This window comes from Podarcis bocagei (genome assembly GCF_964188305.1).
Source record: "Podarcis bocagei genome assembly, chromosome: 5".
Lineage (NCBI taxonomy): Eukaryota > Metazoa > Chordata > Lepidosauria > Squamata > Lacertidae > Podarcis > Podarcis bocagei.
In genome coordinates, this window is record NC_138129.1 from 87,107,294 (window position 1) to 87,684,009 (window position 576,716).

Here is a 576,716-nt window from a genome sequence, read left to right on the forward strand (position 1 = left end):
GAATGACACCCTCTTTCGAGATAAGGAGATCCTTAAGAAGGCCCAAAAAACTTTAAAAGACTATTTTGAAATAAATTTGAAGGCCGACGTGGAGAAAAGAGTGATCTGGGACGCAAGTAAAGCGGTGATGCGAGGTTTCTTGATTCAACAAAACTCAATAAAGAGGAAAAAACAAAATGAGAAAAAAGAAAAGATTTTGGAAAAGATAAAGGAAGGAGAGAAAAAATTAAGAACAAAACCAAAGTCCCAGGAGATTTTAAGAGAGATTAAGTTATATCAAACACAATACATGGAATTGATGAACCAAGAGATTGAATGGAAGATAAAGCAAATGAAACAAAAGACATTCGAATCAGCAAATAAATGTGGCAAACTTCTGGCATGGCAACTGAAGAAAAGGCAGAAATTAAATACAGTTACAAGCCTAGAAGTGGATGGAAAAAATATATCTAAACCCAATGAAATTAGAAATTGCTTTTTGAGTTACTTCAAAAAACTTTATACTCAAGGCCCGTAAAACGAAGAAGATATAGACAAATTCCTTGATAAATATGGATTACAAAAAATCTCTCATCAAAGTAAGATGGATCTGAACCAGAGAATAACAGAACAAGAGATAGAGGCTGCCATTCAGAATATGCAACTGGGCAAATCTCCAGGACCAGATGGACTGACTTCCAGATACTACAAATCGCTGAAGGAATGGTTGATTCAACCACTAAAAGAAGTTTGTAATGAGATCCTTGAGGGAAAAAAGGCACCTGAATCGTGGAAAGAAGCATATATTTCACTCATACCAAAGACAGAGACTGAAAAGACCCAATTGAAGAACTACTGCCCAATATCACTACTTAATGTGGATTACAAAATTTTTGCAGACATTTTGGCAAAAAGATTTAAAAAAGTGTTGATGGAAAAGATTCATAAGAACCAAGCAGGCTTTCTTCCAAAAAGACACCTAGCAGACAACGTAAGGAATATAATAGACATTTTGGAAAAGCTAGAGGTGAATATAAATACTAAAGCAGTACTGATTTTCGTGGACGCGGAGAAAGCCTTTGACAATATTTCTTGGAGCTTTATGATAAAGAATCTTCATGGGATGGGGGTAGGCCAAGGTTTTGAGAATGGTATGGCTGCAATATATTCTGAACAAAAAGCTAAATTGATTGTAAATAATGTAATAACTGAGGAACTTAAAATAGAAAAAGGAACACGACAGGGGTGCCCAATTTCCCCATTACTCTTTATTTCAGTTCTGGAGGTGTTGCTGAATATGATTAGGAATGACCAGCAGGTTAAAGGAGTGCAGGTCGGAGCTAAACAGTATAAGTTAAGAGCATTTGCAGATGACCTAGTATTGACTTTGCAAGAGCCAAACACTAGTACGAAAAGGGTCTTAGAAATAATCCAACTGTTTGGCCAGGTAGCTGGATTTAAGTTGAATAAACAAAAAACCAAAGTTTTAGGAAAAAACTTAACAGAGATGGAAAAAGAGGAATTCCAAGAGGAGACAGGGTTGACGGTGGTCAAGAAGGTTAAATACCTAGGGGTTTATTTGACATCTAAAAATGTGAATTTGTACAAGGACAATTATGAAAAATGTTGGTCAGAGATTAAAAAAGATCTAGAAATATGGTCAAATTTGAAATTGTCAATGTTAGGCCGAATTGCAGTGATTAAAATGAATGTATTGCCTAGAATGTTATTTTTGTTCCAGACTTTGCAAATTCTGGATAAGATGGAATGTTTCAAGAGGTGGCAGAAAGATATCTCGAAATTTGTCTGGCAGGGCAAAAAGCCCAGAATCAAATTTAAAATACTGACAGATGCTAAAGAAAGAGGGGGTTTTGCCCTGCTGGACTTAAAATTGTACTATGAGGCAGCAGCATTTTGCTGGCTGAAAGAATGGATGCTCCTCGAGAACACAGACATTTTAGATCTGGAAGGTTTCAATAACGCTTTTGGTTGGCATGCATATCTATGGTATGACAAAATCAATAGTGCCTTTAAAAATCACATTGTTAGAAAAGCATTGTTTAATGTTTGGATAAGATATAAAGATCTGTTGGAAAACAAAACCCCTAGATGGGTGTCACCAGTGGAGGCTAAGGCAGTGAAGAAACTCAATATGGAGGTCGGATGGCCGAAGTATTGGGAAATTTTGGAACAGGATGGAGATAAGTTCAAATTACAAAGTCATGAGAAATTGAAACATAAAGTACAAAATTGGTTTCAATATCATCAGATAATGGAATTTTTCAAACAGGACAGGAAAATTGGCTTCCAGGTGGAAAAATCAAAACTAGAAACTGAATTGTTAGAACCCAGTACTAAGAATTTATCTAGAATGTATAACTTGTTGCTGAAATGGAATACACAGGACGAAACAGTCAAATCGGCTATGATTAAGTGGGCACAGGATGTTGGTCACAACATTATGTCAGCTGACTGGGAATGGTTATGGAACACCGGTATCAAATTTACGGCATGTAATGCCTTAAAGGAAAACATTATGAAAATGGTTTACAGGTGGTACATGACCCCAGTCAAGCTGGCAAAAATTTATCATTTGCCCGATAACAAATGCTGGAAATGTAATGAGACTGAAGGTACTTTCTACCACCTTTGGTGGACATGCCCGAAAATTAAGGCTTTCTGGGAAATGATCTATAATGAAATGAAAAAGGTACTTAAATGTACTTTTCCTAAAAAACCAGAGGCCTTTCTCCTGGGCATTGTCGGCCAATTGGTGTTAAAGAGGGATAGAACTTTTTTTATGTATGCTACAACAGCAGCAAGAATACTTATCGCGAAGTATTGGAAGACACAAGATCTACCCACTCTGGAAGAATGGCAGATGAAAGTGATGGACTATATGACATTGGCCGAGATGACAGGCAGAATCCACGACCAACGAATAGAGACGGTGGAAGAAGAATGGAGAAAATTTAAAAGTTATCTTAAGGACTATTATAAACTTAATGAATGTTAAAGTGTTGTGGTTCTCAGAAACAAAGGGATACAGTGATACAAGGTCAGAATATGGAGAGGACTAAGATGACAGAGGTTGGAAAGTAACAATCGGGAGTTGCTATAAAATTATGGACATTGGGATGCAGAAAGGGGGGGTATGGGGAAGTCCGAGAAAAGAGGTTTATGAAAATAGGTGATGAAATTATACATGTATGTTTGTCCTTTTAAGTGTTTGTTTGTTTTCTAAAATTTTGTAAAACCAATAAAAATTTTATAAAAAAAAAAAAAGAGACCAATTAAGTTTGTTATTGGTATGAGCTTTCGTGTGCATGCAGACTTCTTCAGATATCTGAAGAAGTGTGCATGCACACGAAAGCTCATACCAATAACAAACTTAGTTGGTCTCTAAGGTGCTTCAGGAAGGATTTTTTAATTATTATTTTGTTTTGACTACAGCAGACCAACACAGGCCACAGTAGGCCTAACTTCACCAAAAAGCCAATTTTTGATCCATTTTGGAGTACAGACTGAGATGACCATTCCAGATTCTTAGTAACCTGTAGTATTTATGGTGGACTGCAGTTGGATTGTTTGAGGTCCTATCCAAACATTACATCATGGAAATGAATAATTCCACCCATCCCTGCTTGTAAGGCTGATATTTTTTGCTTGCTTAGTATTCCACCACTTCTGCTTTACCAAACACTTGATTTACAACAAGAAATACTTAAAACTTCAAATAAAATTTAAGAGGGACAAAAGCCAGATATTTGTGAACTCTGAAATACTGTAAATTTCTTTGGTGTGGTTATGAAATAATACCTTGGTTTTCTTTAAAAAACAAACAAACCACCTACACTACTCAGAGAATCCACAAGCCATTCATCTGATCAGGTATTCTAAAATGCCTTTGTTCTAATAAAATGGTGTCTATTTGATTCTTATTTATGGTCATGTACAGTCCCCAAAATGGAGCTGCAGTACTTAGATTCCCATTAGGCAAACAGTGTGCTGAAGGATATTCATTCATCTTGGCTCTTTGAGAGCTCACTCCCACAAAAAGCTTTGTTGCTCGGAACTCGCATAACACAGGATCTTTTATTTGCCAAACAACCACTCATTATTAGCTGTGGAGTTACAATTTTATTGACAAGAGCAAAGAAAAAGAAAGAAGCAAATGTGACCAGTAAGTAATAAATCCAGGGTTCTACAGTACAGAGTATTCTTTTGTAATCCAACTATAGAGAGCACACAATTGGGGTGGGGACAGAGAATAGGGATGTTGGCATGTCCAGCACATGTCACTTGAGTCTACTTTTAAGTGTCTCATATTTTGCAACATGTAGATTCCCCCCACTCATTCCCTCCCTTTCAATTAATATTTTTTGTCTATGAATTTATCACTTTAACTCTTGGAAATAAATAAAGCGTGTTCTCCTTCATGGAGAGCACGTGTTGCGGTGGGGGCCACCAGAACACTCCAAAGTTGTGGGGCGGGCTAATTGACCGTTGGCCACTGATGCGATTGGGCTTCCCTTGTCATTGGGATGAAGTTAATGTTGCCATTTGTTGACTGACAGCCAGAAATGCTAAAACTCCTTGCACAAGACTAGAGCTTCCTCTTTTTGCCCGTGCATCGGATTGCCCGTCCCCCCCTCCCTAGAATTAGGGTTGTTCACTTGACCTTGCTATGCCTGTCATGGGGTCGTCTGCTCTTGGGGCAGGGGCCCAGTAGGAATTTTGTCCATCTGGCTGATTGGCTGGGGCCATTCGGTTTTTGACTACTGCATAGCAAATCGTCACAACTTGTAAGGTTGCGGTTAGGCATTGGTTTATGGTTTGGTTGGTTGAGGGGCATGGACTGGCTGTGCCTGCCCCTCTAATGCTGCTGCTTCAAGGGATTCCGTTAAAGGAATCAGGGGCTGACTATTGCTTGTCCACCCTGTCAAGGGGGCTCGGGTCACTGCAAGAGCTCCTGGCTGCATTTGGGGGGGGGGCTGAGGGCAGGTTCCCTGCTCCGTCGCTAGCCCCAAGTGTATTCCCCTTTTCTGACTTTTGCAAGCATGCGGAATGTCAGACTGTCCCCCACGATGGGGGCAGATAGTCGCAACCAATGCCTAAGCAACCACTCACATGTTTGTATTTTAATAAAGTTGTGACCAAAATTATGCCAAAAACCTTAAACAAAAATATTGGTGTGATGTGTGAGTTATTGGAGTGGTCCTGGGGACCTCGACACGCAAATGCTTTTAATTTCTTGATTGGGAGAAGGAAAAGTAGTGATATGGGTGACCGTGTGTGTGTGTGTGTGTGTGTGTGTGTGTGTGTGTATCTCAGTGGGAAAGGATTGTGAGACTGTCGTCCTTCAAGTATTGTTGGGTGCCCGATGGGGTCAAAGCTCAGCAACATCTGGAGGGCCACAGGTTCCCCATCCTTCTTATTGATAACTAAGAGCATAAAACACTGGTTTTTGTATGTGTAATATAACCCTTGCATTGGAAGAAACATCCTTGAGCATTACAGGAAAGTATCCTACCACATACATCTGCATTTCTGGGCTGCATCAATAGGAGTATAACATCTAGATCAAGGGAAGTAATAGTGCCACTGTATTCTGCTCTGGTCAGACCTCACCTGGAGTACTGTGTCCAGTTCTGGGCACCACAGTTCAAGAAGGACACTGACAAACTGGAACGTGTCCAGAGGAGGGCAACCAAAATGGTCAAAGGCCTGGAAACGATGCCTTATGAGGAACGGCTAAGGGAGCTGGGCATGTTTAGCCTGGAGAAGAGGAGGTTAAGGGGTGATATGATAGCCATGTTCAAATATATAAAAGGATGTCACATAGAGGAGGGAGAAAGGTTGTTTTCTGCTGCTCCAGAGAAGCGGACACGGAGCAATGGATCCAAACTACAAGAAAGAAGATTCCACCTAAACATTAGGAAGAACTTCCTGACAGTAAGAGCTGTTCGACAGTGGAATTTGCTGCCAAGGAGTGTGGTGGAGTCTCCTTCTTTGGAGGTCTTTAAGCAGAGGCTTGACAACCATATGTCAGGAGTGCTCTGATGGTGTTTCCTGCTTGGCAGGGGGTTGGACTCGATGGCCCTTGTGGTCTCTTCCAACTCTATGATTCTATGATTCTATGATTTGCTGTTTTCCCCTTGTAACAAAAATCCCAGGTAGTTCTCCATTCACTTCAGTGTGCATCTTGCATTTTCAAGACTCTTCAAATTCAGGTTATAGATATAAATGATCATTGTTTTCCAGAAAAAAATGGTCAGAACGTTTGATTCCAATGGATACCTGAATCATCCCATTATGAATGTGGAAATCTCCCCAAAGGAATGTCTGCCCCAGAACCCAAGAGCTTTCGCTTAGTGTACAAATATACAACTGATTAAATGGGTAAGGCAGGAGAGGGCTTTTAATCAGCCGGTATTAGAAAAGAGGCACACACCACCGCAGAAAATTGCCTAGATTTCGAGACGTATGGTGTTAGTAGCAAATTAAAATGGCTAGGTTTCTCCTGCTACACCAAAAGAGCATTAAATGACCAGCTGAATGAATTTCCCACAAGGAACTTCTTACACTATTTAAAGAGCAAGATTGTTGCTCCATTGTGGTCACACACCTGAGAGCAGTATTTCAAAGACAGAAACTGCATGAAAGGGGCATATGGCATAATGATTCTCCAAGATACTGTTGCTTGTTTTTTCAGCAGCAGTGCATGTGGGATGGGATGGAGATGAATGTCTTGCTCAGTCACTGCAGAATGGGTCTCTACTATTCCTGGACAGCATTGCTTGATAGCCTCAAAAGCAAGGCCAGTGGTGAACCTGACTTCCTATCAGCTATTTTGCTGCTATTTGTTGGGAGTTTGAAAGGGAGGGACAGCATGGTACATACACACTGGCAGGGATAATTTGGTTCTCCTGCGGGTGTGTCTTCACTGTGCTTACCACACCACGCTGCATACCACACTCTACCTCTTGGTAAGCATCAGCAAAAAAATTGACAGGAGGTTGGGTGAATCTTGCTACACCTCCAGACCATCTCCTGCTGGGGCAGACCACACAGGACAGATGATGAGCTGATGGTGTCTACACCACCATTGATCAATGAGCTCATGACCCACAGTCCAGGTGCAACGGAGGAGGATGAAACTCCACTTCCATCCCTGGGGGACTAACTGCTAGGACCTTCTTCAGGAATCTCCTGACAGGAGCACACAATCTTGATGCCCTTTTTTTGTCCAGGTGCAAAGTTCCCCACAGCACCTCTGCCTTCCCAGGCCATGAAAGCCAAAGACTGAAAAATAAAACGAGGGCTCTTTTGCAGCCAACCAACAGCTCTGGGGAGGTGGGATTTATTGTTACAGGTCTAGCTATACAAGCTGCCCGACTCTGGGAGCTCTCCATGGTCCTGAAGGTAGTCTGGGTTCCTTTGACTTTTGCCTTGGATCTCTGCATAGATTCTTGCCTTGAATTTTTCACTAGAGACTGCGTCTCTAGACATGGCTCTGCTGGGCATTCACAGAGCAGGGCTAATGCTCGCCCTTCAACAAGCATGGCACTTGCACCATGGAGCACCAACATATCACCTGCTCAGAGTCCTAGGGTTAAGGTGAAGTGCAAAATAGGGAAGGCTATTTAGCATAAAAAGCAGCCAGGTACAGGCATTTGGCTAAACGAGGCTGCAAACAGAATTGCTTTTGTTCAGAAAGGATTGGCTGGGGCAAAGAAATGCTGCCTTTGATTGCCACCCTTGAAAGCAAAAGCAACTGCCCAACTCAAATTGGAATTGAATTTTTAAGTTTGTACCAATCTTACCGCACATGGTCATCATAAATGAGAGAGGGATAAACCAAAAAATGGGGATGAGGGAAAGTCGGATTACTTTTTTATTTTTTTAAGAGAAGAGATGACTTTTGCTGAACTGTAAGCTTTTAGCAGATTTTAGAGAAAGCAAAGAAACATATCTGAAAGAAATGGGAAGTGCATTCCTTTTTAAGTTTCTGTCACACAGCTGTTGTTTCTCATAATAAGCACCATCTATCTCTCCACCTTAAAAGCCAGCAAGTACATTTGCTTTGTGTGTTCACTTTGTGCAAGAATTAAAAGAGCAATTGGAAGCAGTAAAGAAACATTTTCAGCTGCTGTTGAAAATCACCTCCCTTTCCTACAATTTTCTTTGGCAATACGTGCAAAGATATTTGCCTCTTCATTGGCATTGGACCCTCTGCCTCTGCCTCTCAATTTACTTTATTTGTCCCCAGTGATGTCATCACAGAGCTTTATCTGATTGGTCACACAATGCAGAGATGCTATCCCATTTACAGAATGATCCCTGAATGGCTTGGGAATCATGTGAGTAATTAGTCCTACCTAATCTCTCTACCTAATCCAGGAAAGTGACAGAAGTATTGATAGGAGGGGGGAATGAAAGAAAACAATGGCATTGAAGTAAAGTATTATTCTCACAAAGCATTTGAGGGAAACATTTCTGCCCTACGAAATACCTATTTTTGTTCCCCCAAATCAGTGCAGCCCTCATAGTGATAATTATCTAGCAAAAGTTGTCAAACCAGTCCCATATAAATAGTGATGCAATCAGAATATTCAGTGGAGTCCTAGCAGTAACGATTATCAAGCAAAGGTTGTAAATAAGTCCTGCATGAATTACGACCACCGAAAAAGGCTCCCCCGCTAATCAGCCATGGGCCAAAACTGGTCTGCATTCTCTCTATTACTGAGTGAGAAGTCATAGAGAAGGGTTTTTGTTCTGCTGGGGTGACACCCACTCTGTGGCACTGCCTTCCAGGGGAAATTTTATTGGCTCCTTCAACAATCCCTTCCGCTGATTTACAACCTCCTGCCTTTCAAAGGCATTTGATGGTATTAGCTGAATCACTGATGTTAGCAGTTAACTAGTGTGCCTTTCTAAACTCCACACACAGAGACACACACTGTTCTGAGAACAGGTGCCATCACTAGTATCCATGAATCAGACATGTGAACCAAAAAATAAAAAAATAAAAAACCATAAGCTGTTAATGGGCAGTGTCTGCAAGCTGGGAACATAATGACCCAGTACTTAAAGACTGAATGGAAACTGATTGCTCTACAGAAATAACATAACTAGTTTAGCCAGCCATTGGAAATCAGCATTCTCACACCTCCTGCAACATTCCTTTCAGAAAGTGAACAAAAGAGGTAGCTTTTCAGTCCAGCCAAAATGGCTTTTCCTATATCTAGAAGCACAAGTTATTAATAGATTTGCAAGCCTTAGTACATACACGCATCGTGAACATCACTTATGTTTGAAGTGCTTAGTTTCATTTCCTGCAGTGCAAACCTATATAGGTTTGGTCGGAATTCAGCCGCCTGCAATGGGGTTTACTCCCACGTCAAAGTGTGCATAGCATTGCAGTGCAAAGAGCAAGCCTATCCTAGGGGTGGGGATGGATACTCCATGGTGGAGCAACTGTCACATCCATAATCCTACCAGAACCAGAGGGGAAGGATTTTTCATTGTTGTTGCCACTGACTCCAAACACTGGCACAGCTTAAGGCAAATTTTGTGGGCATCGGGGATTGGAGCCTGCAGATCCATGGATGCTGGTAATAGTCTGGGCAGAGGGGTGGTGGGAGGCACCAGCTGGGGAACCACCAAGGAAACCCCCCAGGGAAGAAAGTTCAGAGCCAGGGTATTGGTGGTGGGATGACGAAGAGTGGTCAAAGGAAGAAGAAGTAACAGACTGAGAGGAGGAGGTGTCGGAAGCTAAAGAGGCAACAGGATTTAGTGAGCAGGAAGAAGCTGGGGCAGTTCTGATTCAGGGGCAGGAGAGAAGAGGGGCCAGGAAGAATCCAGGGAGTCTCCCCCTCCTGCTGCGACCAGCTCCCCTCCACCCTTGTCTCTGAGAACATGCAGAGAAATGAAAAGAGCAGAGGACAGATTGGTTGTGTGCAGACACAGTCTCTGATTGCTTGGGGGGGGAGCCTGAAAAGCTGTGAGAAGGCAGAGACCTGCAGTCATCACGACTGCCTCATTGGGGCAAGACCTACCGAGAAGAGTTGCTGGGATCACTAGGCCTGCATTGTTTTAGTTTTTATAAAGTGTTAGTTTCACAGACACTGATTTTTTTTTTACTGATGACCTACACCTGACTCTTGCTCCTGACAGATGCCACCAAAATGCCCCAAACTCACCCATCCAAAATGCCCTGTTTCCCCACACACCCATGACTGGCAAAACATCTATACGTAGCATTCCAGGGTACCTCCAGTGATGTAGATAATCTCCTTCAGTATTGGTGGAGCACCATTCATAATGCATCCCAAGACCCATCAGCTGTAGGACTGCAGCCTAAATGTAATTTTAGATTAGTATTTTAATTTTAATTTATTTGTTTATAGGTGCTGGAGTTCAGCGTCCCATTATAATGAACATTCAGCCTGTGCAAGTGTTTCAACTATCCAGATGGAATTACACCCCCCCACACACACACACGCACACCCTCTTTCCCCTGTGTGCTGTTCTGGGCATTCCCTCAACCCCCCAATTTAGGGGGGAAGGGGCAAGTCCCATTGAGCAAGCTGAAGTTTTTGCACAAGACTTCCAGTGACAGGACTCATTAGGTGAATCCCACCCAAGAGTTCTTAACCACCTTTCACTGCTAGGTCCCAGGTCACGTACAGCAACAAAATATACAGATGGATGGATGGATGTACAGTTATAATTATTGAAATTACCAGAACAGAATAGCAAAGATTCATCAAAACAGGTGGAAAAGAATGTATTAGCTACATCAAAACCCAGAGCAGAATGGCATAGATTCAGAAAAACAAAATGCCTTAACTGTCAAAGGCTAAAGTACAGAAGTGAGTCTTCTGCATGCAGTGAATGTTGTAAAATAATGATGCTCGATATACCTCTGTGGGGAGGGAGTTCTGTGATTTAGGGACTGCTGCAGAAAAAAGCTCTCTCCCAGGCTGCCATTCCCCACACGTTGAAGGGTGGAGGAACTACAGTGTATTCTGTTGTTTGTGCCCTGGAGATTCACTTAACCTTGTGTTTCTGCTGCTGGCCTTGGACTGCAAAAAATGAGGTGGGATTGGTACCTGGCAGACCACAATACACAACACACACACACACACACACACACACACTGCTGTGAAGGTCTCTTTTGCCTCTGAAAGATCTGTTGGGGTAAAATATAGAAAATGAAACTTCCCTTCTCAAGATTTCTTCAGCAATACCTTCCTTATCAAATCCTCCTCTGCCACTGAACTATTAAAGAAACAGAACTTCAAGCCTAGACACTGGCAATAAAAATGGGACCCAACATCTCTGTTTATGGCTTGCATGCATTTGATGCATGAACAAGGCCACATTGTAAGGCAATTCGGAATGCTTTGTATGTGCTTCTAACTGCCGCAACTGAATTGTCTTTGTTTACCATTCTGCTTTCCAGAAATTAATCACTTCGGTAGCTCTGTGCATGACACTTTGGATTAGATCTGAATCAGCCTGAATCCAGCTGCTTCAGGCCTCAGATCTGAAGTTGCTTGCCACGTAGCTTTGTGCCAGTTGATGTGCTACTGCCAATCCAAAATGAGTGCTTAACAGCTGGCATGTCCTCCATTCCTTTGTCACTAGTTCTGTGGCTTGAAGCTGAAAGCTTCCCTGATGAGAGAGGCACCATGCTGCTTGAGATATGATGGTGAATTATTCCTGCAATGTCTCTCCTTCCTCTGCTGGAAAGTCAGGTTACATCATACATTTAAAGCCCACAGCTTTCCCCAAAGAATCCTGGGTACTGTAGTTTATCCCTCACATAGCTATAATACCCAGCAGCCTTAAGAAACTACAGTTCCTAGAATTCTTTGGGGGAATTCTTTGATGCAGATGTGATTTCAGTTGGGGAATGAATATGCTGTTCACTGAACATATAGTATTTGAAGGAACAGATAGAGATAGATAGATAGATAGATAGATAGATATAGATAGATAGATAGATAGATAGATAGATAGATAGATAGATATAGATAGATAGATAGATGATAGATAGATAGATAGATAGATAGATAGATAGATAGAACAGATAGATTTGAAGGAACAGCTGACCATTAAACTTGAAGGTTGGAGATGGACCATTAGGAAACATTGCTGATGTGGAAGGCAAGGGTTTCTAAACATGTCTGAAGACTACAGAGAATTGTTCTAAGATGTTATTACAATAATGTATCATATATTGGAAGAAGGGGAAGAAATGGAGACAGTGGGAGATTTTACTTTCTTGGGCTCCACGATCACTGCAGATGGTGACAGCAGCCACAAAATTAAAAGACACCTGCTTCTTGGGAGAAAAGCAATGACAAACCTAGACAGCATCTTAAAAAGTAGAGACATCACCTTGCCAACAAAGGTCCGTGTAGTAAAAGCTATGGTTTTCCCAGTAGTGATGTATGGAAGTGAGAGCTGGACCATAAAGAAGGCTGATCGCCAAAGAATTGATGCTTTTGAATTATGGTGCTGGAGGAGACTCTTGAGAGTCCCATGGACTACAAGAAGAACAAACCTATTCATTCTTAAGGAAATCAGCCCTGAGAGCTCACTGGAAGGACAGATCGTGAAGCTGAGGCTCCAATACTTTGGCCACCTCATGAGAAGAGAAGACTCCCTGGAAAAGACCCTGATGTTGGGAAAGATGGAGGGCAGAAGGAGAAGGGGACGACAGAGGTCGAGATGGTTGGATACTGTTCTCGAAGCTGCCAGCATGAGTTTGACCAAACTGCGGGAGGCAGTGGAAGACAGGAGTGCCTGGCGTGTTCTGGTCCATGGGGTCACAAAGAGTCGGACATAACTAAACGACTAAACAACAACAACAACATATTGGAAGCCATATAAGAAAAATCTAAGGAAGGGGAATTGCTGGTGTTGTAATACTGTAAAAGGAGGTTTTTATTTATTTATTTATTTTAAAAAAATGCATATGGAAGATGTATCTTTCAAAAAAACTATCACCTTGGAAATCATGTTAAATGAGGGAAAAGGTAATTTTAGACTACTTTTGCTAATCTGGATATCCAATGAAGAACAGTACACAGCATTTCAAATCCTGGCTGATGCACTTACTTTCAGTGGATCCTTCAGTCTTGGTTTGAATTTGCTCAGCAGCAACCGAGTGAAACAGGGAGTAAACCACAACCAGTTAAAACCACAGAGAAGATTGTAGCTGAAACGAATCACTCAGTTTACTGGTGTACAAACTGAACGGTATTATTAAATGATGTGAAATGGTATTATGAAAAATTACAGAACTTATAAAAACTAAAACAAGATAAAGCAATTTACATATGATGAAATTTAAAGCAACTTACAGCAAGTGGATATAATTGGATATAAATAATGGTATAAACTAGTAAACAGCATTGGCAAAGCAATCCATCAAAGTAAATGGCATAATCTCCTCCTAACTCCCTCCAGCTCATCTAGTTGAGACTCTGTTGCTAAATTCCCTATCGCATTGGATCAATAACAGTCACAGGTCCCAGTCTAAGGCAGTAGGCTATGTCTTATAATCTTCAGCTATGCAAAACCCACATAGGAAGGCAAGAATCCAGAAGCAAAGAAGTAAAAAAAAAAAAAAAAAAGCACCGAAGAGAATAGAAAGTAGTAACTCTAATCAATTGCTATACATTTTTTATGCTATTCAGTAAATGAACCAAACCATGGTTTTGGATCCTGGATTTTTCACAAATCGTAGTTTAAACAAGCCATATTTCCCTGAGTTAGGACATCATAGGGAACCATGGTTTGTTTAAAATCAGTAGATGCTTCCAATCTCCTCCTCTGACACATAAAATTCAAGCTTGGAGAGGCAGTGCAAGGGCCTAAGGCTTGCTGCAACTGGTGTGATGTGGCACAGTGACAGTGAAAATGTGGCCGTCTAGATGTTTCTTCACTGCGACTCCCATCATCTCTGGTCATTGCCCAAGATGTCTGGGGCTGATGGAACCTGCAATCCAACAACATTTGGACAGCCACAGATCCCCCACTCCCTAATATAAGTGGGAGATAATAATTTACCATTATGTCTGTAACAGATTGTTACGTATGTTCCCTGCCATATATTCAATAACTCTAGTGATTGCATCATATCCAACTAAGCTCTACTAGGAGTAACCCCATTGGCATTAATAGATTTAAGTAAGTCATGTCCATTCTTTTTAATGAGTCTACTCTGAGCAGTTGGATGCAGCCCATTGTTTTTAAAGTTCACGGTAGGCGCTGCCCTAAAAGCAGCAACACTTTGCATTCCCTTCAGACATGTTAAACCAGTAGAGTTACAATGCACCTCATTTCCTCCCACTCAACATAAATAAATACAAAAGTTCATGCTGTACTATTTAGCAGTAAGCAGCAACAAGAAGGAAGCCCAGAAATGTTGCTTGCCACTTTCCATATTTTGTACTAAGAGGTTTGATCGCTGCTGCTAATATCTCTTTCTTCCATATGGGAGATCTTTTTTGTTGAGGAGCATTTAATAAAAAAAAAGATTCTCAGATTTCATCTGCTTTGTTTAGCCTCCAGTGTTCTTATGTGGTAGTATGCTCACATTTCGAAACTACAAATGCTATACTTCATCCAGTCATGCCAAACCCTCAGGGAGAGTTGAGTATCACTGATTAATTTGTCTGGTCACTAGAGCAATTAATCCTTAAATTTCAAAACAATTCCTATAGCCTCCAATAGCTTCCCCTCTTCAACTGAAGAGTTTCCATCAACAATGGCTTTAAAGAATTTATGGCTCAGATGAGATCGGGCGTGTTCAGGGTAGTATGGCCGTAGACTAAAATACACCTTCCCCAAAAAACCCGAGGCATTCCTTTTGGGAATGGTGGGGAATGAGATCAAGAAAGATGACCAAACCCTATTTCAGTATGCAACAGCATCCGCTAGGATACTGCTAGCGCAGAACTGGAAAAAACCCAATATTCCAACAATTAAGGACTGGCAAACCAAGTTAATTGAATATATCGATCTAGCAATGATGACACAGAAGATCAGGCATCAGAAAAATACCAAATTTATTAATGACTGGAATAAATTCTTTTCATACACGGAGACGATACTAGGGAACATCAAAATCACAGTAGGTATAATATAAAAACCGTGAGGTAAAAACATGACGATTAGCAAAAAGCACTGCTGAATATATGGTTTAGATATAGGTCACGTGGTGGTGGTGGGAAGTCAAGTAATGTAACAAATTTGTATAATGATTTGGCATTTAAATAGTCTGGAGTTTGATTACGGATTATGTATAACTTTCTTTTTCATTTTTTCTTTTTTGCTTTGTTTTACTGATAATGTATATGTGTTTTTAGATGTTGGAATAAAATGAAGATTTTAAAATTCAAAAAAAAAAAAAAGAATTTATGGCTGACTGATGAGGAAATTAAATCCTACTGCTGTGCCGTTCCTGTGCATGGAACATGGTCTGTCCCAAAACTGACTTGATCCACAAAAGTAATGAAAATGATGCTGATGTGCTCTCTTTTCATCACATTCAAGTGAGGCTGTGGAAAGTGTTCAACCAGTGTCTGCCTTTGGTTGTATGTATCTGTTCAAGATTCAATCAACAGTTCTCCGGGGGGGAAATTACACATCACTTGGGAAGACAGGCGAACTAATGCCAGTGTACTGGAAGAAGCAAAGATCACCAGTGTTGAAGCAATGATTCTTCCACATCAGTTTTGTTGGGCTGGTCATGTTGTGCAGATGCCTGATTATCATCTTCCAAAGCAACTTTTATTTTTCGAACATAAAAATGGAAAGCATAATGCTACTGGCCAACAAAAGAGGTTTAAAGACTCTCTAAAGGCAAATCTAAAAAAATGCAGTATAAAAACTGACAAGTGGGAAACGCTGGCCTACAAGCACTCCAGTTGGAGAACAGCCTTCATCAAAGGTGTAATGGGCTTTGAAGACGCTCGAACTCAGGATGAATGGGAGAAACGTGCTAAGAAGAAGGTACACTTGGCAAACCCTCACAGTGATCAACTCCTGCCTGGAAACCTGTGTCCCCACTGTGGAAGGACGTGTGGATCCAGAATTGGCCTCCACAGTCATTTACAGACTCACTGTCAAGACCTTGTTCATGGAAGACAATCTTACTCGGCTATGAGTGATTGCCAAAGAAGAACACACACACACACAAACACACAGTTTCCAAATGTTTCCAAATTGACTTGAAATTAAATAGTTACATTATTTCATGTATTGACTTCCCACCCACACCTTCACAGTGTTTTTATTCATATGCTTTTCTACTGCATTATATATCAAACTCTTATCTATCTTGAGATATCGCTGATCAAAGCAGGGATCTTTGGCATGCAAATCAGATATCCTGTCACAGAGCTACAACCTCTCCTTCTACATCTTCATTGCTGGTGAGAAGTGATGAAGTTCTCTCTAAATTTTCAGAGTACTATGTTAACTTCGCTAACTATCTGGCCTGCCGAATACATCCTTCTGTGAAACACCCTCTTGGGTAAAAGAGTGGTGTCTGGTATATGAATGGAGCGAGAAATCTGTTGGCACTTGTGCATGCTTTTGTTCTCATAGGTTGCAATCTATTCTGGTAGGTTAGTATCACTACTTGGGAGAATCACATTGAATAGTTTAGGGGGAGATTCAAGTGCTGTACTGGATAAAGACTGGTTTTGTTCCATTTCATTGTGAATCTTAACAAATCCATGCCTTGTCCTCCAGTTATGCACAATCTGGTGGGGTTATGTGGCTACCACTTATTCCTGAGAAAAGTAATGTTTGGGTAACAGTGTCAGAATCATATTGACACTGCACAAAGTCTTTACAGTGGTGCCTCGCAAGACGAAAAGAATCCGTTCCGCGAGTCTCTTCGTCTTGCGGTTTTTTCGTCTTGCGAAGCAAGCCCATTAGCGGCTTAGCGGATTAGCGCTGTTAGCGGCTTAGTGGGCTTAGCGGATCAGCTGATAAGCGGCTTAGCGGCTTAGCGGCTTAGCGGCTTAGCGGCTTAGCGGCTTAGCGGCTTAGCGGATCAGCTGATAAGCGGCTTAGCGGATCAGCTGTTAAGCGGCTTAGCGGATCAGCTGATAAGCGGCTTAGCGGATCAGCTGATAAGCGGCTTAGCGGCTTGGGGAAAAGGGGGGAGGGGAAAAACCCCTCAGGAACTCGCAAGACATTTTCGTCTTGCGAAGCAAGCCCATAGGAAATTCGTTTTGCGAAGCACCTCCAAAACGGAAAACCCTTTCGTCTAGCGGGTTTTCCGTCTTTCGAGGCATTCGTCTTGCGGGGCACCACTGTATTTTATTTGTACTTTTTTTGAAGTCTGAAAGTTATAACCCTAGGGTGGAGTCCATGAACATGTTGAGGGGCACAGGCCCCTCATCCCTGCAATATGCAAATATGGAAATGGGGGGAGGGTCAGGATTTGCATCCTGATAGGAATGACAGAGCTAGCACGCAGCTCTGATAATAGCCTACCTTGTTCTAGCTACAGTATCTTAAAATCATAGGAACAGGAAGAGTCATTGGTCACACAAAAGAATTATGCCATCTATCTTCCTTTCATAATTTCTCTCTGCAAGCAGCAAGAAGGAAATCTATGGACAAAAACATATCTGATGACTACATTAGCATTATTGACCATCTTTTTTCTTTCTTTCTTTCAATGTGAAATACGTATTTGTCAGCTGGGTAAGACAAATCTCTAGACAACAGCTTCCTTCTTAGTGTTTGTTTTTACAAACTTAAAGAGAATGTTATTAATTCAGAGTTTATCCCAGAGAGGGTAGTTGTTTACCTCTATTTGTGTGATTTTATTGGAGCTTATTAATGAGTGATGACAACTGAAGCCATTGCATTATCTCAGCCTCGCAATAAAAACTAACATATTTTGTTGTTGTGCTAATTAGTAATGCTTACTTCATGAGGAGAAAGAAGCCCCACACAGCTAAAATTCACTTAAGATAATTCAGGCTTGAAGAAAATGTGTGAGCATCACCCAAAATAACAGAAAACTATAGACCCTTTTACTCGTGCATCACATGAAGGGGATTTGCATGTAGAATACGGCTGTGGGGTTACACCTCTAGTCCTGTCACGAGTGGGGCTGTGGTCTAAACCACTGAGCCTCTTGGGCTTGCCGATTGGAAGGTTGGTGGTTCAAATCCCCACAACGGGGTGAGCTCCCATTGCTCTGTCCCAGCTCCTGCCAACCTAGCATTTCAAAAGCATGCCAGTGCAAGTAGATAAATAGGTACTGCTGTGGCGGGAAGGTAAATGGCGTTTCCATGCACTCTGGCTTCTGTCACAATGTTCTGTTGTGTCAGAAGCGGTTTAGTCATGCTAGCCAAATGATCCAGAAAGCTGTCTGTGGACAAACACCGGCTCCCTTGGCCTGAAAGCGAGATGAGTGCCGCAACCCCATAGTCGCCTTTGACTGGACTTAACCATCCAGGGGTCATTTAACTTTTAACTTTTACCTGTTGTAAGCATCTATGAATAAGGTATGGGTGCCTGCAAAGGAAAGTCTATGCACATAGATATGTAAGATTTAGACTAGGGTGGATAATCTGTGGCCTTTCAGGTGCTCATGGACTCCAACTCACAACATCCCTGACCACTGGCTCAGTTGATGGGAGCAAATGGAAGTCGAATATCACCTGAGAAACCGCTAGTTAACTCTCTCCACCCTGAGTCTGGCTGTCAGTCTAACCAACCTCTCATGGCATTCGTGTGAGGATAAGAAGAAAGCAATCCACCTACCCTGTCCTGAGCTTTTTGGATACACAAGTTACCGGTGAATGCAATTTCCTCAAGAGCTATTAGCAATATTGCAGTAATGGCACTCACCATATATAGATATAAATATTTATTTATCCCCCCCCCCGTTCCATCTCCACCTTCTATGCAAATTTATTTAGTTACGTGAAGAAGAAAGGCATATTAATGACATCCATCAGCTACCTTCCGAAGGGGAGTGGTAGCGTTTAGTCTGATATGATGTATTGCCTTGTCCCTACCACCAAAATACAAGTCACAGTAAACAGATTAATTAGCTGATAGGTTTTCCATCTGTGGAGTCAGAGCTCAAGGAGGAGGAAGGGATGACAAATGACCGTCACCCTGCAGTGCTCCCCATGAGATGCTCCTGTTATGATGAACACTTCTTGAGGAAGGACAGGGTATCATTTGCAGCACATCTTTCGATACCTTTTGTATTCAGCAGCTTATGTCAGGCATAAGGGTAGAGGAGTTACTTAAGCAGCTCATTTAATGCCATTAACAAAGTGTATTTTTTGCCTAATTTGTGATTACACCACAGGTGGATCTCATTATTTTCAGCCATTTTTGGCAGTTGTTTAGGTAATGGGCATAGTAATTACCTTAGGATTGGATGTCACAGGAACGTAACTAGTGCAAGACGAGAATTCACCTGCATGCTTGAAATCAGGCAGCCACAGATTGCAACTCAAGGTGTCAGGTGCTTGATACAGTCCCAGGCAGGTGGCAATAACTGAGGTTTTAAGCACCATATATGTGTGTTGACCTTGCCAACAAAGGTCCGTATAGTTAAAGCTATGGTTTTCCCAGTAAGGATGTATGGAAGTGAGAGCTGGACCATCAAGAAGGCTGATCGCCGAAGAATTGATGCTTTTGAATTATGGTGCTGGAGGAAACTCTTGAGAGTCCCCTGGACTGCAAGAAGATCAAACCTATCCATTCTGAAGGAAATCAGCCCTGAGTGCTCACTGGAAGGACAGATCATGACGCTGAGGCTCCAATACTTTGACCACTTCATGAGAAGAGAAGACTCCCTGGAAAAGACCCTGATGTTGGGAAAGATTGAGGGCACAAGGAGAAGGTGATGACAGAGGATGAGATGGTTGGACAGTGTTCTCGAAGCTACCAGCATGAGTTTGACCAAACTGTGGGAGGCAGTGGAAGACAGGAGTGCCTGGCGTGCTCTGGTCCATGGGGTCACGAAGAGTCGGAAACGACTAAACAACAACAACAATATGTGTGCTGAACTGTGTTTGGCTTGGTGGATCAGAAGTTGAACGAGGCTGCTTTGAAATCCTTCTATAGTTCAGAGGTGGAGTCTAAGGAAGGGGTGGCTAACCTTTTGCTTCCAGAAATTGCTGCACTGCAACTCCCATCATCCCTGACCACTGGCCAGGCTGGCGGGAGTTGGATCCAATAACATCTGGAAGGCAACAGGCTACCCATCCCTCATGTATGGGGTTGTTTGGACAAGTTGGTTTCTTCTCACAACACAAGCAGTGTTCATTCCTTGGGCCATTGCAGTTGTGAGCTAAATGAGGATAAACATGTGGAGCTTGAAATCTGGCAAGACAGAGGCACTGTGGATAAGTAGTTCTTGTATCTAAGAAATTGGTCAATTGCCTACCCTGGGGTTGTACTTCCCCTGAAAGAGCAGGTTCACAGTTTGGGGGTGCTTCTGAATCCAGTTTTGTCACTGGAAGCTCAGGTAGGCTCACTTGCTAGAAGTGCCTTTTGCCAGATGCAATTGTTTCCACAGCTATGGCCTTTCCTGGACTGGGAAATCCTGGCCACAGTAGGTTCCAGAATGGATTGTTGCCATGTTCTCTATGGGGCTTTCAGAAAGTCTTCATGAAAAGATTATTTATTTATTTATTATTTACAGTGGTAACTCGGGTTACATAAGCTTCAGGTTACATACGCTTCAATTTCAGACTCCGCTAACCCAGAAATAGTGCTTCAGGTTAAGAACTTTGCTTCAGGATGAGAACAGAAATCGTGCTCCGGCGGCGTGGCAGCAGAAGGAGGCCCCATTAGCTAAAGTAGTGCTTCAGGTTAAGAACAGTTTCAGGTTAAGTACGGACCTTCGGAACGAATTAAGTACTTAACCCGAGGTACCACTGGTTTTTTTATTATTTATTTATTTATAGCACAATAAAACATCAAACATTAAAAACTTCCCTAAACAGGGCTGCCTTCAGATGTCTTCTAAAAGTCAGATAATTGTTTAGTTCCTTGACATCTGGTGGGAGAGCATTCCACAGGGGGGTGCCACCACTGAGTAGGCCCTCTGCCTGGTTCCCTGTAACCTTACTTCTCGCAGAGAGGGGACTGCCAGAAGGCCCTCGGAGCTGGACCTCAGTGTCTGGGCAAAATGATGGGGGTGGAGACATTCTTTCAGGTATACTGGGCCGAGACCATTTAGGGCTTTGAAGGTCAGCACCAACACTTAAAAAAATAAAAAATAAAAATAAAACACCTCTTGGGACAGGTGTTTAATGTATGCAAAATTACGTTGGAGATTTAGAAGTTGTTGCAATATTTGTGTTGAATTGTTTTATATATGCAAATGTTTTACCTGTTTAATACATAACTGGTTTCTATACGCTTCGGTGCGCATCATGGAAAATGATTAATAAATCAAATAAACCAAACAATAATGCAAACCACCATTAAATAGCAAACATGAAAATCTCACCCACTCTGTTCCTGCAACATGGTGCAACCATTGACCTCACTCTTACATGAATCCTCCATACTAAATGTCTGGTAAAATGTCTTCTTTTTTCAAAATTGGTGCCTAAAAGGAAATACCGAGTTGGTGCTAATTCTACATTACAAATAAGAGGTCCTAAAACTATCAAGAAGCAAAAGAGTTTAGTGGAGAAGTTAAGAGGGAAGCAGAATAAAATGGAGTTGCTGTAATTTGAAAAAGATAGTTATACGCAATCCCTTCTGGCTGCTCCTATGAGGTTTGCAGACAGACCCATTTGGTGTCAAGAGCTTCACTCAGGTTTGCGAATAATGATATGTCACTTCTACCTACTGCTGACTGCTAGGCAGGAATGATAATAGACCTGAATTTATACTAATGACCTCACAGGCACTTACCATATGTTTCCTTCCTCTCCTGAAATTGAGCAAGTTGCTAGCTACGAATTTCTCAAGACTGACTGGCCAAAGTTGCTGCTAAATGCAATCTGTTTTTGTAAAGCAGGGAGAATGTCGTTAATCCACTTTTATCTTGAAGAGGGAGCCTGCGTTTCACTTGTTTACATGCGTTCTGGTGATTCTATTGTAACTTATTAAGAAATAATGGATGACAAAGAAACGCTGAATGCAAAAATAGAAGCATGCACTCAAGCAGAAACCTTGTTTGGTTTTGTTAATTTGGCTGCCGTTATTGTCGTTCCATTTGTTCTACTATGCTGAGGGAGATAATACCTTTTTAGGGGGAGGAATAACGTTCATGGAATAAGGCAGAGTATAAAACACATTACGCGGTAGTCAGCTAAGACACACTCAGAGTTTACCCACTGAAATAAATGGACTTAAGTTAGGCAAGTCCATTGACGCATGCCCTCCAACATTTTTCTGAAGAAAATAGGGGTTCCCTGTTCCATCAACATCATTTTATTATACCCTGACTGACTGATTGGGTTGCCCCAGCCACTGTGGGCAGCTTCCAACATATATAAAAACATACAAAATATTAAACATTAAAAAACCCTTCCCTATACAGGGCTGCCTTCAGATGTCTTCTAAAGGTTGTATAGTTTCTTATCTCCTTGGCTTGGGGGGTGGGGAGTCACATAACTCCATACCCTCCAACACAGGCATAGGCAAACTCGGTCCTCCAGATGTTTTTTTAATATAATATTTTTTATTAATTTTTATCATACAAAAAATTTTAAGACATACCACACAAATTATTATACATATGTCCTTGTTTGGACTTCCCTCAGCATCTCTAATAGCCTTCCTTCCATCTTGATTATTTCTCCTGCAATTCTTAACTTAATATTGCCTTTACCTTTTCTAACAAATCATTTCTCCCTTTCCATTTTTACAATATTTCTTAAATTACTCCTCACAGAACTTCTTGTAGTCCTACAAACGTAGTCTGATCATCACAAATACTTTTCAGATGCTCAGTAAATTTAGTCCAGTCTTTGGTAAACCTCTGGTCCCACCGGTCTCGGATCCTTCCTGTTAGCTTGTCTAATTCTGCGTAGTCCATGGTCCTCCAGATGTTTTGGGGCTACAACTCCCATCATCCCTCGCTAACGGGACCAGTGGTCAGGGATTATGGGAGTTGTAGTCCCAAAACATCTGGAGGACTGAGTTTGCCTATGCCTGCTCCAACATATATCCAATGAAAATAGGGACATCCTATCATGCCCTTCAACATTTCCCTGATGAAAATAGGGACATCCCAGGATCAAATCAGAAACCTGGATGGCTTCTGTAAATCTGGGGCTGTCCCTGGAAAATGGGGACACTTGGAGGGTCTGTTGATGTCTTTGGAGCTACTTTTAATATGAATTAGGTAGTAGTTCTATGCACAAGAAGCTGGCACAAAGTAAGCCAGTTTAAGTTTAGCCAGCATAGCGTTACACCAGATCCAAAAGCTGTTCTGCAGCAGGGCTGCTGCTGCTGCACTGCCTAAACCTGGCATATGGAAAACCAGCCTTAAAAATGGCGTTTACACTAGCTTGCTAGGTCATGGTGACAGAGCCAAAAGGACTTAAGATGTAGCCTAAGTCCCCACCCCCATCCCCCAGACCTGGACCTGGACTTGCCAAGCTTCCATCACACTCCTCTGGGGGAATTTCACTGGTCTGAGCTCAGCTGGCTGAGCCAAAATGAGGAAGTTACATTGGCATATCTTCAGGTGAAGGAACTTAATGAAAGTTGATCCTAGCTGAACCAGGAATCAGTCAGCACTTTCAGCACCTGTGCATGCGCAGATGCAATTTCCAGCGTCTGTGTCTGCACAGACACAATTTCTGGCATCTGCGCATGTGCAGACGTGATTTCCGGCACCGCAGAAGTGAGTCCACGCTAACACTGCACTGGTTTAGCACAGCGGACGGGGACTCGCCGAGTGGGTTCGGGGGTGGCTCGTGGGCCATTTAAACAACCCCTGTGGACCGCTTGTGGCCCATGGGCCATGTTAGAATTCCTGCTCTATGACTGCAGTCATGGGATTGTTGTCTTTCACATGATGGTATATGTTTTGACTCCACAAAGTGGGAAGTGATGGAGACAGGATGTTTGTGTTACTGTGTTCCGTGAAGTGGGACTATTGTCCTTTGTTCTTTTTCTCTTTGCTGTCTGATGCTAGAGAGAGAGGGAGCCATGTTGCAGGGCTCTGTGTGTGTTTCTATGTAAATAAAGTAGATTAGCCAAAATGCTGAGTTGCTGAGGTCTGTCACACAAACTGCGAGCACTCTGCAGATCCCTAAGTGTGCCGATGTCTGTTGGCATTGGTCGCTGTGATGTTCGGGCAGAAGAAAGCTTTTGAAGCTCCCAAATGAACGACCAGGAGGGAGAGAACATGCCAGTCGGGCATGTGTCTCTGCCAGGGTCCTACTCGAGTGTAGGACAAGCTCCTGACAGGCCGCAGGTTGCCCACCCCTGATCTAAGATGACCAAACAGTAAACTTGGAGAACAATAAGATGACGCTGCTGCACGTGAGAATCAATGCAGCTTTAAAGACTAGAACACCCTTTCTGCGTGTATCATTTGTTCCTCCCTGAAGAGCTTGCACTTCTTGGAAGTCAGCTGATTTTGTTACAAGAGCTACGCCTGGCATTCAAAGAGCTAGTTTAGGCACCGCCTCTGGGTTTGCATGAGCCCACTGGGCAGTTGCTCTTTTCTCCTCTTTTGAGTAGCAGACCAAATCTGCACTTGACACACTGAGGAGAGTTTCCAAAGGAATTTGAAATGGAGTTTGCCATGCAGCAGCAGGATGTGGTGGGAGGGAGGGGAACTGCTCAAGAAACACAGCCTCAACACTCCTTTGAGTTACTGGCATTAGTTCAACATTTCTGTGTCTCCTGGCTCAGAGCAACACTCTCTCCCCAGAAGGAAACTGGCTCCATAAATAAGGGTTACTTCCTAGGGATGTGCAAATCTGTTGGTTTGTTTGTGTGTCTTATTTTTTCATATCAGTTTTTTAGAGTCCTCCTGAATTTATTGGCATTTGGGTGAGAGTTTCTTCAAATATATACTTTGTTGTATATATTTTGCCTAAAATACACATTTTTTTGGCAAAGCAATCTTGCCTAGTATAATGCATTTTGGCATGCCATTTCCATCCATGTGTGCATTTATGCACATTCTAAGCGCAGTATGTGCATTTTTGTACAAAATTTTGCATTGCAAAATTCAGAGAAGTACACATTTCAAAGAATGGCTGTGATTCAGTTTGCAGGTTGTTTCAGAAGAAGAAGAAGAAGAAGAAGAAGAAGAAGAAGAAGAAGAGGAGGAGGAGGAGGAGGAGGAGGAGGAGGAGTTTGGATTTGATATCCCGCCTTTCACTCCCCTTCAGGAGTCTCAAAGCGGCTAACATTCTCCTTTCCCTTCCTCCCCCACAACAAACACTCTGTGAGGTGAGTGGGGCTGAGAGACTTCACAGAAGTGTGACTGGCCCAAGGTCACCCAGCAGCTGCATGTGGAGGAGCGGAGACACGAACCCGGTTTCCCAGATTACGTGACTACCGCTCTTAACCACTACACCACACTGGCTCTCGAAGGTGCAAAATAGTCAAGTTCACATTGAAATGCAAACAGAATCAAACTTCTCCATCACCCCCAATGCTTCCTGGAACTTCCTGACACTCAGAGGAGTGATGAGCGCCACATGCACACACTTATTCTTAGCTTCAAAATGCCTCCTGAATAGTAATGACTTGCATTACTTTGAAAGAAGGGAAACCACAAAGCTGATAAGCAGCCACCAAGAACATCTCTTCTCTGTGCTTGATCCCACTGTTCATGTTTAATTAACAGAGGGCATTTTCATTAATAACTCATAGCTAGATGTGCTTTGAGCCTACATTTTCAGACTAGGTTTCTATTTGCACAGTTCCATACTCACAAAACGTTCACCTATGGGGAAAGCGGCAGTCGTTATGCAGCCCGGGCATTTTACAACTCCATATGTCAAAACGAGCACCTTGAATTTTGCACAGAAGACTGTGGAAATCACGTGATTCGTGACTGTATCGCTGAATAACCTGATCCCAAACATTCTCCTCTGGACTTGAGAGCTTGCCCTTCCTGACTTCCTGGAACACTGGACTTCAGAATGATTCCATGTGATGCTGATTTTATTGTACATTTTGCAATGCATTAAACATAGATCTAAGGGGAACATCCCATGAGTGTAAGGATTTTTCCTTGCACAATTAAATGTTCTACTTCCTTCCTCCCACTAAATCTGATCAGGGTTTTCCCACAACTCTCCAGAGCAGATTTGGGGATTACACAGGGATTGCACTGGGGAAGGAAAAGGGGGTTTCCTGTTGTGCTAGCGATAATCCTGGTGTGATGTCAGGGACTGGACTGAAGAGGAGGGCTGGGGATCGCCCCCTCATTCTCCTCTGCTTCCCTCAGAGGAGGGAGGGAGTGGGGGGATTGACCCTCCTTCTCCAGTAGTTTCAAGAGAAGAGGGAGACAGGATTGAGTTACAGCAGAACTCAGAGCTGCCAAGTTATGAGGTGTTAGGAGAAAGAGGGAGAGTTGGAGAACTGCCGGCAGAGACGTCCTTGGAAATCACAGAATCTCCACCATCCCCACATACTCACCGCTACTTAGAATTCAAGAGCAAAGGGCTCAATTACATTTGACTCCTGAGGCCCCCTGTAGAGCCACAGGCTGTTGCTGGGGAAGAAAGAAGAAGAAGAGTTTTGATATGATATGCCGCTTTATAACTACCCGAAGGAGTCTCAAAGCGGCTGACAATCTCCTTTCCCTTCCTCCCCCCACCACAAACACTCTGTGAGGTGAGTGAGGCTGAGAGACTTCAGAGAAGTGTGACTAGCCCAAGGTCACCCAGCAGGTGCATGTGGAGGAGCGGGGAATCAAACCCGGTTCACCAGATTACGAGCCCACCGCTCTTAACCACTATACCACACTGGTGTGGAGGAGCTCAGAGTGAGCAACATCACAATGGAGTTAAGAACAGGAATTCTTTGCCTTGCACTATGATGACTGAAAAAAACCATAAATACGAACTTTCTTCTTTCTTCCTTGATGCTACCAGGGGAGAAGCGAATCCCTCAAGTCTGACATGTGAGTACCATTATTTAGCTGAATTCCCACCCTGCATGTTTGTTTTTATACTTTAACCAACCTCAGGGTCATTTTTAATGAAGAGCAGACCACAATCCAATAAATGAATAAATTGATAAGGTAGGCGTAACATCCACCTGCTATAGCAGTTCCAACCCTGAAAACTGCATATAAGAATTCAAAACCAAAATCAGTTCTTGACCACTATGTAAAAGGCCTTGATCTGATAATTGTTTTGATTTCTACTAATAAATAGGCTTGAAGTCTTCATAGACATAGAGGGTTTTTTAAAGTAATAATAAAAAACCCTCACTATAACGATGTTACCTATGAAATATAACCAAAGACTACCACTTCTCTCACTCACTCACTCACTCACGCAGACACACACATCAATTACTCAAATCTATTTGGTGCTACTAAAGCTTTCAGAGATAAGGTGAGTCATAAAACATGACATAGTATTAGACAAAAATACAGACCTTGTACGTAACCGCCTTTTATTTCTTTAATGAACTTGAAAACCCTAACCCTACCTGAACTTTAAGGACAATCTTTTTTCTAGCAAGAACTCAGATACATCAAATATAGGGTTTTTTTCAAATCAGAAAAGCACCATTTTTAGACATGCAAATTTTTTTTGGAAGAGGAGACAAATATAATGGTTGCACTCACCTAACCCTGAAGCAAAATAGAACAGGGGTGGGGAGATGGATAAGGAGAAAGGATGCCTTGCTTCACAAGGGTTTACTAGTCCCATAAATCAGCTCTTTCATATAATTGACAGGCTGGCTTTCATTGAACTCTTTATTTAGGGAGATCAACTGGAAAATTATGCTTGGTGTAGGTCATAGCAATGAAGTGGAAGGTCAAATATTGATAGGATTCCCCCCCCCCCCCGCCGAGAATTTAAGGGCTGGTCTGTATAATAGCAACCACCATTTTTATTTTTATTTTAGCTCCATGTTTGAGAAAGCAAATAATAGACATGCTGCAGCCTTGGGACTTAACACAGAATGGGATTTGGGACTCCATGGGAAGAGAAATACAATTTACTTCAGTTTGGTGTTCTCCTAAAGAAATCTCATTGCATGTCAAATCTATACACGTAGAGTAGTGTAAGGTCACTGCTGTATTCCTCCTGCAACATATTATATATAAAGGTAACATTTTAGCCAGCAGCAGCAGTGACAGTAATAGGAGCCGGGTTCTTTTCAAAGTTTGACAATGCTCATACTCATCAATTGATATCATGCTACGTAGGTTCCCAGAAGCCAGCCTTTTTTCCACTTTCAGTATATGGTGATGCCAACCAGATGAGAAATGGCTGGCATTTTCTCTTTGACATCTGGTGGGAGGGCGTTCCACAGGGCAGGTGCCACTACCGAGAAGGCCCTCTGCCTGGTTCCCTGTAGCTTTGCTTCTCGCAGTGAGGGAACCACCAGAAGGCCCTCGGCGCTGGACCTCAAGTGTCCAGGTAGAACGATGGGGGTGGAGACGCTCCTTCAGGTATACTGGACCGAGGCCGTTTAGGGCTTTAAAGGTCAGCACCAACACTTTCAATTGAATGGGAAGTCCCTATTTCCATTGGATAAATGTTGACTTAAGTTTTCCTGGGCCACCATCCACTTTATCCCTAAGGTGTCAGAAGTTCAAATATGCCACATTGCCCAGCTTTTTTCCCTCCATCTGGCACTAAAGTGCCTTTGATGTTTCATGCCACCTGAAGGGCTTTAGGCATGCTCATTCTTCATCAGGTCATCGTAGTGGGATTTCCCCCCATCCCCCTGTTCTTTTTTATTATTATTTCTACAGTAGTACTTTCCTGTGTGCCCAGTACAGAACCCCCTATACTGTGTATCTGACCTGGTTTCACTGTTGTTCTGATAGACACAGGACCACCAAGTTTCCTATGCAAAGGAATAATAACGTGCAAGAATCTGGATGATCTGGGAATTGAATGGAGGCTGAAAAAGTATCGAACCAAAAAAAGACCACCAAAAAGAGGAAAGGGGGGGAAAGTCCAACCACCCAACTCTTACTTAAAAGTCTTCAAAAAGCTCACCCATTCATCACTGGTTGGCAGGTGAATAGGAAAGCCTCCTGCGATGTATTGCTATGTCTGACAGAGAGAAAAAAGAAAGATATTTTTCCCCCCTATTAACATCACTGAGCAAGATTCTCCCACTGAAGCCTGTCAGCTGAGCTCCATTAAAGGCAAAGGAGCTGTGCAAATTTACATCAGCGGAGGATCTGAACCATGACTGCTTTCATTAAGCCGAGACAGAAAGAAAAGCATTGCCATGATCAGAAATGAACAAAAACTAACGCTGAGAGGAGATCAACCCCCGGGTTTCAGCTGTCAGGTGCTTCCGCTGAGGAATTCTCTCGACTGCTTTCACAATCTGGCAAGTCCTACAAACAATAGGTGGTTGGGCTTCTGAAATAATTGGCGAGTATGATAATGTTGCCTTGAAAAGGTGAGCAGGAGATATTCTGGTGAATTTTGCTAATGGTGGTCCATCAAGACCTGCATTTTGGGGGCTCACAGAACTGTCACGATTCATTAATATATTATTTCTGTACAGAAAGGCTCTCAGAGAAATTTATGAATATTAAACCCCACTACAAGGAAAGGTTGCAGCATTTAGGACTTTTTCCTTCAGAGAAAATGTAAGAGGTGACAAGATATAAATTTATGAAAATATGCACATCGCTAGAATTCATGGACATCCAATGAATCTGACTGTTGGAAGATTTAGGATAGAAAAAAAGAAACTAGTTCTCCACACAGCATTATGAAACTCATTCCCACAGGAGGCAGTGATAATCACCGACCTAGAAGGCTTAACATGAGTCAACAGTGTGATGCAGCAACAAGAAAAGGCTAATGCTATTCTAGGCTGCATCAACAGAAGTACAGGTGAAACTCGGGAAATTAGAATATCGTGGAAAAGTTCATTTATTTCAGTAATTCAACTTAAAAGGTGAAACTAATATATGATATAGACTCATGACATGCAAAGCAAGATATGTCAAGCCTTTATTTGTTATAATTGTGATGATCATGGCGTACAGCTGATGAAAACCCCAAATTAACAATCTCAGAAAATTAGAATATTAAATGAAATCAGCAAAACAAGGACTGCAAATAGAGCAATATTGGGCCTCTGAGAAGTAGAAGCATGCATATGTACTCAGTACTTGGTTTGGGCCCCTTTTGCATCAATTACTGCCTCAATGTGGCATGGCATGGATGCTATCAGCCTGTGGCACTGCTGAGGTGTTATGGAAGACCAGGAAGCTTCAATAGCAACCTTCAGTTCTTCTGCATTGCTCGGTCTCATGTCTCTCATCTTTCTCTTGGCAATGCCCCATAGATTCTCTATGGGGTTCAGGTCAGGCGAGTTTGCTGGCACAGTAATCCCATGGGCATTGAACCAGATTTTGGTACTTTTGGCAGTGTGGGCAGGTGCCAAAGTCCTACTGGAAAATGAAATCAGCATCCCCATAAAGCTTGTCTGCAGAAGGAAGCATGAAGTGCTCCAATATCTCCTGGTAGATGGCTGCGTTGACCCTGGACTTAATGAAGCACAGTGGACCAACACCAGCTGCTGACATGGCTTCCCAAATCAAGACAGACTGTGGAAACTTCACACTGGACTTCAAGCATCTGGCATTGTGTGCCTCCCCATTCTTCCTCCAGACTCTGGGTCCTTGGTTTCCAAATGAGATGCAAAAGCTGCTCTCATCAGAAAAGAAATTTGGAGAGCCATGTCTTCAGCTGGTGTTGGCCCACTGTGCTTCATTTTCCGAGTTTCACCCGTATAGTGTCAAGATCAAGGGAAGTAAAAGTAACACTCTATTCTTCCTTGGTCAGGATTCATCCAAATCTGATGTCCACTCCTCCTCTGTACAGATTAGTACTCTGCCCTCAACATTTTCAGTCAAGCTCAGCAATGGGCATGTATAGTGAAGATAAAGCTCCCTAATTGCAATGCAGCTGCCACCCTAAGATGCATGTCTAACCAACCCCTCTAAGAAGTCTGATGCAATGGCCAATGGTCTAGGTAAAAAGGTAAAGGACCTCTGGATGGTTAAGTCCAGTTAAAGGTGACTATGGGGTTGCGGCACTCATCTCGCTTTCAGGCCAAGGGAGCCAGTGTTTGTTCACAGACAGCTTTCCAGGTCATGTGGCCAGCATGACTAAACCACTTCTGGCACAATGAAACATCATGACGGAAACCAGAGCGAACGGAAATGCCATTTACCTTCCTGCTGCAGTGGTACCTATTTATCTACTTGCACTGGCATGCTTTTGACCTGCTAGGTTGGCAGGAGCTGGGAAAGAGCTCCTGGGAGCTCACTCTGTTGCGGGGATTCGAACTGCCGACCTTCTTACTGTCAAGCTCAAGAGGCTCAGTGGTTTAGACCACAGTGCCACCAGCGTCCCAATGGTCTATGCCACTAACAGCACCACAGCCAAGTTGTGGCTCAGAAGTTCAGCAGGGCGCCTTGAAATTAACAAGAACCTTTTGCTACATTACAGGAGTTTAATAAACCATTTAATCAATTGTTGCAGAAAATCCTCCAAATCGCGCAGATCAAAAGACCTCACACGTTCTGCTCTAATCAAGTAAAAAATAGAGCTTGGATTCCGCCCAAGTGTGTAAAATTCATGCAAATTGCCAGGGTCATTATCTGCAAGATATCAGGATTGAAGTTAACTCCCTCTTCAAAATTACTGGAGATGTGTTGTTGTTGATAATTGCAAGACCGTTCTCTGAACAGTGCAATTGAATTACTGCAAGTGATTACCTGCAAACATTCATGGTCGACAGAGAGGATATGGGCATCACAAGAGGTAGCAGGAGATATCCAAAGTGAGGATGCTAGTTGCCCCACCTCAGATAGAGGGGTGTATCAATTTCTCTTTTAATTTTAGAGAGGCATTTTAAAAAAAGTCATGCAACAGTTTTAAAGTGTCCAGAGGCTGGGAACCTTTCCCACCCAAAGGTCACATTCCCTACTGGGCAACATTCTGCTGGTCATGCGCAGGTGGTGAATGGGACCAGAGGCAATAGGCTTTTTTCTATACACACCCCTCCCTCTCCTCCAGCCAGGGAAGCAAGGACACATTTCAGCCAGGCAAAAACCATTGGGGTGAAAAGCAGGACCAGTGAAAGGTGTGGCCTAATGAAAGGGGGCGTGGCTTAGGGAGAATCTCAAAGGCCAAAGAGAGAGGCCTGAGGTTCTCCATCGCTGACTTAAGAAATGATCTGATTATTCTGATTTTTAAAACAATCTACATTGCTGATGTTCTCTGCAGAATCCCCTCCACTATTCATTGCCCTGACTCCTTCACAATGTCCTGAATGAAACAGCACCCTAATGCATTACATCGGGGAAAATGATGGCCACACATAAAATGTACCAGAGGCAGCTTCCATTCCCCTGTACAATGCCTCTTAGGACATGGTGGCTGAATCCAAAAGCTAGTTGGGCCACCAAAACAAAGCTTATGCTGGCCAAAAAATAAATTAAAAAGTGTGTAGAAAGTTTGAAGCTCATCTGCCACCGCTGCTAATGAGGAGCTGTTCTCCAAAAGTTTTGAAGAATTTCAGAGTGGACAGGAAAATCAATATTCTCTACTGTGAGAACATTTTGGCGCAGCTTGGCTTCAACGAAGCACCCATGAATGGTTGAGAACTTTATATTAAAAGACCAGCTTCCCACTTATGAACTCATCCATGTTCCTGGATCTTCAGTGGGGTACCTGCTCTGTGTCACTCTGCTGAATGAAATACAAGAGTTGATACTCTGTTTGTGTGTGTGTGTGTGTGTGTGTGTGTGTGTGTGTGTGTGTGTGTATGACCAACTTGGGTCCATGATACCTTAAGGGCCACCTGAGTTTTATGAGGCATAAAATGTTTTTTATGTTACTGTACACTGCACTGACATTCTGTGAGAGGACAGGATATAAATACTTTTATATAGAAATAAATAGGGGAGCTTGGTACAGGGACTTCTTGTTGGTGGCTCCCATTTTGCAGAATTCTTTGTCTTTGAGTATCCATTTCATTCATTTCTTATTTGCCTCAAGAGACCAATCAGGACCTTACTGTTTCAACCAACTTTTGTCCTAGCTGGAAATTGATTATTTGTTGCTGTTTTTAATCCCCTTGTGTGGTTTTACTTGATTTTGCTAATTCTCACATTAAATGATGCTGAATTTTATTTGTCATAAAAGTATTTTATTGACTGCTGTTTCCTTTGTTGTGACCCTTTGCCTGATTGACTGATTCATAGGCCCTAGAGGGTCTATATAAATGGAGAGGCAGGGGGAAGTACTTTAAACAAATACCCGGTACATTCTTTCTTTCGAACAAAGAGCAATGACCTTTGTGTATTAAATTATTAACATACAAGCTCAGCAGACCTGTTTACACTGCAACCCAGTGCATGTCTACTCAGGAGCAATCCCACTAATTCCAATGGGACATGCTTCCAGCTGAGTGTGCATGGGACTGCAGCCACAACTGATTACAACAAAACCATTTGTTGTATAAAATACGTCTGAACTGGCCAGGAATTTAGGTGATGAACTTTGAGAGATGAACTTCAACAGGGAGAGTAGAGAAAAATGTGTACAGTCGTACCTTAGTTTTCAGATTTAATCCATTCCAGGAGTCCGTTCGACTCCCAGAACAGTTTGAAAACCAAGGAGGTTCGGCTTCAGAATATCGTTCAAAAACCAGAACAATCTCTTCCGATTTTCGATGTTTGGGAGCCGAAACGGTCAAGGTCAAAGACATTTGGCTTCCGAGGTTCCACTTGTACAGGCAAGGGGCAATCATAGGTTAAAGTGCCCTGTATCCCATTGCCATCCACATTGCCTCTTCTCACACTTATGCTGTTCATAGCCACCACTCTCCGTAATATGCTACGGAGAACTGTGAAGTGTGCTACATGCACTGAAAAGGGGGGGGGGATAGAGAGAAAAAACCTTGAAATAGAATCTGTCACTGTTGAAAAGGTCCCTAAGACAGCATCCACTTTAGCAGCAGAAGTTATTTATATTCCTAAGCTATATTTTTGAGGTGCATTTTGCATGCTAGAGTGTGGCAGGGTGGAAGGAGAATGCAGTTTCCCCTTTTCTTTTACTGACCCACAAATTCTATACATCTGGGAGAGGTCTTTTCATATATGTTCATTCAACAAAAGATGGAGCATCTCAGGGGGCCAATCCAGCTGACTGCAGTCTATTAAGCAATTGCCATTTGTCACACAGTTGTCATCATTCACAGTACTTAATTTCAGGGGCACGCCTTTCTTTACAGATTGCTTACACTGACCTTGAGATCCCCCGCTCACTTTTACTAATGGATCCTGAGCGGGTTATAACAATAAACATGGCACTTAATAAATATTGCACCAAGGCATCCATTGTCACCTATTTATCATTTATGATATGTTGTGAAGGCAATATGAATGTATATTAAACATTAATGGGTGTTATGATATGACGAACACGTGTTTACCAATCCATTATTAACTTGCTTTACATCATCATGCCTACAAGCAACAGGCTGAGACTGCAACCCAGGAAAGAGGAATTATGTGCACAACCAGGGCTTTGCAAAGCATTAAGAAGAGTTTGGGTTTGATATCCTGCTTTATCAATACCCAAAGGAGTGTCAAAGCAGCTAACATTCTCCTTTCCCTTCCTCCCCCACAACAAACACTCTGTGAGGTGAGTGGGGCTGAGAGACTTCAAAGAAGTGTGACTAGCCCAAGGTCACCCAGCAGCTGCATGTGGAGGAGCAGGGAAGCGAACCCGGTTCACCAGATTACGAGTCCACTGCTCTTAACCACTACACCACACTGGCATAGCCAGAGGAGAAAAGTAGGAGCCATGTCCAATCTCTGACATGAAACATACTAGCTGTTACCCTTGGTATGGCCCATATCACACAGATAAAGATAAAGGGACCCCTGACCATTAGGTCCAGTCATGGCCGACTGTAGGGTTGCGGCACTCATCTCACTTTATTGGCCGAGGGAGCTGGTGTACAGCTTCCAGGTCATGTGGCCAGCATGACTAAGCCGCTTCTGGTGAACCAGAGCAGCACATGGAAACGCCGTTTACCTTCCCGCCGGAGTGGTACCTATTTATCTACTTGCACTTTGACGTGCTTTCGAATTGCTAGGTTGGCAGGAGCAGAGAGGCAGTTTTAAATGGGGTGTATATGTGTGATACGGACACAGGTGGCGCTGTGGGTTAAACCACAGAGCCTAGGACTTGCTGATCAGAAGGTCGGTGGTTCAAATCCCTGTGACGGGGTGAGCTCCCGTTGCTCGGTCCGTTTGACTTCCGAAACTGTTCGAAAACCAAGGCACAGCTTCTGATTGGCTGCAGGAGTTTCCTGCACTCAAGCGGAAGCCATGTCAGACATTTGGATTCTGAAAAATGTTCGCAAACTGGAACACTTACATCCGGGTCTGCAGCGTTCAGTAGCCAATTTGTTCAGCAACTAAGCCGTTTGGGAACCAGGGTTCCACTGTACTTTCTTTTGTTCATTGTTCAGCTTCATTGGATGTTGTCAACTTCTCATGTTGAGAGAGAGAGAGAGAGAGAGATATTTCTTCTTCTCCTTTATCTGCACTATGCACAATTTTGTACATCTCTCTCCTTCCTCCTCTTCCTCAACTTTTCTCTAAACTAAAAAGATTTGCTCCAACCTCTTGATATTTTGGATGCCCTTTTCTGAAAACTTTACAGCTCTACAACACCCTTTTTTGAAGTCGGTTGAGGAGAGAATTAAGTACAGTGTATCACAGATTTGTATAATGACATTCTTTCCCTCCAAGAATTCTGGGCATTCTAGTTTACCCCTCAAAGAATCACAATGCCCAGCAACCCTTAACAGACCACAGTGTCCAAAATTCTTTGAAGGAAGATTGTGCTTCGAATGTCCTTCAAAGGTATAGCGTGCGGCAGGCTTCATTAACATGATGCAAGATTAAGGAACTGCTTTGGTTGAATTAATATTTAAAACCCATCATTCTCTTTCGCAGCAACCTATTCTTTAATAGAATGGGCAGGTATTTCACATGCTTTGATGTCACCTGTTCCCAGTTTAATTAGATTGCAATTTTCATTGCAAATGAAATGAAGCTTATTCGTACCGCTGAAACATGTTCCCTCTGTTAAAGTCATATGCACATTTTATGCACAAAACAAAGCCAGTGGCTCTGATTGCCTAATGGGGGAGGGGGGGACCCGACAGATGTTTCTAACAATCCTATTACGATTGTCAGTACAATTGCCAAACAAGGCAGGGTTTTAAAATCCTTTCTTTTCAGCAACGACAGTGCAGTTCAAATGACGGTCCCCTTCTGCACACATCATCTGCAATATGTTCTTTCCCTTCAAAAGGGTGCCCCAACATTTTTGAAGGGAGAACAGGGCTAGCAGTCTCGATTTGTTTGGAACAAGGTAAGGATTTGTGAGCAGGCCCCCATGCTCTTCCGATAAATGCATAATTCAAACCCTTCATCTCGCCAACCAAATTTCTAACCACTTTCTGAACTTCAAACACTGAAAAATTCATTATGAGCTGCATGCTATGCCGAGAGAGGGAGAGCAGAGGAAAGAACTGGAAGAACAGAGGATGATCAGTAATGGCCAATATAATGCCAGACTTACATGGCTTAGCTGTCCAAAGTAATTACGGACATTACAGTTTAATAAGCCTCCCATATAATGTATGCTATTAATTATTCAGCTATGACAGGCCAATGGCAAAACGGAGTTGGATCCTCATTCAGTCATGTTTCTGCACTGCCTTATCATTTTCAAGCCACCAGCTGATAGTTTGCTCCTGAAGAGTTCCCGGTTCAAAGCCATTTCTGCTCAGCAGCCAATCAGTGCTCCCTGAACAATAGTTCAATCCTTGGCACATTTTCTTCCTTTGAATAAAGAGAAGAACTGAGAAAAAGCAAGCGTGTTGCTGGATTCAAGCCTGTATCTGGTCCTGGTAATGTGCTGAAATTCAGCCTGCATGCCACCACTAGGGATGGGGGGAGAGGTTCAGTTCAGTTCACATTTCAAGGCAAATCTGCCTAGTTCATGCTTTTCTAAACAAAACATGGACTGAAGCACAGCCGTCCTTCAATATTTGTATTTCTCCGAACTTTGCAATGCAAATCTCCAGCTACAGCTGAGTGGCGTCTGTTCCACTCCACCAGACCTCTCCATCACAATGCCCCCTTCTCAGGATTATCCTGGCCTTGGATCAGTCAGCTGAGCTTGGAATGGAGGACTTATAATAATATAATAATAATAATTTATTATTTATACCCAGCCCATCTGGCTGAGTTTCCCCAGCCACTCTGGGCGGCTCCCAAACAAGTGTTAAAAACAGTACAGTGTTAAATATTAAAAACTTCCCTGAACAGGGCTGCCTTCAGATGTCTTTTAAAGATAGGATAGTTGCTTATTTCCTTCACATCTGAAAGGAGGGTGTTCCACAGGGTGGGTGCCACTACAGAGAAGGCCCTCTGCCTGGTTCCCTGTAACCTCACTTCTCACAATGAGGGGACCGCCAGAAGGCCCTCGGTGCTGGCTCTCAGTGTCCGGGCTGAACGATGGGGGTGGAGACGCTCCTTCAGGTATACAGGATCGAGGCCGTTTAGGGCTTTAAAGGTCAGCACCAACACTTTGAATTGTGCTCAGAAACATACTGGTAGCCAATGCAGATCTCTCAGAAACGGTGTTATGTGGTCCCAGCAGCCACTCCCAGTCACCAGTCTAGCTGCCGCATTCTGGATTAATTGCAGTTTCCGGGTCACCTTCAAAGGTAGCCCCATGTAGAGCATGTTGCAGTAGTCCAAGCGGGAGATAACTAGAGCATGCACCATTCTGGCGAGACAGTCCATGGGCAGGTAGGGTCTTAGCCTGCGTACCAGGTGGAGCTGGTAGACAGCTGCCCTGGACACAGAATTAACCTGCGCCTCCATGGACAGCTGTGAGTCCAAAATGACTCCCAGGCTGCACACCTGGTCCTTCAGGGGCACAGTTACCCCATTCAGGACCAGGAAATCCCCCACACCCGCCCGCCCCCTGTCCCCAAAAAACAGTACTACTGTCTTGTCAGGATTCAACCTCAATCTGTTAGCCGCCATCCATCCTCCAACCGCCAGAGTATCATCAGTTGAACCTAATGAAAGATGAGGAACTTCAGTTGAGCCATGTATTCCAAACTCCACACATCCTGGGGGCTCTTGGTTCTAGATTCCTATTAAATATCCATACTCTCCAGCATTTCTCCGATGACTATAGGGACATCCCATTCCATAATAATAATTTTACTATTTATACCCCACATATCTTATCCGGTTGCCCCAGCACTCTGGGCAGCTTCCAACATAATAAAACATTAAACATTTTTTTTAAAAAAACTTCCCTATACAGGATTGCCTTCAGACAGCTCGGGGTCAGATAACTCCATACCCTCCAACATTTCTCCAATGAAAATAGGGACATCCTAAGGTGTTATTGAAGCTACCAACATGAGTTTGACCAAACTGTGGGAGGCAGTGGAAGACAGGAGTGCCTGGTGTGCTCTGGTTCATGGGGTCAACGAAGAGTCGGACACGACTAAACAACAACAACAAGGAAAAGTGGGACATTCCCGGATCAAATCAGAAACCGGGATGGCTTCTCTAAATGAGGGACTTCCCTGGAACATAGGGACACTTGGAGGGTCTGAATATCTGAAGCTGGTCAGACAGTTAATGAAGATGGGCCTCAAATCCAACTCTCTGTGGTGTCATAGTTGTGGTGTTTTCTAGTCTAATTTCCGACAAATCTGATGTGTCACCAAGCTAAAGCCTAACTTGCAAAAGACCAAGATAATGCAACAAGACGTTTGCTGATTATGGTGATATCCCAACTCCAGTGCCTAATTTGGCAAAAGTCCACACCTATTTCAAAATGTCATTTTTTAAACTGAAAAAGTTCTGTAGGGGGCAGAACTGAATCTTCACAAAACATTTACATCATGAAGAGAATCCCTGGGCACAATGGGGATTCAAAAACCCAAACTGAGGCCTCTGGGCACAAACGCAATTATATATATTTCTGCACCAATCTGAGAAACTTCATTTATCCATATTTATAAGAAGCAGTTGTCATGGAAACTTTAATTTTTAAAAATGTAGATTTCTGCTAACTCCATTTATCTTATCTGCAATCATTTTTAAAACAAGAGTGTCACTATTTATAGACCATTTTTTGGTCTTTGTTTCAAATCTGTTCTGTATTAACCAGTCTTTGCCAAATATATAGAAGACTGGTATACCCATTTCTTTATCTGATCCACCCAAAGTATGATATGGTTAACTTCCTAATCCTAAAATAACTGCTGCAGCTTGAGAGAGAGGAACTGGCCATACAGTAAGAGACAGCATCATTTAAGCCACCTTAAAATAAATGAAATGAGATCTTAATTAGGGAGGAGCAAAAGAATCTCTTCCATGTCCGTGCCACTTTTGCCTAAATCCATCTCTCCCTGTTTCCACATTAATCAGCTAATTTTTAAACCATCTTGAAAATATCCATTTAAGTAGTGTATATGCACTTCTAGATATATCTTCCCCATAGAAATATGCACCTTTAAATGTGCTTTGAGACTTTTAAAGCCAATAAATGTTTTTTTAAAACTAAATGAATGGAGAAATAGAAACTTTTGATGGGTATTTAGGTGGCATGCTGAGGAATGTTGAGGGGCTGACGATACCTTTGCTCCCTAGAGTTGGCGCACTTGATGCAAAACACATTCTCTACCTCCCATTCCCTTCAGTATCCATGCCTTGAATGAGACCAAAATGAAGACCAAGGTAAGTTGCAAGTCCCCTGGTTAATTTATTACAGAGCCACTTGTTTAGAAACTGCTGGGATTACTTCTCATATCTCATTTATTCTACTCGCTTTAATTCATTCAAATTGAAAGTAGCTTTTTACCCCAAGAAAGCCAACTTCCATAACACAGAGCTGATCAGGATGGCCGTTAACCGCAGCACTTCATTTGAATCTAGGATGGAATTGTCTATAACGCCGACCATTATGGACTCAATAAATTTCAGATCTCTCACTACTAACGTTTTCTTTCCAGTAACTCATATGTCCTTGTTTAGCACAGCCGAATGAGGTTTATGATGCAGCAAATGAAGATGGCAAAAAAAGCCAGCTGATTGGATATGCTTGGAAGCACAGTCAGGAAACTTCAGTGGAAGAAAAGGAACTAAAACAGGACAGAAGCACCACTTCTGTTTTCTGTCAAGGGCTGCACACTTCTCTTTTTTCAGAATTAAAATTGAAGACACACGCCACTCTTAATACACACAAAATGATTTAAAGAGTGCCTAAGAATAAGGACTGCAGACCACTTCTGATGTTTTTGCAAGAGTCACTGATCTGGATGTACCTCCTGATTGGAAGAAAGAAGAGTCCCTATATCTGGGTACAATTTATCTGGTGGTAAGCGCCATTGAATTCAGTGTGACTTCTGAGCAGGCCTGCATGGAACTGTGCTGTTAATGAACCAATTACGCCCACTGCAAAAGTTCCGGAGAATTATTACTGTGCCACGTAAGCTGGTCAATAATAATAATAATAATAATAATAATTTATTATTTATACCCCGCCCATCTGGCTGGGCTTCCCCAGCCACTCTGGGCGGCTTCCAAAAGAATACTAAAATACTGTGATACATCAAATATTAAAAGCTTCCCTAAACAGGGCTGCCTTCAGATGTCTTCTAAAAGTCTGGTAGTTGTTGTTCTCTTTGACATCTGATTCCACAGGGAGGGTGCCACTACCAAGAAGGCCCTCTGCCTGGTTCCCTGTAACTTGGCTTCTCGCAGTGAGGGAACTGCCAGAAGACCCTCGGTGCTGGACCTCAGTGTCCAGGTAGAACGATGGGGGTGGAGACACTCCTTCAGATATACTGGACCGAGGCCATGAAGCAAGGTGAGATGACTGCCTCAGGTGGCAGAATCCACTGGGCTGCAGATTCCAATGTTGATCTTTCTTTCCCCTTGTTCCTGATGTAGACTCCCCTCACTCCTTCTTCCCTGGCAGGGAGGGGGACACCATTTTGGGGTTCTCCTCAGGTGCCAAAAAGTATTGGCCTGACCCTGTCCACCTCCTACAGGGACTGACTGGAAGGAGGGAGCTCCAGAATAGTAAAATAAAGCAGAGATGTAACATTCTTTCTGGATGAGTACTGGTAACACACATACCACACGTGGGAGCCTTCCATTCTAGAGGTGCATGCCAACTCTCTCACGCGCACCACACTATCAGAAGAGCAATGTCTGCAGAAATGTGCATAATATCCAATATATCTAACACAGCAGTTTATCATTATAAGGATCACTCTCATCTATCAGATTTCAAATGTAGGCAGATTAATGAGATTTTTTCTATCACAGGTAAGGCATGAGAAATAACTCTTTCAATCAAACAGAAGCTCAAGATGTCCAAACAAAGCTGAAATATGAGACTTGGTTGAGAAAGTCACTCTTAGCAGAGTCACGGCCAGCATAGAATCAAATCCAAGAAGCCCTCAGGGCAGAGGCGAAGGCAAAGGAAAAGAAGAAGGGAAACTGACAGACAAAGCTGGAAATAGGTTAGCAGCGGGAAAGTCCATTCCCAAATATTACAGGTTCCAAGAGCAGAAGCAACAATGTTTTGGGAGTGGGGTGAGGAAATGGTCTCAGATTATTTCAATTTTTTTAAAAAAATATTTTCCTCCTTGATTTGCTCTTCCCCTGCTTGGGCTTTTCAGACTAAGGCTACAACCCTTTTCACATTTACCTGGGAGTAAGTCCTATTGAACTAAATGAGGGTTAAAAAGGTAAAGGGAACCCTGACCATTAGGTCCAGTCGTGGCCGACTCTGGGGTTGCGGCGCTCATCTCACTTTATTGGCCGAGGGAGCCAGCGTACAGCGTCAGTGCACAGAAACACTGTTTACCTTCCTGCCGGAGCAGTACCTATTTATCTACTTGCACTTTGACGTGCTTTTGAACTGCTAGGTTGGCAGGAGCTGGGACCGAGCAACGGGAGCCCACCCCATCACAGGGATTCAAACCGCCGACCTTCTGATCGGCAAGTCCTAGGCTCTGTGGTTTAACCCACAGCGCCACCCACGTCCCAAATGAGGGTTACTTCTGAATAAAATGCACAGAGGATTGAGTTTTTTTAAGAATGAGATCTTTGGCAAAGACACTGAGCAAATGGCAAAGATGAACGTGGGGGGTTGGGAAAGACAGAAATTGCACATACTTTAATCATTCTATGAAAGGACCCAAGTCTAGTTCCCGAAATCAGTTAAATGGGAAACCTCCTACTTTAGCTGCTCATCCAGGCACATAAAAGGCTGCCTATTACACGATGGAAATATTCTGCTGCAGAAAAGCAACAGCGCACGTCAACAGACAGTGACTTTGGGGAGGCTTTGTTCTTCATTCTGCCCAATGTGCCGGAACAAAGTACCTCTCTCTTGTGGGGAAAAAGGGATCTGTTTGGTCACTTGTTAGAAGAAGAAGAAGAAGAAGAAAAGTATTCAGGAGGAGGGAGGGTAAAGAGATTTCAGTACTTCTTGACCTCAAATGAGATTTGCTGTTTCAGATGCTTGAAGCCGACAGCAAGGTCATCTTTACCTCTAACTGTAAGAGCTGCATCAGGCTTCAGGTGAATGGTCCCATGTGAGAAGGACCCATCACAGATCAAACACAAACAAAGGTTTAATTTGTCACATCGCCGTGCACACAGCCCTTGATGATTGGAGCAGTCCACACATTCAGCTGAGAGTCATCACGTTTTGTGTATTCAGGTAGACCTCAGCACTTTGAGTTGGCAGGTTCTCAGGGACTTGGTGGAGCTGCTGTGATTGTGGGGTCGGTTTTCTGGTGATCTGTTTTGTTCTGTGTGCTAATTGCGTCACTGCGGGTCTCCAGAAATTCTGCCCCATCAAACTGAATGCAGCACACCAAGCATGTATGATGACCAGCCAGGTTCTTGACGGCTTCTTAATTGGGTAGTCTTAACCAGGCAGAAAATACAGGATATTCATCAAGCTGTTATGCATGGATTCAGCTACGCTGGGTTTAGCTAGGTAGATGAAATGTTATGTGCCACTGTAAGTAATAAATTTGGGGATGAACCCAACAAATCATTGCACAAGTACCCCATGTGCCTCCCACACCCTAATCTGCTCTGGGAATTTGGGGGAGATTTGGGGGGGTACAGGGGGAGGGGAGGGGTAGAAAGTTCAATTGCATAAGCAGAAGCCATTCCCCTCATGCAGTTACAATGCTGGGGTGATAATGTTGTAGGCTCAGGCCCATTGTAAGCTAAGGTTGTGTATGTTTGTAAATAATCCATAGATCAAATGGATCACAGTCTCTGCTGTCCCTCATTCCAAGGAAACCAAACCCTAGGTTTCCACCTGGAACCCATGGAGTCTTGCACTGCTCAGAGATTGTGGTGACATGCAAAAATACCAAACTACTTTTATTTTATTATTTTTTTAAAAAAGATAGAAAACAGTGTCTCACCTTTTCCATCCACAAGATACATAGTCTATCTTTTGGCTAAATTACTTGCCTCACATGAATTATGCAGCTCTCATTGGTATGTCGAAAGAGCCTGTCACTACCAAAGGATTTACTGCCTCCTGAGCCATAGGCAAAGCATACTCTTTTAAGGGCTTAAGTAGTTTTTTTAATACCCAGCCATTACAAATTTAATTTTAAACTCATGGTTACTTTGAGGTTTGGGGATATATATATATATTATTTAAAAATGCTGTAAAAACAAAGTTGCAACTGAGAAATTAATACTTTTGCATTTAGGAATCAGCACCCTTGCATCAAAGAGGTCTGTCTGCAAAGCACCAGGTACGTTGATGCCATTGGATAAATAGTAATACCAATGTAATGAAAAGAAACAAGAGAATATGGGTCAAATGTTAAGACAAACAGACTGAACTTCTTGTATATTTGCTCTGGTCCTTGGCTCAAGGCAAACAGAAGACAGTAAATTTACAAGAAGCTTTAAGGGGTTAGAAAACGAAAAGATAACACTTGGCGAGAATTCTTCTTCTGTAACTAATATGATGGATGTTCCGGGGGGAGGGGGTGTTGCTAGAGAGGTGTTTTAGTCTCCTCTTGTCTACACTTCCAGAACCATAGTTTCAAGGAAAAAGAAAGTGCCTGCGGGGGCAGCAGGGATGAGAATGCTGTGTCCCCCCCCCATATTTGTTGGAAAGCATGTTCTCCTTCATGGAGAGCACATGTTGTGGTGGGGCCGCCAGGACACTCCAAAGTTGTGGGGCGGGCTAAGTGACCGTTGGCCACTAATGCGATTGGGCTTCCCTTGTCGTTGGGAAGAAGTTAATGTTGCCATTTGTTGATTGACAGACAGAAATGCTAAATCTCCTTGCACGAGGCTAGGGCTTCCTCTTTTCGCCCGTGCATCGGATTGCCCACCCCACCCCCCATATTTAGGGTTGTTCGCTTTGACCTTGCTATGCCTCTCATGGGGTCATCTGCTCTTGGGGCAGGGGCCCGGTAGGAATTTTGTCCATCTGGCTGATTGGCTGGGGCCATTTGGTTTTTTGCCTACTGCGTAGCAAATCATCACAACTTGTAAGATTGCGGTTAGGCATTGGTTTATGGTTTGGTTGGTTGAGGGGCATGGATTGGCTGTGCCTGCCCCTCTAATGCTGCTGCTGCAAGGGATTCAGTTAAAGGAATTGGGGGCTAACTATTGCTTGTCCACCCTGTCAAGGGGGGATGGGCCACTGTAAGAGCTCCTGGTTGCATTTGAGGAGGCCTGAGGGCAGCTTCCCTGCTCCGTTGCTACCCCCAAGTGTATTCCCCTTTTCTGACTTTCGCATCGTGCAGAATGTCAGTCTGTCCCCCATGGGGGGGCAGCTAGTCGCAACCAATGCCTAAGCAACCACTCACATGTTTGTATTTTAATAAAGTTGTGGCCAAAATTATGCCAAAACCTTAAACTAAAATTTTGGTGTGATGTGTGAGTTATTGGGGTGGCCCTGGGGACCTTGACACGCAATTCAATTTATGTAAGGTGATTATGTGCAATGAGAAGCCTTTGCATTCATGGCAGCTCCCCATGTGTTCTAGAAGGCAGATTCCACAAGAGCTGTAGCTCAGTGGCAGAGAATCAGCTTATGTTCAATCCCCATCATCTCCAGGTAGGGCTGGAGGAGACCCTGGTCCAAAATCCTAGAGAGCCTCTGCCTTTCAGTGTAGACAATACTAAGCTAGGTAGACTTCTGGCCTGATTTGATATTAGGCAGTTTCCTATATCCCTAGGTTGGAAGGTGACCTAAACAGTGAAAGAGCAGAAAGACTAGGCCCTCACATGTTTACTTTGTCATATTGGTAATAAACATTGACATGATGAGATCTAGAGCATGCAATTCTCAAAAATCCCCAAAACAAGGTGCAAAGTATGCTGGAATGGTCTTCTCTCTGGTTTCCAAATCTTTTCCCCATGTATGCAAAAGTTGCACTGTAATGTATTATACTGGAAAGGCCTAACACGTAATTCAGTGGTACCTCTGGTTAAGAACTTAATTCGTTCTGGAGGTCCGTTCTTAACCTGAAACTGTTCTTAACCTGAGGTACCACTTTAGCTAATGGGGCCTCCTGCTGCCGCCGCGCGATTTCTGTTTTCATCCTAAAGCAAAGTTCTTAACCCGAGGTACTATTTCTGGATTAGCGGAGTCTGTAACCTGAAGCGTCTGTAACCCGAGGTACCACTGTATAAGGATAGGCAAAATGGTGCCCAGAGCCCAAACATAGCCCACATGGACTGCAGACCATCTAGCCTGCAGCACTGGATGCAAGGACTCCTCCTTTCGCTAATATATAACTCCGACACTTTTTTCAGTTGCTTATTTCAGATGCACATAGCCACTCCTATAGGAGGACCCCTTGCAGATAAAAGGCAGCAAGCAACAGTTGTGTATAAAGTGAATCCTTGGTCAAAATGCCTGTTGTTGTTATTTCAGGAGAAAGGGGATGAAAGGAAACCCCTTGATTCAATTTTGTTTTGCATTGGTCATTGTGTAGAATCACAAATTGCCTCCTCTCCTCTTCCATTAGCAAATGCCTCTGCTGGATCATCAAAAGTCCTTCTGGGAGTGCAAGAGCGCCAATTGGATTCCTCCCACTGTGCTCAAAAGCAGCAATTAGATGGTGACATCAGGTGTGCTTCCTGAATCTACGCTCCAATACGTTAAGACACCCAGAAGATGTGGCCTGCCTTTTACTGCCTACTTAGACGATATATAAATATATGCCCAGCAATTTTGCCCTCTCTTGCATTGTTGTTATTTGCATTTGAGACGATCAATCAAAAATACAATAAAGACTTTGATGAAAGTGCCAAGCAATAACCTTTCGTGACAGCATCCTGGCTGTATATTATCTGTTTCTTGAAATTGAGGTCCTACGTGACAATTCCGTTCTTGACCTTGTATTCGTTTCAGGTTTTTTTGTCTGTTCTCTTAATGAGCTGCCCTATCTTGAGCTTCAATCACTCATATTCTGTAGCATGCCATTATCTCTGAGGATTATATTTCTGGCTTGTCTCTGTATCCCCCCCCCTCTTTCCCTTTTCAAGGCCCTGGAACATCTTTCTCTATTATTATCTGTTGCTGATCACTTTTTGTTTCCCTCCACTTCACACACCTCCACATCCTGCTAACAAGGGGAGATGACAGTTAAAGTATGTTTTTCTAACTTGATATACATTAGTAAGGAAGAAAGGATTTGAAAGAGAAAAGGCGCAGATGGAGGGGCGGGGACAAGGCATGTTCAGAGAGTGAGTGAGAGAATAAACAAGTATTAACAGCAAAAGGAGTAAAGACATTTTCTTCCTTGACTCCTGAAAGAGCAGCTGAGCATAACTTGTCTCAATATCATCCGAGCATCAGAATTAGCATTGTGTGGACACATCACGGAAAAATGTATTCAGCCTTATTCAAACTCTTAAAAAAAGAGTTCAGAATTCTGGGAGTGAAACATCTGAGCAGAAACCTCCAAATCTACCTTGACGTGTTATTATTCTCTGGGTGCAGTCTAATAAGGCTCAGTCCAGGTGGCACGCATGCTCTGTAGGTCATCAGATAAGCTAGTCTGGGATTGAGGGTTCTGAATGGGGTCGTGCTCCCTCGAAAGGACTAGATTCATAGTTTGCCTGTGGCCATGAGTGCCTGGAGAAAGCAGAACCAGCCACAGTGATTTCTTGCACCTTTGAAAACTCTCATTTGCAGTACTGTGATGAACTCTATATAGGGCTGTCCTTGAAGGGTCTTCAGAAACTGCAGCCAGAGAAAAATGTAGCAGCCAAACTATCATTTGGGTTGTGTTATGGACTCTAGAGCATCATACTAACTTCATTCAGTTCCAATTTGTTTCTAAAGCCATAGAGTTTGAGGCCAGTATATCTGAGGGATTAACTCCTCCTATATAAGCTGTGGCGTTTGCCCTCCTAGGTGTGACATCATACTGGGTCCATAAGCCAATGGGAACTCAAGGGGAGAAGTTAGAGTTAGAGTTAGAGTGGATGAGAAGACAGTCTGGAGTTAGAAGAGACAGAGAAGATAAGTCTGTGGGTTGGGCAAGTCTGGTGTGAGAGAGTGAGAGAATCTGTTAAGAGGAGTCAGTCAAACAGTTGAGATAATCAGTCAGAATGTATTAGGAAGGTATAGGTCGGTAAAGAAACTAAAGTTAAGATACTGACAGAAATATTATCTGAGAAACCATAAACATGTTAATGTTTATAAAATAAACTTGTTTATTTGGTTCACTTTTAACAACTGTCTGAACTCAGTGTTTTACCCAAGGCTAACGGGTTGGTGGCAGTGGGGAAGCGAGCACAGTGGTGGCACAGGGATCAATAGATCATTAAACATCCGGGGACCCTGTGTGATCGCCACAAAAGCCTATCTGGGTATTTTATAGTCTTCATCAGAAGTTCTGTTGTATGTCCCATCACGAAGAGATGTCAAGATGTTGAGTACATGGGACAGGGTAGTAGCACCCTGATTAGGGTGGCCCCATCTTTGTCTAGCTTTTAGGCAGGTGGCTGCTTTTAATGGTGTGTTGTTGTTGTTGTTGTTGTTTGCATGGTATATCACCGATGGGACAGAAAGGTGATTCATAAACAACCTCCTCAAATAGCAGAGGCATCATGGGGAATTATGGACCCACACTCAGATTAAGACATTTCATTCTTTTTTCTCCTCCCTTCAAATTCTGCTGATTTTTTGGCCGTATTGCTGCGGTAAAAATGAATGTATTGCCTAGAATGTTGTTTTTGTTTCAAACATTGCAAATAGTGGGCAAAATGGACTGTTTCAAGAGGTGGCAGAGAGATATCTCTAAATTTGTCTGGCAGGGCAAGAAGCCTAGAATAAAATTTAAAATATTAACAGATGCAAAGGAAAGAGGTGGATTTGCCCTGCCAGACCTTAAACTTTACTATGAATCAGCAGCTTTTTGCTGGTTGAAAGAATGGTTGCTTCTTGAAAACACTGACATTTTGGATTTAGAAGGTTTTAACAATGTATTTGGATGGCATGCATATCTGTGGTATGACAAGGTCAAAGCACATAAAGATTTAAAAATCACATTGTCAGGAAAGCATTGTTTAATGTTTGGATAAGATACAAGGACTTATTGGAAAATAAAACTCCAAGGTGGTTGTCACCGATGGAAGCAAAAGCTCTGAAAAAGCTCAATATGGAGGCCAAATGGCTGAAATATTGGGAAATTTTGGAACAAGACGGAGATAGATTGAAATTGCAGAGTTTTGAGAAATTAAAAAACAAAGTGCGAGACTGGCTTCATTATTATCAGATAATGGAGACATATAATTTGAACAAGAAAATTGGTTTCCAGGTGAAAAAATCAAAATTAGAAACAGAACTGTTAGAACCTAAAACCAAGATTTTGTCAAAAATGTATAACTTGCTGTTGAAATGGAATACTCAGGATGAAACGGTGAAATCTGCTATGATTAAATGGGCACAAGATGTAGGACATAACATTATGTTTGCTGACTGGGAACAGTTGTGGACCACAGGTATGAAGTTTTCGGCATGTAATGCCTTGAGAGAGAACATTATGAAAATGATTTACAGGTGGTACATGACCCCAGTCAAGCTTGCAAAAATCTATCATTTGCCCGATAATAAATGTTGGAAATGTAAAGAAACTGAAGGTACATTCTTTCACCTTTGGTGGACGTGCCCAAGGATTAAGGCTTTCTGGGAAATGATATATAATGAACTGAAAAAGGTATTTAAATATACCTTCTTGAAGAAGCCAGAGGCCTTTCTCCTGGGCATAGTCGGCCAATTGGTGTCAAAGAAGGATAGAACTTTTTTTATGTACGCTACAACAGCAGCAAGAATACTCATTGCAAAGTATTGGAAGACACAAGATTTACCCACTCTGGAAGAATGGCAGATGAAGCTGATGGACTATATGGAACTGGCAGAAATGACAGGCAGAATCTGGGACCAGGCTGAAGAGTCGGTGGAAGAAGATTGGAAGAAATTTAAAGACTATCTACAGAAATATTGTAAAATTAATGAATGTTAGAATGATGTTGGATAGAAATTAAGTGGTTTCCAGCTGTAATGCTTTAAGGGAATATGAAAAATGGGTTGTTAATAGGGAAAAATCTAATGTTACTATTTTAAGACCAAAGATTAGGATAAACAAAGAGGGTAAGGATTTGCTGAGCCAACAAATTGAACTGGAATACAAAAAAGGGAGGTATGAGGAGGTCCGGGAAACAAGTTAAGGAAAATAAGTAATAGAAAAATGGAGTGGTTTTTTAATTATTTTTATTTTGTTTGTTTTTTCTTTTTCATTTTGTATTGTAATATTTTTTTAAAAAATCTTAATAAATATCTTATAAAAAAAACAAATTCTGCTGATTTTTTAATTCCAAATTTTTAATTCCAAATTTATATTGAAATGGTTGATTTCACCAGGATCTACATTTATAATTTCTCAGGGACATTATCAAAGTAGATCAGAAGCACATTTGCCAATTCCACTCACTTAGGCAGCAGAGTATTTCTGTATGAATGATCATTCTTCCTTAACCAGGGCTGGCATTGGCACCTACCGTTCCCGGGCATCTGCCAAGTTCCCCAAAGCTTGGCAGGGCCCACTATTAATGCAGCACTCCTACTGCAACCCAGTAAGGCTGCCAGGGCCCTCTGGTAGGACAGACAGAGGGTCCAAGGCCCCTTCCAACCTGAAGCCAACCTTTTCCTAAATGCTTTTGAATCAGTCACCTTGCAGCACACTTTTGCTGCTTCTACTTGTAGTATTAGTAGTGAGGTAGAAGAGCTGAAAATAATGCCTATATATATATATATATTATATCTGGCAACCAATGAGCCTCTTTGGTTTCAGATAGTACATGGGTAGATGAGTCTAAAATGCCTGGGACACAAATTTTCACAGCCCTCTAGCAGCTATGGTGCTCACGAAATTAAAAGACACCTGCTTCTTGGGAGAAAAGCAATGACAAACCTAGACATCATCTTATAAAGCAGAGACATCACCTTGCCAACAAATGTCCATATAGTTAAAGCTATGGTTTTCCCAGTAGTGATGTATGGAAGTGAGAGCTGGACCATAAAGAAGGCTGATCGCCGAAGAATTGATGCTTTTGAATTATGGTACTGGAGGAGACTCTTGAGAGTCCCATGGACTGCAAGAATATCAAGCCTATCCATTCTGAAGGAAATCAGCCCTGAGCGCTCACTGGAAGGACAGATCCTGAAGCTGAGGCTCCAATACTTTGGCCACCTCATGAGAAGAGAAGACTCCCTGGAAAAGACCCTGATGTTGGGAAAGATGGAGGGTACAAAGAGAAGGGGACGACAGAGGACGAGATGGTTGGATAGTGTTTCGAAGCTACCAGCATGAGTTTAACCAAACTGCGGGAGGCAATGGAAGACAGGAGTGCCTGGCATGCTCTGGTCCATGGGGTCATGAAGAGTCGGACACAACTAAACAACTAAACAACAACAATGTATTGAGAGTTAACTCTGGAAGTTTATACTCAATTCTGACCAAACTAAGCTTCCTGGTGTATATTGTGCTCTACCTCAATATATTTTGCAGTTCTATATTCATTTACCTCAGATCACATCTCATTGAATTCTATGGGGCTTCTAAAGAGCATGTATAGGATTGCACAGCTAATTCCCCTGACTGAGATCAAATAATATTGGGAAAGCGAGTTTTGCAAAATTCAATTTTGTATGTATGTATGTATGTATGTATGTATGTATGTATTGAATTTGTTAATCACTTTATCTTGCCCAAGACAACCCAAAGTGACTTACAATGCTTGTTTGCTTGCTTGGCTGATTGGTTCTAAGAGTTGAATTAAGACATCATGAAAATCAGTAACAACATTGGCAGGGTAAGAGTTTTGCACCTTTATTAGAAAGTTCCACAATCTGACTTTTTAAAAGATTTGATCTTGAGTGCAGATGGCAAACAATTCTGTATGGTATGAGACTGTTATTCATTTAAGTGGTGCCTTCAGTATACAAGGTGTCTTAGGGCACGTTAAGTATAATAAATTTAATTCACACAGAAATGGAAAATGTATGTATATTAATGAAGGTTTAAAATGAGAGTTTAACAAGGGATCTTTCCATGGCTAAAATGAAAGCAAGGAGAGAACTTTGGGCTCCTGCTGAGTTAATTATTAACTAACTGATTGTTGTTCTCTGGTAGCTAACATGCGAAGGTTGTAACCTTAGATCATGTGAGAGGTATTGGGTTGCAATCTCCATTATGAAATGAATTGTCTTTGAGTCTTTTCTCCCAGACTTCATGGAGTGAAGATGTTAAATGAAACTTTCCTGAAGGGAGAGCAAACAACCTGGAGTCTGGAATGCAGGCTATGGACAGAGAGAGAGACCTTTTACTTCTAGGTCTGTTTGGATTATTTCAGATTTTGTAAGATACTGAGCCTGTGCTGAACAGCACAAGACATCATATAGATGCTTTGGATTAATCATTTACTGCATTCTGTTTTATTTTAAAGAGTTCTGCCAGTAAAAGTTTGAATAATATTTTTATGAGCCTGGGCAATGTTTCATTTCCAAAGGAGTTAGTTCTTATGCTTCCAGTTGCTTCAAACTGAGCAATATTAATATCTGCAACATGGCGGACATAAAATCACAGGCCCCCAACCCCAATAATTTATAATCTAAATTTTGAAAGAAGGGGATAAACAACACAGGATGGAAGTGGGTAGAAAAGGGAAATTGCACGGGGAGGAAGGAATTAGTCTGAAGTCTGGAGATCCTCTCATAAAGGCATCTCCGGGCAAGGAGAGGCTATCTTTCTCCCCATCCCCAATGTAACAAGAGGGATGATACCTTATTTCACCACCCCTACGCAATTTATACATTGGGGTTTTGTGACATACAGTGGTACCTTGGCTCTCAAATAGCTTGATACTCAAAACAGCTTGGAACCCAAACACTGCAAACCCGGAAGTAAGTGTTCTGGTTTGCAAACTTTTTTTGGAAGCCGAACGTGCTCCATTTTGAGTGTTACGCTTCTGATTTGAGTGCCACATTTCCATTGTTACGCCAGGGTCTATTTATTTTGCGTTTTTGTTTTTGGGGCTCCTTTTGTTTGTTTTTGTGACTGTGTGGAACCCAGTTCAGCTACTGACTGATTGATTGTGTGACTGCAGTACAGTACACTGTTTATTGCTTTCATTTTATGGATCAGTGGTTTCGTTAGATAGCAAAATTCATGTCAAATTGCTGTTTTAGGGGTTGTTTTTGAAAGTCCGGAACGGATTAATCCGTTTGGCATTACTTTCTATGGTTTTGGAACGCTTTGGTTTTGGAATGGACTTCTGGAATGGATTAAGTTTGAGAACCAAGGTACCACTGTACTTGCTACGCCGCCCCCCCCCCCTCTTTTCTCCCTTCTGACAAACAAAGGAAGTGTTAAGCTTGTACATTCTGGTTCCCATATGAGAATGTTATTTTAAAACTCCAGGTACTAGTCTCCAAAATGCATCTTGTGATAGATTGCAGAGTGGGGGGGGGGGGTGTTAACTGGTCGTTGTGAAATGCGATGAACAACTTCATTAAGAAACATAGAAATTCTGTGCTCAGCTTTACTGATATGAAGAGGGATGGGGAATCTGTGACTATCATAAAATTGGTCTGATTTGCACCAGCCAAGTATCTAGCTTTTATCTGTCTGATCCCACCACCACCAGCAGATTCTCATTTAACATGAAATTTGAAGAATTATTTAACAGGAAGCAGGAAAGGCTTCTGAATTATAGAACAATTTGGCTGAGCTACAACTGCAATACTGCACAAAGGGAACTTTTTTTTGAGAAAAGTGAAGATTTTTTTGAATGCAATCATCTTAAATAAAAATGATATTGCTTCTGTCTGTGTTAATTTAATGGTTAATTTAATCTCCAATATGCAGAACTTTGCAGTGTTATAGATCAAAAATAAATTCCCAACAGACTGAGATCAGGTTTCTTTTTTAAAAGGGGGGGGGACACTTTTCTCACACATTTTTTCAACTGCCAGGAAGTTCGGATGCCATATGCTACTACCCAACTAAACATTTTAAAGGCCTTTAAAAGCATTTCTTATATTGATTCTGTATCCAGAGAACACAGACAAGGACTTAAGCTAATCAAAACGGCATAATCAATGTATTTGCAATCCAGTGATATAACTGTATGCTGATAAGATTTCGTGGAATTAGTTGCAGTATCTGTAGCTGCAATGGAAACAAGTTGCCTTCAGCATATCAAGGTGAAGAGGGAAAAATGAATCAGAACAAATTATGAACTCCAACAAATTGCTGAATTATTGTTATTCACATGGTGCCTTCAATGTACATAGCACTTCAAAGTTCTCTGCCCCAAAGGTCTTCCAGTTTAAAAATTTAAAAACTAAGGGGAGCTGTTAAAAGTACAAAGTTAAAAAATGACAAAAGAGTGAGAGTGTGAGGCAGATGTTAACAGAAGATAAATAAGAACAAGAGTGGCTTATTAAAATGTGGTCTTCTCCATTTTTGCTACACAGTGGGAGCTATCCAAAATGAGCACACCATGTTTTAATAGGCAACCTTTGTTCGGTTTTGAATTAGAACTTTCCATATGATAGTTTTTTTCAGCTATACGTTCTCGCATAAAATCCAGAGTGAGGATCTGTAGCGACAGTTTAGTTTCCCAGATATGCTTTAGCATGTCAAAGGACCTCAAGGTGTTCTTTGCAGTAGTGTTGGCATACAATATCTTTATGAAACAGCCTGTGACTCTGAGCTAATCATCTCAAGCAAAAGGACAATAAGTGAGGCGTCAGATTTGATCTGAAGTGTGAAAGTGTGGCGTTTTCCTTGACATCTTGGGACAGCAAGTCCCAGAGAGCGATTTCTTAATGCAATACTCACCCATTGGGTATGATTATTTTGAGAGGTGTTGAGACACGTCAGACAGAATTTGTTGGTCTTAAACTTGAGGGTTAACAAAACACTCACACAGTAATGGGGAAAGCACCTTTTGAGACTACGGTGATTTTCCACAGTGTGTATTTACCCAGAAATAAAAACAATAGGTCAGCACTGAGCGGGCACTTCAGAAATATATCTGTGTTGATTTACATATTAAGGAATACTGACCATTTAATAAACTGCAGATAACGTTTTACAACATGATGGAGGACAAAGTGAATTTATTTCATTTTAATCTCCAAGCTATTCATACAAAACATTGCAAATCTGTTGTATGTCAGATTTCTTTTTTAATACCTTGGAGTTTAAAAGTAAAAAATTCTATTAGCTATTTGCAGAACATTTTTATAATACAATCAGGCAATATAATTGAATTTTTAGTAAGGCTTTGGAGAAATGAACCACATAGTATTTTTTGTGAATTATGACATAATGATCCAGAAATCATACATAACTTTATATCCCTTACAATTCCTTATCCAGCTGAGTGTAATGCAGTTAGGAAACACATGTTTGTATCTTCCTTAACACAAAAAACCTATTATGAATTATCTTAAACTGTCAAATGCAATATATATATATATATATATATATATATATATATATATATATATATATATGCTTTCGTAGATTTTCACGGGTACAGGAATGCAGGTTTTGGTGTCTTCGGGTGTCTTCCCGTGTAAGAGTTGGGGTGTCTAGGCGACGTTTCGACGAGGTCTCACTCGTCATCTTCAGGCTGGTGCTTTCGGCTTCTTGTTACTAGAACAGAGCAGGATCTCAGTGTTTGAGTTCCTATAAATACTGTTGAGGGGGTGTGGTGTATAGCCTCCAACGTTCTGGGCAGAGAGGAAGTTCCCAGGTTAGTGTGCCTTTTCTTCTTTTGTTCATTAATTACTTGAGGGATATCTTGAGTGATTTCTTGAGAGATATTCTGAGTACCACTTAGGAGGGTCATTAGGTGTGGATTAGTTGCTAAAGCTTTCGTGTCTTGACCTCTTGAGCTTGTGAAGAGTTTTTCTGAGAAGATGGCTGTACTGCACTTAGTTGTGCTCTGGCTTGGCTTCGTGTATAGGGGCGAGCTGTGGTTTTGTGTCCTGTGCCAGCCAGATCTGTGTAGGGATTGCAGGGGGGTGCAGCATCCGGAGGTGCCACTATGGTTTGGCTACTGGATGGTGTCTGTAATTTATCTGTGGAGAGGGTCTGGGTTTGGGTCTGGTGTGGTTGATTGGAGATGGCGTTCTGTGTGCCTCTGGTTCTGGTGTCGGTTTTTGTGGGGAGGGCTAATTTCCAGATGTCTGGCAGGCGGGACGTGTCGTCACGTTTGTTCATGTTGTGAGGGTGTTTCTCAGATATGTTGACGACACCTTTGTAATTTGGCCACACGGGAAGGAAAAACTAGATAGCTTCCTCACACATCTCAACAGCCTACACCCCAAAATACAATTCACTATGGAAATAGAAGCCAACAACCAACTTCCCTTCCTTGACGTCCTAATCTACAAAAAACCTGATGGCTCCCTAGGACACACTATCTACCGGAAAAAAACACACACCAACCGCTACTTACATGCACAATCACACCACCACCCTGCACAAATAAACTCCGTAGCCAAGACTCTCATCTCCAGAACCAAACGCCTGGCTGACAAAGACCACTTGACAACTGAGTTACAGAATCTCTCAAATGTGTTAATCGCCAACGGATACCAGCAAAACAGGGTTACGAAGCTAATCCAAAAAGAAACACCCCCAAAAAACCAAGACACAGAAGAAAACAATGGCATGGCCCTCCTTCCTTATATCAAGGGCACTACAGATAAAATTAGCAAAATCCTCCATAAACACAATATCAAAACAGCCTTTTGCACCAACCAAAAAATAGCCAATATCCTCAGAAACCCCAAAGATAAAATCCAGTTAGAAAACCAAGGGGTCTATGAAATACCCTGCAAAGTCTGCCCAGCCACGTACATTGGACAAACAAACAGACGAATAAATGCACGTATCGCAGAACACAAGAATGCCGTCAAAAAAGAAGAAAAAACTTCCTCTCTTTACCAACACATGAAAGAAACAGGACACGAAATTAATTTTGCAGATTCCAAATTGCTCTTTAACATGGAACATCACCACAAGAGAATAATCATGGAAGCCATCGAGATAGAGAAACACCCTCACAACATGAACAAACGTGACGACACGTCCCGCCTGCCAGACATCTGGAAATTAGCCCTCCCCACAAAAACCGACACCAGAACCAGAGGCACACAGAACGCCATCTCCAATCAACCACACCAGACCCAAACCCAGACCCTCTCCACAGATAAATTACAGACACCATCCAGTAGCCAAACCATAGTGGCACCTCCGGATGCTGCACCCCCCTGCAATCCCTACACAGATCTGGCTGGCACAGGACACAAAACCACAGCTCGCCCCTATACACGAAGCCAAGCCAGAGCACAACTAAGTGCAGTACAGCCATCTTCTCAGAAAAACTCTTCACAAGCTCAAGAGGTCAAGACACGAAAGCTTTAGCAACTAATCCACACCTAATGACCCTCCTAAGTGGTACTCAGAATATCTCTCAAGAAATCACTCAAGATATCCCTCAAGTAATTAATGAACAAAAGAAGAAAAGGCACACTAACCTGGGAACTTCCTCTCTGCCCAGAACGTTGGAGGCTATACACCACACCCCCTCAACAGTATTTATAGGAACTCAAACACTGAGATCCTGCTCTGTTCTAGTAACAAGAAGCCGAAAGCACCAGCCTGAAGATGACGAGTGAGACCTCGTCGAAACGTCGCCTAGACACCCCAACTCTTACACGGGAAGACACCCGAAGACACCAAAACCTGCATATATATATATATATATATATATATATATATATATATATATGAGAGAGAGATTTGCATGAAGGCAGGATGGAGTAGGGGAGCAAAAGAGGAGATTGCACAACTCCAGTGGCCATGGCATGGGAATGAGAAGTGAGAGACACTGACAGGGGGAATGGGATGGTTTCGAACAACAGCAGAAACCTGAATTAAGCAGGGAAGACACAAAGTAATGTACAGTATAGTAATATGGGTTGTATGTGCAAAAGGTGGGGTTACGTAGCTGTAACTTAATATGCAGCAGCTTAAAATTCCATTTCTAACACCAAGTATATTTGTAATTATTGTTTTAATAACATGAAGATATCCATGCTCTTATGTTTCAGAAATCTCACAACCAGTAAAATTTCATGTGCCAATTCAATGTTAAGTACAGTGGTACCTCGCAAGACGAATGCCTCTCAAGACGAAAAACTCGCAAGACGAAAGAGTTTTTCGTTTTTTGAGTTGCTTCGCAAGACGAATTTCTCTATGGGCTTGCTTTGCAAGATGAAAATGTCTTGCAAGTTTGTTTCCTTTTTCTTAAAACCGTTAATACCCAGGGTGCATTGCTTTGCAAGACAAAAAATTCGCAAGATGAAAAAACTCGCAGAACGAATTAATTTCGTCTTGCGAGGCACCACTGTATACTTAGAAGTAGACCCTATTGAACTCAGCGGCTTGGTTCACACCCAATGTTATTGGCTTCTGCTCATGGTTGCTTTGGAAATAAATCTAGTGTGAACCAGCCAGGCCTGTGTGTGACCTGAACATTGATGACAAGTATGATACAGAACTTTCATGGCAAGTATGATACAGAAGGGAAGAATTTTTTGGAAGTCAGGGTTTGATTCCCTTTATAAGGTAATGTAGGGACGTGGGTGGCGCTGTGATCTAAACCACTAAGCCTCTTGGGCTTGCCAATCAGAAGGTCAGCGGTTCGAATCCCCACAACGGGGTGAGGTCCCGTTGTTCGGTCCCTGCTCCTGCCCACCTAGCAGTTCGAAAGCACGTCAAAGTGCAAGTAGATAAATAGGTACCGCTCTGGCGGGAAGGTAAACGGCGTTTCCGTGCACTGCTCTGGTTCGCCAGAAGTGGCTTAGTCATGCTGGCCACATGACCCAGAGGCTGTACACCGGCTCCCCCGGTCAGTAAAGCGAGATGAGCGCCGCAACCCCAGAGTCGTCCCCACAGGACCTAACAGTCAGGGGTACCTTTACCTTTAGCTAACTAAAGATCATCTACCCAAACAGAGTAACATTCAACTTAATTGGAATAGACCCATTGGAGTTAATGCACACAGTTAATTTAGGCCCATTAATTTTGATATGTCTACTCTGAGTAAGGCTTGGTTGAATACCACCCACAATCATCAACCTTATCTCTCTCTCTCTCTCTCTCTCTCTCTCTCTCTCTCTCTCTCTCTTTTACAGCCTGTGTGGCTGCAACACTCCAAGTGGGAAATGATTGTTGCCAATGAATTCACTGAACAACCAGCACTACAAATTCACTTTCTAAGCCGCATCCAATTACTATTTGAAACTCTGCAGGCACAGCTACTAAATATACCAGAGTGCATTTAATATTTAAAGCCTACTTAAAAGAAAGACGCTTAGCTGTAGTGAATGACCCTTCTAAGTGTTTGGTTATTCTCCTGCATGCTTAAAAAGCTGAGTAACAAAAATCAGCCCTTGGGTGAAGAAGTTATTATTTCTTTCCTGGAAAAACCCCCCAGGACTGATCCAATGGAATCTTACTGATTCACGTGCAGCAGAAGGGATGGTTCAGACCTTTGCTTCCCATTTCAAGTGGCAGAATAAGGGTTGTTCTATTTGAAGTCTCAGTGTGGATGATTCCTAGATAACTTAAGTACAAAACCTATTTGGTGTTTTGCAACTTTCTGACTAGTTGCAGGACCTTAGCCAGACCTAGCAGAGTAAATGCAGAATCCACGGAAGCAATTGGCAACTTGGCTGCAGACAGGATAGACGAAGCAGGAACCAGGAACTTGTAGTTAGGTGTTAATTATATACAGTGGACTATTTACAGGAACAGAACTCGGATCTTTTGCTAGCTCTCTCTGACACGACTCACAACTCCTACACTGACACAGAACTCTGAACACGAACACTGAAATACTGAACTAACAGTTAGTAGGCCATTAATTATCACTCCTTTGAGAGAGCTTGACCAATCAGGGAGCTGTCTCCATGTCTCTGTTATCACCAGGCAGACTTACTCCTTCAGATTGCCTTCTGGCTGGCTGCCAAACCTTAATTGACTCTGTGTGAGTAACTGCACATACACAGTTACCCAACATCTCCAACTAATGGTTACCCAGGAAACCCAACTTTAGTGGAATCCAAGCATGTTCCATGCAGGATAGAATCTCAATTGGGCATGCCACCTACGAAGGAGGCAGTACTGGTGCCAAGTGTCATCCAGCTTGGGCACTGGCCAAGGCAGGGACAAAACTAGACTTTATTTCACCCGGGTCAAAGACCCAGCTTGGCACACACACATGCATTTGCGTACACACATACACACACAGGCTGGAAGCCAGAATGGCACACCTCTGGAGGTTTCACCTGGGGGGAAAACCCAGCACTGGCCAAAGATCTTAGCATCTGAGAAGGGCCCATCTCTGCCAGCTTATCATCATCCTCACTCTACCCCTGGGTAGTCATCTTAGTGGTGGCAAGCAGTGTTTCTGCTTTTAAATGAGAGCCAAGTTCAGTCCCCGTTTGCAGTGGTGGGCAGTCAATATGGATGGGAATCTGAGATGGGCTCCCATTCCAGACCCCCCAAGTGTCCCTATTTTCCAGGGACAGTCCTGGATTTACAGAAGCCGTCCTGGTTTCTGGTTTCATCCTGGAATGTTCTGCTTTTCCTTAGGACATCCCTATTTTCATCAGAGAAGTGTTGGAGGGTATGGAGTTATGTGACCCCCAAGATAAGGAGATAAGTAACTATACAACCTTTAGAAGACATCTGAAGGCAGCCCTGTACAGGGTAGGGTCTTCTAAAAATGTTTACTGTTTTATTATTATTTTATATACGTTAGAAGCTGCCCAGGGTGGCTGAGGCCACCCAGTCAGATGGGCAGGGTATAAATAATAATAAAAATACTTATTGTTGTTGTTGTTGTTAATGTCCTTATTTTCATTGGATAAATGTTGAAGGGTATCCCATTCAAACATTACCCTGCCCAATACTAAAATTTGAGGGAATGAGGGAAATAGTCCTTCTCCTACAATGAAAAACATGGGAGCCATGCTATCTTTTTCATCTGGTCTCTGTAGCTACCAATTCTGATTTTGATTTATGCGGTCATTATCTGAACCACATATTTATATTGGTGTTATGCTACTTTAGCTGTCAGAACTTCCTTCTACAAATCCTGGGAATTGTAATTTAGGAAGGGTGCTGATAATACCCTTTTGCAAGACAGCCCTCTGGCTCCGTTGCAGATCCTGGGTTCTCTTGGGACAGAGAATGACTGTTAAGCCAGGTTAAATTTGGGGCATGCATGTGCCCTTACACAGGATAACAGTTTGAAATTTTAACAGGCTCATAAAACACTTTTGCTCTGTTGGATACTTGCAGTATCTGCCAGCCACTGACACCTAGTCTTCTGCATCAGCTCATAGCTAATAGAGTGAGGGAGATGGAAAATAATTTGCAAGAAGTGTTCCACGCGTATCTGCTACACATCCTCTCGAGGAACAGCCTAACCTTAATTAAAGAATCCATCCTGCTCAGAAAGGATTTTAGCTCCGATTCTTCCATCCTGAGCCATTTCGATGGTTGGAAGGGAGGGGGAGTTTATATTAAAGCTGCAGAAAAATTACAGAGCCAGGTCACATATCTAATTCACCATGTTTTCCCTCTCTACTTCATTTTCATGCCACATCCTGTTTACAAGCAAGCGACCCGTCTAAGATGGTAGAGGAGAAGAGAGAAACATTTCTATATGCACAGTAGGACATCGGTGATAAGCAAGGGGGGAAGTAATGAATTCTCTTTCTCAAGGTTATCCTACTCACAGGCCACCCCTCCCAACCAAATTTTAATTCATTCCCTTTGGACTTTTGTGTGTTCAGGGGTGGCTGACTGAATAAGACCCACTCTCCAGCACTCGCCCTCCTGCAACCTATTGAGGGTCGTCCTTTGCTATCCCTGCTAATTCACTGGCTCTTCCAGGAAAGAAAACACCCTTGTACATAAGCAAAAATACTTTGTGCCGTCTCTTGCATGTCAGTGGCAGCATCAAGCTGTTCCCTAATTGCTAGAAGCAGTTTGTTTGATGCTTTTATTATGGAAATTCATTCTCTTCATTATCCTTTGACAATCTGAACCTGCCTCCACCACCCCCAACCACCTCCCTCCTTCCACTGCCATCATGGAACTTCAAAACATGTGTCCGGTGGGTTCAGAGAGCCACATCAGCCAAAATGTCCTTCACCCACTGCTTGAATACAAATCAAGAGCCAATATGGCTTTATTATGCAACCCCCCTCCTGCCAGTCCCAAGGATTGTCAAAAACCCCAGGGTATCTAAGAGACCACCTGTTGTTGTTGTTGTTTAGTCGTTTAGTTGTGTCCGACTCTTCATGACCCCATGGACCAGAGCACGCCAGACACTCCCGTCTTTCACTGCCTCTCACAGTTTGGTCAAACTCATGCTGGTAGCTTCGAGAACACTATCCAACCATCTTGTCCTCTGCCGTCCCCTTCTCCTTGTGCCCTCCATCTTTCCCAACATCAGGGTCTTTTCCAGGGAGTCTTCTCTTCTCATGAGGTGGCCAAAGTATTGGAGCCTCAGCTTCAGGATCTGTCCTTCCAGTGAGCACTCAGGGCTGATTTCCTTCAGAATGGAGAGGTTTGATCTTCCTGCAGTCCATAGGACTCTCAAGAGTCTTCTCCAACACCACCTAGCGAACCCCTAACTCCAACAAGTCTTCATGCTCCTGTTGGCATTTAGGTATTCATCGTTTCCCTCCCATAGCTTTTTTTAAGAGTCGTTTCTCTGCCTAATAAAGCCATTCTTGGCTTTATGGATCCGTTAAGCCCATGGTGAGAGGTTTCCTGGCCCCCTGACCTTCCTCATCAACTCCTGCAGTTTCTGCTCCACCTCTTGGATAAAGCTCCCCACCACCCTTTTCTCTCATGGTTCTTTGTCTAACTCTGCACATTCCTTAGTTTCTCCTGCTCCTTGTCTCTTTCTCTGTCCCCGCTCCTCTGCTTCCCCTTCCTCCCAGGCTCCTCTTCTTTGTCCCTCTTCGCCCCACCTCTTAAAGTATACATTTACATATATTTGCATATGCACATGCATTGGATAGGCACAAGGCAGTTGAATACAGCCAACACAGCCATTTTAAAAGGTAAAGGACTCCTGACAGTTAAGTCCAATCGTGAAACGACTCTGGGATTGTGGTTTTTTCCATGCATGCACACGCGCACACACACAGGTGCACTCACATACAGATGCCCTTCTGTTTCTTCCTTGCCTGTTTTCCCATTTCTCTCTTCCATACAACTGAATAGGAGAAAGCAAAGTGGGTTGCAACATTGGAAGTGACTGGCAGGAATTAGGTATTCCCATTGAAATTATTCACAATTGCAATCTTTTCTCCCCTGCTTTGGGCAAGTGAATGAGCACCTTCTCTCAATTTACTTGCATGGAGAAATGAAGAGAGGCAATCAAGAAAAACGGGGGTGAGCACAAGGGCACTTGTTGTCTACGAGGGAGGATGAGGACTATATAGTCTCCAAAGGGTCCTCCCTATTAGTCTAGAGCAGGGTTTCCCAAACTTGAGTCGCTAGCTGTTTTTGGACTACAACTCCCATCATCCCAAGCTAGCAGGACCAGTGGCCACGGATCATGGGAACTGTAGTCCCAAAACAGCTAGAGACCCAAGTTTGGGAAACCCTGGTAATGCAGTCCTTGGGCTGAAAAGGGTTGCCCATCCCTGGTCTAGAAGGCAGCTGTGGTACCTAGTGGTTTGGGCCAGTCCTCAATGACTGTCAGTTGCACACACAAAAACCACCCACCCTGCCACTTCAGGTCACTAACCCTCAAGCTTTCTATTCACCTTCTAAATGCAAAGTCTGGGTTTAACAGAGTAATAATATATATTTAATATTTTGAGAAAGAACAAATTGGTAATTATCTCTCCTAATGAAATGTGCTATCCTCTCGGTTCGATTTAAAATGGGGCACAGCTCACATTCGTAAGGCCCATTGAATAAATGCCTATTAGTTGCGCGGAAGTGATTTTAAATGCTTGACTCATTTCCACCCCCCTGCCCATTTCCCACATCATTTGCATGAGTGTATCCTGCAGGAAAAAAAGGCAACTTGCCCTTTTCGTTTCTGTGCTTGGTGGTAACCTTGAATGGTAGGGAAGAGCAGCTGCAAAGAAGGGCAAGGCTCCTGTCTTTTTCCTAGTCACCCAGAATAGAGAATTACAGCAGGTTCACCTTTTACCACAAGTGACATCTGCTTAAATGAGTCTACGGAAATATTCAAGCGAAAGGAACTCTGCCATCCTCTGCATTTGGTCATCCTGCCGGAGAATAATATCAGCATTTGCCAGGAGAGAAAGGAAAGAACACGTGCTATGTGCATATGGTGATTTGTTGAAAAAGGTATGCTCATTTAGGGCCACTCCAGAGGGGCTTTTTTTGTGGGTATATTCTGCAACATGCCATTCACTCAAGGCTACATCAACACCATACATTTAAAGCACCTGAGTTTCCCCAAAAGATCCTGGGACCAGTAATTTACCCTTCACAGGGCTGCAAGGAGCCCTCAAGGAGGTTAAACTGGCCTCAGCCAGGGCCAAGGCCTTTTTGGCTTTGGCCCCAGCCTGGTGGAACTCTCTAACACAGGAGACCAGCCCCCTGTGGGACTTGACATCCTTCTGCAGGGCCTACAAGATGGAGCTGTTCCGCCTGGCCCTCGGTCTGGGCCCAGTTTGAACTCCCTCTATGGGACCATGTATATTACCTCTTTGGTCCTTTTATCGGCCCATGTGGGACCAACATGGATAGCTGGCCCTGATGAATACTTGAGGTTCCCAATCCTTATGGTTGTAATTTGTCAGCAGTCATTTAATTTTATCCTGATTCTATTTTTTAAGCTGTATTTTAATCAATTGTTTGATTGTGTTTTAATGTATTTGATATTAGCCGCCCTGAGCCCAGTCTTGGCCGAGAAGGGCGGGGTATAAATAAAAATTTATTTACTTACTTACTTACTTACTTACTTACTTACTTACAATGCCCAACACTCTTAATAAATTACAGCTTCTGGGATCCTTTGGGGGAAGCCATGTGCTTTCAGTATTCTTTAAAGATGTAGAAACAACCAATAATAGCACATACATGAGGTAGTGAGAGATTTTACTTTCTTGGGCTCCATGATCACTGCAGATGGTGACAGCAGCCACAAAATTAAAAGACGCCTGCTTTTGGGGAGAAAAGCAATGACAAACCTAGACAGCATCTTAAAAAGCAGAGACATCACCTTGCCAACAAAGGTCCGTATAGTTAAAGCTATGGTTTCCCCAGTAGTGATGTATGGAAGTGAGAGCTGGACCATAAAGAAGGCTGACTGCTGAAGAATTGATGCTTTTGAATTATGGTGCTGGAGGAGACTCTTGAGAGTCCCATGGACTGCAAGAAGATCAAACCTATCCATTCTTAAGGAAATCAGCCCTGAGTGCTCACTGGAAGGACAGATCGTGAAGCTGAGGCTCCAATACTTTGGCCACCTCATGAGAAGAGAAGACTCCCTGGAAAAGACCCTGATGTTGGGAAAGATGGAGGGCACAAGGAGACGGGGACGACAGAGGATGAGATGGTTGGACAGTGTTCTCGAAGCTACTAGCATGAGTTTGACCAAACTGTGGAAGGCAGTGGAAGACAGGTGCGCCTGGTGTGCTCTGGTGCATAGGGTCATGAAGAGTTGGACACGACTAAACAACAACAACAACATGCACACACCATTCTACTTGTTCTGCAATGCTTCTCCAATATCGCTGTGTTATTGCTGCCTAGAGAGGCACTCTTGCACAACAAAGGTGGGACAGAAAAACAAGGACCTTGAAGCATTTGTGGTATGAAAGGCTGCAGGATTTCAGCAGGAAGCCACAGGATGTGCAGCGACTGGAAATGAAGCAGTATGTCCATCTCCAGTGGTGTAGCGTGGGTTGCCAGTGCCCGGGCAAGGCAAGTATCCTTGGCACTGCCTGCCATAGGCTGGAATGAAGGGACAATACCTTGGCAACCTACCTGAGTGGCAGCTGCAGTGCCCCATGAGTGTCAAGCATGGTGGAGAGCAGAACAGGGGATTGGCTAGGAGCAGAAATCTTTCTAAAGCCCTGCAGAGGGCGCCCTAGCAACTGCCCGTCACCCAAATCCACTCCTCAGTCCACCCACGCAAACATTGGGAGATTTTCTATGAGGGGAGGGCGCACTATTTTTTTTAATTATTATTGCTACTTTCTCTTTACTTTTGAAATTTTGTGCCCCAAGAATTTGGTGACCCTGTGGCCAAGCCCATGCTATGCCACTGTCCGCCTGTAAACCTTTGCAGGCACAACCAGGACTGAAAGCAGGATTGTGTATAACCACCCTAAAACCATCCTAGAAACAATTCATCATGAATAAGGAGGGGCCTTAAAAGTTCCCACTGCTTAAATGATGTGCTTAAAATCATTTAAAAAAGAAAACATACCATATATATATATATATATATATATATATATATATATATATATATATATATAATGTTCTTTTAAAAGGGTAAAGACTGAGTCAAACACGTAGGGCAACCATGCCTATGTTAAAGAAGTATTTGCCCCTTTCACAAATCCATTTGTACCTTGGATCCCAAACACCTTGGTACTCGGACGTTTTGGCTCCCGAACACCCCACAAACCCGGAAGAGAGTGTTCCTGTTTGCGAATGTTCTTTGGAACCCGAACGTCCGACGGGGTTTCTGTGGTTTCCGATTGGCTGCAGGAGCTTCCTGCAGCCAATCAGAAGTCACGCTTTGGTTTCCGAATATTTTGGAAGTCGGACAGACTTCCGGAACAGATTCCATTTGACTTCCAAGGCACACTGTAATAGAGTGTGTAGTGGAGGGGAATGAACCCTCCCGCAAGAATGTGGTGAGATCTCTAATAGGAAATGGAGTGTCACTGTTTGAAAGCTTGCAAGAAATATCAGGGTGAGGAGGACAAACAGGACTCTCTTCATTTCAGTACTCTGAAAAAAAAGGAAAAACCCTAGGGGGGTGTGGGTGTGGGTGTGGGTGTGTAAAATAAGGGTTTCCCACCCCTTCAATAGAGCAGTCTGTCAATGTATGCATGATTTGATGTGTGCTGTTCATATTTATATAAACTGTCCTGGGAATATTATTACCAGTGGTAGGCAACATTCAAAGTTAATAAAGGCAATGCAACCATACCGTACAATAATACAATACAATACAGTACCACTATGCTCCACCTTTTTGCTACATGACACCAGGGCACTTTGCAATAAAATCAAGATACAGTTTTTAAAAATGTTGTAGCAATAATAATAGCAGCGACGGATCAAATAGTAAAATTACTATTAACACAGCGAATAAAAGCAAGAAATAAGAGAGAGCTCACGGAGGAAAGCTACAAACAGCAATTAAAAAGAAATTAATATCATGAAAGGGCAGTGAAATAACAGGACAGTCTTTGCCTGACATCTAAAGTAAAATATAACAGAAATGGCCCCCGTGCTAGTTTCTACAATTTGGATGCTATGAGACAAAAGGGCCCTTTTCAGTAAACCACTCAGCTAACCTCTGAAAGCAAGGGCACCCAAACGCCATCTGAAAAAGATTCCAACTGGTGACCATTTCAGTATACTATAGCAGTAGCTTTCAACTTTCAGATCTAGGATGCACCTTTAACATGCATTTGAGGGGGAGGGTGTCCACTTCTTAATTTTCTTAATTTTTAAAGTCACATTTCTATTGTGATAGTGCTGCTGTGGTGGTCCACCTTAGAACAACCTACTAGCTGAAGACCACTGTTCTATAGGACAGGATTTGCCTTCAGGCTACAGCAGCAACTGACTGACCGCAGCAAACATTGCTTCTTTAAATTTTCCCTCTTTAGGATTTAAACCGGGGTGGGGGTTAAATCTGTATTTTGATTTTATTCCATCATCTATGTAAGGCATGGGTTGGTAAACTAAGGCCCGGGGGCCAGATCCAGCCCAATCGCCTTCTAAATCCGGCCCATGGACAGACCGGGAATCAGCGTGTTTTTACATGAGTAGAATGTGTCTTTTTATTTAAAATACATCTCTGGGTTATTTGTGGGGCATAGGAATTCGTTCATTTTTCTTCTTCGAAATATAGTCCGCCCCCCCCCCCCACAAGGTCTGAGGGACAGCGGGCCGGTCCCCTGCTGAAAAAGTTTGCTGATGTAAGGCCTCCACCTCCTGAAAACATATAAACTTTGGCTTCCTCCACTGAAAGCAGTAGAAATTAAAATGCCACATCTCAATTTTTGTAGCTCACAAGGGGGATTTTTTTGTTGCAGTATTAACTTAACGACCAAAAATTATACCTTGATCTGACCCTTTTAACTAGGGTCTTTTAACTAGAAAGTCAGCGTAGCTCTTGATCTAAATGTTGATGTTCCAGTTCCCATTCCAACCACCAGTTCTGAGATGGGCTGTAAGAGAGATCAGCTCTTTCCCGGTGTAGTTTCAGAGACCTTTGAAACTATGCTGAGAGACTGGCCATTTGCAGGCGTATTCCCAAAGACTTTCACGCCAGTGGGAGTTCTTCCTAATGATTTTGATAAAAGTTTGACTCAAGTCACTGTACAATTAGTGAATCAGTAGTCAGTGGTGCACTCAACAGTTTCTCTCCCGCATCTAATGAGGCATGTGTGAGGCATACATGGTGGGGGGAGGAATGCATTTGTTGATTGGAATTTTATTGCGGAAATTTTGAATTTAAAACATATATTTGATGGGACCTAATTATAGCTGTAATTACATTCATGAAGAGATTACTGGGATACCTACGCGCAGATTAAAAACAGCAGAAGCAAGCATATGCTGTTGCTGAGACAAACAGCTCTGTTCTCGCTCTCTTAAAATTCAGTTATTGAAGGGAAGCTGAGTGATTTCCTAGAACCAATGTGCAATAGCCATTTCAAAATATGATCCATGTACAGTGGTGCCTCGCAAGACGAAATTAATTCGTTCCGCGAGTTTTGTCGTCTTGCGAAGCACGGTGTTGGGAAAGTTTTGTTTTTGTTTTTTTAAATGATATTTATTGAAAATTTTGAAATTACAAAGAAAAAAAGGAGGAAAAAACAAGAAAAAGAGAAAAAGAAGGACAACAGTAGATAAAAGTAACAATTAAACAATACAAATCAATAGAAACCAAAATCAAAAAGAAAAAACAAAACACACAATACAACACAATCAAAAAACAAAAGTATACAACAAATTTAAAAACAAATCCAATATTCCCAAATCCTTAACTTTCATTAACTTATTTCATCGACCTCCTCACACCTCCCTTTTTTGTATTCTAGTTGTTAATTATCTCAGCAAATCCTATCCATCTTTCGCAATATTCTGTCATTAAATTACCTTAATCTATTTTAACCTTATCTTACCATAAAAAACCCTAAAACTTAAACTTAAATCTTACTTATACCGAATTCTTTTAACCATAACATATTCTTACATAATTCTTTTTAACATTTCTGCTAAAGCCAAATAATTTCATTCCAACATTTTTCTAATACTCATTAATTTTACAATACTTTTCTAAATAAATTTTTAAAACTTTCTTCCAATCTTCATCCATCGTCTCTTCTCCTGGTCTCGGGTTTTGTCAGTCCTTTCTGTCCCATCCATCTAGTCCATCAACCTGGTGACCTTATATCCGAGGCTCTTAGGTCTTTTCCATGTCCCTTCCGCAGATCTTCTTCATGTTTATACCTGTACTTTACTTTGTCTTCTGCTCCTTTCACTCTGGGAGACTCCAACTTGACAATATTTTTGTCCCTTCTCAACAAGTCAGCCCCTTTTCCATAGTCAACACTGAAATCCATGTGATATTTAAAGGCATGTTTCAAGGCCCCTCCAAAATTAGGGGCCCCCACAGCTCCGAGCTCCCCCCGGCCTAAAGCCAGACTTGAAAAGTCAAAACATCTCTGCATAGGGGGGTCCATCCAGCCCCCCATCTCCAAGCCAAGCAGAACTCCATCTCTCCAAGTCTGACTCTTTCCAGGTTCATTCATCAAGTCCAACAACTCATGTTCCTGCTGGGCCACAGCTCCCTCCATCTCTGCCACCCGAGGTCCAGCAACAGCCTCCTCCCTCATCTCATCTGTCAAAGCGCATTCCTGGATTAATTCCTGAGTGGGTTCTATATAGGTACCCACTGCCTGTCCAAAATTTCCTATCGCAGCTGTCATCAAATCCATTTTCTCATGTAACTGTTCCAATAAAGCACTTGTCTTGCAAAAGGCAAGCACCAAAGCCTCTGAGCACATTCTTGTTCAAGGTCGAAGTCTGGTCCCACGATCTTTAATCTTTTACAGCTGCAAAACTCCCCAGTTCGACTTTAAAAACAGTTTCACAAGCTCCCTCTAGGGGAAGCAATTTCTATTTGTATCCGTCTTAGCAACAAAGTTTTCCTTTTTCAGATATTTTGTCAATATTTTGTTCCTTTAAAAGCGAAAGGGAACAATGGAATCAATATGTTTCTATTCTTTTAACTATTTGTCAAAAACGTTTGTCCATAGTCAATGAACTTCTCCAAAACGTCTGTATTGACACCCCGCTCCCAGGTTCAAGACGGTGGAAAATTACCTTTCTTTACTCTCTCTTCTGCAGGTTTAAACAGTCTAAAAAAAAGGTTCCCCCCTCTTCTCCTGCTTCCAAGGGGGGTTCAGTAATTTTAAATGATGAAAATTTAGTCCTTTACAAATGACTTTCTGAACTCTAGCTTGCCGTGTCTTTGCTTCAATCTATCTACAAAAAGCGGAAGGCGGACTTCCTGTTTAGACTTTCCCGCTTTCGGTGCCTAATTAAAAAATTTTCACAGTCCAATTTTCCATTCTACTCACGGGCAGTTGTTTGGAATCCAACTGTCCACAGGAAAAAGTCAGCGCTCTCCGACAACAGCAATGCGGCTTCACTCCATGAAAGAAGCAGTTGATTCAAAGCACTGCGCCACCCACCCCATGTCGCTCCGGATCCCCAAAACAGGGTTTCCCCGCGAGTGGAGGGGGCGCAAAGGTGCCAGCCGAATCCCACGTCCACAGGCTTCTCCCGCCTGTGGTTTTTGATGGGTCTCCGCCTCGCCGTGGCGGTTCAGACCCTGTTTTCCACAGAGCGGGTTCCTCCCGATCGGAGGAAATCCGCCATTGCCAGAGGCACCAACCCGGAAGTCCGGTGTCGGGAAAGTTTTGGAAAAGCTTCAAAAATCACCAAAGTCTTTAAAAACCTCAAAAAAGGCTACCACACCGCGTGCTATGAGTTGCTCCTCGAAGTCAAGTCGCAATTGTATTAACGGTGTTAAGAAAAAGGAAACAAACTTGTAAGACGTTTCCGTCTTGCGAAGCAAGCCCATAGGGAAAATCATCTTGCGAAGCAGCTCAAAAAACGAAAAACCCTTTCATCTAGCGAGTTTTTTGTCTTGCGAGGCATTCGTCTTGCGAGGTACCACTGTACAGTGGTACCTCGGGTTACAGACGCTTCAGGTTACAGACGCTTCAGGTTACAGACTCTGCTAACCCAGAAATAGTACCTTGGGTTAAGAACTTTGCTTCAGGATGAGAACAGAAATCACGCGGCAGGAGGCCCCATTAGCTAAAGTGGTACCTCATGTTAAGAACAGTTTCAGGTTAAGAACGGACCTCCAGAACGAATTAAGTTCTTAACCAGAGGTACCACTGTATCGCTTTGAATTGTTTGAATCTTGCCGTTCTTTTCTTATTTGTGCAATCCATTACCCCACGTATTTTGACGGATGGCCCATTCAGGGCAGGAGTTCTAGGAAATGAAAACCTGAAGAGCATAAGGGGGCAGGAAGACTTCATGGGTACAGTAATCTGTTCTGATTTCCAGATACATGTGTTTGGTCTTAGTTCAGACACTCAACAGTTTGGCCCCTTACCACAGTGGAGGAGGGTCACCAGCACATTTACAACCTATAGGGGTCATTTAGAAGCAATGGTAGAATGAACCAGTACATATATGGGGGGGGTTACATTGGATGCTTGAGGATGGGGAACAACTATGAGAATGGTTGCAAGTATCGCCCCAGTGTAAAGAAGCCTTTTCATTCGACAGGAATCTCTGTGCAGTCCCTGCATGATCGTGAAGTCACTTGTAGGGTGAGAAATTTGATGCAGTTGGCATTTGAAGGTGAATCTACCTAATCTATACTTTCTGCCAACTGAAACTCAGCCATCCTTGTGTTTATTATTGATTATGTACATGCAGCATGCAATACAACCCAATGAATGGGGGGGAGGCAGGGAATACGTAAGTATTTTTTTCAGTCAAAACAAAATGAAAATGGAGAGACATGAAACAGGAAGCATTCACAAATCCTTAGGAAAGCCATACTTCATACATTGACAAAGCCATGGAGTCCTCCTGGAGGCTATTTGCAACAGTGCAAGAAGTGCAGTCCCACCACATGTTGTGGAATTTTTTTAGAGTTTCCAATCCCTTAGAAACATTCATATTAAATGTTACTCACACATGCACCCACCCACCCCTGATATTGCCATGTTCCATATGTTTTTGTACGACAGGAAAATTTGTAACCCTTGCAGTGCCTTCCATTTTTATGCAATAGATATTCTGGCTGCTGCCAGCAACCACATAATGAGTTCTTTTGAATGCCTTTGTTGAGTCTGATCATGCCACAGATTTAAAAGTGAAATCTGTGGAGTCATTTGAACAAATAGCAGAAACTTCCTGATGTATCTTAGACCAAAAGCTTTTCACAAGTGGGCACTCTTACTATAAATGGGGGGGGGGGACACATTCCTCATGCCCCACAGCTTTGAAGGACTTACGATGAGGACGATGAAGAGCTCCAAATTTTTCAGTGAGGTTCTGCAGTCGAGTAATGTGAAGGAAAATGAATATACTGTGGCAAAGTGTGCATAAAGGCACATATAGCAATGAAAATATTCATTAGTGAAATGGCTGCAAAATTACATTAAAAGGTGTACATTAGGAGAAATTCACAACAAAGTTATGAGGAATTTTCATGAGGACTTCTTTTTTTAAAACAACAACAACACAAACTGATGTGGAAATGTAGAGAACTGAAGACTGGAAAAAAAGAGAAACTGAGAGAAATCAGTTCCAATTCACCCATCCCTAATGACTGGTGATTGCAGGAAAAGGGCAGGTGATCTGGACCATAATCCAATTTAAATGTTGGCAACCAAGTTTATCGCCGAGAGAGATGCCCACAGAATTAGTGGGATCGTCACTTTTATTGGACCAAACTTTGTTTTCAAGACGAGCATTTGGGTTTGATTCAAGTCGTTAGCCAGCATAATCTGTTCCGAGCATAAAGAGCTGGTACAGATTCTGCAAGTCCTTTTCAGCTTCCAACACTGAGGATGACTGCAGGCAAAAAAAGTATGACGGTTCAGATTTTCTCAGGAACGGAACAGGATGTTTCTTGCTACATTGGGGGACTTAGAAATAAATCAAAGATGCAAGCAACACAATGTAATATACATTGATTTTCATCTAAATGCTATTGAATCCCTTGGATTAACAACACAGTACCAATAATAAGTAAAAAGTGGAGAAAGTGGCAAAAGGCTCATTGTTTGGTCACCACTCAGTAAATCTGTCTTGGCCAAGGCACTGGATGTGCAACTGGTACCAAGCAGCCCACTTAATATTTAGGATGGGGTCAACCCTGAGTTAAGCAGTCACCCCTGACATTGACCAGGTGCTTCAATCCTCCCAGTGCCACCATTGGGAGAGGTGCTATGGTCTATCAACTCCTGTGTGGGCTCCCAAACTAAGTTGTGACAGTTGCTATGAGGTAGTTGAAAACCTGCAAGACAGCTCAGCAGCCAGAAGCATCACAGCCAGTCACTGGAGATACCTGCCAGGAGTAAGCATAGACCAACGGTATCAAATAGTATGGGAAACAGCCTTATTAGAAAAATTAATCAACAAACTGAAACTGACATGGGGCCAAATAGAAGAAGACGCCTTCACCCCAGCACAACAAGACAACAAAAAGAACCAGCCAACAGCATACGGATCAATCTAGCTAGCCTGATCCAAACACACACATATACACCCCACTAACACACAAAAACAAATTTCACTACAGGCAGTCTTCATCCCTGACCACTGGTCCTGTTAGCTAGGGATCATGGGAGTTGTAGTCCCAAAACATCTGGAGGGCCGAGTTTGCCTTTGCCTGCCCTAGGCCACCCCCCCAAACTCTCTCACCACCAAATACAATAATCATAATAATAATTTATTATTTATACCCCGCCCATCTGGCTGGGTTTCCCCAGCCACTCTGGACGGCTTCCAACAGAATATTAAAATACAATAATCTATTAAACATTAAAAGCTTCCCTAAACAGGGCTGCCTTCAGATGTGAATACAAGTGACTAGTAAAGAGAACCCACACAAGTGACGCTGACACAAAACCCCACACATACACTAAGTAGAAGAATAGAAGCATTGCCACCCGCACCTGCCCCACTCACCACTCCCTTCTCCCCCTCTTTTCCCCTTTTCTTCCTAAGCTAATGTTGTACGTAAAAAAGAAAGATAAAAATTCCAAAAATAAAAAACCAGCAGGACAGGCCAATACATAAGGCATTGGGCTGGATCCTTAGCTCAGCAGGTAGCCCCTTAAAGGGGTCCAGGAAGAGTATTGCCCATTTCGAGTAGGCCTTCCCACCCAACTGGCAGAGCCAGAAGGGACGGCACTGGGTGTTGCCCCATAGCCATGTGGGAAGGAAATGGTCCTGCAGGACCTGACTGTGGCTGTGTCAGGCAGCAAACACCACCCAGGAATCTGGTTTCCTCAGGCATCTGGATAGCTTCTGTGAGAACAGAATGCTGAACTAGATGGACCATAGGCCTGGTCTGCTAGGCTCTTCTTCCAGTTCAACTTGCAGAGAAATAGCTAGGATTGAATCAGGTACAGTGGTACCTCAGGTTAAGTACTTAATTCGTTCTGGAGGTCCGTACTTAACCTGAAATTGTTATTAACCTGAAGCACCACTTTAGCTAATGGGGCCTCCTGCTACTGCCGCATCGCCAGAGCATGATTTCTGTTCTCATCCTGAAGCAAAGTTCTTAACCTGAAGCACTATTTCTGAGTTAGCGGAGTCTGTAACCTGAAGCGTATGTAACCTGAGGTACCACTGTATACATAATAGGATTAATTAACTAATAGATGTAGAAGATTTTGACTGCTTTTTTTAAAAGTCCTCATCCTGTGAGGAGTTATCTTGCCCATGTTTCCTTCTCCCATGTTACAGCACTCACAAAAGCAGGGCATTTCCCTTGTCACTGGAACAGTTATTTACACAAATCATAACTTCAAGGCAGCTCTTTTATAAAGAGATAATTTCACAATTCCTTGGGAAGAGAGTGGAATTCACCAACAACTAGGAATGGACATATCTGTCCGGTTTTTTAGTGTGAGTTTATTTGGTCTGCACACCAAATATAGGGCTATCAAGACAACTACAGCAGAGAGCGAGAAAAAACACAATATGCATGCACACAAATTGCACCTTTTAAAATAAGAATAGAATAAAATCCATAAACAATTGGCTGAGAAAATATAGACAATTTTGACTTGGAGCTCATCTTCTATCTAATAATCATGGCCAGTTTTGATGCCTGGAGCAAGGAACATGCATTTTCTGTAATCTTGGGTTCAAGTCTACAATTTAAAGTGGATCACAGAATTCATCTGAGTTCCTTAGATGTAGAGAAAGTACTGAGGAGATAAATTGGGATCCCTATAAAAATGTCAGTATAGGAGAACATGGGCTAATGTTTCAGCTGAGCTGCTTTTGCAAGGACAAATTCTCAAGTGCCAAGGCAGCCTGGTAAATAGTCCTCTCATAATGGATTCCTCTCAGTTTGTCATTTTTCCAGTCTTGCACTCCTGTACATCACATTTCCACATCAGTCTGTGGATTTTATTTATTGTTTAAAAAATTTCCCCAAAGCATTTGTCAGCATTTAAATCTGCGTGTTTCCTAGCGTACACATTTTGTATGCGGTTGCATCATTAAACACGTGCTTTAATGTGAATTTTTGTGAGGATTTTTAAAAAATGAAATAAAATGACATATTAATGTGGAAACAGAACAGGATGGACTTTTCAACAAACGAATATGAAATTGATACAGGCTGGAAGCAGACTGATCCATTCATCCCAAACATACAACATAGCATTTTGTTTCCTGTTGTCATAAGCATGACTGATAGTCTAGGTAATGCCCCCTACTGTGAATTTCCAACAAGATGCTGTGGGGGGTTTTGCAATACAACTTTCTTCTGTTTCAATGGGAAAAAAAGTGAACACTGAAAACAGGTTTTATTTTCAAAGACAAAGGAAAGCACATTGTTTCGGGGAAATTGTTTTATTTTTCTTCTTCTTTCCAAAGTCTGAAATGGAAAAATCTACAGAAAGCAAGCCGGGGGCGGGGGCGGACTTCAGGAGCTTAGAGATTTAAAAAAAACCCACAACAAAACACATTACTTGCAGTCAGAAGTGATGCATTTTATGACCTTGAAAACTCTTTTGTGATGACACAGATAGTTTCTCCACTTGCGTAACTGTATCTGCCCTTCCATTTACCTTTGTCAAGGAACTTTTTTATGCTCAAACATTTGGGCAGATCAATAGCAGTTCAATACAAAGATATGATTAGTGCTGTATGTATAGGAGTTGTTTTCCATCCTTCCCAAACTCGCAATGCTGAGACTGAGAAGGAAGGGGCGTTTAACATCTTCCTTTCCGTATTGTGATACATGAATTCAGAGATAGGTAGGATACAGTAACAGAACAAGATTCTTAAAGGAGAAAAGGATTCAGCAGAATCTCTTGAGTCTGGGCAGCCAAGAATACAATGCTATCACTTTCTCTTGTATATGCAAGCAGATAACCAAGCAGAATTTGGCACTCTCCTCTCTGTGGTGGACATGAATTACCCCATCAAGGCCTCTCTAGCAAACTGCACTGGATGTTCCAGAATCCATTGGAGCAAGCTTCCTCAACCTCGGCCCTCCAGATGTTTTGAGACTACAATTCCCATCATCCCTGACCACTGGTCCTGCTAGCTAGGGATCATGGGAGTTGTAGGCCAAAAACATCTGGAGGGCCGAGGTTGAGGAAGCCTGCATTGAAGCCTCTAAGGAGGGGTTATAGCTTTGAGGTAGAATGCATGTTTTGCATACAGAAAGGTGCAGGTTCATTCCCTGGAATCTCCTATTTAAAAAAGGTGATGTGGAAGATTGCTGCCTGAGGCTCTTGAGATCTGGAGTCCTTCAGGCTAACCTAAAATGCAATGGGCTGCCATGCAGGCATAGCTATGGACAGGGCCGTATTTAGGTTTGATGAGGCCCCAAGCTACTGAAGGTAGTGGGACCCTTTATATGTCCAGCTGTCCTTTGTCAACAACAAATTGTCGCTGTTTTTTGTGTTGAATATATGCTGTATGGTAATTTATGGACATAACAGGTATCTAAAGCCATTTGCACATAACAGAATTTGCATTTTAGCAAAGTACCGTATTTTTCGCTCTATAACACGCAGATTTTTTCTCCTAAAAAGGAAGGGGAAATGTCTGTGCGTGTTATGCAGCGAATGTGTGGTCCCTGGAGCCGAAAAATGAGGCAAAAATCAAACCGCGCTTCAGGGAGAAGGGAGCTCCGTGAGAGAGGAAGCTGTTGCTTTCCTGCATTCTGCCTCAGGGTCTTACTGCCCACCCTCTCTGTTTCGTTACTGTGTTTGCTCAAACGGAACAAAGAGCAGGGAAAGCCCCTCCCCTCCAGGCAAGAAGAGAGGAAAGCAGAGCGTCGTTCTATCCTGTCCCTGCTCCGGAGGGAACAATGTTTGTGAAGGGAAGAGAGATTACAGGTTCGGCTTAAAATTCTGATTTGACTTCCTGCTTTTTGTTTTTGGAGACACACAGCATTCAAATATGCTTTCTTCCATTTAAAAGGATGAAATCCTTAAACAGTGTTTTGCCTGTAAATTCATGCGATCTGGAAGATTACAGTGTCTGTACCTCTTAAGGGATGGCAAAGCTTAGGTTTCGCTGCTAAATAGTTCTTAATGCAGTTAAAATGCTTTCTTCTGTCATGCTGGTGGGAGGGAGAGGGAGAGGGAGAGGGAGAGAGAGAGAGAGAGAGAGAGAGAGAGAGAGAGAGAGAGAGAGAGCACGCTGGCTGGCTTGTGTGGGTGGGTGGGGGGAAACTTTTGCCTTCCTTTCCTCACGTTATAGCCCTCTCCTGCATTCTTAGCCTTCTGTGTTTTTCCTTCCCTCCCCACTTAAAACGTGGTTACAGAGCATGGATCCACATGGATCCTCAGGATCTTTGCATTGGGTCACCCCAAATTCACCATCAGAGCACACAGCATGTCCATGGCTACAGCCTGCCCCCCCCAAAATCACACACCCATTGTTGCCTGGGGCTGCAATGGTGCAAAAACGTGGTTACAAAGCATGGATCCACATGGATCCTCAGGATCTTTGCATTGGGTCAGCCAAAATTCACCATCAGAGCACATAGCATGTCCATGGCTACAGCCTGTCCCCCCCCCAAAAAAAAATCACGCACCCACTGTTGCCTGGGGCTGCAATGGTGCAAAAACGTGGTTACAGAGCATGGATCCACATGGATCCTCAGGATCTTTGCATTGGGTCAGCCAAAATTCACCATCAGAGCACATAGCATGTCCATGGCTACAGCCTGTCCCCCCCAAAAAAAATCACGCACCCACTGTTGCCTGGGGCTGCAATGGTGCAAAAACGTGGTTAAAAAGTATGGGTCCACATGGATCCTCAGGATCTTTGCATTGGGTCAGCCAAAATTCACCATCAGAGCACATAGCATGTCCATGGCTACAGCCTGCCCCCCCCAAAAAATCACGCACCCACTGTTGCCTGGGGCTGCAATGGTGCAAAAACGTAGTTACAAAGCATGGATCCACAGGGATTCTCAGGATTTTTGCATTGGGTCACCCCAAATTCACCATCAGATCACATGTCTGTGGTCACAGCATGAAGCACAAAAATGATACGTCCACTGTTTCATTCAGAATATTTTTTCCCTTGTTTTCCTCCTCTAAAAACGATGTGCGTGTTATGGTCAGGTGCGTGTTATAGAGCGAAAAATACGGTAATTGTTGAACTGAAATACAATTTTGGAAATGTACATCCAGTTTTTTTTTCTTTAAATTTTTTGGGGGGTGCCAAGAGAGTGGGCCCCTAAGCTATAGCTTGTTTAGCTTATACGTAAATCCAGCACTGGCTATGGATCAAGCAGCACAAGGAGAAGTGGTTCCTATGAGGAGACCCTGCACAAGCTGCTATTTGCACATGCAGGGGGAGGACGATTGGACTCTCAAGGTGTGAGCTGCAATGCAAGGGCCTTCCTTTGCCCTTTGACCCCCGAGCCAAGGAGATAAGTACTATACAACCTTTTGAGGATATCGGAAGGCATCCCTGTATAGGGAGGTTTTCAATGTTTATTATGTCTTGTATATGTTGGAAGCCACCCAAAGTGGCTGGGGCAACCCAACCAGATGGGCAAGGTACAAATAATCAATTGATTATTGTTGTTATGGAATGGGAACGTCCCTATTTTCATTGGAGGAATATTGGAGGGAATGAAATATCACATCAGTCACAAAATCCAAGGATGTTTCAGCTTCTTCAGCCTTCCCATCTGCTGGAATACAGAACACGTGATAATACCGATGGGTGTATCTTCCAAAGGCCGTTGGGACTTTCTTGTGGATGTGGGGTTGCGAATTAAACCACAGAGTTCGCCAAACTGCAAGTCAACACTAAAGCAGGGGTTGGGAACATATTCTCAGTTCAATGGCCCTGTTCCCTCCTGGACAACGCTTTGATGGCCACATACCAGTGGTGGATGGAGCAGAGGGCAAAAGTGGGTACAGCAACAAATACAAATGTTACATTCGTGCAGTAGGCTCATTTCCACATGGAACTCTTAATCCCCCAGCCATGCAAGCAAGAGGCTTTATCGGAGTATAAGGATACATCATAGCCAAGCAAAAACACACAAGGAAGCAGGGCTGGTGATGAGCAGGACCGGCGGGGGGGGGGGGAGGGTATGACGTGTTGTGAGGGCCATGTAAAGGGCAGAATTTGACCCCCAGGGCCAAGGTTCCCATTGCCCACGCTAAAGAGCCATGACTAATTGCAGACCCTCTGAGTGTCCCTATTTTCTAGGGAGAGTCCCAGATTTACAGAAGCCATCCCAGTTTCTGATTTGATCCTGGAATGTCCTGCTTTTCCTTAAAGGTAAAGGGACCCCTGACCATTAGGTCCAGTTGTGACCGACTCTGGGGTTGCGGCACTCATCTCACTTTATTGGCCGAGGGAGCCAGCGTACAGCTTCCGGGTTATGTGGCCAGCATGACTAAGCCGCTTCTGGCGAACCAGAGCAGCGCACAGAAATGCCGTTTACCTTCCCACCGGAGCAGTACCTATTTATCTACTTGCACTTTCGAACTGCTAGGTTGGCAGGAGCAGGGACCGAGCAACAGGAGCTCACCCTTTCGCGGGGATTCGAACCGCTGACCTTCCGATCAGCAAGTCCTAGGCTCTGTGGTTTAATCCACAGCGCCACCCACATCCCCTTTGCCTTCACCTTCACTTTTCCTTAGGACATTCCTATTTTCATCGGAGAAATGTTGGAGGGTACATATTTAGTAATTTATAGCTTAGCAGATTCACACCCAGAACTTCCAGATGAAATGCAGCGGGCCGTTGCACTAAATCTGATGCCCCTCCAGCAATTTTTAATCCCTCTGCTGGCAGTTCAGGAGGAGAAGAGGCAAGATAAACCCCTGGACTGTTCCAAATGTTCCATTTTCACCTTGTTTTGTGGTGCCGGAACACATTGCCCATTCGTTACTCATCGCGGAAGAGTCACTGATCTGACGGTGTCAATCTATGTCTTTAGTTAAAAAGAAAAAAAGTAATAATAAAAGAGGAAGAAGATTGGAACGAAAGAGTATCTCCAGGATGACTGGAAATACAAATGGGTGCCGTGCAAGGAGTCAATGAAGCTGCTGCATTGAAAGGGTAACCTTCGCAATGAGATCAATGTGTCATGCTCTTGTTATGAATGTGATTGCTGTTGCAGAGCCCATGTCGGAGAGAGGCTGAAATGAAGCTTACATGCATCAATAACAGCCAAAAAGAGTGTGACAATTTAGCACTGCAGATCCTTCTGGCATGTTTGTTTGTTTGTCTGTGGTGTGCTTAGCCTTGGCTTGAGGACTGGTGACCTTTTGTACACTTCAAGGGGACATAGCTCAGCCAGGAATGTATCAGCTTTGCATAAAGACGATCTCAGGGAGAGACTCCTTTCTGACTTTTGGAGAGTCACTGCCCATCAAAGTAGACAATACTGAGCAAAGGCTGGCCAAAGGTCTGGCCTCATCATCATATTTTTGGTACCCCACCCATTTTGTACTGTGGGTTGCCGCAGCCATTTTGGACACCTTCCAGCAGAACATACATACACACAACAGCTTCTTTTCTTCCTAAACATATTTTAAAATCGGGTAAAGCAGTGCTATTTTTTCTAGAAAAAGTGGTACTGGAACTAACCAAGAACGTCTCCCTCGATCGCTTATAATGGCAATGGCTCCCATCTGACAGGTGTCAGAACTGAGTTCCGGTAAGTTCTGGCTGAAAAAAAGCCCTGAGGTAAAGGAAGCTTTAGGTAAGGGAGGCGGGTGTTGCTATGGGTTAAACCACAGAGCCTAGGACTTGCTGATCAGAAGGTCGGTAGTTTGAATCCCTGAAACGGGGTGAGCTCCCGTTCCTCGGTCCCTGCTCCTGCCAACCTAGCAGTTCAAAAGCACGTCAGTGCAAGTAGATAAATAGGTACCGCTCCGGCGGGAAGGTAAACGGTGTTTCCGTGCGCTGCTCTGGTTCTCCAGAAGTGGCTTAGTCATGCTGGCCACATGACTTGGAAGCTGTACGCCGGCTCCCTCGGCCAATAAAGCGAGATGAGTGCTGCAACCCCAGAGTCGTTCACGACTGGACCTAATAGTCAGGGGTCCCTTTACCTTTTAAAGGAAGCTTAAAATGCTTTCTGGGTGATTTCCCACCCCACTTTCATGACAAATTATGCAGTTGAACAAGAAATGCACAAAAATCATGTCAAACATCAGTAGTGCATGGCATGGGGCAAGAACTCACCTGACTTCCCAACATGTGAGACACTGTGGCCTAAGGGGAGGGAGAGGGGCAAGGTGATGGGGAGGTTGGTGTGGTACAAATGAACTTGGAAAAGCCAATCCAGTCCTCCTGCTGGTGTATTTGCACTGTGCCAACATCCCACCCACACACCTTACCCCTCTGCCCACTGTGCTAGATTGTCTATATTCCCTTTTGCTCCTACTACTCCACTCATCTTGGAGGTCTTGTTCCTTCAGCCACCTTCACATATTCATAGAATCGTAGAACTGTAGAGTTGGATCAGATGACCCCCAGGGTCTCTTCCAATGCCCTGGAATGCAGGAATCTCAACTAAAGCATTCAGGACAGATGACCATCCAACCTCCGCTTAAAATCCTCCAAAGGAGGAGAGTACACCACCTTCTGAGAGAGTCCGTTCCACTGCCAACACGCTCTTACCAGCAGAGAGTTCTTCCTGATGTTTAGTTGGACTCTCCTTTCATGTAACTTGAGGCACTTGGTTTGGGTCCTGGTCTCTGGAGCAGGAGAAAACAAGCTTACTCCATCTTCCAGGTGCCAGCCCTTTAGAAATTTGAAGATGGTGATCATATCTCCTCTCAGTCTCCTCTTCTCCAGGCTAAACACACCCAGCTCTCTCAACCGTTCCTCATAAGGCTTGTTCTCCAGAACCTTATCTTCATCACAACCCTCTGCAATTTCCCAACCACATCAAAACAACTTGGAGCATAACACTCACCCCATCACATCAGCCTTTCACATAAACAATAAGCAAAGAAACAAGAAGCAAGAACAAATAATATATATGGGTAGGGGACTGAGCATGCTCAGTGGGCATGGAGTGCTGACTAGCTGTCTGGCACGTAACTGAAACCTAGGGAATTGAAAGGAATCCTGAACATAAGCTCCCCACACGACAACATTTTGTTACAGGGTACCATTAGCATGATATATAAAATTACAGTTGTGTCAGAATCCCCCTGCCCACATTTCCCAAAAGTCCACTCACCTTTTACCTGGTGGGCAGTGTTGCGGCCGGCCAGCCGGTTCTCAATAGTTTACTGACCAAAGGGAAGGAGGGACGACGCCTCTCTCCTTCGTTATGCCAGCCGCGTCATCATTGCTGGGGGTTCTGCCCTCTGTTGGGCAGCCCTAGCCAATCCGCTGGCAGGGTGGGTGTGGCTGTGGGCAATTTAACTATAGCGCCGCCGGCAGGCACCCTCTTTCTCACCCCTTCACCAGATCATCTGTTATGTACTGAGTTGAATAGGATCCAAAATGCAGCAGTCTGATTGGTCCACAGGAGCCACCCAATCCAGCTCCAGGTGGAAGTGAATCTGCAACCTGATTGGCCTACAGGAGAATCCCAGATTTAGCCAGTCACATGGGGCCCATTGTGTAAATAAAGTATATAAAGCAAACATTCTGGGGAAACTTCCATTCCTCCTCACCACTATGAGCTGGATAAAGAGCATGACATCCACTCTTGATTCTGAGTATATTTCAACACCCTACCCACCCAGTCTCTTTTCATGCTTTGCTGTGATATGACCTTGCTATGGACAATTGTTGGTCGACATACTGTTTTTTTTTTTAAAAAAAATTATTGGTTTTCACATTTTATAGAGACATAACACACACGAAAAAGACAAAGACAAAAACATGTATAATTTCAAAAATCTTACTTTCTTAACCTTGTTCCTCGACTTCCCCCCACCTCCCCTTCGTGCATCCCAATTCCCATAATTATGTCAGCAAGTTATTATTTCTCCTCCTTACCATATTAATATTACATCTTTTATGAAAAATTAAGTTCTTTCCTAGGTTGGACCCAAATTCCCTTCCATCGATTTCCCATTTTATATTAAATATGAATTATACTAATTGAACCCAACAGTCATAAATGTTTTTGTAGTTCTGTTTTCCCCTCCCTCCCATCCCCGGTTTCCGTCCCTTCCCAAATACGTGTCCACAATAACAGTTCTTAGCCTGGATTCCTCATGTCCGAGGCCTTCAAGTCTCTTTCAGTCCCTCTCTGCCGGTTTTGTTGGTAGTCCTTTGTGTTGGTCTTCGAATCTCGAAGGAGTTCTGTCCCAATCAAACCAGGTTTTCTTCCCACAAGAATACTTGAAAACAACTGCTGCAAAAGTTCCACCAATCCTTCATATTCGGAATGGAGGCCCCAATCATATTTCTTCTTTCTTTTGAGTTCCTGTATTCCAAATACTCCAGGGGCCTCCTCCTTCATCTTTCGCATCTTTCGCATCTTTCGCAGATTTGTAATCCATGTAATCCAAGGGTCTTCTTGCTTATAATCCACTAGTGTAGGCTTCTGGTTGGTACTTTCCATCTGTACTTTCTCCATTCCTTGTTTAGTCTCCTTCAGTTCTTGAGATATCTCTTCCAGTTCAGCTGCAGATTTTTTCTCATTCAAGTCCTCAGTACATTCAGCAGAGCTGCTTGTTCCAGAGGTCAAGGTCGTAAGTTGTTTGTTCATAGCCAAACTCTGCTCTTGTAAAATTCCCACAAGGAAGAACATTCTTTCTATCTCAGCTAGTAATTTTCCGTCCGCAGCCATTGTAATGTCTCAGAATTCCCCCTAGAGGGATTCTGGTTACTTAGTAATCTTTTTCCAACAGTCCTTTACCTCGTTGTTTGTTTCTTTGTTTCCAACAACTTTAATTCAATTGTAACACATTTAGTCCAGAGAGATCTTAAGTAACAAGTTTTTTAACTTTAAACTGCCCGTTTGACAGCTTTGACAGTTGTCAAACTCCTTATTCCTCTTCAACAGACTCAGACACAGGACGCTCCCGGGTCCAGGAGGGGGGGTTGCACACAACAAAAAGAAAACTTCTGAAGTTCCACTCTCACACTCCAGCTCAAAACTTCTTTTGTCAAATCGTGGAGGTTAATATCTTTTTAACTCACACCACAAAGGGTAGACTCTCCAACTTAGTTCTCCTGTTATTGCTTTAGATCGTCTGCAGGAGGGGGGGGTGCGGACTTCCCTTTAACACATCCCCCAGTCGTACCGAATTCAAAGATAAATATTTTAAAGTCCGAATTCCGTTCTACTCACGGGTTATTTCTTTTCGGGTCCGAATTTAGAGAAAAAAGTAAGCCCTCTCCAGCCATGGCACACGGCTTCGCTCCACTGGGGTAGCGGTCTACTCCCAGCACCACGCCGCTCTCCGTACCCTCTCCGAAGCCTTTAAAAAGGCTCTTCGTGGGTCGGGGGCGCTTAAGGTGCCCACCGAGTCACCAAGTCCGCAGACATCCGCGCCTGCGGTTTCTGAGGGTCTCCGCGTCGCGGCAAGACCCGTCCCCAGCAGAGCCGATTCCCTCCGGAGCTCGGAGGGAATCCGCCATTAGCTGATCGCGCCAACCCGGAAGTCCACATATTGTTGGGGCTGGGTAGGGTTTTTTTGGACTTGGCAAATTGGCACCGGCCATTTGGTTTTCACCTACCTAGTAGCAATCGTCACAACTTTTGTGAGGTTAAGTATTGGGTAAGCCTTGGTTTGGTTGGAGGGGAGGTTGTTTGCTTTTGCCTGCCCCTCCTCAGTAAGGGTATCCTGTTAAAGCAGCGGTTCTCAACCTGTGGGTCCCCAGATGTTGTTGGACTACAACTCCCATCATCCCTGAGCTCTGGCCTTGCTAACTAGGGGTGATGGGAGTTGTAGTTCAACAACATCTGGGGACCCACAGGTTGAGAAAGGCTGGAAAGAAACTTGGAGGACCTACAGAAAGGAACAGTAGATACAACAGAAGAGAAAGAACCGACTGATATAGCAAATCTCTCATTTGGACTTTTACCACCATCGGAGGAGGAACAAAAACTTGGAGCAGTTGGAGGAGTAGGTACTTAGTATCAAAATGTCTCTGCAACTTCTTAGCTGGAATTGTAATGGACTGAACCTCCCCAGGAAGAGACGCCAAGTCTTTCATATTTTGAAAAGAGAGCAATTGGATTTAATTTGTTTGCAAGAAACGCATGTGACCAGGACACATAGGAAACTACTCACAAACAAGAGGCTTGGACAAGAATTTATTTCATCAGACAAAGTTAAAAAAAGAGGCGTTGTGATATATGCAAAAGAAAGATTGGCTCCTAAAATGATCTTTAAAGATGAACAAGGAAGATACTTGGCGATAGAAATACAAGTTCAAGGAGAAAAAATTATGATATTGGGAATATATGCACCAAATGAGGGGAAGGCGGAATTCTTTAGGAAGTTGCATGAGACTTTAATGGACTATCTGGACTGTAAAATTATAATGATGGGAGACATGAATGGTGTTGTCTCCACTAACATGGATAAGGCACAGAGACAGATAATCTCCAACGATGGAAGACTTCCAAAGACTTTCTTTGAAATGACTGAAACACTGGACTTGATTGACATCTGGAGAATAAAGAACCCCCTGGAGAGGGAGGGAACCTTTTTCTCTGAAGCTAAAATGACCTGGACAAGGATTGACCAAATTTGGGTAACTAGTTGTATGGCACCGAAGATAAAAAAAGCAGAAATTTGCCCAAAGACTTGCTCTGACCACAATGCAGTGAAGATTGAGATGAAACTAACAACAACTGGAACCTTCAGATGGAGGATGAATGACGCCCTATTTAGAGATGAAGAGATTTATAAGAAGGCCCAAAAAGCATTGAAAGATTATTTTGAGATAAACTTGAGAACTGATGTGGAAAAAAGAATAATTTGGGACGCTAGCAAGGCCGTGATGCGAGGTTTCCTAATACAACAAAACTCCATAAAGAGGAAAAAACAGAATGAGAGAAAAGAAAAACTTTTGGAAAAGATAAAAGAAGCCGAAAAGAAATTGAGATCTAAACCAAAGTCTCATGAGATTTTGAGAGAAATAAAGTATTATCAGACACAATATATGGAACTGATGAATCAAGAGATAGAATGGAAGATAAAGCAAATGAGACAAAGAACATTTGAATCAGCAGACAAATGTGGGAAACTTCTGTCATGGCAACTGAAAAAGAGACAGAAATTGAATACTGTGACAAGTTTGGAAATGGAAGGAAAAATTATCCACAAACCAAACGAGATAAATAACTGTTTTCAAAGCTTCTTCAGGAAACTATATGCACAAGGGCCGGTTAACGAGCAGGAAATAGAAGAATTTATTAAAAAGTATGGATTACCAAAGATTCCAGATCAAAGTAAAAGGATTTTGAATGAGAAAATAACAGGACAAGAAATAGAGGACGCCATTCAGAACATGAAATTGGGAAAATCTCCAGGCCCGGATGGTTTGACTGCTAGATATTACAAGGCACTGAAGGAATGGATAGTACAACCATTGAAGGAAGTTTGTAACAAAATTTTGGAAGGGAAAAAGGCACCCGAATCGTGGAAAGAAGCCTTTATTTCACTTATACCGAAAACAGAGACTGAAAAGAATCAGGTTAAGAACTACCGCCCTATATCATTACTCAATGTGGATTACAAAATTTTTGCAGACATTTTAGCAAAAAGACTGAAGAGAGTTTTGGTGCAGGAGATTCACAAGGACCAAACAGGCTTTCTCCCAGGGAGACATATGTCAGACAATGTAAGGAACATTATAGACATTTTAGAGTTGCTGGAAGTAAAGATTAATAGAAAAGCAGTTATAATTTTTGTGGACGCGGAGAAAGCCTTTGACAATATCTGTTGGACCTTTATGAAGAAGAATCTTCAAGGGATGGGGGTAGGCCAAGGATTTGAAAACGGTATAGGTGCTATATACTCTAAGCAAAAAGCAAAGTTGATTGTTAACAATGTGGTAACGGAAGAAATTCCTATAGAAAAAGGTACACGACAGGGATGCCCAATATCACCCTTACTTTTCATAACAGTTCTGGAGGTTTTGCTGAACATGATTAGAGGGGACCAATTGGTTAAAGGCGTCGAGCTCGGAACAAAAGATTATAAATTAAGGGCATTTGCAGATGATTTGGTATTGATTTTGCAACAGCCAGAGACTAGTACTAAAAGAGTTTTAGAACTAATTGAGAAATTTGGTCAAGTAGCAGGATTTAAATTGAATATGCAAAAAACCAAAGTGTTGGAGAAAAATTTAACAATGGCAGAGAAAGAGAAGTTTCAGAGTGAAACAGGTTTAACAATAACAAAAAAGGTGAAATACCTGGGTGTGAACTTGACTTCAAAAAATATAAATTTAGTTAAAGATAATTATGAAAAATGTTGGACAGAGGTGAAAAAAGATCTAGAAATATGGTCAAGGTTGAGACTTTCCTTGTTAGGCCGAATTGCTGTCATCAAGATGAATGTATTGCCTAGAATGTTGTTTTTATTCCAGACACTCCAGATCTTGGATAAGATGGATTGCTTCAAGAGGTGGCAAAAAGACATATCAAAATTTGTCTGGCAGGGCAAAAAGCCCAGAATAAAGTTTAAGATTTTAACTGATGCAAAAGATAGAGGGGGTTTTGCCCTGCCGGACTTGAGACTCTACTATGAATCGGCAGCTTTGCTGGTTGAAACAATGGCTACTTCTTGAGAATGCAGATATTTTGGACCTGGAAGGGTACGACAACAGATTTGGTTGGCATGCATATATTTGGTATGACAAGGTAAAATCGCATAAAGGCTTTAAAAACCATATTGTGAGAAAAGCACTGTATAATGTTTGGATAAGATACAAGGATTTGCTGGAGAGTAAAACCCCTAGGTGGTTATCACCAATGGAGGCTAAGGAGATAAAAAAACCAAATATGGAATCCAAATGGCCAAAGTATTGTGAAATTCTAGAACAAGATGGTGAAAGAGTTAAATTGCAGAGTTTTGATAAATTAAAGTCTAAGGTACGAGACTGGTTGCATTACCATCAGATAAATGAGGTATTTAAACAGGACAGGAAAATAGGTTTTCAGATGGAGAGGTCGAAATTGGAAACAGAATTGTTAGAACCCAATACTAAGAATTTGTCGAGAATGTACAACTTGCTGCTGAAGTGGCATACACAAGATGAAATAGTAAAAGCAGCCATGATCAAATGGGCACAAGACATAGGTCATGACATAATGTTTGATGACTGGGAACAGTTATGGAACACAGGTATTAAGTTTACAGCTTGTAATGCATTAAGAGAGAATATAATGAAAATGATCTATAGGTGGTACATGACCCCAGTCAAACTTGCAAAAATTTATCATCTGCCCAGTAACAAATGTTGGAAATGTAATGAGACTGAAGGTACCTTCTATCACCTTTGGTGGACCTGCCCGAGGGTAAAGGCCTACTGGGAAATGATCTATAATGAAATTAAAAAGGTCCTTAAATGGACATTTTTGAAAAAGCCAGAGGCATTTCTCCTGGGCATGGTGGGCCAATTGGTGTCAAGGAAGGACAAAACATTTTTTATGTATGCTACCACAGCGGCAAGAATCCTTCTGGCAAAGTATTGGAAGACGCAGCAGCTACCTACTCTGGAAGAATGGCAAGCGAAGGTGATCGAGTATATGGGAATGGCAGAGATGACCGGCAGAATCCGTGACCAGGGGAGAGAGACGGTGGAAGAAGACTGGAAGAAATTCAAAAAATACCTTAAAGACTGTTGTAAAATTGATGATGGCTGAGATGTCATGGTTATAAGAAACAGAGATTTGCAGCGGTAAATCATAACTTTAAAGAATGCATAACGAAAATGATCGAATTAATTGAAGCGAAGGGTTGCTGAGAAAGGGTTAACATAAGGATGCAGAAAAAGGGAGGTATGGGGAAGTCCGGGAAAGAAGGTTTAGGAAAATAAGTTTAAGAAATTATACATGTTTATTTGTTTGTATGTCTTGTTTGCTTTTGTTTTGTTTTTGTTCTATTATATGTTTGGAAAATTAATAAAAATTATTATAAAAAAAAGAGAGAGAAAGGCTGTGTTAAAGGGATCCGGGGTGTGAATCCTGTGCGAAGCCTGTATGTGGGCTAAGGCCATGTCACAGCCCCTACGGCAGCCTTTCTCAACCTTGGGTCCCCAGCTGTTTTTGACCTACAACTCCCATGATCCCTAGCTAGCAGGAACCAGAGGTCAGGGATGATGGGAGTTGGAGTCCAACAACATCTGGGGACCCACAGGTTGACAACCCCTTGGGGTGCCCCTATTTGATATAAGTCATAGGGCACCCCCTATCAGTGGTTTGCCCTTAAGTGAGGACTCCCTCAAGATACAGCCTGGCTTCACCCTAATGCCTAAGCCAAACCGCTCGCATCTGTAACCAATAAAGTTGTGGCCTATTTGAACCCATAAACCAAAATACTTCATGCCAGTGTGTTTTATTTTTCTCCTGGGAACTTTGTGGCTCTTATCCCCCTGGAAAAGAGAGGCCAATTTCCTACTGCTATCTTAGGAGTGATAAGAAATGATTATAAACACAGGTGGACTGGGAAGGACTCAGCAAGACATGACATGGCCTGCCAGCTTCCTCTCACAGAGGAGGAGAAAGAGAGGAAAAGAAAACTGAAACGGAGAGTGAAAAAAGCAGAGAACAATGCCACTCCAGCAGATGCTACCATCGCTCTGCTCTGAATACTTGACTCCCACCACTTTTTGCTTCGTGACACCACTGCAGGAGAGCCATTTTCTGCCTGACCCATTTTAAGGCTAAGATGTTAGCTGATTAATCATGACAATCAAAAATTTGTGATTAATTAAAATGTGCCCCCAATTAATTAGGCAGCACTGTTTTTTGTAATTAAAAAAAGACAAGAACTGGAGAAAGTGCTCTTTTCCCCTTCAGACATGTTTTTTTATTGATATGCAAACTTAATCAATTTTAATTATTCAATTAAAAATCCCATACATTTAATAAATTTTCTTCAGTTGAGTGACAGACCTAATTTTAAGATATCAGACACTTAACTTTTGGGAAGTTGCTTGGTTGTTTTGAACAAGAGTTGACTACCCAAGACATTTCAATCTCGAATGTAACTGTTCTCCTTTATCCGAGGGGCAAAAACAGTTGGCATTTTATGCAGATATGAGCACCTGTAAATCTGTTTGTCCTAAATGTCAGAGATGTCCACATGATGTGGTATGATTTGTTCTACTTTGATTTCCTAGGTAGGTAAATCAGCTGGGCCTAGCATTGCGACAACTTGTTTCAGCACTGGATTGCATTTTCAATACCTTAACCCAACCAGAAATTAATCCATCTCAAAAATTTCCTGTTATGCAAAGGCCTATTCATGGTCTGGACAACAGGAAAATTGTTCCTATGTCCCACCCCCCAATGATGTTAAAATATGATTATGTACAGCTGACCCATGTATGGGCGACATTAACATGCCAGTGGTATATTTGCAAAGGTCAATGTTTTTCTGGTATGCTGCAACACACCTATGGGCCAGGACATGTGGAAAGTGCATTTTTATGTGGAGGTTTTGTGTGGAAAACTTACACAGTGATGTGTCCGTCCCCCCCCCCAAAGGCTGGTGCCAAGCATAAAACTGCTAGCACATTTGCAAAGCTAAGCAGGGTTTCAAATTGGATGGGGAGCCGTGTGTTGAGATTCCTGCATTGCAGGGGGTTGGCCTAGATGACTCCTAATTCTAGAAATCAACTCTATGATTCTATAAATTGTTGTTTTTTTAAAATGATATTTATTGAAAATTTTGAAAATTTTCAATTTTTCAAATTTTCTATGATTCTATAAATTAGGCACATCAGGCTACTTTCAGAATGAATTGGTAGAATGAGATGGGAGAGTTTTGGGGCAGGACCAGTTCATTCTACAGTGGTACCTCTGGTTGTGAACGGGATCCGTTCCAGAGGCCCGTTCGCAACATGAAAAGAGCACAACACGCAGCGGCACGTCTGCGCATGCACGGGATGCAATTTGCCACTTCTGCGCATGCGCATGATGTTTTGTGCTTCTGCGCATGCGCGAGCGGCGAAACCCAGAAGTAACCCTTTCCGGTACTTCCGGGTCACCGCGGGACATAACCTGAAAGAACGTAACATGAAGCGGATGTAACATGAGGTATGACTGCACAGCTGTGTATTCCCTCTCCCCCCCCCAAAAAAACCCATCCACAATTCCCTGTATGTAAGAAAACTAGCATATGAGAGGGAGAGGTTTGTTTATTATTCACTTTACTATATTAATAACTCCATTTTCTTAATAAAAAAATTCCTTCCAGTAGCACCTTAAAGACCAACTAAGTTAGTTCTTGGTATGAGCTTTCGTGTGCATGCACACTTCTTCAGATACACTGAAACAGAAGTTGCCAGATCCTTCTATATAGTGAGAAGGTGGGGAGGGGTATTACTCAGAAGGGTGGTGGGAATGGGAGATTGGCAGATAGCTGAGATGAGCCTGTTGACGACTCTTAACGACTGCAATAGGTGTTCCAGGAAAAGGCAAGGGGTGAGAAGGTTAAAAATGGCTTAGTCATGTATAATGAGATAAGAATCCAATGTCTTTGTTCAGACCCGGTCTCTCCATGGTTTTAAGTTTGGTAATGAGTTGCAATTCAGCAGCTTCTCTTTCCAGTCTATTTCTGAAATTCCTTTGTAGTAAAACAGCTACTTTGAGATCTTGTATAGAATGTCCTGGGAGATTGAAGTGTTCTCCTACTGGTTTCTCTGTTTTGTGATTCTTGATGTCAGATTTATGTCCGTTTATTCTTTGGCGTAAGGTTTGGCCTGTTTGTCCAATATAGAGAGCTGAAGGACACTGTTCCATTTTCTTAGCTAAAGTCAAGGTTCTTCCCCCTCACAGCCAATGTGAGACGTAGGTGTGGCTAAGTTAGATTGTCCTAGTGGCCCAAGGATAACCAGTGAGCTTCATGGCCGAGCAAGACTCAGGACCCAGGTCTTCCTGGTCCTGGCTAGTTTACTAAATTCGGGGGGGGGGGTTGTTGCCCAGAGAAGCAGTCAAAGATGCAGTGCCCCCCGCCACACACACACCTGCCACCTGAAGCGGTATACACAATACTTTTTTCTGGGGAGATGCAGGGGTACGTATACCCTGAAGCATTTTGTGAATCTTTGTGCTTCTGTTCATTTACTGTATTTATTTTTCCCAATTTGAAGTATAAAACGGTGATTTTCTTGAGTCAAAATGAGAGTACCCCTAAACATTTTTTTTTAAAAAAAGGACTGGGTATAGCCCACTATTCTTCCATCTCAATGTTCTCCTTCATTCAGTATAAGCTGCAGACCGGCTGGTTGTTAGTAAGACATTTCGTGGAACCTCTGACACACATTTAAAGCACTTTCCCTTTCTCACAGGGAATCGGTCTACATGCCTCACTTCCTCCATATACCCCACCAAACACCCACGCCCCTCCCGTGCTGATTCAGCGGTCCTCAGTCAAGCATTTATGTCATCCCATTTAAACAATTTTAACAACTGTCCCCTTGAATGCACAATTAGGCACACTCCAGTACACACACAATGTTGCTGTCAGGATTCTGACTCACACCAGAATGTCTAGTGCAGCATCTGTTGTGTGGGTTACCATCCAGTCCTTTTGCAACATGAGTTGTTTAGGGGTCAGGAGTACGCCAGTGTCAAGCTTGCTTCCAATCTGCACTCCTCCCTCATGCTCCACAAAGCTCTTGGGGCAGTTTGCCACCACTAGAGACACGCCAAGCGGTTTAAAACAATATAATCATTTAAAAATAAATTAACTGAATAAGAAACATGGCAAACAGTGTAACGCCATTTTCATTTAAACCCACCAAGTGAGTCCAAGAGATGGCCAATTTATTTAAGGGCCCAACTGGACTGTACATTTAAAGCATTATTAAAAAGGTAAAGGGACCCCTGATTAGGTCTAGTCGTGACCAACTCTGGGGTTGCGGCGCTCATCTCGCTTTATTGGCCGAGGGAGCCGGCGTACAGCTTCTGGGTCATGTGGCCAGCATGACTAAGCCGCTTCTGGCGAACCAGAGCAGCACACGGAAATGCCGTTTACCTTCCCGCTGGAGCGGTACCTATTTATCTACTTGCACTTTGACGTGCTTTCGAACTGCTAGGTTGGCAGGAGCAGGGACCGAGCAACGGGAGCTCACCCCGTCGTGGGGATTCGAACTACCAACCTTCTGATTGGCAAGTCCTAGGCTCTGTGCTTTAACCCACAATGCCACCCACATCCCTAAAGCATTATTAGGCCACTTTAAATAGCCATGGCTTTCCCCCCTAAGAATGCTGGGAATTGTAGTTTGTTACGGGTGCTGAGAGTTGTTTGGAGACCCCTATTGCCTGCACAGAGCTACAATTCTCAGAATGGCTTAACTGTCAATCCCTCCTCCCAAAGAACTCAGGAAATTGCAGATGTGTTGTGGAATAGGGCTCTTTCAACAACTGTAAAAGAAACTACAGTTCCCATGATCCTTTGTGGGGGGAGCCATATCTGGTTTATGTAGTATGATGAGAGCTGGACCATAAAGAAGGCTGATCACCGAATAATTGATGCTTTTGAATTATGGTGCTGGAGGAGACTCTTGAGAGTCCCATAGACTGCAAGAAGATCAAACCTATCCATTCTTAAGGAAACCAGCCCTGAGTGCTCACTGGAAGGACAGATCCTGAAGCTTAGGCTCCAATACTTTGGCCACATTATGAGAAGAGAAGACTCCCTGGAAAAGACCCTGATGTTGGGAAAGATGGAGGGCACAAGGAGAAGGGGACGACAGAGGACGAGATGGTTGGATAGTGTTCTCGAAGCTACCAGCATGAGTTTGACCAAACTGCGGGAGGCAGTGGAAGACAGGAGTGCCTGGCGTGCTCTGGTCCAGGGAGTCACGAAGAGTCGGACATGACTAAACAACTAAACAACAACAACTTCTTTAAAGGTACAGTGCAAATGTGGCCTCATTTCACCTTGACTGACTTCACTCATACAGGGGTAGCTTGGTCACCTTTGACATCATTTCACGTCACAATCAGAACCCAATCTGCAGCCAACTGCTTGCATCTCTGAACTGACAACCATTGGTTCCTTTGACATGGAAGTACATCATCCCTCCTGCCTCAAAAGTCTTTTAAAACACGAATGTCTTTGTCAGCTTTCTAGAGGACAACAGAGAACAGGCCTGAGGGGCCACTATGGGGAAGAAATTCCATAAAGAGGGTATCAACATTAAGCAAGCCTGGTTCCTCATAGGCCTATTACTCTTGGAATAGCCTATAATATAAACTTATTAGAGCAATCCATTATTTGTAATGCTGCTGTATTTAGTAGTTTGGCAGATTCCCTTTATATAGTGAGCCTCCCAAATGGCTCACACAATACAGCCAAAGATTTCTATCCAAGTGGTTCATTCTGACAACTCAATACTCAAGCGATGTCCAGAAATTTGCAAGGTGCCTCATGGCTGCTATCATATCAACAAGCCATTAAGCTATGAATTGGACAGACGCAAACCTGGCACAGGGCATCCGTGACAATAGCAACAACCAGTGCATTATAGGGAACTCACACCGATAACCATTTGCAATTGAAAATCTAGTTTGTGCAGAACAATTTGTACTGCACAACCACAAAAGTGACATGCAGAGGGATGCAGGGCTCTAAGTGTGCATGTAAATAAGTAAAATATATCCCATGTCAGAACAGTTATGAGACATAGCATGGTTTTGTTCATGGGTAGGCAAACTAAGGCCTGGGGGCCGGATCTGGCCCAATTTCTCGGACGGTCCGAGAATCAGTGTGTTTTTACATGAGTAGAATGTGTGCTTTTATTTAAAATGCATCTCTGGGTTATTTGTGGTGCATAGGAATTTGTTGATTTATATATAGATATATAGATATATCTATATACAGATATATAGATATATAGATATATATTCCAGCCCCCCACAAAGTCTGAGGAACAGTGGACCGGCCCCCTACTGAAAAAGTTTGCTGACCCCTGGTTTTGTTTTTTAAATCCTAAATTTTTTGAAACACTGTGCGCACAGTAACTTTAATAAATGGTTCCTTTTATATTGTTTTCACCAAGAAGGCGACCCTCCCACTGCACATTTTCTTTCGTTTTATGCCTTGGCTGTGTCACAGCACAGAATGAAAAACTAAAATGTGAATCACTGTTCAGCTTGTATAGCAGATTTCAATATCTCCTAGCACCAGGATGTGCTCTATAAATTGGGTTTTCAGTTACAAATGGTTATCAATGCAGTCCCCCCCCCTAAACTCCATTTGGTGAGCAAGAATTGAAACACACATTTATTTCACATAATGCCATAATTCAGCCACTCCACCTGCATGTACTTAACAGACATCACTCTCTGATGTCGGGGGGCTGGGGTGTTGCTTGAATATAAGAGTGTTTTGAGACCGAATAGCCTCCTGCCAACTGAAAGCAGATCAAGAAATATTCATACAATGTCTCAGAGTTATTTAGCACTAGGGAGAGAAATGAAACAAAAGCCAAGCACAAAATGGCTGACCTATGGAAGTTTAGAGCATTCTGGTCTTGAACAAGCGTACATCTTCTTCAAAGAAAAAGGCACAATTTTCCCCCTATGAATAATCTGTGGGTCACATCACAGCAGGCAATAACAGCTTGGCTAAAGAAGAATGAGCTGTGCTGAATTTTTCTAAAGAGAATTCTTTTGGTCTTTGTCTGTTTATCATCATTAAGCAGAAGTGACAAGGAGCACGGAAACTTTATGCTAAATTTATGCTGACAGCTTTGGTTATGTACTAAGCAATAGGACTACTAAGGAAACACACGGTCATATAATTGAATCCAACCATGTGCTTCTTCGGCACGCACATCTCGAGCACCATCTGGAAAGTAGCCACAAGGAAGTGGCTCCCTTGCCATTACAGGTGACTATTAATTGACCCTCACACAAGCCCCACTCAAGCAATTGACTGCTGTGCTTAAGATAGTGCAGTCCTGAAAATTTCTCCTGTGTTCCAACATTTTTTTCTTATGAATTCGGGGGGGGGGGGTACATTGAAAATTCCAGTAAAATCCTCATAGGTGGAGTGCAGGGTTTGTTGCTGTTCTTACCTTACTATCTTACAGTAGTCTCTTAATGTGGTGAACCGGGTTCGCGTCTCCACTCCTCCACATGCAGCTGCTGGGTGACCTTGGGCTAGTCACACTTCTCTGAAGTCTCTCAGCCTCACTCACCTCACAGAGTGTTTGTTGTGGGGGAGGAAGGGAAAGGAGAATGTTAGCCGCTTTGAGACTCCTTAGGGTAGTGATAAAGCGGGATATCAAATCAAAACTCTTCTTCATCATCATCATCATCATCATGGTGACCAAGAGGTGTTCAAGATGTGTGTTTTCTTTCATTCCATATATCATCTCTCCAGTGGTCTGCACTCTACAGCCTTCCTCGGTGCCCATATTCCCTGAAAAAACATAACATTATCAATTGGGCTGTAAGCACAGGCAGGTGGGGAGGCTGCCTACTGTGCACTTGACAGATGTTTGTAATTATTTTCAGATGAAGTCCTTTTACTCGTAAAGAAATAAGTGTGGATTCCCCCCCCCTTTTTTAGGTAAAAGTAAGAACGTCCCACTAAAACCATATCAGTAACAGCACCAATCTCAGGTGCTCAGTAACCTGCCGGCCTGGTTTCGTGTGCAACCCAGCCAGATGGGTGAGGAATAATAATAATAATAATAATAATAATAATAATAATAATAATAATAATAATTATTATTATTATTATTATTATTATTATTCAATTAAAGCTCAAGGGAGAGAGACATTAAGAGTTAAGAGGGCTTTTTCACATTAGAAGGTGCAGGCAGCTGGGGAGGCTGCAAAGCACTGGAAAGAAAAACACGCAAACCACCTTGCAACAATAAGATGAGCCCAACCCGCACTCATTGCACATGCCCTAAAACAGTGATGGCCAAGCTTGGTCCTCCAGCTGTTTTGGGACTACAATTCCCATCAACCCTGACCACTGGTCCTGTTAGCTAGGGATGATGGGAGTTGTAGTCCCAAAACAGCTGGAGGGCCAAGTTTGGCCACCACTGCCCTAAGAGAATGAAAAATGGAAGCCTCTTCCAAGGGGGAAGAAACGTTTTGAGAAATTGGGAGCAGGTTTTGGTTTAAAACTGTGCAGGAAGTACTAGTCCTGTTCCACTGCTATCCATGAATGGGGATAACTTCTGCATCAGAGAGTCTTTTTGAATCATGCAGGGTCTCCAAATACTTTAGAACCCCAGCAAATCAAGGAAGCCGAGATCAAACAGGAAGCCTAGATGAGTTGAAAGGCTCCATGCTGCAGAAGTTATTCTGCCAACTCATGGAGCGTGATGAGGATGGTGAGAAGGGGCTCTGCCTTACTCTCCCCACTCATACTGAATAGGACTATAACGATCCGTATATGTGACTGCCTTTCAGTAATTGGTTAGATGGGTGCTGACTTCTGCTTGAAGTCTCCATCTATGGAACATACCATATTGATACGTTTTTACTCCCTCTACAGGTTGTGCTAGTAGCCTGATTCCATTGGCCCCATGTCCAAGATATTGCTAGAAGTCGGGGTGGTAAAAGTAAAGTCCGACAAACTGTGGTTATTTTAAAGTTTAAACTATGGTTGTCCATGCAAGCTAGGATCCCAACTTCTTTAGACAAGCTAAAGATTAAACTAATCAGAGTTCACAGCGGAAATGTAACAACAAACTTGTTTACCATACCCACTGAGTCAATCACCCATCTCCTACTACCCTTCTGAGAAAAACCCCACCCCACCCACCCACTATATAGAAGGGTCTGGTGACTTCTGTTTCAGTGTATCTAAAGAAGTGTGCATGCACACAAAAGCTTATACCCTAAACAAACTTAAAAGGTAAAGGTACCCTTGACCATTAGGTCCAGTCACGGGCAACTCTGGGGTTGCGGCGCTCATCTCGCTCTATAGGCCGAAGGAGCCGGCATTTGTCTGCGGACAGCTTCCGGGTCATATGGCCAGCATGACTAAGCCGCTTCTGGCGAACCTGAGCAGCGCACGGAAACGCTGTTTTCCTTCCTGCCAGAGCGGTACCTATTTATTTACTTGCACTTGACGTGCTTTCAAATTGCTAGGTGGGCAGGAACTGGGACTGAACAACGGGAGCTCACCCCGTCACAGGAATTCGAACCACCGACCTTCTGAAAAGCAAGCTATAGGCTCTGTGGTTTAGACCACAGCGCCACCAGCATCCCCATAGAACAAACTTAGTTGGTCTCTAAGGTGCGACTGGACAATTTTTTAATTTTTATTTATTTCAACAAACTTGTGGTAGTTTTTAACATGTAAGAGGGTGCTTTTTGATCTCCTTCCAGACACACCAGGGGAGGAAAGAGGCGGCAGAATGTCTGAGACACATCTACCCAGACATCACACACAGCCACCCACATATCCACTGTAAAGCAGGGGTGCCAGCACTGAGCTTCATCAAAGGCCCAGTTCAGGTAAACTCATCAAGCATCCTTCATTGCATCCCTCTGTCAATTCAGCATGGCTCCCAAAAAGGTAAAATACTGTCATTAGCTACTCCCCCCCCCAAAAAAAACCCTCCCTTTGGCAAAGGCTGTAATTCAACATCTTGCTATATTCTGGCCTCTTTGCTTTGTTTTACTCTTGCTCAGGATCGGCTTTTGAAGATTTTTCAATTCATCTGGCTCACCAAGCCAAGTCTGATTGGTACTGTGAGATTTTCTCTGATGATCAAACCTGAAGAGAACATGTACATTTCTGCCTGGAAGTCAGCAGTAACTGGGCGTTTTACAAGTGTGGCCCCTTAACGGCACCAGTGAAATGAAGCGTCAGGTTTAGAAGAGATTGCTGCATCAGAGCAAATGTTTTCAGATGAATCCCTTTCAGAAACCAGCAGCCTCATTAAGGAAGTCAAAAGAATAAGGATGATGTTGGGGTCAGAAAGAGGGAAAAGGAAGTAGATGCTTGAGAGAGATGGTTGTTCTTTCTGTTTTCAGACAAACAAAAAGTCGAGGGAATGGTGCAATTATCCAGCCATGCAGAAAACTTAAAAAGCGGATTGCTTTTCCTAGTTCTTACGCAAATGCTTTAATCTTTTAAAAGCTCTAGATTTCCAATTCCTGCTAAGTATAGTGCAGCCCCCTTCTAAAAGGACCAGTCTAACATATGCTTAGGAGCTCTATTAAAAATGTCCCCTTCAGTGACTAACTGAACATCACTCTCTTGACAGGCCTAATGCTGATACTTTTTCATTTCATTTGTTAGGGTCAAACCTAACCACCACAGGGGGCGGGTGGTACTCTCAGTAGAAAGAAACTTCTTGTTGTTGTTTAGTCGTGTCTGACTCTTCGCGACCCCATGGACCAGAGCACGCCAGGCACTTCTGTCTTCCACTGCCTCCCGCAGTTTGGTCAAACTCATGTTGGTAGCCTTGAGAACACTGTCCAACCATCTTGTCCTCTGTCGTCCCCTTCTCCTTGTGCCCTCCATCTTTCCCAACATCAGGGTCTTTTCCAGGGAGTCTTCTCTTCTCATGAGGTGGCCAAAGTATTGGAGCCTCAGCTATTTTCTGTTTAATGTGCATCCTCAAACCAATATTTAGATTATGTCTTGTTCATGCTCACCACCCTACTGTCAGGATGTGTGGCATGTTTTTTTAATTGCTTGTTATTTTTAGCAAGGAGCCGTGTGGTTCATTTCTCTAGTTTAGATTCAGAGCTTTCTCCAGTCCAAAGATGTGGGCTTAGGTTGCCAGAAGGCAACCTTGAGATTCATCTTGTACCTTTTGGCTCCAAGGTGAGCAAAGAGCCAAAGCACCCACTGTTCACCAAGACTCCCATTAGTTCTTTCACTGGTCCTTATCACCTGCCTGACTGCTGTGTGGCACACCTGGAGTCATTAGCATACAGATGACCTGCTTTAGACAGGCCTGCATTCCCCTTAAAGCAGTGGTGTCCAAACTTTTTTCAAAGAGGGCCAGAGTTGATGGAGTGAAGGGCCATGGGGGCCGACCGAAGTCCCCCGAAGCTTTTTTTAGGATTGAAGTTGTGAAGGTTTTTTAAGGATTGGATTGAAGTTGTTTAGGTGTGTTTTTTTTAATAATAATAATAATAATAATAATAATAATAATAATAATAATAATAATTTATTATTTATGCCCCGCTCATCTGGCTGAGTTTCCCCAGCCACTCTGGGCGGCTCCCAATCAAGTGTTAAAAACAGTACAGCGTTAAATATTAAAAACTTCCCTGAACAGGGCTGCCTTCAGATGTCTTTTAAAGAGAAGATAGCTGCTTATTTCCTTCACATCTGAAGCAATGGCGTTCCACAGGGTGGGCGCCACTACTGAGAAGGCCCTCTGTCTGGTTCCCTGTAACCTCACTTCTCACAATGAAGGAACCACCAGAAGGCCCTCGGTGCTGGATCTCAGTGTCCGGGCTGAACAATGGGGGTGGAGGTGCTCCTTCAGATATACTGGACCGAGGCCATTTAGGGCTTTAAAGGTCAGCACCAACACTTTGAATTGTGCTCGGAAATGTACTGGGAGGCAATGCAGATCTCTCAGGACTGGTGTTATGTGGTCCCGGCGGCCACTCCCTGTCACCAGTCTAGCTGCCGCATTCTGGATTAATTGCAGTTTCTGGGTCACCTTCAAAGGCAGCCCCATGTAGAGTGCATTGCAGTAGTCCAAGTAGGAGATAACTAGAGTTTTTAATATTTAATGCTGTATTGTTTTAGGATTTTACCCCAGAAAATAAACTGCCACACGGGACAGATTAAACCAACCGGTAGGCTGGATTAAGCCCCCGAAATGGACTTTGGACATGTCTGCCTTAAAGGAATGGCTTCATAATTGAGGTGGGGGTGGGGAAACTTCTAGGTCCAACATCATCAGTTAATGTGCAGGTGACACAAACAACCTCTTTCCAACTCTGGTCATTCCTGGATCAAGATAGCCTGGACCCAGTAGCATATACTTCAAAAACCTTTCATTTATAACATAATGTGTTCTATGTGGGACAACCCTTGATCACAGCTTAGAAGCCACACATAGTGCAGAATGTGACAGCCACCAGAGCGCTGAGCGGTGTGGCTTGTTGTATCCATAAAACACTGGGTTTACAAGAGCTGTACTGATTCCCTACGTACCGCCAAGCCCAGTTCAAGGTTTTGCTGTTGGCATATGAAGCTCTGAATCAGATAGGACCCAAATACTTGAAAGGGACACACACACCCCTTAGTTAAACCTACCCAAGCTCTTAAGCCTGCAGGAGATGTCCTTCTACACTACTGGCCAAAATTGTGGAAACCTTTTTGGGAAAGTGTATTTCTGAGGTTTGATGGCTCATAAGACCACTTTTTTGGTGGTAATACCATAAAAGTAGATATCAATGGAAAGATAATTGAATGAAGAATGTAATGCAACAAAGTTTGTTCAATTATCAGTATTCTATCAAAAGTTATAGCCATATAACCAGAAAAGGAAGCACAACTTGCTTAGGTTGATATGCAGTAGCTTCCTTTCATTTGAATGTAGCCAATGAGCATGAGCGTTTAGAGAGCCAATCAGGTGTCATCTTGTTTTGGCAATGATTCAGTCAGGTCACAGTAGGATTCAGCTGTTGATGTTATGTACTGGAGCTGAGAGGACAAAAAGTGGTGTTATGAGCCATCAAACCTTGGAAATACACTTTTCCCAAAAGGTTTCCACAATTTTGGCCGCTAGTGTAGAAGTCCCACCACGCACTGTGATACATTGGGTGGTGATTCAAAATAGGGCCTTTTCTGTGGTGGCACCCTGGCTATGGTATCCCCTCCCATTAGAAATATGGCTGACATCTAAATTGAATGGCTTTCAGTGCCAACTTGCTTCAGCAAGGCATTTGTGAGGGGCTGAGCAGTGTTGCCCATTTGTGATGAGGGACTGCTTTCTTCTGTATTTTAGTAACGGTTCTAATGTGAGATTGTGTTTTATATTTTTAATAATTTTACACTTGTCGACCATCATGCCTATATAATTATGATGAAGGGCAGTGTAGAAATGTATTGAATGAATGGTGTTCAGGCTCAGACTTTCGAGGAAGAAATTCCATAAGCAGGGGTGACGGGAAGAGAGGCAGCAGCTGAATATGAATTTCTTGGCATGCTTTCCCTGAGATCCAGGTGCACAGATGGGATTATTTATTTTGGACAGCTGAGCTTTTAGCACTGTTTGTAAACTGCAATTCATGACATGGTTGTATGTTGCTTTCATCATTAATGAAGGTGATTAATTAAATGTAGTAAAGACACCATGCAGCTACTGGTCCTGCAAAAATATCTCCCCGAGTTTGTCCATTAAGTTTTGATCAGAGCACAGAGCACCTGTCTGGCAGTGACACCAGGTACCTCCTCCCCCAAACCCCTTGCCTGTTCACCAACGAGCACTGTTAGAACCTCTGGCACGATCCATGCTGTTCAGTCCCTGTATCACAATTGCTTCACTTGTTTGCAGTTGTGTGGTGCAGGAATGTGTGGCTTGAATGCACACTGGATCATTTCAGATGACACACTAAGTCCAGCACAACCACACAAGCAAGTGAGCTCCTGGAGAGAAGGCCCATGGCTGCTCTGCTCATCCAGTCCTGCTGGGACCTTAGCATGTCACCATGCTTTGCTGCCTACCGACAAAGCGCAAGTTGCAAAGCAAGAACAAGCCACATGCTGAATTTGTACAATCTACGGCTTAGCTCAGGGACACGGGTGGCACTGTGGGTTAAACCACAGAGCCTAGAACTTGCCGATCAGAAGGTTGGCAGTTCGAATCCCCACGGCGGGGTGAGCTCCAATTGCTCGTTCCCTGCTCCTGCCAACCTAGCAGTACGAAAGCACACCAGTGCAAGTAGATAAATAGGTATTGCTCTGGCAGGAAGGTAAACAGCGTTTCCGTGTGCTGCTCTGGTTTGCCAGAAGCGGCTTAGTCATGCTGGCCACATGACCCGGAAGCTGTATGCCGGCTCCCTCGGCCAATAAAGCGAGATGAGCGCCGCAACCCTAGACCTAATGGTCAGGGGTCCCTTTACCTTTACCTATGGCTTAGCTCACAGGACTGCAGCATGACCTCAGGGAAAGCAAAGCAGCTGCAATTTCCTCTCCTGGAACCTACGGTACATTCTTGGAGTATTTGTATCAAGCCGTATTTAGATTTACTTGCAAACTGTTTCATTTTCAACCCTGAAAGTAAAAGCCTTTCAGTGTAGTAAATGTGTATCTTACAACCTTCCTACCACTCTTTCACCCAAAGACAAATTAGGTAATAATGACAAAGGAGTGCATGAACTTAAAAGGTGCTTTATGAATGGCAAATGTAACCATAATAAAGTATACAGCATCTCCATGAGGACTAGAAATATGCCATTGTTTGTTTGTTTTTTAAATGCTTTAGTGAAACCCTATCAAGTAAGAGATCTGTGCCCTGCCTCAAGAGCTATTGTAGTCTCATTTAGCTCTTTACTCTCATGAGCATTAAGTAAAACCATTGCTAATTAGGATAATTGAATTGCTTAAATTATGGAATTTGCTCCTTCTCTCTAAACAAATTTGTTTTTGCTTTGCAATAAATTAGCCAAACATTTAAAAAGTACGTATATTCACAAGCTCTAATTCAAAATAAATTATCTACAAATGAAATTAATGCCTTGTTTAACTATTAAATATAAAAGCAGACTAATTAAAAAAACCTTCTATGTAACATGGTTCCATGGAAAGATATTTGTAATCCACCCACTGATACTTTCTGCACAAAAAGAAATATATTCAGATACATTCGTGTAGGCAGTAGAGATTGTAACTATAGATATGAATGATTTAAAACCTCTGATCTGTATCTTTTTACTCTAAGGTGACCATCTATCCTACTTACAGAGGACAGTCCTCTGTTTCTAATTGCCCCTACAGCCACCTCCAAGCCATCACAGATAAATAGGAGATCCATGTCCTAATCGCCAAAGTACAAGAAATGGCATGACTATGTGTTGAGGCAGCACATAGAGTTAGTTCTTTGGAAAAATACAGATGCCCATTTACCGCAGAGTGTAGGCTTGTCGGAGGTAAAGTCAGTTATGATTCACTGGGCTAGAGATTTTGGGTATAATATACAGCTGAGTGATTGGGTAAAGTTGTGGAAAGAAGGTTTAAAATTTACTGCATGCAATGCTTTAAAAGAAAATGTGATGAAAATGATGTATATTACACCCATCAAGTTAGCTAAAATGTCTAAAGTTAGTAATAAATGTTGGAAATGTAAAGAAAAAGAAGGGACATTTTATCATATGTGGTGGGAATGTAAAAAGGTGAAAAGCTTCTGGGAGATGATATATAATGAGATGAAAAAAATGTTGAAATATACATTTATAAAGAAACCAGAAGAAGCATTTTTACTGGGCATTGTAGGAAGTGATATAAATAGAAAGGAATGTAAGCTATTTTTATATGCAACAGCAGCAGCAAGAATGTTATTGGCCCAAAAGTGGAAGCAAGAAGATCTACCGACCAAAGAAGAATGGAGGATGAAATTAATGGACTATGCAGAACTGGATAAATTAACAGGAAGGGTTCGAAACCGGTGGGACCAGAAATTCACAGAAGACTGGAGTAAATTTACAGACTATTTGAAAAATATTTGTGATGATCAGACTACGTTTGTAGGATTGCAAGAAGTTTTGTGAGGAGTATTATTAGAATTATTGCAAAAATGGATAAGGGGAGGATGGTTAGTGAAGACATTTAAAGGTAATATGATTTTAAGAAATGCATAAGAAGTGGTTAAAACGGTGGATCATCAGAGGAGCTGATGGAAGTCCAAAAAAGAGTGTATAAAAGATGAAGGTTTGTGGTATGCACTATAATTTATATGTTAAAATTGAATACAAAATATTTTTTAAAAAAAAAACAACAGAGTGTAGGCTTGTCATCTAGTAGACTGGTGAGATAGGAAGTTTATACTGAACTGTTAGTGACTGCAGGCCACACTTAGTTGTGAGTAAACCCCAGCTGAATTCAATGGGACTTCCTTCTGAGTAGACAGGTCTGCAGTCATAGACGACTTTGTGATGAGACATTAATAACTTTATTGACTTTGTTTTTAAAATGCTACAAATTCATTCACTTTTAAAGAGAACATGCAGGAAAGGTAATTGATTTATAAATGTCTCTTGATGGTTGAGATATGCATGTCTATTGTGTACTGCACTAAAAAAATCATTTAAATCTATGTATATTTCTGCATTGGGGGCCTACAAAATGAAACACCTGCAGATTCCCCTCTCCCCGCTGCAGTTAGCCTTGAAAGAAGCGTGTGGCCTGCAGTTCTATTTCAGCCCAGGGAATAGGTTGTGATGTGTGCTTGGGTGCAGTGTTTGTGTGGTACCCATTAAATTTCTCCAGTCTGCAAATATACTCACAGGCTCCCAAAGGTTGGTGATCCCTGGGCTAGAGTTCCCAAGCCCCCTAGACATCCTGAGCAAAAGCAGTAACTAGAGCAGTTTCCTCTGCTGGGGTTCATTTTACATGTGTAAAGGTAAAGGTAAATGACCCCTGACATTTGTATCTCTGTATCCAGGACAGATGTCTACCAGCTCCACCTGGTACGCAGGCTGAGACCCAACCTGCCCGCGGACTGTCTCGCCAGAGTGGTGCATGCTCTAGTTATCTCCCGCGTGGACTACTGCAATGCTCTCTACGTGGGGCTACCTTTGAAGGTGACCCGGAAACTGCAATTAATCCAGAATGCGGCAGCTAGACTGGTGACTGGGGGCGGCCACCGAGACCACATAACACCAGTCTTGAAAGACCTACATTGGCTCCCAGTACGTTTCCGAGCACAATTCAAAGTGTTGGTGTTGACTTTTAAACTCCTAAACGGCCTCAGCCCAGTATACCTGAAGGAGCGTCTCCACCCCCATTGTTCTGCCCGGGAACTGAGGTCCAGCGCTGAGGGCCTTCTGCTGTTTCCCTCATTGTGAGAAGCAAAACTACAGGGAACCAGGCAGAGGGCCTTCTCGGTAGTGGCGCCCGTCCTGTGGAATGCTCTCCCATCAGATGTCAAAGAGATAAACAACTACCTGACATTCAGAAGACATCTTAAGGCAGCCCTGTTCAGGGAAGTTTTTAATGTGTGATATCTTAGTGTATTTTTGGTCTTTGTGGAAGCCGCCCAGAGTGTCTGGGGAAACCCAGCCATATGGGTGGGGTACAAATAATAAATTATTATTATTATTATTATGACAGTTAAGTCCAGTCATGGACGACTCTAGGGTTGCGGCACTCATCTCGCTTTTCATGTGGCCAGCATGACTAAGCTGCTTCTGGCGAAACCAGAGCATCGCACCGAAACACCGTTTACCTTGCTGCTGGAGCGGTACCTATTTATCCACTTGCACTTTTTGGCGTGCTTTCGAACTGCTAGGTTGGCAGGAGCAGGGACTGAGCAACGGGAGCTCACCCCGTCATGGGTATTCGAACCCCTGACCTTCCGATTGGCAAGCCCAAGAGGCTCAGTGGTTTAGACCACAGCACCACAGACAAACATTGGGAGACAGGTGAATGAAAGACACTGATAGGAGCAGGAGTGGGGTATGGGGTGCAATCCTTGACATATCTGAATGAAACTGGCCCAAAATTGTCTACCATTTGAAATATCTGCAGTCAAGAGCATTTGGGTCAAAATTAAGGGAGAGAAGAATAACAGAGACCTCATTGTGGGAGTTTACTATAGACCCCCAAGCCAAACGGAGGACATAGATGATGCCTTCCTGGAACAGATGGCCAAGCATGCAAAAGGAAGGGAGATAGTAGTAATGGGGGACTTCAATTACCCGGATATTTGTTGGACGTCAAACTCAGCCAAGAGCATAAGGTCAAACAGATTCCTCACTGGCCTTGCAGACAACTTCATTGTCCAGAAAGTGGGAGAAGCAACAAGAGGAACAGCCATTTTAGATCTGGTCCTAACCAATGTTGATGACCTGGTTAGTGGGGTAGAAGTGGAAGGATCATTAGGCGCGAGTGATCATGCTCTTCTGAAGTTTACTATACAGCGGAAAGGAGCAGCCAAGCATACTAGGACTCAATTTCTTGACTTTAAGAAAGCCGACTTCATAAAACTTAGGGAAGTGCTGGGTGAGATCCCATGGACAGCAATACTAAAAGGAAAGGGAGTTCATGATGGCTGGGAGTTTGTTAAGAGGGAGATAGTAAAAGCACAACGTCAGGCAATACCAATGAGACGGAAACATGGAAGGTGCCTAAAGAAGCCAGGGTGGCTATCTAAAGAACTTTTAACTGAATTAAGATTAAAAAAGGATGTGTACAAAAAATGGAAAAGGGGGGAAACCACCAAAGAGGAATTCAAACAAATAGCCAGCACGTGTAGACACAAAGTCAGAAAAGCTAAAGCACAGAATGAACTCAGGCTTGCTAGAGAGGTTAAAAGCAACAAAAAAGGCTTTTATGGGTATGTTCGTAGCAAAAGGAAGAACAAAGAAACAGTGGGGTCACTCAGAGGAGAAGATGGTGAAATGCAAACAGGGGACACAGAAAGGGCTGAACTCCTCAATGCCTTCTTTGCCTCAGTCTTCTCCAATAAAGAAAACAATGCCCGACCTGAAGAATTTGGAGCAAATGATTCAGCAAAGGAAACACAGCCCAGAATAACTAAGGAGACAGTACAAGAATATTTGGCTAGTTTAGATGTATTCAAGTCTCCAGGGCCAGATGAACTGCATCCAAGAGTATTAAAAGAACTGGCAGATGTGATCTCAGAACCACTGGCAGTCATCTTCGAGAAATCCTGGAGAACAGGCGAAGTCCCGGCAGACTGGAGGAGGGCAAATGTTGTCCCTATTTTCAAAAAGGGGAAAAGAGAGGACCCAAATAATTACCGCCCAGTCAGTCTGACATCAATAGCAGGGAAGATTCTGGAGCAGATCATTAAGCAAACAGTCTGTGAGCACCTAGAAAGGAATGCTGTGATCACCAATAGTCAGCATGGATTTCTGAAAAATAAGTCATGTCAGACTAACCTGATCTCATTTTTTGACAGAATTACAAGCCTGGTAGATGAAGGGAACTCAGTGGATATAGCCTACCTTGATTTCAGTAAGGCATTTGACAAGGTGCCCCATGATATTCTTGTAAAGAAGCTGGTAAAATGCGGTCTTGACTCTGCTACCACTCAGTGGATTTGTAACTGGCTGACTGACCGAACCCAAAGGGTGCTCATCAATGGTTCCTCTTCATCCTGGAGAAGAGTGACTAGTGGGGTGCCACAGGGTTCTGTCTTGGGCCCGGTCTTATTTAACATCTTTATCAACGACTTGGATGATGGACTCAAGGGCATCCTGATCAAATTTGCAGATGACACCAAACTGGGAGGGGTGGCTAACACCCCAGAGGACAGGATCACACTTCAAAACGACCTTGACAGATTAGAGAACTGGGCAAAAACAAACAAAATGAATTTTAACAGGGAGAAATGTAAAGTATTGCACTTGGGCAAAAAAAATGAGAGGCACAAATACAAGATGGGTGACACCTGGCTTGAGAGCAGTACATGTGAAAAGGATCTAGGAGTCTTGGTTGACCACAAACTTGACATGAGCCAACAGTGTGACGCGGCAGCTAAAAAAGCCAATGCAATTCTGGGCTGCATCAATAGGAGTATAGCATCTAGATCAAGGGAAGTAATAGTGCCACTGTATTCTGCTCTGGTCAGACCACACCTGGAGTATTGTGTCCAGTTCTGGGCACCACAATTCAAGAAGGACACTGACAAACTGGAACGTGTCCAGAGGAGGGCAACCAAAATGGTCAAAGGCCTGGAAACGATGCCTTATGAGGAACGGCTAAGGGAGCTGGGCATGTTTAGCCTGGAGAAGAGGAGGTTAAGGGGTGATATGATAGCCATGTTCAAATATATAAAAGGATGTCACATAGAGGAGGGAGAAAGGTTGTTTTCTGCTGCTCCAGAGAAGCGAACACGGAGCAATGGATCCAAACTACAAGAAAGAAGATTCCACCTAAACATTAGGAAGAACTTCCTGACAGTAAGAGCTGTTCGACAGTGGAATTTGCTGCCAAGGAGTGTGGTGGAGTCTCCTACTTTGGAGGTCTTTAAGCAGAGGCTTGACAACCATATGTCAGGAGTGCTCTGATGGTGTTTCCTGCTTGGCAGGGGGTTGGACTCGATGGCCCTTGTGGTCTCTTCCAACTCTATGATTCTATGATTCTATGATTCTATGAAGATCAGAACATTTCCACCTAGTGCTACTATAGATACAGATAAACAGAGTTAAATGATGTAAAATGATAGTGCAAAGATAGCCTCAATTTTAGTGATAGTAAAAGCATGATGCGCTTATCCCATATCAGTTTATATTCCATGGTTAGGTAATTTCCTGACAAAATAAACGTGAATGATCCACCATAACTTATCCATAGCAACAATGCTACACAGTAAAGTAATAGCAGCAATCATTGTAAAGAAAGACACAACAGAACAAAGAACTACATATGCCTGAATTTGTTCTCTCTCCCTCTCCTTTCAATGATGCTACTTCTTAATGTTTTCCCCAACTTATTTTGGATCTTAGGAAAATATACACGAATCCATTTACATCCAAAACTTGTAAGTAGTAGATAACACAGCACTTTTATTAATCTAAGTAATTTTATATTGAAATTACCTCTATTACTTAAGTAGAATTAATTATGTGTGTAGCACTTTTTCCTTGCCTCAATTTATCTGGCAGATTAACTCAGTACTTATACTGAATAAGCTGGCAATCAATTAAAATACTGTCGTCAATGTCCTTACGCTTTTCTAAGTGTTCATTCCTGTATTCTCTGAGCTATGTATAAAGACTCTATGGTTTGGAGGACTGGGAAGTGTTGGGAAAAAGCACCAATGCAAAAGCCAGCTGCAAGTGGCTGGAAAGCAAAACAGGATGTTGTTGTCTCCAACTGTACTGTTGGGAAAAAGGGGGAGTCTATTCTCTGTACTGAGCACCGGATGTTAGCTCAGAGTGTCATCTGACCTGTGCTGGAAGTACAGGGGCGGAGCTGTGCTTCTTCTGCTGGAGTCTGAAGGGTGCAGTCACGTTTCTATGTACTGCTGAAATGACAGGAATAAAAGACATGTAAATAGGACTCCTGTCTGTCTCATTTCCCCTCCCTGGGGGGGAAAGCAGGGAGAGAGAAGTAGCAGAGGGTGTGTTCTTCTCTGACGGGGAGAATCGCCGATTTACGACCTTGCCTGCCGGGAGACGCAGCGGAAAGGTCATCAAGTATCTCACTCAGTTTGCCCGGGGGAGGCCAGTTTACCTCTGACTGCGAGCTGAGATACTGACAGGATGAACACCTATGCTTGAACACTATCCTCTTCCTCCTGCCATTCCACCTTTAGTTACAAACATGGAACTGTTGCGTGTCACATGTCTGTTTACATTCCAGCACAGTCTGCTGGGAACTTCCGTTTGTGTATAGCTTTTGCTTTTCCCTGTCTCTCTGAGAAGACAAAGAGAGAGACGACATGTTTCTTTGTCCTGATTTATGATTAATAAATCCGTAGTTGTAGCATGCTTCCACAAGCCTCACGCCTATTCTGCGTGCGCAGTTTGCTCGGCTGATATAGTGTGCCCTGGCTTTGAAGCCTGGGTCGCTGATTTACGCCAGAGGCCGATGGGTCCTTGCAGTGGGACGGCTGGAAGGAAATGACCCAGCTGGGGCTATCCAGCTGGCCTTGCGACCCTCTGCATGCCAACACTCTACACCCCTCGATGGTGCAGCTTCCGAGTTTAATCACAATGCTATTAATCTGCAAGCTAGGACCAAAGCAGGAAGTATGCAAACATAGTGCTCAATCCTGGTTCTCAAAACTACCATTTAGGGGATCAGTAACATATTGGCCCAATTCTTCTGTAACACTAAGCCAAACCATGCACAAACAAGTAGGTTCCCAGAGAGGAGATGGCAGCAGCCTTGTTCGTCCCCTGGTTCTCCAGCTGCTGCGATCTAAGCCATGGTTTGACTTAGCATATCATCCAAACCCTACCTTATGATTTCTCACACTCCAGACAAACTGCAAGTGGTAACCAAGCTTCCTTCTTGGGTTTACAGCTCACGGTTTGTCTAGAAGAGACAAACCATGAGCCTGGGTTCTGACAACATGCTAAGCTAGCCCATGACTTAGCTCACAGGAATGAAGTATCAGCAGGACCGCAGTGGAAGCAAAGCAGCTACAATCTCCTGTCTGGGAGCCTGAACAGTTTGTAGATTCATATTAAGCTATGGTTTGGCTCAATATTACAAATAAACGACTATCTGACTTTTAGAAGACATCTAAAGGCAGCCCTGTTTAGGGAAGTTTTTAATATCTGATGTTTTGTTTTTATTAATTTATCATCATCATCATCATCATCATTAATTCTGTTGGAAGCCACTCAGAGTGGCTGGGGAAACCGGGCCAGATGGGCGGTGTGTGTGTGTGTGTGTGTGTGTGTGTGTGTGTATCAACAGCAGGGACCAAGAGCAAACTTGCTTTGGACACAACAGCATTTATACTGTAGATTGTGCTGAGTCATTCTCACATGCTTGCTGACTCATTCTCACGTGCCTAACTAGCTACAGGTGCAGGCGCAACACCCGAATAAAACAGCACACCGAAAGTAACCCTTTCTTGCCCTTTTTCTCTGCACACATAAACCCCTATACATTATCTTGTGACCCGCCCTGAGACTCGTGGGTATAGGGCAGTACAGTGGAACCTCGGTTTTTGAGCGCCTCCGAAGTCAAACATTTCGGCTTTCGAACGCTGAAAACCTGGAAGTAACTGCTTCAGTTTTTGAACGCTTTTCGGAAGCCGGACATGCCACATGGCTTCCGTATTGAGCTTTCCAGACGTAAATACTTCTGGAAATGCATGCCTTGGGTTTCAAAAGTTTCAGAAGTCGACTGATCTTCCGGAACGGATTATGTTCAGAAACCGGGGTTCCACTGTATACAAATTTAATAAATAATTGTATTTCTATTTATAACAACAGCACCATAATGGCTAATATCCTTCACCAGCTTGGTGCTCTGCAGATGTTGTGCCCATCAGGAGGGAATCAAGTTGGCAAAGGCTGCCATAGTGAAGCCAGGGCATCTAAATAAGCAAGGGGAAAAGAAGGGGGAGAAATCACAACAATGTTATATGATAGTCAGAATATAGCAGTCAACAATGGAACTCATATTAACAGGATTCAAGGAGCTTATAAATAGCTCCAAACCTCCTGAACTGTACTGGTCACCCTTCCACATCCATTTATATAGCACATGATCAATTTAAGGGCTATTCAGTTAAACTTGATGACTCAGCTGCTGCTGCAGGGATTCACAGCTCAGGGGTGTGTCAAGAGGTTGAAGGCTATCCTAAGCAAAGTCACTCAGAAGTAAATCCAATTAATTTAGATGGAACTTATTTGTAGATGAGTGTGCTTAGACTGGAAGACAATATGTTAAAGATCAACGTGATAGCTCAGGAAATCATAAGATTAGAAATCTGATCGGGAGCAGGAAATTAACTGTTTGTATTCCAGTTTACTTCAGAACTGTCTACAAAAGGCACGTCCAAAGTCCATTTCGGGGGCCTAATCTGGCCTGCCAGTAAATTTAATCCAGCCCATGTGGCAGTTTATTTCCTGGGGTAAAATCATAAAAAAGCTCAACAACTTCAATCCTAAAAAAAGGTGAACAACTTGGCCCTTCACTTCATCAAATCTGGCCCTCTTTGAAAAAAGTTTGGACACCACTGGTCTACAACATATGATCATGATACCTATATTTGAGGCTCTTTCAGCTTTCAGTTTGAATGGTTTCCTGGGGATAGACAGAGAAATCCTATCGATCACAGCACCCTTTGGTTTCAGAACTAGTGGGTGAGCTGAATTTTTCATTTCTGATTTTTAAATTGGGTGGCAGCCTGTTTCAAATGTGTGTTATATGAGCAATTTCCTTACTGGGGAGGACTGTGCACTTTCTCAGAGCTGGAAAGAGAATGCTAGCAAATTTTAAAATAATTCAAACAGGGGAGAACATTTACACAACTAATTATAGGTAAATATTACAATACCATGTATATAGTCCAGTAGCTGAATATGCACAACTTGAATAAGGTATTGTGGGGGTCTAGGTAAATCCTGCCCTGCATAATCCATCGCGTGACACAGTGCGCACACAGCATTTTAATGGGAATGCCCATCAAATATTTTATTGTGGAGGATGAAGCCCTCCATGGCCCCTAGGAGCTGGCTCCTGTGGCTAGTCCTGAGTGGCTTACTCCTTCTTATATTGAATTGGAACAGGGAGGAATGAGAGGGGAGTCGTTAGAGGAAGTGTGTGTATGGATGCCTGCATCACTGCATCTCCCTTTTTTGGATCATGGGCTCCTGGTTGCTATTCTGTTGTTAAACCAAGTACTCTGACAGTCATGCTGTTGAATACCAGATTACAGTAGTACCTTGGTTTATGAACTTAATCCGTTCCGGAAGTCCGTTCTTAAACCGAAGCCGTTCTTAAACCGAGGGACGTTTTCCCTAATGAGGCCTCCCGCCACCAGTGCCCTTCCACCGTTCAGCTTCTGTTCGTAGACTGAGGTAAACTTCTGGTTTTGCAGAAGTTCATAACCCAAATCGTTCGTAAACAGGGCTGTTCATAAACTGAGGTGCCACTGTAGTCTGAAATACAACCTTACTCATTCACAGTTTAACCTTGGACGAAGGAGCTGTTATGGCGTGTATCATTGGGACTTGAGTATGTGAGCAAGTTGGGCTGATCTCACCCAACTCTGCCTGCCTGGGTTCTTGGTGCAGTATATTGTATATAGGGTCCAGGAAAGTGTCACTTCCAGGAGATGGGCTGGAGGGTCTGCATCTGTTGTTGGGTCAGGGAGACAAATTGGGGGTTCTGCCTTGCTGCTGATCAGCCCCCCTGACTGAGCTGGTTGAGGTGATCCTGGATGCAGTGTTGAAGGAACCAAGGCCTATTGCTCTTGATGACTTCATCGTTCAAGTTGAGGCTGATTGCAGGTCGGCTTGGAACGTCATGGCCTCCATGGCAACCATGGAGCTGTCTAAGATTGTCACCAGTCTGACACACAGAACAGGACATATCCTCAATTTAGACTTTTCTCCTGGTACCGCAATGAGTAGGTACAGTTAAAATTGCCATGTTTGGACCACTTCCTGGTAAAGTTTGGATTTACTGCAGCAATCACTTCCTGCTGAGGAGGGAGGGTGAACCCATGAGGAACTTCCATTCTTGAAGAGCCCAATGGAGTCCTAAATGTCCTAAAGGATTTTCCAGCTGAGAAAGCTATCAGGACTGTTGAAGCCCTTGCTCTGGATTGGAGGGATGGAATGAGTCTTTGAAATGATCCCCCACTTTGGTAATATGAAACTCATTTCATATTGGCACATCAGGAACTTGAAAGTGATGAATCAGGTTGGATGAAGACTAGAGCAAAGATCTAGCGCCAAAGCTGACCGAACACTGGTTAGGGCACATAATTATGTGAGAAGAATAGCAAACACAACATTTATCACTCCAAAAAGTGACAGGTACCCAGGTGCCCTACCGTCATTTCACTGGAAGTCCCACCTCCTTTTAGTATCAGTTTAGGATTCCTGCCCCACCCCAAAAAAGAAACCCTTTTCACGTGCAGCCCAGAAACATGATTTTAGGAGTGAGTTGTGACCCCTCTACAAAATCCTCAAGGAGAGTAGTTAAACAATTAATCCTTCTTCTTGGGGAATTCTGAGCTCTGTGAGGGGAATATGGGTCTCCTAACAACTCTCAACACCTCTAACAAACTACAGCTCCCAGAATTATTTGGGAGAATAATATGCCTGTTTGGAGGAGTATGATACTGCTTTGAAAGTATAGTGCATGGGACTGGTCAAAGACCCTGGCCTTCATTTTTCTAAAATCAGAATACTGCTCTCTCCCCTAAATATTTAAATTTGGGGCTGCTGTCATTGCATCTGTCATTGTTTCTGGTTTGGCCTTCACTACTTCTGATTTTAAAGAATTTGCTTTTGTGCTTCAAACGGCCCCAATGCATTCAAACTGCGACTTTTTGCCATGCGTCTATTTTGCAAGAGAACATTAGCAACATTTGTTATCAATAGCAATCCAAAGCCTGTGTGCCTGGAAAGCTCTTTAATAATGCATTGCTTCCTAATGATTTTAACCAACAAGACAGGCATTGATGAATTTCTGCCCAGCTTGCAACAGCATGGTCTACAAGAAGGTATTGAACAGCTCACTGTGGAATGGCTTTGCTCATTAGGGCTCTCCAAAAAGAAAAAAGAAAAAGGCACTTGTTAGGTAAAAAATGGTAGCCTGGACAGCAATTTTTAAGGCAAGCTGGAAATATCACTTTCTAAAAAGGCAAATGCTCTTGGCAAGATGGTTGCTTAGTTCGCATGTGCTATCGATTCCTTTTAGCAATAATGATCCACAGAAACAGTCTCCTATCACAGGTATTGTATAGCTGTTATTTTTAAACAGGAACATTAGGCTTCTGAAAACACACAGTTATCTCCTTATATTCTGCCCAGACAGCTGGGGCTCATCTACATTAGTTGTTTTACATTTAGAGATCGTTTAGGAATGGTTACAACATGTAAAGGACAAACGGCATTCTGCTATAATGCTAGTAATGCGTTACTACCTTTTATTTTATATCACTTCATTTTGTAGTGTTTTGACTTTTTCCCTGCATTCAAACACTGACCATCAATGGTATTTGAGGGCCAGCATTAAGTTTTTCCTCCCGCCTTCTGCTTCCTCCGTCCAAAGGAGGGAGGGAGGAAGAATTTAACTGTGGCACAAAAGGGAACGAGCCCACCAATTGAATTTGACAGGCTGACATGCGCAGGTAACAAATGACTCGGAGGGAGAATTTAACTGTGACACCAGACAGTTATTTTATATATATATATATATATATATATATATATATATATATATATATATATAATCTTTAACTTGCCCTTTATTGCAAGCAAACTGCCCCCTACTGGGGCAGGGTGCAACATCTTGATATTAAAATTACCTCAGAATAAATAAATAAAATGACAGCAGAATAGCATGTAAGTAAAACAACCTGTGAAATCTACAGAGCTGTAATTTTTCTGCTGCTCATTATTTTTAGTTGTTTCATTGTATAGTTGTAAATTGCCTTGACTTTTAATATGAAACACGATGCAGACATTAATTCAATTTTGCTTTTTTTAAAAAAAAAAACAAACCACAGACACAGAAATAAATTGTTTTTGGTATGATGTTTCCCCCCCCCCAAAAAAAAGCATCTTTGTAAAATATTTTTGGTATACATTTTTTTTAGCTGAGAACCATATTGCAAAATCTGGAGAAAATAACTGTGTTCTAATCCACACTGTAGTCCAAGAGCTACAAATTAGGACAATTTGCATTTTTTTAAAAGTGGGCCCAAACAAAATAATTGAAAATCCCTTGTTAAATGAATATATATTTGTAGGGTAATTTTGCCATAGTTCTTCATCAGCATGAAACTCTTAATTTCAGGGTTGTAGACTCGAGCCCCATATTGGGTTGGACTAGATGACCCTCGTGGTACCTTCCAACTCTATAATTCTATTATTCTATTCTAGCCATACTACAACTAGGCCTAAGAATTCAGCCATGCCCCCTAATGTCATACAAGCCATCACTTGTCACCAATACCTGCCAGCATTTTAACCTTAATTACACAGTCCATATGTGATAGGAGGAATGGGCAAATTAACAGGCAGGTAAGAGATTTTAAAAGAGGATCAGTAGTTAAGCATTTCAGTCTCCCTTGACTCACCTTAGTGCTTCTACACTCCAGGATTAACAGGAGGTCCCAAACAGTAGCTACTGAGCTATTTGGGAAAGAATTACAGAGGAATACAATGATGCACACATAGGGAGCTTGGCTTGCAACAAGACTACATACCAGGCATCCCCAAACTCGGCCCTCCAGATGTTTGAGGACTACAATTCCCATCATCCCTGACCACTGGTCCTGTTAGCTAGGGGTGATGGGAGTTGTAGTCCCAAAACATCTGGAGGGCCGAGTTTGGGGGTGCCTGCTACATACAGTACAGAATGGAAACCTTTGCTGGTGTGTCAGAACAATATTCATGATTCAACCTGTATGGGAGGCAATGGGTTTTCATAGTGAGGGAACCTATGAGAGAACTATTCCTACTTAAGGAGAGTTGAAGACAAAGCAGTTGCATCTTCTCCTGACCCATTCATTTCCAATAATAATAGCCTGTCCTTTCTCCAACCTGCTGTGACAAACATAACTCCAGATGTGGCTGCAGCTGCATGCATGCCCCACTTTATTGGGAGTTCTGAAGTGACACTGCAAATCTCCAGGTTGCAATCTGGTAGCCTTGGCTGCATCTAAAAACGAAACGTTCAAGGAATGTCTGGAAGGAGACGCTACAAGGATGAAATTCATGATGACACTCAGTAGCATCCTGGGCTACGAATGTTGAGAAAATAATAATAATTATCATTCTCTCTTCCGCTTTCTGCATGAGACCTTTTGCAATGGGCTCACACATCTCACTAGGTAGATTGTGTGCATCTTTGCATTCTTGTTCTCTGCCATTCTCACCTTGCTAACCTGAGCAGCTTCTGCACTAAACAATAAACAAAAACCCTTTAACGCTGCTTGCATCATAATGACTATTATTTAGATTATTTAAATAGTGTAATTCCACTATAAAAAATATTCAGGGGGTGGGAAAGAGGGCGAAAACTCAGCATGGGAATGGAAACTGACTCCAGGATAAATTAAGATCAGCCATCCAAGGGGCAATTAATAGGCTATTTATTAGTAATCCCAAACCACTATCAACAGGAAGCAATAAAATGATCTTGGGTCTGCAAGCAGGATATTTTCCCTCAAAAGCACGAGAGCGCTTAAAAGCCTAATGGCACTTTGCCTGTCTACACAGAACAGGCTGGCGATTGCGACTGCATTTTATTTGCAGCAGAAAATTGGCACTGATCAAGCCTAGAAAAACACAAGGCAGAAAAACCCTGTAGAGAAACACTGTTGTGTTGATTCTCAGTTGTGGGCCTGAGGGCGGGGAATTAAAAACTCAGAGGAAAGCTGGTGTAGAAATAGCCGCGGTTAATCACCTATGTCAATTGATAGGACAAACTAGATATTCAAATATCAGATTCAAGGCAAATAGCTTTAGAGGCGGTAAGCAGGAAAATATCCCTTTCCCGCTGCACCACATCTCTGATACAGATACCGCAAACCCTCCAACATTTATCCAATGAAAATAGGGATGTCCTAGTAAACAAAGAAAGAAAGAACTATACCGCACCCATCTGACCCATGTTGCCCCAGCCACTCTGGGCAGCTTTGAACATATATAAAAACATAATAAAACATCAAACTTTTTTTTTTTTAAGCTTCCCTATACAGGGCTGCCTTCAGATGTCTTCTAAAGGTTGGCTCAGGCGTTGCATAACTCCATACCCTCCAAAATTTATCGGATGAAAAGAGGAACATACTAAAGAAAAGCGGGACATTCTGGGATCAAATCAGAAACCAGGATGGCTTCTCTAAATCCAGGACTATCCCTGGGAAATAGAGATGCTTGGGGTATCTGATACCTACACAGAGAGAGAGACTCACCAACACCCCATGACCCTTTTATTGGTAAGCATGGGATGCTGTACTGGGTGTGTGTTGGCGTAAAACTGTGCCTTCCCTAAGCTTCCTGGTTTTGCTAAGGGCTGCCAAGTGCCAGGCAGGGTCCCCCACTTGGCAGCAGGTCTGCTTTCACCTTGGAGCCATTGTATCTGATTCCCTTCTCACCGGGTGATTTATGGTACCCTGAAATCGGCATGTAGCCCAGTTTTCCATTAGTTTCAGCATACACAGGCTAAGATGATGTTGCAGATGTCAAAACAGGTAGCCAGTGCAATGAACACAACAAAGCAGCATTTCCCAACCTGGTGCCCTATATATATTTTGGACTTCAGGCTGTATGGGTCTGATGTTGTTGTCCAATACATCCGGAGGCCACCCGGCTGGTGAAGGGTGGGATAGAGGGTGAGGCTTAGACCAGGGAGTTCTGGGTTTACCTTTGAAGGTGACTTGGAAACTACAACTAATCCAGAATGCGGCAGCTAGACTGGGGAGTGGGAGTGACCGCCAGGACCATATAACACCAGTCCTAAAGGATCTTCAATGGCTCCCAGTACGTTTCCGAGCACAATTCAAAGTGTTGGTGCTGACCTTTAAAGCCCTAAACAGCCTCGGCCCAGTATACCTGAAGGAGCGTCTCCACACCCATCATTCAGCTCGGACACTGAGGTCCTCCTCTGAGGGTGCTCTGCTGTTTCCCTCACTGCAAGAAGTGAAGTTACAGGGAACCAGGCAGAGGGCCTTCTCGGTAGTGGTGCCTGCCCTGTGGAACGCCCTCCCATCAGATGTCAAGGAAATAAACAACTATCTGGCTTTTAGAAGACATCTGAAGGCAGCCCTGTTTAGGGAAGTTTTTAATGTTTGATGTTTTATTGTATTTTTAATATTTTGTTGGGAGCTGCCCAGAGAGAGGCACCCAGCCAGATGGGTGGGGTATAAATGATAAAGTATTATTAATATATTATTATCTGAAGGCAGCCCTGTAATGGGAACTTTTTAATGTTTGATATTTTATTATGTTTAATATATGCTGGGAAGAGTAGCTGGGAAAACCCAGCCAGATGGGCGAGCCATGAATAATAAATTTATTATCATTATCGTTATCATTATCATTATCATTATTATTGCAGAGTTGTTGCAGGGATAAAACGAAACTATTGTTATTATTATTTATGGCGATTTCTACTGTGCCTCACAAACAAAGCGCAGCTAATCTTCACACATACCACATTACCTCCTTGAATGATAAGCAGGATGCAAACCAAGTTAACAGGATAAGGAAATATTTAAACTTTCCTGGTATTTGGCAATAGGGAAAGCAGGTGTTCATTGGACCAAAAAGTCAGTGACCCACAGAATATCTGTCAGACCTGCTGCTCCATTACAAGTCTGTCCAAGCTTCAAGACCAGCAGCTCCAAGTCCTGCTCTTTAAGAAACAGGAGCTTTTCTGTGGTGGCCCCACATCTTGAGACTAGCCTTCCCCAGGAAGTTCATGTAGCTTTCGAGAGGATTTTAAAGGCTTCCAATATACACTTGGTTAATTTTAGTGTACAGTCTTCAAACTGAAATTCTATCTGCAGGTGCTCTCTTGTTTTTTATTCTAATGATTTATGTCGTGAATATTGTTTATGCTTTTGATTATTTATCTTCTATTTTTACAGTATGCTGCAATCCTCACTGGGTTTTACCCAAAAAAGCAAGCTATAAATAAAACAAAATAATAATCAGCATCTGGATTTAGAACTACTCCAACCTCAGATGTTGTTTTTTGAGGGGGTGGGATTGGGAATTCTGTCAGTTCCTTGTAACTTCCTGTAGAATTCTAGACCCTGTCAAATTATTATTTATCCCTCCAACAAAGCTATAAAGAAGAACATCAAATTCCAAAGCCTTCCTCAGTTTTTGAGGAAGGGTTGTAATGTTGATGTAGAGAACAAGTTCTACATAAAAAAAGACCCCAGGTTGAATCCCTGATTCCTCTCCATGTTGACAATACTGAGCTAGGCGCACCAATGGTCTCATTCAATGCAATACGAATATAGCTTCCTATTTTCCATTGTCACAGCTTAAATCAGAACTTCCTTGGATTTACAGTCAACCTTGTATTTTCCAGTTGAAGGTAGACCCCCTCCCCAGCCCCAACGGATCCATCTAGAATACTGGAGATCCACAAGATCTCCAGTGTATAGTTTTGCATTCAATCACTCGCTTCTGTGCAACTGCCTTGGAGATGAGTAGAATGGAGGGAACTAAATATAAACAGCCCAGGAGTTAAGGCCATGCAACCAAATGGGTAATAAATATTTCTTCTCCTTCTTCCATATTCCATAAACTTAGATTTGGGCAGATGAAGAGGATAGAAGGTATGGCAATGTCAGGAAAAAACTGTGATATATTTTTGTCATTTAGGACTAAATATCTCCAGGCAGAAATTAAATCCAAATGGAGGGGTATAGATCGTTAAAGTTTATCTTTAATCTCCCATATTCCTTCGCCACTCTGTTTTATTACAAAAGGAAAAGAGTTCTTATCTCGAGGACATCTATGAAAGACCTTGAGGAAACCAATATTGTGAATTTTTCATGACTAATATAATCCATATATATTTTCCCCATTTCTTTGCAGCAGACAGCAAAAAGGGGGGAAATGGGGGGAGGGGAAGTAAGACTTAAATGGCAACCAAAACAAACACGGAAGACTGTGGCTTTAATCTGTCTCCATAATTAAAACAGCTGTGCTATAATTTGATTTTCATTCTAATGATACCATTTAGAGATGTCCTCCATACTGAAGATCAAGCATACCACATAATTATTGATTAGTTATAAGCCATTTGTGTTTTATGTTTAGTTTGTCTGATGATGATCGTCGTACATTTGCACTAATTAATCCATCACCATTTATTACAGCATATGGAAAGTAAATAATGTGGAAATGCACAAGGGGCTAAGTATGCAGAAGGAAAGGCAAGAGGCCCATAGAACCACTTTGCATTTCATACTGATCCTTTTAGTAAGCCTTACATTGACCTTGTAAGGTGTATCAGTTTTATTCTCCACATACTGAGGAAATGGGCTATTGCTGAGAGATACTGGCCTATCAAAGGCCCCTTAGTGAATTCATAGGTGAGGTCAAATTTGCACCAGGGACATCATGGTTCACAACTCAGGCCCTTCACAAATTATGCTACAGGTCATGCTCTTACGGGAGATGGGCCCCTCTTAATGAGTTGATGTCTCTAGGATTCAGGCTAGCTTTGAAGCCAAAGACACTTCAACATTATGGGGTTTCTCGTGAGCAGGGAAAAAACACCTGCCTACCCTCTGATCATGCAATGACAAACCTAGACAGCATCTCAAAAAGTAGAGACATAACCTCCCAACAAAGGTCCGTATAGTAAAAGCTATGGTTTTCCCAGTAGTGATGTATGGAAGTGAGAGCTGGACCATAAAGAAGGCTGATCGCCGAAGAATTGATGCTTTTGAATTCTGGTACTGGAGGAGACTCTTGAGAGTCCCATAGACTGCAAGAAGATCAAACCTATCCATTCTGAAGGAAATCAGCCCTGAGTGCTCACTGGAAAGACAGATCCTGAAGCAGAGACTCCAATACTTTGGCCACCTCATGAGAAGAGAAGACTCCCTGGAAAAGACCCTGATGTTGGGAAAGATGGAGGGCACAAGGAGAAGGGGATGACAGAGGACGAGATGGTTGGATAGTGTTCTCGAAGCTACCAGCATGAGTTTGACCAAACTGTGGGAGGCAGTGGAAGACAGAAGTGCCTGGCGTGCTCTGGTCTATGGGGTCACGAAGAGTCAGACACGACTAAACGACTAAACAACAACAACACCCCCTGATCACTGCCTGCTGGACTTAATCCTATGATTTTCAAACACCTTGCCTGACAAGTTCATAATGCAGACCCATCTGGGTGAGATTCCTGAGGAAGAGCTGATCCACACTCCCTTTTGTCCCATGAGGGTCCAAGAGGTTTTCCTTTTCTCCCACCACTTTCCCCAGGAAACAAACAGCATTCAGGTTTTCCAAGGACTGGTGTTCATTTTGATTCAGCAACAAACAGTGGCTTTTCCCAGAGAAAGGGGCAGGACAAAAGAAAAATTGCTCAGACCCTTGTCTAGAAATCATGGGGCAAATGGGAGAAAACACAGGAGAAACAAGAACATGGATGAGCCCTTAAGACATTATGATGTTTGCTGAGTCAGTCACCTTCAGGTTTCTGGTTTTAAATAGTCTATTTTGAAAGACTCCACACCAATTAAGTATAGGGCAAACGGTTAACATCAAAGAAAATAAAACAGAGATTTTCCTAGCTAACAGTTATAATTCCAGTTCAATAGTTCAATAGACTGACTTTGTTAAGGGAGCATCTTGTGACCTAGTCCAGATCAGCTGAAGTTAAAAACAGAAGAACACCACAAACTATTCATTTAGAAATTAGTTCCATGGGAGGAAGTGGGCAAATGAGTTAGCCCCCCAACTGAGAGAATCTTGAGGATTCACTAAGTCTGCATGTCAGCAAGGAATGGTGCTTAGTCAGGCCAGGGAGATAATGAAGAAAGCCATAAACTGGAGGAGATTACTCCCTCTTGCTCCTTACCAGATGCTTTCATGCAAACTGGGCAACTGCCTGGTGTCTCTTGTGTTGGTGGCTTGCATGGAGATTATGAACAATAAGGTTCCTTGCATTGGTGGAGGGAAGGGGAGAGGTCATTGCAGGCAAAGGAGAGAGCTATTTGGGCTTGACTCTGCATCCACACATAACCCCAAGCCAAATCAGGCTCAACATGAATGCACAAACATGCTAGTTCCCTGGGAAGAGATAGCAGCCACCATGTTCCTCCTCGCTCCTTTTAGCTCAGGCTGTGATGTGGCAGCTAAGCCTAAGTTTGGCTTAGCGTGTCATCTGAATCTGGGGTCGTGATTAAGCTCTCATCTCCGTAACTACAAATTGTAGCCATGGTTACTCATGGTTAAGGAGGGGAGGGCATAAGCATGATCCTGGGTTCACCAAGCCAATTTGGCTTAGCTGCCCCACCATACTGAGCTAATAGGAACAGGCAGGAGAAAAGCACACTCCTCCCCAGGAGACAGCATAGTTGTGTGGTCCTCCTAAGCCATCATTTAGCTTGCCATGATGTGAAAACCAAGGTAGTGTTGTTGTTGTTTAGTCGTGTCCGACTCTTCGTGACCCCATGGACCAGAGCACGCCAGGCACTTCTGTCTTCCGCTGCCTCCCGCAGTTTCGTCAAACTCATGCTAGTAGCCTCGAGAACACTATCCAACCATCTCGTCCTCTGTCTTCCCCTTCTACTTGTGCCCTCCATCTTTCCCGACATCAGGGTCTTTTCCAGGGAGTCTTCTCTTCTCATGAGGTGGCCACAGTACTGGAGCCTCAGCTTCAGGATCTGTCCTTCCAGTGAGCACTCAGGGCTGATTTCCTTAAGAATGGATAGGTTTGATCTTCTTGCAGTCCATGGCACTCTCAGGAGTCTCCTCCAGCACCATAATTCAAAAGCATCAATTCTTTGGCGTTCAGCCTTCTTTATTGTCCAGCTCTCACTTCCATACATCACTACTGAGAAAACCATAGCTTTAACTATACGGACCTTTGTGGGCAAAAAACAAGGTAGTATCTTGGACAAAGAGTTGGAAATGGTATAGTCACTCAGAGCTCAGTGTGCTAATTCTAAAATCCAAATTTTAAATGTCTGTGCTGGAGCAGAATCCACAGAACAAATATTATAATAAATTAGACACTGACATGATTAATCTTGGTTTATTTCCCTGCTAACTCCAAAATTACTACTGTTTGAAGGAAGCTGGGTAGCGAAACACTACTTCACTAGACTTTATTCTTGAGTCTAAATGTATTATTATTATAAATTGCTGAGAGCATAAGCTAGATTCTGTGTTTAGATTCCGGATGGGGCAGGGGAGAGCAAGATAGGCCCTTAGTACAAAACTGCAAGCCTTTCTAATATTCTCCTTCAGTCACAATGTCGTAAGAGCAAATGTGAATAGGTTTGCATAATGTAGAACAGCCGGAGGATATTCTGAAGTGTGAGCTGGAGATCATTATGCCACTGAGGAAGAAATGTCACAGTAGGTCATTGAAGGCAAGAAAGTTTATTATCCCAAATAGGCACAGAATTTTTGCATGGGTGATCATCTGGGCAGCTGACCTGCACCTCAGGATATTATGCTGTCATATGATATATCACACACATACATCAAAAAAGGAAATTTTGTACACTGTTGTCACCCACCGTAATGGCATCTGATAGACCAGAGATCTTCGCCTTAAGAGGTTTTAGCCTAAAGCAAATCCAGGGTGAGTTTTGGAAATGAATGAATACTGTCTGAAAACGCTCCTATATTTGGGATATATTTCTGACAGATTGCTCTGCTAGAGCACCAACCATCACCATGTCCATGCTAGGGCTGCCATCTTGATTAGAGTTGCTGTTCATAAAGAAGAGAGTGCAACTTAGGGAAGGCCTACAGCAGATTCTCCCAGGTTAAGTCACTGGAACCCTCTGTGAATTACAGAATCAGGAAGCCATGATGGGAAAGGTGTCTGTCTGAGACCTCTAAAATGGGCAGTCGTATCTCTGTTCCTAACAAGAACATATTGGGAGGTACAACTGGCAGTTGTCACAATTCACGGATTTTCTTGAAAGTCATCAAAGCCTCATATTATGGTCCGGCTCACACCTGAATGTACACAAGATTCAATTTCTCTATACCCAATGCCAGGAAGCTAAATGAACTGTCTCCTTTGTGTTTGATACTGGGAGGGATATGAATCGTCTGTCTTGCTCGCCCATTTGAACATGCAAGAAAGTAATTGATGTTGTAGTCATCAATAAATGGGCATGCATTTGTGAACTGGCCTCCCTTTGGTAAATCCTCACTCTAGCTATGATTCAGAACTACACACAGCTGCCAGCACCCTCTATGCCTCGGCCCATTATACCTGAAGGAACGTCTCCACCCCCATCATTCAGCCCGGACACTGAGGTCCAGCACCGAGGGCCTTCTGGTGTTTCCCTCACTGCGAAAAGTGAAGTTACAGGGAACCACGCAGAGGGCCTTCTCAGTAGTGGTGCCCACCCTGTGGAACGCCCTCCCATCACATGTCAAAGAAATAAACAACTACAATGGTACCTCGGGATGCGAACGGGCACTGAAACTCATGAAGCAGTGGTGTTTTTTCATGCAACTTTGCATGGGGGAGAAAGGCTTTAGAGTCATCTCTGCAACAAACAGCACGTTCATCCATCTTTAATCACGAGCCTTTTTCTCATTTTGTAGGATTATAAACACAGATTTTTATTTTTATTTTCAATGTGATTTCCTTTCTGGGAATAGTGACATCACCACATCCCGTGTTATTTATTCATCTTAGATACTACACCCAGGAACAAAAAATTAAGGCCTGTTTGTACTTTCAGTAGACTCAAACACTCAAGATTGACCTGGACTGTACCACTTGAAGTCTGCAATTGTGCAATTGCATCATTGAATTCTCCCCACTAAAAGCTTTCTTCAAAGGAAGGAAAAAACCAGGATATAAGAGAGAAGGGCACGCTGAATCTTTTCCCCTGCTAGGTTTATAGATTCAGGGACATCCAAATATACAACCCACTCTTCAGCCTTACAGTAAAAATTAAGACCAGAAAGTATACAAATAAAACATAAAACTGAAATCCAAAACAGAATAAGGATAATTTTTTTAAAAAACTAGCATCAGAATAATACTGAAGTGAAACCAGCCACATGGAATAACAGTAATTAGCAAGAAGACTTCCTGGAAAAGACCCTGATGTTGGGAAAGATGGCGGACACAAGGAGAAGGGGACGACAGAGGACGAGATGGTGTTCTCGAAACTACCAGCATGAGTTTGACCAAACTGCGAGAGGCAGTGGAAGACAGGAGTGCCTGGCGTGCTCTGGTCCATGGGGTCACGAAGAGTCGGGCACGACTAAACAACAACAACAACACTCAACACTGAGTCTAAAAGGCTGGGGATTTTTTTCCTAAGATTTTCACCTGCAACTGAAAAGATCACTGTTAGGTGCTGGGTGTGAGTCTCTGAAGAGGGCATTCCAGAACCAGGGCATCACCATTAAAAAGGCCCTTTCTCTAGCAGCTACCAGCTATGTCTCATTTGGCTGTAGGACCATGACCACTTTCAGCTTCCTGCCAACCCTACAGATACTCAGATTGATGCACATGTAGTTCTTTATCATATTTGTGTCATGAAATTTACCCAAGCAACCCAGGGTGACCTTTATGTTCACGGCAACCCTGCAAAAGCCTGTTTGCACTTTCAATAGAATCAAACACTAAGGCTTGAGCTGGACTGTGTCACTTCAAGTCTGCATTTGTGGAATTGCCTCATTGAATGTTCACCAAAAGCTTTCTGCAAAAAGAAAAAAAAACAGCATCTACAAGAGAAGGGCCCAATGAATCCTTCCCCCTGCCTGCTATAAGCTAGGTTTATAGATGCAGGGACATCCAAATATGCAATACACTCTGTAGCCTGAAGTGGTACAGTCCAGGAAAGGCTGTACCATTTCTATTAAATGAGCCCCAAGTTTGTCTGTGCTGGGTAATCCTGGTTTGACCAGTGGAACCCAGCAAGCTTCATAGCTTATGGGGGATTCAAACCCAGATCTTACAGTCTAAATGCCAAGCTGGTGTTATACACAAGTTTCATATGAAAAGCCCTGCTGGATCAGGCTAAAGGACCATCCACTCCATGGGTGGGCAAACTAAGGCCCGGGGGCTGGATCCAGCCCAATCACCTTCTAAATCCAGCCTGCGGATGGTCCTGGAATCAGCATGTTTTTACATGAGTAGACTGTGTCCTTTTGTTTAGAATGCATCTCTGGGTTATTTGTGGGGCATAGGAATTCATTCATTTCTCCCCCCAAAAAATATAATCCAGCCCCCAACAAGTTCAGAAGGACAGGGGACCGGCCCCCTGCTGAAAAAGTTTGCTGACCCCTGATCTACTCCAACATCGTGTTGGGATCACACTGAGAACATCAATGCCCCATCTAGTTGCAATCCGTCGCTTCTGTGCATGCGCAAAGAGCAATTTAGTGCTTCTGCGCATGCGCGACCGCCAAAACCCAGAAGTAAGCCGTTCCGGTACTTCCAGGTTTCGGCGGTCCATAACCCAATAAAACGCAACCTGAAGCGTCTGCAACCCGAGGTATGACTGTATAAGAGTCCCAAACAAACAGCTGTTCCTTCCCAATATAAAAAAGAAGATGTAAATCAGTAAATATTCTGTGCTGTTCCTTTTTTAAAGGAAGGGACTTTCCATTTTGGTTTTTGAATGCTTTGGTTTGGTTTACCCAAAGGGAACGAACCAGAAGTGCACACATGGCAGTTGTCAGCCGGAAAAGTCTGGAGCCATTATCTCAATCTTTGCAATGTCTGCTGACATTTTGCTTCTGTTTGCAGTCTCTCTGTCAGGGATAATGGTCAACATTTGCTCATTATGTGCACTAGTGCTCAGGAGTACCAGCACAATTCACTGAACAGTCTGACAGGGACATCAGTTTGCTTGTTTTTTAATACGTTAATGAGAATTTGTTTGTTTGTTTAACAGAGTTCCAGGACTGGCCCTGCCTTGAAGCAATGAAAGTTGGATATATATTTTTCTTCATCTTCTCAAAAGCAGATTACAGAAGCGGTGTCATTTTCCAGCCCCCAATCTTCACATCTGTTGGCGGTTTGTAAATACTAGCAAGGAGGGCACTATTTTGACTTTTTACGAAAATGTCTGAGGCCAACACCACAGAATAGTGATGAGTGAATCAATCTATTTCCATAGCATGTCACCATCCTCTATAAATCTGTTCCTTCCCTTTCCTGCATTAATCTGAGGGTGTGTGTTTTAACAAAAATGCAGTAAAAAGTGCATTTAAAGACATATCCAGTCTAAAAACATGCATTTTAAAAGTGTGCGTTGATGTGTTTAAACTGCCCAGAACTCAACTGCAACCTTCAGAGAAGTGCAGAAGCTTTTAAGTAGCTAAATTCCAGTCAACACATTAGTTTCAGGGATTCAGATCAGGAAAGTTTGCAACAGAATTTGCCAAAATGTCAAATTTCACAAACATCCCTAGCAGAGTTCCACAAGCCCTGACTGGAAGAAAGTGGATCATACTGGTGGTCAAACACCAGTAGTGTGTTCTGATTTAATACAAAAGGTCTTAGGAAAGAAGAGGGTGCAAGAATTCTAATTCAGCAAGGAATACATCATTTTACACCAGGGGACAGGAACCTTTGGATCCCCACATATCACTGAACTATAATCCCAATTAGCCTCAGCAAACAAGTCAATGACCAGGGGTGATGAGAGTTGCAGCAGCACCAGCCCACACCTACTCTAGATTAACTATATATTTTATACCTGAGACTTGGTTTGCTGATGATGATGATGATGATGATGATGATGATGATGATGATTTATTCTTTATACCACGCCCATCTGGCTGGGTTTCCCCAGCCATTCTGGGCGGCTTCCAAAAACAACACAGCCTCAAACATTAAAAACTTCCCTAAACAGGGCCGCCTTCAGTGGTCTTTTAAAAGTAGAATACCAGAAGGAAGTATAAACCAGAAGGAAGAACATTTCTAATGGAAGAGACCCGTAGGGACTGAGGACCCCCACTGTGGTCAATTCTGTGATGCTACTGAATCTTAGAAAGAAATATTAATTTCTTTTGTGATATTCTTGGAATTGGATTAGATTGGATTGTAGGTTGGCTGATATATTTTTTCATAGCCAATGATAAATTTATTGAAACTTATGCTGAATATAGTATCACCATTTATTCATTACATCTGTATTCTATCTTTCTTCCAAAGAGCTCATACATGGTATGTGTAGAAATGTAATATTTCCAGCCTCTTAAAATCACAAGGGGAGAGAATTGTGTTTTTTATTTAATGGAATATTTCTTAACATAGGAAGTTGCCACCGAATGAGTCAGAATAAGGTCAATCTAGTTCAGTGTTTTCTGTTTGTTTTTTTATTATTATTATTATATTTTTCAAAGGTTTAAACAAATTTACTTCACATACAATATATCAGGCATCCCCAAACTTGGACCTCCAGATGTTTTGGGACTACAACTCCCATCATCCCTAGCTAACAGGACCAGTGGTCAGGGATGATGGGAATTGTAGTCCCAAAACATCTGGAGGGCCAAGTTTGGGGGTGCCTGCAAAGTATCATTTATTTTTATTCAGTTTTTATTTTTGACTTCCCACCCCTCCCATCCTGATGTTTTCATTCTTATCCTGAACTGCTGCATTATACTTGTTGCTAAACCCCTAACTCCATCTTGTCATATTTTAAAAATAAGCTGCTTATATCAGTATTTTCTGTTTATTATATTCATGAGTCACTTTTTTCAGCAAAACAAAGATGGGAGTCTCGATGACAAAAAAGATTATAAAGTTGATGTCAGGTGTGATGTCTGAGCAGATCCTTTACCCAGCTCAGTCCACCCCAGGACTTTTGGGGATTTTGGGAGCAAGAACTCTGGTCCATATGTAACTGTGAGCAAAGGAAGGACTTTGCTATAAAGCTCTTCATTTAGCAAACGAAGTGTTCTATTTCCCAGGCCTCTATGCTTAACACGTGGTGGACCTCCCTGGGGACAGAATTCCCCAAATGGGAAGCCACAAGGATGTCTCTTGTCACCAGGGGAGGCCTGTCCCATTTCACCATCTGAGGTGAAACATGAAGGTGCCACCCTGCACATCACCACATGCCCACCTTGCTGCCCCCGCCAAAGCCTTGCTTACCGGTATCGTGAAACTGCAGCTTCCTGGTTCCAGTGGCTGGTCCATGAGATCACACAGAGGTTTCCACACAATTTTGGGGGGCTCTCGTGATATCTCATTGGAAGCCAGAAGCCGCTGCAGATGCTTCTCTCTTCTCTGGTGGTGGCGGAGGTGGCCATGGAGGTGCCCCATGGGTTCTGCCACCTGAGGTGGATGCTCCGAGTTCCCCAAACTTGGGTCTCTAGCTGGTTTTGGACTACAATTCCCACCATCCCTGACCACTGGTCCTGCTAGCTAGGTATGGTGGGAGTTTTGGTCCAAAAGCAGCTGGAAACCCAAGTTTGGGGAACTCTGGCCTACCTCATGGATGGGTCAGCTCTGCTTGTCACCACCATGTGAATTTCAGTAGTAGGAGGCACTCTGAGCACGGTCTTCAGTGATTACCTTACGGTCTGAGGTGGTTCATATGAGGGAAAGGCATTCCTTCAGATGCTGGTGTCCCAAGCTGCATAAACCTCTATAAGTTCAAAACCAGAACCCCAAACTAGGCCTGACATCACACTGGCAACCCACTCGGTACCAGCATAAACATATATAGGATTGTGCTGTAAATAGCGATTTGCTCCCCTTTAGAGACACCCTGAAACGGCCACCTCAGTTTGCCCAGCAATAGGGCCAGTCCATACCGCTGCTGCCAGAATCTTTTCCTCAGGAAAAAATACTGGCAACAAGGCTATTTTTCCCCTCCTAGGACAGATTCCAAGCAGCTCTGAGTAACAAGATTTTTTAAAAAATGTCAACACACATCTCCCTCCTGAATGAACCCTCCCACGAAACATTCATTTCTGCACCAGTCAACCAATATTTTATGGGGGAACTGGCCCAAGGCCTTAAATTTAAAGAGTGAAGAGAAACTTCCAGGCAATAAAAGTTCTCAATATTAAAATAAAATAAATTCCAACAATAAATAACTCATGGCATGAATAACAGATGGCAGATATATATGCAGTGGTGGGTTTTAAAAATGGATAGAATAAATAAAAAAAATACAAGTTGGGTTCTTAAAAATAATAATCTAAAGAGTAGTTGGTTCAGAAAGCAGAATTTCTATTTTGAGTCAACCATACAGGTTTAGACAAATTAACATAATAATAGTTTATTTACAGCCCAATCTCAAACATCTTTACTCAGAGCGCCGTGAATTCGAAAGGACTTACTTTCATGTAATTATGTTTATGATTGCAATGTTAACCCTTAACATTTCTGCTGCAAATCTCAACATTTCTGCTGCAAAGTTTTAAAGAAAAATCCTCGTGAAAAATCATCAGCATTTTGGAACAAATTTCTCCAATTAAACACATTTTCATATGCAGTTTTGACTAATGTACACATTTTTGCAATCAATTTTTTCCTACTATAATGCATTTTGGTATGTTATTTTCACTACTATACTCATTTCATCCACACTTTACCCTTGTATATGCATTTTTGCAAATATTGGTTGCTTGGAGAACTGAATCACAAAATTCAGATAAGTGTGAATTCCGAATGACGGCTGTATTGCAATTTTCATATTGTTCCAGAAAAGTGTGAATAGGATATATTTCCATTTAAATGAAATCTAAATTGAATTTCTCCCTGCTTGGATGTAATAGCCATTGTGTGTAGCTGGGTTTGTTAAAACAAACAAACAAACAAGTTTAAATAGATTATAGTGGAAGACTCTGCATTCTTATTCCATTGTAAATAATTATTTACTTATTCTACTTTTTGTCAGGGCTGGAGTCAGAGGCAGGTCTCCGTGTCAGTGAAGTTAACCCTTTATTCAATGAAACAGCATACAACTCAGCAACACTTCCCAGCAGGTCTTGCCCTTACAGAGCAGTTGCCAGCACTGAAGTTCCCTGCCTTCCACCCTTTCCAAAGGCTCCTTGTCTCCCAGATGTTTCCCAAGCAGTCTCAGACTGTTCCTGTGCACCTCTGGTTTCTGTTCGCTCTCCTCATTATTCTGCATGTTATTGGAGGCTGGGAGGGAGGAGTTTGTCCAGCAGGAGAGGGAGATGCCATGGATTCTTCAAGAGCCTCTTGAGCCCCTTCCTCTGCTTCAGCCTCAGTCTAAACTTCTCCCTGTCACCGGCTCTTCCTGCTCACTAAACCCTGTTGCCCCTTCAGTATCCAGCCCCTCCTCTCAGTCTTCTCCTTCTGACCTCTCTTCAGTGTCCCACCACCAATCCCTGGGCTCTGAGCCTTCCTCATCTGGGGGTTCCCCAACTAGTGCCTCCCACTACTCCTCTTCACCCAGCCAGACCCTGACATTTTTATATTTCTTATCTGTCCTTTACCAAACGGTCCTGGGGTGGGTTATAACAATCAAACATGGAATTATAAAACAAATAAACAGTTACAGCAATAAACAAGGAAAGTGTAAAAACAATATAAAACAATTATATGTTGTTGTTGTTGTTGTTGTTGTTGTTGTTGTTGTTGTTCTACTACTGGTTTTCAGTCTCTCTTGACAAACAACATTCGTTCAATATGTTCAAAATACGTTGGAAAATTGGGAGCCAGCTTGGAATCATTGGCTTGCATTTAGTTACACTTAAATGAATGGATTTTTGTTTCTGTCCCATTCTAATGGGTCTGGTCTAGGATTTAGTTAGCTAACACCCATAGCAGGAATCTCTGACAGAGGCTTACACACTATACCTTTAAAGTACATTTGAAGTATATTCCCCCTCAAAGGATTGCTGGGAACTGTAACTCTGTGAGGGGTAAACTACAGAGCCCAGAATTCTTTGAGGGGAATGATTTCCTTTAAATGTGCTTTAAAGTTAATAGCGTGTACACAGCTCTATGCTACTTAAATACCTGCATAGGAGGACAGCTCCCCAAGCTCTCTGTTCCACTGCTGAAAGAATGTTATCATTCTCTTAATGTTTGACTGAAATCTGTTGCCCTGCAATACCCACCCATTTTGATTCTATCCTGCTTTATAGAGCAACAGAAAACAAGTCTTGGCAACCCTTCAGATATTCATAGACCACTATCATGTTCCTCCTGAATCTTCTCCAACCTGCAACCCTTCCTGGTACGACTCTTACCATCCTGGTCCTCTGCCACCTTACATTTTGAACACATAAGAGGTTGTCATGCAAGCACTGGTTTTGACATCTCTTCTCTCTAAAGTGTTGTGTTAGTTTCCTCCAGCTACAGTTCCTTAGCTAACTGCCTCTAAATGTGACATGTTCCATCATTACATTTTGATCATCCAGAAGTGATAATCTGTTCTAGCTCCTTCATACCTCCCTTGTCCTGCAAACAGATTTGGTTTCCATAGCTAAAATTCAGTTTGTGAAAGAAGCTCCAAATATACGGATAATGGATGCACTCAGCAGACAATCCAACATGCTAGCTTCTAAAAAGAGGGTGAGTTGTTTAGTTTATTGTTTATCCAGTGAAGAGTAAATTGGAAACCGTTCAACCTTCTGTAAATAGAGTTATAATTTCTAAGAAATTACTAAGTAATCAGTAATGGTTAATGACTTGTTTGATGGTTAAATGTCAAGAGGAAAAGGCCACTGAATTTCATTAATGTGCTAACAAATTTGTTGCTAACTACATTAGCAACAGTGGTGTTTTTTTTCCTGTTGAAAACTATAATTAACAGCATATTAGTAAGTATTAGGCTGCTTTGCAAAGGAAGGGTTGCAGCAGAACTGGTTGAACGAGCTAGTGTGTTTTGCTCTGCACATCAATTAGAGAGCAAAGAGAGAATGTTACTTTGGCATTTTGCCTGGCATGCAGTACCATTCTTCTTCCCGCCACAACTGATAAGGATTTTTAAAAGCCTGGGCTTCCCATTATGGTGCCAGAGAAAATGTAATATACTGGCACCTCAGTCTTTAAACACACTTGTCCATATCCTGGAAGGGAAGGTGGCTTCCAGATACAGATACTTTGATATAATGAGCTTGGATCCAGAAATGTTTCGGTGGGAGAATGATTTAATTTTGACATCCAGCAGCTGCCCCTTGTCCTATCTGGGATGTACTCTGAATGGTTGCGTGTCAAGACCCCGCAACCACCCCCTCGCAAAGAATAAGACACCAGGACACAGGTATTATGTTAATGTTACTGGGCAAATTTTGACCACAGTTTTATTGATTAGAGACTGTGAGCGGTATTGGCTTAGCATTGAATGGACCCAACTATATCTGACTCCTGCCCGTCACACATGGAGTCCAATTATTATTATTATTATTATTATTATTATTATTATTATTATTATTTCTATCCCGCCCTCCCCAGCCGAAGCCGGGCTCAGGGCGGCTAACAACAATAAAATAGTACAACATTCTAAAATCATTTCATTATAAAATTAATTCAACTCAAATTGATGGCAACCATTAGGCTAAAGTTCTGTGAAGATTGCCAAAGGAGGGAGTCAGGCTGTGCCCTGACCAAAGCCTGGTGGAACAGCTCTGTCTTGCAGGCCATGCGGAAAGATGTCAAGTCCCGCAGGGCCCTAGTCTCTTGTGACAAAGTGTTCCACCAGATTGGAGCCACAGCCGATAAAGCCCTGGCTCTAGTTGAGGCAAGCCTAACCTCTCTGTGGCCTGGGACCTTCAGGATGTTTTTGTTTGAAGACCGTAAGTTCCTCTGTGGGACATACCAGGAGAGGCGGTCCCATAGGTATGAGGGTCCTAGGCCGTATAGGGCTTTAAAGGTTAAAACCAGCACCTTAAACCTGATCCTGTACCCCACCGGGAGCCAGTGCATCTCACAGCGAGGACCCCGTAAGGAGTCTCGCCGTGGCATTCTGCACCCGCTGGAGTTTCTGGGTCAGTCTCAAGGGCAGCCCCACGTAGAGCGAGTTACAATAATCCAGTCTGGAGGTGACCGTCGCGTGGATCACAGTGGCTAGGTCAGGGCGAGAGAGGTAAGGAGCCAACTGCTTAGCTTGGCGGAGATGAAAAAATGCCGCCTTTGTTATAGCTGCAATCTGCGCCTCCAGAATGGGGAGCCCCATCGATGCAGACCAACTCAAGCTCCCCCAGATGTTCCCACTGGGGTTGTGCCATGGCCCTAGCCCCGACCAGGGCTTCGGACAAGATCCACACCCCCAGATTCCTTTCAAGAGGAAGCCCCCTGGCTCAAGCCACAGCTTAAAATTGTCCCTACCACACACCCCAGCCACCGGGTTGGCCGGCTGGCGATGACATGGCCAGAACCCCCCAGGAAACACAGGACTTTGTCCCCTGCCTCCGGAGGAGAGGGGGTGGCCACGCGGTCCACCGCAACTCCTCCCCACAGGGAAGTGGAGCAGACAGCTCAACCTTTGGAAGGTTTGGGGATATTCTGCACCACTGTCAGGCCTTCCGAGGCTGGGGATGGGCAGTCCCTGATGATGAGTGGAAGAGTACCTCACGGGAATCATGCACAGATCATACATGCATTAAGGAAAAGATCTGTATTTTAATCCACACTGGATGTGAGCCACCCACTCACTGAGCATGGATATATATAAGTACCTCATTAAGCTGATAGTATGAGGGACATTACCATCCATTGTCTCTGGCTACTAACGCCTTGTGGCATCAAGGCCATTTATTTTTCAGCACAATCTTTTTCTTCTTCTTTTTTTTACTTTTTACAAGACAAGCAGAAAATTACATTCCTCCCCCAGCCTTTCTGCTGAAAAAGGAGTTCATAAAAGTCAACAGTCATTGCAAATGTTTGCCATTTTGTTATATGTACATTATATTAATTCTGACATTTGCATTGTTATTTTTTAATTGCTTGCTTTTAAATGAAGAGTGTATTTTATATTTTTAAAAAAGAGAGTGGGTGGCCCTTGTTAGGCAGGAAACAAACCGTATAAATTGAATAAATATAAATTCCAAAAGCCTCTCTTCATCTTTGGTACAATCCTACTCTCACTGGATTCAGTGGAATCTAGCATAGTTTTTGGTCCTTCTGAGATATAGATAGATAGATGATAGATAGATGATGATAGATAGATAGTAGATAGATAGATAGATAGATAGATAGATAGATAGATAGATAGTTAGATAGATAGATAGATAGATATAGATAGATAGATGATAGATAGATAGATAGATAGATAGTTAGATAGATGATAGATAGATAGATAGATAGATAGATAGATAGATAGATAGATAGATGATAGATAGATAGATAGATAGAGTGTGTGGATTACTTTATGTAGCACAAATACTAAGTACGAATTCATCATAGCATTCCCCTTTCACGGTCTCCCTCCTGCACAACAGACAAAGTTAATCGGAAGGAAAAAACACAACCCTTCCTTTCTCCTCTCACGAGCTGTTAAGGTGAGGAGACTTTTTATCTAGGTGTGTAAATTATAATTGTAGCTCAGAGCCATTACGAAATGAGGGTGTTTCGACGTGGCAAGACTGCCCAAGATAAAATGGCAGATATCTCCCAGATAAATTTCACAGAAATCTTAATAATATGGAATAAATGTCATTTGTTCTGAACATCACCTGCAGTGATTCCATCTAATTCTCAAGTTATTAAAGTCTAAAGCAGCAGTGAAATTCTATTCACATTTGCAGCTCTTTTTCCCCCCTCCTTTTTTTCTTTTTGCTACCAAAAGGCAGAATCCTCTTTTTGCTTGCACATGCAATTTCTCTTTCAGGAGGTTACATGCTAAGCATAACAATTGAATGTCATTCCGCTGGTCTTTATTCATTTAATCTGCTTTATGCACCAAGATCATCAATATATAAAGCAGCAAGACAGCTAAGTACCAGCTCTTCTCTCAGCCTTATATTATCAATGCTTCTATTGAGCAAAGGAGTGCATCTTACTACTCAGAATGTTGGTCCTCTATCTTCAAGAGGTAGTAGTCTGTTAACATTAATTTTGAGTATTGAATGTGCATCCAATAAATTTTATTGAAAAGGTGAATTGTGCCCGAAGTATCCACATCCCTATGAAATTTTTCAATGTGTGAAGAACAAGAGGACGGTGAGGGAGCCAAATTAGGATCATAGATCATGCTATACGGTTATACTTAGAAGTGAGCCCTACTGAGTTTAAGTGACTTTTTTTTCAAGTGTGCATACGATTGCATATTTTGCTTGACTGTGAGTTAGCTCCACTGAATTCATAGAAAAACATGATTGCCCTTTTTTGGGGGGGACTGTCCTCTGGACTTTAAATTGGACCCCCTTTTCATGTATTTGAGCTCATCCTCATCCTAAAAACTGTGTGGGCAGAGGGTGGGTCTGGTGGAAGGAGGATAGTGAGAGCCTCAGCAGGAGTTTGTGTGGGCAGAGAAGGGGAGAAGATGAGAGTGAGAGTGTTATTGCAGGGTGTGTGCTGGGGGTGGGTGGGGTGGAGCCGGGAGAAGGAGCTAGAGAGAGAGAGTGGGCAGGCAGAGGGTGGGTTGTGGAGAGTGAGAGAGGGGATTTGCATGGCCCTGGTGGAGCGGGAGAGGGAGGTTTCTGCATGCAGAGACAGGTGGTTCGGAGATGAAGACTCAGAGTTGGAAAATGAGAGAAAGTAATGGATTGCTTTGAAGTCATTTCTGCACCAGGTAATTTTTAGCCCACCTAATTCCTCCCTGATCTGTCCCCTATTTTGCCTGACCAAACATGGCAATCCTATGCAAACCCCAAGATCATGACATAGAGATCTGCTCCACTGGCCCAGAAAAAGAGAGGGACTCCAGGTTATTTATTGCATTGTGCACAATGTCTTCAAAGGATGGTGCAGATATAAAAGTTCCATTGGCATAATCCATTGGCATAAGGATATATCCCTTCTCAGTGGGGAGGATATCATTGCCCTCCCCCCCCCCAGCAACTATAACCCCTTTGAAAGAAAGCACATGGTGACCTTTTGGGGAAGGCTTGCCAACAGGAAACTGTGAAAAGTTTCCCTAAGTTCCTAGAAGTACCTAGAACTTGCTTCCGTTAATTGGAATTTTTTTGCTATAACTTATTCTTCCTTGACAGTGTCTCATTATTTCAGGCAATTAGTTACAACACCTGGTAAAAGCCATCCCACCGTTAAAGAAAAATAGATCTCTTTCATGAATTTTTTGTTTCTTATCTCTAAGAAGGCCAAAACTTTGTAAAGGCTTGGCTGGCAAGCAGGCCGACAGTGACTAACAAAAAGAAAGATGGGTGGGGAAAGGCAGATGAGAAGCTATACTTTTAGAAGCAGACTTGATAAGCCATGGCAAGTGCAAGGACTGTTCCCCCTGGGTCCCACAGAGCATCTGTTTTGCCCTCTCCCATTTAAGTGGAAGGCTGTATTCACTTATGAGAAAGACTTATGAGCAAGAGAGGGGAGTGGTTGTGGGCGGGAGCCCGAACTCCGCCCTGGCAGGGGCCTTTGCCCCTGCCCCTCCTTACCTGGCCGGCTGGCGCCCACGCCCACCGGAGGCAGCCAACCAGGTGCCTCCGAGGGGCGTGTTTAGCGGCTTAATGCTGCGGCGCCAGCTTCGCCTCCCCCTCAGTCCTCGTCGTCCCGCAGCGAGTCACCCACCCTCCACTCCCATTTAGCTCAGGGTCTAGGTTTTTGGCCTTGCTATGGACCTTAGGTTGGTCGCCCCGGTTGTCTGGGGGGCCTGGTAGGAATTTTTCCATTTGGCATTAGGCTTTTTGGTTTTTTCGCCTACCTCGTAGCAATCGTCACAACTTTTGTGGTATTGGTGGGTAGGTTAGGCATTGGATTCATGTGTTGTGATGTGTCAAGGGCTAGGTGTGGCCATCGCCTATGCTATCTATTGTGGGTTATTCCGTTAAAGGAATCTGGCGGTCGTGTATTCCGTCCGACGCCTGCTTGGCGGGAGGCCATGGCACGACCCTCGGTGACATCAGGGGTGAGCCTATAGTTGGATGAGCATCAACAGGCTCCACCTACTGTTGAATAAACCCACCACCTATAGTCATCCAATGCCTAAGCCAATACCTTTCACTGCTGTAATCAATAAAGTTGTGGCCTTTTCTTGCCCATTAACCTTATACCACGTGTCCATGTGTATTTATTTCACATAGCGGGGTCGGGCCCTTTTTAAAACTGTGGTTGAATACATCATTGCATTCAGTTGTAGTCAAGGAAACCTGTCTTTCGCCCCTCATATCATATGACCCGGACTTCACCAACAGCAATAGTGTGAGGATGGAGAAGGTTGAAAGTGTTTGTGTGTGTGTGTACACATACACATGACAATACACACATATGCACAGTGGTTATTTCAATAAATAAGCTCTCCCCAGTGCCAGATTTAGGGTGGTGCAAGGTGGTTCCTTGTCAAAATTAGGAAGATCCATAATTAAGAAGATCCATTTGTGGGTGCCAAATTTTGACCTGGCACAAGGTGCCATATTACAGAAGATTACCAAATTCCACTGCTACCCTCCCTTCAGACACAACCTATCATTATGAAGGGCATTTAATAATAATAATAATTATTATTATTATTATTATTATTATTATTATTATTATTATTATTATTTTATTTATACCCCGTCCATCTGGCTGGGTTTCCCCAGCCACTCTGGGCAGCTTTCAACAGAGCATTAAAACATTAAAAACTCCCCTTAACAGTGCTGCCTTCAGATGTCTTCTAAAAGTCAGATAGTTGTTTATTTCCTTGGCATCTGATGGGAGGACGTTCCACAGGGCGGGCACCACTACTGAGAAGGCCCTCTGTCTGGTTCCCTGTAATTTCGTGACTCACACTGAGGGAGCCGCCAGAAGGCCCTTGGAGCTGGACCTCAGTGTCCGGGCTAAACAATTTTGCTACTGACAAAGATAATAAACAAGTTACGTTATCATTCTTTGCTCCCCAGAGAGGGGAGGGGGAGTGGCACAAGAGAATGTGTGTCACACAATTGTCAATTTTCTGCATTCTTCTATGGAGGCAATGTATGAAGGAAAACGTTAACAGCATGACAAGCTGCAGTGGCATATTCAGCGTCGAGACCTTTCAGCAGAGCTTCCTGTGCTTTGGGTGCTCCTGACAGGCACCCATGGTTAAAGGCTCTGACAGGGAGGTCAGCTTCTCTGCCAAGGATGGGAAGGCATGTAATTAGAAATACATTTACACTGGCAGCCTCTGCCTTGCGGACTCTTCAGCTCATACTCATTTAAATCATTTCAAAACATGAGAAGCCATTATCAGGTGTACGTCTTCTTTCTGCCCTGCCTAGTCTCACCTTAACGACAGACAAACGCCGGGAAACTTTAATCAAAGGATGCTTTATTAAATGGCTGGCCTGCGCCTGCTTGGGTTGTGAGAATGGAAACATAGACGCCATCAGTCCAAAAAGAAAAAGAACAAAAAAGCATGGTTTTAACTTCTCCAGTCTCTTTTAAACAAAGCTAAATCTGAATTTGCTGAATTTAATAGCATAGGATGGATGGATGAGGAAATTCTTTCTCATAAACACACACACAGTGTTGCAAAAACAAAAGAATCTACACCTTGGGTTGTCACTTTTAGCTGTCTCCGTTGCCACCTACCAACCACACTTGGACTTTAATAATAATAATAATAATAATAATAATAATAATAATAATAATAATAATTTATTTATACCCCTCCCATCTGGCTGGGCTTCCCCAGCCACTCTGGGCAGCTTCCAACAAAATATTAAAATACAATAATGCATCAAACCTTAAAAGCTTCCCCAAACAGGGTTGCCTTCAGATGTCTTCTAAATGTCAGGTAGTTGTTTATCTCTTTGACATCTGAAGGGAAGACGTTCCACAGGGCGGGTGCCACTACCAAGAAGGCCTTCTGCCTGGTTCCCTGTAGCTTTGCTTCTCTCAGTGAGGGAACCGCCAGAAGGCCCTCAGCACTGGACCTCAGTGTCCAGGTAGAACAATGGGGGTGGAGGTGCTCCTTCAGATATACTGGACCGAGGCCATTTAGGGCTTTAAAGGTCAGCACCAACACTTTGAATTGTGCTCAGAAATGTATTGGGAGCCAATGTAGGTCTTTCTGGACCAGTGTTACGTTGTCTCAGTGACCGCTCCCAGTCACCAGTCTAGCTGCCGCATTCTGGATTTGTTGTAGTTTCCAGTCACCTTCAAAGGTGCATAGAGTGCATTGCAGTAGTCCAAGCGAGAGATAACTAGAGCATGCACCACTCTGGGGAGACAGTTAGCGGGCAAGTAGGGTCTCAGCCTGCATACGAGATGGCGCTGATAAACAGCTGCCCTGGACACAGAATTAACTTGCGCCTCCATGGACAGCTGTGAGTCCAAAATGACTCCCAGGCTACGCACCTGGTCCTTCAGGGGCACAATTACCCCATTCAGGATCAGGGAGTCCTCCACACCCGCCCGCCTCCTGTCCCCCCAAAACAGTACTTCTGTTTTATCAGGATTCAACCTCAATCTGTTAGCCGCCATTCATCCTCCAACCACCTCCAGACACTCACACAGGACCTTCACCGCCTTCATGGATTCAGGACCCAAACAGGGCACATCAGTAGTGATGTCTCATCTGACTTCCCACCTACACCCTATGGGCTGCCCTTGCTGAGCAGCAGCAGCAAGCAGCTTGGAAGTTGCATTTTTGAGCTGCCCCAGAGAACTGCTCCATCAAAGTATTCTGGGTATTCAAATAGCAGGTGGCTTGCAGCTTCCCAGTACAGACTGTAATACTGCTGCCACAGGTAAGCTTGCTGTAGGTGGGTAGATAATGGTGATGGTGTTAGGTGGGCCATCTCCTCTGGAGCCAGCCCTGGATGAAACATCCAAGGAATTTCAAGGGGAACAATTTTTTTTTTGCTACGATTAGAGAAGGTTTGGTCTATGTTAGTGTTGATGGACAACTGCCAGCAGCCATCACAGTCAATGGACAAGGTGATCAGAGCAGTACTTCACCAACATTTGGAAAGCATCATGTTGGCTGAAGCAGCTTCGAATATTTCTTCACCACATCTCTGAATCCTGCACCAACATGAGATTGACAGCTTTTCTCCTGGCAGTGATTCTGTACATAGCTGTCAACTGTCCCTTATTTGGCGGGAAAGTCCCTTATCCCAGCGCCATGTCTCGCTGCTGTCCCTTATTGATGATGTCCCTTAAATTTCCTGGGTTTCAAAGGAAGCAGCTCCTCTCCCTCCCTCCCTGCCGGCCAGGGAGGAGGGAGGCTCCAACTGTGTTGCTTGGCTGCGTTGCTCACCCAATAAGGAGTCTAAGAACGACTGGGGGGTGGAGCTTGCATGCCTTGGGCCGATCAAATCGGCCACGTTGCCTGGGGACTTGCCTTTGCTCAGTGCTTCCCTGCAGAGAGGTGACGGCGGTTTTCCTTGCTGCATCCCCTTTGCTGGGTTGCTGTGCTGTGGGAACGACCGCTTGAGGCTTCATTTGGCTGCTGGCTGGGGCTTCCTGCCTTTGGCTCGGAGGGGCTCAGAAGTTGAGCATACCTGTGCCCAGAAAATCCCTTATTTTGGCTGCTGATCCCTTATTTTCAAGGCTGCTGGTCCCCGATTTTCAAATCTGTAAGTTGACAGCTATGATTCTGTACCATTAATAAGTATGCCCCCATTAACGTATTGACTCCTCTAGGAAATAAATCCAGGGGGTCCCTGTGGAAGGCTACCCTTCCCTAGAGATAGGGGAGAAATTCAATGCAAATTACTTTTAAAGATGAACCTATCCAATTCACCCTTCTTGAAACAATATGCAAACTGAATTACACCCATCCTTCAAAATCCACACTTTTCTGAATTTTGAGATACAGTTGTCTAGCCAAGCAATGTGTACGAAAATGACATACTGGGGTGGTGTGTGCAAAGAAATGCATATATTAGGTTGGGTTTTTTAAAAGAAAACAAAAATGCATTATATTTGGGAAATTGCTTTGAAAAAATTGCATATAAACACATGCATAAGGATAAATTCTTGGTAAAATGCTGGTGAATTTTCAGGAGGACTTTGAAAAACCGATGTGGAAATGTGGAGAGTTGAAGAGTGGGAAGATGAGAAACCGGAAGAAACCAAAATAGTCAAATATGCAAATCCCTACCTTTCCCCCATGTCTTTCTAACAAACCACCTGAACCTATGAAAGAACCACTACAAATGATCTTAAAATAGACTTTCCTTTTCTTGACGTTCAGCTTTTAAAACCTCCTGGAGCTGGTCCTGGACCACGGATGTGAATCTTCTAACTCCACCATAATTTGAAATGGCACTCCGGCATGGCTCCTGCTGGGTGATGCCACCAGTCATCAGAGTGAAGACTACCCGCCTTTCTGCTCACTCTCACGCCACCTGCCCCGCCGCTGCCACATTCTCTCATCTCTCAAGTTGCCTACCTTGGAAATGCTATCTGTCCCCCTTCCTTCTCTGGGCTATTTATCTCCATGGTCTGCTACAGTGGGTTGCAGAATTCAAGCAGCAAGACTCCATCCACCCTGCTGTTTCCCAGCCCTTGAAGAAAGCAGACTACAAAAGCCTGGACAACCCCAAAATGAATAAATCTCCTCCCAGACATCGTTGCTATATGTTTGACATTCATTCTTGTTGGAAGCGGTGTGTAACCAGGTCCAAAGGAAATCAGACATTTTTGTCGTTACTCCTCTGCCTTTAACAATAGCTTGACAAACAAAAACTTAGCAGGTGAATCTTTTTGCCAGCGTTTCTCTCCACACCAGGAAATACTGGGTGGGCCAGGTTCCTTCATATCATACTGACGTTCCAGGCAAAGAAATATGCTGATTTGGGGGTTGGTTTGTTTTTTTAAGGAAATATTTTTATGGATGTTTTCACAATACAATTAAAACAACAAACTAATCTAAAAGAAATAAAGAAAAGAAACTAAAGAAAGAAAAAATGGAAAAAGAAATTACAAAATCTTCCCTCGCCACTATATCTTAACTTTCATCCCCAAAGAGGATTTTGGGGGTTTAAAAGTGGAAATTAAAGACTAGGGACATTGGAGAATTCTGATGAAAATGGACATGAGATGGAAATTCCTGTTGTTTGCTTATAAATTCCATGTCCAGAGAAGAAATCAACCCAGTGAATGCAATCAAGGCTTTGCTGCTGCTGCTGTTGCTTTCAGTCTGCAAACAATATGTCTGATTTCCCCACTACTTCATAAATACCCAGGGTGCACAGGGCAATTCTATAACTCCTTGCTACTCTCAGATACCAATCCTGCTGCAACATACAATGTTGCTAGATTCTGCACAGCAGAGCTCAAAATTCATCAGAAGATGACCTGTGCCACAGACCAGATTTAATGAACATATCAGAGCGCTCTGTAGATTGATAAAGTCTTTTATATATCAACCACCTATGCTCTTCCACACCCGCCCAATGCTCCTATCTCTTCTTTCAGATTCTTTTAGCTTCTTTTAAATTCTTATAGACTTCTATATTCACCTTCTGTTTTAATACCTTTTAGCTTTCCAAACTGCTTTTCAGATTTTAAATGACTGTACCCCACCCTTTTATGCTGGTGTATGACCGTCATAAAGATTTGTATTGTATAACTAATGTCTGAACCTAGACAAACTCTGGTTATTTGAGTATGATTTACAGAAGGTACAGAAGCAAACAATATAGAATTGATTATATTCTCCCCCAACCCCACCCTGCAAATATATATATATTATGTGTTGTGTTTCCTCTGCATTGAAATGAATGGAGTGAAAGAACTGGTTGCATCAGTTAACATACGTTTCATTGTATGTTCACAACTGTTGTGAAATTTTGCCATGGTGGCTAGGAAGACAATTGATGTGGTTTCTGGTGGAAGACAAGCTGCAAGAGAATAGAAACAAAACTACATGCGACAAATACAGGATGGAATGGTAACCCTCCTACAGATACAGTGGTACCTCAGGTTACAGACGCTTCAGGTTACAGACACTTCAGGTTACAGACTCTGCTCACCCAGAAATAGTACCTCGGGTTAAGAACTTTGCTTCAGGATGAAAACAGAAATTGCGCAGCAGCAGTGGGAGGCCCCATTAGCTAAAGTGGTACCTCAGGTTAAGAACAGTTTCAGGTTAAGAACAGACCTCTGGAATGAATTACATTCTTAACCCGAGGTACCACTGTAGTGTTATTGCTCCTCTGGTGAGGGTATAAGAAGAAGAAGAGGGAATTCCAGCAGTTACAATATATATTAAATTGTTCCACAGTAAAGCTGCATCTGCCACAATTCCTTCTTCTACTCATCTTACTTATTTGGAGTATTTATACCCTGCCTGCTCGCCTAAGTTCTTAGGGCATCTAACAACATATTAAATGCACAGTAAAATAGGCAAGAGTAGGCAAAGAGCATAGGCGTTAATAAGCTGTTAGGCAAAAAGAGACAGCCCTACTGTTAGGCAAAAAGAGACAGCCGCCTCAAGCAAGGACAAGAAATTGTTATTTGTTTAATGCACTGCTTTATTTTTACTACCAGGAAGGGGAGAGGCACTATGTGCTGGGTACTATTTACCTTGGCTTGGGCCTGGGTACTATTTACCTTGGCTTTATTGGTCAGGATATGATAATACAACCGATATTCTTTTATTTTAATGTTAATTCTTCTTTGTTTTTTATTTTTATTCTTGTTATTCCTTTTTCATTTTCGTGTGAAATTCTGTTGTAACTATTTGTAATGTATTTGTATGATAGTATTTTAAATCAATAAAGATATATTCTAAAAAGAGAGAGAGAGAGAGAAAATATCTAACACAACTATTACACTGCAGTATGTGATATTACCTTCTCTACGTTGATTACTGAACTCTTGAGCACAAGCTTTTCAAATATGCAATACATGAAAATGTCATCTAAATCCAATTGTAGATATTCCCGAGGGAACCCTGCCTGAAGCTTTTCCATTTTCTGCTTTGAACATATGTAACCACAGAAGATGCAACTCAGTTCCAGTGAGTCATTTTTTAAAATAATTCACTAATGGAGGTGTAATTATCTCTATGGTTCTTATTATAAAAGACAATAATAATCTGGCACTGTTTCTCTTCCCCCCCCCCGCCGCCCTCTCCACCATCTTCACTCCTCCTTGCTTTTAACAAAAGACTTGACCTTGCATAACATTGACCAACCCAATAAATGAAATGAGAATTAAATGAAATATAGTTTAGCAGACTGAAGCCAAATTAATGGGCTATTGATTGACAACTGTGTTAGAAGCTCATCATCTTGATTTGAGGATTAAGACAAGGGAGAGCCGCTGGAATCATATTTTGCTCAAAGACTGATAATAAATGCTGAGATCATGGGTTGGAACAGTGAAGTCTTCTGTTGAAATTAGCAGGATTTCCATTCAAGCCAAGGTCCTCTCTTGGTTGTTTAGGTTATACAGTGGTACCTCAGGTTAAGTACTTAATTCGTTCCGGAGGTCCGTTCTTAACCTGAAACTGTTCTTGACCTGAAGCACCACTTTAGCTAATGGGGCCTCCCGCTGCCGCCGTGCCGCTGGAGCACGATTTCTGTTCTCATCCTGAAGCAAAGTTCTTAACCTGAAGCACTATTTCTGGGTTAGCAGAGTCTGTAACCTGAAGCGTATGTAACCCGAAGTTACTACTGTAAATATGTGCCTCATGCTTTCTGAGTAAAGAATAGATTATTCACATTACGCTTTCCATCAGAAAGTTGTTTTTCTTTATACATAAAGTAATGGATAGATAAAGTACAGTGAGATTAAATGGAAGTCAGTTTTAAATTTCTTCTCTATAAAATTTATAATTGTGTTCAGTATCAGGAGTACATATGATGATAACTATATTAATCTTCTTGTATCTTATAGTGTGGTGGTTTTCTGTTATTTGTTTGTTTGATTGTATGTTTGTATACTTGTATGTACGTCTATTTTCTCATAAATGTATTTTACATCCATCTATCTATATCTATCTATCTATCTATCATCTATATCTATATCTATATGTTGTTTTTCACATCTTTCTAGTTGTAGGATTCTAGGGTTGATTCACATAAGATAGGTCTGACCAACACAAAACCTCCTAGTCACTTCCCCTTTCTTTTCTATAATCTAGCTCCTAGGAGGAAGAGAATGAACTGCAGAAGGAACAATGGTCTTAAATAATTTGACGCCTGAAATGTCATGGGCAGATCACTTCCTCTTGAGATTTAGGCTTTCAACAACTATTCCCCTCTGCAGAGGTTGGGAACCTATTAGGGTAGTGCTGGAGCCTTCCTTACATATATTTAGGTGCCATAATGTTTCTCTTTAACCAAGCCTTTGGCTGATTAACATTCTATGTATTATAAAATGTGTTTGTGGGAGGGAAGTATTGGTTTGTTCTTGTTTTTATTCTGTATTTTGTGTTCTCATTTTGTATTTTCCGGTTGTGAACCACCCTGATCTTTGGATAAAGGATAGCATACAAATTTAATTGATGATGATGATGATTCAGAAAATCTGCATGTGTGTGCTCACACACATTTTAAAAGCAATTGCTATTACTCAGGCACTTACACTATGGCTACATACAATAACGCTACCAATAAGTACATTTTCAGCCTTATTACAGAGCCGTCAAAGAGAGCATAGCATTTTAAAAGAGTGTTATATGAGTTAGCCGAGGCATAATTCAGTTTGGGAACAGCAAATAAAAATTTGTTGCATCATAAATAAGGCCAGGTTTGGAGTACACAAATTGACAGTATTACTCTTCTTATGCATCTCAAAAGCAAAATGGGTGAAAGCTACAGTCTCAATAACTCTCGGCTCATAATCATGGGAGCAAAATTTTTAATGGGTTTCTGACTACCTACCTGAGCTTGAAAACGTATTGGCTTTGGTTTGGTCTAGACCACAACCTTCTAATGAGGGTGAAAGAGGAGAGCACAAAATATGGTTTGAAGCTCAACATAAAAAAAAAAAAACGAAGATCATGGCCACTAGTCCCATCACCTCCTGGCAAATAGAAGGGGAAGAAATGGAGGCAGTGAGAGATTTTACTTTCTTGGGCTTCATGATCATTGCAGATGGTGACAGCAGCCACGGAATTAAAAGACGCCTGCTTCTTGGGAGAAAAGCAATGACAAACCTAGACAGCATCTTAAAAAGCAGAGACATCACCTTGCCAACAAAGGTCCGTATAGTTAAAGCTATGGTTTTCCCAGTAAGGATGTATGGAAGTGAGAGCTGGACCATCAAGAAGGCTGATTGCCGAAGAATTGATGCTTTTGAATTGTGGTGCTGGAGGAGACTCTTGAGAGTCCCATGGACTGCAAGAAGATCAAACCTGTCCATTCTTAAGGAAATCAGCCCTGAGGGCTCACTGGAAGGACAGATCCTGAAGCTGAGGCTCCAATACTTTGGCCACCTCATGAGAAGAGAAGACTCCCTGGAAAAGACCCTGATATTTGGGGAAGATGGAGGGCACAAGGAGACGGGGACGACAGAGGACGTGATGGTTGGATAGTGTTCTCGAAGCTACCAACATGAGTTTGACCAAACTGCGGGAGGCAGTGGAAGACAGGAGTGCCTGGCGTGCTTCGGTCCATGGGGTCACGAAGAGTCGGACACGACTAAACAACAACAACAGACCACAATCGTTGTCAGTATAAGGGCAGATTCAGACAAACTTCATGGCACATACAGATCACATATTTCCCACTCACTCATCAAACATGCCTGTCATGGTTTTGTGTGTGCAATGTTTCTGAACTGTGATTCCCATTAGCTCCAGGCAACATGGCCAATGGTCAAGAGTAGGGGGAGTTGAAGTCCAGCAATACCAGAACACCAGGCTAAACACCCCAATCAAGTAGTTGGAGCAGGCCTGCCCCAACTGGATTTTACAGAGATAGATATACGGCTCCATGTTTGAAGGTCTCCTTGGCAAAATCATTGCAGGTGGGCCTTCATGGGCCTGAGGCAGGCTAAGACGTGCTACAGCCAGCACCAGGAATCTGAGACTAGCTGCATGTTAATTTCCACAGTTCTCCAGAGTTGTAATGTCATGTCAGTTGGCAATTAATATGGCAGCTAGACCCAGCACTACCCAGTAAGCTGTCTGGGATTATTTTAATTGAGTGGCCCAAGGTAAGCATCATCAGAAGACTCTGCTGGGGCTCCAACAGCTACCCAAGGGCGCTATGTTCTGTCACTGGTCCTACATAGGTTCTACACACTGTGAAGTTCATCTCACTTGGCTTTGGATACAACTAAAATCAAATACACTGATCTAACGAGGACTCTTTTCGAAAAAAGACAAGCATGCTGTGAATGGCCATTGAACTTTGCTTTTCTTTATCATAAAAACACTGGTGAACCACCAGTGTCATGCTACAAATTTATGCAGCTGTTAGGCTGCACACATGTGAAGCTCCAGAGGCTAAATTTCAGTATTTGTAGCATCATGTACCTGCATAGGCAGCGCAGGGTGTGTGTGTTAAGAACCCCCAAATTAAGGAGCTTACCCCCACTTGCCCTTGCAATTTCTGCATTAACATATGCTGCCATTTTTTTCCTCATCCACCCAAAAATATACTTTGTCCCTTCTGTGCCCCCTCCCCAGAATTTTTTTCCTGGTGCTACCACTGTGCTCCTGCCCCAGAGCCACAGGGGCATATGGCATTTTCCACAATCTGTCCTTCTCATGCCTTAATCATGGCCTGGCTTAGTATCTATCCCCATTCTGTAACACAGGGCATCAACTTTGGTTTCAGTAAAAGCTGAATTCTGCAAGCCAAAAAAACAGCAACATTTCTTCAGCTTTCTGCTGTGTTGCACCAGTTGTTCTCCTTTGGCAGACAGCAGTCGCCTCCAGACTGTCAGCATTTTGTAGGAGGAACTGAATCACATACTAGAAATATAGGTTTGTACAAATAAAGTGGATTGAAGTGCTCTGACACACACACAAAATCAACTAAAAGAGAAACTTTTTAGTGGTTAAGACTGTGACATCAAAATGCACTAAAAAGTGTTCAATAAGCAATTGATGGGAAGATATATAAATCCCATGCAAGCAAATTATGATGATGAAATAAACAACAACAACGGCATCCATCTGACTGGCTTCCCCCAGCCACTCTGGGCAGCTCCTGATAAATCCTCAGTGTTATATAAACTCCCTGTGGACAAATCAGAATGTATTTTTGATAATAGTGGACATCATATACAAGCCACATAGGCTTTGTGGAAGCAAATCAGGTTGAATACTCAATTAAAAGGTTATCTGGAGGAACCCAGAGACAAGACCACATTGCTTCCCTAAGGAAATCCTCCCATTTCTATAATTACTATTTAGATTTTCCTTCACCCGAGAAAGAAAGAAAAAGGAGAGCAATCAAACAAGAAGAGGAATCTTGTATAAATGTTCCAACAGTGCTGTATTCATTGACTTTGTATATGTGTTAATGAAAGACAGAGAATAAAGAAAAACAGAACGTAGAAAAACCTTTTGATTCTTAATGATTAGAACTGACTTCAGAAAAGAGTCTGTTATGTGTGGAACATAGTAGTTGGGAAATGATGCTTGGTGACTTGCACAATGGTTAGGGAAAGAGACGGAGAAAAAGAGGCTGGGAAATGAAAATCATGTTAATGATCTACCTGAAAAGAGGTTTTTTAATAACACAAAATTGGAACTTTTATAGAGAAATAATGGAATATTGCTTTTTGATAAGTCGCTTCAGAGCAGGGATCGGAGTGCAAATTACTGTTATTTGCTGTAAGTGGTTTTCCATTAAGATGGCATTAATATGAAACATTCTCTTTTCCTTTTCATCAAGACATTTCACAGTATTTCTACCATTTTAAGACACAGTATATTAATTTAATAAAATTATATATAATCTCACATGCTTTTTATGCACTTCATTAGCTTCTCCCCACCCCTGCCTGCTACTGTCAAGTTCATTGTATTGCCAGCACCCCATATTTATACATGTCAACTAATAAATCTTTCTTCCAGAACAGGATGCAGATCAAAAGATGGCGTAATTAAAACATCCTATTTATTTATTTGTCATTAAACAATCACACAAAGCAATGTGTTCACAGGAAAAGTAGAAGCTGTGTTACATCAAGTAAAACTATTGTCTACTCTAGAGGTAGCACTGGTTCATTTTATTTTTGATTTTGCTTTTTTAATATTTTGTGTTCTCATTTTGTATGTTTATGCTCTGAACCCCCCCCCCCTGTGATCTTCGGGTGAAGGGTCGTATACACATTTAAATAACAGCAGCAGCAACAACAACAACCTCTGCCCCCAAGGACCTAATTGGGCTCCCTCAGAATGGTCCTCAAGGCCATTTTAGCCAAATAATCCCCAACTGTTCTACAAAGCGTGTTCTCCCTCATGGAGAGCATGTGTTGCGTTTGGGGATGACAAGACACCTCACTGTTGCTGGGCAAAAGAGTCTGGCCATCTTTAAGCAGGGGCGGCCTGTTACTGGGGAGATTTATATGTTGCCATTTATTGATTGACAGCCCTGTTTGTTAAATACACTGCACGCAGCGAAGAACTCCCTCTTTCTCTGCATGCTTCAGATCACCCGCCCTCCCTCCCTAATGTTAGGCTGATTGCTTGACCTTGCTATTCCTATCATGGGGTTGTCTGCTTTGGGGCAGGGGCCTGGTAGGAATTTTGTCCATTTGGCTGACTGGCTGGGGCCATTTGGTTTTTGCCTACTGCGGAGCAAATCGTCACAACTTGTAAGGTTGCAGTTAGGCATTGGTTTGGGAATTGATTGGTGGAGGGGTATGGATTTGGCTGTGCCTGCCCCTCAAAAATGCTGCTGCTGCTTCAAGGGTTTTCTGTTAAAGGAGCCCAGGGGCTCGCCATGCTTTTGTCTGAACCCCCTGGCAAGGGGCTAGGGCCACGCAAGAGGTCCTGGGATCATTCTGGGGAGAGGTGAGGCATGGTTCCCAGTCCCGTCTCTCTCCCCAGGTGACTTACCCTTGCTGACTTCGCGGGGGTGCGAATGTCAGAGCTGTCCCCGTGCGGGGTCAGTTAGTCGCTACCAATGCCTAAGCAACCACTCACATTGCTGTATTTTTAATAAAGTTGTGGCCAAAATTATGCCAAAACCCTTAAACAAAAATCAAGTGTCATTGTGTTCTTATTTGGGGTGTCTTGGGGACCTCGACGCGCAACTGAAACATGGCTTGGGTTTTGAAGGCCATGCACAGAGTTGTGTGTGGTACTTTGAATCAGATGGTCATCACTGCTTGCATAACATCTGGTGGTTAGGGTTTAAAAGAGGCTGCACACAGTATACTTGCACCCACACAATTCAGTTTCAATGTGCAAGGGGGAAAAGCTGGTCGCTTGATGTCCTTGCGACAAGTGGCCCATGGAAAGTGTGGGAGAGAGTGGACCACTGCCTGGACCCAGTTCCTCACCTCTGGTCTACCGTGTCAGCAGCTCTTCAGGGTCTCTAATAGGGAAGGGTCTTTAACATCACCTGTTCCTAATCCATTTTTCTTCTTTTAATTGAGGCTGTTAGTGATTGGACTTAAGAACGTCTGCTTGCAAAGCATGCAGCCTACCATTGAACTATGGGCATTTACTCAAAGGAAAGGAAAGGAAAGGAAAGGAAAGGAAAGGAAAGGCCTTTCTGCTGAACCCATAATCCTCTTTTGTCTCTCTCACACACATTTACACTATCTGCCATTTGGAAGGTGTTTGAGAATAAAGCATGATTTTCTCTAATCAAGCAAAAGTTTTCAAAACAGCAAGGCTTTCTCCTTCCACCTGAAACATGGCCCTAAGTCAGCAAGTATTTTGCAGCAAGGAAACATGCCCAAAATAGCAAAAGTAGAGGCAGAGAAGGTCAGTTATCCGTAACGAAAGACAGAGCCACAGACATGTCTTTATGTGTAATTATCTAATCACGGGCCCAGATGCACTGAACCTGTGCCTGGTAGGGCCCATGATTGTAGGAAGACACACAGGACAAACATCTTGGGTTCAAACAGGCCACAACTTTATTGATTGCACATGCAAGTAGGTTTTGACATAGGAATTGGGCACGTATCTCAAATCAACCAACTGGTTGATTATTTTGCGGGGTCATAGAAATGTAAGGTGACAAATGTAATCATTGTCCAGTGCAAGAAAGGCTGAGATCATATAATCACTTATTTGGTAAAGGTAAAGGTAAAGGGACCCCTGACCATTAGGTCCAGTCCTGGATGACTCTGGGATTGCGGCGCTCATCTCGCTTTACTGGCCGAGGGAGCCGACATTTGTCCGCAGACAGTTTTTCCGGGTCACGTGGCCAGCATGACTAAGCCGCTTCTGGCGAAACCAGAGCAGTGCATGGAAACGCCATTTACCTTCCCACCGGAGCGGTACCTATTTGTCTACTTGCACTCTGATGTGCTTTCAAACTGCTAGGTTGGCAGGAGCTGGGATCGAGCAATGGCAGCTCCTCCGACCTTCTTATTGGCAAGTCCTAGGCTCTGTGGCTTAGACCACAGCGCCACCAGCGTCTCCTTTGGCAGAGTAAAACCCATTAAACTCAGTGTGGCTTATATCTGAGCAGTCACGTGTGGAATTGCATTGTCAGAGGCACTTACTTTCTTTACTTAAACTTGCTCCACCTGGTAATTTTACCCACAAAGGAGGATGGATCTAACCTACAGCACTGAGGCTTCCTAACCTCATTGCTGATCTTGTGGTTTTAAGTAATTGAGGCCTCCCAGGAGTCACTCTAGGTGTTGCAGTACCTCAGCAATTTGCTTTTTGTTTGTCTCTCATTGCTACTCATTAGGCTGCTTCTAATAATGATGATTGTACCATAAGTATTCCTTTCATTTGGCATTCCTCTGTGCAAATTTCACTTATAATGAGAGATAAGCAAATTCATTCCAATTATCTCCATCAGATTAACCACGGGGAAATGCCCTCAGATGTTGGGATACAGGATAAATTCCGGAGTATCTAATTGCCTACACTAATCTACCTGGGACTGGGAAAAGGGGAGAGAAAGGGATGTAATGAAGCCAGATATCCAGATTGGTTGGCGGTTAGCAATTCCTAGAGAACAACTGGCTTCATGTTCACTGGAACATTAAAAAGTATATTTATTCAAGGTTTCATGACAAACATCAGGCAAGGAATTAAGCAGAAATACAGAAATAAACAGCTAGGTTTTCTTTCTCTCTCCCACTTTCCATCTCTTCCTAACTCGGCTGATTGTCAGGGCTTGTGCAGGTGGGGTGTGGGACAGGGCACAAAACTCCAGGATGGGATAAGATGTTGAAAGAGATTCAACCTGCCTCCTCCCAACAACCCAAAGCTGAGTGAGTTGAACGTCCTCTGACAAACAGCTCTGGCAAAGAACCATAAGATTTATGCTTAAGTAAAATTTATGCTTAAGCGGGTGGTGCTGTTGTCTAAACCACTGAGCCTTGGGCTTGCTGATAAGAAGGTTGGTGGTTCAAATCCCTGCGATGGGGTGAGCTCCCGTTGTTCGGTCCCAGCTCCTGCCAACCTAGCAGTTCAAAAGCACGTCAAAGTGCAAGTAAATAAATAGGTACCGCTCCGGCGGGAAGGTAAGCAGCGTTTCCATGTGCTGCTCTGGTTTCGCCAGAAGTGGCTTAGTTATGCTGGCCACATGACCTAAAAAAACTGTCTGCAGAGTAGACAAACGCCGGATCCCTTGGCCTGTAAAGCGATATGAATGCCGCAACCCCAGAGTCATCCGCGACTGGACTTAATGGTCAGGGGTCCCTTTACCTTTAAACTACTATTAATTACTCTTCTGCATCAAGTGTTTTTCTTGGAATGCATGCAGCTGCAAAGGTCTGCTACTCTGCTAAACAATCATCGAGTTGGAGGTACCCCAGGACTTGGGGCTCAAATCTCAACAGTAGACATCACACACAAGACTTTGAAGTGGTGCATGCTCTGGTTATCTCCCTCTTGGGCTACTGCAATGCGCTCTACATGGGGCTACCTTTGAAGTTGGTCCTGGAAACCACAACTAATCCAGAATGCGGCAGCTAGACTGGTGACTGGGAATTGGCTGCCGAGACCACATAACACCGGTCCTGAAAGACCTCCCAGTACATTTCTGGGCACAATTCAAAGTGTTGGTGCTGACCTTTAAAGCCCTATACAGCCTCGGCCCAGCATACCTAAAGGAGCACCTCCACCCCCATCGTTCTGCCCAGACACACAGATCCAGCACCGAGGGCCTTCTGGTGGTTCCCTCACTGCAAGAAGCCAAGTTACAGGGAACCAGGCAGAGGGCCTTCTCAGTAGTGGCACCCTCTCACCTTCCCACCAGATGTCAAAGAGAACAACTACTACCGGGCTTTTAGAAGACATCTGAAGACAGCCCTGTTTAGGGAAGCTTTTAATGTTTGATGGATTACTGTATTTTAATATGTTGTTGGAAACCCAGCCGGATGGGCGGGGTATAATAATAATATGTTGTTGTTGTTGTTGTTGTTGTTGTTGTTGTTGTTGCTCTTTACTTGCAACTATTAAAAGAAGTATTACTTATTCATATCAAGTCCAAAACAATGCATTTCTCTCCCTTGAGCCCAAGAGAGGGTCTTCTTCTTTCTAAAACTCCTTTGTAGCAGTCCATAATTTATAGTTTATCTGTCCAACTCCCATGTGTCCTATCACTAAGACGCACACATGCTCCCTTTTAAAGGGAGTTAACAAATTGACAAGGCAATGATTCAGCACTTCTGTGACCTTAATTGGAGTCACAAGATTTTGCAGCTGTTACATTACATTACAAAGGTGTCCCCCCCCAATACAATTCATTCTATGTAAAATACATTTCCCAACAAATACATTAAAAACACTAACACCATCTAATACTGCAGACTAGAATGTGGAATATACATCTTGTCTTTCCTTTTCTTAACATAAGAGGGAACTGGTTGCAGTGGCAAGCTGATGACCAGTGTCTCATTTAGTTCCTCCCCAATGCTGAAATATCAGTGGTTGACGGTAGCAGATATCTCACTGCACGCCTACACTAGTTGCTCAGAATCAATCAGAGTCAAATTGAGGAATCTCTAACGCTTATTGCTCACGCTGACTGAATTGCAACCTGCAGAGTTAGCTATGTCAACACAGAGCAACTAGTGCTGGCAGGGTGTAACTAAGGTTTAAAACTGAACCAATTTGGTGAGGCACAAATTGCACTTGCTGCAGCTTACCAGAGTGAGATGTTATATTTGTAAAATCACAGGAGCCATTCCAGTTCTTTACGAACATATAGTGAAATTTCAATTGATAGAAGAGTATGATTCACCATAGATGGCACAGAGCTTGGAAGCTTGGATACCACGGATGCTGGAGTCTGAACAAGCAAAGCTCCTGCATTTTTAGGATGTTGGAATAAGGTCCTGGCTACACTCACCCTGCCTCAGATTTGGTACAGTGTTTCTTCACATCACTTACATTTGGAGCACATCCACCTTGGCAACTTCCCACACAATGAGTTCAGTACTTTCATTCTGTAGCTTTCTAAGCCTCCTACAGTGTATGACAGAAATGGGATTTAAGGGTTTTCATGACAAGTATGATACAGAAGGGAAGAATGTTTTGAAAGTCAGGGTTTGATTCCCTTTATAAGGTAATGTAGGTGGCGCTGTGGTCTAAACCAATGAGCCTCTTCGGCTTGCTGATCAGAAGGTTGGCGGTTCGAATCCCCACGATGGGATGAGCTCCCGTTGCTCGGTCCCTGCTCCTGCCCACCTAGCAGTTCGAAAGCACGCCAAAGTACAAGTAGATAAATAGGTACCACTCCGGTGGGAAGGTAAACGGCGTTTCCATGCGCTGCTCTGGTTTTAGTGTTCCGTTGCGCCAGAAGTGGCTTATTCATGCTGACCACATGACCGGAAAAAACTGTCTGCGGACAAACGCAGGCTCCCTCGGCCTGTAAAGCGAGATGAGTGCCACAATCCCAGAGTCATCTGCGACTGGACTTAACTGTCAGGGGTCCCTTTACCTTTTTTATAAGGTAACGTAACACAATAGAGGCCAGAAGTGGGCTAGATTGAAATATTCGTTTATTCATACTAATGAGAAAGAGTGTGTGGTAAAAAATAGCTAACTGTTTTTTCTGTAAGGTTATTCACAGTTGTAACTTTTGCAGTTTAAGTGCCAATTCTAAGATTCTGGAGGGCACTTGGTATAATCTGCATGATACTATACCACGGGATGGGGTAGGGTGGGGACTGCTCTTGAGGTAGAAGCCCTACTTCAAAATCTCCTTGCATGTGGACAACATATATAGCAAAAGACTTTCTCCAGTACTTTTAAATTTCCACATAGGACTGGCTCCAGATTTGAGGAAGCCCTGGGAAAATGTCCTTTGGTGGTGCTCTTCTGCTGCTGATGGGCTCTGACAGACATACCTGAAGGCAGTGGTAGTAGGCAGTAAAACTGTTCCAAGCTGTGTTCCAAGCTGTGCTATTTTAATTTCCCACAATTTCCCGGAGTGGTGCTATCTTGGGAGCACTTTGGGGCATTAAAATAGAATCTAGAACTTCTGGGGGGGCACATGAAAGTGGTGGGGGGGATGACAGAGGCAAAAGTGAGCAGAACAATGGATGTGGTTCTTACTCTTGTACAGTAGATGGCATTCCAGTCAGAGGATTCTATGCACAGCACACCTCTCCACCCTTCACCTTGGAAGTATAAAGCATTACCATAGTTCAAGACACACTCCGTTCAGGCCAAACCACCTGAGAAAGACATGGAGAAGGGCTGGTATGGCTTGCTGTGAGACAGTTCTGAGATGTCTGGAGGGCTGGATTCAACACTCAAGTTTCCCATCCCTGTTGTTGTTGTTGTTGATGATGATGATGATGATGACGACAACAACAACAACAATAGCAACAACAACAGCAACTTCTCCTAAAGGAACCTATGGCAGTAAAAAACAAAGGCATAAACCAACACAATGAAAAACAAAAACATATGTTAAATAGTTAGGGTGCCTCCCTATGATCACTGTTTTGCAAGAGGAATCCAGATGCATACCAAAACTTTGGGTTTGCAACAGTTTAAGTGGTTTGAAGCACATTGTTGCACCAGCACAATGAATCCACTTTAGAAATTGAACTTTTTGCAGCTTGGAAAGTGAGGAGGAAATGCATAAAAATAGCATGGGATGAACGAATAACTAATAGGACAAGCAAATCAGCATAAATGAAGGATTAATTCTCGTTGGCATAGAACCACTGGTGGAGGAAGAGGGGGGCGGCGGGAGCATACCGCCCCCGGCACCATGATCCCAGTGGGGTGCCATCGCGGCTGCCCCCCCCCCGAGCTGGGTGCCACACCCCTGCAGGCAGCATGCCACACCCTCGGGATGCACACTAGCCATGCACCTGCCTGCTCTCCACCCTGGTGCCAGAACATGAACCTCCGCCACTGCAAAGAACAGTGCCACTTACAAATCGAAATGAATGCTCAATAAAGATTGGCCACAGAGCCTAGGACTGGCCAATCAGAAGGTTGGCGGTTCGAAACCCCGCGACGGGGTCAGCTCCCGTTGCTCGGTCCCTGCTCCTGCCAACCTAACAGTTCGAAAGCACATCAAAGTGCAAGTAGATAAATAGGTACCGCACTGGCGGGAAGGTAAACGGCGTTTCCGTGCGCTGCTCTGGTTCGCCAGAAGCGGCTTAGTCATGCTGGCCACATGACCCGGAAGCTGTACGCCGGCTCCCTTGGCCAATAAAGCAAGATGAGCGCCACAACCCCAGAGTCAGTCACGACTGGACCTAATGGTCAGGGGTCCCTTTACCTTTACCTTATAATCTAACCTCCACATGAGCTTTGTGCCAGCAAATCATGAAGAATGCTCAATAAACTAGCTGCCTGGAGAAATATTTAAAATTATGTATTTATATCTAATCTTTGCAGAACACATGTACTGAGAAATTCTGTACCAACTATGCCATTTCTTTGTATGTGAGAGGAAAGTTTGGTTCCATCATCCTTTTAGTTCTCGCCCTTTTTTTTAAAAAAAGTATTACTTTTATGTTCTATTATTTTAAATTTTTTTAATTAGTACAAAGAGAAAGAAACACACAGAACTTACAAGCCAATAAAATGTTTTAAGTAACATGGTTTGAATAAGCTAACAGATGTGAACTTCATCTCATCCCTTTGAGTTCCCTGTAAAGCTCACCAGGATTGATTTTTCACAGCTGCAAAGCTTATAAATAAAGTCAACAAAACCTGAACCCAAAACTTAGCCCTCTAAATGAGATAGAATGGGTCAGGAGGCCTGGTGGACTGTTCAGCATTTTCCGGTGAGCAGAGAAAGGTCTCTAAAACTTAGCTCAGCAACAGTGTTTTGTTTTTTTTTAAAAGATATTTATTGAGATTTTCAAAATATTACAAACAAGAAAAAAAATAAAGTAGAAGCAGAAGAGAGTACAAAGTATAAAAATACTTGACAAAATAGAAAAAAAGAGAAAAAAGAAAAACCTACCCCTTCCCACCATATAAGAAAAAGTTCCAAATGAGAAAAAAAGAAAAAGACAGAAAAAAGAAGAAAAAGAAGAATGCAAAAATCACAAAACTTTAAAAAACATTTAAAAAACAAATTCATTATTTTCAAAACCTTAACTGTCATTACCTTCTTTCTTAGACCTCCTCCTCCTTCCTTTCTTTGTATCCTAGTTATTAATTATCCCAGCAAATCCTTGACCTTATTTCTCTATAATAAAATAAACCTTAAAACTTAAGTCTTATCCTTACCAACTTCTCATAATCATAATATTCTTTCGTAATTCTTTAAACATCTTTGCTAAAGCCAAGTAATTTCATTCCAACATTTTTCTATCATTCATCAATTTTATAAAACAGTTCTAATGGTAGAAAAAAGAGGTATAAACTAATCCAATCTTCATCCAGCGTCCCTTCCTCCTGGTTCCAGGTTTTGTCAGTCCTTATTCCCGTCAATCTAGCCCATTAACCTGGCAACCTTATGTCCGAGGCCCTCAAGTCTCTTCCATGACCCTTCCGCGGAAGGCTCAGCAACAGTGTTAGGTCCAATGCTCATCTTTTCAAATACCCATAATCATGGAGTCATAGAATTGTAGAGTTGGAAGGGATCCTAAAGATCATCTAGTCCAACCCCCTGCAAGGCAGGAATCTCAACTAGATCATACATGACAGATGGCCATCCAACCTGTGCTTAAAAACCTCTATGGAGTCCACTATTTCTCAAGGGAGTATTCAGAAGCTCTTTTTACTCATTGAACTAAATTTATCAACTGTGCATGAATCAAATCTTGGTTTATGGAATATGGTTCAACGTATATCAATCAAATCTGGGACTTCGAAGCTCCCCTCCTCCACCTTAAAAGAAAACAAAAAACAAAATGTTACCCTCCACCTTGCTGGCTGATTTACACTGCCATTATTTTAGCCAAGAGGGTTTTAGCAAACCAGGATTTCAAAAATGGCCACCTTCTGGATAAGGAAACACAGAAAATAATGGCATGTCCTCATTTGTTCCTCTGCAAATGGACTGTTGGCCAAATATTGAAATGCATTTGTTGACAGGAGCAGAAAGTCTCTTTTTTTCCTGCCATAATACTGGCAGGATGCCAGTAACAGATCTGTAGTCACACACCTATTTTAGACATGTACTCTGTTCCATGACCATTTTCACATTTCTCCCAATAACAAATTGTTTCTTTTCCTTTCCCTGAGACATGAATAGATCTATGAAGGTAAGTTAAATGTTTTATAATTGGGTGCAATGGGTTAGATTTACTTGAATGCAATAATTGTTCAATTAGTGCCTTGGCTTACTTGATTGGGTATTTGAACCAAGCTCACAAATGATGAATAGGGAAAGATTAAGGCAAAATGGCTGAGAAAGCAAGATGCAACAGGTGCGAGCATTTCCACCATATGCCAGATTCACACATGCATACCCCATCATCTTTCTATGGTTACAGACCACAGTTCAGCTTCAGTGCAAGGCTCTACTTCTAGCAGGTCAAGTCAGGCTTCAATTGTTTGTGACCAAAAGCCTTTGAAAAAATTCAAACAGGTCCACCAGGTACACCAATTTGCATTTGCATACACAGATACTGAAAATACTATGGATCGTATCCATACTTGTTTGTCTTACTCAGATTAAGCTCATTGCAAACAATGTACATGACTAACTGAGGACCACTAATTCCCCTGGGTCTACTCTAAACAGAACTAAGTTGGATACAACCCTCTGATTTGTCTGTCTTCTTGGCAGTTGTAAGTTGATTTGGGTTGCCCTGGGCAAGCGACTAACAAATTTAATAAGTAAGAATAATGCTGGTGGTAATTTGAGCCATCATACAGTGAGTTTCCCCATCTTCTGCCCCACTCCACATCACCAGCAAGTGGCAGAGATCAGGAAGTTCATCAAAAAAGACTGGATTCACAGGGTGAACTTTGCTAAAGGTTAAACCTGGAAGAGAAAGTCTGCGGGGGCGTGCAGACTAGGCCAGGGGTCAGCAACCTAAGGCCCATGGGCCACCAGCAGCCCACAGGGGTCCTTTAAACAGCCCACGAGCCACCCCCAAACCAAGCTGCCCACTCGGCGAGTCCCTGCGCACTGCGCTAAACCAGCACAGCATGGTGTGGGGACTTGCTTCTGCGGTGCCGGAAATCGCAGGCGCACGCACAGTCTGGCCCACAGAGGGATCTCCGCTGGAGTGAACCAGCCCAGGCGAGGTAAGCCTTGCCGACCCCTGGACTAGGCCAAACCAGTTTCAGCTGCTATGTAGCAGGTTTGTGCAATTCAAGCTGCATTCCTGATGCTTTGAACAAAGACTCCCTTTTGCAACCAATTGCCCACTGGTGTCCATTGTTTCCCCATCATTAAAGCCTAAGAGCAGAGTCACTTTGCATAACAAGTCTACATCCCTCGGGCAGATTTGTGGGGCAGGTCATTTTTGCATCTACAAAGCCTTGCCTCCTCCCAGGAGGGGAGGGATTGTGAGCGGGAGACGATTCCCGCGTCATGCAGGGGGCGCTCCGCCCCCTGCTTCAACTCCAGGGCTGGCACCACACCCCTCCCCGATTGGGCACCCAATAGTGAAGCTCGGCGGGGGCGTGGCTTGCTGCTCAAACGCAGCCGCGCCAGCCATCCACACCATTGCACACACATTTTCTTCAGAGCAGAGTCACTTTGCATAACAAGTCTACCTCCCTCAGGCAGATTTGTGGGGCAGGTCATTTTTGCATCTACAATCACCAGTTCTGTGCCCAGTTATCATGACCGGCAGAAATTTTTATTCCTTTCCTCTCCACCTGGTTACTGTCAGGAGAGGAATGTACCTTCCAGACACAACTAACTAATCACGGCCAGTGCTCACACATCTGTGGTTAGAGGGCAAGGTGTCCCACTGAGAGACAGGCTTGTCAACTCTCATTTTACAAATCAAGCGTTGATAGAGACTCGCTTCAACAAAGAGGAGATTTCATAAATTTTGCAGTTATAAAGGGGGGAGGGAAACAATTCCCCAAACATTTACAGCTCTGAAATTCTGCAGTAGCTGAAATTTGGCTATAATGTGCCACTTAACACCATCACCTTCGCATCTCCTTTCTTGCTTTAATCTTGTACCTCAGCGCACAACGGCACATCTTCCAATTTTCCATCGGATTCACAAAGCAGTACCCTGTGAAGTCCATCTATCAGAGTCACAAAGTAGAAAATACAGACATGAACTAACTCAGTTTACAATAATGCAGCACCCTTTCCTTTTGATGTAGCTTTGTTTTGCAGGTCAAGAAAAAATTGCCTTATTATTTGGCAGTCAAGGGAAAATAAAATGATTTCCCACAACTGAAGTGTTTCTCCAGTTAAAATACCATTGGAGGAATAAATAAACTCGGATTTCTCTACATTCAAGTGCGCTAGCAGAGTAGTAAGAATGCCCGCTTTATATGCCCATATTGGCTCACTTAGCGAAATATTATGAGCAGCTTTGGAGGTAATTAAGGGCCCCTGAAGAATCTTGTAGGAGGCGATCCCAATCCACAGACACACCTAGAGAAACTAAGAGCCCAGCTAATTTTCACTTCTCAGCACAGCAACATGGGATACAGCACCATCATAAGGTGAGTTTCCCTGCTCTCAACACCAACAACCATTGGTGAAGAGCAGCTGGGGCACAGGTACAGTACTATGAATAAACAAGGCAATCAGGGGAGTAATTCAACAACAACTGCTATGATCACAGTGACTTAAGTGAGGGATCCTGCTGTGGTCTGTACAATAATTGCCCAGTTCATTTCACCAGAGCACAAAACTATTCATTGGGACAGAGTGGAGAGAGAAATATTGTGGGAACAATATGAGACCCTAACTCTGGAAAGCTTACAAGTCTGAAGAATTACTGACAAAAGAAGAATGGCGGATGAAATTGATGGACTATGCAGAACTGGATAAATTAACAGGAAGGATTCAAAACCTGCAGGACCACAGATTCTTAGAAGACTGGAGTAAATATACGAACTATTTGAAAAGTAATAGTAATGAACAGATTACGCTAATAGGACAGCAAAAAGTTTTGTAAGGAAGACTATTTGAAATATTGCAAGAAAGACTATGAGGAGAACTATTAGTTAATGATAATTAAGAGTAATAGAGAAATTAAGAAATGCAGCATAAGTGATAAAGAATGGAAAATAATCAGAGGTGATGATTTTAAAACATAGTATAAGATAAGAAGTTATGTTATATGATTGTTGGAAATGATATGTTTAAAAAAACAAGAAAAATGTATATATATATATATAAAAAGGAAAGCTTACAGGTCCATACCCTCCAACATTTCTACAATGAAAATACGGACATTCTACAATACCCTCCAACATTTCTCCAGTGAAAATAGGGACATCCTAAGGGGAAGCAGGGCATTTTGTGATCAAATCAGAAACTGGGACAGCTTCTGTAAATCCAGGTCTGTTCCTGGAAAACAGGGACACATTGAGGGTATGGATTTCAATCAAATGATGCAAATCTCGGTGGGTATACATATACTGGTTGAATGTGGTGATTCAAATGTCTTGCACAGTATTTTCTGGGGGTTTTGAAGGAAATCCTAATTTATCTAAGGGTACTTCCCACGCGGGTGGCGCTGTGGGTTAAACCACAGAGCCTAGGGCTTGCCAATCAGAAGGTCGGCTGTCTGAATCCCCGTGACGGGGTGAGCTCCCATTGCTTGGTCCCTGCTCCTGCCAACCTAGCAGTTCGAAAGCACATCAAAGTACAAGTAGATAAATAGGTACCGCTCCGGCGGGAAGGTAAATGGCGTTTCCGTACGATGCTCTGGTGCGCCAGAAGTGGCTTAGTCATGCTGGCCACATGACCCGGAATCTGTACGCCGGCTCCCTCGGCCAATAAAGCGAGATGAGTGCCGCAACCCCAGAGTCAGTCACGACTGGACCTAATGGTCAGGGGTCCCTTTACCTTTACCTTACTTCCCATGTAAGCAGCTCAGGCTGACCCAGGTGGCAACACATTTATGAAAGCAAGCTGTGCTGTTATGCCCTACAGCAGGCATCCCCAAACTTGGCCCTCCAGATGTTTTGAGACTACAACTCCCATCATCCAGTGTGGATGAGAGCCAGTGTGGTGTAGTGGTTAAGAGCGGTAGTCTCATAATCTGGGGAACCAGGTTCGCATCTCCACTCCTCCACATGCAGCTGCTGGGTGACCTTGGGCCAGTCACACTTCTTTGAAGTCTCTCAGCCCCATTCACCTCACAGAGTTTTTGTTGTGAGGGAGGAAGGGAAAGGAGAATGTTAGCCGCTTTGAGACTCCTTAAAGGGAGTGAAAGGCAGGATATCAAATCCAAACTCCTCTTCTTCATCATCATCCCTGACCACTGGTCCTGTTAGCGAGGGATGATGGGAGTTGTAGTCCCAAAATATCTGGAGGGCCAAGTTTAGGAATGCCTGCCTTACAGCATCAGCAGACCCACACCAACGGCTTCATGACGTGAATTATGCACAGGGAGGGGCATGAAATGTTGAGATAGGAAAGTGGGGTGTCAGTTAAAGGGAGACTGTTGGACCAGGGACTGCAAGAAAACAAAGCCTCAGAGAGGAGAGGAGGGAAGCAGCAGAGTGGGGATGCTGAAGAGACGAACCCAAGGAAGGAGGGAAAGAAGGGAAGGGAAGGTGATGTGAATTTTGATCATAGCTATGGCGTCCAACTTAGATGGCTTCTAAAGGGGCTTAGAAAGATTTGTGGAGTATAAGATGGGCAGTGACACAAGCTGCTGGTCATTATGGCTTTATTAGCTCCAGGATCAGAGAGGCCCGTGAATGCCAGCTGCCAGGAATGAGAAGCAGAAGAGTTCTCATAGGCATCTGATTGGACATTGTTGAAATAGGCATGTGTTTGGTCTGATTCATAAGGGGGCAGGTGTCTTACATTCTTTTTTTTTTATAATCATATTTATTAGCATTTCCAATAATAACAGAATAAGAAAAATAGAGAAGATAAAGAAAAGAAAGAAAAAGAAAGACAAATTTACATTCTTGCTTTCATAACCTTCTTTCCAGGACTCCCTCCTTCCCCTCCCGACCGTATTCCCCTTTCCCTAGGTTGGTTCCACAAGCTCTCATTCCCAATTAAAACCTAATATGTTTAACCCTTTAGCCAATTTAAATTTATACAATCTTACCATCACTCCTCATCTTTAACAGAAATAGAAAAAAGTTTTTCCCCCCAAGATCTGCCCCAATTTCCTTCCACGAATTCCCCCTTTTTTAAAAGAAAACATGTTAAATCAAGATACCAAAGTTATATAAAGAAATAGAAGATAAAAGATATAAGAAGATTCAAAAAGTTGGTTACATAGCCTTCGGATTCCAAGATTCCCCCTCCCTTCCCCGGTTTGAATTCCCCATGTCCATCAGTCTGTGTGTTATCGGCCTGGAGGTCTCAAGTCCACAGCCAAATTTTTCTCATTCCACCTTGCCGGTTTTCTTTAAATTTATTTGTTTTATTGATGTTTAACTTCAAAAATCCAGTCTAATAGAGGCCTTTAGTTTCCTTGGTCTTTGTTGCTCCTCCCATTGTTCTTTCCGTGTCGTAGTTGGTCCTTTGTTCTTTTTATTCCTTACTTTCTCAGGTTTCTTGTCTTGTTCAGCTGCTAAAATGTTCTTATTCCAAAATCTAGTATCTCTACAGAGGTTTGTTATTCAGGAACAAAAACTTACGTCCAGTCCCTTCCTTTCTTCAATAGAAAATTCTATTTTCTCCTTTTAATATAAACACCTCTGTAGACAAAATAGTATTTCAGTTTTGCAGCTTTCCCAGAAGATAAGACCTGTGCACATCCCAGAGTAGTTTCCCACATACGACCGCTTGTAATGTCCCGAAACCCCTCTAGGGGGATTGCAGTAACTTTGTATCCTCTAATCCAAAAGTCAAATTGTTGTTTCTTTTTTCCCCCAACAGTTTGTATCCATATTATATCAAATTGTAACAGAATTAACCAGCAAAATACTTGTAACAAAGTCCTCTTTATATTCTCAAGATTTGACAGCTACTTTGACAGCTGTCAAATTCTCCGTCTCTCTTTGCCAGGTTCTACGAATCGCCCCGGTTCCCAGGGGGGGTTGCCTTTTCCTCTCACCCTCCACTTTTCTCCTCCAGCACAATTCTTGTAATTTCGCATCGTGGAATTAATAATTTTTATCAGCAATAAACTTCTGGATCGATCTTGGTTGCCCAGTCCTTGTTTTAGCATGTTTACAATCAGGGGGGGACTGACTTCCTTTTTAGATCGCCCCCGCTCGTGCCGAATCCGAAAAAAAATTCTTTTTTTCTCCTTTTATACCCGGTTACCCAATTACTCACGGGTTGTTGTTAAAAGTCCGAATTTCCAATGGAAGAAGCCAGCGCTCTCCGTCGAATGGCATGCGGCTGCGCTCGGCAGGGGAAGCGGAGGACTCACAGCACCACGCCGCTCCCCGGCACCCGATCCGAAGCCTTTAAAAAGGCTCCTTCACGAGTCGGGAGGGCGCTATCGGTGCCAGCCGAGTCACCATGTCCACGGGCTCCGTGCCCGTGGTTTTTAAGGGTCCCCGCGTCGCCGGCGCAGTAGGACCCAGCCCCTGCCGAGCAGACTCCCTCCGGAGCTCGGAGGGAGTCCGCCATTCGGCGATGGCGCCAACCCGGAAGTCCTGTCTCTTACATTCTTACTGCTGATTTCTTACTGCTTTCCTCTTCTAACCAAAGAGGAGAAGATTTTATATTGGAGGAAGGAGCCTTCCAAAGAAGAATGTATTTTCTTGTAGCACAGATGATAAAGATCTGGAAACCAACCCTTGTGAAGAACGATTGAGGGATTTGGGTATGTTTAACCTGGCAAGGGGATGCAGGTGGCGCTGTGGTCTAAACCACAGAGCCTAGGGCTTTCCGATCGGAAGGTTGGCGGTTCGAATTCCCGTGACGGGGTGAGCTCCCGTTGCTCGGTCCCTGCTCCTGCCCACCTAGCAGTTCGAAAGCACGTCACGTGCAAGTAGATAAATAGGTACTGTACTGGTGGGAAGGTAAATGGCATTTCCGTGAGCTGCTCTGGTTTGCCAGAAGCGGCTTAGTCATGCTGGCCACATGACCCGGAAGCTGTACGCCGGCACCCTTGGCCAGTAAAGCGAGATGAGCACCGCAACCCCAGAGTCATCTGCGACTGAACCTAATGGTCAGGGGTCCCTTTACCTTTACTTTAACCTGGAAAAGAGGAGACAGAGGTGATAGCCATCTTCAAAAGGGTTAATAGCAACAGGTGCTGGGTTGGTTTTTTTAAGTATCATGTGTTTCTCAGAAAGGGTAAATCCCAGTGAAAGGGAGTAAAATAGTTACTGGCATTTTAATGTCATCAATTTTGTGTGGGAGCCACACACAAAAAAATAATGCATGCATGAAAAGCATTGGTTCCACAATAAACACCTGTCTAGAAGCATGCTTAGGTTCTAGCCAAACCAAATGACAAAAGCCGGAATATAAACAGTTAACAAGTACTTAGCACTCACCTCCCAGAACAGGTACATTTAGCATCTTGTCTAGAGGCCTCAAAACACTGTATTAATATTAAAGACCTAATTTCAGCATCAATTAAATTTTGGAGTGGGAAAAAGACATATGAGATCCACCAATATCATTTTAATTACAGTTGCAAACACAAGATGACTGCATTACAACTACAATGCAATTAAAAGTGAGCAGAAGCAAAATGTAATGAGAATAATTTAATGGGGTGTTCTTAGATGGTTACAGTGGTCTATAAACCTTGCAGCCTTAGAGTGCTCTCAAAGGGACCTGGGAAAAAATAAAATAACACCCAAGTAACGACCACAGGATGAAACCTATAAACTATGGGCGTAGCCAGGATTTAGGGGTGAGCAGGATTTATGGGGATCAGAACCGAGCTGTCTACAATGTGATCGGTCAGATAGCGAAGTATTTTTATTTATTTACTTGATTTAGTGGTGGAAGCTGCCCCCCCAGCCCCCTCTGGATTTGTCCATGACATTACCCAGTGCTTTTTTCTGGGGGGGACGAAGGGGTATGCACACCCCTAAACATTTTGTGAATCTAACGGGAGAAGAAACTATTTTTTTAAAAAAATTGTTTTTTCTCTAGCACGGTGAATGTAATATGAGATAATGCACATTCTTTGTACTTTTGTCCATTTACTGTATTTATTTTTCCCAATTTGAACTATAAAATGGTGATTTTCTTGAGTCAAAATGAGAGTACCCCTAAACGGTTTTTTTAGAAAAAAATGTTTTAGAAAAGAACATTATATGTTCTTAACATATAATGTTTACAAATGGCTGAAATGACCCCATGGAAAATAGCCAAATAGATTTCTCAACTAAATAACTTGTGGAGGCACCTGAACCTGTGATATTTAAAATTAATATGTCTGAAATGTGTGTGTATGCCTCCATTTTGTTATCTCTGGGTGAGTGCTTGATAATTATTTATTTTTGTTGTTTGAGCTACTGTCAGCTGCTGGGATAATTTAAGGGGCCAATAATGGCATTGACTGAGAGTGCCATTCCAGCTTCAACTGGTGTGTTCTTTCCTGGGACGGAGGCCTGGCCATAATTGGGCATAATCATTCATTTACAATCAATCCTTCTCACTTTTCAGGTGAAGTGAGGGACATGAGGCAGGAGTTGATAATGCAGGTGAGCTGCGCACAGGTGAGCTGAAAGTGAGCTGCCGGCCAGCCCTGTGGAGGCTCCTTTTATTGAGACAAATATGCAAACCAGGCAGATACATTTTGGGCTGTGACCTTTACACATCTTCCAGTCCCGAGATCGTGGGGTGGTACAAAGTTATTTTGGCACCTGTTTCCACCACGCCATTTTCCCCTTGCACAGTGTATGACAAAGGAGAGAAAAGGTCTCAGAGACAAAGGTTACAGACAGGGCACCACAGACTACTGAGACCGCAAAAGGTAAGACAGAGGCCATGATGTTCAGACAGCTGTGGCTTTGTCTGTGAGGGGGGGGGTGTCTGTGACTGAGGCTGCCTGCGGGTGGGGAGTGTGCTCCCTCTGGACCCCACTCCCCACTCCGCGATCATCCCTATATTCAGGTTCACATCTAGCACTAGAACAAGAGAAGTTTTTAGGATTTTGAAAAACCTAAAGCTATGCTCATCTCTCTCGCCAAATCAATGCAAATGCATCCCCTATACCAGATTTACTTGAGTATTATTTCAGACATTTACTAAAAAGGTGCGTGTGTGAAAGCCAAGGTAAGATACTGGCGATTATAACCTTATATAAACAATGTCTCCACCCCCATCGTTCTACCCGGACACTGAGGTCCAGCACCGAGGGCCTTCTCGCAGTTCCCTCACTGCGAGAAGCCAAGTTACAGGGAACCAGGCAGAGGGCCTTCTCGGTAGTGGCGCCTTCCCTGTGGAACACCCTCCCACCAGATGTCAAAGAGAACAACAACTACCAGGCTTTTAGAAGACATCTGAAGGCAGCCCTGTTTTGGGAAGCTTTTAATGTTTGATGTATTATAGTATTTTAATATTCTTTTGGAAGCCGCCCAGAGTGGCTGGGGAAGCCCAGCCAGATGGGCAGGGTATAAATAATAAATTATTATTATTATTTATTATAATGTCAGTTCTTGCCTATTATACTTCACTCTTTTCCAGTGGGAAAAAACAAGCAGTGGGAAAATAGGGAAGGGGAATAAAGATTAGAAAGTAAACTAATAAAGTTTAGAAAATATTCTTACCAAATTTTGAGATTTTAAATAGCATTTTTCTTAAATTCTCAAAGCACTTCATATTATTGCAGTAACCCTTACAAAAACTCTGCATGGTAGTTTACTATATTATTGTTGTGCTGCGGGACATGGGAAGCATAGGAACAGTGGCTTGACTAAGATTGAAGGATAAATTCATGCAACGTCAAGCATTTATAGCAGAGACTTATAGCTTAGGCTCTTAGCAACAATACACTACTGATTACCAGGGGTTGGAGACACATTAAGGTTGCAATTCTACAGCCAAATCCCTGGGTGCAAGCCCAATGGAACTCAATGGGATGTACTTTCACACAGAAATGTTTCAGATTGCAGGCTAAATTAGTTGAATTTAGGCTGCAATCTGGTACATTTCTACACAAAAGTACGTCTCATTGAGTTAGCTGAGCATAGGTCCTATTGAAATCAATCAGGCAAAATAATAATGACTTAAGTCTCATGGATATCAATAGGAATAGAGTGGTACTGACAGGATGGATGCAACCCAAAACTGCCATGTCCTTGGATTGTGAGATTTCCATATGAATTTTTCCTTCCTTTTAGAACTGCACCAAACTGAATTGCAATTACTGTACTTCTAATTACGTTTTGAAAGGTTTAAAAACCCTGCTTTATTTTTATGAGTTTCTGTTCCCCAACTTTATGATTTTGATAAGAATGCCTATCACATTTAACAATAAGCTTGTTTTTTTATGCTAGCAGTATGTTTTGTAAAAAGAAAAAACATTATACAGTTCAGTTTATTAGTCCTGAATGGATGGAGAAAAGAAAGGGGTTTTTTTTAAGCACACTTTCATTTTAACTTGTTTCCCAAGATACTGGTTTGCTTGGAGTTAGCATTGCACTTACAAGAAAAAATGTCTTTTAGAACACATAAAGTTGAAAGACTGAGAGTAAAGTTGGTTTTGACCAGTCTACATTTTGAAATAATAAAAAATCAAAACATATCATTCTCTCAGAAGGTCATATATTGCTTGAAGGCCAGCCAGCTCACAAACATAGCATCAGAACTGCTTTTGTTTTACAAATCTGTGCTTCGTTCCCACCCACCCTGTAAAAAGAAGGAAGGAAGGAAGGAAGGAAGGAAGGAAGGAAGGAAGGAAGGAAGGAAGGAAGGAAGGAAGGAAGGAAAGTTATGCCATTGTAATGTTTAGATTAAAAGGCAGGTCAATATTGAAACTCTTATCTGTAAACAAAACAGCATTTGACCATTATTATCCTGTGCTAGTACTGCAAAGGGGCAGAACTGTGTTCACTCAGAAAAACACTACAAAATAGCAGACTTTTATGCCATGTACACATCATAAGAATTCTGGGCATCGTAGTTTTTTAAGGGTTGATGTGAGGTGCAACTCGTGTTAGGGGTAAACAGCAGTGCCCATAATTTTTGGGTAGAAAAAAAAGGGATTCAAATGGCTTCGGATGTATTGTGCGTACACAGCCTTATTCCCATCACAGCACATGGCAGGCAGCAAAATAATATTGTGTTTTAGATGCTAGGCAGGTGAAGTGGTCTCCTCAGACAAAGAGAACAACAGCTACCAGACTTTTAGAAGACATCTGAAGGCAGCCCTGTTTAGGGAAGCTTTTAATGTTTGATGCATTACTGCATTTTAATATTTTGTTGGAAGCTGCCCGGTGTGGCTGGGAAAGCCCAGCCAGATGGGCAGGGTATAAATAATAAATTATTTTTATTACTATTACTACTACTACTACTACTACCATAGAGCACATATAATGGTGGGGGCACTTCGGTACTTTCTCTATTTGGGGTTGGGATTCAATCACATACCGACAAATTCTGATAGCGCAATTTAAGGTCAATTTGGCATTGTGCAACAAACCCACTTCCAGAAATGTTCCCAGGCAGTTTTGCAATAAGGAAAAATGTCAGGGAATCCAATGAAGAGTGCAGGCTAGCATTTATTTGAAGAAGAAGAAGAAGAAGAAGAAGAAGAAGAAGAAGAAGAAGAAGAAGAAGAAGAAGAAGAAGAAGAAGAAGTAGTTTAGATTTGATATCCCGTCTTTCACTCCCTTTACGGAGTCTCAAAGCGGCTAACATTCTCCTTTCTCTTCCTCCCCCACAACAAACACTCTGTGAGGTGAGTGGGGCTGAGAGACTTTAAAGAAGTGTGACTGGCCCAAGGTCACCCAGCAGCTGCATGTGGAGGAGTGGAGACGCGAACCCAGTTCCCCAGATGACTAGTCTATTGCTCTTAACCACTACACCACAATGGCTCTTTATGTGATGCTGTGTAAACTCTCCACAAAGAAATCAGTGTGAATGCTCAGCAGATAGTCCGACAAACTTTGTGCAATGAAATCAAGGCGAAAGCATAACAAACACATCATCTGGAAGCAACCAGGTTCTCTATTAACCTCTGTTAAGAGAGTGGGACAGAGATGCAGGGCAGAAGATGCCAGTGAATTTTCCCTTCTGTTGTGTGGGCAGGGCCGTCCCTCCCCTTACCTGGCCGATCCCCGGGCAACGCCTCCCCAGGCAAGATTGGACAATTGGCTGAGGTAGGCGGAGACCTCCAGGTATCCAGCCTGGGGAGGGCGAAGCCAGCCTGTACTACCGGGAGCTGCACTGGGATCAGTGGCGCAGCGTGGGGGGTGCCAGGGGGGCCGGCCGCACCGGGCGCAACATCTGGGGGGGCGCGCTCGCTGCCTCCGGAGTCGCCGAAGAGCCTCGGGCGCAGGCTGTAGTGGAGCCGCATGTCTCGCGGAACCGACGAGCTGTGTGCGCGTCCGGGCTGAAGGCGCCCGGCAGGCAGCGGCTCTCAGCGCTCGCCGCGGAGGACGCGCCAGGCAGCCCCTCCTCACAGCCCCGCCTCCGCCGGTGCTGCTGCAGCTGCTGGGCCGTTGCATTTTACTCGCCTCTCTGCCCCCCTCCTCCTCCGGGCAAGCGGCGTCATTTGGGCGGCAGCGCCAGCGGCAACTCGCAGGTTAGGGGTTGGGGGGCGCAAATTACTTGCCTTGCCCCGGGTTAGGGGGTGCAAATTACTTGCGTTGCCCCGGGTGCTGACAACTCACGCTACGCCGCTGACTAGGATCCGGGGGGCTGTGCACGACCACACAAAAGGCGCCCCCCATTTGATGTGGGGAGAGGTCATTCTGAAGGGAAGGTGCTTGAGAAGTATTGCCACACAAGACTGACAGTCCCTCTTGGTTGGAGAGGAAGTGATGCAACATCTCCCTGCTTCTAACCATACATCTAATTAGGTGTTTTTTAAAAAATAATGCTGTAAAATCCCATCTGAAGTCTGCAGATATGTGTAAATAACACTTTATACCACACAAACTCCACCTTTGTTCTAAGGAAGCCATTCCCAAGATACTTGCTGGGAACCGCGGGAACCTCTCACGCTTCAGAAATTTGTGGTGTACCTAAAGATGTGTTCAAGAAACGTAGCAGTTTTCCTTTGCTTTTAGTAAATTCTAGAGGGTTTTTTTTAAATGTGGAAAAAGGAAGACATTTCAGAAGAAGAAAAATAAGAGAGAGATCTTTAGCCAAATATGCTTTCTAGCAGTTTGAACTAGCAGTTTAAAGCAGGATGTTCTGGGAATGGAATGACCTTAAAAATCAATTTTACTTAAGTAAGCCAGCATTAGCTAGGGGCTAATTTTTCTATTCAGGTTAGCATGAAGGCCAGACCTTAGACTGACAAAAATTAAACCCCAGGTGAGATAATCGAAACCTCAAGGACCAGTCTTTATAGGTCAGCTAAGGATAATATTGGAATGCCAACAAAATGCTGTTTACATTAAGATGAGAACAAAGTTGTCAGGATGTCAGAAGTAGCCCACTGAGATTATTAACTCTTGTTCTGATGAATTAAGGAGATGTTGCCAATGGAAAGTAAGTACATATTCAAGGAAATGGTTGGCTGCAAGGTACTATTGCTCTGACTGTGACAAATATTCTGCCCACATTATCATGAACTAGTCTGAGTCAGTGAAACAGATGAGCAGGGTTAAGAAGGGAAATTACATATGAGCCTCCTGTGCACATTGGTGCTCCTGGAACAATTCCACTGCCTATGCTATTATCAAAGATGCATACATTGTTCATTAATTGTTCACTAATGAATTATGAACCTGCTTGGCTCAACAAAGTTGCTGGATTTTTACACTCAAATCTGTTGCACGTTGTTCATGGATAAATCAGGTATGGGAATAAACTTCATGGACAAATCAAGAAATAATACATCTTTCCTTTCTTCCTAGAAAAATGATGAGAGCAAAGATGATCATTTTCATAGGGAGAGAGCAAATATTATCATTTTTCTTGATTTGCCCATGAACAATATTCTTTGACTTGATTTGCCCATGAACAATATGTGACAGCTTTGAGAGTAGAGACAGCAAACTTTTTGAGCTAAGCAGGTCTGTGTCAGCAAACTTTTTCAGCAGGGGGCCGGTCCACTGTCCCTCAGATCTTGGGGGGGGGGGAGAATGAATGGATTCCTATGCCCCACAAATAACCCAGAGATGCATTTTAAATAAAAGGACACATTGTACTCATGTAAAAACACACTGATTCTCGGACTGTCCACGGGCCGGATTTAGAAGGAGATTGGGCCAGATCCGGCCCCCGGGCCTTAGTTTCCCTATCCATGGTTTAGTCAATGCTGGGATGAGACATCACCTTGGAACCTTGTGTCCGGTGCCTTTCCCATGGGAAAAAGATGGGGTATAAAACAAATAAATAAGAGAAATAGCTTGGAGAAGATGAATGTCTAGGACAGAATCTGTAGGATAAAGTTCCGTTCACAAAAAAACTGTCTCGATCTGACCCTTTAATCATATAATTAAGCTATATTCATGTGTCTGGCACCTGGGAAAACTAACGGTAAGCACCTGTTGCAAAACTGGATGTGGGGTAAACACGGCAGGAATTGGGGAAACAGGTGTTTCTCAAAAAGAGAAAATGCAGGTTTCTGTAGTCAAACAGACAATAGAGAAATTCCAGGTGCAGAGATCCAGGACTCCCCATGAGGATTCACGACTAGGGATCTTGTAAAAGGACCTTCTCCATAGCAGGACCTCAATTCTGGAACAAACCTACCCTTCCTTGTTGGAATTTTGACGTCAGCTAAAGGATCTGTGGATTGGATTGCCTTTATTTTATGAATATTTAAATTCTGTATTTGTTTTCATCATCAATGTAATTTTGTTGCCTATCATTTGCCATGCATTGTCCTGGGCTCTGTGGCAGGGTGAGTGATTTATAATTATTAATTATTATTACTGGGGGGAGGAGAAAAATCATATTGTGGGTTTGCTTCATTAAAAGGGACACTTTATAAAGGCCCCTATTGGCGTTCTCAATTACTCCTCAACAACTACATTATGCATATTGCAGTTGGACTTCTGCAACTCTATTCTGTTCACAGGCGATTTTCCTTGAAGAAGTTCAAAACTGCATTCCGCAAGTACACAAAATTTTCCTTATGAAGAAAAAGATATATGCATGAACTATTTCTTAGAGTGGAATCGGGTGGGGTGGGGGGAATTAAAGAGGGATACCTGCAATGTATCGAGGAGTTATCAAAAAGATTTTCCTCCCCCTATTTAATATCACTGTTAACAAATTACACATCTATATTCTGTTCTTTGCTAGATAAAAGGAGGGGGAATATCCAAATGCAATCCCTAGAATCAACCAGCTTAGCAAAAGACCACTGTGCCATGCCAATGAGATTTAGAAGGCTTAGATCGGCTTTTCAAAAATAATCCTGTGCATGTTAAAATTCTGTATCACAGAGCTAGGTCGATGCCAACTTCTGTTGAAACCTTCAGCCCCACTATAGACAAAGTTCATTGGAACCTGTCCTAGAAAAGAAATGGAAGTTTTTGTAGAGGAGCACAGCTTTAAACATCTGGTGGCTCCTTCGATGAGAAGGACAGATGAATTATGTCCACAAAGATTAACAAATTAAAATCATTTTCTTTGTTTTCATTTATATGCCACACAGTTTGGGGGGGGAGGTTTACACAGGTAACTGCAATTTCAGAATTTGTATAATGGACTTAAGTAGGGATGGAGAAATTTGATTCAGTATGCATTTAATGCTGAATTGATCAAATTTGCCCTTTCCGAAACAATATGTGAACCGAAAGACAGCTGCCCTTCAAAACTCGCATCCATCCACATTTTGCAAGGCAGACAATGTTTTTAAAAATGCATATATTGGTGGAAAGTGTGCATTAAAAAAAAAAAGATGATATTAGTGGAAAATTACATAGACAAATGCATTATATTAGGGGGAAATGTCTGCATTTAAAAATGTTTGTTGGGAGAAATTCACACTAAAATTCTGGTGAATTTTCATGAGGAACTTTGAGGGAGAGGAAGTGCAGATCACTGCAGAATTCAGAGAACTGAATTTTTGATTGTAAAAAATAAGAGAGTGAGAAAACCAAAATTGGCAGATGGCGCCATTGCCATTGTAAGAGAACAAGGGAGGTGTTCATGTTGAGTCCAGCACATCTTTTTCTATAAAAATAGCACTGAGAAGAACGAATTCTTATGACTACAGAAGTGTCTGTGTCATTGACTGGCTGGATACAGAGGAGTGGGAAAGCTCAGAGCCAGGGGGTTGGTGGTCAGAGAATGAGGGAGAATTGGGAGCAGACTGAGAGGAGGAGGTGTTGAAAGCTGAAGAGGCAACAGGGTTTAGTGAGGCTGTGGCAGAGATCAGTCCAGATTCAGAAGCATGAGAGGAGGGGAGCCAAGAGGCAGTGGTGAGGCAGGCTGCTGAAGAATCCAGGGGGTCCCCCCTCCTGCTGTGACCAGCTCCCCTTCCCTCCCCCCGGGTCTCCCAATACACACATAGAATTGAAGAGGGTGGAGCAAAGGGAGACACGTTGAAGGACCCTTAGGCTACTGGGGAAGGGATGTGGGGAGGAGCCTTAGAGAGCAGTGGGAAAGTGGTGCTCTTCAGTCCTCACGACTGCCTCATTGGGGCAAGACTTACTGGGAAGAGTTGTTGAGATCACTCAGGGACAGATTTAGGTTTGATGAGGCCCTAAGTTACTGAAGGTATTGGGGCCCTTTATATATATATATATATATATATATATATATATATATATATATATATATGCTTTCGTAGATTTTCACGGGTACAGGAATGTAGGTTTTGGTGTCTTCGGGTGTCTTCCCGTGTAAGAGTTGGGGTGTCTAGGCGACGTTTCGACGAGGTCTCACTCGTCATCTTCAGGCTGGTGCTTTCGGCTTCTTGTTACTGGAACAGAGCTTCTTGTTACTGGAACACTGAGATCCTGCTCTGTTCCAGTAACAAGAAGCCGAAAGCACCAGCCTGAAGATGACGAGTGAGACCTCGTCGAAACGTCGCCTAGACACCCCAACTCTTACACGGGAAGACACCCGAAGACACCAAAACCTACATATATATATATATATATATATATATATATATATATATATATATATATATATGAATGATATTTATTAAGATTTTTTCACACATTACAATAAAAATGGAAAAAGAAAAAGAAAAATGCAAAATAAAAACAGCTAAAAACACATTAATTTTCCGTTTCTTATTTTCCTTAAGCTTTTTTCCCCGGACCTCCTCATACCTCCCTTTTTTGTATTCCACTTAAATTTATTAGTTCAGCAAATCCTTACCATTAAGCTTTTACCCATTTATGGACCTTTGTTTCATATTCTCTTAAAGCATTACAGCTAGAAACCACTTAATTTCTATCCAACATCATTCTAACATTCATTAATTTTACAATATTTCTGTAAGTAATCTTTAAATTTCTTCCAATCTTCTTCCACCAACTCTTCTTCCTGGTCCCGGATTCTGCCAGTCATTTCTGCCAATTCCATATAGTCTATCACCTTCATCTGCCATTCTTCCAAAGTGGGTAGATCTTGTGTCTTCCAATACTTTGCAATGAGAATTCTTGCAGCTGTTGTAGCATACATAAAAAAAGTTCTGTCCTTCTTTGGCACCAATTGGCCGACTATGCCCAAGAGAAAGGCCGTATTGGGGCCCTTTATATGTCCAGCTGTCCTTTGCCAACAACCAGTCCATGCAGAATGTAGGCACCCTATATATAGAAATAAGCAAACCAGTGATGTTTTAGGGAGCAGGCTAGCAGGCGGCGCCCATTACTTACGTCATAGAAGCTTACACAACACAAAACACCGTTGTTGTATGTAGGTTTTATTTTATTTTATATCTTATATTTTGGAAATGTACATCCAGTTTTTCCCCTTTAATTTTTTGGGGGGGCCCCAAGAGAGTGGGGCCCTAAGCTATAGCTTGTTTAAAGTAAAGGTAAAGGGACCCCTGACCATTAGGTCCAGTCGTGACCAACTCTGGGGTTGCGGGGCTCATCTCGCTTTATTGGCCGAGGGAGCCGGCGTACAGCTTCCGGGTCATGTGGCCAGCATGACTAAGACGCTTCTGGCGAACCAGAGCAGCACACGGAAACACCGTTTACCTTCCTGCCGGAGCGGTACCTATTTATCTACTTGCACTTTGACGTGCTTTTGAACTGCTAGGTTGGCAGGAGCTGGGACCGAGCAACGGGAGCTCACCCCGTCACGGGGATTCGAACCGCCGACCTTTTGATCGGCATGTCCTAGGCTCTGTAGTTTAACCCACAGCACCACCCGTGGCCCTATAAGCTTGTTTAGCTTATACCTAAATCTGGCGCTGGGATCACTAGGCCTGCACTGTTTTGGTTCCTTTGAATAAAGAGTTAACTTCACTGACACTGGTGTTTTTTATTGTTGACCTCCTGACAGTGAGGGGGTTTAGTCTGGCCAGTGTGTGATTGGGGCAGGTTATTTGTTGCAGCCATCAACCAGTGTTCCATTTATAACAGAGTTACTTCACTGCCCACGTTCCTGGCTCCTAGGCAAACAAGAAACACAGCAGGGTGGGACTTGACCCTAGTTCCAAGATCAACAAGAAGTATTATCAAACGCTGATCAATCAAATATTCTCAACCCCTCTGAGGTAGGTCATCATTATTCCCACTCTGCAGAGGAGGAATGATTATTGGTTACCTTTAAACCGCAATGAGTTGACACAATTGAAATCCTGAACACAATTTAAGTGGTGGTTTCTGTACACATTTCTTCTTCTAGGTGAAGAATATATTCTCGTAATGACCAAAAATTGTACTTTCCCCCCAGTCTTACAGTCAGAACAAGTTCAAATGCATTAGCACTTAACAACAGAAGTTCCACAACCACCAGATGTCAATGTTAATTATGTTTTCCATCTTACCACATCGTCTCTCAAGTTGCAAGGGGAGAAGTTCAAGTTCCATTTGATGCACTTACGGAGACTTGAAGATTTCCTTCCATAGGCTCCTAGCAGCCCACATGTCATGAGAGTTTTTTATTTTCAGAGCCCACTGGTTGAGATGTGCGGGAACAGGGGGATATATTGGACAAGAAGCAAAGGTGCTAAAATAATGAAAAATGCTTCTTTGGGGACAAGCCAGTGGCAGAATCTGAGAGAAGTTAAAATCAGAATGGTAGGTTTGGACAAATCCATTAATTGCTGTTTCTCTCCATTCTTCTGTTCCTTTATTTTTCACAATCTTTAAAAAATGCACCAAAATTCATATGCATTTCAGTGCACCCTTTTGCCCAATGTACACATTTTGCCAGCAATTTCTCATCATAGAATTCACTTTTTGTATGTTATTTTCACTAATATATGCATTGCTGTGCCCACTTTCCTCTAATATGGTCTTTTTCCTGGCTGCACATAATCAGTGTTGAACTGGAGTTGGTGGTAGCAGGCATGAATCAGCACACCCACCTGATTGACAGTTTCATCACACTCACTGACCACTTGTGAGGGCATTTGCGCCCAGAGAAGTCCAGGGAGCCAACAATAATGCTCGTTTTCTTTGGGATAAAGCTGGACACAAGGCTTATGGACAATAAAGCCTTAGTCCTTGGGGCCAAATAGAGGGGAGTGCACACACTAAGAGGCCTAACCTTCAACAATTACAGCAGTTAATCCAGCATTTGGGCTTTACCTCAAAGGTAATCTCCCTAGGTAGGGCATTTTTGGGACACTTCTGTGATGTCACAAAGGGTCCCATACCAATGAGATACCATAAGCAGTATGATCATAGAATTGTAGAGTTGGAAGTGACCATAAGGATCATCTAGTCCCCTGAAATGCAAGAATCTTTCACCCAACGTGGGGCTTGAACACAGAACCCTGAGGTTAAGAGTTTCGTGCTGAGAGCCAGTGTGGTGTAGCGGTTAAGAGCGGTGGACTCGTAATCTGGTGAACCGGGTTCACGTCTCTGCTCCTCCACATGCAGCTGCTAGGTGTTCTTGGGCTAGTCACACTTCTCTGAAGTCTCTCAGCTTCACTAACCTCACAGAGTGTTTTTTGTGGGGGAGGAAGGGAAAGGAGATTGTTAGCCGCTTTGGGACTCCTTGGGGTTGTGATAAAGTGGGAAATCAAATCCAAACTCCTCCTCCTCTCAACTGAGGTATCCTTCAGGCAACACAGTTGTGAGCTTTCATAAAAGTTGCAATTGCTGCAGCAAACTTTACAGATCTACTTTAAGGTAACAAGTAGGCAATCAAAATCAAAACTTTAGAGGCAGAATCTTTTGGTGGGTTCAAAGATGGCAGGTAAGAAGCAGGAAAAAAAGGGAAGTATTTTAACTGAAAGAATTTCTCTCATTACTACAGGGGGGGAGGACCGTGTCATAGTTCATTCTACAAACATTTATTGGCAGCTTTTAGACATGACAAAAAGCTGGACTAGAAACATATCAGGGTGATTTCTGTGTGTTTGATTTTTGCCTTAATCCTTCACCTGTGTTATTCTCCTCGCCCAAATCTTTGACTGATAAAAGAAATGAATGCTCTTGAATATAAAGTAAAGAAAGCTAGATAGCATGAACCTCAAAATGAGTGTAGTGGCATCACTCCCAGAAATGTCTATTATCTAAGAGAGAGACACTCACCTGGGAGCCCTCCAAGGCATCCTTTTTACTGTGTGTTCCTGGCGATGTATGCTCACAATTGTATTCGGGCACTTATATGGGATACCACTTTCAATTCCATTTGCACCTGCAGAAGATTTAAGGCATTCATACAGCTTCATTTCTAGTCAGTGCGTGTCCTGTAGTTTCCTGCTGAAATCCTGTAACTTCACATACCTCAGATTTCCCAGAGTGGCTGCTTTTTGGTCCTGCTTTCATGCGCTTCCAGAAAGCAAGAATGCAGTAACTTTGGGGAAGCGCCACAAAAGATAAAGAGGAATGATTGGTGGGCCGTCTGTTGTTAATGCACTATTAAAAGGTAAAATTGTAAAGGACCTAAGTCCAGTCAAAGGTGACTATGGGGTTGCAGCGCTCATCTCGCTTTCAGGCTGAGGGAGCCAGTGTTTGTCCACAGACAGTTTTCCAGGTCATGTGGCCAACATGACTAAACCATTTCTGGCACAACAGAGCACTGTGACAGAAGGTAAACGCCTTTTACCTTCCCACCACAGCAGTACCTATTTATCTACTTGCACTGGCGTGCTTTCAAACTGCTAGGTGGGCAGGAGCAGGGACCGAGCAACAGGAGCTCACCCTATCACAGGGATTTGAACCGCTGACCTTCTGATCGGCAAGTCCTAGGCTCTGTGGTTTAACCCACAGCGCCACCCGCGACCCTGATGTCACCATTATTTAGCTAGTATTCTGAAATAACGTACCACCAAAAAATCCAGCTTTTGTGAAAGATCCTTACAGTAGAAAGACATCACCTGACGTGCCTCTGTAAGGAGAGAGATCTACAGTTTGCCAGCCATTACAGAGAAGACTTTACCCCCGAAGGAAAGAGCATAAGACAAGCCTCTCCTGAAGATCATGTTGTCCTGAATAGCAGATAGGCACTCTCATCACTCTCTTGCTTCCTTTCACAGCTGTCTGACCAGGTATGGAAGTATGGGCAAATTCTCCTCGCTGTTTGGCAGGATGGCGCTGATAACCATCTTATGCTAGTTACCACATGGTAAATGCCCAACTTGATTCCTCCTACACTCAGATTTGTCCGTTGGCTCAAGTGCAGAGAGGCATCTTGTGCTGCAGCTTCTTGCCTGGTTTCCTAGTGCTAAATTCCTTTGCAAAGCTCTTTGGCAATGGCAGACTTTGGCTTCTCCAGTTCTTTGCTGGCCACATGCTGTAACAGATTAATCTTCTCTTCGTTTGGTTTTAAGAACCTTGGGATGCTGCCAGAGTGGCACTTAATGGCACGACAGCTGTAGATTAGATGACCCCCAAAATTTCTGACCTTGGGGATCTGTATTATTTATCTTTCCACACACCCATGAGTGTTCTTTCTGTTCCACTGTATTACCCTGGCTAATGCGGGTTTGCATAACAATTGCTGCTGTTCACAGCTCAGATTCCACAAGGTTGCTAGGAGCTGCGGCTTCCCATGTTATGTTTTTCGGAAAAATGCAGGAGCCATGACCATGACTGCTTTAGGAGGCGGGGGGATTATAAGGTGCAAATGATTGTTTTCTTCTTCAGTTATTAAATAAATTAAACCATTGTAGGGAGGTGGGGGAAGAGATGTGCAATGCTTTAGTCCTATTGCGGCCTAGGACACACGTACCTAAGGGGCCACCTCTCCTTGTATGCCCCGCAGAGGACCTTAAGGTCCACAAATGACAACACTCTGGAGGTCCCAAGTCTCAAGGTGGTTAGATTGGTCTCAACGAGGGCCAGGGCCTTTTCAGTACTGGCCCCGACTTGGTGGAATGCCCAAGCCCTGTGGGACTTCACATCTTTCTGCAGGGTCTGCAAGACAGAGCTGTTCTGCCTGGCCTTTGGTTTGGACTCAGTCTGACTCTTATGTTTCCCTCTCTTTATGGTTTTGATCTATGGGCTACTGTTAAAATGAGGCTGCATTTTAAATTGTATTTTAACTCGTATGTAAAATTGTTTTTTTCCCCTCCCCCCCCCATTATGTTTTTACTGTAATTTTACTGGTGTTAGCCTCCCTGAGCCCGGCTCTGGCCAGGGAGGGCGGGGTATAAATGTATTATTATTATTATTATTATTATTATTATTATTATTATTATTATTATTGACTGATTGATTGCATTTATGGCAACATACACATTATACCTTTAAGGTGAATTTGGAGCACATTTTCCCCTTCAAATAATTTTGGGCACTGTAGTTTGCCCCACACAGAGCTACAATTCCCAGTAATGCTTTAAAAACAAAACAGAACAGAACACTACAGTGTCCATATTTGGGGTAGTGGTGGGAGAATGTGCATCGAAATATGCCCTTCTTGCCCCCAGGGTCCAGTCTATATAAATAATAATATTGCCAGCTTCCACCATTACATCATGCTTCCACCTCTTATTTGTCTATTTTTTATGTGAAAAGTTCACAGAAAAGTGACCCACCCTCAATTTTTGTTAGTTGTGAAGTCGCCTATAAAAAACATCCCCATCTGGAAAGACAGCAAGATGTAGCAGCTGTTTTTTCAGCTGTAATATTTACCAGAACCACCTTAGTGTGGAAAATCCCTAGAAATGACACCTGAGTCCTAGGAGGAAAGCCCGCTAAACTCAGTGGGGTTTACTTCTGAGTAGACATGCATAAAAAAGTAGAGACATCACCTTGCCAACAAAGGTTCATATAGCAAAAGCTATGGTTTTCCCAGTAGTGATGTATGGAAGTGAGAGCTGGACCATAAAAAAGGCTGATCGCCGAAGAATTGATGCTTTTGAATTATGGTGCTGAAGGAGACTCTTAAGAGTCCCATGGACTGCAAGAAGATCAAACCTATCCATTCTGAAGGAAATTAGCCCTGAGTGCTCACTGGAAGGACAGATCCTGAAGCTGAGGCTCCAATACTTTGGCCACCTCGTGAGAAGTGAAGACTCCCTGGAAAAGACCCTGATGTGGGGAAAGGGCACAAGGAGAAGGGGATGACAGAGGACGAGATGATTGGATAGTGTTCTTGAAGCTACTAACATGAGTTTGACCAAACTGTGGGAGGCAGTGGAAGACAGGAGTGCCTGGCGTGCTCTGGTCCACGGGGTCATGAAGAGTCAGACACGACTAAACGACTAAACAACAACAAAGACATGCATAGGATTGCTCTGTAAGACATTTTCAAGGGGAGGTCTGCTGATTAATATTTCATTGCAGTCGTTTATATACATCTTACATACAAAAGCAATTTCCAGCCCTAGAGGCAAACACCCAGTGGCGCTATGCTATGTTCATGGCACTTAAAATATGTCTTCCCCGAGGCCCTTTTAGCAAAATTAGCCTTATTTGAGATTCCCTAATGTTTGAGGCACTGTATTCTTAATAAACCCTCTCAGCGACAAAAGCCGGTGGTCTGCTGTGAAACTAGAATCAAGCAGGCTGCAGAATGTTTGTATTTTTTTTTAAAAAAGAGAGATCTGAAGATTCAGCATCTCATAAATAAAACCACCAACCTGCATATTTGCTTCCTCAAAACAGTCAAAGGTGGCAAATGTTTGGAAGGCAATTCTGCCAACCAACCTCCCCACCCCTTCAAGAATGAAAACCCTGAGTAACTAGGAAATTACATGTGCAAAACAAGACTGCTGTTCTTTTGCTTGAACTATCTGTAATAGGTAGTACTCACAGCCAAGCTGTCTTACTAACCTGACATTACAGATAGAGCTGGCAGGCAATGGAAGATAACTCGGTATAGGATATAACAAGGGCATTTGGAAAGAAAGGAAAAGTAAAACCGTTAGCAGCTCTCCAAAAAGAAAACAGCTAGATAAATTCATTCTCGCTTCACGATCCATAATTTCACATCCTCTGGCAAAGGGTTTTGTTTTTTAAGAGAGAGTGAATGGGGAAGGGATGACCAATTGGAACAAGTCTCCTATTGAAATGATATAAGGGTTTTACGGCTGCAAGAAACAGAGATACCCCAGAGTTTAATATTACATTTCCTATGGCGACATAAGGGACGCGGGTGGTGCTGTGGGTTAAACCACGGAGCCTAGGACTTGTTGATCAGAAGGTCGCCGGTTCGAATCCGCCGCAACCCCAAAGTCGCCCATGACTGGACCTAATGGTCAGGGGTCCCTTTACCTTTTTATGGTGACATAAACTTCCTCCATGCATGAATGGGGTCCTGATCAGGTAGAAGCCTACATGTGAGCAGCTGCTCATAAATCTGCTTCAGCCCCGCAGATCCAAGAATCATGGAGTTGGTAGGGACCTCAGAAGTCATCTAGCCCATGGGTAGGCAAACTAAGGCCCAGGGGCCAGATCCGGCCCAATTGCCTTCTAAATCCGGCCCGCAGACAGTTCGGGAATCAGCATGTTTTTACATGAGTAGAATGTGTCCTTTTATTTAAAACCCATCCTCTGGGTTATTTGTGGGGCCTGCCTGGTGTTTTTACATGAGCAGAATGTGTGCTTTTATTTAAAATGCATGTCTGTTTTGTTTGTGGGGCATAGGAATTCGTTCATTTCCCCCCAAAAAATATAGTCCGGCCCCCCACAAGGTCTAAGGGACAGTGGACCGGCCCTCTGCTGAAAAAGTTTGCTGACCCCTGTTCTAGCCCAATCCACTACCCATTGTTGCGTCTGCAGTGCAAAATGCAACTATAGCAGCCTTGACAGAGAGCTGCCCAGCCTCTGCTTTAGTGTCTCCAGTGAAGAAGAGCTTGCTATCTCTTTAATCTTCTGGGGAAAGGATTCGCAGCTCTTCGGGGGCTTTACAGAACCCACACCATTCTAGTCATACTTCAGGGTTTTTTTATTTCCTTTTTTAAAGGCGGTGCCCCGAACTGGACACAGCACTCCAGATGCAGCCTGGCCATGATTTGTTCTCAATAACCCCTTATTAGTTCCTATGGAAGTGAGAGCTGGACCATAAAGAAGGCTGATCGCCGAAGAATTGATGCTTTTGAATTATGGTGCTGGAGGAGACTCTTGAGAGTCCCATGGACTGCAACAAGATCAAACCAATCCATTCTGAAGGAAATCAGCCCTGAGTGCTCACTGGAAGGACAGGTCCTGAAGCTGAGGCTCCAATATTTTGGCCACCTCATGAGAAGAGAAGGCTCCCTGGAAAAGACCCTGATGTTGGGAAAGATTGAGGGCACAAGGAGAAGGGGATGACAGAGGGTGAGATGGTTGGACAGTGTTCTCAAAGCTACTAACATGAGTTTGACCAAACCTTGGGAGGCAGTGGAGGACAGGAGTGCCTGGCGTGCTCTCGTCCATGGGGTCACAAAGAGTCGGACACGACTAAACGACAACAAGTTTCTTGAAATCAAAGCACTGATCCATGCACTTTTCCCACAACTACAAACTACATAAGAATCTGCTGTAGAATTATGCTTGCTATCAATGTCACACTGATCAATTTCTTATATCTAAATCAAATAGGCAAATAAATATTGGGAAAGGAAAATGTCACTTAAGAGAAAGATCTGAAATATTTTCCTTGAAGCTTGAATTTATTTTATTTGACGTTTTAATGTCTTGTCCACTGCTTTGAGATTTTTTCTTTAAAATATGAATAATAAAATAATAATAATATCTGCTTTCTTCTCCTTTTTGAAGACAGGAGCAATGGCCCATCTCCAAGCTTCTAGCATCTCACCTGTTATCCAAAAATTCTCAGTTCAATTTTGTTTTCTAAGCCATGGGGGAAGTAGAGAGGGGGGGTTTTGTCTGGATCACGACTGTGAACATTGTACTGTGACTTAAGCCAGCGCCAGGGATTATACCTGTAATTAAGAAGAAAGCAGAAACTGAGGTCTATGTTAAGCATAACATGTGCTCTCTCTCTTTAAGTGAGACGGCAGCCATGCTTGCTTTGAATGTGTGTGTGGAGATGTGTTCGGTGCAGTAGCTTTGTTTTAATTTTTGCAAACAAGGCCAAGTCTTCAGGGTCTGATCATCATGTCATCCAAGCCAACAGACATGGCAGGCAAAACAATGAACAAAGTGTGAATGAAAAACTTGCACATACTGCCGTCGCATACTTATTTGACACTTGCTGTGAAGTTTTGAGCAGCTGATTATATATATATAAAAAGATTCATAGCATAACAATGAGGCTTAGGGATAGTGGGAGGTAAGATATGGATGAGACCATGTGTTGGGGGGGTGGAAATTAGCACAGCATCCCATTTTGAAGGCAAACATTTCTTTCTTTCTTTTTCTTGTTTATAGCATTACATATTTCCATAAGTAGTGAAAGATCAAGCAGCTTAGCTTCCTTTAGCTGACAGAACACTGGAAACTTATGGCATCTTTGTAATATTTGTTTAATTCACGTACACAAGCTATAGGTCTCCCCTACGATCTCCGTTCTGCCTGCACACCCTTAAAATCTGCTCTAGAGGGTCAGAGCAGATTTTGAAAGTATGCAAGGGAAAGCAAAGGAAAGACAGTCTCATTGTATGAGTGGAGCTCCACACACACAGCATTGGACACAACATTGTATTTGTTTAATTTAGTCTGCGTTTCTGTTTGTGGATACTGAAAAATGCACAAGGAGAGCATGGAGGAAGCAAATGGGATCCTCATAACAGAGGGTCCTGGTTGCACGTGGGACCCAAGAGCTCACCTGATAGGGTTAAAATGGGGAGGGGGGGTAAGAGCAAGAAGTCCTGGCCATTCCCCTGGAATCACACCAGGCGATTTTAGCCAATAGCCAGTGGGTGGCATGATCCCAGGGGCTTTTAAAAACAGCAGTGTGATGCAAGGAGGGGCACTTGCTTCGCACTGTTGAACACCCCGCCCACCCTCCCTAGTTTAGGTAGAGTCGCTTGGCCTTGCTTTGGTTTGGGTCGCCTGTTTTGGAACAGGGGCTGGGTAGGAATTTTTCCATTTGGCAGACTGGCTTTAGCCATTTGGTTTTTGCCTACCCCTTAGCAAATCGTCACAACTTGTAAGGTGGCGGTTAAGCATTGGCTCAGTTGGATTGTGGGGAGGGGAGGTGCGGCCATCACCTGCCCCTCCAGGAATTGGGTATTCTGTTAAAGGAATCTGGGGGTCCTGGATCTCATCCGAAGTCCGCTTGAGGGGCTAGGGCCATGCCAGGACCACAGGAACCCCGGGGTGAGCTTAGGTTGGTCCTCATCGACCTAGCTCCCTTGTTTGGTTTACCCCATTTGACGATCACCCTGAGAGGTGGAGCCAGTTATAGTGGGGAGTCAATGCCTAAGCTAATACCACTCACGTGATTGTATTTCAATAAAGTTGTGGCCAAAAATGTTGCCCAAAAACTTAAACCAAAAATAAGTGTCCGTGTGTATTTATTTTGGGGGTGGGTCTTGGGGCTTTGAGACACAAACAGGCAGTCCTGCAAAATACTGCAAATGCCCCATCCCTCCATTAGATTCCCAAGAGATCCTTTGTACCTTGGTGTAATTTACCTCTAGCTAACTCCCAGCCCCAAACTCTCTCAGGGCTGTACCAATTGTCCTACTCAAAGCAGACCCATCTAACATGAATGGGTGTGACTAACTTAGGTTCATTAATTTCAATGGGTCTACTGTCGAGGATTCTTTAGTATGATTCCTGCATTGTGACTTTTGGTTGGCCCTTTTGCTTGCTTCCAGCTCTATGAGTAGAATGTAATTGGATAAATCCCTTTGTCTGATTTCATCAGCCATACAGACTTCAGAAGCGGCTGTAAATGGTTTCACTGGTGCCTACCAGGAGCTGAGGGATGACTTACACTGGAAATAGAACACAAGTCAATGAGGAAACAAAACTGATTGTCTTAATCTGTTAGCAAGCCATCGGTCTAATCAACAATAGCTTCCCGGCTTTTGTAACAATATATATCAGTGTGACAAGTTACATAGGCACTGTATCTACCTTCTCCATAGATGCAAAAAATAACTCAAGTGTTTCCAATCAGAAGCAGATGTTCTAAAACAGTGATCTTCAACCACAGATTCCCCAGCTGTGGCTGGACTACAACTTCCATCACTTTTGAGCATTGGGCTAAGGTGGCTGGGAATGATGGCAATTATAGTCCAACAACACCTGAAGACATAAGGTTGAAGAACCTTCATCTAGAGCAGGGTTTCCCAAACTTGAGTCTCCAGCTGTTTTTGGACTACAACTCCCACCATCCCTAGCCAGCAGGGAGAGCGGCCAGGGATGATGGGAATTGTAGTCCAAAAACAACTGGAGACCCAAGTTTGGGAAATACTGCTCTAGGGCATAGATGGGGAACATGTGACCATCCAAATGTGGTTGCCATCATCCCTGAGCTGGGGGACTGATAGGAATTAGAGTTAGCAACATCTGGAGGGCCATAGGTTGCCCATCTCTGTTCTGTATGGATCTGCCAGTTTTCTTTTTTCTCTTTCTTGCTTCATAGATAGATTATCAAACATCCTGTTCTCCAGGTCCCATCCGCCCTTACATCTTTCTGCTCCACACATTACTTTGATTTAGGTAGGCAGCATGCACCCAGATATAACAATCAGGTACCTAGGGAGGGAAAATCATGCACCGTAGAGGAAGATTTGTCAGTGGATTCCTATGATGTGTAACATTTGGTGGCAAACCTGGGTTTGCTGAGATACTGTGCAAAATGGGATTTTGTGTACAGGACACCTGCTCCCAACATAGGCTGCATGAAAGGGAAATCAATGAAATTTGGACTAATCACAGTAGATGAAAGTGGGGAAATGATAGAGTTACATCATTCATTGCCATGGGAGTTGTAATTATTGTGAAGGTTGAAATTCTAGCAGATGGGCAGGCTGCCGGCACATCATCCCAACTTTTTATAAGCTAAACAGTCTCTGTGTGTGTGTTTTAAAAACATCCCTGCAACAGGAGTTCATGTTGTTTTCATTACTTGCCAACTGCTGTGTGAATTGTCAGCTGTGTGCTTGTCATCCTTTGCAGTTTCAACTTCAACACTTGGTGTGTCTTTCCCTGACTCAGAAAATAGTCCCATTATCAATGCCTTGCGGATAAAAATCAAACCACTTATCAACAAAAGGGTCCATTTGTCCTCTTTTGATAGCTGCAGTTCCAGGCTTACAACAGGATGGGTATCCTGCGGTTTCTCTTGCCCACCTTTGTGCCCTATTCCTATGTTTGTAAAGGTAGAATACAGAACTGACAAGGCGTACAGAGGGATCTTAACTTGTAGCATCCTCTGGGCAACATGCTGGGCCACTACAGGTTATCTACATAAAGTTACCGTATTTTTCGCTCTATAGGACGCACTTTTTCCCTCCTAAAAAGCAAGGGAAAATGTGTGTGTGTCCTATGGAGTGAATGCAGGGGGGAGACATGCGGGAAAAGCCCCCAAGAGACGCACACAGGCTCCATGCAGCTCTTGAGGGCTTTTCCCCAGGAGGGAGAAGGGACTGACTGGCCGCATCAGTCCCTTCTCCCACCTCGTAGAAAAGCCCACAAGAGCCATGCACCCTTTAAAGAGCGCGCGGCTTCTCCCGGAGGTGGGGGAATTCCCCCACCTCCTAGAAAAGCCAGTAGAAGCTGCGCAGCCCCTTTAAAGAGCGCACGGCTCCTGTGGGCTTTTACAGGAGATGGGGGAATTCCCCCACCTCCTGCAGAAGCGGGAGAAGGTCTGGAAGAAGCGCACAGGCTGCGCGCAGCCTGTCCGCTGCTCCCAGACCTGGGGGGGGGGGGAGAATCATATTTTTTCCCTTGATTTCCCCCTCTAAAAAGTAGGTGTGCCATATGGTCAGGTGCGCCCTATGGAGTGAAAAATACGGTATCTGTGTATCCATTTACGCAGTTCAGCTCACGCTGCAGCCTTTAAACCCATCACTGCATACATTATGTTTGCTGACTGGGAACAGTTGTGGACCACAGGTATAAAATTTACGGCATGTAATGCCTTAAGAGAGAATATTATGAAAATGATTTACAGGTGGTACATGACACCAGTCAAGCTTGTAAAAATCTATCACTTGCCCGATAATAAATGTTGGAAATGTAAAGAAACTGAAGGTACATTCTTTCACCTTTGGTGGACGTGCCCAAGGATTAAGGCTTTCTGGGAAATGATCTATAATGAAATGAAAAAGGTATTTAAATATACTTTCCTGAAGAAACCACAGGCCTTTCTTCTAGGCATTGTCGGCCAATTGGTGCCAAAGAAGGATAGAACTTTTTTTATGTATGCTACAACAGCAGCAAGATTACTTATTGCAAAGTATTGGAAGACACAAGATTTACCCACTCTGGAAGAATGGCAGATGAAGATGATGGACTATATGGAATTGGCAGAAATGACTGGCAGAATCCGAGACCAGGGAGAAGAAATGGTGGAAGAAGACTGGAAGAAATTCAAAGACTATTTGCAGAAATACCGTAAAATTAATGAATGTTAAAATGATGTTGGACTGAAAATAAGTGGTTTTGGTATTAAGGCTAATAAGAATATGTAAATATAGATAGATATATGGATGAAAATTTATAGTTATAATAGGTTATAGAGTAAAGATAAATGAAAGAGGGTAAGGATTTGCTGAAAGGATTTTGTAAATGGGAATACAAAAAGGGGAGGTGTGAGGAGGTCAAGGAAATAAGCAAATGAACCTAAAGATACTGAAGAATGGATTATTTCTTTTTAAAGATTTTTTTTCTCTTTTTTTCTTCTTTTTCTACTCTTTTAACTATCTGTTTTGTTTTTTGTATTTTTTATCACACTGTTTTTCTTTTGTGTAAAATCTCAATAAATATTTTATAAAAATAAAATAAAATAAACCCATCACTGCATACTGAAAAGCCTCCAGGTGATTGTAGCAGCAGCCTTCAGAAGCAACAACTACAGGCATTTGTGGAGAACCGCTGTCTTGCTTCTTCCATTGCCACTTACTTGCTCACTCACCCTCTGCAGGCACTTGAGTTCCAACAAGAGAGAGGAGGGAGGTGGTTCCTGAAACTTTCTTCTTGTTAATAATAAGAATGGTAATAATAAATGTGTGCAGCAACTGTGCTGACTGAAGCCCATAGGTGACTTACAACATACAAAATGAGAAATATGAAGAACAGGCACCCATTCCTCCATTATACAAAGCTATACACACACACAAAATCTTCCCCATCCGAACCAATACAAATAACTCCGATAAGAACATCAAAAACTGTCATCCAGAGGAAGAGGTTAACTCGAAAACCCTAAAAGCTGTGCCACTATTAAAACTAATAAAATTTTGTATAAAAGCCTTGTTCCAATTTGCTGTTAGGCAAAAGTCAGGCGCTGAAGGGTGATATCAATGAGGAAGTCTCAGATATTTGCAGAAACACACCAGCTTGTGTGCTTTGCCATATTGTCCCTCTGATTTAGGGAGTGAGCAGTGAGGGTTAAATAAGCTGCTTCCATGAGACTTTTCTTTACAGGACCTGAGTTGACTCTTCCTTAGCAAAGCTTGCTTATCCAACTAGTCTGCCGACTAGTTTTTTTTCACCAGAAGATCATGATAATAGCAATGTTTACAAAGTTTTTAGAGATATAAATCCCTTCTGGCCAAAGGAGCTTTGCACAATCCAATATCAGCTTTGGCATTCATTACGATGCATTTAGTTGTGCAGCAAGAGAAAACAGTATTCCCTTTACCCTGAGGCCTAACTGGTGCGGCAGAGCCATAGCTCTGTGGCAGATCATCTGCTTTGCATGAAGAAGGTCCCAGGTTTCAACTCTGGAATTTCTTATGTGGGGTGAGAGAAGCCCCTGCCTGAAATCTTGGAAGGCTGCTGCCAGCACTGTTGATAATATTGAGCTAGGTGGAGCAACCATCTGACTCAACATAAGGAAGCTTTCCTATGTTCCTAACTGGGTTGAGGTGACACACAACCCAACAACAATCTCCCCCATAGATGCAGGGCAAAATCCCCACTCACACAGCTGTTTGCAGTAGGATAAAGTGGCTTTGGAGACATACACCTCAGAGCACATGTTCTGAAGCAGGTAGCCGCCTCACCTGCTAGCATGACAGTGGATACTTGAAGTGACGTGATATTTGTTTGTACATGTGTGATGTCTGTTGATCAACTAGGTAGATGGAGGTAGATGTAGAAAAAGTCTCAGAAATATTGGAAGAACAGCTTTGCCTAGGCTCACTTTTGTCGTCTGGTGCCAGAACTGAGGTGGGGAAGCATAGGAGCCAATTCCTAGGGGCTGAGGTCCCTTGGCCCCCCCATAAGGTATTTGAGGGGGTCGCATGCACTCCCAAGTTTGTGGACACTGTCATTCAAATTATGTGTGTTGCGTCTTGTGATCGATTATGCAGGGTGGGGGCTTACCTGCCCCAATATTTTATTCAAGTTGACCACCTCTCTGGGAAAGAGACCTTCGGAGCGGAAAAATAACAAATATTCACCAGTCAGAAAAACCACTTCTGCCAACACCTGGCAATTAAACTGCACATTAAAATAAGGCAGCAATCCAGTGCATGCTTGCATGAAAGCTAATTCCATCAAAAGCAATAGGACTTAACAGAAAATACATTTTTGGCTAGGAGGCACTAATATGAACCATACAATTACCTCTCATTCGGAAAACCTAACATGCAGTGCAGAATTCTCTCCCTGAAGTGGGAGAAAAGATGGAAAGAAGAAAAAACACAATATCTCTTTATTCTTTTCTTTCCTGCACTATAAAAGGTTTCCATTGGTCCAGGTACTTTGGCTACTGGAGAGAATAAGGGTTTTCCTTATTGCGTGCCGGCATGTCATTTAGACAACAGGTTATGTACACATTATTGTGTACACTCACTCCCATTGCTGGTGTTTGAAGCCAAGCCAGGAGAAATTCTCCTGTTTGATGTGTTTTGCCTCAAACCAGCTTCTGTCCAATCTGAAAGCATAAGCCACAGTTCAGCTGAGGTATGTACATTTCAAACATCCATTGCACATGTGCAGATGACAGACTCATTGCATAGGGCAGGGGTCGGCAAACTAAGGCCCGGGGGCCACATCAGGCCCAATTGCCTTCAGGATCCGGCCCGTGGACTGTCCGTGGATCGGCGTGGGGATTCTATTCATTCGGGCTGCACTCCCCCCCGCGCCATTCCATTCCCCCCTCTCCCTCACATACACTGTGGCGGCACCTCCTCCCTCCCTCCCTCCTCCTGGCTTCTCCCCGCCCTGCCTAGAGGAGGAAGGGGCCTAGGCTGAGCGCCATTTTAAGCAGCCCCTCTCCGGAGCCAGCCCTTTCATTCCTGTGGGCCAGAGAGCAGAACGGATGAGCTTGCTCTGCTCTGACTACCCACAAGAAGCAGAAGCAGCTGTGGTGGCGGTGGCAGCGGCAGCCCCTGAGAAGGTAAGTGCAGTGGCTGGGGCTGGAGCTGCAGCTGGCGGGTGGGGAGAAGGACTATTTGCCCCCCTAGTCTCTTCTTCCAGCTCCCCCCCCCCCCAGGTGCTGCTTCTCCAGCCCGCCACAAGGTCTGAGGGACAGTGAAGAAGAAGAGTTTGGATTTGATATCCCGCTTTATCACTACCCTAAGGAGTCTCAAAGCGGCTAACAATCTCCTTTCCCTTCCTCCCCCACAGCAAACACTCTGTGAGGTGAGTGAGGCTGAGAGACTTCAGAGAAGTGTGACTAGTCCAAGGTCACCCAGCAGCTGCATGTGGAGGAGCGGGGAATCAAACCTGGTTCACCAGATTACGAGTCCACCGCTCTTAACCACTACACCACACCCACGGCTAAAAACTTTTGACGACCCCAGGTTTGGGGTGGTGGTGCAGATGCAGGAGAGGGAATCAGCTAATGTGCATCAAGTGAAGACTTCACTGCCCCCTCTCTGGCACATACAGCAGTGTAAAAATGTGACTTAAAACAAAACTTGGGGTACAACTTTGCCATGCGTTAAGCCACAGATGTGTACATAGTCTCCATCCCAGCAGTTATTCTCACCAGGACTACTACTTCTTTCCCTCTCTAGGCCAGTAGCATCCGATAAAAGTCCTGACCGGAGATGAATGGCTGATGAAGATGATGGATTATGCCAAAATGGCAAAAATGGCCGGGGAAATCAGAAACCAGGAAGATAGGAACGTTAACAAGGAATGGGATAAATTTATAAGTTATCCAAGACAACACTGTAAACAACTAAAAACTGGCAGGATTATAGTAACACTTGTAATGTATGGGATAAATTAAGGAATAAATAAAGGAATGGGATAAATTTATAAGTTATCCAAGACAACACTGTAAATAACTAAAAACTGGCAGGATTATAGTAACATTTGTAATGTATGAAAAACTAAGGTAAAAATGGATTTTTAAGATAAATGGAGAAACTATAAGATGCAGTAGAAAAAGTTTGACAATGGAAACCATGGAGGAGTGGAGGGAACTCTAAGGGTTCAGGGTATCCTATATGTTTATGATTAATGTTTAAACTGATTTTTTTTTTTAAAGCAGCTATTCTTACCAGTGTTAACTGGAACTTGGTTCTGGTCAACACCCCATCAGTCTGCTTCCCTCTTGGAGGGCGATAGGAAGTCCATTAACCAGGAAAGTGACTGCTTTTTTCTGATAGCATTATTTCCCATGAAACTTTGATTGTGCTTTGCTGCTATCAGTTGTATAGGGGATGTGTTTTAAATCATGGTTGTAAATGGCATTTGGCACTGTCAGTTTCCCACTGGAAGTTTTATTTTCATATTGTTGTATCAAATAATTGAAGCAATATATATTTATTCTATTATCCCAGGCTGACAACCACACGGGACCAAGAGGAAACCTTTGGCCCCTATGCTTGGCCTTTCCCCAGAGTTGGCTCATCCTGTTTAATCAATCAAACTTTTAATATTTTCTTTTTTCTAGAAGCAAGTCCCAAACTCCCCTTGCTTCCCCCTACTTTTGTTCTTTTTGCTGTTGCTGCTTTTCACAACCTATCCACAGCCACGAGCAACTGCTGCCTTGGTGCCATTTTTGTGAAACTTCTCGTGTTTGTTACTGGAGATGCATGCGATCCCCACCAATCAGAGATCGTCATAGCTGTAAACTTACAGATTTGAAAATAAGGGACCAGCAGCCAAAATAAGGGATCAACAATTACTTTGATAAAATACATATTTTGTTGCATGCAAATGGCTTTAGATACCTATTAGGTCCATAAATTACCATATAGCATGTATTCAACACAAAAAACAGCAACAATTTGTTGTTGACAAAGCACAGCTAGACATAGAAAGGGCCCCATTACCTTCAGTAGCTTATTTAAGGGACAGCATCAATAAGGGACAGCAGCGGGACATGGCGCTGGGATAAGGGACTGTCCCGCCAAATAAGGGACGCTTGACAGCTATGGAGATCGTGAAGTCAGCAAGATGGTTCTATGAAACAATATAACCAATCAAATTTGGCTAGAGGATAACTGCATGAGGCCAATTCAGAGTGACAGCAAGAAGCAGCACTCTCACTCTGAATAAGCATTGGAGCAGTTGTGCTTTGAATATTATTATTATTATTTTACCCTGTTCTCACAAAAATAAGAAAAGCTCTGAAAGGAAAGGCAAAAACATTCATTAAAATGACTTTTCCATTTCAGTTGAGCTCTTTTGAAAACTACTGGGCTAAGTGCAAACAGATAGAAGGGTCATTCTTTCGTATGTGGTGGACATATAAAAAGGGGCAACGGCAGATAGAATATTATATGCACAGAAATGGAAGGAAGAGAAGGTTCCAGTGAAGGAGGGATGGCTTTTAAAAGTAATGGACTATGCAGAAATGGCAAAGTTGACAACAAAATTAAGAGACCAAAATGATGAACTTTTTATAGAGGCATGCAGGCCTTTTGTGGACTATTTGAAAAAAAGTATTATAGTCAAATGAAATTGCAAGCAGGATTCAAGATACAATCATACCTCAGGATAAATATGCTTCAGGTTAAGTATTTTCGGGTTGCACTCCATGGCGACCTGGAAGTAATGGAGCATGTTACTTCCAGGTTTTCTGCTCGCGAATGCGCAAATGGTCAAAATGATGTCACCCGCATGCGCGGAAGCGGCGAAATGCGACCTGCGCACGCACAGACATGCAGTCGCGCAGTCGCATCTTACGTTCTATACAGGATGCGAACGGGGCCCTGGAACGGATCCCGTTCACATCCCGAGGTACCACTGTATAAGCAGAGAAAGAAAAATGAGAAAATAATTGTATTAGAGGGATTTTTGTAACAGATAAGAGTTTGATATGCAATGCAGTAGAATAAAAACATGAGTTGTGGATGGGAAGTTAATCTATGAAACAAAAATGTTATGTAATTATTTGAATCGAAGTTAATATGTGAAATTCTGGAAATTTAATTTAAGAATTATATCAAGGAAGGAAGGAAGGAAGGAAGGAAGGAAGGAAGGAAGGAAGGAAGGAAGGAAGGAAGGAAGGAAACTGGACTAGTGGGCTATTGGATTGTCCAAAACAAGCTGAGTTTTATTCTTGGAGCAGAAATCAAACTTCTCTGTGTTATTCAGAACCATGTTTTGATCCTCACACATATGAAAGGGCTTAAAATGGAGACATGAATTGAAGCTGACACACTATGCAAAGGATCTAAGTGGGCTGTCATTTTTATTTCTGGATATATAAAAAGAATCTCTCTTTGTATTAGCAACATTCTGATTAGACAGCTTGTGTGATGCCCCAAATATTCTTAAGGTCAGTGAACAGTGTTGCCTCACTGCCTCCGTGGAGGGATAATTTGGCAATCTTAAGCATTTTTAAAGGAGAAAGGAGAGGGCTTCACCTCAGAGAAGCACCATTTCAACACATCTGGGAGAATGATACAATATGACAACAAAACAAGGCCTAGCCCTTTTACAGCTTCCTTTGGCTCCCATAAATGCCCAGCAAGCAGCTTTATAATGAGCCTGCAAAATCTGACCCCCATTTCCAGAGTTCAGAGTTTAGGGGCTGGTTGCTCAGCCAGCCACAGTGAAGTTCACCAGCCAAACCATGCAGTCCCAGAACAATCAAGTTTACAGATGAAACTGAGCTAAATACAATAGAGTAGAAGCAAGCCAGCAAAATCCAATTCTCGGCTGGATTGCGCTCCTTCTGCAATAGTTTCAAGGGGCCTCATGGTACCCATAGTAGCCAAGAGACCTGCACAAAAATTAATAGTCCACCAGCAATACTTATCTCAAACCCTCCAAGTGTCCCTATTTTCCAGGGACAGCCCCAGATTTACAGAAGCCGCCCCAGTTTCTGATTTGATACTGGAATGTCCCACTTCTCCATAGGACGTCCCTATTTTCATCAAATAAATATTGGAGGGTATGGTAGGAAGTTCCTATAAGCAGTGGAGAAATGTTGGAGGACGTGGAGTTATGTGACCCCCCCCCCCTCAAGCCAAGGAGATAAGTAACTCTACAACCTTTAAAAGGAGTGAAGGTGTATAGTGAATTTTTGAAAAAATGTTTTATTACGTTTTTATATATGTTGGAAGCCACCCAGAGTGGATGGGGCAACCCAATCAGATGGGAAGGGTATAAAATCATCATCATGCTTGAATAGGTAAAGATAAAGGTACCCCTGACCGTTAGGTCCAGTTGCGGACGAATCTGGGGTTGCAGCGCTCATCTCGCTTTACTGGCCGAGGGAGCCGGCGTACAGCTTCCGTGTCATGTGGCCAGCATGACTAAGCCACTTCTGACGAACCAGAGCAACGCACGGAAATGGCGTTTACCTTCCCGCTGGAGTGGTACCTATTTATCTACTTGTACTTTGACATGCTTTCAAACTGCTAGGTGGGCAGGAGCTGGGACCGAACAACGGGAGCTTACCCCGTCACGGGGATTTGAACCACAGACCTTCCGATCGGCAAGCCCTAGGCTCAGTGGTTTAGACCACAGTGCCACCCGCGTCCCTTGAATAAGGTGGGGGGGGGTGAGGGAGGGGTGGGGGAAGGGGGGAAATAATGTAATTGAATACTTGGATTGATAAATTGTTATGTTGAAATTGTTTAATAAAAAATATTTTTTTAAAAAAATTTAAAATATTTTTTTTAAAAAAAGAACAAGACATCCCTATTTTCATCAGAGGAATGTTGGATCATATGTTGCCTTCTTTGCATGCATGACTCATTTTTTTGCACCCGCAGGCTAAGAATGGGTAGTTGGAGAAGCAAAACCTTTTCCCATTCCCAAAAACACTGCTGCATTGTCATCCGATGACAGCAACTGCATGCTACGGTTGGAATTGATTCCAAACTCCACTGGTTCCATCACTCAACTTCAACGGGTTGTTGTTGTTTTTTTACTCATTTAGCCCCACAGCAGTTGGAAGCAGAAGAAAGGCAAGAGGACCGAGGAAAGAGGAAGCCAGAAATGAGAAATTGTGTGGCTGAATCCTCATTTGCCACAGAAGATTTTGAAGGACACCCACAATTACAACCCCACCACCACCACAAGACCTTGCTACTCCACACAGCAAGGCTACAAAGGGAAGGGATGGTGCTCCCAGCCCCCCACACCCTGCCCTATGTTTACACCTGAAGAGTGTTCATGCCAGGTGCTTAAAGGACGAGATCCCATGTATGTATGCTCCAAATTCTTCCATGGTACATTTGGATGCCAAACCTACACTGGTTGCCGTATTCAACTTTCTCTGCAACTCCAAGGAATGGTCCTGCACAGTTCAAAACTACTCAGTCTTGCTGGCTCAATTCCTAATACATTATCTTCACTATCTCACCCTCACCTCTTGGGACAATTGTCTTTCTGCCAGAGGCAGAACCACCTTCTTGAGAAAGGAGGAGATGGCAGTTCTCTGAGAACAACGTACCGTATTTTTCACACCATAGGACGCACCGGACAATAGGACGCACTTTGTTTTAGAGGGGGGAGAACAAGAAAAAAAAATTCTCCCCCTCTCTGCCCTGCGCCCATTTAGTGAAGCGGCAGGAGGCGCTGCACAGAGAGGGGGAGAACTTTCCCCCTCTTGTTTTCCCGCTCTAAAACAAGGTGCCGTTTAAGGTGCGTTCAGGCGGTTACCTTGGAAGCCTGGAGATCGAGAGGGGTCGGTGTGCACTGACCCCTCTCGCTCTCCAGGCTTCAGGTTCCTTTCGACCTGCTCTTTGGGGCTGGTGGGGGGAAGCCCACCACCAGCCCCAAAGAGCAGGTCAGGGAGCAGCGGAAAGGCGCAGCAGAGAGTCTTCTGCCATAGCCGGGCGTCACCTCTCCAGCCAGGAGAGGGTCGCGGGGCTATGGCTTCTTTAGCCCCGCGCGCGCTCTCCCGGCTGGAGAGATGACACGGGGCTGTAGAGGCTCCTGCCATAGCCGCGCGTCACCTCTCCAGCCAGGAGAGTGCGCACGGGGCTAAAGCAGCCCCCCCCCCCGCGACCCTCTCCTGGCTGGAGAGGTGATGCGCAGCTATAGAGGCTCCTGCCATAGCTGCGCGTCACCTCTCCACCGGGAGAGGGTCGTGGAGCTATGGCGTCTTCATAGGACGCACACACATTTCCCCTTCATTTTTGAAGGGGGAAAAGTGCATCCTATAGAGCGAAAAATTTGGTATATGTGTGTGTGTGTGTGTGTGTGTGTGTGTGTGTGTGTATATATATATATATATGCAGGTTTTGGTGTTTTCGGGTATCTTCCCGTGTAAGAGTTGGGGTGTCTAGGCGACGTTTCGACGAGGTCTCACTCGTCATCTTCAGGCTGGTGCTTTCGGCTTCTTGTTACTAGAACAGAGCAGGATCTCAGTGTTTGAGTTCCTATAAATACTGTTGAGGGGGTGTGGTGTATAGCCTCCAACGTTCTGGGCAGAGAGGAAGTTCCCAGGTTATTGTGCCTTTTCTTCTTTTGTTCATTAATTACTTGAGGGATATCTTGAGTGATTTCTTGAGTGATATTCTGAGTACCACTTAGGAGGGTCATTAGGTGTGGATTAGTTGCTAAAGCTTTCGTGTCTTGACCTCTTGAGCTTGTGAAGAGTTTTTCTGAGTTTTTCTGAGAAGAGTTTTTCTGAGAAGATGGCTGTACTGCACTTAGTTGTGCTCTGGCTTGGCTTCGTGTATAGGGGTGAGCTGTGGTTTTGTGCCCTGTGCCAGCCAGATCTGTGTAGGGATTGCAGGGGGGTGCAGCATCCGGAGGTGCCACTATGGTTTGGCTACTGGATGGTGTCTGTAATTTATCTGTGGAGAGGGTCTGGGTTTGGGTCTGGTGTGGTTGATTGGAGATGGCGTTCTGTGTGCCTCTGGTTCTGGTGTCGGTTTTTGTGGGGAGGGCTAATTTCCAGATGTCTGGCAGGCGGGACGTGTCGTCACGCTTGTTCATGTTGTGAGGGTGTTTCTCTATCTCGATGGCTTCCATGATTATTCTCTTGTGGTGATGTTCCATGTTAAAGAGCAATTTGGAATCTGCAAAATTAATTTCGTGTCCTGTTTCTTTCATGTGTTGGTAAAGAGAGGAAGTTTTTTCTTCTTTTTTGACGGCATTCTTGTGTTTACCAACACATGAAAGAAACAGGACACGAAATTAATTTTGCAGATTCCAAATTGCTCTTTAACATGGAACATCACCACAAGAGAATAATCATGGAAGCCATCGAGATAGAGAAACACCCTCACAACATGAACAAGCGTGACGACACGTCCCGCCTGCCAGACATCTGGAAATTAGCCCTCCCCACAAAAACCGACACCAGAACCAGAGGCACACAGAACGCCATCTCCAATCAACCACACCAGACCCAAACCCAGACCCTCTCCACAGATAAATTACAGACACCATCCAGTAGCCAAACCATAGTGGCACCTCCGGATGCTGCACCCCCCTGCAATCCCTACACAGATCTGGCTGGCACAGGGCACAAAACCACAGCTCGCCCCTATACACGAAGCCAAGCCAGAGCACAACTAAGTGCAGTACAGCCATCTTCTCAGAAAAACTCTTCTCAGAAAAACTCAGAAAAACTCTTCACAAGCTCAAGAGGTCAAGACACGAAAGCTTTAGCAACTAATCCACACCTAATGACCCTCCTAAGTGGTACTCAGAATATCACTCAAGAAATCACTCAAGATATCCCTCAAGTAATTAATGAACAAAAGAAGAAAAGGCACAATAACCTGGGAACTTCCTCTCTGCCCAGAACGTTGGAGGCTATACACCACACCCCCTCAACAGTATTTATAGGAACTCAAACACTGAGATCCTGCTCTGTTCTAGTAACAAGAAGCCGAAAGCACCAGCCTGAAGATGACGAGTGAGACCTCGTCGAAACGTCGCCTAGACACCCCAACTCTTACACGGGAAGATACCCGAAAATACCAAAACCTGCATTCCTGTACCCGTGAAAATCTACGAAAGCATATATATATATATATATATATATTCTCCTTCACAATAATTCTTCAGAATGCTAAGAGTTCCTGGCTGCCAAAAGTCACAGTTGCCGGCACTCCAGATGGTTCCATTTTTCAAAGACGCTGCAACAAGCACCACAGTACTTAGAAGCATATCAAAATTTGCCCTGCCTGGATGGATTATCCAGAAGGCCGAGAATAAAAGCTCCATTTTGCCACAGCTGTCACAGATTCTGCTCTTGGTGCTGGCAACTCGATATTTTAGGGATATTCTTTTATCACGTGGGGGCGGGCGGGCACTCTGGGAAGCAGCTGAACCAAGGCGGGTGAGGAAATCTCAAATTAAATCTGGCTTTTTGCAAAGCCTACAGTGCTCGTCTCGCCAGGTCACTTGGCAGCTCCCTCCTTCTTCTGCTCCTTCTCTCCCCGTGTGTACATTTGTTATGTCTCCGGTTCCAATGTGTCAGACAGTTGGACTTTGCTGCTGAGTTTTCACCACAGGCACACTTGCCAGCAGAGAGGAGATTCGCTAAAACAGACTTCTCACTTCTTTTGCAGCTGGCCAAAGCAACTGAGCACTCTGGCAAAAATTCAAAGCCTGTCCTTTCCATGGTTTCTTAGGGCATGGGACCTCCTTGTGTTTAACTGCAAGCTGAAGAAAGGGCTTAGCCTCCGAACATATGCCATGGGCCGTTAAATGAAGCCATTCTGATCTCTCCAGCAGAGGACTGCCAGCTCCTTTCCCAGAAACCCTTGATCCTGTTCTACAAGGACATAATGGAATAAATAATATCCTTGAGCCATTTCACTCTCAAATGATAGTGAGCATGCAGAATATGCCTTGCTTATGGTTTAGTGCTCTCCAGTTTAAGCAGTAATTGTTTCAGTGGCAGCCATTTAACATGCTCTTTGTTATATGGAATGAAACCTTCCAATGAGAATGTAAGAGTAGCCTTCTTGGATCAGACCAAAGATCAATATGGATCATCACCTAGTCCTAGTAGAAATCAGGCAAGTAACCAGACAGAGATTCCTAGGCCACATCCACACCATCCATTCAAAGCACTTTACATACCCTCCAACATTTCTCCAATGAAAAATGGCTATCATGGTCCAGGAACTGGTTGTACTGAGTGTATAGACAGTTATCATCTGTTCCCATTCAGGCACTGAAGTCTCTGCTAATGATAACGCTGGTCAACAACAAATTTGTTGTCTGCTTTTTTTTCAGTTGATTTAGGACGAATCTGATGCGCTGAATCCAAAAATCACATTGGTTTTGCTCAATCAGGTCAAGTTTTTGAGCTATGGCCACGTCTTTTTTTACATTTTTGTTTACATGTACGCTTGTGTGGAGCATTTTAGAAGAAGTTGGTGGGGGTAAAATGCCATGTTGAATAATTGTTTTGATTGGAAATTATTGTTTTAATGACAAGAAGTATTCAGGTCTGATAGTTCTGGGTGATTATGTTGAAAAGGGATCAGTTTGAAGTCATAAAACCTCGAAATCTTCCATAAATTGGTGCGGCAAAGCATAAAGTTGGGGGATCAAAACTAAGTTAATCCTGATCTTCAATCAGCACATCGTCCTGTAGCTCATTGTGATGAAATCCCAGTGCCTATCTTTGGAGAACTTCCTGACATTAGTGACAAAGATGCCTCCAGTGTTGAAGGACATGAAGAAGAAGTGGTTCTTGAAGATGATGCTCCACATCCATTTTCCCAAAAGGAGTTGAATGATCTAGTTCGCGACCTCAGCTTGTCAAAGAACTCTGCCAAACTGTTGGCATCCAGATTGAAGGAAAAAAACCTCCTCTCTGACAGTGCTCACATCAGCTTCTTCTGCAACAAGCATCAAGAGTACCTCCATTTTTTCTCGGAAGAGAAGGATTTGGTGTACTGTGCAGATACTGCGCAGCTTCTGTTCAAGCTTGGACTGCCACAGTACGAACCCAAAGATTGGAGACTGTTCATTGACAGCAGCAAGCTATCACTGAAATGTGTTCTGCTACACAACGGCAACCAGTTTGCCTCTATACCCCTGGCTCATTCGAGTACACTGAAGGAGAACTATGAAGCGGTGAAGTATGTGCTGGAGAAAATTGGTTATGATCAGCATAAGTGGTTTATTTGTGTTGACCTGAAGATGGTGAACATTTTGTTGGGACAACAGTCTGGCTTCACCAAATACCCATGTTTTCTGTGCATGTGGGATAGTAGGAACCATGCTCAGCATTACATGAAGAAGGACTGGCCTGTGCGGGAGGAATTGGTGCCTTGCAAAAAAAGGAACATCATCAATGACCCTCTGGTGGACACAGACAGAATACTCTTCCCACCGCTGCACATCAAGCTCGGCTTAATCAAGCAGTTCACCAAGGCTCTGGACAAGGATGGTGACTGCTTCACTTACTTGTGCCAGGCTTTTCCAGGATTGATCATGGAGAAGTTGAAAGCTGGCATCTTTGACAGTCCTCAGATCCGTCAGCTCATCAGAGATCCAGAGTGCGGAAACTCAATGAACGAAGTGGAACTGGAAGCGTGGAAGGCATTTGTTCTGGTAGTGAAGAACTTTCTTGGCAACAATAAGGCCAGAAACTACGCAGAACTTGTCAACAACATGCTGACTGCTTTCAGAAACCTGGGCTGCAACATGAGCGTCAAGATGCACTACCTATTTTCACATATGGACCGGTTTCCTGAGAACCTGGGTTCAATGAGTGACGAGCAGGGGGAGAGATTCCATCAGGACATGAAAGAGATGGAGACCAGGTATCAGGGTCGCTGGGACACACTCATGATGGCTGACTACTGTTGGACTCTGAAGAGAGACCTCCCTGCCGCTGAGCATTCCAGGAGTTCCAAGAAATGGAAGTTCAAGCCCTGAAGTTTGAAAAATGGTGAAGCAACATGCAATTTACGTGTACTTACCTTTATCAGTGCCCACCATTCAGTTTACAGTAAACGTGACCTGATGGAGAGAAACAGATGCCATTTCCTGATTCAGCAGTGCAAAAATCCCCTAAATCAGTTGTAGAAATCTAGACAACATTCAAAAAGTAAATAATTGTTGCCCAGTGAATCGGAGCAGTAGGGTAGGTAGATTTGAGAGGCTCTAGGAAGGCCTCTAAGTCTGCCCATGCGGCCTTAGTTGCTGAATTTTTTTGACAGGGGGGAAGATAGACATTAACCAGCACTAAGGAGGCTCTCTTGAGTTTGAGTAAGGCGGCTGTTGCTAGTGAGTTGCAGCTGGGTAAAGGCAGTGGCGTAGCGTGGGTTGTCAGCACCCGGGGCAAGGCAAGTAATTTGCGCCCCCTAACCCATGGATTTTAGCACTCCAGTGCGAGCGCGCCCCCCCAGATGTTGCGCCCGTCCCCCCTGCACCCCCCCACGCTACGCCACTGGGGCTGGGGGCGAGCGAAGGAGCCAAGGACCCCCGCCCCAAAGGCTCAGCAGGAATTTATTAAATTTATTATTTGCGGAGCCCCCGCGGGCCGAGGCAGCCAAAGCCCCCTCCCCTCGGGCGCCTCCCCGCCCCCTCCTCTCCTTGGGCTGTAGGTGGAGCTCCAGATCCGGGCTTGGCGAGCGCCTCTCCTCCTCCCGGCCGGGTCCGGGGGCTTCCAGCCATGCTCCGTCCTCGGCCCCCCCCCCCCCGCGGCTGAGAGCCGGAGCCAGCGGCGCCCCCTTCTGCCGGGAGACCCTCGCCCGTCTGCCGGCTTCCTCTCGGAGGGTTTTGGGGAGTGCAGGGCGTGGCGAGGCCGCTCGGAGCTCTCCTCCCTCCCAGTCGGCAGAAGCAGCCGCCGCCTGTGGCTGGGCCGAGGGGATGGCAGTGGCGTCGGGGTGCGGAGGCTGCCCGTGCCCGGCCAGGCGTCGGTGGTGGCGTCGGCGCTGCTGCAGCGGCTGCTCCTCCTGCGAGCAGTGAGTGGAGCGCCGCCGCAGCAGCGGCGGGGGGCGCGCGCTAGGGTGCAAGGCTGGCGGTGGCGGCGGGGAGCCCGGCGGAGGAAGGAACTTGTGCCTTCCCTCTGGACTCGCGCCCCCCCAGATGTTGCGCCCGGTGCGGCCGGCACCCCTGGCACCCCCCACGCTACACCACTGGGTAAAGGTATTATGGAGTGCTATAGCTTTGTGGAAATAAAGCAGACTAAGCCTTCACAGGGCCTGCCTCCTCTCGAGGAAGGGGTAGCGGGTAAAGAATGGCTACTATTTCATTGCCCTTTTTACCATTGCTGTCTTTTTTATTGGTATATATTTTATTTGTATATATTGCTTGTTTTATGTTGCTATGGCCGTTGGCTAATGTGAATAAAGTTTATCTCTTTATATCTTATCTCAATGAAAATAGGGACATCCTATTCTGCGACTGGACCTAATGGTCATTAAGAATTAAGAAACTTTCCTATACAGAACTGTCTTCTAAAGGTTGTATCATTACTTATTTCCTTGGCTTGGAGATTGAATAACTCCAATGAAAATAGGAATGTCCTAAGAGAAAGTGGGACATTCTGGGATCTATTCAAAAACCAGAATGGCTTCTGTAAATCCAGGAAAATTTACAGTCCCTGGAAAACATGGACACCTAGAGGGTCTGACTTTATCAGAGTACTGGTTTCATTGTGAATTATTAGAATATGGCAACAGGTTGTGTTTCCATACATCTGGTCAGTGGGTTCTTAGCCACTGTTGATTAAGGACTCCCATGTTGTTCTAAATGCACAGGGATTTTTCATATTTAAAAGATGTAATGAAGGTACAAATAAACAGCTGAATCATTTCCTAACATGGAGACACAACAGTGGGAAAACCTTTACTTTGATTGCTGCCTGTTGCATAGTTGCAGAAAGCCAGCAATATGATTATATTTTGGGTATGAGTTCTGGAAGACCTACTCACTGCCTTGCAGGCCCTTCTCCCTCTGGCTTGGGAAGCAGGGCCCTGACTGACTCCAGCTACAAAAGCTGAGGCTGCTGAAGATGTCAGAGATGATCTTGGCTGTCTCTTAGTGCAGACCCAAGTCATCAAGCCTCAGTTTCCACAGGAAATGGCAGCAACAGCAGCAGATATGTTCTATGCTTCTGATAATTTTGTTCTCTTGCTAATTATCCTGGTTTAAATATGCATTTTATATGTGACTTCCTTTAGTAACTTTTTTGAAATGGTTAATTTTGTTTGTTAACTTTGCTGCGCTAAATGTGCATTCCGTAGCTGACCTTCTTTGTAATGTTTAATTTTGAAATCTTTAACATTTTAGTTTCCTGTTAATTATCTTGCTTTCAATGTATACTTCATATTTGACTTTCTTCAGTATTGCTTTATTCTGGATTGTTTTATTTGATGTTTTAATGTGTTATAAAGAGGTATAGAAATGAAATGAAATTATTAACAACAACAACAACACTTTAACAGCCATAGCTTTCCCCAAAGAAGCCTGGAAACGATAGTTGATTAAGGATGCCACTAGAATTTGATGGTATTCAGATACCAAGTCAAAGCTACAAGAAAAGAAAATGTTCTAGACATATCCAAAATATCAGCCATGGTGGGGTGTGGGTAGCTATATTGAGGGAGCTGGCGTTTGTCCACAGACAGCTTTCTGGGTCATGTGGTCAGCATGACTAAACTGTTTCTGGTGCAGTGGAACACTCTGATGGAAACCAGAGCGCATGGAAACGCCGTTTACCTTCCCACCGCTGCAGTACCTTTTTATCTACTTGCACTGGTGTGCTTTTGAACTGCTAGGTTGGCAGAAGCTGGGACAGAGCAATGGGAGCTCACCCCATTGTGGGGATTTGAACCGCCAACCTTCTGATCAGCAAGCCCAAGAGTTTGGACCACAGCACCACTCATGTCCCCACAGTGATATATACTATGCTATTGTACTATATACAGTGCAGAGTATATAATTAAAAACAGCCTTCCCCAATCTAGACCACAACTCCCACCAGACCCAGCAAGCACATGTGTGCCCTTGAGAATGAATTTAGATTTAAATGTGCCTCTTTCCTGGTGAAGTGGCTTCAATCTTATGCCCACTCACCTGGGAATAAACTCTATTGTGCCCCATGTGAATTTGGCGGCATACACAACAAACATTTACCCTCTCCACCAAAAGAAAAGAAAAGAAAAGAAAATCATGGGAACTGTAGTTTGCCCCTCACAGAATTACAATTCCCAATACAGTCGTACCTTGGTTGACAAACGCCTTAGCAGTCAAATATTTTGGTTCCTGAATGCCGCAAATCCGGATGTGAGTGTTCCAGTTTGTGAACATTCTTTGGAACACAAACATCTGCCAGGGCTTCCGCGGCTTCCGATTGGCTGCAGGAGCTTCCTACAGCCAATCAGAAGCCACACTTTGGTTTCCGAACATTTTGGAAGTCAAACAGACTTCCAGAATGGTTTCCATTCGACTTTCAAGGTACGACTGTATCCTAAAACTACAGTTCCTGCAATGGGAGGAGGAGAATGAGCTTTAAATGTATGGTATGGTAGGTGCACAGCTTTACTTTTGAGTAGCCCTGTATAGAAGAACACCCTTTGTCACTTTCTCCCTCTAAAACAAAGTGCTGGGAATCCTTTGATGATTTATACTGAAAACATACATAACCACTTCAGGGTAAGTGCCTCATGAGAAGACTCCCACATGTCCATTATCTCGAAAATTGTCTCTGGCCTCCTATTTGTTACAGAAAATTGCATCAACAAGCCTGATACAATACTACTCCCTTGACCCAAGTAATTAACTACAAAGCCAACCTCCATGCAAAACAGAAATTGCCTGCAATACTCCTCTCCATGCCCACTACAAAGTCATCTCGTGCTGAAAACAAACCAGAAATTGGTGTTAATGGCTGCAAATAGCTCGCAGCTCCCATGACATCCCTGAACTCTGAAGCAGTCCAAACCTGCTCTTGATCCTCCCTCAGCACTCGTGAGCACAAATTATTACAAATGATGTTTTACGTTGCGCAGTGCTGGCTGTGTACACGGCTGGTTTAAATATTTTCTGGATGCTGCAGCTGCTCTGCTGCCAGCCCTATGTGGTTAAAGTGGGCTGCACAATTAACACCTGTGGCACTTTCTTAGAGAATGTGTGGTACCCCTAATCTGACAAGGCAGAAGCAGAAAGGGACAAGCAATATGGCTGGGTTGCTAAACTAACTCCCCTACAAGGAAAGGATAAGATGTTTGGGGCTTTTTAGCTTAGTAGAATCCCTGCGATGGGGTGAGTGCCCGTTGCTCGGTCCCTGCTCCTGCCAACCTAGCAGTTCGAAAGCACATCAAAGTGCAGGTAGATAAATAGGTACTGCTCCGGTGGGAAGGTAAACGGCGTTTCCGTGCGCTGCTCTGGTTCGCCAGAAGCGGCTTAGTCATGCTGGCCACATGACCCGGAAGCTGTACGCCGGCTCCCTCAGCCAATAAAGCGAGATGAGCGCTGCAACCCCAGAGTCGGCCACGACTGGACCTAATGGTCAGGGATCCCTTTACCTTTACCTTTAGCTTAGTAGAAAGGTGAGTAAGAGAAGACATGATTGTGGTGTAAGTGCACGGTGCAGTTATTCCTCATTCATGACATTAACCCTGTGTCTTCTTCACAAAACTACAGAATTTGCTTCCAGAAGATATTGATGGCCACCAACATGGAGGTCATCAAAAGGGGAGTGGACAACTTGATGGAAAATGAGTCTATCAGTGGCTATTAGCCACGATAGCTGTGCTCTACCTCCAGGTGGGGAGAATGTGTTGTTGCATGCAGGTCCTTCTTACAGGCGTTTCATGGGTATCTGGTAAAAGGTAAAGGACCCCTGGGACGGTTAAGTCCAGTCAAAGGCGACTATGGGGTTGCGGTGCTCATCTTGCTTTCAGGCCGAGGGAGTCGGCGTTTGTCCACAGACAGCTTTCCGGGTTGTGTGGCCAGAAGGACTAAACTTCTTCTGGCACAATGGGACACCGTGACGGAAACCAGAGCGCACGGAAACGCTGTTTACCTTCCCACCACAGCAGTATCTATTTATCTACTTGCACTGGTTGGCAGGAGCTGGGACAGAGCAATGGGAGCTCACCCCATTACAGGGATTTGAACCACCAACCTTCTGATCAGCAAGTACAAGAGGCTCAGTGGTTTAGGCCACCATGAGAACAGCATGCAGAGTTCAATAGACCTTTGGTCCACCCAGCAGGACTCATATGTAAAGCCCTTCCTCTTTACTTAAGGGCAAATCCAGCGCTACAGAATTAAGGCTGAAATTATGTTTTTAAAAAAGAAAGAAGAAGAAGAAGAAGAAGAAGAAGAAGAAGAAGAAGAAGAAGAAGAAGAAGAAGAAGAAGAAGAAGAAGAAATAATCCATTATTGCTTATCCATGACAGAACACTAGCTTTCTAGCTTGGCAACAGAAAACAACGGGAATGTATTACACAGCTAGCCAGCCGCTAAGCGGAGGGCATCCATGTTGCACATTGTTGCCAACACACACCCTGAACTAGGAACACATCAATTATTGTGGAACGCTCAGCCCTTCTCAAATGTACACATGGAGCGGAAAAGGAAAACGGGCACAGGAAACTGATTTACCAATTTTCAATAGTTGCTGGGTAACTACATCTTACTCACGGGATATAAACAGTGGAGCATTTTTCCAGTATTATTTTGCTTTGGTTTCCCTTGATACTTCTGTGGTTTTGTCCCGTCCGGCGCTGAACAGCGTGACTTACCTATGGAAGCATGACTTATCTATGGAAGCCGCCCAGAGTGGCTGGGGAAACCCAGCCAGATGGGCAGGGTACAAATAAATTATTATTATTATTATTATTATTATTATTATTATTATTATTATTATTATTATTATTATTACCTCAGCCAGAAATAGAAGAGAGCAATAACAGCCTCTTGGGTCAGAACACTGGTCCATCGAGTCCAGCATCCTGTTATGGCAGTGACCAACCAGACAAGAGCACTCTCCCCTCTTGTGGTTTCCAGCAACTGGTATTTCAAAGCATTGCTCCCTCCAGCTGTGTAGGCAGGCCATCGGCATCATGGCTAGTAGCCATTGACAGCCTTCTCCTCATTAATTTGTCCAATCCTGGACAAGGCAAAGAAAGGTTGGCTGCTCAAATGCCCTTTTAAAATGTGTTGGGGAGATGAGGATTATTGGGTTGTTCTTGTTTACAGTGGTGCCTCGGGTTACATACGCTTCAGGTTACAGACTCCACTAACCCGGAAATAGTGCTTCAGGTGAAGAACTTTGCTTCAGGATGAGAACAGAAATTGTGCTCTGGTGGCGCAGCAGCAGCAGGAGGCCCCATTAGTTAAAGTGGTGCTTCAGGTTAAGAACAGACCTCCGGAACGAATTAAGTACTTAACCTGAGGTGCCACTGTATTATTATTATTATTATTATTATTATTATTATTATTATTATTATTATTATTATTATTTTATTTTTTACCAACCACCAAAACACAGTGAAACCCCCCCCCAGGCGGCTGATACATTGGGTATAGAATATTCAATAATATACATTTTCAATAATATACATATTCAAATCAACCATATGTACACTTCTATATACCTTAACCCTCCTCCTTCTACAAGGTTTATTTAACTTTTAACATTTTAATTGCCCCAAATTGTTCAAACCTACTCAAATAATTCAATATCTTCTCAAACCAATCCTCCTCTTTCTCACTGACCTTAAACCCTTTCATTCTGTGTATCCTCACAGTTAGGTATTCTAAAACTTAATAATAATAATAATAATAATAATAATAATAATAATAATAATAATAATAATAATTTTATTTATATCCCGCCCTCCCCAGCTAAAGCCAGACTTAGAGTGGCTAACAACAATAAAAATAACACAATTTACATAAAATCACAATCAATTAATTGAAATACATTCTAAAATCAATTCATCCAAATTAATGGCAACCATTGGGCTAGAATGCTATGAGAATTACATAATTTATTATTATTATTATTATTATTATTATTATTATTATTATTATTATTATTATTATTATGTTTTCTATGCTTTCATATTATGATTTTATCTTGTGAAATTCAGAACATGTCCACCAGTCCAAAAAGGTTGGCAGCCACTAATCCAGATGATTATGTCATGCCATTTAACCTGGATTCCCCCAAGGACAGTTATTTCTGTGGGGCTAATAATATTTCTTCCCTTTTGGTTTATTATCTGCCGCTGTACTTCTGCCTCCGGTTTTATGTCTGAATGTGTTTGTGATTCTGTTATGGCCCGTGGCTGAAACCAACCAACCTAATTAACCGATCTCGTGAACTGTCCTAAGACCTGCAGGTATAGGGCGGTATACAAATGTAATCATCATCATCAATGCATCATTAACTGAAGGGTTTAAAACTGCTCATTCACTCTTACGGTGCTTCTGTATTGCAAACTGTACTTTGGTTGTGTAGCTTTCAGGATAATGGAGGCTGAGTGATAATTAGTCCTAATTTTCTAGAAAAAGAGGTACTGGAAATGAGCTCCGGTGAGCTCCAGCTGGAAAAAAAATAAAACCCTGGTGATAATAATGTTTTACTTGCACACAGGGCATGCCCATGATTATTTTGGTGAGGGGCTGCAGTTTAAACTCCACCCCTGACGCCATGCGATGCATTTCCCAATCAGATGGAGCCCTTACACAGAAGTAAGTACTCACATGTTGGGCTTTCATTTCAAACAACAATGGGTGAACCCCTACAAATGAGTCACATTTGGCTGAAATCCAGGCTGGGCTAAGTAGGGGTTTGATTCCTGCTTTCCAACTTTTAGACGAGGGGTGGGCAATTTAACCTGGGTGGCAAGGAAGGAAAAAATCCTGGGGGAGAAAGAGAATGAATGGAGCAGCGGAAAGAAAAGAGAAAAGAAAAGAAACCAGATTTGGTTGTGGCCTCACCAGCCCCTGAAATGCAACCCCCCAACATATTACTCCAACAAAATGGGGTTCACAACAGGGAAAAAAGATTATCCAGACCCAGTGCTTTTTTTTCTCGGGGGACGCAAGGGTTTGCATACCCCTAAACATTTTGTGCTAGACAGCATCTTAAAAAGCAGAGACATCACCTTGCCAACAAAGGTCTGTATAGTTAAAGCTATGGCTTTCCCAGTAGTGATGTATGGAAGTGAGAGCTGGACCATAAAGAAGGCTGATTGCCGAAGAATGGATGCTTTTGAATTATGGTGCTGGAGGAGACTCTTGAGAGTCCCATGGACTGCAAGAAGATCAAACCGATCTAAAAGACTAAACAACAACAACAACAACAACAACAAACAAACAAACATTTTGTGAATCTAATGGGAGAAAAAACTAATTAAAAATAAAATACTTTCTTATTTAGCACGGTGAATCGTCAGTTCCGTTGCTACCCCTAATGGCGGCCTCATTTCCTTTCCTGGTGATTTTCTTGAGTCAAAATGAGAGTACCCCTAAACATTTTATTTTATTTTTAGAGGGGAAAAAGCACTGCCCAGGCCTGTTCTAGATTAACATCAACACACTTCCCCTCCTTAGCTCCTTTTAAACATTCTACCTAAGATGATTATTGGCCATCTTTAAACGAGTTGCTACATTTGGCTCATTTCTGTTTTGCTGCTCAAGAAGCAGTTTGCTAATTTAATGCACACAAGAATCAGCAGAGTTGTTTTGAACTTGGAACCCAACATCTGGACTGTGATATTTAAGATTTCCAGTGGTTTAAGGATTGCAAAACAGCTTGGTATGTCCCCACTCCTAACCACTTTAGAAACCAAAATGAGTGGCTATTCTCAAAGGAGGCGAACAGATGGGAGAGTCTGAAAATCTGTACCTCCTTTCAGTCATTTAGGATATAAGGAAAGGAATAAATGAATTTTGTTTTAATCCTTCGTGTTTGTGCAAACAGTAATCCCTAAACCCAGTTGCCCAGCCTGTTTACCCCTTGATTCAGAGAGGGATCATTCCATCTGCTGGACATACTAATACATACTGGTCTTATATAATCCAGGCTTGCCTATAGTCATCCAGGCCCAATTTATGGTGTTGATGTTAACACTTAACATCAGCGGCACTTGAACGAATATCCGTGCAGCATTTACTTTGGAGCCACAGTCAACTTACAAATCTGAATTATAATGTACAACTGATTTATTGAAAAGTAACTATGGAATGCCCCCTAGACCAAAATGGGATTTCAATTAGATTGCCCTTGAGTAAATAGTTTGTGGAATTCTGTCTTAATATATTCCAATTTCAGGGGGTGGGGGAGGGTGGAAGAGAGAAAATATGCTCCCAACAGAAGTAGGATGATTATTACCAGATGCGCAACCATTACTTTCATTAATTGGTTCAATAGAAGAATTAACAGACACCAACCAAACTCAGCAGAAGGCAATGACTAGAAAGAGACTGATATTCCAAATAACACTGCGTTATCAATTAAGCACTTTATGAGTTCCACTATTGCACAAGTAAGGCAATTACGACAAATGCTATTTAAGAAATGCCGCATTAATCCACTTTTCCCTTGAAAGGGCTATTCTGTGGGACAACTCTTGCTTTTTGAAATTAATTTTTAAAAAATGATAATTTCGCAAAGACGTTGGGGGAGATATTAAAAACATTCCCTTCAAGATTGTTTTTGCTGTTTAATCATAGATCTCTACGACTTTGCTAAATGGCAATTAGCGGGAGACAGGCGGCTAAGAAACGTGATTGCTAGTTGCTGGCAGAGAATATTGGTTTGTCCATAACTGGAATTATGCCGTTAAACAAAGCAATGCTAAACTGTGGGAATAGGGTTGAATCCGGAATGTTGCATAAGAAGAAAACTTGCAAAACAGCTGGCCATAAAAGTAACAAAAGATTTAAATAAACTGTGGCATGTTGAGGAAGGATGACTAGCCCCTGCCTCACCCCACAAGTAGCAGGACAGTACCACTAGGGGTAGGGCTCTGTGGCCAGATGGTATTGGACCATAGCTGTCAAGCGTCCCTTATTTGGCGGGACAGTCCCTTATCCCAACGCCATGTCCCGCTGCTGTCCCTTATTGATGATGTCCTTTAAATAAGCTACTGAAGGTAATGGGGCCCTTTCTATGTCCAACTGTCCTTTGTCAATAACAAATTGCTGCTGTTTTTGTGTTGAATATATGCTATATGGTAATTTATGGAGCTAATGGGTATCCAAAGCCATTTGCACGCAACAAAATATGTATTTTATCAAAGTAATTGTTGATTCCTTATTTTGGCTGCTGATCCCTTATTTTCGAGGCTGCTGGTCCCTTATTTTCAAATCTGTAAGTTGACAGCTATGTATTGGACTCCAATTCCCATCAGCCTCAGCCAGCATAGTCATTGATCAGTGATGATGGGATATGTAGTCAAACACCTGTTGTCTACCCAGACAACAGTTTTCCCCCAGCTTCTCAGGCAGGGGCATTTTCCAGGCCCACTAACTGAAACCTTTTTACCTAGAGAGGCCTTCTGTGGGCTACAGACCCTCCCCAATAAGAGAGTTTGGCAGTGCAGCCACAGCACTGTCACAACATAAGAATGTATCTCACACAAATTGGATTTTTCTATCCCAGAGGACACAGTTATGACCAAAGTTGCATACGATCGAAAGGAGGGCAGGCGTAAAAATTTTCACAGAAAGTAGCAAATATTTATACTCAAAAAGTCTTATTTTTCAAATTTCAACTGAAGAAGCCATGTCAAATTATTGTTTTCTATATATCAGAAAACAAACCTATAAATAAAAGTACACACCACAGGAATTAACACAAAGCATCTGAACCTCAACAGGAAACCATGCTAATTCGTTTGAAGGCAAAATGCAAAATGCGCCCTTCTGGGGTGTATGGCAATGGTTTTAATGGATCCAAAATTTATTCATAATCACACAAGGGTCTTGTACCTACTCAGTGGGAATTCTGACTGACTTTCTTTGAAAACCAGACCTTCCCACTCTACCACCCAGCCCCCTATCACAAACTGCTTTTGAAAGTGCTGCCTTTCAAAAGCAGTTTCTAAGGTAGCCTCACTGGGTGCTGTTAGAGCAGGTCTGAGGAACTTGTCGCCCTCCAGATGTTCTGGATGACAACTTCCATTGCCCCTGGCCATTGGGCATGCTGGCTGGGGCTGATGGGCTCCAGAGTCCGGTCAATTTCCCCACCCCTTCCCCTGTGCTAGAGAAAAACAGGCCCTAGGCCCAACTAGGCTTCTAACTAGGCCTGCCCCTGTTCCTTGGAATCCAGAGCAAATACTATATTCCATGCCCTGAACCCCTGGCCTACCTGGCAGCAAGTCAGCAGGCCAAGTCTGAAGTTCAAAGTCCAACGGTTGATCCACACAAGCAAAGTCCAAAGGTCAGGAAACAAGGTTCAGGGTCAACCCAAGCGGCCAAGTCCAAAGGTAAGCAGTCAGGATACAATCCGGAGTCAAACCTGAAGCCAGCATTCAAGTCAAGCCCCATGGGCACTTGAGCAGACACAGTACCTCAGCTCTGTGTGCTGATTGCAGCATCTGAGCTTGATGAGGAAAATGACCCTCACCTGTTCCAGCCTACTCCAGGTGAGGATTCACACCCCTCCTCCCAGAGCTAGCGAGCTCCACCTGACCAGCCAGGGAGCTGGGCTGTGGGCCCTTGCCTGCCTCAGCCTCCTAATGTGCCACTTCTGCTGCTACCTACACCTCAGAGCCCATGTTTGTGGAAACAGGGGCCCTCTGGCTCCTGGGCACTGACCCCCATCCCCTCATCAACCTGTGAGTACTGTTGTGGAGGGTGGGGTACTCCTCTCTGTCCCAGATTTTTTCAATGAGCTTGTGAAGTTGTTGTGCAATAATTCTTCAACATCACCTTTGTTGGATTGGTCATGTTGTGAAGATGCCTGATTATCGTCTTCCAAAGCAACTACTCTACAGTGGTACCTTGGGTTATGAACTTAATTCATTTTGGAGGTCCGTTCTTAACCTGAAACTGTTCTTAACCTGAAGCACCACTTTAACTAATGGGGCCTCCTGCTGCTGCTGCACCGCCGCCACACAATTTTTGTTCTCATCCTGAAGCAAAGTTCTTAACTCGAGGTACTATTTCTGGGTTAGCGGAGTCTGTAACCTGAAGCATCTGTAACCCGAGGTACCACTGTATTCCCAACTTGAAAATGGAAAGCGTAATGTTGGTGGTCAACAAAAGAGGTTTAAAACTGTCTCAAGGCAAATCTAAAAAAAAAATGTAGCATAAACACCGACAACTGGGAAACACTGTCCTGTGAGCTCTCCAGTTGGAGAACAGCCTTTACCAAAAGTGCCATGGGGTTTGAAGACACTTGAACTCAGGATGAAAGGGAGAAACATGCTAAGAGGAAGGCACGCTTGGCAAACCCTCACCACAATCAACTCCCGCCAGGAAACCTATGTCCCCACTGTGGATCCAGAATTGGCCTCAACAGTCACTTACGGACTCACTTTTAAGACCATGTTTATGGAAGACAATCTTATTCGGCTACAAATGATCGCCAAAGAAGAAGATTGCAAGACTCTGCTGGCACACTGAACACATTGACAGTTGGGGCTATGGACAATTGTGCAGTTCAACTAATAGCAACATTTGACGCATGCATGCATTAGGAAGCATTGACAGGAAGAAATAATTCCCAATATTACTTAGCTACGAGTGATCGCCAAAGGAGGAAGAGGAGGAGGAGGAGGAAGAGGAGGAGGAGGAGGAGGAGGAGGAGGGGTGATTTATGAAAGCCTCAATCCTCCTGTCAGACTGGAAATATCTCCTCACTCACCCAGTTTAGGATATTCCACCATTCTTCAGCAGAGTTTCTTTCCTTTCAGCAAAGTAAACGCCTCACGTATATGTCAAACAAAGCTTTAATAATAAAGAACATTGTAACACAGTAACATACTGTCTGAGAGAAACTAAAAGAACATCATGAGGCAAGAAGGACAGTTGGCCTCACTAACTGAACTGAACACCCGAGGGGAGGGGCTGATTCCAGAGCAGAACACAGTAGCCCTGCCCACCAGATGCCAGACATTTTACTATTCAAATTAGGCCCCAGTGTTTTTCTAACAAGTACTTCCTACACCAACATCTCCTTCCCCATCTCCAGCTTGCCCTGGTGCGTCCCAGTCCCAGCTACACCCCATACCAGGATCCTCTTTCTCCTCCCCATTGTCCTGCCAGTTCATGACATCCCACAGTATACCATAGATGGGCAGCTTGCAGCCCTGCAGCTGTAGCAGAACTTGTATCAACCCCAGCCAGTATAGCCAGCGGTCAGGGTGATGGGAGTTGGAATCCTGCAGCACTTGAAGAACCACAGATTGCCCACATTTGCAGTGTGCACCTCATAGGGCCCTCGTATTTACGGGACCACCTCTCCTGGTATGCCCCGCAGAGAACCTTAAGGTCCATGAATAACCATAGTTTAGAGGTCCGGGGCCCTAAGGAAGTCAGACTATCCTCCACCAGGGCCAGGGCCTTTTCAGTGATGGCTCCAACCTGGTGGAATGCTCTGTCCCATGAGACCAGGGTCCTACATGATTTAACCTCCTTTCATCGGGCCTGTAAGACAGAACTATTCCGCCTGGCCTTTAATTTGAATTCAGCCTGATCTTTTATTTCCCTTCTCTTTCCTCCCTCTCCCCTTTTATGAAGATTACCCGCTATGGGACCCCACAGCTAATTCTCCCCTGGCCTCCTCGCTGACCCAAGTAGGACTAATTCAGCCAGCTAGCCCTGGTGACTACCTAATGTTTATTGGATGGATTTCCCTCAAATTGATTTTTGAACTTTGAATTTTATTGCTGTTCATGCTTTTATACTGTATTTTATGCTGCTTCTATGTTGTATTACAATTAAGTGTTTTAAATTTGTTGTTAGCCGCCCTGAGCCCGGTTTTCTGAACTGCGAAGGGTGGGGTATAAATAAAAAAATTATTATTTATTTATAAATAATGCACAGGATTTGCAAGATTTCGTGCTTTCCATGCAGGAAAAGAGTACTTGCTCTTTAACATTTGGTGATCCATACACCATAGTTATCTACTTAATATTGTGTTGCTTATATACTTCAGCCCAGTGCTTTGCAAGTAAGGTAAAGGTAAAGGGACGTCTGACCATTAGGTCCAGTCGTGACCGACTCTGGGGTTGTGGCGCTCATCTCGCTTTATTGGCCGAGGGAGCTGGCATACAGCTTCCGGGTCATGTGGCGAACCAGAGCAGCGCACGGAAACGCCGTTTACCTTCCCGCCGGAGTGGTACCTATTTATCTACTTGCACTTTTGACGTGCTTTCGAACTGCTGGTTGGCAGGAGCAGGGACTGAGCAATGGGAGCTCACCCCGTCACGGGGATTCGAACCGCTGACCTTCTGATTGTCAAGTCCTAGGCTCTGTGGCTTAACCCATAGCACCACCCGCGTCCCGCTTTGCAAGTAGATGGTCCCAATATTTCAGCTTTGGCATCTCCAGTTAAAAGGATCGGGCAGCAGGTGATATGAAGAAATCCTGGAAAGCCACTTCCAGAAACGGTAGAAAGAAACTGGGCCAGATGAACCAAAGTCTGACCTGGCCTAAGGCAGCTCCCTGATGCTCAGAACGGACCTTAATGAGGCTCAAAGTTTCACGGAAACTTTAAAACAGAAATGGCAAATGTCTTCAACCTGCTGTGGCTCTGCTCTTCACATCCCAGCTATTCAGGGGCCAGGTCATGGACAATGATGATACACCCTTAGGCCCTGTTCACATAGAATAGATTTCATGCTGTTTGACTCACTGCCAAAATGTGCAATCTGACTCATCTGAAAAGCAGATACATGGAGATTTTAGGTGCTGTTTTATGAGCGGTCGTTTGCTGTTCTAGCCATCAAAAGAGGTGTGTGTGTGTGTGTGTGTGTGTGTGTGTGTGTGAGAGAGAGAGAGAGAGAGAGAGAGAGAGAGAGAGAGAGAGAGAGAGAGAGATGGCTGTTACAGCTCAATTGGAGGCATGTTTACTCAGATGTAAGTCACAATTACTCCATGAGGCTCTCTCGCAAGGGAGAGTGGGTAAGACTGCAGCCAAGAGTTTGGGCATAAGAAGGCACTGGTCAAGGGCTCCAGGCCTCTGCAAGACCCCTTACCACTTTCTGAGATGGCGACTATCATTGTGGTATATTGCATGGTGGGTGAAGATGCATCTTTTTCCTTGAATTTGTTGCCATTTATCCTCATTGTGGGCCCTCAGCTGTAGGACTCTGGAAGAGAAAGTTCCCCTCTCTCCATACTAGGCAAAGGTAAAGGTACCCCTGACCATTAGATCCAGTCGTGACCGACTCTGGGGTTGTGGCGCTCATCTCGCACTATGGGCCGAGGGAGCCGGCGTTTGTCCGCAGTTTCCGGGTCATGTGGCCAGCATGACTAAGCCGCTTCTGGTGAACCAGAGCAGCGCACGGAAACGCCGTTTACCTTCCCACTGGAGCAGTACTTATTTATCTACTTGCACTTTGCCGTGCTTTCGAACTGCTAGGTTGGCAGGAGCTGGGACCGAACAACGGGAGCTCACCCCGTAGCGGGGATTCGAACCGCCGACCTTCTGACCAGCAAGTCCTAGGCTCTGTGGTTTAACCCACAGCGCCACCCGCGTCCCTCCTGTACTAGTTCCCTACTAAACTTTTTTCTTCAACTGCCCCAAGCAAGTTATCCCTTCCTTGAAGTTAAGGTGGTCAGGTTCCTTAATTGTTTTTGTTGTCCTTTATCTCTGTAGCTTCTCCAGCTGTTACCATATCCATTTTGAACTTGGGTGATCTTGGGTGATCTTGAGTGATCTTGGGTGATTTTGCCCAGGAGCCTGGGCAAAATAGTCACAGGCAGGGTACAGCTATGTAGTTGCTCAGATACCTCTGGTTCTCTTGAATCAACATGACAATTGTCATATTGATTCATCACTGGAACGTTGGGACACCTTAGCACGTTCTTATTCAGTTTCTGTATGAGTTTTTTCAAAGTATTTGATCTTTGACGGCACGCTATAAGCTGCGTAAAAAGCTTCCCTACTTACCTTGAACCCCTGATCCAATCTAAGTTGGCTGCCATAAGTGGGGTCTCAGTCCCCTTGTTTACAACCCATTTAGAAGGCATCAGTGAAAAATTAGTCAAATCAGCTTAGATCTACGGGGCATTCAGAGTGACAGCAGGATTTGTATTTTAGTCCACAGCTCTGGTAAGGCAGGTTAATCGTCTGCTTGAAAAGCCACTTATTGTTTTAGAATAACAGAATAACTTAAAATCCCATGTGGCAGACCTAAACTAATCCAATATAATTTCATTGTGTCTCATGGAATCACAACCTTCCCCCAGGATTTGCTAAGGTTACTAATTTAGGGCTTATGCTAGTGTTTCATTGGAACAAACTGGACTCTTACAACAGGTTTAAGCCTTGCATCAGTTGCTATGATTGATTCATGCCTAAAATGCAGATGTTGGCTCTTTCTTCTGTTATGCTTATGTATGGAAAATAATAAATATTATTGTAAAAAAAAATGCAGATTGAAATTTTAGGTGTTTTTTAAATTAAAAATAAAGACAAAGAATTAATTTTATTGCATTACTTATTTTAATGTATTTGTATTCAATACATATCCCACCAGTTAATCATAGAGATTCACAAAACAACCAACAAAATTAATCACCATATTGTTGTATCAGGTGGGCTCTACCCAGAATACAGTTATGCCATAATAAAACATGTGAGTCTTCAATATGCCAATAGACTTGTTTGAACAAAACTGTGTAATAACGTAACTGATTTCTAGGAGAATGGAGATTGCAGTTTTGTTTTTGCACCGCAATTTTTTTGTACTACTTAGCGCATGAATTGAGGACTCGTAAAATTTATCCACCACAGTGAGTTAACTTGGGATGTAAACTGAAATATAACTGAAGCTTCCATTAGAACAAGTGCTGGATTTGGAATGGGGAGAGCTCAGCTCAAATCTCTGATTGGGCAGGGACCTTTTTTTAATCACAGGGCTGTTATGAGGATAAAATGGGATAGCAGTATCTGTGTGGAGCTGGCTTGTGCTGTTAGCTGCTCAGCTGAAACACCAGCTCATAAGATCTATGGCAGGGTTCTCCATTGTACTGTGGAGATCTAACCTGCAACAAATGATCCTTCAGCACCAGAATCTCAGCTTCTCTTCAGCTGCATTATGGTGTGGTCAAGACACAACTTTCCAGGCATCTTGCAAGTCCCCGTGTGAATAAGTCCTAAAAGATAATTCACACAACCCAACTAGCTGTCGAGGAGCTGTCAAGCGAGCCCAACTCAACCACAGGGAATGGAAGCACGGGAGGCACGGAATGCAATTAGCCTTTTTATTAGCAGAACAACACAGCAGAGTCCGCTAGTTTGCCTTAATCCAGCTGAGATGTCGCTGAAACTGACCTTCCCCCCTCTAGCAGTTCACTCTGGATTCTTCCCAGACAAAGGCTGCATTGAAGAGGTGGGCACCTCCTCTGGGCTTGTCTGGAACATTGCTCAGCAATGTGCAGGACTCTCCTCGATTGGCGTGTCAGACCGGGAGGAGAGCAGAATTGGGACCCTCCTGCTGCTGTGTAGCAAGGCCAACTTTTGACTCTTCTCTGCCCAAGTCTGCGCTCACACTGTGACTTTCAGGCTCTAACTCTGTCCTGGAAGGCCCTCCTTCTCCTGACCCGCCCCCCACCTTGATTGCTTAAACATTCTTCTAGCACCTCCCAGCTCATCCCTTCCCCAGATCAGTGTCCCAGGATCCGGGATCTAAGTTGTCATCTTCTGTGTTTTCCCTGTGGGGTTCTTGGGTGAGCGGCTCCCACCACTCTTCCTCATCCAGCCAGTCCCTGACATTGGCATGTTCAGAGTGAGGCTCAACTAGACTATGGTAGAGATAAGCCCATGACACACCCACCCTGCTAGCTATCAGTTGGGTGACTCTTTGGGCACCCTGTTGTGGCACAGCCAAAGTATGCTACAATAAGTTTGGCAGATGAGTGCATGTTCTGTTATTGAAACCAAAATGCTTGTTTACAAAGCTATTGTACCACTAACCTTACTATATGCTTGTGAAACAGGGAGCACTTATAAACGCCATCGCCAACTCCTTGAAAGATTCCATCAACGGTGTCTCTGAAAAATTTTACACATCACTTGGGAAGACAGGCGAACTAATAGCAGTGTACTGGAAGAAGCAAAGATCACCAGTGTTGAAGCCATGATTCTTCAACATCAGCTTCGTTGGACTGGTCATGTTGTGCGGATGCCTGATGATCATCTTCCAAAGGAACTACTCTATTCTAAACTTAAAAATGGAAAGTGTAATGCTGGTGGTCAACAAAAGAGGTTTAAAGACTGTCTCAAGGCAAATCTTAAAAAATGTAGTATAAACACTGACAACTGGGAAACACTGGCCTGCAAGCGCTCCAGTTGGAGAACAGCCTTTACCAAAGGTGTCATGGGCTTTGAAGACACTCGAACTCAGGATGCAAGGGAGAAACATGCTAAGAGGAAAGCACGCTTGGCAAATCCACACCATGATCAACTCCCGCCCGGAAACCAATGTGGAAGGACGTGTGGATCCAGAATTGGCCTCCACAGTCACATACAGACTCATTGTTAAAACTGTGTTTATTGAACACAATATTACCTGGCTACGAATGATTGCCAAAGAAGATTGGCACAAATACAAGATGGGTGACACCTGGCTTGAGAGCAGTACATGTGAAAAGGATCTAGGAGTCTTGGTTGACCACAAACTTGACATGAGCCAACAGTGTGACGCGGCAGCTAAAAAAGCCAATGCAATTCTGGGCTGCATCAATAGGAGTATAGCATCTAGATCAAGGGAAGTAATAGTGCCACTGTATTCTGCTCTGGTCAGACCTCACCTGGAGTACTGTGTCCAGTTCTGGGCACCACAATTCAAGAAGGACACTGACAAACTGGAACGTGTCCAGAGGAGGGCAACCAAAATGGTCAAAGGCCTGGAAACGATGCCTTATGAGGAACGGCTAAGGGAGCTGGGCATGTTTAGCCTGGAGAAGAGGAGGTTAAGGGGTGATATGATAGCCATGTTCAAATATATAAAAGGATGTCACATAGAGGAGGGAGAAAGGTTGTTTTCTGCTGCTCGAGAGAAGCGGACACGGAGCAATGGATCCAAACTACAAGAAAGAAGATTCCACCTAAACATTAGGAAAAACTTCCTGACAGTAAGAGCTGTTCGACAGTGGAATTTGCTGCCAAGGAGTGTGGTGGAGTCTCCTACTTTGGAGGTCTTTAAGCAGAGGCTTGATAACCATATGTCAGGAGTCCTCTGATGGTGTTTCCTGTTTGGCAGGGGGTTGGACTCGATGGCCCTTGTGGTCTCTTCCAACTCTATGATTCTATGATTGCAAGACTCTGCTGGAACACTGAACACACTGACACTTGGGGCTATGGACAATTGTGCAGTTCAACTAATGGCAACATTTGACGCATGCATGCATTAGGAAGCATTGTCAGGAAGAAATAATTCCCTCTATTTCTTATGTTCATGCTGTGAGAGTGCCATTGCTTAGGTAGCCAAAACAGCACCACCCACCCACCCACAAGAGGCAGTGTCAGCAGGCTTGGGGAAACTTGTTTGCAGAAGTTAAAAAAAAGAAACCTTTTAAACGAGAGAAAGTTTTCACTCAAACTTACTTGGCCTACTGTAGTATCGCCCTAAACAGACCAATGTGCGCCAGGGAAAAAATAAAATAAAAGACAGGGAAGAAAGAATGGAAGACTGGAATTCTGAGCACCAGCACTCTGGCTTTTTGTTGTAGGTCCCAAAGGTTTTTAAAGCTGCACACAGAAGTACGCATGAACTGTGGCTGATGCTTGCAATGAACGAAAGAGAAAAGGGCTACTTTCATCCCACTGTTCCCTGTTAATTACATGTGCATAACATCCTGTAAAATAGTAATATTAAACACAGAACTCAAGAGTCTGAAAGTAGTCTCTCTTGGCATTTCAGATAATGGGAAAGCTTGCCTACCCATTCCATAACCTTCAGTCCCAAAGCACTGTGAAATAACTACAAAGTTAGCTAAAATAAAGCCGTTGCCTCGAGCTACTGCGAACATACATAGCTTCTTTGATGCTCCCAGCACCCCCTTATTCTATTTTTCTTTTTATAGCTCAGTGGGAACCTGCATCTCAGCTTCTTGCTCCTTTGTGTTGCTGCAGATTTTGAAATGCATCTTTAGGGTTTGCGGATAAACTAATCTCTGAGTTGTGCTGAAAATTCCAGCAGATTATCAAAGATGGGACTAAAGAATGATGGCAACTGATTGATCAGCCATTGTCTCAGGCACAACGCAGTCCCAATAAAACATTATGTAAGCGCCACTGGTGTCCTCTCATTGAAATTATGTGGATTTTACTCCAAATTCTTTGGCCCACTTTTTATAAAAACGTTCAAGTGCCATTGTGAAATTACAATTACACTGTGAGCGGAGTCTTTTGGTGTATCGCAGAAAACCTCATACCCCTGTCCAAAAAGCACGTAAAACAAACATAATATGGGCTGACCAACTTTGTGTTTTCATTCACTGTTCTATGCTTTCTTAATGCTCTGGCTTCTTGACTAATTTCTATTGGCACTCTAGCTGCCTTGAGTGCCATGGGCAAAAAGGCTGGAGATAAATTGTTAATACATATGTTTTGGCCCTGATACATACACCGGATTCCCAGCCTCCTAGTACACAATATCAAATCACAACAGTATTTCCATTATTTATGTCTCCCCTACATGAATACTAAAAACAACAGCATAAATCAGTCTTTGACGTTCCCACAGTTCCACCTTAAATGTGTCTTTACATGTATTCAGCCATCTTGCTGAATCCATTATTTCCATCTGCATCCATCACATGTTCTTTCTCTCCTTTCACTTTTCTGCTCTACTGATTCATAGCTACTATGTCCTCTACTCTTCAGCCAATCCTTGAGGATTGTCAAAAGTGGTAGCAGGCCTGGCTGGTCCCATGTGAAACATGACCGCTTGAACTTTCCTTTCATTTTGATGAAAGGAAAACAAACCCGCATGTTAGAAACCAGTTTCTCACTTGGATCTGACACACAATTCAAAAGATGGTTCTGGGTGTTCATCTGATGTGCAAGAAATGAAATTAAATGAATGAAACTTTATTTGCATTAGCCATCGGCCATAGCAGCAAACGAACATTGTGATACACACAGAACAAAATAAAAAATCGATTGTATAAAAAACAGTTTGGGGTCCTGAATCAGCAGTCAAATAGTGCAGTGTTTCCCAAACGTTTTTGGGCAACGGCACACCTGTGAGCCGGAAAAAAATCTCGCGGCACACCACCATTAAAGCCCCGCCCCGTGACGTCAGCGCGCAGCGTCACGCCGGGAGGGACGCACAAAAGCGAAAGTTTTTTCCCTCCCCCTTGCCGGGGTGGGAGGAGGCAGCAGAGCGAGGGCAGCTGAGGCGGCGGCGGCTGTTGTGGTGGTGGCGGCGATAGCGGGCGGAGGAGGGGGCGGCGGCGGGGCTTGAGGAGCTGTCGCCGGGAGTTGCTGCTGCTGTTGTTGCTGCTGCTGCCCGGACATGCCGGCCTCCTCCTCCTCCGCTGTCTCGCGATCCTCCCTTTTGCGCGCGCTGCCCCGCCGCTCGGCACCACCACCGCGGAGCCGCCCCCGGCTCGACGCGGATCCTCGCCGCCGCCGCCGCCTCTCACCGCCCGACTCGCCCGCCTTCCTCCCACGGCACACCAGCCGATGTCTCACGGCACACTAGTGTGCCGCGGAACACCGGTTGGGAAACACTGAAATAGTGGACCTTATTCTGATTGCCCCAGCTAAAAACCTTGCAACCTTTGCAGTCATCTGCTCCTCTTGATCTGCCAGGAGGAAAGACACTGTGGCAGTGGTTGGGCGACCCGGAATGGACAATAAAAGAGGGGGGATAATCTCATTCCTCAGGTCTTTATAAAGAGTGCAAGCCAGGAGGACATGCACCACTGATTCGGAGCTGCCATCTCCGCAGGGACATACGCGTTTTTCATGTGGAATCTTTTGGAATCGTCCCTCAAGTACAGCTGAGAGCAGTACATTCAATCTTGCGAGTGTAAAAGCGCGTCTATATTTTGGAATTGCTACGTTATACAGATAGGGTGCCAGAGAATCAAAGTGGGAAGATGGAAAATGGTCATACCATGGGCAAAATTTCCTTATTGTGGCCAAGTTATTGATGCTCAGTATCATTTAGGTGTTGACAAAATAGACTGTTTGCTTTACTATAACCCATGGTGAGTAGCTGTTGTGGGGATAAACCACAAGAGTGGAGTTTTTGATAGATGTGCAAGGATTTATTCATTCTTGAGAAAACCATGGGGTGTTTTTTTTTTAATAAAAATATCCAGTTTCCTTCCCTGAAGCATGTTAGTAAAATTTATCTCAAGCCTATTAAAATTTTGATTATTATATGCTGTAGCAGCTTGGGGTGAGCCAAAACCATGATGTGAAATCCCCCATTGCTTTCAGCAGATTCTCAAGGAATTGCAAAAACAGGCTTAAAGACGGATAAGCAATAATCAGAAACAAAGCACATTTTAATGTTTGAACACATAATATTTATGTCTATTTCCCATTCCCCCCCCCCAAAAAAGGCAGAGTTACATTTGAGAATTAAAATATATTAAGGATGCTGATCACAGTCTAGCCAAATGTAAGCACTTTTAAGTTGGCTTGGTGCAAATTTATAGGTAAAAGTACTTTTCATTTGAGATTGAGCCTTAAATGTGGACCCATCATGCGCAATGGTCTCAACTATAGTTGTTGAATGGTAGTCATTGTTGTAACATTGATATGTAAATTTAAGACTTTCCGGCTTAAGGTTGGTTTCCACTGTTGAAAATGCTGCTTGTATGATGATTCGTCTTGAGACCATTAAATCATGGGCAAGATCCATCACAATCACTAAAACAAGTTCACCCTGACCGACAAGTGGACCATAGCAGCTATCCTGGACATAGGGATTGGTCCAGGCACGTAACACATCCCCCTGTTGAATCTATACACATTTGGGTGGGGTTAGTGCCTAGATGGCAGATCACCCAGGAATCCTATGCACGTTGCCTTGAGTTCCATAAGGAAAGAAAGGCAGAATATAAATGTACTAAATAAAATATCTGGATAAACAGGTCATCATTAGAATGGGCTAACCTTCTCTTGGATGACTGGTCCAAGATGGAACACTATATTGTAGGGAAGGGGCAAAGTTCAGTGGTAGAGAATATCCTTTGCTCACAGAAGATTCCAAGTTCAACGCCCAAAATCTAAAATTAAATTATCACCCTGAGACTTTAGAGAGCTTCTCCCTGTCAAAGTGGACAGGCCTTGGGTCAGGTAGACCCATAACCAACTCTGTAGAAGGCAGATCCATATTTTATCTTATTTTCCAGCTCTGAAAGAAGCACGCTGGGGGGAAAATTACGAGATGAAAATTAAACGTAAGAGTAGCAATATCCTACATGGAAATTTATATATTACTCCATCATTCATTCGTGGATTAAAATACCTTCCAGTAGTTAAGATTATTGTTTGGGTATGTGCTCATTTGTAAGCATTATTATAATGGCTTGTGCTTTATGAAGGATGAATCCAAGTTAACTTGCACTGCTTGCCAGCAGATGCTTCGTACCAGCATGGGTTCTGCTTCACTAAGCACATCCCATTTCATAGGAGTTTATATTGCTCATCAGAGAGGAGCAAGCTACACGGGAGGCCTGCATTATGGAGATGACAAATGCCATGTGAAATTACCAGGATCATGCTGGTGAAATTCCGCCCCGTATTTCCAGGTGATCTCTCTGCGTTCCTTGAGCGATCTAGAAACATTGACAAGGTCTTCGGGCAAGAGGAAGACTGTAACAGACTGCTTAGGCAAAATTCTAATAATCAAGGATGCCGGTATTATAACGACCCTGCAATGTTCATTATAAGGCTATTCGAACTGCCAGAATTTGACATCCACAGAATCAGATTTACATGGTATATTGCACCATTGACAATTGCCGGCAGCATGCCGGGCGAACTTTAACCTGCTAGGCCAACAATTCCTCCAGGCGGGAGTGTTTAATTTTTCATGAACACATTGCTTTAATAAAGTGCTTGGCATTAGTTATAGCTCCTGAATGAAAATGAGCACAGCTCTGCAACATTAAATTTTAAAATCACCATCTAAGCCATTAATTTTGGCCAGCTTCTGTTTTGTATATAGAGTGTTCGCAAGCACTACCAAGTGAAGGCATATTTCACTGGGCAGGAGACTCAGAAGCTGTACCAATAAGATTGTTTCACAGCCTCCATGGAGAACAAGTGGCATGTTTTATGCATCAACTGAAAACAAACGTCAAAAACAAAGCGGACATAAACCATCTACCTGGTGTCAATTGCATCATCCTTGATCCCATGTTAAACAGTCCTTCTGGACTTATAGCACTCATCACATATGGCTCTACAACCCTGGTTAAGAAATGAAAAGAGGTGTGTTGTCCTAAAACTTCTTTGGTTTTGAGATCTCCCCTTGCTTGTTTCTTTGAAATGTAGCATTTGAACAGACTCAGAAAAAATAGTAAATCCTTATCAAGGTAGGATCTTCCGTGCCCCCGCATTTTGAAGATTTGGATTCATACGTACAGAAAGCAAAGTTTACCTTCATTCAAGATGATGTGGACTTGTGACCTTCCTCTTGACCCTTTCACAGGGCAACTGGAGCCTGAAGATGTTCTGGCACTGCCCTCCCAAACTGCAGTAAGGAAGTACACATGCTTGAAATGTCTGTACATGTATTAGAAATGTAAGGATGTCATCACACTGTAGTTTGCTTGTCAACATACAGGTGGCGGTGTGAACTACAGCATGGCAGCAAGCTAGGCTCTCAAGAGTTCCTGGGCTATTACAGCTGTGCCAGAGGGTCAGCAGGTGGATGGGCTAGTGCAAACCTGGCCCTCCAGCTGTTTTGGGACTACAATTCCCATCATCCCTGACCACTGGCCTGTTAACTAGGGACGATGGAAGTTGTAGTCCCCAAACAGCTGGAGGGCCAAGTTTAGCCATCACTGGGCTAGTGGTCAGGCAAGTAAGTAGACAGCAGCCCAAATGAGGTCTAAGGGGAGGGAGTTGGGGCAAGGAGTAAGGGGAAGCAGTGGTTTTTGGTGACGGGTGGTGGTGAGTCAAGTGAGCAGGGGCATAGCCCCTAGTACTACATACACACACACACACACACACACACACACACACACACACGTGCAACCCCTATAGTCATCACACTTACCATACAGAGTCGATGTAAATTTAAAATGGGGGGGGGAGGGGAGCCACACACTCATTTTGATCATGTGATTCTTACATTGTATTGCCTTTCTATTTCAAGGTAATCTGTGTTCCAAAAATGTGACAGTGTTACAATCACAATTCTACAAACTTATAAAATCTCAAATTGTATGGTTCTTTTTTCATAAGTAAAAAAAAGAAAAAGAAAAAAACAGAGTGTACAAACAACAGTTTTAATTGCACCCCATCATTTAGGTTTAAGAGCAGCTCTGGCTCTTCATAGTGCTGAATAAAAGTGCTGGAAAAGTCAGTGTTATGAGTGATTTCTGAAACCCCATTTTATTTTAAAAACACATTCCATTCCTGATTTAGTTCATCTAGTTCTATTGTGATATTCTTTCAAAAATACTACCATTGCGAATTCTTAACATCACTAAAAAAAGCACTGAAAGGCTGAAAAATTGATACTTGCTCTAACTACAACAAAATAGAAGTCACAGTCTCCGTATATTAGAAATAAATATGAAAAGTATTCAGAAAGTCATTTAGATCTCAACTGCATCTTAAGAAGGAGATAGTAAGAAAAGCCTTAACAGTTCATTTTGGAAACAATATACAAAGAACCAGTCGGAAAATGGAAATAAAAGCAAAACTAAGGAAGAATATGGAGAATATTTTACTTCTGTCAGACCTCAGACACTCAGCATAAAAACATGGTTCTGGATTTGAAAAACAGAAATACGTAGTTTCTTCATCTCAAAAAATCCACATGAAACTGAATGTTGAAGGATCATTTTGCATGTCCACTGATATGCAGCATTCAGCAACTATATTATAAAATACAGACTCACAGAAATATCAGTATTTTCTTGCCTCTCCTTTGCTCATTCCTGATCAAGCAAACAGGTTCTTTGGTTACTGAAAAGTTTCTATCTCATGCGAATGCTGAAAAACTGGTTTAACCAGCTGTAATTGGAACTTGGGTGACTTTGAACTTCTTATGGCACTGAGACTGGGTTCCTACATTACTCCGGCAGAGTGGGATGCCATTCCTTTGCACATCCCCGTGATATTGAGAAAAGCCCTGGACCCGCGGGAAGAATCTGCACTGCATCCCCTCGCTTACGCCAGCACTGAACTTCGAAAAACGGGTTTCCCCCGCGTGGCTTGCTATGTTTCCCATACTGCCAACGTAATTTAAGAACAAAGTCTAAGGAAGAAATGGTCTACACGTATTGGAATTCAAAGAACTGGTTCTATTATTCTATTTTGCCAACTCAGATTTTAAAAATCCCAGACGCCCTGAATCTCTTGACAATATTCTTGTGTGTGTAGAGTTTTATATACACCTCCATGTGAGGATTATGCACATGCAGTTTTAAATTAGGGAATCTGCAAGGAGGGTGTTTAAAATTCAAATGTATTCGTAATTACTCTTTTTACAGTTTTGGTAAACTATCATCATAACAAAAGAAGCCAGTTTGGATTTATTCATCCCTTTTCCAAAGTCTGAAAGAATATACAGTACATATACAGAATGACAATTTGATTCATCTAAAGCAGCCTTCACTTTGCTCAGTTCCTAGAGTTCTTTAGACTAGAAGATAATACCAATCAAATCAAAAGGTTTTCCACAAGTGAAACGAGAAAGCAAAGAACCAAGAACTATGCTCAGAAGCGAAGTGGTTTAGAACATCTACCTCTATATCTATATATACATACACACACAAGTTCGTAACCTTTCATGAAAATCACCCTATATCCTATTGATGAACAGAAACGTTATTGTAAAAATGTTGCTAGTTTAACAAAATGGAGAAGAAATGGCTTGCTATCAAAATATACATTTGAATTGCAGGCTAGAAGGTTTATGCTATTAAAAAATAGTTTTAAGCAAAGTCCCTTGCTTGTAATGACGACTGGCTGCGGGCTTGTCATTGCAACATGATGATCCAACGAGGTCTTATAAAAAGATTGAACAATGACTCCCTTCTTTATCTGTATAATGTTTTTGACAAATGCGGGCAAGGAGAACTCCTTCCTCTCTGTAGACCAGAGCAGTTTTCAAAGTTCTCAATCCAAAGTTTGAGAAAACAAAATGGCAGTCAAGAATTCAGAATCTCAAGTGGGATTTGTGTTTTACCATGTACCTGCAATGTAAAGAAAAATCACCATTATAGAATCTTGTAGCAGCTGCATAAATATGTAAATTTAGGCATGCATTCTCTCTCTTGCAAAAGTGATGTTAACAACCCAAGATGTAAGAAACTAAGCTAAGGAAAATGGTAAAGCAATAAATTGTTTTTTCCCCTCCTTTTGCATTTGTAACTAGCTATCATCTGTTCCAACTGCCCCCCCCATCATCTGAATGACACAGATGTGGTGTGTCAACTACAACAACTAATTCTCCATCAATAGATTTTTAAAGTAAATCTTTCACTACTCTGATTGACAGACCGAAAATGGACTTCAGCGATAAATCGGAGGAGGGCAAATGACATAAACTGAAATAGTACTTGCAGAGTATTTATTTATTTAAAACGTTATTATCAGAAGTTCTTCGGTCAAAGCTCTGAGTGGCTTACAAAATAATATACAATACAATCCAGCAACGACAGATTTAGCAGGCAGTTAAAAATCTAGAGTAAAATGGAAACAAAACTAAAAAGCCTGGGCAATGTTTCTTTTTTTAAAAAATGTTTGCCTGCCACGGAAAGGAAATACAGATGGAATTCAACAAAATTCTATAGAAAGGGAGTTCCATAAACAGGTTGCTACAATGGAAAAGACCTTGTCTCTAATAACCACCCGGGTTACTTTAGATGATGGGGGACCCTGAGCAATGCCCTCTTAATGACAGGGCAAGTTCATTCAATAGTCCATCAGGTATCCTGGTCCCAAGCCATTTAAGGTTAAAAGGTGCTATGAAATGGTTTGGCACCTGCGTGTCTTTTCCAAACTGGTGTAATCTACTCCATACGACCGATTCCAGTTAATCAAACTGCTGTATCTTTGCTCTAAATGTTTTACATCTCTAGATAAAATGCTAAAAATATTTAGCTTTGCATTTGTTACCTTAAGTTTGGATGTAAATAATTGGGGGGGGGGGGAGGTAAGAGCTCACTTTGAGCAAGATCTCTAAAAATGGAGGATATTGTGCAAGGGGAGACATCTGTTAAGCTGTAGAAACTCTTTATGAGCTGCTATTGGTACAGGTTGGAGAGCAGAGTATTAGAGAAGTGATCAGGAATCCCAATCAGTACAGATGTTCTTGTGTATTGCTTATTAATATGTAATTTGCAACAGTGCAGCAAACTGGCCTTATGTGGTGGGTATCTGACTATTGTTTTTAATAACTTGCCAGTTTCAACAGATGGCTTTTATTTAAAAATATAAATGCACCCCCCTCCCTTCAGAGTGATATTTACCTGTCCAATGTTTCCCAGAAACGCAGGAACACTGGTCTGTCCAAGTGCCGTTTGTGGTAACTGAGCTCTAACAGTGTCACGTCCCATTTCTGGACATTTGGATCTAGACGGACTTCATCGTACTTAAGATGGAAAGCTTTAACTATGAAAGAAAGGAATGAGAAAAAAAGATATCACAATTAAAATAACTCTTAACACCCAAACTCATTTTGGAAGACTGCGATTCAGAAACAGAAGACACAACAAGACCAGTTGCCACAGAAGTGTGTAGGGATATCGCTGTACATGAAGCTAGGGTTCATTTCTGTGATCCAGCTAGGAGCTTACAGTGGCAACTATGGTGCCCTTGTGAACTAGCCCTAATGCCCAACTTCCGTGTCATGAGTTTTTAGAAGAATACTCTGATTTCTGTCCTTATTCTAAGGAGCTGTTTCAATATAATGGCTTGCATTTTTGTTAGGCCCACAATCCAATCAAATAAATGTTAATTGAAACACATTTTAATGAATAAATATCAAATATGAAAAAATAGTATTTCTGAAGCTGGACACACAGTTTCTTGGTTTTTGGATACATATATGTGTGGAAGCTAGACAGCATCTTAAAAAGCAGAGACATCACCTTGCCAACAAAGGTCCGTATAGTTAAAGCCATGGTTTTCCCAGTAGTGATGTATGGAAGTGAGAGCTGGAACATAAAGAAGGCTGATCGTTGAAGAATTGATGCTTTTGAATTATGGTGCTGGAGGAGACTCTTGAGAGTCCCATGGACTGCAAGAAGATCAAACGTATCCATTCTTAAGGAAATCAACCCTGAGTGCTCACTGGAAGGACAGATCGTGAGGCTGAGGCTCCAATACTTTGGCCACCTCATGAGAAGAGAAGACTCCCTGCAAAAGACCCTGATGTTGGGAAAGATGGAGGGCACAAGGAGAAGGGGACGACAGAGGACAAGATGGTTGGACAGTGTTCTCGAAGCTACAAACATGAGTCTGACCAAACTGCGGGAGGCAGTGGAAGACAGGAGTGCCTGGCGTGCTCTGGTCCATGGGGTCACAAAGAGTCGGACACGACTAAACGACTAAACAACAATGTGTGGAACCAGGCATCACCTTAGAAGCAGCATTCCCTCCTATGTGACGTAAAAGGGAAATGAAACTTATAAAAGGCTACTGGCTACATGTAGTTTTCATAAGGGCTTGTAATAAAAATGACATAGATTTAACTGCCCAATTAATTGGAGGCCCCCTTTTAGTCCATTGTAAGTTTTTTTTTTTTTACTGATTAATTCAACTGATTCAAAATCAGTTTACAATTCTTTCTATTTGTTGTTGGTCAATCACAAATTTTTGGATAAAAGCTATGGCTTGAGTCCACATTGCGGTTGCCCATTGAAGTGGGGGCACATTGCCTGATTCCCACTTCTTGCATCCTCTGAAAATCTGCTGGGGGGGGAGGGCATTCTGGAATAGTAAGGGGGAGATGAAAGGAAATAAGCAAAAATGTTCTCCTCTACTACATGAAAAGTTGGATGGTGACATTTGGAGCTAACCCATAACTTTGGTGTTTCAGAGTACTTTGACAGAAGTGTGTCCCCCCATCACCAAAAAATGAAAACAAAACAAAACACATCAGCCCTGAAGACTACCAATTTGGAAATATTTTTAAAGTGTATTTAGCTTCCATGTTATATATAGTTTTGTTGTTTTTCCTCAGGCTAAAGGAATTTGCTTCATGAGTATTGCTGTGGGGTATATGTGTGCCAGATAAGTTATAGAAATGATATGCTGTTGTCAGCGTCTCTGAGGCAGAAGTACAGCAAGGTGAATGGGACAATTATCCTGGATAAGAAGTCAGTGTGCTCATGTTTTGTTTCCAAAGAGGCTGTTTCAGTCATCCAGGTCCACTTTAAAAAAATGGAAGCACTGCATTAAAACATGCCCTCTGAAGATCTCAACAAAGTCTCAATTTCAGATGTCACAACACTACATTAGAGTGGCACTTAAATATATTACCTCTGTAATATGAGTCGTAACCACATGGCAGAGTTTGTAAAGTGATAGCCCCACCATAGCAAATCAACCACGAACTTAATCTTAAGATCACCATATCGAACCATGGAAATCTTTATCTAATTGCTTCTATATTTTACACACAACACACACACAAAATGCATAGGACTTGCAACCAGTATTACAAATTGCCTGAAGGTGGAATTTCTTCCATTAAAACTTTTTTGGTATCAACAAAAAATCCTTTAAGTACATCAACTTTATGTATCTAGGACATCTTCTAGAATTTATAATAAAAATATTATTATCATACTATGTTATACCAACCTTTCCTTTTAAAAGAAGTACACAAAGTATATCAAGGATATATGCATTTACAAAGAAATCTATGAATGTCAAACAGATCCTTTGAGTTAGGAGCAAAATGTATTGAACAAGAATCAATCCACTAAAAGTGACCTTCAAGTTCAATAGACTTGCATTAACATGTGATTGCAAGTAGACCTTTAAAATGACATTCAGATAAAATATTCATATTGGTTAAAATGCCAAAATACGGAACTCTGCACTGAAAATATCTACTTCCATACAGACATCTCTGAAATGAAAGGATAAAAGAAATTATTCTCGACAAAAGCAATTGGCATATGGTCCAAAAATAAACAAATTATTTCACAAGAGGTCAAGCGCTGTAGCCTGGAAAACATAGGATAAAGAGAGTACTATTTTAAGCTTTGTCCAAGTGACACTTTATAGGATTTCAGCCAGCATAAAGTGTTATTGTGAGATACTGAGAAATAGTCTGATGTGCTCTATCTAGATGGGAGTCTAATCCCGGATTTGCATGATACATTTAGACTTTTTCTTGGATTTTACAGCAATCAGCTTTCAATTTATTTATTTATCCGAACTTTCAATCTACAGCAAACAATTCTAAATCTCTGTTAATCTTCCTTGTGGAAGAAAGCCAGTTTCCTCGTGGAAGAACTTTGAGCTTCTCTGCATGTATGAAAGTCAGGAGCGATGAGCTTCATTTAAATCCTAATGCTTCCCAGAGTACCATTTTGTCCCAGCAATTTTGATTTTCGCAACAACTTGAGTGTATATGATGGAAGGTGGAAGTTCGGCAGAACTGGATTGTTGCATTGTTTTTCAATGATGCAAGTGTGCTGGCTAAGGGACATAGTTCTAATCTAAAATAACAGATGGGAAACTGCAATACTAAGAAGTTCAGCTGCAAGTGATTAATGGAATATATGCCTGACTATTCTATGTCAGGAGGTTTTAGTAGGCAGGGTTGCAAACATTTCTCCCTGGCAACATCCCTCCTCCCTGGCAATATAGATGAAAATGGTTCCTTGGATGTTAACGCCTCCATCAAAATAATACAATGTTGGTAATTCATAATTAAAACATGTGGCAGAGAATTAGCTGGCTGAAAATGAAGGCTTACTTTTTGCAAAAATATCAACAGGTGATCCATCAGGTAGCAACCATGGCCAGCCTTTGAACTGCCAAGCAGGACCTTGTACAAACACAGCCACAACACGGTCCCTAAAAAAAGAAAGATGAGAACAATGAATACCAGAGTGTTCAGCTTTAAAATGTCTTTTACTTCCTGCAGTGTTCCAAAAGCTAAGAATTTATTCACATAAAGTTTTCTCCACTGCATAAGAACTTTGAACTGTTCACGTCTTGTGGATATCTGATCCCGGTCTTATTAAATGTATTTAGACATTGAACAATGCCTGGAAATCTTCAACAACAAAGCTAACCAGGAACATGGACTGCACATGTAATCTCTCTCTCTCTCTCTCCCTCTCCCTCTCTCTCTCTCTCTCTCTCTCTCTCTCTCTTAGTTGGAAAGAGTTTATTGTTGTTCCTTAAGATGGGAAATAGTTCCAGTGGAGAATTATTTGAATTTATTTATGCATTTTCACAGACTTAATATACACATATTACAGTTTCTTTTGTTAATCTCATATCAAAAGACTTCCAACCTCCCATGGTTCCTTATTTATTCATTTTTTTGCTGCATATCCTTTTAATACAGTGGTACCTCGGTTGTCGAACATAATCTGTTCTGGAAGACCATTTGACTTCCGAAACTTTCAACAACAGAGGCGCAAAGGGCAGTTAGCAAAGTCAATGGAGAAAAAAGGAATAAAATGCAGCAGAAGCCGTTCAACTTCCAAGGCGTGTTCAAAAACGGAAGCAATTACTTCTGGGTTTTCTGCTTTCAGCTTCCGAAACACTCAAAAACCGAGGTACCACTGTACCACCCAAATCATTCTAGACTTTTATCATACTATTTTTAACTGCTGCTCATATTTCTAACCCTACTTGGAAATTTATTTGCTTGTTGTATCTCTTTAAATACTCGCCAAAACGCTCCCACTCTTCCTGTATCATGTAATCTTAATCCATACTGAGCCATGACCTGGACAGGTCACCATGAGCACAGAAAAAGGAGAATTTGGAAGCAGGGAGAAAAAGGTCATGAGAATCTCTCTTTTGCATTCCCCCAAGAGAGTTGACAGTTTTGTTTGCAATTTGGGAAAAAGAAACATACTTTCTGCTAATCACATTAGAAGTGACCCACTGTCATAATGCTCTTTTGATGGAAAAAACAATGGCCATTGTGGATTTTGTAGACCCAGACAACTATGGAACGTTGCAGTTTAAGAGGACCTATAACTCAGTGCTCTCTTCATGAGTGTCCCAAAGGAACACTCTTAGTAACAAATTATCATCATCATCATCATCATCATTACCCCACCCATCAAACACTAAAAACTTCCTAAACGGGGTTGCCTTCAGATGTCTTCTAAAAGTCAGATACTTGTTTATTTCCTTGACATCTGATGGGAGGCATTCCACAGGGCGAGTGCCACTACTGAAAAGTCCCTCTGCCTGGTTCCCTGTAACCTCCCTTCTCGCAGGGAGGGAACCGGCAGAAGGCCCTCGGAACTGGACTTCAGTGTCCGGGCTGAATGATGGGGGTGGAGACGCTCCTTCAGGTATATTGGGCCAAGGGCGTTTAGGGCTTTAAAAGTCAGCACTAACACTATGAATTGTGCTCGGAAATGTGCTGGGATTGTGCCCATTTGACATAGCCATGTTAGCAATCAAATATTCAATGAGAAGGTATGATGCCAGAATGGCTATTTCCAGAAATGAAAGTAAGTGGACAGTACTTGGCTTCAAGGGAGCTGTATCCTAGCTCTATTGTCAGCAGTAGGGAAACAGCAACAGCAGCAAAATTTCACTCTCCCTTACCAATCTTGAGGCATAAGTTTTAGAGGCTGATCAACCACACGATACGGTACTGTAACACTGACTGTAGTTCCACCAGGCTGCATCTGGTCTTTCCTTCTCTGTATTAAAGTTTCATTTTCTCGCTGGCAACCTTGCTTTTTCTTTTCATCAGATGGCACAAACCTTAAATATAAGCACGATGAGAAAATAAACAGACTGGGACTAATTGATTTGGTGCAGTCAAGGTAAAGCAGACATTACACAGTCAAGAGATTAATCAGAAATTGGACAGAATCACGGGGAATCACTGAACAATACCAGCTAACAGAGCCTCTAAATTGATCAAAATAATTTCAGAAAATCTCTAGGCTACTCCAAAAAATAGAGACATGCATGCTATTTAAATGGGTATTTTACACCACAAATGGTGTCACTAGAAATAAATTCCAGATGGATAGGTGTGTTAAGTCTACGCCTGAAAAGTAACAAAAAGTCCTATGGCACCTTATATACCAACAAATTTATCGCAGCATAAGCTTTTGTGAGCCAGATCTCGCTTTGTCAGATGTAGGTGGGCTGTGGTCCACAAAGATTTATGCCACAATAAATTTGTTAGTTTGTAACATTTCACAGGATTCAGTTTTTATTAAAGACAAGGATGGCTTGGCAGTCTTGCAAAAAAGCCTACATGCCTAGGAGCCTAATCTTACAGTTCGTTTTGGCTGCAAGGATGTACCGTATCAACTGCTAGATGTCTCTCAGAAGAGAAGAAATCAAACTCTGTTAATTGACATGCATCAATTTACATATATTCAAATTCATTAACCCCACAGCCACCAAAGTAGCAACAATGGAACAAGAAGGAAATTTCTCCCAGTTATTTGAACATTTCATGACGTGTTTAGATGCATGGAAGATAATGTTCAGTAGTGCCATGGAAGGTAAACTCGAGTAAAAGAAGGAATCTGAATTAGACAAATCCAGAGAGGTTTTCATGACAGCAACACATTAGGAGCATAAATATGGTGAAAAAGAAATGGTTAGACAGCTCATTGCCAAATCCCAATACGTACATTTTAGGTTCTAGCAATATAAACAACTGAAAACAAACATCATATTTAAACAATGCATTTATTGAATTTCCTTGCTTTCAGAAGCAATAAATAGTTTCTTCTTAGAAATGGTCAATAGCAGTACAATTACTGACCAATTGCTTCCTTTTTGAGCTAGCGATCAAGACAATCTCTCCCTTTTAAATTGAACACAGAAAGTGCACTATTAATATTCACATACTGATCTCCTTTGCATTATGGGGGAAAAAGTTTATTGAAGGTTAACACTTATGGTGCCTTAAACCTGGCTCTTTAATGAGATACCTGGAGAAACATGACGAATTAAGGAAAATATGAACCCCAGATCTGCTATTTATGAGTACCTTTTCAATAAGAAGCAAACAAAATAACTTACTTTTATTATCTCAAGAAAATAAATCCAGAAATAATGGCAATTTTGACTTTCTATTTATCTGTCCGTCCATCCATCCATCTCTCCACACAAACACCGCCCTTCCTTCATCATAAGATCTCAGAGCAGTTTACAGAATAAAGATGAGAGTGAGCTCAGTGTGTGTGTTTTTTCTAAACCCCAATCAAATTAGTTTTGTCCACCTACAAATTCTAGTAACTCTTATTATCGCTGGAATTAGGTTTCTAGAAGGACAAATACAATAAAATGCAAATCAGAAGTGGTTTCTGAAAAATAATAACAATAACAATAATTTTATTTTATTAATAAAGATGCCAAAGCACAATTTCAACATTTTTGTGTGTGCACACTAGAAAACATGGCATCTAAACGTTAGCTGACCCACGTCCCTCATTTTTAATTACTTTCAACTTAGCAGCATTTCCTTGAAAATGCATTTTAAAGCCTTCCATATTCTTTTCTTCAGTTCAGCACAGTCTCAGTAACACTTCCTGCAATAAGTGGAGCACTATGACATTTTCCCAACATGGGTAACATGCCACTGGGTGAAGGCAGCCAATTACAAAACGTGAGAACATAACGATGGGAAAGTGTTATGCTCCAGGAATTCCTAACTAAGAAGCCAACCTCCTTTCTTTGTTTGGGACTCACAAGAGAAGAAATTGAAGTGGCAAACCACCAATAGATTTGGAGTGACGTGGTTCAGTATTGTTAGGAGATGACTTATTTTTTCATCCACACCAGGTCAAAGTATAATTCACAATTTTTAGATAAGCAAAATATGGAAGGACACTGAGATGTTGGCAATTTCCCAGACTTCTTAAGTAGTATCATAATAAAAACCATGTGCTATAAGAATTGCTCTTTTTTAACATACCTGTCATTTAGATCTTTATTAATTAGTTGCTCCACAGATGCTCTTACCAAAAAACAAAGCAAGATACATTGTCCATACCATTTATGAGAATATGCATGACAACTTGGATCATGCTTGCTGTTCTCATCACTGTATCTCACAGAGATAAAACCCACTGTGACACACAGAAGAGAGAACAGGAAACACAGTTGGATGCACAAACTAATTTAAATGGAAGGTGAGATTTTCCTTCTCTAATTTGGGGGTGTAAAATATACAGGCAGCGGATGAAAATTAGACTGCCAGTCATGACAGTCACACACTGATTTGCCAGACTACAAAGAAATGCTCCTCAAGGTCACAAATCTTTAGTGGCAAAACACTGCATTCATGGGATGATAAAGGGATAGGACTAACAGAAGTACAGAAACAGTTGCAGCCTCCTGAGGACCATAAAAGACGTGTAGAAAGAAGGGCAGAACTTCAAATACAAAACCTGCAAATGTTTGATTCGCTCGCGTTTCAGCTACCAAGTCTAGGAGAGAGATTCTTCTTGCCACACATTTTTCATTTATAAGTTTATTATTTTGATGTTGAAAACTAAAATCTAAAGTTTAAGCACAATGTAAAGGAAAACATTACAAATATAAATCAAATTAAAATTCATACAATATACGAAAGCAGAGCCTATGCACACAGGGTTCAACCACTGTACTGATTTGTGAATCAATACATCAACCAACCTACAATATAAGACGAAGTGTGCCTCAAAAGGCAAAAGGAAAGGCAGAAAACCTAAACTAAACTTTTCTTTTTTAAAAAAAAGGCTTTAAAAAAGCAAATCCATATTTTTGTTCAGATCTGAGTGTACCTCTGGTATCTATATGCTTTCTGCATGGAAGTTAAGAGGTTCTGTAGAACTCACAATCATAGTGTTGTTGTGTTTCTTTTGTTTCTGCTAAGGAACCTATGCTGTAGTCACCAATTTTGTCATAAAAAATCAAAATGCCGCTGATATAAAATAACATGCACTGTTTCTATAATAACTTACAACTTCAGCTACATTTTTTTACACCTGACTTTTACGAAGCATATTTTACTCAGCTACTTACTTTAGATCCTGCAGAAGATCTTTTGCATTGAGCATAGTTATTAAAGAGGTGGTAGCTGCTGGAATAATGATGATGGGTGTTCGAGATCCTATAGAGAGATAATTTAAAAAACAAAACAAAGACATAATTTTAACAAAATGACATTCTCATCATCATTTTTAACCCCCTGCTCTGCAGCTTAAAAAATTATGAACTAATTGTAAATCCTTACTTCGTATTTGCCACAAAATATAGGCTGTTTATAGGGCTTACAAAATTAGAAGCAACTCACCTTTTTTCTGGTTTGGAGGTGGTCTTGCTTGGGAGACTGTGCAGAGGAAAAAGAAACCACAAAATCATTGCTTTATATAACAAATTTTGATTCTGGATAAGATTAGTCAAATTTATTAGCCTGGAATAATAAATCCTTAATTCACTTCCATGTGGTGCCACTTGGTTATTATTTGCATTAATGCTGCAGTAGAAATGTGAGTTCTAAGAAGTACTCACAACTCTTGTGATCCTGGCATGAGATACCGGAGCAGGCAACTAACAAGGGGGAAAACTATTTTCTGCCTATTTTCAAATCCATTCTCTGAGAAACACTGGACAATATTTTCCTCTTCTGAATCACAGTAGCATAGCACATGCCATGACATTTTGTTCCTACAGTGTGGTGAGATTACATCCTTAAGAACTTGGTCATAATTTCCTCCAGCAGGGGAACATTTGTGTCTGCACCAACAGTTACCAGAAACGTGGATTTTATTCTAACCCAGGAAATTTAAGACTGGGTTTGAAGTTGGTTACAAATTCTGATTAGCAGTGAACACAATCGGCATACAGTACAATGAAAGAAATTGCCCAGTTCAGCAAATGTTCAGACTCAAATGTTGTACTTTGAGGAAGCAAATGAAAGCTCATCAACTGAACACTCAACAAGTAACTTTTCAGGTTTTACAAAAATGGAGTGCAACTCACAACTTCCCAGCACTGTGGGGTGGTACACTGTGGGTGACTACTCTTGACCGAGGGCTGAGGAAATCTCTTTCTAGTCTCAGCACCGTCACTGGGAGAAGATGAGCAGCTGGGAAAGGCAATTGCCCAATCCTAAGTATGCCTGAGGGACTGAGGTGGCGCTGTGGTCTAAACCACTGAACCTCTAGGCTTGCCGATCAGAAGGTTGTCAGTTCAAATCCCTGTGACTGGGTGAGCTCCCATTGCTCGGTCCCAACTCCTGCCCACCTAGCAGTTCGAAAGCAAGTCAAAGTGCAAGTAGATAAATAGGTACCACTCCGGCGGGAAGGTAAGTGGCGTTTCCGTGCACTGCTCTGGTTTCGCCAGAAGCGGCTTAGTCATGCTGGCCACATGACCCGGAAGCTGTACGCCGGCTCCCTCGGTCAGTAAAACAAGATGAGCGCTGCAACTCCAGAGTCATACGCAAATTGACTTAACTGTCAGGGGTCCTTCACCTTTACCTTTTTAAGTATGCCTGAGGTTTGAAGGGACATGAGAGCATCACCCTGCAGTGTTGCAATGTAAAGGGGCAACTGTTGGCATAACCCATCACACTTTAAGAGGACAGCTGCAGCTATATAATTACTTACTTTACTAAGTGCTTTCAGGATTGCATCAACGCTGACTTCAAATTTCATAGTACACTGCCTATGAAACTCTGTTAAGATCCCATGATCACTGGTGGTACTGTATAAATATATAAGACTACTAAAGAAATTAAACCATTTTGTAGTGAAATCCTGAGGGAATGCTTTCTTCAGATGCTTCATGGCACTTTGCTTGTTTCTTTGTACTCTTGCAGGATGGAAGGTCAGTCGTGATATTGGCCACCCTTTGTACTGACGAAGGCCTGTACAGGCCTTTCAGTTAATATGTGTGAAATCGCATCTGGCAGTGTGACCCCCATGTGCAACGGCTTATCCAGATGTATTTCTGCTCTTGCTATTTCTACCCTTTTCATATCATTGCCTGTCAGTTCCAAACACATTCTTATTCTCAACAGCCTGGTGAGATAAATATGACAGGCAGTATGACCTTTCTAAGCATAGGCACATAGCTGCAAAGATAACATAACCAGTAAAAAATTCCAATACTATGCCAGTCTAACTACATTAGCATTCCATCTTAAAATATCTTTTAGATGATGATCATTTTAAAGCAAAGGCAAAACCAAACAAAAACACCTATTCCTGCAAATTTTGCATCTGGAAAAGTTGAAAAGTGTATAGTTATTTCCATTAGGAGGGCACAAGGAGCTGTTGCAATGAAGATGCCTAACAAATTGATCCAATTCACATTGAACCCCCCCCCCATTAATTTATTCTCCTAACTTCTCTTTATTCTATAGCTACTTAGTACCTATTTAACAGCATTATTCTTTCCCCAGCCTGCCATCACGATCCAGTCACCATTTGGTGCTAAAAATACTCACATGGCCTTGCAGTATTTACATGGCATCCATTCTTAGCATCAGTTCAAGAGATAGTTGCTGTTAATTGTCAGCATAAACTGAGTATTTCTCAAGGGTTTTGACATCCACTATAGCTTGAATTTAAACAGCCAGACACTTGTTTTGCGCAGTGACCTTGGGAGCGGTAGTTCTGCATAGGGGTCTCTAACAACAGTTTTGGAATCCTCACCAAACTACAACAGCCATAATTCTTTGCGGTTCAGCAAACCAAACACTATAGTACTGACATGCCCTGACTCACCATTCAACATTGGAAATATTTGTATGTCCCAGAGGTGCTTAGTGCAAGACATAATGGTTGTTAAATACCCCTGTCTAACTATTTAAAGCCAGAGACCAAAGTATTTTCTACAACTAATGCATACTAAAATCAGTGCGGATTTAAAGCCAGGTCATGCATTTTGTGCTCTATTGCTTCCTGCAGACAAGACATAAGAGCTTCTTGCTGTGAGTGCTTATGGGTAAGGATACATACCACTCAGGTTAAGAGCCTGGATGGGTTAAAGAGTGAGGGAGAAAGGTCTTAAGATGCTCAAATGCCACAGAGTAAGAGCCTGTTGTGTGTGAGAGAAAACGAGTGAATAGGCTGCCTTGGTGGAAAATGGGATGGGAATTATTCCTAGTCCATTGCTGGCTTAATTTGTTTGAATGTCTTGCATTGTTGGCATTTTTACTTAGATATCTGGCTGAAGTAGAAATTTTTATTTTTGTCACTGTAGTTTTTGCTTGTTTATCTTATGTCAGAATTGTTAATTTGTTGTTTATTAGCTTTGTTTATATGCTTTTGCAATTTTTACTCATTGTTTTTCTCTTTTTATTTTATTACTTTGTTACCTTCTCTGAGTTTGAAAATATTTAATGAAGAGCAGGATATAAACACTGCAAATGAATTAATAAATACATACACATGAAATACTGATTTTAAAAGGTAGATTTACCTGGTCTTGGCACAGGCTGAGCTGCTGGGGTTTGGGTCTTCCGTGCCGAAGCGCCTTCCTTTAGAAAGAGGAAAGTCAGCTTTTAATATAATAAAACTTTTATTCATATACACGTAAACACTCTCTCTTTCTCGCCAGGAAAACGATTCAAGCAAATAATTAATAAGACCAGCATCATCTTCCAGCATCTTTTTACATAACCAATGTAATATATGCTTTAGAAAGTCTGAAAGTTTTGTTTAGGAAAAAAATCAAAGGCAGAGAAAAAGTTTAAATATAGCAACATTTGGACTCTTTATCTGAAGATGGGTGATGTCCACAGTACGTAAATAAAAAATGGTGACCCCCACAAAAAATATGTTCTTTTTTTATATGGACACAGCTACTCTTACACCACACCCACTTTTACAGTTGGGACCCCAGAAGGCTGACCATGGGTCAATAAAGCTGTGGACATGAAACATAAGTTGGCCACCCCTGATTTAATGTCAACCATGGAACATGGTGATGGCCACCTGGTTAGACAGCCTGTAAAGGGAATCAGACAAATTCATGGAGGATAAGTTATCAACAATGACTATAGGCTACCTCAAGGAACAGAAGGAGCATCTATCTGAATACTAGTACTTAGGGTACAACAGCAGAAAATGGCTATTGTTCTCATATCCTGTTTGTGGACTTCTCAGGTATCTGGGCTGGTCATTGTGAGAAAAAGAATGCTGGACAAGATAGCTAGGTGTTAACTACTGCTATGTTCCTGCTTTCATTCACCTGTGAAATGCCACTGAATAACTGCTGCTGATGTCAATTCAACTATTTGTTCTCAAGTAGTAGTAGTTTGCTAACAATCACAGTAATTTTTCATCACATGGGCAATGGGCAGATTATTTTAAAATTAATTAGTTGAAATAATTAATAAGCCATTTGTTACAAACTGCAGTCAAAAACTAAATGGTCGGCTACTTCATGAACTGAATGGTAGGTAGCTACTTCCCCCAATTATCAGCGAATGCCTTCACACGTGAAAGTCTTTCAACTAAACATATAATCGCAATTACACATATCCAAAAACCTCAAAGCAGAATGCTCTCAAATGAATGCATTCATGACAAATGAGAGGCAAGCTTACACAACATAAAAATTATTTCCATTTTGGGAAACGATCAGCTGTAAATGGACCCTTAAATTCTAATATACAGATCTAAATAGGAAAACATTCAGAAGAATGTCAAATGAAGTCATTGCTTGTCAAATTGTGTGTCTGTAAGCAGATTACATCACCAGCAACTATGCTACAAGTACTACTGCTACACAGTTTCTATTCATTTTAATACAACCTAAATGGAATACAGGAAGGCAGCAAGTCCCACTGAACTGAATACAATTTGAATAGCAGCAGCATCTGGCGGATTACATCCTTGATTGAATTTGTATCCTTTTTTTTACAACAGGTACTGTTATATGAAATCTGAATTAAATGTTCTCTCATGATAATTAAAACCCAATATGGCTCTTTGAAACAATCGTCTATGAGTCAAAGATACACAGTGGGCCATCTCTCATTCGTCCGGCTGATAAAGACTAGAATTTAGTTAAATATCTCCCTACAGAACTTCAATAAAACATGCCTGATTAATTACATATGGTGAACAAATCATTGCTTGGCATACAACCACCAGCTTTTGCAATGTGCGAAGCACAGTATCCAGTCTCCTTCTCTTTCACAATGATATCACCCACGATTTACGCCTCTTTAAAGCAAACAATTTATTCCCAAATATCTAAAACCTGCCAGTCATGAAATGACATTTTGCATAGGAAGCTGCAATGCTAGATGTGACAAATCATTACTTCACTCACACAACACGCATCTATGCTCTACAGAAAAGGCATTTTACCACTGTTCACTCGGCTTAACGGCTTAACTGGACAGTGCATATAGAATGCCTTGATTTTAATCAGTAAGGGGGAAATGAATGAGCCAGGTGGAAGGAACATTCACCACCACTCCCTTTCTGAAAGCAAGATAGATAAGATAGATATTTTAATATGGTCAAAGACCAGCTAGCATAACACAATAAAAACAGCATCCATAAAGATAAAATATACAATTAGAGCAGATTGCCTACAAATCTGGGCGCAGAATCTGGCTACCAGCCAGGTCGTCTTGTGATCTTTGCCTAAGAGGAGAGAATTAAGTTTAGACTTCTCTGAAAGATCGGCGAGCCTCTTCAGCAAAGGGTCAATGGTGTCTTTACAAATCTCAGCAAAAAAAGGACATCTAAAAAATATATGTTCAGGGCTTCCTATTTCCCCTAGGCGCAAAGTCTCTCTGTGTAAGGGACTCTTCTATAGGAGCCTTCCAGAACCAGTGAGGGCAAGGCTGAGCTTCTAGCAAGAATGAAAGCCCTTCTTGCATTTCTGGATGCGAGGGAATAGAGATATGTTGCTGGAGCGGCTACGTATCTCCTGTTTTCTATGATTTTATAATCGGGGACCCTTGTACAGTCCTGTTGTCTATGTCCATGATTCTTTGCCTAACCACAGATCTAGATTGGCCCAGGCCCATAGCTATGAAGGTTTGGGGAGCAAGGCCCAGTTTCTGAAGAGTGTTTAAGACTGCTGTCTGCCAGCCACACTGAAACTGGTCACTCAGAATCAATGGGGCTATTCCTCGGGGGAGCAGTTTCAGAGTTAGCCACTTATATATTGATGTTAGAATAACATGAGCTTTGACTTTCATCATCCCTGTTTCTAGTCTGACCCATGCATTTGAAATGCATCTAGGAACTTGTAGAAGGCCTCTGAGGAGTTTGGATTGCACTCTTTCAAGGGGAATGAACAAGGAGGCGGGCCCAGAAAGGATCCGTAAAGGAGCTGTGCCAATGTTTTGGCTTTATATGATTTTAGTGCCACGGGGACATAAAAACCCCCTTGAGTTCTAAAAAATTTAAGGATAACATTTGCAGATCTTTCTCCAGCACACCCATTTGAGTTAATATGAATTTTGTTGGATCCTGATGCCTGGACCGCCATTCCTAAATATTTATAGTTTGAGACTTGTTCTAAATTTTGGCCTTGATGTTTCCAGTTTCTGAGCTTTGGTTTTTTACCAAAAGCAAGAATTTTGGTGTTCTGATAATTTATTTTGAGGCATTCCATCTCACAATAGGCAGCTATTTTTCTTAGTGCTCTTCTAAGCCCTACGGGGGTTCTGGATAGTATTACCGCGTCATCTGCGTAAAGCAGAGCCGTGATGTGTCAGTTTGCTAACTTCGGAGGATGGAAGTCGAGGTTATGGAGAGTGGTTACCAGGTAATTTAAATAAAAATTAAATAATAAAGCGGCCAAAAGGCATCCTTACCTAACACCCTTAAATGTTTTGATGGGATCTGTTAAGTGCCCTAGCTGAAAGAAAGATACAAAAGTCTGCTTTGGAAGGGAAAGACTTAGTGAATATTAAAAAGAAGATGTAACACTAGAAGTTACATGTAGAATAGCTACATGTATACAGAGCAATTCAGGAAACCAAAGCCTTTTGCCCCAGCAGCATACAAAATACTGGGTTGCATGCAATGCTAGCTAGCCATGCTCACAGCAGACCCACTGAAGGTAATGGACATGACTAACATAGTTCTAGTTGCTATAATCTCAGCATAACTTAGCTGGATGCAACCTGAACATTGTACTGTCCTTATAGCTGGTCTGACATATACACCACAAACCACCAAACCATCAAGAATAGAAGAGGAGAGGAAAAGAAAGACAATTCTACTGTTCTTGGACAATGTGGTGCCTGAAGTGTACTCAAGGTGCAAAACTGCTACCAGCTATATATTGCAGTTATAATTTATATGAAATCAAATCATCTGGGAGAGCTACACTCATACTGCCCAGAAAGGAAGCCGTCATATACAAAGTCAAACTTTGTCTACAGTGACTGGCAACAGCTGTCCAGCGTTTCAGACAGTGGTCTCGCCCAGCTCTACCTGGAGATGCTGGGGATTGAAATCTTAGATTTTCTGGGTGGTGGCAGCGGGGTTACAGGGGACTGCAATAGGAGGAGGAAATGAAATGTTCATTGGCTTTATTTTTTAAAGACGTGTATCTCGCCTACTTTCAGAGGAACTCAAGGCAGCTAACAAGTCATGGCGTGTCCAGACTTTGTCCTCACCAAGCTGCTTGTATTCCAGTCTGTTTGTTTTCACCTTGGTTATTTCCCCACTAGATGTGTGGCAATATTTCTGTAACACACAACAGCAGCACTAGCTTGCTTAGTGTACACAAGCAAACCACTGCCGAGGTTTTTAAAGAGCTCCTTGCCTTTAAGCAAACACTTTCTGTTTGCAGGTTTAGATTGTTTTATTACTTCTCAAGAGAGCGGAATCTATAATGAGGCAAACTGAGCATTGCTCCTCATCAAGAGGGAAAAGAAAGCAAGCAAATTGCTTTAGGTAGCAAATGAAGGGCACACCTTTCTCCCCCCTGCTTCCACACACAACCATGACTACAGCTGCTGCTGGCCGCTGGCTATTGTTTCTTTGAGCTGGCTTTTGGGCACTTGGATGAAACAGCTCTCTCGATTCCTGGGTGGAGTAAGCTGCCACTCTATAAAAAAAGAACGGAGGGTGAAAGAGCGCCAAGCTGCTTTTTGAGTTCCTTGAGCTATTTGCTTTCCTTGTACTGCCTCTCCGTCTCCATTCTTCCAATTGGCTGGAAGGAGAAAGGGAGAGGACAGAGCATCATGATCGTGGCAAAGCCAGCAAGGAGACTGTTTCACTGTGGCTGTGGCAGTGGTGGGGACACGGTGCTACTTACCACCTTGCACAGTCAGATGCCTAGACGTGGCAGCTGCAACAGAAATGGTTTGCCTGTTGCTGCTAGAAGAATCTGCATGTTTTGGGTTGTGTAGTAGCGGCATGTCATCTGCCTGCCCCCAGCAGAGCCAGCCTTGCAGACTGAATGAGGTGTGCGCGCGCATGCTCTTTCCCATTCAAGAAAGCTAATGCACAAGGCACCAGTATTCCTGCCGGGTTGCAGTTTAATTGCTCACTGTTGTCACTCAGTTTGCTTTACTTCTTTCCCCCTCTTGATGAGGAGCAGGTTCAGGATTCTGGGTTTCCCTTCTCATTCCGCTTTACGGAGTCCCTTCAAGTTGCACTTTCTAATTCCATCTCTCCAACAACGCTCCACATCCTAGCTGCTGTCTTGGCATTTTTCCAATATAAAGAAACAAGTAAGAGAACATTCCCCAAGGGTCCCCCGCCTTTCCCAAATTTACTGCCCCCCTTCCACCAATTGCTCTGAATAGCAGCTTGCCTGCTTTTCTGGAGAGCTAAGCAGTGAAATACAAAAGAACAACACAACTTCCTTCTCCTTTCATTTCACTTGGCTTTCTCCCTCTACACAGCATTCAAGTTTGCTTAAAAAAAAAAAAGTGCTACTATGTTGGGGTGTGGGGGAGGAAGGCTTGCTTCAAGGTTAAATCCAAGTAGGACCGCAGCCTTCACTTTGGAGTTGAGAGGGGAGGGATATGACATGATTACACCATAGGAAAGGTGTGCATGCAAATGAGGTCATAGCCAATAATTACAATTGCCACACACAACTGCCCTTCCGAAAATATGAGTGAGTACTTTGACAATGCTGTTCAGAAAACCCCACACTTAAGACAAGGAATGTCCTGCATAATTACTCCTCTAACTAGCCTGTAGTACTACATTCATTTTTCTACTCAAACAACTTTCCATATTTCCAGTGATCAACCATCAGTTGCATACCCCTTGCTTGTTTTCCATTGCATTTTCCAACTTTAAACCTCCCTGCAGCTGCAGCTACACACAGGAATGATGACAATGTGCTGCTACCAACTCAGATGTCATGCTGGCCTGCACATGGGAACAGCTGCGTGTGACTGGCAGAAACAAATTGATGCAGCCACAGCCCTCATTGATGTTCATCGGCCCTGAATTACAAGGTGTAGGAGAACAGAACATGGAGAGGAAAATATTGACTGGGATCTTTGGAAAAGGCCTCTAAATTGTCACCGTGTGCTAGCCACTAGGATCCCCACTCAGACTTTTACCGTCTTCTGTGTGATCACAAACTTCCAGGGTTTTCTCTGCAGCCACAAAGACTAGCAATTTGCTTTAAATCAAATGATGAAGGAAACAGATTAAGATTCTGCTTGGTTTGCCAAGTGCATTATTCCACATGCCATCAAGCAGATGCAGCCAAGAAGGTTTCTAAAGCCCATGACTGATCACCCAGTACAGTCACAGATATCGCTAAGCTGTTCCCAGATCCTTTGCATATTTAGGTCTTGGATGGACAAATACATTAGAACCCTCCCTTTTCCTTGTCTTAGATGCATGCAATCAACTCAACTTAGTGGAAGTGTTTTGTTTTTAAAGCCTACATTCAAAGCCTACACCAATAAAGGCATTTGGACAACACTGTCTCATTTTGTGTGTACAGGTTCAGATGCAGAACAAGCCACAAAAACTGCATCCACACCGTTTCCTGCTGCCATTAGACATTCAGTGTCAGTTCTTGGCAATGCTCACAGCAGTCTAGCTCGATCTTCCTCGTCCTTTCCGGGCACCAGCAGAGCTATGGGAATGGAGGGTGAAAGGAAGGACAGAGAGAACGGAGCCTGAGGCTGTTCTCTCGGCCAGGACCACATGAGCTGAATGAGGTGACAACTGAGCGCTTCTAAGCTAGACAGAAGCTTATGCCAGCAGCAAGGAAGAGAGCCACTGTCATGAAGGCAGAGGGATGGGGATTAAATGCAGAACTTCAAGGCAAGGAGAGGAGAATTACTTCTGTCCTTTGTTGCGCGCACCCAAGCGACAAGAAACCCCAGGCGTTCCAGTGCTTACCCCAGGGTTCCGTTTCCTGGGAATGTAGGTCAATGGAGACCATGCTGTCTTTAGGATTCAGTTTTATTTATACATATAAACAGTCTGATGGAAGGGTTCACAGTGTTAACACTCCAACAGATCTTGTCTCCCCATTAAGTTTCCAAGATCCCCAAACCATGACTTTAGCTTCTGAGTCTAGTTTCCAGTACCATCTCTCTCTCTCTCTCTCTCTCTCTCACACACACACACACACACACACACACACCCTTGGCCTATTGCTCTCCATCCGAGGATGATGTGGCATCTAACCAAGCAGGGGTACGAAAAGGTCCCACCATTTGTCTCCATGGCAACAGAGCTCACTATGTAAGATGCTGATGATGGGTACCTAGCTGAGCAGCAACGGTTTGGCCGATTCAGCCGTTTTCTCTTTCTTTTCCAATCAAGAGGCACACAAATTTTATCAAATAAATAAACTCGATAGATAACAACACCATGACAAAGCATGATGGACATTAAGAAATTGCATTAGCATTCTTCTGAGGTAAAAACTGGACAGGTCTGTGTCTTTGTCAACCCTCCCAGTCTCTGCTGCTAAGGTTTTAGACAGAACGGAACCTTTATTCTTTGTGCATGCTGATAAGGACGGTAGTGTTTCATGCAATACTTATTACTTTGCCTAAGGGTCTGTTTATTTCTTGTTTGAATGCATGTGCAAGGAGAGGCTTGTGGGCTTTGAAAAGCCAGACAAGATTCAAATCCCAGAAGGGCAGTAAACATCCTACAAGAGCATGATTTTTTGTTTTTGTTTCGTTCAAAGACTTGTGGGACAAAGCAGTAAAGGCATGTAGGGATTTCTGATTTTGGAGCTTGCCAGAGGAGTGCCATCACTCTGTTTTCCTTGGCTGTTTTCCCCAAGGTTCTAAAGGCAGGTGAGATTGCTCTGCGAAAACAGTGTGACTGGGGGACAGATAGGGAGGAAAGCACAGAAGGACAGGTTAATACGACAGTTTTAGTTCTCTGATAATAGGCCAGAGAGAAAGCAAAGGGATTGGGGAGGGGCAAGTAGAACAGGCTGGGAGAGAATGAGATATTTGGAGGAATAAGAGGAAGGGAGGTGTGCATGAGAGAGTATTCAGCCTCCAGTGATGGCGGGAGGAGAAAGCTATAGAGAGGACAGGGAGTTGGAGGAGGCTGAGGTGGACGTTTATGGGGTTAAAGGGCATGTAAGTGGCTGGGGTATTTGCAGAGGTGCAGAGGAGGTAAAGAAAGAAAGAAAGGAAAGATATGAATGGGAGGGATGTTCAGTGTGCGTCTGTAGTAAATGTCTGAGAGAGATTTAAAGGAAGGGAAGTTTTTAATGTATGATATTTTAGTGGGTTTTTTTTTGTTTCTATGGAAGCCGCCCAGAGTGGCTGGGGAAACCCAGCCAGATGGGTGGGGTACAAAAAATAAATTATATTATTATTATTATTATTATTATTATTATTATTATTATTATTATTATTATTTAAATCTCACTCAGTGTAGGACACTTTTAGGTCCCTGCAGTGGAGATATCTCACTTGGGGCCCTCAAAGAATTCTGTGCCCCCTCTGTCTTTCACATTGTTTCCATGCTTCTAATTTCAGGTACACAGAAGCATTGCTCTCCAACTAGTTTCTATCAGTCTTCTCAAATCAGTCAATCCACTCTTTTAAATACATATCCAATAGCAAATTAGTACAAGGGTCAAGGTTGTATCCTCTGATCTCAGGGAATAAAAGCAAACAGGTAAGCACAACATGTGATATATCAGCACATGTTTACTAGGGTGTCTTGCTTCTCAGAACTAGCCGTTTTGCCTCGCCAAGACCGTAAAATGTTTATAGAGGAGGAGGGTATGGATGATTTGTGGCCAATCATAACACACAAGGCTGTGAGCATGAGCAGTGGGGTTTTTTTCCCCGGGGCGAAAGGTCCCAGAACAAGACAGGCATCCAACTGGTTGCAGTCCGAGCTATCTGCAGTGTTTTTGGATATTACTTTATTTTGAGAACTATCACCATCTGAGAAAGAGAGAGAGAGAGATATATAATTGGAGAATGTGGTATGTAGTCTGAACCACAGCTGACAGGGTAAGTATTTTCATGCTTTAAAACAAAAATCATTGGTTTGGACAGAGGGGGTGGGGAGAATGGTGACCTCAGTGGTGGTCAAAATACTCACACTTTGACTGGGCTCTCCCATCCCCAGTACACTACCCCCCAACCCTGTGGAGAAGGCAGGAAAAATATGACTGCACATCCTAGGTCCTCTCTTTATGGTTGCTGCCTGCCCTGAACCCCTGCTGAGCTTATATTATTTACATACATACATACATACATACATGGGGAGGGTGGCAGGTGGGCCACCTCTCATGTGGCATTTTAAAGTGCAATCCTAAACATGGGCACTCAGAAGTAACTTTCTATGGGGTTCAATGGAGCTTACTCCTGAGAAAATTAAATTAGGACTGCAGCCCTTAATTGTGAAGAGTTGCTAGATGGGAAGTGGGAAAATGGGAGACTGGATTTTTAAGAGTGGGAACTTATGTTTAGGTTAAAATCATTTAGTCCTTTCAACTACCTGCTTTGAATATTATTGACTGCCTCTATCTGGAAGAATACAAATATGTAAGAACATGTGAAAGAAATCATGCCCAATCCAAATGAAGTACAGCTGTAAAGATTAAGTTAAAAGAAAAGAAAGGTTTGACAATTAGATAAAATTAAGGGTGAGGATTTGCTGAACTAAATATTTAAAATGGGAATGCAGAAAGGGGAGGTATGAGGAAGTCGGTGAAGTAAGCTTTAAGAAAATAAGGTTTTGAAATTATACTTGTTCTTTTTTGTTTGTGTTTGTGTATTGTTTTGTTTGATATAATTTGTAAAACTTCAATAAATATCTTATATATATATATAAAAGAAATCATGCCCAATCACACTGTTCTATCACAACAGCCCAAGCCCATTTATGCCTTTAGAACCTTGGAAAACAGCCAATGAAAAGTGTGATGGTGCTTCTATTATATAGTAAGATAATGTTCAGCAAAGGTATGCACCGAGGCTCCCATAACAGACAGGTGGCCAGCCCTTCCCAACAAATGTTGCTGTGACTGGGACTGCTAGGTTGACCTCTATGGAGACTCTGAAGTCAACCTAAACAGGATGACTTTATACTGGAAGCAGGAGTGTGTGGTAAGCAAGCTGGACCTGATGGGAATGTGAAAGGAAGCTTTCGACAGATCCATTAGGATCCAAGAAGTCCTGGTCTGATATTGCTCCTACAATGAATATGAGAGTCTCCATTTTGAAGTGCTGCTCAAGAAGGAATGTGTTGAGCCATTTCAAAGCTAGAATGGCCTTCATGCTCCCATTACTGTGGGGCACTCAGAAAATAATGCAATGCACCTCTCAGTACCTCTGTGGGACAGGTTCTCTCTTGGATCTTCATATATGTTGAAGGACTCCTAAAACTGCCTGATGCTTCACAGGCTTCTTTAGTTTTGGTGAGGCAATGAAATGAGCTGACAAACCCCAGTCCATGGGGCACCATCACTTGAATCCAAACATTGAACATGGTCTGGTGCCAATTTGCACAAAGAAGAGAAATGCTTCACACCATTGGAGAAGATGGAGGAGGGAGATGCACTGAACAATGCAGAGTGGGGGCTTCATATGGATCCTCTGGAATGGTTCCACTTGCACCCGACTCCTCCAGTCCCTGGCTGTAGGTGCAAAAATCTGAACTGGCTGCTGGGATTTACATTTCTCCTCCCTCCTGTTATTTGATGAGAACTCGCTCAAGGGATGCACTAAACAGCACTGTCTGATTAGGCAGAGGTAGCTAGTTTGTCATCTGGGAGTCAACATCCTAGATTTTCACCCACAAATTTATTCATGCCACCATGTTGCCAGCCATAACCAGTGACTCCAGGTGAACCACATCAAAGGATAAATTAGGGCTGACATACCAGACTTGTGACTGAGACACCACAGATTGTAGCAGAGGCTTCAAAACCTCTACTCTTGTCACAGGAAAGCTACAGTGGATGTCAATGGCGCCATGGGAGGCCCCACCCACAGCAACGTAAGATTTTTTGTGACCTCTTCTGGCAGAGAATAAAGCTTGTTCATCACCAGAAGGAATTCTTCTCTTTAGCTGGCCTTGTCCATTCTGTTTTGCACATCCTGTCAGCAATATGTGCTCAGGGAAGAGTACTCTTAGGTGGCCTTGTGTAATGACTGTCTTGGCTCATTTGGGCATAACTTTAAAAGAAAATATCTTAAAACCATTTACTTCCAGCCAGTTCCACCTGCCCCTCTCCAATTCCTTCTCTTTTCTTCCTGTCCATCACCAGAGTACTAAAACTGCCATATTAACCAGCCCTCAATCACTATCTCCCCACACACTATCACACCATTTTATCAGTGCATGTTAAGGAGGTTAGAAAGGGAGTAATCAAGCTTAGAGAGAATTCCTGTTCTCCTACTAATGGTTTTTAAAGATAAAAAAAAATGCTTAATCTGAATTGGACATATGAGGAATTTCATTTCGGACCTAGGCTCTGGTTGCTCTTCTGTGATGTTGCATTTTTTTGTTTTGTTACTGTTGTTGTTTTACAGTTGATCATGCAACAGGGATGCACACCAATTTGGAAGCGCAAAATAATGCAACCCTCACACCACTGTTGAAATAATATAACTGGGGCTAATGGCACCCAGAGAGAAACAAAGGATCGATTCATTCACTGGCTGCAAATACAGAAGACTCAAAGGGAAGACCAAAAGTTTATTCAGTCATTGGCACTTTCTAGTTTTATAATGGGCACACAGAAAACTGCCATTTGAATGACATTCAAGTACATTTTAAACAAACCCAATGCAAATATTAGAAGTAGCAGGAAAAAGCAACCAGTCAGGATCAAAGGAAGGTAGAAATCGGTCTGAGGAGATTTAAGTATTAATCATCTAGAGAGAATATTAGACAATAGAGAGAAGAACAATAGCAAAAGGAACCATAATGACCAGTAAAAACCCCCAGTGTAAATATATACAAGGAAACCACTATCCTGCCTTTATAGGTTTTTATGCAGTTTGGCACATACATGATGCTGTCACTATAATTAATATCTCCACAGATCAAAGCCCACTTTGATGTTTCTGGTCAGTGCTTTTTTCTCCCCTTTAAAAACATTTTTTTCTATCCTCTTATATTATTAAGCAATGCATGCAAGTGTGGCATAGAAACCACTACACTGCTGAATAAGAGTTTAATTTTCTCTCTCTTTGAAATGTTCAGTGCTGCTGCAGGTTAGCCTCCTTTCTCCTGCTGTGCTGAATGAAAGCTTCATAAAAGTCACAGTTCCTTACAGAATGTGAGAGAAGTATTTGTGACAAGCATGAAGCACCACCAAGGACTGCTGGAGTTAGTTTGGTGGGGAAGGATTGTACAAATCACAAGGTTGCGCTGTGTGAGGGGAAGCGCCCCTTCCATACACCCGTGGGGCAATTTCTTGACCTTCACAAGAATAAAAATATGGGACTAGATTTCAAAATTCATGAAATCATCTGATGACTCAGGAGGAACCTGCCACAAGGAGAGGATAATGCCACCAAAATCTGGAGGTGTCTGGGGTGGGTGGAGGTACGATCCACCCCCGAACATTTGTGCCTTTTATTGTAGAAAAAAGTACATGATGCATGAAGTGTCGTGTGTTGGGTGAGGAGTTACACCGTTTCAAAAACTCTCTGGGGTGCCCCGAAAGTGAAGGTTTAATCATCATCACCACATTTTGGTGGTGCAAGGCAAAAAAAAAGGTAGCCAGAATAGCTTTGCAAGTAATGCTGAACCTTGAAGTAAGTCCATAAAGGGAACTAGCCTACATATATGTAAATTAGCACTCAATGGCCTAAAAGAGAACTGTTGTGGAGAGAACCTAAACCAGGGGTGGGCAACCTAAGGCCCGGGGTCGGATGCGGCCCAATCGCCTTCTCAATCTGGCCCACGGACAGTGTGGGAATCAGCATGTTTTTACATGAGTAGAATGTGTCCTTTTATTTAAAATGTATCTGTGGGTTATTTGTGGGGCCTGCCTGGTGTTTTTACATGAGTATAATGTGTCCTTTTATTTAAAATGCATCTCTGGGTCATTTGTGGGGCATAGGAATTCGTTCATTTTTTTTTTTTTCAAAATACAGTCCGGCCCCCCACATGGTCTGAGGGACGGTGGACCGGCTCCCAGCTGAAAAAGGTTGCTGACCCCTACCTAAACCAATAGGATACTTCGCTTTCTCTAGAAGGGTTGGACAGGCATTACTTACTGATGCTGAACTGTCTCAGTTGCTCAGTGCTAGGATAATATAACAGCACAAAAACCAAACCTACATGGAGTAACTCTTAAAAACATCATGAAATATAACTATTTGATGCATTCTTCACTTTGACCTCCCATTTACAGAAACTTGGTTTATTTATTTACAATACTGATAATAGACAAGAAAATTATTTACTATACTGATAACAGGAGAAAATGCTCAGCTAAGAATAATAAAAAAAAACAAAACTTGACAATCTCAAAGCAAACTGCTCAGTTGATCTTTCATCCATTATTGCTCAACGCCACAGCGTGAATCCTCATAGTAAATACCACTGTGCCTTTGTTTACTGTTTATCAACAAATGAGAAAGTGAACAATACGTTTAAGTGATACAACTTGCTGGGAAGGAAAATAAGGAAGGCAACAGTGACACTTGTGGCCATCCCTAGATTGTCATTGTGGATAGGGGTAATTTGTTTTTACATTCAGTTCAGGCAAACCTTACGATAAGAAAGCAAATGCCACTCACTTGCAGTCATTAACTACCATGTACACATGGCACACCTACAGCTCAGACAAATTGGCACCGCAATAGAACTAAAAAAGAGAGAAGTAAACAGTAGTAAAGGCTGACTACCGTTAAAAGAGTTTTAAAACTTGTACAAAAAACAACAGCCTGTAAAAGACAGAGGTCACCAGTGCTTGTGAATGGTTTGCATGCTTTTATATGACTGGGCTTCAATGCAATAAATACAGAGGCAAAATTTCAATCCTTTCTCAACTGCTTGTTTCATGTTTTCTGTGGACAAACCTGGCAACTTAACTTTGTACACATGCCATTTGCACTCAACAGTGTCGGGCATGTACTTTGCTATTTAAACACAGGTACTGGACCAGAATTTTAAAAATACAAATCTATTCTGCCTTGGAAAATGATTCTTTGACTTGGTTACAGAGTAACCAAGGGCAATGTTAAAATACAAGAATCAGTTTTGAAATGCCTGTGTGGCCAAGATACTATCACTTTGCTTATTGAGAAAGTAGGAATCAGATTTTATCATTCTATGAATAGCAGAAACAGAGACTCTGTTCAGACATGCTCCCCCTCCTGTTCTACACTTAACGAAGAGGAGATAAGATGCTCCAGCTTCAATTTTAAACCAACCACAGTTCCCCATGACATGCAAACTCAATAGGCTGTTAGAACAAACCACATTTTCAGGTTTCAGATTCTGATCTACCATCACTAACCAGTTTAAATAAGCCACAGTTTCCTGGTTTGGATGTCATGGGGAACTTAAAAATATTGAAAATAGATAGAATATTCACAGTAGTGTGCATAAAATAATAAGGGTGAATATTTCAGAATATGCTTCTCGCAACTTTGTAGCAATAGGTCTCGAATTTATTATCATCCCTTAGGAAGTACTACACTCTGCCTAACATAGGGCCGGCCCTGCTTGCTGAGAAGCAAAAATTTGGCTTACTGTTTTGTGATTAGTTTGGTTCAAATATAATTAGGATGCAATTTGTGGGAAAAAATATATTAAATTATATCATAACATTTATACATGGCTTGATTGGAAGGGAATCTTATGCCAGCAGAGCACAAGTGTCTTCTGTCTGGTTTCTTCTGCCATTGCAGCACCACACTATACAACCCACAATGTTTAGTAGGACACACACTATGCAGAGGCTTTTTTTGGACGGTACGCAGGGTTGCAAGGGGGATGAAGGAAAGGAAAAGACCCTCTTTGTAAGCTTGCCTTCCACTTGTGCAAAATTTGATACCACCAATAATTTCTAACACACAGCTGCAACTCGCAATAAAAATGCTATATACGAAAGTAGACTGTGGTCACTTTCACACAAGTTATGACTTCAAGAAGCCCCAGAACTACTGTGGGATTTGAGGCAGTGTATACTTTGACTATCACTTAAGGGCATTTGAATATTCCTAAAATAGAACAGTTGCACTCCGCAATAGTTATTAACAACAAGCGATCATCTGACCATGCCCTAAACTATCCCCAGGATATAATCTCTAGGAACAGCTCAACTGCAAATGGTCCATTTAGTAAAAATAAGCATTACAAATGTCATTCCTGAAAATTTAGGACAACGTTACATTTTCAGTGGACTGTCTAAATTCATGTAAGCTAAAGAAAACAATACTAACAGCCCATTTTCTTTTTAAAATAGGAAAGCAAACTATTCTCTCTCTCTCTCTTTCTCTCGCTTTTCAGATAATCTGCTGGTGTGCTTGAGAGAGCTGTGCATTTCTCAGTATTAACAAAAAGCGTACCAGCAGATTATAATCAAAATACACAGCTTTGTTAAACATTGATTCTTATTTAGGTATTGCCTGAAGGTTATATCACTGTTCTGCTACCAACAGTCACCTTAGTGAGCTCAATTATTTGAGGCAAAAGAATATTCTATTCCTGAAACATGCACATACATATTGTGTTGGATAACAAAACCATTCTTTAAAAAAGCAGCTCCCTTCAAAGGAACAGATTTATTGCAAATTAAACCCTCTCATACATTGGGGTCACAACTGAAACCAAAGGGTATGGAAACCATGAAAAACTGTCCGCTTCAACTCTGTTACTTCAGTCAGTATTCTTCTACATTTAAAGTTTATTGGGGTCAATCAGAGCCCAAGTACATTGAATGAAGGGAAAATGAAACACTGTACATCTAAAGCATTAGAGTCTCAATGACCCCAACACAATGAAAACTTTAATGAACAAGACAATAGCTTCCTTGGGTTGACTGGAAAGATAAAGGCGGAGTTAATTTCCCCCTTTTTATTTATTTATAAAAACATCAAGGAGGTTTTCTGTTGAAGAAAAGCTACATGAATGCCAGTTTTACAAAGAGAAGTGGAAAGGCAGTGGCAAAGTAAGCATCTTCATTTATATTCATTCACGGCACCTGTCCCACCTATAACACAGGAAAGGGGTGGGCAGCAGACCCCCAATTCCTATATTCAGGAATTCACATCGTCACTTCTAGTTCCAATTAACCATGGGCTATCTCTACATCTGTGATGAGCTAGATGGGAATTCAGAAAGCTTTCATTATAAAAACAAAAAGGAAACAGCAGCCACAGATATCTGGCCCCTGTGGTTCATGGGGGGTGGGTGGGTTTGAAGATAATACACTATAGACAGAAATCTCAGAATTGTAGAATTGGAAGGGACCCCAAGGATCATATAGCCCAACCTCCTGTATTGCAGGAATCTCAACTAAAGCATCCATGACAGACAGCCATCCAACCTCTGCTTAAAAACTTCCAAGGAAGGAGATTTAACAACATCCCGAGGGAGACCATTCCACTGTTGAACAGCTCTTACTGTCAGAACGCTTTTCCTGATGTTTAGTCAGAATCTCCTTTCTTTTAACTTGAAGCCATTGGTTTAAGTCCTACCCTCCAGGGCAGGAGAAAACAAGATTTTTCCCTCTTTGCGACAGCCCTTGAGATATTTGAAGATGGCTATCAAATCTCCTCTCAGTCTCCTCTTTTCCAGGTTAAACATACCCAGCTCCTTCAACAGTTCCTCACAAGGCATGGTTTCCAAGCCTGGTCTTTGGGTAATTAAACCATCTATGGCCTTTTAAATGGGGGGGGGGTGTTTTTGGTTGCTAATATGTTGTGCATTTTTTGGAGTTTTTATATTGTGAACCCCCCTTATGATCCTCAGATGAAGGGCTGTATAGAAATTCAATAAATAAATAAATAGATATAAATCCATCCATCCATCCATCCATCCATCCAAGAGAAAGACTTCCTTTAGTGTGTGTGTGTGTGTGTGTGTGTGTGTGTGTGTGTGTGTGAGAGAGAGAGAGAGAGAGAGAGAGAGAGAGAGAATATGCTCCTAAAGTTTCTTCGTCAATACCAGATGATTAGAATTCATTCCCCAGAGATGACTTTCATAGCTTCTTGTCAACTTTCTTTGATCTTGGGGAATCAGCTTTTACAGATATATTTTACTCCTATAGTACTTTCCCATTTTAGTGGTCCTTCGCAACAAGTAACTTCTTTTTAAAAAGTAAAAGCCAGCTAACAAAAAATTCCAAGTTTTGCTACTATTTCTTAGGTAAACCAATTTTGCAAAGCAATTTAAGCAAAGCCTGAAGCACATCTGAGGCATACAGTTCTCTAGCAACTACATATTCTGTCTTCAGCTTCTTAACCCCATATATAATGCACTGTACATACGTTTTGATATGGAATTTACAAGCTTTGGCATAAAAGAAAAGAGGTTGCTGAACAGAGATCTGGACAAGGCAGCTTGCACAAAGAGCACCCAAGTAGAGTGGTGTGTATTAGGAGAGACAAGAATGGAAAATCTGATGGTTCTCCTTCCCTGATTCTGCAGTGCTGAATCAATGATTCTATGCCTGATAAAATTACAATGTGATGGAGTAACAAATAGATTAAAAAGGCTGCTAACTAACCCATCATCACAAAGTTCCCCTGAAGGGGTCAGAGAAAGTAGAGGCTTTTATTACTATTTTAAGTTGTGGAATACTATTCACTAAAAAACAACAGCAGCTGAGGAATGCTACACTATATTAAACAGCTTGTAGTTCTTAGGCAATGCAGCGATGTGCTTGAATTAAGATAAGCTAACACCCAACATTAAGAAACATTTAGAGAGTGCTAAGATATAGTACAAAAGATAAAGGAGGGTAATTGGGGGGGGGGGCGAATACACACATCAATGAATGTGCATCACCACCATGACCACCTTCTTTCATTTTATTCATCCAGTGCTGCACTGGCACTAGATGTGTATCCTTTATCGAACAGAAGCAAAAGCACTAAGCTCTCTGCCTGCCTTCGGATTTAGTCCAAATGAATGCAAACCATCACGTGGGACCCAGCCAAGCAATGACGTGAAATTCTGCTCTGTCAGAAGACAGCATCTGTCAAAGCCCACATTTAAACTGCTGCTTGCCTGTGCAGCAGCTGAAGAACTATGGATTGGATTTTGCTGAACAAAACCTTAAGCTAAAAGCTTTCCCCCCACCCCTCGCTTCAAGTCATCCCTTTCGGTTACTGCCTAGCAACAATGAAGGAAGAGGGGTAAATCCCGTTATCAAATGCAAGCCAACAGTTCCAGCTTCTAGCTCATGCTGTTCTGCCTGGCATCGCCACTAGAAATATGGATACTGAAGAGAAAACAGAGCACTGCATTGTCCAGCAAGGGAAACACCAACTGTAAAAGCGTCAATGCTTCCATTGTCAGAAGCAGACAATACCAGTCGGAATGGAGGCAAGAAATGCTGCTTCTGTCTCTTGAAAGATGACCGGAGAAAAATCAAGGCGAACACGCTGGTGAGCAGGGAAGGTAGCGGAGCAGGAAGCATACAGATGGACACACTGGATACTGTGAAAAGCAGTCGCAGGCAGCAGGCTGCTGGAGGAGAGATGTGCGCATGGCCGATAGCATCTTTTTGGCTGAAGGGATGGCGTGCCAAAACTACTTGCAGTGGGCATAATCCTCTCACCACAAATGGCTTGACAAAGGAAGGTATGTCAGATCATTGTATATTTCATTCAAATGCATGTGCTGTTAGTGGCATACCAAGTGCCGACTCCCACCGCCCCAAATTTACAGAAGCCGAGGCTGATGCTTCCATGGATGTTGGGTTTTGAAAAAAATCAAAAAAATCTAGGGAGAGCTATTCTTGCATTCAGCTTAGAAGGGTGTCATTGTCTTTACACTTATCTGTTAATAAATCTGTCACTTATACTCAAATGTGAAGGCTGGGGAGGGTTGGGAAAGGAGGGGGAGAAGGAGAGGGATTAAGAGGGATAATGTAGTTCTCTGTAGCGATTGTCTAGGTTTGAGAAATTTTACTTTACATCCCCTGGTTTTACAAAATGATCAGATAATCAAAATAGGTCAGATTTAATCCTTACCTACTGTAATCTAAGATCACCAGTGAAATAGCTATGATGTGACATACACTGAGAACCATCAAAACAGACGAGGCAGTCCAACTACCAGCTCAATACTACCTACTCCCTCAGCCCCTAACATGCAAGAAGAGTGCTATTTGATTAATATTATCAGTCACCCCCCCCAAAAGAAAGGCAGTGATTTGAGCTTCTGGCAAAAGCATCACAATCATTTGGATGCCATAAGTAATGCAGACATCCAACAGAATCTCACAAGGAAACCACAATATAGTAGCCTGTTTCCTTCAAAATGGGGTATATGCCCAAGTTCTTTGCAGCATGTGACATTTGTGTTGTTTAACAGTTACAAAGCAGCAAGCACAACCAAAATCCCATCATTTCCAAGATTGGTAGTTTTGTTTGGAATGCTTACTGAGAAAGGACTGACAGGAATCTCAAGTTACTTATCTGCAGTAAAAAATTAAGACCTGCATCTACAACTGCCTAATGGTCCTTTAGTGCCTGAGTGCTTCCTTTCCAAAATCTACCCAACAAACAATACTAAATATTTTAAGTGTTAAACATAATGGTTCTTTCTTTACCCCAGGCAAAACTAACATGCAATAAAGCTGGCACAAGTATGGAGAAAGCCTGATTTTAAAAGACTGCTTTGAAGAGAAAATGTGACACAATCAGATGTGAATTTTATAGCAATATGAAAAACAGAATGCTGATAGCTTTGTTGAAACATTATAGAAAATATAATTATACAACAATCATACAATTCTAAACAAAGCTCACTCAAAAACTTAGGAGTGTGCATGCCATGGGTTTTCACTAGAGCTGGTTAGGATTTTAAAATTACTACTGACCATTCTCTCTCTCTCTCTCCCCCCCCCCCCCCATTCTGTAAAAGTATTAATGCAGTTATGTCAAGACTGTTATCAGGCCCTGGATAATACAGTTATACTCACTTGCTCTGCACAGCCCACCAGATCTAAAGCTCCCCTTCTTATTTGTTCCTTCCAACTAAGAGTAGACTCCCCAAAACTAAAGAATATATGACCATCTAGAACATACAAGCCAATATGTTAGCAATTCACTGTGAGCATGAGGAACTGAAACTCAATGAGGAATCCAATATACAAGTTTTACTCTTCTAAATATAGGCTAGAATCCCAAGAGGCCCATTTGTGAGTGGAAGGCGTGTGCATGTGTGTGCATTTGTGCACGTGTGCATGAGGGGGGAGCTTACACTACACTTCCACAGCTTTCATCCCCCACCTCATTTCTCCTGACCCTCAGAAGTAGATATTAGGGGACACCAGGGGCTCTGAAAACAGTGACTGCGTGATATGGTACACACAGTCCTTTGGTCCCCAGCCATGGACATTTTGTGTTTTGCTAAGAACCCAAAATTTTAATCTATACGTATATATGACCTATATGATTTAGTGTAACATTCCAACATCCTGATGAAAGTATAACGTATTATGGGAGACTGTGCACCACTGCAAGTTATTAAATAATAGCATAGCATAATCAAGTTAAAATAACTAAATTATATTAGAACATTCCTTTTTACTAACAGAAATAAAGTTCTGCTTGGATAATTCTAAATGCTTTATGTAATTTGACTTAGAATTACACTACCAGAATTATTTAAACATTTAATAAAGTCATCAGACTATAACAGGCTGACATGCTTAGAAAAATGGTGACTGCCAACAACAGAATATTAACTCTCTTTTTTAAAGTGCATTCCTAATAAAAGCTGTGGCTGTTCAAGCAGTGAAACACATCCTAAATATAGAAAAGCTTCACCAAACAGAATCCTTAAGGACACAATATGCTCTATTAAGAATTGCTAAGGACAGCTCTCTCATGTGTCCAACACACTTCTTATTTCCATTTCCCTATTGCTCAGTAAAACTGAACCAGTCAACAATTGTGGCTGAAGTGGTTAATCCATTTTTTGATCCAGCAAGGATTCACATACGGCGATTCATTCAATTTGTTTAAAATCTATCAAAATGTAGTATTTGCATGGTTGTACTGAGATCTGCTATTCATAATTATAACTGCATTGTTACAAATGTATTTTATCCAGTCTTACCCAGAGCCTCAGTTTTAAAGCTACATTTTGTCCTTTATATGCCCAGAGAATCCTTTTTAATAGTCATTCATAACATAGTTTTTGCTCCAAGGAAAATGGCTTGGAGGACCTTAACATGCAGCTCAGAAACTATGCAAGTTTTAGACTGATGCACTGCTACAATTCAAGGCTAAACCCCCCAATTGCTCCTCCTAGTGGTGGCTAATATGATGAGTTTTGTTCAGAAAGACAACTAGTACATCCATCAAGACATTCAAATATTTGCAATGCATTCCATGCTGTACTGAGAGCTTCTTAATTTGGCTGACTGGAAATTAGAGGCACTAATTCCCTCTTTTATTTAAAATTATGCTATATCTGTTTTACTTTTATGTAATTGTACATTTAAATACACACTTGTGCCAGTCACCCTCCTTTATAATTTAATGTCATTATCTATTTCAATGTCATTTTTTTCAAATTGAAAGATTTACCCTAAAGATGTATTTACACATGCATCACATCACTAAATTTTGAAAATAAATTAATCCAAAAACTGGCTGAGAGATAGCAAAGAAATTAAATAAATTACATATTTACATAAAAATGTTCTTTTCATATGAGACTTCTATCACTGTTCAAAACCCTAAGATTTTGAAACAAATTAGAACTAATTGGGAAAAAACCCACAAATTAATTCATACCATGAAATGAGAGGCTCATTTGTAGGATAGTGTGATCAGGTTTTAATATGCAGTATCATGAAACTGCCATGTTGAATCTGCTCTTGAATATCAATAGGGAATATCAGGGTGAAATGTATTATAAAGTTGGGGTTATAATTTGCAGCATGCAAAAAGTCTGCCAACCATCTTCTAAACTAACATGACTTCACAGTTTTGGGCTCATGAATGAAAGGATCTTGGGGGGGGGGAGATATTATCTTAACAGAGTTTATTGATTTCATACTAAGTAACTATTCTATTCTATTCTTTTTCTTTCTTTCAGTGGGGTTAGAGAGAGGTTAGTTGGTTTTATATGCACACACATACCCAATATCTTAAATGAACTGGAACAGCTATAAGTAACTAAATGGTCCCTTTAAGAACACAACTTCTTGACCACAACCAATCAGGTAAAGAAAATGGGAAAGGCTAGAGGGAAAGGCTAAAAGAGGAGTAAAGGTGAATCAGAGTGTTTGGTGTTGTTTGATGCTGAAGGATGCAGCAGTGAGGTAACTGGACCCTGAAAATTAATTTTGTCAGGTGCATTGGCACACTGACTTTCTGAACACAGCAGGGACCAATGGAAACAAGCCAAGTAATGTTCTGTAACTAACGGAACGCTGCTACAATCAACCTTGCACTGTCTGTCCCACGACCAGTCCACAATCATTTTGTATAAAGGACCTCCAACTGCGAGCCATACTACCAACCGCATACCAAATCAGTTTTAATTGCTAGCAATAAACCTTCCATCTGGTATCGAGACCTTTACACTTGACCCTTCCCTTGGAATCTCACAGTGGTTTTGCGTTTGATGTACGCTGGCCCAATCTGAGTCGCTCATCTTCCTGACCAACTCAGGGCTTGATTTTAAAATAAAAAATGCCGAGCAAAAGAACTTGATTTTTTAACAATAGGACACCCCCCGATTCTTTTAAGTACTTTATATATACATAAACAATAGCACATACACACATGTGTTTAACAGAATTCATTGGAGTGATTTCACAAAGAAATAAAGTTTGGAAACCAGAGGAATAGAAAATCACTTCACACTGAGGGCTTGCTCCTTACCCTTGCAACACTTTTTTTTCATATGTAGACAAGCATCAGAATGGCAAACTGGGTAAGAGGTGTTGGGATATGGATTCGAAGGTGCAATCATGTGATTTGGGGCAAGTCTCTTCCTAAAACTTGCCCTCCTATTAAAGGGGAGTAAGTAATCAAGACAACTTGGATGCTATGACTTGTGATGCCCCAAGAACATTAAAAGTCTTATGGTGATTATGAATATTCAGATTTGCCTCTTGTTTAGCAGTTTTTCTGACAATGGGAAGGGCAAACTTTGAAAGCTTGTCTGCTAACCTTCTTTCACTTTTGCAGAGCTGGTGATTCGCTAACAAGCTTTCCACAACGGAAGATGAACACCAAAAAATAGCAGTGGATCCGAAAACAAAGCATTTCCTTCCATCATTCTCACATCCCATTTCTGGATACTTACAACATGCTTCAGTGGAGAAGGAGGCATTGCTGCTTTGCCAAGATGACCTGGAATACCAAGCGGTCTCTGTTTCGCACCCATTTCATTGGCTTACTCTCCCTCGTGTTCCTTTTTGCTATTTTCCTGTTTTTTAATCACCATGACTGGCTGCCTGGCCGAGGTGGATTCAAAGAAAACCCTGTGGCTTACACTACAAGGGGATTTAGATCGATGAGAGGCGAAACAAACCACAGCTCTTTGAGGACCATTTGGAAGGATGCAGTTCCTCAGACCCTCAGGCCGCAGCCGATGGCTAATTCCAACAATACAGAGCTGTCGCCTCAAGGAGTTACTGGTTTAGAGAACACACTGAGTGCCAATGGGAGCATTTACAACGTGCGAGGCACTGGACATCCAACGTCATATCACTTTAAGTATATTATCAATGAGCCTGGGAAATGCCAGGAGAAAAGCCCCTTTCTAATATTGCTCATAGCTGCAGAACCAGGGCAGGTGGAAGCTCGACAAGCTATAAGACAAACCTGGGGAAATGAGAGCTTGGCGCCTGGGATCCAAATTGTTCGGATTTTTTTGCTGGGTTTAAGCGTTAAGCTGAATGGATACCTTCAGAGAGCCATCCTGGAGGAAAGCAGGCAATACCACGATATTATCCAACAAGAATACTTAGATACTTACTACAACTTAACCATCAAAACACTGATGGGGATGAACTGGGTGGCAACCTACTGCCCCAATGTCCCCTACGTTATGAAAACGGACAGTGACATGTTTGTCAATACAGAGTATTTAATACATAAGCTTCTGAAGCCAGAATTTCCTCTCCGGCACAAATACTTTACGGGCTATCTAATGAGGGGGTATGCGCCCAATCGGAACAAGGATAGCAAGTGGTATATGCCGCCTGATTTATATCCGAGTGAACGGTACCCTGTATTCTGCTCTGGGACTGGCTATGTGTTTTCTGGAGATTTAGCAGAAAAAATATTTAAGGTCTCACTGAGTATCAGACGTTTGCACTTAGAGGATGTATATGTGGGCATCTGCCTTGCCAAGCTGCGAATTGACCCCATGCCCCCACCCAACGAGTTTGTCTTCAATCACTGGCGGGTTTCTTATTCCAGCTGTAAATACAGTCACCTAATTACCTCCCATCAGTTCCAGCCTAGTGAACTGATCAAATACTGGAATCATTTACAACAGAATAAGCACAATGCCTGTGCCAACTCAGCAAAAGAAAAAGCGGGCAAGTATCGGCATCGTAAACTTCATTAGAAGGCACCCTCCTCCTAAAAATATTCCATGTGCAATTTGTAAAAAAAATAAAAAAGAGAGAAAAGGGAAAAGGCTGAAAGCATGTATAGTGAAAAAAAATGTGCTTGAGAAGGACAATATTTAACACCAAGCACTTAATGATGTTTGAAAATTATTTTTTTAATTTAAAAGGAAAAAAAATCTAACTCTTGGAAATAATATTATGATGGAAGTATTAATCAAGAAGTTTTCAAAATCTGGGAGATTAGAGAAAGATGGTCTCAAGATATTTGTGTTAATGTGCAATAATAAGCATGCACAGTTTGGTGGTACAATTGCTATTTTATGTGCCAATAAAATTAACTGCGCAAATATTACACACTATTTTTCTTTTTTAAGAGGGATTTACTCCCAATTTTTGCCGTTAATGACTTCTCATTTTGGTATTCAGAATTGTAATGAAAAACATACATGGCAATTTGAAGAAATCATGTATCAATGAAATGAAATTCCTTCCACTAGCATAAGAGTCATTTAACAGAGTACACAGATTTTTCATGTGTAATTTTCTGGGAGTAATGCTAACACCAGTTTTAAAGAGTCTCTGTGTTTCATATAAATTAATAGTCTTGCTATAAGAAAGCTGGCAAAGTGGGATGCAAAATTTCATAACTTGGTCAAAACCTGGCTCAAATATTTTAGGACAGAATTACATTTGAGACAAAACCTGTCACTACTAAGAAAACACTGGTACTTTGTCATGTGGCAACATCTTGTGTCATCTTGGCACTTCATACCTAATTTTTGTCTAATGTTTTAACGAACTGACAAAACAAGGATGGCCAATTTGTACAGACAACAAGAGGAAAATGTCTTGAGCTTAAGGACTATATATACAGATTTAATATGCAAAATACACAACTATTGGCATAAGGTTAAAAATGTTGGGGCCTGACATGTCTCTTGTATGATGCCATTCTTCTATGCCATTTTCAGTGAAAACAAGGCTCACTCGCCAGTGATTAGCCCTGCTAGTTAAAATTGTGTAGGAGACTCCGTTATGTAAACTCATATTGTTAGTATCAGCCAAAAGGGTCTATGCTGATGATCCAACTGGAACCTATAGCATGGAAACAGCCATTAGTGTTCCTACTACTGTGCTTCTGTTTCCAGACATGAGAAACACGTGTCCAAGACATGAATTCGGGGGATATCCAACATGACCCCTTACACAGTATCTGGAGGGCAGGGAGACTTCTGAGCACGACAGTATTACCCTGAGGCTTGCCTGAAGTCAACACTCAATGCCTCAGCTACATTTGAAGACACTATGATTTTTACAGACTTCATGATTAACCAAGTATTCGTATTTTTTAAAAAAACTACCATTCCCAAGCCAACTTTGACATTCCAATGAATTCTACAAATATGGTATTTGGTGCCATATTTGGCTGTCATCCCCCAGACTCATTGCAAATATCCCCCAAATTCTTTACACTGCGCTGTAATTAATTACACATGCTACAGAATGAGGACAAAATACAAGCCATTTTAAAATAAAATCAACATCATCTACCACAATCCTAGGTTAATATGAACAACTCTCAAAGGCACAAAAATGTTCATTGTGGGAGTTAAGATAAAAGCCATAAACTTTCAGTCTAGGATAAGGCTTGAATACAAGCTGTTACCTAGCCTTATATATAATTCTAAGTCTTAGTTCTGACCCACGAATGTACGTACATAAAATGGTAGTGTGTACACAAACTGCATATTGTGTTATTATCCAATCTGAGTTATGTGTCCTTGCTAGACTGTAGGTAGAAAGGCTCAGCTAGTTTGTAGAATGTTAGGATTGGACTACACTGTACATGCATTTACAGTTTTCTAGATCTTCCTCTTCTTCACTATAAAATAGGCTCTAAATACGGTTCTGCCCAGGGACGCAGGTGGCGCTGTGGGTAAAACCTCAGCGCCTAGGACTTGCCGATCATATGGTCGGCGGTTCGAATCCCCGCGGCGGGGTGAGCTCCCATCTTTCGGTCCCAGCTCCTGCCCACCTAGCAGTTCGAAAGCACCCCTAAGTTCAAGTAGATAAATAGGTACCGCTTTATAGCGGGAAGGTAAACGGCGTTTCCGTGTGCTGCGCTGGTGCTGGCTCACCAGAGCAGCTTCGTCACGCTGGCCACGTGACCCGGAAGTGTCTTTGGACAGAGCTGGCTCCCAGCCTCTTAAGCGAGATGAGCGCACAACCCTAGAGTCGGACACGACTGGCCCGTACGGGCAGGGGTACCTTTATGGTTCTGCCCACAGAAACCAGGTGTTCCTTCCAGTCACAGAAGGGGCTCCAATGAAGTGGAGACTTCTGCTGGAGGAACAGGAAGTGATTTTCATTTATTCTCTATAGCCTCATGTCATCTCAAACAGTGTTCCGAAGTGTTTCCTAACTTTCTGGAGATTTTGAGGCAGTACAGGGGATTCCCAAAGGAAGGGAAAATCCAGTGGAGGTGTCTGAGGTCTGAAACTCCACTCAGAGGAAGTCTGGATGCAACCCTCCTAGAAGACTGCTGTCACAACAGGACAAAAGAGGGCAGAAAGGATGGGAAAAGTTGCACTTATTGTATCATAGCTCTTCTGATTAATTAAAATATGCCCATTGCTTTTCTCAGGGGGCTCTCATATGGTTCAATAGTGTCTCTCTGCCCACAATCAATCTAGCTACATATGGCTGTATAATTCTTATTACCTGGCACATACAAATTAAAAATCACGATTCTGTGCCCAGCCTGAGAGAAAATTGCTTCATTGGTTCTTACTGAACACTTGTGACGGCTGAATGATGAGCTCGCTATAAGAAAAATGAGCTGCAGAGATTTTGAAAACAAAATCTGAAAATGGAGGCATTGATAGTCACTATACCAATGTAGATCCAGATTTTGAGGGGAGCAAAGTTTGGTACTACAACTGATTTCTTCACTGACACTCCTTTCCTCCACAACAACACCCAGTCCAAATTCACCTTCTTCACAATCCACGGAAGGTGAGCAGAAGGCAGATTTCTAGGTGATCTGCAGGAGATCAGCAAGGGTTTCCAAGTTTCAACTGCCTGACAATAGTAAGGATTTAAAAGCTTCCCTCTCCTCCTAAACAGCTTTAAAAAGAACACTGGTGAGGTGGTGGTTGTGGTGGAAAGAGAAACCAGGAGTGGGTGGAAGGAACTGGAGAGCTCAATTCTGGAACAGATCATTTAGGTTTGGGCTGGGCATGTGCTCAAAGGTGTTCTGGTCCTTAATTCTTAGCAGAGGTTGGACTAGATAATTCTCGTGGTCCCTTCCAACTCTACAATTCTATGTCTGCCTACACCTTGGCTTCAGTTGTTGAAACTCAGCGTTCTAGTTAAAACCTAAAGTAGATCCTATAGGCTGGAATAATTTAAGGTATTTTTTAATGTGTACAAGTGTGATGCGGCTTAAGTTTCTCAGACAAGAGAACCTATGTGCTAAAAGACAGAAGGGGAAAAGCAGCATGTGGACAGTTTTTGTTTAAAACGGTAGCCTACATCTGTCGGCCACTGCGATCAAATTGCGACAAACCAATTTCCGCAGTGAGCAAAGCTACATTTTACTATTTTCTGAAAGCAAAACTAATTGTACAAAATGAAAATAGTGTACTTAATAAAACATAGTGAAAAACCAAATGAATATACTTGTTGCAACAATCAAAGCTGATTAAACCCAAGAGAGTTCTTTCAACAAAACAATCACGACTAACTCACAACTAAGTTGCAATATTGTGAAACGATGCAATGGGAAAATTTAAGAGGAAATGGAGAAGGGCTAAGTTCTTTGGGATATTTACAAACATAAAGAAAAAGTATAAAATCATTCTTCTCAGTTACTGGAAATTTCCTCTTCTGTTTTCAATGGGTTAGACTCAGTCTAAGTTGCATTTAGGTCCCACTGAATTTCCATCTTAATTTCATCAGGAACTAGACTCCATTAACTTAATCTGAATCCAAGCCAATGCCTTTACACAGATGTTGCCGTCACATGCCATATTTTTAACAGCTAGGAGCATGTTCTTTAAAACATGAACTTAAATTTGCGGTGCAATTGCAGTTTCAAAATTAACGAAACCTGTGCATCCCTGACAATACATCAATGGATTGAACAGATACTATTCTTTATCTCTTTTATGAACAGCAGGCCTAGTGGAAAAAGCAGCACATAGGCAAGTATGAGGTCATCTGGTCAACTTTTCTTCCCACCCCAAAGAAACTGGTATGCCATTCCTGTATTTTTGGGTGCGGCATCAAACTTCAGTTCTCTTTCTACGCACGCGCTCACAAACACACAGTTTCTACTTCTTTGCCTTTTCTTCCACCTTCCTTTGTTCTCCAGATTTTGAGGTCCAAAAAGCAAGAGATACGCTGGATCAGGCCAAAGGCTCATCTAGTCTAGCATCCTGTTCTCACAGTGGCCAATCAGATGTCTAGGGAAGCTTAAAAGCAGGAGAGGAGCACTCTACTCACTTGTGCTGTAACTGGTATTCAGAGGCATAGGACGGCCGATACTGGAGGGCAGTACACAACAATCATGGTTAATAGCCACTGAATAGCCTTACCCTCCATGAATTTGTATAACCCCCTTTTAAAGACACCCACTGTTGTATTTTCAACTTGTTTGTAAACTGGAGGGGGAAACCTCTTTTAAAAAAACAATAAAAGAACACATTGTTATGTGAATCAGTTCAGTGAATGGACTTTTCACTCATTCATGTCACCATTTTAAGCATGGATTCTTCCAATGCACTCTATTCAGGCTGTATTTTATTTACAATGTCTATACACTAAGCCAAACGATCTGAACTTCTATTCTGCCTTGCTGCTGGACACCATTTCAAGATAATTCAGTTGCCCTTATTAGGCACAGCAATCCATGACATATGACAACTGGCTATTCTATCTATGAGAAATGAACTTGGCGTTTGTTTGGAACATGCTTACAGTCAACCAGAATCTGGAACCCTTCAAGAGGTTACACAATCCCATCTGGCATGTTCACTCATGACTATGTTTGAGGAGGCCTGGTTTTTTTAATATAAAAAACTGGGTTAGTATATGCTATATGCCATTTGAAATAATAAAAGTACATTTTTGAAGTTTTCCACAATGTTTTACATTAAAGTTTATTATTTCAGCATCTACAAAGTTCTTCTCCTTTCAACAAAAAGGCTTGCATTATAAACCTTAAATTTCCCAATTTTAATACTGGTTTTAAACTTTCTACAGATTGTTTTGTGAGTTATGTATTGCAACGAACAACTGACTATGATGTGCAACAACAGTAACCTTAAGAGTAACGGCCATACTTAAGTACCATATTTTTCCGTGTATAAGACTAGGTTTCTTCCCTAAAAAATAATACCAAAAATTAGGGGGCATCTTATACACGGATACATCTCCTCCCATTTTCTTAAATCTGAGTCCCCCCAAATAGGGGGCGTCTTATACATGGGGGCGTCTTATAGACGGAAAAATATGGCATATGATTCACACTTGCTACAAAAAATGTACAAGACTTTTCTATGTACTAGATCATAGTTTTTCTATTTTCAGCCACTTCTGATTACCTCTCACTATTCTTCATTTCATTAGAGCATTATGCTCTCAGGAGAAAGCGAAGACAAAAACAAAGTTAATATTCTCAAATTAATTGGAATGTGCAGTTACAACATGTTATTTTAACATAACCTATTATATATGATTGGCCATAAGAGGTGCTAATGTTCAAATCAACCCAGTCTGGTTTACTGCAACTCATTAAAAAACCCAAATACATATACTGTAATTAATGAATTATTATTCCAATCTGGGCACCCCAACACTTACTCTCTACATGGAGGCAAGATGTTTTAGGCTAAGAGACATTACACAAATTTATGGGATTGGGCTACCAGAATGCCAATGGCATAGTTGTTCTTGTCTTTTTCATCCAAGCCATTACCAATTTAGAGGACATGATAGCTATCTAGAGGTGGGTGAGCTCACTGAAACTGAATCCATAGAAAACAGAAGTAACAAAGAACAGCAGGCCATGTGACTCTGGGATGGGTATTCTGGGATGCCCATTATAGAGGAGTATCTAATATCAATGTGTGCCTTACTGTAAGTCAGCTAAGGATATCCTCTACATAGCACCAAGTTCAAATAGCAAGCTAGCTTCAATTTATTAATTATTCTTGTTCTTATTATTTATTATTCTTGAATTTTGCTGCCCACACAAAAGTGGCTTTAAAAGACCCCAGATACATGGGATGAGAGATAAATCTTAATAAACAAACTTAAGTCTAAAAAGATATGCACACACAATATTATTACACCCACAGGGAGAGAGAGAGAGAAGTAAAATGGATTGGTAGACTTAGTCCATTGCACTCCTTTTTTATTGGATACACTAGGATAATTTTGCTCACTGTATTTTGGATGAGGTCAAGCTCTGACCTGCTGTCCCCCAAAGAAATCTTTCCCATTGTCCTGCTGTTCTAAATGGCTGCCAACCATCATGGATTCACAATATTATAAGGAAAGATGGCATCCAACAGGAATAACAAGCAACAGAGAGATTTGGGGAAATAGTAATGGTTAAGACAAGAGGCAGAGATAGAAAAGTTTGGCAGGATTTAAAACAGAGGCACCAACAGTCAACAAGGAGCTAAAACAAACACAGAGGTTGAACATAGGGCAAGAGGTGGGTAAATAGGCAGCAGAGACAAAAAGTAAGAACCAGGAAAAGAAATGAGGCCACCGGCCAGAGTGAATGAAGAACAAAGAACCAAATCTTCTTCGCAGAATATACTCCCACCACCTAATGTAAAATACTTGATGCTTATATAAAATTACATAATCCAAGGTATATCTGCTGAAGCTCTATTATGGCCAGAACCAAGGCTTCTTTATATAATATAGGCCATATTGTACTTGGCATGCATTAATGCCATAAGCAATTATTCAAGGAAGATCTCCAAAACTTATGATGTTCTAGCCCATAGTTTCAAACCACCTAGCTAAACTTATCTCTCTCTCTCTCTCTCTCTCTCTCTCTCTCTCTCTCTCTCTAACTAACTTGTGTTAGCTAACTAACACAAGCAGTAAAACAAGTACACGCATAAGTTGGAGGATTGTGATAGCTTACCTGAATAAATCAAATCTAGAATGTCTCTTATCCATACTTCAGTCTTATACACAGACAATTGCAATCACAAGTATAATCACAAAAATAAATAAATCAGGAAATAAGTAGCAGGGCTGGGAGAGACTTCTGTCTAAGACCTTGAAGAGGCACTATCAGCATTAATAGACCATACTGCGTAAAGACGGACCAATCCACTTAAGGCAGCATTCTACATCTGTCTATTTTTTCTGTGGTGTTTTTCACAGGACTAAGAGTTAAGTCTGTAATAATATTACAGAAACTCTGTCCAAATTTAGAATGGATGTTGGGAGACGGTACATAAAAGCCAATGTCACATGTATTTTTAAACCAATTATTAAACTATGAAAACCAGTGAAGCAGAGCACTCCCAAGTGCAACCTCATCCATATGTTCACTGTAAAAAGGGGAATGATACTCTGATTCACTGGTGTGAACCTAACTATAAAGTTAGTGAAGCACTCTGTCTACGGAGATTAGCAGGCTATAGAACTGCGGTCTATGATGGGTTAAATAGCAGGGTAAAACTAACAGGGTAAAATAGCATGATTTCTTGACATTTATAATATATTTTAATAGGTCTGTGTGTTTGCCCAATCAGGTAAGGGGGCATAAAGAAGCATAGAAAGGGGTAGAAGTCCATTTCCATGTCAAAGTCTCAAATCGCTTTGCAATTTCCCTGATTGCAGGCACACTTAGCAATACCCTGAGCAGAGGTAATACTAGAGAAGGAAACTGACATGAAAACATAATAGCAGGTGAATGGATAATTCCAAAGCAAATCTACATAGAAAATCAGTCAATGAATACCAAACTAAACGAGAGGCAAGAACACACTAGACTCAATATACCTAATGTTGAAGTACATTTTCATTTGCAGGGGGTAATGTTAATTGCTGCCCCAATTTATTGTGGCACAGCTTAAAGAGATGTAACCTGACTGCAGAATGGTACCATCCTTTCACAGCTAAATGACTATAAAAGGATCTGGCTAAACACTGATATAGATGAAACTACCATGTTGCCTTCATGCTATCACCATGGCAACAGTTATAAGAGCTCTCTCCTAAGTATTTAAAATCTGACAGCTTTACGATAACACTATCTGAATGATGGTAGGGCCTTAGTTGACTTTAGGAGTTAACTGATCTGTAACTCAAAATTGCTGCATATTAACCATTCCCCTCAGGCTACTGGGGAAGTTAAGTCTTATCAACTTAGCAACTATGCAACCTTTAAAATAGAAACCCGTTAAACTCAGAAAAGGAAAAGGCTCACAGCTTATAGCTTCAGTTGGCTCCTAAAGCCTTTCAATTAAAGGCACCACAAAATAAGGGAAATTCAAGATCAACACTTTCCCAGATCTTTCAAAGAGCTTCTTTGGTAACAAGAAACGTCTTGGCTGGAGCGATGAATGGAAAAAGTGTTCATGCGTTGATCCTCAAAATGTAAACTGTAAAAACGTACAGGAACTCCTACACCAGATAGGCAAATGCAATGTTTCTTAAAGGAAAAGGCACAGAAACGAACATCCAGGCATGAATGAAATGAGCATGGTAGCACCAATCATGCTGGATAATTAGAAAAAAGCCTACCCTTACCCCATTTTCTAGGAATGTGTGTTTAACTGGCAGCAGATCAATTAACAAAGGCAAATTTTAATGGGATTTCAGTAATTGCCAGCAATATTTTGTTGACACATAGCTCTCCTTGTTTACATCTGCAGCTTGGATGTGCTGGATCATTGTCTAGCCTTGGCAATGGACTGGATGAGAGCCAACAAACTGTAGCTAAATCCAGATAAGAATGAAGCACTGTTAGTGGGTGGTTCCCCAGACCAGGGGGATAGGAGGTGGCTTGTTCTTTTGCTGTCTCTTGCGGCTCAGGTGGCCTCAGTGGTGTGGAATGCCTTCCATCAGCTTTGGTTGGTAGCCCAGCTCTGCCTGTATCTGGACAGGGATAGCCTAATATCTGTTGTTTATGCTCCGATAACCTCTAGGTTAGACTACTGCAACACATTGTGAATAGGGCTGTCTCTGAAGACAGTTTGGAAACTTCAGCTGATGCACAATTTGGCAGCCAAGTCGCTCACTGGGACAAGACTGTTTGAAAATTTTACACCACGGATGTCCAACCAGTAGGTCCCCGGTTGATCCTGGTAGATCCTTATCGTGCACAGAAAGTTATGGGGGGAAAGCAATCCATCCACCCCATGCATACTCCTCCTCCCTCCAATGACAATGGGTAGATCACTGCCAGTTTTTTTATATATATATACTGGGAGTAGATCACAATCTCTTGGGAGTTGGACTTGCCTGTTTTACACCAATCCTGGCCCAACTGCACTGGCTGCCAATTAGTTTTGGGGCCCAATTTGAAGTGCTGGTTTTGAGCTATAAAGCCTTTAACGGCTCAGGACCACAATACCTATTACTATTGTGAATTTTATATTACTATGTATTATTGCTTTTGTTGTATGCTTTCTTTCTGGACACCACTTTGAACTCTTTAAAAATATACAGCAGTATAGAATTTTCAGCATACTTATTTAAATAATCCACCATTATCTCAGTAGGAATCCGTCAATATGCATCTTCAAAACCCTACAGCTCAATCCAAAACTTCTGCATTTCTTGCAGTTTAAAAGGCAAAGTAGTAACAGTGTAGTTATTATAACTACTTTTTTAAAGAATCCAGGCACTTCAGTAAATGGTGAACCACCTTTCACAATCTGCTTTCAAATATGCATAGAAGTCTAGCATTATTTTCAGTCACGATTTAATTGTGGGGGCTGTTCTTACAAACAAAACTGGTGTCTCTGAATTCCATTAAAGTCAGGAATCACAATCAAGGTAAGAGAAAGCTTAAATATAACTAGCGGCTTATAAATTGGCTTATAGGAAGTGTTTTCTCATTAGGTAGGAACAATACACATGAAACCATCACATTTTCCATTCTTATTTGTTCCTTAAAACCTGTTCTGTCATTCATACTGAAATGACTGCAGTGGTTTATTTTCTGAATCCATTGCTGCAGCAGAAATGGGGGAGGGGGAAGAATGCATAAATCTGAAATCAAAACACTTTTTATGAACCTTGGCCATTACAGACACAATACATGAATTCACAGTTCCCCAGCAAGAATGCAAAACAGCTTTAGTATACAGGCTGCACACTACCTAGACAGAACCATAATGGATAAATGTTACCTAAATTTCAACATCTGGAGGAGAAAGGAGGTTTGCTTATAGTGTTACATGCTTTCCACTAAAATGGTTCAGCTTCTTTATTGTGCTTCTGTTCCCTGCCTAGAATTTTAATCAAAGTCATGTACATACCCCATTTCCAATATGAAATCTCTATCTGAGCCATGTTCACATCAAAAGAGCCATGGAACACACTGAAAAGACAGCTTAAAAATTGCTCTGATTCAGTAACTCAGGGTAATATGGTCACATAGTAATAACCTGTCTAACAAGTGACTAGTTAGTTAAGCCAAGTACTAATATAAGAATTAAAGACCCCGGGTGTATATTTTTATTATTTTAATAATGTTTCAATGTTTCACTGTAATTGTATTTAACCTTTTAGAATGTATTAAGCTTGATTTTTGTGGGTTCTGCATTTGCGAATGTTCCCCTCCTACGCTACATTCCATCTTTCCTTATCTATTCCTGAAAGTGGTACAAATGGCAGAATGTTTTAGCATTAGTGTAAATCAGTTATCCTTGAAGCTATGAGACCCAAGAAGAGGATTTTATGATGTTCTTCCCTCACTGGAGGCTAGGTTGCCAGGGTAATGCCGGACATCCAAGGCCTAAAATGGTCAAATGGTCTGGGCACGTAGGGGCCACTCCAAGGTGATGCAGGGGTCAAGATACCAGTATGGATCCATGTGTGCTTTGCTTCTCATGACCTGTAACCTTTCCTGACATATGTGAAGATGTTTTATGACTCTTTGTTTGCTGTGTTTGAACTACTATATAAGCTTTTGGTCTGAAGTGCCTCGGGGCAGACCTTCTCAACTGGCATGTTGAGTTGAGTGAGCTCTGTCCTACTGCAATAGCTATAATAAACGCCGGGTCCCTAAATCTGGACTTGGAAATATTCTCCTTGGTTCTGTGGTTTATTCAAAAGGTGGTTGTTCCTCACCTGGGTAAGGAACAAGGTAGTGGTAGTACTACAAGGCTCAGAGCTCCACAAAATGGGATAACTTGAAGAAAGCACACCAAGTGGCACGAACTAGTAAATTCTGCCGTTCCTCCCAAAGGAATCTAGCAAACAAAGCAGCAACACACTTCAATAAAAACAAAAATTGATTTGAACTGTTCACAATATTAAGTACATCTAGCTGAATACCATCCAATAAGAATATCTTAAAATGGTTAAAACATTTAAAATGGCTTGGTGTTATATCTGGAACCTTTATATTTGTGCCACAGCACACTTGTGGTGTTTTCACCCCAGATATTTCTGAAAAGCAACTGGCTATTGACCACGACAATCTGCCCACAGTAACTTCGATCAGCCTACCTGCAAAATGTTTTTTTGCAATTCAGTAGTACTGTGCTGCATGGCCCAATGGCATCAAAACAAAGAACAGTAACTAGACACCTTAAATATTATTTTGCATTTTGAAACTCTGTAAAAGAGACCTTAAATTATGCATTGGAGTGAACTCTTCAGCATTTAGACTGAATAATAAATAGCAGCAAGTGCTGAGCATACAGGTTGGTGGCTTGAATAACTATTTCAAAACGGTAAGGTGGAAGCAATTTTAACAGGGTGCTTGCTTTTTCATTATCTCCTTACTTCCTCAAGGAAAAAAGAGAAAAGACTGATTACGCAAGTTACACATGAAACTTGTATCCAGGTTTCAGCTACAGTCCTACACCTTTTCCAGACCATCACTTCAACTCAAAAGTAGGGCTGTTTTTTCTGTTTTTAGCTATGCAAAAGTGGAAGCCACAATAACATGTCGTGGTGCACAGGGCTCATGTTCAATGTTCCAGCCTGCTAACTATCCCAGATATTTGAACAGGCTATTTCCCTTGCCTTCTCCCTTCAGTTTTCCATTATTTTCCCACCTGATACTCAGCATTCCTGGTTACTAAGCACCTTTGGTTCTCTTCACACTATTTTTACTGCTTTCCACCCCTTGACTTATTTTTTTAAATTCACCTTTGGAAAATCCTGGGTTTCCCTAAATATGATAGTACTTCCCTCTTGTTTCTTGGCTCCTTTTGTCTATAATTCAGTCAGCCCTGAGTTCACTATTAGAGGGAATGGTTTATCTACAACAGTTTTATGCAGCTTAACAAAGAAGCAGGATATTTGCAGAGGACAAAAGATGCTGTAAAACTACAACAATGTCATCTCTGGAATTTACAATATTATGTCCATAAAAGGGGGTGAAAGGGGGGAGTGGACCTATGTAACACACTCATGAAGAGATGAAAGGATTGTTATGTCCAAAATCTGTCAGTTGTGCTTTGTTGTAGAGATAAATTGTCAGAAGGCTTTATTTAATGTCTTGCCTTCTTCAAAATAATTTATGGCAGCATATGTACCACTGATGTTAATAAAGAAGCTTAACTCTCTCTTTTTTAATTAAACATAAAATACATGCTAATTTTTCCCTGGGTTTCTCAAAGCATGCTTTGCAAGTTCCCCCAGCTAGAATTTGTATGCTGCTGATAGGCTGCCCAGATATATCAGCCTCAAACTCAACAAAGCCTATGGTCAATAAGGATTAATTGGTCCATATTTCCAATGACCTTGCTGTTGCATTACCACGTGGAGGGTGTCTGTGGCTGAAACACATTAATGCTCACCTTGTACTGAGTATCACCTCAGGATAGTTCTATCCTCCTTCTTGCAAAAGAACTTGGAAAAGATTGGAGAGTGTTCTGTAATCATATTTACCTTCCCCCAGTTTACTCATACAATCCATTGAGAGGAGATCTGAGTTAGCTGGCATCTGGATCAATTCTCTCACAAGATCTTAAGAAGAACCCTGCTGGGTCAGACCAAAGGTCCAGGAAACTCCCCGTTTGTGCCGGGGTTGTATTCTGGGTCAATGTGTGCGTCAGAAGTCACAAATAAGCCTGTTACGCCCCCTTCCGGGGCTGAAAATGATGTCTGCATCGGTGGTCGCACATCAATTGAATGCACACAAAATGGTCACCACCTGTAGTCAAATGCTCTCACATGCGCCAACCAGAAGATGCCCAAAGGAAATCCACAAACAGAGCCTGAGTGCAGCACTTTTGCCATCTGTGATTCCTGGCAACAGGTATTTCCAAAGCATCGTTCTGCCCGGACACTGAGGTCCAGTGCTGAGGGCCTTCTGGCAGTTCCCTCGCTGCGAGAAGCCAAGTTACAGGGAACCAGGCAGAGGGCTTTCTTGGTAGTGGCACCCACCCTGTGGAATGCCCTTCCACCAGATGTCAAAGAGAAAAACAACTGCCAGACTTTTAGAAGACATCTGAAGGCAGCCCTGTTTAGGGAGGCTTTTAATGTTTAACAGACTATTGTATTTTAATATTTTGTTGGAAGCCGCCCAGAGTGGCTGGGGAAACCCAGCCAGACGGGTGGGGTATAAATAATAAATTATTATTATGATATTATTATTATTATATTGCCTCAAACAGTGGGGGTAGAAAAAAGCCTTACCCTCCATTAAATTGTCTAGTCCTCTTTTAAAGCCACTCTTGTGCGAGTGAATTGCATAGTTTAAATATGTGCTGTGTGAAGAAGCACTAAGTGCTATGCTTTGTCTGTCCTGATTATTCCAGCATTAAACTTCACTTTCTCCACAGCATGTTCATGATATTCCATTATGTTTCCTCTTCCTCACCTTTTTGTCTAAACTGAAAAGCACCAAATTTTGCAAAATTCCATCACAGGGGAGTTGCTCCATCCCTTTGATCATTGATCATTCTGGTTGCTTTTTTCTTAGCCTTTTACAGTTCTACAATATCATTTTTTTGACATGAGGTGACCAGAACTGTACATTGTACTCCAAGTCTGGCCACGTTATCATTTTTTTTTGTAATGGTATTATAATATTGGTAATTTTATTTTCAGTCCCTTTTCCTACTGATCACCAAAAGCATTTGCTTCCTGTTCGCCCCCAGCTGCTGCATACTGGGTCAACTTCTTCATTGAGCCATGCATTTCATCAAGCTGTTTGCACCCTAAAATCTAAATAATTTAAGGGAAGTGTATGCTATGGAGTTGTCACATCTTAAAATATTTACAATAAATGATGAAAAAATAATTTCCAAGTTAATATTTAAATTTGCTGTAATATATTTAAAATCCACTGAATGTTTTGTTGAATTGTTTTCAGTTCATCTATTTTTGGTTACTGGATAAACTGTTACAATATTTATACAGCATGTAAATCAGCTTACTAACTAAAATTTGAAAATTATCTGAATCTTTTTTTAAAAAAACAATTCCTTTTCATTAAGGATTGTAAAGGTCAAGCAGTTAAGGTCAAGAAGCTCTTATTAAGCTACAGCTAGATGTCACTGGATGCCCCATCTTAGAATTTCTGTCTTCAAGGCAACCCAATATAGTCACATGTGCCTCAGAGAGAGAGAAACACGCTGTTTGGAACACAAAATAGAAAGAATTTCAAATACATCAAAGTGATTCTCTCATGTGCCAGAATGAGTCTTGGGAGACCCAGTTTCATGGCCCCAGAATTAGCCACACATTTAATACATGGTCCCTGGACTCGCTTATTTCTCTTACTTACTTACTTACTTACTTACTTACTTACTTACATTCCTTACCTATAAGAAAGCAAATATGTGGCCCAACCCAGGACACTTTTTGTAAGGATTAACTAGAAATAGAAATCAATGTCAAAAAGAAACCTTTTGTTCCCATGCAGCATGGAGAAAACCTATCTTCAAATTGTCTTCCATGTTCTGTGAAACATCACAGTTTTCTCAACTTTTTTTTTAAAAAAACCACTCTAAAGCAAATGAACAGCTATTCTATATTTGAATCAATAGAAGTTAAAGCTACAAAAAGATGAGATACGAGGAATAAGACATCACTTTAGACAGCATTACAGAATAAAGATTGTACAAGATTACCTAGCATTTTGAAATGTACTGTGTTCTGCTACACAACCACAAATGACATTCTTCAGGAAATAAAGAAATAGAGGAAACTAAGATGACTCCTTACCAAACAGGAGAAATGCATGTCTAACAACTTCCACAAATAATGCAAGTTGCCATTCAGCAACAAAAGAGAATTTAAAATGCCCATTCATTCTGTATCAACTAAGGATGCCAATTAAGAACTATTCCAGCAACAAACAAGAAAATCCTCACTGACATTACTTCAGAAAAGCCCTCCACCATCTGTTCTGTCGAAGTTCTAAAGAGTTCTCCATGAGCTCACCACTGATAATAAGGCAGCAGATGAAATTCAGACACTTACTTTTATGAAAGAGTTAGAAAATTCTTCATTATAATGAATCTGAAGCTCGAGTTAATGATAACCCATCTTGCCTTCATCTTCCAACTGCCCAAACTAAGAGCATTCCAATTTTCACATAAACTTATAAAAAATTAAATCAGGAGTGGAACAACACAGCAAACTAAGGGAAGGAGGTACAAAGGAAAGTAATTTATTTATTTTTGCTGCTTTAAAGAGAGGAACACCAGAATACTGCAGCTATTGCTACCAATGGTAAATTGATATGCATTCCTTCACTGGTTCAGCTGTGTGCCAAACTGCTCTCCAGGGATGAACACAAAGCACCACAACCTCTTCTCCTAGTTGAGACAATTTGCTCCATTTAGGTTTGTGGTAGGAAAGCTAAAGTGGTCTCAACCTGTGGCCTTCCTTCATCCCTTTCCTGCACAAGGATAATGTGTTTACACTGGGACACCCCTCTCCTTTAACAGAATCTGCAAATTACAGCACAATTAGCAGTATCCTTATGTGATGCTTTTATGGCATTAAAGATTTAGGGAAGGGTAGCACTTAGGGAACACGAATTCAGTTTGTTGTGTGACTCAGATCACCACATTTGACTTTGGCTGCAAACACACCATATAAAATAGTTTGTAAATACGCCTTTGCTTAAAAAGAAAAAGAAAAAAAGAATTCCCTTGTGGCCAAACAGACAGAGAAGCTTTATAAAGTGTTTCTTTTTCTACTAGATTTGACAAACAGAAGTATAACAGAGCCTTGCATGGATAGTTGGATTAGTAAATATATTGGAAGACCAGCAAGTTCCAGAGACTTATTTGCAGGGAGGCTAAGAAAACTGGAACTATCCGGATGACATATATAGCATGCAACAATGGTTAAGAAATGGAGTTCTATCACCTTTGCAGCAACCCATGGGCTCAATGATTATATGAATGCATCAAAACAATCTACATCCCTAGAATGTTGCTGTTTCTTACTTGCAGAAGGGTCCTGAAAGCGCACTGACACCCTCATGAAAAATAGGCAACTTGGAGGGTGGCACAGGGGCAACTGCAGGAAGTCTGAGAAAAGCACATCCCATCCTCTAATGTTAGTGGACACCTCTGGTGGATCAAAGGGCAGCAACGGCTGTCATAGTAAGCCTTCTGCTTATTAGTGACACCTATGAATGCTTCTATTGGTATTCCTCGCAATATGCAGATTTGGCCTCTAACCAAATACTTGCTTTCAAGCAAGTCTACAGATTGAACCAGAGACCAACACATTTAAAGACTGAAAAGTGATAGTAAAAACTTAAAGGAACAATTTTATTAGATAGGAGGAAAGTTTAAACAAGTTAGCTCTAATTGGCTTTGAGACGTTTACATTCCAGGCATTATTTTATGTTCAAATTAGGAGAGCAAACGAGAAGTAGGTGCACAGATTTTTGAGACAGTTTAGTGCCATCTATTCATCAGATTTATATAGGCATACAGATGGCAAAAGTCTTTAATGAGGCTTCTATACTAGTTCTGTAGCATCTGTCCTACTTGCAGGCAGATCAAAACAGCATTTGTTTGCGAGCGCTCAATCCACTTGCATAAAAGCAGACAATTTAAGACAAGCACAGGATGAAACTCCATTTTAAAGATGCTCCGCATTCAGCTGTTTTGAGAAACTATCTGCATGAAAATATACTATCGAGATGCTTGGAAGGGGTGCTCTTCCTCCTCTTTTATACTCCTCTTTTATTAAACTTTGACCTTTGAAGTAGGACAGAGTATATATCAAAATCATACTGTTATAGCTTCTGTTTGGGGGGGGGGGGTCCCTGAAATATCTACAGTCTTCACCTGCATCCAAGGAGGCGGTGATGCAACCTAGAAATAAGCTTTTCCCCCCTGCCATGCAACATAGTCTCCTCTCAGGGAAGGAAGCTAATAGAGATGTTTATATGACCCCTTCTGACCATTTCTACACACAATAAATAGATAAAATTTCAAACTTACTGTTACAGACTTCAAAGTCATTCCGTGGTAGGTGCCCATGGTGTCAATCTTGAAACCTTCCGTCTCTATGAAATAAGAACACTCTTGTAAGTCATTTCATATGCCAACTTTAGAGTAGTCAGGTGGCAAAACAAAAGACGTAGGCTAAGTTTCATCAGTTATGAACCACTCCTAATGGGAAAAACTGGTTATGTAAACAAAATTCAGGAGATAGTAACGTTTTATGTGCAGTAGAATGGCCTTTCAAATGGTACAGTATCTCAGATTTCTTCACATTAAAGAACGCTGAACCACTTGGAATAACCAAAGTAACACTGGGTCCTTCTACTAATTTATTTGTATTTCTATTCCAAATTCGAAGACAGGAGTGCCTGGCGTGATCTGGTCCATGGGGTCATGAAGAGTTGGACACAACTAAACAACAAATTCCAGATTAAATCAGGCCCCTGTATTTTGCTCAGTACTTAGTATGCTGTGGAAAGACCCCATAGATCTAAGGCTTAGACTCTAAGAGTTGCATTTAACTTTCCAGTGCTATATGTAGATTTCAACTGAGCAGCGACTATAAGGTTAAGATAAGTTACCCTCAAACGCAGAAATAATGGATTGATTTGTTTTTTACTGGTCTTTTCATTCCATTATCATTTCCCCTATCATTGTTCTACACAATGTCTTTCTAACCATGCAAGTTAGAAATATATATATATACCCTTTGAATTCTAGCCAGCTCAGGAGCAACATGCAGCCTACAGCCATATGTAAAGAGATACTACGGATAGTAACTACAGCAGCTCAGGATGCCCTTTATCTAGACTGAGGCATTACACTTTGCAGCTGTATGGATGCTAGTGCATTTAACTTTGTTACTCTTCCTTAAATCCCTGCATCAGTAACTGTTCAAAGTAATCCCTAGCCATGCATTTATTGGATGAACATGTCTGCTTATGTAAACCCAAATTAAGAGGACAGAAAATTTCTCCCACATATCCAACAAGATACACCATACTGATGCCCACTGCTATTTTTACAGCTCAGTGAACATGGAAGAAAATTCAACTTAAGGTTTTGTCTGTGTTTCTTGAAGGCGCAGGTTTTAGATGGCTACCAGCTGTGACAAATAAAGGACATTTTGACCTTAACAGACTTTAACAGCATAATGCTAAAATAAACTAGCGCTTTAGTACAAGCATTCTGTGGTTGCAGGATGCAAATGAAGGATCTGTTTATCTTAATGTCTACACATCATGATTTGCAGGGAACTGGAGTTATGTCTAAACCTGACTGGAGAGGAGAGGACATCAGCATAGCTTACTGACATCTCCATTATGCAAGGTAAATAAACATGAAAGTTGCCTCATGAGCATAATTTATAAAAGGTTGCAGAATTGTTTGCTTTTCTTAGTAAAGAAACTGTTTTGCTTTTTAATCTCAATACAGTGGTACTTTGGGTTAAGTACTTAATTCGTTCTGGATGTCCGTTCTTAACCTGAAACTGTTCTTAACCTGAAGCACCACTTTAGCTAATGGGGCCTCCCGCTGCTGCCGGAGCACGATTTCTGCTCTCATCCTGAAGCAAAGTTCTTAGCCTGAAGCACTATTTCTGGGTTAGCGGAAGTCTGTAACCTGAAGCGTATGTAACCTGAAGTACCACTGCAAAAGAAAGTGCTAACAAAAAAAAATCAGAATGGAGCATAATATGTGTCATTTACATATTGAAAGCATTACTGGGAATTATGGTTTCAACATCTAAATATAGGTAAGGAACTAAAACAGTGACTTGTCAAAGAAACTTGATATAGGATTTGTGTGTGTACACGTGTGTGTAATTTATCTGAGAGAATACACTTAGTGAAGGTGCAATAGGAAGCCTTGCATGCAGAAGATCTCTGATTCAATCCTTGATATCTTTGCAAAGCATTTCAACTAGCAGGCCTGAGAAAGACCTCTCTGCCAGAGACCACAGAGCTTATGTCAGATTAGTAAGCGCAAAATGAACTGCTGGATTTACACAGTACAAAATAGATTCAAGTGCTCCTGTTTTCTGCTGGGTATATATTCTACCACTACCAGTAATTGCCTCCTAAAACCCCTTTATGCACAAATGCTGCTAATATACAGCTTCATTCAGTACACTGTAAGGTAGACAAAATCAGTCAGCCTTATAAACAAGCATGCATGAAGGCATACACACAACAAATACAGACTTGCCTTAAAATAAAGATTAGACGTTACCATGAATAAAATTGTAACTGCGGTCACATTAGCAAGCATTAAAATGTAAATGGAAAAATCAATAGTGATACATAAGGGCAGGAACTGCTTATCAGTTATAAATCAGGAATAGGTCTGCACCTACTGGAGGAATTCTCTGGCGTTACTCATACAATTAACTTCAATAGCTGGGATACAATTTTCTGCTATACTGAAACAGATGCCCCCAATAATTGTTGTCTAGATGCCATTTGAGATAATCCACTAGACCATTGTGCCTGGAAGATTCAGACTACTCATCTTCCTTACAACTGAGGCAATCTTTGTACTCAGCTAACCATGGAAGGATTAGACCTATATTAAGGAAAGGAAAACTCACCACAAGTTAAGTTCTTCCTGGAAACTGGAGTTTATCAATAAATAAATACTCAAAGGCCTCTGTGGACCTAGGCATGCATAATGGAACTGAACATAGCTAAGGTGTTGCTTGCCTTTCCCACAGCTTTCCTCTTCGGAATCAAAAAGTTACCCTACACTGTGCAGAAAAGGGAAATTACTTGCTACAGTAAAGGGAAATTCAGCACTAAAGTTCTATGAACAAGGAACCAGTCCATTAATTTTCAATCTTCTTCTGGGGCCCTGTTGAAAAGAAGGTAGGTTGGTGAGAACATGGAACATGCCTTTTTAGTGGCAGTAGCCTATTTATGGAACCCACTGCCTGGGGAACACTAGATTAGCCCCTTCATTACTCAGTTTTCAGCAGGTGGTAAAGTAATTTCTGCTCAGCATTTGATAGCTTACAACATTTGGGAGGGTATAACTGGTTTTTACTCTTTTGAGTTATTATTGCTGTGCTGTTAATTTTATTTCACTTGTTCTTTTAACATTTGTCTTAATGCATCTTTATATACTAACGGCCAAGAGACAGTCTACACACATTTTAATTTAAAAAACCCTCAACATAGTTAAGGCTAATCAGGCTTTGAATATGTCTAGTAAGCCCTAACCTGGTCAGCCTAACCACATTTTAAGTCAATAATGAGGTACCCCTTAATCGCAGCAAAAGTTCCATATTTGGAATAATGTGCTTCAGGAAAGGGGGAAGAGTTGCACAAACACACACACACACACACACACAGAGAGAGAGAGAGAGAGAGAGAGAGAGAGAGAGAGAGTGTCTATGATAAGGTTACCAGATTTTTTTCAATGAAACCGGGGACACTTTTCAACTTCCTACTAAATAGATGGATTTTGTCAGGGGATTGATTTGTAGAAACAGGGATGTCTGGCAACCTTAAGTCTATGACCCATTCCTAAGCTTTCAACCATAGCACTGGCTCCATTAAGTACTGAATGTAATTCCTCCTCTGCTGCTTTCCAATATTTTATCCAAGGCTTTAAGAATGCAAACAAACTGGGAAAAGGGCAACTGGTATGCATTTGTCTCCAACTACTAAGATGATCCCAATGCAGCTGTGGTAGACCCACCCCAAGTGCATAATTCTTTTCCACCATCTTCACAACACAGCAATAGCTATCAAATGAGCAATGTTGTAGAACACAGGTCATGAAGTTTTACAGGTTCTAAAATGTATGTTCTCTCTAGCTGAACTATCCACATAGCCTTTGGCAGCTGACTAAAAGCCATAATCATCAGAAATCATTCTGCAGACTTTCCGTTGCTTTAATTTTAGTTTTATTTCCCCTTGTACTTGTTTTTTTTAACCATGCTTTACTATTAGCAAAATTAAACCATGGCCAAATGTACAGAAAGACTGCAACTGGGCATATGCAGTCATCAAAAGCGGTCATGGTTTGTTGTGATGAGCATTTGTTGCAGTGAGCCTTGGGCTTGTGGGCTGCACCTACCCTTCACGCGAGAGTAGGAAATTTAGAACTTTTGGTCATGGCTTGTAACAAATCAGCTTTGTGCAAATACAGTGGTACCCCGCAAGACGAATGCCTCGCAAGACGGAAAACCCGCAAGACGAAAGGGTTTTCTGTTTTGGAGGCGCTTCGCAAGACGAATTTCCCTATGGGCTTGCATCGCAAGACGAAAGCCCATAGGGAAATGCTGGCGGTCGGGAGCAAAGACTTTCGCCCACAGCCGGCCTTCAGAAGAGGACCTCTTCTGAAGGCCGGCGGGGGGCAAAAGTCTTTGCTCCCCCCGCCTGCCTTCCCCCCCGCCTGCCCCGGGCAATCTTAAAATGCTGGCGGGCGGGAGCAAAGCGTTCGCTGCCGACCCCCAGCATTTTAAAATCTCCAAGGGACAGCAGAGAAGTCTCTGTCCCGGGGAGATTTTAAAATGCTGGGGGTCGGGAGTGTTCGCTGCCGACCCCCAGCATTTTAAAACGCTGTTCCGAAGCGGGGGGCGGGAACATCTGCCCCAGCCGCCCCACTTCGGAACGATGTTCCGAAGGGGGGAGGGGGGGCGGGAACAGCTGCCCCAGCCGCGCCACTTCGGAACGATGTTCCGAAGGGGGGAGGGGGGGCGGGAACAGCTGCCCCAGCCGCCCCACTTCGGAACGATGTTCCGAAGGGGGGAGGGGGGGCGGGAACAGCTGCCCAATCCGCCCCACTTCGGAACGCTGTTCCGAAGTGGGGAGGTGGGGCGGGACCAGCTGCCCCAGCCGCCCCACTTCGGAACGATGTTCCGAAGGGGGGGGGCGGGAACAGCTGCCCCATCCGCCCCACTTCGGAACGATGTTCCGAAGGGGGGAGGTGGGGCGGGAACAGCTGCCCCATCCGCCCCACTTCGGAACGATGTTCCGAAGGGGGGAGGGGGGCGGGAACAGCTGCCCCATCCGCCCCACTTCGGAACGATGTTCCGAAGGGGGGAGGGGGGGCGGGAACAGCTGCCCCAGCCGCGCCACTTCGGAACGATGTTCCGAAGTGGGGAGGGGGGGCGGGAACAGCTGCCCCAGCCGCCCCACTTCGGAACGATGTTCCGAAGGGGGGAGGGGGGCGGGAACAGCTGCCCAATCCGCCCCACTTCGGAACGCTGTTCCGAAGTGGGGAGGTGGGGCGGGAACAGCTGCCCCAGCCGCCCCACTTCGGAACGATGTTCCGAAGGGGGAGGGCGGGAACAGCTGCCCCATCCGCCCCACTTCGGAACGATGTTCCGAAGGGGGGAGGTGGGGCGGGAACAGCTGCCCCATCCGCCCCACTTCGGAACGATGTTCCGAAGGGGGGAGGGGGGCGGGAACAGCTGCCCCAGCCGCCCCACTTCGGAACGATGTTCCGAAGGGGGGAGGTGGGGCGGGAACAGCTGCCCCAGCCGCCCCACTTCGGAACGATGTTCCGAAGGGGGGAGGGGGGGCGGGAACATCTGCCCCATCCGCCCCACTTCGGAACGATGTTCCGAAGGGGGGAGGGGGGGCGGGAACAGCTGCCCCATCCGCCCCACTTCGGAACGATGTTCCGAAGAGGGGAGGTGGGGCGGGAACAGCTGCCCCATCCGCCCCACTTCGGAACGCTGTTCCGAAGTGGGGAGGTGGGGCGGGAACAGCTGCCCCAGCCGCCCCACTTCGGAACGATGTTCCGAAGGGGGGAGGGGGCGGGAACAGCTGCCCCAGCTGCCGGGCTTCGTAGCGCTGCTGCGAAGCCGGGCGGGGGGGGGGGTGGGAACACCTTCTGAAGGCGGGCAGGGGGCAAAAGTCTTTGCTCCCCCCTGCCTGCCTTCCCAGGGGCTTTTAAATCGCCCCGGACAGCGGAGAAGTCCTCCGCTGTCCGGGGCGATTTTAAAATGCCGCCCGCCAGCATTTTAAGATCGCCCGGACAGCGGAGAAGTCCTCCGCTGTCCCAAGGTTTTTTAAAATGCTGGGGGTGGTAAGAAAAGCCCTTGTCCCCCCCAGCCCAGCCTTCAGAAGAGGTCCGGGGACAGACTGTCCCCGGACCTGGTCTGAAGGTGGTTTCCCTAGGAACGCATTAATTGATTTTCAATGCATTCCTATGGGAAACCGTGCATCGCAAGACGAAAAACCCGCAAGACGAAGAGAATTGCGGAACGAATTAATTTCGTCTTGCGAGGCACCACTGTACAGGGAAATGGTTTGTAGAAAGCTCAGTTAGTTAAAAAACACTATGGGTGGAATGTAAGATTGCATAGTTACAAACATTTCATGTGAATGAGCTTATCAGTTCACCAGATGCAGCAAGTCCCCTCCCCTCCCTTTGCATGCTGTTCTGGGCATTCTCCCAAACCCATCAGAGCCAATTTCAGTGGCACAAGAGGAGGAGGAGAAGGAGGAAAAACTCATTGCACAAGTGGAAGGCTATGTGCAATGCTTCCATTGATGTTGTTCATTAGGTGAACCCTGCCCCAAATACCTAAATCACAAAAAACTGTCTTGTAGCAACATTAGAATAGGGTCAGAGTTCCTTTCTCTTTGCAACACCCAAGCAGATAGAAAGGAACAAAGCTATTGCTAAGCATGTAAGAAAATCATAGCATTGAAGCAAGTTGGATATTAAGGACCAAACCATGGTTTGGCCACGTTCTCCATCCTTGGCCTTTTCATCTATATTAAAGTGCCCGTTAAGAAATACCATTGGTATAAAGATGCTATTGCTCTAGTAAAGCAAGACAGATGATCAGCAAGAGACTGTTTAGAATACTCATGTTATTTAACTGTCTTTTTTAAAAAAAAAATCCCACACAATTCAACACATATTAGATCAATTGTGCAGCCGAACACTATCCTAAGTACATGTACATCAAGTACGGTATTTAAAAACAGAAGGAAGAAGGCTGATGCTTTGCAGAAGGAAGTAAGGGAGATATATTGAATGTTTCTCAAATAGTTCATTTAGATAGAATGGTAAGTAACTATCTTACAAATACAGCTCCCAGATGGGGTAAATGGCCCGGGGGGGGGGGAGCTGAATGAAAAGATAGAACTGTCTCTTATGTCCCCTCTATAATGCAGTTTAAGTAGCAGAATAAAAGCCAGCAAATTGCAGGTACTCATTTCCTCTACCACAATATCATTTGCGGTTATAGATGCCATATGCTTATTTGGACATTTTTTAATTACAGTGTTTAACAAGAAGTCAGTGGGCTGGTGAGTGGCCCATCAAATAATGACCACAGATTCTCAAAATATATTTACCTTCCCCTCTCTATTCCCTCCCCTTGATATTAAGCTAAACCTACCACAGAATGCTTTAACCTGGAATTGTGGCTTTCTGTAGCTCTGCTGCCACTGCTTTGTCCTATCAGTACAGGTTGAGGCAAGTATGCAGTGCTCTGGAACAAGCAGGCATGCCACAATGATATATATCCCTCAACCTGCCAGCACAAAATGCCTTGGTATTCCTCTTTGCTAAAACCAGAGCTGCCCCATTTAAGAACAACGGACCAGGTTTGAAGGGTTTGCATGCAAGCCCTTTCAGAGTTAATGGAAATTACAGAACAGCACTGTTTCTGCCCCAAGTGAGAACAGCTTTTGGCCTACAAAAGGTATTCTCCATGCCCAGAGATGAGGCAAAGGGAAGAAAGCATTTGTTTTAAATGTGATTCGAAAGAGTTATCTGTTCAATATTGTAATATATTTAAAAAGAGCTTTTATCAATTTCATTAGAGCTCAGTCTATTTGTTTTTACAGTAATAAGATTACTGTGTGCATATATAATCAATGTGTTGCATATATCTGCAATTTGCTTTTTCATTTAGCTGTACTTTCTGGGTGCCTCTATGCATACAAATTAAGCAATGAGGCAGGCTAGTTTTGAGCTATGCTCATAAACAAAAATCTGAACCACACATTTCTACCGTCTCAAACCAATTTTTCTAATTTCTCATTTCTGGTATGGAGGAGACAAATCTGTTCTTTATAAGTAAATCTCCACAACAGGGAAGCTTTTGATTCTGCCATTTCTTCACCCATCCTCCATGCCTCTTTTTCTTTCACCTTTCTGTCTTCCTCTAAATATCCACCTTAGTGTTTCTGCCACTGGAGTAAGCATGGGAAATTTTCCCAGGCCAATCTTTAATTGCCCTTACAGAAGCTGCAATGTTTGCAATATTCTAATACTCATGAACACCTACCTTCGTATCATCACCAAGCCAAGCAATGCCAGAGGTTTTGCTGACTGCAACAAAATCTCTTAATGCATTATAATGTTAATTGGTGGCAGGTGCTAAGAGATTATATTGCCACTGTGTATTCCTGAAATGTGGCTAACTACAGCAAAAGTAGTACCTGTTTCATGAGATGTTTCACTGCATCCAAAGTAATTCATATCACAATATCTACTGCATGTATCTACCTCCACTGTGCCCACATGACAAACAAGTTTTTAGATCCAACACACAGAAACCTGTTTTCAAGACTGTGGACAATGCAAGCTGTGTTATCCAGATATTTGGGGGGAAAGGTTCATAAAAAGGACATAAAATTCCTATGAAAATGTCATCTTTTCACAGCCCTGCTGCTTGATACTAAACAAGAAGAACATCATGTGAAATTATACAAAAAAGAAGAAGATCCAATTTAGGTTGATTATTCAATAGTAGAATGATCAACAACCCTGTAATACTGAGGAATGTCTATACAAACTATGGGACATTTTCATGATGCACTTTCAGAAAAAACTCAAATCGAATGGCAAGGCTGATGGCCTTTGACAATAGCACCTGGATGATACAAGCTAATTTTAATTTACCTTACACCTAGAATGGATTATATGTACTTATGAAAGTCTGTAACTTTTTATTAGTTATTATAGTGGAAACATTATTATGAAAGAAGAAGTGGGTGGGAAGGGAGAGCAGGGGATAGATTTGCTATGTTTAGAAAACTATCTCTTTAAAACAGGCATAGGCAAACTCCGGCCCTTCAGATATTTGGGACTACAATTCCCATCATCCCTAGCTAACAGCACCAGTGCTCAGGGATGATGGGAATTGTAGTCCCAAACATCTGGAGGGCTGGAGTTTGCCTATGCCTGCTTTAAAGTGTGTGTGTGTGTGTGTGTGTGTGTGTGTGTGTCTGTCTGTCTGTCTGTCTGTGTGTGTGTGTTTTATTAAAAAGAATCTGGCCACCATTACATTAGGATTTTAGCCTTTAAGAATTTGGGCACTTACGATTTCTACAGCTACAGTAGGAACATATTTAACTGGTAGTCCAGGTCATATCAGAGATGCTGGAAAACCCTTTGCAACCTTGGTCCTGCATATAACTAAGCATGCCTCTATAACAACCCGTGCTGTTTAAAATGTACTAGAGAGACCCTGCTCAGTGTCCCTCCTTTCATCTACCAAGATGTTGTGACCTTTATATGAAGGGAGGACCTGACCTAGTAAGGCTTGCTCAAGTCCATCTCTGCCATTAGAAACCTTGCTGTGAAGTTCCTTTCTGTCCAGCAGTTAGGAGAGCAGGCAGAAAAAACATAAGTTCCTCTTTAATCAGAAGACAGGGGCACTAAAAATGGAATGTGTCATCCATGGAGGAAAGCTCTTCAAGAACTGACTTGAGTAGGATAAAATATTCAAACTTCACAGAGCAGAAATCCGTGCAAGGAAGAAAAAAAATCCAAACTGGCAGGGAAGATCAGGCTGGTCAACAGATGCATAGCAGGAATGGAGGGGGTTTCCCGAGTGCCTACTCTACATCAGAGCTTGCCATGCTTTTGGGGTTTGTGGGCATATCTGCAAAACTGAGAAACTGCTCTGGTCAATCCACAACCTAGTACATACTTTGTCTACTCGCTACTATGGAATACTTCTTTCATAAAGAATACTTCTTTATTTTGGTAGGGGGAAGAGATTCTGCAGGCGCCAGGGAAGTCCTCTGCAGGTACAGGTGTGAACATAGATGCATGTTGGTGACTCCTGACCTAAAATGGCTGACCAACAGAGGCCTACACAAATTTAGGATTCACAGCCCCCCCCCAAACCCAATTAGTAACTGGGGTTCCTACCTGCTGCCTTACATGCTAAACAGAAAGGAACTTTCTGAAGACTACAGTGACCACCAGAAATACTGCTTATATTTTCCACCTATTACAAACTTAAGTTGGGCAATCCGTCTGGACACTTTCAGCATCCATTCTCTGTCACAAAAATAGGAAAAGTAAGCCTAACAAAGTTCTGGTGAGGAAAAAACATGGTAAAGGCAACTTACAGTGCACACATTAAACACTATATAAATTGTTTGTGAATGTAAGCTGGTTTACGTAATTCCATCAGGACCCCAGGTTGACCAAGAAATACAATTCAGAATGAGGCAACGGAAAGAGCAGAAGGATTGAGTCTTAATAACTGAGTTAATGGGAGTCCTAATGATGTCCTGAATTGTGCTTATTTGCTTTACCCGTGTAATTCATTGGTTTCTATGCATTTTCATTGGAAAAAGTAAAGCAAATACAGTGGTACCTTGGTACTCAAATGTAATCCGTTCCGGAAGACCTTTCGACTTCTGAAACATTCAAAAACCGAGGCACAAAGGGCTGGCTGCAAGTTCAATTGGGAAAATTGAAAAACACACAACGGAAGCCGTTTGACTTCCAAGGCGCGTTCGAAAATGGAAGCAATTACTTCTGGGTTTTCGGCGTTCGAAAACCGAAACATTCAGCTTCCGAGATGCTTGAAAACCAAGGTACCACTGTACCAACAGGCAAGTGCAATACTTGAATCCTCTCCTTCATACACACCCACCCATCATAATGCTAGTTTATAACTATATACAGGCATGCCTTGGATAGTTTGGTTACAGGCCATCACAAAAAAATGAGTAACACAATAAAGCAAGTCACACTTTTTTGTTTCTTTCCCAGAGCATATAAAAGTTACGTTTACACTATACTGTAGTCTATTAAGCCACCCCCCACCCCCGGTTGCAGGGTTGTAAGGGGGGAAACCCAGCCCCAACCCTAGCCAGCTCTACTCCCCTTACCACCAGACGACAGGTGGCAGTGCCAGGGGGCTTCCTTCCCCTGGAAACGGCTAAACTGCCTGCTACAATATCTGCATGCACGCTACCTGCCTGCAATGTATATTTTTCAGTATAGTGCAACTATTCCAGTTAACACATGCAAATGCTCATCAGTTGACATCCAGGTTGACATTCAACTGCTGATTGAGAGCAATATGGAATTTCTTCTTTCTGTATCAGATTTTCTTCTTCACCCCATTCATTTTTGCATTCATTAAAATATTTAGTACTTTTGCTTCACCACACGACTTATGCCATAAAAATGAATAATTCAATACAAATATAAATGAATGCTCAAATCAGCTTTGAACATAAAAAAACAAATTTTAAAGCAGCTTAAAAAAATAAGCTATCAGAATTAATTTGTATGAAATGAGAGAGTCATAGCCAAAAAAAAATTAAGTATACAGCAATGCTACAAGACCTGGGTAACATTAAGAAGATTTTGAAGGTGTGTTTTTTTTAAAAGGAAAGAAGGCTGAGGGCAATAGATATCTTGTGATGATAGTTAGAGGTCTTTACTGTTTTTGCAGCTTAATCACATTTTCCACTTGAATGTTTGGTGTGTCACAGAGACAGAGTTATTTTTATCAGACAGTAACCATTTCCAAAAAATTACTTGTACTTTGTCAAAGGCTGATGTATTCTGCTTAAAGGTTTGCCAGTGTTTATTACCATGCTCTGTTAAACCCATAGGGCTTTTTATTCACAAGATATGAAGCCGTGACTCTGTTCTTATAATCTTTGAGGAAACAAAATCGCTTTAGAAAGGATGTGAATATTTCCTTTTTACAAAGCTATTACCAGCTGTGGGGGAAATACACTCTGCAACCCAATCTCCATTGTTTTCTTCAAACTAGAAAAACTGAACAACACAGTCTTAACAGAAAGCATGCCTGAAAAGCATGCAACAGACTAAGGGACATGGCATTAACTAAACTGGATTGCCATTACAGAAGGCATGGGGAGTGATAGCACAGACACACTGTGCAAAGGCAACATGAGGTTTTCTGAAGAGGAGTTGCATACTGTATATGTTACGGGCAGCAAATTTTGAATTCCACAACCATCTTTGCCCAGTATACTGGAGCAATGGTAATTCTACACTACAGTTTTGAGCATTTTAAGGATATAGCATTGTTATATTAGCTAACATGGGGTATATGGGGGTAGTACCTCTGGTGGGGAACACGTTGTGCTCCTTCTGAGGTAGTTTGCCCACCTTTGGTCCCCATGCTGCACACAGCTCTCACGTGTGGCTCCTAGAAGCTGTCAGCATGCAATAGAAGCCACACCTAAGAAAAGGATTTGACTGACTGGCTAAACCAAATAAAGGTAGCTGATGGATCTCAAACGCTCAATGAGTTTGGGACTTCTCTGGGGGATTGAGTGGATGAGACCAATAGTGGGACCAGTGGTCCAGAAGGCATTTTCTACATGTGCTGTAGAGGGAAGTGAAGGACAGGTAGGGCCCATCAACCTAGGAAGGCAGCCCATCTACAGTGTTAGAAACTGATATATGAAAGCTAGGAGCCATATGGCACCTTAGACCTAGGTTACGGGCACAACAATGGAATGTCTGGGCATGCTATTTTTATAACAAGAATACAAAGCTGAAAATGAATGAACTGCAGCTAAAATATTATGTTCATTTTTCACATGGTCTGGTCCTTCCCCTGCCCACCCCCTAATATTCTTAAGAGGATCTCTTTCTACTTCAGAGAGTAGCTGGAAGTGGGAGGCAGAAAAAGGTCCTCCTTTCCTTCCACTCTGCAGTTTTAATCTGAAATCTTAAGCGCAATACTGCACACAGAGCTCATAAACAGCTCATGCTAATGAAATTCCCTGTCGCAAAATGCTCCTAGAACAATGGGAGTTTCGAACACTGCATATCCAGGAGAAGGAAAACTCCAGTCCTAAACTTCTGCTGCCTTGCGGGATATCTTCAGGAGGTGAAAAGACTAAGGAGTAAATGCTATACAAATCCAGAATGGAGTCCCTAAGATGATAGGATGGTGCCTTGCACATTTCTTTCCAGCTACTCCTGCAGCCAAGCTGGTGCCAAATGAATTGCTTTCCTTTCCTTTGGACCGTGTCAGTGAGGTCTTGTCATCTGCGCAGCCCAGGACCTCCATACACACTGCCCAGGTGTGCATCCTTGGAAAATCACTTAGGTGCTGCTAATGCAGCCATTAGACTTCACTCTCAGAGGCGTGCTCTATTGTCTCTTGAGACAGGCAGATGCCAAGAACATTAACTAACATTGTCAAAGCGCATATAAAATGGGCAGAACAGTAATTATTCAACTAGAGCTGTAATAATTGTTCACATGAACAAGAACACGGCCACCTGTATGGCATGCCAATCATTTGGAAAGAAATTCTGAGTGTCTGATTCCATGTTTACCCAAGCTCAGCTAGCCTGTGGTTCCTTTCAGTACACTTATTAAATGTATAAGCTACCTTTATATTTAAAGCATCATTTCACAAGACATCAAGTCACAGAACATTAGATGAAAAAATAAAACACCCGGCAGCGAAAATTTGTGATAGCAGAAGAGGCACAGTCAATTGGGGCCTCTTCATTTGGGGCCAACACAATGCAGCTACAGTTAAGGGGCTTAGATTCTGCACTCCCTATCACCAGCAACCCCTCTACTCTTGAGCATGAGTCCCTCCCAGCCTTTCTAAAGTTTGTGGATGATAGTGCTAATCAGAGTTCACTCTTCACAAGTGGAAATTGCAGCCTAAAGCAGGTTAAAATCCTGATTTAAGAAGACAAGATCTGCAGTGCCAACTCAGAATCATCTTGATCCTTAATTTGTGGAGCTGGTGGCAATATGCTTGGAGGTTGTGCTGTGACCTTCCATCAGTGGAGGGCTCTCATATGGATACAACTCAGTGGCCACAATGTAGAATGACAAATTGTGGTGGCAACTGGTACACGTATGTACACACAGAGGTACATACACACAGAGAGAGAAAGATGACAGAAAATGAGTGTCTGAGATATTTTATTCTTACACCTCTCTGGAGAGAGGTGGAAAGAGAGACTCTTCCCAATAACATATTAATTAATGGAGACACTCTAGGGATATAATTTATCAGGAAACTAGGCTTTTGTTTAACAGGAAAGCAGAACTGAAATAATTACCTCAGCTTTTCTAGAGTTGATAAAGAAAAGGTGATTGTTTAAGTACCAAGTGTCAGAACTGTCTAGCTGATCGGTACTATCAGCAAAGAAACTATGAATATGACATATCAGGAATTCATAAAATTCAAATATAGGTATTTACTATTTTAAAAGTACCATTTGCTTCTTAATAGCTATGTCTTATTTCATTTTCCCCATTAATCTGCTACTTTTTCGGAAACAGGTTCCTGATCATCACGGTCAACTCCAGGGATTTGAAAATAAGCATACAGTGGTACCTCGTGTTACGTACTTAATCCATTCCGGAGGTCCGTTCATAATAGGAAACCGCTCGTAACATGAGGCACGCTTTCTCTAATGGCGCCTCCCACTGCTGCCACACCACCAAGCGCGACTTCCTCTCGCATCCCGGGGCAAAGGTCGCAACAAGGGGCATCTACTTCTGGGTTAGTGGAGCGTGTAACCAGCAGCATTTGTAAGGGGGCCAGTACATTACATGAGGTACAACTGTACTGTTTTATTTATCATGTGTGCCCTCTCCTAATCAAAATTGCTGACACTGAAAACAGGTAACATAAGTAAACTTACCTTCCTTCCCTTTAAACCTTTCCTGATCATATCTGTTATAGGCCGCTGGAATTGGCTGCTTGTTGCGCAAAGTGGGGTCCTGAAAACAAAAATGTAAAGTATGAGTTTTGTGGCATGCTAATGTAAGTCATTTTAAAAAAAGATTTACACTTAGAATATTATTACGATATGTGAAATGATGATGCAGAATTTACTTTGGGTTATATCCAATGGATTTGCTTAATGCAATCAATACACTTGCTTCTCACCACTTCCTCCTAGGTCTGCAGGCTCCTGCATCCTTTGAAAAGCTGTTTTTGCATGTCAAGAAACCCTATTAAATATGAAGCAGAGGGTTGCAGCATATTGGGGAAGTTGGGAAAAAACATGTTCCCCATCTAACGGAACATTAAATGTTCACTAGCACAAAACTGTATTTGGATTCAACTCTTATTATTTTAATATATTCAAAGGTACTTCATATTACACCTGATTTGCTATTTAAGCTTATCTTAAACTTAGCACAATATCATACTGTACTAAGTGAGGCTCAATATAAAGAGTTAGCAAAGAAATGCAGGAGCTGTTTTCCAGTTGCCTGATCCCAGTGCCATTGTAGCTTTCCTAAACCAAAACTCCCCGAAAAACCCAAAACAGATTAGATGGATAAAAGTGGTTTCAACACCATTATTGAATTGATCCACACTGTTAATATTTAGAAATGTTACTGGCATGGCAAGGGTCAGTAGTTCTCAAACTAATCCAACAATTTATGAATTAAACCTGAGAAAGAATGGAATATTCTAAGAACATTAAGAACACAGTAATCTTTATGTAGCTTTTATTGATCTTTCAACCCTTAAAAATCAAAATTGACTGCCAACCAATTTGCCTTTTCTAACCAAAATTGCTGACACTGAGAACAGGTATACAGGTTCCACCAAGTCAGAGGGGCTTATTGCTAAGTAAACACCATTTGGAACTGAGATGCACAGATTAAGGACAAACTTGGGAGGAGTGGAAGCTTTTCCTAAGTGTAATTGAAATGCTGTCAGCCTAATGGGGCAGCAAATTCCAATTCATCCATCTTTTGCATAGGCCATTTACTAACACGGTTTCAATCATTCGGTACAGTGTACGTGAAACAAAGTCCCATCCATTTCAATGTTCAAGTGGCCATCGCAGTTCTGGACGTCATCTTATCATTACATGCAAGTTATGGCAAGAATGGAAAGAGTGCTTTGATACAACTAGAAATGTGAATTTTGGAAAGTGGGAATTTGAGCCAACTCAACCACCAGGTATTGTGCCTCATCGTCATTACTTTGTAACACCAGGCTGCCATTGGTTTTAAGTACTGGTCACCTTGCTGATTCTAGATAAACGAGCTCTATCCTAACTAAGTGACACGGAAAACACAGAAAGGCATGGAAACAGCAGGGGGATAGAAGAAGAGCTGAGATCTGGCCAACGAAGGTCCACAGCAGAGGCAAAACCTGAATGCCATCCAGAAAGAGTGGTAATTAAAGTACCCTCTGTAAGAGATCCACTATTAATAAAACTAAACAGTATAATAGTATTTTAGGGAGTCTTGCTAGTAGAATCTACACCAATTTGGAATTTGGGGCAGTATACAATACAGGGACATTTGGTTGCACAATATAATTTCTCCTCCCTCTCTTCTCCCAATCTGTACACTAAGCCTGTTCTGGGGGTTATTCTAGGCTTCTGGAGCAGATTGGGGGTGGGTGTAAGGCTTGCATGGAGAGCAACTTCCATTGCACAAACTGAAATCCTTGCACCAAGAGAACTATTTTGTTGGATGCTGCCCTTGTTTTTGAATAAATCTGTTTTATTTCACGCAAGTATTCTGATTCAAGTATACTTCCTACGTTTATTCTGGACTTTTTTTAAAAAAAAATGTTGCTACAGTCAAACCTCAGTTGTTGAACGTAATCCTTTCTGGAAGCCTGTTCGGCTTCCGAAATGTTCAATAACCAAGGCGCAGCTTCCGCCTAGTTGCAAGAGCTTTGGATGTTCGAGTTCCGAAAAACGTTTGAAAACCAGAACACTTACTTCCGGGTTTTCGGCATTCGGGAGCTGAAACATACGATAACCGAGGCATTCGGGAACTGAGGTTTGACTGTACTTGGAATTTTAAGGAAAGTACAAGGGCCAACACTGCCAAAGTCCTTTTAAAATTAGCAAGCATTCTGTTTCAACTGTCTACATAATTTCTTCCAGGGTGTAAATCTTCACATAAACCTCACTTCTGTAATATGGACATTCAAACTATTGGCATGACAAAATACATGGGAAGCAGTATTAAAGATATCTGTTTTGCAATTAAATGCTCAGTACCTGAATCCTTTTGCTTTTTAATTAAACCCAAATTCCCTTACTGAAGGAATAAGTCTTACCACTGGTGCAGTATTTGGTGCTGGTCTTTGTTCAGGTGCACGTCCTTCTTCTCTTGCTTTGACAGACTGAAGAATGGCAAAAATATTCTTGGCAAAGTTCTAGAACACAAGAGATTGAGTGTTATACTATTTATCTGTTAACCAGTGTCTTCTGAAGCAGTGTATAACAGAAAAGTGTGGTATATAAATTTACATCTATACAGTGTACTACAAAGTATAGCTAGAAGCCACAATTTTGAGAAATGCAACTGACAAAACCACTGAACATTTTCTGCCATTCTTCTGTCTCTTAGTTTGCACATTTTCAGACAGTGATAATAAGTAGCATGTGAAACAGCTTTTAATCAATTTGCACATGCACATGAGTTGTCACATACAGTGGTGCCTCGCAAGACGAAATTAATCCGTTCCGCGAGTCTCTTTGTCTTGCGGTTTTTTCGTCTTGCGAAGCACAGCTATTAGCGGCTTAGCGGCTATTAACGGCTTAGCGGCTATTAACAGCTTAGCGGCTTTAAGAAAAAGGAAACAAACTCGCAAGAACTCGCAAGACGTTTCGTCTTGCGAAGCAAGCCCATAGGGAAATTCGTCTTGCGGAACGACTCAAAAAACGGAAAACTCTTTCGCCTAGCGAGTTTTTCGTCTTGCGAGGCATTCGTCTTCCGGGGCACCACTGTATTTCCAGTTTCTGTCTCTTTGCACAAATGTATTAAAGGAAGAGAGACTTTAATGTTTAGAAAATACAAAGTAGCTAGTGACAAATGCCCTCCTCTTAACACTTGGTGACAGTTTCCTTTCTTCAACTTGGTACAAGTGGAGGAAAAGGCAGGTGCGAAGTTTAGTTAGTGACCTTTGAATGTAAATGACCCTTGCAACCCTGGGCTCATTTTGGAGGAAACACAGGATATAAATCTATTTGACAAAATGTGTGTCTACATGAGCACTAATGCATACGTTCTAATTAATTACAATAATCTTTCTTTCCATGACATGCGAAGAGGTTTTATGAACTCCACCCAATGCTCCTATGTGTTACAACATAAAGAATAATGAAGTCAGCCCATAATTATCAATAAAATATCAATAAAACATCAGTAGATACTGATCGGATAAAAAGAGTAATACAAATTGTGACAGACAGTACAGTTTTCAGAAGACATCAGAAAGAAGGCAAAAGTGGTTCCTATTGAACTTCTACTGGTAGGGAATTCCACAGGGCAGGGCTTCCCACACTACATTACATGTAATACTCTAGTATACTCATTGATACAGGGACATGGGTGGTGCTGTGGTCTAAACCACTGAGGCTCTTGAGCTTGCCGATCAGAAGGTCAGCGGTTTGAATCCATGCAATGGGGTGAGCTCCCGTTGCTCTGCCCCAGCTTCTGCCAACCTTGCAGATTGAAAATATACCAGTGCAAGTAGATAAATAGGTACCACTGTGGCAGGAAGGTAAACAGAGTTTCCGTGTGCTCTGGTTTCCGTCACGGTGTTCCGTTGCACCAGAAGCGGTTTAGTCCTGCTGGCCACATGACCTGGAAAGTTGTCTGTGGACAAACGCCAACTCCCTCAGCCTGAAAGCAAGATGAACGCCACACCTCATAGTTGTCTTTGACTGGACTTAACTGTCCAGGGGTCTTTACCTTACCTATCCATTGATCAATGTATTACTATGAACCATATTATAAAAATATATCCTAGAACATTAAGAAAAATCCTTATGTAGCCTTTATTGATCTTTCTGCGGGATTTGACTCTATTAATCGAAACACATGGGAGAAATTTCAAATTGCCAATATCAAATGCAGACTTCCGCTATTGATCCACGAAGTATACAGCTATGCAGAAATGAGGCTCAGAGTAGGTTTAAAGGGTGGTATGGTTGGTGATTTTAAAACATCACAAGGAGTAAAGTGAGATTGCATTCTGGCTCCCACTCTTTTTAATTTTTATATTCATGATTTGGTGCCTATTTAGCCAATGCAAACTTCCCCTCTCCAGTAATTAGAGACAGAAAGATCTCAATCTTGATGTATGCAGATTATTTAGTACCCCTCTCTCTTTCCTCAAAAATCTCTTGGAGGTGTATAGCACATACTGTAAACAGGAAAGCCTAGCTACAAATTACTCTTAAGACCAACATTATGATTTTTGGCAGACACAGACCTACGTAGAGATGATGCTTGGATCAGCAGGCCATAGAACAAACTCACTCATTTAGATACATGGGTGCACTCTTTAATGAAATCCTCTCATGGAAGTGTCATATGGAGACAGTAAAAGTCAAAGCACAGAAAACCATAGGGGCACTGATGAAATCCTATTACCAAAAGGAAGGTCAGCTGACTGAACCATCCCTAAAGATAGTTGGTAGCAAAGGGCTTACTCAAATGCTCCATGGCTCTGAAATCTGGGGCTCTGATTCAAACTCCATTAAAGATTTGAAAACCGGACAGAATACAGTCATACCTCGGGTTGAAGTAGCTTCAGGTTAAGTATTTTCGGGTTGCGCTCCGTGGCGACCCGAAAGTAACGGAGCGCATTACTTCTGGGTTTTGCTGCTCGTCCATGCGCAGACACTCAAAATGACGTCACACACATGCGCGGAAGCTGCGAAACGCGACCCGCAGACACGTGTTACGTTTACTTCAGGATGCGAACGGGGCTCCGTTCGTATCCAGAGGTACCACTGTATATTTTTTTCTGGAAGCTTTACTCTCCACCATCAGGAATATCAACAGCTCTTTCTCGTACAGAGGTGGCCAACAATTAAGGAAAGAGCGTCCACAAAAAGGGAGTTTCAACTAGAATATATATTTAGGAGATTTTAAAATTTAAATGTTCTGTAACTAAACTATATCCTGACCGCCTGGCAGCATAAAAGGAGGGTAAATAAACCTGGATGCAGGGCAAAAATACTAGTAATCTGGTAATCTAGTTGTAAATTACTTAGGTATGTTGATTTTGATGGGTCTACTCCAAACATGACTAATATTGGATCTTGCCTTAAAGCATAAAAAGCTAGGTACACTAGACAAATGACAACTCGGGATGTGCACAAATGTGTAAGAAGCAAGAAAAACATAATACAGGCCTTTCAAACCAAGAAAATTACTATGTTAACCCTATTAAAAGGAGCTCAGCATGAAGCAGCATAAGTAAACCATATTAGGCTGTTTAAAAGCAGCATATAATGCTAATATCAGTCATATTTAAAAGGGCACATATTTAACAAATTTACATCAACTCTCAAGATGCACTTCATATTGAATGGCATATGTACACAACAGATGTCCTCCATTACCGATAATTCTAAGTAATAATGAATGTATTCAGTAGCAGAGCTCCCTGCAAAACATTTATAATGCAAAATGGTTCTCTCCTATTAAGTATGGAAACATTAAAGCATCAAAAAACAGACACAAGCTGCAATGTTCTAAGTGTGCTACATTCTTAGTAATGTGCCTGTCTTGCACGTTGATGTGTGTTTTAAGACTACACGAGAGTAACCCAGGGCCCCTTGCGGTAGTAATTCCATTAAAAAAACCAAAACCTGACCATCTCATTCAAGTCTGCTGCATAAAGTCATCTTCAGAAGCGGCTGGAATGATACAGAAATGAATGGACAGTTCAAGCCTATACCCCATTTAAAAGACTCTAAATGAACTGTATTTTTTAATAGAAGGTCCAGTGCAGATATAATGCTAGATAGCTCCCTTGCTTACTGCAGCTAGCAAACAAAGAGCCAGCCCTTGGGAATGCGCACTCAGATTCCTCCCTGAAGAAGCTTTGCTCTTCTACTTCAATCATGGTTAAGCAACTTTTGGCACCGACATTAACTGCAGTGGAGCTAATGAGATGGGAAACAGAAATGGGGAAATGGTGTATTTTTTTAGCCCTTTTTTGAAATTTTCTAGTGTTGTCTTTTAAAATGAGGAAAATGCTTTTTAACTCAAGGGTTTAAAGAATTATTTTAATTGTGCTTTGCCCCTCAAAATGGATTCCAATACAGTGGTACCTCAGGTTAAGTATTTAATTCATTCTGGAGGTCCGTTCTTAACCAGAAACTGTCTTAACCTGAAGCACCACTTTAGCTAATGGGGCCTCCCGCTGCCACCGCGCTGCCGGAGCACGATTTCTGTTCTCATCCTGAAGCAAAGTTCTTAACCTGAGGTACTATTTCTGGGTTCGCAGAGTCTGTAACCTGAAGCGTATGTAACCTGAAGCGTATGTAGCCCGAGGTACCACTGTACCTGCTTACGGCAACCTACTGTATTAGGATATTATTTCTGTACTGTAGACAGGTTCAACTCAAAACCTAGAGCTAGAAATTACTTCAACAGAACTGGAAGCATGTGCTCATCCGCATGTAACCCTAAGCAATAGTTTAGCATGATTTGTATTAACTTTAGCAAAGTTGAGCACAGCGTCCAGCTCCTCCTCCACTCCTTCCATATGGCCAGGAGCACGACTCCTGCCCAGTTTATTTCCAAATAATCTGTTTAGCACTGCTTTAAAATGAAGTCTGACAAGTTGCTCATTGCGAGAAGTGAGGTTACAGGGAACCAGACAGAGGGCCTTCTCGGTAGTGGCTCCCACCCTTCAGATGTGAAGGAAATAAGCAGCTATCCTATCTTTAAAAGACATCTGAAGGCAGCCCTGTTCAGGGAAGTTTTTAATATTTAACGCTGTATTGTTTTTAACACTTGATTGGGAGCTGCCCATAGTGACTGGGGAGACTCAGCCAGATGGGCGGGGTATAAATAAATTATTGTTGTTGTTGTTAAACAAGTTCTCTTACCATAAACCTGCTTTAAGCTATATCGTATTTTATTATTCCACCCACTTTCCCACAAACTGCAATTTCCAATACTTATGGCCTTACAGTCAGATGGCATCTTCAGCAACAACTAGTAACTGTGCAGGAGGGGGAAGATCTTTGGCTGAAGTCACAGAATACATAAGTGGCTGGAAATAAGGAGGCTCAAGCTTTGCGTGGTTTGAGAAGTTCTTGGCAGGCCAACATGTGCTCCACTGCCTGTAGGCTGAGAAGCTCCTATTTGCATTTCTTCAGCTGAATACACTATTGTAGTAGCATCACACACACACACACACAACAAATGTCCATATGTTATGCCTGGGCACATTTACGTGCAACAAATAAGCATCTGCTCCAGACAATTAGACCTAGAATGAAGTGATGCTCAGTAAGTACACACATACGTGGCAACAGATGGTGGCAGCGTAGCAACTTACCCAAAATAGTTCAGTACACTGACTTCCAAACTGTGTGCAAGGGCACACTCGTGTGTTGCAAAGGAAAGGCTGAAGTGTATTTTCAACAGCAAGGCCACCAAAGCTGGACACTTCGGGCACCCTACGCCACTTGAAGTGGGGAGGACAAGAGCAAGAGCTGCAATTTGTTACTCCCATCCAGGACACGGGTGGCGCTGTGGTCCAAAGCACTGAGCCTTTTGGGCTTGCTGACTTCAAGGTTGGTGGTTCGAATCCCCATGATGGAGTGAGCTCCCATTGCTCTCTCCCAGCTCCTGCCAACTTAGCAGTTCGAAAGCACGCCAGTGCAAGTAGATAAATAGGTACCGCTCCGGCAGGAAGGTAAACAGGATTTCTGTGTGCTCTGGTTTCTGTCACGGTGTCCCATTGTGCCAGAAGCGGTTTAGTCATACTGGTCACATGACCCAGAAAGCTGTCTGTGGACAAATACCAGCTCCCCTGGCCTGAAAGCTAGATGAGCACCACAACCCCATAGCCACCTTTGACTGGACGTAACCGTCCAGGGGTCCTTTACTTTATAACCCCATCCAGCACTTCTGCTGTTCCAGAATACCAACCAAATTTTGCCATACAAATCCCCCATTGGGCTTTATCACTTCTGCAATCAAGCCTCATTTGCTAAACCTGCAGTGTACAGTTGAAAAATATATTTAACTTTCTAAAGCTCAGAATTCAGTCTTTTTTAAAAAACAAAACAAAACCTGATTTATTATGTTCTATGTGTTTTTAAAAATTGTTTAATGTTTTAACTATTTATTTTCCATACTAAACAGCATTGCAATAGTATTATTAGTTAAGGTATAAATATAAACATAAATTACTCCCCTCCCTACGTACAGGATTCAGATTATATTTATTTAAAGTGTGACATATTCTACAAACAGGACTAAGAATTTTCTGTTTGTTACGTATTTGATCTACTACAATATATAACACCATTTTCCCCCTTTAAAATGTTCAGTCTTCAAGATGCCAACAGGTTACTGCTTCTGAAAATCTCCATAAAGTCATTTCATGTACTCATAAATCTAATCAGGGATGGGTAATTTGTGCCTCTCGAAATGATAATGGCCTTCAATTCCCAGCATTCCCAATCAGCATGGCCAATGGCAAGGAATGATGGGAGTTGTAGTCCAAAATTATCTGGGTTAGGCAAAGCCTCAAAACCCATGACCTAAATCAAGGTTGAGTTATTCATAGCCTGGTGAAACAGATATCTGTTTTGAAATGTAAATATTAAATTGCTTGAGGACCACAAGCTGGTTAGTGCTAGTAGTCAGAATTTGCGGACTCCTAGGTGAAATAAAGACTATTTAGTGTCATACCAATACGCTTTCATTGCTTAAGCAACTAATTCATGTACTTTATTCAGGATATATACAGATTGGAAAACTTAATTTATAGCTATGATTTAAATTGAATTTTTCCCCCCTGGTCGTCAAATTGCCTTGATCTAAAGATGCATGAGACTCCTAACTCAAAATGTTGGACATGTTAACATTATTGAAATTTGTCATTGGAATGAGCTCACAGCAGGAAAAATCATTCTTAGAGCTCCAAGTGCACATTGATTCCTTTGGTTCTCAGACTCCATGTGTGGAACAAGACCACCATCTAGTGCTCATTCAGAAAACTGTCTGTGAGGAGAAGAAAGGGGATTCTTCTTTTGTATTCCTTAGAGCTTTGAGATGCAGACCTACAAAGTGGATTTGAAAAAAACTCAGCATCTTAAAAGGCAACCCAGCACCTTCACTATAAGGGCGGCCTTTTGAGAATTCAGAATTCTTGCATTATTAGCTACTACAGAGACTGCTTTGAGAATGAAGTTCTCTTTGAACAAACTAACTCACTGTCAGGCACTGCAGCGGAACAAGGTTAAGCTTACTGACACGAGAAAGAAAATGTTGCGGGTCCGTTAGAGGTCATCTGAAATGTTCCAGTTAACAAATGAAAAGAATGAAGTCTAGTATTCAAGGGCAAGAATTTGGATAAAGCTACAATGATCAAATTCTAAAGGGAACTGCCCTAGAGAGCCATGAATAAGGTGTGCATACCCCTACTAATACCTGAAGGCCCAAATATTCAATAATGGAATTAGGAGCAAAGGCTAGTAATAGAAAGAGGAAAAGCAACAATACAAAAAGAAAAGGAAAAGAGGAACACATAATACAGTGTTGATCATTTTTTATTTTTCTCTGCAAATATATTTCATACATTAGCAGCTTTATAGCTTCCAAATTCGAAATAATTTGAGGGTGTAAACACACCTTGCTCAAATATCCCCACTCTGTGCTGGGAGCCTTTGCTTGTCCTGCCAGCTGAACCTAACTTATGGTTTGTCTTTCACTAAACCATGAGCAGCAACCACTGCCACTCACAATTGAGCAGTGATCACCGGCATGCAGTTCATTCGTGCTTAACATTAACTATGCTTATGGTTGCCCATATCATAATGCAATTCCTCACTTCACTGGCTATACCTTTTACCCACAAAAAACCTGTCCTGCTTTGCCCCTTCCCCAGGACTGCTTATGATATATTCCTGCTATAAGACGCCACCATAACGTTTGTTCAGAAATAATGTGGATATACTGACGCAAGCAGCGCCCAACACTTCCCAACTTGTAGTCCATCATTATAACAGTATTTCAGTGCACTTTCTCATCATTTGATGAGCCTGTCACTAGATGTTACCAAATAAGGGACACATTGCAGGCAACCTACCATGTACCGGTACATTTTGTGCAAAGCAATTTCAGCTTACTTTCAAAACCTTTGCCCCAAACATTTAAAACATCTTGTTCTACTAACAGTTTAAGTCAGGGATGGGCAGACTTCAGCTTTATAGAATTTTCTTTTTACTAGAAACAAGAGTCCACCAAGTAGAAAATAGGTGGCTTGGGGCAAAGTAGCACAGAATAATAACTAGGGGAGATGGTGAGGGAACTTACTTTCCAAATCAAAAACCATGGATCTTCCCCAGGTCAAGTCTAAATTAAGGGGGAGGAGCATCCTTCTGTTGCTATCACGAAAAAACAGTTAAGAACAGTGGCCTGACTCATTTATCAGTTGGTCCTGATCCAACTTCCACTCTCCCATGTTTTAAGTCTTAAAGGTAAAGGGGCCCCTGACCGTTAGGTCCAGTCACAGACGACTCTGGGGTTGCGGCGCTCATCTCGCTTTACTGGCCGAGGGAGCCGGCGTACAGCTTCCGGGTCATGTGGCCAGCATGACTAAGCCGCTTCTGACAAACCAGAGCAGCGCAGGGAAACGCTGTTTACAGGAGCTCACCCCGTCGCGGGGATTCGAACAGCCGACCTTCTGATCGGCAAGCCCTAGGCTCTGTGGTTTAGACCACAGCAGTCTTAGTTTAAGGTAAAATACACATCTACCAAAAACAGAATATATCAAGGACCCTGCAACATTCCTTCTTCAGAACATGGTCTTTAAATTGTAGACATTGCTGCCAGGATATCTGAACCAACATGTCAATATTTCAAACTCCTGTGGCTTGGCATGAGCAGCATAGCTTGCTCTTTGGCATACATTTTGTTTTCGATACAGTGATTAGAGTGGCAAGACCTCAATGTCATAGATCCTGGCAAAACCGCAGCTTCATATGTACTAAAAGATTCATTATTTTTAAAAATTGAAATTATATTCCACCTTTTCTTCAAGGAACTCAACATAGCATACATGCCCCCCCCCCCACTTCCACATTTAATCCCCTGAGGTAGGTTAGGCTGAGAGGCAGTGACTGTCCCTAGGTCACCAAGTGCGCTTCATGGCTGAGTGGGGATTTGAACCCTGGTCTCTCTGTTCCTAAGCTGACACTCTAATCACTACAGCATACTGGCATTTAAATTCAAAGCCACATCTCACAGACACAGAACTAGTCCCCCAGAGATTTCCCCAGTGTTCAGACTGGCTTTCAAACAGTGCAAATAGAATGACATTCTTTTTTAACAACAACAACACTGTTGTTGTTGTTAAAAAAGAATGTCACTCTGTTTGCACTGTTTGAAAGCCAATGCTGCATCACTGCAGGTAAAGGTAAAGGGACCCCTGACCATTTGGTCCAGTTGTGACTGACTCTGGGGTTGCGGCGCTCATCTCGCTTTATTGGCCGACGGAGCTGGCGTACAGCTTCTGGGTCATGTGGCCAGCATGACTTAGCCGCTTCTGGCGAACCAGAGCAGCGCACAGAAACACCATTTACCTTCCCGCCAGAGCGGTACCTATTTATCTACTTGCACTTTGACGTGCTTTTGAACTGCTAGGTGGGCAGGAGCTGGGACCTAGGAACAGGAGCTCACCCCATTGCGGGGATTTGAACCGCTGACCTTCTGATCGGCAAGTCCTAGGCTCTGTGGTTTAACCCACAGTGCCACCCACGTCCCATCACTGCAGGTAGTAGAGTCTTAATATTTACCTTCAAGAACACAGTCAGTTTAGAAGCATAACAGGCTTTGTTTTAAAATCAGAGGCAAACAAAACCAAACTCATACAATTCCCAACAAGGGAGAAATCATGCTCAAGATGAGACAAAGAAGAAAGCATCTGGAACTTCATGACCAAATCTATGAAATCCTGGTTCCAGTGTTACATAAAACCAACATCCTGCTTTATTCTTTCTGCCCCCACAATCATCAAAATTCAACATGTGCATATTTGTTTGCACATCGAGACAAATGGGCAAGTCAAGTAACCACTCTTCTAAAACACTTGGCAGAGATTCCTCCTCTGCAACCTTTCCAATAGGTATGTGCCAGGCCTATGTCACGTCACCACACCTCCACTGAGTCACAGTTTGGAAGAAACATTTTCAGTTCAGATCACAGAGAAGGTGTTGCTGTTGTCGTCAGGCTTTTGTACAGTAGCTTGCTAAAACATATCATACATTTTCTATGTATTTTGAGATGTGTACTGGCAAAAAAATGGCCAACTCTTGAAAACTGTGAACTCAGTGTAGTCTGAAATGTACTTTCAGGGACAGTGTGAAATTCGTTTTTCATAACATACTGTTAACAGGAATATAGATATAGACAAAAGAAATTGTCAGTAGTTAATGATACCTTGTAGAAAAGGTTCGCGAACATAAAATATAGTACACACGCCATATAAATAAATAGCATGGCGTTTCTGCTGCTGGCTGTGCAGCCTGATCTTAATCATGTTTACTCCAGCATCTGAAACTTTGAAGTGTTAATCCCCTATTGATGAATTACCATATCTCCAAATTTCATGCACCTATGGGGGGGGGGGAAATATAGCCATGTAAGTCAATGGAATTTCTGGTTTTTCCCCCTCTTGCAATGTGATCAGGATTTGTGGGTCATCAACGTGCAATTGCTGGAAATGTAAGACAGCAGAGGGATCATTTTACCACATGTGGTGGGCATGTAGTATAATTTAAAAATACTGGGAAATGATCCATAATGACCTTAAAAAAAATGTTTAAAAAACCCTTCTCTAAAAACCCAGAAGCATATCTGCTGGGGTTAATCACAACAGAAGTGTTCCTCTACGCGACAACAGCTGCATTTGTATTACTAGCCCCAAAATGGAAAACAGACAAGATCCCAACAAAAGTATGGCATATTAAACTGTTACAATATGCAGAGTTAGCAGGGATGACCACTAGAATAAGAAAGCAAAATGATGAAAAATATAAGGAGGACTGGATATTTTTTATTGAATATATGAAAAGTATTATAAACAAACAATTAACCTAGCAGGATGGTGAGATTTTCAGCATGGTAAGAAAAAACTAATGCGTATGCGAGTATAGTGGTACCTCGAGTTACAAACGTCTCAGCTTACAAACGCTTCAGGTTAGGTTACAAACTCCGCTAACCTGGAAGAGTTACCTCGAGTTGAGAACTTTGCCGCAGGATGAGAATGGAAATTGTGTGCACAACTCTAGTTAAGAACAGTTTCAGGTTAAGAACGAACCTCTGGAACAAATTAAGTTCGTAACTAGAGGTACCACTGTAGTTGCGATAGATGGGGCGAACCAAGAAAATGCGAGAAAAAGAAGAGAGAAATGGAACCATGGAAGGAGAGGATGGGAAGTTGGAGGAGGAATACTTTCTGGTTTTCAGTTTATGTTTTACAATCTTAAAATTGTTATTTATTTTCTATTTCAGAGGTTTTTTGTGATCTTTGTATTTCCCCCATTTATTTCTCATATATGGAATGGTATTAGAAACACAATTTTTCTTTTTTTTCTTTTTAAAGGATTTGTGGGTTGTGCCCAGATCGTCCCAGTTCAGGGCTGATCCGAATCACTGAATCCAGTCTCAAATCAGATTGGAGGAGGAGGGATTGTACTGGCCTAAGACTTACTGTGCAAAACATTGGTACCTTACTGAACTAGAAGAGTTAACAGCTGTAGGAGCAGGACAAGGTAAAACATTTAGGGGTTTTCATACTTTATAGACTCTGGTGTCATTTTATGATGTTAAGCAAGACCAAAAAGCTAAAAAAGAAGAAAGGTGTGTCTTCTGAAGAGTGTTAGGATATGAATAAATGAATACGATAACAACCAAATCATGGTTCAACTATGATTGAGACTAAGAAATAATTGAGAAACAAGCAATTTCTAGGGAAATTTGCAGAGGTGTATATTGACAGTTCTTACTCTGCAGCCATATGCATGTTTATGTGGGGAAAGTACAAGTGAACATACAGTAGTTGCAAACATCTGAGAAAACACGCATGGGACTGGTCTGCTATGCGTACACACATGTATTTGCACTACTACGTTCAAACTCTAAAATGACCGTTGTTCTTACTGAACGTCAAAGATAGACATAGAATCATCTGTCAGTTGATGGGACACAAATATGCTAAGTCCTTACCTTGCCTGTGCTTTGCAAAATGGTCGTTCTAGTCCTCCATACCCTTTCCCTGCTGACAATGTCTCTAGTTACATCAACTTCCGCATCGACGAAACTTCGCTGTTTAAGAGCAGTTATGTCATCATCCAAATCAGTCTTAATGGTGGACCTTTTCTTGGCCATGATTTTGGCTTTGATAGCAGCGATTTTTTCCACAGACATGGCTTCGGACAAGGATCTAGAAAAGATTGAGCAGAGTTACAAACCAGCATTTTATACCAACAATGGTATAAAATGAATGTCCCAGTGATAAACCACATAAATCTTCAAGCTCAATAAATCATGGTCTTAAGGTTTTACTGTAAAAGTCTCAAAAGTATCAATATTGAGAGATTGAGATAAAACTAATTTACAGCCCTAGGGCCAAGTTTGGCTTTCTTTCTTTCGTTCTTTCCTTCCTTCCAGACACTGTTATCTGATTCAGACATAACACTAAGCTACAGATTAGAACTATGTATGTGAGCATTAAGACTACAGTGATACCTCGGGTTAAGAACTTAATTCGTTCTGGAGGTCCGTTCTTAACCTGAAACAGTTCTTAACCTGAGGTACCACTTTAGCTAATGGGGCCTCCCGCTGCTGCCATGCTGCGATTTCTGTTCTCATCCTGAAGCAAAGTTCTTAATCCGAGGTACTATTTCTGGGTTAGCGGAGTCTGTAACCTGAAGCATCTGTAACCTGAGGTACCACTGTATGCGGATAATATGAGAGATCAGCATCTTTTGGGTCCTCTTCTCCTTAAAACTCTTTCCACTCCAGTTGATAGTTGTAACAAAAAATGAGTGCCTAAACTTGCTTTTTTCCTTGTCTCTCCCAATCATCTTTCTTTTTATGCTTTGTCCTTAAGCTCATGGGGTGGGGGGATGTGGAGGAGACAGAGAGTGAGAACTTCCAACAACTGGGCCAAATGAGGCCTCAGTTGAAGCCCAATTTGCCCACAAGGCCATTATCACCAAACCACACACACCTGCCCCACACCTGACATCCCATGAGACATCAGTTGTAGGGCAGGTAAAGATACAGCGGCAAAGGAACAATCAGAAGCCTAAAAGTGTGCTCCTAATTGTTGGAAAGTGATGCTTCCTGTCAACACAAGTCAGCTGACTGGCAGTGACAGAAAGCCCTAGTGGGATTGGCTACACTCTGGAGTTCCTGATCTGTACGGCAGCCAATTCCTGCCCAAAGCAGGCTTGCTAGAAATGCTGATCAGCTTATTGGTGCATTCAGCAAGCCTCACCAAGCTTGGTACTTACAGAAAGCTCACAAATATTACTTTGCATAGCTGGCTGTACCTCACACACCTCTTCACTGGCAAGCTCTTGTGAGGGTTTTTTATTTTCAGGGACATAGGAACTTTTATCCATGCCTAAGCACTCTTTCTTATATTAGCAGAGGATCAGATGCAATTAGCACAGTGTGACCTAAAACCACCACCACTTGCCACTAAGCTCTGTTTCTGCAACAGCTTCCTTTTAAGTCCTAAGGGTTCAGGTTATTGCTAATACAGTGGTATCTTGGTTTACGAACTTAATCTGTTCCGGAAGTCCGCTCTTAAACCAAAGAGTTCTTAAACCAAGGTGTGCTTTCCCATAGCAGCGGGGGACTCAATATACAAATAGAACATACTCAACAGGAAGCGAAACATGTTCTGCTTCCAAGGCAAAGTTCACAAACCAAAACACCTACTTCCGGGTTTGAAGCATTCTTAATCCATGTTGTTCATAAACTAAGCTGTTCTTAAACCAAGGTACCACTGTACCCGCTATTGTGCTTGCTCCACAGTAAAATATTAGTACTGGGGGAAAGGTTTCTTATTTAAGGATTGGCCACAATAGGAAATACACTAGCTAAGGTAGACTGGAAGGAAATGATTAACAAAGTGGGCTAATATGCCTACAAGGGAAAGAGGGAAGCAAGAAATACTGTAGGACTTTTTTCTTTCTTTCTTAAAGTTGTGGCAAAAGTGACTGATACTTTTGGAGGAATGCATTAGTGTTTCTTGCCAATGGTAATTGTGAAGCAATAATGCTTGGCAGTTCTGTGCACTGTGCAGATGACATCACCATAGCAGCTGAGAGAGGCTGTGGGTAGCATGGGTTGGCGAGAGAGAGAAGACAGACAACACGCCAACATTAGCTGAAACAGACTATGGTTTGTTTGAACGTATGTGAGCTGAATCCTGGCTTGTTCAACAAACCATGGTTTAAATGACGTGCCACTTATTGTTACATACAAACACAGCCGATGTATGTATTTGCATGCAGCGGTAAGCTCATGTTTCACATTATGTGTGGTTTCTCTGAGTTCCCTTTGTCAAGTGGAAAATTGGGGGGGGGGGATTTCCATACAAACCTAAGAAAAACCAGAAACACAGTACAAATAGTTGTCCTTTTCTACAGTCTTAAGACTGGTGCTGCTGCCTTAGTGCTAGACAAAATGGCCTCGACCTCCTGGACTTTCACAGCTCTTGAATTTCAAATGACAGGTTCAATGATCTGATCCCTGACCTCAGAACAATTGCTAAACAAGTAATTTCTTCAATACAAATTGAACTGCAATTTAAAATTATACCTGAAACAATGTTTAACCGTAAATAAGTCTCTCTCACACACAAATGTGAAAGAATACTTCCTCCTTTTTGCTGGAAAACTGTTGATTTCACCCAGCTGTGCAAGCAACACTTCTCCCCCTGCCCGAGAAACAGGAAACAGCAATTTCTTAAGCAATTTTCATGAGCTTCTTATACAAAAAAGGCAGCGTACTTTTTACTGCTATCATGTGTTTTGCAATTAATCTGTAGGTGAAGAATACAGCTTTAGGAAAAAAGATGTATGTTTGCAAATCTTCTGCCCTTAGCTCCATGTGCCCACATGCACATAGTATCACGGAATCCACTGAGATGGATTGGGAAATTTACCTATCTTGTCTGGTGCTTTCCTATATGGGACACATGGACTCTTGGATAAGCTAAAGTAAGTCCTTATACCTAAAAACTCTGTACTGTGGTCAAACTTTGAGTTACATGAATTAACCAGGAACCTATAGATTCTTTCTAATCTCCAAATACTGAGTTTCTCTTTCGTAAACAGCACAAACAATTCACCAGCTTTAAAATCCTAAATCTCCTTGGCTCCATTTTATAGGTGTAGGAATGAAGCTAAGAAGCCCAGAGGTGAGCAGCAATTCTCCAGTTTTCCAGGTGTCAGGCTGCAGCTCGATGTTATTTACTTAAAAATGAGTCCCACTGAATTCTGTGGGATTTACAACACTGGAGTAAACGTGATTAAGATCAGGCTGCATAGCCAGTAGCAGGAACACCAAGAATGCCAGGCTCGCTCTTCATACGGAAGATGCACTACATTTTAAGCCCATGTGCCTTTTCTACAAGATACCATTAAACACTGACTACTTCTCTTGAGTATTTCCATTTCCCTATTAACAATATTCCATGAAAAAGTTAGCAACAAATCTCACATTGTCCCTGCAGTTACACCGCAGGTAACGTTTTTTCAATGGTTGGCCATTTTTGCTGTGTCACATTTTAGAAAGGCCTACATGTCGAGAGCATTATCACAATTCTTGAATTAGCAATTATCAGAAACAAAGCAAGACTTGCCTGATCTGCTCCGTCTGCACAATGCCTTCTTTGTGGCCCTCCAGTCGAGCTGCCAGCCGCTCTTTGTCAAGCCGCACACACTCCTCATCCTAGGAAGAAGAGCAGTGTTTTTAAGAATATTTTTTTGCTTCCTACAAGGATAAGCCAAGTGTCAGAGAAACTACAGCACAGGCCACCCAAAGCTACCCCTTAGGAAACTGGGAAACGTTTAGTCAGCCCCAAAAGCCACAAGGAGTCCAAGTCCACAAACCACTGAAATAAGGGAGTTTATGTACAGTTGTACAGTTGCATTGGTTGTCCGTGGCATGTTTATTCACTGCTGTTCCCCAGTAGCACTGGGGTATATATCAATATATCATCCAAAATTGGTTTGAAGTCCATATCGCGATATCAGTTCCATAATTTTTGACCTGACAATATATTACGAATGATTGTGTATGTGTGTTTGTGCATGCATGTGTGCATGCAATGCAAAAATCACAATGTAGGGGAAACTGTGAAGCCAGGTAATGCTTCTCTCAATTCCAGCAGCCGCTGTTAATTCTGCCAGCTCAGCTGTCCTCTGCCTCCTGCAGGGGGACAGCAAATCACAAGAGCAGGTACTGGCAAAAATCCCAATGCAGGAAAAACCATGAAGCCAGCCAACAGCCATAGCTCCATCCTTATTTCAGAAATTGCAATATATGAGTATATTGCGATGTTAAGCTGGTGGTAAAACACACTGATGAAAGCCAAGGTATTGTCCAGCCCTATTCCCCAATAGTATAGATTTGCCAGCCAGTTTTATGTTATCCATTCAATTATTTTTTAAAAAATCAGTTTAATGTCCAAGCTATAACCCTACACACCAAAAAACCTGTTTGGAGTGGTGTTTACCAATTATTTCTTCCATAACATGGCTTACAGTTCATGCTTTACCTTTCACAAACTACCGGACAGAGTTCTCCACTGAGCTCTCCCAAATATTAAATATGATCACAAAGAGTATTGTGAAACAAGCCCTGTAAGTTTATGTGAGCTTTAAGCTTGCTTTTTCTTTAAATCAGTAGTTCCTCTTCACCCCAATGCTGTGTGGTAAAAACTGATTTCAAAAACTGAGGAGAGTTCCAAAAGCAGTTTGTTTTTAATATAGCATGGGATCAGCCATCCATAAAAGCAAATAAAAAAGCTGAAAGTTAGTGCAAGCCATTTGCATGACCCTGAACATTTTTTTTTTACATTCTAAGTTTTGTCATTTAGAATCCTTAACTCAGAGATTACAAGGACTCAGTCCTTCCAACTATCATGAATATCAATGGGAAGCATTATGAGAATACAGGCTCTTCTCTGAATTGTTTTAAAGACAGATAAAGTAAACCCACTTTGTCCCACAAACCTTTCGGGAAAAATATTACTAGGTTACCTCTATTCTTGGTTTCTTTGCTTCTGCTAGTATTTCATCAGCTGCTCTTTTAACTACAAGAAAAAGAGGCAATTAACGTACATGAATGAGGCAGCCCTTCAAAAAGTGTGCAGTTGTAATACTTGAGAACTAAATTATACCTTGAGTAGATCGTTGAAGACCTATTTCAAGTGGTGCACTCCTGTCTATGCTCGATGATGTTGCTAAAAATATACAATAAGATCAATAAATCATGAATGCTTTTAAGATACACAAACATAAAATAGACAAGCCCCAAAAGTAACCATGCCATGCTAAAATGGACAAGAAATGTCTTTGCTTGCTGCAACTTTGGTTGGTCAGAAAGTAACTAATGTGAGCAGCATCCCCCAATAAGAATTTCACCGACAGCTCCCTATTTGGTGATTTTGGGTGACACTCGTGACAACAGTTTTATTCAGGTCTTTGTGCTGCTTGTTTCCAAGAGACTCAGGCAAGCAATCATTCTCTTTTTGTAAACACCCACCCACCCTATTTACAACATGATCTAGATTTCATTTTAGCTTATCTGGTTAACTAATTAAGCTTCAGATTCACTTTGGAAAGAGGCACCAGGCACTGTGGGTTAAACCACAGAGCCCAGGACTTGCTGATTAGAAGGTCGGCGTTTCAAATCCCTGCGACGGGGTGAGCTCCTGTTGCTCGGTCCCTGCTCCTGCCAACCTAGCAGTTCGAAAGCACATCAAAGTGCAAGTAGATAAATAGGTACCGCTCCGGCGGGAAGGTAAGCGGCGTTTCCGTGCGCTGCTCTGGTTCGCCAGAAGTGGCTTAGTCATGCTGGCCACATGATCCGGAAGCTGTACGCCGGCTCCTTCGGCCAATAAAGCGAGATGAGCGCCGCAACCCCAGAGTCGGCCACGACTGGACCTAATGGTCAGGAGTCCCTTTACCTTTACCAGGCCCCCAAACATCTGATGAAATCCAAGATCATCACCCTTCACTTCCCAGCAATGGGCTGCATCTAATGTTGTGCAGAATTCTCCTTATACAGTGGGACATCTCCTTCCTTTCCTCCCCCTAAAGCCCCTTCGTGCTCCCCATATCTGCTCAAGAGGGTCCCCCAACCCTCTGGAGAAGATTTTGAGGGTGAACTAAGGAGAGCGGAGAAAGAGAAGTCCAATTACACAAACATCACCGCAGCAGTGGCTACAGCCTCTATTTTTAGACCAAGGAGGAAAAACAGATTAGTGAAAACATGAAACAGTTAAATAACTTTTAACTCACATGTTTCCCCATTTAGGTATGCAAGCAGATCCTTTCTGTCAGGTCTTCTTACTACAGGAATGTTTTCAGTCTGAAAGAATGAAAATACAGCCTTGAGACACAGCAACATACATGTGTTTGCTTCAAAACAAACGCAAAGTCGACAGTTTGGTGTGAAGCCTATCTCAAACGTTAATCGGAACATCAGATACAGCTGCTTCTCAATAAAATGCCACATAGCGGGGTTTCCCCCAGGATTTGAAAATGCTAATAATAACCACACCTGAACAGAATATTAGCATGGTTGGTCGAGTGCAATCCGATTCACTAGGAAAGCACTGCTTCATAATTTATAACAATAGACTTAAAACAGTTTAAAGCAACAGACCAATTGTTAATAAAACATTTGATTTGAAAAATCCACTAAAAGTCCAAGGAAGTCCCAGCCATGCCTGCACCAAGAGCCTAGTTATTGCATAACTGTGACAAGTCAAAATAGCTTCAGCAGCTCCCAGTGAGGGAATAGGGCCTTATGGGATTACAAATTGTTGTGCTTCCACCAGTTGCAGAAGGATCAACAATTATTGCACTGCAGCTGGACTGTGTCTTCCGTCAGCACTATTAACACAGTAGCGTGCAGTGTTACATGGCAAACGGTGGTGGCTTGGGTGCTATGTTATTACATGCACCTGCTTATTCCAAGGAAAGCAACTTTTGGAAAAAGGCAAACTGAAGTGTATTGGGGGGTGGGAGCGGGGACTGCTTAACCCTCCTCTTTTGAATATGCACCTGCAAATCCTCAGGTAGGGAAGGAAGAGCTGCTGGTTCAGAGGCAAAGTTGGAGAGGAAAAGCGGCAAGAGATAATTCACTTCTAAATGCCACCCACTTTCTTCTTTGTACGGAAGTAGCTGCTGGTGGAGCTTTATTATACAAATATGCGTGCAATATATACTTTGATCAGAGCCACGCAAGGAAAGCTATTATGACACTTGCTGTCATTTTAGCATGGTTAGATAGAGTGCAATGTTAGCACTTCACGTGGGGAAATATGCCCTACGGCCCTTTCCCCCATAAATTATTTTATCTCGCTCTACTTAAAGGCCTTTTCATTTAATCTGCCACACACGGGAAGGATCTGATTACTAATTTTATCAATATTTATACTTTTCTGTAAAGTAAGGGATGGAGCAACAGCTACATGGCCAGTTAAAGCTTTTCATAGTACACTGCAGGAGGGGAGGAAGCTTACAAGTGTTAAATTCAGAAGTAGTAGAACACAGCAGTGACTAGAACATTATGGCTAATGATTTAACATTAGCCAGTGACTCAAGAACTGGGTGGCTGGGTTCAAAACCCAGATCAGCCACAAACTTGCAGAATGTCTTCGTATAACTCACTCGCTGATCAACTTCCTATCTCTAAAATGTGAGCAGTAACCTACTACATAACAAAAATAACATTATGATCAATCACCATCCTTCAAATTCAGATTAGGATTCATCTGGATTTCTAGTCTTTGCCTGTCAAATGCCTTGGGGCAGGTAACAATAAATGCAGAATTATTTATTACCAATAATACTCCTAACACATTAAAATTTGTTACCGATCACGATAAGGCACGCTCTAGCAATCCACTCTTTCAAATGAATGCTTAAGACTATTTCCTCAAGCCTTTTAATTACTGTCTCCTGATCATACTGTAGAAGTTAATTGCTATTTTACCTGTTATAGGGTGAGCAGTCTATAAATTTTTAAATAAATACAATATTAGAATTAATATTAAGTCACTGGAGAATGATGTGGTTTCTTCTGCTAAGGCTGAAAACCTACATTTAATTCCAACTCGATCTCACTGAGCTCAATGGCATTTCCATTCAAGTAAGTACGACTAGGATGTAATTAAGCTATAAGAAGCTTAGTAATAGTTCTGAAACAAGACTTTAAAGATATTCCATTAGCTTCAGCTGTCAATACCAAAATATACACGAAGTCACAAAGTCTATGTGCACTTTCCCTCACTATTTTAGTGATGCTGATACTCAGGTGGGGTTGTGGTTTTTATGGTCATCAGTTCTTGATAGCTCTGCACATTTCTCTGAATTTGTAGAGAAAAGTTATAGTTTCTAAGTGATGTTTTGCCTCAAGTGTGAAGAATTTGGGAGTGTATCTGTGCACACTTATTCTGAAGCAATCTTTCTTTAAAAAAAAAAACAGCGTAAGGCAACAAAAGCACAGGTCAAGCAGGAAAAAAATCAAATGTAGGCCGGAAATTTGTAAGGTTACAGCCCATATGGCTAAAATAGCTATTATGGCAGGGAGGTGCAGCAGCATCACAATACAAAGTGATTGGCTTTTGTTCCACGGAATAGGGGAAGCTCAATTATACTTGCCATTATCTAAAATTACAACTACAAATAGTGATGATCAAGTTGCTTCCACTCCTTGTAAGGTAAAGGGACCCCTGACCATTAGGTCTAGTCGTGGCCGACTCTGGGGTTGCGGCGCTCATCTCGCTTTATTGGCCGAGGGAGCCAGCGTACAGCTTCTGGGTCATGTGGCCAGCATGACTAAGCCACTTCTGGTGAACCAGAGCAGCGCATGGAAACGCCGTTTACCTTTCCGCCGGAGCGGTACCTATTTATCTACTTGTATTTTGATGTGCTTTCGAACTGCTAGGTTGGCAGGAGCAGGGACCGAGCAACGGGAGCTCACCCCATCGCGGGGATTCGAACGGCTGACCTTCTGATCTGCAAGTCCTAGGCTCTGTGGTTTAACCCACAGCGCCACCCGCGTCCTTCCACTCCTTGTAACTAAGGCCAAAATAGCAGGTATGTCTAATGCTAGTGTGTATGTGTATTTATTTATTTTTTTTTTGTGTGTGTGTGTGTGTGTGTGTGTGTGTGTATATATATATATATATATATATATATATATATATATATATATATATAAAACCCCAGCCCCTTTGCATGATATGGTGAGATTATAGGAAACATCAGCAGCACAGTCTAGTTTCCCGAGTTCCTGAAAATAGAATTTTGAAATATTTTCAATTCTGGATTGGGGTGGTGGTGTTCAGTTTGCATTTTAATGTGGGTCTACTTAAACCACACTTCCTTGCTTGAAAAAGGCATATATTAGCAGAAATGCACATGAAAACACCTATGGGTTTTTTAAAAAGTAAATAAAATTGCAAACTAATGCAGAAGTCAGGTGAAGTGAATTTGGGATTGGAAAAAAAAAAACCAAAATTGACAGACTCATCCATCCCTAGTTCTGGATCAAAGGTTTGTGCCAAAACCACATGGCACTCTTAATGACACTGATGAAATCAGCTTCTTGAGAAATGCACCATGTTTGAAAGGAGAGAACACAATAAAAAAGGCAAGCAGCAAATGAAACAGCAACATGTGTGTGCTTTGCAAACATAATGTTGTTACTTTGAAGAAATAATGCTGGCTTCCTTCTAGACACCATTAGCAATTTATGAACAGGTAGGTCATAGCTCTTCCTCAGAGGAAATGCTCACTTGCTCCATCAGTTGGAGTTCACTGGAAACCAAAGCAAATTGCAATTAAGACCAACCAGGATTTCATTTAACATGGGATCTCAATTTCTCAGGATCTCAAGTTTCAGGTCCTTGGTTAAGGGAAATCCTAGTTAACCTCAAGCATGGTTAACATAGTTCGGACAAACTGTTCATGAAGGGAGTTTTATTATCATTGTCATCATTACTATTGTGAAGACTTCTATACTGCGCTTCATACAAAGATCACAGCATAGTTTACAATATAAAAAAACAAAAATACATACCATAATGACAAACACACCCACACCCAAACACACACAGTTTAATCTAGGAAAGGGCAGGGTGAGTGCATTTCTGAAACTGAAGCAGCAAGACACTGCAATATAATTTAGCAACACAAAAAGTTATTTTTAAAGGCATAAATATGTGAAACAATACTATTACAGAACCTCTGGTCAGGGGACTGAATTACACTTATCACAGCTACTACTGCCTCTACCTGCAAAATTTTGTTTTTTTCAGTTGCAATTTTGTTATGTTTTTTAGTTCCTGCTAAAAAAATTAAGGGCATTGATTAAAATGTACCCCATTTAAATAAGGCATTGCAAGATTATGATTTGTGATTCCTGAATTATTATTATTATTATTAGCACAGCAGTTCATACCCTCCAATTCTACAAATGTTCAGTTGACCAACAGGCAGGTTAGAAACAACATCATCCAACATTAGGCTCCTATTCTGAGGGATTTACTTACCGCAGCACGGCGGACATAAACAGGATGTGAAAGATGCACATTATTCAACAGGAATAAAATGGAATCCAAAGTGTAGTACTCTCTTGGCTGGCCTTCCTTTCCTGTCCTGTAATGGATGGAAAGCAAAGACGGTTTAGGAAATATTTGGAGAGAATATATACCACCAATGGTTCTCTTCATAAAAAGCTGGAAGCATGACAAAACAACAAATTTATACAGTATATCAAAACTGTCTGGCAAATAACTCATGCAAATGCCACCGATCAGCTTGGCTTGCTGCTTCCTCACTCTGCCTTCCCCCACCCTGCTCACTTAAGCCAAGTTTGACAAATTTGAAGGGAAAGGCACCATAATATTTGAATTGTTCTCTTTCCACCCATTCCCAAGACACACGGCTTACAGACCTTTTCAATCAGGTTGTTTCTAATTAAGGGCAATCGTCCCAAAGAGGTTAACATATCCTTAAAATTGCGTATTTATATAATTCAAGATGGCACACTATGAAGGGGCAAGCACAGCTGCCAAATCAAGCAGTGGCAGCTTGAAGGGAAATATATTACAAAATAAATGCTCAACTAACAAGGAATACTTTAACAGGTTCCATTTAAAAATATATATATATTAAAAAGATGGAAGGGCCAGCAACAAATGTCTTCACCCACTGACTTACTCCTGCATAAGCCAAGGCACAACCAAAGGGTTCTTCTGTAGCTTAAGGTATATTTTGTATATGGGCCAAAATACAGGAAAAGGGGAATGACAAACTGTGGTGCTTAAGATAATTTTGATAGATACACTTGTTCACAGTAGGAAGTAAAAGTTCAAAATCCCTTTGCCCGTGCCATGGAAAGACAGTGAAACTACATAGCACAGGAATGATTTTGCCAAACCCTTTGTGTCACTCACAAGTGTGAACAGAGATTAAAGGTTTTTTGCTTGGGTTGGCCTGTATAGAAGGTTGAGGTGCATATCTAAGGACCAGACGGAAAGCCCTTAAAAGGTAGATTTGAACAGCAGGGCCACCAGTTGTACATTGCTACTCCAAGCTATCTGCTCACCACTGTTGCTATGCTACAACCAGAATTGTTCCTATCAAGGTATCTTATTACACTGGCAGAGGTCTGAGTACTTTGCTGTGCAGAAAGGGGTCCCTAACATTTTTTAAACATGTACCTGAAAACAACGGTCTTGTCATCAAATTTCTTTTTGTTTCCCTATACAGGGTATCAAGTAGAGTCAATGTAACTAATTAATCTAGTGAGAAAATATAAATTTGGACCAGATACGACTCTACCACAAAGCAGTTTCAGCACTGTAGCTGATGTCCACAAAACACATTAGGAGTGATCAATTTAGCAAAGGTGCATGTATAGGTCAGAACTCTCTCACACCCACACACCCCACCCAGGAAGGAAGGAAATGAAAAGGGGAAAACAGAGTTCTAAGATAAAATTAATAGGAGAGAGGCAACTTCTTAAGATGTCCCACACAGATCTTTTAACCACCTTCAATGATGAAAAGTGCTACATAAAGATTTGATAGCCTGGACAAGACATGGACATTGCGGGTGTGTCAGAAAACTGTTTTTATTTTATTTAACAACTTTTTTTCTGCTGAAGTATGCACTTGACGAATTCTAGCAACAACTGCAAAAGTACTGGAAGTGAAAGAATTTTTCTACATTTCTCATTAATATTAAGACTTTTTAAAAGCTGACTCAAACCACAGAAAAATATGTTAGACTAAGTGTAGCATTTCACAGACGAATTCTGCATATTTGGTGCCTATAAATATGCAAAGTGATAATTACCTTAAACTAAAAGATGGTAATAGGGGTCAAGCCACATGTTATAAAGCAGACATATGTAATGTTAGATCAAGGACAGCTTCTCCAGTCCAAGGCATCCTCAGAAGTGCAAGATGCACAATAAAATATGGTGTAAGAAAGAAGCTTGTGCCTAACTCCTTTATCAGCCGGCTATTTCCACTGAAATATTTCCTCCAGTAACTCTTCCCAATACCAACACCAATAGGGCTGCAAGGTAAACATAGGTCTGAAATTCCAGTAGGGATAAATGCAGCTGTGACAGAGGGCAAGGAAGCGGAAAAGTATTGCCAAATACCTCTTCAATTGCATTGCCAATTATTTCTTCAATGTGGCCCTCAAGTTTGCCTATCCTAACACTTTTCCTTCATTCATTTTCTGGGCACCTGGAACACATGCATTTTTATTAAAAAAAGATTCCTTGCCTGAAGGGCAACCAAAAAGGAGAGGAGCAATCAATATACCCCAAACTAGATGACCTTCAGAATAAAAGCAAAGAGCACAAAAGTAGTCAAACTTTTTAAAAACTCACCAAAAAAGTTGTCAATTGATGGGCTTATAATTTACTGTTGTACGTAGTGAGTTTAACCTGAAGACAGGTATCCTTGTGTGCTTGTCGTTTGTGGCACACGATAGAAACTCGGCTGCTATGTTTGTTCAGTATAGTTGTAATCCAACACATCTGGCACATGGGAAAGCCATGTACATAATCAAGGTTCCCTTTGCTTTTCCTCCCCCATGCAGCCTTGAACAGCACCCAGAAAGTGCTGTTGTTTGCCTCTCAGCATAGAGCAAGGACTTCAAAGTTACCTCTGGCTCTCCGACTGAATTTGCAAACACCAATTAGAAAATGGGTCCTTGGACAGTAATCAGAAAATCTGGATTTGCCACAGAATGTGCTGTGAACAGTGATATGACATCAATCATGTATCCCTGGAGTCTGTATCTGTACAATACTGTTACACTCCCCAGAAAAACCTAGGTTCACCTGCACATATCCCAAACCTAAGTGTCTATTTTGACTCTGCTCTGAGCAGTGAGTGCAGAGCACTTGAGATTCCCCTCCTGCTGCACTTATGCCCCAACTGTAACTTGCCTAGTTCTTTAGTACCCATCCTCACTCCATAGAGGCAAACTCTCCACCCTCACTATATTTCCATCTCTGGTTCAGGCAACATGGTCTGGGGAGCCTGTGCAGTTTATAACTTGCCATCTTGTAAATTTGTATTTCTGTACAGGTGCTTCATCACCATTTTGTGCAAGTGTTTTAATTATAACAACATTGATGGCTCTTACTATTTTCCCCAAGTAAGAAAGGCAGTATTGGCATTTTAAAATTGATAGCAGCTCTAACCCCTCTGGTGTGTAATCATCTCCTAGTCAGTTCACAGCCAAGTCAAAAACTGGGCCAGTTTTAGTTAACAGCTTAAGCTACACCAGACTGTGAAATCAACTTTAACTGTTAGCAATACAAGCTACAACATGCCAATTATTAAGAGAGAACTACGGTCCAATTTGTTAAAGCTGTTTTAAAAACTCCGTAGTATACCCTCCAAAGTGTGCACAACATAACTAGGCATGCATTGCCAGGCAATATACAGCTATAAAACTTGCATTAGAGGAAATGATTTTCTTTCTTGAACTGCACAGCCATGCACAGAAAAGAACGCCACAAGTAACCAATCAAAGTTAGCCAGGAGAGAGGGTTAGATAAACATGAATCTCTGAACAAACTTCAGCAAGACACAACTACCCCTATCTCTCAAAACCTCCTCGGATAAGCTGGGCGAGGGATGAACAGGTGCATAATCTTTAGCTCTACAGTTCAAAGACAGTAAATCACACTCCGGCAGGAAGCTCTGTAACCCAGGGAAAATCCTAATCAGTGCATCCCAATCTCCTCTCAGCAGAGTCATGTTTGGAAACTCCACATTTGGCTCTTGGATCCAACTTTGCAACTAGGCTGCATTAGGATTCCATAGTGAACCCCATTTGGCATTGAGAAAGATAAGAAAAATGGGGGAGGGGATCCTTCCGTTGTCCTTACCCTTTCCCTCTCCCATGGAGGACCGAAAAAGAAGTGAAAACATGCACACTACATGGCAAAGAAAAAGGTGCCATTTTTCCACACAGGCTGTGAGGCATTCTCCTTACCCTTCTCCCAACAGATACAGGTCAAAAGAAACGAGTAAGAATTATCCTCAAAAAGGATTATCAGCACTAGAATAATTGGAACAAACCTAACCATGTCTACTCAGAAATCAGCCTTACTGAATTACCATATTTTTTGCTCTATAAGACGCACCAGACCATAAAACACACCTAGTTTTTGGAAGAGGAAAACAAGAAAAAAATATTCTGAGTCCCAGAAGCCAGAACAGCAAGAGGGATCATTGCGCAGCGGCCCCTCTTGCTGTTCTGGCTTCTGGGATAGCTGCGCAGCCTGCATTCGCTCCATAACACACACACACATTTGCCCTTACTTTTTAAGAAGGAAAAAGTGAATCGTATAGAGCAAAAAATATGGTAAATGGAACTTACTCCTAAGTAGGTAGGTTTAGGACTGCAGGCTGTTACTACTTCTATACAAATCTTGGCATCGAAAAACTGGATGGTTTATTAAAGCTTGCATACTTTCCATGAAAATTAAGATTCTACACTCTAGTAGATTCTACACTCTAGCAGTATTGAAAGAAAAACCCAGACTGTGGGGACTCCTTTTTCACTTGCACTCATCTGGAGTAGGTGTACGAAAAAAGTGGAAGAGAAATTCTTACAGCTTTGTCTTAACCATGCTTACTCAGATGCCAGCCCAAATGGTAACACCAATTACTCTCATTCCCAGTCAAAATAAAAAAAATCCTTCCAGTAGCACCTTAAAGACCAACTAAGTTAGTTCTTGGTATGAGCTTTCGTGTGCATGCACACTTCTTCAGATACCACTTTTTTATTTTGACTATGGCAGACCAACACAGCTACCTATCTGTAACTGGTCTCATTCCCAGGTAAGCATGCATCTGGATTTAATGGGACTGACCCTCATATACGTATGTGTGGTCATTTTTTTTTCTTTTCATGTGGTCCACTTCTTGTTTCTCTAGTAGCAGCCATCAGGCAGAAATTAAGCGGGTGAATCTTCAGACATGAAGATTAAAGAAAAGAAAAAGCCTTTCCAACTTTAGCTCTTGCATGCAATTTGGCTCCTTCTTCCATGTTTGATTCCTGCTACAGGTGCAGAAGCAGGGCCAAATTATTAAACTGTTAACCCGACTCTTAACTCTTCCTTCAACAAAAAGAACAGTACTATTTGCATAGGAGTCACAGGGCATCCCCACCCTGAGCTCTTTCTCTCTACTTTTCAAGGATTGCCTCCTTTCTTCCTTGCCGTCCTCTCTTTCTTAAAACCCAATTAAGTGAGAGAGTGTGCAATTCAATAACAAGACCCACTGACTTCTGCAATTCTTTATTCCCAGGTATAAACAAATATGACTTCACCTTAATACCGCCCCTAAGCATGTGATGCCATGGATGGGGGGACCTGTGGCCCTCCAACTGTTGCCAGACTACAACTCCCATCAGCCCCAACCAGCATGGGCAATGATCAAGGACTGTGGAAGTTGTAGGCCTGCACCACCTGAAGCACACCACTTCCCATTACCCAATGAATTGCGGAGTTCAGCGAGACTTACTTCCCGGAAAGTACGTACAAGACTCCAGCCTGACTCTCCTAACTCTTCCTAGGGACCCTCTACTCCTCATTCTTGCATGAGGTCAGAAAGACACACCTCTCCACCTGCATCCCCCACAAATTCATGACTTGAATACAGCACGCAGAACTCCCTCCCCGGCAAGCACGCACAAAGCTACAGTGCTGACACCCCCAGTTTACAGAACTTGTTCCTGCATGATGCAGTGACACAGGCTCTGGCCTAAATGGCTCTTTTTAAAAAAGAATGAGGCAAATGCATTGAAAAGCACTATACGAGAGCCCTGTGTGCAAAGGCAACCTACCCCAGTCACTGGGGGTGGAATCAGAGAATCACAGAGTTGGAAGGCACCCTAAGGGCAATCTAGTCCAACCCCCTGCAACACAATAATCTTTTTGCCCAACATGGGGCTGGAGATTAAGACTATGATTATAAATCTGTAGATATTCTATTCCTCCTTTGTACATCTTTTTTTTTTAAAGAAAATATTCATCCTCTCCCCTGGATACCATATTTTTCTAGGTTTTTTTACCCCCAAAAAGGTTTAAAATGGGGGTTCGTCTTATACACGAGTAGTGCTGAGGGGCGTTTTCTTAATTTGGAGTCCCCAAAAGTAGGGGGCATCTTATACATGGAGCCGTCTTATACACAGAAACATATGGTATTTATCATACAGCATGGATGCAGGGTTCCTGTCGCTGGGGCGCAGCTCCAAGGGAACTAATAATAATAATAATAATAATAATTCATTTATACCCCGCCCATCTGGCTGGGTTTCCCCGGCCACAGCAAAATATTAAAATAGAATAAATTATTGCCACAGAAATATTAAACGCCTATGGAATGTAACCACAGGGCGAGCCCAGTTCAAAAAGGAAACTATTGCCACGGAAATATTAAACCCCTATGCAACGTAAAGCTTTACTATACAGGAGGAGTCCTGTTTTCCCAAGGAAACTATCGCCACAGAAACGTTAAACCCTATGTGCAACGTTTAAAGTATCTTTATGCAGCCCCAGCAGAACTTTTCTATGCGTGCTGGAAACGAAGCTTGGGAAGGTAGACGGGTGCAGTGGGCAGGGGAGCTTCTTCATGCGAGATCAACCAAACCCCACAGAACCAACACTCTTAAGGATCATGGGGCAGCCCGTTCCGCCGGCCCGGCAGCTGGAGTCGTCCAGCTTTAAAGAGCTTTTAAAAGGCGCCTCTCCTTCCTCCTCCTCCTCCTCGCGACTTGGGACTCACCCCCAGATGACATAGTTGGTCTTGACGTTCTTGGGCCAGGAGAACTCGCCGAAGATCACCTCGTCCCCCTTGACCACGATCTCCTTCTTCTGCGTGTTGTACTGGCGCAGCACGCTCAGGACGTCCGCCATCGCCTCAGCCTCAAAGCTCCCTCAGAAAAGCCTCGCTCGCTCGCTCCCTTCGCCGGCCTCGAGGACCCGGGGCGCGCGCTCGCTCGCTCGCTCCCACGGCTCGGCTCTCCTCAAGTCCGCCGCCGCCGCCGCCCTCGCTCGCTCGCTGACAGGAAAACAAACCGAACGAACCACCGAGCGAGCGACTCGCTGACTGACTGGCCCAGCCGCCGCCGCCGCCGCGAGAAAGAGAAGAAGGACCCCACGCTGGCCTGACCTGGCTGGCGCCTGCGCACGCGAGGAGAACGGACGCCTCCCTGGAGCCCCGCCTCCTCCTGCTCCTAGCGTTCTGAGGCGAGGCCCCGCCCCCAGCGCGTGATGGACAGCGGAGGAAGCCCGTCAGGGGCCCGCGCTCGCTGGGAAGGGAAGGGTGGAGGAAAAAAATAATCACCAAGCAGGCACTCGGATAGCCAGCCTCAAGCGGTGAGGGTCCTCGAGGGAGGAGCGGGGCCGAAAGAGGACGGGGCCAAGGGGCGGGGCCTGAGCAGAACCCCGCCCACTTGTTTCCTCTTCTGCTGTTGCTGCTGCTGCTGCCTATGGCTTTGAAGACGCTGCCCAGGCTGAGTCTGCTGCGGGGCTGGCGAAGGTCAGTACTGGCGGGGGTGGGACGGGGGGGTGGGGGTGGCGCTGTCCGCATTGCAAGGGTTTTCTTCCCTAGTAGGCGCTTTACAAGGTTTTCCCTAAGCAGGGTTGCCTTGATCATGCAAGAATGCCCCTTATATCAACGTAAAATGCCATTGATCATACAGGATTGCCCCTTGTTTCAATAATAATAATAATAATAATTTATTATTTGTACCCCACCCATCTGGCTGGGTTTCCCCAGCCACTCTGGGCGGCTTCCACAGAGACCAAAAATACACTAATATGTCACACATTAAAAACTTAAGGGCTGCCTTAAGATGTCTTCTGAATGTCAGGTAGTTGTTTATCGCTTTGACATCTCCTTGTAAAATGTAAAATGCCATTGATCATACAAGATTGCCCCTTATTTCAATGTAAAATGCCGCTGATCATACAAGATTGCCCCTTATTTCAATGTAAAATGCCGCTGATCATACAAGACTGCCCCTTGTTTCAATGTAAAATGCCACTGATCATACAAGATTGCCCCTTGTTTCAATGTAAAATGCCGCTGATCATACAAGATTGCCCCTTATTTCAATGTAAAATGCCACTGATCATACAAGACTGCCCCTTGTTTCAATGTAAAATGCCGCTGATCATACAAGACTGCCCCTTGTTTCAATGTAAAATGCCGCTGATCATACAAGATTGCCCCTTGTTTCAATGTAAAATGCCGCTGATCATACAAGATTGCCCCTTATTTCAATGTAAAATGCCGCTGATCATACAAGACTGCCCCTTGTTTCAATGTAAAATGCCGCTGATCATACAAGATTGCCCCTTATTTCAATGTAAAATGCCATTGATCATACAAGATTGCCCCTTATTTCAATGTAAAATGCCATTGATCATACAAGACTGCCCCGTGTTTCAATGTAAAATGCCGCTGATCATACAAGATTGCCCCTTGTTTCAATGTAAAATGCTATGTCCTGCATTGATTCAGTTTGTCCTGCATTTCCCCTTTTTGCATGCTGCTCCTGCTGCTTTCTCTCTGCTCCCAACCTCTTGCTGCCTCCCTTCCCTTTTTTCTCTCCACGTTCCTTCCCTTGGCAACTGGACAGCTCAATTGGTATTCCAGCATGGTGCTGACAACACCAAGCTTGCAGGTTCGATCCCCACATGGGGACAGTTGCATCAGGGCTGGATTTAGGTTTGATGAGGCCCTAAGCTACTGAAGGTAATGGGGCCCTTTATATGTCCAGCTCTCCTTTGTCAACAACAAATTGTCGCTGTTTTTTTGTGTTGAATATATGCCATATGGTAATTTATGGACCTAATAGGTATCTAAAGCCATTTGCACATCACAAAATATGTATTTTATCAAAGTAATTGTTGAACTGAAATGCAATTAAGAAGTATATTAATAGTGAAATACAATTAAGAAGAAGTATATTGGGGGGGGGCAAGAGAGAGTGGGGCCATAAGCTATAGCTTTTTTAGCTTACATGTAAATCCGGCACTGAGCTGCATATTTCTGCATGGCCAGGGGGTTGGACTAGATGATCATGGGGACCCTTCCAGCTCTATGCTTCCTCATCTCACTCCTAAGAAGGAGCAAACCAGGGCAAGGCTTTCATGTCCCTTCCAGTTCCCTGCACCTTAGGTTATAAGTGTCCATCAGCAAATCTGGGCCCTTTCCCTCAGACAACATCAGGTTCAGAGTCTCTAGAAACAAGCAGTTTTGTGTCAAGAGTCTCATGCTTTCAGATTTTGGGGAGGAGTTCCAGGGAGCTATGTACCACAGCATCTCCAAGTTGCTTCAATATGCAGTATTTTTATTTTTAAAGCCTGTTACAGGTCAGGGTGGCAACGTTTGAGGGAAAAAATCTTAAACCCTTGAAAATTTATTTTTTGTGTCACGCATTTGTTTGTGTATTAAAATGGATCCCATGCTTTCTTTGTATTAGTGCTAGGATCAACCACTGGGATTCCTTCGTCACAAAACTGTAGAGTTGGAAGGGACCACCTAGGGTCATCTAGTCCAGCCTCCTGCAATGCAGGAATCTTTTGCCCAACGTGGTGCTCGAACCCGCGATGCTGAGATTTAAACCTATTGATTGTGTATTTAATTAAATATATTGAATCAAATATATTGTGTATACTAAGTAATATTAAGTATATTGCAAACACTTTAATTTACATAAAAAAATTCCTTCCAGTAGCACCTTAAAGACCAACTAAGTTAGTTCTTGGTATGAGCTTTCGTGTGCATGCACACTTCTTCAGATACACTGAAACAGAAGTACTTCCGGGTCATGTGGCCAGCATGACTAAGCCGCTTCTGACGAACCAGAGCAGCGCATGGAAACACCGTTTACCTTCCCGCCAGAGCGGTACCTATTTATCTACTTGCACTTGACGTGCTTTCCAACTGCTAGGTTGGCAGGAGCAGGGACCGAGCAACAGGAGCTCACCCCGTTGCGGGGATTTGAACCGCCGACCTTCTGATCGCCAAGTCCTAGGCTCTGTGGTTTAACCCACAGCACCACCCGCGTCCCCTAGGCTATACTGTTACGTCATGCCAAATGAAGAAACAGTCTGCAAAGTTTGCTAGTTGATGGTGTGTTATCCTGTGAAAAGTAAGCACTTCCAGATCTCGTAGATTTAAAAATGGGGGGAGGGATTAAGCATATCCTGGATTCTCCCGCCAGGAGTGACACATATTTGTATATAAACACATATTACAGATCTTCAGTAGTCTTTCCTCACAAGGGAAACAACCCATAAATTCTTAGGAAAGAGGTTGCACAAAATATTATACCGGGCATGCATGAAAAACCACCTGCCTGTATAAGAACTTGCATAAATGTAGTAAATAGCATGCACACTATAGTGTATAGCAGTTTGCATGTTATTTACAGAAAGCACTTTATGAAGCATCAAAACATGTGAAGCAATTATGCTGTGCTAGTTATATGGCAGGTTTGTAAACAGGTTATTGCCTAGTTGCCTGTGGCAAACAAGGGCTACCTCCAGGTGGCCAAGCCAGGATGCTTTTGCAAATTGGCAGAGTTGGGTGTTCTCTCTCTCTATTCCTGTGAGGTTATCAGTATGCTACAAATGCAGGTAATGTTCGTTGACAATGGCAGAAAAGTTCTTTAACACCATCCGGACTTCCTCAGAGTCAAGAGTGCTCATTAGGTAGTAATCTTATATAGTGGTACCTCGGGTTACATACGCTTCAGGTTACAGATGCTTCAGGTTACAGACTCCGCTAACCCAGAAATAGTACCTCAGGTTAAGAACTTCGCTTCAGGATGAGAACAGAACTTGTGCTGCGGCGGCAGCGGGACGCTCCATTAGCTAAAGTGGTGCTTCAGGTTAAGAAGAGTTTCAGGTTAAGAACGGACCTCCGGAACGAATTAAGTACTTAACCCGAGGTACCACTGTAATTATAATTTATCTTATACACTTATACACTATTAAACATTCTGATCTCAATGTGACATATTTCTGAGTAGAGACGTATAGGCTATTTTTATTCAAAATTTTATAGACCACATCAAAAATAAACTCAGATCTAGTTACAAAAAATAGTAATACCATATATAGTAATAAAAAGATAAATCTCAGTAAACAGTTCAGTTCTGCTGAAGTCTTAATGACGTGCAAAATGTTAAAAAACAGTTGCCAACTCCCTTTCTTGTTTCATTTTGCTTGGATGTTATTTGCTCTGTAAACATTGACTAAGCTCTGCAAAATAACATTAATATATTCATTTGGCTCCATTTATGATTTTATTTCAGAATGGGGAACAGTACATCTGCTACCACAGACTTCTCTAACACTGCCACTGCTAACCAGATAGAGGTGAGTGGAAATGGCTTTTACCTTCAATGTACTCTACTGCCAGTATTTTGTGTGAAATTTATTCATTTATACCCTTGCCCCTTAACCAAAGAAGCTCCTGGAGTGTCTTAGAGAAATTAGTATTAAACCCTCAGGTTCACAAAATATGTGACACATGAGGAAGTAGAGAAAATACTTTTAAATTATTGTTTATAAATTTTCAGGTTTTTTAATAATAATAATAATAATAATAATAATAATAATAATAATAATAATAATAATAAAAAAAAATAGCTTTATTGTTATTGTACAACCTGTCATTTTTAAATGACACATTACAGTGGTACCTCGGGTTACATACGCTTCAGGTTACATACGCTTCAGGTTACAGACTCCACTAACCCAAAAATACTGCTTCAGGTTAAGAACTTTGCTTCAGGGTGAGAACAGAAATTGTGCTCCGGCGGCGCAGCAGCAGCAGGAGGCCCCATTAGCTAAAGTGGTGCTTCAGGTTAAGAACAGTTTCAGGTTAAGAACGGACCTCCGGAACGAATTAAGTATTTAACCCGAGGTACCACTGTATTATTATTTGTTGAATCTATTTCCTGCCCTTACTTTCGATAGAGCCCAGGGTAGAAAACACATCCCCAAATCAGAAATATAAACATATGCAATAATGAAACATGTTTTTAATTGTTGTTTGGATTAGAGAAAATTCATGAAAATTATTAATAGATAGCACCTTTCACATGGCACACATTCAAGCTCCGAGAATATGTCCTGTTGGTGGAACTGTGAAGCCATGAAGACTTATTGGCCCTTTATGCCCATTTTTCCCAGACTCCCTGGACTGTTGTTATGGTTGAAATCAGCACCACTGTTAGAAATAGTCCAAACACATTGGGCTTGTGTGCCTTCTTTCTGTATTTAAAGGCAGTAACTCCCCAGTTAAATAAAAACCACTTGTCTTATCTTATGGTGGCAGCCCACCTCCTATAGCCCAAGGTGGAAAGATGGTCCAAATTTTAGATTTGATATTTGGCTCAAAAAAGGCTGTACATATTTTAATCATTGGAAAAACTCACTCATCATTCTGAGTGCTGTGTGGAACTGTGGAGCCCAAGGATTATGTGTGCATTTGACTGACCTTGATGGTGTATCTAAGTAACTGTACCCATCCGAATATAGTCCACGTAAAGTATGAATTCATTTGGAATGTAACTAGTCCTTTTCCAATTCGTTTTCCCCATTTATGTCTTTGCTTGCTTGCCTGTATTTCCCCCTTATTCTTTCCCTTACAATTATGTTAATGCTCGTTTATTGGTTATTCTATAAACCTATTCCGTAAATATACTCAGTATTGTAAAAATGTATTTATGCTATTTTTCTTTTGCATATTTAGCACGCCCATGAAGTGCATGTTTGTTTTGCCTTAGTTTCTTTTTTCTCTTTCTACTTAAAGATTTTTTTTTAAAGTACTCAGATTACCCGGTATATTCAAGCTCATTCTGTGAAGAATGTTGGCAAAAGCATGTCGTGCTTGATGCAAACAGCGAGATGTTTAAGATGACAAATGTGAACCTTAGGTTTTATTTTTGCAGTTTAAAGAGGTAATTCCCTTCTAGATTATAGTTAAATATTTTGATTATTTTTTGAGGGCCAAGACTTGAGAAGATTCTGCCTCCCCCAGTCTTTATAGGCAGTTGTAGGAGGGGAAAATCTAAATTCAAGAACCTTGATATTGTTAAAAACTTAAAAGCTTACATTATGCATAGAAACTGCTCACGCAAGCTTTTCTTAAAACACTTAGCGAACTATCTCAGACAACTGTGTAGTGATCTTCTCGAAAACCACATGCTCCTACTGCAACATGGCAAAGAAGCTATTTGAAGATATGAATGTGAACTACACAGCCATCGAACTGGACATGTACGAAAACGGAAGCCAGTTTCAAGATATTCTTCATCAAATGACTGGCGGCAGGACAGTGAGTACTTTCCAAGTTTGGTCACCTATAGCAGAAACTTCGGGGGGGGGGAATTCTCTCTCCAGCCCACACCCCCAGTAGATGCATTTCTTCCTACAGCAAATAATTGACCTGTGGAACTCGTAGCCACAAGATGTGGTGATGGGATGACATAGACCTCTCTCTCTGTGAATTAATCAGTGACCACCAATCATGACAACATGTGCCTATGAACCTCTGAATAAAAGTTACAGGAGACTGGTTACAACCCTAACAATAGGAGTGGGAGCTAATGCTTTGTGCTCTGTTGTGGCCTTCCTGGATGTTACCTCATTAAGATATTCATATCCATCAGATGTGGCTACCTGTTGTTGTTGTTTTTAAGTTTGCTTTCAGTGTTTGATTTCATGGTAAAACTTTCAGAGCATAGGATTTAGACAATCTAGCATGACCTCCTGTCTGCAGAATATGTTGTATACATACGATTGTGTATCATCTGACCAGTCTACTGCAATTATTAAGTTTGCAGATGACACCACCATAATGGATTTAATAACAGGCGGAGACGAACCAGCGTATAGAGGGGAGGTCCAAAAAATATCTACATGGTGCCTAGGGAACAACTTGCACCTTAATATCAGCAAGACAAAGGAGATGGTGTTGGACTTTCAGAGGAAGAGAGAACTAGCCCCGCTGTACATTGGGGAGGGCTGTGTGGGGAGAGTCTCTTCCTTTAAATTCCTAGGAGTTTATCTCAGTGAAGACCTTATTTGAAAAATAAATACAAGAGGTGGTTAAGAAAGCCCAACAGAGACTCCATCTCCTCAGAGTATTGCGAAAGAACGATGTCAATCAACATTTTTATGATTTCCTTCTACCGGTCCACAACAGAAAGTGTCCTTTCATACTGCATCACGGTGTGGTACGCTGGTTTGACATCATCTGATAGGAAGTGCCTACAGAGGGTGGTGAATACAGCACAAGATATTATGGGCTGTCCCGTGAATCCGCTGGATGAAATAGCGGAAGAACGTTGCCTCAGGAACGTGAGGAAAATTCTCAGGGATGAGTCACACCCTGGCCGGCACTTTCTTGATCTCCTGCCCTCAGACAGAAGATATAGAAGCATGATTAGTTGCACCAACAGGGTAAAGAACAGCTTCTATCCGTGGACTGTTAGGCTGCTGAATGAAAAGATAACAACAGGGCAACTGACTTTCAGGTTTGGTGGGTGTGCATCAGTAAATGAGGGGAATTAAGACTAAGAGAGCTGAGTGGGGGGTGCTCATGTAATCTCACTGTATACAAGTTGTACACGTGACAATAAAGTATTTCAATTCAATTTCAATATTGAAGAGTTGGGCATTGCTTGCCCAACATGCAGTGCCATTTATGCATACCATTTGTCCAACTCCATAGCTATTTCTGCAACAGCTCAGAAATACTATACTGCAGGCATGTCCAACAGGTAGATCACTGGACGTCTGCGGTAGATCACTGGTAGATCATTGGCTCCCCCCAAAGAAACTGAACAACTGTGGATCCCCTAAAAGAAGCTCAACATTTTACCTCCTCCCTGAAAAAACTCAACAACTTTGACCCGAACCCTGCAAAAATGGGCCTTCCTCCTTCCTAAAAAAAAAACTTTTGACCTGCCAGTTTTTAACTCTGTGAGTAGATCACAGTCTCTTGGGAGTTAGCCATCCCTGCTATACCGGGACATAAGTGGTAACATTATAGAATATACAGCATGTGTGTTTTAAGCTTATATGCAAGAAACAAGTTTCATTTGTTAATTTTTATACTCAACAGGTTCCAAGAATATTTATCAATGGAACATTTGTCGGAGGTGCTACAGACACACAGAGACTTCATCGGGAAGGCAAACTGCTCCCATTAGTTCACCAGTGTCTCTTGCGAAGAGGGCGAAACTCAGAACAGCCATGTAGTCTTCCTTGATTCCCTTTCTTCTGACACAGTTGTGTTGCTGGAGTTTACTAGACTGCGTATACTTAGTTATTAATTCTTACACCCTGGTACTCTGGTTTCAGTACTATTTATGTGTTCAAAATATGTATGGAAGGTTTTCAACGGCCAGATAATTTATCACGATCCAGTTCATCCTAAATTCACAATGCACTCTTGTACATTCTCAAGACAAAATAAGCTCTGTTGAAGAAGTAAAAATGCATAGGAGTGCACTGCTTGATTTCAATTTAACCACAAATTCTATTTAAATACTTACAATTTCATTTAGGTCCAACCCAATGCAAATAGCTAACTACACAGTCCTAACAACATTGACACAGAAGTAAACCCTATTGAATTCATTGGGGTTTTCCTCCCAGGTCACAGTATTGCAGCTTAAATTAAGGTAGGTAGCCGCGTTGGTCTGACGCAGTCGAAATAATCATAATAAAAATGTCCAGTAGCACCTTAGAGACCAACCAAGTTTGTTCTGAGTATAAGCTTTCGTGTGCATGCACACTTCTTCAGGTATCTGGTATCTGAAGAAGTCTGCATGCACGCAAAAGCTTATGCCCAGAACAAACTTAGTTGGTCTCTAAGGTGCTACTGGACATTTTTTTTATTTCAAGCTTAAATTAAGTTGCACTTGGGCATCATTGAAATCAGTATGGGAAGTTAATAGTGACTTAGTTTCCCCTGAAGTGTAGTAACTAACCTCAGCTTCATCTAGAATCAGTTCAAGATTCAGCTAGTATATTCTGTAGCAAAGAATTACTACATGTGTCAAATATAAAGAGAGCTTGTGCATTAATTCTGTGGTTGCATTAGCTATCAGAACCATGGGATGGAAAGCCAGCTGGCTTGGCCCCAGCCGGAGCGTCTCCCGTCTCAGCCTTGCCGCTGCGGAGATCCATCAGTCATCCTCCTCCAAAATGCATCTGAGACTCATGCAACTGTGCATGAGCACACATTATTCAGCAGTGTAAACGCACAACAGAGCTGGATCGAGGCATGGGTACTAGGCTGCGTTTATTGAATTTAAGTCAGGACAAAGAAAAACACGGCTTCTCTCCTTGCCGTTCTTCTCGGAGAGAGAGAAAACAAAAGCAATACAAAGCGGATGTTCCGCTCACGGGACTCCAGCAATCTGCGCTGGAATGCAAACAGGCATGTGACATGTAACAATCCCACATATCTGCAGCAAGGGTGGAATGGAATTCCCAACATTAGCTACCTTGTAGTACACTAGGTTTATCCTAGCATAGATGTCTCCTTTATTCAAATTAGAGCAGCATAATGCTGAGCTGTGGTTAATGGAAACCAGATGCAAGCATTTTGAACTCCTTGTTGTGACTATGCCCAAGGGGGTCTACAAGCAAAGAGTCTAGCTGGCGCACTCTCCGTTCCCGAAATCTTTGCCAGACCTTGAAAGCAATGGCAGAGGATTAGCTTGTCACAGTTCAAATCAAGCAGGTGGAGAGGCGAGAGGAGGAAAGATATTAAAGAAGTGTGGTATTGTGATCTGAAGTGACAGGCTAAAGCTACAGGTAAAGTAGAACGGACTGTTTTTAAAACACATCTCCAAGCTTCCCTGGTGCAGAACACCGAAGTTTCTCTAGCCCACTGCTGCAACAGTGCTTATTTTTATTTGTATGATTATATATTACAAGCTAACTTGTGGCTCTACAGCTCCTACCAGCCATTGGGTGATAGGTATAGTTCATCAACATCTGGAAGGGGCGTGATCCTGTTTTTCAGTGGTATTTTCTACAAAAGTTTTCCCTGTTGCTGAATACTTGAGCAAAGTAAGATACTTCAGTATTTGCCATTAAGTGTGTGCAATTATATAATGTACATTTGGTGGAGCTGTGGGTTAAACCAGAGCCCAGGACTTGCTGATCAGAAGGTCAGCGGTTCGAATCCCTGTGACAGGGTGAGCTCCCGTTGCTCGGTCCCTGCTCCTGCCAACCTAGCAGTTCGAAAGCACATCAAAGTGCAAGTAGATAAATAGGTACCGCTCCGGCGGGAAGGTAAACGGCGTTTCCATGCGCTGCTCTGGTTCGCCAGAAGCGGCTTAGTCATGCTGGCCACATGACCCAGAAGCTGTACGCCGGCTCCCTCGGCCAATAAAGCGAGATGAGCGCCGCAACCCCAGAGTCGGTCACGACTGGACCTAATGGTCAGGGGTCCCTTTACCTTTACCTTATAGCTAGCTTTAATCCTTAGTGCTATCCTGCTTTTCAAACATACTGTCAACCAAAAGACCTTTCCCTCGGTACTTTCACATGCTTGAGCCAGAATGCCAATGCTTTGACAGGGCAGAGCAGCCAACTTCTTTACAAGGTACAGTTGTGCAACAAGAAGCACCACACTCAATGTGGAAACCCACAATTACATAACTTTGTGCTTTTATCTCTGTGCTTCAAATGAATATGGGAAACTTGCATTCGCTGGAGTAGCTCAGAGAGCAGCAAAAATAAGTGTAGATTTCAATTCAATGAACTGTGACACTACTAACATGGCTTGTGCCCAAAGTACGTTGTTTCTAATCTGTGATTGATGAAGCCACACAAAACACAAAAGGAAATCCATTGTCTGTGAATACCTTTATTGTGACCAAGAATAAAATGTCACAAAATAGTTATCGAGCTAGTGTGACGTGTGAGGAGTGGATCATTATACCGTCATGGAATCATGTGCAATGGACATATTAGAAATATTTTAAATTGAAATGGCTAGCCAGTGAACTTTTAATCCCTACAACACTTTCTAAGGGAAAGAGACAATAAAAGGAGTACACTACTAATGCCTTCTCAAAGTTCAGTTTAGTTCAGCAGGTCTTACTACCAGGTAAGTGAGTACAGGAATGTAGCCTTAAAGTGTTAGAGCAGGGGTTCTGAATATTGTTCGACTCCCAGCAGTACTAGGAAGCACAGCCAGTGGTCTGGGATGGTGGAAGTTGTCAAAAAGCATCCGAAGGGACCCAAGTTCACCATACTGCTCTAGAAAGTGCGTGTTACAATTCATAACCTTCATGCTAGTGCATTTGTCCCTGTTCAAATCAATTTTATCTCAAAACACAACAGTGGTACCTCAGGTTACATACGCTTTAGGTTACAAACTCCGCTAACCCAGAAATAGTACCTCAGGTTAAGAACTTTGCTTCAGGATGAGAACAGAAATCGTGCTCCGGCGGTGGGAGGCCACATTAGCTAAAGTGGTGCTTCAGGTTAAGAACAGTTTCAGGTTAAGAACGGACCTCCAGAACGAATTAAGTACATAACCAGAGGTACCCACTGTACTTGTTTATTTTTCTCCTTCACAAAAATGACGCAACAACTACTGTACGTGTATTTGGCTGAAATGGTTGGCCTTCCTATGGCATCACCACGATAACCATGTGAAAACCAGTGCAAATTCCTTCCATTCATTTCTGCACCAAAAAGCCGCCACACCACCTAGTGCCCCCTTAATGGTAAAGCCAACCTTGAAACATATTTTCTCGATCTGAAATGTGAAATTGGTGATCTTACAAGATAACCACAGCTCTGGAACTGTCTTTCTCCTAAACAACTATGTCAGTATGGAGGCGAATGGGGCAGGCATGGTCGAGAAAGCTTACAGGAAGGATAAGTGCATTGTGAGAATTCGTAAGGAAACACACAATGGTTGTGAGAGCCACCAAAAGCTTAACAGCCAAGGACAAAGAAGAGAAGTTTGGATTCGATATCCTGCTTTATCACTACCCTATGGAGTCTCAAAGCGGCTAACAATCCCCTTTCCCTTCCTCCCCCACCACAAACACTCTGTGAGGTAAGTGGGGCTGAGAGACTTCAGAGAAGTGTGACTAGCCCAAGGTCACCCAGCAGCTGCATGTGGAGGAGTGGAGACGCGAACCTGGTTCACCAGATTACGAGTCCACCGCTCTTAACCACTACACCACACTGGCTCTCTCCACAAAGGCCAACTTACATCAGAGGCCTGGAAACAAAGGGTCACATCTAATGAAGCCCACCCACCTGGGCAATAAAAATTCTCTGCTCCTCCATGTCTGCCCTGGAATATCCCCCAACCCTCAGGAAAAGGCTTTGAGGGTGCATGGGAGGCTGAAAGGGGGTGGCAGGAAGAAGGGAGAAATCCCACTGCATGAGGGAATGCCCACTTGTCCTACACTGGACCTCACCTAAAGAGGCAGAAGTAGGCAGCATTCAGCACCTGCCCAACATCTGTTCCAGCTGATCTTTATGGCCTCATTTTCCATACACATGCCTACCATTTAGTGAGCCTTATGTTAGTACATGCATATTGATTGTGAAGTCATTTAAGAGAATGATATGCATAGAATTTATTTTGTACTTGTCGTGTTCTACAAATCATAATGTAGATTAGGAACAATTCATTTGCAGCGTCAAAAACCGTTCATGTAATTATTTAAGGATTAGGGTTATGAGTAAGATGAAAAACCACATTCTCTGGAAATGTTCACCTTTCTTATTAAGAAAGTGATCATGTCACAGTTAAAGATGCACTATTTGATTATTATTATTATTTTAAAAAAAGATATTAAGGCTGATTTTCCAGCATGTTTTAAAGTAGAAGTCAGATACCAACACAAACCTCTTAAGGCATTTGTGTTATACTCAAATTATTTCATGAAGCTGTGACAGCTGTTTTCATTTTAAAATTAAACCTTCAAGAGGAGATTTTGATTTCGACTTTACACATCCCCAATCCTCTACTCAAAATAGCCTTCTCCTTATGCTGTGTATATAGGTAGTGATTATCAGGGCTTCATTACCCACATTCACAAGTAATGTATTTTGCTCCAATAGAAGGCAGTTTTTAATTCTAAAAAACTGAGCAGCAAATTCAGTCAAAATACAAGCAAACAACAAAACGTATAAACTTCAATTGTAAAAGTTTAAATGGATAAATTTTGTAATTCATAGGCAGTCTTCCTTCTTGTTTTGAATGACATAGTGCACCTTTAACATATATAAAGCAAAAATCACAACATAGAGACCTGAATAACAGCATTTTTTCCTGCCATTGCAAGAATTAAAAGTTTTGCTAAGTTCTTTATTACCCTGTTAAGTAATATTTATCTACCAATTGGACAAACAAACACATTTCACACTAAACATACCATTAAAAAAACATTTTGCACAGATGCTGGTAAATATCTCTATCTCAACGTTTCTTAAAGAACTGAAACTGAACCCTCAAGTGAAAACTGATCTTCCCACAATATTAATAAAATAAATTAATCTGGTCTATGGATTACCAATTTGTAATGAACAGCTTTTTGTATATAGGGTTTTCCCACTGTACAATATAGTTCCATCAAATAAATGCAAAAACAAAAACACGCAAAATGCTGGTATGTCTAGGTTGCCTTTATAATGCTGCATTAACATGTAAAAGGAATTATTTCTAAGACATTTACACTTTTTATCCTTTTACCACAAAGACCTATTCCCACCCCATCCATTTCCTATTTTAACGCTAGCCTGTTCAATTGTACACTCTCAGATCTCAGGGTGGCGTGGCTTAAGGCAGAACTTAATTATTTAGGGGAAAAGCTGCATACCTACTGATTCAAATGAGTGCCCATTTCATATGATATATGTCTTAAGGCATTCTAAACAATAACACGACTGTTTACCCAATTAAGGCTCTTTTTCATTCTGGAGAAAAAGCTAACACCAAAACCCTATTTACCAGTCTATTAAAACAATGTCACCACATCCTATGTTAACCTTATTTAGACACAGCTTTCTGCCTAGCTGGGCCCTCAATTTCTCAAACTTGTTACTAATCTTCTCTAGTGAAACCATCTCAACTAGAGTCCTTTTGTGCCATTCAAATACATGCAATCCCACACCAGTATGAGGGTGGGAGTACACAAAGCTGCTCTGTGAAACCATCAGAGGCTATGGCCATAAGAGGTCATTGCACAATAGGCCTAAGCAGCTGCAATACTTTCTGATCCACTAGCCATGGCTAAAAACTTGGGAGCCAGTTATTTGGTTGGTTGCTCACTGCCACCCAACCAGCTTGAATTTCCGAGAAAAGCTTCAACCCAATTGAGGGGTATGTTGGCACAGATGTTAATCATGGTTAGCACTAAAGTCAGAAGCTGATTAAAAATCCCAATGAAGTGTGAATCGTAGTTAGCATTAACCAGTGGTGATGTAACCCTTAGACATTGTTGAGGCTCAACTCAAACTTAAGGCCCTCTCAACCAGTTTAATGAATTTGTTGTGTTTGCATCAGCCTATAGGTTCCGTCTACTAGTTGACAGAAAAGAACACCTTTACAAAAGTGCAAAGAAACAGCAAATATAAATATTTATCATTAAAAAAAGAACAAAGGTGAGACTAGCAGCGCAAATCATACCTGGAACAGACAAACCTCAGAAAAGAAAGTGGCCAAACGGAGAAAGGGGAATTAAGATGACCTCTATAACTACTGAAAGGGCAAAGATACCCGATTAGAGCACTATTCATTCAGTCCTTCCCATGTACTTCCGTAAATCAAATAATGAGAAAAATGAATGGCAGCTAAACAGTAGCTGGGTTGTGAAAGAGTCACAAGTTAAAACAGTAACATTTATGTAGCGAGAGATGTGACAGCATTAAAATATATTCAGAATTAGTGTATGTAAAAGCAATAACGTCACGGTGTGTTCCATAGACCCTCAACAATTTACGACTCTTGAGCCAGAAGATGTGACATACACCAGGGATTTCATGTACTCTTCCGTGAGCTCAGGAGTATTCTGCACATGTAACAGGAAATTCTCATATGCACAGGGACTCCACAGAAACACACACAAGGCACCAGTGCCTGCCTGGCCTTGGATTACGCTCATAGTCTTGCTTTATGGACTGTATACTTATGAGCTCCCATTGCTCGTTCCCTGCTCCTGCCAACCTAGCAGTTTGAAAGCACGTCAAAGTGCAAGTAGATAAATAGGTACCACTCCGGCAGGAAGGTAAACGGCGTTTCCATGAGCTGCTTTGGTTTGCCAGAAGCGGCTTAGTCATACTGGCCACATGACCCGGAAGCTGTACGCCGGCTCCCTCGGCCAATTAAGCGAGATGAGCACCGCAACCCCAGAGTCGGTCACGACTGGACCTAATGGTCAGGGGTCCCTTTACTTATCAGCATTCATCAGCTCATGCTTTACAACAGCTTGCATCCACATTTTCATGAGCAGGAGGCTGCTCACGTAACAAGGTTTTCCTGCCCTTTTTCTTCCCACCTGTACCATATGCCACATTTTCCTGGAGTTTCAAATTGCCAGGAGAAGCTTTGATTCGGGGTGGGGGGGGAAGCAGTGGAAAGGATGGGCAGGAAAAATAAGGCCTTGTATCCTCCTATGTAACATGCAGGTTTGAAACAGCATACAGAAGCAGAAAGAACAATGTCAGTTAAATTTTAATTTGTGTTCCCAAAATCTCATAAAGTGCTAATTGCATCCCTTTTCAAAGAGATCAATTTTTTTTTCTCATCTCTGCGCGTTCATCAGTCCTGCTAAAGTCTTCATTTTTCTGATTATTAATTTAGACCGTTTTTTGTAATTATGAGTCTTACCATTTGAAGAAAGACATGCACTTGAAGGAATCAACACACTTTCCAGGAAATACAGTTCCCTTCTCAATACTTCTTTTAGCATTAGGGCCTTAATTTTTTATTCTTCCACCCCCCAAGTACCTACGTATGCTATTCCTACAATCATTTCTCAGTATTAGTTTTGCATTTCTGCATCCTCTTTTCTAGAGACTCCTCAAGTAGCAGCTCCACAGTGACATTTATAGGACTTTCCCGAAGTTAATAACTTAGTTCCATTATAATGAGCATATGAAAAACTTTTAACTCAGAATTAACTGTTTGTTTGCCCAAATGCTAACTATTTTTGTTTTTCTTTTTGCAGAAGCATTCATTCAATTTCTTCAAACACTCATAGCTGCTTAGCAACCTGTCCTATAGCAACACTTTAATGCTACCTACCTAGTAACCAACTGAAGTCTGGCCTGTTCTGCCCACATAAACCTGTACAATTTGTTTGCAATACAAGGGTGCCCAGAATAGAGGACACAACAGAGATAACTAGCACATAGAAGAATGATTAAGAGCCTTTAACCATCTTGGATGCAGGACCAATTATGACACCTCACCTTCTACTCTGAATTTGCTGCTCCTTCCTTCCTTCCTCCTTACCTGCTAAACTCTGCTGCTTCTGCAACACAGCCAGAAAAAGGCAGGATTGAATTTCATAGCATATTGACATCAAAATCAGAATAGCTAGCCATAACCCTGAGACACATTTGTATACTGTAGATGAACTTCTGCAAAACGGGGCTTAACTCCTACATTTTTTCATAAAATATTGGCACAAAGTCCATGAATTGATCTAAAAGGATCAATGATATTGTTTGGGGCAGGCATAGCCAAACTTGGCCCTCCAGATGTTTTGGGACTACAACTCCCATCATCCCTAGCTAACAGGACCAGTGGTTAGGGATGATGGGAACTGGAGGGCCAAGTTTGGCCATGCCTGGAAAGGCAATTCAGATCATTTGCTTGAACAACTGAATTCTGAATGCCATCTGGCAGGCAGGTCACAAATGACATCTGGCTTTTTCCATGCTCTTTTACATTCCTGGAGTGTGTCAAACAATGAGCATTTTTCAACGAAGTCGACTCAGGAGTTCTGGAGAATAAAAACAGCTAGCCTAATCAAAAAAAACAGACCTAGAACCAATACTTTGTGTATCATAGATTAGTGTCTGTAAAAAATGTCAAAGAGGGGGAAAAACAATAGGGCTTTGCTGAAAGAGGCATCAAAACTGCACAACCAGTAATGCAATATGCTCTTAGAAGATTTGACTAGCATTTCCTCAACAACCAACCCACTCTATAGCCATATAGAAAATCTCTTCTGAGGCCAAGGGAAATCTCAAAAGCAATGTATTATGTGGGTGGAGTGGAGTTACTACCCTTTAATGGGGTAGGAAGCAAAATTCTACAGGGCATATTGACATAATCTGGCACACGTAGCTTTGGCCCTGTATACCTGAAGGAGTGTGTTAACCTCCATCATTCTGCTGAGGTCCAGCTCTGAAGGCCTTCTGGCGGTTCCCTCACTGCGAGAAGTGAAGCTACAGGGAACCAGGCAGAAGGCCTTTTTGGTGGTGGAGCCCACCCTGCGGGAATGCCCTCCCATCAAATGTCAAGGAAATAAACAACTAATTGACTTTTAGAAGATATCTGAAGGCAGCCCTGTTTAAGGAAAGTTTTAATGTTTGATGTTTTATTGTGTTTTTAATATTTTGTTGGGAGCCGCCCAGAGTGGCTGGGGCAACCCAGTCAGATGGGCGGCATACAACTAATAAAATTATTAGTATTAGTACTATTAACTCTTCAGAATCTCACCAATGTTTATGGCAGGGGAGTGGCCAACCAGTGGACCTTCAGACATTGCTGTATTACAACTCCCATCATTACTGGATATGCTGACAAGGTCTGATGGGTGTTAAGAATCCAGCAACATCTGGAAGCCACCAATCAGCCGCCCACCCCGGATTAGGCTCTTCTTTCCTGCAAATCCACTGGCATTCCTCTACAAAGGAACTGGCCCTAAATCTCAGCCTGCAAAACAACTGGAAACAGGCAACTCTCAAACTTACGTGGGAGTTACATTCCAGGGGTAATGTATGAAGTCAAAATTACATATAGTCAAAACATACCGGATGCAATGATGGATGGAATTGTGAAAGTTAGGGGTTTTTTTTAGGTCTGCCTCCTTGCTTGTTTGTTTTTAACTTGCCAAGTGCATAAAACTGAATGCACACAAGCGAAATGTGTATAACACGAGTTAACTGTACTTAATTTTGAAAGTGTAAAAATATGGTAGTTACAGCTATTCCTTTTAGTTTTCAATGAATTAAACTTGTGCTAAAGCCACACAAAGTCATGTCAGCTTCTTTCTACTTGAACAATTAGCTTATTCTGACTCGCCTAATGTTTACACCAAACTTTTACCAACGCTGTACAAAGCATACTTTATGTTAGTAACGTTGTATGTGTAGCAACTATTTTCACACTTAGTAGCAATTTCCTATTCTATCATTTACCATTTTCTGTGCTTTTGATATTCTCATACCTAGGGAGAGGGCAGTAGTTCTGTTCATTTGGTCAGAAACTGTCAATAGTATTTGTTGATCAATCATGCATCTAATCCATGTAGGGCATCTCTCTACAGGAAGAGGCATAATACTCATAACAGAATTATTATCTTTTAACAAGAAGGAAATAATGCCTGCTATGTACACAACAGCTAATCTAAAACAAATATCACCCAAGATATTAGAAAAGCAGCACAGTGTTATGGTAACATTTTTAGACACTTGCCTCCTTTAATAAAAAAAATTAGACAAGAGATTGCAGCCACAAGTACTTCATACGGCAATATTTTAAATATAGCTGCTTCTGATGGATGGCTGCTTCTGTGAAGGGCAGAAAAGTAACTATGCATCTTGGCAATTACAGAAACAATCTCCTTCTAAAGAACTGTACCAAATTATTAATTATCTTGAATATATTAATCTTGGACTTTTCTAAGACAATGCCTGGAATTTCCAGGCGAAGTACTTACATTACTATTATTGGAAATGTGCTACTCTATTAATCTTTTTGATCAAAAAATTTAATGAATTATTCTACACTTAGTCGAACTTTGCAGTCCTGTATTAAACATATGCCACTACTTACATAACTACTAATGTCTTAAGATGCACATCCTGCAACAATTGCAAATTGTGATTTCCTGGATTCTTTAGCCATTTTAAGCATTAAAAAGAAAAAAAAAGAAAAAAAAGAAAAAAGCATTTGCAAGTAACATTCTGAAGTTGTGAAAAAATGCAAGCACCTATAGTAGGTACCTTATACAAAATGCAGTGCAAACACTTTTGACTGGATAAGATGCAGGCAGTTGCTGCATCCCTGCTCATTACAATTTAATCAAATGTTTACTAGGCTGTGGCCCATACAAACTGTGGACTATAAAATGTTTGCAGAATGCACCGTGTAATTACTTTGCTATAATTACACTGGATTTTGACAATAGATTAGTGTTTGCATTGAGAAGTGTTTTCAAAAGAACACTTGAAAGATTATCAACCTAGGACTAAAACATCAGAAAGGAAGGGTGTGGTTGTTATTTTTTGTATTATATGGCATATTTCAGGACTCCAATATACATGCATAAGTATCAATTTTGCTCTACCAGTTGCACTGATTAACACTAGTGCCCTGCAAAGAAGAACCCAATATATTAAAACTTTCCGTAGAAGCTGGTGGAAGTAAATGGGTTTTGAACAAAGTGAGCAAGGCATAAAGAAGGGCAGTTTGTTACCTATAATGCTCATAGATAAGGTAATGGTAGTAGTATGTACCAATACATTCAGCTCCGGAAAAGACCAAAAAAATCCATTATAATTTAATTAAAACTCCCCCGTTCAGTTTAAAATATATGTAGCTTTTGTACCCCTATCACAGTTGTGTGGTCTAGTGCATTCCATAAGTGTTTCCCTATTGTACACAACTGAGGTGAAAACTACAAGGTTGGTCCATGGGCTTTGTCTGCACTAATAGTATACCACAAATGACTGTTGACTAGAATTTAGCTTCTCACTGGCATCAACTGCACTCAAAATACCTGAAAACCTGTACAGGTTCAGTGCTGTCACACTTAAAAGACTGTTTCAGGGCATATTCCCTACACCATTTACTAGCATGAAATTACTTGTAACAATTTTTATCTTTGCCAACAATCCTCTCTACTTCTTTGTCCCTGTGCTTCAAATGGTGAGGTTTGTAATTTCATTTGCCTTTGATTAAAATGTGCAAAAAGACAAACTTGCTTGGTGATCCTTCTTCATATCAGCAGACGTATAAAATTTAAAATATGCTTATTTGTGAATTAGTGTGATGAGAATGCATGACTACGAAATCGTGCAATTCTTGCAAGACTTGTTTTGAAACAAGGAATGATGAAGGAGGAGGCTGAAGACCAAACACCACCCACATATCCCTTGGGACAATCCAGTTGTCCAAAAAAATATCCCAACACTTATAGAAACAGAATCCCCTACAAACAAAAGGAGCACTGAAAGCAGCAAGTTGCCAAAATTAAGTGTGGTGTACACAATGTGAACCAACACACATTAATAAAAGAGAGTTAACCTGTAGTGCAGACTTGGTCTCACTTTTCCTTTTCAATACAATGAGTAACAGCTACTCAAGCAAACAGTTATTAACCCAACACAATGTAAAATCTTAAAATCACTTCCCATCCTGGAAGTAACAGAATAAAATTATTCTCAGAAAATAATGTATAAATTGATGGAATACCTTGCTATTGGTAAGCTATTAATAAAATTAAACACATATGGTGTTCCATAGGTATTTCTATAAGGCCTTCCACTGCTATTTTAAAACTATATGCAACAGACGTAAACAATCTCCCCAGAAAGTGGACTCTGCCTCTACTTGTCTGTACATCCCCTTTAAAAAAGTTCAACTTTCCAATTGATGAGTCAAACTCAGTCATAAGTTAGTACAGTCAGTCAATCCGACTGGTAAGTCCCAGGTCAAAGTCTTCAGCAAGTAACAGATTCAGTAAAGCAGGTGCTCACAGATTTAAATCAAATCCAAAGTGAAGTTTCGAATGACATCTGGTGCTCCTGTGTCAAAGCCACAAATGTCCAGCATGCCTCTGTCATCTGGGTCTGCAATGGTAAAACTGTTGGATGTCAACCCACAAACTATCAGCTTGGATGGAATACCCATTCTCTAAAGGAAGAAGAAAAAGAAACACGTTTTTTCCAGTGTGCAGCTGCACAACCAAGTATGAACTCTTTACAAAAGCCAAGTCTTTTACACTTTACTGTGACAGATACAGGAAACCCGGCTGACCTGCCCCACCTCTTTGCATGCAAGACAGTATTCATTGACAATTTCCCTGGGTTTCCAATTCCATCTGTTTTCCAGTACAGTAACATCCCCCGCAGCTGCACATTAGGACAAAAGAGAGGTTGTACTGGCTCTCCTACTGCCATTGCCTCTCTGTCCTACCTGCGGAAATCATTTTCTTATTGGCCCGGCTTGGCTTCTGGAGAGCTTTTATAGCCACACATGCACAAATCTGGTTGGACCATGATGCAGACCCACTGAAGAGCCACAAAGTACAGCACCTTACACTGATACTGACCAGAGTAAATGTGAAGTGAGCAAAATGTTTGAAGAAAATGCTTTATTTTTGAGTGCTGCTGTTGCAAACTGGAATATTTTTAACAGTGTGCCAGCCACTAGTATCGTAGTTTTAACTGCCACGCATAAATGATTCTAAAGAGCTTTTATTTCTGCGACATAGCAGTCATCCTTTTAAAAGCTGGGAACTATTTAAAAATCAGCTATTTCCTACAGAAACAACTTCATGGCAAAGTTGTACAAAGGGCATTTTACCTCTCTATACGTCCTCAAGGCTGTGGCAGGATGAGTATCTCCAGCAAATGTCTCATTATCTGTTAACACAATAAAGACATCAACAGCTACACCTGTCTTCTGAGCCCATAGCATTGGAAGAGAGCAATCTGTGGCACCCATTGGAATCTAGGAAAAATAAGAAACCATTATTAACAAAACAAGTCAGCAGACGTTTTAGATGGGAACTGTACTTCGGTTTAAAACTCTACTCATCTCTCACACTGGTGCACTCTGAGAAGCCCTCCGCAAATCCCTGACGACTTCCTATACTCTTCAGCATCCAGGATAAACTTTTTGTTTTTACCCATATAGCTCTCCAAGGTTTTGCCCTAGTATCTCTTTGTGCTCTTATTATCTTTTACATCCCTGTCCACAACATTTACTCAAACTCTACTGCCAGCAATTGACCCAAAGACTCCTATTCTTACAACAGTGTTAGCCACATTCTCTTTCTGTCCCTTATCCTTAGAACTCCTATATAATGTCTCTTTCTTTCTCCCTCTCCCTTCCAATATCACTTCAAATCTATGCTCAGCCTCAACTGTGACAAAGCTTAAATACAGGCAACTGCCCTTGGTCTTCCATCTTAGCCTTGTCTCTTCCTTCTCTACCTGTTACTCCTCCTTTTGAAATTTACGGTGTAAACTCTTAACGCCAGGGTTTTGTTTTGTTTTTTCGATTTTGGCATGCAACTATGTAAAGCGCCATGTACATATAATGATGTTCAATAGCAAAAATGAATTTTAGTTCTATATTTTTGTTGAGTCTATTGATGTTGAAGTTCTCGATTCCATCTTTTCAAACAAACTAATCACAGATTTTAAGATCTTAAATATACTTACTAGATGGAAAATCCCATTGAACACAAGTGGATTTACATCCAAGTCCATATGTATAGGATTATATATAGATTGGAGAACAGTGAAAACTGCATGAAAATATTATCAAAAGCAGCTTCAGTTTAATTTAAAGGTGAAAAAATAATCTGAAAGTGAACAAGATACTTCAAAATATTATTTATAAAATATTTTGTTCAAAATGAGGGAGAAAGTTTACCAGTAGTCCCTTTTTGCAATTCAGGACAATTAGTTGAACTTCCACATATAAAATTAGAGACAAATATAAACGCTTTAGATACCTCAGACATCTTATGTAACACTTGAGGTAATGTCATGTCCTCAGTCACCGAGCAAGGGACCATTTCATGGGAAAAGGCAACAATATGAGAATCTTTTTCAGTTCGTGCAACAACCTGGTAAGAGTGTTAAACAAAACAGAAAACAGAAAATGAAGCCATGTTATTTTCATTTTGTGTTCTATGTTCTGAAGGGAGACCTAAGGGTACCACTGTCTGGTCTCAGGATTTTCACAGTGTCCATTGCTATAGCCACATTTCCCCTTCAACTCCTCTCCTATTGCACTTCTCAGTCAAACTTATCGCTCTTTAGCAGATCCCTCCATCCTCTTGTATCTCTCTTACTGCTCAAGCTGGTTCCTTCGTGCCTTCCTAGAGATGTGAAGGCCTGGGGAGAAAATGGAAAAATTGGGAGGAAACCCATTCCCCCCCCCCCCATTTTCCTGTACTTCCCCCAGGCCTTCACATCTCTATGCATTGTTCTAAATGTGGTAATGTGAGACATTCGGGAGTAGAAAGGAGGACACTGCTCCCTCACTAAGTTGTTTGTTTGTTTTCTACAACCACGCCAAATACATGCATGATTATCTGCATTATACTTTTAGATGATAAAAATTTAGATGGGGTTATTATGTTTGCTTTGCAAGCATGCTTTTATCTTTTAAAGTAATTATTTAAAAAAATGAGGAAAGACTCTCTAAGCTACTCTCTTACACTACCCCCCACTTAAGTTTTTAAGTGTCTCTTGATTAGGTCTGTAAACAGCGTGCATGTCTGGGCATGAAAGACAACAGAAAGCTACTTCAGCATTCAAATTTGGGTTGAAATAATTTGGTGAAACAAACGTAACTTACCATACACATTGCTGCAGCAACTGTACTAGCATTCAGCACACTACCCAAAACCTTTTGGAACATAGAGTCACTGACATCAATTGCAAGCATGAAACGCTTCCCTGTTGGCTCCATTGTCTAAAGAAAGAGTGTGAGAGGTAAATTGGGAGAGTGGTTGTTATTATTATGCTTTCATAGCATAAGCATACATTGAGAACAAGCAATTGCTACCTTGAAGAAAAAGAGGGTGATGTCCAAACTATGTCAATTGCTAATAATAATGATGATGATGATAAAAATAAATAACTTTATTATTTATACCCCATACATCTGGCTGGGTTTCCCCAGCCACTCTGGGCAGCATATTTTAAAACACAGTAAAGTATCAAGCATTAAAAACTTCCAATACAGTGCTGCCTTCAGATGTCTTCTAAAAGTTGTGTTCTTTATCTTCTTGACATCTGAAGGGAGGGTGTTCCACACGGAGGGCAGCACTACCAAGAAGGCCCTCTGCCTGGTTCCCTGTAACTTTGCTTCTCACAGTAAAGGAAGCAGCTTGTGCAAACTGGTTGTTGTTGTCCCATCCCCCGTCCCCCTGTTCCCCACAAGTCTCCAGGTCTGTTTGAGGGACCCTCGAGCAAAGGAAGTCACGCTACAGGCACAACACTGGCTCTTGCCCAGAACTAGAAGACCACACAGTATGAGAAGGATGCACAAGATGTTGTTCTTTATAATCTCTCTCCCCCCCCCCCGCCCCAAATACAAGGCCTCAGGGAACTCAGTAGGAGGAAGTGGCTGAAGCAGTGTAATCTGCAGAATGGGTCACCATGGGACTTAGCCAGGACAAGAAAGGAGGCAGAGAAGCAAAAGATTTCTGTTTTTTCAGAGTCCTTAAGACACTCTAATCATCCTGTCCTTAAACCTTTATTATTAAAATTGAATACTTTCTTAAATGAAGATTGCTCATCTGGAGGCTTATACTATACATGTATGTATGGATAGATTCAAAATAAAGGTTAAATCAACATGCCGTTAAAACAGGTGTGAACTTCTGCAGCTACAACTGATAATTACCTTGAAGGTCTTGTAAAATGAGGCATCAAGTGCTTCCAAAATGTCATTATCAGGTTGCCAGCGAAGTTTTCCCCGATAACCACGTTCTCCTTTGTAGTTTTCTAGTGCAACCAAAACATGGAATGGATGTATTCGAGCCTAGAAAAAGAGGGCTGCATTCTCAAAGACATATAATTGACAAAGCAATATTCTAAATACAAAAAAGTGTTGTCATCTTAAATTGTCTTCTGACCATCCTAGCTTACATTACTTTTTCTGAACTTTTGTGTAATCTTCACCAAAGAAATACCTACACCAAAGGGGGTATTTCAAGATGTCCACACAATATACAGTTGTACCTTGGATTTCAAACGCCTTGGCTCCCTAACAATGGAAACCCAGAAGTGAGTGTTCCGGGTTTCAAAAGATTTTTGGAAGTCGAACGTCCGGTGTGGCTTCCACGACTTCCAATTGGCTGCAGGCCTCTCCTTAGTTTTCAAACGGTTCCAGGAGTAGAACCGGCTCCTAGAACACATTCTGTTCGAGAACCAATGTACGACTGTATGCTGAGATATTCAGGTTTTTAATTTGTTTTAGGGTTGCTGTTTTTAGCAACTTTTCTCTGATGCCCTCACATCAGATCTAAGATGTTGAAACATCAATACCCTCTGCCTCCAATTAATGTGTTTCTACTCTTTCCATCATACTTTACTCTAGAACCCGCATTGCAGGATTAACCCTCTTCCCAATTGAGTAAAAGAAAGATTTCCCATTTGAGTAAAAGGTTTCTGTTCTTCCTACAAAATGGTCCTTTAAAATGGTACTCAGAATGGAGGAGATAGTAATAATGTGCTGTTGTTTTGTCAATTCCACAATACTTTATCCTTTTCTCAGAAAATGCTTCCCAACATTTTCCTTGATCAATCGATTTCCTGAACATATGGCAATGTGCAGGAGAAAGACCTCATAAGATTCTTGTTTTTATAACCTTATCCACAACACCCGCAATTCCTTAAACTAGAAATAGTGGCCAACTTTCTTCCATCTCTATACTGTTTGCAGGTTCAATATATTTCAATCAAAATTTGCAATTCTAAAACTCTTAAGTGTGAAATTGCTGTTTTGAGTTGCAAGTGTAGCTACACCTTCAACACCAATTTCTATTATCGGAATGATCTACTTCAACTGCACAGAGCTGCATTAGCATAATACAAACATGAGAGTCTCACCTTTTTAAGAAGTTTTTCATTTCTTAGTCTTTCACAAACTGCTGCTACTTCTGGGCTTCCCGGTTCTAGAACAGAATTTGCTGTCATCTTTCCTAGATTCCTCAACATTGCTGTTAAGGGCATCTCCTGTAACAATGCTTTCCACACCTTGTACAGATTGAGATAGAAAGACCAGGATATGGTGTTTTAAAATGAGGATATATTACATTTAACCATTTAAGAATCAACAGGCAATTATACATCATCACGTTAACTACACAGTTAGTGCACATAACAAATTTAATGCACTCACCTCTTTAGATTTCAAATGATTTGTCAGAAGGTGTTCCCTAACTAAACTATATTCTTCTATCAAATGAATCACTTCCAATTCATCCTTTGTATGCTTCACCCTCTCCACTGCCTCCAAATACTTTATCAGTTTTTCAGTCTCAGGAGAAAGCTTGCTGTCTTTATATGCTTCTTGGACTTCCTTCCACCCTTTCATTACATACTTAGTGACTACGGCAAGGCCTGTTGAAATAGAAAAAAGCTATACTCAGTAACTCTTGCATAACAGCTTATTAACAGGATGGTTAATAAGAGGTTTTCCCCCAACTGTCAAGTAAGCGACCGGGTTTTTTATCTACAGCAGATTATGCAAACGCACATCAGTATAACTACATTTACAGCTTGCAGAAAAATATCGAAACTATGATCAGAGATAATTCAGTTATAATGTAAAAAACCCCAATAATTTATTAGCTATTTGAGAGACATTTTCCCTTCATTTCACTGTATAGAATGAAACAGACCATACATAAGTATAAAGTAAAAAAGTGATTTTTTTAAAGTGAGATTTTTGTCATTCTACTTAACATGGTAGTAACAGACTAAGAACCGTTTCTCCCATTACGATGAAAGCCATGAGTAAAATCACACGGTTACACTTCTGTCTAAGTATCTGATTTCAAAATGTGTGGTCACTCATTTCTGCAACGTCTAAATGAGCCTGGGCAACAACAGCTCCCCAGTTTTATGGAGGCTTCATTCCTCACTCTTTCATTTCCAACACACTCAGACAGACAGTGCTTACTCCAGACAATTATAGCTGTAATGGAAAATTCCCAGTTGTTGTTACCTTCATTTGCAGGCTTTAGATGGGATAACCTGAGAAGATCTTTATGACACCAGCCATTTCTTTTCTTATATTTTGTCACCGCTAAAGCAATAGCCATGTCATTCTTCCCATTGTACCACTCCGCAACAGCTTTTCTTAGGGCACGGCCCCACATGCCACATTTCATGCCCTCCTTCAGATCCTTTTTAAACTGAATGAAAGTGAAGAGATGGGTTGGTATACGACAAACTTCAGGGACAGCCTTATAAGCTGCTTGTTTTGTTTTGGAATCAGAACACTGTGAACAAACGGCAAGCGCAAACAATGCTGGCTCCTGTTTTGCTGCCCTCCCTTCTTGACTGAACGTCTTTATTTCCTGTACCACGTCACAGCCTCTGCCATCTTCAATAAGCCTCAGCAGAGCATCTGCATTTTCAAAGCCCAACTTTTGTTCCTTGATGTAGTAAGTACCTCCCTCAGAACCAAAACACAAGAAACGGCGCAGTCGATTCATGTCGGTAACCTGCCACACGTATCCACCTTCAGAATTTGGCAGCTGCTTTTCATTGCAAGGTTGCGTTTGACTTGTTGCTACTTCCATTGCTTCTCAATGTGAGGAGGCTCCTGAAAAATAGGGGGGAAATGCTTCAAATAGACATATAATTTTTATGGCTTACCTTATCTATAGTGAGATCTATTAATCTGCATGGATATAGTTATGCTGCACAAAAAGTACTGTGCCATAATTCTGAGATTCTGCTACTGTCCTCAAGTTATATCTAAATGTTACAGCCTCATAAGTTCTTAAAATAAAAAACTTGAAAATAAACCGTAGCAACATCCAATGCCCATTTAAAACAGGACACATTCATAAAACCAGTTTAAATATGAAGTTGTAACCATTTCTGGATTATTATCTATGGGCACAATCCCCAGAGAGCCAGGCAAGTTAAGCCCTATAAACCTATTTGTGCTAACATGAAACATTTGATGCTGGCACCTGAATACTGATAAAATATATTTGAGCACACCTATGGAATGAGTTGGCCAACCATGCACACAAAGTCACTTTTTTACTCTTTAAGAAAGAAGGACTCATGAAAGTTATTTATGTACTCTATGCTATTATATGACACTAGGAGTTTTTTTTGTCGGCTTAAACCATAATTATTGTACACACTTCCATATATAATAGTACTTTACAACTGTACAACTCAGCACATTTCCCATGCAACTCTTCTGATTTAATGTTTGAGATATGGGAATTGTTGCTGGCACTCACAGAATACCATTCATTTCTCGACTTACTGTTGCAGCAAGCATACAAGGCTGCTTTACACTGAAATCAGACTATTGTGCATCTAGCTCAGAACTGTCAGCTTTGACTGCCAAATGCTCTCCAAAAGTTTCAGGCAGAGGCCATGCCTAAACTTACCTAGAGACACCAGGGATTGAACCTGAGAGTTCTGTGTGCAAAGCAGATGCTCTACAACTGAACTGCGGCCCTTTCTCCAAAACCATTCAAATCCTTTTTAACACAGGACAAGCATATCGGAGGAGGAATAATTATTTAAGTTAAGGAACAAAGAGTTTATACTATCATAGCAAAGGAGCGGCTGACAGAGTGGTGCAGAGCTAACAACTTGCTCATAAATACAAGGCAGACAAAGGAGATTGTGGTGGACTTCAGGAGACAGAAGAGCAACGTCCAGCCACTTTTGATTGATGGGGTCTGTGTGGAGAGGATAACAACGTTCAGATTTCTGGGCATTGAATTACAAGAGGATCTGTCCTGGAGTGTCAACACAAGGGGGCTTGTGAAGAAGGCGCAGCAGAGACTGTACTTTCTGAGAATACTAAGGAAAAACCATCTTCCGCAGAAACTGCTGCTTGCCTTCTATCACTGTGCCATTGAGAGCGTGCTCACTTATGGCTTATGTGTGTGGTATGGAAGCTGTACTACCCAGGACAGGATGGGGTTGTGCAGGGTTGTTAAGGCAGCAGAAAGCATTGTTGGCTGCCCACTCTCCACCTTAGAGCAGATTTATGCCACAAGGTGCCATAGGAAGGCATTGGACATAGTAAAAGATCCATCGCATCCTGGTCACTGTCTCTTCGAGCTCTTGCCGTCGGGACGGAGATACAGGTCGATAAAGACAAGAACGAGTCGTCTTAAGAACAGCTTCTTCTCCAGAGCGATCTCGGCCCTGAATGGGAAGCCCGGACTTTGAAAGTCATCTAATCTCCCTTGCAGTATTATACTGTATTGTTTAATTAGTGTTTTTATGGAGCAGTCAAGTAATTTCGTTGTCCCCGAAGGGAGAAATGACAATAAAGATATTCTTATTCTTCTTATTCTTATAATGTGCTAGCTGCTTTACAGGTATGCTCTACTAGAGATGCACCATATATTTCTAGACAACATATTATTGTTACACATGTGGGTTTTTTTGCTGCTGTTCTTAATAACGATACTATTCCAATGATATGATGCAATTATTTGTGCTAGACAAGTTCCAGTTATATATACACAGTGATATTACACAAAATAAAACGTTGGCCATATTTTTGAACAGAAATTGAGATCATTTCACTACCCAAATTCTTACATAGTTTTGAGTCCCAATCTTGCCTACCAGACAGGTAGATACAATCCTTTCTTCCTTGACAAATTATCCAAGTACAGGGTGCAATCTCAAGTAACAGGCAAATCAAACTACCAAACCAGGATGCAGCAAAAAAACAAAAACAAAAACCACTCTACTTGATAAACACATGCTTTGGCGGGTGAAAACTGTTTAACAGAAGAATCACTGCCAACTTATTTAAGCTGGAAGGATGTTACACAAATGGGGCGCCACTGAAAAGGCCCTCAGAGGAATGAACCTATTCAACTGCAGAACAACCTCCTCCGTCCCTGATTTTAACCCAGACAGGGGCAGGTCTCTGCAGGAGGAGCCATTGAATTTGTAGTCTGCATTATGTTTACACTATATATGTACATTCAGCTGTCAGGTGTACAAAACACACTCTTCCAAAACTTCCTGCGAAGTTTCGTATTTTGATCAGGCAACAGCAGATCGACACCTTTTTAGGCTGCTGCACTACTGTGCATAAATTCTCTCTCTCTCACACACACACACAGCCCAATGACGTCCATTTATTTTATTAAATCGGCATACCGCCCTTCAAGACCCGAGGATCTCACAGCAAATACGAAATAAAACTGCAGGCGAAACGAAGTAATAAAAACAAAACAAACCCAACAACATGCACGGCGCGGTTCCCTGCTTATGCGCACAGTACAGGGACACTGCAAAGGAGTTTGAAGGCTAATGGGGGGGGGGATGCAACACCGCCTGTCTGGGAAAGCAACACAAACCCGCGCAAAAGCACAACTGCCTAGCCAGCTGCTGTCGGTTCGCAGCGCTCGTGTGAGCGTGAGAACGCGTGTGTGGAGTAAGCGCGCTCGGGGCGGCGAGAGAAGGCTGGGCGCCGCCGCCAGGCCTTCAGGGCGAGCAGGGGCGAGGGGAGGATTCCCTACGCCGACTCGCCCGAGCCGCTGAGGGAGGCGGACAGGGGGGTCCTCCGGCGTCCCGGCCCTTCGCCGCCCGAGGAAGAAGCCGTACCTGAGCGGCCTTCGGCGGGGTGCGGGGGTGGGGAGGTCCCGGCGGGCAGCTCGGAGGCTTCTCGTTCTCCGCCTCAGGACCCCTCGCGCCTCCTGACAACTTCCCTCACGAGAGAAGGACCCGGATGCAGCGGCTCAGGGAGGCCATCCCCCAGGACCCGGATGTCGGCGCACGACCCCGCCTTCCCGGCCGGCGCTTCCCTCACGCCGCGAAAACAAAGGCCCGGATGGAGCGAGAAGCAGCAGTTCTCTCATCCTCACCCCTCAGCCAACCGCCGCTTGGCTTATGACTCACCCTGAGATATTATAAATCTAATAAATAAATTAATAAATAAGATTCACTTATGGAGGAATGAGAGGTGTCGCTCATGTATCCCTTTTCATAGGGGAAAGGAGCCCCCATACTTTCAAAAATTGGGCCTCCGCACCTCAAAAATGAGGCCCGAGTGAGCTTAGCGACGCTTTCTCCACTTAGCTAGGCCCTTTTTAAGTGTGTTGAGATTTAATAGCCCGCCGGAAGATGCGGTACTACTACTACCAGCATCCCCTGGCCATTTGGCGTGTTTGCAGGGGCTGATGGGAGCTGTAGTTCTGCAACGGGAAGATGCTCGAAGAGAGACCAACGAGGCTCGAGCAAGCATTTTTTAAATCTGTTCTCCGCCTTGAGTCCAGTAAGGGAATAACTAAATACAGAATCATAATAGAATAATGATGTTTCCACAAGGAAAGGTGGTTAGGCAGGGAGACTGGATGCCTGGCGGAAAGGCGCCACCATTCCACGAACTGGCGACCACCCCTATTCAGTAAGTGGCAGATTCCTACGCACGCGCAGAGGGACTTCCGGTCGCCGGCCGAATCGACCGCGAAACCCAAATGCATGGACACGGCGCAGTGGGGATGATAGAGACGCGGGGCTAGAACGAATGGGTTCCCCTTTTCACGTGACTCTCCTTGCGCGTGCGCACCAGCGGTCTTCTACAATCTCGGTGGTTGGCTTCCCTTCCTTCCCCTTTCACCATAGAGACGAAGGAGACACTTGCCTGGGCGACGGACGTCGAAGCGGCCCTTGCCGCAGAGGTTGCCGGGAAGGGAGCGGCGCGTGCGCTGCTTTGCGGGCGTTCGAGGGCGGCGTGAGGAGAGAGAGAGAGTTTTTTTTTAAATAATAACAATAACAATAATAATAGTAGGAACGGGTTGTCGCGTCAGGCGGACGGAGCGAGAGAGAACGCGAGCGAACGGGGCCCGCCCGGGGGAGGCAGTTGCGGCCGCTCCAGCGCCATGGCGGGAGGAGGCAGCGCCGGCGAGTGGTGCCTCATGGAGAGCGACCCGGGCGTCTTCACGGAGCTCATCAAGGGCTTCGGTGAGGCTTGGCGGCGGCCCACTTCGCGGGGAGGCGGGTGGGCGAGGCGGGGCCTTGCTAGCGGGGAGAGGAGGGGGATAGGATTTCCCCAGCTGCCTTTTATTCGCTGGAGGAAACGTAGTCTCTTGCCATGTGCAGAGCGCCTTAGTTGGGAAAGCCAGCTTCCTCTCTTGGTGTGTAGAAGTCCCCACTACGGTGCTTCCGAGGTGTGTTCAGAGCGCCTCTCCCATCCGGTGGAAAGCAGGATTTTCGTTTAGTTGGCACGAGGCAGGCGGGTTGGGTTGCAATGAAGTCGGTGCCGGATTTACGTCTAAGCTAAACAAGCTAGAGCTGAGGGCCCCACTCTCTTGGGGGCTCCCCAAAAAAATTCATAGGGGGGGAAACTTGTGTACGTTTCCAAAATAAAAGAAAAAAAACAAATAAAACCTACATACAGCAACAGTGTTTTGTGTTGTGTAGGCTCTTATGATGTAAGCCTGCTAGAATAGCTGCCAACGTTTTTTAAAGGGAAATTCCCTTATTCCGAATAGGATTCCTCGCAAGAAAAGGGAAAAGTTGACAGCTATGCCTGCTAGCCTGCTCCCTAAAAACAGCGGTAATTTTTTGTTGACAAAGGACAGCTGGACATATAAAGGGCCCCATTACCTTCAGTAGCTTAGGGCCTCATCAAACCTAAATCTGGCCCTGAATGAAGGATGTGTAAGGCTCGCATGCTTTTGCCTTGTCATTCTGCCCGGCTATTTTATAGACTCATGAAAAGGAAGCATCATCTCCTGGTAGCCCCTACAATGCAGAAATCTCAACCATAGGCGCCAACTCCTAGGGGCTGAAGTCCCTTAAGCCCCCTCCCCTCCTTCTATAAAATATTTGAGGGGTCCAGCCCCCCCCCTTTAAAGATGATGGGCTTTGCCATACAAAGTTGTGCATGTGCTGCGTCTTGTAGTCGCTTATGCGGGGTGGGGCATACCTGGGGCTCCCCAGTGTTTTATTCAAGTTGGCACCCCTGATCTCAGCTAAAGCATCCATGACAGGTGGCCATCCAACATCTCCTTTAAACCTCCAATAAAGGAGGGGTCCACAACTTCCCGAGGGCGTCCGTTACAGCCATAAAGTTGTTCTCTCTTGTAACTTGAAGTCTTTGGTTCAGGCCGTACCCCTCCAGAGCAGGAGAGAACAAGCTCAGTTCCCAGACTAGATCGTGCCCTGGTTACGATAGCATGGCTGGTTGGAAATCCTAGCAAAGTCACACCCTGATGTACTTGCAGTTGACCCTATTCATATGTCTATATGCTAATGGATATCTTCCATGGTGTTGGACTTGGGCTGAGCCTGGGTTCAAGGGCTTGTGTAGAACTGCTTCATAGCATTATTCTGGTTTTGTGTGTGGCTATGGGCCATTTTTTTTGCACCACAGAAGGTTTGCCATCAAGCTTTGTTTTCGAAAGAGTTGTAGCCAGCCACTGCCCTGTATGTGTCCCTGTATTTGCAGACTCAGGTCAATTGTGTTGGTGGCTTGTGTGTGTGCATTTAACACAATTTATACATAGGTCTAAGCCTCCTTTTGACCCAGGTACATATTTCTCTGCCCCAAACATATTGTGTATGATGTCAGTTGTAGAGCAAGGGAGTATGGCTTGGCCAAATGGAGACATTGTGGGCCTAGTTGACCCACAAGCCAGAGATTTCTCACTACTGATCTCAAGTGGGCATTTACAAACATGTTTCATAGGAATGTGCTTGATAGGGAGCTGGAGTTGGTTGTGTCTCCTTATTGAATTTACATTTTGTTGCATCTTTTGCAATTTGATAGTGAAGTGGTCATGGATGGACCACTTTAGACAAGTTACTGTCCATCTGTCTAATCTTAATCTGTCTTTATGATATGCTTTGATTTGAGGCTAAAGCATCTGTCTCAGATCCTTGAAAGAAAGGAGCTATTCAGATTAACAAATAATGATAATAAAATTTCTGGCAGATGACTTTGCTATCATCCTATCTGGTAGATGTAATGTAGCTTGCTATTATTCATTTTTTGCTCTGGGGAAGCTGAGTCATTAAACATGCTGACAGGTACACAAGGTCTCATCTCTGAGTTCTGCACACATTCATTAAAAATAATTTCTGCTTCAGAGCATTCCTAATGCGCATTGTTCACCTTTGCCAGTTCTTTCATTGCACATTTTCTTCCTGAATCATATATATTGGAATACCTTTCTAAGCCTAAATTAAACCATGGTTTAGGATTGTGAATTAATAAAAAACATTGCTTCAATAAGTAAGGCACAACTTTCACTTGTTTAATAATTAAGTACCTGAAGTAAAAGAAATATCCCTTGTAACTACTACTACTGAACCTTTTTTGTCATCAAACTATTGGCTATTTTAGCACCATGGTTGGTAACTTACCCCACCAGGTAGGTGTTTACAATTTAAGCAGATATTTGCAATATTAGCGTCTGTCAAGAGTATTCTTTATCCAAATTCTCAGATGCCACATTTTTAGTATCCCACATATTTGTGGCACTGTGGACATTCCGAGACATCCATTTTTAGCAACTCATTTTTTATTATAAGGTTTGTAAATACGTAAATTTGGCATGATTTTCATGCCATCATGATTTACATATACGATAGACCAATTTATTATAGAATGCAATAGAAGGGGTGGAAGTTATTTCTGTATGCTGAAACAAAATTAAGTTGTTTAGAAAGAGGTGTCAGGTTTTAGTTTTAGTTTTTCCTGTAAAGCAAACTTTCTAAGCAGGAATAATTACAATAATTATCTCTGCTACTACAGGTTGTAGAGGCGCGCAAGTAGAGGAAATATGGAGTTTGGAGCCAGAGAACTTTGAGAAATTAAGGTAAGTTTTATTCCAAATAATTTACTTCTCTTTCCCCCATCCCCAATTCTTATTGCTAAAAAAAAATCTGAGTTGTGATATATGTAAAAGAGAAATGGGCCCCAAAAATGATGTTTAAAGATGAACAAGGGAGATATTTGGCAGTGGAGATAAAAGTACAAGGAGAAAAATTTTTGATTGTTGGAATCTACGCACCAAATGAAGGCAAATCTGACTTCTTCAAGAGACTTCATGAAACTCTGACGGACTATTTGGATTACAATATGATAATTATGGGAGACATGAACGGTGTGGTCTCCACTAATATGGACAAGGCACAAAGACTAGCAGCTACCAAGGAAGGGAGACTCCCTAAGACTTTTTTTGAAATGATGGAAAATATGGACTTGATAGACATATGGAGAACAAGGAACCCTCTGGAGAGAGAGGGAACCTTTTTCTCCCAAGCAATGATGACCTGGACCAGAATCGATCAAATCTGGATTACTAGTGGCACGGCTCCAAAGATTAAGAAGGTAGAAATCTGCCCAAAAACTTGCTCCGACCATAACGCTGTAAAGATGGAAATGAAACTTACAACAACTGGTCAATTTAGATGGAGAATGAATGACACCCTCTTCCGAGACAAGGAGATCCTTATGAAGGCCCAAAAAACTTTAAAAGACTACTTTGAAATAAATTTGAGGGCTGACGTGGAAAAAAGAGTGATCTGGGACGCAAGCAAAGCTGTGATGCGAGGTTTCTTGATTCAACAAAACTCAATAAAGAGGAAAAAACAAAATGAGAAAAAGGAAAAGATTTTGGAAAAGATAAATGAAGGAGAGAAAAAATTAAGAGTAAAACCAAAGTCCCAGGAGATTTTAAGAGAGATTAAGTTATATCAAACACAATATATGGAATTGATGAATCAAGAGATTGAATGGAAGATAAAGCAAATGAAACAAAAGACATTTGAATCGGCAAATAAATGTGGCAAACTTCTGGCATGGCAATTGAAGAAAAGGCAGAAATTAAATACAGTTACAAGCCTAGAAGTGGATGGAAAGAATATATCTAAACCTAATGAAATTAGAAATTGCTTTCTGAGTTATTTTAAAAAACTTTATACTCAAGGACCGCAAAATGAAGAAGATATAGATAAATTCCTTGATAAATATGGACTACAAAAAATCTCTCATCAAAGTAAGATGGATCTGAATCAGAGAATAACAGAGCAAGAGATAGAGGCTGCCATTCAGAATATGCAATTGGGCAAATCTCCAGGACCAGATGGACTGACTTCTAGATACTACAAATCGTTGAAGGAATGGTTGATTCAACCATTAAAAGAAGTCTGTAATGAGATTCTAGAGGGGAAAAAGGCACCTGAATCGTGGAAAGAAGCATATATTTCACTCATACCAAAGACAGAGACTGAAAAGACTCAACTGAAGAACTACCGCCCAATATCACTACTTAATGTGGATTACAAAATTTTTGCAGACATTCTGGCAAAAAGATTTAAAAAAGTTTTGATGGAAAAGATTCATAAGAACCAGGCAGGCTTTCTCCCAAAAAGACACCTAGCAGACAATGTAAGGAACATAATAGACATTTTGGAAAAGCTAGAGGTGAATATAAATACTAAAGCAGTACTGATTTTTGTGGACGCGGAGAAAGCCTTTGACAATATTTCTTGGAGCTTTATGATAAAGAATCTTCATGGGATGGGGGTAGGTCAAGGTTTCGAGAATGGTATGGCTGCAATATACTCTGAACAAAAAGCTAAATTGATTGTAAATAATGTAATAACTGAGGAACTTAAGATAGAAAAAGGAACACGACAGGGGTGCCCAATTTCCCCATTGCTTTTTATTTCAGTTCTGGAGGTGTTGCTGAATATGATTAGGAATGACCAGCAGGTTAAAGGAGTGCAGGTCAGAGCTAAACATTACAAGCTAAGAGCATTTGCAGATGACCTAGTATTGACTTTGCAAGAGCCAAACACTAGTACGAAAAAGGTGTTAGAAATAATCCAACAGTTTGGCCAGGTAGCCGGATTTAAGCTGAATAAACAAAAAACTAAAGTTCTAGGAAAAAATTTAACAGATATGGAAAAGGAGAAATTCCAAGAGGAGACAGGATTGACGGTGGTCAAAAAGGTGAAATATCTAGGGGTTTATTTGACATCTAAAAATGTGAATTTGTATAAGGATAATTATGAAAAATGTTGGTCAGAAATCAAAAAAGATCTAGAAATATGGTCAAATTTGAAACTGTCAATGTTAGGCCGAATTGCAGTGATTAAAATGAATGTATTGCCTAGAATGTTGTTCTTGTTCCAGACCTTGCAGATTCTTGACAAGATGGAATGTTTCAAGAGGTGGCAGAAAGATATCTCGAAATTTGTCTGGCAGGGCAAAAAGCCCAGAATCAAATTTAAAATACTGACAGATGCTAAAGAAAGAGGGGGTTTTGCCCTGCCGGACTTAAAACTGTACTATGAGGCAGCAGCGTTTTGCTGGCTGAAAGAGTGGATGCTCCTCGAGAACACAGACATTTTGGATCTGGAAGGTTTCAATAACGCATTTGGTTGGCACGCATATCTATGGTATGATAAAATTAAGCTGCATAGCGCCTTTAAAAATCATATTGTCAGAAAAGCATTGTTTAATGTTTGGATAAGATACAAAGATCTGTTGGAAAACAAAACCCCCAGATGGGTGTCACCAGTGGAGGCTAAGGCAGTGAAGAAACTCAATATGAAGGTCGGATGGCAGAAGTATTGGGAAATTTTGGAACAGGAGGGAGATAAATTGAAATTACAAAGTCATGAGAAAATGAAACATAAAGTACAAAATTGGTTTCAATATCATCAAATAATGGAGTTTTTCAAACAGGATGGGAAAATTGGCTTCCAGGTGGAAAAATCAAAACTAGAGACTGAACTGTTAGAACCCAATACTAAGAATTTATCAAGAATGTATAACTTGCTGCTGAAATGGAATACACAGGATGAAACAGTTAAATCGGCTATGATTAAGTGGGCACAGGATATTGGTCATAACATTATGTTTGCTGACTGGGAATGGTTATGGAACACCGGTATTAAATTTACGGCATGTAATGCCTTAAAGGAAAACATTATGAAAATGGTTTATAGGTGGTACATGACCCCAGTCAAGCTGGCAAAAATTTATCATTTGCCCGATAACAAGTGTTGGAAATGTAAAGAGACTGAAGGTACCTTCTATCACCTTTGGTGGACATGCCCGAAGATTAAGGCTTTCTGGGAAATGGTTTATAATGAAATGAAAAAGGTACTTAAATGTACTTTCCCTAAAAAACCAGAGGCCTTTCACTTGGGCATTGTCGGCCAATTGGTGTCAAAGAGGGATAGAACTTTCTTTATGTATGCTACAACAGCAGCAAGAATACTCATCGCAAAGTATTGGAAGACACAAGATCTACCTACTCTGGAAGAATGGCAGATGAAAGTGATGGACTATATGACACTGGCCGAGATGACAGGCAGAATCCGTGATCAAGGAAAAGAGACGGCGGAAGAAGAATGGAGAAAATTTAAGAGATACCTGAAGGACTATTATAAACTTGATGAATGTTAGAATGTTGAGGTTTGCAGGAAAAAAAGGGATACAGTGACATAAGAACAGATTATAGAAAAGATTAAGATGACAGAGGTGGAAAGGAATTTTTAGAAGTTGCTAAAAAATTATGGACATTGGAATGCAGAAAGGGGGGGTATGGGGGAGTCCCGGAAAAGAGGTTTATGAAAAAATGTTACGAAATTATACGTGTTTGTATGTCTTTTTAGGTGTTTGTTTGTCTTTAAAAAATTTTGTAAAACCAATAAAAATTTTATATAAAAAAAAAATTCTTATTGCTAAAAAAAATCTGTCAGGTATAATAGTGCACACTTACAGAGTTGTGTGTTCCATTCATACATTAAAGTGAACAATGGAGGGAGCTGGGAGCAGCATCCTGCAAATTTTTTTGGAAAGGCATGCGTTTCTTTTCCTGCTGACCCTGGGCAGTTCCTGTCCTGAGCTTTTAAGTGTTGGTTGGGTTAAAAGTAATAATTTTCTATGTTCATATTCGGTACTAAGCCACATCTGGTTTAGCAAAGCATACTGTTCACACAGCAGAAACACTTGCTTCTTGCAAGCAAGGAAACCACAACAGGGATATATAGAAGTGATGTAGGAGCCCGGGGTAGTGGTTGGTTTTTTACCCTTGGCTGTTAAACCATCAACCAGTTATGGCTTAAGCCTGGGTAGAGATTGTGGCTTGTTACAACAAAACAAACCTCTGCCTCGGGTTCAGACATAATGCTAAGCTATCTCTGTCGTACTTTATGTTTGATTGAAGAGAAGAGTTACATGTCAACATGCGGACTGCATGCACCAGCACATACCTCAGGCATAGTAGGGCTTACTAAACAAGATTTTACACCTTACTGTTCAGGTGTAGCCATTTAAAAAAACTATGTGTGTGTTCAATTAGGTTTATTGAATTTGTTTCCAGTAAGGATGTTTAGTGTTTTAACTTTCAACATGTTGTGATAATGCTTTACTGGGTTTTCTTGCTTGTTTTCTTTTTGTGCCCCTTTTTATGTAGGCCAGTTCATGGATTAATTTTTCTGTTCAAGTGGCAACCAGGAGAAGAACCAGCTGGCTCTGTCGTTCAGGACTCCAGATTAGATACTATATTTTTTGCTAAACAGGTATAGTAAGTTAAAAGATTATCTGTGACACCTCCTAATTAGATGCAGCAAGTGAAAATAATACAACTTTGAAACATTGTGACATAGTCTAAATAGTAAGGCAGTCTGGTAGAACAGGTTGTTCAGTAAATAATAAAAATTATCATGGGCAAAACAACTTTGTTTTATGTGCATTCAAATTTAATATTTCCGAAGATGCAACACTTGCCTTTTATGAGTCAAGAATAATTCATGGGCTGCAAACTTTGCAGATTTTCTCGGAAGTAAATCTCATATATCTCTGGCAGTTCTGAGTAAGCATGCAAAGGATTCTGCTTTAAGGGAATTTTCACAAACATTGGGAAACTTAGTCTCCACTTTGAAGATATTTCTCACAAAGCAGCTTACAGCATTTCAAAATGCAGATCCACATTCATAAAACGTTTAAACAACAATCAACAGCACTGATAAGATTAGCATAAAACAACAGTAGCTCAACAATATTCCAGTTTACTATTACAACTGATTATCCCACATTAAATACGGGGGGCTGCCTGATCCCTGTCAGGATTGTGTTCCATAATTTCAGGGCCATTGCAGAGAAGGCTCTAATTTGTGTGTTCACCAGCCTGATTGCCTTTGATGGTGGACACTGAAGCAGGCCTTCTACCGTATCTTAAATTGCAGACAGGACAATATCATCATTATAAACATTTGTTACACAAAAGGGCAGTAAACAAACATACACATATGCATGTATATATGATGAAAGATAAATGAATTCACATTTTTTATAAAATCTTTCAACCAAAGTAAATCATGAGCATGGCTTTAGATCATATCCTACTTTCTCATTCCAAAATAAGATATAACTCACCCATTTTCCACGAAACTTGTTTAGCTGTAAATTTCTTTCTGATGGGTTTAGTGAGTTCATATGTTGTGGTTAGGTCTCAAATCCTGAAAAACCACTCTGATGGGGAGGGGCAGTTCTTTCCCCCCAGAAAGTTGAGATTGACTTTTTGATGGCTGTTAACATATTATTACAGTAGGGACGACCTTGCACAGGGGTTGTATTCTGAGAGTAGTGCATAAAGCCAAAATGGCATATTGTCAAAACAACCCCCTGGAATCACTTCCACACAGGGAATCTTACTTTCCAGAGCTGGCAGGAGATCTTATGAAGGCCTCCAGAGCCCACAAAAGGGTTTCAGTAAAAGGGAGCTTAAAAGCTCTTGTTATGCAGGGTTCTACTGGCATGGAAATAGCTTTTAAGTTCTCTGCCTTGCTTACAGGGATATTGGACGGCAATGTGAGATCTTGCCTCCAGAGCCCACACAAGATATTCCCAGAGCCCCATAAGCAAGGCGGAGAGCTTGAAAGCTGTTACCATGATGGGAAAATCCAATTTTCCCTGGGGGATATACATTTATTTTAAAAGTCCAAAGTAAAGTGGTGTATAAGAAAGTAGTGTTCTATCCTGGAATATTTCATGGTAGAATGAAATTCTGATAGGGACCTTCCACCAGCAACCCTATCATCTATCTTAGAAGAGGGGACCATCACCCTACCATTCTGTTGTTCTTGTCTGCATGTGTACAAGCACAGTATCATAGTGGTTCAGGAATGGGGAACCCATAGCCCTCCAGATGTTGTTTGACTGCAGCTCCTAACATTCCTTAACATTAACCAGGCTGTCTGGGACTGACCAGAGTCCAACAACATCTTGGTGGGGTGGGTTGTGGAGTTCACAGGATTCTTACCCTTGTACAAATAGTTGGTGGAATAGCCAAAAAAAAAAAAAATCATTGTTGCTCCTTTCCAGTTTCATTGTGTGACTGGTAAAATTACATCATATAAAATTATAGCAAGCATAGTTTGAGGCAGATTTATTTAGAAATTTGGGGGTTGAGCAAGGAATGCCACTTGGCAGTAGAACTTCCCATTCCTTTCCTTTTGCTCTGCAGCCTCTGCTGCAATTCTGGTCCAGTGGTGGGGACCCCTAGAAAATATTTTTTTGGAGGAGATGACTTTCACAGCCAAGTGGAAGTCCGTGCATGAAGTCAGTTCTATGCAAATGTCTTTTGGGAGGGGAAGTGTAAGAAACAAGTATTTTTAAAAGTTCAGCTTCCAAAAACCTGGCATTGTGGTGAGAGTTCATCAAAGAAAATGTGTATTTGATATGTTCTATGGCGCTGTGGTCTAAACCGCTGAACCTAGGGCTTGCCAATCGGAAGGTCAGTGGTTCGAATCCCCTCGTTGGGGTGAGCTCCTGTTGCTCGGTCCCTGCTCCTGCCAACCTAGCAGTTCAAAAGCACCTCAAAAATGCAAGTAGACAAATAGGTACCGCTCCGGCAGGAAGGTAAACAGCGTTTACAACATGACCCGGAAAAACTGTTTGTGGACAAATGCCGGCTCCCTCGACCAGTAAAGCAAGATGAGTGCTGTAACCTCAGAGTCGTTCGTGACTGTACTTAACTGTTAGGGATCCTTTACCTTTTTATTTAGTAATACTTAAATAAATCTCAGCTTCTGGGCATACTTCATCTTCTGACCACTTGCACTCCAATTCTCCTTTTTTTATTCCTAGTATGTTGAGTTTAGCCCTGATTTAGCAAATCTCATTACTGAGAGAGAGAGAAAAGCCAGTTCATATATTTAATTTAGGAATGAAAAATGCGGACTCAAAAGTGACTTTCAGTTTAGAGCTAACTTTATTGAATAGGGATTTTGCATTTGCTGGGTCTTGAAGATAAAATGGTAGGCATTATTCTTGGAAGACTGTGCCTTCCAGTGAACTACTATGTCAATTCTTGTATTTTGAAGGATATTGTGGGGAAATACTCTTAGGCTAGCAGTTCAGAGAACTGACACTTGATGGCACCAAAATAATGTTCTAAAAGGGATTTCTACAGGAGTAGGTACCCATGCAATACTTTTTGCATTCCTACTGCTTGATCTCATCTAAATTTTAAAACCAATCAATCAAGCTTTACAGACAATTTAAAAATAAATAAATAAATATCTTAATGTGATAACCAAGTAATTTCTGTAATAACATCCAGATTGGTGATGAAATAAATGAAATAAAATTGATGGCCTGTTAATAGAGATTGTAGCTCTTGAGCCTTTCTTGGATAATCACACAATAAAGTTGTCTGCATGTTTGTCAATGTGGCCAGCTTCATATGCACACTTGTAAAATTTGGCCTCCTTGTTATGCCTAGATATGATACGGTCCTGTATTTTGGGGCCTCAGAACTCTGGATCACCCTATATGAGCTAGGATACCTAGGCACAATAAGGTGAGGTAAGGGTGCAATTTCTGCCTTAACTCTAAATTCCTAGCTTTGCTATTGTGTCAGAGTAGATTAATAGTGTTTTTTTCTGTGTACTGTTAATCATAAAACAACAGTACAATGGGTTGGGGTGGGGGCTAATCACATGAATCAAAATTGCTTATTTTATTTTGTAAACTTTGCTATTTTTAACTTTGTTTGAATAGCTTCTTATATTAATTTGCTAGTGTACATGAGAAAGCTTTTTAAATAGAAAAACTCAGATGTTCTAAGTGTGACAGATATCTGACCAGAAAAATATTTTATGGAAAGACAACCTCTTAGTGTGCGTCAGCTTCTCAGATCTGACTTGCTGTCCTCTTTCTTTTGTAATTATGAGTATGTCGGTCTCATCTCTGTATGTTGAAAATGTTCATATCATTTAGGCATCAGTATTTTAAGTTCTTTATTTTTCTCTGTAGTTTTTTTTTAAAGGACTACAGGTATTTTCTCATGGTTGTTCCATTGATGACCATTCAGATGGTACCTTGGTTACTTGGTCCATTTTAAACTTCACTGCTGCTGCTTTTGATTATACTACTTTTTCCTTACGGCTTCAATCATAGACCTATTTGCCTGGGAGTAAAGTCCAAGTTAACTCGATAATGCTTATTTCTGAGTTGACATACACATGATTCTGCTATAAGTTACTTTTTGTGTAAAAAGTGGGAAAGACCTCCTTTATTCCTTCATTGCTGTTAATCTCCAAAAAGCATTAGTCATTATTCAACAAAATGTAAGAGGAAAGTTTAACCTAGGCGTGCCTATCTAGATGCTCGCTGCCTTTTTGTATATTTGTGGGGTATGTTTAAAGTAGCTCTGTGCATTCTGGCCCATTCTAGTAAAAAGGAAATTATTAATTTCTTTCATTTATAAAAATGGAGTACCTCGTTAAAAAAAACCTCCCACCCAATTTAACTAACTCCTATTGTCCTTGAGCCTGTAACTCACATATTTCAGTGTCAGGGCAATAAAACAGGTTTAATTTGTTTCTCTAAACAAAGCTGCAAAATAAGTCATTGGGTGTCAAAGGCATTTTAGCTTCCTGCAGTGGATATGGGGTTGGGAGCATACTGATGTAGAAGAAGGGGCTCTTACTTTAAACTTAAAATATAGTCCAGTCTTGCCCACCTTCCACATTGTTCCAGAGAGTTCACTGACTTGCCAGAGAAGCTTTTCAGGAAACTGCAGGAGGAATTGATGAAAATCACTTCCCACTCTTCCTCCAACAGATTGTTCCATAAGCTGAGTTTCACCCCAAGTAGCCTGGATCCAACCCAATGGCCATAGTGGGTAAACTTGAGGCTACTATAACTCATTTTATAATTTGTCTTGTATTCAATTATTTCTGAATTTTCACTTTGTTTCTTTTTTAACAGGTAATAAATAACGCCTGTGCAACTCAGGCTATAGTAAGTGTGCTATTAAACTGCACCCATCAAGACGTCCATTTAGGAGAAACACTGTCGGAATTTAAAGAATTTTCCCAAAGCTTTGATGCAGCAGTACGTCCATTTATTCTATTCTCTCTCTTTTTTTCTTTTCTTTTCTTTTTTTAAAAAAGCATCTTAAGCCTGAGTCGTTAGTTGAACAAATGTCTCATTTTAATTTTAGATGAAGGGCCTGGCATTAAGTAACTCTGAAGTGATTCGACAAGTCCACAACAGTTTTGCCAGGTAACAAGAAATTTGAAGCCTTTCGGATACAGTTTCCAGAGATGCTTTTGGTTTAACATCCACACTTGTCTCTAATTTAACCTCTAGACAACAAATGTTTGAGTTTGATGCAAAGTCGACGGCAAAAGAAGAAGATGCTTTTCACTTTGTCAGCTATGTTCCTGTGCATGGAAGATTATATGAACTGGATGGTCTAAGAGAAGGCCCAATAGATTTAGGTAACGTTCACATTTCACCTGTATAATTTCCTGCCTGAATGTCATTCAAGGTATACTGGGTGTATACAAAATACATAGGGTAGCAAGGGTAGAAGACAGGACCAGCTGGTGGGCTTCAGCCAGAATTACCTGTCAAACTGGGTGTTGGGGGGGAGGGAGCTAAGATAGCTAAGTAGACTCCTTTAATGCCATTCAGGGTGTAAATGAGGTGGGGTGGTATCCTGTAAAACTTTTTGTTAGAGAGCCAAAGGTAAAGGGACCCCTGACCATTAGGTCCAGTCGTGGCCGACTCTGGGGTTGCGGCACCATCTCGCTTTATTTGCAGAGGGAGCTGGCGTACAGCTTCCGGGTCATGTGGCCAGCATTTAACCCACAGCGGCACCCGCGTCCCATTAGAGAGCCTTACCTTCCTTTAAATGCGTCACTACCAAATTTACAACATCACACCAATGTATTTCCAATGTTAGAACCACATTGCTGATCTCAGTAGTATTTATAGTTTAAATGCAGTTATCTTACTCTATTAATTCCTTAATCTACAGAGCCTAGGGCTTGCTGAACAGAAGGTCAGTGGTTCGAATCCCTGCGACGGGGTGAGCTCCCGTTGCTCGGTCCCAGCTCCTGCCAACCTAGCAGTTCAAAAGCACGTCAAAGTGCAAGTAGATAAATAGGTACTGCTCTGGTGGGAAGGTAAATGGCATTTCCGTACACTGCTCTGGTTTCGCCAGAAGCAGCTTAGTCATACAGGCCACATGACCCAGAAGCTGTACACCGGCTCCCTTGGCCAGTAAAGCGAGATGAGCTCCATAGCCCCAGAGTCGTCTGCGACTGGACCTAATGGTCAGGGGTCCCTTTACCTTTAAAAGCGTGATTTTATTGTTTTAGAAATGATATATGTGATTATGCAGCATCCCTGGAATCTAAATAATAGTTTAAAATCAGTATACTTTCCCTCAGATTTATAGGAGCTGCCTGTGATCAAAAAATGTGTTCTCCTCAATGCACCAAAACAACCTCAGCAGACTATTTAGTTATTTATTTATTTATTGAATTTATATACCACCCTATACCCAGAGGTATCAGGGCGGTTCACAAAATAAAATCAAAATATAAAACCACAAAATACATAATCAAAATAAAAAACAACAACCCAACTCTTGAGCTGCAACAAGTCTAGCTACTCTTTTTGTAACAAATGTATCTTGGCTAGATAGTAAAAAAATAAGTTTGACTTCATCAGCAGGTATTGTGTATCTGAAGCTTACAGTCCTATAAACTTGTTACTAGCAGGAAAATTAACTTGTACTTCTTGTGTATTTCCCATTTAGGAGTATGCAATCAAGATGACTGGATCAGTGCTGTAAGGCCCGTCATAGAAAAACGAATACAAAAGTAAACATTTAATTAACTGTTTTCATGGTGAAATTGGAATTAACTGTTTTTAGACTTGAACTTTTAGATTGCTGGCTGGAGCAATTCCAGCTTGGCCTTTCCCCCCCTACCCATTTGTAGGCTTCCAAAAGATCTGGAATTTTTTGAGGGGGAATTGTTTCATCTTCATGGTTCTACTGAGAAGGGTCATCTTTCATTTTAGCAGTTACAGCAGTTCCATCCAGAACTCATGGGGGTGCCAGAAACAGGGACCAGGACAGCAGCATTAGTAGAATTTCTGAGATTGTCCCGTGCTGACACTCAGCCTAGGAATGACTGTTGAGAATTTCTGTGCCCCATACAATACTGTTTTCTCCCCCACTCGGATTAAACTTGATTAGGTTGTCCTGTAGCGAAATCAAAATACCAGACTGCAAATTTGGCAAAATTTGCTTACAAACATGGTTAAACTGTGTTCGCAAGGTAACTGGAATCATCTTTCAATATTCTTAACTTGACACATATGTTAAAATCAGCGCATAATGAGAGAACAGAGTGTTCTCACTCTCCACTTCTGTTGCTGGTCGCTGCATTTGCCATTGTTAATTGGTGGGCAATGTTTAGTTGGCTTTGTTCTTAATGCAGAAGTGTCCGAAGCTTATCAATAGCTATGAGACTCCTGATGCAGTGATGGCAGTATGTGACAACTCTGTTTTTATTTTGTAGGTACAGTGAAGGCGAAATAAGGTTTAACTTGATGGCAATTGTATCTGACAGAAAAATGATATATGAACAGAAAATTGCAGAGTTGCAGAGACAACTTGCTGAGGTATTCTGCTAATCGAATAGGTTGTTTCGATAACTTGGTTGCATCGTAAGCCTTAGTTAGTAAATTGCCCTGGGAGCACCTGGTGTTGCAGCATTCCTGAAGCTAAGCAGCAAATAAACCACAGCCGGAATCAACTCAGAGTATCATGTAAGAGTGGGATACAAGTGTAATTTTTTATTTCAAAAAGAAAAAGTTGGGCAATATGAATTGGTTCTCTTTCACTACCACTTTCTTTTCCTTTCTGAACAACTATATAGCACCTACATAGCCTGAAAACCCCAGCTCTCTTCTCTAACTTTTTTTAAGCCAGTATGGTTGTTGTAGAGATAGGCACAAAAGCAATTGTAGGAAATGCAGACACACGGAGGTGGGGGCGACAGAAACAAAGCAAGCTTAAATTATTCCGCATTTCTTCCACCTTTTTATTATTTCTGATCTCCTTTATCAAGAGGCAAGCAAATGGTACTAGCAAATAAAAGTACTTTAGCAAGCACTTTTAATTACTACAGGACAGACTAGAACATTGCATGATAATTTGCACTGGAGATGCATGCAAATGAGACTAGTGAGGTAAGCTTTTGTTCTTTGTCCACTGTATGATATTATATCTCTATGAATCTCGCCTGGATGACATTGTGCTAGAAACACTAACATGCAAGTTAATAAATTGTTTTTCTCAATAGGAAGAGCCCATGGATACAGACCAGAGCAGTAATATACTAAGTTCTATTCAGTCAGAAGTTGCAAAATATCAGATGTTAATTGACGAAGAAAACCAAAAATTGAAAAGATACAAGGTATGTGCTGTGCATGCTCAGAATGGTTTTTAAAAAGGGGATGCTAACCATGTGGTTTTCTGAGCTGAAAGAAATGGAGAAACATTATACTCCATGGCTGTGTTGGTCCCACAGAATGTGACACAAGCTGGTGAAGAAATGTCAACACGCTATGCCTTTTCAAATAATTGATTCTTCATCTGGTGCTCAGAGCAAGAAACTAATGAGCTTTTGTGTGAAGGATTGAGGGTTGGCTAGCTGCCTCTGGAAACAGAAGAGTAGAAAACAGCTTATTCTAAATAAATGTGTGTTGCCCCAAGGAGTGGCTTCAGACTTGCTTCTTATGGGAATCCCTTTGCACACTGACTTTTCCATTAAGGAAGCCCTGATAGTTCCTGAGGTGACAAGAATCATAATCAGTTTACTTGGGCTGCTGGCCCCCGTCCTGTTCTCATATATCTAAAAGTATACTGTGGCTTCATTACGGGGGCAGATGGGCAGTGATGGGCACGCTTTCTTTCAGGGATGTTTTCCCATCTTCACCTTGAGGAGCTTGCGGTCAACTTCTGAGGACCTGCAGGGTTCCTCAGTTTTGAAAATCACTGTGGGGTAGACGGGAAGAGAGACGGTTTGTGATCTCAGATGTCAAACATTTCAGAAGTAATCAGTAGTTTCTGGTGCCCACTGTGAGGGCAGAAGGCAGGAAGACCAATAGTAGATGGAACCAGAGATGATGACAGCCAGAGCTATTGACGAGTAGAGCCTATCAAATGACTGGCTGTAAGAAGGCAAGCAGGAGGAGGAGAAGAAAAACAACACATCTTGGAGAACTGAATTAACAATCCACATTTTGTAAAGGAGAGGCATTTCATTTATGCTTTCACATTTCAAAGCAGTTATGCAGTCCTCTTACACAAAGCCCAGGCATTTTTAAGCAAAGGTTGGATGGTCATCTGTCATGGATGCTTTAGTTGAGATTCCTGCATTGGACTAAATGATTCTTGAGGGTCCCTTCCGATTCAGTGCAAAAAAAATGATGTGAACCGTAAAGTATGAGCGTTCTTTTTGAAAGCAAGAGGTTCTGAGGGAACATGATGCCAAAGCCTTGGGATACTGTTCAGTGCCGCAGTGTCTGGCCTGAACTGACCCTTCCCAAATTTACCTCCAGTTACTGAATGGCAAGTTTGGTCTGCGTCGCCAGTGTCCTTCCTGCCTTCGAAGGGACCTATGGGATCTGATGATACTGGAGATGGAAAGAGGCCTTTCACTCTTAAGTTCTTTATAATTTCATGGCTGGTTTTTATCCCCGCCACCCCCATGCCTTGTTGAAATTTCTTTTCTACCTTGATTCTAGGGGGCTGTGCAACCTGATCCCTCCAGCAAGGTCAGATGGCTTGTAATCCTAATTCTAGTTCCTGTTTAAAACTCCTCCTTTGTTTCAGATCACTTCGTAATTTTTAACATTTGATCTTTCTAATAAAAGACACCCCTCCCCCCGCAACCTGCTCTGTGGTCTCTGTTCTGTGGCTTGTTACATAAACTGGCACAGACATTAGTGCAGCCATTTGGCTCCCACAGATAACTGGACACCTTAAGAGGTACTCATGTTGGAAGATGTGTAGCTCTTGTTCCATTAATTGGAACATAATTTCCCGTCTGTTCATGGAATGGAAGGGGCAAGCTTCGTAATCCGACATTAATACTGCTTGTGCAGAGGACTACTTGCAGGAACAATTATTTGCAGGTTAAACTGGTTACAGCGGGATCTGTACCTGCTGCAACTCTGATCTAACTTTTTGTATGTTGCTTCCGTTACAGTTTGCTTCTTAGTGTGATTGTAATGTTACACAGCATAGTGTGTGGATTTCTGAGATCAGGGCGGCCACGGGAGTACTTCAACACGGAACCTGCAAGCCTCACACTCCCTTGGCATGCGCAGAGGCCAAAATTTGACACACACAAACACACAGCTCTTGTGCTGCCTTCCCAAACCCTGATAAGCAAGGCAGTGAGCTTTAAGAAGGAGCAGAAGGCTCTGGCGAGGTCCTAGAGCCCAGTGCCTCGCTTACCCAGTTACGGGAAGGCAGCACAAGGGCTGGGGCGGGGAGGTGTCAGATGTTGCTGAGGGCTGCCAAAAAGACCTTGAGGGCTGCATATCTTCTGCTCTGTTCAGATACATTTATACCATAGTGATGCATCAAAGGCTTTTCTTGCTCTGCACAGACTTCTTTCACTGCCCAAAGCACTACAAGTTGCAGGCTTTTATACAGACTAATGATAATTGACTTAATTTGCCAGCTAGATTACCTTAAGAGCCTTGTCGGAATGATTGAAGTAAATCCCATTATGATGTTTGAAACATGTGGCAGAAAACTCTTTAATTTACCCTTGGGCTTCTTAACTTGTTGAATGCAGCACCATCACCCCATCAAACATACCTGCACAGCCATTTATTATTTAAAAGCACAAAAACGGTGAATATTCATCGTAATATTCTTTCACTGATGATATTGTCTATCCCTGGTTCAGATCTGTTCTGACATCAGACGCTGTGGTTTTCTGCAGGCTAACTAACATCCCACGAGGGCACATCAGGCCAATGTGGTTGTCTATACAGTGGTACCTTGGGTTACATATGCTTCAGGTTACATACACTTCAGGTTACAGACTCCACTAACCCAGAAATATTACCTCGGGTTAAGAACTTTGATTCAGGATGAGAACAGAAATCGTGCAGCAGCGGCGCAACAGGAGGCCCCATTAGCTAAAGTGGTGCTTCATGTTAAGAACAATTTCAGGTTAAGAACGGAATTCCGGAACGAATTAAGTACTTAACCCGAGGTACCACTGTATATAACAACTGAAGCTGCAGTCCATTACATGGGCATAGCATGGGCATAAGCTCCACTGAACTCAATAGGACTTATTTCTCAGTAGACATACACAAGATTGCAGTAGGGCTTTCTGTTCGGCTGTTCTAAACTTTGGTCTGACATAAGTCCTATTCAAAATTTAATGAGCCTAAGTTGGCCATGCATATTAACATTGGTGAATCTACTCCGAGTAGGGCTAACATTGAACACACACGCACCGATATTTTGTTTTTCTTATACTGAGACCATAATCTGAACCTAATACTTTTCCCCCAAATTAGCTGTTGGCTACTTGCAAAAAGGTTGATACAATTAAAATAATTATAAAAATCTGTAAATCTTCATTTTGTTTGGGTTGAAACTCAAGATTTTCATAAAAGCAGAGTTTTTTAATGCATGCTTCCTATCTTCTGTTAGGATAACGTTTTAGCAATTGTATTGTTCCGATTTTTATTGTGGCTCTTTTGTACTAAGAGAATAATGCTGTGAGCTGTAGGCCATAACAGCAAATACTTAATGATTTGGCATGCAATGCACATTGAGCTTCCCATTTTTTTCCATGAAGTTAGACTATCTAAAGTTAGCTCCTGTCTGCTTTTTGCAGACAACTAATGACTGCATAATTTCAATAGTGACTTCCTTCTGAAGAAAGGAAAACTACAGAATTTGGAGAACTGGAGAACTATAGAAACCTTTATCTTGCCTCTTGAAACACTTACATTCCAAATCTTGTACATGCAAGTTTTATTCGGGCTGGAAGCCTCAAAAAGCTTCTACTCTCCAGCAACTGGCAAATTTTACTCTTGCACAACCCAAGGGGATTAAGAGGGCAGAGTGGTAGAGAAACTGATTTTGCTTTTAAAACATTTCTAACTTGCTTTTCATCTCAGGATGAAGTTACATTTCAGAGCACAACAATAATAATTAAGCAGCTTTTTTTTTTAATGCCATCAAGATTTTTAAGACTACAGGTAGGCTGCGTAAATCAACCCTCAACTGAACAACTAATGACCCCCCAAATGCTTGAGAAAACAATCACATTTAAGCTGGCACAGAAAATAAAAAGCAGTCTGCACCAATCATCCCATAATCAGCACCAGCAGTATGTTGCATCCCCCAGCCAAAATTTCTTCTCTCTCTCCCCTCTCCAAAATATAATAAAAATCTTGCACAAGGGAGATAGTGATTTTGCTCAAATGCTTATTGACAAAGTTTATTGTATGTATTTGCTAATGCACTGAGGTGGAAACCTGGCTTTGCGGTGTGGGCACGTGATGGGATTTAATGCTAATTTCTTTAATGTCTCACCTATGCTTGTAGATTGAAAACATTAGAAGAAAACATAACTACCTGCCATTCATTATGGAATTGTTAAAGACTTTAGCAGAACACCAGCAGCTAATCCCACTTGTAGAAAAGGTAAGTGTTGTGCTCTCAGCCTCAAATAACTTATTAGGCAGGCTGTTTGTGTGTATGTGTGGTGCAGCACACACCTGAACATTAGAGGAAAATAAAAAAAATTCCTTCCAGTAGCACCTTAAAGACCTTAAAGACTAAGTTAGTTCTTGGTATGAGCTTTCGTGTGCATACACACTTCTTCAGAAGTGTGCATGCACACGAAAGCTCATACCAAGAACTAACTTAGTTGGTCTTTAAGGTGCTACTGGAAGGAATTTTTTTTATTTTGACTATGGCAGACCAACACAGCTACCTATCTACTATTAGAGGAAAATGTCAGAGTAATCAATAGAAGCAGAATCGTGAAACCTGTAGACTTTTTTTGCTTAGAGAAGAGAGTATCTGAAGCACATACACCTAGATGGCACTCTAGCATTTCTCACTAAACCCCTAGCAAACTGTAAGCTTCGGCTTCGGCTTCTGTAGCATCTATTCTGATTATATTGACTTCATGGCATTTTGCTATTTCCTCAGTGCTCTGGTTCCAGTTGTAGCATAGATTTGCCAGTGTGGCCTAATTCCAAACTCGTTTAATCAATAAAGTAACACTCAGCCTGTCCCCTGCAGGGCTATTAAACTGTTTGGTGATTCAGCTGACCCGATTTAGATTATTGTTCTGAAATTGCCTTGCACATGTTCTTCCCATGTGCTCTAGATGTACAATGAGTACAATGATAGATACTGAGTTTTAGTCCTATGTACATCTACTTGAGAGTAAATGTTGTGAGCTCTTCTGGACTGATTTGTGATTATATATCGGTTTCCAAAGTTCTGTCTGTATCAAACTACATCTGTTGTAGAATGCAGTTGCTTGTATATTCAGTGATCGTAGAGATAATGCAGAGTTTATATATTTTGAGTTACAGAAGGAAAAAATACCTGGGCTGTTATAACAGTGCTGCATGCTTTCTCTGTCTGACTTTACCTTCTAGGCAAAAGAAAAACAGAATGCCAAGAAAGCTCAAGAGGCCAAATGAAGACTGGTGTCCTTTTCTTTCTTTCGTTTTGTGGGTGGTCAGGGTTTTTGTTTGTTTTGTTTTGAGAGGGGAATGTGCTTCTGAATTTCTTCGTCTTCATGAAAGTAACCCTGCAAGACTTCTTGTAAAGTTTGAAATTGTTCGACGCACGTTTACTGACCGTAACAGTTTGTCCTGTCCCATTTGCACGGAGTCTATAAATCTTCCCCTTTTTCCTTGCATCATGTGCATGTACTACCGCTCGGTAATGTTTTTAGAGTCTCCGTCAAATTCCAGTATTTAACAGTTATATCTGACTTGATTCTTCATAACTTAATCAGGAAATACTGCTGCAATTTGTACAGACCCAAATTTGTGAAAGTAATGTAGATCTTTTTACCATAATGAATATATTTAAATATCTTGTCTCACAGTGAAGCATTGGATATATAGTTATGTGAAGAAAGCTTGACTTGTTTTTTTTTAAAAAAAAATAAGTTGGCCTCTCTTTGTTTATCACCACTAACTGTCCTCGTCTCTGAAACTTTCAGTGGCTCGCCCTGTGTTCTTGTTTATATGGAGTTGTGTCTAAATTTTTTACAGAGTTGAAAGTACAGATTGAACGGTAGAATCATTTACAAAGACCAATGGATAAGCTTGAGAGTTTATTGCTTTAGTAGAAAATAATAATAATAAATTCCCATTTTTATTTTGGCACATGTTTGTACCTTGTAGTATTGCTGTCCATGGGTAATATGATTTTTGCAAGGAAAGCAGTCTTGCCTTCTCTTGAGCCATTTATGTGACACCAAAGTTGCAAAAGATATTTGCAGAGATGTTTTCTCATAGGATGAGGTTGTATCTAGTACGGTTTCAGGGAGAATTTTTAAACTTGCCCTGCTCTGGTGTACATCACTACATGTATAGATTTTGTCCTGATATTCCCAATTAAACAAATGCTCTATTTTCATCCTTCAAGATTTTAGAACAAAAAAAGTATGTTTATGTTTAGCGAAGTATTTAATGGGTGAAAAATTCATGCTTTGTCACGAGCACACATTGACATTTCAGCTGAATCAACCACTCCAAAAGGCAAAAAAAAAATGAACAGTAGGTATCCAAAATATTTCTGTGTTTCCTTTCTGTCTCATAATTTAGGAAGTTCAATGTAACTGTCACCAACATTTTGGAAACAGTCCTATGGTGTGGCAGGGAGCAGCAGCAGCTGGTTTCCCATTTTTATCCTGTGTTGTATAAAAAGTGACTAGCAGGACAAATGCCAGTTGAGACACAGAGACAGCACCTTCCTCTGGTGTTAGAACACTACTGGGCAGAAAGGTAGGTAGTAGGGAGGTTCGTAAGCTGGGTGCTTACACCACAAATACCCTTTGCCCAATTCTTACACACACACACACACACACACACCAGGCTAAATCCTTGCTAGAGGTGGGATAGAGAACATAGTCTCCCTAAAAAACCTGATTTAGCGGGTTTATCTGTGAGAAGGTGATCCTTTTAATTTTCCTGGACATAAGCCATTCAAGCATTAAAGGCGATGATCAGCAGTTTGAACTGCAAATGAAGACTATGTTGGGGTTTGCATGATAAAAAATAAAAGCACCAGCCATAGCTTTGGCTTCTCTGCTTTGCACCAGGCATAACCTCTGAACAAGGCAGTCCCACAGAGATCATGTTACAGCAATCCAGCCTTCATGTATTAATTAATTCCTGTGACCAGAGCTAATCTACCTTTGCCAGGAATAGAGGCAATTACTGTGCACATCTAAGCTGCATAAAAGCACTCTTGACCACCTCAGCTCTCTGATGTACTCTTTGAGTACTTCCCCCACTCTTTGAGAGATGTGCCACCCTGCTCCAAATGGGTTGAGCCCCAGTCCTGCTGATTAGCAGTACTTCGCCTGGATTAAGCCTGGATTTTGTTAGCCTGCCTCCACATCCAGCTCAATATTGTCTCTGTTGACTGACAGCAGCTCTCCCGCATTTCAGACAGGGACCTGGAACTTCTTGCATGTGAAACAGATGCTGCTCCACTCAGCTATGGCTCTTCCTGATTTATGATAGAAAAAAGAGATAGCGACACTATATACAGGCTGGTGACACTGAACCTTCAGTCTCTGATCCCTGTCCCCTTTGCACCCATTTCATATTGATGATAAAAAAGCATCTATATGCCAATTCCTTTGGTGTCAAATAGAAGTCTCCCAGTGCCACATCTGAAGCCTGTGCCCCAGCAAGGACTGTGGAACAGTGTGTCTATCCTAGCCATATGGTCTAGAAGCATTCTAGAACAGCTCCAGGTTAGTGCTGCTGAGAGTTACAGCACCAGCAGAACTAATGGGTGCACTCTCTCTGTCTGGCTTCTGAGTACTGTATTTTTCGCTCCATAAGACGCACCCGACCATAAGGTGCACCTAGGTTTGGGAGGAGGAAAATAAGAAAAAATTATTCTGAATCCCAGAAGCCAGAACAGCAAGAGGGATCTGGCTTCTGGGATACTGTGTGGCTGTTCTGGCTTCTGGGATAACCGCGCCAAGCCTCTTCAGGGCAGCGGGATGAAGACTCCCCCTGCCAGAGTGGCTACGGAAAGCTCACGCAAGTGTGCCCAGCTGCATGCTGATCCTGTAGGAAAGACCTGTGCAGTTGGCGCTACCCACACGGTTGCTATATCCATGCACCCGTTTCATGGATTGACACCACGGAAAAATGTAGTTGGATTACTGTGTGTGAAAGGGGGCCATTATGCCTTTCTGCACAGCTGTTGCTACAAGTGGAGCAAGTCTGCCCTGTGCAGTGACATTAAGATCAAGTTCTGATAAAAAGGAGAATAAGATACATTATCCAATACTTGTTGCTTGGGAGCATTTAACAAAACGGGTTTGGGTTTTTTGGTTTTTTTAAGTATTCCAAGTGGTTTCATTTTTCATTTTATCTTGCGTAATCTAGCCTTTTTTTCTTCATTAGGAATGTTGCTGGCACTTTCTTGTGGTTATGTAAGCTACTTAATAAGTCATTCCCTTCCACCTTTCCCCTCCCCCCCGGTCAGGGTAGGTTTAGCTTTTTAATTACATACCAAATACAGTTGTATAAGCCAAATTCTGCAACTTGCACTATGGGGCATTACTTCAGAAAACAGCTCTGTGTTACATGTTAACAACACTGAAGCTGGTGTAAATTTGATCATCTAATATCTGTTCTTCCCTGTGCTGCTTTTTTTAAAAACAAAAATTGTGAAGTAAAGGCTGCCTGGGAATGTTAGATGGAGGAGCAGGCACCCATTTCTTTGCCTGCTGCATCCATGGCAACATTTGGCAGGGGACCTTTGCCTTTTTTACCTTTAGATTTGTAGAGTTGGAAGGGATCCCAAGGGCCATCTAGTCCAATTCCCTACAATGCAGGAATCTTGGCTAAAGCATCCATGGCAGATCGCCATCCAACCCTTGTTTGTTATGGTTTAGGTGAAGAAAGAAATCCCAACGGCAGGGACCTCCAGGCTTGAGGAAAGGTTGGGCAAATGTATGTATGCTTTGTGCGTAAGTACTGCTGTCTGTTCCCAATTTAAAACCACAAGTCCCTAAGGCAAGAATAAAACTACTTGTTACGAATAGATTAGCATCCCCCTGATTAGCATCCAGTCATATTTTGAGAAGGAACAGAAGTTCCACCCACCACAGGGATGCTCCTAAAAATGGCAAATAGTCCTCCTACAACATTTTGGTATTTTCTCATTGTGAGTTTCCCTGCACTGGTTGGTGGGCTAACAAAAGTCACAGTGTGATGAAGCAGAGACAGAAAGCGTGTTGCAGGGGTGTCATTTCTGCTGAATTTCGCTTCATGCGCCCTGTACTGTAGGTTACTTTGTGCATTCCCAGGTTTGCCGTTATGATAAGAAAACAAGAATTTGCAATACAGTAGCAGAAATATTTCTCATTCTTTGGAGGCCTCTGTAAAGTTGTAAAAATAGTTCAAGTTCCTAAGGCACTAGTTTTGCTGCTTTAAGACACCCAACGTGATATTTTGATCCTGAAGTTACAGAAGACCCCTTATTTTCACCAGGGGAACACAGAAAGCTGCCTTATACTGTTGGTCACATTGTTGGTATTCCATTTAGTATTGTCTACACTGACTGGCAGGGGCTGTGCAGGGCTTCAGGCAGTGTTCACCTGGACACGCCAGGACTTGAACCTGGGCTTTCTGCATTCACAACAGATGCTTTACCAAAAAGCCACAGCCTTTCCTCCTAGGATCTTCCTATGAAATGAGAAAAAAAGCGTTTACGTGAGATAACGGTGGCTTTCATGTGGCAGCAGCCTTTTGTCTCTGGACATATCGCCTCCTGGCCTCTCGGGAATCTCATTTTCCATTACTTCATCTCCAAACGCGAGGCCTGAAGACAGGCAGGAACCTGAGCATTCCTACAGGGGCTTTTGAGTAAATGTGGAAAGGGGGGAAAATATTAATTCATTTTACAACGAGAGAAGGATCGGTGTCATCCAAGGAGATAAAGGACTCCTAGGCAACAGAGACTGGCAAAGGTGCTCCAGGGCCATTGTTCGAGATGTTTGCATTCTTAAGTTGACAATAGCCCTGCCAGTCTGCAAGAAGATGCCCTACCACAAAGCAGCTGAACTTGCCACCTCTTTACTTTTTTAAATCTCTGCACAAATAGCTACAGCTGAGTTCATGTGGTTGCATATCCAAGGAGCGTTGCTGAGGGTGTTTTCTTAATAACATAGCCTCCTGGATTAGGCCAGCGGTCCATCTAAAGTCCAGCACCCATTGGAAGCCTATAATAAGGATCTGAGTGTAACAGCACTCTTCCCTCCTGAGGCTTCTTGCTTTCTCCTTGAGCAGGATTTATCTGTAGTTTCTGAGATCCAGGAGGTTAATAATAATAATAATTTATTATTTATACCCCGCCCATCTGGCTGAGTTTCCCCAGCCACTCTGGGCGGCTTCCAATCGAGTGTTGAAAACAATACAGCATTAAATATTTAAAACTTCCCTAAACAGGGCTGCCTTCAGATGTCTTTTAAAGAGAAGATAGCTGCTTATTTCCTTCACATCTGAAGGGAGGGTGTTCTACAGCGTGGGCACTACAACCGAGAAGGCCCTCTGTCTGGTTCCCTGTAACCTCACTTCTTGCAATGTGAGAACCGCCAGAAGGCCCTCGGCGCTGGATCTCAGTGTCCGGGCTGAACGATGGGGGTGGAAACGCTCCTTCAGGTATACAGGACCGAGGCCGTTTAGGGCTTTAAAGGTCAGCACCAAGACTTTGAATTGTGCTCAGAAACGTACTGGGAGCCAATGCAGATCTCTCAGGACCGGTGTTAAGTGGTCCCGCCAGCCCTCCCAGTCACCAGTCTAGCTGCCGCATTCTGGACTAATTGCATTTTCTGGGTCATCTTCAAAGGTAGCCCCACGTACAGCGCATTGCAGTAGTCCAAGTGGGAGATAACTGGAACATGCACCACTCTGGCAAGACAATCTGCGGGCAGGTAGAGTCTCAGCCTGCGTACCAGATGGAGCTGGTAAACAGCTGCCCTGGACACAGAATTGACCTGTGCCTCCATGGACAGCTGTGAGTCCAAAATGACTCCCAGGCTGCGCACCTGGTCCTTCAGGGGCACAGTTACCCCATTCAGGACCAGGGAGTTCCCCACACCCGCCCGTCCCCTGTTCCCCAAAAACAGTACTTCTGTCTTGTCAGGATTCAACCTCAATTTGTTAGCCGCCATCCATCCTCCAGGATCTCACACAGGACCTTCACCGCCTTCACTGGTTCTGATTTAAAAGAGAGGTAGAGCTGGGTGTCATCTGCATACTGATGGTGGGAAAGGCCCTGAAGGGTGATCACAAAGGACACTACAAATACAAAAAAATTAATAATCAAACAATTTAGTAAAATGGAGCTTGCAAAATTTCAAAGCAGCAGTATTTCCACGACACCTTTAAAATGAAGCACCTGAATCCCAAAGACATTCTTTCCCTTGCCTAAAATCAAACTCGAAGGCAGAAATGTAAAACAAACAAACAAAAACACCAAAAAAATATGCAAGAGGTCAACCCATCATTTTGGCTCCCACTAGGTTTTATGGAGCAAAGTTAATAGGCTGCAATGTTAAATTTACTTAAGGGCTGACAGAGCTTGTTCCTTTCACACTGGGACTTGGTCAAGAAATGATCTTACTTTGTCCATCACTTGTTATGGGGCACCTACAAGATGTATATAAAACATGCTGCTCTTGTGTCTTCACTGTCCGACTTTAGGATCTCTCACCCCCCCCCCCCCGAGTTTGAAATATCTGGCTTTTATTTTTAACCTGATGGAATAGCTGTGCAATTTCCCAGGTGTACTCCTGTTGCTCTGCTCTTCTGATTGTGCCAACCATTTCCTTCGCTATGGTCTGTCTTTCCATTAGGATCCAGTTCAAACCCTTTCCTTTACAAATAGCATTGCCTTTATTTCTGTAGTTTTTTTTCTTCTCCTGTGACATATACTCAGAGTCCTGCAGTGATTTCATCCTCTTTATTGCAGCTTGTAAAACAGTGATTGAATTTCCCCCCAAACCTCAGGCTTTTATATGCATTATTTACACAATGCGTCCCGTCTGATTGGCTGCTTCTGCTTCCCTCCTGGCTGGTACTGCAGGCCAATCAGTTGTTACATTCTACGATCCTACCAGCCTAATAGGTTGATTAACTTCCTCCTGGGATCTGTTTGGGCTGCTGCTGCAAGCCAATCAGTTATGCCGGTCGAAGCCAGTTTGAACCGATCTAGGCCGGTTCAGACCGGTTTGAACAGGTTTAGGCCAGTTAGAAACGGTTTAGGCCAGTTTCAACCGTTCCAAGACAGTTGGATAAGGTTCAGACCGCTTTGAACCGGTTAAGGCCAGTTTGAACAGGTCCAAGCCAGTTGGATCCGGTTCAGACCGGATTGAACCGGTGTAGGCCACTTTGAACTGGTTTAAGCCAGTTTGAACCAGTCCAAGGCGGTTTGAACCGGTCCAAGCTGGTTGGATCCGGTTCAGACCGGTTTGTACCGGTTTAGGTTAGTTTGAAGTGGTTTAGGCCAGTTTGAACCATTCACAGCCGGTTGGAACCAGTACAGACCGGTTTGAACCGGTTTAAGCCAGTTTGAATCAGTCCAAGCCGGTTTGAACCGGTCCAAGCTGGTTGGATCCGGTTCAGAGCAGTTTGAACCGGTATAGGCCAGTATGAACCACTCAAAGCCGGTTGGAACCAGTTCAGACCCGTTTGAACCGGTTAAGGCCACTTTGAACCGCTTTAGGCCAGTTCGAACCGGTCCAAGCCGGTTGGAACCGGTTCAGACCGGTTTGAACCGGTTTAGGCTAGTTTGAAGCGGTTTAGGATAGTTTGAATCGGTCCCAGCTGGTTGAAACCAGTTCAGACCGGTTTGAACCCGTTTAGGCCATTTGAAACCAGTCCAAGCCAGTGGAAACCAGTTCAGACCGGTTTGAACAGCTTTAGGGCAGTTTGAACCGGTTTAAGCCTGTTTGAACTGTTCCAAGCTGGTTTGAATCAATCCAGACCAGTTTGCACTTCTCCAAGCTGGTTGAAACTGGTCCAGAACTCTTGGAACTGGTCTAAGCGAGTTGGAACCGGTCAAATTCGGTTGGAACCGGTTCAGACCGGTTTGAACCGGTTTGGGTCAGTTTGAAGCGGTTTAGGACAGTTTGAATCGGTCCTAGCCGGTTGAAACCAGTTCTGACCAGTTTGAACAGGTTTAGGCCAGTTTAAACCGGTCCAAGCCAGTTGGATAAGGTTCAGACCAGTATAGGCCAGTTTAAACCGGTTTAAGCCAGTTTGAACCGTTCAAAGCTGGTTCGAACTGGTTCAGACCGGTTTGAACAGGTTTAGGCCAGTTAGAAACGGTTTAGGCCAGTTTCAACCGTTCAAAGGCAGTTGGATAAGGTTCAGACCGGATTGAACCGGTTTAGGCCAGTTTGAACCACTCAAAGATGGGTGGAACCAGTTCAGACTGGTTTGAACCGGTTTAGGCTACTTTGAACTGTTTTAAGCCAGTTTGAACCAGTCCAAGCCGTTTTGAACTGGTCCAAGCCGGTTGGAACCGGTTCAGACCGGTTTGAACAGGTTTAGGCCAGCTTAAACCAGCCCAAGCCAGTTGGAACCGGTTCAGAACGGTTTGAACCGGTTTAGGCCAGTTAGAACTGGTCCAAGCCGGTTGGATCCAGTTCAGACCGGTTTGAACCGGTTTAGGCCAGTTTGAACCGGTCCAAGGCAGTTGGAACCGGTCCAGACCGGTTTGAACCGGTTTAGGCTAATTTGAACTGGTTTAGGACAGTTTGAATCGGTCCTAGCTGGTTGAAACCAGTTCAGACCGGTTTGAACCAGTTTAGGCCAGTTTAAGCTGGTCCAAGCAGGTTGAAACCGGTTCAGACCGGTTTGAACCGGTTTAGGCCAGTTTGAACCACTCAAAGACAGTTGAAACCAGTTCAGACCTGTTTGAACCGGTTTAGGCCACTTTGAACCGGTTTTAAGCCAGTTTGAACCAGTCCAAGGTGGTTGGAACCGGTCCAAGCTGGTTGGAACCGGTTTAGGCTAGTTTGAAGCGGTTTAGGCCAGTTTGAACCACTCAAAGCCGGTTGGAACCAGTTCAGACCAGTTTAGGCCACTTTGAACCGATTTAAGCCAGTTTGAACCAGTTCAAGCCGGTTGGAACCGGTCCAAGCTGGTTGGAACTGGTTCAGACCGGTTTGAACAAGTTCAGACCAGTTTGAACCAGTTTAGGCCAGTTTAAGCCAGTTTGAACCGTTCAAAGCCGCATTGAACAGGTTCCGACTAGTTTGAACCGGTTTAAGCCAGTTTGAACCGGTTTAGGCCAGTTAGAACCATTCCAAGACGGTTGGATCCGGTTCAGACCGCTTTGAACTGGTTTAGGCCAGTTTGAACCGGTCCAAGCCGGTTGAAACCAGTTCAGACTGGTTTGAACCAGTTTAGGCCAGTTTAAACCGGTCCAAGTTAGTTGAAACCGATTCAGACCGGTTTGAACCAGTTTAGGCCAGTTTGAACCACTCAAAGCCGGTTGGAACCAGTTCAGACCGGTTTGACTTCTCCAAGCTGGTTCGAACCGGTCCAGAACTCTTGGAACTTGTCTAAACCAGTTGGAACTGGTCAAATTCGGTTTGGGCCAGTTTGAAGCAGTTCAGAACAGTTTAAAGTGGTCCAAGCCAGTTGGAACCGGTTCAGACCAGTTCGAACCAGTTTTGGACAGTTTAAACCGGTTTAAGCCTGTCAACCGTTCAAAGCTGGTTTGAACCGGTTCAGACCGGTTTGAACATGTTTAGGCCAGTTAGAAAAGGTTCAGGCCAGTTTAAACCGTTCGAAGGCAGTTGGATAAGGTTCAAACCAGATTGAAGCGGTTTTCGCCAGTTTGAACCACTCAAAGACGGGTGGAACCAGTTCAGACCGGTTTGAACCGGTTTAGGCCACTTTGAACCGGTTTAAGCCAGTTTGAACCAGTCCAAGCCGGTCTGAACCGGTCCAAGCCGGTTGGAACCACTTCAGACCGGTATGAACCGGTTTAGGCTAGTTTGAACCGGTTTAGGCCAGTTTGAACCACTCAAAGCTGGTTGGAACCAGTTCAGACCGGTTTGAACCGGTTTAGGCCACTTTGAACCGGATTAAGCCAGTTTGAACCAGTCCAAGCCGGTTTGAACCAGTCCAAGCCAGTTGGAACGGGATCAGACTGGTTTGAACCAGTTTAGGCTAGTTTGAAGCGGTTTAGGACAGTTTGAGGTCCTAGCCGGTGGAAACCAGTGCAGACCGGTTTGAACAGGTTTAGGCCAGCTTAAACCAGCCCAAGCCAGTTGGAACCGGTTCAGAACGGTTTGAACCGGTTTAGGCCACTTAGAACCAGTTTAGGCCAGTTTGAACCGGTCCAAAATGATTGGATCCGGTTCAGACCGGTTTGAACCGGTTTAGGCCAGTTTGAACCGGTCCAAGCCGGTTGGATCCGGTTCAGACCGGTTTGAACTGCTTTAGGCCAGTTTGAGCTGGTTGGATAAGGTTCAGACCAGTTTAGGCCAGTTTAAACCGGTTTAAGCCAGTTGGAACCATTAAAAGTTGGTTCGAACTGGTTCAGACCGGTTTGAACAGGTTTAGGCCAGTTAGAAATGGTTTAGGCCAGTTTCAACCGTTCGAAGGCAGTTGGATAAGGTTCAGACCGGATTGAACCGGTTTAGGCCAGTTTGAACCACTCAAAGATGGGTGGAACCAGTTCAGACCGGATTGAACCGGTTTAGGCTACTTTGAACCGGTTTAAGCCAGTTTGAACCTGTCCAAGCTGGTTGGATCCGGTTCAGACTGGTTTGAACCGGTTTAGGCCGGTTTGAACTGGTCCAAGCCGGTTTGAACCGGCCCAAACCGGTTGGAACCGGTTCAGACCGTTGTGAACCGGTTTAGGCCAGTTTGGACCGGTCCAAACCGGTTTGAACTGGTCCAAGCTGGTTGGATCCGGTTCAGACCGGTTTAAACCGGTCCAGACTGGTTAGAAACGGTTTAGGCTAGTTTGAAGCGGTTTAGGACAGTTTGAATCGGTTGTAGCTGGTTGAAACCAATTCAGACCGGTTTGAAACAGTTTAGGCCAGTTTAAACCGGTCCAAGCAAGTTGAAACCGGTTCAGAACGGTTTGAACCGGTTTAGGCCAGTTAGAACCGGTTTAGGCCAGTTTGTTTGTTTTTTTATAATATTTTTTATTACTTTTTTCCAGATAGATATCAGTACAGGCAAACAAGAAAAACAAGAAAAGAAAAAGAAAGAAAAAAGAAAACCTGATTTTTCCAAAGCTTGTTTCAATCCTCCAACGGACCTCCCCACATCTCCCGCACAATGCAATCTTTACAATAAATTTGTCAGCAAATTATAACCTTGTTTCATGTGTTTCTTTTATACTTTCAGTTGCCTTTTAAGTTTAAATTACTTATTAACCAATTACTCTATAAACACATATATTATCCTTATTTAAACATTTAAACATTGGTTCTTTCATTAATGTTGTCTAATTTCAATGTCATCAACTCTCATTGCTGGAGCTAACCTTTCCAAATCATGCGAATTTTTATAGTTCATATAACTTATAAAATTTTTGAAAATAGTCCTTAAATTTTTTCCAGTCCTCCTCAGTTGTTTCTTCTCCCAAGTCTCGGATTCTGGCAGTCATCTCGGCCAGTTCCATATAGTCCATCAATTGCGTTTGCCACTCTTCCAGTGTGGGCAAATCTTGAGTCTTCCAATATTTGGCGATAAGGATTCTTGCTGCTGTAGTTGCATACATAAAAAACGTTCTATCCTTCTTTAACACCTTTTGGCCGACAATGCCCAAGAGGAAGGCCTCCGGTTTCTTAGGAAAGGTGTACTTAAACACCTTATTTAACTCATTGTAGATCATTTCCCAGAAGACCTTCACTCTTGGACAGGTCCACCAAAGGTGAAAGAATGTCCCTTCAGCCTCCTTACATTTCCAACATTTGTTATCGGACAGATGATATATCTTATCAAGCTTGACTGGGGTCATGTACCACCTGTATATCATTTTCATAATGTTTTCTTTCAGGGCATTGCATGCCGTAAATTTCATACCAGTGGTCCATAACCTTTCCCAGTCTTCAAACATAATGTTGTAACCAATGTCTTGAGCCCATTTTATCATGGCTGATTTAACTGTTTCATCCTGGGTATTCCATTTAAGCAGCAAGTTATACAGTCCATATTGTCAGTTAGTTCAAAAAAAGTTTTTGGTAGTCTGCCATCCTTGGTTAGATTTTGATTCTGTGACTTATCCATATAAGTAGAGACCACCCCATTCATATCTCCCATCATAATGATGTTAGAATAGTCCAGATAGTCCAGTAATGTCTCATGCAGCTTCTTGTAGAATTCCGATTTCCCCTCATTTGGTGCATAAATTCCTAATATCAAAACTTTCCTTGAGTTTGTATTTCAATTGCCAGGATTCTTCCTTGTTCATCTTTAAACAAAAATTTCGGTGACAGGTTCTCCCTTGCATAGATCACCACACCTCTCTTTTTAACTCTGTCTGATGAAATAAATTCTTGACCTAATCTTTTGTTGATTAATACTTTCCTGTGGAGCCTAGTCACATGTGTTTCTTGCAAGCAAATTATATCCAAATGTTCTTTTTTCAAAATATGAAAAATCCTTTTTCGTTTCTCCGGGGAATTCGCGCCATTAATATTCCAACTATACAGCTGTAGAGACATCCTGTATCAATCTGTTGTTGCTCTTTACGAGGTGTCCTCTTTTTTGTCCAAATCCGAGGGGGAAGGTGATGGATCTATTCCAGGCTGTGGCTGAGGCCAAGGAACTGCTATTCCCTTCTGCAAATCCTCTCCGTGGTCGTGTAGGAACTTCTGGTTATCTTCTTTTGTTTTGATTCTAACCTTCTTTCCTTTGTAGTTAAATGATAAACCTTGTGGAAACTCCCACCTGTAAGGTATCCTGTTGCTTCTCAAAAGTCCTGCTAGGTCAGTGTATGTAGATCTGAGATCCAAAAGTTGTTTTGGTATATCCTTGTAAATTTCCGCTCTTCTGTCCTGGATCTCAAGTGATTTGTTAAAATGAAGGTCAAGTATTTTGTCTCTCTCCTGTTTAGTTCTCAAAATAATCAAACAGTCTCTGGGCCTGTCCTTCTTTGCTGCTCTTCCCAGTCTAAACGCAGTTGTTATTTTAAAATCTTTATCTTCTTCTATACCCCAGAACTTAGAAAATTCTGCTGTCAGATAGCCAATCAAATCTTCTTTCTCAAGCTCTGGGATAGATCGTAATCTTAAATTATTTTCCTGATTTCTCAGTTCCGCCATAGACAGGTAGACCTGCTGGTCACTGATATGCTTATGTAGTGGCCTTACCTCTCCTTTTAATTCATCCACTTTCTGATTCGCTTGGTCTGCTTTTAAATTTGCAGCCTCAGCCAATTTCCGATTCTCAGAAGTGGCGTCTTTTAAATCCCCAATTGCTTGTGAATGTTGTGCAACTTGTTCAGATAGTTTTGTAATGGAGGATGTGGCTAAGTCAATTTTTGCTGTTTGATCATCTACCTTCTTATTTAAAATTGCAAATTGTTGTAGCATTTCATTTAGAAGAGTATCAGATCCCCCTGCAGCCATATCCTCTGTTGTTGTCTGTTCAGCTTCCTTTAATTCAGCTGTTGTTGGCAGTTCAACTCCCTTTAATACAGCTGGCACTGATGATCTACGTGCCTGTGTAGTCTGTGTAGTCAAAGTTGTTTGCACAAGTTGGCCTTTCCCTGCTTTCGCTTTTGCAGATCTTGTTTTCGGAGGGCCACTCATTCCACACCTGTCTATGAGTCAAGGTCAAATAGTCTATTGTTCCATGGGAAAGACAGTTCCTCAGTGTAGATAACAAAACAGCAGAGAGTCAAAACAAAGTTAGTTCCCAGGAATTTGTAAATCCCAAACTCCACTAGAGGGAGTATTGTTACAGTTCAGGAAAGAAGGAGAAAAGTTTAGCCGCCATTAAAGTCCCTGCAGCTAAATAACTTAACAATAGTCCTTAAAACTTTTTCCACTTGCAGAGCCTTTCCCAAGTTACCATTTAGTTGCTTCTAAGGGGTGCAAGTTACAGTTGCTTAATTGTATCTTCCAATAGCGCTCCAATGTAGCAATGTAACAATTTCAGGTATATATTGTATCCGCAAAGACAGCTCGTTTCCCCTCTGTCAGTCCGAGGTTTGGTTTCTTAAATTTTTAAAGTCCACAGAGGGAGGAAAGTTCTCAATTTAAGTTGCCCCAATAGTAGGAGAAAAAAGAAAAAAGACTTGCCTTTCCTTTCAATTACCAATTCCACCAACGCACGATACTTCCAAGTTTTATAATCCCTTTCCACTGCTACGAGCTTGTCAGTTCTTTGCCTTTGATCTTTAAGCTTTGCCGGAAGACGGACTTCCTTTTTTTCGTCTCCCGCTTTCAGCCAAATTCTTACATTTGTAATCCAAAATAGGGTAATTCTTACTCACGAGTAGATGGTTTAGAATCCAATATTTAAGGAAGAAAGGTCAGCGCTCATCAGCAACAGCCGCACGGCTTCACTCCCGCAGAAAGAGCGATGAACTCACAGCACCGCTTCCCCTCCGCGCTTCCGGAGCCCCTTACGGGGTCCCTTCTTCGTTTTGGGGGTCGCTCCAGGTGCCCGCCGAGTCCCACGGCCACGGGCTCACTCTGCTCGTGGTTTTTCTTAGTGGGTCGTCGCTGTGCCGCAGCAAACGACCCTTTTCTGCGGAGCCCCTCTTCACAGCGCGAAGAGGACCGCCATTGCTTGTTTCGCGCCGCCTCCGGAAGTCCGGTTTAGGCCAGTTTGAACCGTTCCAAAACGGTTGGATCCAGTTCAGACCGCTTTGAACCGGTTTAGGCCAGTTTGAACCGGTCCAAGCCGGTTGGAACCGGTTCAGACTGGTTTGAACTCCTTTAGGCCAGTTTAAACTGGTCCAAGCCGGTTGGATCCAGTTCAGACCGGTTTGAACCGGTTTAGGCCAGTTTGAACAGGTCTAAGCCGGTTGGAAGTGGTCCAAGCCGGTTGGAACCAGTCCATACCGGTTGGAACCGGTTTAGGCTAGTTTGAACTGGTTTGGGACAGTTTGAATCAGTCGTAGCTGGTTGAAACCAGTTCAGACCGGTTTGAACCAGTTTAGGCCAGTTTAAACCGGTCCAAGCAAGTTGAAACCGGTTCAGACCGGTTTGAACCGGCTTAGGCCAGTTTGAACCAGTCAAAGCCGGTTGTAACCAGTTCAGACTGGTTTGAACCGGTTTAGGCCAGTTTGAACTGGTCCAAGCTGGTTGGAACAGGTGCAGACCTGTTGGAACCACCCCACACTTGTTGGAACTGGTCAAAGCCAGTTTGAACCGGTCAAAGCACTGGTTCAAGCCGGTTTTTCGGTGGAAACAGATGGGTTTTTATCATCGGCAATAGAATTAGCCCGCGACGACTGAACTTGCGAAAAACTTTTTTTAAAAAAAAAAATCCCTAAGCCGCGCGGTCACAATTTCAGCTAAAATCTGATGTTCTGCAATTCAATAAAAAATGCTGCCTAGCTGTTGCAAATGCTCCCCTGAAAGGTTTTTCAGTGGAAACAGAAGGGTTTTAACCACGGAAAAAGAATTAGGCCTCGACGACTGAACTTGCGGAAAACTTTTTTTTGAAAAAATCCCTAAGCCGCGTGGTCACAATTTCAGCAAAATTCTGACGTTCTGCAATTCAATAAGAAGTGATGCCCAGCTGTTGCAAATGCTCCCCTGAAACAGAAGGGGTTTTATGATCGGAAAAAGAATTAGCCCTCTACGACTGAACTTACGGAAAAACCTTTTTTTGAAAAAATCACTAAGCCGCGCGGTCACAATTTCAGGAAAATCTGACGTTCTGCAATTCACTCAAAAATAGGATCCAGCTGTTGGAAATGCTCCCCTGTAAGGTTTTTCAGTGGAAACAGAAGGCTTTTTATCATCGGAAAAAGAATTAGCCTTCGATGACTGAACTAACAGGAAACATTTTTTTGAAAAAAAATCCCTTAAGTGCGTGGTCACAATTTCAGCAAAATCTGACGTTCTGCAATTCACTCAAAAATGGTGCCCAGCTGTAGCTAATGTTCCCCTGCAAGGTTTTTCGGTGGAAACAGAAGGGTTTTTATCATGGGAAAAAGAATGAGCCCTCGACGACTGAACTTGCAGAAAAACTTTTTTTTGAAAAAATCCCTAAGCTGCGCGGTCACAATTTCAGCAAATATCTGACATTCTGCTATTCACTCAAAAATGGTTCCCAATTGTTGCAAATGGTCCCCTGAAAGGTTTTTCGGTGGAAACAGAAGGCTTTTTATGATCGGAAAAGGAATTAGCCCTCTACGTCTGAACTTGCGGAAAAACTTTTTTGGGGGGAAATACCTAAGCCGTGCACATTTCTAAGACACGTCACAATTTCAGCAAAAATCTGACGTTCTGCTATTCACTCAAAAATGGTGCGTACCTGTTGCAAATGCTCCCCTGAAAGGTTTTTCGGTGGAAACCGAAGGGTTTTATCATCAGAAAAAGAATTAGCCCTCGACGACTGAACTTGGGGAAAACTTTTTTTAAAAAAATCTCTAAGGTGACAATTTCAGCAAAAATTTGACTTTCTGCAATTCAATAAAAAATTGCTGGCTAGCTGTTGCAAATGCTCCCCTGAAAGGTTTTTCAGTGGAAACACAAGGGTTTTAACCACGGAAAAAGGATTAGGCCTCGCCGACTGAACTTGCGGAAAAACTTTTTTTTGAAAAAATCCCTAAGCCGCGCGGTCACAATTTCAGCAAATATCTGACATTCTGCTATTCAATAAAAAATGATGCCCAGCTGTTGCAAATGCTCCCCTGAAAGGTTTTTCAGTGGAAACAGAAGGGGTTTTATGATCGGAAAAAGAATTAGCCCTCTACGTCTGAACTTGCGGAAAAACTTTTTTTGGGGGAAATACCTAAGCCGTGCACATTTCTAAGACACGTCACAATTTCAGCAAAAATCTGACGTTCTGCTATTCACTCAAAAATGGTGCACACCTGTTGCAAATGCTCCCCTGAAAGGTTTTTTGGTAGAAACAGAAGGGTTTTATCATCGGAAAAAGAATTAGCCCTCGACGACTGAATCTGTCAGCATCGCCCTTGAGCCAGTGCCACCAACTGGACTCACACACTTCAGCCCGACTGGGCTAGGCGAGCTGGGTAGCACTTCCAGAGACCACCTTCTGCACAGGAACTGGTCAAAGTTCTGTGGACTCACAGCTTAGAGTTGTGAGCACCGGATTCACTTCCACAATGCAGTCGTCGCACAGCAGAGTATAGCAGAGCATAAACGACTCAGAGAGCAGCTCTGTAGAATATCTTCTTTATTCTATAACTACAACTATAATACACAACTATATACAGAGCTAAATAGGTCTAAGCATAAATGAATGCTGCACTGCACTGAGTGTCTGCAGCTGCTCTTAGCAGCAACCTTATCTATACACACGATCTCTAACACTCAGTCTCTCTCTCCGACACACTGACTGACTGATGTTAGGCTGGAGTGGAATAAGTAGAGAGCAGAACACAGCCCCCTCCTCTCTGGAAAATCACCAGACTCATCAGGAGATACTTGGATATGGGAGGGGTGAAATCTCCTCATCCTCCCTCATTTCATCTGACCATTTCAAGAATCTTCAACATAACTGTAATTTACACACACATTCAAAAAGTTGTTCTCTGCTTGCAACCTTGGTAATATATCTGTAGGTATCTCTCTCCCCTCTTATCTAATACACTTTTATCACATCATTAAACAGTCACTGCAACCATTCTGTGTCTATCAGGAAAGAGTTAAAATACAAACCTCAATCTGTAGTACACACGAAATACACATTGTGAATATACAAACGAAAAAGCAGCTTCTAGAAAAATCTTCATACACGTTTCTCTCTCAGATACAAATTGACATTGCTAATTAGGCAGATATAAACAAACCACTTTTTGTACTCAAACACACACTTTCCTTCAAATATCATGTAAAGAAATAAATGAAGCGTTTTGTGCTATTACTGCTCTCAGCACACTTCATGCCTGGTTTAAAAACCGCACCAGAGTTGCTTGTGACCGCAGCCTTAGCGAACTCTTCAGAAAAACTTTTTGGTGGTACACCCTTGGTTGTTCTCTCGGATCTGCGTAAAACTCTCTGATCCTCTTGTTCTGGTGTCTCCTCCTCTTTGGGAGAATGGGGAGCTAAATTATATGAAGCTGCTAAGTCTGAGCCTGCGTCAGACTCACCTGAGGCTTTTGGGCTCTGATAATCTATGCTACTATCAGGAAGTACATTAGCATCAGGATTATCAATCACATCAGAACTTGCCTTTGCCCCTTTTGACCATCATCACAAATGGGATGGCCCTGAAAAACACCAACTCTGTCCCATTGTGGATTGTCATCAATACTCCTGGTCAGCCTTATGGTTTTCGTGTCTGTAATCAGGACACGATAAGACTCTTTCTCGTATCCTAGGAAAACACCATGCTCACCACGCTTGCTCAGTTTGTCACCCTGCGAGGTGTGCGCCCATACCTCCGATCCAAAAATTTTAAAATACTTTACACATGGCTTTTTTGTGTGAAGCATCTCATATGGGGTGCAATTTACTGCGGACTGATACCTTCTGTTATACACGTGGCAGAAAAATGACAGAGCTTCGGCCCAAAAGGGATTGGGCAGCCCCGAATCATGTAACAGTGTTCTGATTCCTTGCTGCAGGGTCTGGTCTATTCTCTCACATAAACCATTCTGCCAGGGTGATCTGGGAGTGGCAACCCTATGCTCAATGCCCTGTTCAGAAAGAAAACTCTCAAACTCCTCTGAACAAAACTCCACCCCTGTCTGTGAAAATACAACGCACATTCTCATTATGTACATTTCTGAGCCATTTACAAAACTGGCGAAACTTGGTAAAGGCTTCAGACTTTTTCTGCAGTATATAGACCCATACATATCTAGAATAGGCATCTATCAAAACCATGAAAAACCTTGAATTGCCTCTAGAGAGCAGTAGAGGCCCCACTAAGTCTGCATGAATGACTTCGTATGGTTTCTTGGCCTCTCTCCCAGACTCTGTACCTTTGGGAGCTTGCCTTGCCTTACTCTCAGCACAAGAAACACATTTCATGTAGTAGGGACATTCTTTCAACTTCATACCCTGAACCATATCAGGCATTTTTGCCACAGCCTGGAAATTCAAATGACCATAAACACGGTGGTAATAATGAATACATTGGTCATGCAACTTCTCATTCTTATCAACAGACAAATTGCAAGACTCTTTCTCAGTTGCTTCAGCAGTACCTGTACCTGAAACAAAAGGCAATTGGTACAAACCATTAACACATTTTGCATATAGAATGAGCTTGCCATCTCGACGAATTTCACAGCGAGATTTAGCAAACACCACCTTAAAACCCTGACGATCAAGCTGGGAAACACTCAACAAATTGTCCTGAATATCAGGCGCATACAGGACATTCTTAATAGTTGCATTCAGGCTCTTTAAGAACACAGTTCCCTTAGCCAAACTCATGAGAACAGTCCCATCTGCTTGATGAATTTCTTTCTCTTGCTTCTCAAGCTGAACAAAGAGATCCTTATCTTTGGCCATGTGGTTTGAACAGTCAGAGTCGACCACGAAGAAACTCCGCCCACATTGATTGGAACAGCGAGAGATCAAAGCCTTTGAAGTAGCAGGTGCTTGGGGATTTCGTCCTCCTCCCCCTCTGCCTCTAAAGTTTCCCTTCTTCTTTGAAGATTTCTTGCAGTGGAAACTCAAATGGCATTGTGCTCCACAAGAAAAGCACCGCCTCAACTTTAGTGCTTCAACAGCAGCAGTTTCACTTTCACTTTCCCCTGCTGGAGACTTAGGCACATTTTCAAGCACATTTTTAACAGCACAGTCCCAGCTTTCTCTAACATCTGCGATTCCATTCAGGAGCACGCTAGACACAGTTCCTGCTACTAACTCCACCTAGTCCCTCCTAGTTCCTCCACCTCGTCCCTCCTAGTTCCTGCTACTAACTCCACCTAGTCCCTCCTAGTTCCTCCTAGTTCCTCCTCCTAGTTCATCCACCTAGTCCCTCCTAGTTCCTCCACCTAGTCCCTCCTAGTTCCTCCTAGTTCCTCCACCTAGTCCCTCCTAGTTCCTCCTTGTTCCTCCACCTGGTCCCTCCTAGTTCCTCCTAGTTCGTCCTCCTAGTTCCTCCACCTAGTCCCTCCTAGTCCCTCCTAGTTCTTCCCCCTAGTCCCCCCTAGTTCTTCCAGCTAGTTCCTCCACCTAGTCCCTCCTAGTTCCTCCACCTAGTCCCTCGTAGTTCCTCCACCTAGTTCCTCCACCTAGTCCCTCCTAGTTCCTGCTGCTAACTCCACCTAGTCCCTCCTAGTTCCTCCTAGTTCCTCCACCTAGTCCCTCCTCGTTCCTCCACCTAGTCCCACCTCCACCTAGTTCCTCCACCTAGTTCCTCCACCTAGTCCCTCCTAGTTCCTGCTAACTCCACCTAGTCCCTCCTAGTTCCTCCTAGTTCCTCCACCTAGTCCCTCCTAGTTCCTCCTAGATCCTCCACATAGTCCCTCCTAGTCCCTCCACCTAGTTCCTCCACCTAGTTCTTCCACCTAGTCCCCCCTAGTTCCTCCTAGTTCCTCCTCCCAGTTCCTCCACGGAGTCCCTCCTATTCCCTCCTAGTTCCTGCACCAAATCCCTCCTAGTTCCTCCTCCTAGTTCCTCCACCTAGATCCTCCTAGTTCCTCCACCTAGTTCCACCTCCACCTAGTTCCTCCACCTAGTTCCTCCACCTAGTCCCTCCTAGTTCCTGCTCCTAGTTCCTCCACCTAGTCCCTCCTAGTTCCTCCAAGTTCCTCCACCTAGTTCCTCCGCCTAGTTCCTCCACCTAGTACCTCCTAGTCCCTCCTAGTTCCTCCACCTAGTTCCTCCTCCTAGTTCCTCCACCTAGTTCCTCCTCCTAGTACCTCCAACTAGTCCCTCCTAGTCCCTCCTAGTCCCTGCACCTAGTCCCCCCTAGTTCCTCCTAGTTCCTCCACCTAGACCCTCCTAGTTCCTTCTAGTTCCTCCACCTAGTTCTTCCTCTTAGTTCCTCCACTAGTCCCTCCTACTTCCTCCTAGTTCCTCCACCTGGTCCCTCCTAGTTCCTCCACCTAGTTCCTCTTCCTAGTTCCTCCACCTAGTTCCTCTTCCGAAGCTCCGATGCCGGGCAGGGGGGAACGCCTCCTCCCCCCCGCGCGGCATCGGAACGCCTCCTCCCCCCCCGCGCGGCATCGGAACGAAGCTCCGATGCCCGGCGGGGGGGAACGCCTCCCCCCCCACGCGGCATCGGAACGAAGCTCCGATGCCCGGCGGGGGGGGAACGCCTCCTCCTGGCGCGCTGCATCGGAACGAAGCTCCAATGCCGGGCGGGGGGGAACGCCTCCTTCCGGCGCGCGGCATCGGAACGAAGCTCCGATGCCGGGCGGGGGGGGAACGCCTCCTCCCGCCGCGCGGCATCGGATGGCTTTCCTGAAGACTTGGGGTGGGAGGAGGGTTTTCCTTCCCACCGCCAACATTCAGAATGCTGTTCTGAATGTTGGCGGCGGGGAGGAAAAACCCTCCTCCCACGCAAGCCCCGGGAACAGAGGGAAAGCGCTGCGCGCCTTCCCCTCTGTTCCCGTACCTGTCCTGAAGGCTTGCGGTGCGGAGAAAAGCCCTTCTCCGCACCGCCAGCCTGGCAAGCGGTTTCCCTAGGAACGCATTAATTGATTTTCAATGCATTCCTATGGGAAACCGTGCATCGCAAGACGAAAAAACCGCAAGACGAAGAGACTTGCGGAACGAATTAATTTCGTCTTGCGAGGCACCACTGTACTTTACTCGTACTTTACTACCACTTTACTACTACTTTACTACTTTGCGAACTAGTCCCTCCTAGTTCCTCCACCTAGTTCCTCCTAGTTTCTCCACCAAGTTCCTCCATCTAGTCCCCCCTAGTTCCTCCACCTAGTTCCTCCTCCTAGTTTCTCCTAGTTCCTCCACCTAGTCCCACCTAGTCCCTCCTAGTTCCTCCACCTAGTCCCTCGTAGTTCCTCCACCTAGTTCCTCCACCTAGTCCCTCCTAGTTCCTCCTAGTTCCTCCACCTAGTCCCTCGTAGTTCCTCCACCTAGTTCCTCCACCTAGTCCCTCCTAGTCCCTCCTAGTTCTTCCACATAGTCCCTCCTAGTTCCTCCACCTAGTTCCTCTTAGTTCCTCCACCTAGTTCCACCTCAGCCTAGTTCCTCAACCTAGTTCCTCCACCTAGTCCCTCCTAGTCCCTGCTACTAACTCCACCTAGTCCCTCCTTGTTCCTCCTAGTTCCTCCTCCTAGTTCCTCCACCTAGTCCCTCCTAGTTCCTCCACCTAGTCCCTCCTAGTTCCTCCACCTAGTTCCACCTCCACCTAGTTCCTCCACCTAGTTCCTCCACCTATTCCCTCCTAGTTCCTGCTACTAACTCCACCTAGTCCCTCCTAGTTCCTCCTAGTTCCTCCACCTTGTCCTTCCTAGTCCCTCCTAGTTCCTCCACCTAGTACCTCTTAGTCCCTCCTAGTCCCTCCACATAGTCCCTCCTAGTTCCTCCACCTAGTTCCTCCACCTAGTACCTCCTAGTTCCTCCACCTAGTTCCTCCTCCTAGTACCTCCACCTAGTCCCTCCTAGACCCTCCACCTAGTTCCTCCTAGTTTCTCCACCTAGTTCCTCCACCTACCTTACTCCCACTTTACTCGTACTTTACTCGTACTTTACTACTTTGCGAACTAGTCCCTCCTAGTTCCTCCACCTATTTCCTCCTAGTTTCTCCACCAAGTTCCTCCGTCTAGTCCCTCCTAGTTCCTCCACCTAGTTCCTCCAGCTACCTTACTCCCACTTCAATCCCACTTTACTCCTAATTTACTCCTACTTTACTCCTACTTTGCTCCACCTAGTCCCTCCTAGTTCCTTCACCTAATCCCTCCTAGTCCCTCCACTGAGTTCCTCCTACTTCCTCCTCCTAGTTCCTCCACCTAGTCCCTCCTAGTTCCACCTAGTTCCTCCACCTAGTCCCTCCTAGTCCTTCCTAGTTCCTCCACCTAGTCCCTCCTAGTTCCTCCTCCTAGTTCCTGCACCTAGTCCCTCCTAGCCCCCCCAGTTCCTCCACCTAGTTCCTCCTTGTTCCTCCTCCTAGTTCCTCCACCTAGTCCCTTTTAGTTCCTGCTAGTTCCTCCACCTAGTCCCTCCTAGTTCCTCCTCCTAGTTCCTCCACCTAGTCCCTCCTAGTCCCTCCTAGCCCCTCCACCTAGTCCCTCCTAGTTCCTCCTAGTTCCTCCAACTAGTCCCTCCTAATCCCTCGAATCTCTGATCCCACAGGTTTTGAATACTTTCTGTCATCTTATCTAATTCTGCAGCTATAAATGAGATTCTGCCTAAACATCACAAATAACTTTCTGATAGTAAGAGCTGTTAGTGGATTGGACTCCCTCATGAGGGTGGTGGACTTTCCTTCCTGTCATGTGGCCAGCATGACTAAACCGCTTCTGGTGCAACAAGACACCGTGACGGAAACCAGAGCGCACACAAACGCCGTTTACCTTCCTGCTGCAGCGGTATCTACCGTATTTTTCGCCCTATAGGATGGACATTTCCCCCTCCAATAATGAAGGGGAAATGTGTGTGCGTCCTATGGGGTGAATGCAGGCTTTCGCTGAAGCCTGGAGACCCCTCTCGCTGCCTGCAGTCCTGGGCTCAGAGCAGCTCTGCACGGCCATCGGGAGCCGGGCGCGAAGTCCTGCCCGGCTCCCGATGGCTGCACAGAGCTGCCTGCAGTCCCGGGCTCAGCGCAGCTCTGTGCGGCCATCAGGAGCGGGGCGCGAAGTCCCGGCTCCCGATGGCTGCACAGAGCTGCCTCCAGTCCCGGGCTCAGCGCAGCTCTGCGTGGCCATCGGGAGCAGGGCGCGAAGGCCCGGCTCCCGATGGCTGCGCAGAGCTGCCTCCAGTCCCAGGCTCAGCACACTTCTCCCCATCGCCAGCCCCACAAGCTCGGAGGACAGCGGGGAGGTGGAGTGCGCCTTCCTGCTGTTCCCCGACCTGGTTCTTCCAGCCCCGCACCTGGGGGGAAAATAATTTCTTCCAGACTTCCGGGTTAGCCTTAGTGGGTGCATTATATAAGATTATTGACTCACTGGAACATCTCCATAAGAAGACGGATGTGATGGTTATAAAAATTGATAACTTGGAACAAAAAGTGCCTAATTTGGGACAAAAAGTGAATATTAATACAGAAACTATTCAGGAATCGATACAGGGATCTACTTTGACATGGCAAATAGAGGAGAAGGCGGGGGAGAAAGTTGCTGTAGCACAAGTGGAGAGAGAGAGAGCCCCAGCCTCACAGATGCAATTTGATGACTATAAGTTGATGCCTTTTATGACTGAATTTAGAGAAAGTCAGACTTTGAGGATTGGAGCCCCGCTTGGACTGAAGAAGGAAAGTTGGATAGATCCCTTCACGCAGGGATTTAGAATCATAGAATCATAGAATCATAGAATCCTAGAGTTGGAAGAGACCACAAGGGCCATCGAGTCCAACCCCCTGCCAAGCAGGAAACACCATCAGAGCACTCCTGACATATGGTTGTCAAGCCTCTGCTTAAAGACCTCCAAAGTAGGAGACTCCACCACACTCCTTGGCAGCAAATTCCACTGTCGAACAGCTCTTACTGTCAGGAAGTTCTTCCTAATGTTTAGGTGGAATCTTCTTTCTTGTAGTTTGGATCCATTGCTCCGTGTCCGCTTCTCTGGAGCAGCAGAAAACAACCTTTCTCCCTCCTCTATGTGACATCCTTTTATATATTTGAACATGGCTATCATATCACCCCTTAACCTCCTCTTCTCCAGGCTAAACATGCCCAGCTCCCTTAGCCGTTCCTCATAAGGCATCGTTTCCAGGCCTTTGACCATTTTGGTTGCCCTCCTCTGGACACGTTCCAGTTTGTCAGTGTCCTTCTTGAACTGTGGTGCCCAGAACTGGACACAGTACTCCAGGTGAGGTCTGACCAGAGCAGAATACAGTGGCACTATTACTTCCCTTGATCTAGATGCTATACTCCTATTGATGCAGCCCAGAATTGCATTGGCTTTTTTAGCTTCTGCGTCACACTGTTGGCTCATGTCAAGTTTGTGGTCAACCAAGACTCCTAGATCCTTTTCACATGTACTGCTCTCAAGCCAGGTGTCCCCCATCTTGTATTTGTGCCTCTCATTTTTTTTTGCCCAAGTGCAATACTTTACATTTCTCCCTGTTAAAATTCATCTTGTTTGTTTTTGCCCAGTTCTCTAATCTGTCAAGGTCGTTTTGAAGTGTGATCCTGTCCTCTGGGGTGTTAGCCACCCCTCCCAGTTTGGTGTCATCTGCAAATTTGATCAGGATGCCCTTGAGTCCATCATCCAAGTCGTTGATAAAGATGTTGAATAAGACCGGGCCCAAGACAGAACCCTGTGGCACCCCACTAGTCACTCTTCTCCAGGATGAAGAGGAACCATTGATGAGCACTCTTTGGGTTCGGTCAGTCATCCAGTTACAAATCCACTGAGTGGTAGCATAGTCAAGACCACATTTTACCAGTTTCTTTACAAGAATATCATGGGGCACCTTGTCAAATGCCTTGCTGAAATCAAGGTAGGCTACATCCACTGCGTTCCCTTCATCTACCAGGCTTGTAATTCTGTCAAAAAACGAGATCAGGTTAGTCTGACATGACTTATTTTTCAGAAATCCATGCTGACTATTGGTGATCACAGCATTCCTTTCTAGGTGCGCACAGACTGTTTGCTTAATGATCTGCTCCAGAATCTTCCCTGGTATTGATGTCAGACTGACTGGGCGGTAATTATTTGGGTCCTCTCTTTTCCCCTTTTTGAAAATAGGGACAACATTTGCCCTCCTCCAGTCTGCCGGGACTTCGCCTGTTCTCCAGGAATTCTCAAAGATGACTGCCAGTGGTTCTGAGATCACATCTGCCAGTTCTTTTAATACTCTTGGATGCAGTTCATCTGGCCCTGGAGACTTGAATACATCTAAACTGGCCAAGTATTCTTGTACTATCTCCTTAGTTATTCTGGGCTGTGTTTCCTTTGCTGAATCATTTGCTCCAAATTCTTCAGGTCGGGCATTGTTTTCCTTATCGGAGAAGACTGAGGCAAAGAAGGCATTGAGGAGTTCAGCCCTTTCTGTGTCCCCTGTTTGCATTTCACCATCTTCTCCTCTGAGTGACCCCACTGTTTCTTTGCTCTTCCTTTTGCTACGAACATACCCATAGAAGCCTTTTTTGTTGCTTTTAACCTCTCTAGCAAGCCTGAGTTCATTCTGTGCTTTAGCTTTTCTGACTTTGTGTCTACACGTGCTGGCTATTTGTTTGAATTCCTCTTTGGTGGTTTCCCCCCTTTTCCATTTTTTGTACACATCCTTTTTTAATCTTAACTCAGTTAAAAGTTCTTTAGATAGCCACCCTGGCTTCTTTAGGCACCTTCCATGTTTCCCTCTCATTGGTATTGCCTGACGTTGTGCTTTTAGTATCTCCCTCTTAACAAACTCCCAGCCATCATGAACTCCCTTTCCTTTTAGTATTACTGTCCATGGGATCTCACCCAGCACTTCCCTAAGTTTTATTTATTGACCTTTGGGACCTAGACTTGGGTCAGGAGGAGACTGGAGTTGTGGGGACCGCCAGACTTGGAGGAACTTTGAAATACGACTGGAAATATCTTTTGAATTTTAGTTTTAACTATGGAGATTTGGCTGACTTGTCGAGAAGGAATAAAAACATTGCTAGGTGGGAATTTCCCCGAGATCTACTTTTCAGCATCAAAGGAAGGAAAATAAGAACAAGATCAGGAGAAGACAAAGTAAAGTGCATGTATAAATATGAAGAAGACCTGCAGAAGGGACTTGGAAAAGAGTTAAGAGCCTCGGACAGAAGATCACCAGGTTGATGGACTATAAGGAATTGACGGAAATGACTGGCAGAATCCGAGACCAGGGAGAAGAGATGGTGAAAGAACATTGGAAAAAGTTTAAAATCTAGATATGGAAATAATGTAAAATTAATGAGTGTTAGAAAAATGTTGGAAGAGAATTATATGGCTTTAGTAGAAATGTTTTAAGGAATTAAGCATAAATAAGTATTATAGTATTAATGGAAAATAAGGTTAAAATATGTTAAGATAATCATATGACAGAAAATAGAGAAAGATGGAAAGGATTTGCTGAAATAATTAATAGAAATGGAATACAAAAAGGGAGGTGAGAGGAGGTCGATGAAACAAGGGAATGAAAGAGAGGATATTGAGATGGTATGATGTGTGTTTTTTGAATTGTTTTTGCTTTCGTTTTGTTTAATGTGTTAATGTTGTGTTGTGTATTGTTTATATTTTGTATTGTATTGTTTTTTCTTTTTCTTTTTCTTCTTTTTTCTTCTTTCTTCTTTTTTCTTTTCTTTTTTCCTTTTTGTAAGGTTTAAAAGTATTAAATATTATTTTTTTTAACCCCCCCCCCTAAAAACTAGGTGCGTTCTATGGGCCGGTGCGTCCTATGGGGCGCAAAATACGGTACTTATCTGCTGGCACTGGAATGCTTTTGAACTGCTAGGTTGGCAGAAGCTGGGACAGAGCAATGTGAGCTCAACCCATCACAGGGATTCGAACCGTCGACCTTCTAATCCAGTGTTTTTCAACCATTGTTCCGCGGCACACTAGTGTGCTGCGAGATGTTGCCTGGAGGGAGGCGGGCAAGTCGGGCGGCGAGAGGCGGGGCGGCGGCGGCGAGGAGAGGCCGCCCAGCGCGGGGCTCTCGCCGTCTGCCTGCCTGGCTGCCTGCGAGCTCGGCGGGCAGTGCCTCCGTCCGCAGCGCCCGCCTCGCGGCTCTCATTCCCTGCCCCTGCCAAAGCTCACCCAGCCAAGCCGCGCTCTCCTTCCTGCCTCGCTTTGCTGCCTCCTCCCCCCCACCCCCAAAGCTTGGAGGTTCCCCGGCAAGGGGGAGGGAAAAAATTGAAACTTACACTTTCGTGCGTCCCTCCCGGCGTGACGCTGCGCGCTGACGTCACGGGGCTGTAATGGTGGTGTGCCTCGAGATTTTTTTCATCAAAGAAGTGTGCCTTTGCCCAAAAAAGGTTGGGAAACACTGTTCTAATTGGCAAGCCCAAGAGGCTCAGTGGTTTAGACCACAGCACCACCCTTTACCTCACCATCTCTCATGCATTGGCCTGAAGACCTTAATGCCATTGCTACCTTTGAATCAACTTTCTTTTAAACACCTATTTCTGTCTGGACACCTATTTGGTACCATTTGGGCATTTGGCATTTGGGTAGCATGCATGTGTAAGATAAGATGGACGCATTGATGAATGTGAGCCGATGTTTTTGTTTTGCTTTGTCTCCTTTTTTGGTGTGCCTTTTTCCTTTCTTTAATAAATTTGCAATAAATAATCAATGAGAGTAAATAAATAATCCTTTTTTACAACCAAAAAACAAACACAACCCTCCCACTATGTTGAGCCAGTCAAAATGACAAGCTGTTTTGCTACTCATTTAATAATATCCCTTCCACCACCCAAACCGGGGGGGGGGGAGTGGGGGGAGGAGGCATGATGCGAACACATGCTGATAATAGCCGTCACGTTAAAAACTCAGTCCAGGAAATCATTTGACGGGGTCCCTGTCACGTTACCACATTAAAAGCAGTCACCAGGCAACAGCCAAAGAGATTTTTGGCAGATATTTCACTTCTAAAAGTGGCAACCTCCCTCCCCTTCTCCATATAAAGGCTTTTTAGCTTCATTTGAGGTAGAGAAATCTGTCCCCATTTATGTGTCAACTTTCAGCTCTCAGGCAGTGGAACTGAAAGTATTTATTTCAGTAATCAGTTTCTGATGTGAGCAACATGTTCACAATGGAGAACGCAATCTGAAGCCTTTACCGTCACACATTTACGGTAAGCTTATCTTTGCAGCTATGAGGACTAGCTTCGTAGAGGCAGCTTGCGAGGTGTGGGGGTTGTCTATCTGTCACATACCCTCCAACATTTCTCCAATGAAAATAGGGACGTCCTATTCCATAATGATAATTTTATCGTTTATACCCCGCCCATCTGACTGAGTTGCCCCAGCCTCTCTGGGCAGCTTCCAACATATATAAAAACACAATAAAACAGTAAACAGTAAAAAAAAAACAACCCACTTCCCTATACAGTGGTACTTCAGGTTAAGTACTTAATTTGTTCCGGAGGTCTGTACTTAACCTGAAACTGTTCTTAACCTGAAGCACCACTTTAGCTAATGGGGCCTCCAGCTGCTGCTGCGCCGCCGGAGCCCGATTTCTGTTCTCATCCTGAAGCAAAGTTCTTAACCTGAAGCACTATTTCTGGGTTAGCGGAGTCTGTAACCTGAAGCTTATGTAACCTGAGGTACCACTGTAGAAGATGTCTTCTAAAGGTTGTATAGTTACTTATCTCCTTGGCTCGTTGATCACATAACTCCATACCCTCTAATATTTCTCCACTGAAAATAGGGATGTCCTAACAAAAAGCAGGACATTTCTGGATCAAGTCAGAAACCAGGACAACGTCTGTATATCTGGGATTCTCCCTGGAAAATAGGGACACTTGGAGGGTTTGCTATCAGACTTCAGCATGAAATGTGCTGTGGAGAAGCATGCTTCCTATTCAGCGGATCCCATCGCATTCTGTGTGACAGAGTCCATGGGCTGCTGTTGACAAAACCTTTGAAGGAACTGCAGAACCTCGTTGCAATCGTGACATTTTAATCAAACATGGTTATACGGGGCAACGCTAGGACACTCAAACTCTTGCTAAGGTCAATCTTTGCATTGGCACAGGGAACCCTGGGACAGACACTGACTTTAGGTGGGGCCTCACCAAATCAGAAACAAGTCTCTTGAACTGTATTATTGCCTGGGGGCCCACTGAAATTTGGATCCAGCCTTCAAATGAGATGCATTGCTATGATCTCCCATAAAAAGATAAGAAGAGGCCTGCTGGAGCAGTCCAAAGGGCCATCTAGTCAAAGCTTTGAATGCATCTGTCAGGGGTTCAGGGAGAGAGGCACAGAGCAGGCAGGAGATTGACAACGATGGGGAAGAGTCCGAGGACAGTGAGGAGGAGGATGACAATGACTCAAGGGATTCCATGAGTCTTTCCAGCGAATCAGAGGATTCCCAGAAGGGGGCGCCTGTGGTCAAGACAAGGGGAGTCCCAGGGGGGACGCATCGAGGGCAAGGGGCCAGCAGGGGATCCCAAAGTGGCAGCTGGGAGTCAGGACCAGCTTCCCCACCAGAGCGCAGCGAGGGGGGGGGGATTCCAGTGTGACAGGGGAAGCAGCTCCGGCAGCAGAAAAGGAGGGGAGGTCAGAGCAAGCCATCCTCCCGGAAGGGGAGGGGAGTAGTGAAGGGAGTAGTGTAACTGTCAAGAGAAAGGTTAGAAGTTGGGCGCGCGCGCCAAGTTCAAATGTGGAGGCGCGCGGAAGAACAGGGAGCCCGGAGGAGGAGCCAGGTCCCAAAGCCCGCAGGAGGGAGGGAGAGCAGTCTGGGGATTCAGCGTCAGGGGAATCCAGGAGGGGCAAAACCCCAGCGGGCAGGAAGACCCTGCGGAAAAGGAGAGAAAGGAAGAGGTGGAGCAGCGCAAGCTTCTTAAAGTGGTGCAGGGGAGGGACTGACTCAGAGGGGACTTCAACGGTCTAAGCATAACAGACGTGGGGCTGCGCGCCTCGGCTGTGGAGCGGAAAATGAACTTCAATAAACTTCTTTGTATATAAAGTAAACCTGGTGTTGGTCCTTTGTGAGCTGGGACCTGAGGCAGCCCTGACAGCATCCAAAAGCTGGACCCTGCTCTCTCCCTGCTCTTGAATTGCTGACGTCCCAAATGGGGCCACAGAGAGGCTTGGTTGCTAGCCAGCTCCTGAACTCTGCCACTATGCCCAGAATCTGCAAAACATCAGGGCTGCTCTTGTCTGTGTACAAAGCCATTGACCCAGTTTTCAGAGGGGAAACAGCTCTCTGTAATAAATAGGCCCAATTATATCCTGATGTTGTGAAAAGTAAAGGCTCTGTTCTCCAGTGGGATGATTTTAAAGCACATAGTAGCAGGGGTGGGAAGCATCAGGCCCTGGGACCAAATGTGGCCCTCTGGACTTCTTTGTTTGGCCCTCAGGCTCTTCCCAGGCCACACACCCTCTCCACAGGCTACACCCTTCAGTAGCCCCACTTCATATCCTTCTTGGGTGTTTTTCAGTTGCCTGGAATGTCTTCTTGAACTGTGGCTGTGATTCTTGCTTGCCTTCATGGAGGACTGTGTGTGTGTGTGTGTGTGTGTGTGTGTGTGTGTGTGTGTGTGTGCCTAGTGGTGTAGTGTGGAGAGCAGGGCCGGATTTAGGTTTGATGAGGCCCTAAGCTACTGAAGGTAATGGGGCCCTTTATATGTCCAGCTGTCCTTTGTCAACAACAAATTGTCACTGTTTTTTTGTGTGTTGAATATATGTTATATATGCTTATTGCTTACATCATAGGAGCCTACACAACACAAAACACTTGCTTTATGTAGGTTTTATTTTATTTGTTTTTTATCTTATATTTTGGAAATGGTTTTTTTTCTCTTTATATTTTTTTGGGGGGCCCCAAGAGAATGGGACCCTAAGCTATAGCTTGTTTAGCTTATACGTAAATCCGGCACTGGTGGGGAGACACAGGGGCAATTGCCCCGGCTGCGAAATTGTTAGGAGGTGCAAAATTCCAACACCTGTTGCCACTGCAATACAGCTGCATGCTTCTGTTGCCAGGCTCCATGGAAAACGGCTTCTCCATGAGAACCAGGAAGTGACCTCTCTAGACAACGGAATGACTCTTCTTTTCTTATCTCTGCAGCTGCATTCTTTTGGGTGCTGCGGACGCTGTTGGGCAGTCAAATGCACACGCATACACCATCTGTTTTCCTCTCTCCTACCCCCTCCCAAAGGGACATGGGTGGCGCTGTGGGTTAAACCACAGAGCCTAGGGCTTGCCGATCAGAATGTCGGCGGTTTGAATCCCCGCGATGGGGTGAGCTCCCGTTGCTCGGTCCCTGCTCCTGCCCACCTAGCAGTTCGAAAGCACGACAAAATGCAAGTAGATAAATAGGTACCACTCCAGTGGGAAGGTAAACGGCGTTTCCGTGTGCTCCTCTGGTTCGCCAGTAGCGGCTTAGTCATGCTGGCCACATGACCTGGAAGCTGTACGCCGGCTCCCTCAGCCAATAAAGCGAGATGAGCGCTGCAACCCCACAGTCGACTGGACCTAATGGTCAGGGGTCCCTTTGCCTTTATCTTACCCCACCCCATGGCCCCGGGAGCTGGCAACCCATGCTACACCACTGTGTGTGTGTAAAATAGTAGTAGTAGTAGTAGTAGTAGTAGTAATAATAATAATAATAATAATAATAATAATAATAATAATAATAATAATAATAATGTATTACTCCCCGCCCATATGACTGGGCCTTCCCAGCCTCTCTGGGCGGCTTCTTTGCCAAGGTAACATTCCCATTCCTTGCTCCACCCATTCTTGCCTCGGCCCCCACCTACTGCTGGCACCTCCCCCATCTCCCCCACCACAGGAAATTATCTAAAAGGGAATGTGGCCCCCGGGAGAAATAGGTTTCCCATCTCTGCCGCTGGAGGCTCCCAGTGGTTTTTGGTCCCTGGGCTGATGTAAGAAAGCTACTACTCCCAGCACCCTACATCTCCTAGGGATATGTCATTTAAATGTATGGGAGACATTTTTGCATTACAGTGGTACCTCGGGTTACATACGCTTCAGGTTACATACGCTTCAGGTTACAGACTCCGCTAACCCAGAAATATTACCTCTGGTTAAGAACTTTGCTTCAGGATGAGAACAAAAATCATGCAGCGGCGGCGCAGCTGCAGCAGGAGGCGCCATTAGCTAAAGTGGTGCTTCAGGTTGAGAACAGTTTCAGGTTAAGACCGGACCTCCGGAACGAATTAAGTACTTAACATGAGGTACCACTGTATTTTATGCCCCCTTTTGCTAGCTGTGGTCCCAAATGCATATAAGGTTTAAAGGGGAGTCTTTGTGGTTGCTTTCGTAGGTATGTGAGAATGTAAATCATATTATAGTGGTGTTTGAACATGAAAGACTTCTAATCAGTTTCCGATCAATATAGTCACAGCTGTTTTATCCGAATGAAAAGTTGGCATGTGGGAGTCTCCTTATCAGAAAAAGATTGCCTTCATCACCATCCTGTCGACATGCAGAGTTAGACAACAATCCTGCAGTCTGCACACATATAAACAGAGACCACCGAAAATGGGAAATGCAGCTTACGTCTCCGCTAAGCAGCTGTTCTAAGAGAGTCATTAACTTCTACACAGCTTTTCTGACCTATAAAGTTTAACTCCGCCTGTTTACTCTTCTGTTGAGCTGTTGTGGGCAATAAACCATATGGCAAGTAGGGAAATATTGAATTAGCTGTTATAAGGCTGCACGTTTTGAAGCCAGCTAATAACATGAGACAAATGCGGAGCGGAGGATGGGAACTGCAAATCCGTGTGTATTTCTGGGCACGTGCTCTAACTGTGTGCGGCTGAAGAGAGAACAGGAAATTAGTAATAACCTGAAACAGCCTTATGGCTCGATCCAGAAATTGCAGCTGTAGGAAAATTAATTTCATTCGGTCTTGTGCACGTGAATGGAAATATGGCCATAAAATTTGGGGATAGCTGAATGAGTTCGAGTCCTGTTGTGGTGACAGTCCCCTCCCCCGCTTTGGTTGCTAGGCGCACAAGTAGATTTCAAGCAATGCTGAGAATGAGTGTCGTGTCCACTGGTAATACGGAGGCATGAATGAAAGCTGTGCTGTTCTCCTACACCATGGGTCAGCAAACTAAGGTCCGCGGGCCGGATCAGGCCCAATTGCCTTCTGGATCCTGCCCGCAGACGGTCCAGGAAAGGCCGCATGGATTGCCAGTACAGTGGTACCTCGGGTTAAGTACTTAATTCGTTCCGGAGGTCCGTTCTTAATCTGAAACTGTTCTTAACCTGAAGCACCACTTTAGCTAATGGGGCCTCCTGCTGCCGCCAGAGCACAATTTCTGTTCTTATCCTGAAGCATATGTAACCTGAGGTACCACTGTACGCGTGTTCTTTCCCTCACACGGCGGCAGCAGCAGTGGCGCCTCCTCCCTCCCTCCTCCTGGCTTCTCCCTGCCCTGCCTAGAGGAGGAGGGGGCTGGGCTTTGTTGGTGCCAGCAGCAGCAGCGCTCGCCATTTTAAGCAGCCCCTCTCTGGAGCCCTTTTGTGCGCCGCTTTTTGTCCCTCAGCCACCGCCGCCAGCTCCTGCCGCTCGCAAGACACAGGTAAGCAGCCACCGGGGCTTGTGGTGCTCTTGCATCACCCCCCCTCAAAATATAGTCCGCCCCCCCAAGGTCTGAGGGACAGTGGACCGGCCCCCTGCTGAAAAAGTTTGCGGACCCCTGTCCTACACAGTCAAGTGATTCGCTAAGCCAAATGCCCTCTGCAAGCAATGTTTTGTGAGACCTGCCAAGGGCATTCCAGTCCCAAAGAGACAGCAAAGAGAAGAGGTTTATCAAACTCTGTTGGGTTAGTCTCCATTGCTACGTTACTATGCATTGTTGTGTGGGCTGCACTGACTCGCTGGAAAGAGCAAAAAGTAGCTACAAGTCTCTGTTTTTGCAAACGACCTAAACTTGGAGGCCCAATTTCCAGCCTAGTAAAGGCTCGGAGATCCCTTCTGCATTATTGCTAAATAATGTTAGCTTCATCCGATTCCACAGCCACTACCATTTACATACCCTCCACGTTTTTCAGATGAAACTAGAGATGCTCTATTCCATAATGATGATGATGATTTTATTATTTATAACCCACCCATCTGACTGGGTTGCCCCAGCCACACTGAGCAGCTTGCAACAGATATAATACAACTTTGAACATTATTTTTTAAAAAAATCCCTATACAGGGCTGCCTTCAGATGTCTTCTAAAGGTTGTATAGTTATTTATCTCCTTGGCTCGGGGCGGGGGGTCACATAACAACATATCCTCCAACATTTCTCCAATGAAAATAGGGACATCCTAAGGAAAAGTGGGACATTCAGGGATCAAATCAGAACCTGGGTTGGCTTCTGTAAATCTGGGACTGCTCCTGGAAAATAGGCACACCTGGAGGGTCTGCATTTACAGTATTCCCTGTTTAGGGAAGTTTTTAATGTTTGATGTTGAAATATACTGAGTCGCAAAGTGATTTCATGCTCTTTATTCAGCTCATAGTGGTGAGGAGGAATGAATGAATGTCCCCTCACAGTATCTGCTTTATATACATAAATTTACACAATGGGCTGCACATGATTGGCTAATTCCGGAATTCTACTGTAAGCCAATCAGGTTATGGATTCACTTCTATCTGGAGCAGGATTGGGTGGTTCCTGCCAACCAATCATACTGCTGCATTGTTCTAGGACCAATCAGACTGCTGCATTCTGAATCCTATTGTTCTAGGACCAATCAGACTGCTGCATTTTGGATCCTATTGTTCTAGGACCAATCAGACTGCTGCAGTTTGGATCCTATTCAACTCAGTACATAACAGATGTTTTATTGCGTTTTTAATATTCTGCTGGGAGCTACCCAGAGCAGCTGGGGAAACTCAGCCAGATAGGTGGGATATAAATAATAATAATAATAATAATAATAATAATAATAATAATAATAATTTTATTATTATTATTATTATTATTATTATTATTATTATTATTATTAAATTCAGTTCTTGGCACCCACATTTTAATTTAGGGGGATACAGCAGGGCAGTAGACTGATGCTGGGACACGAGTGTAAAATGGAGTACAGTCAGCCAGATTGGGGACCCCTGAAAAGGCTTGAGAAGGAAGGACCCCCCCCCCAAGCTTTCTGCTTGGCAACTCTGGAGTAGATGAATGCATGGCGGATAGGATAGGCCAAATGGAACTTTCATATACAAAAGCAGTACACCTCTGAATTCTGTGTGCTTCGATTCAAATCCCCATTCGGCTATGATGCTTATTGGATGAGCTAAGCCAGCCATTTCCTTTCAGCCTTATAGAAATCACAGGGTTGTTGTGACGAGGGGGGAAATGGTGACGGCCACCCACCCACCCACCCACCTCAGTGTACCAATTTTGATTGGCATTTATTCCCCACTACCCTTCCCAGCAGGGAAGGAAGTGTGGGTGAATATTTTAGGGCGTGCTATTTAAACACTCAAATAAACCATGCAGATGCTGAAAAACACCGAGTTATTGCAGCAAAATAATCATCCGATGGCCAACAGTAGGGGCAGAAAATGCCTCTGGCATTACATGTTATTACTGAAAGGGACAGAGATTATCTAGATCAGACAAAAAGGCTCCACGGTCAAATTAAGTTTGGCTAATAACCGAGGGCATTTTACGTAACAGCACACTTCCTCAGATTTCATTGGCGACCTGATCCAGCATACAAGCCTAGCCATAGAAATGGCTTGTCATGACTACTTGCCACCAGTCCTGCAAAAGGTGTCACAATTCAGATTGTGAAGCTGAGGCTCCAATACTTTGGCCACCTCATGAGAAGAGAAGACTCCCTGGAAAAGACCCTGTTGTTGGGGAAGATGGAGGGCACAAGGAGAAGGGGACGACAGAGGATGAGATGGTTGGATAGTGTTCTCGAAGCTACCAGCATGAGTTTGAACAAACTGCGGGAGGCAGTGGAAGACAGGAGTGCCTGGCGTGCTCTGGTCCATGGGGTCACACAGAGGCGGACACGACTAAACCACTAAACAACAACAGAGGAAAGTTAAGATAGAAATATAATGAATCAATAACTAATGGGGCAACATTTTACACTACAGAATGATGCAGGAATGGGTGGACATGAGTTGTCAATGTAGTCACAATGTATGGTCAGGAAGGAAAACATCTGGGAATGAATCTGACATGCTGGTATCAATTTCCTGCTATTTCTCCCAGCTGTTGCCTTGGATGAATGAGGCTCTTTACCCTTTTGTGTGTTGTTTGTGTTGTCTTAAACTTATTACTAATCACTACTCTGAACAAGAAATTTAGAGAATTCTTGGATTTGGCGACTGTCCAGAAACAACTTGCAGTCATGTGAAGCAACATGGCATTTTGCAGAAATATGGCCTTTTTGTCGTCTTCTCTCTCCCACGATGAGCTCTTGGGTTGGAACTAATTATGATTATAATTAATTGCTAAGGAGACATGCCGGCTTTGCAATTTCAGCAGGGACTGAACCATTCATTGAAATAACTTTTCTTTCTTTCTCTCACAGACACACACAGCAAACTTATTCTTGCCTCAAGCCCTTTCTTGAGTTAATCACTTCCAGAGGGTCTCCATATTTGTTTAGTAAACATTCTGTTTTCTCAGGGACTTTAACAGCACTTGATTCACACATTAAGCCAGCAGCCTGCAATTGGAGCACCAGGCCTCCTCAGAAGGCAAACTAAAAGTCCCTCCATGCCGTATGTTATTTAAAGCACCCTTATACTACTTTAACAGTCATGGAAAAACCCTAGGAGATCTAGTTTGTTAAAGGTCCTGGGGATTGTAGCTGCCATGACTGCTTAGGTGTAATAAGAGTGATCAAATTGCATGGTGTGGGTGTGATTTAAGAGATTTTGAGGGATTGGGTCCAGCCCATGCCTCACTATCTAACCCACAAATAATTGCTGAGCATAAGAAATTTTGTATTCGCTGAAATAAAAAAATGTTCATAACTGCATATATAAACCACATGTCTGAAACCCTACAGAAAAAGTCCTGAAACCATTTTGTCCCTCCCAAATTGACCTCAAATATTTTTCTGAAAGGTCAAAGGAAAATGGTAAAGCCTCCCCATTGTCTTTTCGTTCACAAACCCTGTCTTAAGGGTATGTCTGTGTATGAATAGGGTGAGCCTGTGACCTGGCTCAGGAACTAAGTATTTGTCATTACCAAAGACTGGCTAGGCTCCCCAGGCTATCCAATCAAGTGATCATTAACAGGTAACCTGCCAGACAGGAGATAAACAATGCACTCAGATTTCTGTTGTAGACCGCCTTTTCTGTGATGCAGGTATGATGTTTGTGGGCGGTGGTCTTGGGTTACACCCCTTCCGTGATGTATGTATGATGTATGGAGGGGTGGTCTTAATAATAATAATAATAATATCTTTATTGTCATTGCCCCCTCTCGGGGACAACGAAATTACTTGGCTGCTCCATCCACCCAGGTAGGGCACTCCACACAAAATCAAATCAACTATAAAAACACTAATTAAAACAATACAGTATAAAACAGCAAGGAAGATTAGATGACTTTCAAAGTCCAGGCTTCCCATTCAGGGCCGAGATCGCTCTGGAGAAGAAGCTGTTCTTAAGACGGCTTGTTCTTGTCTTCATCGTCCTGTATCTCCATCCCGATGGCAGGAGCTCGAAGAGACAGTGACCAGGATGCGATGGATCTTTTACTATGTCCAGTGCCTTCCTATGGCACCTTGTGGCATAAATCTGCTCTAAGGTGGAGAGTGGGCAGCCACAATGCTCTCTGCTGCCTTAACAACTCTGCACAACCCCAACCTGTCCCGGGTAGTACAGCTTCCGTGCCACACACATAAGCCATAAGTGAGCACGCTCTCAATGGCACAGTGATAAAAGGCAAGCAGCAGTTTCTGCGGAAGATGGTTTTTCCTTAGAATTCTCAAAAAGTACAGTCTCTGCTGTGCCTTCTTCATAAGCCCCCTTGTGTTGACACTCCAGGACAGATCCTCTTGTAATTCAATGCCCAAAAATCTGAACGTTGTTACCCTCTCCACACAGACCCCATCAATCAAAAGTGGCTGGACATTGCTCTTCTGTCTCCTGAAGTCCACCACAAGCTCCTTTGTCTTCCTTGTATTTATGAGCAAGTTGTTAGCTCTGCACCACTCTGTCAGCCGCTCCACCTCATCTCTATAGTCCGTTTCACCCTCCCTTTCAGAGATGAGCCCAATCACGGTTGTGTCATCTGCAAATTTGACAACCCTATTACTAGGGTGAGCAGCGACACAATCGTACGTGTAGAGAATATAAAGGAGCGGACTGAGTACGCATCCCTGTGGTGTTCCTGTGTTAGTCCTAAGCATACTAGAGGTATAAGGGCCCAACCGAACCCTCTGGGGGCGGTCTGACAAAAAGTCCAATATCCACCCACAAAGTGATAACGGAAGCCCCAGATCTTCCAGTTTAGACATCAGATGTTGTGGTAGAATGGTATTAAATGCCGAGCTGAAATCTAAAAAAAGCAGTCTGGCATAACCCCCCCCCCCCCCCGCTGCTCCAAATGTGCAAGAACGGCATGGAGGGCAATCGCCACAGCGTCCTCTGTCGATCTTTTCATTTTATAAGCAAATTGGAATGTGTCCAGTCCCTCTGGTAGGCAGGCAATGACATAATTCCGTACCAGCTTTTCAAAGCACTTCATGATTATAGGTGTGAGTGCTACTGGACGAAAGTCATTCAGATCTTCCGGGTTAGATTTTTTTGCTATTGGAACGATAGTAGAGGACTTTAGGCAGGATGGAACAATAGCCTGGGCTAGGGATCGATTTAAGATCCCAGTGAAAACTCCTGCTAGTTGATCTGCACAGTCTCTCCATACCCTTCCAGCTACCCCATCTAGCCCTGTGGCCTTCCTTGGGTTGATTCCCTTCAACACCTTCCTCATCTCTTCTTTTTCCACAGAGACTACTACATTCCTTTGTACTGATGATGGTCTATATAAGGGCAGGCACACCTTTGTTCTGGGTCCCCATCCTTTCCTGCACGTGAGGGGAGCATCCTGTTGCAACAGTTTCTATAAAGATCAGGCTTACTAGCTGCTTTGCTTCTCAGTATTCTCTGGTTGGCATCTGTTATTTTCTCCTACCGATGGAGAACATACAAAGGACTCTGTAAGGGCTCTTGTGTCCCCCATAAGGGAATAAGGGCAGATTTTTGTTTATTACATGCCCTTCAAGTTATATTGGGTGGTATCAAACAGAGAGGGAGGGGAAGCCCCATTGCCCAACCTTGTGTCAATTGTTGCCCTTGTGCCAATACCAATTCAGAAAGGAAAATATAGGAACAAGAGGAAAGAGATTAGTTTTCAGTAATCCCATAAAGCGAGACGTACTGGTGACAGAAAGCCATTCCAGGAACATGAAGCAGGATTCGAAGAAGAGCAGAGCCAAGCCAAGAGGCATGTGGCGCATGGTGGCACATGGAACATGGAGGCACGTGAAAGATGAAAGAAGGATAAATGAAAGGGATGAGGATTGAGCCATACAAAACGTTGAGGTTCTTTGGATTGGATCTCCTGCCCCTTTCATTTAATTTATTATTATTATTATTATTATTACTTAATTTCTGTTTTACATTTTAGAAAATTCACTTAAAGAACCTGAAAATATCAATGACTTCCCTTCCTTTCTTTCCATGGTTCATTTTGCACAACATAAATCCCTGCTTATTTTATATAAACTAAACCATTCGGTATTCCATTATTACATCCACCAAAACTTATTTACACTGCTGAATTTATCTTAGTGCTGCCCACATTTTCAAATATACATATTTTCCTCCATATATTCAATAAACATTTTCCAATCTTCTTTACACATATGTTCTTCTTGCTCTCTTATTCTATATGTTAGATCCACAAGCTGCGCATATTCCATCAGTTTATATTGCCATTCTTCTTTAGTTGGGACCTCGCTCGCTTTCCATTTTGGGGCTAACGAAACATGAGCTGCAGTTGTGGCATACATAAATAATCTTTTTTGACACCTGGGAATTTCCGTCTGAGTTATCCCTAAGATCTCCTGCCCCTTTCACAGCAATTCTATACTAGTTCATTCAGAAGCAAATCCCACTGAGCTCAATAAGCAGACCCTCCAAGTGTCCCTATTTTTCAGGGACAGTCCCAGATTTTATCCCGAGTGTCTCAATTTTCCTTAAAGGTAAAGGGACCCATGACCATTAGGTCCACTCGTGACCTAATGGGGTTGCGGCGCTCATCTCACTTTATTGGCCAAGGGAGCCGGCATACAGCTTCCGGGTCATGTGGCCAGCATGACTAGGCCACTTCTGGCAAACCAGAGCAGTACCTATTTATCTACTTGCACTTTGATGTGCTTTCGAACTGCTAGGTTGGCAGGAGCAGGGACCGAGCAACGGGAGCTCACCCCATCGCAGGGATTCGAACCACCGACCTTCGGATTGGCAAGTCCTAGGCTCTGCGGTTTAACCCACAGTGCCACCCGCGTCCCTCTTTAGGAGGTCCCAATTTTCCTTAGGACGTCCCTATTTTCATCGGAAAAATGTTGGAGGGGACATCTCCAATTTCATTGGAGAAATGATGGCGTGTATGGTGTAATAAAAAATTTAAGGTCTCATATATATAATAAATGTTCATAAATGTACCAAGCAAACACGTACATAAATATATAAACCACGTCTGGAGCAGCACAGGAAGACAGTCCTGAAACCATTTTGACTCCCAAAACTGACCAAATGTTTCTTTGCAAGGAGGGAGGGGGTGATGGAACCTTCCCATTGTCTCAGGAACTAAGTGATTACCATCTCAAAGGAATGGCCAGACTACCAGAAAAGGCAATCAGATAAGGCATTATCACATAACCTGGCAGACAGGAAAAACAACAACATTCAAATTTCTGTTGTAGACTGTCTTTTCCGTGATGTAGGAATGATGTTTGAGGGAGGTGGTCTTGGGCTACACCCCTTCTGTGATCTATGTATGAAGTTTCTGGGGCTGGTCTTGGGCTCCAGGGCGGGCAATTTAAAATGTTTATATAAGGGCAAGCACACCTTTGTTCTGGGTCCTTCTCCTTTCTCCTGCGTGTGAGGGGAGCACCCTGTTGCAACAGTTCAATAAAGATCAGGCTTACTAGCTGCTTTGCTTCTCAATATTCTCTGGTTGGCCTCTGTTATTTTCTCCTACCGATAGAAAAACTACAAAGGACTCTGTAAGGGCTCTTGTGTCCCCCATAAGGGAATAAGGGCAGATTTTGTTTACACCAGAGGAATAGGATGTCCCTGTTTTCATTGGTGAAATGTTGGAGGGTATGCAGTAAGTAGGCCATGGGGCACATAGGACTGAAGTATTGATTTCTTTAAAAGCAGCAGGGGCAAACAGCCCTGGCAGAAGGAGTAATCCTTTCCCTCCACACTGTTTTCCCACACTGATTTGCCTCACTAGGTTTGTGTGTGTACTACATATGCTTCAAAAAATGGGTTGTCTCTGGGATCACTGACTCCACTAATTATCTTTGATGGGTGGGTGAAACCTACTTTTCTTTTCTTTTTTAAAACAACAACAACAAAAAACTTTTATTTTGCTTTAAACAAGTACGTATAAATATAGACAACCAAAATTACAAAGGAAAATTCCTTAATAGTAATGAAAAAAAAGTACAAAAAATACAAAAAATATCGAAGTACATATGTACTTTTCTTTTGAAAACAACTTAACAGTTGAAGCTTCTTAGCCATTTTGAACTGTTCTTGCCCATGGTTGTTTACTTCCTTAAAATGAATATTTACACAGAATAGCTCTTTGCTTACACAGAATATTCCTTGTTTAGTCGAACAGTACCAAAAATAGCTCGGTGACATCACAAATCATAAGGCTGAAGAGATTCTGTCAATGTTTCAATAATAGCCTGGAAGTGTTTGCTGCCATCTTGGGGGCGGGGGTCAGAGGCAGAAAAGGTTTACAAACTTTTCTCTTAATATTTAGTTTGTGCAGGATTTATTAAAGTGGAAACAGTGGTCAGAAGACTGCTGGATTATTATTTTTTTTAAAAAAAAAATCTAGCTACCCCCTTTTCACAGAAATCTGGGGATTTCTTCAAGTGCTTTCAAGTGTCAGCTAAAAGAATCATTCATTGTTAAGTTGACAGATACCAAAAATAGCTATGTGACATCACAAGCCATAAGCCTGAAGGACTTCTGTAAGTGCTTTGATAGTATTAAAAAGTTGGCCACCTTGGGGGAAAACAGCTTGTGTTTCCTAATATTTAGCTTGTACATAATGTACTTAATGTGGGAGCAGAAGTTGGAATGGAACCTGATTTGATTTCCCCTAATGAAGAAGGTAGATGGACATATTCCAAATAAATAGATCTTGGCATTACTTCAGTTGTTTTCAAAAGTGACTGCTAAACTAACCATCTGTGCATCAGATGGCTTATCCATGCTTCCTCTTGTCCCCGCTGCCCCGCCACCACTGGGAAAATTTCTCTTTAGCGCTCAGTTGGAGCAAACAGCAATTCAGGATTCCTTTGGATTCACTTTTGGTCCAATTTAGCACTAAAGAGCAGGTTTTCCATGGGAAAGGATTGGAACAAGGGGAAACCACTCAGACCTGTGCTTTTTAAGTACGGGACAAGTGGTCGAGCCCAGAGTCATGCTGGGGACATGGGCAACCTCAACTTACTCTGGTAGCAGCCACATCGTATATTTAAAGCACATTTATAACACTTTAACAGTCACGGCTTCCCCCCAGAATGTCAGTTTGCATTTCTTAGTGAGAAAGTATTGATGTGATGTGTAGAGATCTTTCCTATTTTACTTAATTCAAGAGGGTTCTGGAAGCTTCTCTATGTGAAAGAAACAAGCAGAAGGTTCATGATATTTGGGTTATTCCTTTAGAGAAGCTGGCTCAAACTGGTTCTCTTATGGACAGTGCCAGTCCTGAATGTACCGTATTTTTCGCTCTATAAGACACACTTTTCCCCTCCTAAAAAGTAAGGGGAAATGTGTGTGCGTCTTATGGAGCGAATGCAGGCTGTGAGGCTACCCCAGAAGCCAGAACAGCTAGAGGGAGCACTGCTCTGCAGAGGCTTCGCGGGCTACCCCAGAAGCCAGAACAGTGAGAGGGAGCGCTGTGCAGCGCTCCCTCTAGCTGTCCTAGCTTCTGCCTTAGCGGTGCGAAGCCTCCGCAGGGCAGCACGGAGCCTTCATCCCGCTCCCCTGCGGAGGCTTCGCGCGGCTATCCCTGGCTTTTGCGGGAGGTGGGGGAAGGGACAGAGCGCGCGGCTCTGTTCATTCCCCCACCTCCCAGAAAAGCCCCCAAGAGCCACGCTCCCTTTAAAGAGTGCACGGATCTTGCGGGAGGTGGGGGGAAAGCCAGGAGGCTTGCTTTCGCTGAAGTCAGGAGGGCAAGAGGGATCGGTGCGCACCGATCCCGCTTGCTCTCCTGGCTTCCGGGATAGCCCCCAAAGCCTCCTGAGTGAAGAGGGAGGAGCGCTCCCTCTTCGCTCAGGAGGCTTTGCATTGCTTTCTTATTTCTTGTTTTCCTCCCTTAAAAACTAGGTGCGTCTTATGGTCCGGTGCGTCTAATAGAGCAAAAAAGACGGTGTTGGATTTGTGGCCATTATGCTCATTTGCCTTCAGTAGCAGTAAAGCTCTGCTGGATGAAATACAATTGCGTCTGGTCTGTTTTTTGGAAATCTTGCAATGTGTTAAGTTTTTACTCTGCTAACTATACGTTGGAATCTACTCTGGATCGATATTGAGTAGAATTTCACGACACAGAGAGTTGTAGGAACTGTGCTTTTCCTCTCACAGAGTTCCAGTTCCCACCAAACTTAACAAATTACCTTTCCTAGGTTTGTTTGGGGCAAAGCCTCGCACTTTAAATATTTGGTGAGGATGTGACCTACGAAACTTGCAGCTCAGGATCCCCCTAGGCTTAAGTGGACAAAAGCTGGAGCGCAGGACACAGAGGGTCCTGGTCTGTTGATCACTTAAAAGCAAAATGCCAGTTTCAAATAATTTATATGAGGCCAAACGGAGGTGCAATGCTACCTGCCAACTGCAGGGAAAGATTTTGTAAGTCTCTGCTCCTTTGTCTGTGTCTGAAGAAGTCTCTGAGGACCAAGAGGGTTGCTGTCTACATGAGGCGTTTGATCCCTGATGTTCCTAATTCAAGACCTAGACTGACTCTCTGCAAGGGTTCAACTGCATCTTCTGCTGGTACCAACCATGTAATAACTGCTGATGGGTGTAACACAGGCTTTCAGCCGGAAGGTCTGCAATTTGAAGACTCCAACACTTGGCTAGAAAAACTAGAAGCCATTTCCTGATTCCCTGCTGCTTCAAACAGCCAAACCTCTTCTAAACCCACATCTACATCTGGCAGGAAAAAAGACCTCATCTGTGCTGCTTCTCACCTTTTAAATAACTCTTCCTTTAGATATGTTTTTTCTTTGGGTGGCGCTGTGGGTTAAACCACAGAGCCTAGGACTTGCTGACCAGAAGGTTGGCAGTTCGACTCCCCGTGATGGGGTGAGCTCCCGTTGCTCGGTCCCAACTCCTGCCAACCTAGCAGTTTGAAAGCACATCAAAGTGCAAGTAGATAAATAGGTACCACTCCGGTGGGAAGGTAAACGGCGTTTCCGTGTGATGCTCTGGTTCGCCAGAAGCAGCTTAGTCATGCTGGCCACATGACCCGGAAGCTGTACACCGGCTTCCTTGGCCAATAAAGCGAGATGAGCGCCACAACCCCAGAGTCGGTCACGACTGGACCTAATGGTCAGGGTCCTTTAGCAGTCAGTCCCTCGGCTGTCATTCATGACCCTCCTGATTAGACAGCAGAAAACATAAGACATTCCCACCTTCTTTTTTTCCAGGTGCTCATAAAAGTGTCCCTGACATCCAATAACGTATTATAGGAGGAAAAATTGCTTGCAAAAAAAAAGATGGGGGGGGGAGATTATTAAGCAAAAAGATTATGCGCAAAAGTGTTAGGAGACTTGTTTCCAAAAGTGGTACAAGTGTTCATGCAGGATTTTAAAAATAAATACCGTAATCGTCATCAGCACAAGCTGAAGCTGAAATGGGCTGGATAGGATTTAAGATTAGAAAACCGGAATGGATTGATTTGTCTGTCGCTAGCCACAAGTCATGTGCAGTCAGCTTTTCAGCTCATGTCTGTGCTACAAATCTAAATGCATTTTGCCCTTGGGCATGCATTCAATGTCCCAAACAAGTCATTCTCAGCATCCTTTTCAATTAAAGCACACTGGTTTCCTTGAGGGAAGCCGCGCTAGTTAAACCAGTTCGCAACTGGTTTGTGTTTGCAGTTTAGATGCAGCCTTAGGAGACCCAGCAGAAGGTCACCGAAGAGTACAAAATGTGAGGCTAATCTTAATGCCTTTGTTTTTCCTGTTGTTTCAACATCACTTTACTCGCACAGCTAGTTCAAACAGGTGATAAGTGAAGAAAGCTGTTGGTGTTTTGTTTCCCCTTTCCCTTCCCTCCCCCCTGGACCTGTTGTGCTCTAAAATATTCTCAGCTCTGCCGCTAAGAGCACCAGATACCGCGGTTGAAAAAATACCATTCTTTGCAGATGGGTTGCAATAAGCAAAACAATATAATATGTGCTGTAAACTGTGGAATGGGCTTTCCTGGTGAAGAACAGACTCTCTGAGAGATGAGAACAAGCACCTTCCTCTTTCCTGAAGTTTACTGTTATTACCACCGCAGATGGCACAGCTCTGGATTGAGACAGGGGTTGGGGAGCACAGAGTTCCAGTGTGGAAGAAGAGAACTAGGTGGGTTGAGTGACCCCATACCTTCCAACATTTCTCCAATGAAAACAGGGATGTCCTATTCCATACTAATAATTTATACCCTAGCCATTTGACTGGGTTGCCCCAGCCACTCTGGGCAGCTTCCAACATATATAAAAACATAGTAAAACAGTAAACGGTTAAAACAAAACAAAACACTTCCGTATACAGGGCTGCCTTCAGATGTCTTCTAAAGGTTGTACAATTATCTTCTTGGCTCAGGGGTTGCATAACTCTATACCCTCCAACATTTATCCGATGAAAATAGGGATGTCCTAAGGAAAAGTGGGACATTCCGGAATCAAAACAGAAACCAGAAGGGCTTTTTGTAAATCTGGGAGAGTCCCTGGAAAATAGGGATACTTGGAGAGTCTGTGGCCCGTGACAAAGAAAGGATTCTCAGGGTATCACAATAGCTGTGTGGAAGTGATTTTCATCCCAGTGCTGCCCGATCATGCAGCAAGGCTTAAACCTCTGAGTACAACTGCTTAGAGTAGTGTTACATGAAGCGGAAGCCGTCGGAGGGCTGCCAAGATGGCTGCATCCATGTCGCTGCTCTCCGGCTGCAGGTGTCTGGTGTCTGGGTTCTTGTGGGGAAACTGGGCTCACGCCCCATCTCGTGGTTTGAGGCAGGTTGTAGAAACTACTGAAAGAAACACAACTATTATTGAAGGTAAAGTACTGGAAGTTGAGGAAGCCCCAACAACTCCAACTCCTTCTGGCCGATGTCCTATCTGTCACTGGAACCTAAAGCACAAGTATTCTTACGAGGATGTTTTATTGATCAGTCAATTCTGAGGGAAGGATGCTGCCCATCCTCCCTGGCCTCTGTACGGAAGAGCACAGAAAAGTTGAAGTGTGTGTGAAAATGGCGCATCAAGCAGGTTTGCTGCCAAATCATAAACCTAAACTCCCCAAAGGTTTTGTTCCAAAAAACAAGAAATCAAAGTTCAACAGGTATCTTACCCAATACTCTATCAAATCTGTGCGGCCCAAGGGACACAAGTTGTGCAAGGTTCCCATGCCTATATCATACCCTATACTCTGTGATAATGTTAATTATGGGTCAAAGCCTCTTCGTTTTAACCACTAGGATAGTGTAGAGCTAGTGTTGGCAGTAAATTACAGTAGTTGTGGTTCAGTATTTCTCAATCCATTACAGGTATTTTTATATCTGGTGCTCTGGAAAGAGCCAATTGAACATTTTTCCTCTGGAAGCATATAGGAAATTTCAGAAAAGAGGAAACTTAATGGCCAAGTAGAATTGTCATTTAACTGAAAGATAATGCAATAGATGTTGCTTTAGGATAACAAAACTTTATCGTCCTTTATTTAAATCCCAATTAAACTCCAAATTAAAAAAAGTGTTACATATCCATTTGAAGACAAAGGAACTAAAGCTGTAACTTGTTGTTTAGTCGTTTAGTCGTGTCCGACTCTTCGTGACTCCATGGACCAGAGCACGCCAGGCTCTCCTGTCTTCCACTGCCTCCCACAGTTTGGTCAAACTCATGTTGGTAGCTTCAAGAACACTGTCCAACCATCTCGTCCTCTGTCGTCCCCTTCTCCTTGTGCCCTCCATCTTTCCCAACATCAGGGTCTTTTCCAGGGAGTCTTCTCTTCTCCTGAGGTGGCCAAAGTATTGGAGCCTCAGCTTCACAATCTGTCCTTCCAGTAAGCACTCAGGGCTGATTTCCTTCAGAATGGAGAGGTTTGATCTTCTTGCAGTCCATGGGACTCTCAAGAGTCTCCTCCAGCACCAGAATTCAAAAGCATCAATTCTTTGGCGATCAGCCTTCTTTATGGTCCAGCTCTCACTTCCATATATCACTACTGGGAAAACCATAGCTTTTATTATACAGACCTTTGTCAGCAAGGTGATGTCTCTGCTTTTTAAGATGCTGTCTAGGTTTGTCATTGCTTTCCCCCCAAGAAGCAAGTGTCTTTTAATTTCGTGACTGCTGTCACCATCTGCAGTGATCATGGAACCCAAGAAAGTAAAATCTCTCACTGCCTCCATTTCTTCCCCTTCTGTTTGCCAGGAGGTGATGGGCCCAGTGGCCATGATCTTCATTTTTTTGATGTTGCGCTTCAGACCATATTTGGCATGGGCTAAAAATGCTGATACTGCAACCTCTTTAACTTCCTGCAGCACAAATCTCACTGGATGCATCTCATGAAGCAGGGCCTGGTTCAAAGATGCTTCAGCCATAAGAAATGTGCTCGTCTTTAAGGTGCCACACAAGAAGTCTCTGTTGTTTATGGTGCCCTTTGAAGCTGCTAGCAGTGAGTGTGATTTGGCTTGGGGAAAGAGGGAAAGGGTTAGATTCATCTCCCTGTACACTGTCATCCTAATTCGAATTGTCCCTCCCTGAGGAGATTTTTAAGAATGAAAGATATATCAGGGTGCTAAAAACTGAGCTCCACATCGCATCTAGCTCGACGTATATTCCAGAAGGGTAGCCACATTAATTCATCATAGCAAATGCATCAAAGGTTCTCATAGCCCCTTAAAAGGCGTCACTAATTGATTTTGGCCCAAGCTGGAATGCGGCAGACTTAAGGCTGGCGACAGAAAACAGGAGCAAAGGGATCCCTCTTTCAAAACCCCTCAGACTCTCTAAACAAACTAGAGCCTGCCGAGCTGATTTCAGTGGGACTAAATGCTTAACCTCTGCTGGTTTCTGCTTCCTGTGTTTCAGACATCCTCGCCAGGACACGACAATGCTTCGACTTCCTCATTTGCAGCAGAAGCAGAACATTGCCTTCCCCTCAGAGCATTTTGTGCGTGACTGACCTGTACTGAGCCTGAGAACAAATGTGCCCCTGTTATTTCGTCATTTTTAACTTGGATAAGTGTTGGATGCCAATCAGAGGAAGGAAATGCGCTGCATCGGCAATGGTTTTCTTAGCGGCAAATAATTAACGTCGCATCGGCATTCTTGGCTGTGGCTTCATCATTGCTTCCTTCCCCCGTTACAAGAGAGGGAGGCAAAGGACTGCGAGGATCCCTTTATTCCTGCCCCTGCTTTCCTGTGGCAACTAAGGCACCAGAACTGTTTGGCCTGACCACTATAGGATTATTTATGTGCTGTTGCCATTCAAGTCCGGGCTAGGAGACTCTTAGATCAGGAGTAGGCAACCTAAGGCCCATGGGCCAGATGTGGCTCAATCGCCTTCATGGGCCCAATCTGGCCCATGGGCAGGTCTGGGAATCAGCGTGTTTTTACATGATTAGAATGTGTCCTTTTAATTAAAATGCATCTCTGGGTTATTTGTGGGGCCTGCCTGGTGTTTTTACATGAGTAGAATATGTGCTTTTATTTAAAATGCATCTTTGGGTTATTTGTGGGGCATAGGAATTCATTCATATTTTTTCCCCAAAATATAGTCTGGCCCCCCACAAGGTCTGAGGGATGGTCCACGGCTGAAAAAGGTTGCTGACCCCTGCTCTTAGATGATGGAAATAAAGTTGGAACTCTCTCAAATTAGAGATGATATGAGGCCACCACTGTCAATATACCATGATAGAGACTACCACAAATGTTGTGCCACAAGCACAAAAATAAGAACTGTGCAGAGCCAATAACACAAATATGTGATCTTGGGACTTTTGGGGGGTGGATTATAAATGCTGTAAATAAAGAACCGTCCAAATGCTACACATATAACTATATAGATAAGTTATTATCAAGGACTTAAACATTTGCAAAACATTTTCCTAGTCAGATTTATTCATTCATTCCTTACTTTTATATACCACGTCCTCACCTCAAGGAGCTCACAGTGGTTTGCATGGTTCCTCCCTCCTTATTTAATCCCCCACAACAAGCCTGTGAGATGGGTAAAGCTGAGAGGCAGTGACTGGCCCAAGGTCTCCCAGTGAGCTTCATGGCTGGGTGAGGATTTGACCCCTGGTCTCTGTGGTTATAGTTCAGCACTCTACCCATTACACCACACTTAGTTGAAGTCATTGAGCTTTTATTAGACAAACCCCAAAGCTGCTAAGCTTTTCATTTTTTTATTTTTATTTCTTTTTACAAAAACGTCAACCCCCCCCCCCCAGTTTCTCAATTGACTTGCAGGATGCCTTTTGGAAATTCTGCCTTTGAAATCCTGGTAATGTCTGGGGAAATCCGGACGTATGGCAGCCCTAATTTCAGATGAACCTGGTCCCAAGTCATTTAGGGAGGGAGATGCCTTAAATTATTCAGAATGCTGCCTCTGCCTTCTTCGGATTCCCCCCCCCCCTTCACTTCTTTTGTGTAGCAATTGAAATGAGATGCTCACACAGCATGCGTTCTCAGATTGCACAAGCTGCCAACGGACTGCAGAGGATCCTCAATCTTGTATCCATGCCATGTCCCACCTAGGTTAATCCTTTCCTTTAAAAATAATTATATATTTCAGTTTTAAGGTCAAATCACTGCTTTGAAGAACAAATGAATAGGCAGCCAATTAAGTCCATAATTTTTGGAGGGTGGTGATGATGGGGCATATAACATCCCTGCTTTTGCTCTTCTTTAATTCAAGAAAATGGTTTCGTGTGATCCAGCCTCTTTTGGAGCAAAGCAGCAAATTGATACTCAGGAAGAACAATTTGATGTGCTTTGCCACACTGCAATATATACACATGTCTCTTTGTGCCTATTCCTGCATCAGGAAGCTACTGATCTAATTTTAGAACCAATCTTTTTTTTTTTTTTTTTTTAAAAATGATGACGATGAAGGGGACCATCAACCAATTGTATCCACCGTGGCGTCTGTTTTTGCAATCTGATTAACGGGGGGAAGCTGTAAATTGGTGGAATGCTTCTTTACCCACAGAGAAAGCTGGAAGGGAAATGACACAGTATCCTCAGTCCCCAGAAACTCTTGAACGATCGAACGCGTTTTCTCAGTGGAAAAAGAACTGTTGTTGCTTTTGTAGCTTTAACTTTCCAGAACCATGTGTGGGATGCAGAGGAGAGAGTCCTGCTTAAAATGTGGTTTTTAAAAATTTCAAAACATCTCATAAAACTTGTAGATCTTGCTGGAATTTTCTTGGCATGCATAGGAAGGATTACGAATGGAAAAGAAACGTAGGCGTCACCTGTGCTCCTGGAGTTATAATCCACTCATAATACAGCTGGGAAGCAAAACCCCGGTGCTTTCTTTAGGGCAAGCATCTGAGGAGAATGCAGGCACAACTGTTGGAACTAGGGCAGGGGGCATTTAAAAATGCATATGCCCCTTTAGGGCACAGTTCATTCAACTGAGGGCCAAACTACACATTACACTTAGGCCACATGTAACGTTAAAGCCAACAGATTTCTACTCAGTCGCCAAACACCCTCTGGAGAAAGTGTTGAGAACAGCTGGGAGGAAAGGGGTGCTGAAGTCTTTCTCGGTCACACAGGATTTTAAATTATATGGAGACACTTTGTACGCAGAACAAGCTGCCAGTTTAAAGTGCTCACAAGTCCTACCTTGCAGACGGCAGCTCAGTATTTTAGGAATGGGAAACCCGTGACCTCCCCCAGATATTGTTGGACTATGGCTACATCAACACTAGACATTAAAAGTGCATGGCTTGCCCCAAAGAATCCTGGGAGCTGTTGCTTGCTATGGGTGCTGGGAGTTGTAAGAGCTGTGAGAGGAAAACTACAGTTCCCAAATCTAGATTTGCAATTTCAGAGAGAACCTGGTCCTAATTTCCAGGGTGCTTTAAGAGAAAGAATGTGGTTTGGTTTTTCACTTTAATTTTGAAGTATCAAATTAAAGTGGTTGCTTCTAACATGCAGGAAGGAAACAACATTTTCCATTAGTAGCTACTCTGACAAATCAACAATGTAGGGTAATGAGCTAATTTTAGATTTGCTCCCAGTGCATCCAATTAACACCTGTTCCTGTCGAAAGCAGCCTTGAGTCTGAAATAGCTGAGAGAGATACAAAGCTCTGAACAAAGATGAATGAGTACATAGAGAAATGGCAAGAACGCCACGTGATAACAGTTTCCTCAGAGCCTCCCAGACCACGGCTTCAATAGCCCATTCATAAATGTGACTGAACTGGAAGATGTGAATTAAAGAACAAGTTCTGTGACATTTCCAAACTTGAAGAAGAAATGCCTAAGTATATTTCCTTTTGATGCTTGCTAAAAGGGGCCAGAAAGATCAGGGAATAAAATAACATCTGGTTTCAGTGTCATGGGAAGAAACACCATGGTGCATCTGCAGCAGCAAAAGTGGATGCCTTCATCTGCCCCAGCTGCAACAAAACATGTCTCTCCCCTATCACTCTCTACAGCCACAGCAGGTGCTGCAACCATCCATCAGTTTGACTTCACTCCCAAAGGTGCATTCCACCATTGTCTCCCGAGACAGACGGATGCCAACTTTAGATTTCAGTCTCAGTAGCATCTCAGTTCACATCTTGGTGGCAAAGAGGAGATGGGATTTTGTGTATCTTGGTTTTATCTCTCCTGGGTGAATGCGTGTTGTGTTGCCATGCAAACTACACCCTGAAATCACCTCTTCTATGCAGTTATTAAAGTGAGTGGCAACCCTTTCCCTTCTTCACTTGGGAAAATCAAACTAGACTTACTGATTGTGCAAGGAGTTCTATTCGTGTTCCTGCAAATGCAAATCAAGGCTTTCTGTATAGCAGACCTTCTCTGGTCAACAGAGTGAAGATCAGGGACTGAGCTTGCAGGGTAACATGCTTGTGAACATCGTAGGCAAGGCCTCTGCGCACACTCCTGACTCCCATCCACACAGAACAATATTCAGTGCCTGACTACACCTATTACCATTTTGATTATTTAGAGGTGCCATTTTTCTGTTTCTGTTTTCTCCTGTTGGGAAATAGTAGCTGGGCTGGGGGCAGAATTTAAATTGAGGGGGAAAACACGCAGGAAAGAGTTAATCCCCTTCTTCCTGTGCTGCAGCCCCAAACCAAACCATGCCCCCTTGACTGTTCGTTTAAAAAATAATAATTAAGCGATGGGACGTGATGTTCACAGTTCTCCTGTTTTTAGTTAGGTTTTGCCCTTAGGCTAACTCATACGCCTTGAGTTCATAGTTCTGAAGATTATCTGTTTGGTGAAGACAAGTGGGATTTTCCATGCAGAGCCGACAGTTGTATATTCTGGGACATAAAGTATGCTGCAGACTGCACCTTGATTCCATTACATCTTTCACTCTATTTATGGTAAGTGGCACCATGCATTCCTTACATTTTGCGGCATAAATATTTCTTGGATATTAATTGTGGCTTTCTGCATTCAACCAGCTAAAAATAACACTTTGGAGCAGGCGAGACCCCCACTCATATTCTCTGCATGGACCTCTCTGTTCCTCTTCTTATGAAGAAAAGCATTTTTGAATGCATTTTTTTAAAAAAGAACAACATTGCAATAGAATATATAACATGCAGATAAACGTCCCATTTTAATTTAACTATTAAGGGGGGGAATGAGAAGGGTTAAATCTGAAGAGAATTTGTTCTCCAGCTTCAGCTGCGACTACATAGTTCACCAGTCAAGCTTACATTGGAATTAGGTCACTTTTTGTAGCAGTTAGAAGCGTGTAGCCAAATTTCCAGCTGGCTAGTCCAAATCAATATGTGAAATTCAGATTCCTCACACTCTGAATTTTGGCCCTCATCACCCACTTGATCCATGCTGTGAGGTGGCTATGAAGGGACACCCTGCAGGCACCCAGAATGCATTGCACCAGAACATTATGGAATTTTAATGGCAAATTGGGTCCGTCCTTAAAGAGGGCACGTATTACGGTGAGACCTGGAAAACCAACACCCTGTGTTGTGGGTGGGTACGATTGGTCAGCCACAACACCCGATTGGTAGGTCCCTCAAAGCTGGGTGCAATCTAGCCAATGGGACACAGTCAAAACGGTTCGAGGGACCTATATATACACCTATGCATGTGACCCAGAGCTTCCTCTTTCTGCGTATGCATTAGGAACACCCACCCACCTCTCCCTCCTTTTAGGGCTTTGCGCTTGACCTTGCTATGCCGCCATGTGTCATCTGTCATGGGGACAGGGGCACGGCAGGAATTTTCCCCACTTGGCTGATGCCATTTGGGTTTCGCCTGCCGTGTAGCAAATCATCACAACTTGTAAGGTTGTAGATAGGCTCTGGTTCAGGTGATAGGGATGGGAGAACGCTCTCACCATCCCTATGTGAAGGGTATTCCGTTAAAAGAATTCAGGGACTCGATGGTTTGGTAAACCCCTGAGAGGGGGTTGTGCCCGTGCCTGAGTCCAGGGGGACATTTGGGTGGCGGAGATAGCCTATTCCTGAGTTTCCGCTTATCCAGGTGTTCACCCTTGGCTGACCTATGCTGGAACCCTGGGTCAGTGCTACCTGCAGGCAGGGAACTAGTCGAACCAGAGCCTATGCAACCATTCACTTTCTGTAATCAATAAAGTTGTGGCCTAAATTCTGCCAAAAACAAACCAAAATTAGAGTCAAGTATGAATTTATTTAGGGGGGAGGTTTCTGGGTCTGAACACGCAAACGAAGTGCAGCCTTCCAGTTCCATAATGATGTGAATTACTGCTACTCCAAATAGACCAGGAAAGTTGCTTAGGAACAGGTGCTACTGAAACAGCGAAATAATAAGAATTCCCTGTATTAGGTGGTATCTTTTCTTCAATGGACTCCCCCCCCCACTTCCACTTTAACTCTAGTGTCACTGGAGGAAGCAGCTACTGGAAGATTTCTAGGTCATGCGCCTCTACAGCCTTTGTCAACCTGCTGCCCTCAAGGTGTGGTGCATTTGGAACTCCTATTTGTGGACTTCCCTGGCTTTTTTCTGGCCCATGAAGAACCAGTCTGGATAGTTGGCTTTGGTGAAGATTTGATGTTTTCTCCCCACAAACAGTTTTTGATCTGGGCTTCCACTGAAATGAGGCTGCATTTTACGTTGCATTTTAATCCTTTTTTAAGTTGTATTTTAGTCAATTGTTAATTGTATTTAATCACAATTGTTTTTTATACTTGATGTTAGCCGCTCTGAGTCTGGTCTTGGCCAGGGAGGGTGGGGTATAAATAAAACTCATTATTATTACAGTGGTACCTCGGGTTAAAAACTGAAACTGTTCTTAACCTGAGGTACCACTTTAGCTAATGGGGCCTCCCGCTGCCACTGTGCTGCTGCCATGCGATTTCTGTTCTCATCCTGAAGCAAAGTTCTTAACCTGAGATACTATTTCTGGGTTAGTGGAGTCTGTAACCTGAAGCATCTGTAACCTGAAGTGTCTGTAACCTGAGGTACCACTGTATTATTATTATTATTATTATTATTATTATTATTATTATTATTATTATTATTTGGAGGGCACCAGGTTAGCGAAGACTGCTCTCAAGGATGATGAAACAAACTTCAGTGTTTGTGGCTACAGGTGAATAAGACCTTTATAAGGTCAACCCTGCACCAGCTTGCTTTTAATCAGCCGATATTGGCAATGACGCTTAGACTGCTGTTTCCTCTGTTGTTGTTTTCAGTGGTGCATAACTCTATATGGCGCATAATTGCACATTTTCACCTCATCCTCTGTTTCATGCCCAGAAACCATTCTTTCAAATACTTTTTGCACTGCAAAATGACATGCTTGTGAGAAGAGACTTTGTTAAGTTTTTTTATTTTTAAAAGAGAAAACCACCTTGGATGAATACCAGAATAAACTGTAAAAAGGCAAAAAAGTAGTATATTTTAAGAACATTGTTGTGCTTTCCCTCACTATCTTTAGCAATGCTATGTACGCAGGGCAAACAATCAACATGTGCAAGCTTTGTGGGTGCATGAGAAATGTACGCTTTTAGCATATATATGTGCTATCTGGCCCTCTTCAATTCTCCATGATGCCAGTCATCAAGAAGAAGCAAAGAGTTGACCAGAAATACAGATGTGTTTGAGGAATAATTACATGAGATCTAAAACATGGGTTGAGGGAGAGACCCCCCCCCATCCCAAAATGGCTCCCTTGGTATTATTATGTGGAGGAAGTGACCACTGTTTCTTTCTGAACATGTATGGAAGCTGATCGTTTTGCTTTTCCCTCTTCTCTCTTTCTCCCTCACATTTCCCTGCCTACACTTCCAAAAACAATTGCCTGTTTTTGTCTTGTAGGAGTTCATACCTCCTGATGGTCTTCTTTCTTTCAAGTCAGGGCCGTCTTTACCCGGGGGTGCAAGGGGTGCAGAGCACCTGGGTGCCGAATTCTGGGGGACGCCAGTTGCCGGCCGCTGAAGCTGCCTAAGCTCCCTGGGGCAGTTGGCTCATGGTGACACCACTCACCCGACCCTGACTTCCCCTTCCCCGGCCGCTGTCAAAGTTGACCACCGGGCGCTGCGCTGCAATGGAGAGAAGGGAAAAGGGGCAACAGCACCTGCTGCCGGGGAAGGAGGTGGAAGAGGAGAAGGAGAAAGAGGAGGAGGAAGGAAAGTGGAGGGATTGAGATTGCACCTGTCCCAGCTGCTGGAAACAATCGCCGCTGATCCGCGCTTAGCCCCACTCGCTTAGTGGTGGCTGCGCACCCACGAGAGAAGCCGATCGCCCCCAGAAATGTCACACTGCTGGTGGTGAGAGGGAGACCCTGAACACCCCGTGTCTCCTGGACGGGTCTGGGAGTGGCGGCAGAACAGGGAAGGGGGGTGGGTGGCAGTGGCGTAGCGTGGGTTGTCAGCACCCGGGGCAAGGCAAGTAATTTGCGCCCCCTAACCCGTGGATTTGCACCCCCTAACCCTAACCCCCAGATGTTGTGCCTGGTGCGGCCGGGCCCCCCTGCACCCCCACGCTACGCCACTGGTGGGTGGGTGCCCTCTGCCTCCGATCCTAAAGAGCCCTGAGGCGGAGCAGCCAATCTCTCTCTCCCCCCTTCCCCCCCACCTCAGCAGAGCTTCCATTTCTCTCCACTCCCCCCCCACACTTTGCCGCCTCTTCCTGCTCCTCCAGGCCTCTTCCTGATCCTCCCCAGCCACGACCATTCTGGTTTTCACCTCACAACGGTAGCGCTTGTCAGACTCAACGGCGCTGGGACGGGGCTAAACTAAATTTGGGGGTGCTGGGTGGATCTTTGCACCCCGACACCGCATACGCTAAAGACGGCCCTGTTTCAAGTAGTCCAGCAGTGAACACGTAGATTGTGGCAGATGTTTTGTGTGCTAAACCCTGAACTTCCAGCATTTCTCCAGGGTTGTGTTATGGAGGTCCATTCCCATTACTTTGGGGGTGCCTGTGTGTCTCCGCATTGCCAGATGTTGTCTAAAAGCTGACAACTGCTTTTTGTTGCTCTCTGCCAATTCTATACTTAGCAGTTCTGTTGCATTGTTTCTATGATTTCCTCTCTCAGCTTGATACTTTTAGATTTTTGTTTTGTTTCCTGAGACCATTTTACAAATTGCAGTTTTTAGCCTTGTATTGTTAAGGTTTTTATTTTTAACTGGTAAAGAGGTGCCAGAATTACCAGGTGGGTTTTCATTCTTGTGGGAAAACAAAAAGAGAAATGTATTTAATGTCATGTCTTGGTTTGGCCTTGTACACAGTACATTCAACATGTGTGCAGTACAGTGGTACCTCAGGTTAAGTACAGTGGTACCTCAGGTTAAGTACTTAATTCGTTCCAGAGGTCCGTACTTAACCTGAAACTGTTCTTAACCTGAAGCACCACTTTAGCTAATGGGGCCTCCTGCTGCTGCTGTGCCGCCGGAGCACGATTTCTGTTCTCATCCTGAAGCAAAGTTCTTAACCCGAGGTAATATTTCTGGGTTAGCAGAGTCTGTAACCTGAAGCGTCTGTAACCTGAAGCGTATGTAACCCGAGGTACCACTGTATACCCAATCTCTGCTCCACATTTTTGAGGAGTTTCATCCACATGTTAACCATAGTCTTACTTGGACTTCAGTCTATTGATTTCAGTGGGTCTACTCTAACTGTTACTTACACTATGTACTCATCACTAGCTTAAATCTCAGTAAGGTACAAAAGGACTTGTGAGCAACACTGATTTTAAAAATGGGAGAAATGTCTGTATGGGATCCTCCTTGATCCCTTACGTGGAAATCCCTTGTTAACTTGAGACTGGATCCATTTCCTTCCGATTGGGATTTCATCTCTATGGCAGTGCAGCAGCAGTCAGCAGTGGAAACATGAGACATGGAAAATTAATATTGTAAATTAATATTGTAAATATTGCCTGGTTGTGTTAGAGACTCAAATCAATTAATCAATCAATCAGTGTTTATTATGGCAAAACAGCTAGCATACTAAAACCAGAATTTCTGCATAGTTCTTTACACAGATAATAAAAACAATCAGTACGGGATATTGATTGTGAAAGATTTCTGCTTCTTGGAATCTGTGAAATTTTTTTCATTACCTAAAGTTAAATGAAATAGCAGCTTTGAAACACGAGAAAGGCATCTACTTTAATAGATTGTCCTTTGCTTCCACTCACACCTGCTCTTTCCATGGTCACTCGGAGGCAAGGCTGCTAAATAATGCTATAGGTTAAGTGAGCTGGTAATCCCAGAGATCAGGTGCAAATTGTGATTGTCAGTATGTGACATGTCTATTCAGGGATTATAACGTCTGTCAAAGCATCCAGAAAAAAAACTAAGTGATCACAGGCTCCCTCTAAGGGAGTGGGTGGAAGTTAAATTAGTCTTCAAATTTTAACTTACGTGATTGTTTTAAACATACCGGTTTAGGTGCTGTGTGGGACATGTGTAATCAGATAAGATGAGCAAAGAGCTTCATTCCAGGCTGTGGCTGCCATTTATCTTTGGAAATAGCCAGTGTGGCCCTGTGGCCCCTAAAACATGCAGCTTGAGGGCACAGAGAAGGACTGTGCTCCATCAGCAGGGCTGAAGTAACGTTCAGCTACCACCCTCCTCAGACTTCATGCACGGAATCTTGATCCTTCGCCTCAGGCAGCAAAATGGCTTGGGCCTGCTCCTGCCAAGGAAGACATGTGCCTTAAATATATGATGTGGTTGTGACCTCAAAGTAGAAAGTGGTGAAGAAGAAGAAGAAGAAGAAGAAGAAGAAGAAGAAGAAGAAACCAACATCTGGAATTTGGTCCAGTATACCTGAAGGAGCGTCTCCACCCCCATCATTCTGCCCGGACACTGAGGTCCAGCTCTGAGGGCCTTCTGGCGGTTCCCTCGCTGCAAAAAGCCAAGTTACAGGGAACCAGGCAGAGGGCCTTCTCAGTAGTGGCACCCGCCCTGTGGAACACCCTCCCAGCAGATGTCAAGGCAATAAGCAACTATTTTACTTTTAAAAGACAACTGAAGGCGGCCCTGTTTAGGGAAGCTTTTAATGATTAATAGGTTATTGTATTTTAATATTCTGTTGGAAGCTCCCCAGAGTGGCTGGGGAAACCCAGCTGGATGGGCGGGGTATAAATAATAAATTATTATTATTATTCTTGGTCCATTGGCCGAGTGAATAGGATGAGAGTACCCCATGTTATAGCATTGTTGAAGGAAATCAGGTGGGCATCTGAACCAGCAGGTTTGCCAAACATCTGCACCAAATGCAGCCAAGTGGTCAATATGCATATGCTTTACTGAAACTGACCAACAGCCTGTAGGATACCTGAGAGCATCATTAGCTCTGTTGTTAGGGTGCAACCGGGAGGAGGAATTTGCTCTTCGAATATTAGGTGGTTCATAACTGAATATGTTTCCTTAATGGGCCCTGGTGGCTAGAAAATGGGCGTGTGAAATGTACACTAATGGTTTCTGATGTGTGGGGGTAACAAGCTATACAGCACTCCATCTGCTCAGGTAGAGACTGGAGACAAAAACAATTTGGCAGGCGGACTGAAGCCAGCATAGGAGGAATACTTGTCTGAATTTTTGTAGTTAGTGGGCAAGAGGGAATTTTGGAGGCCTCCAATAGAATCCTGTTTGCTTTTGAGAGAGCTAAGACTATCACTGCTTGGCTGGGTTCCTGGGTATTCCCTCACGCTCCATTTTGTATGGTTGTAAATAAAGAGATATTCAAGAAATGTCACATCTCTTTTTACTCTCTCTTCATAAGGGGAATAGCAACTTCTTATTGCTAGGGGAAGAGGGGGCCCAAAACAAATATATACAGACAGATGGGAGTTGTGTTGGTTTTTAATTTGTTTGAAGTAGGCTTGTTTAGCTTGCGTTTGCCCTAGTGTATGCTCATACCCATGAATCAATATCATACGTCGGTAGCAAATCAAGAAAGATAAGGAGCAGATAAGTAAATAGAACTAATCTTGTAATTCAGGATGCCAATTCATGTTCAAATGTCAGGGGTTATTTTTCCATTGTGTGTTCTGATGGAAAGATAGCACAGTCCAGATCTTGGTTATTTAAGTTTATGCTTGCGGATCCACCCTTTTTGTAATTAATTATGCCTAGTGTTAACGAGATGACTAATGCTTGAGATGAATAGCTGGAGCCACATGCCACTGTTCTAACTGAAATTGAGGGAGGGAGACGAAGGGAGGAAGTGAACTTTGCATATGTGCAGTTTGTTAAACCATCTCACAGGAGCTGCCATGCACTTTACCACGGCTGGAGAGAGTAAGAACTTCAAAAGCCTTATGCTGCCTCCCAGAATCATATTTCACTGGGGAGCTGCAAGGAAGAGATGCCCCCCCAAACAATGGTTTTCACATGGCGCACCTACCATTCCCAAGGTCTGATCATCTCAACTTCTCACATCCTGCTTATCCTCCAGAAAACTGACAATGACCTCCTTCCCATTTTTGTTGTTGTTTAGTCATTTAGTTGTGTCTGACTCTTCGTGACCCCATGGACCAGATCACACCAGCCACTCCTGCTTCCCGCAGAGGTGTCAATAAAGAGGAGCTGCAGAACCTGTGGCTCAGCAGATGAGCTCCAGTCTGTGATCAGGAATTATGGGACTCTGGAGAGCTGCAGGTTCCCCATCCTTCTCATTAAGCAGACCCTCCAAGTGTCCCTATTTTCCAGCTGCAGCCCTGGATTTACAGAAGCCGTCTCGGTTTCTGATTTGATCCCAGAATGTCCTGCTTTTCATTAGGATGTCCCTATTCTGTGTCCAGGGCAGCTGTTTACCAGCTCCATCTGGTACGTAGGCTGAGAGCCTATCTGCCTGTGGACTGTCTCGCCAGAGTGGTGCATGCTCTGGTTATCTCCCGTTTGGACTACTGCAATGCGCTCTACGTGGGGCTACCTTTGAAGGTGACTCGGAAACTACAACTAATCCAGAATGCGGCAGCTAGACTGGTGACTGGGGGCGGCCGCCGAGACATATAACACCGGTCTTGAAAGACCTACATTGGCTCCCAGTACGTTTCTGAGCACAATTCAAAGTGTTGGTGCTGACCTTTAAATCCCTAAACGGCCTCGGTCCAGTATACCTGAAGGAGGGTCTCCACCCCCATCGTTCTGCCCGGACGCTGAGGTCCAGCGCCAAGGGCCTTCTGGCGGTTCCCTCATTGTGAGAAGCAAAGCTACAGGGAACCAGGCAGAGGGCCTTCTCAGTAGTGGCGCCCGCCCTGTGGAATGCCCTCCCACGTGATGTCAAAGCGATAAACAACTACCTGACATTCAGAAGACATCTTAAGGCAGCCCTGTTCAGGGAAGTTTTTAACGTGTGATATTTTAGTGTATTTTTGGTTTCTATGGAAGCCGCCCAGAGTGGCTGGGGAGGCCCAGTGAGATGGGCGGGGTATAAATAATAAATTATTATTATTATTATTATTATTATTATTATTATTATTATTATTATTATTATTTTCATCAGAGAAATGCTGGAGGGTATGGAGTTATCCGACCCCCAAGCCTTCTGTATAGGGATTTTTTTTAATGTTTCATTATGTTTTAGGGTTGCCTTATGTCCTCTTTTTCCAGGACACGTCCTCTTTTTCATGGGTAGTCGTCATAGTGTTCCATAGTTAAAAGTAGATGTCTTTTTTGCTCTACAAAATAGGGCAACCCTAAACATATGTTATGGGACGCAGGTGGCGCTGTGGGTTAAACCACAGAGCCTAGGACTTGCCGATCAGAAGGTCAGCGGTTCAAATCCCCATGACGGGGTGAGCTCCCGTTGCTTGGTCCCTGCTCCTGCCAACCTAGCAGTTCAAAAGCACGTCAAAGTGCAAGTAGATAAATAGGTACCACTCCGGCAGGAAGGTAAACAGCTTTTCCGTGCGCTGCTCTGGTTTGCCAGAAGCAGCTTAGTCATGCTGGCCACATGACCCGGAAGCTGTACGCCTGCTCCCTCGGCCAATAAAGGGAGATGAGCGCCGCAACCCCAGAGTCGGCCACGACTGGACCTAATTGTCAGGGGTCCCTTTACCTTTAAACATATGTTGGAAGTCATCCAAAGTGGCTGCGGCAACCCAGTCAGATGGGTGGGGTATAAATAGTAAAATAATAATAATAATTGACTAGGGCATCCCTATTTTCATTGGAGAAATGTTGGAAGGTATGCATAAAAGCTCCTCTCACTGGTGCCTTTAGCAGCAGTTTGGTCTCCAGACTTTATAGGCGGTGATGCATATCTCCATGCTGTTTTTGAAAAAAGCAACAGCAGCTGCTGATCTTTGGAGCTTAGGCTGCTGTTAGAAATACAAGAGAGCGCTAGGCCTTTTCTCCTTGACCAGATGGTAGACATACCCTCTGGTGCCACTGCCTAACCTCATGCCTGCTGGAACAAACAACAGTCTCATGTTGCAGCTGAGCAGGTGATGAGAAATTGACAACAGCTAAACAGGACCCATGGAAAAGTGGGGAGAAAGAAATGGTGGTTTCACACACACCTCTCCGCAGATGAATGATGCATTAAAGAGACCAAATAGTGGTTACCTGTAGACTTCAAACTTGGAGAACCTTTGCTGTGATGTGTTTACTGAGACCCTCCCATCCCAAGATTGGCTGTAAAGGGACGGTTGTGGTGATATCCAGCAATGCTTGCTCAACACCTGCCAAGCTGAAATGAAGCCTCGGTGGGATGCGTCTCATGTGCCACCCAAACCTGAGCATTGGTCTTATGCTTGGAAATCCATGCTGTGAGACCATGCCTTTTATAGCAGCTGAGTGACAAAGATAATGGACCGTAGAGAAAACACTGGAAACCTGGTTATATTTAGCGCTGCAACATTTAAGCCATTATATATCAACACACACGACTAAATTGGCTAATAGCAGGTGGATGTCTTAATACTGCTTGACAGATGATTTGCAGATGTAGACGCCGTGTTCCAAATGAAGCTTCTCTCACACTCCCTGCCTTTCTTCCTCCTTACACATACACACACAGAGAGAGAGAGAGAGAGAGAGAGAGAGAGAGAGAGAGAGAGAGAGAGAGAGAGAATGCAGTTTGGCTTTGGTTTTTCCATCTGGGCTGGCTTCAAGCCAACTCTGTGGGCTCCTAATAAAGAAAGTTAAGAATAGATTAGAACATTTCCCTAGTGATGGGTAATGTTTCACTGTTGACTGTACTGTTTTTCTGGGTCTCTCCCCTCCCCCTCCCATTTTTAATTCCCACAGGAGGAAACTCCTTAACCCTGTGGAAAACCCGGTTATTTTCTTTTGTTCTTCAATGCTTCTCATAGCCATTAGCTCTAAAAATGGCTTTGTCAGCCAGGTGGAGGCTATGGGGGAACACCCTGACTGCTGTGAGTGTATCTGCATTTCAGATTTAAACCAGATTTTAGCAGTTACGCATATTTTTCGCTCTATAACACGCACCCGACCATAACACACACATAGTTTTTAGAGGAGGAAAACAAGAAAAATAATATTCTAAACGAAACAGTGGATGTATGATTTTTGTGGTTCATGCTGTGGCCACAGACATGTGATCTGACAGTAAGTTTGGAGTAGCCCAATGGAAAAATCCTGAGGATCCATGTGGATCCATGCTTTGTAACCACGTTTTTGCACCCCAGGCAACAGTGGGTGCATGATTTTTTGGGTGCAAGATGTAGCCATGGACATGCTATGTGATCTGATGGTGAATTTGGGGTGGCCCAGTGCAAAAATCCTGAGGATCCATGTGGATCCGTGCTTTGTAACAACGTTTTAAGTGGGGAGGGAAGGAAAAGCACTCAAGGGACAAAGAGCACGCGTGGGGGGTGTGGAGAAGGATGCTGCTAATAATGCAGAAGAGGGTTTTTTTAAGGGGAGGGGTTTAAGGCTCTTCTCCCTCTTTGCTGTTTCAAAGTGAGCCACGGAAGAGGGAAGGAAGGGGAACCACGGATCCTCTGCTCACGACTGCAGCAGATCCCTCCCGCCACCCGCAGGCATTCGCTCCATAACACGCACAGACATTTCCCCTTACTTTCTAGGAGGAAAAAAGTGAGTGTTATGGTGCAAAAAATACGGTAATCCCTCATCCAGGAACGATGTTTCTCTTTTAGGGAGCAGGCAAGATAACAACAGAGAATATATGGCACCTTCACAAAACCAAGTTCCCGGGTTTATTTGCAGAAATCCACGAGAGTAAAAGGGGTTATGAATTAAACAGATAGAGGGTAGGTAAACCTCTGGAAAGAATATCTTTTGACCTTTCCAGTTATCACTACAGATTGGTCTAATTATAATTTCTTCGGTTTTTGTTTTATTTCTATTATGCATTAGGAGCCAGAGATTCTTGACAAGTTCAATAAAACAGCAGAGACCCACCTTTTTCAGGTTCTGAGTGCAGAGTGAGATTTAGTGGGATTTGAAAAGCTGCACCCACCTTCATTTCAACCACAGATCACGCTAACCAGTTTTTCAGGTGGCACCTAGGGATTGTTATCGCTCATTGTTAAGATGGACGACTCCCTCTCTCTCCTTATTTTCCAGGTTTGTGTTTTGTTCAGCTGTAAATCCATCACACAATCCATGGGGGTTTGAAATCAGGTTAGAATTCGATGGAAGGGTTTGCGTCTTTCTTTGGTGAATAAATGTTTCCATCTTTATAGTTGTAGGGTTGTCTCCCTTTGCCCAAAAGAGGTTCTGTGCTTTTGCCAGCTGCCAAATAGGTGGAAAGTCAGCTTCTTCCAAATGTAGCATCACCACATAAACTTCTTACATGCTTAGTTTCTGCTTGCTACCCGTAAAGCTTTTGACAGAGAGAACGGAGGTCAGGAGGGAGGAGTGATAATAACCCCCTTTTCAGATGTTAGCTTACAACATCTTTCAGAAATGCAATCCTTTGGTAGACATTCAAGACCAGTGGGTGGGTGCATTCAACTTGATGGTCTTATCTCCAGTGGCAGCAATTCCAGAATTCGTGCTGAGTGGGAGACACTCCATTTAAACTTTTCACCCTGCTTCACTTTTAGATATCTGTCTTTTCTTCTTCTTCAGACAAAGAAGAACTAGACAGGAAAGGTTTTACCATTAACACAGTGTCTGGCTAAATGTTCTGGTCCTTTTGAGAAATTCACCTTGGCAATTCATACCTACCATTCATGTAAAATAATACTTGATGGGGTTAGCTTCCACTTGCCATCCCATAATAATTAGTTTGCACCTAGATTGTTGACATCCGTCTATCTCAGGCTTCCTCAAACTCAGCCCTCCAGATGTTTTGAGACTACAATTCCCATCATCCCTGACCTCTGGTCCTGCTAGCTAGGGATCATGGGAGTTGTAGGCCAAAAACATCTGGAGGGCCGAGTTTGAGGAAGCCGGGTCTATCTTGAGAGACAATGGTCTTGTGTTAGCAGGACCTCCCTGGGCCACAAGTCTAGACAGTGTATACAGAGGCCCTGGACTGACCAGACAACAAGACTCCCCTCTTGGCCTTGCTGACATGGTCCAAAGGAAAGCAGAGCAATATGTTTGGCACCAGCTTAGTTGCAGGAGTTGCTGGAAGGAGGCACCATCCTACTATCTTAGGGACTCCATTCTCTGTGTAGGGTTCACTCCTTAGCTCCTTAGCTGTTTCTCGTCTCAATGATATCCTGCAAGGCAGCAAAAGTTTAGGTTCAGAGTTTTCCTTCTCCTAGATGGGCTACCATCTCAATTTGGTGGGCCCCATCTGCCCCTCACTTCCCTCTACAGCACATGCAGAAACCACCTTCATGACCAGTAGACCCACTATTAGTCTTGTCCACTCAATCCGCCAGAACCTGTCTTAACCTGCAGGGAGAGTCCCTAAACCACCAGTGGTTTGAGACCCATTGGCTACTCTCAGCTGGTGTAGCTGGCCAGTCTAATCCTGTTAACACTTGCAAATGAAGTGGCTGTGAAAGGCAATATATACAGAGAACAGTTTGGAAAGTTGACACCAGTGCTAACTTCACTATGGAGGGAGGCTGTTGGAGATGGCACACACGGTCTGTGCCCTACACTTTAGAGCCATTTCCTTCCCTTAATAAAATAAGTGCACACTTAAAAAATAAGAGGCACTTAAACATACAAATAGACACATGCAAATTTCTGCCATGGGCCTGTACCCCAAGTCCTAGAAGTACCTTACAACATCCATGATGTTATGATAAGCATATTAAGAGATAGGTATATAATATGGAGCTGCATGAAGGTATTATACACCAGGCAAAGTCAAAGGATATACAGTGGTACCTTGGGTTAAGTACTTAATTCGTTCTGGAGGTCCGTTCTTAACCTGAAACTGTTCTTAACCTGAAGCACCACTTTAGCTAATGGGGCCTCCCACTGCCGCCGGGCCACCAGAGCATGATTTCTGTTCTTATCCTGAAGCAAAGTTCTTAACCTGAAGCACTATTTCTGGGTTAGTGGAGTCTGTAACCTGAAACGTATGTAACCTGAAGCATACTGTATTTTTCGCTCTATTATATTTCTGGGTTAACATGAAGCGTATGTAACCTGAAGGGTATGTATCCCGAGGTACCACTGTACCACATTTTAACAAATCACAGCTAATGATTTTCTTACATTGCAGATGCCTAGCCAGCATCTGTTCTTCCATCAGCACTTTTGGCAGTACCACTTAAATTTTAAACAAGTAGATGGAAAATGCTACTTAAAAAAATGTTTTTCCATAAAGGAAAAATGTACACATGTATGTAAAACGATATCTCTCTTTCCAAAGCAGCCCTCTATTTATGCTTCAGAATCATTGGAGTTGACATTAAAAGAGTAATAATAACATTTTCAACATGGTTATTCATCCTGCTCACAGGGTAGAGATTACTGTATCTTTCGCTCTGTAAGATGCACCAGACCACAAGACGCACCTAGTTTTTGGAGGAGGAAAACAAGAAAAAAAATATTCTGAATCTCAGAAGTCAGAAAAAAAATATTCTGAATCTCAGAAGCCAGAACAGCAAGAGGGATCGCTGCGCAGTGAAAGCAGCAATTCCTCTTGCTGTTCTGGCTTCTGGGATAGCTGCGCAGCCTGCATTCGGTCCATAAGACGCACACACATTTTCCCTTACTTTTTAGGAGGGAAAAAGTGAGTCTTATAGAGCAAAAAATATGCCATATGGCAATGGAAGTAAGGGCTTACCAGGAGAGCTCATACAGGAGCATGGCTACTCAAAACACAGTGTGCCGCGGGAAAAAGAGAACTCCCCCAAATGGTGCATTGTGAAAACAAAGGATGGAAATAGAAATGAATGAACAAAAAACAAAGAGTGACATTTAATGGCTGCGTACACTATTGAATATCATACAGAAGAAAAGAGCCTTTGTAGTTGGCATCTGTCTGTCTTGAGAGACAATGGAGTGAATTTCCGGGGGTGAAGTCAAACTGTTGTGTTAGCAGAACTGAACTGCAGACCTGCAGGGCACAAGCCTGGACAGTGTGTATGGAAGTCCTGGGCTGCCCAGATGACAAGAATCCCCTGTGATCCAAAGAAAAGCAGAGCAATACATTTGACACCAGCTTGGCTGCAGGAATGCCAGAATGAGACATACCGTATTTTTCGCTCTATAGGGCACACTTTTCCCCCTCCAAAAATGAAGGAGAAATGTGTGTGCGTCCTATGGAGCGAAAGCAGGCTTTCGCTGAAGCCTGGAGAGCGAGAGGGGTTCCCGCCGGGCTCCGAAGGCTTGCGGATAGCAGCCTGCAGCCTGAAGCCTGGGGAGCGCAGCGCCAACTCCCGCTGCACTCCCCGGGCTTCAGGCAGCTATCCGCAAGCCTTCGGAGCCCGGTGGGAACTGCAATAAATCCCCCCCTTTATTTCCCCCCAAAAAACTAGGTGCACCCTATGGTCCGGTGCACCCTATGGAGCGAAAAATACGGTACATGATGCTATCCAACCATCTCGGGGTTTGTGTAGGGTTTACTCCTTAACTCTTCCTTCTCCCCAATATTGGAGGAGATTGGAAGGCTCTCGGATTAAAGTTCAGCCAACTCTGATGAAAGGTAACTAATTATCTATGGCAATAAAAGTTGGCACGGCATTTTAAAAATAGAATGGAACCCTGCCTTGCCAAGTGTGTGCAGAGTGTCACCTAGAACTGACTGTGACTTTGTGGCACTGATTTCATACGTTGATGCAAACGATGCTAAAGGTTGCTTCTGTCATTTTATGACAGAGTGTTTCGTTTCCCTTTCTAGTGACCTTTTGCTTCTTTCCTACCTTTTAGAGTCCGGAGCTTCTCTTTCTTCAAGACAGAGCTGAGATCACAGAACGAAGGACAGAGGAAGTTGCCTTTTATACAGAGTCATTGTCCACACAGACCACTATTGTCTGCTTTGGCTGAAAGCAGCTCTCAGCCTTCTCTGACAGACATCTTTCTGCTAGGACCCCTTTTAAGTAGAAGCTGAAACTGGCACCTTCTGAGGGCAAAACATATTCTCTGCTACTGAGCTATGACCCTGGGCATAGCCTGTGGATCTGTGGGGATGCAGAAAATATCAATCTCATTCAGAGCCATGACACTTGTTCCATTGGTTTCAATGGGACTTAGATCACAATCCCGTGCACATTTATTGAGAAGTAAATCACATTGCCTTCAGTGGGTCTTCTTCCCCACCGCATGTGCTTAGGACTGGTCATGACAATCTTTTGCTGGATGGGGGCCATAATGCACAACTCGTTCACAGAATAAATTTCCTTGGGAAATTAAAGCTTTCTTTTTAAAGGCAAGTTTCTCGATCATATGGCTGAAAATAGAATAATACTTAACCTTTGCTTGGTGCTTTCAAGTTGGTCAAAGTCCTTCATATTATGCATTATCTAGTTGCAGGTTGTAGGGACGCAGGTGGCGCTGTGGGTTAAACCACAGAGCCTAAGACTTGCTGATCAGAAGGTTGGCGGTTTGAATCCCCACAACGGGGTGAGCTCCCGTTGCTCGGTCCCTGCTCCTGCCAACCTAGCAGTTTGAAAGCATGTGAAAGTGCAAGTAGATAAAAAAGTACCGCTCCAGTGGGAAGGTAAACAGTGTTTCCGTGCGCTGCTCTGGTTCGCCAGAAGCGGCTTAGTCATGCTGGCCACAAGACCTGGAAGCTGTACGCTGGCTCCCTCGGCCAATAAAGCGAGATGAGCGCCGCAACCCCAGAGTCGTTTGCGACTGGACCTAATGGTCCGGGGTCCCTTTACCTTTATCTTTACTAGTTTCAGGTTAGTATTCTTCTCCCCCATGGGGGCACTGAGAGTGGCATGCCTAAGGCAGAGGTGAGATGTGAAGCGAGGATTTCCAGATTTGTAGCTTAGGGGACTAAGTGGACTTAGCTATACTGCACCAGCATTCATGCTTGAAAATGCTTGGGCAATGGGGACTGTATACCAGAAGTCAAGGGGACCTGCTTCTACATCAGTAAACTATCATTTACTTACTTACTTACTTACTTACTTACTTACTTAAATTTGCATACTGCCCTTCACCCAAAGACCACAGGGCAGATCACAACATACAAATACAAAATGAGAACACAGAATACATAATAAAAACAGCAACAGCAACAAAAGCAAACCAATAACCCAGAGCTTTCCAAACTTTTCATGTTGGTTACGTAATTTTTAGACATGCATAATTTCACAAAATTCAGTTTTGCAGCATTTCGCGACACAGTGATTCAGTTTTACTATCAAACTGGAGGAGGAGCGCAGGGAATGTTCGCACGACTCACCTACACACTGCAACCGGCACAGTAACGTGTTGTGACACACAGTTTGGAAAGCTCTGCAATAATCCCGCTCCTTCCCACAAACACATTTAAAAGGGCACAGGTATTTTATGGTGGTGGTCTATTGCTCTGTGTGTGAGAGACAAAGAGAGAATATAAATACAGTCATAACTCATGTTTACGTTTGATTCATGTTACGTTTTTTCAGGTTGTGTCCCGTGGTGACCCGGAAGTACTGGAAAGGGTTACTTCTGGGTTTTGCCGCTCGCGCAGAAGCGCCAAATAGTGCTGCGCACATGCGCCAAATCATGCTGTGCACCTGCGCAGATACACCGCTTCAGGTTGCGCGCCTTTCATGTTGCGAATGGGCCTCCGGAATGGATCCCATTCGCAACCAGAGGTACCACTGTAATAAAATCAATCAATTCCCAAACTAATTTGTGCCCCACAGCCACCCACCCCACCATGTTTGTTTCTTCTGTAATGCAATACTCCACATTTTATATGCTATACTTCACTCCTTTTATATGTTTTTCAAAACCAGTAAATGACCTTTTTTACTTTGTCTTTCTATTGCATCTGCTTAGAATAATGAAAACTATAATGTCAAAGATGCAGTATAAAATATAAAGATATAAAGATGCAGCAGAAGGGGCAGGCACAGCAGCTAAAGCATGGTTAATAAAATCTATCCAGCAAGCTAAAAGACAGCCTGGATTCCCCCCCCCCTTCTGCTTTGAAATCTTTATCAGCCAGTGGATCACAATCAGAGAGCAGGACGCTCAAGATTCCTGCGACACAGTGGTCCACAGTCTTATAGGATTGCAGCCCGAGAGACTGAAAGAAAAGGAAAGCCATCTGCACAAATCCTACCAGCATTGTGCTAGAAGGGTTGCACGTGAGCTGTTACCTCAACTGACATTTGTTTCCCATTATTTTTTGTTTTGTTTTGTGATTAGTCAGGCTAAAAGAACCATTTGATCTCATCGCTCCGCTTTATCTGCCTCTCCCTGAGCAAAAAGCCAGCTACGCAACTTCTTTCCGACTGTGACATTTGGCTGAGCAGGTCACAGGTTGTTGCAGGCTTATTTTAAAAGTAATTGGAATTGCAAGCTTGGCTCAAATTTTCCATGGGAGAATATGTATTTCACAACAAGGGCGAAACACACAAAAGGAGGAAAGCCTAATCATTGAGGTACCTCTCTGTACCATTTTCTACAAACGCGGGCAAAATTCATGCGCAGTTTAAGGGCAGGGAAGAAGGCATGCACATTTCCTGCCAAAAATGGAAAGATGGAAAGTTGCATATACAGTGGTACCTCGGGTTCAGTACTTAATTCATTCTGGAGGTCCGTTCTTAATCTGAAACTGTTCTTAACTTGAAGCACCACTTTAGCTAATGGGGCCTCCTGCTGCTGGAGCACGATTTCTGTTCTGATCCTGAAGCAAAGTTCTTAACCTGAAGCACTATTTCTGGGTTAGCAGAGTCTGTAACCTGAAGCGTATGTAACATGAAGCATACCGTATTTTTCACTCTATTATAAGACTCACCAGACCATAAGACGCACCTAGTTTTTGGAGCAGGAAAACAAGAAAAAAAAATATTCTGAATCCCAGAAGCCAGAACAGCAAGAGGGATCGCTGCGCAGCGTTCCCCCTTGCTGTTCTAGCTTCTGGGATAGCTGTGCAAAGCCTCTTCAGGGCAGGGGGAAGAAGGGTTTGGATTTGATATCCTACTTTATCACTACCCGAGGGAGTCTCAAAGCGGCTAACAATCTCCTTTCCCTTCCTCCCCCACAACAAACACTCTGTGAGGTGAGTGAGGCTGAGAGACTTCAGAGAAGTGTGACTAGCCCAAGGTCACCCAGCAGCTGCATGTGGAGGAGCGGAGATGCGAACCTGGTTCCCCAGATTACGAGTCTATCGCTCTTAACCACTACACCACACTGCCCTGAGGCTGTCCCAGAAGCCAGAACAGCAAGAGGGATTGCTGCGCAGCGAAAGCAACAACCCCTCTTGCTGTTCTGGCTTCTGGGATAGCTGTGCAGCCTGCATTTGCTCCATAAGACACCCACACATTTTCCCTTACTTTTTAGGAGGGAAATAGTGTGTCTTAGAGAGCGAAAAATACGGTATGTAACCTGAGCTACCACTGTATTTAAATGAGATCTATTGCGGCCTTTGTTATTTTGCAACATTTTAATGAGAATCTGGTCTGGAAATGACAGGGCAAAAAAATGAATCTGTCTTGCTCAGCAGCAGCAAATCTTTTTCCTGCATGTGTAATTGGAAAAGTATCCGCTCTGCACTCCAAATGCCACATTTTAATTAAACGCCATCTTGGCGGGGGGCGGGGCGGGGGTAACTTGCATACTCAGTTCTCAGCACCCTGCAGCACAGACAGGAACCAACAAGGTGTTTTCTATCAGATATTCAGCAAATATTTGGCAAACACTTTTGCAACACCCCTCCCAGAATTGAGGGAAAATTTGACATCAAGATTCACAAGTGAGAGTTGAGAGAGGGATGCTGAGGAGGTAACAGTTTGGGCCACAAACTCATTTCATTTGTACCATACGGTAAGTGGAAATAAGCAAAAGGACTTCAACAGGAATGATAAATATACGAGCAGAACATCGTGTTCAGATCTTAACAAACTAGCTGAGACCAGTTGTGACACATGAAATATTTCCCTGTTCAAATAATGTTATCAGATTGGAAAAGCTAGCCGATAATAAATTCAGAGTCCCCCCCCCCATTTTTTGTGAAGTGACATGGCCTTTGTCCACAAAGGAATTTTAAATTTCATTTTGATATAACTGTCAGAATGTTGCATGGGGAAAGAACACCCAGCGACATTTCCCGTCACTATGAAGAAATGCTGCGAAAGTTGAGAAAAGGAGGGAGGGAGGGAGGGAGGGAGGGAAGGGGGAAAGAAAAACCTGGCAAAGCTTCCTGCATTTCTAAAATGTGTATAGACTGGAGTTATCTCCTAAGTGTCCGGAACAACTGCAGACGCCAGAGAAATATTTACAAAATATACCTGAAGGAACAAAAAGACCAGGTGCATTACTCAGCCGACAGAGAGAGATCAGGACAAGACGTCACTGAATGCAAGTTTCATATCCAGCATTAGATTACTCTTAGAAAAATAAATGATGGCAATCTTCTTGGAACATAAAAACATAGCAATTGCCTTGCTGGGTAAGAGCAAGGTCCATTTACTCCAGCACGCTGCTTTCAACAACTGCAAGCCCACAAGCAGAGCATTAAGGCAGCACTACACCTGGTGTTCAGAGGTATACTGACAGTGCACAAGGAGGCTCCATTTAGCTATTAGGAGCAATATATCCACCTCCCATTAATTTGTCTTAACTTGCCTTTTTCAGTAGTCACGCCCACCCTGTGATTTCCATCAGATGTCAAGGAAATAAACAACTATCTGAGTTTTAGAAGACATCTGAAGGCAGCCCTGTATTGGAAAGTTTTTTATGTTTGGCATCTTATTATGTTTTTATATATGCTGTAAGCCACACAGAGTAGCTGGGCTGGGGTAATAATAATAATAATAATAATAATAATAATAATAATAATAATAATAATAATAATATTTAAAGTGAAGCCAGTGGCCACCAACACATCTTGTGGCTGTGAATTTTATACATTCAGGTCGCCTTCGGACTGCCACTATTTTTCAGAAGGGATCCAAACTTTAGGTTTGCATAGTTGAAGTGGATTGAAGTGCCCTAGCACCCTAGTGCAACAAGTCCACTTAAAAAAAAACCACCATCAGTTTGGAAAGTGATGAGGAAACGCATTGGAAAACTGAGGCAGGAACAAATGATCTAACATGTCTATCCATAAGCGAATATTCTACAAGGCAGGCTTAAGCAGTATGTGGACCGAGAACTCCCAGAAGTGCAAGCTGGATTTCAAAGGGGCAGCGGAACCAGAGACCAAATTGCAAACATGCGCTGGATTATGGAGAAAGCTAGAGAGTTCCAGAAAGACATCTACTTCTGCTTCATTGACTATGCAAAAGCATTTGACTATTGTCAACCACAGCAAACTATGGCAAGTTCTTAAAGAAATGGGAGTGGCTGATCACCTCATCTGTCTCCTGAGAAATCTCAATGTGGGGCTGGAAGCTCCAGTTAGAACTGGATATGGAACAACTTATTGGTTCAAAATTGGGAAAGGAGTACAACAAGGCTGTATATTGTCTCCCTACTTATTTAACTTATATGGAGAATTCATCATGCAAAAGGCTGGACTGGATGAATCCCAAACTGGAATTAAGATTGCCAGAAGAAATATCAACAACCTCAGATATGCAGATGACACAACCTTGATGGAAGAAAGCAAGGAGGAATTAAAGAATCTTTTAATGAAGGTGAAAGAGGAGAGTGTAAAATATGGTCTGAAGTTCAACATAAAAAAACCCCTAAGATCATGGCCACTGGTCCCATCACCTCTTGGCAAATAGAAGGGGAAGAAATTGAGGCAGTGAGAGATTTTACTTTCTTGGGTTCCATGATCACTGCAGATGGTGACAGCAGTCACGAAATTAAAATACACCTGCTTCTTGAGAGAAAAGCAATGACAAACCTAAACAACATCTTAAAAAGCAGAAACATCACCTTGCTGACAAAGGTCTGTATAATAAAAGCTATGGTTTTCCCAGTAGTGATGTATGGAAGTGAGAGCTGGACCATAAAGAAGGCTGATCGCTGAAGAATTGATGCTTTTGAATTCTGGTGCTGGAGGAGACTCTTGAGAGTCCCATGGACTGCAAGAAGATCCCACCTATCCATTCTTAAGGAAATCAGCCCTGGGTGCTCACTGGAAGGACAGATCCTGAAGCTGAGGCTCCAATACTTTGGCCACCTCATGAGAAGAGAAGACTCCCTGGAAAAGACCCTGATATTGGGAAAGATGGAGGGCACAAGGAGAAGGGGACAACAGAGGACGAGATGGTTGGACAGTGTTCTTGAAGCTACTAACATGAGTTTGACCAAACTGCGGGAGGCAGTGGAAGACAGGAGTGCCTGGCGTGCTCTGGTCCATGGGGTCACAAAGAGTCGGACATGACTAAACGACTAAACAACAACAACATTTGTAAGCGAATCAGGATGAATGCGCTTCATTGCATAAGCATAATGCAAACAAATCAGAATGAGTTAATCTAACCTCTGGGCAAGCTTTTTGCAAGCAAATCTGGGTGAATGTTCAATACGCAGGTCATCAAAGGGCCCTCATTACAGCTGCATGTCAGAAGTAACTTCACAGTTGAGCAATACCTTTACTGGTAATCAAAATGTCAGGAAAGTGTGTCAAGTTTCTTCAGTACTCTTAATCAGACAAGATATTACACAAAGCAAGCGGGGGGGGGGGGAGAGAGGGGATTTTTTTGCTACAAGAATTAGGCTGGGTGTACAACTTCCCTTCCACCCACACAACAGAGGGGCAAAGAGGAGAAAATGTTGGAGTTCTCTGACTTCCCACAATTGGTTTTCCTTTTCAGTTAGCAACTGCAGATGTGATGGCCCAGAACTTGATGTATGTGAGTGGACAGAGTTTCACACTTTCTCCCAGACATTTTTCACAATGAAAACTGCCTCCCTCCCTGAAGCTGCTATTTTTCCCAGCTGGAAAAAAAACATGCCAAGACATAAGCATTGCTTCCCACATGCCCCTTTCTTTTCAGTGGGGACAAATAGCAGCTTTGTAGATAGGCATGTGACTTTCAGTAGGAAAACAGTATGGGGTGCGGGAAGGGTGATTTAAAAAAAAATTCTTCCCTCACACTGCAGCACTAACCTAAATCAGACCCAGCTGCTTTCTACACTCCTAGTCCCATTAACTACGAACTCCCAAATTTGGGGTGCTCTGCAAACCTGCACAATATTTTGCAGAAAAAGAAGTCTGTGTTTTGCAGCACCCCACAAACTGAGTAATTGATACATCAGACATGGGGTCCATACTTAACATTAACCCCAAAATTTGGGATGCCCTCCAGATTGGTGCCAAACTGATTCATAGTTAATGTTAAGTATTTGATGCATCAATAGCTCAGTTTGTGGGGTGCTGCAAAACAGCAAAAAGCTGAAAAACAACTGCAAAACTTTGGCACAAGTTTGGAAGAGGAGTTTCCAAATTATGGGCTTCATAGTTAATTTGCCTCTAAAAACTCCCACCCCAATCTAGACTTTCCACTCTACTTTGAACATGTGTGTGAGGGGTGGGTGGGTGGGAATTGGCAGCTAAATAATGCTCAGATGTGGACAAGCCCTAAATCTCTCCTTGTTGCTTCAAGGTGCTTCCTTGGTTCACACCTTGCAGGAACCAAATTTAGCACATTCCTCAACTGGGAGGAGGAATGCCTTATTCCCCAAAGTCTCCCTTCTTCCAGGAGAGTCCACCTTGAGAGCAATCTCCATAGCAATGAAAGAAACTTGATCACTCTGCCAGAGCCACTGAGATAATCTCTGGCAGTCCTACCGGTTCAACCAGTTTGGCAATCTGGAACTGCAGGACAAACAAATTTGATACAGAGGTTTGATCAATGCAAATAGCCTTGGTAAAATACGTTTCTTAGCATGAAATGCTCACTCCAGATTGTAAACAGGGGTGCATTTAGGAGATAAGGAGACTTAGCCCAGTGACAATAGTATTATAGACTCTAGTGGGGTTCACAAACCCTTCAATGTTTCTCCGATGAAAATAGGGACGTCCCATTCCATAATGATAATTTTACTATTTATACCCCACGCATCTTACTGGGTTGCCCAAGCACTCTGGGCAGCTTCCAACATACTATATTTTTCATGTGTAAGACCCCCCCCCCCCATGTATAAGACTATTTTGGGGGACTCAAAATTAAGAAAAGACCCCTCAGCACTACCTGCGTATAATTTTAAACCCAATTTCTTGGTAAAAACAACAACCCTAGTCTTATACATGGAAAAATACAGTATATAAAAACATAATAAAACATTAAACATAAAAAAAATCCCTATACAGGATTGCCTTCAGACAGCTATGGGGTTGAATAACTCCATACCCTCCAGAGTTTCTCCAATGAAAATAGAGACGCGGGTGGCGCTGTGGGTTAAACCACAGAGCCTAGGGGTTGCTGGCCAGAAGGTCGGCGGTTCGAATCCCCACGATGGGGTGAGCTCCTGTTGTTCGGTCCCTGCTCCTGCCAACCTAGCAGTTCGAAAGCACCTCAAAGTACAAGTAGATAAATAGGTACCACTCCAGCAGGAAGGTAAATGGCGTTTCCATGCACTGCTCTGGTTCGCCAGAAGCGGCTTAGTCATGTTGGCCACATGACCCAGAAGCTGTATGCTGGCTCCCTTGGCCAATAAAGAGAGATGAGCGCCGCAACCCTAGAGTCGGCCACGACTGGACCTAATGGTCAGGGGTCCCTTTACCTTTACCTTTAAGGAAAAGTGGGACATTCAGAAACCGGGACAGCTTCTCTAAATCAGGGATGTCCCTGGATAATAGGGACAGTTGGATGGTCTGGGTTCGGACAACCACCTACCTCACATGCACCACATTCAAGGAGTTTGCAAGGGAAAATGTCTGCATGGGTCAGCATTGCTATTCACCCTGCTAGCACTCAGTGACCACATTGTTGGCACCTGTGCAAATTGAGTGTTATGTGCATGTCAACTGTGCAAGTTTCATGAAGCTCTTTGAGATCACCCATATCCACTCCAAACTGGATGCCACATTGCCACTGTTTGGGTGTTAACTTAAAGCTCCTGGTAGTCAGTTGCTCTTTTAAACAGAGAAGGTTCATTGTTTGATGCATTGTGTTTTAAAGGTGATTATTTAAACGTTGGTAAAATCACCTGTTGATCATTTTAACTACTGTGTTATTATATTTGTATTGTGTTTTAAGATTGTTGTGAGCTGCCCTGGACTTTGGCAGGAGGAAGAGAGGGGATATAAGAACAACAAATTAATGCTCCAATTCACTTTGTTACACGTGCTCCTCAGTCTTAATGAATGGCATATCTATGACTTTTGTTCCAACAATATGCTACTACACATTTTACTTGTCATCACATTTGCCATCTCTGACTTGAAATAACAAAAAAGGAAAAAGGGGGGGGGAAAGAAATATGAATTGCAAAATTATTTCATTAGTCTTCCTGCACACTGCAATTTTTGAATGAGGCATCATGCATTCAATGCCAAAAGGTTTGGTTTGATCTGATCACGAATTCTAACATTTTGCAGCAAAAGTCATGCAAACTGGGATTAGATCCTGGCTGGTCATAGTTGGTCATCATGATGGAAATGGCCTTTGCTGGCATTAATTAGCTGATTTTTCCTTAAGACCTTTAAAGCCCCTCATAGTGGTTTATTCAGGTTTTTTGCATGCCAATCACAAATAGGCGGTGCTGGAAATCTCCCTTTAGCAGGTATGATGTGGTTCCTTTCTGTGCGGCACAGTTTCTGTACAACTTTCTTCTTGTATTATAGAACTGTAAACATGACCTGTAGACACCTTTTGTACCCTTTCATTTCTTTCTAAACAAACATTCTGATCTTTAGAATTTCGAAGTAGCCTGATATAGATAGACAACTCCACCTATCTAAGTGCATCTAAGTGCATGCAGATGAAGCATATATCAAACAATCTTCCTGATTCCCTCAACAGAATTTGCACTGACAAGTACAGCGATACCTTGGTACTCAAATGGCTTGGCTCCTGAACAAATTGGTTCCCGAACCCCACAAACCCGGAAGCAAGTGTTCCAGTTTGAGAAAGTTTTTCGGAAGCCGAACATTCAACGCTGCTTCTGCAGCTTCCAATTGAGTGCAGGAAGCTCCTGCAGCCAATCAGAAGCCACGCCTTGGTTTTTGAGCCGTTTCGGGAGTCAAACGGACTCCCGGAATGGATTAAGTTTGAGAAGTTGGATCCTCCTAACAGAGGGTCCATGTTGTGCTCGGCCCTGAAACTCTTCCCTAACTGGCTTGTGGGTGGGGCTTGCCCTGCTCCAAGCCAGTGGTGCCGCAGTTATGCCAATGGCCTTTAGCCAATCAGCAGTGTGGCAAGGTTGGGGGTTGGGGGTATCTATTTGGCAGCACGACATAGGGACCTCCTTTTGCTTCGCGCTGCCGAACACCCGCCGTGTTTGGCCTTGCTTTGGACTTCGGTTGGTCACCTGTTTTTGGAATGGGGGCCAGGTGAATTTTTTCCAATGTAGCAGATTGACTGTGGCCACTTGGTTTTTGCCTACCTCTTAGCAATCGTCACAACTTTGTAAGGTTTGGCGGTTGGGCATTGGTTTAGGGGAGGTGCGGCCATCACCTGCCCCTCCAATGAATAGGGTATTCCGTTAAAGGAATCTGGGAGTCTGGATCTCTTCCGAAGCCCGAAGAGGGGCTAGGGCCATGCCAGGACCCCCGGGAACCCCAGGGGTGAGACCAGTCAATATACACTGACGGAGATCCCCCTGCTGCCTGTTTACCCTTACAGGCTTCCTGCAGGGTGGGGCAGGAGCCAGATATAGTTTGATACCAATGCCTAAGCCAATACCAGTCACATTTGTGTATTTTAATAAAGTTGTGGCCAAAATTTGCCCATTAACATTTAAACTAAATTCTGCCTCCACTGTGTCTTTATTTCCATTTGGGATGGGTTTTGGTACTCGAAGCACAACCAAGGTACCACTGTAGCTGTTATCCTGAAGCTGGACTTAGAGAATTGGTCGAGAGCAAAAAAGAAAAAGTTCAATTAAAATGTGTGCAAGAATAAAGTACAACTTTAATCTCATAACGGGTTTAATATAACACGGAGCTTTTCCATACTCAATGCATAACAGAGATTAGCTTCCATGGTTTCCTCTTCTGTCCTTAAAATATCACCTAAGGTTTAGGTTGCTGTTGCTGTTTTTCACTACTGTTCCTGAAGTCACTCGTCACAAGCTTATTTATTAATCACATTAGCATGTATTCCAAAAGAGTAATGGCAAGTCCTCCAAATGTTTAAGGAAAATATGACAACAGTTTAAGTGATGCCAATGGCTAATAGCTCTCCTGATGGATGTTGCTTATAAATAACGCTGCCTCTTGCTGGTGCTTTTTGTTAAACGTTGACTTGGCATGCACTCTGGCCCCTGCGAGGGCTTAAATCATCTCCTGTGGAAAGAAACATCTCTCCCAAAGATGCATGCCCAGATATTGAGCTGAACTGCAAAGCTCAAATATGTCAAGCTGAACCACAAAACTCAAAAAAGTGCATGTAAGTGTCACATGCAGACTGAATAGTACATTTGGCCTTCAAATTCTGCTGATAGGTTCACTTTTACTCTTAGGAAGACTCAAACTATCTGTAAGTATTACAGAAATGTCAGGAGCATGCACCTTGGATGCGAACTCTCCTCCCTGAGAGGTCAATGGCTCCCCTTGCCTTCTCTGGGAGGGGTTTATGGAGCTGCAGTCAGGATGTGGCATCGAAGGTCAGAGATAGCTCTATAGAAGAAGAGTTTGGATTTGATATCCCGCTTTATCACTACCCCAAGGAGTCTCAAAGCAGCTAACATTCTCCTTTCCCTTCCTCCCCCACAACAAACACTCTGTGAGGTGAGTGAGGCTGAGAGACGTCAGAGAAGTGTGACTGGCCCAAGGTCACCCAGCAGCTGCATGTGGAGGAGCAGGGAATTGAACCCGGTTCACCAGAACACAAGACTACCACTCTTAACTAGTACACCACACGGGTCAGCAAATTTTTTGTGGCTTGGGCCGGTTCACAGTCCTGCAGATGCATGCACAAACGCTATTTCCGGTGCTCCTTCCGGTGTAGTGGAGGCATGCAAAACTTCCAATTGGCTGCAGGAGCTTCCTGCAGCCAATGGGAAGCTGGCCAGCATTTCAGAAGGCGGTCCCTGCTCTGCTCCGGACCAGTTTAGTGCCACACATGGGAGCTGACTGAACTGGAGGCAGGAGTCCCTGGGTGGGCGGCGGGAGTCCATGGGCCAGTTAAATGACCCCCATGGGTCGCTTGTGGCCCATGGGCCTTAGGTTGCCAACCCCTGCTCTATAGGTAGGCGGGTAGTTAGGTTAGGTTGTGGGGGCATCTCTGTGTATATAAGTTCAATAAATAATAATCAATACAGTGGTACCTCGGGTTACATACGCTTCAGGTTACAGGCTCCAATAACCCAGAATTATTACCTCGGGTTAAGAACTTTGCTTCAGGATGAGAACAAAAACCGTGCAGCTGCGGCACAGCGGCAGCAGCAGGAGGCCCCATTAGCTAAAGTGGTGCTTCAGGTTAAGAACAGTTTCAGGTTAAGAACAGTCCTCCAGAACGAATTAAGTTCTTAACCTGAGGTAAGGTAAAGGTAAAGGGACCCCTGACTATTAGGTCCAGTCGTGACCGACTCTGGGGTTGCGGCGCTCATCTCGCTTTATTGGCCGAGGGAGCCAGCGTACAGCTTCCGGGTCATGTGGCCAGCATGACTAAGCCGCTTCTGGCGAAGCAGAGCAGCGCATGGAAACGCCATTTACCTTCCTGCCGGAGCGGTACCTATTTATCTACTTGCACTTTGACATGCTTTCAAACTGCTGGATTGGCAGGAGCAGGGACCGAGCAATGGGAGCTCACCTCATCACGGGGATTCGAACCGCCGACCTTCGTTTCGGCAAGTCCTAGGCTCTGTGGTTTAACCCACAGTGTCACCCGCGTCCCTTAACCCTAGGTACCACTGTATTATTATTGCCGCTGACTGCAGGCCTATTACTGTGCCCTGTGCTTTTTTTCTAGAAAAAGAGGTGCTGGATCTCACCACAAACACCTCCCTTGCTTTCTCATAGTGGCAATGGCACCCACCTCAGAGGTGCCAGAACTGAGTTCCAGCTGCTAAAAAAGCCCTGACTATATCCTCACAGAAGCAAAGTAAATACAGTGGTACCTTGGTTTAAGAACAGCTTAGTTTATGAACAACTTGGATTAAGACTGCTGCAAACCTGGAAGTAGGTGTTTTGGTTTGTGAACTTTGCCTTGGAATAAGAACATGTTTCGCTTCCTGTTGAGTGTGTTCCTTTTCTAAATTGAGTCCCCCGCTGCTATGGGAAAGCACACCTTGGTTTAAGAACTCTTTGGTTTAAGAGCGGAGTTCCTGAACGGATTAAGCTCGTAAACCAAGGTACCACTGTACATAAACCGGACCCTAAGGTTCCATCAGATTTCACTGCGAAATTGAACCCCAGGCAGGAATACAGTGGTACCTCAGGTTACATATGCTTCAGGTTACATACACTTCAGGTTACAGACTCTGTTAATCCAGAAATAGTACCTCAGGTTAAGAACTTTGCTTCAGGATGAGAACAGAAATCGTGCTCCGGCGGCGCAACAGCAGCAGGAGGCCGCATTAGCTAAAGTGGTGCTTCAGGTTAAGAACAGTTTCAGGTTAAGAATGGACCTCCAGAACAAATTAAGTACTTAACCCGAGGTACCACTGTATAAGGTCGGCCATTCAGGGTCTCCCTTGGAGTTATAAGGAACAGGTAAATGGGCTGCCAGCTGCCTCACTGCAGTTGAGAGGAGAAAATTCCTTACCCTGGTAAGCGGGGTTATTAGAGGTAAAGGGGTTTGTAACTGGACACAATTCTCCCCACATCTCATGTTAATTTGTGTGCACAAAATGCAGCCTTATACAATATCTACTCAGAAGTAAGCCCCATGGACTGAATCTACTGTATCATCTAACCAGGGTTTCCCAAACTTGGGTCTCCAGCTGTTTGTTGGACTACAACTCCCATCATCCATAGCTAGCAGGAGCAGTGGTCAGGGGTGATGGGAATTGTAGTCCAAAAACAGACCCAAGTTTGGGAAACCCTGGCAGTAGTGCTCTTCAAATTCTGTTTGACTCCAACTCCCATAGGAGCCACCTCCTAGGGGCTGTGGGGGCTTCGGCCCCACAATAAGATATTTGAGGGGGCCGGGCCCCCACAAAATTGATGGGCATTCCCATTCAAATTGGCTGTGTGCACTGCATCATTTGATCCATTATGTGGGGCTTACCTGGGCCCCCACAATATTTTAATCAAGTTGGTACCCTTGCCAACTCTCATCAGCTCCAGCCAGCACACCCAATGGCTAGAGGTGCTGGAAGTTGCAGCCGGGCAACATCTGGCTAGCACCACATAGACTTAGACATAGAGAGCCAGTGTGGTGTAGTGGTTAAGAGCGGTAGACTCATAATCTGTGGATCCGGGTTCGATTCCCCGCTCTTCCACGTGCAGCTGCTGGGTGACCTTCGGCTAGTCACACTTCTCTGACGTCTCTCAGCCTCACTCACCTTACAGAGTGTTTGTTGTGGGGGAGGAAGGGAAAGGAGAACGTTAGCCACTTTGAGACTCCTTCGGGTAGGGATAAAGCAGGATATCAAATCCAAACTCTTATTCTTCCTCTGCTCTAGGAAGACTCTGGGGGTTCTTCACAATCCTACCTGGCAAAGTATAAAAGTATATGCTCTCCCCTGTTCCTCCTCATCCTGTTTTTCCCTGCTGCTGGATACCAGGTCACAGTGACCATACGACAGAAGCAGCTTGCCTCCTCCTCCTCCTCCTGATCAATACATGTCCTGTTTTTTCAAGGTGGTTTTTATGACATCGCATTGACATCGACAGCATCGTGAGACGCTGACGTTGCGGAATGAATCACTTGAAAAGGGCAAGTCCAAAGGGGAAAGCTATCAGACATAGTTGTACAAGTAAATAATGACTGCGATGTGAGAATTGTTTGAAGAGGGAGAGGTGATATGGGACACAGAGCAGCCAAAGTTCGTTGCAACAAGAAAGGGCTATGGATGGATACAAAGCTAGGCTTCTGAGGTAAAACTGGAGAGAGTTTTTTTGCCATTGAACAGTCTTCCTGACTGCATCTGTATAAACATCTGACTGTATGGCATGGCACACACCTGTGAGGTGGTGCTGTAGTCTAAATCACTGAGCCTCTTGGGCTTGCTGATCAGAAGGTCGTCAGTTCAAATTCCTGCGACGGGGTGAGCTCCCATTGCTCTGCCCCAGCTCCTGCCAACCTAGCAGTTCAAAAGCACACCAGTGCAAGTAGATAAATAGGTACCGCTGTGGCGGGAAGGTAAATGGCATTTCTGTGCGCTCTGGTTTCCATCATGTTGTCCTGTTGCACCAGAAGCAGTTTAGTCCTGCTGGCCACATGACCTGGAAAGCTGTCTGTGAACAAACGCTGGCTCCCTCGGCCTGAAAGCAAGATGAGCGCCGCAACCCCATAGTAGCCTTTGACTGGACTTAACCATCCAGGGGTCCTTTACCTTTTACTTTACGCACCTGGTATACTGCTGGGGAAGCTTGTATTTGTAGGCATGATGTCTTTCAAGGAAGTTTCTGTCCATTGTTACTAGCCTTCTCATTTAGAATTACCGCCCCACCCCCAAATAAAACATTGAGGGACCAAACAGCATCCAACACCTCCCCCCATTCTTTAGAAAGCATTGTGCTAAATGGAAGTTTGAGGGCTAAGACTGTGAACATTTTCCCAATTAAAAAGTATACTGAGATCGGCACCTAGGCATCACCTGAAAAGAGGACCCAAGAGAACTCTGATTTACAAAAAAATAAACAAACAAAAGTGTATGTGCTAATCTAATTTAAATAGAAAAATCTAATTTGATATAAGTACAGTGCTTCTTACCATAGTGGGGAAGACTGGGATCTTGGGTGGAATTCTATGAAGCATACTACCCCTGACCATTAGGTCCAGTCGTGACCGACTCTGGGGTTGCGGCCTCATCTCACTTTATTGGCCGAGGGAGCCGGCGTACAGCTTCTGGGTCGTGTGGCCAGCATGACTAAGCCGCTTCTGGTGAACCAGAGCAGCACACGGAAACACTGTTTACCTTCCCGCTGGAGCGGTACCTATTTATCTACTTGGACCTTCACGTGCTTTCGAACTGCTAGGTTGGCAGGAGCAGGGACCGAGCAACGGGAGCTCACCCCGTCACGGGGATTCGAACCGCTGACCTTCTGATCGGTAAGTTCTAGGCTCTGTGGTTTAACCCATTAGGGGGTGGTTTATGCATTAGGGGGTGGTTTATGCATGAGCAGTACAAAGTTCAGTACTCTCCGATGTGACCAAGAGGCATTTGGTTAGCCACTGTGGCAAACAGCATGTTGGCCTAGATCAGTGGTGTCCAAACTTTTTTCAAAGACGGCCAGATTTGATGAAGTGAAGGGCCGTGAGGGCCAACCAAAGAACCAAAGTTGTTCACCTTTTTTTAGGATTGAAGTTGCTGAGCTGTTTTTATGATTTTACCCCAAAGTAAAGGGGCTGGATTAAACCAACCAAAATAGCCCCCAAAACAGACTTTGGACATGCCTGGCCTAAATCGATCCTTGGCTTGGCTGATCCTCTGATGTCCCCATTTGTGTGTTGTAATGAGAAATAGAGCGCTGAACTAGACTTAATTTAGCAATGGCAAATCTCTCCAAGATTAACCCATTCTGATAAGACCCAGATACTCAATGAGAAAGATCTCAGAGTTCATTCTGAATGGTCTGAGGAGGGAGAACTAACCCGATTCCTTGGTATTTTTCACAGCACTTTCTCTTGGGTTTGTGTTTTGGCTGAAGGTTCAGCTCTAGCTAATTGCATCAGTTTGCGTACTCTGGGTTAGTAGACTTTACTACTTGCCTGATAAGATAACGCTCTAAATTTAGCAGCAATGGCCTGGTTTTGTTCTTAGCTGTGTCTTACTGCTGCCTGTTGGGTGAAGAGCCATGGCTCAGGGAGTAGCATGTGCCAAGGGTTCAGCGTTCAGTCCTTGTCATCTCCCTGATGGGTTGGGGAAACCTCCTTCCTGAACCCATGGAGAACTTCTGCCAGTCAGCAGAAGTGGGCCAATGGCAGACCCTCCAAGTGCTCCTATTTTCCAGGGACAGTCCCGGATTTACAGAAGCCACCCTGGTTTCTGATGTGATCCTGGAATGTCCCACTTTTCCTTAGGACCTGTGCTAAAATAAAATAATTAAGCATCATCTCATGCTCACGCTCACTTTCTTATCAAATTCACAGCCTTCCATGGGTGGTTTTCGTTTTCAGAAAGCACCAAGGGATTATTATTATAAATATAAAATAAGCAACTAACTAGATTATGCTTTGTTGTTTAGTCATTTAGTCATGTCTGACTCTTCGTGACCCCATGGACCACAGCATGCCAGGCACTCCTGTCTTCCACTGCCTCCCACAGTTTGGTTAAACTCATGTTCGTAGCTTCAAGAACACTGTCCAACCATCTCGTTCTCTGTCGTCCCCTTCACCTTGTGCCCTCAATCTTTCCCAACATCAGGGTCTTTTCCAGGGAGTCTTCTCTTCTCATGAGGTGGCCAAAGTATTGGAGCCTCAGCTTCACGATCTGTCCTTCCAGTGAGCACTCAGTGCTGATTTCCTTCTTAATGGATAGGTTTGATCTTCTTGCAGTCCATGGGAAAACTCTGTGAACAAAACCAACAGATTATCTCCTTCATGGATCACTGCCTTGTCATGGCGAAGGGGCTTGAATAACTCAGAGAAGCTATGAGCTATGCCGTGCAGGGCCACCCAAGACGGACAGGTCATAGTGGAGAGTTTTGACTAAATGTGATTCACCTGGAGCAGGAACTGCCAAGCCACTCCCATATGCTGCCAAGAAAACTCCATGGACAAAAACAACAGATTATGCTTTAGTGCTCTTTAAAAGGCCGCAGGTATGGAGCAGTTGTCTAGCCAACACAGAACGAATGTCTCTTTTTTCATGAGATGTTAACCGAGAAGGCCCTCTCTCATGTCCCAACCATAGGACTAAGAATTGGTATCTGAATGTACCTTTGATAACCACTTGAAATTCTGAACAAGCACATTCAGCGCAGGGATTGAATGTGACACACAGATGACAGTCTGAGGCATACAAAATGTTCTCCTCAACCACAATCTCAGTATGGTGGCCTTACAGCTGCTCTCTCTCTCCCCTTATAGGTGATTGTTCCATGGACCAGACTGCAAGCACCGTGCGCAGATGGGCTCAGATTCAAACCTTTTGCCATATGTGGTGGTCCTGAAGGTAATAAAAGCCTTCTGGGAAATGATATATACTGAATTGAAAAAAATGTTTAAAATACAGTGGTACCTCGGGTTAAGAACTTTATTCGTTCTGGAGGTCCGTTCTTAACCTGAGACTGTTCTTAACCTGAGGTACCACTTTAGCTAATGGGGCCTCCCGCTGCCGCCGCACGATTTCTGTTCTCATCCTGAAGCAAAGTTCTTAACCCGAGGTACTATTTCTGGGTTAGCGGAGTCTGTAACCCGAGGTACCACTGTAACTTTTGTAACAAAAAACAAAAGCTTTTTTTATTAGGAATTGTAGGTATCAATATCCCAAAGGAGCAGAAAAGACTTTTTATGTACCGTATTTTTCGCTCTATAACACGCATCTGACCATAACACGCATGTAGTTTTTAGAGGAGGAAAACGAGGAAAAAATATTCTAAATGAAACAGTGGATGTATGATTTTTATGGTTCATGCTGTGGTCACAGACATGTGATCTGACAGTGAGTTTGGGGTAGCCCAATGCAAAAATCCTGAGGATCCATGTGGATCCGTGCTTTGTAACCACGTTTTAAGTGGGGAGGGAAGGAAAAGAACTCAAGGGACAAGGAGCTTTTCCGCGGGGAGGAGGGAGGGAAAGAGCACTGTTGCTTTAAAGGTATACTTAAGGTATTTGCCCTGTGCCTCGGTTTTTTTTTCCATTTAACAGTTTGCAGCCTTTTCCTTCCGCTCCTTGTTTTGAGGCGGAATAGATTTGAGCAAGTGAGGAGGACTTGGAATCCAGGGGATTCGCCATAGAATGGAGCACAAAAAAGCGGTAGGGGCACTAGGACCCAGACATTGCTCAAATCTATCCTGCCTGAAAACAAGCTGCTCCATCCCAGCCGATCAGCTGAGACGCGGGGGATTTGCGAAGTTTTCCCCTCTCCCTCATGCCCTCCCCAGCCCTTTTTTTTACTTCCTGGTTTTCACTGCGTGGCTCAGAGCTCGAGGTTGGTTTTATTTTGCTGCTGGTTGCTTAAATTTTATCTTTCCTGCCGTCTCTCTGCAGCCTCATTGCTCTGTTTAGAGAGCGCGCAGACCTTTGCTAGCGTCTCTCCCTCCTCCCGTGTAAGCGGCTGCTGCCGGCTTTGCTGCTATGGCTCTCCTTCCCTCCCTCCTTCCTGGCTCCAGGTCGCTTTAAAGAAAGCAAAGTGAGAGCCTCGTAGAGCGTGTAAGTGGCTCCCGCTTTGCCTGACTGATGGCAGCCATGGCTCTGATCCGTGCATTCGCTCCTTAACACGCACAGGCATTTTCCCTTACTTTCTCGGAGCAAAAAAGTGCGTGTTTTGGAGCGAAATTTACGGTATGTGATAACAGCTGTACAGATGGAAAGCAGAAAGAATCTCTACCAGAGAGGAATGGCAAACTAAGCTGATGGACTATGCTGAAATGGTAAAACTGACTGGAAAGCTCAGGAACCAAGAAGACAAAAACTTCAAGAAAGAATGGGGGGGGGGAATTATAATTTATTTAGGAGACTACTGTAAGCAGATGGAAACATTGGCAGGATTTTAATATCACTTGTAATGTAACAAATACTTTGGACAATCTGTACAAGTATAAAATATAGATTATGAAATAATATGCAGTTGAAAATGTTGACAATAAGACCCATGGAAGGGATTTTAGGAGGTCTCGAGATTCAGAGAAATCTCTACATACGGATGTGCATTTGGTATTGTTATAAATTTATATTTGTAAAACCAAATAAAAATGATGGCCACCCCCCAAAAAAACCCCTGGTATCCCCAGGAAAACTGATCACAGCCCTGAGAAAGACCTCTGCCTAAACCTTGGTGACCTCCTGCTGATTAAAAAGGATGCAATACAGGGTTCAGGGGGTCAGTGAACTGTCAGTAGAAGGTAGCTTCCAACCACAATATGGGGCAGAATGTAATAATATTGACCTATGCCTTAAAGCGTAAAGCTTAAATGATGGTTACAAGGATCACTGCTCTGAAGGTTCTTTCAAATTGCTAGGTAAATCCAAGTGGTAGTGGTCTTATTCCATAGAATGGCTCTTGTGACACTCATTCACATAAAGAAGATAAGGTTTCCCAGGGGACTGAGGTGTAACCTTAGATAAATACGTGCAGGTATGCAACTCCTATTGTCCTAGCTGAAGCGATTGCAACAATAGATGCTTCAGGCCAGCTGCAACATGAAACCATCAACCAAGGATTAAGGTGCTATTCCTATTGCCTCCTAGGTATTTGCTAGATTCATCTCCCACCCATCAAGGCTCCTCTGTTTATTCACTTTAATGGCTGCATTTTCAATGGGTATATTTGAAAGCCAAATGTTGCTCTCGCAACCTAAATGGCCAAGCAAAGAAAATCACTTAATTGGCCATCATTAAACCTCAGGTCTTGTGGTCTCATTCTGAGATAACAATGGGTTTTTTCCTTCTTCCCTTTTTATAGCAACAGCAACCCGAAAGCAAGTTGTTGGGAGTGAAGATGGAGTAGAAAACTTCATTGGCCTGCACCTCAACCTTTGCTTCTGCTTTACTGATGGGGCTGGGGACGAGGAGACACTGTTTTTATTTTTGAACCCATGGTTTTTTAAATACCACAGTATTTCTCCAGTGTGGTTCTTAATTTGGGGAAGCAGGCTCCTTGTTCCAATGGCACGACACCATCGCAAGGATGAAAGTGTTTAGTGACGTGGCAGAGAACTGGTGGTGGGTGTTAAGCAGAGGAGATAGAGTCCTTATACAAGCAGCGGGATTGTAAAGTAATCAAGGGGTCCTGATGTTAGTGGTGGCTTACCATCACAGAGATAATAAGGAGTGCGCTATTTACGTCACAAGCTAAGTTTGCCGAGTGATATGGGGAAGTCATGTGAGCAGTTAGGATTTTGTCGACCAGGTCTTGTGATCGCAGAGAAAAATAAGGTTGGAAGAGTGAACCTTAGAGTGTAAAGTGTTGTGTTCAAGCAAGTGTGGATGGAGTCTGTGAACAGAGTCTTATTATATAAGCATCAAATTTAGCCAACCCCATGGCCACACCCAGGCAGATAGGTGGAATATATTGTTGTTGTTGTTGTTTAGTTGTTTAGTCGTGTCAGACTTTTCGTGACTCCATGGACCAGAGCACGCCAGGAATTCCTGTCTTCCACTGCCTCCCGCAGTTTGGTCAAACTCATGTTAGTAGCTTCGAGAACACTGTCCAACCATCTCGTCCTCTGTTGTCCCCTTTTCCTTGTGCCCTCAGTCTTTCCCAGCACCAGGGTCTTTTCCAGGGAGTCTTCTTTTCTCATGAGGTGGCCAAAGTATTGGAGCCTAAGCTTTAGGATCTGTCCTTCCAGTGAGCACTCAGGGCTGATTTCCTTCAGAATGGACAGACTTGTTTTCTTGCAGTCCATGGGACTCTCAAGAGTCTCCTCCAGCACCAGAATTCAAAAGCATCAATTCTTCAGCCCTCAGCCTTCTTTATGGTCCAACTCTCACTTCCATACATCGCTACTGGGAACACCATAGCTTTAACTATACAGACCTTTGTCTGCAAGGTGATATCTTTGCTTTTTAAAGATGCTGTCTAGGTTTGTCATTGTTTTTCTCCCAAGAAAAATTCTTATTCTTATTCTTATTCTTATTCTTATTCTTATTCTTATTCTTATTCTTATTCTTATTCTTATTCTCAGCAGTAGATAGTATTACACCATCCTTCCGACTGCTTTCTCCTGTGATCTCCCAACGCTTCTCCTGAGGGCTAAGTGTCAGAGACTGGACAGAGGAGGAATGGTGGAGACCCCCCCTCCACTTCCCAGAGAAGAGGGAGACAGTATAGATTTAGAACAGTGGTTTGCAGAAGGTCACAGTTCAGAGCCTGCAGAGGGGAGAAGCTGAGAAATATTGGGAGATGAGCAGAAGGAAGAAGAAGCACCAGGGGAGAGACAGCTGACAGACTCAGTGTCTTTGGAAAGCATGTCAGACCCTCCCCCCTTCTCCCAGAACCCGGCTGGCATGGAAAGTAGGAGAACAGAAAGCTCAGAGGCAGAAAGCACAGAAAGCAGGTATGACGTATGATAGAAGAGATGGAGGGGATGGGACCTTGGAGCAACACCATTATCCAAGAGGCGGCATCATATGTCTAGCTCTGTGAATATTGAAATAAAAACCTTGGTAAGAACTTCTTGTTTTCCCATTTCTGGCTGCCAGCCGTGAGGGAGGGGGATGCGATTCCTGAAGGTATGGGATGCTTTAGGGAAGAGGGGAACTACAGCAGGAGAATGGAATCAGAGAAAAAAATGCACCGAGATAGCTTATGTAACCCTCAGGACAGGTTTCCCAGTGGTGCGGGAGGTGGTGGTGATAGTGAATTTCTCCCACACCAGCAATGCTTGGGCTGCAACCGTGTGTACTGTTAGGTGTACCCCAGTCTTTGAGCAGTGAGAGATTTCAGGGATACTGGCATATATATACACTGGGCTTGGTTTCCTTGGGTTGAAAGTCACTGGAGTCTGCGGTGTCTTTGTGCTATGCAGTTTCGTTTACAGATATGTACAGGCTGAGCATAAGGGGGAAGGGATCACAGTGTCAGCACCCCAAAAGATATTGTGCCCCTACCCCTATTAGGCTTCTAGCGAGGCCCCCAAAGTACATCCACACCATACTTTTAAAGCACTGCTATACCGCTAAGAGATATTAAGGTACTGAGAGTTGCTAGGAGACCCATAACAATCTACAGTTCCCAGGATTCTTGGGGGGAGCCAAGACTCTTAAAATGGTAACAGAGCACTTTAAACATACAGTATGGATGTGACCAGCGGCGTAGTGTGGGTTGTCAGCACCCGGGGCAAGGCAAGTAATTTGCGCCCCCTAACCCGGGGCAAGGCAAGTAATTTGCGCCCCCTAACCCCTAACCTGCCGCCGCTGCCAGCTTCTTCTTGCTGCTGCCTGGTCTGGTCTGGTCTGGTTCTCTCCCGCGCTCAGCGCTGCGCTGGGTGGCCGCTGCACTGTCCCTCCCCCAGATAGTCCCTCACTCTCTCTCCGCACCGCACGCCTGGCACCCACCCCCTCCACAGTGGGCGGCGACCCAGCAGCTCGGATCGGATTCGCACAGCCAGCACTGCAGTGAGAGAGAGTGAGTGAGCCAGGTAGGGGCAGAGAGCTGCGAGTGCGAGCGCGCCCCCCCACCGATGTTGCGCCCGGTGCGGCCGGCCCCCCCTGCACCCCCACGCTACGCCACTGGATGTGACCATAGTTGGAGACTCATTACAGACAGCAAATCAAACCTCTCTGTTACTTCCCAGTTCCAGGTGAGACTAGACAAGACTGGCCAGGGACCTATTGTTCTCCTACACTCAAGATGGTATCACCTCCAGCCAGGTGAAAGGGCAATGCCTGACCTCTTCTTCAAGAAGCATCACAAGCTATTTGTTTCTATGGCAACCCACAGTACTTGAGCAACTCTTTTTAGTCTTGCAAAATGATGCACAACAGGCTTGCTGAAGGCCATTAGCATAATAAGGAGGCTGCTCTGACCACCTTAGCAGTTGCTTCTACCTGACTAAGGCAAAAGCAGCAAAAGAGGTTTAAAGAAGCTCTCAAGAAGTAAAATAGAAACATTGCCACCCGACCCCACCCCCACCCATCTTCCCACCCCTCCGCCTCTTTCCCCCTTTTCTTCCTAACATCTCAACAAATGAAACTGATTTGTAAAAATGTTACATGGGGGGGGGGATAAGAGAGAGAGAGAGAGAGAGAGAGAGAGAGAGAGAGAGAGGGAGGGAGGGAGGGAGGGAGGGAGGGAGGGACATTGCAAACACTTCTGTAAATCAAGAAACTCTTTAATAAAAATAAATAAATAAATAAATAAATAAAGACGCTCTCAAGGCAATTTTTTTAAAATGTAGTATAAGCACTGATAACTGGGAAACACTGGCCTGCGAGCTCTCTAGTTGGAAAGCAGCCTTTACCAAAGGTGTCATGGGCTTTGAAGACGCTTGAACTCAGGATGAATGGGAGAAACGTGCTAAGAAGAAGGCACACTTGGCAAACCCTCATGGTGATCAACTCCTGCCTGGAAACCTATTTCCCCACTGTGGAAGGACATGTGGGTCCAGAATTGGCCTCCATAGTCACTTAAGGACTCACGGTTAAAACCGTGTTCATGGAAGACAATCTTACTCGGCTATGAGTGATCGCCAAAGAAGACTACAGGACCCCATTCTAGAGATTTAAAACCACAGGCTTGGAAGGGACCCAAAGATAACATATCTGTCACACTCGCCCGCCCCCCCCCCAAAAAAATCTTACAACAGTAGGTAATAGATTGAAGATTAGAAATATTAATGCAAGGTAGTAGATAGGTGGATAGATATAGATAAATAGATAGATAGATATAAAGGTAAAGGTAAAGGGACCCCTGACCATTAGGTCCAGTCGTGGATGACTCTGGGGTTGCGGTGCTCATCTCGCTTTATTGGCTGAGGGAGCCGGCGTACAGCTTCCGGGTCATGTGGCCAGCATGACTAAGCCGCTTCTGGCGAACCAGAGCAGCGCACGGAAATACCATTTACCTTCCCGCTGGAATGGTACCTATTTATCTACTTGCACTTTGACGTGCTTTCAAACTGCTAGGTTGGCAGGAGCAGGGACCGAGCAACGGGAGCTCACCCCGTCGTGGGGATTCGAACCGCCGACCTTCTGATCGGCAAGTCCTAGGCTCTGTGGTTTAACCCACAGCGCCACCCGCGTCCTAGATAGATATAGATATGTTTCAATTTTTTATTTTGGAATTATGCATTCATGCCAAGATGTATCAGGTGTGTTTGCAATAAAACGCGTCCTCATTTTGGCATCCTCAAGGCACGTTTCTCTTGTTCTGCATTTTTGATAAGCTAGCACTATTGACAGATCCCCAGTGATCTCCCCACTGCTTGGAAAAAGTGACGGTGTGACTGTAAAAGTCTGTTCCGGAATTTCCTACCACCTGGGAAAGAAGGGAGAAACACCATAAGTGTCCGTATGTGTAGAAACACTGTGGTCAGTGGGGGTTACGTTCTAGGGATCACACCTAAAGTCAAAATCCCCAAGGGTCAAAACCCACTGGGTTCAATGGTGGGTGTGATTGCCAAAGTCATTTTTCCCGGAACCCCAACCCCTTTTCCATTTTTAAAATAGTCTTTTGCCACGCACATAAAGCTGAACATGCACAAGTTCTACTGCCCTGTGATCTTTGAATGGTGTAGAAATTTAATAATAAATAAATAAATAAATAAATAAATAAATAACATCAACAAATGTGCATAAGTTGCAGGCTCAGTGTATTTAACTCCCAACTTTCATAATTTAACAGCCACGGAGGGGACCCGTTCCTAAGAATATATTCACTGGGTCACACCAATGGCCAACGTAGTCCTGTATCCCATTCTCACTCACAGTGGCCTCTACAGGAAGCCTGCAAACAGGACCTGAGTACAGTGGTACCTCAGGTTACAGACACTTCAGGTTACAGACACTTCAGGTTACAGACTCTGCTAACCCAGAAATCGTACCTCAGGTTAAGAACTTTGCTTCAGGATGAGAACAGAAATCGTTCAGCGGCAGCACGGTGGCAGCGGGAGGCCCCATTAGCTAAAGTGGTGCTTCAGGTTTAGAACAGTTTCAGGTTAAGAACAGACCTCCAGAACCAATTAAGTTCTTAACCCGAGGCACCACGGTACAATAAACAGGAACTGAGTGAAATAAACTTTCCGCCACTTGGGATTCCCAGAAGCCTTCAGCCTGATTCCTAAATCCTTACTTCTCTTCAGTGCTTTTTTCTGGGGGTACGCAGGGGGGACCCATACCCCTAAACATTTTGCGAATCTTTGTACTTTTCTCCATTTACTGTATTTATTTTCCCCGATTTGAACTATAAAATGGTGATTTTCTTGAGTCAAAATGAGATACAGTGGTACCTCGGGTTACATACGCTTCAGGTTACAGACGCTTCAGGTTACAGACTCCGCTAACCCAGAAATAGAACCTTGGGTTAAGAACTTTGCTTCAGGATGTTAGAAGAGAAATCGTGCGGCGGCGGCACGGCAGCAGCAGGAGGCCCCATTAGCTAAAGTGGTGCTTCAGGTTAAAAACGGACCTCCGGAACGAATTAAATACGTAACCAGAGGTACCACTGTAACCCCTAAACATTTTTTAGGTGGGAAAAAACCACTGCTTCTCTTTTAGAGTACTGCAGCAAAGTTTCTTTCCTCCTCCCTCGTCCTTGACCAGTGATTCAGTTTAGTGTTTGCTTCCTCGTGTTGATTCCCTCCAGGTCTTCTACACCTTTGAGAGACTGGCTCAGGTCTGCTCATATTTTGAAGGCAAATCTAAGCCTCTCATCACCGTCACTACAACTTCTGTAGCCGACAGCCGCAGGCTTCTCAAGAAGAGCAAGCCGTTCCCTTGATGTTACTCATTGGCTAATGACTTGACAGTTGAGCTTGACTCATTTCCTCTTTGCCGATGGAAACAAAAGAAGAAGAAGAAGAAGATTAGTTCATAGTTAATTGTCTGTCCAAGAGGCAGCTCACATGGGATTCTAATTTATCAGTGTCAGGGCTTGAGTCGTTCAGCCCTCTGACTTGCCACGTGAAGCCGTAAAACGAAAGACATTCAGTATAAAAATAGCTTTTTGAGGACATAGTTCATGTAGAGTTCTCCCCCTCTCCCACTGCCTGGCAAGTAAAGGATAAACTTTCTCCATTGCTGCAGGCCAATAGTTATATAATACTTCTGGGGTGTTCAAAGCACTCCATGTCTTACAACAACCCTATAAGGTAGGGTTGTGTTATGATCGCCACGTGGCGGACAAAGGACTGAGGCTAAGGCTGTGCATAAATCATAAAAGCACATTTAAAACACACACACACCCTTGAAATACTGGGAACGTTAGTTTACCCACCACAGAGCTATAATTTCAAGCACCCTTAACAAACTACAGTTCCCAGGATTATTGGGAGGTGGGGCTTAAAAGGTGTGGTGTGTATACTTGTGAAAACCACCTTGTGAATTCCTGACAAAGGTTTGATTCGAACTGCAGCTCACTCTCATGACCACTACTCTGGTGCTGCTAATAATATTATTAATTGATATGGTGTATCCATCAGTCAAGGGACGCGGGTGGCGCTGTGGGTTAAACCACAGAGCATAGGGCTTGCCGATCAGAAGGTCGGTGGTTCAACTCCCCACGATGGGGTGAGCTCCCATTGCTCGGTCCCTGCTCCTGCCAACCTAGCAGTTCAAAAGCACATCAAAGTGCAAGTAGATAAATAGGTACTGCTCCGGCGGGAAGGTAAACGGCGTTTCCGTGCATTGCTCTGGTTCACCAGAAGCAGATTAGTCATGCTGGCCACATGACCCGGAAGCTGTATGCTGGCTCCTTCGGCCAATAAAGCGAGATGAGCGCCGCAATCCCAGAGTCGGCTGCGACTGGACCTAACGGCCAGGGGTCCCTTTACCCTTTACCTTTATCCATCAATCTGGTGCAATCAATTATATAGATAGATAATTTATTACAGTCGGAGACCAGCTTATAAAACACACTTGGGGGTACAATCCCAGAAGGAAAACAAACATTTAAAACAATGTACAATAATAAATTTAAAATTTATAAATGCGATAAGCGTATAGACACTTAAAACTTTAAGATAAGCTACCACAGAGAGAGTCACCCATGGAACCGAGTTTAGGGATTTTCTTAACGAACTAGTTTGGGTTGGGGGATGGTCTGTGCCTACAGATCTGTACACAGAATCTGGCGACCATCGGGGTCATCTTATGATCTTTACCTAACAGGAAAAGGTCAATTTTTTTTGCTTTTCTGGGAGGTCAGCGAGCCTCAGCAGCAGGGGATCAATGGTCTCACTACGTGCCTCTTCATAAAAGGGACATCTAAAGAACAAGTACTCTGGGCTTCCTATCCCCCCCAATGAACAGGCGCAAAGTCTCTGAGCATATGGGACTTTTTAAAAGGATCCTTCCAGGACCAGCGAGGCCAGAGCCGAGCGTCTGGCAAGTGTAAAAGCCCTTCTTGCATTTTTGGATACGAGAAAGAAGAGATATGCTGCCGGTGCAGCTATATATATATCTATTTCTCCAATTTTATAGTCTGGGCACCTTGAGCAGTCCTGTTGTCTCTCGGTGTCTATGATTCTTTGCCTGACCATAGCTTTTGCCTGGCTCAACCCCAGACTTAGAAGGGCTTGAGGGGCAAAACCCAGTTTCTGAAGGGTGTCCAGGACTGCTGTCTGCCAGCCTGACTGAAACTGGTCGCAGAGGATCAGTGGGGGTATTCCTTGGGGAAGCAGATTAAATGTCAGCCTTTTATAGATTGATGTTAGATATAAGACTAATAGTAGCATTAATTGATACGTTGTAGCAGTACTGGGAGTACTTAATAGCACTATTCCTGAACGTATCCCTTCTCAAAGAACGAGAGGAAGTGTCTCTCCTCCAAGTGGCTTATGATCTAGAAAACAATAGAAGGCAGAAATCAGGAAGACCAAAATGTTAATAAGGAATGGGAAAAAATTATAACTTATCTTAAAGACCATTGTAAACAGTTAAAATCTTTAGTAGGATTGGAATATCACTGCACATATTTTATTTGAAGTGCACAAAAAACAGGAAAAACAATAGAATATTTAAAATGAAGAACATTTTTTTAAAAAAAATTATATTTTATTTTTTACCAACCATCAATTTTTTTAATTTTTTACCAACCGTCAAAACACAAACAGTGAAACCCCCCAGGCGGCTGATTGTATATTGTATACCCCCCTGGGTATACAATATTCAATAATATACATATTCAATAATCAATAATAACATATTCAAATCAACCATATGTACATTTCTATATACCTTTACACTCCTCCTTCTACAAGGTTTCTGTAACTTTTAACATTTTAATTACCCCAAATTGTTCAAACCTACTCAAATAATTCAATATCTTCTCAGACCAATCCTCCTCTTTCTCACTGACCTGAAACCCTTTCATTTTATGTATCTTCACAGTTAGGTATTCTAAAATTATAATATTATTCAGTTTTTTCCTCCATTGGTTCACCCTAGCTCTTCTGCATTTTTCCAATTACTCGCTATAAGCTGTCTGGCTGCAGAACAATTTTAATCAACATAAACTTATACGTATTTCAATGGGCCTACTTTTGGCTAATGAGATGGTCAATATCCAGTTCCATATTTGTCACTGCTAGCCAGTGCTCAGCAGTGGGGATCTACCACCTCCTCCTTCTCCTCCTCTGCTGCTGCCTGAGTAGCTCTGCCTGCGGTTGGGAGCCAGCTGTGGTGGCAGCGCCTCTCCTTTATGGTCCAGCTCCACGCTCACTGAGGGATTCCAGGCTGCAGCACCAGCCATAGCCATGGCAGCTTCGGAGCCCAGTTTAGTGGCTGTGGCAGGCTTGGTGGCTGCCGGTGCAGACTCCATGTTTCTGTCTGGGCGATTGTGCCACCTCACCTTGGTGTGGCTCCCGCTGCTGCTACCCAAGTAGCTCTGCCTGTGGCAGTGGCTCTACGAATGAAAGGCCGCGTCAGAGTTTACCTCAGAAGGGCGCAGGGAATGACCAATCAGTCCCCGCACTGCTGAAAAGCCGTATAGGAAAACACAAGAAATTCCAACAGTGGAGGAATGGCAGATGAAGATGATGGACTTTTCTGAGCTAGCCGACCTGACTGGAAGTGTCTGCGACCAGAAGGAGGAGTACCAGAAGGAATGGATGAAATTCAAAGACTATTTAGTTAAATATGCTAAGATAATTTAACTGAAAAAACTTGCAAATACCAGATAGGCTTAGGATTTAAACATGTGATGTTAGAGAATAATATGTTTCAAGTTAAAATGGAAAGAAAGAATGATGTTAAGTGATTAAGTTAATTTTATGAGAAATTTGGTTTTGGAAAACTGTTACAATGATATACACTGAAACTCAGCCAGGGGGATTCGAGGAAGTCACTTAACAATGTTACTAAGATTGGATTAAGTATAGTTAAGATTTATTTTTGTTTGTTTTAAAATTCCGGAAAATCAATAAAAAAAAATTGAAGAAAAAAAAAGCCGCGTAGGAGATAAACTGGACTCTCGGCAGGGTTTTCAAATGGCTGTGTAGGCCAGATTCATGATCTTATCAGGCCACATCTGGCCCGCGGTCTATAGTTTGAAGGCCTTTGGGTTAATGGATTGGACTACAACCTGGGAGACCAGTGACTCAGTGGGATATGGGTGGCACCGGAGTCTAAACCACTGAGCCTCTTGGGTTTGCTGATCAGAAGTTCAGCGGTTTGAATCCGCACAACGGAGTGAGCTCCTGTTGCTCTGTCCCAGCTCCTGCCAACCTAGCAGTTTGAAAGCACACCAGTGCAAGTAGATAAATATGTACCGCTGCAGCGGGAAGGTAAATGGTGTTTCTGTACGCTCTGGTACGGTCCCCCCCCCCCGATTTTTATTGAAACTTAACATATATACATAATAACCAAAATTTCCAATAATTCCCTGACATAAAATATAATAACTAAATTACAACTGCATAATCATACACTTAATTATAAAACTCACCACCCACCCTCTACTTCCTTCCACAGCAATTCGACTTCTTTATATTTCTTTCTACCTTTCCCCCCTTGCATTCTATAATAAATTATTTTTGTTAAATTCTGATTTTTCCTTCTTTCTTTATTGGTTTTGTTATTGCTTACATTTTTTTATTCTAAGCCTATTAGCATGTCATTTTTAGAACAATATTTTGACATATAATCTTCGAAATACTTCCACTCCATTCTTAACTTTTGATTTGATTGATATCTTATAATTGAAGTTAGTTTTGCCAATTCTATATACTCACTTAATTTACAAATCCACTCTTCCTTTGTTGGTGTGTCCTGAGATTTCCATGTAGTGGCAGTCACTACCCTGGCAGCTGTTGCTGAATATAAAGATTGTTTTTTTCATATGTGGTATGTCTTTGCCCATCAATCCTAACAGTTAAGCTTTGGGATTTTTTTATCAAGGGTTGTTTTTTTTTTAGCATTTTCTTAAGTTCCTCATGTATTATTCCCCAAAATTTCTTATTTTCTTGCAACCCCACCACATATGAATTATCGTTCCAGGTTCTTTGTTACATTTCCAACAAAGGTTGGATTTTAATTTATAAATTTTGGCGAGTTTAACTGGTGTTTAATACTACCTGTAAAACATGCTGGCCACATGACCCGGAAAGCTGTCTGTGGACAAACGGCGGCTCCCTTGGCCTGAAAGCAAGATGAGTGCCGCAACCCCATAGTTGCCTTTGACTGGACTTAACTGTCCAGGGGTCCTTTGCCTTTACCTCTACAGCTGCAAACAAAACGTTTTAAGTGCAATATACAATGTGACACTAGATGGCGATGGCGAGCCTTATGGAAAATTCAATGTATTTTTTTAAAAAAAAATGCTTAAAAAAGAAAAAAGGATTTTCAGAACAGTTTTTATATGTGTGTGTGTGGATTCCACCCAGGGCTCAAATTTCCACTCACCCATGAATCTTGCTGTGTGATCTGGGGCCAGTTGCTTTCTCTCAGCCTCACCTGCCTTGGAGGGTTGTTTTGGAGATGGGGAGAACTCCCTACCACCACCTTGAGCTCCTTGGAGGTTTCCTAAAAATGTGACCCGCATCCCTGCTGTGTGACTGAGGACTCTGACGCTACCTTGGCGCTGTTGAAGAGGCTTGAAGGTAATGCCAGTGTTCCACCTTCCCAGCTGCTGATGCTATTTCAATTAAAAAAAGAGAGAATCAGCATGCCACAACTAGTTTCACCCTTTTAAGTGTGTGAGTCAGGACTCAGGAAGTCCCCAGTTTAATCCGACAGCAACTACAAACGCATGACGTGGTTTTCAGCATGCAGCCGCTCTTTTTCCTAGCCTCAATTCCTCGTAGGCTTAATAGGGCTGGCCTATTTTAGAGGGTTGTTCTGAGGACTACTGACATAATGTATGTGAAGTGGTTTGAAAACTGTAACCTGCTAAATGCAATTATTATTCATAATGAGAGCTTTCCATTCAAAGCGACTGATTTGGTGCTGCCACAAAGGTTTATCTCGATAGCCTCCATTTGCTTCCTCTTCCATTGTTCTCTTCCTTGTGTCTGTTTACAGATTGTAAGGCCCTTGGGGCAGGGACCTGTCCCGTCATTCACACATTCTTTGTGACGTGCTATATATGTACATAGAATCTCTGTGGGCAGAGATTACAGCACTGCAGTATCATGTAGTTTGTTCTCTCTGTGTGACTCCCCATCCCTCCTCTCTTTCTTTCTTTCCTTCCTTCTCTCTCTCTCTCTCTCTCTAACACACACCTGGTTTACACTTAATTCTGAGTTTGTTTAAACTGCTGTTAACTAACCGGCAGATCCCCAAGAGGATTTTGTCTCCCTCAAAAACCACAAAACTGTCATTTCAAAATAAACAAATAACTTTTGACTGCTCCTATGAGTCCCTCCATTTGTTGACACGATCCTTTATTTAGAGAAAAGAATGGGCGCATGGCTCAGTACTGGGTCAAAAGGAGCAGTGTTTTGTGCCCACGTAATAGTTTTTGGCTAATTAAACCATTTACGGCCTTTTAAAAAGGGACGCGGGTGGCGCTGTGGGTTAAACCACAGAGCCTAGGACTTGCTGATCAGAAGGTTGGCGGTTTGAATCCCCGCAATGGAGTTGCTCGGTCCCTGCTCCTGCCAACCTAGCAGTTTGAAAGCATGTGAAGGTGCAAGTAGATAAATAGGTACCGCTCCAGCGGGAAGGTAAATGGTGTTTCTGTGCGCTGCTCTGGTTTGCCAGAAGCGGCTTAGTCATGCTGGCCACATGACCCGGAAGCTGTTCGCTGGCTCCCTCGGCCAATAAAGCGAGATGAGAGCCACAACCCTAGAGTCGGCCACGACTGGACCTAATGGTCAGGGGTCCCTTTACCTTTACCTTTAAACTGTGTTTATTGTTTCTGTTTGTTACCATGTTACGTATTTTGGTGTGTTTTTTTATATTGTAAACTTCCCTGTGATCCTAAACAGCTAAACCCATTCATGAGAAAGCCTTCGGAAGGAAACCCCGGTGAAAAATATGTACCCGCTGCCTTGCAAGACATATTTGGATGGAGAAAAAGCTAAGGAGTAAACCCTACACAAATCTGGCATGGTCTCCCTAAGACAGTTGGATGGTGTCTTGTATGCCTCCTTCCAGCAACTCCTCCAGCCAAGCTGGTGTCAAATATACTTCTCTGCTTTGCTTTGGGTCACATCAGTGAGGCTGAGAGGGGGGTCTTGTCATCTGGGCAGCCCAGGACCTCCATGCACAAAAACCTGGGCTGCATCAATAGGAGTATAGCATCTAGATCAAGGGAAGTAATAGTGCCACTGTATTCTGCTCTGGTCAGACCACACCTGGAGTACTGTGTCCAGTTCTGGGCACCACAATTCAAGAAAGACATTGACAAACTGGAACGTGTCCAGAGGAGGGCAACCAAAATGGTCAAAGGCCTGGAAACGATGCCTTATGAGGAACGGCTAAGGGAGCTGGGCATGTTTAGCCTGGAGAAGAGGAGGTTAAGGGGTGATATGATAGCCATGTTCAAATATATAAAAGGATGTCACATAGAGGAGGGAGAAAGGTTGTTTTCTGCTGCTCCAGAGAAGTGGACACGGAGCAATGGATCCAAACTACAAGAAAGAAGATTCCACCTAAACATTAGGAAGAACTTCCTGACAGTAAGAGCTGTTCGACAGTGGAATTTGCTGCCAAGGAGTGTGGTGGAGTCTCCTTCTTTGGAGGTCTTTAAGCAGAGGCTTGACAACCATATGTCAGGAGTGCTCTGATGGTGTTTCCTGCTTGGCAGGGGGTTGGACTTGATGGCCCTTGTGGTCTCTTCCAACTCTATGATTCTATGATTCTATGATTCTAACCCAGGCTTGCATCTTGGAGAGGCCACTCTGGTGCTTGCTAACACAGCAAAAACAATGCGGGAGGCAGCAGTTACAAGTTAGCAGTCTCTGCAGCCACAGCAGGCGCTGTGATTCCCAAATAGTTTGACTTCACCCCCAGTGGTGCACGCCATTGTGTTTTCAGATAATTGTGCCAAAGGGTTTTTGTGTGTCCTCCACAAGGCCAAAACATTTAAACTTTTCTTTACTTATCACTTCCACAGATCTCCTGCTGTGGCCCTGTGATCCCAGAAGGTTTATGTGACAGCTCGATCACAGCAGGCGCTGTGATTCCCAAATAGTTTGACTTCACCCCCAGTGGTGCACGCCATTGTGTTTTCAGATAATTGTGCCAAAGGGTTTTTGTGTGTCCTCCACAAGGCCAAAACATTTAAACTTTTCTTTACTTATCACTTCCACAGATCTCCTGCTGTGGCCCTGTGATCCCAGAAGGTTTATGTGACAGCTCGATCACAGCAGGCGCTGTGATTCCCAAATAGTTTGACTTCACCCCCAGTGGTGCACGCCATTGTGTTTTCAGATAATTGTGCCAAAGGGTTTTTGTGTGTCCTCCACAAGGCCAAAACATTTAAACTTTTCTTTACTTATCACTTCCACAGATCTCCTGCTGTGGCCCTGTGATCCCAGAAGGTTTATGTGACAGCTCGATCACAGCAGGCGCTGTGATTCCCAAATAGTTTGACTTCACCCCCAGTGGTGCACGCCATTGTGTTTTCAGATAATTGTGCCAAAGGGTTTTTGTGTGTCCTCCACAGGGCCAAAACATTTAAACTTTGCTTTACTTATCACTTCCACAGATCTCCTGCTGTGGCCCTGTGATCCCAGAAGGTTTATGTGACAGCTCGATGCCACAGAAAAAAGCCTTGTCCTTTAAAAAAGAAAAGAAAAAAGGCCACACCCACTTTTCCCTTGTCCTAGAAAAAGCTTAGTCATGCCAGGTTTAAGCCATGGTTTGTTTAACAAACCAGGAGTTAACCACGAGTCGTCCCACGGATGAGTGAACAGACCATGGCCTGTTTCCCCCCCAAATTTTGGTCTGTTTTCCAGCTGCTCTTGCCTCTCATGACTTTATATCTGGGTGGGTTTCTGGGATGGACAAACAAACCATGGTCATGAAAGAGTGCTGAGTTTGTGTGCAATGGCAAACCGTGGTGTAGTGAACCATGGTTTAGCATGTTGTGTGAACCCCATAAGAGGATGCAATTCCCGGAGCAAAAGTAGGCCTGCAACAGAGAGAGGGGAGGGGGGGGTGCTGAGTGCTGCATGAAATTACATTGAGCCCAGTTTCCCACCACGGGTCTAGATGGGAATATGTAAATAAATTGTCTCACACTGCAAAGAAATGAGCTAAATTTAAAAGACAGAGGAAAAGTTATGGAAATTCCCTTCATGAACATCAAGGGAAAGCTTCATACAACATTTTCAGCAATTCTACTTAACACAGTGATGCAACGTCACATGTTTATGTCTGAGCTTATCAGAATATTGTACTCTGTAACGTTCAGTAGTTTCCCGTATCTTCTTTCCACTGGTTTAAGGCCAGAAATGGGTATTTTGTCATTGGACTCTGCGTACCGCTTAAGCTTTGCAAAAAGTCCTTGGAGTTTACTTGAATTCCAATGCAAGACATGCCAATGAACCGCTGAACTGAAATGAACATGGTAAATCTAGAGGACAAAGTGTCAGGGTGAGGATGTGTTTTGCTGGGAAAGTGAAAGCGCTTATTCTGACGCGCCACCTTTTAAAGATTTATTTTTAATCTGTGTTGTTCCTTTTTTAGAAGGCCTCTGAAGCATGGCCCCAGATCAGCTGAACTTGTTGCTTGTCTACATGGTCTATTTTTACCACTTTTTAAATCAAAAGGACATTTCTTCTGATAAACAGTTCGACGAAAGTCTTAAGAACACTCTAATCTGGACCCCAGTGAAATCAATCACAAACTTTGCACTTGCGTTAAACAAGTACGTATTTCTATTGGGGCTTATATTAGCTTTTCTTTTGGAAGGGGTATCACTTGGTGATATTCATTTCAACCTTAAATAATCCATCTAAAACTAAGTGCATTATAAGACTGTTGATTTTAATAGACAGAGATGAAGTGTTTATGCCATAATAAATGTGTTTATCTTCAGGATAACACAAGACTCTTTGGCTGTGTGCACATAAGTGGCTTAAAACACAGCTGCTAGGTTTTTCTTCTCAATTTGATTCTTAGCTGGTTTGGGAGCAAAACACATCAAAATGCATCCCGATCTCTGATCATCATCATCACCAACAACTTTATTGCACTAGCCAAAGGCCATGGCATCATTCACAAAGGGAACAAAAAGAAAAGCAACAGTAACCATAAAAAACATAAAAACATCAGTCACTGCAGATACAATAAACCACAATCACGTCTCCTAAAAATTATTTGTTGCATACGATAGAATAGCAAGGGGTTCTCAGGTAGAATGTGGCAGTTTAAATGTCCGAATCACCTTTGCAATTGACCGCTATTTTATCTAGTTCTTTTCTCCTGATCTTCTTAGCTGCCAAAGCATATAGTGTTACTTTATAAGTTATGAAGTCATCAGTATCACTCAGCAGCCATTTCACCCATTCCACCCTGTTCGAATGTGTTCCATTTGTGAGCAGGGGTTTTATAAATCGGTCTCTTGGTTCTATATATAGCGGGCATTGCAATAAATAGTGGTACAGGTCCTCTACGCAAGGTTGCCCGCACAGACAAAGTCTCTCCTTGTACTGTACTTTGCTGTACCAACCATCCACCACCACCGAGGGCATTGACTGGAATCGTAATTCTGTAAAAGCGATTCCTAGTACGGCAAGTGGGTGCTTTGTCAAATAACTAGCTCGGATGTGCTCCGTTTTGATAAGTGGGAACCATGGTGAACTTTTGGTAGAGGCAATTGTGGTTAAATTTCTTTTTCTGCATCGGACCTGAAGAGACAATCTCTTAAGTGCCTCTTATCCATCTTCATGACCACCTGAAGATCCTGTAATTGATATTGGGTCAAGAGGTGTTTTTGCCATCCTTCCAACATTTGGTCTGTTCCCGTTCTGTGTGGGACATACCTGATCTCTGATCATTCACCATTCTTCCTGGGACTGAGTGGAGCTAGCATTCAGAAATACCCAGAGACCCATAGGTTCTCCAGCTCTGAGCTATAGCGCAAAGTGGGATCTGCACATTGTGAATTCGCCAACCTTCACTATATTCTCAAGCTTAGGGTTGCTTCTTAATGCATCACGAGAGAGAGAGAGAGAGAGAGAGAGAGAGAGAGAGAGAGAGAGAGAGAGAGAAAGAAGGAGACAATGATTTGTAGAAAACTTGCAAATGCTAATTTATATATAGATGCATGCTGAAAAGTAAGTAATTTAAATAGAAATGCAGTGGATCTCCCCATGGTGAGCTATGTGCCTCTCCAATGTGCTGTCCAAATACTAACAGTTTATGGGCTACTTCAAGGTCCCCTCTGTGTCCTCTTCTGGTTGAGCAAATGTGCTGAATTCTCAGCACATTCACTGAACGACAGTCGCATTGACAGCACATGCTCCCCTAATATAATCCTGGGAACTGTAGTTTGCCCCCCCCCCACAATTCTAAGCACCCTTAAGAAACTGCAGACCCCATTATTATTATTTGAGGGCAGGAAACGAGTTGTGTGGTTTAATTGTATGGTGCAAATACTTCCTAAGATCTTTTTTTGGGGGGAGAAGCCAGGATCACTAAAATGGTATAAAAGAGAGTGGTTTACAGTACAGATACAGATAGGTAGCCGTGTTGGTCTGCCATAGTCAAAATAAAAAAATTCCTTCTAGTAGCACCTTAAAGACCAACTAAGTTAGTTCTTGGTATGAGCTTTCGTGTGCATGCACACGAAAGCTCATACCAAGAACTAACTTAGTTGGTCTTTAAGGTGCTACTGGAAGGAATTTTTTTATTTTGATTACAGTACAGAGACAGCCAAATGATTTCACACAAACACCCTGGGGATTTGGCCTATGTTTTCAGATTTTACACAATGCACCTAGATTGATGGCAAGGCTAGACTACGCTGCTTTTATGGGAAATCTGAAACATCCCAGTGAGCTCCATGTCAGAGGGGGGCCAGCTCATAATGTACAAGAGAGCAAAGTGCTTTTAAGGTATTGCTCTTTCGGTGCCCTTCATGCGCACCAATTTTCTTTGTAAAAAAAAATTTCTTTGTAAAAAACCCCCCCTCCTGCTACGTGCACAAAGTCAGGGCCTCCTTGCTGGCTTATGCCGGGGAGGGATTTGCTAACATAAACCATTTTAGGCCCACTGAGAGTTCTGTAAACCTCTCCCGGTCACAACTACCTGCATCTGGAGTCAAAAATTCACATCTGTTCTTTTTCTCAACTTTCAGCCTTGGCCCACTTGGGCCCTATTATTTACCCACCCCCTTCACTGCTGAGCTTCCAAATGGCTCAGGAACAGGGTAGCCGTGCCATATGCTGGCAATGGTGAGCGAACCAGCCACAGCTTCTGCAGTACTTGTTGCATTTCTTCGGAATAACATGATGGGCTTAAAATTGTGGGTGCCAAGCCTCTCAATTAGCCTAATCCAGGGGTCAGCAAACTTTTTCAGCAGGGGGCCAGTCCACTGTCCCTCAAACCTTGCGGGGGGCCGGACTCTATTTTTTGGGGGAAATGAACGAATTCCTATGCCCCACAAATAACACAGAGATGCATTTTAAATAAAAGGGCACATTCTACTCATGTAAAAACACCAGGCAGGCCCCACAAATAACTCAGAGATGCATTTTAAATAAAAGGACACATTCTACTCATGTAAAAACACACTGATTCCCAGATCATCCTCGGGCCGGGTTCAGAAGGTGATTGGGCCAGATCTGGCCCCCGGGACTTAGTTTGCCTACCAATGGCCTAATCCTTGTCTGGAGAGCATGCAGACCCTCAAAGTGTCCCTTTTTTCCAAGGACAGTCCCGGATTTACAAAGCCACCCCAGTTTCTGATTTGATTCTGGTATGTCCTGCTTTTCCTCAGGACATCCCTATTTTCGTTGGAGAAATGTTGGAGGGTATGGAGTTATGTGACCCCCTGTATAGTTTTATTAAGTTTTTATACAGTGGTACCCCTGGTTACGAACTTAATTCGTTCCGGAGGTCCATTCTCAACCTGAAACCGTTCTTAACATGAGGTACCACTTTAGCTAATGGTGCCTCCCGCTGCCGCCACACAATTTCTGTTCTTATCCTGAGGTAAAGTTCTTAACCCAAGGTACTACTTCCAGGTTAGCGGAGTCTGTAACTGTAGCACCCTGCTTGTGGTTAACGCTTAGCTGGAATGAAATATTCAACGCAGCAATAGAGAAATTAAAATAATAATTTATTTGTCAGACAAATAAATGAGAGACACAGTGGTATATGGTTACCAAAGCTCTGCCCACTCCAGCCCTGATGGCCAGCACTTATATTCCCTCAGCCCAGCCCCCTTGCTCCTCCTTTGGCTGCCTCTGTCCAATCAGCCTGGTTGAAATTCCTATTGGCTGTTTGCTAGAACCAATCATAAAAGATACACCCATTTCCTATTACCTTTTATGGGAGACAAAGAGCTATATTTCCTTCTATCCATAAATGGCAGACAAGTAGCCATATATCTTACATTTGCCTCGACAAGGCACCTTAATTACCAGATCATCTTTTGCTCTGTTGCCCCTGGCAACAGGGGCAAATGGCTAAAACAGATGGCTCATGGTTTTAAATTCTGTCTAAACAGAGGTCTTGGGTTCGCATTCTCACACACCATCAATGAAATAAGAATCTAACATAAGAATCTAACATTTCTTACTTTCTAAATCCTTTGCATAATTACATTTAGCCAATAAATTTCATACATTAACATACATAGCTTTTTAGAGGAAAAGGAACTCAGTAAAAACAGTTTCAAAAGCAACCTCTTCAATTTACAACCTCCTTTCCCAGCCAGCTGCTTTTCCCATTAGCTCTTGCCCTTTAACCTTATGAAAATATGGCTCGAGTCTAATGGGAGGCACATGGTATTATTTTCTGTTAAACAATAAATCTTACTATTTACCAACTCTTAATTAGTGTTTTTGCAGCTTGATTGTATTCTGTAATTTGTATGGTCAGTGTAACCTTTGCTCCCAGCCTGTATTTCCCTTTTACAACTTTGAGAAACTTGTCTCCTGGTACTGCTATAAATCAGGGGGGCCCTTGAGCAGGAAGATAAACAACTGCCAGAGTACTTAGCCAGCTGGTTTCTGCCTGGCATGAAACATACAAACATTTGCAAATATATCTTTAAGCTCATTTTAAAATACAGTGGTGCCCCGCAAGACGAATGCCTCGCAAGACGGAAAACTCACTAGACAAAAGAGTTTTCCGTTTTGGAGGTGCTTCGCAAAACGAATCTCCTATGGGCTTGCTTCGCAATGCGACAATGTCTTGCGAGTTCCTGCTGGTTTTTTCCCCTCCCCCCCTTTTTCTAAGCCGCTTAGCCGCTTATCAGCTGATCTGATCAGCAGATAAGCCGCTAATAGCACTAATAGTGCTAATCCGCTAATCCGTCAATGGGCTTGCTTCGCAAGATGAAAAAACCGCTAGACAAAGAGAATCACAGAACGGATCATTTTCGTCTTGCGAGGCACCACTGTACAGGCCTTGATCAGATGCCTCATAACCTGAGGTGTTTGTAACCCGAGTTACCACTGTATATGTTGGAAGCCACCCAGAGTGGCTGGGGCAACCAAGTCAGATGGGTGGGGTATATATAGAATAATAATAATAATAATAATAATAATAATAATAATAATAATAGAATAGGACATCCCTATTTTTTATTGGAGAAATGTTGGAGGGTATGGAATATGCTGTAGCTTTTAATGCACTGAGGCAGTGTGAGATCCTGCTGACCAAGGATGCAAAACAGTGCTTTTTTTCTTAAAAAAAAAAGTCTAGGGGTACTCTTATTTTCCTACTCATATTGAAATACTGCCCCTCAATGAGGCCAAACTTAGATTCACTAAATGTTTAGGGGTATGTGTACCCCTGCGTCCCCCCAGAAAAAAGCACTGGTGCAATATATATATATATTTCATACACAGAGGATGAGAGGAGATTCTTACCGTAATTTTCGCTCCAAAACACGCACTTTTTTGCTCCTAGAAAGTAAGGGAAAATGCCTGTGCGTGTTACGGAGCGAATGCACGGATCGGAGCCATGGCTGCCGTCAGTCAAGCAAAGCGGGAGCCGTTTACACGCTCTACGAGGCTCTCACTTTGCTTGCTTTAAAGCGACCTGGAGCAGGGGAGGAGGGAGGGAAGGAGAGCCATGGCAGCAAAGCCGGCAGCAGCCGCTTACACGGGAGGAGGGACAGACGCTAAGCAAAAGTCCGCGCGCTCTCTAAACAGAGCAATGAGGCTGCAGAGGGACTGCAGGAAAGATAAAATTTAAGCAACCAGCAGCAAAATAAAACCAACCTCGAGCTCTGAGCCAGCGCAGTGAAAACCAGGAAGTAAAAAAAAAGGCTGGGGAGGGCATGAGGGAGAGGGGAAAACTTCGCAAATCCCCCGCGTCTCAGCTGATCGGCTGGGACGGAGCAGCTTGTTTTCAGGCAGGATAGATTTGAGCATTGTCTGGGTCCTAGTGCCCCTACCGCTTTTTTGTGCTCCATTCTATTGCTGCTGGTGGCTGCTTATCGTTCAGGCTGCAAGGAGGAGCGCTTTTACACAGCTAATGGCGAATCCCCTGCAATCCAAGTCCTCCTCACTTGCTCAAATCTATTCTGCCTCAAAACAAGGAGCGGAAGGAAAAGGCTGCAAACTGTTAAATGGAAAAAACCCCAGGCACAGGGCAAATACCTTAAGTATACCTTTAAAGCAACAGTGCTCTTTCCCTCCCTCCTCCCCACTCAGCTCGCTGAAAAGCTCCTTCTCCACCCCCCCCCCACGCGTGCTCCTTGTCCCTTGAGTTTTTTCCTTCCCTCCCCACTTAAAACGTGGTTACAAAGCACGGATCCACATGGATCCTCAGGATTTTTGCACTGGGTCACCCCAAATTCACCATCAGATCACATAGCATTTCCATGGCTACAGCCTGCACCAAAAAACACACACGCACCCACTGTTTCATGGGGGCGCAAAAACGTGGTTACAAAGCATGGATCCACATGGATCCTCAGGATTTTTGCATTGGGCTACCCCAAACTCACTGTCAGATCACATGTCTGTGGCCACAGCATGAACCATAAAAATCATACATCCACTGTTTCGTTTAGAATATTTTTTCCTTGTTTTCCTCCTCTAAAAACTATGTGCGTGTTATGGTCAGATGAGTGTTATAGAGCAAAAAATACGGTAACTAAGGCCTGCAACAGAAGGTCTTGAAGGTTACACTGTACCAAATCAGTGTGTTTAAAAATCATTTGCTGTTTATACCTAATAGTGATTACAGCAGTGTTATCAACATGGGTCTAAAAGCCTCTGTCTTTCACACAGAGACAAAACACACTTCAGCCAAGCATGCCCTGGCCTGGGCTCTTGCACTGCCAGCAAAAATAAAGTACCTGTTTACGTGACGCTGACCCAGTAGCTTGGCTCACATACTATGGAAAAGAATGAAATCTTACTCTCTTCTACTTTTCTCCCCTGTCTCTTCCCACCTCTTTCCCCCCACTCAATCCCATATTGCCTAAAACTGTACAGTCTCACTCTGAATGATGGACTTTGAAGGATATGATGGCTTGAAAAGAGAGACTCTGTACTACTGTTACCCAAGAAAATCTTCACACACACACACACACACACACACACACACACACACACCTCCCCTGCTCTGCCCCAGCAAGCAGATTTGTGCCTGGAGAATGCATGGGTAGTATGTGTGACCCCCGATTCCTGATTCTTTGTAGTAAGAGTCACTCAGTTTGCAGAACAAGTGAGCTGGAGTTTGGTGGAAAAGTTGACAGACAGAGTCAACTGGGAAAGAGGCTAAGTTCCACACTCCCTCCTTGTCACCTCTCCACATTTGACATTTTACAGCTCTAAATCAGATTCTGGAAAGCCTACTTGCTGGCAGCTTCAAGCTCAAACCTAGCATTTCCCAAAAGCAAATAGTTTGGGTGTGTGGTGTGTGGGTGTGCCTTTGGGGACATTTCCCAAGAAATCTGGGATTCAAGTCCAATTCATTGTCTTTCCCCATCTCTCCTGCCATATCCTTTAGCTTTCTGCACATTATTATTATTATTATTATTATTATTATTATTATTATTATTATGCCACCTATCTGACTGGGTTGCCCCAGCCACTATGGGTGGCTCCCAACAAAATATTGAAAACACAATAAAACATCAACCATTAAAGATTTCTTTAATGATTTTTGCAGAGGGGCTGCATGTGGTCACTTCAGGAAATGCTTGCTGAAAATGCTTGACACACTCTCTTCGTCAGGAAGTCTTCAAGGATGAAATGGGTTCTGTGATTTGACAACAGTTTGTGAAATCACTTTTAGGCCCTTACACCACCCAGCCTTAGCTGAAAGAACAGTGATAATTCTAGATCACTCTCCAACCAAAGTTCCCATTGAAAATGACAGTAAATTGCAACATTAAGATTAACAGTAACATAATACACTGGTAAAGGTAAAGGTAAAGGGACCCCTGACCATTAGGTCCAGTCGTGACCGACTTTGGGATTGCGGCGCTCATCTCGCTTTATTGGCCGAGGGAGCCGGCGTACAACTTCCAGGTCATGTGGCCAGCATGACTAAGCCGCTTCTGGTGAACCAGAGCAGCGCACGGAAATGCTGTTTACCTTCCCGCCAGAGCGGTACCTATTTATCTACTTGCACTTTGATGTGCTTTTGAACTGCTAGGTTGGCAGGAGCAGGGACTGAGCAACGGGAGCTCACCCTGTCACGGGGATTCTAACTGCCGACCTTCTGATTGGCAAGTCCCAGGCTCTGTGGTTTAACCCACAGCGCCACCCGCGTCCCAATACAGTGGTACCTTGGGTTACGTACGCTTCAGGTTACAGACACTTCATGTTACAGACTCCGCTAACCCGGAAGTAGTACTTCAGGTTGAGAACTTTACCTTAGGATGAGAACAGAAATCGCACGGCAGCAGCAGGAGGCCCTATTAGATAAAGTGGTACCTCAAGTTAAGAACAATTTCAGGTTAAGAATGGACCTGCAGAACGAATTAAGTTCTTAACCTGAGGTACCACTGTAAAATTGTCTCGCTCAGAACGAATTAAGTTCTTAACCTGAGGTACCACTGTAAAATTGTCAAAATAACAGCAAATCAAAAGTCACAGTGTACAGGAATCTACCAATTAAACACAGAAGAGAGTTATTTCATTCCGACTGTGAAAATGTATTGGTAGCACATGATCTGCGTAAAAACAAAATAATAGTAATAATAGTAAATTAAAATTCTACACCAGGACAAGCTGCTCTGATTTGCACAATTGATTTGGCTCTTGCTAGTCACAGGTGGGAGCGAGTGGTAGGAACAGTTGTGGCTGAGTGTTGTTGTGACTAAATGCAGCCAGGGCTGGATGCTTCACTAGTAAATAATGATATCCTATTTTATATGTTCTGGGGCTAAGCCCTTGAACTGAAACCAAATTCCATGGCTGCTACTTTGCGTAAATATGACCGGCACATTGCAACACTTCTTTTGATGTCTCTGTGTACAAGAGAGGATGTTTAGAAATCATCATTGGTTCAATAGAGATTCAGCAATGGGAAGTTGCATTCAGCAAGGGGAGAAGTCATTTTCAGGAACTGGTCTTTGGGACACCTCTCGTCTGCTAACTCTCAGCCTGCTGGGCTGGTTTGATAGGAAGTCCTGACGTTCATGACCCTAAGAAGGCTTGATGCTAATGACCCCAATCTGTCTATATGATGAGCACTTCAGAGCTTCATGGAAAACTTACTGAAACTGATGACCTCAAGCTCACTGTGGAACTTGTCATATGTCTCAACCCATGAGACAGACCACACTGTGATCTCATGCTCAAGTTTCCCACCACAGCTTGCAAACACAGAAGTTCCTTCTTGATGTCTCTCCCCAACTTTGCATCTAAATTTGGGCAAAGACAGATACAACGTGAGAGTGGTGGAGGTGGCCATTCCTTGCTCTCAAAAGTAGACGCAGCCTTACTGATTTGTGATGATTCCAGGAGTGGGAATTGTTTTCTAGGTTTTCATCCAATTGATTTGAGCTGGGGGAAACTGGTTGTGACCAGTGGTGTGTGGAGAGGTCTCAGGTGTGTGCAGTTCTGGGTCTTCTTTCAGCCCCAGCAGTAGGTAAACTGGTGAATGCTTTTTCCTCCCACAAGTGAATGAGGCGATGACAAGGTGTTCAAGCGTTACACTAGTTTGGGAGAGATAACAGCAGAGAAAGTCAGAGAATGAGGGAGAATTGAGACATGGCGGAGACTGTCATAGCTTTAAGAAATATGGTTTATTCACCTATTTACTCACCCTGCATGGAGGGAGTCCAGCTCTTATAGCATGGTACATTCAAGAGGGGCTTATCCCCCACAACAGTGCAGCCCTGGAGTCCAAGGCATCTATCCCAGCCAGCCTGCAGCCAACCTGCCCAAGATGGATCCCAGTCTTTCTTTTTCTTTTTTCTTCCCAGATTTTTTTCAATGAATCCGGGGACACAATAAATAAATACATACATACATACATACATACATACATACATACATACATACTACACGTTCGGGACGTTGATGCTGCAGCGATGGCGGTGGCAGAGGGAAGCGAGTCTTCACACTGCCTTTTGGAGCAGCCCCATCCCAACTCCTACTTGCACGCAAGCAGGAGGGGGCAGGGATCTCTCAGGCAGTGCAATGCCTCCCTTCCCATCGGAGCAGCCCCAATCCCATTCCTACTTGCGTGCAAGCAGGAGGGGGCGGGGATCCCTCAGCTGGGAAGGGAGACTTCCCGTTGCCTAACTGAGAGATCCCTGCCCCCTCCTGCTTGCACACAAGCTCTGATAGGCAGCGTGAAGCCTCCCTCCACAGCTCAGTTGCTGGGGTCAGGGAAGGTGGAGGCAGCCCGGAAGCTGCATCTTAGAGCCCCTTCACAACCATCATATGAGGACTTCCGAGCAGCTCCTGAAGCCAGCCAGAGCCAACAGCTCCGGGCTGCTGAGACTGCCGCTGCTGCATTTCCCGGGGACATTAGATGAAATCCAGGGACATTCCGGGATGGAATTTGTCCGGGGACTTATTCGCAAATCCGGGGACTGTCCCCAGGAAACGGGGACGTCTGGTAACCCTATCACAGAACACCCTGATAAAAACTCTGTTTTCCTGTCATCTCACACCCAGTTAACCTGGCAGCCTTCCAAACCCCTAGCCTCTGTTCACACCTCAAGGCAAGGGGGAAGGACAGTTCTCTTGCATTACAATGACCCTGTATTATTGCATAATGGCCCTAAGTCCTTTTGCATAGGCTAGGCCTGTATTATTTCATAATGGCCTGTATTATTTCATAATAACCCTGTATTATTTCATAATAATAACCCTGTATTATTTCATGATACAATACAATAATAATACAATATTGTATTATTTCATAATACCCTGTATTATTTCATAATGCCCAGGTCCTTTTGCATAGGCTAGGCCAGGGATTCTTCTGCAGCTTGCATTTCTCCCTTCCCATCCTAAATAACTGAAATCTTACCATTCATTAATTTCTAGGGTTTAAGTTTCTTGGGGGGAGTCCCCCCCCAAAAAAATCTATAACACAATGTATGCGTTTCACATGGCTTTTTGTTAACTAGCTATAGATCTAGCTGAATATGGGAGCTTCCTCTTCCTCTGGCTGCATTCAGATATACTGAAAAGAGGGATTCAGACTCACAGTGACAAGGTGTCTGATGATGGGCAATAAGTTACTTTTTAAAGTAAAATAAAACTAGATCAATTGCTTTGACAGTTTTTTTTCCATTCTCTCTCTCTCTGTGTGTGTGTGTGTTTTAATACAGTCAAGCGGTATACAAATTTTATTAAACAAATAAACTCCTGGAGAATAGGTTTATCCACAGCTAGAAGCCCTACATGGAAAAAACCTGCATATAAAGTATTAGTATAACCAGCATTATAATCCAGGGTCTACCTCCTAGACTGGTGTTTTATTGTGGGTGCATTCTGGGCATCGGGCAGGAGTCAGATATAGTCGGGTCCATTCAATGCCTAAGCCAGGGTTCTGCAACCTTTAAGACAAAAAGAGCCACTTGGACCCGTTTCCGAAGAAAAAAAAACTGGGAGCCGCAAAACTCGTCATTATAAAAAATATCTTTTTTGTCACTTTTTTATTATTTCTTTGTTTGACCCCTCAGAATTACTCCTCCTCATAGAAATAAACGTTAAATTAACAAGTTACCTTTTTTGTGTGTGTGTGTTCTTCACTCCCCTTCAAAACAGTGACCAGCGTACATGCCCCCTTTCAATGCAGTGACCAGCTTACATGCCCCTTACAATGTGGCGGGCGGGCGGGAAGGTGACGTCAGGACGGTGCGTGACTAACGCACGCACCGCCCCCATGCAACGTCACAGCCAGTACAGCGCCCGCCACAGTGGGGAGTGTCAGGGTGCACAATGCGCCTCCTCCCCTCGCTAGTATCCGCCCCGGAGCCGCAGCAAAGGTGTAAAAGAGCCACATGCGGCTCCGGAGCCGCGGGTTGCAGACCCCTGGCCTAAGCCAATACCGCTCACATTCTGTAATCAATAAAGTTGTGGCCAAAATTTGCCCAATAACATTAACCTAATATTTGTGTCCTTGTGTGAGTTATTTCCCAATGAGGGGGTGGTTTGGGGGCTCGACACGCAATATGTTATGTGCACAGTAGCAGTGCATTTATTTTGCTTTAATTTGTTCTGCGGTGCTTCCAAAGTGCTACCACGCCATTGATGTCTGAAGGGTCTGTAGCACAGCAAAAGTGGGACAAAAACTAAACCGGAATAGTTGTGGCATAAAAAGCTGCTGGTTTTCAGCAGGAAGTGACTGGAGATGCACTAGCTGGAAATGCAGCAGTGTGACCAGACCCAAAATGTTTGCAGGTGCAAAAGGTATTGCAAGAGGTTTGACCTCTCCAATAGCTTCATCATGAGCACATGGATACGCAATCAGTACCGGATTTACGTATAAGCTAAACAAGCTATAGCTTAGGGCCCCACTCTCTTGGGAGCCCCCCAAAAAATTAAAGGGAAAAACAACCGGATGTACATTTCCAAAATATAAGATAAAAAACAAATATAATAAAACCTAAATACCGCAACAGTGTTTTGTGTTATGTAGGCTCCTATGATATAAGTAAAGGCCCCGCTTGCTAGCCTGCTCGCTAAAAATATCACTGGTTTGCTCCTTTCTATATATTGGGTGTCTACATTCTGCATGGACTGGTTGCATGGCAACATGTGCAATTGGCTTTAGGTACCTATTAAAGGTAAAGGGACCCCTGACCATTAGGCCCAGTCATGACCGACTCTGGGGTTGCGGCGCTCATCTCGCTTTATTGGCCAAGGGAGCCAGCGTACAGCTTCCGGGTCATGTGGCCAGCATGACTAAGCTGCTTCTGGCAAACCAGAGCAGCGCACGGAAATGCCGTTTACCTTCCCGCCGGAGCGGTACCTATTTATCTACTTGCACTGACGTGCTTTTGAACTGCTAGGTTGGCAGGAGCTGGGACTGAGCAACAGGAGCTCACCTCATCACGGGGATTCGAACCGCCAACGTTCTGATCGGCAAGTCCTAGGCTCTGTAGTTTAACCCACATCACCACCCGCATCTCTTAGATACCTATTAGGTCCATAAATTACCATATAGTGTATATTCAACACAAAAAACAGCAACAATTTGTTGTTGACAAAGGAGAGCTGGGCATATAGAGGGCCCCATTACCTTCAGTAGTTTAGGGCCTCATCAAACCTCTATCATCTATCTATCTATCATCTATCTATCTATCATCTATCTATCTATCTATCTATCTATCTATCTATCTATCTATCTATCTATCTATCTATCATCTATCATCTATCTATCTATCACCATCTATCTATCTATCTATCTATCTATCTATCTATCTATCTATCTATCTATCTATCTATCTATAATCTAACTATCTTTCAGAGATCTGCCTGTGGTTGTTCCGGTAACATTGGAAAGATCAGATTAGACTGGATGGATCTTGTTCTGATCCTTCCTGGCTATATAGCACTGATTTTTGTTCAGGGCTGGTGCAGCTGGAAGGGCTGATCTAATCCTGAATGAGAAATTCCTGGCAAAAGAATACTTCTTCCAATCCCTCCCTTACCCCCTTTGGCATCTGGGGGGGGGGGGTTGTTGGTCATTATTTTTCTTTCCCTTTGAGGTCAGTGGCCGACTTCTAAATACACCAGCTCAATAAACACACCACTCAGCTCCTAAGTGTGCTTTCCATATAGTTGACTTTTCTAAACCCTCTCGCTTTCAGATTAATGTGGGGCCCTTGGGGAGCCTGAGTTCTGAATCTGAGACCAAAACCAGATCACACCAGCCTGCTCTAAATTTGCAACTCTCCACTCCTCCACCGTCCAATAAAAGCCTCACAAAATATTCCATGAAAGCGCAATTCAGTTTACTCATGTTATTATTATTAGCCGATCGTTGGCAAGGGCATTTAATTTGCATTAATGGAACAACGTTGTCATCATGATTCACATATATACTTTCTACTCTGCAGCTCCTGGAAACCTTTATCCAAATTGGGTTCCCCCCCCTTTCCTTTTCCGGATTAAAGGTTTTTGTAGGCTATAAACTGCAAAAACAGCCACAGCAAAAGCCACAGCTTAAAATGGCAAATGGAATCTCTGTGTTAATGGGCTTGAGAGGCAGAGGAGCAGTTTGAGAGAAAGGTTGGGAAGTAATCTGATACCAGCTGCTTCCCTGGAGGCAGGAGGTGGAGTGGCTCAGAATTTGTTCCTTTTTGTGCATCAGTTTTGTATTAAACTTTAAAATCTTCGCAAATAAATTCCATGTTTAAAGTTTGTTATGAATTTCTCTTTAAACTTTGGCTTCCTGCCTTTCCTTGGGCATGTTTAGCCTGGAGAAGAGGAGGTTAAGGGGTGATATGATAGCCATGTTCAAATATATAAAAGGATGTCACATAGAGGAGGGAGAAAAGTTGTTTTCTGCTGCTCCAGAGAAGCGGACATGGAGCAATGGATCCAAACTACAAGAAAGAAGATTCCACCTAAACATTAGGAAGAACTTCCTGACAGTAAGAGCTATTCGACAGTGGAATTTGCTGCCAAGGAGTGTGGTGGAGTCTCCTACTTTGGAGGTCTTTAAAGCAGAGGCTTGACAACCATATGTCAGGAGTGCTCTGATGGTGTTTCCTGCTTGGCAGGGGGTTGGACTCGATGGCCCTTGTGGTCTCTTCCAACTCTATGATTCTATGATTCCTTCCATGCTGTTCTTAATCCCATGCCATTTACATGCTACACTCTAATAAACGTTTCACCTAAGACACATTCTTCTGTTCAAAATATTATCATTTTTCTTCTGCTGCTCCTGTTTCGAATCCTGCTCACAATTTCATCTGATTATGATATGTTTTCCAGATAACCCCACAAAGGCTTCCATTCTTCTATAAGTGTAGATTTTGCAAAAAATAAATTTAAAAAGAGCTCAACAACTTTTGTCTGAATATGGCAACTCTAGTTAAAGATGGATGTTGCTATTGTGTGAACTCTTAGTAAAATGTGAGTCAATGAGGCGCAGCCTAGGGAGCAGGCCATTCAAGACTAGAAGCTATAGATTTAAAATAACAATAATAAGGAAAGCAGAATAGCACCTTTATTTCACAATTGGGTCCCCCCCACCCGTCCTTGCACAGAATTACAGTACAGTACAGTGAGAGAGAGGCAGAGGGAGAGACGTGGTTATGATCTCAAGTCTGGCAAAGAGATGCAAACAGCCAAAAGCTACGTGAGGTTCCTTTTTCTTGTTATTTCGGAAGAAATTGGTCACAGATTACGCAACCAAACAAAGCAATTGCTCCAAGACAGAGAGCTTGTGGGAATCGCTATGGTAACATCTGGAATGGAAGTTTTGCCTCATCTTTGTATTTATGTGAGTGTGAAGCACAAGGTTTGTGTATATGTCTACACACAGGAGCCACGGAAAAGGTTTAGTTGGCAAAGATGCTCGCTGTGTCTCAGACATCACAAACAATAGATATCAGAGATGAGAGACCCATTTCTGATGGAATCTGCTCCTGCTCTGGAGAATGCTGTTGGCGCTGATCCAAGGCCGCACTTGTCACGCTCCTAAAAATCACTTCTGAAATTTAAAATTTGTCTTTTAGAATGCAGATGCCTAAAACCCATGCCAACCTTATTACTGCCCCATCCCCCCCACTCCATCCTAGTTAATACTGCAACCTGTGTGCAGGGCTGGACTTTGGTTTTGGCACCGTGTGCCAGCCCAAAATTGGGCTCCCTCCACTTTCACTTTCCATTCTGCACATGCAGTACGTCATAGTTGCGATGCCCTGTGGCGCCCCACCTTGGCTCGGCACCCACTGCGGGGCAACCAGTTGCACTGGCCTAAATCTCCCTCTGCTGTGTGTACACTGGTGGGGTGGAATGCAATAAATGCTCCAGGCTAGCACCCTATGGCCACACTGTTGCACACCACCCTGGGATGCGGGTGGTGCTGTGGTCTAAACCACCGAGCCTCACAATGTCAGCGGTTTGAATCCCTGGGTGGTGTGCTCCTGTTTCTCTGTTTCTCCTGCCAACCTAGCAGTTCAAAAGCATGCCAGTGCAAGTAGATAAATAGGTACTGCTGTGGCGGGAAGGTAAATGGTGTTTCCATGCACTGTGGCTTCCATCATGGTGTCCCGTTGTGCCAGAAGCAGTTTAGTCCTGCTGGCCACATGACGTGGAAAGCTGTCTATGGACAAACGCTGGCTCCCTCAGCCTGAAAGCGAGATGAGCGCTGCAACCCCATAGTTGCCTTTGGCTGGACTTAACTGCACAGGGGTCCTTTACCTTTACCACCCCAATCTCTGAGTGGTGCAAGACTCTGGGAGTTCCAGACGCTTACCTAGTGTTCAGTTTCCTTGGAATGTGGGACACATCCATGTCTTTAGGATATATGGTTTATTTACACATACAGTGGTACCTCGGGTTAAGAACTTAATTTGTTCTGGAGGTCTGTTCTTAAGCTGAAACTGTTCTTAACCTGAGGTACCACTTTAGCTAATGGGGCCTCCTGCTGCCGCTGCGCTGCCGCTGCACGATTTCTGTTCTCATCCTGAAGCAAAGTTCTTCACCCAAGGTAATATTTTTGGGTTAGCGGAGTCTGTAACTTGAAGCATATGTAACCCAAGGTATCACTGTATATACAACCTGAGCCTACGATGGTGGGGCTCACGGCATCAACATCCCATAAGGTATTGCTTTCCCCATAGCCACGGCCTTGGATTCAAGCAGAAATCAAGTATTGTTCTTTCTCTGGCTTCTGCCTGCTTCTAGCCTAGCTCTCTTAACACACCTCTGACTATTGTCCTTCTCGCTACCAGCCAAGTATGGAAGTGAGCCCACCCATTTGGCTTCTGTAATAAAGCCACTTCCTTTGTTACACAAAGGACCTATAGCATGCATAGGCAAACTAAGGCCCGGGGGCCAGATCCGGCCCAATCGCCTTCTAAATCTGGCCTGTGGACGGTCCAGGAATCAGCATGTTTTTACATGAGTAGAATGTGTGCTTTTATTTAAAATGCATCTCTGGGTTATTTGTGGGGCATAGGAATTCATTCATTTTTTTCTGCAAAATATAGTCCAGCCCCCCACAAGGTCTGAGGGACAGTGGACCGCCCCCCTGCTGAAAAGGTTTGCTGACCCCTGACCTATAGTTAACTCAGCAAGAAACTTGCCTGGCTTCTTCAGCAATGAAATCTCACAACAATACCGTTTTTGCCAAGCCACCTGATACGTAGCTAGCAAGACAAGATGTCCCCACTAGGCCTTAGTCTCCATTTCCCCCCACAAACCCGAGGTATATTACCCACCTGTGCTTCTCTGCTCACTATTTCCCTCCACTATCAGGAGAGGAAGCTGCGGTCTGCAGTAGCCCTTCAGAAGCTGCAGATGGAACAAGCAATTCATAATGTTGTTGTTTCTGGAGACTAATGGCAAAAAGCCAAATGCAATGATTGTCAGGATGCCCAGAACACTGGACTGGGCTCTTATTACATCTCTCTCTGATTTATTAGGGCTTTTCGGATTATTTTAGCTGCTCACAACTAAAACTTTTAGAAGTAGAGTTTGACTTTTTCACCTTGTATTGTCTTTCAGAATTAAGGACACTGTAGCCAAAGTAGCCTATAAAATGCCTTTCAAGTTGCCTCTGTCCAGTTTGTTCACGATGGTGTCAGGCAACCAGTGGCGTAGCGTGGGTTGTCAGCACCCGGGGCAAGGCAAGTAATTTGCGCCACCTAACGCATGGATTTTAGCACTCGGGTGCGAGCGCGCCCCCGCCCAGATGTTGCGCCCGGCCCCCCTGCACCCCCCCACGCTACGCCACTGGGGCTGGGGGCAAGCGAAGGAACCAAGGACCCCCCCAAAGGCTCAGCAGGAATTTATTAAATTTATTATTTGCGGAGCCCCCACGGGCCGAGGCAGCCGAAGCCCCTTCCCCTCGGGCGCCTCTCCGCCCCCTCCTCTCCTTGGGCTGTAGGTGGAGCTCCAGATCCGGGCTTGGCGAGCGCCTCTCCTCCTCCCAGCCGGGTCCGGGGGCTTCCAGCCGTGCTCCGTCCTCGCCCCCCCCTGCGGCTGAGACTTGCACTGAGAGCCGGAGCCAGCGGCGCCCCCTTCTGCCGGGAGACCCTCGCCCGCCCGCCGGCTTCCTCTCGGAGGGTTTTGGGGAGCGCAGGGCGCAGCGAGGCCCCCGGAGCTCTCCTCCATCCCAGTCGGCAGAAGCAGCCGCCGCCTGTGGCTGGGCCGAGGGGATGGCGTCGGCGTCGGGGTGCGTAGGCTGCCCGTGCCCGGCCAGGCGTCGGTGGCGGTGTCGGCGCTGCTGCAGCAGCTGCTCCTCCTGCGAGCAGTGAGTGGAGCGCAGCCGCAGCAGCGGCGGCGGGGGGCGCGCGTGCGCTAGGGCGCAAGGCTGGCGGTGGCGGTGGCGGTGGGGAGCCCGGCGGAGGAACTTGTCCCTTCCCTCTGGACTCACGCCCCCCCCCCAGATGTTGTGCCCGGTGCGGCCGGCACCCCTGGCACCCCCCACGCTACGCCACTGCAGGCAACCAGGCATGCTGTTGACATAGCAGTCCATGGGTATTTGATACTTTCTGCTATTTCCCAGAGCTGCCTGACATTAAAAAGACTATCAGCAAAATGTGCCCCGCTCCCAGAGGAAAACCTTTTGTAAAGTCTGGGACTTGCAATGGGATCTTGCTGTCCTTATCAATGGTGCAGCTTGACCGAGACCGATATCCATTAACACAGGGGGTGGGCAATATGATTTTAGGTTTGTTGACACAAGTATCTTTTTAAAGGTTGCAGTGCTTTGAATATTTAGACTGAAGTTCAACCGGAATCTACTGAAGTTGTTTCTCAGGTTACACTATCTCTCTCATTTACAGTTGCTTTGTTCTCATTTAGAGCAGTGTGTTCTGTTTGGGGTTTCATCATGCAAGGAGGATAGTCACAAGCCACCATTTTTCAATTAGTTTCTTTTCCAAAAAGAAAAGTAAGAATGGGTGAGGGGAGAAGATGGAACAAGTAGGACAAAGCAGAGTTGGAGTTGGGGAGAAAGGAAGAAAGCTGTATGAAAATAAATGTGGCCATTGGTTCTGCTTTACAGAAAATTAATAATAATAATAATAATAATAATAATAATAATAATAATAATAATAATAATAATAATAAAATACCCCACTCATCTGGCTGGGCTACCCCAGCCACTCTGGGCGTCTTCCAACAAAATATTAAAATACAGTAGTGCATCAAACATTAAAAGCTTCCCTAAACAGGGTTGCCTTCAGATGTCTTCTAAAAGTCTGGTAGTTGTTGTTCTCTTTGACATTGGTGGGAAGGTGTTCCACATGGCAGGTGCAACTACTGAGAAGGCCCTCTGCCTGGTTCCCTGTAACTTGGCTTCTGGCAGTGAGGGAACCGCCAGAAGGCTCTCGGAGCTGGACCTCAGCGTCCCGTCAGAACGATGGGGGTGGAGATGCTCCTTCAGGTATACTGGGCCAAGGCCACTTAGGGCTTTAAAGGTCAGCACCAACAATTTGAATTGTGCTCGGAAACATACTGTACTGGGAGCCAATGTAGGTCTTTCAAGACCAGTGTTAAACCGTCTTCTATTTGAAATGTTTTTTTCTAAGCAGGCACACAAGCCACCAGGACTTTCCCACTGTGGTGCAGTATACTGCATTGTTTATATATTTATTACTTCATGGAAAAAGCTGCTATGATTCAGTTTCGAAAGAATTTGTATTTCTCATAGTGCTTCCTTTTCGTTGGGATTTCTAAACCTCTTAGCTGTATATAAATTGGCGGTATACTAACAGTATTTCTGCTTAAATCATCAAAAGAAGGCTCTTCCTGCAGGAAGCTTGGGACAAAAGAGTTTGCTAATTTTGCAACATCACTGCATTGCAGGTTTAATCGCCTTGGTTTTAAGGGGCTTATCCTTTGAAATGTTTTGATGTCAATAGCCCACGCCCCCAACCCCCAGGAGTAGAAGAAAAGAGTGCAATAATGTTCTAGTAAAATAAAAATAATTTATTAAAACATATCTGCTCTTCAAAAGGACAACTTCACTGAAGTTTGTCCTCAAGTCAGTACTTTCAGCATGGGTAGGAGTGTTCAACACAACCAGAGTCTACCTAAACACACACACATACATACATGTCTACAGCTGTTATTTTAAGTCTGGGCTAAGTTCTGCTCCATCTGCACCTTCGTGCAGGCAAACTTTGACCCCAGTTAACCAGCCAGTCAGCATGCTCTGTTTTAAGTCAGTCATCTCTGCATGAAATGATAACAGTTAACGTCAGAATTTATGTTGAGCAGTCGCACATCTGTGCAGAGATGCAAGCTCTGTAGGGAACCCGCATGAGGAACCCTATAAATTATTATAAGCTGCCAGTTGTTTAGGAAAAGTAGAGACAGCGAATTATTCAAAGCATTTTCTATGTCCCAGAAAAATTCGGTCTGCGCAGAGCTACTCCAGAGCTTATTTATTTTAGCAAGGGAGGCTGATCTTATCTGGCTTAAGAGTGTCAACGCATCCATGTTGATAGATGGATCTGGATGACCCAAAATGCGTCAGATGCTCCTTGCCAACAGCATCTTTTTAATGAATTTTCCCTAGTAACTGGCCAGCAGTTTCACTTGGGTTTTCCTTGTGGACTATATTATTGCAGTGTGCTGGAATCTGAGAACTGCCAGAGTCAATATATGCCCACTCTCCGTGGAAACATATAAGTTACATTTGGGCAGATCTCCTGCACAGTCAGTTCATTTCAGTCCATCCAGCCTGCAAAGACATGGGCTTCCTCCTTAACGGAAAAAAATTGGCACTCTTTTCCATTTTGCTTCCTCTTCCCTCCCGGACTTGGGAGTTCATGTCGCCTGAGGCTCCTTATGGATTGGCATTTTACACAACTCCTGGTAGAATTCAGACTCCAGGAACCGTGGATAGGCATTATTCTCCATCAAGCTGTAGACTCTCTTCTGGGCTGTGCTGAAGCAAGTGTCTGTCGCCTCTTGGAGGTTCTGAGCAATGGTATTCTTGGTCTGAAAGTCTATGTTGATCTGAAATTAAAGGAAAGAAAGAACATAAATTGCCCATTCCGGATCAGACCCAAGGAATCATTTAACCGAAACCTCTACTCAACAGTGGCTAGCCAGCTGCCTTGAGACATTCACAAAGATGAGTGACCTTCACCTGCAGCTTATTCCCAAGATCTAATAATCTAAGGTAAACTGCCTCTAAATTTGGAGGCTGCATTCAACTGCTGTGACAAATGGTAACTGACAGAGAAATTCAGGAATACATATAGGCCTAACTGTTTTCAAGTCATCAAAGCCAAAAGTCATTGCACCCTCTCTTGCAACAAGGAACTATGTTCCAGCATGATCACATATTTCTACAAGAAGGCCAAGCAATTTGTGGATGAGTAGAATTCTCCTATCCCTCTGTACTGTGAACACCAGTAGAATGAATATAGCTTGTTGAGTGGTGGCCTTTTCCCTTTGGTACAGATTAAGGGGAGCTACAAACCCACCAGACTCATGGTGGCCAAGATTAGGGCTGGTGGTTTTAAATCCAGTGGGATTTTAACTGGGTAAATGATGCTACTCTTTTTTGTATTGTAAAATACTTTGCACTAGTCGTGTAACATGATGCTTGGCTGTGTACAGACTCTGCAGGAAAGTGCCTTGTTGTGGTATGCTGCTACTTATATCAAGTGCTACCTAAAAATTAGATGTATGAGAGACCCTTTGGTATCTGTTAAGTTTCCCATAGGCCTCACCTTAATGAGAATGTGATGTCCACTTTGGTCAGTTACAATCTCACAGCCTAAGAACATGTAGGGCCTATTTTAAGTTGCATTTTTCTTTTAATTGTGAACTCTGGACTGAAGCCCTATGAGAATTGTACACCGAAACCAATATATCAGAACTGCCAGATCTGTATGGATTTAAACAAGAGTTCTGGAGCACGTGTTTATAGAGTAGCCTTCCCACAAGCTGGTGTTCTCTAGATATTTTAGACTTCAGACCTCATCAGCCCCAGCCAGCCTGCCCAATGATTAGGTATTTTGGTAGTTGTAGTCCAAAATATCTGGAAACCACCATATTGAGGAAGGATACTATAAAATCTGCTCACAGACTAAACTTTCTTGTGGATTCTCAGTTTTGATACAGTTGTTTTTCAAGTGGATTTCTTCCCTGGGAGTAAATTACAAATGCCAAATGGCTAGCAAAGTGAGCCTGGGAATGAGTATTCCTAATTCTTATGATGCCACTGAAAGGAATAGAAAGTGATGAGAGAGTGAAAAAAATAACTTGGGAAGTTTTGCTTACCTCTTTGGGAGCTTCCTTTTCGATAAAGTCGCTGTAAATCTTCTTAGCCTTGGCGGTCATTTTCTGTGGGGACTTCGTTTTCTTGAAATCCTCACAAGCCAGCCAGAAGTCAATGTTCTCTTCACAAAACTCAGATTTCAAGAATGCTCTGAACGCTGCCAGACCATCTGCAAAGGAAGGTGAAAGAGATGGATTAGCTCAAAACATCCCAGGAATGCTGTGTGTATATATGCATTGCCTTCATAAGTCTCTCTCTTGTTCACTCTGCAACTTCCTTGGATCATTTAAATAAAAAGTACCAGAACTCTCCCCCACTTAAAAAAAACAACAACCCCGGAGTATGAGGAATCTAAAATGACCAGCCAATTTTACATTCTGCATCGTATTTTTTAAAGCAACTTGTGTTCTTTTCCAAGAAGCCTTGAAAGTGAAAGCAGGGGAAGCATTCTACAATTTCTCCCCTGCCATTTTGAAATTGTATATTAACCTTTGGATGTTTATGGAACTTCTGGAAGGTATCTGCAATGGAAAGGCTGACTCAAGAGTCCACTTGGCAGCAAATGCCATATAACTAATGAGAAGTCTGCATTTTTTCATTAGCTTAGCAAGCAAAGGCATAGTGGCAGAGTGAACTGAGCTCCCATACAGGAGCTCATAGAGGAACAGATCAAAAATAGATCTTATCAATGAGAAATGTGCATCAGAGCATGGCACAAGGCAGGCGCTTTTCTTACTCATTATAACCAACAACATCAGAGTGTAGTGTCTGCAGGAGACCTTACCTAAAGTTGACCAAAATCAATTAAAGGCTCCTAAATATTGCAGGAGCTTTGAATTGAACTAATAATGGGCACCTTGCAGCTTGGAGACTCTTAAATGCAGCACTCTAGTGGAAAAGACTACATTTTATGCCAGTGGTGCTACATCTGCATATGGCACAGAAAGTCCAAACAGTAATGGATACTAGCTGAAGTTGGAGGGCAATTGGCACCCCATAATAATCAGCTACTTGGCAGGTGCCCAGTGGCGTAGCGTGGGTTGTCAGCACCCGGGGCAAGGCAAGTAATTTGCGCCCCCTAACCCGTGGATTTGCGCCCCCTAACCCTAACCCCCAGATGTTGTGCCCGGTGCGGCCGCCCCCTCCTGCACCCCCCACGCTACGCCACTGCAGGTGCCTATTGGGAAAACCTGGATTACCCATCAAGGCATTTCGCAATCAGCCAGAAGAGTACACGGGGGATTACAAGAATGGATTTTTAACAGCACCCAACTGTTCTGCACGGCACATACAAGACTAAGGGTTAGTGGAGCCTGAATCTGTGCACAAGTGAACATGCGCACAACTGCTTTACTGTCCCATAGTGTGATTAATTGCAGGGCTTTTAAATGAGACTTTTCCTACAGTGTGCAAGAACCGCTCAGCACACCGCCTTGCCACGTGCAGGAAGAAACTGCCCTCTCTTTTCTTCACTGCAGATGTCTATTCTCCAGCTTACATAGTTCCAAAGGAATGCAAAGCCAGCTAAAAATACAGGCTAGTTATGGAACTGCAAAACAGGAGAGCTCTTGCCATGGGAAGCGCTGTGGAGTTATGCCTGGATAGAATTATGCTTTCTAGGAAGATGGGTCCCAAAGCAGCCACAAACGCCCATGGGAACAGCTATCCCCTATCTTGCAGAGCATCTTTTCCAGGAGAACCCTCACAAAAAGAGCCACTATTCTTGTGTGTTAATGTCTTGCTCATTAATTGAACTTACATTTGTTAGCAAGCAACTCATCAAATGCTTCCGACCATAGCTGGGCTTCCTCAGGAGACGGCCTGGAAGAAACAGGAGAAAAATAGGACGGTTATTATTACTTGCTTTGGTGGCCTATTGCATAGATTTTTAAAAAATAAAAATATCCACTGGTGAGGAAAAAGTGAGATGCATACCTAAGAAATGCCTTTTGCTGCCCTTTCTTGTTGGCCTTTGCAGTGGTAGAACTGGAAGAGTTCTGCAGGAAGTAACTCAGCCGTGATTTCCAATCTTTCATGCTAAAAGAAAACAAAGAAAAATCTAGTTCAATTAACTGTACCCTTTGATTTTAAAGTGCAAAGAAGTCTGAATCTGCGGCTCATTAACATAAACTGAGTTCTGTTTTGCTTAACAAAATTCCCAGATTTTAATCTAGCACCCAATTTATGCCCAATAACTTCTTTCATCTCTGTAACCCAGCTGAGCTTCATATCTCAAGGCGTTTCATGACTGACAAATGTGTGCACAGACTTCCACTGAAAAGCATTATGCTTGAGCCCTGGTGGCCCATTCAAGCACATGCAAGTTAGTTCTTGCATATTCATTATTTGCTGAATGCATCTGCAAGACAACAAGGACCAATTACCGAGAACAATTTCAGCAGGATCAGAGATAAATTCTGAGAATAGGGTGTTCAATGCAATCATTTTTTTAAATTACTTGCTCATGCCTTTTTCCCTTCACACAAAATGCTAGACTTGTGAGAATTAAGTTGCAGACTCCCTGTTAGTAGAATGGCAGTTCAAATGGTAAAAGGAATCTTATGCATGCTTCCTTGGTAGTAAATTCCGCTAACCCTAACAAGAAGACACACACTGGATCAGGTTCTGAATCTCACTTTCCTGGTATCTGGAAATATCACTCGGGCTTTCAGTACAGTACCATAAAATATTTGCATGCTGCAGCCGATCTAATATTAGTACAATACTGCAAAACATCCAGATTGATTCTGCAGAAGATGGACAGCCAAGCCAACGTTGGCAACTCTATCCTGTAGCCAGGAGATGCAAAATGCATTTTAAACCATGCCAGGCAGCAGATACGATTTACAGGTTTTTCGATTTTGCACAGCAGGCATGCCCTGCAATATTTGAGAGACAATACTGACTTTTGTTTTTTAAAAAGCACAACGCCCCAAATATCAGCTGCCTTTTGCTCCAATGGGGAAAAACTTGTTTCACCAAGGGTTGGAGGGAGTACGACTGAATTGCCAACTTCCTCCTCAAGCTAAAACAAATGGAAAGACCCTTTTGAAAGGATAAATCGCCTCTCATACGCGCCAATTCTCAGTTCTTCATTCAGAATGTTTGCCGATCAGACTTCACAAAGAGATTCTTTTCCCATCCGGAATACAAAACCCCCGAGGCAATAGGATGCTAGGGTGCTTAAGTGCACGCAAAAACACCCTTTGTTAGACTGAAGCGCAACACTGCTTGGAATGAAAGACGATCCAGCCACAGCGAAGAAGTTTTAAGCCCCAGTCATTCCCATAGGAAGAGTATTTAGCCGCAATTCCTGGGAGCTTGTGGGGCGCTGCAAATTCCTGCCACCCTACAGACGTTTTCTATTAAGTCTCGCTGCAAACAGTGAGGCTGACTTCAGTAAGGAAACTTAAGGCTGAACTGTAAGAGAGCACTCTAGGACATTCCCAACGGTCCTTTGCAAAACTGTTTCATGCCTGTCCCAAAAATCACACTTGCAAGCCTTAGACTACGCTCCGCCGGTGCCGGACAGTGCAAGCCTCTGAGCTGCACAGAACCCTTCGCCCAAAACCGCTCTGCCTAACTCCCTAAACTTGCGACCAAAAAACCGTAAGAAAATGAAACCAGAAGAATGCACAACATCCGCAGGGGGGGAAAAGAAAACCCCTTTTACCACCTCCAGGATTAAGAGCAGAACTTTGCTCTAGCACGAAACATTCCGATCCAAAAAAAAGAAAAAAGAAATGTGGTTTACAAGTAGCCCCTTCTCCCTAAAAGAGAACTTGCCTTTCACCCATTGGATTTTTGCCTTTTAACTTACATGGTTCTCTTCATCTTCCCCTTTTTCTCTTCTTTGCTTTGGCAGTTGCTGGCGCTCCTCTCCATTGGGCTGCAGTTGTGCTGGAGAGCCAGAAACATTGCACTCTGCATAATCGGAATTTCCGCTTCGAGGTGCTTCCCCGAGCTCTGCTGCGAGATACTGTATCTGAGCTTTCGCCGGGGCTCGCCTTTTATATAGAGGAAGCCTGGCGAGGGCGGGGTTTCGGCCTCACGCCTTCCGCCCGCTGATTCGCTTTAGCGCAAGGGACACAAGCCAAGGACGCCTCCCAACCCAGGCGCTCGCCAGCCAGGCTCTGACGCAGGCAGTGCGCTCCCGTCTTGCACAAAAGCAGCCGGGCTGGTGCAAGCGCTTCCCTCCCCTTTTGCAATGCTTAATCTTTTGTTCTCCCCCCGTAACAACAAAAAAAGACTTTTGAGAGACTCGCTTTTTTTGGCAGCTGGAAACGGGCGAAAAATAGACCTCACGAGCCGCCTGCAAATTGGGGATACGGTTGCAGGAGATAAAAATATTCCGGTGACTTTTCTGCTTTGCAGCTAGGTGGATGGCGAGAGCCTTATATGGTGTTGATTTCATTTTATGAGGAGAGAACTTGCAAGAGACGGGAGCGGGGCTGGGGTGGACCCGCACATTTTAGATATCGGTAAATTCCCACCCACCTTTCATCAACAGCCTCAGATACTTAAACACACCACACCGGGGAATAACACCCTGTGATATTTTTAGGTAACAGTTTCTAGGATCGTACACGTTTAGGCTGCAATCCGTTATGCGCATTTACCTGACAAAGCCCCACAAAAACCAGCGGGGTTTACTTCTGAGTAGACATGCCTGGAATTGCATTAGCTAGTGCACGTTTCTGCCCCTTTCCAAAGAGACCTGCGATAAACCTTGCCAAAACGATCTTTGTAGGACAAGCATCTCTTAAAGCACTAGCTCCTGGAAATGCAGTGTTTTAAACCTAGGCTGAAAGGGATTTTGCTCCCTTCATTTTTGGTGGGTAGTTTTGCACAACCTGCCTGTGCTTGTCTTTATCCCGTGCTGCTGTGTCTACAGAAAAATACTCCAATGAGCTACGAAAGTTTCTTATACTTAACCTGTTCCCTGGATGGAACCGAGGTTGCAGTGAGCCTCAAAAACACATGCGCACACAATACAATGCACATTTAGTCAGTTAGGAAACCAGGTCAGTTTGGGACTTAGATCTGAACCAGGCTTCAGATTCCACTGCACCCCAAAGACTGATTACTGGCTTGATTTCAGACTGCGCATTCTCAGTGTTAGGTTCACATGTTCACAAGAGAAATGACAACTGAGACCTGCAAAAAAGAAAAAGGAAGGAAGGTTGCAGTGTCCTTTTCAGACAACTCTTCCAGGACACTCCATTTCAGCCACATAAGGCTTGGCACTCTGAGAATCATAATTAATTTGGTATTAGTGGGCTATATCAAGACAGATCTTTCCTTTTCTCTTTGATCTCCACAAATCAGTTAATAGAATCTTCAATATTATTTTTTGTTAAAGGAGGGGGGCGCTCTTTAATTTCCCTTGTCTTTATGCTTGCACTTTGCTCAGAAATTTGGATCTATTCCTTGCTATGAAGATCTTTGGCTAGCAGAGTCTGATCTGAGACTTTCGGTCTAACATCATTTAGGCATGTAGCATTTCACATTTCCCTCCCTGCTTTACTACTTGTTTGTCCTGAAACTTTTCTCTGAGAGGATACATAAAAAAAAAAAAGACAGACAAAAAGAGGAAATGTAGGGGGACATTAATTGTCGGGAGTATTACATAACGCAAAATGGTTGCGTGCTCAGTCTTGTCTCACTATCGCTTCCACTACTGCTTTCTCCAGACATTGACTGCAAAATGTTGCATCAGAATCAGCCCACAGTAAGAGAGCTTGTCTCGGTTTTTGAGCAGTTGGGAAAATACCAGCTACCGTGGGAAAGAGTAGCAATGTCACATTGTAGAGGAGTGGGCACAATAATCCCCTGGGTGAACTTTTCACCCAACTTGGATGGCTTCAAAGATGGATTAGACAAATTCACAGAGGGTCAGGCTATCAGTGGCTACCAGCCAAGCCGGGTATATTTTACTGCCACTGTTGGAGGCAGCATGCTTTTGAATGCCAACCGCTGGGACTCCCAAGTGGGGAGAATGCCTTTAGAATCATAGAATTATAGAGTGGAAGGGACCCTGAGGATCATCTAGTCCAACCCCCTGCAGGAATATGCAGCTATCCCATACAAGGATTGAACCTGCAACCTTGGCATTTTCAGCACAACGCTCTGGCCTTGTTGCACTCAGGTCCTGCGTTCAGACTTCTCAAAGGCAGCTGGTTATTATTATTATGTTATTTATATCTATTAGTCACTTTGTTGTTGTTGTTGTTTAGTCGTGTCTGATTCTTCGTGACTCCATGGACCAGAGCACACCAGGCACTCCTGTCTTCCACTGCCTCCCGCAGTTTGGTCAAACTCATGCTGGTAGCTTTCAGAACACTGTCCAACCATCTCATCCTCTGTCATCCCCTTCTCCTTGTGCCCTCCATCTTTTCCAACACCAGGGTCTTTTCCAGGGAATCTTCTCTTCTCATGAGGTGGCCAAAGTATTGGAGTCTCAGCTTCAGGATCTGTCCTTCCAGTGAGCACTCAGGGCTGATTTCCTTAAGAATGGGCAAGTTTGATCTCCTTGCAGTCCATGGGACTCTCAAGAGTCTCCTCCAGCACCAGAATTCAAAAGCATCAATTCTTCGGCAATCAGCCTTCTTTATGGTCCAGCTCTCAATTAGTCACTTTACTATTATTCTGCTCTGGTCAGACCTCACCTGGAGTACTGTGTCCAGTTCTGGGCACCACAGTTCAAGAAGGACACTGACAAACTGGAACATGTCCAGAGGAGGGCAACCAAAATGGTCAAAGGCCTGGAAACGATGCCTTATGAGGAACGGCTAAGGGAGCTGGGCATGTTTAGCCTGGAGAAGAGGAGGTTAAGGGGTGATATGATAGCCATGTTCCAATATATAAAAGGATGTCACATAGAGGAGGGAGAAAGGTTGTTTTCTGCTGCTCCAGAGAAGCGGACACGGAGCAATGGATCCAAACTACAAGAAAGAAGATTCCACCTAAACATTAGGAAGAACTTCCTGACAGTAAGAGCTGTTTGACAGTGGAATTTGCTGCCAAGGAGTGTGGTGGAGTCTCCTACTTTGGAGGTCTTTAAGCAGAGGCTTGACAACCATATGTCAGGAGTGCTCTGATGGTGTTTCCTGCTTGGCAGGGGGTTGGACTCAATGGCCCTTGTGGTCTCTCCCAACTCTATGATTCTAATAAACAAAATGACACAAAGCGACTTACAAACACAACAGAAATATTAAAACCAATGAACAAACACAATGTATAGAAACAACAACAACAACAAAATTAAACACATTGACACAAGACAAATCTAGCAGATCCTAGAAAGCTACATATTCTTTAAAACCCTTTAAACTAAAGGCTAAAGGTAAAGGACCCCTGGATGGTTAAGTCCAGTCAAAGGCGACTATGGGGTTGTGGCGCTCATCTCTCTTTCAGGCTGAGGGAGCCAGTGTTTGTCCACAGACAGCTTTCAGGGTCACATGGCCAGCATGACTAAACCGCTTCTGGTGCAACAGAACACTGTGATGGAAACCAGAGCTCATGGAAACGCCATTTACCTTCCCGCTACAGCGGTACCTATTTATCTACTTGTACTGGCATATTTTTGAACTGCTGGGTTGGCAGGAGCTGGGACAGAGCAATGGGAGTTCATCTGTTGCGGGGATTTGAACCACCGACCTTATGATTGGCAAGCCCAAGAGGCTCAGTGGTTTAGACCACAGCGCCACCTGCATCAAAAGCCTGGGTTAAAAGAAAAGTTTTTGCCTGAGTCTCAAACTTGACAGAGAAGGTTCCAGGTGAACTTCTTGGATGAGAATATTCCACAAGTAGGGAGCCACCACTGAAAAGGACCTTTCTCATATCGCCACCCCGTGGACCCACCATAGAAGGGACACATGGAGTAGGGGCTCAGATAAGGATTGCAGGTCTGGGGATATTGGAGTCCTGAGTATTGTAAGGTTTCATAGGTTAAAAACCTTCCCTTTGATCTGAGCCTAGAAATGGCTTGGTAGCCAGTACATCGGGTCAGGATTGGTGTTATATACTTAGAGCAGCTTGAATCATGCACAAACGGCAGTTTCCATATTGTCTTCAAAGGCAGTGCCTTGTATCACACATGTCCAGCTAGGGGTGTAGCTGGGCCACCAGTCAAAGCTGATGGAAGGAAATCTGTGCTACGTAAGACCACCTGAGCCTCAAGCAACAGTGATAGATCCAGTAGTACCATCTACTCCAGGGGTTGGCAAGCCTTGCCGGGCATGGGCCAGATCACTCCCGTGGAGATCCTCTGTGGGCCAGACCGGCTCAGCGCGACACCAGAAATCACAGATGTCTACGGCACTGGAAATCGCTTCTGCGCATGCCCAGACGCCAAAGATCAGGCCTGCGTAGAAGCGATTTCCAGAGCCGTGGAAGAGAGTCCCTGCGCTGCGTTGCACCGGTTTAGCGCAGCGCGTGGGGACTCGCCAAGCAGGCGGCTCAGTTCGGGGGCGGCTCGGGGGCCAGTTAAATGGCCTCCATTCGTTGCTTCCGGCCCATGGGCCTTAGGTTGCCGACCCCTGATCTACTCTTCAAGCATAGGCCATCTCCCATCCATCTCGCCTAGGAACCAATCTTTTCTTTTCCTTTTCTTTTTTTAAAGGGAAGATTTTATTGGATTTTTCTTTTTTTCTTTTTTTATTTTTGAGAAGAAGAGTTTGGATTTGATATCCTGCTTTATCACTACCCTAAGGAGTCTCAAAGTGGCTAACAATCTCCTTTCCCTTCCTCCCCCACAACAAACACTCTGTGAGGTGAGTGGGGCTGAGAGACTTCAGAGAAGTGTGACTGGCCCAAGGTCACCCAGCAGCTGCATGTGGAGGAGTGGGGAAGCGAACCCGGTTCCCCAGATTACGAGTCCACTGCTCCGAACCACCACACCACACTGGCTCACAGTTTTATTGGGTTTTTACAGTTTTATATTCAATCAAATAACACAACATAAGATTTGTCATATAAAAGAAAACGAACCCCCACCCGTGACTTTTCCCTCAACTTCCCCTTCTGTTCTTTAAAATATTTACTACTTCTACTGAATTATTATCTTCTTTTTATAATCTTACACCTTAATGCTCTTATTTTCTTATCAGTTTTATACCAAATTTTCCTTCATGATTACATCTTACAGTCTATTTCATTCCATGTTGTCCTTACTTAACCTTTTCTCTGATTTTCTTACTTGTAAGTGTTTAATCTAAGCCTGCTCGTGAGTTCACATCTTTACAGTATTTCTGTAAATATAACATAAAAGGGGGAACCAGTCTTTTCTTGATTAAGCTTCTGTTGGCCATTGTTGTTATAGTCTGATCCACAGGCACTACTTAAATTCTTAACTCGATTGCCTTGGGACAACTCAACAATTCCCCGCAGACCCAGTGGGAGTAAGTGACTGAATATGAATGGATTTTTTATAGTTTATGGGGGGTGGGTACACTCATCCAGTGTGCCGGATTCCGAACAATTGCCTCCTAAGGATTAAAGGTAAAAAGGGTAATTAATAAAGCCAGTAGCTTAGATGGTTGAGCAATCTCTCTCAGACTTGGCTAATTGACATGTGACAAAACTTGGAAGTGAGAACAACCACCCATTTATTAAGAGCAGACAAACCAGTTGGGCTTAAAATAGGAACAACCTGAAACCTAGCTCTAAACCTTACCCAGAATAGAACAAATGGAAAGGTTGGGAGTCATGCACGTAACTAAACACAACTCCTGATCATCCTAACTTCCTGTTATCCTAACACAGGCCTCCCTTCTGCTGTTATTTTCAGTGGTTTTTAGCACTCCTTGACTTTCTGCACTTTTCAAGAGCCATTTGGCTTGATTTTCAAGTTCCCTTCTGTTTCTCTTCATTTGGAACTACCTTGTCAATTGTTGCTATTACTATTATTAGTAGCAGTAGTATCATTATAAAAAAGAACATTTTTTTTCCAGATATGGAAAGATGATAAAGTCCCGACCAGAGAAGAATGGCAGATTAAGTTGCTGGATTATGCCGAAATGGCAAAAATGACCGGAAGGATCAGAAATCAGGAAGTCCAACATTTGAATAAGGAATGGGGAAAATTTATAATTTATCTTAAAAAAATGTTAAAATGCTTGGTAGGATTGGAATAACACTTGTAGTTTAATGGTGAGTTTTGGATATAATGGAGGTGTAAAAGATTTGGATTATTATTATAGATGCAGGAGGAAATGACCCACAGAGGGGAGGAGAGAAGTCCAGCAGATTCTTTGTTGTTGTTGTTTAGTCGTTTAGTCATGTCCGACTCTTCGTGACCCCATGGACCAGAGCACGCCAGGCACTCCTGTCTTCCACAGCCTCCTGCAGTTTGGTCAAACTCATGTTGGTAGCCTTGAGAACACTGTCCAACCATCTTGTCTTCTGTCATCCCCTTCTCCTTGTGCCCTCCATCTTTCCCAACATCAGGGGCTTTTCCAGGGAGTCTTCTCTTCTCATGAGGTGGCCAAAGTATTGGAGCCATGATCTGTCCTTCCAGTGAGCACTCAGGGCTGATTTCCTTAAGAATGGAATCTTGCTTTTATGATGTATGTTGGATATGCAATTGTAAAACTTTAATTTGAAAAACCAAATAATTTTTTTAATTTTTTTAAACAATTTTATTTAATTATTGAAATACAACAACAACAACAAATCCGTTTATTGTGAGGACCATGCCTGTACACAAACATCAACACAACAATAGTTAAAAATATTAAAATTCATTAGATACTATGCCAACAAAACCTTCATCCCACAAAATAGAAAGAGAGGAAAAACAAGCAACGAGTTAAACAGACGATGAAGGGGTCTTTACATTGTCATCCATAAATCTTTCCCTGGCTTTCATGGCCTTCATCACAAAAACCGCTACCACATGGGTAATACGTGGGTTTGCATCAACTAACAAAAATTTTACTCTATCTTCAGGATTGGTTATAGAGTCGGGTATAATTTGCAGCAATGCGTCTCTAAAGCCCGAATAGATGGGGCAGTAGAGGAGGTAATGTGTAAGATCCTCTTTAATTTTCATAAGGCAAGGGCATAAACGATGTTCTACTGGGGTTTTTGTGAATCTACCGGTCAGATATGCAGTTGGCAATGTTTGAAACCGTGCCATAGTGAAAGCTCTCCGAAGGGTGGGATCAGTGATCTCCGCCAAGTAGTTGGCACAGATTTTAACTGCTTTTACTCGGGGAAACCAGTAGGAAAACCCAGAGTTCTTTATCTTTGTGGAGTCCAAGAAGGCGTCTTTTTCAAAGATCCATTCCCGAACTTTATCTGGGCTCCACAATTTGAGGGTATTAAACTCAGGTAGATTGTATCTGGATAGGATATCTAGTAGGTTTTTACGCCAAGTAGTATTATTTTGTAATGATACAAAGGCTTGTTTAGCCAATAAGGTGTTCGGGGCATCTATGAGGTTGGTGAAAAAACGCAGGAATCTTAAGTGGGCCCTGGCAGACACAGAAGGTAATCCTACTTCCACTCTTAGGAGAGCTGCCGGAGTACTCTGAGGGAGGCCTAGAATTCTTCTGAGGTAAAAATTTTGGAAGATTTCAAGCCGTTCTAACAGCTTCTGATTCCATCCCCAGAGTTCTACTCCATATAACATCTGGGGAATCACTTTTCCAACAAAAGCTTTTAGTGCCGGGATCACCAGTTGCCCTCCCCTCGAATAAAAAAAGCTGAGCAGAGCACCGATTGTCCTACGTGTTAGAAGGGCTACAGTCTTGAAGTGGGCAAGCCAGCTAGATGTAGCTTGGAAAGTGATACCAAGATATTTAAAAAAAGACACTGTTCAATTTTGTGTTCATCTAAAGACCATCTAAATGTGTGGTGAGCTCTAGTAAATTATTGAAATAAGAAATGAAACTTCACTGATTAACTGACAAAAGAGCAAAGTAGAAATAATGGTGACATCATTTTCTTCCATTCCTGTGCAGTCAAGCTATATCCCCTACAGTCATACCTCTGGTTGTGAACATGATCCGTGCGGGAGGCACGTTCGCAACCCGCAGCGTTCGCAGCCTGAAGCGCTGCGTCCACGCATGTGCTTATGCGATTCGGTGATTCTGCGCATGCGCGAGCGCAGAAACCGGAAGTAATCTATTCAGGTACTTCCAGGTTCTGCATGGTCTGCTACCCAAAAACGTGCAACCCCCTGGGTTCGTAACCCAAGGTATGACTGTATTAGGGTAATGGCTTGTTCCATACGGCTTTTCTAGAAATACTAGAAGATGCTCCGGAATTGCTGTGGCTCAACTCTACCTGCCACAGCTTGTAATGAGTGAATGCAGGGAAATGGCTAATTGTTTGTTGCAACATATTCACAAGCCATCCATTTTTTCCTCTTCCCCATTCCTTAACTAAAAATAAATAAATAAATAAAAAGAAACCTGTACCACAGAAAGAGACTCACTGCTGCTTGCTTGCTTTCTCTATCAAGGTCACAAAGCAACCAAGTCTAAACTAAACAAGCTTTTCAAAGTAGGAAACACTCCCTGTTGCTTCTCTGGCTTTCAGGGACACAGCTCTGAGTATACTCAGAACCAATGCACAATCCTGATAGTCTAATTCAGGGTTTCCTAGCTGTTTTTGGACTACAATTCCCATCATCCCTGACCTACTAGCTAGGAAACCCTGGTCTCACGCTACCACACAGGACTTGTTTTGGTCATAGTCCTGATTACTTCAATATCCGCCACATTGGCCGTGCTGGGCTTTCATACCAGAGCCGACTTTCCAGCAGCCCAATCAACCCACATGCTTTTTCTGCAGGGAGACAACTTTAGGGTTGGCTGAGTGGTGCAGAAAGCTGATTGGCCACAGAACAGGCGATGGACAGAAATGCCTCTGTAAGTTCAAGGAAGAATAACACAGATGGGGAACAGGAAGGTGTGTGTGGTTTTGAGATTTTTGAGGAGAATTTTTTTTTTAATTGTTTGACATTTTCAGTGAGAGGGCTGTGCCCCAGCCTCCACTGACTGTTAAGTGTGCATGGCATGTTTTTTTGTTGTATTTTATTCTGGGAACTGCCCTGAGATCTGTTGATGAAGATATATAAAATTGATTGATTGATTGATTGATATTCCAGAGCAGGAGTTTGGCACCTATAACCCTCCAGATATTGCTGGACTGCAACTCCCATAATCTCTGAGCATTGGGCCATGCCGACTGGGGCAGATGAGAATTGTTGTCCAACCTCATCTAAGAACCACAGATCTCCCCATCTCTTGGTCTGGAGTAATAAGCAGGAAACAGGTTTTCAACACATAAAAAACCACTACAATTCAACCCGGGGGCCAGGAACTTCCTGATGTCACCGGACTACAACTCCTTGCCCATTGGCTGTGATGGCTGTGAGGGACTGGAGAGCAGAAACATTTGGAAAATAATGGAGATGGAGAGACAGAAGATGACTGCATCAAGATAGAGGCTTCAAGTTCTTGTCATGAAAAAGTTGCTTTCTTTCACCTAACTTACAGAGTTGCAAGGTTATTGTGAGTCGCCCTGATGATCTGGCACCATAACATGATAAAACAGACGTGTGAAATTCAGCAATTGAAAACATTTCTTTAAAAAAGAAAAAGAAACAGCCAACCTCTGCTATCTATAAAAAGCACTCATATTTTCATTGTGTCGCAATGGAGTTTAGTTCTGAGGATGGTCATCTTCGTAAGAAAAAGACACTAGAAAATAATAAATAAAGACACATTTGGAATTCACAAATTCTCTGGAAACTTTTCTTCCTTTGGAAAGCAAGCAATGTTTGACACCTGGGATATCCTCATACATATTTGGCATCCTTTGGCTAATGGAGTCTCTCACTGTGCCTTATATGTTTGCTTTACCATTTAACTGTATGCCTTTTTATTGCTCTTTTTCAATTAACCATAAAATTGAAAGTGCCCGTGAAAAAAAGATTTTAACCATCTTTTTACAGAGGAGAACAGCAAACACATCTGTGGGAGTGGAGTCCACTGAAAACAGGATTATGAAGATTTTATATATATAAAAATCTACTTGAACACTGCTGACTCTGTTGATTAAAATAGAAATATATGGGCTTTCCTCTAGCACAGTTTTTAAATTAAAACAATATGGCAATAACATGGCTAGTTATAAATAGGTTATTGCATTTTTATTCTGAACTGTGGGCAATGTATGTTTTCTCCAATTAGAGTGGTTTGCTGCAGTTAAACATTTAAGGTTGCAATCCCATGCACAGTTGCCTGAAAGTCAGTCCTCTTGAATACAGTCAATTGCAGCATAATGCAGTTTTTTGTTGGGATGAGAAGCTTTTATTGAGTTTTGGAAAAATAAGACATGCACGTGTGTGTGTGTGTGTGTGTGTGTGTGTGTGTGTGTGTGTGTAGGTTGACAAACTGTTTGTCAGTTTCAACAACACCGGGTCCTATGCTAGGAATGAATTTGAAGATGTGATAAAGTGTCATTCTTCTGAGTTAACTTTTCAGTTAAAATCTTCCTTGGAAGCACTATGCTCAGTTAAAAAGGGTTTTAATGGTATCAGAGATGCTAATGGAATTGCACTGGGCTGAGCAAATTACAATTTAGCTTTCCCCCTGCTTTCCTTCCTTCCTTGATGCCTTCATGCTTTTTTTCTCCACAGAAAAGTCAGATACCCACAGCCAGAAGTTTGTAGGGTTTTGCTTTGAATAACCCTCAGAGCATGAATTCCAGGCTTACCCCACCACACCCTCTACTGGTTAAGGTTTTGCTAGCAAGAGTTAACATGTTTGGAAACAGCAAGATGAGCACAGACTAGGTGACTGGGGCACTGCCCCACCAACCTCAGTCAAGGTCCAGCTATCTTGGACCTATGGGATGCGGGTGGTGCTGTGGTCTAAACCACTGAGCCTCTTGGGCTTGCTGATCAGAAACTTGGTGGTTCGAATCCCTACAACGGAGTGAGCTCCTGTTGCTCTGTCCCAGCTCCTGACAAGCTAGCAGTTTAGTGCAAGTAGATAAATAGGTACTGTTATGGTGGGAAGGTAAATAGTGTTTCCGTGAGCTCTGGTTTCCGTCATGGTGTTCTGTTGCACTGGAAGTGGTTTAGTCCTGCTGGCCACATGACCTGGAAAGCTGTCTGTGGACAAACGCTGGCTCCCTTGGCTTGAAAGCGAGATGAGTGCCGCAACCTCATAGTCACCTTTAGCTGGACTTAACCGTCCAGGGGTCCTTTACCTACCTATCCTGGACTTGGACCCTCTTACTTACATCTGGCTAGACAGAGGGTGGTGCTGGCTCTCAGCATCCTCCTCCTTTAGTCTCAGGCGTTGCTCTTGTATGACTCGGCAGGGAGGAGGGTGGAGATGAATCTGGAATTAATTGGATCTGTTGCCACTCCTTGCCTTTGGCTCCATCAATTCCTGGTCTCCTGGCCTTCCACCCCAGCAGTTCCAATGGGCACCAGCCACCACTGACAAAGAGCAGATCTCCAGTACAGATTTGGTATAATAAAATAGTGATTTATCTTGGTGATAGTAGTGATTAGGAATTTTGAACAGAGACTTTTCAGTACATCACCAAACGACCATTCCTAGGATACTTTGTGGGAATCTATTACTGTTCACATAAGTATATAGTCTAGGTTGGGTGAGAGCCTGTGTGGTATAGTGGTTAAGAGCAGTGGACTCGTAATCTGGTGAACTGGGTTCACTTTCCCGCTCCTTGTTGTGGGGGAGGAAGGGAAAGGAGAATGTAAGCCACTTTGAGACTCCTTCGGGTAGTGATAAAGCGGGATATCAAATCCAAACTACTCCTCCTCCTCCTCCTCCTCCTCCTCCTCCTCCTCCTCCTCCTCCTCCTCCTCCTCTTCTTCTTCTTCTTCTTCTTCTTCTTCTTCTTCTTCTTCAGTAAACCTCAGAGTACCTCAAGAGTAACAACATTGCCATGTATTTGCCCATCTGGTTCTGTTTTCTATACACTAAGGATGAGAGATTCTGCCAATTTCAGTTTATTTCAGCTTTTCGTGTTTCAGTTCAGTTCAGTTCTCTACATTTCTACCCCAGTTTGTGATTTTTTTAAAAAAGGGCCTCTTGAACATTTGTCACCATTTGTGAATTTCTCCTACTGTGCACATTTTTTCATATGCAATTTTCGCCAATTTTATATGCACATTTTTGCAAAGCCATTTCCCCTCATACGATGCATTTTTGTCTTTTATTTTCACTTACATGCATTCATGTGCACATTTTACCACAGTGTGTGCATTTCTGTACACATTCCTTGGCTGGAGAACTGCATTGCAAAATTTGGAGAAGTGTTTCGGTCTGCATATTGTTTCAGAAAATATGAATTTTGTACGTTTGCCTTTAAATATAAACTGAACTGAATTTCTACCCTGTTCTGAGACTACACTGACTGGGACCAGACTTCATAGACTTAACTGAAGGTGGTAGGGATGAAACCTGGGAACGATTATATTCAAAGCTCTAGTACTGTGCTGTGGGGCATCCCCATATATGTTCCTGGCACCAGAGTTAGCCCCAGAACAAACACAAAGTGACGTCTGTCAGCGTCGGATGGAGCCTTTAATAAGCCTTCCTCTCAGTGTTAACACTCTATTTGTGGAATTTTGCTGAAGATTATTTTCTGCCTTTACTTTTCCCACCAGTGGAAGTGTCACTGACGTCAAGTGTCTCCTGATTCACTGATGGATACTGCAAAAGAGATCCAGGCTGGAGATTAGAAAATGATCCTCTCGGTTAGGTAAGCCCAGGAAATTACCAGGATCTTATCCCAGTCCTTATAGGATAGATGTTTCTCTTTTTTTTCTCGACTCCCTCACTGCCTGATAGCTTATGTTCCAGCTAATCCCTGGAGTTAGTCGAGGAGGCTGGAGGCAGAGAGGGTAGGGATCATGCACAGTGTGGGTGATGCTGCTGCTGTCGTCCATGTGGGAGTCTGCTTCTTCTTCTTCTTCTTCGTTTCAAATAATAGATGGGTGCTGAATCACTTGAGTGGAATCAGAGGGTGCTCATATGAAAGTGAGAGTCACAGGAGGAGCAAGAGGAGGTTAAAGATAAACATCAGAACAAAGTTTCAGTGGTTGCTCCCCACTTGTGGAAAGCTCTTCCCAAGAGGGTATGTCTGATGCAATCACTGGCTGTGTAGGCACCATACATTTAAAATACTTATTTATTTATTTATTGCTTTGGTTTTAAATTGCTGTTGCCTTTTATAGTGGGGAACAATTTACACATCAAACAAATCTACTGTAATTTTCCGTGTATAAGACTAGGATTTTTTTCTTAAAAAGTTATGTTAAAAATTGGGAGTGTACCCCCCATTTTCTTAATTTGGAGTCCCCCCCCAAAGGGGGCATGTTAGACACGGTGAGTGTGTGTGTTATACATGGAAGGACAGTCCACAGGGCATCAATGGTGTCTCTGAAAATTTTTACACATCACTTGGGAAGACAGGTGAACTAATATCAGTGTACTGGAAGAAGTGAAGATCACCAGTGTTGAAGCAATGATTCTTCAACATCAACTTCATTGGACTGGTCATGTTGTGTGGATGCCTGATTACCTTCTTCCAAAGCAACTACTCTATTCCGAACTTAAAAATGAAAAGCGTAATGCTGGTGGTCAACAAAAGAGGTTTAAAAACTGTCTCAAGGCAAATCTTTAAAAATGTAGTATAAATACCGACAACTGGGAAACACTGGCCTGCGAGCGCTCCAGTTGGAGAATAGCCTTTACCAAAGGTGTCATGGGCTTTGAGGACGCTCGAACTCTGGGCAAATGGGAGAAATGTGCTAAGAGGATGGCACGCTTGGCAAATCCACACCGTGATCAGCTCCTGCCCAGAAACCAATGTCCCCACTATGGAAGGACGCGTGGATCCAGAATTGGCCTCCATAGTCACTTACGGACTCATTGTGCAAACCGTGTTTATGGAAGACAATCTTACTCGTCTATGAGTGATCGCCAAAGAAGAAGAAGACTACATGGAAGAGTACGGTAACTTAAACCTAACCTATGTGATGATCCAGCCATAAGCCCAGCATGTTAAACTCTTTTTTATTTCCATGGGAGTGATTCTGGAACATGCTCAACCCCTCAGCTGCATCCAGTGGGATAATGGTGCTTTGTGTTGGTTTAGCTTGTTTTATTATGGGAATACAAGGGGGAGGGGAAGTACAAGCAATACTTCAACCCACGTCCTCAGTAAGAATGTAGGAGGACCTGCTCTCAGCTTCCACGGTCTTGCAAATAAGTGTTAGAGGCCTGGGATGATTATACCTGGTGTGTGGAAAGTAAAAATGACATTATTTGACTATGATCATTTAAGGCATTTTTCAGACTCTCAGTGTATTATCTCAAAAGCTATCACAGTATCTCCCTTTCCTACCCCCTTCCCCGCACTGCAAAATTTAGAGTCTGCTTTCTGAACACTGTGATCTAATGACAGCTTGCCCTTTGGAGAACTATTAAACAATTCAAGACTTCTCTCCAAATTTATTTCAGAAAACAGTTGCTGTGCTCAAATTTAGCAGAGCTATGAAGTATTTAAATGGGTGGTCCCTGTTTCTCAGTAGGAGGCCAAGAGGAACTAAACAAGCAAACCCTTTCCTGATACAAGGGAAGAGCTCATTGTTAAAAATCAACTTCTTTGCCCGGTGTTGTTCCGACAACAAATGGTGCTATTCACATCCTGCCTTTTATCATTCTCTCTTGCTGTACATAACCATCTGTGTTGGTTTATAATGTCCCCCAGAATAGCACTCAAATACCTCCAAAATGTTGATAGGATGCGTACTATATGTACATAACAGAACAATATGACAGCGTACCCGTTTCCCTGTTTGTTCTGGTGGAAGTGTAAAAATAATATGCATTTATGCAACCAGTTTGTCCCCCCTCCCCCCTTGACTCTCCCGCCTTCTGACATTTCAGCTGCTTTGTTTTAATTTTTACAGACAAAAACTTTCATAAAATACGGGTGCAAACGAGAACAGGCTGTTTCCTAAGCATTCTGGGTACTGTTCCGGATTGTTATGTAATGTCTGGCCTCCTTCCCTTCTCCACCTTAGAAAGAGGAATTGAAACAAAGTCCATGGAAGCATTTTTTGCATTTTAAAGAACAGGACATTCTCTTCTGATTCGCACCTTTAGTCAATACAGGAAACAAAAACAGCTCGGTGCGTATTTTTAACCGCTGAATTTTCTTGCCAAATGTACAAGCATGTAAATATCACCTGGATGTATCCAAGATTAAACTTCCCTTGTTTAAGGCTAAATTAGGATATGAGAAAAAGGATAACAGTCTCCCCGTCATTCAAGTTCAGCCTATTTTATAGTTGTGAATTTGCCACGGGCTGGAAATAACGGCATCAAACGGTAAAGAGAACAGCTTACTCTTGGGGTGGAATAGCCCATTTCTCCCACCAACCAGTGTCCCAGCACAGTGAGGACCGTGTCATATGACCAGGTGATGTGATGGGAATGAAGATTTAGCATATGTGCTCTGAATGGTTCAGTAAAATATTTGTGCAGTTGTTTCATCCTGACCATTCCGCTCACATGAATAAAAAATGCACCAGCAAAAGTTTCCTTTCCCTATGGCCAGATGTATCAGCCGCTCATGTGGGTGGGTTTTGGATACCATTAAGAACATTGAGTTGGATCCAGACTAGAAGAGCAACCCTATATTTAAATTAGAAGTAAGTCCCATTGAGTTCAATTGTGCCTACTCCCAGGCAGTAGAAGCTGGTCAATTGGGGCAAACTGGGCACTGCCCTACCAACCCCAGTCTGTCCTCATCTGCCTCCCTGCAATAATTCAAATCACTTATCTGGTCTAACAATCTGTTTTTCACAGTGCAAACCAGATGCCTATGGGAAGCACTGTTGTATTCTGCCAATATTAAATCAGGTTGAACTATATCTTTGATCTGTTTGAATCCAAGTTTATGAATGTGAAAGATGCTCCACGTTACTACATGTTGACATTTCCCCACCACAAGAGTTGCCTGACAGATGTTCATAAATAGCCTTTACACACACAGAAAGAGAGCAGATGTCATCATTGATCATTCTTGGATAATATAGGAATGCTCCTTTCATTTAAAAGATTTTGTGTTTGTGGGGGAAACAACTGAGGGGGGATTTACTTTGTATTACCTTGCCTATTGTTATCACCTATCTACAAAGACATAAGTGATGTTAGGATCTGGAATCCAATCTCCAAGCGGTGTGAGATTCCCGGCACTTATATGTTTCCTTTTGGGAATGAGGGACAGTGGAGACTGTGGTGTCCTTATGATATATGGTTTATTTACACCTATATACAACCTGAGCTTATGATGGAGGGGTTCACAGCATCAACACCCCAAAAAGGCCTTGTTACTCCCATAGCTGCAGCACTGGATTCAAACGGAAGTTAAATATTCCTCTCAAATGTTGCTCTGGCTCTCTCTTTCCAACTTGCTGCTTTCCTTTTAGGTGACATCATTGCAACTCAAACTCTCTACTTGAAATCCTGGCTTTATCTGTTGAGAGAGGGGGCCCCACCTATTTGTGGAATTACACCGAGCCCCTTAATCCCCCTTTATCATCCAGGCTATCACCTCAACAGGAAGCTAGTCTGGCTCATTCAATAACCAGAAGCCTTGATGAAATTCTAACACTTGTTGGCTCCAGGGGTTAGAGGAGTCTGGCACACATCTTAACAGTATGATCCAACAGAGCTCCTCTTATGAATGGCATCAGTATTGTATGGTATGGTACAGATGCCAACCTGTTGTCCAATCCTGATGCCGTTCCATTCACCTAATTCCTGTGAGCTAGTGCTCACCACTATATCCCATAATAGCGGCCACACCCTCCCATATGGTATGAAGAAATAGTTGCTTACATCTCTCCTCAGTGATTAAGTGACCATGAGTTTTAGTGAATAGTCAGGCAGAAAAAAGTTCCTTTCTCTCTGTGCTGTTCAATAACTTGCTTGTGTCATATTTGGACATGATTATTGATTGATTGATTATTTAATTTCCACATTGCTTGGTATATTAAAAATAACTCTAAGTGGTGTACAGAAAACTGAAGCCACAGACAACAGACAAAATATTACAAAATACACTTTTATAAAAATATTACATTAATATAAAGCTATGCATCTATCTATATATCTAATCTATATCATCTATACCTATTTACATTTTTCTTCTGACATACCCTCCCCTTCAGCCTCTGGGTTCTTACCCAAGGTCCAAACAAACTCAGCCTGCACACAGAAGTCTCACAACAGCAGCTATCACTTACTCTAAACTTGCTTTTTTATGGGCAAACGTCATGAACCAGGAGTCAGCTTTGCCTGCTGAACAGCAGCCTGAAGGGGGGGGGGAGGCAGAGTGATTCCACCTATAGCTGATCAGCCTTCAAAGACTCAGAGGAGAAGGCACTGATGAGAACCAGCTGGCTTCAGCCTTCTTAAACAGAGCTTCCAGCCTCAGTCAGATGCTGGAAACAACACTTCCTGCTTGTCCATCAGATTCCCTGACCCCTAGACTGTCTGTCCACATGGAATTGCTGTTTGCCTAATGTTAGGACTGGACCTGACTTTGGCCGTTGGCTCTGGCTCCAGGCAAGTACACCCCAGAGACTCTTCTGGTTGGCTAGTCTCCTCACTCCACTGAGCTCTGCATGTTGCTGCTCAGCAAGGCGACTATGAGAAGACCCATGTGGATGGTACTTCCTCAGGCTGCCCACAGAGCTGTGTCCCATTCAGCTGCTCCACACCCAGTTCCAAGCGCATCAGGTTTGATGAGTTCCCCATGGGGTCCAAAGGATGGGAAGAGGGCCTCTCCACTCACAGCTCTTTCTTCACCCTCTGTGTCCTCCTCCTCCGTCATCTTCTTAGACATTAACTGCTGCTGTGACACATGCATGAATTACTATGCACCCCCATGTCCCCATCACATATAGGTTTTCTTTCCCACTAGCACATTTTCCCAAGTAATGCTACGCACACTGAGGATCTCATCATATCAGCCTTAAGGTCTGAATGCTGTCAACTGATCATTGGTTGATTTTGCTGAAATGTGCTTTTTGACTTTGAACCTAAAGTAGAAGAGGAGGAATTTGGATTTGATATCCCGCTTTATCACTACCCTAAGGAGTCTCAAAGCAGCTAACAATCTCCTTTCCCTTCCTCCCCCACAACAAACACTCTGTGAGGTGAGTGAGCCTGAGAGACTTCAGAGAAGTGTGACTAGCCCAAGGTCACCCAGCAGCTGCACGTGGAGGAGCGGGGACGCGAACCCGGTTCACCATATTACAAGTCCACTGCTCTGAACCACTACATGACACTGGCTCTCACAGTGTCACAGCTTAATTCTTGCTTACCAGGAGGGAGCGTGCTTCCCATTTCATCATTTGAGCCAGGAATTGTCTATGTATGAGTGAGCTTCCTTCCACTTTTAAATCGCTTGCTTGGCACTTAGAGTCCATTCATCAGGATGTGAGGTTACATCATGTCCCTTCAGAGACACCCATGAAGCCACAGTTGTAGATGTTTTGTTCTGTGTGGTATTTGTAATTTGTTGCTACGGGCAGAAACATTTGCTGGAGAGCTGAATGCTTCCATTTCACTCTCGCCAAACTCTGGAGTGGGCTGTGTGGCATCCACAATCCACTCTGGGGAGGCACAATTTTCTGAAGGCCTGATGCTTTTGTTTCCAACTCCTTGCTCTGTTAGAGGCCCGAAAATATGCTAGAGATGGCTTGTGTGGCTTAAATATACAGTGGTACCTCGGGTTAAGAACTTAATTCATTCCGGAGGTCCTTCTTAACCTGAAACTGTTCTTAACCTGAAGCACCACTTTAGCTAATGGGGCCTCCTGCTGCCGCTGCGCTGCCACTGCATGATTTCTGTTCTCATCCTGAAGCAAAGTTCTTAACCCGAGGTAATATTTCTGGGTTAGCGGAGTCTGTAACCTGAAGCGTATGTAACTCGAGGTACCACTGTATCTCCCAAGGTTCTGCCTTGCATGACTAAAGACCCCTGGTAGATCCTGGTTCTGTTTTGAAAATTATTCTGCCCCACCAAATATCTGGTTCTGGTATGGATGATTGTTGGGACAGAATGCAACAGCACCCCTAATGCTATGCTTCTTAAAGAGCTAGTTTTTATTCCAGGGAGGGGAACCTGTGGCCCTTCGGGCATTGCCAGACTGCCTGGAAACCTTTTTTTAGCCTATTTAAATAGTTACTTTCCATAGGTGAAGTCCACAGCAGGGTTTTAAAAGAAAATAGCAGAGTATATTAATAAACCCGTTAAAGAGGATGAAGATAGATTTGGTGGAATTGTAAAATGCAGTTGTCTGAAATTTTGATTGTAAACATTGATGAAGGGGGAGCAGGAAGCCATTAGTATTGTAGAATTGGATTTAACTGTTGAGTGACGAAATGTAACTTTTAAGCTCAAAACAAAATCAAATATTAATACAAAAAGGGATGTTTTCAGACAACAAGTTTCATCATCCCTGATCAATATTGAGCCTCAGGGCTCATTTACACATTTGCTTGTCCCTTGCCTAGGAAGCATGGGCCCAAGAGTTTTTCTGCTTGGCCCATGATTTCTAGGCACAGGTCTGCATGGTTTTTCATTTGTTCTGCTGCTTTCTCTGGGGAAATTTACCACAGAAAATGTGCTGCTGAATTACTGCTGAATTTACCACAGAAATACCGGTTGACATTTGTTCTGATTCAGCAGAAGTGTGGATGAGTCCTTGCTCTCTGTAGTTGAGGAGGATTGCCGCGTTTAGACTGTTCTTTGATTTTGCCCCCATATTTGCATTTCGGACAACTACTGTGTGCCTCCAATGGTTGTCCATGGAGCCATCTTTGCTTCCACCCTGCACTGATGACATCAACCGATGGTTCACAGGTGCCACCGCTTCGAACAGAAAAATGGCATAACACCACAAGAGAAGAGAACAGAAAAGGAGTCTCCTTGAATAATAGGGGTTGAACAGTAAGTACCCTTTCTATCTCATCATCTCCCTGCATGCTAGTTAGCAATCCCTTTCATGGTAGTTAATTTCAGGATAATCAGATGTTGCCTGGTTATTCTAGGAAGTGTTAGTCACATTTTGAGAACCGTGGATAATTATAGGACCTATATATGTGTCTTGTGTTAAGTTCTTTTCTCGGTATCCTATTCACTGAAGCTGCTTCATAGAAACAGACTGCCACCTTGTAGCTGAGGATCATTTTGACCATAGAATGGTATTTGTTGTCCAGGACAGAATCTTATTAATGTAATATATAATGGAAGGAATACACGACACCTGTATTATTAAAGGGGCCATCATTCTGATGATCAGTAGGGTGTATGTATATTTTGCTGATGGCTTGCTGAAATATTATGCTCATCTCATTGAACTAGCCACAGGGGTCTCAAATTTCAGAGATGCCTTGTGTGATGCCAAAATTCGGGACACCCGCCTTTCGAACTCCATTCTAAATCATAGTTGCGGCATTTTCTGTGGTTCCCAGTGTGACTGAACCAGTTGTACTCTGGTAGGTGGAACTTGTGGTCCTGGTAAAAAGAATAAAAGGTAAAAGACCCCTGAACGGTTAAGTCCAGTCAAAGGTGACTATGGGATTGCGGCACTCAACTCACTTTCAGGCCCAAGGGAGCTGGTGTTTGTCCACAGACAGCTTTCTGGGTCATGTGACCAGCAGGACTAAACTGCTTCTAGTGCAACGGAACACCATGACGGAAACCAGAGCACACGGAAACACCATTTACCTTCCCACCATAGCGGTACCTATTTTTCTACTGGCACTGGCATGCTTTCGAACTGCTAGGTTGGCAGGAGCTGGGACAGAGCAACGGGAGCTCACCTTGTCATTGGGTTTCAAATTGCCGACCTTCTGATCAGCAAGCCCAAGAGGCTCAGTGGTTTAGACCACAGCGCCAACTGCTTCCCTGGTAAAAAGAATAATAATAATAAAATAGATCCCACAAGGCTGAAGTTTGCATGCTGTTGATTGGAAAGAATACAAATATATTTGGATCATTTGTGGGGCACCATACTTCATGAATCCATGGGAGCAGGTAAGAATAGACAAAACTGCCATGTACCATGCTTGGACACTGGTACATCTGTCTCACTGTTATTTACAGTGACCGATGGTAGTTCTACCAGCCATGCCTGGAGATTCCCTAGTTTGAACCTAGGACCTTCTGCATACAAACCAATTGTGTCATCCCCCCTCCCCCCGTGCCTTTCCCCAAATCTTAGCAATCAATTTTTGGGTGACCTTTCAATTTGGATGGCTTTCCAAGCCAATCTGTGTTCTTGTCAGAAAAGAAAAGAGCTAACATTTCTGCCAAAAAAAGAAAGAGAAGAATTTTCAGAAGTTGCTGAGGGTAAATAAGGACTTGGTTTGAGGAGGGTAGCAATCACATGCAAACTATTAAAACAGGAACAAAATTTCTCTTGAGAATATTACTCCCTGTCCCCATCTGCTACGATCCATTGATGCTTGAATAGATTAACATGTGTGTTCAAATACATTCAGTTCACAAATAACAATGTCAGCGCCTCACTATCTAATGATCATAACCATGTGTTGCCCAAGATCAGAAGGGTGATATCACCCTCCGTGAACCCTCCTCTCTGAGTTGCTGTACCTATTGTTCCTTATTTTGGACAAGTGTTCCTATTTGAGGCTGAACAACATTAGGTAGTACTAAGCAGTTTTAGTGAATAATATTTTTTTTAATCTGTTCGCAAGTCTTCTAAGAATTCTCAATGTACTGCACTGATTGATTTCATAAATGTGGCTGTTCTTCTAGGAACCTAGGGAACTTCTTTATGCTTTTTGGAGTTTGGTATATATTACAGTGCAGAGTGGGGGGGGGGGAAATAGCCTGGTCAGATTGTTGATGGGAAGAATAGAGAAAGGCTTATTACTCATGGCAAACAAAGCCATTCTGAGTACAAGGTTACACATGGCCAAGGAGGATTAAGAGGCTGACACAAACAAATACTATAAACTGACTAAATTTGGAGATGAAGGAGGAAGGAAATAAAGTGTGGTTGCTTTACTCCTAGAAATACTGGATCAGCCCGTTGGTCCATTTCTCTCTGTATTGACTACACCATGGGTAGGCAAACTAAGGTCCGGGGGCCGGATCCAGCCCAATCGCCTTCTAAATCCGGCCCACGAATGGTCCAGGAATTGGCGTGTGTTTGCATGAGTAGAATGTGTCCTTTTATTTAAAATGCATCTGTGTTATTTGTGGGGCATAGGAATTCGTTCATTTTTCTTTCTAAAATATAATCCAGCCCCCCACAAGGCCTGAGGGACAGTGGACTGGCCTCCTGCTGAAAAGGTTTGCTGACCCCTGGTCTACACTGATGGCAGGATTTCAGGCAGGAATCTCTCCAAGCCTTGCTTGGAAATTCCAGGGATATTCTGCATGCAAACTGGATGCTCTCCATCCCTTTCCTTTATATTACATGTACAAAATCATATGGTGTGTTAGGAGAGGGGTGGTTCCTCTGGTGGGGAATATTATGTACTCCTTCTGGGGTAGTTTGTCCACCTTTGGTTCCCACCCTGCACTCAGCTCTCAGCTGTGTCTCCTAGAAGCTGTTGGCATGTAATGCCAGCCACACTCTGGGAATGGCTTTGACTGGCTGTCTAAACCAGGTGAGGGGACCTAATAATAATAATAATAATAATAATAATAATAATAATAATAATAATAATAATAATAATAATTTATTATTTATACCCCGCCCATCTGGGTGGCTTCCAACAGAATATTAAAATACTATAATCTATTAAACATTAAAAGCTTCCCTAAACAGGGCTGCCTTCAGATGTCCTCTAAAAGTCTGGTAGTTGTTCTTCTCTTTGACATCTGGTGGGAGGGTGTTCCACAGGGCAGGTGCCACTACCAATGGGTCTACTGATGGCTACTAGCAGTGATGGCTGTGCTCTGCCTCCATAGTTGTGAGGCAGCAATGCTTCTGCTGCCAGGAGCTACAGGAGGGTGGAGGGCTCTACTGTTCAATTGCTGCTTGTGGGTTTCCCACAGATATCCAGTTGGTTGCAGTAAGAACAGGATGCTGGTCCATCTAGGTCATTAGCTTGATCCAGGAGGCTCTTAACTTGTGTTCTTAAGACCCAGGTGGGTCTTGACTGATAAGTAGCTGTATCCAGCCATTCAATTATGTCTGGGAGGGAGATGGTTTGACACCCTTTGGAAGTTGGGAGATGGGCTATTGCAATGTCAACCCCTGACAGATTTCTCTACCTCCTGACCTGATCTGTACTTGTATCCAAGGGGAGATGTAACTTTACCACTAAGGCAGAACGAGGAAGAAGAGATTCTGGACCTTGGTTTCCTCATCCAAAAGGAAATGATCTGCCCCGTGGAAATTAGAACACCTTAGGTATGCTGCTTATATATGCAGAATTCATCATGCGAAAGTCTGGGCTGGATGAATCCCAAGCCGGAATTAAGATTGCCGGAAGAAATATCAACAACCTCAGATATGCAGAAGACACAACCTTGATGGCAAAAAGTGAGGAGGAATTAAAGAACCTTTTAATGAGGTTGAAAGAGGAGAGCGCAAAATATGGTCTGAAGCTCAACATCAAAAAAAATTAAGATCATGGCCACTGGTCCCATCACCTCCTGGCAAATAGAAGGGGAAGAAATGGAGGCAGTGAGCGATTTTACTTTCTTGGGTTCCATGATCACTGCAGATGGTGACAGCAGCCACAAAATGAAAAGACGCCTGCTTCTTGGGAGAAAAGCAATGACAAACCTAGACAGCATCTTAAAAAGTAGAGACATCACCTTGCCGACAAAGGTCCGTATAGTTAAAGCTACGGTTTTCCCAGTAGTGATGTATGGAAGTGAGAGCTGGACCATAAAGAAGGCTGACTGCTGAAGAATTGATGCTTTTGAATTATGGTGCTGGAGGAGACTCTTGAGAGTCCCATGGACTGCAAGAAGATCAAACCTATCCATTCTGAAGGAAATCAGCCCTGAGTGCTCACTGGAAGGACAGATCCTGAAGCTGAGGCTCCAATACTTTGGCCACCTCATGAGAAGAGAAGACTCCCTGGAAAAGACCCTGATGTTGGGAAAGATGGAGGGCACAAGGAGAAGGGGACGGCAGAGGACAAGATGGTTGGTCAGTGTTCTCGAAGCTACCAGCATGAGTTTGACCAAACTGCGGGAGGCAGTGGAAGACAGGAGTGCCTGGTGTGCTCTGGCCCATGGGGTCACGAAGAGTCGGACACGACTAAACGACTAAACAACAACAACAGGTATGGGGAGCACATGTTAGCATGTTGAGCTAGAGCTGGCTTTTAAAGTGGCTGAAGTAAGTCACTGAGGCACAGATGCTTTTAATCCATGTGAGTACATTTCAACATTTCAGAAGGGTTAAGTGAATGGACCCATAAATTCCCAACAGAAGTGGACTCGCTTGCTAACAGCTGCATGGAATCATAGCTCGGTTGGCAAGCAAGGGAAAAATGTCCACTACCTTTTTCAATGCTACGCATGACTGTGCCAAATCAGTATCTGAGATCAACTATATATATATTTAATAGGTCTAATGCAGAAACGTATTGCAATTATACTGTTTCTTGTTCTGGAAAGTGTGTTTGATCGCTACGTGTTAACGCAGCCAAAGAATGAGTCAAAGGACAAATTTAATCTGCCTGGGATAAAATACTTCCTGTTTGTGATTTCATGGTTTTACCTTCGAAATCCGCATGTAAACATTTGCCAGATCCAGGGATAAACTATTCCAGTGTGAATGTCTTGCAGAGTTTATTGTTAATACATCACAACCCAGAATGATTACTCCCCCCCCACTCCAAAGTGATGCAAACAGCAGAGCTGAGCTAAGCCCAAATGGATTTTCCAGTGGTTCCATAGAAAAATATCAGCATCACAGCTTACTTTCCTTGGGAGTGGAAGGTCTTGCTCAAGCAGTAAGTTTTCTTGGAAATGGGCTATCATACAATTAATGATATATTGTAATTGGACATAGTTTGGTGAAAGTTAAGTGTGCTTGATAAACCCCTTTGGAATCAAATACCAGTTTTTGTACAATCAACAGAATCAAGTGGTGAAGTTTATTATGGAGTGTACTGCTTCATCCTGAAGATATATGTGTGAGAGACATATCTGGTCCCTTGAAGGAGGAGGGAGAATTAACCACCCAGTTGTATGAAGAAAAATGGGTTTCAACCTAACCTTCTCCTGACATGCAATTATTGTATTTCCTGTGTGTTTTCCTATATATATATACTTTTACTGTATTAAAGATTTCTTGGTTTACAAAAGTATGTGCAATGTTTCTTTTTTCAAGTTACATCTTCTACAGATCAGTTACATTGGTTGATACATTAGTGTTACATTAGAAAGAAAAGGGGGGAAGATGGGGGGAATGGGGGGTCAGGTGGCAATGCTTCTATTCTACTTAGTGTATGTGTGGGGTTTTGTGTCAGCGTCACTTGTGTGTGTTCTATTGAATATTCAATTGTTTTTGGTGGTGAGAGGTTGGGGGTGGGTCACCTAGGGTGCGGTTGTTTGTTTTTGATCGGCTGTAATGAAATTTGTTTTTGTGTGTTTGGATCAGGTTAGCCGGATTGATTTGTACTCTGTTGGCAGATTCTCGTTGTTGTCTTGTTGGGCGGCATCTTCTATTTGTCCCCGTGTCAGTTTGAGTTTGTTGGTTAGTTTTTCTAATAAGGCTGTTTCCCATACTATTTGATACCATGGGTGTTTTAATTTTCAGGGAGAATTCAGTCATGTAACACCCTCCCTGAAGTGTATCATTCCAGAAAAACTTTATTACTAGATCCTGCAGGTTTTATAAACTTCCTCACAGCTGATTCAGACAAAGCAGAATCACACAATGCAATCTTTTCTTGATTGTAGCAAGGTGGGGGTTGCAGGTTTAAGGCCTTTGGGGCACCTGTGTTGCCTGCAGAAGGTTCCCCAGCTCAATTCTACATACCTCCAGCCTGAAACCACGGAGAAGCTCTCTGTCAGTGTGAACCATACAGAGCTAGGTGGACCAATGTTCTGTCCCAGTATAAGACATGTTCCTATGCTCCCTCCCATGAAAAGTATAGCCTCTTTTCTCAGGGAAAATGGCCTCGGCCCTGTATAACTGAAGGAGCATCTCCACCCTCATTGTTCAGCCTGGACACTGAGCTCTAGCTCCAAGTACCTTCTGGCTGCCACAACCAGCACCAGGTCCAATGGACACACAGATCAGTTGCACTGTATATGTAAAGTGCATGGCATTCCCCCAAAGAATCATGGGAGCTGTCCTAGCTTCTTCCCAATACATGCAGAGAGAAGACAGAAGGCTAGGTGATTCTCTCCTGCTTGCGTTTTCACACAAAATATTCAGAGTGACTGGTTGACCCTTTAGTTCTATTTTCTCTTACTCAGGTACCGATTGCTTATTTATTGCACTCACATCCTGGTTTTTCCATTCACAGGCAGATGTTGAAAGTAGGCTTCTGTGAAAGCACACAATACAAATAGCGATAAAACGATATCATAAAAGGCAATCTCTATTCAGACAGCACAGAGAGCCACCTTGAGACAACAAGGTCTAGATCAGAGGTTTTCAACCTTTTTGAGTCCATGGCTCCCTTGACCAACTACATTCTTTCTGCAGCGCTCCTGCAGGGCTCAGGAGTCCAGTTCTGTCACCCCTTGCCTGCAGAGCTGGCAACCTCTCACCCTTTTTCAAACACCCTCCCTTGAGGAGTGTTCCCTCAGCCTCCTCTCCCCTCTCCAGGGGAGAGTCCTCCAGGCAGCCGTTGCTGCTGCACCTGGTCTCTGAGGCTGCCCCCCTGCCTCAGAGAGAGGTGCCTCCTCACATTGCTCCACAGGAGGTTGGGAAGCACCCCCTAGCCAGCCCCAGAGGCGCCATTCACCTGGGGAGTTTATAGCCAGGGCTGCTGCAATGAACAGTTGTGCAAGCCTTGCGGAGGCAGAGACACAAGAGGGCATCAAAGGGAGGGAAGGAAAGAGGGACAGAGGCCAGTGTTGCCCGTGGCACCCCTGCCCATCATCCAGCACACTGGATGAAAACCATTGGTCTAGACAGTGAGGTGTCCCACCCGCCATGATTTTCTCAAATGACGTCTCTTCCCTCATGAAATATATTCAGAGTCGCAAAGTGATTTCATGCTCTTTATTCAGCTCATAGTGGTGAGGAGGAATGAATGAATGTCCCCTCAAAGTATCTGCTTTATATACATTATTTACACAATGGGCTGTACATGATTGGTTAATTCTGGAATTCTACTGTAAGCCAATCAGGTTGTGGATTCACTTATATCTGGAGCATGATTGGGTGGTTCCTGCCAACCAATCATACTGCTGCATTGTTCTTGGACCAATCAGACTGCTGCATTCTGAATCCTATTGTTCTAGGACCAATCAGGCTGCTGCAGTTTGGATCCTATTCAACTCAGTACATAACACCCCTCCCCTCTAAGTTCCAGTCCTGCCCGGGAGGTCGCATTCATAGTCCTCGAGGTACGCCGGCGGCCTACGTGTGCGTTGCGGCCTGTGGTGTTCCCTGGTCTGGGGTTCAGGTTCTGGCTCGTGTTCCAAGGATGCTGGCTGTGATGGGGCTGTTTGGTCTGGTGCAACCGGCTCACTCAGTCGTGGTTCTGGTTCCGGTGTCCTTTCGGCCTCGCGGGTCCTCTCTGTATTTACTGATTCTGCCTCTCCTGCTGGCCCCTCCTGGTCTATGGGCCTCACTGCCCCTCTGTTCCCTTGGGACTCCTCTGACCTTTCCTCCTCCTGGTTTTCTCCTGGGAATCGTCGCCGTATCTGGTCGCAGTGGCGGCGCCAGCATTGCCCCCCATCCGTTAGCACCTCGTACGACACGGGGCCAGTGACCCTGGTGACTGTGGCGGGTACCCATGCTGGGCCTGCCCCAAAATTCTTTGCGTACACTGGGTCCTGGGCCTCAAAGGTCCGGGGGTTCCTGCCTTCCCTCACCACTACCTCATCCTGAGCTCTATCGGGGTGAAGGCGGTCCAATCTGATTGCAAGGCGCCGACCCATTAGTAGTTCAGCAGGGCTCCGGCCAGTCGTTGAGCTGGGGGTGCTGTGCTGTGCTAGGAGGAATGTGGCAAGGCGGTACTCCCAATCCCCTTGCGTCATGCGGCGAAGGGTGTCCTTGGTGGTCCGCACCATGCGTTCTGCTTGGCCATTGGTGGCAGGGTGGAATGGCGCCGAACGGATATGGCGGATGGCGTTCTGCGCTGTGAAGGTTTGGAATTCTCCTGACGTAAATGCAGTCCCATTGTCTGAGACGAGAGTGTCAGGGAGCCCGTGGGTTGCAAATAGCCTGCGTAGTACCCGGATGGCTGCGGACGTGGAAGTGGACGGTACCAGTGCGACTTCCAGCCATTTGGTGTAGGAGTCCACCACTATGAAGAATGTTTTCCCCTGAAAGGGGCCAGCGAAGTCCACATGCAGGCGTGACCATGGTGCTCGGGCGGACTCCCAGGACTGGACTGGGGCCCTTGGGGGATCTGGGCGGGATTCTTGGCAGGCCTGGCAGTGTTTGACCCAGGCCTCTATCTCTCCGTCGATCCCTGGCCACCACACATAACTCCTGGCAAGGGCCTTCATTCTTACTACCCCTGGGTGTGTCTCGTGTAGGGCTGTGAGGGCCCTTTTGCGGAGGGGCTGGGGAACAACGACCCTGCTTCCCCATAACAGGCACCCCTTGTGGGCTGACAGTTCATGTTTGCGGGTTGTGTAGCCAGCAAATTCTGGCCCAGGGCTGCTGCTGGGCCATCCCCTCCACACCCAGTCCAGGACCCGGGAGATGACCCTATCTTTCTTGGAATGGTGTGCAACTTCTTCTGCCTGAATGGGGTGGTCGGGAAGCAGTTCCAAGCTCATAACCTCTTGTGCAGGTGCTGGGTCGGGGCCTGTTTCCGGTAGTGGTAGCATGCTGAGGGCGTCCGCATGGCCCATTGCCTTCCCCGGGCGGTGAATCAGTGCATACTGGTAGCTGGCAAGGAAAATTGACCACCTGAGGACGCGAGGAGACAGCACTTGGGGGGTCTGCTTTTCAGGGGCAAACAAGCCAAGCAACGGCTTGTGGTCAGTCACCACGGTGACTGGAATTTTTTTACTCCCTTCACGATTGCCAGACCCTCCTTGTCTATTTGCGAGTAGTTCCGCTCGGTTGCGTTGAGTGTCTGGGAAAAGTATGCCACCGGTACCTCTCTTCCATCCGGGAGTTGGTGTCCCAGGACAGCGCCAATGCCATAGGGCAAGGCGTCGCATGCTAGCACCACCGGCAGCCTCTCGTCAAAGTGTGCCAAGGCAGAGTTTGAGACAAGCAAGTCCTTGACTGCCTGGAATGCAGCCTCCTGGCGCTGGCCCCACACCCAAGGGGCCCGCTTGTCCAGGAGTCTGTGTAGGGGCTCTGCTACTGCCGCCTTGTGGGGAAGGAAGGAATGGTAAAAGTTCAATAGTCCCAAGAAGGCCTGAAGTTCAGTCTTGCTCTTGGGTGCTGGGGCATCACAGATGGCCTGTACCTTGTCCCCAGTCGGGTGGACCCCTTCTGCGTCCACCATAAATCCCAGAAAGTCCACCTGAGGCACTCCTAGTAGACATTTTTCCTGCTTCACCTTGAGACCCGCCGTCTGGAAACGTTGCAGAACGGTGCGGAGGCGGTCCTCAAACTCCTCTGGTGTGGGCCCGGCAATCAACACATCATCGAAGAAGGGGGTGACGCCAGGAATCCCTCTAAGGAGCGAGTCCATTAGATTCTGGAATATGCCTGGTGCCACACTGACACCGAATTGCAGCCACTTTACCCTGAACGCTCCTCTGTGCGTCACAATCGTCTGTGCCTCTGCTGTGGCCTCATCTACTGGCAGCTGTTGATATGCTTGGGCCAAGTCCAGCTTGCCAAAAATTTTCGACCCAGCCAGGGTGGCAAGGACATGGCTGACCACTGGCACTGGGTATGCATGAGCCGTGAGGGCCTTGTTTATGGTACATTTGTAGTCTGCGCAGATGCGGACCGAACCATTAGGCTTGACGGGTGTGACGATTGGGGTTTCCCAGGGGGCATTAGGCACCGGCTCCAGCACTCCTTGCTCCACGAGCCGGTCCAATTCCTCGTCTATACGGGGTTTCAGGGCAAACGGGACCCGGCGGGCCTTGAGCCTGACTGGTCGTACTGCGGGGTCAAGCTGTAGAGCAATGGGGGGGCCCGTATACTGTCCCAATTTCCCATCGAAAACGCCTGGAAATTCCTTGCAGATGGCGTCCACGTCCACTTGTAAGGTAGTGTGGTTCACCCCGGTGATGGCTAGCCCCAGTGGTCCAAACCATGCCAATCCCAGTAAGCTAATGTAGGGGCCCTTGACCACGAGCAAGTCCAGTTGCCGCGTCTGCCCTCGGTATTGCACCCTGAAGGTCCCCACCCCCATTGTGGGCCGAGCACGACACACCCGGGCGATGTGTCCCAATTTTCTGCACTGCCTGCACTCTGCGTTGCAGAAACGGCAGGTCCTCCTCTCGTGACTTTCCCCGCAGCTTGCGCAGTTCCCTCCTTCTCGTCAAGGCAGCTGTGGTATGTGGGCTGCTTGAGTGCGCTGCTGTACTCGGTGCACCTCCTCCCTGTCGGATCCTGAGTCGTCGGTGAGGTCTTCGTGGTGGACCCTCGGTTGAGATGGCAGGCTCGGCCGTGCCTCTTGCGTCGACCTCTCGGCAGCTTCCGTTGCCAGGGCCTCCTCCAGAGCGACCTGGAACGTTAGGTCCTTCTTGGCGTAGAGGCGTCGTTGCAGCTTCTCATCCTTCAGGCCACCGACGAGGCGGTCACGAAGCATGTTCTCCAGCTCTGAGAAGTTGCAGAACCGGGCAGCTTGGCGGAGAGAGGTCACAAACCCAGTTATGGTTTCCCCAGGGGCTTGCCGCTTTGCGTAGAAGGCATTTCGACGAGCCACCACTGAGGGCTGCGGCGAAAAGTGCCCCTTCAGCTGTTCCATTATTGTTTTGTATGGAACAGTAGTGACGTCTTCAGGTGCAAGGAGAGCCCGGGCGATTTCAAATGTCTCCTCTCCGCAGATGCTGAAAAATATCGCCCTCTTCTTGGCGTCTTCTTCATCGGTGACCCCTTTGGCTTCTAGAAGGAAGGTGAAACGGGAGGCGTATGCTTCCCAGTCTCCAGATGCTGGGTTGAATGGCGAGAAGCTGCTTTCGGTTGCCATTCTGAGTTCCTTGTGTCCCGGAGCTGAAGCCTGGATACACGGTGCGAGGCAGCGGTGCGGCAGGTGGCGGTGCTGCGGTGCTGTGCGTGGCAGTCAGCTCAGCGGGATCCCACCTTCGTCGCCAGTGAAATATATTCAGAGTCGCAAAGTGATTTCATGCTCTTTATTCAGCTCATAGTGGTGAGGAGGAATGAATGAATGTCCCCTCAAAGTATCTGCTTTATATACATTATTTACACAATGGGCTGTACATGATTGGTTAATTCTGGAATTCTACTGTAAGCCAATCAGGTTGTGGATTCACTTATATCTGGAGCATGATTGGGTGGTTCCTGCCAACCAATCATACTGCTGCATTGTTCTTGGACCAATCAGACTGCTGCATTCTGAATCCTATTGTTCTAGGACCAATCAGACTGCTGCAATTTGGATCCTATTGTTCTAGGACCAATCACGCTGCTGCAGTTTGGATCCTATTCAACTCAGTACATAACACCTCAGCTCATTAACCTATAGAATGGGAGTAGGTTGTTGCAGCTATGAACTCCTCCTGCTGCTGCTGCTGTCTGGTTGAGGAAGAGGAAGAGGAAGAGGAAGAGGAAGAGGAAGAGGAAGAGGAAGAGGAGGAGGAGGAGGGAGGAGGGAGGAGGAGGAATTATTTATACCCTAGCCACCTGGCTGGGTTTCCCCAGCAACTCTGGGCGGCTTCCACCAGAATATTAAAATACAATAACCTATTAAACGTTAAAAGCTTCCCTGAACAGGGCTGCCTTCAGATGTCTTCTAAAAGTCTGGTAGTTGTTTTTCTCTTTGACATCTGGTGGGAGGGCGTTCCACAGGGCAGGCACCACCACCGAGAAGGCCCTCCACCTGGTTCCCTGTAACTTGGCTTCTCGCAGTGAGGGAACCTCCATAAGGCCCTCAGCGCTGGACCTCAGCATCTGGGCAGAATGATGGGGGTGGAGACGCTCCTTCAGATATACAGGACTGAGGAAGAAGCCGAAACCCAGACCCTCCAAGAAGTCTCCCTACTTTTCAGGGACCATCCTGGAGTTACAGAATTGTCTTAGTTTCTGACTTGATCCTGGGATGTCCTACTTTTCCGTAGGATGTCCCTATTTATATCAGAGAAATGTTGGAGGGTATGTAAGCCCCACCCCTCCTGGATGCAATGAGGCATGGGGTGGAAGCTACAAAGTTAATTCCACCCTAGGAGATGAATACAACTTTAACCAGCCCTGCCTTTATGTCTTCCATTTCTTCCCAAACATGGAAGGGTCGATGCTTGCTAATAAAGCACAAGAAATATGCTTGGTCTTCCTCTTGCTCAACAACTTTCTGGTCCAGACACTTCAGTAGCCCATCCATTCAGTATGACTTGTGCTCATTTCCTGTAAGAAACTGTCTGGCAGTTGACAATATTGGGTGATAGTGGTTATCATAAAAATCACTTAAGAATTTTCCCTCTTGCTGCCCGTTATCAACTTTTTACAGTCCTGCTAGTACACAGAAGAACAGACAGGATACAGATCAGTTTGTGCGCTAAATTTAACCCCAGCATGTTTATGATGGAAAAAATGCTTAAAAGCAGCAACAAAGGCAAGCCACTTAAGAATGTAATTTGTTGGTGAGTAGTTCCTCAAGTCTTGGCATGGAAACTGTGCTTTAATGCAGTGATAACTGTAAAGCCCTTAAGAAAAATAATAATCCAAAAACTGCATCAAGGTCTCTAACAAAAGTGCTATAAAATAGTGTGGAAACTTTCAAATTCTTCTGAATTCTCAGGCTCTGAGATTGACTCCGCTGTAGCTGCTTCTGCTCCAGGAGCCTATGACTACAAAATCAGCTATGGACCCTTCAAATACTGCATAGAGTTCTCCCAAGGGTGCAGAGTCACTGTAAGGGGAAGACCTTCTTAAGCCTTCAGATGACTCTGGTCCTTGGCCCAGGCAACATTTTCCATGCCTCAGCCAACAGGGCCCACTGGGAGCTGTTTGTGAACTTGACTTGCCTGGCCTGAAATATGCTCTAGTAATCAGGGCTGGCCCACCCATGCAGCAAAGTAACGTGATTGCCTCGGGCAGCAGAATCCACAGGGGCAGCAGATTTGGCCTTCAAGAAATGCATCACCCATTGCTGCCACCGTAGTAGCAACAGCTGCTGATCACTCCTTGAAGGCTGGATCTGCCACCTTCTCCAGTGCCCTGACTCTTCCTGTCTTCACAGATATCCTTGCAGCAGTCCTGCGATAGTCTTGGAAATGTGTCTTGAGGTTGCTGTCTGGCTTTTTAGAATCTTGAATGTTTAATTTGTTTGCTTTTTACTACTCCTACCTCACTCCCACTTTACTCCTACTTTACTCCCACTTTACTCCTTTCTCTTACTTTACTCCTACTTTACTCCTACTTTACTCCTACTTTACTCCCACTTTACTCCTACCTTACTCCCACTTTACTCCTACTTTACTCCTACCTTACTACTTTGCGGCTGAATGCCAGTTGCTGGAGATCGCATGTGAGGATGAGTGCTGTGGTGCTGACATTCTGCTTGCAGGCTTGGAGGTTGATTTTTTAGGGCAAGGGTAGGCAACCTAAGGCCCAGGGCCCAGAAGTGGCCCAATCGCCTTCTCAATCCAGCCCACGGATGGTCCAGGAATCAGCGTGTTTTTACATGAGTAGAATGTGTGCTTTCATTTAAAATGCACCTCTGGGTGTGGGGCATAGGAATTTGTTCATTTTTTCTTCAAAATATAGTCCGGCCCACCACATGTGTGAAGGACGGTGGACTGATCCATGGTTGAAAAAGGTTGCTGACCCCTGTTTTAGGGCTACTAGGACACTGCCTCCCACAAATCTCAGTTTGTCCTCATCCAGCTCCGACTGCCTTCTTTTTCACTTTCAACTCCATGGTGAATGATGAGGTATTACCCAAACACCACAAGTCGGCTGTACTGTTTATTTCAAAAGGAAACATGAGCCAGTTTGGATGGGGGAGGCGTGGAGAATGCAGACCCTCCAAGTATCCCTATTTTCCAGGGACAGTCATGCATTTAGAGAAGCCGTCCAGGTTTCTGACTGGATCCCAGAATGTCCTGCTTTTCCTTAGGACATCTCTATTTTCATCAGAGAAATGTTGGAGGGTATGGAGTTATGCGACCCCTGAGCCAAGGAGATAAGTAACTTTGCAATCTTTAGAAGACACCTGAAGGCCAAAAAGGAAGGTGTTGTTGTTTTTTTAAAAAAACACCCCTCAAAATAAAATGCTGTTTTAAAGGGGGGAAAGACATGACATGAATATATACAAAAAATACCCTAACCCATACATTCTTTTATAAATCTGATATTATCCTAATATAAATTAGTCAACTACATTTTGTATAAATTCATTCGAAATACTGTCGTATTTATCCAAGCTGACTATGTCGGTCACCAGTTCTTTCATATTATCAATCCACTGATTACATCCACTCCTACCTTACTTCTACCTTACTCCCACTTCACTCCTACTTTACTCCTACCTTACTCCTGCTTTACTCCCACTTTACTCATGCCTTACTCCCACTTTACTCCCACTTTACTCCTACCTTACTACTTTGCGGCTGAATGCCAGTTGCTGGAGATCGCATGTGAGGATGAGTGCTGTGGTGCTCACATCCTAATAAATCCAGTCATGGATTTACAGAAGCCGTCCCGGTTTCTGACTGGATCCCAGAATGTTTCTGACTGGATCCCAGAATCATATGAATATATACAAAAAATACCCTAACCCATACATTTTTTTTATAAATCTGATATTATCCTAATATAAATTAGTCAACTACATTTTGTATAAATTCATTCGAAATACTGTCGTATTTATCCAAGCAGACTGTCTGTAAGCAGTTCTTTCATATTATCAACCCACTGATTAAACGAGATCATCGCTTTTTCCTCTTCCAGTTTATCAATATCAGCCTCTCAGCTACCATTAGATTGTTTACAATCCATTTCTGTTGTCCAGTTGTTAACTTCCATATAGTAGGCTTATAGTTAAAAAAAGTTTCAAGTTTTATTGTATATTGTTTTATCCTGCAAGCTGCTGAGCGTGGCTGGCACGACCCAGTCAGATGGGTGGGATATAAATAATAAAACTATTACTATTATTTTTTATTGAATAGGACATCCCTTTTTTCATCAGAGAAATGTTGGAGGATTTGAGAATGAACATAAAACAATCCTTTTTATGGCCCAACTTCAGCAACTGAGCTTCTTAGCTAAATGGGGAATTTGAAGCTGGGTCCCCCAATTCCTTGTGTGTGTGTGTGTGTGTGTGTGTGTGTGTGAATTTCTTGCCTTTACATCCAGCCTATGAGAATTCCTTCTCCTTCCCTGATGCATTTGTGTGTGTGTGTGTGTGTGTGTGTGTGTGTGTGTGTGTGTAAACTGCTGGTACTATTGTAATTTATTTAATATATTTATAGCTTCCTCTTCATCTTTATATAGAAACCAGGGTGGGGTGCATAATCTTAAACAAACCATGCAGTAAAATAGTAAAACAATAAAAACTCCACAAGAGATGCAGTAGAGGCGCCGAAAAAACCAAAACAACAGCAGGAGAGCTTGTTGAACAGGCGGCTTCCTGTTGTTTTCCCCCCAAGTTGGGTTGGGTGAGAGCAGAGAATCCTTCCTCACCGAACACAAGGCTCTGTTCCTGCCCTGGCACCTTGCTTTCTGTCCATGCTAGATGGGGGTGGAATGAGAGAAAATCTCCCCTCACCCCTTGTACCAGCATGAAAAGAAAGCTGAATGAAAAAGAAAGGTGTGAATTGTGTGTGGCAGTGGGGGGCAGGTGTGTGAATGATGTGGAGGGGAGGGAAGTGTGCAAACTGGGGAGAAGGAGCATAACTGAATGGAGGGATGGGAATGGAAGGAAGTGGGTGGGACAAAAGGACATGGGTGGCATTGTAGTCTAAACCACTGAGCCTCTTGGGCTTGCCAACCGGAAGGTCAGCGGTTCAAATCCCCACGACGGGATGAGCTCTCGTTGCTCTGTCCCAGCTCCTGCCAACCTAGCAGTTTGAAAGCACACCAGTGCAAGTAGATAAATAGGTACCACTGTGGCAGGAAGGTAAACGGCATTTCCGTGTGCTCTAGCTTCCGTCACGGTGTCCCGTTGCACCAGAAGCGGTTTAGTCCTGCTGGCCACATGACCCGGAAAGCTGTCTGTGGACAAACGCAGGCTTCCTTGACCTGAAAGCGAGATGAGCGCCGCAACCCCATAGTTGCCTTTGACTGGACTTAACCATCCAGGGGTCCTTTACCTTTACTTTTACCTTATACATGTATGTATGGATGTGGGGGGAGAGAGGAGGTGGGTGAGGGAAAGAGTGCAGCAGAGAGGGGGTATCCCTACCCACACTCAACCCTCCACGTGTCCCTATTTTTCAGGGACATTCCCAAGTTTACAGAAGCTGTTCTGGTTTCTGATTTGATCCTGGAATATCTTGCTTTTCTTTAGGACAAACCTATTTTCATAGGAGAAATGTTAGAGGGTATGGTAGTATGTCCCTATTTTAATCAGAGAAATGTTGGAGGGTATGGAGTTATGCGGCCCCTGAGCGAAGGAGATAAGTGCAGATCCTGCACTGGACAAGTAACTAGGCTAGATGACTTCTCAGATGTCTTCCAACTCTAAAATCCCATGATTCAATGAAAAGGGATTACAAAGCACAACTAGTCTTTGAACCCCTATACATCTGATGGCAGCCCTGTATAGGGAAGTTTTTTTTAATGTTTAATGTTTTTCTTAATATGTTGGAAGCCACCCAGAGTGGTTGGGGCAATCCAATCAGATGGATGAGGTATAATGGAATAAAGTAAAAAGGTAAAGGGACCCCTGACCGTTAGGTCTAGTCATGGCCGACTCTGGGGTTGCGGTGCTCATCTCGCTTTATTGGCTGAGGGAGCTTCCGGGTCATGTGGCCAGCATGACTAAGCCGCTTCTGGTGAACCAGAGCAGCACACGGAAACGTCGTTTACCTTCCCACCAGAGCGGTACCTATTTATCTACTTGCACTTTGACGTGCTTTTGAACTGCTAGGTTGGCAGGAGCAGGGACTGAGCAACGGGAGCACACCCCATTGCGGGGATTCGAACCGCCGATCTTCTGAACGGCAAGTCCTTGGCTCTGTGGTTTAACTCTCACCAGAAAAACTTTGGAGGGTATGCACAATTGACTTTGCCTCCCCTCATTCTGAGTCTAACTGGACCTGATCCATTTGAAAAGTAGTCCAGGCAAAGGCAACAATCCAGGGCTTTAGATGCACAAGCAAAACTCCATATATACAAGACTCTCTCCATTCTATCCTATAAGCAGCCTGAGCTTTCGAGTTTCCTGTTTGGAGCTGAACCACACACACACACACACACACCCCTTTTCATTATCTGTTTTTTCTCAGGCTTTTCCAGATGACAGTTTTCTAGTGTAGTAGATGCATCGCTATTAACTAATTTGTTGTGGGAAATCCAGGCATCCTTCCTCGAGGCAGAGATTCATCTGGTGGGCATATGGTGTTTTTCTAGCATTCAAACGGCGATATTTTCTTCCTGGAAAAATCCAGCTGTCTCCCTCCCCCTCTCCCCCCCCCACTTTATCTATGACTTTATGAGGTGTGATTGTATATTGCTGCAGGGTACCTCTGTTCTGGGCCTGGTTGCCTTGAGTGATGAGAAACACAAAACCACCTGTTTCTCTCATTTTATAATCACTCTTTGAACCACATCTTTATGGATTTTGCCACTGCTAAACAGGAAGCCCTATTTCAGGGGTGGAGAACATTTTTCAGCTTGAGGTCCATGTCGCTTGTGCTGGTGATGACGACCAGAAGCAAAAGTGGGAAGAGTAATGGATGTGACTTTCTTTGCAAAGCTGGGTACATTCCATGCACACAAAAACCAGAGGTTTCAGCAAGTCCTCTCCCACCGCTTTCCTGAGCTACTAAAAGCAGCAGCAACAACCCATAGTCATGCAGAGCTTTCAAGTTCTTCAGCCTGGATGATAAAAAAAATAAATGGGGAGGGGACACAAGCAGCTGATTTCATGTTGAAGCCACAAAATCTGCAATGCCATTCACACTTACATAGAAATAAGCCCCACATAACACAATCATACCTCTGAGCTGACATGGTTAATATTGCAGTCAGTCAGTCAGAGCAACCCTACACAGAGGAAGCTAGTGGAAAATAATAATAATAAATGTATTTAGTGGTCTGTGTTTGCCTGAGCTTGAGTCTGGTCTAAAGATTCTCAGCTGCTGTGTTCTGATTTGATACATGATATCCAATCACAGAACATTTTAGGATTTGGGCCTCTGCCATTGGCCCTTAAACTTTGAGTTATGATTTGCAGCTTAGAAGTTTAGACAGCCAATCATGTTGGGAGTGGCCCAGGCCTTCAGAAATGTACATAAGCAGTTGCTTTGCCCCTGTTGTCCAGTTCTGTTGGTTCAGGAAAGGTTCTTGCTGTTATCACTGTGTCTTGCCTCGTGGGAACCCACCTACACTTCAACAACAACAACAAGACCCCACCCCTTGTCTGGGTTGCCCTAGCCACTCTGGGTGGCTTCAAACACTTATAAAAACATAATAAAACATCAAACATTAATTTTTTGGGGGGAAAATGTGGTGCTTAAAGGACGATAAAGTAGGTTTCACTGCAACACATTTAAAAAATACAGAATACTAAAGGCATGAGGACATTTGCAGATTGCTTGCAAAACCTTCTCTGTCCATTCCAATGGTCTCATATCCATTATTCACAGTTATGTAACTCACACATAACACATGCAGCTCATGCTGGCACTCTCACAGCCCACCCTATGCACACCCAGTCTAACAGCGTGGCTAACATAATCTGTTAGTGCTCTACCACCACCACCACTACCTCCTCCCATCCAGAATCTCTTCCAACCCACAACACCATCTGTCCCTAGGGCAAGTCTGCTGACTAGGTTTAACAAAATAAAATAAAATAAATCTGAGCATTTGGAAAGCTCATAAACACTCCAGTAGTTGAGCCAATGGCTGGGGTCGACTCATGGCAGCATATTGAGTGTGGCGCTCTTACAACTGATAGTTGAATTCAACTGGACTTAACCGTCTGGGGGTCCTTTACCTTTACCTACAACCAATAGCTAGAGAGGTTTCAAAAACTGCAATCCACAATTCTCCTTTTTTATCCTGAGCACACCCAGCCCAAGGAGGACAAGCGACTGGTAGTTTAATTCTTTAGTGCTTATGGTAGTACCTAGGTGCACAGAACTCACCCCCCCCCGAAGGAGCATCTCCACCCTCATCATCCAGCTCAGACACTGAGGTCCAGCTCCGAGGGACTTCTGGCAGTTCTCTCACTACGAGAATTGAAGTTACAGGGAGCCAGGCAAAGGGCAGTGGCACCTGCCCTGTGGAACGCCCTCCCATCCGGTGTCAAGGAAATAAGCAAGTATCTGACTTTTAGAAGACATCTGAAGGTGGTTCTGTTTAGGGAAGTTTTTAATGTTTGATGTTTGATTGTGGTTTTTAATATTCTGTTGGTGGCTGGGGAAACCCAGCCAGATGGGCAAAGTATGAATAAAAAAAAATATTTATTTACTCTTGCAACTAAATATCAGACATCCCCTCCCCAGGTTTCTGCTCCGAGCTGGACTGTTCAAGCTACAGCATGACCGCAACTCAACCCAAACATAAGTAGTCTTGTCTGATGGGACACATGCAAGCAACCTGTGACTTCTCCTACACAGAAGTTGCCACAGTGCCCCTCCTGGTCCTCGGGGACAGTGAAGAAGGATTACAGAGGGGAGTCTACTGTTCCCCATCTCAGGAACTGTCTCTTCCTCTGCTCCTGGCACATCCTACCCTCCTTCCAGCCCCAGATCCCGCCCCATCCCACACTGAGACTGCTCTGTCCCCTTCCTCCAGCCCATGCTTCTGCCTTGCAGGAGGCATCATACTTATAAATTGCTGCTCCATTATGCTGGATCAGTCTCTCCTTGGAGTCCTGCCAGTCCCTGACATTTTGTCATGTTTCTCTTGCGTTTCTTCAAAAAATATGCGTGCTACTCCAAAGTGATTGCAAAAAAATGTGTTTATTTTGAGGAATCTGCACTAAAATGCTGATTAATTTTCATGAGGACTTTTTTTAAAAAAAACAAAACAAAAACTGAATTCCTGCAAAATGTGGAGAGCTGAATTCAAGATTGGAAAGCTGAGAAATGGAGAAAATCGGAATTGATAGATCCCTCCATCCCCACCTGGCACAGCAAAACAAACAAAAAGCCCTATTGCATAAAACATGGGTAGGCAAACTAAGGCCTGGGGGCCGGATCCGGCCCAATTGCCTTCTAAATCCAGCATGCGGACGGTCCAGGAATCAGCATGTTTTTACATGAGTAGAATGTGTGCTTTTATTTAAAATGCATCTCTGTGTTATTTGTGGGCCATAGGCATTCATTCATTTATTTATTTTTCAAAATATAGTCCGGCCCCCCACAAAGTCTGAGGGACAGTGGACTGACCCCCTGCTGAAAAAGTTTGCTGCCCCTTGGCCTAAAATGTTGCCCACCTTCCCCCCGGCCAACATGAGTGTTCTCCGGTGTCAAAATAAAATAAAATGCTGGAATGTCCTCAATTTGCTGAAAAATAAGAACTGGAACAAAAGCGTGAAACATCTCATTGGCTTTTCCTAGTATTGAGAGATTTCGTGTGGCATCCAAGGATCCCAAACACTGCACGAGCTCTGGGTGGGGTCCAAGATTAGGCAAGGCTGGGATCAGAACATTACAGAATTCCGCCTTTATCTGCCCTGTGGAATGGCTCTGAATGTTCTCTACAGGATTCTCCAAATTAAAGCCTCAATTTGTTTTTGGAGGGTTTATGTAACAGCGAGGAGATCCTACTTTAGCCAGCCCGAGGCAGGACCACAGGAGAGAATTGGAGAGAAATCAGGCCCAAATATATAAACCAGCAACGATTGTGAAGTCATTTGATTACATGTAATGATAAACATGCGCATTGCCAGAAGAATGAAGCTTCCTGGACAATTTGGATAACATCTGCCACAACAGACCATAATGTATCCCTTCTCTTGCAGCCATTACAGTCATTTATGCCATCTATTTTTCTCCAGGCAACCCTTCTTTGGCACGTACATGTCTGAAATATGGGAAGAAAACATTGTGTGACATGCTTGCACATGGTTGTCTCAATGCTCATGGCATGGCAGTCCTTCCTAGTTAATCAGCTCACTTTCAGAGGGGGCAGAAGAAAATGGACTCTGTCTAGGATGATTTGTTAGTGTTAAAAAGGAGATAGCACTTAGCCTTATTTCCCGTGGCAAAGTTCAGCATTATGATCAGGTATGCATGCACGCACACCACTATGTGATAAAAGGTGTGTGTGGGGGGAGGGGTTCTAGGTTGCCCTCAGAGGGAGCTGGCAGATTTTGGTGACATCAAGCCCTGGATCAGGGACATAATATTGTAATTCTGCTTAGGGCTCTGTTTGGTTTGGTTTTTAATGCGAAGCTGCCTAATTAGCACTTCTTGAAACACTGTGTGAAGCAAAGCACAGCTATCCTTTGACATTTGCAGGTCTCCAATTTTTCTGCAGTGCAATTCCATACCTCCCAACATTTCTCTGATGAAAATAGGGATGACCTATTCAATAATTAATTAATTAATTGATTGATTGATTGATTGATTGATTGATAAACTCTGCCCATCTGACTGGGTTTCCCCAGCCACTCTACACAGCTTCTGACATATAGAAAAACATAATAAAACATTGAACAATTAAAAACTTCCCTATACAGGGCTGCCTTCGGATGTCTTCTACAGGCTGTATACTTACTTATCTCCTTGGCTCGGGGGTCACTTAATTCCATACCCTCTAGCATTTCTCCAATGAAAATAGGGGCGTCCTAAGGAAAAGGAAAAGCAGGAGAACCTGGGATCAAATCAGAAACTGGGACAGCTTCTGTAAATCTGGGACTGTCCCTGGAAAATAGGGACACTTGGAGGGTCTGCAGTTCCCCAGCCAAATTATGTGTGCAGAAATGCATATATTAGGGGAACGCATATATGACTGTTGAAATCCACTTGCCTCAAGAGACAATGGAGTGAGCCTCAGGGGGTGAAGCCAAATCACTGTTATTAGCAGCACCAAAGTAGCCTTCCTGGGGTGCAAGCCTGGTCAGTGTGTATGGAGGTTTGGGAGTGCCCAGACAAAAAGACCCCCTCTTGGCCTCACTGATGTGGTCCAAAGGAAAGCAGAGCAATATGTTTGGCACTAAGTTGGCTGCAGGAGTTGCTGGAGGGAGGGGTATAAGGGGCCACCCAACCACCTGAGGGACTCCATTCTGGTTTTGTGTAGGGTTTACTCCTTAGCCTTTTCTTTTCCTGAAGATACCCTGCAAGGTGTATCAGTGGAAATAACATACCGTATTTTTCACTCTATAGGAAGCACTTTCCCCCCTCCAAAAATTAAGGGGAAATGTGTGTGCGTCCTATGGAGCGAATGCAGGCTCCTTGGCTTCAGCGATAGCAACACGAAGCCTCCAAAGCGCAGAGGGAATGCTCCCTCTGTGCTCTGGAGGCTTTGTGTTGCTTTCGCTGAAGCCTGGAGAGCAGTGCAAGTTCCCACTGCATTCTGGATGCTTCAGGTTCCTTTCACTGAAGCCAGGAGAGTCTTGCTCTCCCAGCTTCAGCAAAAGGAACTCAAAGCCTAAGGAGCGCAGCGGGAACTTGCGTTGCGCTCCAAAGGCTTCAGGAATAGCTGTGCGCAGCCCCTCCAGCAGGGAGAGGCTGCATGCGGCTATGGCTTCTTTAGCCCCGCGCAGCCTCTCCCTGCTGGAGGGGTTGCACGCAGCTATGGCACAAGCCAAGACAGTGAGTGGGATGGATCCCACTTGCTGTCTTGGCTTGTGCCATAGGTGCGCGCAACTCCCTCCGGCAGGGAGAGGTTGCGCGTAGCCTGTACGTTGCTCTTTGGGGCTGGGGGGGAAATAAGATTTTTTTCCCCTTGATTTCCCCCTCTAAAAACTAGGTGCGCCCTATGGTCCGGTGCGCCCTATGGAGCGAAAAATACGGTACACTATTGCATTCTGTTAGGGAAGTGTGTTTTCAAAATAGGGCATACTTGGAGACTTGCACACTAAAATGCTGACAGAGTTATGCAAGGGCTTCTTTAAAAATTGGAAACTGATGTGGAAATGTGGCAGATGGTCCTTAAGACTGGATTAATGAGAAACTATGAGGAATTGATGGTCCATGGGGTCACGAAGAGTCAGACACGACTAAACGACTAAACAACAAGAGGAATTGAACTTGACACTTCTGTCATCATATGATCACATGAAGGATTCTGGAAGGCAGAACTGGTTTGTAGTGTGTCCTTAAAAAGAATGGGAAAGAAGAGATGCAATTTTGGAAGGTTTCAAGTCTGGATACTGATAGATGTTAACAAAGGAATAATAGGAATAATATGGAGAATCTCAGTAAAAGACTATTTCAAAGGAATGATGTGCTGCAAAGACGTAAAAGGGAGTATTCTGAACATAAGTTTAGTTGCATCAAATGCTACTGGAATGAAAACAAAATATATACGGGAAACTATCCAGCAAAATCTGGAGGTTCACATTCATTCACTCAAACTTTTCTGTTTGCAGAAATGGAAACCATATTTAAGATAACAGCACAAGCCTGCACTTCCTCTGAGGTCCTGTAGGTCTTTATGCAGCCCCTGGAAGATGAGCAGTTGTGCTCATCTCCTGTTTGTGGGCTTCTACAGGCATCTAGTTGTCCACAGTGACAACAGAATCCTGGACCACCTTTGCTTGATCCAGCAGGGCTCCCCATGTTGTTATGAATTGGGATGAGATGATGAGATCTGCCTCTCTGAAGGCCTTTGGTGGTCTCTTCAGGAACTGATGGTATGAAGTTGCTGGTCCTAGGCTTGAAGGAATCTCAATTTAAAAACAGATTCCCTGCAGCATATTAGCATATCTTACCCCTTACAAGGTTGTGTCTTTTTAAGGAGAGTTTGCCACCTTAAGTGGTTGTGCTGTCACTGTGCACAACAGGTGCACTTCAGGATCCCTTGAAACACACAGGAGAATATTTGAATTCAACATCCATGCATAATCCAAGATTTATTCCCTGCTACCCACCAGAATATAGCAACCGATTCTGGGATATATGTGGCTGATTGCTCCCTACTTCAGAGACACCCCTAGAAATATTGCCTTGGTTGCTTGTGCTGTCAAGCACGTCTCATTTATGGAAAAGCAGCCAACATGTTAAAACAAAACAAGAGGATTATTGGGCTGGTTTCAGAAACAGATGAGATCATGCAGAAGCTACATTTCTATAAAGTATATGTTTATATGTGTTTCCAGGGGATAACCCAGTTTAAGAACACAAGATCTCTCCTGGATCAATCCAAAGGCCCATCTAATCCAGAGTCCTGGTCTCACAGTGGCCCATGGAAAGCCCGCAAGGAGAATCTGGGCTCAGCAGCACTCTTCCCCCATGTGGTTTCCAGCAACAGGTATTTAGAGGCATACTGCCTCTGACAGAGAGAAGTAGAAGATAGCCAACATGTCTAGTAGCCTCCATGCCAGTCAGCTGAGCTAGATAGACTAATGGTTTGATTATGAGGCAGTTTCCCATATTTATTGTCCAGAAATATGGCTCTTGTATTTAAAGGAAAGGGTCACAGCTCAGTGGTGGAGCATAGCATGCAAATGTCCCAAGTTCATTCCCTGGTGTCTCCTGGCAGGTCTTCTGCCTGAAAACCTAGAGAGCTAAATGGATGAATAGTCTGACTTAAGGCAGCTTCCTGGATTCCAAATACTCCAATGTTCTCCCATTATGAGAAACATGACCCTGGAACTTCCTATTTCTGTGGTGTAGGGGTGTTAAAATATGAATCCTGCTTGCTTTATTAGTTGGAAACAAGTTGGGTTGGTGGGATGCGGCAACTTGGTGGTGTCACATTCTGCCCAGATTCAACCAACATTCTTAAAATACCAATGTGACCGCAAGAAGCCACCATTCGGGACTGTTGCTTTTGGCATCTTTTCACTTGCAAGATGTACGAGTCAGTTCATCACGATGCTGTTGGCTGCTGGCCAGCTATTCTGCTTTTAAGCAGAGTGCTGGATATTAACTCAAAATGGTTCACGAAAGCTGAAGGCCAGGAAACAGCTGGGAGTTGCAAGAGATACCCATCAGTGCTGTGGGTATGTCCTCCTACACAGAGATAAGGAAAAGGGCAGGTGTGTGAAGTTTGGAATAGAGACAAAGGCAGAAAATAAGAAAGAGGGAATGCTGTGAGCTGGCTGAAGGTGTCTTAGTGATGCAGGGCATCTCAACATGTGGTGGGACATCTGCCACTAAGGTTGCCTCAAGTCTGTCAAGTTGGAATTCAACATCATGCTGAGGCAATCATTTCATTTTGGCTTTCCAGATGGAACTATCCCCCATCTCCTCCCATGGAAAGCATCATTGAGCAAATAGAAGTTCTTGTGCAGAGTTTCCAGTGACATTACTCAGTAATTGAGTACTCCTTTGTTATGTACTGAGTTGAAAAGGATCTAAAAGGCAGCAGTCTGATTGGTCCTAGAACAATGCAGCAGCATGATTGGTCTGCAGGAGCCACCCAATCTGGCTCCAGATGGAAGTGAATCCACAACCTGATTGGCCTACAGGAGAATTCCGGAATTAGCCAGTCATGTGCAGCCCATTGTGTAAATAATGTATATAAAGCAGATACTTTGAGGGGACTTTCATTCCTCCTCACCACTATGAGCTGGATAAAGAGCATGAAATCCACTCTCGACTCTGAGTATATTTCATCCTTCCTGTCAGATGTTCAAGAGTTAAACAATTATATGACTTTTCATAGACATCTGAAGGCAGTCCTGTTTGGGGAAGCTTTTGATGTTTTGGTTTGCCTCTTTATACTTTGCTGGAAGCTGCCCAGAATAGCTGGGGCAACCCAGTCAGGTGGGAAGAAGAAGAAGAAGAAGAAGAAGAAGAAGAAGAAGAAGAAGAAGAAGAAGAAGAAGAAGAAGAAGAAGAAGAAGAAGAAATAATAATAATAATAATGATAATACAGGTTTGTACAGTTAAAATGAATTGCTCTGGCACCCTGGTGCAACAAATCAATAACAACGTCCTTCTTTTGGTGATGGGGAGATGTACTGAAAAGTGTGCACTGCATTAGCAGGGAAATGTATAATCACCCTCCAGGAAAATCAGAATTAATGCTAATTGTTGCATAACTTCCCTGCAAACAGATCAGAACCAATGCACATAGTCTAACCTTTCCTTCAATTTTCTGCAAGCGAAGGATGAGGATGAATGATCAATAGACAGGTCATTTGGAGGTTCCTAAATCTTGTAAGGGTCTGCTGCTCACCTCCTCTTATCTTTTGCCTGTGCATTTGTAAAAAGAAGCAAAAATGTTGCAAATCTCCAGTGCTGTCTTATGAAGAGGAAGCTAAACCCAATCCCACTTCTCTCGGGACTTGTCACGATTCAGGGAAGTGTGGAACATCCTGCCGTATGCATATTTCAATTGCTTCAGGCTTCACACTCCCATGGACTACTCCTTTGAAACATCTATATGTTGTGCAAGATCTAACACTGAATGCTTGCGAATGCCTTGATCAGCTCTAAGTAACTAGCACCAAGCCCTGACCTGCATGATTGAATGAGCCATTCCAGATCAAGCCCTACATAAAGAGCTTTCATACGACCTGGAAGAGGGCATTTCCCAGTGGAATCAGTTCACACATCCAACTATTGGCAGGCAAGGAATGCCCAACCATGAGTGACTAGGACTTTAATTTCCCATGCAAAAACTGATCCTTGAAAACAAAATAAATAGGACAGTGGAGTTTGGCTCTGCACTTTCAAATGTCAATGTTTTGCTCACGTCAATGTTTGGTTCCAGTCTGTTTCTGATTTAGTATCCGGCTATATCCACTGGCAGCACACCCTTGTTTTCTTAACGAGCAGAACATGGATCAGCCTTTGGGTCACGTGGTCGCCCTTTAAGAAAAACCTGACAAAAATTGCTCTGCTTGTCGGGGAGCTATAGCATTGGCTGCAAATGACTATTTTGTTTAACAAAGTCCCAACAAAGCTCTTGGTGTTTGCGATTTGCATGGTTATCTAGCTCTGTTTGAAATAAACATTCAGCTGAACCAGGACCAGCTATGCAAAGGACAAAGGACAAAGAGAAACCACATGCAAATAAGAAGGAGAGGCTTGGTTTCTGTCAACACCGTGGAACGAAAAAGGCTCTTTAGCATCTGGCATATATACTGTGTTCTTAATATTGTTATGCAGGCCTGTTACTCATTGTGCCCATTGCTGGCCACCAACCATGTATGATGACTCACTAGGGACATATTAAGGTACCTTCCAGTGGGGAAGGTACCAGAAGCGACTAACCTGCCATGTGGGGTCCAAAAGGAACTTCTTGTGCAGTTTGGCTTAGCATGGCATCCAAACTGGGAGTCCCCATTAAACAAGAACAAACCTTGGCTGCAGTCTGTGTTTAGGAAGAGGGGACATGTCCCCTGTTGCTGCAACTGCTCCATAGGGCTCAGACCTGTGGACCTCAAGGCTATAAGCATTTGTGTGTATCCGAACACTGTGAAAGCTGCTGTGTTTTTTTCTTGAAACCACAACTCTGAAATTAAGAGTCTCATGCTCTACTGACTGAGCTATCCATTCAGACCATTCCCTGGCCTAACAATTTGTTAAAAACTACTCTGAGTCTGTATCCAGTCAAGGAGAACACAGGAAAAACTCCTGCTAGTTCTTATACTGATTTGCAAGTGATACAGGGGCCTTGGTTATCTGCCTTTCTCATAGTAACATCCACATGCTATGAAGCAGTTCTGGCCTGAACATGACCTTTCTAGAGATATGCAATCAGCAAGGGCTGCTGGATAACCTTGCATTTTCTGGATGCTTTGACCAAATACCTGTATACAGTTATCTTTGTCCCAGGCTGATCTTGACCTCAGAATTTGATTGCTTCAATTCTCCCTTGGTATTAGCTTCCTTCCTTTCTCACAGCTTGTTGAGAAGATGTCAGGGTGCTGTTTACTCCTGCCTAAGCCATGGGTTCTCCAAGGTGACTATGGTGAGCGTAAATTGGAAGGACAGAGGAAGAGCTGAGAAGCTGTCACAAAAAGAAACTGGACAGCCAGTTTTGGACCTGATCTTTGGCTCCGAGTGTTTGTACAGCCACAAAACACTTCAGTGTCCATTTTCAGATGGTTGCAGCTTTTCTGATAACCACTAGCCCAGGCAATCATAGTCACACTATGGGGAAAGGTGGTTGTTGGTGAAGAGTAGAGCATCTTCTTTGTATTCAGAAGGTCCCAGGTTCAATCCCTGGAATCTTCAAGTAGGTCTGGGAGAGACACCCCTGTTATGTATTCAGTGGTCTGTGTTTGCCTGAGCTTGAGTCTGGACTAAGGATTCTGAGCTCCTGTGTTCTGATTTGATACATGATATCCAATCACAGAAAATTTCAGGATTTGGGCCTCTGCCATTGGCCCTAAACTCTGAGTCATGATTCACAGCTTGGAAGTTTAGACAGCCAATCACGTTGGGAGTGGGAATGGCCCAGGCTTTCAGAAATGTATATAAGCAGTTGCTTTGCCCCTGTTTCCCAGTTATGTAGCTCAAGAAAGGTTCTTGCTGTTATCACTGTGTCTTGCCTCGTGGGTACCCACCTACACTTCAATTCTGCCCATCTGAAACCTTGGAAATCCCGTGCAAGTCAGTGTAGACTGAGCTAAATGGACAAGTGATCGGACTCAGTATAAGACAGCTTCTACAAACCTTTGCAGTGGTACCTCGGGTTACAAACGCTTCAGGTTACAGACTCCGCTAACCCAGAAATATCACCTCCGGTTAAGAACTTTGCTTCAGGATGAGAACAGAAATCATGTAGCGGTGGCACAGCGGCAGCAGGAGGCCCCATTAGCTAAAGTGGTGCTTCAGGTTAAGTACAAAATAAAAAAATTCCTTCCAGTAGCACCTTAAAGACCAACTAAGTTAGTTCTTGGTATGAGCTTTCGTGTGCATGCACACTTCTTCAGATACCACCTTAAAGACCAACTAAGTTAGTTCTTGGTATGAGCTTTCGTGTGCATGCACACTTCTTCAGACCAACACGGCTACCTATCTGTAACAGGTTAAGAACAGTTTCAGGTTGAGAACAGACTTCCGGAACGAATTAAGTTCTTAACCCAAGGTACCACTGTACTTATACTTGGGTTCTTCACTTTTAGTGATCACATTTGTTCTTCCAATGAACGCAAGGCAGTGTGCATGGTTCTTTCCCCACTCCGATCTTCTCCTCAAAACAACACTGCGAGCTTGGCTCGGGTAGGAGCAGGAAACCTTCGTCCTCCCCCAAGGGCTGCATGTCCTTGGGGAAAGTGGCAAGGGATGCATTGTGGTGGTGAGTGAAGCTAAACCCAAAAGTGGGCTCAGTCATTAGGCTGGAAGATAATGAATAACTTCCTAAGATCATCCTTGCCCTGCATAATTGATTACAAGACGTGGCACCCCCCTATTAGAATGACAATGCTCACCAACTTTTTTGGGGGGATGGCCCCTCAAATATTTTATTGGGGGGCCTGAAGGGACCTTGGCCTTTAGGAGTTGGCTCCAATGCACCATTATGGCTCTCTACTTTGCCTGCCTGGAGAGGAGTGGCTGCAATGGACGATAAAGCTTCTTCTTCTTAATGCCCTAACCAGTAGCATGTTTCTTAGCAATCCATGTGGTTAAGATGGGAAAGCTGGAATGCAGTGAGCCTTTAGGGCCAAAGTACATAAGTGCATAAATGGTAATTTAATGGCACTCAAAGTAATAATGAAATCAAGCCTCCATACTCTTCTTGTGAGCTTCCCAGAGGCATCTGGCTGGCTGCTGTTAGTGGAAACAGAATGTGGGACCAGATGGCCTTTTGGTTGATCCAGCGAGGCAGCATATGTTCTTTAAAAAAAGGTTTCACTGCATGAAACATATGGTATTTTCACACAAATAAAGGATATGGTACATGCATTAAATAATTACCATAATTGCAGTAAAGAAACCTTCAGTTCAATTAAAAAGGGAAGGGATGGAAGCACTGGATAAACATATGAATGCAAATACCAGCTTCTGGTTAATAGCATTCCATGAAACTGCCCCTAAACACTGTCCAGGAAAAAGAATCCGAGATGGGGCTATGCAAATGAAGGGGCATGGCCAAGTAGCTAGAAACAGACCTGGTGGTGTTTTTCTCCAATCAGGCAGCAGTGTACACATTTTATGAAATAAATAAATAAAAATTTAAAGCACTATAATGCCCCTTTAACAGTCACGCGGCATGCCCCCTGAAAAGACTCTTGGGAACAGTAGTTGCTTAACCACCAGGGGTCTCCTAGCAACTCTCAGCACCCTTAGAAATGATTCTTCCTGGGGGTTATTTGGGAGGAAAACATTATTGTTTAAAGTGATATAACATACCCTTCAACATTTCTCTGATGAAAATAGGGATGTCCTATTCCATAATAATCATAATCATAATTTGCCCCAGCCACTTCCAACATATATAAAAACATAATAAAATGTTAAACATTTAAAAAAACCTTCCCCATACAGGGCTGCCTTCAGATGTCTTCTGAAGGTTGTGTAGATAGGTAGCCGTGTTGGTCTGCCATAGTAAAATAAAAATAAAAATAAAAAATCCTTCCTGTAGCACCTTAAAGACCAACTAAGTTAGTTCTTGGTATAAGCTTTCGTGTGCATGCACACTTCTTCAGATAGGTATCTGAAGAAGTGTGCATGCACACGAAAGCTTATACCAAGAACTAACTTAGTTGGTCTTTAAGGTGCTACAGGAAGGAATTTTTTATTTATTTTGACGAAGGTTGTGTAGTTACTTATCTCCTTGGCTCAGTGGTCGCCTAACTGCATACCCTCTGATGAAAATACGGATGTCCTATCGTACCTTCTAACATTTCTTTGATGAAAACCGGGATATCCTAAGGAAGATTGGGACATTCTGGGATCAAATCAGAAACTGGGACGGCTTCCATAGGGACACTTGGAGGATCTGGTATAATAGTGCTTTCAGTGTATGCTGTAGATGTGGCTTTGGACACCAAACATGCTGGAGGTCTAAAGGCCTTGCTGATTTTTTAAAAAAAGTCATTTCCATGTGATCAAATATATATATGCAATGGGGACAGATATCTCTTCTGGGGTATCAGGTTTCCTAGGGTCTGCCAAAACTCAAGCAACCCCTTGCCTCGCACCTTTGCAGATCTTAGCTCAGGAAATGAAACATGCTAAAATGTCCAGCATTAGTTTGAATGCCTTACTTCAGTCCCATTGACCCCCAAACAGGATAGCCAATTCCTGAGGTCCACATTTTCCCTTGCCAGTGTTTTCTCTCTCTTTCTTTTCACATTATTCATTTGGATGTGATGGTTGCAATCTTTTCCATTCTTCCATTTCACCAGGGAGAGGAGAACAAGTATGAGATGTTATTAGGACAGAATGTCCCGGTTGCTCGGTAATTATTTTAAAAGTGATTAAGTTCCGTGGGGCCTGTGAAGCTGAACTCTTAGAAGGTGATAGGCAGCTTTCCCCCAATGGCATGCAACTTGCTTCCCATCCAGTGTCTTTTTTTTTTTTTTTTTTGCATCTGTAAGATCTTACAGTGCATGGGGTGAGGGTGTAACTCGGGGGGGGGGAGCCCTCTCTTATAGGTTTAAGCCAAGGCTGCCTGACAGGAGGACACGCCCCCCCCCCAGCTTGATGGCAAAGCTGTATTATCTAGGCTTCTGGAGGCTCTCAGTATTTGCTAGAAATGGTTTTTCCACAGTTTCACTCAAAGAAAGAAACAAAGGGAGAGAAATAGTTCCAATCTTAAGAAATAAGAAAACTTTCTTTGGACTTTGAGGATGATGGACTTGACCAGATGTCCTGTTTACTGAACATGCATCCAGATTTGCTTACACAGGGGTTAGACAATATCTGGTCTTCTTCGTTTCTTGCAAGGTGTTTACACATCTTCCTGCTAATCATAACAATATTGCCCCCAGTTTAGAGGTTGGCATATTTTGTAGCATAGGAAATATTAAGAACCAAGTTGTTTGGATTCTTTATTTTATTTTATTTTATTAAAGATTTTCTTGGTTTACAAAATACATGCCTTGTCTCTTTTTTCAAGTTGTAGAGTCTTTTCTACAGATCAGCTACATTTGTTATGCGACATTAGTGTTGAGTACAGTATAAGGTCAGGAAGAAGAAATATATATTTTTTGCAGTGTACGCGTGGGATTTTGTATTGGCTTCAACTAGATAGGTTCTCTTTCAATTTGCTTGTTATGTTTCCTTGGTAGTGAGAGAGGTCAGGGGCCCAGGGTATGGTTGGTTGTCTGTGGTTGTGTGCAGTGATGTTTGTTTGCCTTTGTGAGGTGGGGAGGACATGTTGGGTTAAGTAAGCCAGATGTTCTTGTCATTGTCTTGTTGGGCTGTGTATGTGATAAAGGGGAGCCATACTGGGGTGAAGGCAACCTTTTCTATTTGTCCCGGTGTCAGTTTCAGTTTATTGCTTAGCTTTTCTAGTAAGGCTATTTCCCAAACGATATGGTACCACTGCTGTCTAGAAGGGTTGGATTTTGGGACATTCCCACTACATGTGGAGGTATGTGCCTGTGGAGGTGCTGCCTCTCCAGTATGAGGTGAGGTTCTTGGGTGCATTAGCGCCAGTTTCCATGGTGTTAAGTACCACCTGTAGTTGAGTTTCAGAGTGAGTTCCCTTCTCTGTGCTGAGATGGATTTAAAGGGAGGTTTAGATCACATTCTAGTCCATTGGGTAGGGTTAATTTCATAGCCTATGTCATGCTCTCATTGTTTTTTTTTATTGCATCAAGGGGGTTTGTGGGATTTTGGAGCAGCATTTTGTATATTGTGGATACCATCCCTTTGCCAGGTCCCCCTGCTGTCAGGCGAAGGTTTTCAAAGGTGGACAAGGGACTAGTGGCTGCTGATTTCACTGTTGGATTGTTTAAGAAGGTGTGTAATTGGTGGTGTGTTAGCCAGGGTGTCCCCTATTTTGTCTTGTATTTCTTGGGTTGGTATGGGTTTGTTGTTTTTGTAGAAGTCTTTTAGATGGTGTAAGCCTTTGGCTTGTCAGGTTTTTATCTGGAGGTTTTGTTGAAACTCGAGCATTTCAACGTAATCAATTGAATTTTATTTCAGTCCTTGCCTTATCTGAAAGCTGCATGAATAACCTTTTGGAAACAGTAGCACACATGGGTTATTTATGGTGTTGAAGCCATGTTGTGAATAATAATACATTACCGTTTTCTTTTCAGTTCCTCGGAACGTCCCTAAAAGTATGCCAGATCTGTAATTTTTTGCAAGGCAGGAATGATTAGTTCATTCAACAGCATTAGCAACAGCTTTTAAAAGATTTTCCAGAAGGGAATACCAGTGACTCATTATATTGCCTCTTCACGACAGGCAGGAGGTGAGCTGTCTAGCTGGTGGGTGGGTGAATTGCACGATTTTTTTTAGCACTGTGGAGGTTGAAACATGCTATCATGTTCTGTGGATGTGCTTTAGTAGACACACTTTCTTCTTCTCTCTATATATATACACACACAAAACAATTCATACATATATAAGATTTTTTGGACACATTTATTAACTCTGAAAAGAAGAAACGGTAGCTTTAAAAACTCACATTTTGTTCCTCAATTCAGTTTTAACTCTCTCTGTGAGTACCGTATTTTTTGCTCTATAGGATGCACCGGACGATAAGACGCACCTATTTTGGGGGGGAGGAAACAAGAAGAAAAAAATTCTGAACCCCAGAAGCCAGAACAGCAAGAGGGATCTGGCTTCTGGGCTTTGGGGACAGCCTGTGA

General features: G+C 43.2%; 6 protein-coding genes, 4 long non-coding RNA genes and 1 pseudogene across 13 annotated transcripts; 6 read left to right on the forward strand and 5 right to left on the reverse strand.

Moving 5' to 3' along the window:
- Positions 1–233,283: 233,283 nt before the first annotated feature.
- CDC73 (cell division cycle 73) lies at positions 233,284–337,729 on the reverse strand. The gene is made up of 17 exons (XM_081194458.1): positions 337,346–337,729; positions 330,569–330,674; positions 326,304–326,373; positions 325,181–325,243; positions 325,041–325,093; positions 323,639–323,727; positions 319,984–320,200; positions 307,829–307,927; positions 305,430–305,508; positions 290,542–290,606; positions 248,186–248,243; positions 245,052–245,087; positions 244,781–244,868; positions 241,349–241,510; positions 239,523–239,623; positions 236,059–236,200; positions 233,284–234,780 (listed from the first exon to the last, which is right to left on the reverse strand). The coding sequence occupies exons 1-17, from the start codon at positions 337,474–337,476 to the stop codon at positions 234,744–234,746; spliced, it is 1,596 nt and encodes a 531-aa protein (XP_081050584.1). The 5' UTR covers positions 337,477–337,729; the 3' UTR covers positions 233,284–234,743.
- On the forward strand, positions 259,040–260,626 carry LOC308587187. Its single transcript, XR_014008278.1, has 2 exons — positions 259,040–260,234; positions 260,371–260,626. It is a non-coding gene; the product is annotated as an uncharacterized lncRNA (long non-coding RNA).
- On the forward strand, positions 266,189–273,251 carry B3GALT2 (beta-1,3-galactosyltransferase 2). The gene is made up of 2 exons (XM_081194483.1): positions 266,189–266,934; positions 271,509–273,251. The coding sequence occupies exon 2, from the start codon at positions 271,630–271,632 to the stop codon at positions 272,896–272,898; it is 1,269 nt and encodes a 422-aa protein (XP_081050609.1). The 5' UTR covers positions 266,189–266,934; positions 271,509–271,629; the 3' UTR covers positions 272,899–273,251.
- A 215-nt stretch (positions 337,730–337,944) lies between the features above and the next one.
- Positions 337,945–346,091, forward strand: GLRX2 (glutaredoxin 2). Its single transcript, XM_081194546.1, has 4 exons — positions 337,945–338,101; positions 341,892–341,955; positions 343,745–343,921; positions 345,713–346,091. The coding sequence occupies exons 1-4, from the start codon at positions 338,052–338,054 to the stop codon at positions 345,857–345,859; spliced, it is 438 nt and encodes a 145-aa protein (XP_081050672.1). The 5' UTR covers positions 337,945–338,051; the 3' UTR covers positions 345,860–346,091.
- A 2,364-nt stretch (positions 346,092–348,455) lies between these two features.
- LOC308587181 lies at positions 348,456–452,593 on the reverse strand. 2 transcript variants are annotated; one of them, XR_014008271.1, is made up of 2 exons: positions 452,561–452,593; positions 348,456–354,968 (listed from the first exon to the last, which is right to left on the reverse strand). It is a non-coding gene; the product is annotated as an uncharacterized lncRNA (long non-coding RNA). The 2 variants fall into 2 exon arrangements; XR_014008272.1 differs by lacking the exon at positions 452,561–452,593 and adding an exon at positions 450,264–450,319.
- On the reverse strand, positions 350,199–368,536 carry RO60 (Ro60, Y RNA binding protein). Its single transcript, XM_081194442.1, has 9 exons — positions 368,401–368,536; positions 364,793–365,395; positions 363,965–364,185; positions 363,673–363,819; positions 362,465–362,602; positions 361,412–361,528; positions 360,561–360,674; positions 359,402–359,548; positions 350,199–358,729 (listed from the first exon to the last, which is right to left on the reverse strand). Exons 2-9 carry the CDS (start codon positions 365,370–365,372, stop codon positions 358,577–358,579), a joined length of 1,617 nt encoding a protein of 538 aa, XP_081050568.1. The 5' UTR covers positions 365,373–365,395; positions 368,401–368,536; the 3' UTR covers positions 350,199–358,576.
- UCHL5 (ubiquitin C-terminal hydrolase L5) lies at positions 369,428–391,795 on the forward strand. 2 transcript variants are annotated; one of them, XM_081194501.1, is made up of 12 exons: positions 369,428–369,759; positions 372,557–372,620; positions 377,238–377,343; positions 382,040–382,165; positions 382,275–382,336; positions 382,424–382,554; positions 383,883–383,946; positions 384,652–384,754; positions 385,438–385,551; positions 386,885–386,914; positions 389,724–389,822; positions 390,794–391,795. In XM_081194501.1, exons 1-12 carry the CDS (start codon positions 369,678–369,680, stop codon positions 390,836–390,838), a joined length of 1,026 nt encoding a protein of 341 aa, XP_081050627.1. In that variant the 5' UTR covers positions 369,428–369,677; the 3' UTR covers positions 390,839–391,795. The 2 variants fall into 2 exon arrangements, with proteins under 2 accessions (XP_081050627.1, XP_081050628.1); XM_081194502.1 differs by lacking the exon at positions 386,885–386,914 and having other exon boundaries at positions 369,429–369,759.
- On the forward strand, positions 437,659–438,488 carry LOC308587881 (large ribosomal subunit protein mL66 pseudogene; annotated as a pseudogene). Its single transcript has one exon. The product of its transcript is annotated as a large ribosomal subunit protein mL66 pseudogene (transcript).
- Positions 452,594–516,072: 63,479 nt separating the features above from the next.
- Positions 516,073–522,393, reverse strand: RGS2 (regulator of G protein signaling 2). The gene is made up of 5 exons (XM_081194623.1): positions 522,222–522,393; positions 520,337–520,438; positions 520,161–520,222; positions 518,404–518,570; positions 516,073–517,128 (listed from the first exon to the last, which is right to left on the reverse strand). The coding sequence occupies exons 1-5, from the start codon at positions 522,329–522,331 to the stop codon at positions 516,937–516,939; spliced, it is 633 nt and encodes a 210-aa protein (XP_081050749.1). The 5' UTR covers positions 522,332–522,393; the 3' UTR covers positions 516,073–516,936.
- Positions 518,577–520,224, forward strand: LOC308587231. The gene is made up of 2 exons (XR_014008300.1): positions 518,577–519,419; positions 519,575–520,224. It is a non-coding gene; the product is annotated as an uncharacterized lncRNA (long non-coding RNA).
- A 33,802-nt stretch (positions 522,394–556,195) lies between the features above and the next one.
- On the reverse strand, positions 556,196–557,301 carry LOC308587171. The gene is made up of 2 exons (XR_014008259.1): positions 557,258–557,301; positions 556,196–557,202 (listed from the first exon to the last, which is right to left on the reverse strand). It is a non-coding gene; the product is annotated as an uncharacterized lncRNA (long non-coding RNA).
- Between the last annotated feature and the right edge of the window lie 19,415 nt (positions 557,302–576,716).

Bases quoted from the DNA above. Each gene is read 5' to 3' on its own strand.
- RGS2 (XM_081194623.1), bottom strand. From the start codon at position 522,331: ATGCAGAGTGCAATGTTTCTGGCTCTCCAGCACAACTGCAGCCCAATG. The intron at 518,571-520,160 runs GTAAGTTCAATT...CTTCCTTTGCAG, and splicing joins TGAGTTGCTTGCTAACAAAT to ATGGTCTGGCAGCGTTCAGA. The intron at 517,129-518,403 runs GTAAGCAAAACT...CTTTAATTTCAG, and splicing joins AAAAGGAAGCTCCCAAAGAG to ATCAACATAGACTTTCAGAC.
- CDC73 (XM_081194458.1), bottom strand. From the start codon at position 337,476: ATGGCGGACGTCCTGAGCGTGCTGCGCCAGTACAACACGCAGAAGAAG. The intron at 320,201-323,638 runs GCAAGTCTTGCT...AATCTTTTCTAG, and splicing joins GTGCAGACGGAGCAGATCAG to ATCCTTGTCCGAAGCCATGT. The intron at 248,244-290,541 runs GTAAGTTTGAAA...CTCTTTCTAAAG, and splicing joins TGACTTTGAAGTCTGTAACA to GAAGGCGCTTCGGCACGGAA.
- B3GALT2 (XM_081194483.1), top strand. From the start codon at position 271,630: ATGCTTCAGTGGAGAAGGAGGCATTGCTGCTTTGCCAAGATGACCTGG.
- GLRX2 (XM_081194546.1), top strand. From the start codon at position 338,052: ATGGCTTTGAAGACGCTGCCCAGGCTGAGTCTGCTGCGGGGCTGGCGA. The intron at 338,102-341,891 runs GTCAGTACTGGC...ATTTTATTTCAG, and splicing joins CTGCTGCGGGGCTGGCGAAG to AATGGGGAACAGTACATCTG. The intron at 343,922-345,712 runs GTGAGTACTTTC...TATACTCAACAG, and splicing joins AAATGACTGGCGGCAGGACA to GTTCCAAGAATATTTATCAA.
- UCHL5 (XM_081194501.1), top strand. From the start codon at position 369,678: ATGGCGGGAGGAGGCAGCGCCGGCGAGTGGTGCCTCATGGAGAGCGAC. The intron at 382,166-382,274 runs GTACGTCCATTT...TTTTAATTTTAG, and splicing joins CCCAAAGCTTTGATGCAGCA to ATGAAGGGCCTGGCATTAAG. The intron at 389,823-390,793 runs GTAAGTGTTGTG...TTTACCTTCTAG, and splicing joins TAATCCCACTTGTAGAAAAG to GCAAAAGAAAAACAGAATGC.
- RO60 (XM_081194442.1), bottom strand. From the start codon at position 365,372: ATGGAAGTAGCAACAAGTCAAACGCAACCTTGCAATGAAAAGCAGCTG. The intron at 363,820-363,964 runs GTGAGTGCATTA...AATCTGTACAAG, and splicing joins ATCATTTGAAATCTAAAGAG to GTGTGGAAAGCATTGTTACA. The intron at 360,675-361,411 runs GTAAGTTACGTT...CACTCTTACCAG, and splicing joins TTGCTGCAGCAATGTGTATG to GTTGTTGCACGAACTGAAAA.